Source organism: Pieris napi, chromosome 14 (assembly GCF_905475465.1).
Source record: "Pieris napi chromosome 14, ilPieNapi1.2, whole genome shotgun sequence".
In the NCBI taxonomy this organism is placed as follows: Eukaryota; Metazoa; Arthropoda; class Insecta; order Lepidoptera; family Pieridae; genus Pieris; species Pieris napi.
The window spans coordinates 7,206,157-7,679,344 of NC_062247.1; the positions used below are offsets into that span (position 1 = coordinate 7,206,157).

Here is a 473,188-nt window from a genome sequence, read left to right on the forward strand (position 1 = left end):
AAAAAAATAATCAGGAAAATGACATGTAAACAATGAGGATGATGGTATCTGAGCATAGTCAGTCAGTCAGATGGCAAAGACATGACCCAAGAGAAACGTGTAGGGATAGTGAGAATAAAAATATTTCTAAATATCACCACGGATAATAATATAAAAGATAGTGAAGATGGTAAAAAAATAGTGGTCGAGATAAATTAATGTTGTGATATTTTTAAGTTATTTAATTAATAACTGTGTTTCCTTGAATTAATATATAAAAATAATCGAGTTTTAAATATATCAATCTAAATATTGTTAACTGCAGTTAATTGACAGTGAAATCATTGTTTTAAACGAATGAGTATGATCATAAATATTAGAGCATTTTCTTTACGAAACTGTAAGGACTATGGCGTTGTTGCCATGTTATCATAGTTTAACTTTAGATTGGATCATGTCTATCCAGAGTTTGGTTTATGTCTCAATAATAAAAAAGGCGGTATCGTACGTTGAATATCAATTTAAACAACAGATTACATTATGGAATGTCATTATATTTTAACGTTATTATCTACAATTTGTTTCGAGGTTCAATTGATGACTTGAAATAAAATTTGCTTAATTATATACAATAGTTTGAGTTTGTATATTGTTGTTTTCACGCCATACACTTTCGAAACATATAATACTTCGCTACATTTCCACTGGAGTTAACTAACTACAAAAACAGAAAAGACATTTTCCAATGTAAAATAAATATATTTCAAATCAAATGTATGACATTTGATCTGTCGACAGGCTGATAAAAAATCTACTAACATTAAGAAAATTTATCAAAAATCGAACACATAACAGAAATTTAATTTACTATTTAAAACACAACGTCATTTTCACATTGCAGATTTAATTGTATTATTATTATTCATTAAGGTTAAGTTATTTTACTAGATTACATGATAATAATTTATATTCTTTATAAGAAAGTCAGCAAGAAACCTCATGCAATGGGAAAATGCACGAAAATCAACAGAGTTCATTGTTTCATAATAAGCTGATTGCCTATTTACGAATTATTATATAAAATAATTTTTTTGATTTTTTTAAATATTTCAAATTACTACTTTTAATTAGTACATACTATAAAACAAGTTGGAAGGTAGAAGACGCTTCTAGAACAAAATATAAATATAGGCTTACGAATGTAAGAGTTTACACCGAACTTATATAATACACATCGAAACGTAAGGTCCATAGCGCAGGCGCCCGTACAACAGTTTAACTTTAGTAAATATATCTATTCACAGCACTTAACCACATGTTAGTAACGATTTCACACAAAACAAGTCACAAATACACTCTGGTGTCGCCCCACCATTAAGTATAAATTGCATTGATATCAATAATTAGTATATTTACAACAAAATGTAGTCTATCATTAATTACAAGGACTCTTCGAAAGCAGCCATCAAGTCACTCTGCATGTTCATGTCTATTTGACCGGCCATCTGAAAAGACGTTGCTTTTATTATTGTCTATTGAAAGGTTTATCATAGTATTCCAACGAGCCAGGAAGTTATGTAGACTAGTTCCATCTAAAAGTTATTCAAAATGGTCAAAATACTTTCTACTCTCCTATCTTACAAAGTTCTTTTTCTGTACAACCAACGAAAGAACAGAAGACTGTTAATCCAATAGCTCACTCAATGACACAATATCCGCTTGAGCACTGTCAAAATGTCAAATATAAAGAATGGTTTGACAGCTATTGATGTTCAATTCAATGATGACCTTAGGTTTGTTGGTGCTCATAATTTATACTCACAGCTTCCCGCCTCCGTCTCTCCTGTTCCCTCTGGCGCAGGCGGTCTCGCTCGGAAGCAGGTGGCTTGTCCGGCGCCGCACTAGCGACGGCCGCGGCTGCGGCTGGAGGTGAACCACGCGCTACGGGAGACACGCTGGGCGACGAAACCTCGCCACTTTCGGGCTTTCGAGCGGCTTGTATGCCCCTGTAATTACGTCACCATATGAGCATAATGCTGTCAGCGTGGCTTAGCGGTTAACGCACATGGCGTATAACCCGGGAGTACTGAGTTCGATTCTTGGCAAGTAATCGGTTCGTTGTTAGACATAGAAGGCTCTTTGACCTGAGAAATTTATAAAAAAACACAGAAATTTATCTGCCCCATGCCATGCTCCGATACTAAACTTCAAACATGTGTGCCACAATTATTTCTGTAAGAATTTTTGTTACTGTATCTGAAAGCCCATAACCACCATTATCATATCGATGCATATACATAGCCCGAAGCCCCTAATGGGGCATGAGATGACACATTTCTGCGTCTCAATGAGCAATTTTTTTATAGGTGAACAGGGAAATTGCATACTGCCGTTAGATTATCAGGGTTATACGTCATGCTCATTACCAATTAAGCCACGGAGGCGATAAAATTACCTTGTGAAGGCTCCATTAATTGTCTTCGGTTGAAATCTGATAAAAGATAATTTGTTTCTATTAAAAATAAATAATACTACCCACGAAGACGTTCTTTTTGTCCTAATTTTGCTACGTCTGTGAGCTTATTTTCTTAAAAGTTATAGAGCAGACGATTGAATCATAGAAGTACCTTCTATGAGTGGTGAAACTATTAATCGGGTCAATCTCTAGTTCAATCACAATAAAAAAAACGCGCCATATTTCGTTTTACATTCTCACTTTGAAGTTGAAGCCATACAATAAACTAAAGAGTGTAACGATTCATAGATGGCATCACATAACATATAGTATGTAAGGAATGAGAGAACTGTAGTAATTCTTAATTGCGCGATATTTCATTTATTAGAGTTAATAACAGTCCAGCCATAACTATGTAAGCGCTGTCAAATTACAAAAAAAAAAATTAACTGTGACCTGAAATCCCACTACGGTTCTCTATCCGCAGACTCTAAAATTTTATAAGCTAATTATTATCAAATGCTTAGACAAATTTTAGTTTTATATTAATTTACCTCATTTTATCATCCTCTGGATGTCGTCTTTCTGTTTCTTGCCGTTGCCTTTCTCGTTCCGCCTGTTCTTTCTTTCTTAACTCCTGTTGTTCTATAAGTGCTCTTTGTCGATCAATCTTTTCACGAGCTTGTTTCTTGAAAGCCTATAATAAAAATACAATTATAAAAGTCTATAAGTATTTTATACTTCCCTGAAGTTTTTCTTGTATAGCAACTGCCTTGACAAATATTTTTTAGTCACTTACGGTATGTATCAGACATATATAATATGTAAGTAGTTATGATATTGAACGTAATGGATAGTGAATTTTAACACTTATTATATATATTATATTATATTCCCGGATTTTTATACTAAAAACAAGTTGTTATTGCTACGAGTCGTATGATTTTTCTATAAAACCAAGGAATTTGAAATTCACTATCAATGCATTATAGTGAAAATTTTGTGACAGAAGATTTTGGAAATTAAAAGTTAATATATATACCAGAGGAGGTGGTTAAAATAAAATGTCACACTTACTTGAAAACTGTCCATAACAGGTTTAGGTTTTACTTGATTATTTGTTCCAACTGGTGTTGGAACACTCTGAGGACTTCCCGCTTGCGCTAAGGACGACCACGACGAGGCATTTCTCAAATTCTGCTCCTGTTTCGTCTTAAACATTTGCGCGAGCGCTGCCCCTCTTTCCGTCATATTGTTTGTAACTACGCTGGGTACCCTCATGAGATCCTCGATGGGCTTGGGAGTGAGCAAGGGTTTTACATCTTCTTTCTTTATAACCGGTGGGACCGTGTTATTAGGCGCGCTAGGCATAACATTCATTTGGGCTTGAGCCGTAACCGGATGACTGTGTGGAGCCGAATAAATTGGATCGAAAATTGACGAGACATTCGGCGCCGTCGTGATACCGGCCAAGGTGGCGTTCACATCGGGCCTCGGCATCTCTCTTTCGTGCATACTCTTATCGACATATCCGTTGTGCGGTGGAGGAAGATGCATTTCATTTTTCATAGGCTCCGAAACGTGAGTCATATCTGTCAGTCCGCCGAGTTGAGCCATTAAGTTGTGATGCGACGTATCAGACATCATGGAAGGTTTGTTGTTCATGAAGTCGTCCAGACGCATGGACGACTCCGAGGCGCTGACGCTATCGTCCAAGGGAACCTCTGCTTGCAGACTTCTTTCGAGACTTGCCAAGGACCTTTCTATCGGATCGATATAGTGTGACGTGTCAACTTTATCGAGGCCGTTGCGAGGTTCCATTTTCAGAGGTTTAATATCGGGTTCGCGAACGATAGGGACGTTACAAGAGTCGGGTAAATTACTAATGGGAGGGTTAATTATTGGTTGGACAGGGGTAGTGAGGGGTGCAGAAGCTACGGGAGGGTTAATTTCAGGTGCTGGGGCAGGGGCCTGTTCCTCTTTCACTGGGGCGGGTGGCGCGGCCGGCTGTTCTGTGGCTACCGGTGGAGCTGATACCACAGGTGCTATGACGGGCGCGATTATCGGTTTCTGAAAATTAAAAAAAAAATAAGCATCTCGCCAGTTCTGTGTGTCTTATAAATATGAAGAGATATTTACAGGTTGTGATGATGGCAGCGGGTGTGGTTGCTTTTTTACTTTCTTCTTTGCCTGTTTTCCAATATTGGCACCTGTAAAGCAGTATCAGTAAATACATATTTGTATGTATTGATGTTTATATATTTTTTAATTCACGTATGTACTTACAGTTTTCAATGAAATATTTAGGATTTTAATCATTTATCCTAACTCTCAAGCTTTGATGTTCTGACACTGGTGCTTCGCGCGGAAAGGAAATCAAAAACAAATCTAATCTATGTTAACTATCGATATCGTTTTAATCTATGGAAACTTCGTGTTACGGGGTTTTAAGAAAAACAAGTTAAATTAATTGAAGTATTTACTTTAAGTTTTATTATATTAAGTTATATTATATACAAAGTTTTATTTCTATTAAAACTAAAAATTACAAGTCATGATAATCGATTGGATAAAACTTAATACAAAATCAGAAAAACATTGTGTATTTTTACATTCACTTTTAAAAACCTATATCAATACAAACAATTGTACCAAATATATTTTTACTTTATTCTTGTGTCATTTATCTTCAAATTCGTATATGCAATAGTTCTATACTAATTGAAGCTGTTGAAAAATTAAAACGAGAATAAAATATAAATAGGCAGAGGTGATATTTTAGGTATATACTATATCTATATATACTCCTTACGGTAAACCTACTGCAAATATACGAGTATATTTTGAAACTAACTACAAGTTGTCATCTCTGCCTTTTCATAATTTCTACTATTGCTAACTTATAAAAAAACCTCGACACTGAATAATTGTACTTCGATAAAATTTAAGTGCGCTAAAATTGATTTAACTCCTAATCATTATTGGGAATGTACAATCTTGAATATATGTATAAAATAAAAAAATACTGTAAAACCAATTTTAAAACATTATCTGGAGTTACCTTTATCTATACAATATATATACGCTCTTATGTATACTATATGATGACAGCTGCAATTTACAATTTAATGAACATAAACACAATTTTAAATAACCTAAAATATATCCTATTCTAAAGACACTTATGTGTAAGTTGGTTCTAACACTGAGTAGTGACGAAGTAAAAGTAAAAAAATATGTATAAAACAGAAAATCGTCTACATTTATATGATCATTATATAAACTCTTTAAATTATTATCCGCTAAATAAATAAAATCATCAATGTATCGTTAACAATAGCAAATTTATAAACATCTATGGGTCGTAGAGGCCCGTGTTACTGTCTACATCTTGAAGTATCGATCCTAACACTTTAGAATTATCTTGTGACAAAACGTAATTTGACAGTAAAATATAGAATTTATATAAGGTGTTTCAAAGTACAGGTTTTATAGAAACCCAATAATTATAAGAATAAAATTATGCAACTTATTGCACCGATCCTATCCTCCCTCCTTCAAAGAAAATCATTTTCACATAAATCTAAAAAACAGTAACCCAGCTGTAGTTGTTCAGTCCGCATCGACATAATAAATTGTTATTAACATTAAATGCATTAACTTATTGTATAATGTTTGCAAACAATTGGTGGAAGGAAGGAGGCCAGCTTTAAGTTCTCACAGTTGAATGTTCGACACGTAATTCGAGAGCAAGCATACAAAGTATTAAGCGTCACCAATAAACGATACCTTTTCATGGGCAAATTTTTAACTACAACATGTCACTCGTGAAATCCTCGTGGCAGAGGGCTAGTTGCTCGCCAGCTCCGTCCGTCCTTACACAATTGTTTGCATTACGTGTCGAGGCGCTCCTCGGGTCCGCTCTACTTCGTCCTACGTCCCACACTACGCCGCTATACACTTCACGGCGTAACACACACTAACAAGCTATTAGTAACCGTAACGGAAGTTTCCAATAGATAGTAAAGATATCGAAAGTTTAAGATGCAAATGAAATAACACCGGATTTAAGGACATGATATAGTTAAAAATATTAATGTGAAAAGGTATTTCCTATTGGTTTATTGAAGCGAAACCAAATAAACAATATTCCTTACCGGCACCAGTTACGAGTGTCAGCGAACACCAAAGCTGGCTTCTCCTCCTTACTGACTAACTACCTCAGTATGCCTAACGACCTTGTCTTTTGTTCGATTATTTCAAAGCGGATCGATAACATAAACGTTACCCTTTTCTATCACAGTAAAACATCGTTTCAGTTGATATAAAATAAAAATAACATCATCATCCACTTACTTTGTAAAAAAATGAAAAAATTATAAAGTAATTTTAAAACATATAAAGTCATCTAAAATACTTTTCAAATTCAATATAAGAACAATGCTACCGAAGTAGGCCATGCAAATTGATGTTAACCAAAAGACTTGTGGCAATGGTGGGTCTAATAAAAAATAAATATTAAAAAAGATCTTAACGTGGTCTACTACGCTACCCTAACATCAGTCGTACGAAACTACGACCAGAATCTGAGTGTGAGATGATATGAAATAATATTAACCCATTCTTAACATTCATACTGTCTCTTGATATTTAGGGACTAGAATAAAATATTGATAAAAAAGGACAATCTAACAACGATATCCATTCACATTCAGTCAATTTTTTAAAATACTGTGAGTCGATAGATCACACGTTTAAAGTAAACTGCCAATAACCTAAACCTATATTCGCTATCAGGCGTCGCAGGTTACGACGCGACGCTTTTTAAATGCAAACAAGAGCCATTACAGCCACAGGACTATGGTTTAAGAGGAACTCATTTATACAATATGTTGATAAGTTATTCATTGAACGTATACAATATTTTTTGTAAGTTCAAAAAATAAAACTATGAAGGGCAATACCACAAGTTAATTTCCGTAAATGAAAAAACTTGGGAAAACCTATAAAATCTTTATGTTCTTCCTATAGTATTTAATTCAAACCTAATATGGAAGAAATTAAAAGTGACCTGAAAACCCTATTTGAATAAATGAAAGTTTAAATTCACGTAATTTTTTAAGAGTTAAACCAAAGTCCGTGTGGCTCTATATTGTACTGATTGTACTGTGGTTGTCGACGTCTAACCTGCTTCGCTGTCGCTGCTGTCCGAGGATGAAGTGTCGGTGCTGGACGAAGAATTGGAGGAGTCTGATGAACTTGATGAAGAGGAGATGCCACCACCTAGGCCCTCCTTGCCATCTGAAATATATACACATTTTACAGTTTTGTTTTTTTTTCTCGTCGTATATCGCTCAGACATGGGGCTGACATCGTTATTTGCAGAATAGAAATGAACAGATGAATGTATTTTCAGACAAATTTGACAAGCACAAACTTGATGAATCTTCTGTAAATCTTTCTTTAATATGACAATTACAATGGACTTTGATTGTCAGGGAATTTGAAAGTTTCTGTTGATTTTGAGCCTTGGAACTGAATAAGGGACTATTTGTTAATTAATAGTAAATATAATTAGAAGTAACTATTGCGCACAGTAGTAATTTTTAGACTAAACGATCGATTTGTTTTTCCTATATTTATTCATAGAAATTATGTATTTGTGAAATATGTAATCAATACTAAAAGTCAACTTGAAAGTTGTGCTGTTTCACAATTAAACTTACCTTTTTTAGGTTGTTGTTTCTTATGTGATCCTAATTGCCCAGTGACGTCATGCAGTCTCTTCTCCAATTCCTGTTTCTTCTCAGCTATTTGTTCATCTTTAGATTTACCGGAAACCTTTCGATCTGGCAACAAATAAAACATACATTGCATTTTTTGAACTTATCAGGTGATTGTCTTAAAAAAATTTCAATACCAACTAAACAAAGTTTTAAAATATAAATAACAGTAAACAGTACTCCTAATTATAATAATAATTTTATTGATTAATAAAAGTGCGACAGTTAAAAGTTTATTTGTAGTATAAGTTGTTTTGCGTGCTAATGAATAGTAGTATTCTTACGTGTTTTTTTCCGAAGACACGAAGCGACATAGCTCTCGAGTTCCCTGAGTGTGGACGGTTTGAGAGTCTCGAAGTCTATTTCGATCTCGTCAGGATTCGAATCCCGCAACGAAGGCTCTCGACTTTGTATTATATGTACCACTTTACCCAGTTTGTCACCTGAAAGAGAATACAATTAATGAGTGGAAGAAAACATCTAGCATACTTTAAATTGAATTTAAATTTTATACACTGTAAAATAATTCCTATCTCATTTTCTACCACATTAAGTCTTATGAATTTATGTCTCTGTAAACATTATGACAATGATATGTAATAAAGTTTATTGAATATATATATTATTAATTTTTTCTTACCCGGGAGCTTGTTAATATCGAGCGAGAGCTGCCTCTTCTCGTCGTAGGACATGGGCTTAGCGAGATCCTCGTCGTCGGAGTCGGGCGGCGGGACGTGCGGCGCCGCGGTGGGCGTGGAGCTCTTCTTCTTGGCGGGTGGCGCCCCCCGCGAGCTGCCCTTGCCGGCGCCGCCGCCCCTTTTGCTGCCCGTCTTGCCGCGCACGGCTGACGCTGCAACATTCACTATACAACACTCACTCTCACAGCTTCATAGAAGGACGGTTCGTTTACGAGTACGGTTAATAAAACTGTAGAACATTAGATACTTCAAAGTAAGAAGTTTTATATAATATATTTAATATAAGTAAAACTGAGAATCGCTTATAAAATGTTTACATGATGGAATCTGGATTCACACCAAAAGTTGCAATTTTCTTTTTAAATTTAGTTTTTAATGAATATTGTATCAAGACCTCATTGTATCCAGTTATGAAATCAGAGAAATCGTGGCCCCTTATTAAATGAGAAAATAAAGCTGTTTCTCGTGTTAGCGAGCCTAAAAATAACATTAAAATTTCAAACAACTTATTATACAGACAAATAAGAACACTTACCCAAATTTTCTGCTATATTATTAACTTTAGTATAGGCGGGTACGGGGGTGGGTTTCGGCACGACACTATTGGTTATTGGCTTCTTCGGTTTGTCTTTTACTTTCTTTTTCGCCTTTTTCTTAGTGTTTGATTCTTCGACGAGTTTCTTCATCTTCTCTTGGAGAGCGAGTAATTCCTTCTCCAATACTTTGACTTTATTATTTCTTTCTTCTTCTGAATCGTCAGATTCAGAATCAGATTCGGAACCGGACTCCGAACTGGAGCCCGAACTTCCTTTGTCTATGTGAGGTACTACCGCATGAATCGGCTCATCTGGTATTTTCGCGTATCTGCAATAAAATTACATCAATTATTATGGATTCAAAATATTATGGCTAGTTCTTAACAAGTTACAATTTGTATGTTAATAACTCATTGCTCTAAAAACTGAAATTACCTCATTTCAAAAACATCCTGCAGTTTTCGCGCCATAGCGACCACGTCGTGATCGGGTGGGTTATATTTGTAACAGTTGGTAAATATTAAACGGACGTCCGTCGCGAATTCCGCTGCCGTTTTGTACGCTCTGTTGTCCATTTTCTGTTTCACCGTTCCGAGGTCCATAGGCTTCTTGATTATGTCAAAGTAGTCGTGTAGACCAAGTAGAACGGCATCCACAGGTTTATAGAACGGCCAGGCATAGCCCTAAAGTCAAATACGTACAAATAAATCATATTGTCTTTTGATTTGCGTAATGAATATCAGTTTATAACTCGTGTGGATCCGGGGAACACTTATTAGGCCACAAAAAATGTGACTTTTGATCAATTAATGTATATTAACTTTAAGTTATTTCCTACTGGCATTTTGACACATTGATAATAATAAATAGTATATGGAATCCTTTTGATAATTGCATTACTTAGCCTTTGAATGTATTTATTTGATCTAGATGAGCGAAATGTCGACGACATGAAATGTACTTACTGAGTGTTTCTTAGAGAATAATTCTTTTAGTATTTCATTGCAGCTCTTGAGCGCGTCGGATAGTTTCTCCTTGTTCTTGGCAAGTTGCGGCGTCCCGGCGTGATGAGACGCGCCGGCGCCGCCAACTCCCGGTGACACTCCGCCCATTTTGAACCCGTCATCGGCGACTCTACCGGCCTATAAATACGACCATACTTTCATTACTAAGTTATCACTTGACTAGCAAACACGACCCGCACATGTGCCATGTAGATTCTAAGGTGGTGTTATTTTTGACGAAAAGAAATGGGCCCTACAATCTCTGATCTCAATTTCTGTGTCTTCCGTGATCACTTATTTTTCTTCATGGACAGAAATCTGTTCCTGCCTGACAGAACTCTGTTTTCCTACACCCTATGAGTGTCAATTGTGCACATTGAAATAATTAAAAGAATTTGTGCACAACCACGAACGCACGACGTGTGTTAAGAGACGTACGCTCAAGTCACTAGGCTAACACTATTGATTTGGTATCATTGACAATATAATGTTTAGACTATGCTATAGGTTATCTTTAAAAGTTAGCCGCTGATTTTTAATGAGGTATAACGAACATGTTTTTTAGAGGTTACTTTTGAACTTCATAGCACTTTTAAACAATTAAGATAAGAGTTCTTACAAGACAATATTTTATTTGTATATAGTCAGACTGCAGACATAATAAATGTGGTGGTTCCTTATATGATTTTTAACAACATGTATCCGTTTTGAAGTCACATGATTTTAGCTGAAATAAATGTATTAAAAATTATTTCATTTTATTAAAGTTATACCATACCTTTTTCTGTCTCCCACTTTCCCTTCTTGTGGAGATTTTGGCTGGCTTAGGTCCACCTTGTTGGTCGATAGTGGGCGTTGTGTAACCACCTTCAAAGGAACTTCCCATGGGCGTTGTTGTATCCGCTTTTCTCTTAACACCCTTTTTGACCTATGTACAATAAATATACAAATTATTTGGGCAAATTGCTGTGTTGGACTCCTCAATTTTATTATCATATTTATAGTTGACTTCATAATATAGTTTATAATTTTTGCAAGAAAGGCACTTCGGTTATTGCTACCAAAGCATTCTAATTTAAATTATTTGCTGCCTGGATTTCATGCCATCTTAAGTATTCAAGAACTTACTCCAAAAAAGGCATATAATAGAAAATAATACCTTTGCTGGTTGCGTCTGCGACAAGGTGACCGCAGGCATGGTTTGGACAGGTGGGGCGGCCGCTTGGCTCACGTGAAAGTTAGAGGGTTGCGTCGCCATCTATGGAGGTCACACATTTTAGGCATGTGTACTATGTAATATTCTATTATAAGCTTTTACTTGTTTTAAATAGTGTAATTGAAATATTACAACTCAAAACTTTAAAATTATTCATATAATGTTTAGCGATAAATCAAAAACCCCGTCATAAGGTTTTGGGTAGAGGCAATATAAAGTAACCTGTTGCGGCAATCCAGCGTGCGTAGCGGGCGGCGTAGGGGGCGCGGCTAGTGTAGGTGTGGTGGTGGTGTTGGTTGAACCCACGAAGGCCGGAAGAGGCGTCGACGGCACTGCCTTGACCGGCGTGGCCCGCGGGCCTGGGACAATCGGCGCCACACTCGAGCTGGAACGCTTCTTCACGCTCTTTGCGCTGTTCGATGGCACTTCAATCTCTTTCTCCTCCTTGTCCATTTGTGCTATCTGCATACAATTATTGAGTCATTTTAACAACCAGTTATTAAGCAGTAACCTGTTTATACCTATTGCACATAAATAAATCTGATGATAATAAAAAATGTGATCAATATAATCTATATTCTGTATATTATTGAAGACTTACCCGATTAAGGAACAATTTTTCTAAAGTTTGCGCCATAACAACCACATCCTCCCCAGGTTTGTTGTAGATATAGCAATTTGTGAACATAGTATTGAAATCTTGAATACATTCTTGAGCCGAGTAGTAATAATTTGATTCCAATCTCTTTTTAACAGTTCCCAAATCCATAGGCTTCTTAATAATCTTATGGTAGTCCTAAAAAAATTAAATTGTTTTGGTATGCTATTGTTATACACTTATATTTAAAATTTAACTAAATTTGCACACAGCATTTTACATTTTTAACTCCAAAAAACGACATACACGATAATTATAAGATCAGTAAAGCACCCGAGTTTGAAAAACTTACTGGGAGGTTCAATTTCTTAGCGTCTACAGGTTGATGGAAAGGCCATGCGAATTTATGTTTCCACACGGCCTTAATAACATTTTTCTGAAGGAACTGAAGTTGATTAGTAACTCGTCCCTGGCGACGCGGAGACTCTTCCGATGGCGCTCCATTTACGGGCTCCACCGCTGGCTAAAATATAATAATTTTATTATATAATCATGTTTTTTTTAACAACTTGAATTTGAATTAGCTCTTTACTTACAGTACTTGTAGTGGCGAGTGGATCAACTGCCTGCTGCATTGTGCTGGAATCAGCAATCTACCTGCCAAAATGATGCATCAACTATAGAGTCCATCTACAAAATAATGTTCCTATGAAAAACAAATCACACTCACCTCAATTGTAACAAGAGGCTCATCCAATTTCTGGCTAAGAGGCATCAGCTATATCCTCTTATTACATTAAACCTTTCTATCATAATAATTTTTGGTGCGCTTGCACCTAATTGTATCTTACTCTATGCATTAATAAATACTTCACCTAAAATCGTAAACAATTTGTTAACATTTTTAAAATGGACAAAGATAGATATTAAAATTTTATTAAGTTTACCATTTAATCAGCTGATGTTCTGAACCTTCCGTCTGGATCTCAATAGTGATTAATGACACCCAGAATCTGTTAAGATAGGTAAAATTGTCTTATAAAATATATAAACAAAAAGTGTTATAAAAACATGGATATATAGGCTCCTTAGAATAATTTTTAAGAAATATTTTCAAATATCTGTTACAAGCTAGAGATATCAATCAATCCTAAAAATACAGTACAAATTGTAAATTTTTATTTAAGAAATGGTCTCATTATTTTTCTAGTGTTGTAATTTTACATATGCCCTTATTAAGTTCTAAATTCAGTTTTTTATTACAAAAATCGTATACACTTTTAATTACTTTATTTGTAGCTCCTGTGCACTTATAAATTGAACATATAATTAATGAAATGATAATTAAAAACCGAATGAAAAATTTTAACAAATTAATAGCATTGATGAATTTATAAAATAATGGTTAAGCCAGATAAAAACAAAGACAATAAAGATGATCTTAGTTATATAAAACATAAAGAACATGGAACTACAATAGGATTTTCTATACATTAAGACTTTATTCCAAAGAAACATTTCATTTTGAGGGAATTGACAATATTAAAATAATTGTTTATATCATGTATCTGGTATGTAATAAAATGTTCAGAAAGGGTGCTCCCCAAACTTTGAAAGCAGGGGTTTTGGACATATGAAAATGACAATACATGAAAGCATTATCAATATTGTCACTGAGAAACCTGCCTTGAACAAAAAATTTCTGTTACTAGAGTAACAACAAAGATATGCAAACAAAAAATTCCAATAGGCGGATATTCTGGGCACAAATTTAAGTTACGCATGAAAAATAAGTAAATAATCAAATTTAAAATTAATTAATTAAATTTTGAACTTATTTATTAATATATTTGTTTGTATTGCAATGTATAGGAATAATAAGAGAAAAAAAGGAATGAACATAAAGATAAATTACTAAAAGGTGAAAATAGATAAGGTTAAAGAGGAAACAAGATTTTAGGAAATTAAGAAACTGCCTACTTACATATTTATTTTAAGGATCTTTAAATGGATAAGTTGTATCTTAGGTTTTTAATCACCACCAGCAATTAATTGTATTCTTTTTAACCACACGTAACTATTACTATCTTCTTAAATAGTTTGTGACTGTTGCATACTATACATTTTTTAAATTATATTTAGTCTAAACTACTTATAATATTAATAGTAGTTAACGAGTTAACAAAATATATATTAATATTAAAATGCTAAGAGAATTTTATCGGTAGCTGATAAATGTTTAAGTTATGAACCCAAAGATATTCCCATATAAAGTTCTGTGGAGAGTACTCACCACGGCTCAGTGAAATTAAGCATTGCTGATGACAGTGATTAAAAAGGATGAAAAAAGTTGACGTTGTTTTTGGTTATAGAAGCATTTTGATAGCATAGTTTAATTTCTTATTGCAGTTAACTCAATTAGTATATTTTGTTTTTAAATAAATGTTTTAATGCTGGACGGGATGGTTTTCTGCAATGTTGAAAGACTACTAGATTGCCACTGCAGCATACTGCTGTTATATCATTATGTATATAAATTAATAAGCTAGCTGTTTTTTGTATGGTAATTTAAAGTGTCACCCTAATAGAAATTGTAATATTTGTCTGCTACATATATTCAGGTAAAGTAATATAAAGAAGAATCTAATATATAAGTTAATTTGTATCCCCTTAATATTTTTAAGGAAACTAGGTTTCTATGCAACACTTTGCACAATAAAATCAATCTCATACAATTTATACTTTTAAATATCCATTCTTAACCTTCTAAAGTCCAGACATATTTTGGCTATTAAGTATTACAGGATTGTACTAAACTCTTAAATTTAACAATAATTGAGGTTTAATATAAGTGAGGATAATTTTAGGACCAACATAACCTTAAATGTTATAAGTATATTTAAAAAAAATACAATGATCTATACAGCTTCCCAGAACTCTTGCGTCTTGGTGCCCTAACAGTAAAGGTAAGCACCATGCATTCCAAGCATCTAGAAACTTCTTTGATTCTACTGACTCTACAAAGTAAAGCTTTTAAGGAAATAAGGGTCTATGTAGTAATAAAAGTTAATTTTAGTGTTTAAAAATAATTGTATTTCGACATAAATGAATGCAACAATATTAAAACGAAGTTTTTGGAAATTATAGTCGCTAGTTACGCTAGGTACTTACTCAAATTTCTGATACTCGCTAATATAAACAAATAACTGAAGCAAACAAAATTCAACAGGAAATATGATAAATAAAAATATTTTAAGATTATTAAGCGTTTGATTGATCTAGAAACAGTAAAAGAAAATTCACAAAATTGTCCTAAGGAGGCCATGAACAAAATTACAAATACTGGTGAGTATTATTATCATGCAGTTGTATATTTTATACACAAAGAAAAACCTAACATAATTTTGTATAAATAGCATAAAAATACATCGTTATTTGCCTTAAAAAAGCTTAAAATTAAGGAAAAAGACTTACGAAGGTATATTAACGCCAATATGGCGGATGAACTAAAAATACGATGTCCGAGATACTTCTAAAAAGGGGTTTTCTAACGATTTTCTCAATTTTACTAAACACTTCACTTTGGATGAAGTTCATAGTCCTTAATTTAACTAATTAATTCATTGCATTAAAACAACAATTCACACAGTCCTTTTTAAATCATAAAAAGCACAACACGAACTCGTAAAGGAACAAACGAGTTTCAGACATGGCCGCCAAGCGCGAAGCAAGTGTTGAGCGTCTTTCGTCATATTATCTAACATTCAACATTCACTATTTAATTCTGTAAATAAAAATAATATGATAATTTTGTATTAAAAAGTACATAAAATGTATTATTTTGGTTAATTATGGCCGATGACATACGTTTGCGTAGAAATAATACGATTCATTTATTTAGATTTTAGAACGTAATAATTCAATTTCTATGTTTGCATTTTTCGCCATTAAGTGTTACCAGTTGCAACCCATCTGTGTTCCCTATTCTGTTATTTGCAGTTTCCATGATTCGGCCAGTTAGATTTAAATGTTACAAATATTTTATATTGTAAAATATTTTGTGTTGGGTATGCTAACCTAATTCCAAAAGCTAAAATATCGATTAAGATCTCGTAAATTTGACAAAATGTGTTTCTAATTTTGCTGCAACCAATTAATGCGAACTACTGATAAATCATCATCAATATTTTCTTATTCATAAATAAGTAGAGTTAAAGTATTTAAATTTTGTAGATTATTATAGTAATTTCCGGAGTTTTGGAAACCCGTATCGATAATTACTAAAGAAGGAAAAAATGCGACAAATACTTCGAGTAAATTGTGACTCCGGGTAAGAAACGACCGCATTACAAAAAAAATATCTAGACAACTTTGACATTGGAGTGATTCGACAGAAATTTCATTTTTATTTTGTGAGAAAAGAATTGCTGAATCATTAAATTGCGCTTAGAATTTAAAAAAAGACAGACTTTCCAGGAAGGAAACAACCTTACAAAGAATATTAAGAAGAATGGATTTTAGTTTCCAACGTTGCCAATCGAAATGGAAAGTGTTGATGGAACAATACGACAAAAGGGCTTGGCGTACCAGATACATAAAAAGAATGAAAAAAAAATCGAAACGTTGACAGTCGGTCTATCGTATGCTTGGAGTTTGGACAAACGATAATTATGTTCATCACACAAACCACGCTAAAAGATTTTGCCGTCTACGGGCAAAGTAAATAAAAAGAAGAATATTGGTTACTGAGTCTATGAAATCGTTATATAATTGGTCACGCAGGCTTTAAAAACAGCTTAGTAGAAAACGCTTATTTTTTTATCACAATCCAAATCATCTGATTATCATCGTGACATGAACGCAACAATATTTTTAAAGTGCATGAAAGAAAAAGTAAAACCAAGCCCTTACCGCTGCACTCAAATTATCAAAGCTCCAACAATATCCAGCTTAAAATCTGATATACAAGAATAATATAACATAAGTGAACCGAACATAAACCACAAGATCGCAAAATTACCATCTTATCATTGCGATGTAAATCCAATCGAAAAAAATATGAAGCCTAATGAAAAGAAAAGTTGCGGAAAAGAATGTTGCTCAAAATGCAAAAAATACTAGAATTAACATAAGCAGCTTCTACGAAAATGAAATGAAACATGAGGAATGTCTAGTAAACGAATATTTCAAAAATTATAGGTTTATGATGATGTAGAAAAATACCGATTTTGATATCGCCGAAAAGCGATAGCGTATGTCAGGCATTAAACTGTACATCCATAATTTATAATTTGCAATAGTTAACATAATATAAATACATGAGAGAATTATAAGTTATCACCCTCACTCTACTCGTAAACGCAAAATTTAATTTCTTGTAAAGCTTTTATTAATCGAAAATAAAGTATGGGTAGGTAATTGAAGAATATTATGTTGGTAACTGAAATAAGAGAAATCCTTTAATGAATATAAGTTTTTAATAATATAAAATTAATAGTAAAATTTGTTTTGGTTACATTAGATACATTGACAAAGACACTGACAATGACATCAGCTTAAGGCTGATAGTTTCAAGCAAGAAGTGTACATCATTCTCCCGCACTATTTAAAAAAAACCTTTTAAAAATTCTGGTGTTTTACGAACGCGGCCACATCTACGAAGTGTTGGCTCCGGCGGTGGTGTTGAAGGTAAATCGGTCTCTAGCTCTCTGCTATTATCAAGTACCACATGTCCCGTCTCATTAGATGAAGGAATCTCCAAGTTTTGGTCTTCTGTTCCCGGAAGTGGTTCTGTGAAGGTGCGTACGGATCGGCTCGCGCTCGAGTTGGCTCGCGCGGTACGCGTACCCCAAGAGTGAACGCGTAGCTGCAGGTATGAACTAGGCGTTCCGAATACGCGTAAACTGAGTACGCGTACCAGGGTACGCGCAATCCGTACGTCCCTTGACGATATGATAATCAGTAGTGTGTTCACTATCTATTCGCAGATTTACCCTTTTAGTTTTGAACCCATTGGTGCTAGATGACGATTCAACACCATTGTTTCTCGGCCATCTGGGAACAGAATGCATGAAAAATCAGGATTGATGTGTTTGATACACAACAAACTCTTCTACTAATGGCTGATATTTATTTGTACGATTAAATTTCTTCATCAAGACTCCAGAATTTGTAAGCCACGATGGAACAGACGTACCGTTAGTAGATCTTCGTGGGTGTCTAAACATTATTTCATGTGGAGTGCAATTTATGGCTGTAAAAAGTAATGATTGAATTGAATGTAAGGCTTGTGGTAATACTTGCTCCCAATGTTCTACCGAAAGATTCTTCGCCTTCAGTGCCAAAGAATCGTTCTCCAGTTGTACTAGTGACAATACCTCGAACATGTTAAAAATCTTGTGCTTCGGCAGAAAGAAATGCTGTTCCGCGATCTGAATGAACGTAAGAAGGCATGCCGATTATCATTTACAAGTTATGGTGTTTAATTACTGTTTTCGAGCTTATATCTGAGCATAGGAAAGCAAACGGGAAACGTGAAAATTCGTCAATCACGGTAAAATATATGAATTTGTTGTAATTGTTTGTTGGAACTGGTCCTTTAAAATCTATGCTAAGGCGTTCAAAAGCAGCCGTCGCTTTAACAAGTTTACTCTGGTCAGCAAAGGTATTTGATGCACAGGTCATCGGCGTATTGGGAGAGCGATATTATTGAATCGAAGGCCTTCGGAAGATCCGTCAGGACCATGCCTACACTTTCCCTCGCTTCCAGTGCGTAAGTAATGAACTTGCTGGTGCGAAGGATCTGTGTGCCTGTGCCTTTGTTCTTGGTAAAGGCATGTTGGAACGGCGGTTGTAGTCTGTCGGCCGTCTGTCTCAGGCGCGACAAGAGCAGGCGTTCGTATAGTTTACCCATGATGTTTAGGAGAGTGATGGGTCGGTACGATTTGGCTTTGTGTAGGAAGATACACTCCCCAATTTTCCATCTGTTGGGATAATAACCTGTCAGTAACAGGTAGTCTGCTATCACTTTGTACCCGATGAGGAAAGGATTGCCTCCGAGTAACCAGCTGCCCACTGTAGTATTTTCCGAACCAATTCGACTTTGGGTCCTTTAGGGTAAGAGCGTACCAATTTCAAAGGCCGGCAACGCACAGGCGAATCTTCTGGTAGTGTGCGTATCTATGGGCGCGCACAAACATGTAAGCTTCCTGTCCGTTTGTTGTCTCCCGTATTATATAAAAAAACTCGTAGGATTTAATAGGTATACCAAAATATGTTGAGGCATTTAAATTTTTCAAATTACGCCATTTTATAAATCTTTAGCTATAAACGCATTCGATAAACTTTCGGACGCTGCGGCGCCCACAGAAAAGATTTACAGGCACTGTATGCCCTAGTAATCAAAACTATTTAGATTTGTAAATTAATAGGCACTATTCGAATGTAAAAGAAGGCATTTAAATAAATAAGGGTTAATAATAAATAAATAAAATTATTTGATGTTTTTAAGACTACATGGGGGTCTAGCCATATTGGTGTCGAAAAGTATTCTACATACACTACCGCTTTTGCGTAATTGTACTGTCGAAAACGCTTCGCTCGTAGCCAAGAGGCATGTCGATACATTACCGCAAAGTCGACAGCGTAGATGCGAGCTGCTGTTCGTAGCACCTTATTCCGTCATATTGTCTCTGGATTAAATGTATTCCTAATGTCACTTTTAAAAACAAATAAAAGTTAAAACTTTATGGTAGGGGAGCCCAAGAGGGGATTTCGGGATTTACTAAAGCGCGGCAGATTAATATATAGGGGGATACCTTGTACCCGGTTAAGTACCTCCACAAAATATGAGGCCCATATATAAGGCCGCACGTGAAGGAGACAGGATCAGTTTAGTAAAAAAAAATTGACCATCAGAAATTCCCGAGCGCGTCAGATTAAGGTAGGGTGAGTTAATTACATCCTAAAAAGTGTATATTCCACTAATCTGACAATTTGAGAGTGACGGAAAAAAAGGGGAGGGCAACAAAGTTGTAAAAAAAAAACGTCATCTCGACATTCTCGAGCGTAGCTAATTTTTTTTTTATTTTGAAGGAAATAATGAAAAATATATAATCTGACGATTTCCGCAAGCCGAAATAACAAAAATTCGTCGATAAAGTTAAATGCGTGCAGCTGCGTGATGCCTACATTTCCTTAAACCGATCGGAATCTACTAAACGGCGTTCTAAATATTTCCCTCAAAATTACATTTCCTGTGAATTTGAACCGATTCGGACCGATAGATTTTGAGAAATTTTGAAAAATCTTAAAAAAATAAGAAATATTTTTTTTAAAGTGGTTTCTTTATCGATCAACTTCAAAAACTAATCCGCCTTTGAGCTTGAAAAACCACGTCGATCGCCACCAAGCTGGTCAAAAGCGGTTGATTCGTTCGAGAGATACCGTACACGAAAGAAACCCGAAAAAGTGTTTTTTCGGGATTACTCCGAAATTTGTGGTTCGATCAATTAAAATTGCAAAATGACTTATGAGGATGATAAAACTGCGTCGAATGCCGCCAACCGCGTGAAAATTGCTTGATCCATTCAAAAGTTATTGCGGTTTGAAAATTCCAAAAATAGTGTTCTATGAAACTTCTATCAGACTTTCGAGCTTGGAGAGCTCAAATGCATAGAAATGTTATTTCTTTGAACTCAGCGAGCTCAAAATATCAATTTTAAGCGCCCAGGAATGGAATTAGCGGGAAGTTGCAGGGATGGCCCTTTAGGTGAACCGTTTTTCTATTTTTTTTTTGTCAGATCAGGCGAATCCCTCTAGATAATCGTCAGATTATGAGACAGTACGTTTAGAACATAAAGATGAACCACATATATCTTAATCTGACGCGCTTGAGTATTTCAAAATTGCGTTTTTTTTTTGCAAATTAAGAAAATGGCTGTGGGTTTGCGTCCCATCGAAATCGTCAGATTAGTGAATAAGAGCTTTTTTTTGGTGCACTTAACACTCCCTTAGAAAATCTGACGCGCTCGATAAAATTTTTTTTTTTTAAATTTTCAACCCTTAAATACAACCACCCGCATCATGCAAACGATCAGATTAACATACGTACATTATTAAAAATACGTAGGGCATAGATGCTATCAATATCTGACGCGCTCGAGGATGTCCATGCAACAGTTTTTTTTTACATATTTAACTATCTATAGCCGCTTCCCCCACCGATGAAAAGGAATTTATCATATAACATTTTTTTCTTCTTTTTATCTAAGCTTTGCATCCCAATAGGTCTCTACGACGCTCGAGTAAATCCCCATTTAGCATCGTGGGCTCCCCTACCATTACAATATTATTGTAAATTTGCAATTGGAAGCTGCAAAAGAGACATTAGAATGTCAGCAAGGTCGGAACAATTTTCGATTTAAGTGGAATTTACGGAAGGTGCAAAGTGAATATATAAATTTAATTGCATGTTTAAATTAATTATGGTTTTTTCCATGTTTTGTCAGAAATTTAAGGCTACAAATAAATACAATATTTTGAAATTGCATAATCGCGATATCTAATAATTAGTAGTACTCATACTTTGATATTTTTAGGATTTGACCTCACAACTAATCTGCAAAATGAAGAAGCAATATATTTTGTTACCGGTTAGAAGAAACAATAGAAATAGTATTGTGGATTGATAAATAAAGATTGAAAATAAGGTTGACTAGAATTTGATAAAGTCCAAGGAATTAAAAAACAATAGAAAAAAAACGTAGACTAGTGTGAACACTGAAATTAGAGTTTGATTTAAGCTTTAATTAGGTTTGGTGTTTGTGCTTGAACATTTTTAATGTCAATTTGAAAGCAGTTTTGTATATAAGTGTAGATTTTATAAGTGATTTCCTACTAGTTAATATGTAAATGCAAAATCTTTTTAAGTAAGAAATGAATAAATATTGTATGTTGTGTATTTGTCAGTTTTATTTTTGGTAATTTACCTATGTCTTCTTTTGTAGGACAAGCCATTAAAGTGGTTCACAATATTAGTTTATTTTACAAGAATATACAGATAATGTATATATGAATGACCCGTACCTACTAATAGTTAGGAATATTAAACAAACAGGTAGCAAAATAAAAATGTTTCAGTTATGGTTATTTTTTATTAAAATAAGGCACCAAATATCTTCCTTAACATAATGCAGTCTACATAGAAAAATAAGCATATGTAACAACTTATTAAACAATGCAGACATTACTACTGAACACACAGGTGCACCAAATTAAATGCATTACTACCTAATGTAGATTTATAGATATAGATATTCATATTTATATATGTAGATAATTAACTAATAAAAAACTAAAAATAGTGATTGTTTCCTTAACACAACAATTGTAAATAATAATAGTTATTGTAAAGATATAATTCTTCCCAAAATCTACAAATGCAGTTTGTTTATAATAATATCTCATTAACATTCAAACTGCTGAACTTATTAAGATTAAATGTGGACGAACATAGTTTCAGTTACTGTTTCCTGTTCTTGAGGTAATGTTACTTAACCAACCATTATTTCATACTCTACTTGTCATATTTTTTACATTATTCATAAAATGCTTCATTCCTCATCATCAAATTAATTTTCAGGTAGGTACATAATATAACACTTAAATTAATTAAAAGATAAGATTTTAATAAAACTTGTCCATTTGTGGTTTTTTAATATATTTATAGTTGTCTTATTAGCTTCTGTTTTTCTGAAAATAAAATATTTTAGTTAGTACTTTGATCAAATAGAAAACTGACAAATTAAACTGTAAGATCGGTCCAAGGTTTTTAATAACCAAACAATGTCAGTAACTCCCAAGGGACTTGAATTCATACTTCTCATTCATTAACAATATTATAATAACTTAGTTTATTAACTTAGTAAATAATTAAAGAAAATATCTGCTTACCATTACTTAGTATTGCTCACTAGATTTTATATTTCCAAAGTTCATGAAGTATAAGTCCACTTTATTTGATTAATTTAAATCAATATTATATCATTGGCTTCTATTATAATTACAATAAAATATATTTACAACTTCTAATTATGTTCATTAGTGACTGCTTTCTCATCTGAAATATACAAATAAAACGTATAATCATTTTACTTTGTGATTACATAGTTAAGCAATTTTATATTAAGCAATAACCATTTAATATTAAGCAATATTAAATGGTATATGTATTTTTCAAATTAAAGAACAATTTCATGAACTTACATGCAATATAAATATCAATAAAAGATATCCAATATAAACAGGATTTACCTCTACTAATTTGCTGATTTATCTGTGTCTATTATGTTATCCTCGCATTGATTCATAGAAAAACTAAAACTCTTATCTTAAAAATATTAATTCTAGTATAAATTATTATAATTACACGAGAACGTTAAAAAACGACAGATAACAAATTAAAACCATTTCGTTAAAACGTCCAAAATATGAGATGTTTTTAAAACGGTAGTCATTAAAGATGGCAATAGTTGTACTGAATTATTGCAAACAGCAGCTTTTGAGATCACGCTAAAACATGGCGGAGAAACGCCGTTTTTTCTACACTGCCGAAACATTAATTGGCCGTTGGCTACCGAATAGCGTAAGCGTTAATGTGTGTCTTTTCGTAGCACTGTCATGGGCCATGGCGTCGCTTATTGTATCCCGACTCACGCCTTTAGGGCCTAGGCTACCGACTGTCGACCAGGGTTCACAACCTGAAGCCAGGCAGTTATCGTACCAGGGCCGTAAAATTATCGTATATGTGATCCATATACGATAAATTATCGTACAGTCAGGAAAATGACTAAAAATACTTTAAAAATCATATGAAACGTGAAAATAAAATGTTGCAAACGATTTATAGTTTAAATCTTGTAAACTTGTGTTTTTCAAATTGAAAAAAATAATACTTAAAAAAGAATAAACTTAATTCAATCTCTTCCGTCAAAGAGGAACAAAAATACGCAATATTTTCTCGTTGAACAATATGGTGTTCGCTCTAAGTGATATACCTATTGTCCGTAAACATCGCATATTATTTTTATCACTTAAAATTCGTTAGGTATTAAAATGTTATCGAAGACTTCCAAATCTGCGTCACCATACAAATCGTGAATTTTTTGGCTGTGCATTCTGATGCGTTTTTGTGTTTGTACATTAACGCTTTGTTCATCTGCTGTAGTTGCCTTGTGACAGCATAAGTTCCTAGTAGAAAAATAAGCCAATAGATGGCACTGACACTAAAAACTGTAATTGTTATTGGGCTATCTCTGTAATCATCAAATTTTTTATCAGACTGGAAATTATCGTAAAATCTGCGTACGATAGTCATGTACCATCGTACATCGTACGTAGTTATGAAATTATCGCAAATGTACGATAATTATCGTACGGTTGTGAACCCTGCTGTCGACACGAGCTGTCATTTTCATACAAATTTAGTTTTCGACTTTCTACATACACTACTGTTAAGCCATCTTGGCTAGACCCCCTGGTATGCTTATGCTAGTTTGTTTGTTGTAGGTATTTGCATTTTGCAGACTCTATTTACTTTTGTCTTTGACATGTTGTTGTAGGCTAGTAAAATATTAGACATGTAACAATTATTATGCTAAGTGTTTGCTGTTGATACTTGCTAGTCTGTGTGTTACGAATTATTTTATGTATACAAAATTAAGAGAGATCAAAGATGAAAGCATTTGAAATACATTTCTTGTTATTTAATGGATAGTGAAGTCATTATATAAAAATGAAGTCCACGTGTAATAGTGCTGGACGACCTAACAATAAAAATGCTATTAAGTTTAGTCAGCAACCAAGATCAACTGTGTCGCTGTTGCTTCTAAAGGAACGACAAAATAAATTTGATATGAAAGAATCATGTATTTCCAACACATTGCCTGTAACAATAAATCCAGAAAATGTATCTACTGACGAAGTAATACAAAATCTCGAAAAACCAGGAAAATTATGTTTTGTAGAATGTCATTTAGACATAGGTGATAAGTTAAAACCTTTAGAGGAACCTATCTCAAATTTAACCAATGTTTCCTCTGAATTTAATAATATTCTGCCATCTCTTGAAATAAACCACACTCAAATATTTGAATTAAATAAAAATCTAGTTGAAGGGTAAGTATTTACCAACTAGTTTAAGTTTTGATTAAAATATATATAAAATAACTGGTGTTGTGTTTCAGACAGATAAGCCATGGAATGAAAAGTATTATTGTAGGAGGCATGAAATTATTTTCATGTTCATATCCACAGTGTACTTATAATACAAACAATTCATCTAATATGTCCAAACATAGGAGAACTCATTCTCAAATTAAGCTTTATCAGTGTGATCAATGTACATTTAGTACAAAATTTTCAAATTCTCTAAATGTACACAAGCGACTTCATACACAAGAAAAACCATTTGCTTGTCATAATTGTGACTATAAATGTAATAGCAGTTCTAATTTAAAAAAACATCTCAATCATAGACATTCCACTCAGTATATTCAACCAACTTCTTCCAATAAAAATATTTAAGATTAATAAAAAAAAAACAATTAACAACAAGCTTAATAATTCTACAGTGAAGAAGCTGGAAATAGTATTAAGCAAGTCTTCTAATTAATAATGTTAATCTTTATTTTGAAACAATTTTAAGATAACAATTTGTATAATGTAAAGGGCTCTCAAGATCTGCATAATATTCATACAAATGTAATTTTACTATAGATTTGAATGAGTTTTGTATTACATTTTTCAGACATTTAATACATAGAGAAACATATGTAATACCCATCCTTTTTACTTAAAATATAGTATTACTGTGTAAACACCATGTTATGTTCCTAAAATGTCAAAATTACCAAACTTTGGTTGTTGTTTACCTTGTTGTCTATATATATCATATGTCTCTGTATAACACCAGATAATGAGTAGAGGATACACCATATATCAACCATGATACATTAATTCTTAAACAAAGCCAACGAGGCTATTGCTAAAAGTTAATTTATTTCTATGATTTAAAGAAATTGTGTTACTTTTTATATCATATTTTAGCTTTTATCATTTATCTAGTCTTCATTGATTATTAATATAGGTTTTTTTAAGTGAAAAATAAAAATAAATATAATTTCAAAGCCTTTATTCTAAACACCTATAACATTTAGTAATAACTGGTATAAATCACCCAAAAAGGCTTTCTTATTGTATACATAATATTTTGAGTTTTGTAGCGAGGTTTTAAAAATAACAATAGTAATACTACATAGGTATTTCTTACTATATTATGTCAGTGACAATGTTCTGTGAAGTCCACAACAACAGACTCGCGCCAACCAAATAAAAAGTATCCAGTTGCAGATCCTAGCACAACTGCTGCACAAAGCCATGTATTATATGTCATGAACACCAACATTAACATATAGCTTACAAGTACTTGAAAACCATGAAGTACTGTTTGCCAAGCATGTGCTGTACTCATCATTGTTGGACTGAAAAATTTAAATATTATTAGTGTATCAACCTCCAAATTTTGAAAGATTTTAGATTATATAGATTTGTTAAGACAAAACTTCAGAAAAAGACATGGATGCCGATGGATTTATGAATGTAATCATGTATAGTGCACTTATGGAAGTATGATGACGAGGTTTTAATTAAACTAAATATTACTTACACATTCCTGTCTAGTGCATGTGAAACCGGCCTGAAACCAAGTAAGGAAAGTAGTAATGAAGTTAATTACAACAGAAATATTTCCTAAAATATAACTTACTGTATAACTTGAGGCTCATCTGGATTGCAAATATTTGCTACTCCCTTGTCTGGTGGAGCAACAGCACAATATTGAAGGCCTGTATAAGTTTTCCATAGTAAATGTTTTCTGTAGTACTTGAGCCTATAAAGTAATATACAATTCTATGAGACATACCAAATTTCTCTTATTTACCTAGTAGTAATGTACAAAGTTGTAATTATTAAGTAAATTCTAAATATGTTTGACGAAGTATGAAAGTTAAAATAAATTTATGATAATAATTATACAACATTTAGGGATATAAATGAATATAATTTAATCATTTTATTCATTCATATACTTACAGATATTTATTTAATACTAGTTCATTCACACTATTGTAAAACAAATTGAGCAATTCAGTTAGCTTACTGACAATACTAAAACCTTTAAATATGACATACCCTTCATAACATAGAGCAATGAGAAAGATTGCTAGAAAGGATCCAAAAAATTCTCCAAGTTCTGATACCTTCCACCATGAGAAAAGAATAACTTCTTTGTAACCTCCATGAAACTGGAAATGCAAATTTTTTTATGTGATGAGGAAAATGTCAAAACTAAATATAATCAAGTGACATTTACTACTTTGATTTCTACTTTTCCTTGTTGGACTGAATACTTATTTATCATGATTATTCTTAACAAGTAGGTACATGGTTGTTATCTAGTTCTAATGTAATTAAGTTACAGATATTTTATCTTATCAGACACAAATAATGTTCAATGGACTTACTGTCATACTCATACTCATTTCATGTCCAACATGGTGGTTATGGTGATGACCTTCATGAGCCTTAGCTTGTGGGTCACCAGGCATCATGTCTACACTTGATATGTTAAACATTTCCTGTAATATTATGATTTTAAACATGACACTAATAAATAAATAACTTGATAAGTGAAGTCTACTTACATTTATACCTTCATTAAAATCTGAACTATTCATAACATGCTCTTCATGTCCCATATGCTGTTCCATTCCTACATCTATATGGCTGCCATGGTTTGCATGGTGCATGTGGTGATCCATAATTCAAACTACCTAAAACGAAGGGTTACTCTATAATGAATGCAAAATTAAGCCAAACTTTTTGCCTCTTAACCAAAACAAATTTACAAAACAGTAAAAAGTTTACATAACAAAGGGAATTAAGTGAATTGAAAAGAAGAATATAACAATAGGTCTTACAATAAACATTCTGTTATTTAAATAAAGTTAAGGTAACAAGTTATGATTTCTTTCTTAAAAAAAATACATGACACGCAATAGCCAGCGAAATTGTCGGGAAGGCAATAATATACTTTGTATTAAATTTTATTTATCTAAATAAAATATAGTTCATGATCCTTAACCGTGTTATAAGTTCCCTTAAATAATAATATATATACCCGTTAAGTTTAAAAGCCAACTTTAAATCAATTTTTTAAAGAATATGGAAGCAGGCACGTATAGATCTATGAAGTGAAAGGCTCCTGGCTCACACGGATTTCGTTTTTTAATCTGTTGTGTATTGTTGACTGATAGTAAATCCAATACGTTATTTAGCCTACGTTTTACATAATTATAATATGGTTCTAAATTACTTACAGTATATGTCGTAAACGTCTAGGATTTTTTAATTGTTAGTAGTTATCCGTCACGTACATTGTTATGGAAATACTCTTGTTAGCACAATAAATCTTTACTAATCAAAAAGCAAAAATTATGAAAATTTTTAATCAAAACCGATGTCTAATGTCAAGAATCTTACGTCATCTCTCGACAGTCAAGTGTCGCAGAACTACATTCGTAGAACACATAGTATGTTATATAATATCTGTGACCACAATTGACAATTTGACAAGTTTTTTCTTATGTTACAGGAGGCAAATGGCCAGGAGGCTCATCTGATGTTAAGTAATACCGTCGCCCATGTACACTCGCACTGCCAGAAGGCTCGCAAGCGTGCTGCCGGCCTTTTAAGAATTGGTACGCTCTTTTCTTCAAGGACCTTAAGTCGAATTGGTTCGGAAATACTTCAGTGGGCAGCTGGTTCTACATAGTGGTGTCAAGGTGATACGGATGGTATTTTGTATTCTGTCTTGCGGACGTAAATAATGATGAAACTCAGCTGCAAGTATTCGTCCGAGCAACTCCTCTGAATACTCTCCATGTTAAATGCGGTAGAAGATGCAGAGAGATCCCACATCTCTACGCAACGCCAAGGAATCAAGCTGCTCGGAAAGTGACTGATAAAAAAAAAACATTTCTGATTATTTATTAGTGTCCACAGTATCTACAAAAATATTTTTTAATTCTGAAGGTACTGACTTTAAATATTCAATGTCAATATTTTTACGTGTTATTTAATTACACAAATACATACATATAATAATATGTATATCAAATCTTCGACGAATTTAAGCTCCAAGATAGTGGTTAGGATAGACTGACGAAGACATATTATTTACAAGTGATTCAACTAAACTATGACCATTTTGTTTCAAGTGATTGACGTATAGAAATAAATATGTATGTATTGTTTTTTACTGTTTACTCTAACCGTAGATAGACCATAGTCTGTCTACGCCTCTAACCTATTAAATGTGACATTAGATTAAACAAAAGCTAGGTACTTGGGATTAAACGTTATACGAGTATATTATATTAAGACGCTAGTAAACCTTCTTACAAGTTTTGTATCATGCCGAAGAGGAAAAACACTATGAAAAATACACCCGATAATGTGTTCTTTGCCAATCCGAGACATGCGCCAATATGAAAGTGTAAGTGTATCAGAAGGTATAAAGTATCTCGAATGTCATGTACTGTTAGGGCTGGATGAAGGTTTGACGTCACTAAACTGCGGGATCCTGAAACTATGAACAAGTTCAGACTTGAACTTTGTAACCGCTTCACTGGGCCTCACGCTGACGATGACTATTGAGCCGAAGAGTGGAAACGCATCGAAATGGCCTAAACAGAGACCAGCTTTTTCATCTTAGGTCACACTAAGCACTCGAGCGAGGGCAAAATGTCACAATCCACTTGGCAATTATCTGAACTTCCTCACTTCCTCACTCCAATGCTGAAGGCATTTAGTGAAATGAATATAGTAAAAAATAAATTAAGAAGCGAAATGACTGTTAACACTTTAAATAGCATTTTAAAAAAATCAACTAAAGATAATGAAGAAGAACTGTTATAGTAACGAGCTCTCAATTCTAAATACTCGTTTAAATCCAAAAAGTCTGACAAAATTGAGGAATCCATCTCTGCCATCCACATTTGCAATAATCGAACAAAATTAAGAGCAGCAGAACTATTTGAAATTTATTTTTAGTTTCGTTGGGTTGGATTTATTCGTTATTTCCACGATTAAAATAAAAACAATATTTTTCCTTATGTTTAAGTAATTTTAAATTACTTAGTGATTTTATTCGTTAATAATTCCCTTATAGACCAGATAGCCTTCAAAATAAATAAAAAGTTAAAAAAATTACAGTAGGATGAAACCCATTAGAAAAGCAGGGGAATATGATCAAAATGAAAGGAAAAATAAATTACGGTCGATCTGAGGTCGGGAAGGGGCAGGGGGGGGAGGTTTAAGGGTAAAAAACGGTTTATCTCGATTTCCGGCAAAACTAAAAGTCCTATCGAAGAAAGTTAAATGGCAAAGTTGTAGGTAATAAAAAGATCTAAAACTTTTGTATTCACACATTTTTCACATAACCTCAAAATTTATGTGAAAAATTCAAAAAACCAAGTTTTTGGTTTTTAATTTTTATCTTTTACAAATTTCTTTTTTTTTTAACGAAATTTGGTGAAAACTTACCTTATTAAGTAGGGAAGGGTATGACGGGTCTGGGCGTTACTGCATACGATGTTTTGCATTTTCTGAGAAGATTTACTATGGTAATATATATATATTTTTTTACCATAGGAAAGTAGAGATTTCAACGAACTGAAAGCACACCAACTTTTTGAAAAAAGCTGAAATTTTGACGTCAGAATTTTCGATTGAAAATTAGGGTGTTTTTTCGATATTAATTCAAAATAAGGTGAAAAAATAAATATTTTTAATCAAATAAATTACAGTATATTTGCGATATAATAAGGTAAGTTTTCACCAAATTTCGTTTAAAAAAATAAATTTTTGTAATTTTAACCAAAAACTTGGTTTTTTGAATTTTTCAGACCAATTTTGAGGTTATGTGAAAAATGTGTGAATACAAAAGTTTTAGATCTTTTTATTACCTACAACTTTGCCATTTAACTTTCTTCGATAGGACTTTTAGTTTTGCCGGAAATCGAGATAAACCGTTTTTTACCCTTAAACCTCCCCCCCCTTCCCCTTCTCGACCTCAGATCGACCGTAATTTAATTTTCCTTTCATTTTGATCATATTCCCCTGCTTTTCTAATGGGTTTCATCCTACTGTAATTTTTTTTGGTTTCAAAAATTATCGGCACTGGTCTATTAATCTAGTGAGATTTCAAGCCAAAACTAGTTAAAAAAAATTTGCAAAGTACAACACACTTATAATATGTTCTCTATTATTCTCAAGACGTGGCCTAAAGGACTAGATACCAGGCCAGGCCAAAAACTAAAAAAAAAAAAATATGTCAGACTTCAGAGTCAGATGTCTGGTGAGTGGTGGTGATTGAATTTTGAAAGAGTTTTTAAATATGAATAATAATATTGGAACTGTGAAAGAATTTTAATTTCATATTCATAATTCCCAGTACATATCAGCTTTATAGTAACCACTATTTTAATTAAGTAGTCTCGAATTTATCTATGATAGTAGTAACCTTGTTAGTTGTTAGGGTTGGCATATGAACGTGAGCCCTAGTCCCTATCAGTATCTATGAATGACATTTACTTAACATAGTTACACAACAAAAATGCGTTTTTCGAGTTCCCTTAAAAACTGTAACACTTTGCCACACGCGAAATTTATAAAGGAATTAGAAAAAAATTTCATTCCCCACAGCGCTTTTCAAAAAACCTTGTTAGGCGTAGGAAGTGCAGTTGTTGCTCTTTTCGATCCATATAGAGCAGATATGATATCATGTATGGGAGAAGTAACTGGCGGCAAAGCTTTAAATTATATGAGGCAGAAAATGCTAGAAACGAATGAGGGTGCCGAAATTCTACGCGACATGCCTCGTATAAACTCCCAAATAGTATGCTTCAAAACATTGTCACAAATGCCTCAAAATACATTGGGACGTGTATATGCAGACTTTATGGTGGAAAACAAAATTACGGCAGACTCAAGATTACCTGTCCATTTTATAGATGATCCAGACATGGCTTATGTTATTCAACGTTACAGAGAAGTTCATGATTTAGTGCATGCAACATTATTTATGAAAACAAATATGTTGGGTGAAGTAAGTTATATATAATAGAGTAACATATAATTGATGTTTGTGAGTGTAACTAAACTTATAATGTTACTATTTTAAGGTAACTATTAAATGGATAGAGGGCATTCAAACAAAGTTACCAATGTGTATTGGTGGTGGAATATGGGGTGCAGCTAGACTTAAACCAAAACATAGACAGTTATACTTAAAGCAATATTTACCATGGGCTATCAAGACAGGAAATGATGCAAAGTTTATGCAAGGTATGTCCATTAATTAAATCATTATCTAGCTTACAAATTGACTAAGGAAATAATTAATTTACAGGCATTTACTTTGAGAAGCGGTGGAATCAGGATATAAGTGATTTTCACAGAGAAATGAACATAACACGGCTCACTGGTACTTAGATTATTATTAAGAAAAGTTATTGAACTATTATATTGACATGTAAAAATTGTGATAATAAAATACTTTAAACTATTAACTTAATTTATTTTATAATAACATTTCTGAACTGCGTCCATTAGGATTGTGAAGAACAGTTGCATTGTCATTAACTTCTACTATCCACTCATACCAAACTCTTCGAGTATCAACACAACGCCAAAAGGTGGCCTTTATTTTTTCTCCTTTATGGATTCTTAGTGGTGTCTGAAAGAAAAGTTACATTAAATTGATTGGCTAAAGCTGAGTTCTATAGTAAGATTGTTTCATTCTCATAGCATCTTTATTTAAGTCATATTCTCATTGTAGGAAGTAAGAAACTTTGACAGTCATGGTCCGCTCAAAATATAATGACTTGTCATCACCAGGTTTCCACCAGAATGTAAAACTGAAGCTGTAATAGTATGAAAAGCCTTGGACATTCAGATAAAGAGTATTACTCACTTTTATTGGAATAAATACTGGAAACCAAGATATCATTCCAGGGCTATGTGTACTTGGTACAATGCTTAACATTTCATCGCCATATAGTGCACAGTCAAAGTAGCCAGCAAATCCATGCATCACATTGTCTTGGGTGACTTCCCATGTAACAGTTGTTTTCCTACGATTGTCAGTTAATGGTAGCCCCCTATAGTCTAACATTGTCTCACCCTCACTGTTTTGAATACCTTCTGCTGGGTGTGAGAATTTAAAAACTTCCTGAAACAATAGTTTAAGAATTATTAAGTTTATTTAAATACAGGTATATCTAATCAAATATTTAAACCAAAGTTCTACAAATAAGCAAGTTCTACAAATATTGGTTATTTGTAGAACTTTGTTGATATTAAAAATATTGTGTTTGATTCTAACATACCTTACATTCAGCTATGTCATGTTTATTTTGCATATACACCACCCACAATGTTTCTAAGTTCTTTTCCATTTTTTGTGAATCACCAAGGCAAGCTATTTTAGCTGCTGCCCACAACCGTGAAGAGCTTATTGGATTTACATAAGATGTGTATTCACAAGGTATTGAAATGCCATTTGGTTTCAAGAGGCATGTTGCACCATCTAAACATTCTGGTGAGAGTTCATTATCTGCCCATGACCCTGAATTTGAAATTTTTTTTGATAATGTAAAATAATTATGTGTTTAATTAAGATGTAACATCTTTATTGTACGATAAATTAATTTATTTTTGTCAAAAGGTTTATTTACTTAAGTGGAACCAGCAAAATAAATATGCATTACAATATTTGAAATTAAAAATAACTTACGAAAAATTCAACATTACCCAACAATTCTGACACTATAATATCTGCCTTTGGGGACAAGTTCATATATCTCATATCACCAGGTACAACAGTGACGTCACGATCACTCCACAACTCCCGAACTTGTGCTGCTAAAACCACTACAGCTCCTGGATTTTTTTCTACAGCTATAACCTGTATAAAAAAACATACAATGTAAAGGGGTTAGCCTAAGAATTAAAGGTGGTTAGTACTATATACACTCTACTATCTGTTTCTTAGTAACCTGTCATATTAACAAGTATTTTAAAGTATTGTCTTTTATTAACATAACTTTTACACATTTCAAGAAAACACTTTTTACCGGATTGAAGTTATGTATATATAACTAAATAATTATAATTTTATAATAATACATAAGTTCAATCCGGTAAAAAAGTGTTTTAAACTGAAAACTGAAGAGATATGATTGGGATGACACATCATGTTAAAATATGTGCATGTTGTTGAAATTTGATTAAATGGTTACTGTTTTGTTTAAATTGTTACTTATTTATATATGTATTTATTATTACAGTACAATTCAAAGAAACAGAAATGTTCAATAACAACACATGGCAACATTGGCATTTGGCAAAAGGGTTTCAATTTTTACTCCATTCAAGATACATTTATTAACTATAAGGTGTTTAAATTAATTTTTCAAATCGTTTAATAATTAAAGTTTCTAATAGATTATAACTCAATAAGAAATAATATCTTATAACACATGTAATGTTTAATTGTTGTCTATAAAATATTTAAGTTTTTGTATATAATATACCTTTACTTCAGTATTAGTCATTTCAGCAGCATTCAAAGTGGCACGGACAAGAGGGCCACGACCTGCTCCAAGGACCATAACAGTGACTTGAGTTTTTGTATTACTTTCACTATCTCCTTGACCCTTTTCTTTATTTATATTGGATGTTGGAGATTCTTTCTATAAGAATGTTAATAATTAGTGTATATACGATAAAAGAAGTAGTAAGTAATTGTAAAAGTTAGACGAATCTATAACCACAACTTATATCAAACACGGCAGAAAGTAGACTCATAATTTTGACAAACACAAAAACTACAAATTCAGATTTTAAAGTTCTTCTTACTAGGAAAATTGAATCTTTTGTAATATTTAATATTAAAAAGACTTATTTATAACACTATTAAATAATAGTACTGGCTAGTATATGTAGAGTATGTAGAATATTGAATGTTCAATATTGCACTTTTTTGACTTACACTTAACTTACATCTAAACTGTCTTGACAACTATTTTTCTTTTTAAGATCTGCAAGTGCTTTAACAATTGCATTCTGGTATTGATTATATTTTATTGGATCTTTTTCAAACACATTATATGTGTGGGTATCAAGATTGTCTGCTAAAGGTTGTAATGGTGTCTGTAGATAGTCCTCCCAGCTAAAAAAGATGTTGTTAAAATGTAAATATATCTATTAATACAAATAAGAATGGTTTTATTAATTTAAAAGGTAACACCACTAATATTAGCTGTAAATGTATCCCAGAACAGTTGTGCAACAATTACACTGAACACAATAGTGGCAAAAAATAATAATATAAAATGAAACTTTACCACTGGAAAACAACTATATTGAAGAATAATTATGGATACAAAATAAAATTTAAAAACTATACAATAATAACAATATTAGAACGTATCGAAGGCCATTACAGATTTAAAATTATGTTGTATAAGGCCACTCCTGAAACTATATTAAAGTTTTGTATTGTATTTCTTATTTCATTTGACATAATCATACTTAAAAAATTTTATGATAGTAAATTAAAAAAATTAAGATAAATAATTGACTGTTGTCAATGGTATTCCACAAAATTTTCAGGTCACTTTCATCATCATTCCTAAAGTAGATAGTAAAATTTTTATAAATACCAAGTTAACTCAATATGCTGTAGATAGAAAAAAATAATGCTTAAAATATGAGCACCACAAAAACCTTTGTGAGTTTTTTGGCTATACAGCTATAAGAGTAGGTAGCTGTCAGCTTACAGAAGCTGAATCTACTGGTAGGTGGCTAAAAGGTAAAACTTAGATATAAACATGATATTTAAGACAAAATATATTATGTTCATTTGCAACTTCTAATATTTGATATAAAAGATAAATAATATGAAACTATTAATATATGTAATACAAACCCTCTTGCAAAACTGAACATAGGAGTATCAGCAGGTCTTCTTTGCCATAGTCTAAATAAATATTGTAAATAATATTCAATATTTGAGCGTCGGGCCCCACTCACAATTACTTGTGCATCTCTTTCCACCATATTGACCACTAATTGTTGATGAGCCCGTGATAGTACTGGATAGCTGAAATGTGATTAGATCAGAGATAAGTAGAATTGGATTTTTTTATTTTTTTTAAAGTTAGTAAATATTAACAATTATCAAATAAAATATTGCAACAATCAGATATTTTATATAAAAACCTACCCTTTTTTATTGTTATGGAATACATGTGTTGGCAGGATAATGGCTTTAACTGGTTCACCAAGCCACCTTTTAATAATATCATTTGATGGTAAATCTGCAGATATTTCTAATACAACACCAACTCTTTTATCCCAATTCATATTTTGATGAAATCTAGACCACCAGTACCAGGTTTCATCATAAGCAACATCACATTTGTTATCTTCAAGATCTTCAGAGTTTCTCAATGTCCGTTTACAAAACATTGGTACAGATGTCCATATTAATGTTGGAAAGTTACTAAAAAGAAAAAAAAACTATAAGACTAATATTTTCAACCTAGTTAAGCATGAATCTCAGTTAGAATTTTACCTTGTTTCTTGATATGTTTGCAAAATTCTAGCCAGGTTAGTGTTATGTTTGGAATGCAAAGATATCATAACAGCTGGAACACCCAAACCGCGACAATATAGGAGCTCTTCATGTAAATAGTACTCATGGCGCTTTTGTACAACAGGAGATGGAGCATCAACAGTGAGATATGGAGACACTCTAGCGACTATACGATTAGTCCAATCTTGTGGAGACAGTATCATATCTGATCTAGTAAAGCCTCCAGCTGGTATTCTGTGCGGTAGATATGGTCTACGGAAGCGTGGATGAATTAACGGCGTCACAATAAAGGAATAATTTGCCTGAAGCGCTTCCGATACGCATTCTTGAATATCTGGTGTAAGTGAATATTCTAATCCACATGATATATCCTGCTGTGTCATAATAGAATTTGATCAATACTGATGTAGTTCAAAAATTAAAGATTCAAGTGTTTAATATAGTTAATTTGTAATGGATATAAGGTACTGGGTTACTGTTAGGTTATAAATTGGAAATACCGAGCCGGCAATATATATTATTTCCCAGTATATATTGTTTGTCTATGGCTGGCAATTTGCTAACAGTCGACACAGAGTACATACTAATAACGGGATTGACTATTGAGACAAAATCATGTTTCGACAGGCATTACCCACTAACGCGAAACGAATTTGTATAAAATTGGACAAGTGGCAAAGCGTGACCTGATGTCATTCTTATACAAACTCCTTTGGCAATAATTGTAGGTAGCTGGGGGCTTAGTCAAGATGCCTTAACAGTAGTGTATGTAGAAACTAGAAAGTCGAAAACAAATTTTGTATGAAAATTTGTCGAAACGAACTGTTATGTCAGGTTACGCTTGTCGTAAAGTGACTTTGTCTCAAGTCTGACATTCTGAAATTGTTGGATTTAATCACAAATGTTTAATTCCCAGTTCCAACATCCACACTGTCCACTACCATATGGAGATAGCAATGCCAGTTTTGCTCATTCTTACCGATACTCAAATATCTTCCACGGCAGATAGTTACCTCCTCTCGTATCCGGGGTACAAATTGGATTCTTTGTGCCACGAGCGCGAGTTTGCGTGTAAGTCAGGGAGTATGTCGATTTACGAAAGCTAGAATGCTTTAGTTTAGGCAGAATACTGGCAAACTTAAAAAAACATTTGACATTCTGACAGCAGTTTGCTCCGTGCAATGTTGGAATTTCCGGGAATTTCATTTACCCTACGAAACGCAAAGCACAATATTTATTTTCATAGAAAATTCAACTAAAAACATAATATAAACAACAAGTAAAACTTAAAACCTAAACTCTTTTATAAATAATGCAATTCTTGTGATTTTAGCCAGTGTGCAACTAAATATATCCGTCTCACAAGCAACTAGCGTGACAACTAGGAAGTTAAGAAATTGTGCAATTATGACTATATGAAAAATAATAAGGTGCCGTTACAAGGTTGATAATGAATTTTCATTAGGTATGTAGGAATGTGGTCCATTAAATTGGCGCAGTGACTATTCATATGGATATACGGATGAATAATATATAATTATTCTTTCGGGTATATATTTATATTGTTTTATTAATCGATTATTTCCTCATTTTTTAATTTTAAAGTTATAGAATAATCATCATTGAAATTAACCTAATTTCATGTTGATAGGGTTTCGAAAATTATGAAATTATCGATACCTACTCGTTTGTATTTCCAATTAGTACTTGCATTTCATTGTTTACTTTAATATCCGAAAAGTACCCAACATCGAATCAGAGCACCCCACTATCCACTAATAGGGTGGACTAGCGGCTATAGCGGCTATATATAAATAAAACGTAAATAATACTTGAAAAAATTGTGTTTACTTGTATATGAGACAATTTATTACATTATAATAATTAATGACACCGCACATCTAAAATAAAAGAACATAATCCAAATTCAAATGCAGTGCATCATAGACAATTATAAGTGGACAGCATCACGACCTTCCAACATCGTGGAAGTGGACGTGGTCTTGTCTGCCCTACCCCTAGAGTGTTTATAAGAAATCGGAGGCGCGGAAGAAGAGCAGCCCCCACCTGCTGTAACAAAGCACAGGCATGAATAAAATGCCTGTGCTTTGGTACGGCGCGGCGGGTAGCGCCGGCTCTGTCCAAAAAATCTATTATTATTATTGTTCGATTAGGTTAGGTTAGTATATAATAAAAAAAATACATAATAATTAAACAAAAAGTAATTCTAAATCGTTACCACTATTTTTAATTGATTATTATTATTTTTTTAATTTTCATTATTCATACGGTTGACGGATGACGGATGAATAGACTACGCAGCCTTAAATTGGCTATACGTTAGGGATGTGACATTCTGCATAAAAAAATCGATTTTTTTTTAATCGATTTTTTTTTCACATCCCTACTTTACGTTAAACTATACCAGCAAAAAGTTAAAACTATTGCCATAATATTTAAAAAAAACCTATACCAAAAACGTCCAATGAACTAGAATCTACATCATGTACATTAAATATTAATAAAAAAAAAAAACTATCGTAGTCTATGGAGTATGGATAGAACTTAAGTCTTAAAGTGAGGTTATGTTTGAAAAATAAAACGTTTGTATATCATACACTAAATAAAGTTTTTTGTTACACAAAAAAAGACCATGGCTATTCAAAAGAAACCTATAAAATTGAAACACATTAAAGCGGACATCCTTAAAGAAGTTAATTTTTTAAAAAACATTTTTACCTATTATTCACCTCCTAATCAAAGTAAAGGTAAGAAATATATATATATTAAAATCATATGATTTTGTTTGTAATTTGTTAGTCATTCATAATAAAGCACCACTACGCCCCTAATGTGTGTCGGACGAGACAGGACAAATATTTAATACATGCTGTCAATTTCATTCCCAACATGGATTATCCATTATTGCTCTTGCTGCAGTATTATTAGAGGTAATTGCAGTTGTTGCGAAGCTGAATAAAACAAAAGTATCACATTATTTCAGATAATGATACGTACATGGACTTTGAAATGACAAAAGGTGAACAAGAAGATATTAAAAAGGAGGCTGAGAAACCTAAAAGAGCACAAAGTATTGCTGAGCTAGAAGAGAAATTAGAAAAAGTAAAATCACAACATAAATTAAATTTAAAGAGTAAACTGATGAAGAAAAGTCTTACTAGTAAACTAAATAAAAAAATTAAGAAGAAAGAGAGGGTTAAGTTAAATAAAAATAAAGTTAAGATAGTAATTAAAGATAAAAAGAATGGTGCTGCACTAAAAGAAAATAATGTGACACAAGTTAAGCCAGTATTTAACACTGATGGAAAGCTTGTATTTTCAAAGTTTGATTTTGCTAATCTTGGAAGTAAAGGTAGGTAGCTTGTTTTGTATTTTAAGAATATATACTAACTTCTACTTATAGATGATAGTGTGATTAAAATACATGTAAACAGGAAATGTATTTTAATACACTGACAATAATAACTTAGCTTTTGTATTTAAGTGTTTGTATAGTAATATAACTTTTCAGAAAAAGTTCCCAAAGCACGCAAGGATCCAAAAAAAATTTTAGATGACCTCAAGCAGCAAGAGCAAAAAGTTCAAGAGCTTTCACAAAAAGATAGTGACAAAGCCAAGGATTTAAAAGAAAAAATGGCTTGGAAAAATATACTTCAAAAAGCTGAAGGACAAAAAATAAAAGATGATCCTATTTTACTGAAAAAGTCTATAAAGAAACAAGTAAGTAAAGATTTCTTATAGCATATAGTGTATATTGTTGTATTAAGTAATCACAATTGCATTGCCATAGCTTTTGTGTTACCTAAAGTTCTACTTTATTATAGACAGACATATCTTTCTCAGTCCATAATAATCCAACTGTCTACAATATTCCAATAATTAAATTTGATTCAATGAATTCAATTGTCCATGTTTACAAATTTAGAAAATCTATTCTTAAATTAATACACTAGAAGTACTTGCCTCAGATTGCATCTGTATCTCAGATTATTTTTCTGGTACAGATAAGTGTATGATTATTGATTAGCCTTCTGTGTGTTACTGACATACATTGATTTTTAGGTGTTATGTTAGTTTCCTTGCAATATTTAGCTTTACTGTACTAGTATTGATTGTAAATATAAAAAGAAAACTACATTAGTGTACATACATAGTTTTAAATGCATCCTCCCGGAGTTGTGAGTCACACACATTAACCACTTAGCCAAGACTGGTTTCTTTAAAAATATTAACTTGTTTCTAATCTGACATTTATAATTTTTTCAGGAACAAAAAAAGAAAGCTAGCAAAAAGCAATGGGAGGATAGAATTCAAAGTGTTGTGGGGAAAAAGGAAGACAGACAGAAAAAGAGAAAAGAAAATATTATGAAAAAGAAAAAGGAAAAGAAGGCTAAAATAATAAAAACAAAGGAAAAGAGAGGACGTGTTGTAATATAGTGCAATTTTTGGCATTGTTTTTAAAGAAATTGATAATAAATTTTTACCTTCAACATTATTTGTTTAAATCATCATCAATTGTGAAGAGTGAAATAACAGCATAAGGTAATTAGGTTACTAACAATTTTAAACTGTACTCTCATTAGATTAATTAATTTAATGAATAAACAATTTAGGTACCTAGTGTAGGTAATTAGTATGATATGTACTTGTATATATTAAGAGTAAAAAGTATAATAATTATTTTATTGTCTGACGGCTGTTAAAAGATTTTTTTTAAGTGTTTGAGGTATAATATTAATACCATTGATATTATACCTCAAACAATATAGATTGCTAATTGTAATTAGTAATAATATTACTAATTACAATTAGCAATCTCATTTTGAAATGCCTGGATATATGGCCCATGCTATAGTATAAGTTGACAGTCAAATCTGAAGTTTATAAAGGCAAAACAAAAACTATAAGGATAGAACATTTTTTATTATTGTTATGTATTTAAATGTAATTTACAGTTTGTGTATTCAAATGACATCTCTAAATAAAGCTAATTTCTTAAGGTAACAGTAGCAGTTTGTTGTTACTATTTGCTCCCTCAGTATAACCATGATTAATTAAAAAATAGAGGTACTGAGAAGGCTGGAAGCAAAACTGAACATCGGTGGAATAGTAGAATTATTCATAAGGGAAAAATTGCACTGTGTTAAACTAGTTTAAATTACACTGGGTACATAAATAATACCTATATTTAGGAAACCAATATTCTTTATTATGTAAAATTTTAATATGAATTTTATTTATATACTTTAAAGATAAATTATATAAAATTTGTCACTGAAGTATTGATAACAAAAAGAAATAGGTAAATTTTTGAAAGGAAATATTTTCTACAGAATATATATTATTAATAAAGAGGTTCAGTACCCAGTAGTAAATATACACATATCTTAGATACAACTAGTTAAAACTAAAGTAAATATAATATGAACACATATTTTCCTAAAACCTATGTAGCTAAAAACAAATTTAAATGTACCATTCATAAAATTTGTAAAGTTTATACAAACTTATTATATAATTATTCAAAATATAAATGAAAAATTAGGCTTGGTCTATTTTGTAAAGTGAAAGTTTTCACATGTACTATTTTGCAGTGATGGTACCTTAATACCTGTTCAAGTCTTAACATATTCCCAATAGCAGGACTGACTTAAAATTGTATATTTAAAATCCACCTTAATAAATAGGTATTTTCAAAGTAAATCCAGCCCTGCTAATACAAATTATTTTGAACAAGATAAAGTAAAATCACCTTAATTATCATTACCCATTCTTCTGCAGAAACACCTCAAATATTCATTCATATTTGTACTATTGTACCTATTTAATGCATTATATATTCTAAACTTAACTATAATTAGTCCACTGAAATAAAGGAAAATTTAGATATTTAATATCACTTGATGGGTTTCTGGGGGTCCCCTAGGAAGATTCATGGATGTTTTAACTTGAACTTCTTTACATAGAAAACTCATTCTTAATGGATGCATGTTAATTTTAAGCTATAACCAACCAATATTGTTAAAATGATTATTTAAATGAATACTTTTAATACAATTCAAACAGAACCTCAGATCCATCATGTTAAATTAAGTATATTTTATAAATATTATTTAACACATATATTCCCAGAAACTGTGATAGAGTTCATGATATTTTGTGTAAAAGTTTTTTTTAAATATACAAAGCTTCACAATAAATATTAATAGATTGAAAATTAATTTAGTATCTACCAAAGTAAATATGTATATAACTTATCTAACTGTACTCCCAATATAATATAAACTTAAATTACTTACAATAATAAGTGAACAAGCATGTGTTTAAAACAATAATTAAAATAGCAACAAATAAACGAGCCTCAACATTGAAGTCTTGTTTGTGTCTTATCATATAACAGTTTATAAAAGTAAAATAATTTTAATAACATAAAGTATATAAATAAAGATTAAATTGTTTTACAAAATTAATAGCAAGATTCTTTTCAATTATAGAAATTAGGTTTGACCATGTAGATTTATCTACACAAATTTATTTTGAAATATTGCCATCAATTACTGATTAATAAACATATATGTTTTGCATTGTCAATAAAGGTGTGATTAAATCCAACAAAAATATTTAACATCTCATACAATGGCTAAGCCGCATTTTTATTGCACCTTCAACAAATACTATTTAACATTTGTAATGGAAAAACATCTTATTAATTGAGGACACACACATTTTTCAGATAATTTAGACAACCTCAATCAAGCAGTACAAAGTGTCTGCTGGAATTTTTATCTAAATTATTAGATAAGGTACTATATTAACATATTCTAGTTTATAAAAAAAATATAGCTCTTACATTAAAAATAGAAAAATAAAAATGTTTAATGTAATACTGCACACTAAATAGTAGTCTAAATCAGTCAAGGCTTTAACAGTATTCAAATAATAATTAAATTACAGAATGTAAATATTGTTTCTGATTAAATAGTAAAGCTGAATTTATGGAATAAAGGTGCACATCTATATTGTGGTGTGGCCTAATGAAAACAATACAGACATACATAAGTTTCAATATCAATATTATTTTACTTACTCACTATCTACAATCTATATTAAAATGGTAATAATAAAGCAAGTTGTGAGGCGGGATATTTGCATCAGTCTTGTGTAATTTTTGATTGTGAAAAATTATAACCATTCATTTATCTATTTGGTAATTTGTATAGATCAAGTTTTATGTAAGAAACTACATATGCTGTGAATGAAGTGTTATAAATGTTGTCAGTTCATGTCTGATTTAAGAGAAGATAGTGTTGCATTTAACACTCTATTAGCTGCATAGCTTGGTATATTCAAATAGGCAGGTTTATCATGTTCACATAGCCCAGGCTGGGTACAGCAAGGATTCACAGTTGCTCCACTACTTGTTGATGCCGTAACACTTACCTCTGATGTGTTTGTAAGACAAACCAACTGGTGATTATTAAACTGCTCCAGTGATCTGAGTTGTTCACCACAGTTTTCACATTTCAGTTCCCTTGCATGTACTTTTTTGTGGCTATTCAATGATCTTGAATTATCAAATACTTTAGTACACATATCGCAATATTTCAATACTTTTTCACCTGTACAGACTACCTTGTGATTGTTTAATCTGTCTAGTGACATATATCGCTTATTATTACACAGGTCACATTTAAATTGCTTTTGTGGCACTCTCCCTGTATGAACCTGCATATGTTTTCGTAAGTTGCTTTTATCTTTAATATATTTAGAGCAGACAGAACACTTGTTCACATCTTTTCGAGAATGGCTTGAATCTAAATGTCTGCGTAGATGCGACTTTTTGTGAAATGGCTCTAAACATATTTGACACCGGAATGGTTTTTGAGCTGGGTGTACACCTGTTAAGTGTGTATTGAATTCTAGAATGGTAGGATAACTTTTTCTGCAATGTGGGCAGTGGAAGAGCTTACGACAAACTGCCGTACTTGAATCACAAAAAGGATCTGAACAGTCATCACAAAAAGAATCAAGACCAGCTGGAGGTGTTGCTGACTGAAATTGTTCAAAATCTGATTGTAGTGGATCCCGATCTGGTGTACCAGCACCACTAGGTTCTTTCTTAACTTTAGTTTGATCACTACCTTCAGAAAAGTCATCCTGAGATGGAGCGGTTTTTGAAGTGCTTGCCAGCATCCACCATGGATTATATGGCCAGGCACCTAGGCCTGATTGTGCTGATTGACCCTTTATATCACTAGATTTGGTTTGTGTTTCCGCATTTGAATAACCGGGAAAACTGGGCAGTTCTTGGTGTTTTGGTCTCGACGCTTCAAATATATTATGCTGCGAAAGGATGTTTTCATAATCACTAGAATCCAGCTTCCTTTCGTTTCGATCATTTAAATCTCTTTTGGACATGTTTTGGTCACTAAAATTAGAAAACACAATATAAAGTGAAATAATAACATAAGTAAAAACTTGACTAACAGAGGTAAACAAACAACGCAAATATGCGGAAGTACATTGTTCATGTTTGAGCTTGCTAAAAGTTAATACACATAATAAATACGTTTAAATTGACTAAAATATTACAAAGTATATATTACGGAAAGACTTATTTACACGTACATTTAACAAAAATATTTTCGTATTGAAAAGTTTCAGTTTCTAACAATCGACCATTTTGTTTTAATTGGAACATCACAGACTAAAATTTTGTATTATTCATATGATTACTTAATAGAGTAAAAATATAAATTAATTATAATAATGTGCTTGAAACAGAGTAGGTACCTAAATAGTAGGAGATAGTTTGGCTATTTAGCTCTAATGTCTAAACGTTTTATGACTTATATTGTGTATTTTGCACTCGTACCAAATTAATAACAGACAGACCAAGACTCAATCTGAAAATATCAAACATTTAAGATGTAAACATAATTCCCATAAAGCCTATTTTCTACTTGTGTTGTCATTTCAAGTTTCATACAAATTTAGTTTTCGACTTTCTACATACACTACTTTTAAGTCATCTCGTCTAGGCCCCCAGGCCCCAGTACTGTAAAGGGATCTTGATCCCCAGCTATTCGTATTCTATTTTAGCGCGGTATTCGTCGTATGCTATTTTAGCTCGGGTTTATTTCTCATTTCTTATTTTGACTAAGATAAGATAAAATATTATATTAAGTAAAACGGTATTGTTAGTTCAAGGGCTGAAGTGAAGAGGACGTGTCATAATTAGTATCGGAAGTAGCTTCTGGATCTCTTTCTTTAATTGATTAATAATATTTTTAGATATCTTTTCAAAATTTAGTTTAAATTATAGACGTAAGACTGGTAGTGTTAATCCTAACAAAAATCGTATGAAATTGAAATTTAGTTAAAGAGGTTAGCACTTAGCTAAATACCTAGTTAACTTGGCAGTCTTACTTAATTATAATAGTAAAATCTTATTTCGAAATTAACGTTATTATTTTATATTTTAAGATTTCACAATATGGAATGGCTAAGTTCCAGAGTTTTAAAGGCATTTTGGAGACCTTCTGTAAATATTGTCAGGTAACTTTCTCCACTGCAGTTAAAGCAATAGTATCAATATCACGAGTTATGATTATAATTTAATTATTTGTTTGTTAAAGGACACGTTATCATGCTGAGAAACAGCAGCTAGTCAGAAGATATGGGTATGAAGAAAAGATATGGTGTGGTGGATTATTACCCAGATCTAATGGACGTTGTTTACCAATGCCGGAGTACAGGTACTAAGAAAATAGTAAACAATAACAAATCTTTAATTTAGGATTTGAGTGTTAAATTGATAGATTCGGGATTAGTTAAACTATATCAAACTTCTGGACCAGAACCCTTTTTTCAAAACCAGTGTTTTATATGTAGGTGATTTCCAGATTCAGCCCATGTATCTTTTGAATGGTGTCTTCCCGTTTGAAACTTTAGTAGGACAATAATTTGCCATTGCTGTATCTTCAGCTCCTAGTTCGTTTATATTTTATTAAGCCCAGGGCATTTGCCCCAATTCTAAGCTTTTTTACAAGCATCTAGTTTGTAGGGTTCTATTTTCTCTCATATTAAATTATGCAACTTTCAGATTGTTATTGTTAATTTTATATCATTTCAATTACTATTTTAATTTTTGCCTAATTTTAGTCTAGTATACATAATAAATTACTATTATTGCTCTTTAAAATTTAAAATTAATTTCAGACCTGCAAACCCCTGGACACAGAGAAAAGCATTGTATGGACAGAATGATTACATAGATATTTTGGGAAATAAAGGTTTACATCCTGTTAAAACATTGTATACAATTCCTACATGGATAAAAGGTGTCAGTGGGAATGAATACCAGGTGAGTGTTGGTGTGACAGAAAAACTTGGAAAAATCTTTGTACACACCAAAAACATTGATTTTCACAAATTATTTCTAATTTTAGGTTATGCTACGTAAGAAAAAAATGCTTGCAACAACTTCTTATCCAAAAGTGAGGCCTACCAAATGGAAGGATTTAGAAAAACGTTTAAAATACCTATACAGAAGACTTAACCAAAAAACAAAAACTGGAATGTCTAGCGATTAGTCCTTTCAAAGTTATTGTTTAGTTTATTGCACTAATTCCTAATAAATCTATAGCTATTAGGAATTAGCATATTTTACTTATCCCGTTAGTTTAAGTTGTACTAGTTTAAATCATAAAAAGTTATTCATAAATGGGTGTGTTTGTCTGCTTGATGCCATTAGAAGTAGAATTGAAGTTTGAAACCCAACATTCAATATTTAAAATTTTATTAAAATGACTAGATAATTACAAAGGGGAAGTTGAATAATTTCTTTCAAATAACAAGCAACAACAACAACTCTTACAAATGAATGAATGGTGTTTGATTTAAAAAATAGAAGTGTAAGTAGAAAATGTCATTTCAGGGGCTAGGTTTACGCTTGTTTACGTGTGGCACCACGTTATTCAGTCTTAATGCCCGCCTTCCACTGCGAGCGGAACGGACCCATTACGGACTCCGCTATACTCGTAACGATGATTTTCATACATGTGCTTCCACCAAAGCGGAGACGAGCGCAGCGGAGAGAGAGAGTTGAAAGAGTCACATATGAGGTTAGCGAGTTGACCGAGTTGCCCACGGAAATGAAAATGAAAATGTATGAAAATCATCGTTACGTGTATAGCGGAGTCCGTAATGGGTCCGTTCCGCTCGCAGTGAAAGGCGGGCATTAGTTAAAATTTTCAAAAGAAAGCCTGTACAGATATTCCCCAATCGTTTTTGATCATATCTGATGCTTTTTCCGCAATCATGACAACTGGAGCATGAGTGTGTGAAGCAGGGATTCGGGGCATAATGGAAGCATCAGCTACTCTTAAGTTCTTGATTCCATTGACTAATAACCGTGGCGAAACGACAGCTGTCGGGTCACCTTTTGGTCCCATTTTACAAGTGCCTACCTGGAAAAAGATATTTTAAATTTTCTTATTATAAATTAATGTATTTGGACTAACAATGATATCTTACGAGTACCCAAATAAAAATAATTCTGTGGAACTCTTAGGGAGTGACCGTTATAGTTCACTGGTTGTGAGTGTTGCCAAAATAGCCAACACGTTAATCTATCTGTTTGTTTAAAGAACCAAGAATTTTGCTTATTCTTATACATGCAATTGTTTATGTTGAAAATCACCGTTTAACGATGCTGGTGCTGTACTTACTTGATGGTCCAAAGTGATAGAGGTTTGCATGATTGCACACTCCCAGTATTCGTCTGAATCAAAGCGTAACTGTTCACAACCAGGAAATGGAATATTATTTAAACGCGTCCCATATTTCTGGAAAGACCGCGTGCCAATCACTTTTTGAGCCTGAAATTACCAGTGATTTAATGATAATTTAAAAGAAGTTAAATTCCAACCATCTTAGGCACGTATGTTAGGAAATGTAAGACAATATTTCTGGGTCAAGTTTTTTGTCCAAATAAGTAATGCCGGTTTAAAAAATCGGTAGAATACCAATCCTAGGTTGAGCGAAATTGGACTATTTTTTTTCTAATTGCTCAGGCATTATTCCCCCATACACAGTTATTTTTTTCGAATTTGGAAATATTAGCGCGTGTTGTAAGTTAACTCGCTCTCGCTATAACGCTCTCGCTATTCGATTTGATACTACCTGAAGAGGTTTGGACCGATTTTATTTTCATTTTTAATTCGATTTATGGAAAAATGTGTTGTACTTACTACAAAATAGGTTTCGTTTATTTCAAGTATCATGTTTTATACTTACTAGACGAATGCCTTCTTTTAAAACCTTTATATCATCAGGATGGTCAAAATAATTGGGGTGAATTTTTGGGTTATCGTCAAATTTCGCGCTTCTAAGTAACAATCTTCCATAACTTTGTGGCCGTATCAACACCGGATTGAGAGAGAAAGATCTTTGTCTTTCTTGAAGTGGTAAATTTCCATAGACCCTCCAATAAAAGTCGTCAGTAACTCCTGAAAATAATTTTTAAATAAGGATACTAGAAACACAAAAATCTTGATAATGAATGTAAAAAAATTAAACTATATAATTTTTCTGAATAAATAAAATGACGCGTGAATAAATGCATTAATATTTAAATTTGGGTGAGCGACGTGTTCCTCGTAAAATAATATTTGTATAGTTTTCTCCTAGAAAACTAATTACCCATTTGCTGTAAAAAACTGGGAGACGTCATATTGATGAATGGCTTCAAATATCGAGACTTAATAAATAATTTAAAGTACCCAATAAAGATCGAATGATTCCAAGAAAGTCGCCTGCGAGTGAGCCTGCGCCCATGACCAATTCGAGATCGGGTCGTCCTTCACTAAGGTCATTTGCATATTGAGTACGAGTGAATGCTAGACCAGCAGCACCGCCAGGTATGGTCAAGGGACCTTGACCAGCTAAATATTCTGCAGCCGATACAGGTGAGGCTGCTAGCATCTGTATAATAGTTCCGTATTTATTAATAATTGAAAGATCTGCTTTGCAGAGGCATTTGTTTTTGACAATCTGACCATTCTTTAGAATTTAATTTGAATAATTAATTTAATCAAAATGGCCGTTTTAACATTGGAAGTAAGTTTAAGTGGATATACTTACATCATTAACGCATAGACCAGTTTCATTAACGATAAAGGCGTTGCCTGAAAAAGTGACATGGTCTTGCAGGTTATAACCAACTGGAGAATCAAATAAAGTGTCTATTCCCATTTCACGAAGATGGTCTGTTGGGCCTACTCCTGACAACATAAGAAGTTGAGCGGATCCTATAGTACCTGCTGCAAGAACTATCTCTTTCCTGGCGTATACACGACGTCTGAAAGTTATGGAGAATATTATTAAATGATAACCACTTTATTTTTTACCTAGGACGGTTTAATTTATTATTGTCGTCAAAATAGAGGCGTGGAAATCGGAAAATCTAATTTAACATATATAGAAACAAATAATTGAAACCTGAGTCCTAATAAAAAACCTGGCTGATTTATTAATACTGATAATTTTGTGAAATGGCGTTTTTAGTAAATTCAGCGATATTCAACTTTATTTCTATTTATAAATTTATCCTTTCCCTATGCCTCCGAAGTATACGTTGAAACTTGAAGTTACGTAGTTTTATTTATTTACATAGCTGGATGTAGACGACTGCTTAATAAAACCGCAGTATCCGAGCTGTGTTTCCAAAGCCTAAGCTATTGTTTAAGTCTAAAGAGTATAATACATATATCCACTATTTTAATTTTTATTATTGACTAAGTTTAAGCATTTTAACTATTTACAGCAAATTAAATGTATGTATATATTTGATTACTTAATGCAGCTACGCGTTAATATTTAATACTTGTTAATTACATAGATACACAGATATATAATACTATTTAAACAATTACATCATATCCACTCTTATTCAATATATTGTAAAGATGACCAAAAATATTGTAATTTCTTTACTGGAAACGGCACTTAAATACAGTAGTTTTGCATTATTATAATCTAAATAACCTTTTGTTATGCTTCATAAATTCCACTCCTACCGCTGTTTTTGTATCTGGATCAATGAGTAATCTTTTCACAGTAGAGAATTTAGACACCTTCAGATTTCTTCTAAAACGTACGGGTTCTAGAAAAGCTTTCGATGAACTACATCGTCGACCGTTTCGAATAGTTGCTTGTGGCTTAGAAAATCCTATCACTTTTTCTCCATTTGGATCATTCCACTCATAGCCAAGCTGTAATCCTGCGTTTCTAAACGCTTGTTCAAGAGGTGATGAAAAAGTGGCATGATCTATATCTAAATAGCCACCAATCCCGTGAAAGCTTGAGTTTCGAAGCTCAGGAATTTTAATATTTTCAGATTTTTTGAAATAAGGCAGTATCTCATCGTAACTCCAGCCCTCATTTCCCATTTTAGCCCAGTCATTGTAATCTTCAGGATGCCCTCTTTGATAAATGAGGAAATTCAACACACTGCTCCCGCCTAGAACTTTACCGCGAGGCATATAACAAACGTTTCCTCTTAAACTTTTACAAGCTTTTTTCTCGGGTTCAGAACTATAATCCCAATTCATTGGAGTTATAGATAGAAACGGTGCAAAGATTGGTATGTCCGAGAAAAAATTCTCATTGCCACCAGATTCTAAGAGTAAAACATCCCATTTCGATATTTCTGATAATCTATTTGCTAAAACACAGCCAGCAGAGCCTGCACCAATAATTATAAAATCGAATTCTTGTTTATCTTTGGGAAAGTAATCAGGTACGAATCCTTCGTCAGCATTTTTAGGTATTGGACGAAATATGTCAGTCCAAAAATCAAATATATTCTGTGATTGTGCCAAGCATATACTGCTTGTTATTATTGCTATGATAAAGCATCGCATGATTGATTATCAGCTTGGCCTTCTTCTTAAATTCTGAAACAGTAATTAGCATTGTTTTTTATTTCATATCATTCATAATATCGTCACTGTAGAATGATAACCTCGTAAAAAGTGTCAAAAATCATTTATATTTTATTCTTAGACTCTTATGTCATTTAACTGGTATAATCTAATGATGTTTCGGCCTAACCATAGAAAAGTCGCATCTCACGATGACTCCAGACTCTACCTTAACGATGTTTCACCCCATTAGCACAAGTCTGCTAATATAAAATCTCTATGTTACTTAGACTTCGGAATCGTTAATACAACAGAGAACTATAAATAGAACGTACGTTTTGAGTATGGTATTACTTTGGAGTATCTATTTGCTTGCATTCATATACAGCAAGCGTGTACTCAGACAAATCACAGAAATTACAAGTTTAAAAGTTTAAAAACAATGCCTTTAATAATACGACGGTTCTAGGTACATATTAGGTTCGATTACAAAATACTTATTTCGAGTTAAGACTGAAGAAATTATTCGTAAATCCGATACAGAGATGAGTCTGGTCCATTTAGAAGTTCCAAGATTTCAGTTTCATTTTGTCCCTGTCAAATGTTGCATTTCGTATTCAGTATAGTTTATTTTAGATATTTGTCTACAGAATTATAAATTACTAGCGACACGACACGTCTTCGCCTCGTGACCCTTAGAGTCCTTGAAAATTTATATACCAAACTTTCCTCATGGATTATTCTAGATATTATTGGAAACCGCAAGAAATTCCGTGCAGTAGGAATAATAGGTTTTAGTACATCGCGAAGAGTCAGACAGAAGGTAAAGACAAACATGACTATTTTGTAGTATCAAGCCCTACAACTTTTATCTAGAACTCAATCATATGTCTCTCATAGTTACAACAGCGTTCGTAAGAAACGTTTTTAAAAGAGTTTTAAAGTCAAATCAGAAGATCCAGATTTTACTCCTTACAACCTCACAAACTCTTTTTATATTTATTTACACTTCGTTACCTTATATAAAAACATACATATAAAAAAGCAGGTGACATAAGTTATTAGGCAACGGGCGGCCTTATCGCTAACAAGCGATTTAACTTAAGTATATTAACTCAAAAATATTATTAGTATTTTTATTTATTTGGACCACAAAATTAGGAAAAACGCACGATTTCTTCTTCGAATTAACGTATATACAATCATATGAAAAGCAGTGCCAGCTAAATAAAGTACAAAGCAGTGCCAGCTAAATAAGGTACAAAAAGCAATGATATTACAAACAACAATAAAAAAAACTACAAAAACACAAACTACATAAAACAAAATTAAACTATTTGAATCACGAATTAAATTATCGCTACTGTGTCCTTATTCTAGTATTGATGTAACATATCATATTTGTTTTTGATTAATAATAATAAACAAAACAAAACCATTGATATAAAAAATTATAAAAGTAGCATCCTATAGAGGTCACGTTATGTAATTTATTTCGAGAATTGCATTATGAAGGTTACTGTAAGGCCATAAAATATTTAGATGATCACAGATAATTCATGGCAGAATAAATTATATCAGATTATACTCAATTTAATTTTTACATTTTATATTACACATTTTTACAATTTGTTTCATATAAAATCTTGTCATTTCGCGTTCTTAAATAAAGGCTCGTGACGGTGCTTATTAGTTATAACAATATACATTTTACTTTACCTTGTTTTATATTAAATATTTTTTACTAACTAAACATGCGAAATTACAAAAAGTTTATAATGTGTAATAATAATACTAGTTAATTGATTTCCCCATTTTTACAAATAATTTAAGAATACTATGCAAATGTTTATTTTAGAAAGCCGCATTCCAGGTTATACTCACGATCTTTGTGTAAAAATATACGTATATTAGGAAGAATACTTACGGTATGTAATAAAAACGTAAGGTTTAACTAGTTTCACAGATTGAGACAATATAAAAATACATGGTCTATTTAGTTCGTTGCGTAAAAAAACGATATCTTTATTTTGTTAGGAAACAGTTGTACCCTGGGAACCTTGTACCTTGAACCGTATCTTATAACAGGTCTTGCAAAACGGTTACCATTTGTGATTACGAAATTAATTCAAAATTAATTCAAGGTAAGGAGAAAACAATCTCATATACATACAAGATCCTAAAATTCACTCTAAACTAAATTTTAATATATTTATTATATAAAAGAGTTATATCGCATGGAAACGTATTGAAAACCTTGCAATAGTTATAATGCTCTATATACTTTTTTAAATGGATGCAATGGAAGTAGCTAAAAAATTCTTGAAAATTCTTGAGGTGGCCCAAAAGGCATACTAAAAGACATTAATTATTTAAAATTGAAATTTTATTCTAAATTTGTGGCTTAAATATTTTTACACGCACTAAAAAAAAACAGATTACTTGGAAGATGCTTTTTATTTTTCTCCCGCCTATTTAGAAGCTATATTTTTGTTATTCAAAAATTCTTCGAATTGTATTCATACATACATTAAACATTGTCGTTCTTGTTTTTGATGTTTTGTATGACTTTACAGAATCAAAACAACCACAATTCATTTTCAAGGTTAAATAAAAATGCCAGTCACTATCAACCTTATTGGAATCTTAATAATTAGTGAAACTTTTCAACAAATTGGCTCGAACAAATACCAATTAATTCTCGATAGGGCTTTTTGATTTGGTTTGATAATAACTGTCTGACTGGTCATTGAATTCTATTCAACGTAGAATCTAAACCGCAGCGTTTTATATAGAAGTAGACGATGAACCTATCCTGTAAGAAAGAAATAAACAAACATTACCTGTCCACATCGTATCCCTAACTTTAATAATACCTACTAACTGACTGATCTTAAATTAAATTATAATGTATACTTTTTATTAATATATATTATTATTATTTTTATTTTTTTCATGTATCCTTTATTAGTTTAGTTTGTTTTTTGTTCCTTTTTAGTTTCTTTTTCTTAACTTATGTAATTTAATACATTTTTTTTCTTTTCTCACAGTGAAAGAAAGCGAGAAGAGATCGCTCGAAAGCGATAAGGCCGCCAGTTGCCTTTCCTTTACATGTAATTATGTTAAATTTTTATATTATTAAGCAACAAAGTGTAAATAAAATTATGTTTCAGCGTTCTAAATACAAATAATTGTATTCTTTACGCCAACGAAGACACTTAACAGCCAGGTATATATAATGTAGAGTTAATCCACATTTAAGAGACAAGTTCACTTGTATGTACTTTTAGATCTTATAATAGATTATATGAATGGAATTCACGTAGTTTACAACGTTACTTGCGTAATAAATAGGATAGGACAAGTGCTTGAGTAATTGAGATGCAAGAGCATGAACGTTGAAGATGACCCATACCTAGGTGAGTAGGTATGTCAAGTGTATTGGGACATTGTTTTATTCAATTCTAGATAAGAAAAATAAAGCTTTATAATTTAAACCTTATTCTATTGTTAGAGATTATTTTTGACGCTGGTCCCCAAGGACATACCCGTGTTGTGGATCACCAGACTCTGCCGAGGTGCAAGAAAAGAACATAAACTTACTTTACCAATATAAAATAATTTTTGATTAACTGTATATCCAATTGTTTAATGGGACTTGTAATCGGCTATAAAGAACTGGTGTGATAGACGTAGGTAAACCGAATGTACCTAATACTACCGTGGTTATGAAGAATTTAATAAAAAATCTAATAAACAAAGACAAAATCATATAAAAATATTTATAAATCTTATAATTTACACACAATATATACAATACAAATCCTAATACACCTTTCAACAATAGGTAGTGTTTTTAATAATCTTGTAAATGCGTATGGCATTGACATATTATGTCAATATAACAAAATAATATTTTGTATTCGATTAAATAATGATAAATAATGTAAATTTAGCAACCAACTGCATTTTAGGTACAATTGCAATTTGTAATTTATTGTTTTTAAAACGCAATAAATTATACACATATAGGCATATTGCAATATGTCTTTGTGATGCTAAAATGAGCTTTAGATTACTAAAATGTAAATTATAATAATACATATTATTTTAATCATACAAAACCGACAGATCCATTAATGAAGCTTTACGAGTACTCTGCCAAACGTAATCATGGTAATTATTTTTACAGTATTGTAGTTGAAAGTATTCGGATTTTTATTTCAATATTTGTTCATCCTTAAATTTAGTGTTTGCTTAACAAAAATTAATTGAATAGAGTGTAAAATTTTATAATATACCTATTTCTCTTTAGTATCTCTAATCGTAATCTCTGAAATTATTAGTAAAAGGAAAAGATTGGGAAAGATATCAAGGGCAGCCAAAATATGACATTGATCTACATTTAAAGACAAAATCAGGTTTTAAATTAATATATTGTGCACTACTACTGTAGCTATCTATGTATGGTATTTCGCATATTAAATTAATAAACTGGTCACGGATTAGGTAAGTTCTCGCTTATACATTTACTCACATATGAAGGTGTTTAATATTATTATAAAATTATCTTTAAACGGGGCGTAGTATTTTTTTAAAGTTCAAAACTCTATTAAGTCTTAAAATGTTCAGTTCAGTTAAAATTCAGATTTTTGTTTTAGGTTTTCAATGCTTTTAATATTTAGTTCTAGGACAATATATTTATAATTTGATTTAAAGAAAATCAAAGAAGGTTCTTAATGGTTAATACAATTTTAAAATTATAAAAGTTTTAAAATTGTATATAATTGTAAAATTGAAAAAAAATTGCAATTTCTAGTAGTAAAAATATTAAATAAAAATTGCCATCATTCCTATTTAATTGAACTAAATAAATCTTAATATATTGTTAAAGATCCCAAAAAGTTACTTACCATAATTAAACAATATATAAATATTGATATAATAATAAATCCAAAAAACCAGCACGTTCAAGCACGCATCACGCACGCACTGTAGCGTATTTTGATTTAAAATAGTTGCCGATGTCCGCACAATTTTAACTTGAGGCCGCGCAAGACCGGCTTTGCTGAGGACGATTTATCTGGTATAATTAACAGATTTTTTGATGACTTATTTATGCGAAAAGCTCATATATATCATCTTTAACAAGCTGCCATTTCCATGTAAAGACAATGTAATAAGTACTCTGAGAACGGTATGCAATTGTGACGTGATCATAATTTTTAAGATGTTTATTGGTTGGACATAACTATATTTTTTCTAATACATATATTAAAATATTAATTAATGTTGGCCTTCCAATTTTTGATACTAAACTTTTCACGAAAAGCCCGTTATGGCAGTCAACAACAACAGCATGGCTCGAATAAAACCATCTCTACAGTCAATAAAAAAATGGACTGAAATTGCCGCTATCAATTTCTATGTCGAGTTATTTATAGATAACGACGTTTGTTTGACGTTTGTAAAATATAGCTCTGCAGTTTAACAAGAATATTATCAATATTGTATTTTAAACAGTAGTCACACTATGGGTGTTAAGGATCGCTTAAGGTATCTAATATTGATTTTAGTTTTTTATTAGCTCTCAACGCAAGTTTAGTGGTTCTATTTTTAACTAATGCAGCACCACAAGTGAGCAAGTTGACGCAAAGCGATTTATTTTTTCCTTCTTCTGGAAAAAGTTTTGCAAATTTTAAGGCTTTAGTTAACTAAAGTATTTGTGATTTTTTGATACTAATTTAAATAATACTCGTTGACATTGACCCAGAATACTATAATGACCGACAAGATGAAGTTTGACATAAAACACTGTACTAGGTTATAAATAATTAAAGTGACATTGGACATTCAGTAACGTGTCACGATGTCCACTCACAATTAGTATTAGCATTGTAACAATACAAGGATATAGAATATTCTAGTGTAGTAGTAATAATAGAGATCACACATCACTGAACTACTATTTCTTTTATTATTATTATACATTTTTGATGTTAGATCGTTAGTTTTTAATATTGATTGAGAAGTCAGCTTTCCTTGTTCTAAGCACTGTGACGTTTTCTTTATTTTTAATTTTAAAAGGGGATTTTTATTATTTATAACACTGAAGCAACAAGTGAGTCCCACGCAAGTTACAGATAAGTTTTTGTAATGCATCCTTTTAACTTAAAAACAGTGGTAATCTTTAACGTCGAAACTTGCACGATAACCGCTCGAATAATAAATAAAACTGTTTTTGAGCACTCAGGGTAAAATTCAAAAAAGAGACTTATCGTAAATTATTACATCCCATTCGTCAAGAAGTTGGATTGCTTCAGAATTCACATGGCTATGTAGCCACCACAACTAAAGAAAATTAGGTCAAACAAACATTACTTATTAGCCATAATTATTCTATAGGCTAGATTGTAAGTCATGTAAAGTCGCACTCTTTTTTTTGTGAACTTTATAGTAAGAAAAAAAATTATTACTCCCATATGTCAACTTAAATATGTTTTGACACACGGGTCTCATACTTTGCGTTAAGTCTCGTTTCTGAATGTAATCCTCACTCTTATATTCAATTCGTTTATTGGTTCTTTAACACAGACGTCAGATACTACTGTGGAAATCGTAACTATTATTTTAATCGATTTATAAAGCACAAACCCCATTTACATCAGCAAAAATATTAAACTTAACAAGAAAATCCTGCGACGTGGAAAAATACTCCGAGGTTTTATAGAATTTTCCTTTAATATTTTGCAACTATGCTTGATCTATTATGATGATTTATGATTAAAAGCATATTTTGAATGGCAGGTAAAATGAAACTAAGGTCAACCCATAATGTTAAATAATGAAAGTTTATAATTTTGAAAGGCTTTCCGGGTTCACGATAAACGGTAGTTATTCATTGATGAAGCTTGTTCCTGTGACCTCAGGCCCCTGGAGTGTGATGAGCTCCACCAGACATACCCTCAGTATACCGGGATTTCTGCTTAGGATATCAAAGCATCAGCTATTTTACTATAGAGTTTGTTAACTTCGTCATATTTAAGTCATATGTAACATATTACAAATTATGGTAATTTAATGTCGAATACATTTCGTAAGCCAAAACTTTATTCTCAGGTTGCATTTCGGAATTGTTTGTTGAGTTTTAAAATAAGAAACTTTTATTATATCTAATTAGGATTTCATATTTTCTTAATTACGCATTTTATTGCCTATGTATGCAAATGGCTTTATGTTTCATGAACTGAGACGCCTGTCTTGTTTACTTAGCAAAATTGTATCTTAGCAAATGGAAATGATACAAGTTTCTGGACCACAGAATAGCGGTATATTCTAAATATATCTGTGTTTGACTCAGTTTAGTAATTTGGTAAATTCTATTTCGTAAAATCTTCTTATGGGGCATCCACACGCTGGCTGTTTGTCACAAACACCGCAAACAGCAAACGAAGCCCCAAACACCAACCACAATCACCCAACACAAACAGCCATCCACATGCTTGGCGAACGTTCATAACATTCCGAATCGGCAAACATGGCGGACGACGAGCTTGTGGCAGCTATTACTTTCGGGTTGACATATTTTTATTATAAATTAAAGCAAGAGAAAGAAAAAAGGAAAAAGAGAAGAAAGCAAAGACGATGGTGGATGATTAAAATACATAGAAATCGTACAAGGTACTGCTTTAGACCTATTATTTGAAAATAATTTAAAAAGGCTTTAATTGAAAAAGTGTAGCAAGTAAATACGTCCGCCTCCCGCAAGCTCGCGCGCATACTGATCGCTACCAAACGTGTGGATACGTAGCAAACTGTTTGCCAAACATCCTTTGATCTGGCAAGATAAACCGACACCGATGCCGAACACTGCCCAACACAAACACAAACAGGCAAACAACGACAAACACCCATCCACACGTCCGTGTTTGCTGTTTGCTGTTGGCTGTTTGCCATTGTTTGTCAAGCGTGTGGATGGGGCTTTAGATAAGTAACGAGCTTGACTAAAATCATCTTTTATTAAAATTCAATATCTAAGTATGTTTCCCACATTTTAGTTATTTTTTAAAAAGTAATTTAGTGTAGCTTTTATTGGGTCACTAGTTTTTCAGGTTTAATATCCATTACTTTTATATTATGTATTATATTTGGCCGTGTTTGCGACGACGATGTTTGGCGTATATGCTTCTATGAACGACACCAACATCGTCCAATTTATAAAATGCACATGTGCACCGAATGGCGGTCGACAGAACGCCAACTAAACTCACACTAGTTTTAAGAGAAAATCCGGTAGACCTTTACTTTGTTGGGATGGAGTTGTCGAAGACCTCTAAACAATAGGTGTTCGAAGCTAGACGCAAGAAGGCGAAATAGTCTTTCGGAGGCAGAGCCCTTGTACTACCAAATGGCTATTGTACCATGGGGCTGTAAAACCATTAATGATGATGATGATGAATATCCATTACAAAAAGACAAAAATATATGTGTAGAGTAGTAATATGTTGTATGTCGTTGGGCATATCATACGAGGTAATCAAAACATTGATTATATTGAAATTTTATTATAAATTATTTATAATATTACAGGTAATAATTTATGATACATAATTGCTATAGTAGTCTTTATCGAGGTACAAATTTGACACTTCCACCATCAGCTGGTGCTAAAATCACACTGTAAGGGTCGCTTTCCACGTCATAAGGCACTGAGGGCTCCAATTTATATTTATGCACGAGTTGAGCTAGAGCCGTGCGCATCTGCATCATACCGTATCGCTTTCCTGCAAATACAATATTTCGAAATTTATACGAATATATTGAAAATCATGAATTATTCGGTTTATTTATATTCAATTACATGCCATTTATCCGTATTAAATTAAGTTTACGTAGTTATATTAAAAAGTATAAGAAAAGTATTAAAATTGCAAACATATAGAATAATAGGCTATGGCTAAATTAATTATCTAAAATGAATATATTTTGATATTAATCAATTATAGAATAAAAATAAAAATGAATACGATTTATTAATCATAAAGAAATGATAAGGCTTATGCTACATAAATATTAGCAGGCGCTCTATTTAAGGATAAAATTGTACACGAAATATTTGGTTTAATAACTTTAATTGTATAAGAGTCCTGAGCCTAAAATGAATTCCCTGTGTACCTATGTTTTTTTATTTGTATGTGTTTAATTAACGCTTGCTCTTACGAAAAACATTGTGTGTCAAACATAGCGTGAAGTTTGACTGTATGTCATATATACGTACAATACGTTTTTTAATGTTACCCTTAGACCCAAAAGCTAACGACGTGTGTCAGACACAGAGGGTTAACCTACATTTGTGTAAAATAAAATGATCAAAGAAACAGATACAATATGAGACCAACACCCATTTAGGGATGTAGCACTGCTGGATTATAATTATGTACTATTTAGATATATATCGCAAATAGGATGACAACATTGAACATTTTATACTAAAAATGATTACGATTAAAAAACGATACTTAACACGCAAATTATATAAATGGAGTCATAACACATGACTCGGAGACCATATTTTTTTGGTGATTTCAGTAATAACCTTAATGTTAATGTAATAATTACTATTAATTAATTACTTTCAACTTGTCTACGTGAGCAAAGTCACGGGTATCGTTTATAATTATATACATAATTGTGAGAATGAGTTATTTGTTTTAATTAAGGATTTCGTGACGATCGTCACGTGGATAACGAAGCTAATTTGGGCGGGCAATTTCGCATCCATAGTCTTTTGTTTGATTTGACTAGGCTAAAATCTCATAGAAAAAAATGAATTAATTCCTAAACGAATATGTCAATGTCAAGCGGCAAATATTAATTGTTTGGGAGGGAAAATCGCAAACGTCTACGACAAATAAATAAGAAGGAATAAGTGATACATGAATCTTATATTCTATAATAAACATATTTTATTTTAAACAAACAATTAGAAGCATTTAATATTTAAAGTATATTTCTGTTTTGACGTTCATAAGTGTACATTGTGTTACCTAAATAAATAAATGATTTTGTTTTTTTTTACAAGACGTCATATGAGCTATGTATTCGCAATAAAATTTTAATTTATATTTTCTTAAATTTTTATTCGCGTGTACAGTAGCAATGTAGTACCTAAGTAATAAAAATTGATAATAAAAAACAGTATTTATTAATCTATTATTACTAATAAAATGTATTTAAATTTTTGTATAACCGCAACTGTTGATACAAAATTCGTTATTTAAATAAAGGTATTACTAAATCTTAATTTCTTAAATTGTTAATTTTAATTACTTACTATGAAATTTATTATTAAATTATTTATATTTTATAATAATATGTAAATTAAACTTTAAATTATTTAAAATCATAAATTTAATAATTTAATTTAATAAATATTTACATATATAATAAATTTTATATAATTATTTCTTATGTATGTGTATGCCTATGTTAGAAACAAAAAAGTAATACGGGTCCATTTATACACGGCTTATAGGAAATGTCTTTCAGGCATCCCTACATGTTTTACTTTCATAGATGACAATATTATGTACTAATCATTACAAAACATAGTTACCTATACAAAATCGTGGTCCCTCTCCAAATGGCATAAATGTGAATTGGACGTTATCACTGTCTGAAGCGGATGTGAACCTTTCAGGTTTCCATTTATTTGGTTCTGGGAAGTTCTTCTCATCGTAATGTATGGCCAACACATTCACGAACACTGGGGTACCCTTTTCGATAACGACGTCATCGTTCAACATATACCGCTTGTTACATATCCTATCTAAATACGCGACTGGAGGGTACTTTCGCATTGTTTCTGTAAATATACGAGATCTTAAATAAGAAATTCGTTCAAACACACCTATAATTCAAAAATATAGACTTCTTTTAGATTCTCTTAACTCGTTAGTTAAAGTAAAATAAAAAAGGAAGGAACTTGTACTGTGGTGTAGCCCTCGAGGCACCACCATTAGTGGTTTTTCTGGGGGTTTTGTACTGATAGTTTGTAACATGTTATAATTTTTTAAGTAAACAAAAAAAAACAAAAAAAGCTAATAGTAAACAAAAAAAGATACCTGAAACGAAGGGACCTATAACATTATGTTTAGTGATACAGATATACATAAGTTAACAGCTGCAAATTATTCTAATCAATCATTAATTTTGATTGATAAATATGTATGAAATATAAATAATTACTTTATAATTGATCTATTAAAAGCTAAGATAATTAAATTCATACATTGTGTATAAATGTAAGCGTAAATCTTGTTTTTTCCTTTTGAGGTAATATATGAACTTATACAATTATACTCAGTTTAAGGAAAGGGCAAACGAGGAAAAAACATACCTCTTAAACATCCAGACAAATACTTTTGCTCCATGAGGTCATCGTACTCGAGAATGGATTTTCCTGTGCGTTTGTACGCTTCGTCGATTTCATTAAATAATATTTCCTGTAAATTGAATATGTTAGTGTCGTGACGTTATTAAAAAAAAATCAAAAACATTCTTATTTATAGGTCTGATTTATATTGCTAAGTCGAAATACATATATAGAATATATATTCATGTAGTTAACTTATTGTAGTTACGTCACTTTTGAACGTAATTTTTTTTTTCGAATCAAGGGCGTAGAGGAACTGGCACAAATATGCGACTGGATTTAATATTAATAACTGCTTTGGTTATTATCGCTGGCATACTGGTATGATTGTGTCGAGTTTTTTATAATCGTACGTTCAAAACCACGTAACAGCCGTACTCAGAGTGGATTAGTAGACTGTCTCTTATAGTAGTTTAATAGTAGTGCAGGTCAGCTAGTATTCCCGAGTCTACTGATTTAGGGAAACAAGGAAACGAAAAGACGTTATTAATCTTCCAATGTTTTTTTGACTAATTAAATTTACCCCTACCCTAACTATGAACCGCCAGTAACTTTTTTGATTTTCACAAAAAATGGAGTAGCCGTGAAGTTCAGTAGTATTCAATCGCAATATTGACGTACATTTTGGTTTCTTACGTTATTTAAGTTTTAGTTGTTATATTCAGTTTTATTTGTTTATAAAATCCCTACATAATAAAGGCATTAAGCTGTTTTATAGATATACGTTATCCGAGTAATTTTCATTAAATACTTAACAAAAAACGGAATGCGAAACTAAAGTCTCAAATTAACTTTGAGGAAACTAAAATAGTTAAACTACGAATGAAATACCTGTTCCTCGGGATGGTATGCGAGTTCGTGGAGGCAGTAGGAAAGTGTCGTCGACGAAGTTTCCACGGAGCCAAGAATGAATACAGCCGCTTGAGCTAACATTAAATTGTCGGCTAAGTCTGAGAAGAGATAAATGATACTCGTAAAATATTAATCAAAATGATACATATGATAGATTAAGTTACAGTCATATAGTACTCGCTCGCGATGTGTGCAATAGGTACTTATATGAACAACGTGTACACACTCATTAGTTTTAATAATTAACACGGCGTATAAAATAGAAGGCTCTGAGTTCGGACCCCATAATTTAAAATATATCGGGGCAATTGCGTAACTGCCCTTGTCATTATATGTCACTGGACTTAACAGCGGCAAAGTCAAAATTAGTTCAAAACCGTAAATACTAGTAGTTTATTTGATTTTAACATATCGGAGTAATCATAATTTTCTCCAGCCAGACTCCGCCACGGGCGTTATTGAGATTGGCTTATATGACCATCTTGTTTGTTGGTAAATGTTTTACCTATTTAATAGAATGGCGTAATAAAGCTACATTAGACCTATCGACGAACTCTAACATACAAACAATATTTACTAACTATTTTTTAATGTGTACATGGTACATACAACCAAATGGTCCTGGATTTATTTTATATTCAAAACTATAATTTTTAAGTGTCATAAGTTTTTTATAAGAAATCTTATCTCTGGTATCGTAATAATTACGTTTAGTTTTTTGATAAAACCTTAAACCGAAATATAGTTAAACTTACCGGCATCAGAATTAGCAGGAAGCTTCAAATTGTCCTTCAATTTCAAAAGATGGTTAACGAGGTCCTTGTCGTTACTTGTTCCCTTACATTTTCTTTCCTCAGCCACATTCCAGAAAATCTTTTTTATATACTCTGAAGCCGGAGCCGAAAAGAACTTCATTCTGTAAAACGTTTTCTGGTTATTGTAGGATATTAATATATCATTTACTTTTTCTGAATATACTTATATTATATATAATACTTATATTAATTAAAGCAGTTTAATAAGAAAAGTTTGTTCTAGCTAAATAACGTTAGTTGTGCGCGTAATAGGTAATTGCACCAAGATTTATAATTAAATAGCAGACCAGCCAAGCGTTGCTGTGGCATTGTGTTATATTACATAGTAGTAAACTATTCAACTATTCATTCAAACGGTAGGAGAACACCAGTCATGGGGACCACCATGCTTTATTGGTGGTTATGCCATTAAATTGTAGCTTATGTGAAACGTTGGTACTTTCAACACAGAGGCATCTGTTAGAATTGTGATTATCAAATAATAATTAACAAATAATTTGCAATAAAATAATATTGCGGGTATAAATTGAGATGTAAGCTATCCTATCTTTTAAGTTAGATCAAACCGCACACGGTGTGCAAATTTGATTGAAATCGGTTCAGTAGTTTAGGAGTCCATAGCGGACAAGCAACGTGACACGTAATTTATATATATTAAAGATTTTATATAAGTGTAAGTAATATATATTATATAAGATGTCTAGGGTCCCATACCTGAAAAACGCCGCAACAGCTGGTACGAAGAATATCATTGTGAATTCCAGACCACGCCAGAATGTCCACTTCACCATGTGACTAGTAATGGCCCATAGTGGTGACAGCTGGTCGTTAAGCACGCTCACTCGTATACCAAAAACACTGTATGCGACTGTATCAGACGTGTACATTGAGAATAGTTCCTGTTTAAATATAAATATTTATTATATTTTTGTTTTTGTTGGGGTTTACATAAAAAAATACTATATTCAAACTCCAAATGCAATGCAATCCATAAAGTCTTGCAATTATAATTATTAAATGCGCTTTAATCCGCTGTGTATTTCTTCTTGTATTAAACATTGGTCTAATTACATTTCTAAGGAGATATAATTTAATTTAACCATTTATAGTAGTTAATATATGTCAGAATAGAATCATCTTATCCTAATAACGTCGTTTCAGTTTGCCCACCTTCCCAAGGCAAATTATTTTTGTATTATTTCCCGACAATCAAAACTAGCAACACGAATTAATAAACGCCACCGATGTGTGGACCTGTGAATACAGTTTACTAATAAAACCAGTTTCTCTAAGTAGGTGCTAGTTAAAAAAATATACCTTTAAATTAACACATTTCTTATTGTCGACGTAGTCTCTCTGCACCTTTTGTACGAGCTGCTCCGAGTTTATATTCATCAATTCGGTAATTTTCTTTAGCCTCAAAGAAGTGAACATTGGTGACAGTTCGTGTCTCATCTCCGTCCATATTGGATTCTAAATCAAACATGTTTTATTAGATTTAGAAACATACAAATATTATATTATTTTGCCTTGACGCGTCATAGACAAGGTACAAAAAGGGTAATTACTTCGTTATGACATGCTATTATATTATTGATATGATTACAAATATCAGGAAAACTACATATCTGTTTCTTGATATTCTTTTAATAGAAAAAAAAGTTGATAAAATAATGTAATATTATACAAGCAAACTTCTTATATGGCGAAGTAAATGTTATCCGTATTCAATTATTATTATCAAATAATACATTGTTTTGCAATAAACCCATAAAATTCAGTGATTATGGATATTAGCGCTTATGGCGCTAAAATCCCGTTTATCACCGCGCATGCGTTATAATAGACGCTGCCACAGATACTATTTAACAGGTCACAGAAATGGCGGATTCGTACTTTGTAAAAAAAAAATAGAATATGTGGTAATCAAACTTTATTATTAATATTATTTTTATAAATATGCATCAATAGTTTTAATTTGAATATTGCGTTGTAACAAATCCGTATAACACTTTTTTAAATGAAGATAAAGATTAAATTATTAAGACCAGTTTTATTTCCTTCATATTGTTTTAAAAGTCAAAACTTTGAATAGCTATCAAAACCTTAATAAATAAGTCATAATATTTGCAATAATGCTTATGATTACAAAACATGATATGTATCTATTAATAATTAAGTTTATAATAATTATTGAATACAATAATATTATTATATCCGTTTTTTTTATGTTCTAATAAAAATCGAATCATAGTTTTAAGCATTGTTTTAACTTTATTATAATAAATAATTATAAGAAAAGGCAGACTAAAGGGTAACTTAGTTTAAAAATGATGTCGAAAGTAGGAGGATATTAGCTATCGAATGCTTACCTTTTCTAATCGCATTAATAAATTAAAGGCTTAACTTTAAATTTTTATCGAACAAGTCGTAAACATACAACAACTGAATTTAATTAGAATACTAGACTCTACATCTTATAACAATTAAATGAAGTCTGGAATAATTCAGTTAACGAAATAAGTTTTAGTAAACTTGTCAAATGTACTAGGTACTTACCTTCACAGTGAATAAGTTCAAGGAGCCAAGGGGATCTGAGTGTCCCGAGTACAAATATCTGTCCTGAAAACTGTCGTGGTCCTTCACCAAAACTTTCCTAGCGAGTTCCGCTGTTTGCACGAATAATGCCGGTTTCCATGCCAAAAATACACCAACGTAGTCTCTCCGATATTTATCTTTTAATTCATTACAGAAGTCCCAAAAACTTTTCCTCATAATAAAACCCAAGTTGCCGAGGGGAAACGATGGCTTCACATATTCAATACCACGATTTGCCCAATAATTGAAATTTCTATTCACCAACCAATAAACTAAACCAAGAACGAAAACTGTTATATATAAGAACCATTGTAAAATTGGTTTATATGTTTGGACGTCCATCATCTCGGAGTGATGATAAATATATGAAGCATTATTTGTTACTCTAATGTTCGCAAGAGTTGATTCAAGATTTCATTTTCCTGCTTATGTATGTCGTATCAAATCACTTGTTGATAACCAATACTAACCTATCTTTATCAAAATAAAGTCAAAATCTTAGTTGTTGATCATTTATAACCATAAAATTTTTGCAAAATATAATTATATATTATATTATTATAATATAATTTCATTATTTTTCTAATTCTATATAATTTGAGTATTTTAGACCCTAAGAAACTTTTGTTTGTAATTTATTTTTAATCTGGTTTAAAACTGTCAAAAACGAATAAAACAAAGGCTCTCTCTCGGAAACGCCTACTGCTATTTAACATTCCAATATTTTAAAAGCTCTTTCTTCTCTTCGACCAAGCTAAAGACATTAAACATACATTATTTTACATATTTATTTATTTTCTAACAATCTTTACATTTGCAAAATGGTAAAGCGGTAAAATATAATTTTATTTGAAATTCAAATTTTAAAGCTTGACTCTGTTGTCAAGGAAAACATATAATTTTTTGTTTGACCTAAGCAACATTTAACTGACGCTGCGCCAGCGGAGTAACTATGAAATATTATTTCTCAAAACTTATTTCAATTACGTTTTTTTTTTAAATTTATTTATTAGCCGGATACAAAGTCCATTGGCAATTTCAATGAGGTCATTAAACGTTGATACCAGAATGAAAAATTGTGAATTTTGAAAAGAGAATAAAAAATACTTTAAAGCTTAAAAATAAATCGACTCGCATGTTGTCCGTATCATATGTTTAGTTTTTTTTTAAGGAAAATGTGCCATTAAAGCTAGGACATATACGTCTGGGGTATATTTGTACTTAAAATTTTATGAAAATCCCGACCGTCATAATCCACAAATAGTTTTCCTATTGAATTTCCTTATCAAAATGACGCTGCCGTAATCATTAGTCATGGCGTTTGATATATAATCTATACAAAGACTATATAGAACAGACTAACGAGAGTTTTTTATAAGCTATCACACTGACGAAACTGATGTAATTTTAATGTTAGTCTAGCCAATATAGAAAAGAAACAAAATATCAAGGATAAAATGGTAATAAAATACGCGTAGTTCATTAACTGTTCAAATATCGAATGAATTATTGTTTTATATAGTCAAGTATATTTACTTCACTAAACTATATAGCCAAGGGTCAATGACCCCTTGTTTGTCTGTACTTTTTTTTATGGAACGGACTACATTTTGAACATTGTTGAGAATTAAATGTTAGAGAAAATATAATAACACTTTATTTACATCACGTTAACACAAAACAGGAGAAAAATACAATAAATGAAGACGGAGTATATAAATGAGCGGTCTTATTGCCAAAATCAGATTATGCCAATATACCTTTACAAGGAAAATATTTAAGTAATATTACTGTATTACTTTGTACTGCAATGGCGTTAGTCAAAAAAACCGGTTGGACTAGAGTTCTGTTATTGCAAAAAGTACACATTACAAACATCAATCACGTGTATAGATAAATATGTAATAATGTTTTGCAATTTTTTGAATTTCAGATTATTGTGCCCAAGTTGAAACTTTAGTTCTATTTTAAAATAACATCTGAATAAAACTTTATTGCGGTAAAAAATATTTGGTATGATTGCCCAGCTTTATATACATTTTCGCAACCTATTTATAACTATTAGTCAGCCTATATGTTAATCGAGCGAGTGTTGTAATATATGATGAGGTTAAAAGGTGTTTATTAGGAAGTATTGGCTATAAATCGCCGATGAGAGTAGTTACAGTGGCATTTGTGGCAAAACAGAGAATGCTCAGTGACGGTAGAAAGTAATAGTAACGCCGCTATTATCAGCCCAAATGATAAAGCTAGTGGTACCAGAGATTTTGTGAAAGGAGCACAAAGGTGACGCTGAAGTTTGTAGTTTAGTATAAAACATAATAAAAGAGTTATCTGATATTATTATTGAACTTTAAAGTTTGCTTTATATGAGACTACGTTCCTTCAGTTACATTAATTTTCCTTAAGCTTGACACCGCCAACCGCATGGTATTTGTATCTGACTAATATAATTTAAAGTCAAACATTAATTAATTTTGTCACAAAAATGTTACAACCAGCCCCAGTCTCCATTATAATAAAGCTGTTTTTTTGTAAGTCTATAAATTGCTACATATTTTCCAATGAAACGTATGGTATTCCATGATAGACAAAACTTTTGCTCTAGTAATCTTTTTAAATTTTCTTGTTAAGGGTTTTACCGTCTAATAGATCTTTAGTCTTTGCGCGTACTAGTATTAATAATGCGCAGAGCATTTTTAATGTTTAATAGTATTAAATGAATTATAATGTGACTTCTGGGGTAACAGTAACAAGTGAACTTTTTTATTTTTATATAACAGCCTTGCGATTCTGTAACTCACTTTTCAAACTCTCACAGTGGTTTTCACAGCGGTGGTCGCGCTTTACGGAGAGAGCTTGTAGTTTATTGTTTATCAGAATGCCAAACCGTAAAATGACTGCTTCACGACCGCTGTGAGAGTTCGAAAAGTGAGTTACAGAATCGCAAGGCAGGTGGCAAACGAGCAGGAGGCTCATCTAATGTCAAGTGACACCGCCGTCCATGGACACTCACATTGCCAGAAGACTAGCGTGAAGCGTTTCCGAAACTAAACAAACACACTAGCGCGGACAATAACAAATGAATAAAGCAGTAGATGATATATGTCTGACCCAATAACGTCAACATTCGATCCTTTAATACATAATTTCTAGACGAAATCTATGCTTTATGCAAATACTGAATGCGATAATTAGAGAAATCAACATTGAAACATTATATTACTCGTGTCTATTTATTAAGACAAATTTACTTAGTACTAACGAGACTATTGATAAAATATAATATATACGTTGATTATGTATATAATATATGTACGTACGGCTTGATCCCTTGGCGTTTTGTAGAGATATGGGGGCTTTCTGCATCTTCTTCCGCATTTACGATGAAGAGTGTTCAGTATAGATTATGTGCCATATGTTTCTGCTTAAATTTTATTGAAATCCCAACTGTTTTTCGGCATTTTGTTTTCATAATGACTACATAATATATTATCATGTCAGTTATGTCAGCCTATATCCAAATCCGTATCACAGTTAAACTATATAAATAATGTTTATATGTCTCAATTAAAAGACGGCCCTTAATGAATTAAGTGATATCACTAAACGTGGCTGTAATAATACATAATTATTTAAAAAATCCACTTTTATTATTACAGATTGTAACGAATATTTGTTTTTTCATTAGGAACATGAAATAAATACACAGATAATATTAACGTTTTAATAAACATTTATTACAAGTTAAGCAACTACTTTTTGATGGTCCATTCCACGGAGATGTGTACATGCTATGTTTACAATGACTACCTTTTTCACATAACAAAATTTATAATGATAATTCAGATGTCTAAGAACAGGACTAAACTACTCGTATTCCCAGACGTATCTCACGTCTCAATCTTGACGTCTTGGACGCTGCAAAAAACATCTATTGATTAGGCAAGTTATGAGTTGAGTGATCTGTTTTAGAATACAGGAAGAATCCGAAGGATATTCGGTGTTAGAACACGTCCTTTATCAAGGAAGTTAATTTGAGTCTATAATTTGAGAAAAGTCATATTTATTACTATACAATATATAACATATATTGTATAGTAATAGTTATATACAATATATAAGTCATATTTTATACTATTCTTCAGTTACCTTTTTTATATATTTAATTTAAATAAAAGTGTGTTTCATTTGTTGCCTCACAAAAGGCTTATTTTTTTAAATATTACATGTGAATTTAGAATCTGTCATTTTTATATAATTATTCATGGAGTTTTCTGATTTTGACGCCAATACATTGTACAATCTTTCACGATATTACAATGGAGTGGGGTGATAAAGAGAACCGAATCGCTGTGATTGCAGTACAAAAAGTAGGTATAGGTACAGTAGTTCAAAAGGTAGGTAGAGCCAAATGAAATTTTTTAAACTCTCTAAAAAATGATACGCTCGGTATTAGTAAAATATTGGTGTGCCACGCTATTAATAGGTAGAAAAAGATCTGGCCGTCCACGTAGTGTTCGTACTAAAAAGGTGGTCAAAGCAGTTAGGGAAAGAATTCGAAGAAATCCTGTCCGAAAGCAAAAGATTTTATCTCGGGAGATGATAGCACCTAGAACCTTGTCGCGTTAAAAGATGACTTAGGACTTGTATATATATATGCCTATAAGATACGTACTGGTCATTTCTTAAGTTGTAATTAAAAAAAGGAATAAGGTGGTAACATCGAAAAACTACTAAAGCGGCTAAAGAATTTTCTTTATAACGATAAACTGGCCTCAACGTTTAAAAAAATATTTTTTCTTTGTTTCAGTAATTATGGCAAGACTAGGTAGACATTTAAATCGAAGGTTTTTTTTATTATAAACTAATCGCGTGCTCTTCTAATAAAGCTTGTCAATTTCTAATATACAAAACATGTTTAGTACTTCTATAGGTACATCTCCTACGTTTTGTGCAAGTACTACCTTGTTAATGTCCGAATACATAAACGTCAATTAAATTTGGCTCTTTTAAGTTGCTATTTAAAGCATACGAAAGCTGAATTCTAGGACCATTTTTGCCTTTTTCAATAAGAACTAAGTCTAACTCTTTCATCTTAAAACAAAAATGTCATTATATATGCATATCTAGGTCGTTAGCGACTGACTGAACTGTCGAACTCATCGTTTATTCATCACAGCGTAACCAGAATTTGACGGAAAGGTTGAAATTTACCTTAGTTGAAACAGACCAATATAATTTCGTAAAGGAGTTAAAACCTCTAAGAATATTTACTGGTATTTGTGTATTCGGGCATTAGTTATCTAATTGGGCATCCACACGCTGGCTGTTTGTCACAAACACCGCAAACAGCAAACGAAGTACCAAACACCAACCACAATCACCAACTACAAACAGCCATCCACATGCTTGGCGAACGGTCATAACATTCCGAATCGGCAAACATGGCGTACGACGAGCTTGTGGCAGCTCTACTTTCGGGTTGACATATTTTTATTATAAATTAAAGCAAGAGAAAGAAAAAAGGAAAAAAAGAAGAAAGTAAAGACGATGGTTGATGATTAAAATACATAGAAATCGTACAAGGTACTGCTTTAGACCTATTTTAATTTTACTTAAAAGTTTTTATTCGTTTCAGACAATTTATAGAAGAAAAATTTAATGAGCTCATTTTGATAAGCCTCCAAAATGTCAAAATCGTAGGTGCTGAACAATCAGACATTTTTACGCTTTGCGCGCCAACGAAAAAGTGTATCAAGTAAATACGTCCGCCTCCCGCAAGCTCGCGCGCATACTGATCGCAGCCAAACGTGTGGATACGTAGCAAACTGTTTGCCAAACATCCTTTGATCTGGCAAGATAAACCGACACCGATGCCGAACACTGCCCAACACAAACACAAACAGGCAAACAACGACAAACACCCATCCACACGTCCGTGTTTGCTGTTTGCTGTTGGCTGTTTGCCATTGTTTGGCAAGCGTGTGGATGGGGCTTAAGGATATGCCTCAAGACATAAAAAGCTCGGTTTTTGATTCTAATAAAGTACTATGTACAAGTAATAATAACTTACGTTACCCGTAATTCAAAACGTAAATCTTGAATATAGTTCAAAGAGCTGTAACAAACATGACTCTATATATTACTGTTGGCACTAAAAACTTTTCTTACATGAGATACGTTTTGGAATACAGGCTGTTGTAACGTAGAAGTAATTTGTAGAACTAATTACATTGTAACTATGTTTGATATGATGTACATTTTAAATACATAAATGTCAAATATGTACCATACAGCTAATAATTTTCCCATAATCTCTTAAATCGTCTATCCTTCATAATTAAACTTGACGCAACTGTGCCAGGAGAAGAAAAGTCGTACCGATGGTGATTTCGACTTTTTCCCGGGTATTTAAATTTGTCTATGGTTATTGGTACATACAACATTAGTTGGTAATAACGACCAATAATGGCTTTATATACCTTATTATGTACGCGCCGTGTTGGACAGTCCTAGTGGACTCAGCGTGGGACTCTCGTCCCTGAGGTCGTGGATTCGAACTCCGGCTGAGTGCTGTGTGTCTGTGTGCGCTGACTCGCTCGTACGATAAAGGAAAACACCGTGAGGAAACCGGTATGCTTTAGACCCAAAGAGTCGACGGCGTGTGTCAGGCACAGAAATTTTATCACTTACTTGCGATGAAACAGTTTAAGAGACAGATTTACCTTTTCTACGACTTTCAATGAGACGAATCGAATGAATAATGGGTATTTTTTCGAGATACAATATGTTGTCATCTTTATGTAATGTTTTTATGGGATAGATAAGGTTGAAAGGGTGCGTTAGTACCACTTTGACTTCAACCATTTTATTAGCCTCATTCCTCTATGACTTTCCACCAAATTTAAAAATTAAATAGCCAAATACCCAAACGTTTTAATTTTAATTCTACCATTGACTTAAGTGCAACCTCATAACTTCGAAAGTGATTCTGATCCCGATTCTTAATCTAGGGTTCGTGGATAGATGACGTCATTTATAATTTCTGAATCGGCAATTTATTACAGATTGCTAAGCAGTTTTGCTTTATTGTCCATCCCTTAGTAGAGCTTCATTTTAAATGTTGAATTCTACTAAATGTGACAGAGTAAGGGCCTAGCATTTGCATTACATATTTATGTTTCGTTCGTTACATTCTGCGCAATGGAATAAATAACATTTTGGGTATTAATTTAATCATCCAGCGCACCCAGTGAAGTATCTATAATTAAAAAATAAAGTCCCATACTCACTGGAGCATGAGACACTCATCAGCATACTAAATAAAGTAAATGGTTGAGGGTGGTCCAGATCAATTCATTTCAGAATTTATTGATATCTCCTGTAGTTTGGTAGTTATAACAAACTAATGTTGTATACTCAACTCCAAATATCATGTTATTATATTGTACCATTCTTTACAACCACATTTGTTAACCACTTAAGTCGCACTATATATAAACAGTCATCACTAGAATCTCAACGGTATGTCCAAGAACAGTTTCATACGCTCCCCGATATCCGTGATGGAGCGGTCGTCCAACTGCTAGCTGTCCGTGACGTCATCGGTGACGTCGTCGATTTCGTCATCAAGTGGTTGGCTGGTTAGCGCCGCCCAGAGCGGGGACCGCGCGCCGGGTTGCGCCGAGCCACGCCGCTAGCTGTCGCCGGCGCAGGCGGCCGCAGTAACCGCGGCTGCCCCCACAGCCCCAATGGCTCCGAAGAGTATCGAACCCACTTCCTTGTCTGGGGTTATTTCCACCTACGACAGCAATATATAAGTTACAAAGAAACAAAATTGACACCGCAAGAATAGTTGAAAGGACGGTTGTTAGAATGTACACAAAAGAATGGTACAAATAACAAAAGTAATGCCAAAATATAGTATACTATTTACTTTAAATAGTATATTGTAAATTATGTTAGAATATAACTGTCAATAAGTCGTTAAGGCTACATAACAGTAAAACTAAACTATCAATGTATGACGTAAAAGTAATATTATGATTTAATAATTATTATATAATTGTACCAAACTTCTAAGGAGTTTTTCTGACTGGACAAGTAGTCGAGGATTTTTACATTTCATATCAACCGCTTTTTATGTACTTGAAAATCAAAGTAATTTCCCACGCGGATCACGTTTGAATCAGTACTTTTTGTGCGGTCTAATGATATATGATTACTTTAAACATATAATAGTAATTTTTATAATTGGGACACGTACATAATGATTGTGCGAGGTTTTGTAGGAAATATGAACCAGTTTTAACTAATTCAGTATCGTATTTTAAAAACAAGAGATACAAAGCGAAGATACAATGGAAATCCATTCACAGAAATTATTTTTTGTTTTGATAAATAACCTTAACATTAAATAACCTGTGAAAGCGTAGTTTGTTCCGGATCGGAGCGTTCTTCCAGGACAGTGTCCAATTCGAGTGAGGGAGGCGGCCGCGGACAGCGGACGAGACTGACCGCCCGTTGTCTATTTTTCATCGGAGACATTCTCACCACAGATAACTCACCGCGATCCAATTCGCAGTTGCGGCGTCTTGCGCGTTCCCTTTAAACATGTATTTATTATACAATCATTGTGTAGGTTCTTGGCATACCGTATTAGAATGCTATCTATCTCTGTAGATAGCAAGACTTAACGTTTCCAAGTAAAACTTGAAATTAAGCAGTACTTATAAAATATACATAAAATTCATCTCATACAAACATATCTAGTTATATATTCATAAGGCAGCGTTGATAAGCCTTACTATAAATATATCAACAAGTTTTTCTTCAATTGGTAACACATATGCATATTTTTAATATTAATACAGCCCTGCGTAGTCTCGTCTTTCACACAATAAAGGCAAGGAGTATATATTAAGAAGACAAAGTGACAGTAAATTTATTCTCGCCGTGTGAAACGTCAGTCGAACAAATGGTAACGAGGGTCAAAGATATATTGTTTATGTTGCATTATACAACTCATCCCGCAACTGCATGGAACAAAGCTATGTAAACTTTGTTATTGTTTGTGTAAAAGCGATGTTTCCGTTTTTGTTCGTTAAAAGAACGTCTAATTAGATAGTGGCTTTGTTTTTATAGGGGATTTATAATACAGTTACGAAACGATAACTGAGTGAATTAATTATTAATCCTTTTATTTACTCGTGAATAAAACAAAAATTGTACACAGTAAGAAACGTTATTTAGAATATATTAAGACAAACGTAAGGTACTAGTGAACAGTCTCCTGCAACATTAATCAAAACTAGTTTTAAAAAGCTTTCCGTTTAAACATTATTGATTAAAAATTATTTATTGAAAAGTACGAGATTGAGCGTATAGAAGTGATAAAGAAACAGTATAAGGAGTAATGAATTACAATAAGAAGTTTGGATAAAAGCATTGTGTGGGGCAATATTGGTAATCTCGATACCGAAGATATTATAAACTAAAACCGATGCTAAAATTGGCCGAGAACCTATGCGATTCTTCAAAGAGCTATACTAAACCACCCTTGGCTTAATTGCGTATTTAGGCATCTATTCATGTTTCAAGGTGACAGGGAAACGTCAAAGTTTTCACGAATTGCGAGAGTTCGAAGAATAAATCAGACGGCAACACTAGGCATCTTCAAATTGATAATTTTTGTATCTGGTATATTTCATTTCTAAAATCTCTAGATTAGATTAAAATACCGTTTCATATATGCATCATATTACTAGCATTATAATGTAACAAAATAATATATAGTATAATAATATAATTATAATAATATAATTACTGCTAATTGACAATAAATAGTGTTTAGTAAACTGTTAATGTTAAAGACGTGTCAAGGCAAAGATTAAAATAGAGTCATTTAATGGGGAATTTCGTATGGATAATACTAAATTCCCTTCGCGTAAGTTGAACATTAATAATTACCTCGCTAATTTCGCCCTTCGTCGCAAACAGCAAATAACTGTCAGAGCCAATAATGGAAAGCCGAAAATGCAGGACACGATCGGTATGACTATTGACTCGGGTGACACTGAAACAAAATATCAGAAAAATGTATGTATATTGGTTTTAGGTCAACTCTAATATGCTCATATAAATATCCCTTCTGTTATTTAAATGCCTTAAAATATGTTGTATGGTATAGAATTCACAGCTCATAAGCTTTGTTTCATCGCGCATTTTCTAAGTCTTTGCAACCCTCAGATGAAGCATTGGACAGAACTATTTTGCAAATTGATTGCGCCTACTAACAACAAAAAACAAATGTATTGGCAAATTTATGGCGTAGATAATTAAAGATCTTTGGCACGGTTATCTTTCGGGATATCAGTGGGTCTCGAAAACGCTAGACAATATAGAAACCCAATATCTCTGTTGAGAAAAAGACGGGCGAAAATTGTTTATGTAGAAACCTCTGCAAACGCAATTTTTACCTGTAAAACGATTTCAGTAGCGATATATAGAAAAATTGATGTTTGAGAGGTCTCTGGAGTACGAAAGTAATAACTTTGTTGGAGGTTACCATTTTTAACTTTGTCGCTTTGAAACGAGTAATTTTAATAGCCAACAAAATGCTCTACCTACAGTGTGAATCATAAAAGTCAAAGTTAGAGTGGATGTTATATATAGGATAACTACTGTACATTAAATAACACGAGTAAAATATGTACATGGATTACAACAGAGTAACGCAGTGCGTTTATGTAGTACTAATTATCTAGTACTTATTGTGCATATTTTTATAAGGAAAATATAAATTGTTGTCCATGAGCATAACAAATTATGCTAAAATTTAAGAGCTTAAAATAATGATAATACTATTTTTATTTGGCATGAAAGTGGATAAGATATATTAATTACCATCAGATCTGTCAAATCAGCATGCAAAATATATTTAAAAACAATTTAGTTTTTTTATAAAATAACTCCTCCTAACCTCATTCCTGAGGTTCGATCCCCGGCTTTGCACTAAAGTACTTTCTGTCTTTGTGTGCATTTGACATTCGTTCGTACGGTGAAGAAAAACACCGTTAGGAATGGCATGTCTCAATTACAAAAATTTACGCCATTTATCTATAAAATAAAAATGACCAAAGAAACGGATGCAATCTGAGACCAATACCCGTTTAGGGTTGTGAATGGATTGTTATTAGTTATTTATAATGTCGTAGTATAGTCAGTACGCCAAAAATCTATAAATGAAGAATTCTTCCGATTTATAAAATCACTGGCCCTTAAAAAACCTTCCCTTGAAAGCATAATATAGAAAACACTATAATATGGTATATAATACAAAGAAGGTAGGTAATATAATATGTAAAACTCGTTGACTACACAAATTCTGTGAACGTAAATATTTATCAAATCTAATATCGGTAATAGTAATAATTAATTCATCGTTTTCAGCCATTATGCGTAATGCAATATACTGCTGTTAATATTCTGTACTTCATGCAATTCCCCATTACTTTCAACATTTGTAAATTAATCTCACGGAACTGAAATATATAAACAAAAGATGTCGGTGCACGTTTTCACTTGTTAATAAATAACACTTAGGGTGAGATTCATAGACACAAGGGCGATCTCTCCCATCTGCTTAAAGGATTTTGACAGACTTAATAAGGTATTTGATTTGACAATCGAGAGTCACTTAGCGCGCTTATCTAATCTTATTCTAACCCTTACTTCGTACAACGACGCGTCACCGTCGACACCTGGGACTTCACACTGCTGTTTTGCTGATTAAATTTATTAATGAAGTTTAAATTCTTAACTATTTTAGTAGCTTCAATGAATATGTTAACCTTGAAGTAGGCCAGACTTCGGGCGAAGCTATATCTAGCTGTGCGCCTGTAGAAAACAAGAACTAAGTCCCAACTAAGGAACTAAATTAAATCTGTTTCAGTTGACCTCATCGAGAAACTACGTCCAGCGGCGTAGATTAAAAATATTTTAAAAACTTTAGTTGTCATATTTGTGGACAAATTGTGAAATATTTGTTCTTAAAAAAAAGAGAGAAAGGTCTCGAAAAGGTACTCGAAAATTCTTTTTTCATTTGAAAGGATGGTCTCATGGTTATTGAAGGCACAGTACCTCTATTGTTCGGGAGAGTTTGCAACTTGATACATTATAACATATATATTCATTCATTATCTTTAATGACAAAAATTTTAAAAATACGTAATATAGAATTTTTTTATTAATTTTATGGGCAGTCACTATCAGCCGTATTACGTATCACCCGGCATGTCGTTGATGTATTGGGACACCTATATATTATTAACAATACGCCGGTAATGAAAATGATTGTGAAAATTGGACTCACCAGTGGGGTAAATGATGATGGGCGGGCGTTTATTACTGTGCGTTGATTTGGCAACTGTTATCATATTACTTGCTGTTGGGGTCGTTGCGTTGTTAAATTGGTTCAAGCTAGATAGAGCATCTGGCGTCGTTCTTGTCATTATGCTGAAACAAGTTTTATTAAATACTTTTGTGATCAAATACTGTAATAACATTTTATATCTTTGTATTAAATAGTTTTTTTAAGAAATGTATCTGAGATTTTGTGGAATGTACTACGACTTTTTACTTAGGAGTTTTAACAAAACAGTACGTACGTAGGTCTATTTGGTTTACGAACCAATTATTCAAAAATTAAATTCACAGTTAAATTAAAACGCCTAACGCTGAGTTACTGAATGAATTTCTCATGTTTTGTGAGAATAACGCAAGCTAAAATAATTAGAATGAACTTAGTTTAAAAATTGTAATAAAATAACAGTAATAAAAATACAAAAACTTTGACATATTATGTATTTAATCATTGCGTAACCGCAAAAGAATTCGGAGGGTCTAATATTCCTGCTACATTCAATGTGTACAAAAATATTTGGTTTACCTCTAACCTTTTTCCGTCCGTTTGCATTTTACATGTTACAATATTCTATAAGAACCAATATTTTGTTGATTAAATAAGTTGAATCACAATTTTCCAATGATTTATTTAGTATTTAGTCGTGTTTCTCTTATAGCACGCGACGTATTATTTTTATATAAAACTTTGAAGAATGTGATGAACGCGTTATAATACTGAAAAGTATTACCTTATATATTTGTTTACTCAAAAAAGGAGAAAATTTTCGTTCCATACGCATATGCATTCAACGTTCCGCAATTAATGAAAAGCCGAAAGGGCAGGCCAAAATTGAAAACGTAACATATATTGTACTCTCCATTTCAAAGAATTAATCGGTAGTTTACATATACCTTATATCTACATATACCATACACACATACCATAAGAGATGTTTTTAATTAATCACTTAACCAAATTCAACTAAAATGTATGCATTGGCTAATGAAAATAAATTCCTGATAAATCAGGATTCACACTTTACTAAAGTATAGTGTTTCAGGAGCCTGTGAGTTCCCAGTTTCTGTGTAGCAATAAAGATAATTATTTTATAATAATTTAAATAAAAAAATATTAAAACTACAACAACACTTAATTACCTATAAAAATCTAGGAGATGTTTTTAGTTCATCACTTTATACAATTTATGCAAACAGCTTAACCATTGGCTAATGAAAACAAATTCCTGATGTATTTTTTGTAGATTCTACTAAGTTTACACTTACACAAATTATTTGATATAGAAAAAAGTACTACTTTTAACTTCTCCAAACTTAATTTTACATTAATATTAGAAAGAGATTAAACTTGTAGGTATGTTTGTTCGTTTATATGTTAGTATGCCGGCTGTATGCATGCATGTATTTTAATCACCTAAATCTGTGTTTTCCTTAAATTATATTAATAAGAGTGAAAGTAAGAAATCATTGTTGGCCGGGCAAATGTTACAACTGATGTGGAAAATCGCTAACAAGCCAGTGAATCAGAGATCTTCGTACAGATATAGCAACGGTTATAAAAAAATCTTATACATTTTAGAATATTAAAATGCAAAATCAGTATACAGAGTACAAGGGCTGGCTTTCAGTATATGACGATGTGGTAAACACAAAATTATATGGAATATCTTAAATAAAATAAAATATATTAACTTACCTTATCATAAATTTAGTTTGTTTCATTATTAAATTTACTCTTATAATTAATTGCCTATATACACAGTCCATGTACATGAAACACACAGGCTCCCGAAATACAGTTCTAACTAGAACAGGAGCCGGGGATACATGTTTGTTATGTAACCTGATAATGGAAATAAATTATTATTATTGTGACAGGGTTTTTAAATCTACATATGAGAGATAGAAACACGAAATAGGTGTGTCGGCGAACAAATCAGTACGTAATGTGTAGATAGACTGTTCGCTCTATATATCTTTGTGATTGTGAAAATGTATTTCTCAGGTTGAATACAATTCTATTTTGTAAGATAAAGTACAAGTATTGCTAGTGATTGCTATTATGTATCGTTTCATTTTCGATTGTGTTTCGATAAGGTTTCAAATGTGTGATGTGTGAATGAATATAGAATTGCTTAGATTTCCTTTCATAGCATATAAATTCGTATCCATAACAATGGATAACTGTATTATGAAGAATAAAAATACTGAAAACTGTATTAGTTCAAAAATTAGCCAAATAAAATATTTCCCTCTGGAGGGAGTTACGTACTAGACATGTAATATTTTTATGGAATACCGAAAGAATATGCTGCTTGTTGGGGAACGACTAGTTGGTAAAATCGCTCAAAATACTTGTATTCATAAAAAAATGCTTTTCGTCGAAAAAATTCTTAAAAGGTCGGCATCGCACTTGCGAGCCTTCTGGCAGAGTCTGACTGTCCATGGGCTATCTCACTTAATACAAGATGAGCACACTGACCATGTTCTTTCTTGTCATCATGTCTTTCTAAAAAACTAAAAAAGATGTAAAGGGAATTATGGTGGCGGTAGTTGTATGGAGATGTTCAAATAAAACACTTTGTTTGAAGCAGGGTAACAACTGGCTTTAATTGTTTAAAACATGACCTTATAAGTAACATAACATTAGGTTTGTGGGGTTGTGACGCTGGATTAACAAAAAACTATCTTGACTTATTGAAGAGTTCGTAAATCCGAGTGACACCGAGTGAATTATGTAATTGGACATTATGGGAAACGAGTTAAATTACAATTTATGAGTGTGGTAAAAACGAAAGGGCTAATTTTACCTTCAAGTGTGGGATGATTGCTTACAATTTGTTTACGCTTCTCAAGTAGAAACGTAAAATGTACTTAACTTATTTTTTTAAGGAAATATCAAAATGGTTACTCGACATGACAGGAGACCGAAGAGCTGGCAGCTACCTCAGACAAAGACTTAGTCTAGCAATTCAAGAGGGAACGCTGCCAGTATCGTCGGAACCTTGCCTAAAGGGACTCCTTTTAATAATATATATTAGTTATTATATTTTAAGATGAGTTATTGTTTTTATTGTTCTTCTTTTTTGTGAATTTGTGTGTTGGAAATAAATGCCATTTCACTTAACTAATGTTAGGTTACATCACTAGGGTTTCTAGATTAACGTATATATTATAAAACACATTTTTACTTTAAAGACTATTAAGTGTAAGGCGTATAATAAAACATGTCAATCACTCTACAACAAATAACTTTATGTTTTTCATTATAACGATATAAGCATTCTACTATTAAAATTGCTTCTAACGCTGATAAACGATACATGTACAAGTGATGTCGGAAGCTATATGTACCAATTAATGGGTCGATGTAGTATGCCTCCTACAATTCATGTGTTACACACGAGAACCACCAGTAAAATTTTACTTAACATAGTTTTAAATATACGAATTACGCACTTTATCCAAGTTAAGTAGTAAAGTTACTGTAATAATCAATAAATTAGTTTTTAAATACAGCTTTTTCATATTGAAGTGTAACTTCTAATGGGACTTCCAACAAGGTTGCGTTAAACGTTTAATACTACCATGGAGGGGGTATGACAGCACTGTTGCGTTAAACGTTCATCGCTCCTGGGTGGAATAGGAAGAGACAGAGCGAGAGTGATTAATTTCGTATCTTACATTAGTCATCATAATCCCATTGTAAATAGATTTGGACATTTCTCCACTGGAAAATGATAATTAAAATATCAATTGTGAATTGTAAGCTATGTTAATAAAGTTTGTCTTAAAGAAACAATATGATTTTACTACAAATCACGAAAGCTCCACGCTCTATTTTAGCTTTTTTGTTTTAAATGCTTTAATTTGGATATAGGAAAATAAAATAGTTCTTTTTAAATCGATTGCTATCAATCTTTAACACCATTTATTTTAAACAAAGTTAACTCCTATTTTTAAACGCGTACCATGGATATTACCTTGAGAAGTAAGCCTTCATAAATTTCGATTCCGTATAGCTGGCAATTTATAATGTAATTTCTCTCTTGACGTCATACTTTAAATCCTTGGTTTCTAAATTAAACCAGTTTTTTACCCAGTAGAAATCCTATAAATTTCATATATTTATAGGCGTTTATTATTTCTGTATCTGCCTTTTGTACCAAACAATTAAATATTAAATGCACGTAGTTTAAAGTGAATAAAGAATGAAAAATGGTTGGAATATTTTTAAATGCTGCCATGCTGTCACAGCTGAGCCCGTCAGCGCGTTTGTTAAAATATCTTACATTTTCTTAATGCAATTGTGTAGACTGAATTTAGGTAAGGCATTCGACTGGCATATTTCATTAAGTTTATCTTAGTTTTCAACTAATAATTTAACGCTAGCCAAAATTCCATTTATTCTAGATTGTATTTTAAATTAGAAATAACGTTTTATATCAAACTAATACGTACGACGTTTAAAATTCAGGGTCCAGGGTACGTTTACAAACGCTTCACTAAACAACTAGACGGTAACATTGTGTGTTCAGAATTGTTTTATTTTGTTTGTTCTAAATTCTTTGGTAGAGTACAAGTCAAACCACAAATATTTTGTTCTACAGTGTTCCACATATAACTGATGATGATGCTTTCGTATAGGCTGAGCTCTGCAGCATATGCAGTAAAGAAAATCCGACAGTTTACTGATAAGGACACGGCTAAAATTGTCTATCATAGCTACTTTCACAGCGTTATGTCGTACGGTATTCTACTGTGGGGTGCTGCTGCAGAGGTTCAATCCATATTTGTGCTGCAGAAGTGGGCTGTTCGGGATATTTGTTGTGTTTCTCCGAGGGAGTCGGTACGGAATAAGTTTAAGGAATTAAATATTATGACACTATCTGGTCAATATATTCTTGAAGCCTTGTTGAAAATTTAAACGATTTTAAAACAAATGGTGACTTTCACCAGTATAATACGCGAAATAGAACTAATTTGAGTTTACGACCAACCAGGCTCCAAAAGATAAACCACTCCTTATATGGAAATTGTATTCGTTTTTACAACAAACGCCCATGCGAAATTAGAGGAATATGATATAATATGATATGATAAATTTAAGGAATACTTAAATGATCCTAATCCTTGGGATTGATTTGCTCCAGTTCAAACAATTTCTATTACAATACTTGGTGATTAAAAAGAGTGGCGGAAAGTTTCTTGCCAGTTCTTCTTACCCGCTCTACTCCCTTGACTTGCGAACTGGTAGTAAATGTAAATTTACAATTAATTTAACTTCTTTCTGACAATTCATAAGTGTATTTGTTTACCTACATGAATAAAGATATTTTGAGTTTGAGATGATATGAATTATTCATTGGCAAAGTCCTTATGCATATATATTTTTAAAGTATAATTGAACACGTAAACAATAAAAAAGCGCGGGAATTCGATTAATTGAGTTCTAGTCAGCTGTCAATGTCATGACAGAGATTTGTAGCTATGGTAAGTTTACCAATATTGCAGATATTGGCTTAACATATTGTATTGACAATACGGAAATAAACAGTTCTATTAATCAATGTCACACAAGCCTTAATTAGTAAAATAATATTTTAAGTGACATAACGGAGTTAAGTTTACAACATTTAATAGCTAATAGATATTATATATATTTATAAACCATAAATAATAAAAATCGCATATTAATTGAATATATATACCTACTAATACTTATAAAAATATAATACTAGGAATACACTTCAATTAATAAGAACATTTTTGTATTATTTTAGTGACAAATATTTAGTGTTAACATTACCATATAAATTTCAGTTTTATATACGAGTAACGAGGTAGCTGCAATTTTTTATGTAAACTCGATATAATTTTGTACAAAGAACCCGGTGTTAATGCCGTGAATCTGCAGTTTTCATATCATTAAACTCACCCCAACTAATTGAAAACACCACGGAAATCTCAATTGGTTTCCTCAATCTGAAAATTTCGATATTACTTTTAAAGCCCGCACTATGAAGTAAGTTATTTCTGGAGGTTTGTAACGTGTAAGGGTTAAACGCGAAACGTGACGAGACGAGCGTCCCTTTACCATGCCTCCCGTAAACTGAAGCTGAAACAAGGCACTGGGTGCATTTCGTCCAGCGACCCGAATTCCCCAGCTATTAAAACAAAGTCGACTAAACACGTCGAAAGACGGAAGATTTAGGACTTTAGTAAAGTTAAAAATCTTTGCACATGTTGCAGTGTTAACGTTTAACTTTAGGGGAATTTACACAAACAATTCTTTGAGATTTAAATTTACTATTTATTACACATACAGTTATTGTTTAATAATCACAAAAAAAAATCGTCGAATCGAGTAATCGAAGAAGCCTTTATTTTTCGGGTTACGTCAGAATATAGCTTTAAAGAATCATTGGAGTTGTTATTCGGCTCGTCTGGGCACAAAAATACGTCTAGACTAAATAAATAAATTAATAATTGAGTTTTTATACATTTTAACGATTTGTACTCAACTTAGGCAATTAACGCTTGGGTTTATGTTTGAGTAATAGGTGTTGGAATCGTAATTACCTAGTGTTCGAGTGCCGGTCACACGGAGACGAATCCGAATAATTTATGGCACTCACTGATGATGCTAATTCCGTTTATTACAGACAATAAATTGAAAACATCTCTGAGCAGTGTTGGCCTAGTGGCTTCAGCGTGCGACTCTCACACCTGAAGTCGTAGGTTCGATTCCCGGCTGTGCACCAATGGACTTTCTTTCTATGTGCGCATAAAAATTTGCTCGAATGGTGAAGGAAAACATCGTGAGGAAACCGACATGTCTTAGACCCAAAGAGTCGACGGCGTGTGTCAGGCACTGGAGGCTGATCACCTACTTGCCTATTAGATTTAAAAATGATCATGAAACAGATTTAGAAATCTGAGGTTGTAGTGCCACTGAAGTATTTTATTTATTATTTATACAGGGTGGCCAAAAAGTCGTGGATCAAACGCAAATAGGGGATAGATGAGGTCATCAGCTGCATAAAACATCGGGACTAACATCTAAAATCTACATCTACAATTTTATTATTTTATTTTTTATTATTTTATTATAAAAAGATGTACATTTTTTCGAATTTTAATAAGAATTAGTAAAAAAAGTCAATTTTCTTATAAAACGCAAAAAAAATTATAACTCTGCAGGGGTTGAGCTTAGAGACCTCCCGTAGAACAATTTTTTGCAGAATTTTTGGCCATCCTGTATACATCTAGGAATTCATTTATAACACTACTTACTAACCAATTAATCTTTTGTGTTTGAGTTTTTACATGTTATTTTGTTATATAATTCATCGTGCTAAAAACCCGAATGTTCTGAGTCATCGGGGTAATAACAGCTATGGCCTACTAATCGTCTCAACTCTGTTCTGTAAAAACTTACCCTTCGTCTTTTATTTTGCGTGTGTGTTCTCACTAGTGGCCCCTTTGTGGTCTGAGACTCAGATTTCTGTATCTGTTTCGTGATCGTTTAAAATAGGTAAGTCGGATCAACCTTCTGTGTCTGACACAGACCGTCGAATGAAGGCATGCCGGCGATGTTTTGCTTCACCGTACGAGCGAATGTTTAATGCGCACATTGGATCACAGGAGGTACGAACCTACGTCCTCAGGGATGAGAGTCGCACGCTGAAACTTCAAGGTCAACTCGCGTATTGAAATACGAAAATAAATCGTATATAATCGCAGAAAATTAATGAAAAATCTTATCGAAAGATTACTTTAAATAAATTGAAAAATGTCATTCAATCGACGTTAGATAAAAGTGTCTGTTTTCAGACTCGACTGAACAAGTGACCATTACCCTTATCGCTCTAAAAGCTTTTAATACCTACTTGAACATAACATGGGTTGCTACTTTCATTATAGATTGTAATAAAGGACAGTTCTATCGTTTTCTTTTTTCTTTTATTCCTTCAAAAGTCACATGGGAGGTTGTTCTATACACCATATGTTTCGAATTTCTCTTTTCCTTTCTTTTCCCGCTATCTCTCGTATGTCAGACTTTAACTTATAGATAATAATTAAAATTGTAGTAGGCAAGATAAATAATAAGTGAAGGCCTGTTTTATTTTTAGGTTATTATTTATATTATACTAGCAGACTCGGCCAAGCGTTGCTGTGGCTAGGATTTTTTTATATTACAGAATAGTAAACTATTCAAGGGAAACGGCAGGAGAACACCAGTCTACCATGCTTTTTTGTTGGTTATGCCATTAAATTATAGCGTATGTGAAACGTTGGTACTTTCAACACAGCGCCATCTGTTAGAATTGTGACTGTCAAATAATAAACAAATAATTTGCAAATAAAATAATAATGCGGTTATAAATTATTCTATCTATAATTATATATATATCTATCCTATCTTTTAAGTTAGATCAAACTGCACACGGTGTGCAAATTTGAGTGAAATCGGTTAAGTAGTTTAGGAGTCCATAGCGGACAAACAACGTGACGCGTAATTTATATATATTAAGATTATATTGTTATTATTTCCTAAAATTCGTGCCTAGCATCTCTTAGGTTAGATTTATTAAGCCAAAATAGACCAACTAAAGAGAGGTCGCTATCGTGTTACGAGCCGGTACATTTAAAAAGGAGTCTAAAAGTCAGTCACGCATTTGGTAAAACAGTGCGTGATAAACTGAACAATAAAACTATCTACTATCTAACTTACTAAAGCTATATAATTCTTTTAAAAAGTTGGTGTTTGAAGTTTTGTAGTAAATCAAATAGTTTTTAGTTACAACAAGTAGTTTAAAGTAAGTTTGAAAGTGTTGTTAAATATCATTTAAAATATAGTCTCACTTTTTATTTATCGAATTAATTATTAATCGTACCAATGTTTTGTATATATGACTGTTTAAACGGGCGTAAGAGAAATAAGAGAGCAAATTTAGTTGCTAGCCTTAAGTAGTGCGCCCTGATCAGATGCATTATATAAAAATTAGATTTGTATTTCAGAAAGAAGAAATGAAATTACGTAACACTAAGTTATGCTTCTAAAAAAAACATGTTACATTAAAAGACACATATAGAATTCTTTAATCCAATCGAAAAACGTTTTTTGCCAGTATAGGAACTTTTAAATATTTATGATACGGTTCGGGGCCGTGCCAAAATGGATACGGTATAACATTTTCAAAGACACTTAAAGCTGTTATTTCACGTAAAGTAGGTCAATTAAGCTCAGTTTAAACTTTTAGTAGTTCAAAACTTATTGCGATACACATCACAAAGAGCATCGAAGAGATGTACGTGATATAACTTTTCAAAATCTACCTCTTAAGGCGCAGATCGCTTTATACTTACTTGAATAGGTTCTCTCAATTCTATTCAATATTAAGTTGGAATATGAAATGGCTATCAGCGTCCGGTGCTATAGAGCCGGATATTCGTTTTACGAAACGGTTTTCGAAGTGTCATTTTAGAGGTTATTATAAAAATCTATCGCTAGACGAATTTCTTCAATGTTTTTGTATAAAGTATTCGAATATTGATTAAATGTGTGTCGCATCAGGGCATATTATAAAAAAGTGATTTGTTATAAACTCTTTTGTATAAAGAGGGGCACCTAAGGAAATTTAATTGTCTGACGTAGTTAGTATACTTATAATCATGTTAATTAATACGCATGAAGTGAATTCTGGCAATTGTTTTATAATTTTTTAATGAGTTCTTTAAAACCGGGCAAACAATAAGAAATGGTCGACAATAAAAACAAGAAGACTTTTTAACTTAAGGAAGATTCCATTTTTATGAACGACAATTTTGCAAAAGAGTTTATGTTATGGATGCAGTTTAGATAGGTATTTATTAAGTTATTAATTGTTTTATCTGTGTAATTAATTATTTTAAAGACTGTCTATTATATTATATATTATTACCAAGTCGTTTGAATATTAAATTCGTTAATAAATCTAGATCTGTACTGTTTATGAGAAAGCAAGTTTTTGGACTTTTATTATCTATATTTGCGTTTACAGGAATATTCATATTTATATTGTCTATTGCTGATATGCTATACCATATTGACATAATAACATAATATTCAAAAACTTAACATAATGCGGAGCGTAGGTAGTAGGTACTCTCGGCAAGACTTAATGTAAAATTATTTGTAATAATATACTAAAAGATATACAGCACAGGCGAATAAATACAACTTGTAAGCACCACTGTAAGTAAGAAATATGGGGTAAAGCATCTTAAAGATTTTTATCGTGTAGCTAAATACTTAGAGAGTAGTATTTTACAAGGTTTACGGTTCATACATAAAATTACAGCTTTAACATAAACATTTTAAGTTCGTATTTTAGAATGACGTAGGAAAAACTGCATTTTAACATTTTTATATAAAACTAGCTACTTCGAACTTCGTTTCGCCATAATATATAATAATAAATAAACAGTGGTGCTACAACCTCTTTAGGTCTAAGCCTCAGATTTCTGAATCTGTTTCATGATCATTTTTCAATCTAATAGGCAAGTAGGTGATTAGCCTCCTGTGCCTGACACACGCCGTCAACTTTTTGGGTCTAAGGCAAGCCGGTTTCCTCACGATGTTTTCTTTCACCGTTCGAACGAATGTTAAATGCGCACATAGATAGAAAGTCCATTAGTGCACAGCCGGAGATCGAACCTACGACTTCAGAGATGAGAGTTGAACGCTGAAGCCACTAGAGTCTAGATCAAGACTGTTCACGCCATAATATATATATTTTTTTAAATTTAATGTACCTTTTTAGTAGCTACATAAAAACATATGAACATACTATGCTACCCCGTAAAAGTGTTCGCTTTAATGAAATAAAAATCTAACTACTAAAAAAACTAAATTATTTTTTTTTTTCGAGTTTTCCGCTTAACATCATATTTTTATTTATGCTATTATGAAGAGTATCACTTCGTTATCACTTCTTAGTGGAACTATATAGGCAGTTGCCTAGGATATTTCCGAATTAAAGAGTTTGGGTTAGCAACCAAGCACCACTTAAAGTATCGGCAACGCAATTGCGAGGCATTGCTTTGTGTTGTATGTTACCTGACATCATACTTCAAAGTAACTTGTTCCTAGATTGTGTTTTATACCAAAGAAGAAGAAAATGAATTTATTTAAATTTTGCCCAACCGGTATCCAATTAATATGTTTTATTTTATTTTTTCGCTGAAATGTAAAACATCAAAGATAATTAAGAAAGAAGATATTTCTACAAAAAACAAAATTACATTACGCCCAAGGCGCGATAAAAAATAGGATTGAATTTTTTCGCCTAGGAAAGGTTAATTCTAAAAAGACGCTTCTCTAGTGAATATCTTCTTTTTAGGTTATTTTGAACTAAGAGCTCGTTTAATTATAAAAGGCAAAGAGCATCCTGACTTTTAATCTAGCTTTAAAAGCACATGAGTTAAATTTTATCTGTGGTTTTAGATTTCGAACATGAACGCTAGAAATTACTTGCTTATTTAGTAAGGTAGAGCAGAAAAACTGAGAAACATAACTAAAAAATTAAGAATATTATTATGCAATATTTTGAATTAATATTTATGTTAAATCAATGTCGTTGCAACTGATGTTGATTTGTGGGTATAACCAAAAAAATAATAAAATATATTGTTAAATTTTCATAGCAATGTCATGAATAAATAAATCAATATTTAAAATGAATAAATCCCAGAAGACAGTTATTTCACGTCTTAGCCATCGAATATACCACGTTGCAGCGCGTATTTAGAAACGAAAAAGTTTTAAACTTTGACATTAAATTAAAATTTCATTAATAGCACCTAACACTAACTTCAAAAGTAAATAAGCTTTATGAGCCTGAAGTCTGCTCTTCAGTCTGCTAATTGCCCTTTCTTTAGCACTTACAACGACCTCGAGAAAATGTAGTTCAACTGGCAGCTTGAATAATTAAAAATTGAACTCAAAAGAGGTAGACGATATACCTGTTATAATACTTTACAAATCAATAAGGTTATCCGGCATTGGAACGAATAGTACATATTAAAATTGTTAACATCATGGTAATAATATTTTATAGGTCGGGTTGGTGATACGTAGTTGGAACTTAAAACCAGATAAACGAATAAACATGACAACCGCTTTCGAATAGTATTCGTATAGTAAGTCACTAAGTTCACCTTCAAAGTCAAAGTCAAGGTTGGTGGAACAGAAGTTAATTTTTTAGTGAAAATTCTTTATCGACGTTGGAAAAAAAAATTATGTTCCAGCGTCACATAATATTTTTTTTTTTATTTTATTTTTTTTTATTTATTTTAAATAAATAAAATAAAAGTGAAATGTATGCGATACTCTGTGTTAGTAGTGCCAACTACTAGTTATTATAACGCGTACATCTAGGACACTTGTTACGATAACTTATCGAATCTAGCGAAAAGTTGGCGCTACGGATGCAGTACGAAAATTTATATTAGCTGGAAATAATAGAATTGGAATAAAAAGCCTGTTAGTCGTTCCAGAATAGTTTTGATTTTATTCTCTCATTTTTCATAAAAAAAATTGTGAACCAAACGTAAAAGTGCGTGTACACATACTTTGAACTATCACGACTTCACAACTTCAATGATAAAACGATGTCTCTAAGGGCAGATTTGTTTCCAACTGTTTTAGTTGGTGAGAGTAAAAGCATATGTCAAAGTGACGCTACAAGCGTAAAGTTCCTAAGTGTCAAGTCAGGGAACTTTAGAAGATAATTATATGTACTATATTGGGACGGAAAGCTGAGTTAAAACGTAGCTTACTTGCAGGAGTGTTAATTGCTAGCATACAAGCATTATTGGAGTAGTTATTGTTTCTCTTTCGTTGGAATAACAAACGTTCTGAAGTATTCACTGTTATTCTAATTTCGAACAAAAATACCTTGTAGCGTGAATATTTTAAATATTTTCATTCCGACAGCGATTTGTTTAGTTTAGTATAGTGCAAAGCTTTTGTTGTGAGTTGCAATGTTATATCGTTCTCTATGTATGTCTATTAGTCCCGGCTTGAAATATATTTTTTAAATAAATGTAGCCTATGTTACTTAGGCATGATAAATAATTCTAATATCGAAATAATGTTTTAAATGGATCCTGGAGTTTTAACTAAACTGGTCACTACTTTGATATTACATAAAAAGTTATTTTAATACTTTTGCCAGTTTTGCGAAATAAACTACTTACAATTTAAAAGTATATTGTATAATAAACAATCGTTGACATTTTAACATTAAAAGTATATAAATTCAGATCACGCAAAATAAGAAAATTTTGAAGACAATAAATCTTATTTCACGGTTCATGAGGCGGAGTGCGGACCGAGTGATATTTCGCCATATTGTTTTTGCGACGGAAGAAAACAATAGATTGGAGAGCATTCAATTTTACTCTCTTCATTACGGTTTTATTAATATTTTATGTCACAATTCGACGTGTCTCGATAAAGGTTTTGACCACACTAAAATCAAAAAGCTTTTCAGTCTTTGAAAGTGTGTCATCGACGTATTGTGTGAAAAAATGGTATTGTTTTCGCTGAGCGAGGAAGCATCCATGCTAACTAATATTGGTGTCAAAAGCCGACAGATATCGGCCAGTTTTAATCTTCCTATATATAGGTTTATTCTTATTTATCAATGTTATTCCAATGAGAATTTTGGTAGTTAAAGCAATTTATTTATTTATTTCGTAATACAGCTAACATACATTATATACAACAAAAAACAATAATACTAAACATATAGGCAATAATATCCAAAAAACGTTCAAACATTTACGAAAGGAAAGAAATCAATATAAAATATTAAATACCTGAAGTAGGAAAGTGTAGGCGTATGTGGGGTGTGCTCATAATGCAGGTAGGCGCTATGGATATTATAATTTAATATTTAAATGTATTAGAAACTAGATTTTCCGCCCCTAAAGGGGTCATAAAAGTGTCATTATTAAGATAGAACGTAATTTGCAAGCCGTCAATAGGTATGTTCTATAAGAATATGTAATCCATTAGGGATCCATTGTACTGAACTTCGAATATGCTATTGCAATTTGTGAATTACGAACTTTGACCTATATTTTCAAATTCAATCAGACGAAACTTTGCCCATACTATCGAGGCCGAGGCTCGAGCCCGAGTTTTCATGCATTATACTAATTTACTGATATTAAATTTAACTAGATAGGTCCACTTTCGTTCCTGAATACCAGTTAGCTATTCATGCATTAATAACCGTCTCTGCGGCTTGGTTGGTGTAATAGTCCGGAGTGCCTGGGATCGATTTTTAGCGAAACAACGGGATCACAGCTGATCGCCTACTAGCCCGTAAAGCAATTGATCCATACTCTTTGAAACATTATTCCTTCAGTGTTGCCTTTATCTGTAGGCACCTGATGTAAGATAATATTATCTCGAACCTAAATATTTCTAGAGGCGGAGTATAATGGATTGCGTGAAAATTCAGTGAGCGCCTCGATGGGGAGAATTTACAGATAATACAATATTATATTACGTTATCTGTTTGATCTATTATACGTATGGGTATACGCGATTAAAGATTTCAAAGTTCCACTTTTTGTAATCTAGCGATCGGAATTAGCTAACTGAACTATCCCCTTGTGCATAGTAGAACTAAAATAAAAAAGGCCCTTTTCAATAACCTAAGGTAGGTTATTTAAAAATGCCTGTTTTTGAGGCCTAGTAAGAACAATTTTGTACACCTTTAAATGAGCTACATTGAGGCATTCGGTAATAGGGTATTAGACGATGAATAAGATGAAGATTTCCTATTGTGGTATACTAATTTTGTTGATTATATGTGTAACTTTAGAATAAATAGACTATTACTTATAATAAATACCATAAACATTAAAACTTGTTACTTAATTACGATCACTGAAAATGAAAACATGTAGTACACAGTCGAGATGAAATATGAGCAGACGTGAAATTCCTAAGTAGTCCTAAGACTACTTAGGGAATTTCACGTTTAGGCTAACCTAAATGTATTTTATAATACTTACCCGCCCTTGTGTTAAGACCACTACATTATATATCTACAAGGAACGTCTGCGTATCACGCCGTGTCAACTTTTTCACGCGGTAGGTATTTTTTCCACTAAGAATGTTCATTTATTTCATTTTATATACTGAGGTATTATTTGTTTAGTCAAGTTAAATACGTGCACATCGTAAACTTGTTAGCGTAATTATCGACGAACATTACAATTGAGGCTGGCTCGTATCTATATAATTAATTCCCCAGAACATGGTGGGCGCCCGATAGAACGCATCGACGCTTCGCACCCTCAGCACATCCCTTACCCGTAAACATGCCCTATAATATTAATACCTGAAAATAGATAAATGCTGTTGAGGTTGCTCAAGTCGACTCGTGATTCACGTCCCTCGGATTGTGCGTTCCCATCCCGTCTATCTTGTTCACAAGTGGGGTTTTCTATATATAAAAAGTGCGCAATTAATATTCGATCATACGGCGATGCGGCATCAGAGATAGAAAACTGATCGACTACTTGCCTATAAACAAAAATGATAAAGCAATAGATACAGAATTGAGGCTAAAAACCAAGAGTTGAGGCGCCTTAGTAGTTTTTAACACGGGATTACAAATAGGGCAGTTTATTTAAATTGTTAGTCATGAATCACAATTGCCTAATATAATATAAGGTCCTCGACTAACTAACTAATAAAACCTAACTAAACTTCTGATATGTACGCGAATTAGTTCCAATATTTACATTCTAGTTTTTACAGTAACGTGATAAGCGAGGGAAAACGTCGAGTTATAACGTAATAAGTTCGCGTTGATCCGGCAAATATGACATGTGTAGTACTTACTTAGACCAAAGACAATTATTTTGAACCGTAATGAAAATAAAGTAGATATGCGAGTTGTAAAATAGCATTACTACCGCGGAGATTCCTTGGGTTAAATTTAAGACTCGCAATAAAACGGGTAGAGGAAAACGAGAAAGGGTGTGAGATAGGGATTCCTTTTGTACCAAAAATAAGGGATAACGTGTAATGGGCAAATAGAAGTGATTTTCGGAATTTGCCGGGCAAGCTTGTTATCAGCAGAGCCCGTCGTCTGATTAGGAGTTAGTTTAATTTATGATCTACTAATCTCCTTTTAGAAACTATCTCCGTCGCATTCACTGATTCGTGTTTCAAGCTACTAACTATTTTTATACTTTAATTAAAAGAACTTATTAAAAGGTTTCTATACTTTAAAAGGTTTGTTTAATGTATGTGTTTTTCATAAAGTCGTACTACATAAGTTTATGTAATATTACGAAAGAAACAATAAATTTATGTTTAGTAGTAAACAGCAATGTTTTTTTCGTAATTTCAAATAGAAAGTTGTAAAGAGCCAACTGTAAGATAAAAGGAAAAATACGTTATTTGAAACTTAAATAAGATTAATTTGCTAAAAAGGAAAGGAAAAGAACAGCCCAAATAATTAACGACTAGAATTAAGTTATATATTTACATTTAAAAGGTACAAAATTGTGGTTTTACTTAACTAAATATTTTACATTCTAAATACGTTTTTACAAATTTCCATATATAACAATATATATTACAATCTCTCACCTTTGGAATAAATCTTATCTAGAAACTCAATACATACAGAATCTCTATATTCAATTGAAGTTCACGTTAACAATGCTTGTATTATGTAGACTATTTGATATGTCAGCTGGAACCTTATCACCGGTAGTCAGGAAACTGTCAAGAGTAGAGTCTATAGGTACGTGTATTTCTATTATTGGGACAGGGTTCCAACTACAATTCAACTTCACTTGGTAACTACATAAATACTTAATGCTAAAAATAATGGTAACCAGTGGTAACTTTTATAAATAAACGAATTTTTTTATGTTATGTTGGCACATAGCGTTAGACTGAACCTTTGGGTATATGACACAAAACATTTTGTATAAGTTTTAATGTACTATTTTAAGTTGCTTTGATATACACGATATGTAGAAGGAATATTTTTATATAAATAATTTCTATATTCTCTTTAAACTGTGTTTATTTCACAGACGATACTAAATGTGATTAAAATTCAAGAGACCGTTTGATAACGACCATAAATTATTCCACCCAATAATCTTGCACAATGGGTTGCTATAGATTATTTATCATTTCAAAATCAGATAGCTTTACAAAGCCGAAATTGATATGGTTAATTCGCATCACAACTCTTTTACTGTATGACACATATATGTATTCTAATTTTTGAATTTCGAAACTCGAAAATATTGATAAAGTCTGTACATAACATGAATAGTTTTTTTTCTAATCATAGATAAATAAACTTTTAATTTGTGTAGAATATTTTCATAGTTTGTAACTTAACAAATAAAATACAGGCACTGAGTTTTATTATATCCACATTTTGTTTAAATATGTACAAAATTTGTGGTATTAACAGCTCATTTCAACACAATTCGTGTAATCAGCGAGCTTTTTTACTCTTATCTCCCCCGCTAGCGATCTTTAAAAGCCTCACAGCCGGTGCTTCGAAGGCGAGGGAAATGGCAAACGAGGCTAAAAACGCCAGAACTGCATACCCGGCGTATATTGTTATCTGTAACAAGATAAAGATTTATGTTACTCTGTGTATCCTGCCAACATCCAACTAAAAACAATTGAAGTACCTATACATTTAAGCGGGAAATTTTAAAACACAATTGCGGCGCCAAGGCATTTATTTTGTGGCAAGTATTAAACAACTGTACATTGAAATATATAATTTAAGTACTTTTGTGGCAAAAACGTGATCCATTCAACCTAATTTTTAGATACAGGGAATACACATACCGCTAAATAAACGCAATTTTTTTTGATTGGACAATTCACAGCAATTGACCTAGTCACATGCTAAGCTGGTGAAGCTTGTGTTATGGGTACTAGGCAACGGATATACATTATAGATAGATATACATATAAATACATATTTAAACACCCAAGACCTAAGCACAACACCAAATGCTCATCACATCGATGTTTGTCTCAGCCGGGGATCGAACCCAGGTCCCATGGATTCGCAGTCAGGGGTACTAACCACTAGACCAATGAGCCGTCGAAATAATTTGAAATAATAAAAGGAAAATAAGTCTGTCAAATATTATATGTATGTGTGAAGATGTTAAGTTTGCGCGTTACGGGTAAGAACATAAATATATATACTCGTAGCAGGGTTTTGTAAGCGTTTAATACTTTGTGAAGTACAGGCTACGGAAAGTACGAAAAATTGAATTTAGTATTGATTAGATAGATTTTACGGCAATATTCACTCGAATGTGTATCGCAGGTGGCGGCACTCAGCAGCAGCGGCAGATAGAATTGGTTCGCATCAACATAATCTCAATTTTCAATTCTCTGTTCCGAAGCTGAAATTATTTGATAACGAATCGAATTTGATTTCAAGCGACATTTATTCAGAATTGCTTTCCGGAAATTAATCTGATGTATATTTCAGTTATATGCAAAGGTTTCGTATTTACATATTCCGGATATAAATTGTTTATTTGAGAGATTGTATTTATTAAGGGACTTCTTACTTATCACTCTGAACTTTACTAATAGTCGACACTCGTGCGTGTGCATTGTCGGCCTTTGTAATAATTTTAAAACAGGCGGTTTTAGAAATCAAGAAACGAAAAGTTCTCGTAATGTACCAGATACGTACATAAATACAGTACACGTAAATACACGTAAATATACTTTTAAAATACACATATATATATATAATATAATCTTTAGATCTTTACGAAAAAAGTCTATAGAGACCTAGTACAAGGCTAACATGAATCTTTCGTAGTTTCATTTGTGTTTAAAATTAAATAAGAAGCGCCTCTTAAGAGCCGCTTTATCCGAGAAAATATTTTTGTGTAATCCAGATTAGCAATTAATTTATGTCTGTTTATGAACAATTCTTGACGGCCGCGGCTTCCGTAAAACTTCGGAAGAAACTGAGAAACGAGCTTAATTGTAATTTTTCAAGTTTTAAATTGCTCTTGAGACCGTTAAATTTCTTTTTCGCCTGCTCTCGGTTCCTTGATATTGTTTCTAATTGTGTTAGTTAATACAGCCGCGCCCTTGCCTTATTATGCGACTTGGACTTGGAAATTACTATCACAGTATTAGCCTCGACTTCTTACATTTCAATAAAAAGCTTTCAAAAAGCGATACTTCACTCATTGAAAGAAATTCACCACAGATTTTAACCGGAACTTTAAAAAAAGGTTTTACGGTTCTACGCTTAAATTATTAGTCATAAATTAATCAGTATAAAATTATCACATAGTTTGATTTGTACTGAATAATAGAATAATACTGAATAGAGACATCGAGTATGGCTGTAAGTGCTCTAATCTTTTTTCAACAAAGAGCTTCGCAATAGCGTAGGAAAATAAAAAGTTATTTTCGTGAAGGTTACCACGGACGTCAAACATGACTACTGATATGAGAAACATTATTTTCGTGCACTGTAAAATACTTCTTAACACAAAGTTATAGACACCAATACTAAGTACGAGAATTCAAAGTAATAATGAAACAATTGCTATACTATACTTCATAGGATAGTAATTTCTTTGGTTTCTTAAATAAAAGAAAACCATATCAAATCTTATAATATGATGTCATACATATTAAAATCAATACATTGTATGCATTGCGCTGGCGTATATGTAATGGATTTTTATAATCATTGGTATAGTCTCAATGCGAAGCAGGCCTATATGAGATAGTTATATCTCGGTACTACCATTTGTTTAATAAAACCTCTAAATAACGAATGTAAACGCTAATTATATTATTACTCGACGATTCGAGTGTTTTTCAACAATCTTTGGTTAGCAAGGATCTACGTAAGAAGGTTTTATTTAAAAATAATTATATACTATTCTTTATTTCATAGTCTGTGGAGTATAGGGCGTACAAATAAAAAAAACAAAACATACATAGATAAAACAATCAATTGTTTCAGGTAGAAAGAGTCAGATGTAAAAGTTGGATTAATTAATAAAACGGGCACAGAATTGTGATTGTCGCTAGTCATTCAATTTTTTTCACTAAATACGTATAAATTCTAGACGACCCGATCAGAAACGTACGCTTATAATGGCAATAAGATAACTTCGTGGAGTGTGAAAATAGGTTTGTGTGAGATAGGAATTTCTGAGCTTAACACTCGGGTGTTCTACATTAATGTGACTTTAAGATAACATTTTCTTACGCCAACGTTGGATTATTTATGCCACTCGTGAGCACTTCAATTTAAATATTTTAGTGCTTTCAGTTATTATTCATACTTTTTGTATTAAATCGTAAATAATTTTATGAGTTTCGGTTTGCTTTTCTATTGCGAAAAATGGAAATTAGATCTCAATTTATAAAAAAAAAATACGATTTTTATCATCGATTAAAGATTAAACAATTTTATTAAATGAGGCAAAATCTGATTTTTGCGTTTGAGTTATTTGGTCTTAAGATTGACAATAACATTTATATTATTTAAACAGGGTATGAGGATACACCCAGAGGTTGGCTTTTGTTTGTTTCGTGGGAAACGCCAAGATCCTGGGCCTCTTTGAAGTCAGGGGTTATATTACAAAGCCCTGAAAGTGCTATTGATGTTAAGAGAATAGAATATTCAATTATTGTACCTTTGCGTCCCTATTATATCAGTATTACGGAAACTATGAAATGTAAATTTACTACGGATCCGCTTTCTGGCTTTGAAAGCTTTAGTTAGTTATTAAACATGATTAAAACAACGATAGCTTGCTAGTAATAATAACTTTTGTATACATTCTTAAGTAAACGTGACAAAACATTAACTATTTGAGCCAATAATGCAGGCGTACTAACAGTATTATTAAAGCGTCGGCCAGCCTTAATCCTAGGTTTAGATTTATTAATGGTCTGGCTTATAAGATCTAGATTATTTTTTTTATAAACCAAGGCACACCAGCCCCGGTAATCTGTAAATTGAAAGCGATACTGATCCCGACATTTTTGTAAGCAACACTGATGTAGTTCTCTAAATAAGCATAGCGCTGCTGATGAAATTGCGTGATTCTAAAACTCAACATTGAAGTACATATTTTAATTAGGGGAAAATAGGAAACATTTTGCCGTGCAACCACTTAGGCATATGTGACTTTTGGGTTTTAAAGTTCCATATTGTTGTATTATTAATTAATCATAATATTGTATTGCTGGATATAGATCCAATACGACATATGTGTGCCAAAGGTGTTAAAACTTACCACTATAGAATTCTGTAGATGAAGAGGTCCATCGAGCAAGAAAGAGGTGTACATCATGATGGTTGGATGTACCAGATACGCGCAGTACGTGAGTCGGCTTAATGGTAACCATCCGTTGTAGGACAGCAGAGAGTTCGCGAGACCACCATATCCACAGCAACAAGCTATGGCCACCCAGGCGAGTGCCACTCCCCATCCTATAATAGATTTGTGTTTACTATAATTTTTAAATGCCTTAATAGATTAACAGTAACGTAATTTTAGTCGTAATTGAAAATCAATATGAGATTGTGTGCTGGCGTGTCCGCCCAATGGAACTCTTTCAAACCTCAAAGTGCCTCATGCTATGTTAAAATCGAAATATTATTTCAACCCAAAAAGCGCTGAAACGTGAACACATTCATTTTATAGACGTTCACGATTAAAGCAATCGCAGCGCTTTAAAATCTTAGTCTTAGCAATTATAATAAAGTAAATATTTGCCTCTTCACAATATTGCATTTTACATGTTTACATTCTGCAGGTATTGACTTTTGTGAGAGGCTGGTGCCTATAGTAAGACTATAGAAGTGCTATGGTGACCAACCTTCCATCACAGATGCAAAATATTCAAAGAGATTCTATATAAGACTGAACTTAAGTAATAAACAATGTGAATATGTGTGGGTGTGTGAATTAAACGTGTGTAAAATAATTTAATTTAAAGTCTAAATTAAATGGCTATGGACAAAAAATCTTCTGTTGCACCGTAATCAAGGCTTTTTAAAAATTTAGACAGCTATTTTTTTTTATTTGATTAAAGAAATAATTCAGTTTTTTGTATAAAAATAGGTTACCTGTATGTCCAATGCTAATATAGAATGCTGTAGGCCAAACTTCAAAATATCCGTCCACCATGCCGAAAATGAGGCTTCCAATGATTGCGATAGAAGCAGGCCATCCAATAGCCACCAACCAGTAAGGTATTTTCACTTGACACTTTGTTCTATGTAAATACCAGCCCACCATCATACCTAGAAAATTATATTGATTTATTAATACAACGTATTTACATCGCAATTCAGCGAGAAAATTCCACTGGAATACCTTGTGCCAGGAAAGTTCGAAAGCCTTTATTGTTATTTATTTTACATTGTAGTTTTAGCTTTTATAATTTAATAGTAAATGTTTGATTTTTGTATTATTAATTCTAGTTGAGAAAAGTGTAATAAACATGGATATGAAGACTCTCCAGATAGATAGATATTCGAGTATTCGAGATTCAAGGACAGGAAAACGTTTTGTGTAAAAATAACAATGACTAGTAGCAATAGGCTATTTGACAGTATGACAAATAAAGTATTAGTGAGAGTAATCTGTATGAAACATGGCTTAAGCGTTATGAAGTAAAATCACTTGTGAAAAATAATTCGATATTCAAAAATATTGATTTTTACACGTCAGTCATGTGACACAAAACATTCATAGATTTGTCAAATCGACGAAGACTATTGAGTTTAATTTCGTTGGAGACACTGTAATATAAGAATGCTATTTTTTTTTAACTATACGTGTTTGCTTCATGGTATGTCATAGGGATTGATGCGTAGCCATCTTGCCCAGAGTTAAAATGCGTCCTTAAAATTATGAATGTTAAATTTATAAAGCCAACAAATAACAGAATTAAACATTACCAAATGGTTATGTTCCTATGTAAAAGAACCTACATAAATATGTAGGTTCTTTAGTCCTACTGAATAATCTGAAAGTTTTTTTAAAATCTTTTCAAATAGAACAATAGTGACTGTCTAAACATACTGAAATCGCTATAAGACTACCTCCCAGTAGACTTTATTAACGTTTAGTACAGAAATTTCATTATATTTTTATAGTGCCGTAATAGGCTTAACTCCGATAGAAAATGCATAAAATATCATAAAATTTGTTTTACGAGCAATGAGTCCGCGCTCAGCTTATTGCTTCGTATGAAATTCAGCTTTATCTTTGTTCGTTATGTTTTCTGGGCTTTAAAGTAATATTTTAAAAGTAATCATGTTGAATTAAAAAACATTTGTTGCATATAATTAAACAATACAACTATTTCTTGCGCTTTCCTCTAATTATTTATAATGAAAAATATGTTTAAATACTGTGGGATTTTCTTGAGAAGTATCTTAATTTGGTTAAAATAGTATTATAATTGTAATATTATCCTTAATCTACGGGACTATAATAATTTTACGCTTAGCGGATTACGCCGCTTAAAATTATTAAAATTTTACTTTTTTGTAAATTAAAGATTCTATGTATATTCAAGATCGACTCCGGATATGGCATAGCAGGATCTTGGTTTCGATTCCCGACATAAGACTATTAAACTCAGCATGGTATACTCTAATAACCTTTATATATAGCCTTCAAGTATCAACGGGATCAAAGGGATACTCTTCTTTAATAAAATCCCAGAGGCTCTTTTATCTCTGCCTTTTAATAAATGTATTAAAGAAAAGCTGTGTAAAAAGGCTTACTATAAAATTAACGATTATCTAGTTGATAAAAGGGCCTGGGACTAGTGCTAGACAGGCTACTTCTAATTAATTTGCGATATTTGTTTTAAAATAAGTGTTGTTTGATTTTTTATTTTAAAAGAGTACCGAGAGTTTTTTACGCCAGCTTTTTCTCTCGGCCTACACCATCTGTCTTCTTTGCCGATGAGTAGGGTAGCCTACCTATTCAAATTTAATGACATGTAATAAGAGTGATACCTGCGTCTTATATTCCATAATAAACATATTTTATTTATTTATTTTAACGAAACAGACGCAGAAATATGTTTTTGTATTATTTATTATTGTTTAATATATTATATATAAACTAAAAGTACAGAAAACACCAAAAAACCATTAAGGTTTTGAATTAATTGCATTCATATTCCTTTTCATATACAGATGAAGCAATTTTCTAAGGAAAACACGTTTAGTATATTCTTATTAAGAGGTCATTTTAGCACTCACCGATCAAGTACGGTCCAATTCTTGACCACGGCTTGTCGTAAAGTGGATCGAACATTTCGAAGGGTTCCTGAATCCGAGCTTTGTACTGGTGCCATACTGATATGTATATGGTAGTTATCCAAGAGCTTGCCAGAACCAAAACGAGTGAAATTGTTGCGAATTTCAAGTGCCTGTTGAATAAAAATAACATTTTAATCTCACGCTTTGAAAGTTTGTTTTTATTTCACCCATTATTACATTATTATGCCCGACATGTCTAGACATAAAAACTAAAATTCGAATCTAGATTCGATCACGCAGAATAACTTATGTTATACGAAAACATTATATATTAAGGTGATCTAAGATATACGTGACTTATACTTTTAATAAAAATTATTAAAGTTATCAAATGTGAAGTTATAATTTTAATAATGCAATTGAAGATAAAAAAATATCCATTGATTGAAATATTGCAGTGCGTGCCGCCGTTTCTTTGGTAAGTATTTTTGTTACTATTCGTCCAATATTATGAACCTGGCATTGAATTCGGTATTATAATGCCCCAAGCGTATATTACACCGTCCGTATAATTATGAAACATATTTTAATGACTATTCCACAATCTGTGATAATGATACATTAAAATTTATGAAGGTAGGCTCCCTTGAGGGCTTAATGTTTACTTTGATATTAGTACACTCCCCTATCTCCTAATGGCACAAGGCATAGATATTTTACTGTCAGTATTAAAATTGTAAACGTAACATTTTCTTATATGGAATACATGAATAGCACGTACAACCATTTTAATTTTGTTTGTTATCGAATGGTGGAACTAACAAATATTTGCATAGGATAGTGGCGCTATAACCGTTTTAGGTCTGGGGCTCAGTTTTCTGTTAGGGATTCATGTTTAGTGGTTTTTTTCTAATAGGCTAATAGATGATCAGCCTTCTGTACCTGACACACGCTTTCAACTTTTTGGGTCTAAGACATATTAATTTCCTTACGATGTTTTCCTTCATCGTACAAGCGAGTGTTGCTTGCAATGCGCGAACAAAAAGTCCAATGGTGCACAGCTGCAGATCAAACCTACGACCTTAGGGATGAGAATCGCACGCTGAAGCCACTAGGCTATAGGTCGGTTATCGAAAGCTGGCGCGTTCACAGTACTCACACTAATGCAATTTCACTATACAGTATGTTTAAATATATTACTTTTTTGCCAAGCTATATATTTTAGTATACTCTGGTTTTAGTAAGGTTGGGTGGGTTGTAAATAAATAAAAATGTGTCAAATATATATAAATATTATGTGCATACGAGGGTGGATCCAAAAGTTCTAAGCCCGACCAAGAACGTAAAAGCGTAGTTTGTGTAAATAATTTTTCATTTTTCGACATAAGCTCCATCTAGCTCAACACACTTCACTTTTACTTCACTAACTATTCTTTCAATACTCCTCTTAGAAACCCCAGTCGCATCTGATGTCAAATTAAATATAATGTTTTTTCATTAAACTGTTTTTATTAAGATGCTAAAAATAATTAAAAACATTGTGCACCATTTTACGAGATTGCCCTTATAATGTTTGAAAAAAGATCAACATGTACAGTAAAGATCAACATAAACAGTAGCAAAAGAAAAACAATAACTGTCTCTTTTATACTCATAAGCTTGACCGAGCGCGAGAGAGACGGACAGTCTTTTCATGATGTATTTGTGATTGTATTTCAGTTTGACATCACGTCTCGCGCTTATTCACAGACACTACACAAGCACAAAGTGTAAATATGTTGAAGCCGCCAGCTTTAGATAACATACCTATAACTCCGCTGTTTTATATAAGATACTTGATACTAATTTGTGACAAAATAGGTTTTTCTTTGATCCCAAGGCGATATCAGCGCTACGTATATTGAGAGAACTATTTCGAAATTACCTACCAAAATGTGGATCGGTATGCTATCGATATTGGAACAAAGTACGGGCAAAATTATCAAGCTATCTAGAAGAAAATACAAATAATTACAATCAAACAGTAATGCAAATAAGGTACAGTTAATTATAATGTAAGTGATATTAAACGAATATATTATGTAACCCCTTTAGAATGCCTAAGCAAACTCATTACTAAAATTGTAGAGGTAGCAAAGTGTGATAGAACACGTAATTTCAAATTTAGTAATCCTGGCTAATTTTGCTCAAAAACAACTTGAGCTCATGATTCACTCACGCTTTTCAAGAGCCTTTTTGGTTTTATAACACTTTATTACTGAAAATATGACCTACTCAACACTACACTGTCTCAATTTTTTGTACCAATAAAATTTATATTTTTTTGAAATTCTAACATGACAATGCAATCAATAATCCGAAAAAAAAATGACTAAAAAATAAATAATAGTTTAAAAAAACTAAAAAACACGCTTTTAAAGCACATCAAAATGAAAAGTGAAAAATAATTCCTAATTTAGGCTGAAAATGGTAATGAACAAAAAATACTGGTATTATTGTGAAAAAGCGTGGGGCGCTCTGTGCCATATTTTTCGTCTATCGAGCTATATCTATTTGAAAAGTAGAAGAGACAAATTTAAATTGAATTGAATTATGATTAATTAATTAAATACTTTTCTTATTCTTTATAGGTTTTAAGATTGAGATTTGTTACGCTGATTAATTTTATATTTCTTATTTGATTTTCTATTAAATGAATACTTACTTAACCGAAATTAACAGCAGTATAATACCAACGACGTAAAATTGCGTATCGTTAGCCATATACCAAGACCACACCATGCACATGTCCTTCTGTGGGAACAGGTTGTTAATATACAGCACATTCCTCCACCAATATTTCTCACATGTGATGTGATCAAAGATGGCCGGCTCGAACACCGTATGGTTATGCGTGTATCGTAAAGCCAGCTCGTTTATTCCTATAACGAAGGCGTATGCTGGCGTCAGTCTCACCAATCTATATGAAAGTAGGACGAGGAAAGATCGTGTCATTCGGGAGATCTTTATACTCGGTTTGGGCTTATCCAAGACATCTTCGTAAAATGATTGTTCGCTTATGGATACTGATAAGGCGGAGTTGGTGTAGCCATTGATATTTTTGTTCAAGTCTTTATCTCTTTTCTCGGTTTTACGTTTGGTTTTCTTATCTTCGGTGCGTAGGAATAGTACGGTTACTAACAGGCCACTGAAAAAAGGAAATACAAATATATAAACGCAGAGCGAACGGGAATACGTCAATAATCTATCCGATACTCTTTTGAATCGCTAAGTTTTGCCTGTTTTTCTAACACCAGGCTCCTAATGACATATTGAAGAAAATAGATAACGTTGATAATGCTTAAATATAATCTATCATTTAGTCGTACTCAGAGTCTTTCAATTAGTGTTAGACGAAAATACTTGTAGCTGTAAAGATTAAATTCACTAAAGAGCTGTCGTTCAATCACTTGTCGAAGCCGAATTGAACAATACTAATATGTACTTTAATGGATGACTCTGAGAACGTTAATATAAGTAGTTTTAATCGCAATTTAGTATTTTTTTACTCTTCGTGTGAACTGGAAGAGATTTATCAGAAATGCCGTGCGTTGAACTAAGAATTGTATTTATTTACATTTTAGTATAAATTTGCGTAACCGTTTTTTATAGCTTTGGTTTACTCTATCGTTATAATTTCGTATTACTAATTTAACACAGACAATTAGGCGGTAGAGTTTTAAAATGTAGCCGTAGGTTGTTGTGTCAACTTTCTTAGAACGACGTCGTTACGTAGCACTTGCTACCTTAAGTGGGCAATATGAAATTTTAACCTAATCTTAATTTACTTTATAATGTTATCACATATACTAAATGTAGCTTTTACGAAAATGATTTATTAAGCTTTATTAAGGCGAGACTAGCATTTCGAAGTATTATTTAAAGTGGATTATTATTTTGCTAAGCATGCTGAAAGTTTATTTATTCAATAATTTAAACAATTCTCATTTGTCACAAATTTGTAGTATTTAAAAAAAATATTTATGACTTACCTAATGAAAAAGAAGGTATCAACACAGTACGAAGCATTACCAACTGATTGGTATAAAAAGTTCCTCTCTGTGACGACTCTCATTTGTTTATTGTCTGCTATGTAAAATATTGTTAAGTACGTATGTACCATTATCACCCATAACACTGACAAGAACCTGAAAATATAAAGGAATATTATATATCTGTTATTATATATCTTATAAGTATATCGGTAAGAGTCATATTACAAGTTAACTTTACCTAAAACCATAGATCGATTCTTTATATTCAAATAAGTAAATATAAATCGAAGATTAAAATCACTATGATGACCTAGCCCTATGATTATGACTCCAACGCCCCCTAAATCTAGCCTACTGACACACTAGTGAGACGTTACGAAGACCAAGTTATGGGTTTTCATTCTACGATATTTCACACAGTACTCTCTCGAGCTGTCACACATATTGTAAGGACTTTACTCAGAGTTAATTTACTACCACAATATCTTACCAAGCCATTAAGTTAAGATTAAATAGGTTCGTAGGTTCAATAACCTCTTTATTGCATAGGTTCGTTTCTTTAAATCTGTCGTTATTCCGTCATTTTGTAGCTCAGTGCAATATGCCATAGATAATATAAATAAGGTAATTTTATTTATGAATCTTTGTTTACAGATCTAGATTACGACACGGACACAAAGGCTGATCAAGTATGTACTAATGATCAATAAAATAGTAAAACATAAACTGAATGAAGAAAATAAAGAACATAAAAAATACGAACAGTACTACAGGAAGTTAAAAAAACGTAACATTTTTTAACAAACACAAATTTATGAAAAGTTAAATGTTGATAGAAAATTTTTCTTTCGCCAAATTCTTAGATATTCCCGTCCCTCGGTGACCCAATTTTTTTCCTGTATAATAATTACCTCATTCCATGTAGGCAGGTTAGAGCCCCGTCGTTGGGGCGCCGGGTGCTAAGAATAGCTCTCCCGTTTGATAGTATGGAGAACGACAGCAGAATTTCCGACCACACACCTAATAAACATATATAGAGCTATATCGCAACCAAACAATATTTTTATATTACTAACTTTAGAATCGTTATTAATATTTGCTAATAGACAACAAGCCTGAATCAATAAGATAAGTATAAAGTAGTGTAAGCATATAAGTTCAAAAGATTTCCACTACACATTAATTCATAGCAATAATTTTCTACCCAAATATTAAGAGATTTTTGTGATGTTGAGATGTTTCTAGTTCCTTCTTGAACAATGTAATCGATGATTTAGCTTAGATAAAAAGACTTTCGTTGTGAAATTAAAGGAAACCTTTTTTTAGATACTGCGGCATGTCTACGCCCACGCAATCTTCTAAATAATATATCTGTTCGTTACAAAAAGTTTGTCGTCTAAGAAATATTTATTCCTCACGGTACCACTAACGGTCGGCCGATAGACACTAGTAGGACTATATCAGTCACAATTTGCAAAAAACTATACAATAATTAAAATTTGTTAAATCATACCTTGTAACTGGCATTTAAATGTACTAACTGCTTCGCGAGATTCCACGTTTATTCAGTCGTAGCATGACGCGCCTTTAGCCTTCCTTGATCGGATTTACCACACACAATTTACAATTCAAACCAGTAGGTACTGATATTAGTGCGTTCGATCAACAAATAAATAGTATGAACAAGTAAAAAACGAATTATATTTCAATTTGTGGGTATCTATTTCCGAATGGTTAAAGTTGTAACAAAAAAGTCTGAGTATATTTCTAATAACTTGTGAGTTATTGTATAGTCATAAAATCTTACCACATCTCTCTCGTCGAAGGTCCTTGTCTTTAATTTCTTCTCCAATACTGTCATTGCAGCTAGGAGAATTAGGCTGCGAAAAGAAACAGTAATTAGAAACATAAACAGGCATCGATTTCTATAATGCACAGCGATGAACCTCGCAAACGTTCGTCAAGTAATTAAATACGTAGTATTACGTTTTCGAGTTTATTTTGTTAACAATAAGGGCTAATTTCCAAGCTATTGGAATAGCGTTTTAGGGCTTATACTACACGACTGTGGAAGAGGATTCAAAACCCCGAAACCTTCTCATAAAAAATAATTAGTAACCTCATTACTAGTACGTCTCTTACTAGCAAATTGTGTTTACGGTGTGATGAAAAGAGCCAAGAATAGTAAGTGATTTAATGAAGGATGGTTAAGTTAACTCTTTTACTATATGTATAGTGCAAAGTGGAATTTAAATGCCAGTGAACAATGAATGTTATACACTAAAGAAGAAGAAATATTACATAAACCAAACCCCATATTTGAACTGAATCCCAAGCGTCCGATTAGGTAATGAAGAAAGCATATGTATTACGAAATAAATTGTTAAATACGTTAAAGGGCTTCGAAATCAAGAGAATTATCCTAATTAATAAGTCCCACGTCATTACCGGACTTTATGAATACACTCAAAGCTCTGCCCGACCTTTTAGTTCATGAATAATATCAAAGACTTACATGTTACCAGATTTAAATTTTGGGACTTGAAAAATGTATCGTTGAAACAGTAAAAACTTGTTTATTTGTAAATAAAATCTGTGGCATTACAACCTCTTTAGGTCTGGAATATTTCTGAATCTGTTTCACGATCATTTTTAAATCTAATAGGCAAGTAGGTGATCAGCCTCCTGTGCCTGACACACACCGTCGACTTTTTGGGTCTAAAACATGTCGGTATCCTCACGATGTTCTCCTTCACCGTTGTAGCGAATGTTAAATGCGCACATAGAAAGAAAGTCCATTGGTGCACAGCCGGGGATCGAACCTATTTTAAATAACTTTTTTTTATCGGAACATGTAACAGTCAAAGGTGATATTTAAAAATTATTTTATCACTAACAAAGGCACATGAAGTTTATTATTTAAGATAAAGGTACAATTTAAAACATTGTGCCAACCTTGGCCAATTAGGATTAACAATACTTTTCTGAATATGACACATAGTTAACAAGACATATTTTTGATTTCAATAAGTATTGCGTTATTGTTAGGACAAAAGCTCTTGCAAAACGCTTATATTTAATAAACAACTGGATTTCGTTTAGCAAATGCGCAGGGATGAATCAGGGCACGTAGCAATTTGGAACATTTATGTTTAGTTATTGGCTCCTTAAATATAGCTGTTTCGTGTAGTGCCTTGACAATAAATAAAAGACATCCAATATCAATGAAACAGAAGCATTTGTTCTATAAGACAATAGCGGACAGACTTTAATAATAATTCTTGGAGATGGAAATGGCTGACACTGTCAGCACGACAGTTTGTGGCACTCAGCCCATTAGCAAATCAATAACTTAGCTTACATGTTGAGAGATACGGATAGACCCTACCAAATGCATGACATTCCAGGTCTTCGAATGTATGTTCTAGTATTTTTATTACCTCTCGAATCGATTTGAAATTATAGTTTTTAATAGATATATTTAGATCACTTATATGATATATAAATATTATAATTAATATTAATATTAATTTTAAATTAAACAATGTATTTTAGTAACGTGATAAAAATTTTGAGAGAATTGACTATAGGTATAGGTATGTTATCTAAAGCTGGCGGCTTCAACACATTTACACTTTGTGCTTGTATAGTGTCTGTGAATAAGCGCCAGGCGTGATGTCAAACTGAAATACAATCACAAATACATCATGAAAAGACTGACCGTCTCTCTCGCGCTCGGTCAAGCTTATGAGTATAAAAGATACAGTTATTGTTTTGCTTTTGCTACTGTTTATGTTCTTTACTGTACATGTTGATCTTTTACTTTTTCAAACATTACCAAGGCAATCTCGTGAAATGTTTTTAATTATTTTAAGCATCTTAAAAACAGTTTAATGAAAAAATGTTATATTTCATTTGACATCAGATGCGACTGGGGTTTCTAAGAGGAGTATTGAAAGAATAGTTAGTGAAGGAAAAGTGAAGTGTGTTGAGCGAGATGGAGCTTATGTCGAAAAATGAAAAATTATTTACACTAACTACTCTTTTACGTTCTTGGTCGGGCTTATTACTTTTGGATCCACCCTCGTATGCACATAATATTTATATGTATTTGACACATTTTTATTTATTTACAACCCACCCAACCTTACTAAAACCAGAGTAGACTAAAATACATACAGTATATAGCTTGGCAAAAAAGTCATTTTTTTAGTAAGTTATGTTTAGTTTGTACCATAATAAAACTAATATTATTATATTTTATATGATATATATGATAATACCAACTGGTAGCTTATGATTGTTGTTGGCGAGTTCAAGGTCATGTTTCTGTTCAGATCTATACCGCCGCTCCAGCTGAGCTTCGTAGAGAGATGCCGCCAACATCCATAACGAAACTATAATGATGACTGCCCTGTAAAAAATAGGTAACATTAAATCTATACTAATACTAGCTGATCCGGCAAACGTCGTTTCGCCATGTATATCATTTATAATAAAAAAATAGGGGTTGATCGTAGAGGGGTGAAAGTTAGGGGTTGTATGTATTTTTTAATGCTGTATCATAAAAAAATAGAAATTAAAAATTTTGTCTAAAAAATAAAAATAAAAATTTAGGGGTGGACTACCCTTAACATCTGGCGGGCTGATTTGTGAATCTAAACCATTCCCAGATCCCCTTGAAGACACACAAAAAATTTCATCAAAATTGGTCCAGTCGTTTAGGAGGAGTTCAGTCACATACACACGCACACAAGAAATATATATATATTAAGATTATAAAGAGGTACAGTTTGTGAGGTTATAGGGGTAGTCTTTGTGTCTGCCGAACCGATTTTGAATGAATTTTACCTAATGGTAAAATTCTATTGAAAGCCACGTTAGTTGTGAGTTAGAAGTTAGTCAGAAAAAACGGTCCAAGGAAAACATTTCTTACGAACGCTGCCTTTATAACCATAAGAGATATAGGATTAAGTTCTGGAAATAAGTTGTAGAGCTTCATAATGCCTACAAAAATTGCGCGACAGCATGTCTAACTATCTAATATATAAAATTCTCGTGTCGCGGTGTTTGTAGTTAAACTCCTCCGAAACGGCTAAATATAGATGTTGTCCGATTCTCATACATACCCAATGTATGAGAATCGGACAACATCTATTTTTCATCCCCCTAAATGTTAAGGGTAGTCCACCCCTAATTTTTTTTTTTAATTTTTAGATTTTTTTTTTATGATACAGCATTAAAAAATACATACAACCCCTAATTTTGACCCCTCTACGATCAACCCCTATTTTTTTATTATAAATAATATACATGGCAAAACGACGTTTGCCAGGGCAGCTAGTTACATTATATAAAACAAGTGCTCTTGTTCACGAATATCTAGAATGATTCATGAGAAGGTAGGTATATTACTTTTCAAGGTTGCCGGGTCACGGTTGCCCGTGCGAAAGCGGGTCGCTCGTTAATAATAAGGCGATGCATAAAGGCACATGGTACAAAGCAGATTACGCTTTGTAGCATGTATTTTTGTAGTGCGTCTATTGACATAAAAGTCAATGGCTAAGCGAAGTCAAACACAGAACCTTAGGGTTGAGGGTCGTACGCTGCTGGTTGACACTGTTCAAATTTTTTAAAGTCATTAATACAGTTTAAAAATGATACCATATTTTTTTTAAATAACACAATACGGATGGAGATATTCCTACCGTTTTTCATTTGATTATTTAATTATACTTAATGAAGCCATATAATACAGTGAACATGAAAATACTATAACCTTGTATGCCATGCTACGAGAAGCTTAAAACGAAAATTGGCAGTGCATTTACTGGACACAATAAAAAGCCTTCTTTATTTCCTGAAAACACCAGCAATGTTGGCAATTGGGAAGATTCTTAATTTGGCAACACAGCTACAAATTGTATCTAGTTCAGTACAATAGCACGAACAATACGTAATTACGAATAGTTTACAAAATAGTAATAATAAGTTTTTGTCTAGAAATTTTGAGCAGCGCTCCGTGAGCGTATTTGGAACTAAACTGGAGAACATGGTTCGTTAAACTTATTTTCGCGCCTTTTTTGTCATGGCGTTATGGCCAAAACACACCGATCCAGATTAAGGATTGTGATAAAATTTATTCATTAGTTTTTTTTCTTAATAACTGTGTATATGTAATATGTATTTTTGCACTTCTTTCCAACCTTATCTAATTTAATACTTTATTTTTCTTTTCTCACAGATCGCTCGAAAGCGATAAGGCCGCCAGGCATAATTAAATGTAAAGGAGGGCTACTTTACATTTAATTATGTAATTTTTTTATATTGTAATGCAACGAAGTGTAAATAAATAAATACAAGATCTAGGTCTGGATATCCATAGTTGCTCCCCTCACACTGTTAAATCAATTTTCCTTTAGATTTTATAATTGATTGTTTTGGTTTATTCTATATTTTAAAATTATCGAAAAGGTTTATGCCATATACCATCTATTGTAATCAGTAACTATTTTGCACTACGAAACATCTAGTGAGTACCATTACATAATTTCAGCGGTTTTACGCAATGATACAGTTCAATTGCAATATTAATTTAGGTTTGAGGCAAATGCAAGAATTATATTACAAAACTATACATATACAAATTTTCACAACATGACCTTTTTTATATCATGGCCTCATAAAAACTGAAACGTATATAAATACTGTATAATTTATAATCATATTTTGATCTATAATATGTTTCGTTTGATTAAGCAATTTTAAAGGCCTTTAACATAACAGTTAAATTTAACTGGTTGTTTCGCAAGGTTAAAGGATGTGTGTTCCAGAAATCTAGAATTCACGTTAAGGCCACACTAATTGCTTTTAAATTAGTTTATTAGCAACTACATTTAAAATATTACGTCATTATCTTTGAATAAAATAAACATTCAAAGAATTTAACCAGACACGACTTATTTCATATTATACCTTCTAAAACTGTTTTATAAGATTAAAACTCAGGATTTTTTGCCCCTTAAATGTACTAATACAAGCCGTAAAGAATTCTACAAAAAGATTTAAAGAAATTATAATGCCTAAAGAGAATTCAAACAAATTTATAAGATATTTATGTAAAATATCTTTCCGTTTACTAATTTGTATCGATGTCTGATACAAGTCAAAACAGTCGCTAAGGTTTAATTTAATAAGACTGCCGTCATTCAATTTCAATATCCGTTTACTTTTGTATATTTTATTACTCCGAGGATCTCAATAATATAATTAATTAACGCAGAGTGTCATTCTTTTAATATGCTTCATCTATACATAAAAACAAATCATCAAAATCAACAGCGATTCTTTTGGGTTCATCTTTGGACGTAGGCCTACTCAATTTTTCTCCAAATCGACCGGCATTGCGTCTTTTGAATCCATTTGCTTGCGATGTCGTCACTCTATCTCGTCGGTGGGCGGCGAGTCTATTGTTCGGGTCTTTAGTTATGCCGAGGACCTAAGTCCAAAGGGTCTTGTCCATGCGCGCTTTACGGTCCCACATTCATTTAAAGGTTTTTCTATTATATGCCCCTAACTGTATTCGGAAACCAAATTAAGACCACGAAAAGCCTTTGTTAACATATACTGTCCTATATATTTGTACGACTATTATACTACTGCTGAAACAAATTGAATGAAATTTTTCACTTCGTTTCTCTAATAAGATAATAAACTCTAGAACAAATGAACGTTATAGGCGTACAATAAAAGAAAGAAAGTACTACCATAGCCCCCACACTAGGATTACGTGTCGAGGGCAGATTGTATTTTCCATTTTACATACTTATGATTACAGGTATTTCAAGTAATCAATTCTTCTACAGTTCTTCTTCTATTGGTGCCTCTCCCTTACTGAAGTTCTGTTCAGTCCGTGAAGCATGTCTTGTCATGTGCCAGATGAAACCATTCCGTAGTCGCAATACCTGTCCAGTGTCCAGCCATGGCACACATGACACACTTACTATAATTTTACTACTGTTGCATAAGAAGTAGTCAGTATACAAAGTCACCTACAATGTAAATAGTACCAAGAAGTAACTTCTTAACTACAATTATTATCATCGATGTTATCTCTCAGACACTTACGTAAATTAGCCCTAATCCTGATATATGTGCGAATGCTGAATACCAATCACTTTAATCTATTACATATCAAACCTCATTCCGGAGATGATTATCTCGTGATGGATGCTGACCGTGATCGATACGTCTATGGAGAAAAACATCTACTAAGTTACAGTTTCACAACATTGAACAAGAAAATATGAAACTGAAATAATTTGGTAACTTTTTATAACACTTGGAACCTACGAATAACAACTCTTGCGACCACTGTTTAAAAGTCCTGATCTAGCTAATGAGTAATTTATATTTAAGTTCATTTCACAATTTGTTCATGTGTTCTTTTAATTGCGTTAACACTGTTTTAGATTTATATTTGTAACTTAATACTTTAGCGTAAACTTAATTGCATAATGGTGTGAATGGAATCTTTCTAAAACAACCGTGATAAGACATTATTTTGTATTTCATTTTCATTAGCACCAGCCTTGCGATGCTGTGAGAGTTCGAAAAGTGAGTTACAAAATCGCAGGGCTGGTGCTAATGAAAATGAAATACAAAATAATGTCTTATCATGGTTGTGGTTACCATTTATTACATAAAAATATCATCATAATCAAGGTATTACATACGGTCATATCTTTAGTTTATGTAAAATACATATACAAATAATAAACAGAATTTCTATCGAGGTAGACCTATTTGTTTGTACACTGGCTGAGTTCTTTGCTTGCAAGAGCAAGGCTCTTGCTGGCAAGAGTTGCTTGCTACATCGTTAGTTATAAAATTTAGGTATATAAATATTTTAATGTTTTTTTATATAGGATAATCAGGTGTGGGTACGTTTCTATAGCATTAGAAGAGAAAGATGAAAAATGATGTGGAAAATAAATATGTAAGTAAAATAATAGTTTTCTAATATTCTATAATAAATAACAATGTATCAGATAATTAGCGTATATGTTCTATTATATTATAATAGAATTGAAAAATATACGCTCTTTTGTTTTACCAAAGTAGTACATTTTACTACTTCTTTTTGTAATGATAAACTACATCCATACAATTTGCAAATTAATAGTGCCTTTTTAATTGACCTCAATGCGCGTTGCGCAATTGGAAAATCATTATATAACTGAAAACTGTAAAGGTTTTTAGTTTACTATTAAAACTGAAACAGGGAACAGAATCGTGTTTGAAATTAAATTTTGCTTTTCTAATAATTTATTAATGTATACTTTATAGTTTGAAGATATAGTTTTCACATATGCAATTCGAATAGGAAGCTGTCATTAACATTCATAATTCATCATAAAATTGTTATTGGAACTGTAACTTTTTGCTCTTTGACTAGGAAAAGAGCAGAACTTTAATTATAAAGAAATAAAGAAAAGCTAGATTGCTTAAGAGCCAATACAATTTTTCTTATAATTATTGTATTTATTGGCTTAGTAGATTTTTTTTTGAGCTCAATTAACTTTGCTGTTTAGTAAAGGAGCCAAACTATATTCGATCCATGGTAGAACAATCTACATAAATATGTATGTACGCCTTTATGAATTGCCGTTATAATAATACTATTAAATCGTTTCCATATTCCTTTATAATAGTTTTATTTCAATTGTATTACTATTTTTTATAAATAATTTATTGCATTGGCGGTGAATTAAAACTTTTGAATTAAAGCTTTATCGAATTTGATAAATAATATCTATATACAGTAGAACCTCTATAAGTCGAATATCAAGGGAGACGCCAAAAAATTCGAGTTATAGAGTTTTCAACTTATGGAGGATTGGACACCTGACACAAAGCAAGCAAACACGTGTTTCCATGTCATAAATTTATTATTGTATACTCCTAAATGTTTTCTAAGAAACAATAGTGTACTCACATTGTCGGCAAGTTCTTAAAGTCGGTAACTTATTTTTGTTCGAACAATAGAGATAATAAATTCCAAATGATCAAGTTGTAAAGGTTGTAAAATAAAACGTTCTTATGTTCGAGATACAGAGGTCAAATTTAATTTTTCGAGTTATAGAGTGAAAATATGTACCAAAATAGCTTGGAGGGACTCGGTGATTATTTCGATTAACAGAGGGTCAAGATTTCCAGTAATGGAGGTTTTGGTGTTTTAAGGGAAGGGAACAAAACATTTTTTCGAGATTTGGAGGTTTTTGACTTATCGAGGTTCGACTTAACGAGGTTCTACTGTATATAAAAATGAAACCGTTGTCACGACATAACATGAAAACGGCTTGATCGATTTGTCTGATTTTTTTAAATAATATTCCTTGAAGTACTAGGATGGTTCTTACGGAGAGAAACATTAAAAAAAATTGAGTGAAAAAGTCTAAAAACAACACTTTTCTATATTCCCATACAAAATATTCGTAATAATACTTAAAAGTCAATTTGAACTTTAATACCATATCATAAAGTTCAAATGTTAGTGGAGGGGTTCCGGGAAGGTAAATTTTTATTTTTTGACATATGTAATGTATTTGTTGTATTATCAACTTTCTTTTTTTATCTTACTAGCTAGACCGGTGTCCCGAATAGCAGAATAAGTATTTTAAAAAAAATAAAGAATCGACTGTTAGGCGGTACGATGTTCGCCAGGCCAGCTAGTATACAATAAAAATTATGTATGTATTATTGTAAATACATAATTTGTATTTACAAATTTTCTCAACCTACAAAGTAATAATGAAAGTTATTAAAAAAGAAAATTAAAACAAATAAATATATTTTTATAAACTAGTTTTGCTTTCATGAATTTTTCAGAACCTGAACTTTCTTCCTAAATATTTGCGGGTTCAACTTTGTAACTTAAATGAAAACTCCCTCAGCATTTGCCAGTTTCTCAATTCAAAACTAATATTTGATATGCCCGGAATAGTTATTACTTTTTAAGCCTTGATGTTTGATGAAAAATATTTTAATCATAGCAATGTTGAATGTTGTTAACAAAAGGGATACTTTGTTTATTGGAACTTGGTATTTGAGGTTGGGGACTTTGTCCCCGTAGAATAGTCATTGTAGATCAAGGAGATAAAATGACCGATACCAATAAATATGAAGTTTAAGGCCGCTTATTACACCCAACGTTGGGAACGAACTCTCTACAGAGGAGTAGGTAATGCGAAAATAAAAATTAAACCTATCTTATAATACAATCATTCATTAATTAACAAAAAGAGAAAGAAAATTACACGTCGAGTGTTAATCCACTTTAGGTTTATTGAAGTCATTTTCATTTGTTTATTTCGAATTTATAAAACAGCGCTTTAGTGCTTTACCAGGCGCCGGCTGTAAAACTCGAGTCAGGCTGGTTATTAATTATTTGAAGAATATTGTCGTAAATCAGTTTTGATTTTGCAATAACTTGTTTAGATTTTGCATTGCGTAATGCTATTATAATAAGTAAGGTCAAACGTCGAATATAATATATTATTTTATTCATAAAATAATATATTATATTAATAATATATTATATAACCTTTCAATAATAATTCATCAAAAAATTGTCTATATAAAATGTACTCGCTGCCCTCATAGGTTATATTGCGTAAGTACTTAAACTCGGCACATGAGCTCATGGTAAGTGAGTACAATACCATAGTTTAATAATTCCTAATTTAGGCTGAAATTGGTAATGAACAAAAAATACTGGTATTATTGTGAAAAAGCGTGGGTTGCTCTATAGACGAAAAATATGGCACAGAGCGCCCCACGCTTTTTCACAATAATACCAGTATTTTTTGTTCATTACCATTTTCAGCCTAAATTAGGAATTATTTTTCACTTTTTTGTTTGATGTGCTTTAAAAGCGTGTTTTTTAGTTTTTTTAAACTATTATTTATTTTTTAGTTAACTTTTTTTTTTCTTTTTTTTTCGGATTATTGCATTGTCATCGATCTTTGACAGGTACGCAAAATTTGAATAAAATCTGTCCGTTTAAAGTGGGTCAAAATCGAGTCCGAAGGAGTCGGTTACATACATACATACAGGTGAAGCTAATATAAAGCGTGTAAAAATCCGTAAGAGACGCTTACCCTATGATGTGAAATTTGAAATCTTCAAGGAAATTGTACGGTCCAGGTACGGGGCGCACGTAAAGTGTTTGTGCTGTGGCTGTGATGTTAGCTGCTGAAGCACGGCTGGCCGCATTCGTCTCGGCAGCTAGTAGTAAAGCCTGGACAGCTTTGTTGTCACAGGATAACGGCATACATTGCCCCACCAGCATTGATCTTGTCTGTAAAGTTATTTGAAGAGGTAATTAATAGGTAGTAGGAATTTAATCTATGAAAATACTAGCAGACCGGCCAAGCGTTGCTGCGGCTAAGGTTTTTGTTATATTACATAGTAGTAAACTATTCATGGGAAACGGTAGGAGAACACCAGTCATGGGGACCACCATGCGTTTTTGGTGGTTATGCCATTAAATTGTAGCTTATGTGAAACGTTGGTACTTTCAACACAGCGCCATTTGTTAGAATTGTGACTGTTAAATAATAAACAAATATTTTGCAATAAAATAATATAGGATTGAGATGTAAGCTATCCTATCTTTTAAGTTAGATCAAACTGCACACGGTATGCAAATTTGATTGATATCGGTTCTGTAGTTTAGGAGTCCATAGCGGATAAACAACGTGACACGTAATTTATATATATTAAGATTAACTAAGGTACAATAGACACAAAAGAAGAGGATAATTAAGAAGTGAAGAACAGATTAAGGAAACAGCAGGTTTCCAGGTACATGGCAGAGAGGGCAGATGACGGGGTTTGCAGGAGACCTTTGTCAAAAAAGGGCACACGGATATGATATACATATAAAATGTAAGGTATCTGAAATAAAAGGCTTTTATTATTAATATTAAGCCAATAAACTTAACTTAATAAGTGAAAACCCTATTTTAACACAAAATAGAAGAACTAAGAATGAAGGAAAGACGTTACAAATAGATTTTATATCAAGTGTTTGGTGAAGGAATGGCTGTTTTTATAGGTGCTAGTTATTTGTCTTTGCCATACTTTACCAAAATAAACGTGAAAATAATGGAAGATGTTAGATAAGCATTAATAGCTTATTTGATGCATTGCAAATGGTAAAAAAACTTCGAAACAATGCATCCTATGTCGAATGTGACTTCTATGTGTATAATACATTGCCCTATATGCGCAAATTAAATGAAGGAATCATCACGGGGAAATCAACAATCTATACTTGGCCAGCCTGGATGATGGTGTATTCTTTTCGTTCTTATAGATCCGAGGAGTATTTACTAAAATACTGAAATTTACGCGAGTGTGTTTGTTCTGGCCGAATATAATATATTTTTTTATTGTAGTGTAAACAAATATACGGAAACAGTTAAACTAATCGTAAACAATAAAGCCAGCCATGTCACACCCCTTCGACAATGAATATTTATTACTTAATCAAAACATTTGTTTCTTCGTGACAAAGGAAACGTTCATCACTTGGCGTGGTCTTTGTTTGTACAAATCCATCTTCCGGAAAGTATTATCGATCAAAAACACTTAATATTATACAAAAAACTACAACAAAATAATGTATCGCAATATTAGTAATTACTAGCGTTAACATTAGTAAGTCAATGAGATGCAATTTTATAATTTAAATATCATTATCCATAAACATCGGGCTGATGATTTATTAGGTCTGGAAATCATATTTTCTTCCAGTCTTACGTATTAATGCATGACCACTTATTAAAAATTTATTTGGAATATTCGATTTTTTTCACACTTTTACTGTCACTGTAATGGCAATAAATTTCAGTAAAATATAGATTGCTTGGAAACTAACTGTACTTTTTATAAAATTGAGTCGCTTTTGGTACATTATTATTAATGGGCCTATTATTATTTTCATCTTTAAGCAGTGCACATAAATAAACCTTATTACCGATACAATTCGAAAAACAAAGCAATCGGTACTAAGTGTAACCAATGATGCGTTGAGAAATATTTCATCCGATAGAAATAGCAATTACACGGATGACGATAAAGTAATAGCCGCTTTGGGGCTATAATAAGACTCTTAAAAAAATATCTTTTGATAATATCCGACCGATTCTCAGTAATGGTGACGTTCCCAGGAGATGAATTAACATTATAGAACATGTTCTATTGTACTAGGCGTACAGAAATCACGCCCAAGGGGATTATGAAAAAATCGAGAGCCGGAAATCGGATCGAGATGGTCACAAGTAGACTACCATCTTGGCTAATAGTGTACCAGCGAACGACTTATCGAAAAAAGGGTTCCTGAATGTCTTTTATCTGTAATTCCAGTGAGGGAAAGAGCAGTCATAATTTACTCATTATTTTTTTTTGTTTCCACAAACGTGACTGTGTATCTGTTTTAATTTGTTTTCTTGAAAGAAATGTCGTGACATCAATTATTTTTTACAGTTAAACGCTAGGATAACCGCAATGATTTTAATATTGTTATTATTACTACGTAATGTAGAGTCTCATTTTAATCGACTTTAAAAGTTTGCTTTCATTTATTTAGTTGTTTATTATTAAATTATAGTTTATAAAAAAGTACGTCGTACGTCGAACAAATTTACAACATTTCATGGTTTAACATATTTCGTCTTGCTCATGTAACATATGGAGCAGAGTCCTTGTTTAGTTATTCTATTTTGTTTATTTTGAGCCTAACTAGAAACCTATCAAACCTTAAGGCGTATAATAGATCGATACTGCCCGCAATACGAAAACGAAAAGGAACACTGTATGTCGCAACAATTTGCAAGCGAGTATAAAACTTTTGTATTAAAAGTTCTTTGACATACCGTCGCGTTGGGACAAAATGTCAGTTAACTTTTGCAAGTTGGTACGTAATGGCCCGATATCGGCCATTTTAAATATTTTATTGCACGGCTATAACAATAACGATATACGTAAAGTCCGAACCCTTTCTTATAATGGGCTAAAATAGGCAATATGTTTCGGACAACATTCGATATTTGAAACCATATAACAAAAGAAGAATATTTCAAGAGTGGCATTTATTTAATAAAAATGTAAATGTTAAAGTTTTCAGCGACCCGCATATCCCATGCTAGTAAGCATACATTCCCGCACTGCACTGCATTCACACAATGCTAGGGAGGTCTAAGGTTCGAGCTCCAAGCATGAATTGGCAGGATTAAATCTTTCAAATAGTGAGTGTATTTCAGAGAATAACGTTTCAAGTTCTGTATCCAAAATGGAGCATGAAGTTGATACATTTCTGGACCTGGTTCATTAAAAACATCTTGTTTCGTAGAGAATCGAACCTATGTCTTTCGTGGATGTTAACCTTTTAGCCACTCGCAAGCCTAACCACACCTTTTAGAGTAAAGGTGTGGTTAGCCCTGCGTGTGGCTAAAACGCGGTCGTTTAGGTAAAGGTAGGTAGGTTAAATCATATTAGACCCTATTCAAGATCTGTCAAACTAATTATTCACTAAGAAATGTATAATCTGGAATTGTAGTCATAATATTCAAAATAATTTGAAAATATCTTCAGATTTTCAAAAAGAATGAATTTTATATTTGTATTTGGTTTTAAAAATAAAATTATATTCAATAAACGTGACTGAATTAACGATAACACTCAATAACTCCGCTCCAATTCATTTATAAATTCAAATATCATGAACAAAAATATTTGGATTGCAAAGTTCATAAAAATATTTCAAAATAAACATTTACAAGGTTAATTTAATTAAATAAAGTTGGTTTGATAAAGAATGGGGCTACGTACAGCTTGTCTTCCTCGTAGTACCTTATTAGCAACATTTTGTATAGTTTACTATAGGAATTCTATTCGAAAGCTGTTGGTCTCGTGTCGTGTGTAAGTTCCAAATACTGGCACGGGTCGCTGCTCTAGTTTTCCGTATAACTTACTACTAAATCATTGGCCGTATATTATTTTAATAAAACTTCTTGAAATAATTCTTAGCAATCCTTTCGCTGACCACGTCTGTTAAGCATTTGAAATGTAAAGTACACATTGTAATTTTGCGTTTATATCAGTTATAGGTATGTTATCTAAAGCTGGCGGCTTCAACACATTTACACTTTGTGCTTGTGTAGTGTCTGTGAATAAGCGCGAGACGTGATGTCAAACTGAAATACAATCACAAATACATCACGAAAAGACTGTCCGTCTCTCTCGCGCTCGGTCAAGCTTATGAGTATAAAAGAGACAGTTATTGTTTTTCTTTTGCTACTGTTTATGTTGATCTTTACTGTTTTATATTATTATTATTTTATACATGTTGATATTTTTTCAAACAGGGCAATCTCGTGAAATGGTGCACAATGTTTTTAATTATTTTAAGCATCTTAATAAAAACAGTTAAATGAAAAAATGTTATATGTAATTTGGCATCAGATGCGACTGGGGTTTCTAAGAGGAGTATTGAAAGAATAGTTGAAGTGAAGTGCCTTGATCTAGATGGAGCTTATGTCGAAAAATGAAAAATTATTTACACAAACTACTCTTATACGTTCTTGGTCGGGCTTAGAACTTTTGGATCCACCCTCGTATGCACATAATATTTATATGTATTTGACACATTTCTATTTATTTACAAGCCACCCAACCTTACTAAAACCAGAGTAGACTAAAATATATAGCTTGGCAAAAAAGTAATATTTTTAAACATACTGTATAGTGAAATTGCATTAGTGTGAGTACTGTGAACGCGCCAGCTTTCGATAACCGACCTATACGTCAATGCGTAAACTAAAGAAAATCTTACCCACATATGAAACATTTCACAAATATTGTCATACATGGCTATTTATATACAAGACAAAGTCGTTCGGAGTTCGTTATTTTAGAGTAGCACTTGTATTCTGAAATATTGAAGTATTCCTAACGAGCTTCTCAGTTGCGGTAGAAATATTCAAGATGCTGTTACTATTTTATAAAAACTTGGGTCAAAAGAATACATTTACATACAGCAACTGTAGATTATATATATATGTATTTTTACCCTAACTAAGTGTCTAGTCTAGTCTAGTTAGGCAGCTTTCTGTGCCTAACATTTTGAATCCCTATGATTCAAAATGATTGATAGTTAAGAGATTAGTTGTATGACGAAGACAAATCTCTAAATGCTTTTGGAAATCCCGTCCAAAAGGAACAACGAAACGGAACGAACGGAAACGGTTGTGCGCTAATTCTCAATTCTCTTGCAATCTTCTATTATTTCAGCGTTTTTGATAATCACTTTATCCTTTACTTATTTATGCATGGCTGAATCTGTTATGGACCGCTTTTTAACTTATAAAAATGTTTCCTCATTTTAATTCTGTTAATTTTAAACAATAGTTAAACAACTTTCTTTTTTTAATTTAAAATTAAGCAATTCATTTAAATTTTTTACTTATGGATCATTTTGTTGATAGAATATAATATTGCAATTATGTACATACAACTAGTGCCTCATTTGTAATAACTACATACGTGTTTTAAAAGTTATTAGTGACAGAATAAGACAAGTAACGAATAGTTTTTGTATAGAGATCGTACGGAATTTATTTAGTTTTCGTCACAATTAAATAAAATACCAGTGGTATAACAAACACGTAATATGATAACATGACATATTTTTTAACTTTCCTCCATAAAATTTGTATTAGAGATTAACTGCCGTTATAAATTTTATATTTTATTACTATTAATTTAATAAACAAAAATAACAAATATTTCTAGTATTAATTTACGAAGAATACACGGCCGGGACATTTGACTCTGTTTTCTGTATTTTTTAATAAATAATTTAACTATATAGATATTAAAATACTATGTACTTGCCATTGGTATATGATCTCCATCGACGGTCAAGTTGATCTTGGCCACGTAGAAGGTGGTGGGGAAAGGTGACACTTGGTCGTAGTATTGCTTGAGCTGGAGGTCGTAACAAGCATTTTGCGACCCCAGCCAGTACTCGTTGCCGAAGAGAATGTTGGGGCTGTACTGGCCTGATGCATCGTATACTGAAACGAGAAATTAATTTTCAAAACTGAAGCTAAGCATCTGAAGGAAAGCAAAAATCTAGCTGTATTGTAGCTTGCAAAAAAATCCAAAGGAAATCTTAAAAGGGCAATTTCCCCTTCACCTAAAGAAAATGTCTTGGACACTTGTATCTTACCTACTCTCACACACGGCTGCCAATTGTGGAATTATAAAAATAAAATAAATCAGTGGCGCTACAACCTCTATAGGTCTTTGCCTCAGATTTCTGAATCTGTTTCATGATCATTTTTAAGTCTAATAGGCAAGTAGGTGATCAGCCTCCAGTTCACACACGCCGTCGACTTTTTGGGTCTAAGTCATGTCGGTTTCCTCACGATGTTTTCCTTCAACGTTCGAGCAAATGCGCACATAGAAAGAGAGTCCATTGGTGCACAGCCGGGGATCGAACCTACGACCTCAGGTATGAGAGTCGCACGTTGAAGCCACTAGGCTAACACTGCTCTTATTATTATATTATAACGCAAACATAAAAACCAAACTCGTAGCCAAAAAGCAATGGAAAGTATAGTATTTATAATTTTTTTTGTCATGATTTGGAAATTAAACGGGCTATATTATTATTATTAATCACGATCCAAGACCTGCTTTCGCTTGATGAAAGGGTCATTTAAGTAATTTGAGTAGTGTTCACGATGTTCTAAAATAATTATCCCAAAGGTAGCCTTTGTTGATATTGCAAACTTTAAAGTTTTTCGAACTTGTAATGGCAATCACGAGTACTTCTTTATCTGAGTGTAAAAGCGTACTCCATTTTATTCTGATCGAAATGAAAGGAATCTAGACACGCTTGAATAGTCCTTTTATCTACCAGCAAACGCCTGTCGCCATTTGACAGCCTCTATTTGTCTGACGTTCTTGAAACTTTTGTTCAACTTGTAGTATTTTGAAACAAAGCTTTAAGTTTATTGTGGAGTCGTGTTTAGAATTGGATTCTTTGCAACGTTATGTGAAGGGATATTTTTATCATTAGTCAAAAGTTTGACTTTTAAATATTTATTTATTCAACATCAAAAAATAAACAAAAAGAGCTTTACATTAAATTGCTACACTAATTCTCTTGCAATACATAGAAGTATCAGTATATCAATCCACATTTAAAAGGCTAAATTAATACTAATGCATAATAAAACTTTAGGTAAGATTTAAAAGCAACTGAGAACTTTCTCTGTTATCTGTATTTAACAAATTTGGATAGATGAGATTTAGTTCGCATTAAGTTTGCTTCTCAATATCTAATTAAAAGCTCCAGCGTTGAAGCATTAAACAAAACACAAACACTAAAAAATATGCCATTTTGAAGGTTATACATGAAATTTCTAACATTTTCAAGGTAGTAACATCACAAGTTTCAGATTATACTTATGTTTTTTAAAAATATCTTTAAACCATATTCAGTTGTTTCTATATTTCAGTTGTAGCACAGCAGATACATATACAAATGCATAGAAACGAGCGATGCGCGATCTTGACGATATGCATATATTAAATGAGGTAATTTAATATACAAAACATATTATATGCACAATTATAGTAAGATATATGAAGGCTCCCCAAAGGCCCTTGATGTAGGTATTATATATAATAAGATGCACAAATGCAATTTAATCTTATATATAAGGACACTTCTAAATCGCCATATGTAAATGTAGATAGCCTCGACATGAATAATACTCAATTACATAAGCGTAATTTCTATGTAATAATACTTGATTAACAAAATCTAGTACAGTGTAAGTAAACAGAAGTTTACCTTCACCAACTTAAATAATACCTTGCGGATAAATACTAGAATATCTCATAGGAAAATCAATTATTTTAATGGGCTTAGGTTTATTATTAGACTAAGTAAGTTGTATGTGCACTAATTAATTTTACTCAGGAATTATGTAGATTACAAGGGAAAACGTTACAAATTATTCTGTAGTAAAAAACTGAAACAAGTAAATATATAAACGAGATTTGAAGCATATTATGAGAATCGGTTATTATGTATGACTTTTAAAGAAGTTAAGGGTGTATAGTTATAATATTTTTAATTAAATTGAAATTATAAAACAGCACTTTCTTTTTAAAAACAATAGTTGTTGTAGTTGCTATTAGTTGCTATGTAAAATATTATCGAGGCAACTAACCCCATTGGGTTTACAACAAGACCAGCACAATACTTTTTTCGTTAATACTTTTAATTTTAATAATATTTTTACTAATTTCGTTTCGTAAATAAGTTTAGATTTAAATTATATTATATTTGATGAGCGTAATAAATTGGTATTTGCTTAGGGCTATTAATAATTAGTTAAATTTACATATTACGTTAAACCGAAAAATTACACATACAAAATAGTGGTTAAATTACAATTTATTTAAACGATGCATCATCCACTGTCAACAGTGTTGACATGTGAGTATCTTATATAATATTTAATATATCAATTTTGACCATACGTTTTAAGACAGTATGCTGATGTATGATATATTAGCACATCATTGTTAATTTAAACGCTCCTATTTCACACTTGTTCAACTCAACGAGACTAACAACGAGAATAATCTTTATATAGCTTATAACAGTTTTGCACGCAAACATAAATATATATAGGCGTTTACATATTATGACAAACATCAGTGGCTTGAGCGACTCTCATCCCTGAGGTCGTAGGTTCGATCCCCGGCTGTTCACCAATGGACTTTAATTATATATGCGAGTGATGGAAAACATCGTCAGGAAACCGGCTCGCCTCAGACCCAAAAGTTAGCGTGTATCAGGCACAAAAGGCTTATCGCCTACTTCCCTATTTGATTGCCAAAAAAATGATCATGAAACAGATTCCAGTTTCCATACTCCTCCGAAACGGCTCGACCTTTGTGCATATTCAGTAAGTCTGAGAATCGGGACTATCTATCTTTTAAACCCCTAAGTGATTCTGGGGTGGATAAAAAAATATTTTTTGTTATATTTTTTGTTTTTATTTTTTTATGATTATTATGTATATGAAATTATATACACATACAGCATACAAAAGTACGTACAACCCCTAACTTTCACCTCTCTACGATCAACCCAAACTTTTTATTATAGTAGACAGTTATTTTTATTGAACTAAATAAATGTTTCCTAGAAATAAACATGGCAAAACGTTTGCCTGGTCAGCTAGTATTATATAAAAATAAAGGCTTACAATTTACAAGTAGAAAGCGCCTCACTGCTAGCATTAAAAACGTAAAATTCCGCAGCAATAAATATAAATGCCTTAAGAATGTAGTATTCGTGAATCTCAGTAGAGGTCTATGTAAATGAAGGGCAATGTCTCATAAAAAATTCTGAGTATATAACTCTGTGGTCTGGTTACACAAGGGACTGAAAAGGAATTCTCGTTTTATTACTTATACTACGTAAGAACTCAAATATATCGGTTTAAAGAGTGTGATTACGTATTTGTCTGTTCAGAAACCTGAATTACTACTTCGATATAGCGTTTTGTAAACTCAAATCTTCCTATGACTTTATTTAAGACATATAGGCATTCATTATTGATACACAAAAGCGAAATAGTTTTTTTTCTGCATTACAATAGAGTATAAATATTAATACTCGCCCTTATTTGGGTGGTAGTGAATCAGTTACTTTTTTCAACTTGATATAAAAATACGAATCTTTGCACATTGTAATGCTGGGTCTGAGACCTTAGTAGGGCCTTCAAAGACCTACTTTTGTTAGTGTAATTCATCTATACTAATATTATAAAGAGGAAAGGTTTGATTTTTTGTTTGTTTGAAATGAATAGGCTCCGAAACTACTGGACTGATTTCAAAAATTCTTTCACCATTGGCAAGCTACACTATTTCCGAGGGACATAGGCTATGTTTCATTTTCAAAAAAATTAGGATGCTTAATAGAACTTGAATAATCTAACCCAAGGTGTAAAAAAATAAACAAAAAACTTCCTTCAATTGTGTGCGCTGCGAAAACTATTAACGATAGAACAAAATTATGTATAACAATTTTTCAGGACAATCACTGTCTATAAAAAATGTCGCGACAGCATGTCTCTATCTTTTATTGTTATGTCACAATAAGCGTCCTTTTTTTTTATTTTATTAAAATACCACCGCTAGAAAAGGCTCTTTATTCGTACCTAGGTATTGATCCTTATCAAAATAATTATATATAACAAAATTATAACAAAAATCTTAGCCACAACAACGCTTGGCCGAGTCTACTAGTTAGTTAATACTTTGACGGTAGGTCTAGAATAAATACGCTTGAATAATACATACTAATATTGTTTGTCTATAGTTTGCAGTTAAGCCTTTTATTGTAATAATCATCACCGTTTCGTTCTCAAAGTCGTTATTGTCATTTAAGAGAAAGTTTTGAGATAAACGAAATCCGATTCTATAAGGTATTAGAATTCCAGACTTAATCAATAAGACCCGATGAAGGCTCACATTCCAGCTTGTTATATAGCGAGAACTATTCAAATTAGTTTAAGCTCGTGTTAATCTTTAGCTGATATTAAAGGTATAGAAAATGTATTTTAATCGGTAAGATGTCTTATTTAATAAAAATTGTTCCTGAGATATGAGTCGCAGTACAAAAAAACCAGCGAATTAACTTCGAGGACTGGTGATGAAATAATACTACTTTTTTTATAATCTGTATACTGTTGCGTTGCGTATGCGTTGTGCTCGCGTGTGTATACATGATATCTTAGGCAAATACCAGAGGTTGGCGGTTTTTTATTCTTGCATCGACCAGTGTTGGCTTAGTGCAATAATGAATATTCTGTCTAAGAGTGCATTTAAAACCCGCTCATAAAGTGAAGGTTTTCCTCATCGTCAGGAAACCGGCATGCCTTTGACGCAAAGGCGGCGGCGTGTGTCAGGCACAAACGGCCAGAGAAAGAAGAAAAACAAATGATACACAAATCCTAAACTGTTGTAGCGTCACTGGTATTTAAAAAAAATGCCCTCAAACCCACCCTCGTATTACAATTTGCATTTATTAAGCTCTGTGATATATTATCTCACTTAATCTTTTCATGATTACCCCCGTTCCGACAAATGAAAAATGATTTAAAGGTCTTCGTTTTAATAAGGATGACGCTGGATGTTTTATTCATAATTCATTAATTCTATATTAAACTTTTGTGAAGCTTTGACGAAATGATAGGAGTGAAAAATTTACCTATAATAGATTTGAATGAAAATAATCTTTAGCTTTAATTGTGATAATATTATTTTACAGTTTTTTTTTCGTTTAAAATTATAAATGAATGGAGACAGTAGTCCAAAAACTATGGAAACCTGCGGGAACTGAATTCACACTCAAAACATGTGGATACATAAAAACCAATAATTGCAACAATTAAACGCGTTACGATTTTCAGAAATACATTAAAGTTCAATTAAAGACAACTACAACCTGCATTTGAAAAGTTTTTCGTCAATCTTCCTTATCGAATATAAGGAATGGTAAAAGCAATAAATAAAGTTATTTACTTAGAGTTGTGAAGTGCACTTTACAAGTCGGGTGAAAAGGCGATTTCTTGTATTTGTTGAAAATCGCAGTTCAAACTACTCGTTCGGAAATCGCTGAGTTTTGTGGTATGTTGTTCCGTTCTAACAAATATTATTTAGCCTTTTTGAATTGAAATGGATGTAAAAGCTCTTAATTCTCTACATTAACGAGAGCTTTTATTACTGAGATAACTCAGTTCACGGAATTTTCGTAATATTTATGTTACAATATAATGGAATAAAGATAAATTTAAAAACAGTTAAATATATTTTCGCTAATGAATACGTTTTCTAGTCGTATAAAAATATTGTCTATTATTACATACATAGTGGTTACATATACAAAGGATACAGCAAATTTCATGAAAACGTCTGTATCAAAAGTTGGCGCCTGTCAATAACGGCAATTTTCTTTGGTATCATTAAAGTTACTTTAATAATTTTGTAGCATCAAAATGTAGTTTAAACTGTGCTTCACTTCCAATCAAAAAGTATAGTTCATTCTTTGAATGTATTATACAACAATATTTCTATTATACCTAGTACAAATGCGTTTACATCATAGACTAATGTAAGATTTTTATCAGCGATGCGTATACGCAGTGCAATTTTATTATGTAATTCAATTAAGAAAATGTGTCAAGGCTTTACGTTCATAACTTTCAAGTAAGAAAAAATCTTCAAGATTTCGTATATATATTTTATAAAGCAAACCGAGAGATTTCTTTAAAAACGTGAGATTTAGATAAAATTGTAATTAGAGAAAGAAACTATTTTACTCTTAATAGAAAAATTGCTCAAACGCGTGATATAATCACAATGTTCGTTCCATTGACTGAGTTGTACCCGTGTCCGTGCTTGCATGATTATATGAGGTATCTAAACTCAAAATAAATAAATACAATGTTGATATTACGCTTCTTAATCTAGTAGTCAGTTTCTTTTGATATTTTTGTGAATAAAATACCATATTTAAATAACTTAAATAATAGTGAATTATCGAAAATCTAGTCAACCTTAACGTTTTTCTAAACTCCACACTTACCGGGATAGAACTTAATTAAACTTTACCGTTGAACCCATTATTTCAAACATAAAAGTTTTAGACGTTCTAACGTCAACAACACAGGATTACCCTTTCAAAGACCGTTTCGTCTAATCCGCCGCAATTTTATTCGCGTAATCCTTGAAATACAATCATCAAACAATCGAACATGCCGCTACTTCGTATTTCTCCTGTGTTATGTATATATTTTGTAAAAGGTAAAAATGTAATGTATGACCTTGCCGTGGGGTATCTGTGGACACTCCCAAGCGCCGCATACTCTGTTTATCTACTTATAAATGTGGAAATATATTCTTTAAAACGATTTATGCATTTACCACTAACTCGGCTTCAATAGTTTTTTAGGTTCCAGTTATACCAAAATTAATCTTAATTGTTTCGTTTTAGGAATGAAAGCGTAGTAAACTTTAATTCGCATTTAAATATTACTTAGGATACAGTCAATTTGACGACTCATTGGTCTTGTGGTTAGTACCCCTGACTGCGAATCCATGGGTCCCGGGTTCGATCCCCGGCTGAGACGAACATCGATGTGATGAGCATTTGGTGTTGTGCTTAGGTCTTGGGTGTTTAAATATGTATTTATATGTCTATCTATCTATAATATGTATGTATATCCGTTGCCTAGTACCCATAACACAAGCTTCACCAGCTTAGCATGGGACTAGGTCAATTGGTGTTTTCTTCTTCACACTTCCTTCTGTGGCATCAGGTGGTAAATTATTTACGACGTAACGACGTGGACATTGCCATAAGTAAGAGACCATATGCTAAGTTAGGTTATTAATAATTTAAAAGGATGACGCATCATGTATAGTTTTAATACTTCTGTAATATTCTTCCACTTGTTTCTTACAGGTCCTAATCATATTTAAACCCTTGTCAAAGTCAACCTGACATGGGTCCACACTCTTCAGGTGCGAATTTTGTACTATCACCACAGTGTGTGCAGCCTATGTGAATTAGAGATAAATATTAAAATACAGTTGTATGTGTTTTTTAATTTGTTCTGTGATATTTGATTAATTTATGTTTACAAAAGTATGAACTAAATCTTCGATACAACTGTAAACTGCGGCTAATAGCTGAAGCGCAACTTACGAAAAAATTAAAAAGTAGGTTCTAATATATATCGAAGCTTTGCTAAGCATGAATCGATGCAAAAACTATTGCCGGTAAGTAATTGTGATTAAGAATTCAGATATCAACTCGGAAAATTTTAATTGTTTACCAATATGAACAATAAAATGATTATTTTCGTACGTTCGCACACCGTAACCAACGAATGTGTCAGTCATGGCCGTTCAGCGTCCCACTTTGCATAAGTGTCTGTTCCTCTCAGGTCAGGCTTTTTCCTATGTTCGTTAGATTAGAAGGGATTTTATACGAAATAAACTTATTACATAATTTACGCTAGCCAACTTGCTAGCAATGACTACGTTCGTATGAAGTACCTATATATAACCAACCTCTATTCAAGTCCCTTTTTTTTATCATATTTTTAGCGTCTTTGTTAATTTTAGTATACTAATTGAATAATAGTTACATTTAACCTAACTCCAAGTTGAAAAACAAATGAACGCACGATAGGCATTTCGAAAGACCAATTGGAACACTCTTCGTTGATTACAAAAGTGAAGACTCTTTCAATTTCCTTTGCAACACATCCGTACATACACGTGCCTGGTTCATTAGTTAGGTTTTCCTATGTTACTAATTACCGACACTGTATCAGTTATGTTCTGTGGAATATTTCGTACTAAATTTTAATTAACTTAATTACTGAAATTGTTGAGGGCTATGTTTCGTATGTTAGCTTATACGAAGTATTATTAAATAAAAACGATAGAATATATATACGTAATGTTAATAAATCAATCATTTTTTGTTTTCATTACTCCAAAATATTTCATATAACATTTTAAGCATCGTTCAGATAAGTTAGTAAATTATTAAGGTAATTATTTTCATACGCATTTGCCGCGCTTCTGACATGACTATTGTTATATTACTACAAACCACATTGGTTTTCAAATTTAATTTATTATGATGTAGATTGTATCAGTCTGTAAAATAAATAAAGAAAAATATAAGCCTAAAAAATAACCTGAAATTTCTGTATAAGTTGCAATGGATGTCACAAATACCGTACAATAATTGATAAAAATACATCTATATACAAATGAAAAGTAAATGTTTCAAATTTCAATACATTTAATAATTAAATAAGCCAGTCTATGATCATACTGGCTTATCGGGGTAATTAAAAAAAAACAATGGGACTACAGCCAGTTAGTATAGGTCTTAGATTTCCGTTCCGTGATCTATTATCTTAATAGACAAGTAGGTGATCAGTCTTTTGTGCCTGACACACGCCGTCGATTTTGTGGGTCTACGGCGTATCTGTATTTCACGATATTTTAAGCCAGAAAGTCCATTGGTTTACAGCCAGGGATCGCATCTACGACCTCAGGGATGATAGTTGTATGTTATGTGTCACAAATTGTAACCACTACGCAAACATTATTGGTGCATTATTACGCGAACTACATATTATAAAAGGACCCGTTTTGCGGATAACTTTTATCACAATTGTATGTAATGTAATGTAAACAAATGTTGGGTAATTTACGCACAATAAATCACGAGAAATGTCGCAAAAATTTTAATCTATATTTCTCACGTGTAATTAAAGTTTATTTAAATATTTTTAATGTACTCATTAAAACACGATTATCTGTTTTAAATCTTAACTTGGTCCGTAAATTAATATAATTAATATAAAAATGTGCAGTTTTCTACCATACTTAAGTACTATACAAATACTATAAATAATATATATGATAAAGAACGCTTACAGAAGTTAATACATTTCACTATACCTTTAAATCCGATAACGTTTAATAAATTCCCCGTGGTTGTAATTAACCCTACGTTTTGTAAACCGTTTTAAGGTAATTATAATAAAAAATCTACGACATTCAGTACAACCAAAGACTATTTATAGTCTACAATTATTTATGATCTCTGGTGCAATAAATGGCGCCAAAACTTAGCACATCACCGCGCATGCGAAAACACCCACAGATAGCAATTGTAAAATGGAGTTTCAAATCCTAGTTTTTAGTGCCAGCTAACTTCTTGGCTTACTCTATATTGTTTATTGTGATACTGCATATTGCGAAAGTAATAACAAACGCTTAAATAGCGGAAGTTATGCGCGGTATAATTTGGATCTCAAACAAGATAACATTTTTATGACATAATTTCTCATAACATTTTATGAAATATTTACTTATAGTATGGAATTTCTTGTTAAACAAGGTTTCGTATGTGTGTGTAAAAATAGGGCCAACAGGTGTATGAGTGAAATGAATTGCTCACTTTCACGGATTACTTGTGAAATGGCGAATTGCGTAAGATTGCGAGGCGCGCCGACTTACGACCGCAAGGGAAAAAAGCACGCGTTACTCAATTTTACGCACCGGTTCGTCTCTAATATATTTTTTAATTAATGTAATTTATAAACATTTATACAACGTTTGAGACCGGATAATGTGTTAAACTCACCAACATCCAGATATGAGGCACAAGGAGCCAATCAAACACGATGGAAATAAATTTTATTAAGTTTTATTAAGCCTCGAACCCGTTAGAGATTTCGCAACGTATAATTTTTGGGTTTGTTTTAATGTCGTCATATAGTGATAAATAAAACGTAAATCCATTATAACAATTGAATACAATAGTACTTTTCTTCGTTCTTCTCTTCCGTTCTATGCCCTTGATTTGAGAACTGGCACTAAATGTATAGCATTTCATATACATTTCTTTTTTTGACGTTTATAAGTGTTCACAATACCTATATGATTAAATGTTTTTTTACTTTTACGATATTAATAACATACGAACCAATGCAAAAACAATGCCACATTATACAGAATACTATTATCAAAACTTCTATATCTCATTGTATGACTAAAAAAGCCCACTACGTGAGGACTGAGGATGTTAGTGTAGCGAGTTTTTATAAACTATTTCCGTGTTACGTTAGGATACTAACAGTAATGTTATGATGGTGTATATAATTTACGTGAATTTGCAATTTGAAATTAACATTATAACAGAATATAAAATCACGGCTCGTAATCACAAAGTGTAATACGATGGAAATAAGAAGCAGAAGACATCTCATTTCAAATACAGCTGTGTGCTGAATTAGCTACGTGATGTACGGTTGTTATTTTTATTTGACAAAAACGTAGGTATAATATCAAGTGAGCAAACGGAGCTGGAAAAAGAGACCAAAACTCATGTACATATTTGCATAAATTGATTCATTAAACTAGAACAAAGAATGTTCTTACGGTTTTTTCTTTGGGAAGACAAGACACCGAATACTAATGAACTACCAAAATCTCAGTACAAATGGTTTTTCGATAGATATTATTCTCAAGGATTTAATTTCCGCGTTGTGCGTGTTAGAGAACACAAATATACGAGCACTCGTAAATAATAGGAACAAATGAAAACTTGATGGACTATTCGAGTAAGAGTTGGTAAGTTTAATAACCATATACTATTTACTATAAGCATTAATCATAATTCACTGAAGATACTTTTGCCCTTTCCTTTACATTGTTGGCAAAAAAAATAGTAAGCAAAAACATTTTTCAATTAGTTTAAAATTACAATTGTTACCTTCACGAAGATTTTATAAACGAAGTTATGAAATATACTGTAAAATATGAAAACTGTATAAATGTAAAAAAGGTAGATGGTATAAAAAGCAATATTGCAGAATTAGTGTTTGCATAATTCAGACGCTAACAGACGACCAAAGCTCTTTGCGGTGAAACGATGCGAGAGCACGAATCTCGGACGCCTCCACTAGGAACTATATTTTATGTAATTCTCTTTTTAATTATATTTAATTACAGATCATTATTGTTAGCAAACTGTTTATACCCGAACAAAATCGTAATTCTACCTGTAGAATATTATTTTATATCGAGGAAATGCAGCCAGCATTTAAACACTGCCACAGGGACCAAACTTTTAAAATTTGTTTTAGTTCTCATATTTGTCCATTTTCAATTATTATTACTATGTAGGTTAGCTATATTATTATTGTTCATTGCATAGGAAAATAGCACAAAGATAGTTATAATTTGAATACCTAACCTAAAAATAGATCGTAGCTTGATTTTGAGAGAGATTTTGTTCAAATGTCTTAAAAACATGTACTTACTTTCGTTTTGTATTTGTTTCAATATAAACTATATTTGAATAAACTAAGAGATCACGTGAAATCTGTTCCTAACACAATGTTGTATACATAAATAATTTTATAAAATACACATAATATCTGGTAATAGATAATTATATATCAGATTATAAATAAGAGCACAAAATTAACATTTTCATTCATAAGTAAATACTGGTTTCATTAAGCTTTATGTAATCACCATAGAGATTCGAAGATCGAAAGCGATTAGAGAATATAGTTATATGACATGCAAAACCATGTAAATTGCGAACTTTTTTTATAACTGCGTCATGCTAGCCGCTTTCAATAGAACTAACCCACAAACATTTACTCAATGTAAATCAACATAATGAAACAAGGTAATGTAGCAAGAACCAGTTAGTTTTATGAACATGCTCGACTTACTGTTAAAATGTACCAACGATTACTTAACGCAAATTACACAGACTATAGAAGATGTTTATGAATAAAAATGAATTACCTTAGATTTTTTATGATATAATACATGTATGATTAGAGTTAGCCTGGTGCACTACATATAGTGAAGGAAAACATCATGATAAAACCAGCGCATCTAAGAAAATTTGTGGCGTATGTCAAGCGCCGAAGGATGATGATATTTCCCTATAGAGAAAAATTATTACGGAAACAAATACAGAATTCTAAGAACAAGACCTATTTGTAGCTGGTTATTTATGATTCTAGAGTTTGAATGTCTAAGATTGAAACAGTCCGAATTTATGTGTTTTGCAAGAAGTAACTTCGGGGTCATATTGCAATTGTTCGCGTTATTAAAAGTGGTAAACGGTAAGTGGATTACAAGAATCGATCTCAATATTACCAAGTAATATTTTTAGCAGTTTCACCCTCATTTTCTTTATTTTAATAGAAGAAAGTAAGAACTTTTACGGTGTACCACTTAATCTTAAATTAGTAACATGTAGGTACATTGTTGGTAAGTGAGCTTTAAGGTATTCCTTAATTATGTTAAAAAAACAATGGCGCTACAATCTTTTACTTCTGTATCTGTTTCGTGATCTTTTTTTTTTCTAAAAGGCAAGTAGGTGACCAGCGTGTTTAATTATGTGCCTGTCACACACCGTCGACGTTTTCGGTCTCAGGCAAGCCGGTTTCTTCACGACGTTTACCTTGACCGTACGAGCCGGGGTTCGAACCTACGAGTTCAGGAATGAGAGTTGCATGTGATACCACTTAACAATTTATACTTAATACTTTGTAAAAAGCATCCAACGACATTATGTAGCCATTCATTTAAAGCACAAACTACAAAGCCTAGAGATTAAATATCTGCGTTACACCAGTCTGTTATTAAAAAACCTATCGTAATGAAAACACTGAATAACTAAGATAAATCACTTGACACACCATTCATCAAATAACTTTGCGGCCATTAGCGTGAATGTACTTTGTACTTTACTAAGCCGTGAACAATGTAACTTAAGTGTTGTTTATTCTCAAAGTGAACTTCATGTGAATATATTATGTAAAATACGGATAACGCAAATGTATTATAATAAATACGGGCAAAATTATAAGCCTAATATTAATTATAATATATATCGTACTTAGGACCAAATAAACATTAAATTTGTCCTAATTATTCTCGTATGTTAAACTTTTTACAGTTTTTTTTTAATTTTTTAAAAACAATGAGTTCAAATAGTCTGTATCTGTATTTAAGCGAATCTACTCTTTAACTGTATTGATCAATTAAAAGTTTGTATTATCTGAGCAAAAACTTTTTTGCTAGATCGCAATTGTTGTAACTTTTTAAGAATAATGATAAGAAAGTGGCACGAATAATGTGGAAAATCTGCGTAAGAAACTCTTTAAAAGGCTTTTATGGAATGATAAATGTGCTTCGACGTATGTTTATTTTGCAGCTTTCATGATTCTGAGGAAGAAAACTTTTGAAAACAAGTATCGACTTTTATTTACGAGAAACACATTTTTGGATTTCGTCTTTTCCAAAGTTTTCTTGCTTATTCAATGTTAATTTAAATACGAAAGTAATAAAAGGTTTAACTGAATTAGTTTATTTTATCTGACTTACTGAAACTATTTTGGAAAATATGGATAAATTTATTTCAATCATCCGGCCTAAAACGTCTTATGAATGATGCGCCATCTCTGCTTAGCCACTAACCGTATGTATGAACAAGGCGAAAGATATTTTTCAGGAATTTTAGAATTTCATATAGTTTGCAGTATCTGCCTATATATACATTATACGTATCTCATTATACAAATTAGATTAATTTTTAATTATTTTGGACGTACGTTTTTTCTAACGTTAAGTCAAAAGTTAAAAATCATTTATTCATATAGATAACACAATGTACACTTATGAACGTCAAAAAAGAAATACTTATTAAATGCTTTTCATTTTACATTTACTGCCAGTTCTCAAATTAAGGGCCTCGAAGAGAAGAACTGACAATAAACTCTCCAGTCAATCAATCAATCAAAAATAATTTATTCATGTAGGTAACACAATGTACACTTATGAACGTCAAAACTCTTTTAAGCAAGCGGTAAATCTAAAAAGCCTCCTCCTACCTCACTTAATATTTACCGATAATAAACTAAATAAAATTGTAACTTACAAGTGAACAAATTCAATTCCACTAATTACTTAAGTTTAAAACAAATTGGAACAACTTACATTTCTGTTTAAAATGCAATCAATCTCATTTGCAATTGATTGCTTTCGTAAGCGTGATTGCTTTTAATCCCCTATTGAGGAACTGATTGTCTGTTTTATAGGTTAGAGTTTTATTTAAAATATACAAGATATATATATTGTGTATTTTGAGTACTAATTTTTATTGTTAATAAATCCTGTATTTATCTACCAGTGATATATAGTTATACGTAAAAAAACTTATACAAAGTGTAATAGCTACGTTATTCCACTGCAGGTACCACTTCGACATTAGAGAAATGTCATTAATATTACTTGATATAGATTTATTTATTTCTTTTTATTATAAATAAAAAAAATTATATGAAATTAATATTTGCCTTGAACGATGAAAAAGCTTTTGGGCCGTTCTACGAATTAAATTCCGCACCAATTGTTTTAAATATATCAGAATGGCAGTTAATTCTAATATTTCAGTATTTCAAGTAACTCTTGATATATCTGGGTTTTGACATCAGTTTCGGTTTCAAAGTGCCATCAATTCCAATGTTCTAGCTCTACTACCGATGAATTTCTACGAAGTGCCAAACATTAATTGATTTACCCAACAATATTGATGGATTTCTTATGTTATATCAACATATAAATGTATTGAAAAGATCATATAATATGTCAATATTACCTCATCCCGTTTATCGACTACATTAGACTTTTAAATATATAATCTTAAATGGTCTGTTAAATTAAATTTACTCACTACGATTTTCTTAAGTGATGTTTTACGACACATTTTTTACTGAAATTTAAATTAAAACATTTAGTACGTACGTGCAAGGTGCAAGTATCGCTAGCACGATAGCAACCGAGCGCGTATTTACCACGAATATTTTTTTATATTGATAGATTTAATTTGAGAAGTTTTTTGTCTTAAAAAGCATACGAAATATACTATTCTAATATTGTCTATATTGCTCTTAAAATATTATTTCTAGACAATTAAACAGTTACCAATTAGTATACTACGTTACAAACAAAACAGGATCGCGAAAGACAAATGTACTCACTTTTCGAAGCCCAAAGCTCTCCAGCATTAAGAGCGTTGATATACGTTCTCAAATCGGCTTCGCACTCAGGCGACACTGTTCGGTTAGGACTAAGCAATTCCAACCAGTCATGGTGGTCCAATAAATCTTTCATCCACGCCATTCGCGAGCCATTTCGCACAGTGTCATTACTAGCACCCACTGCACTCACTAACACTAAAATTGTCACAAGCATCTTGAATTCACACATATTTGAGCACATCCAATTTGTCTGTTTAATCGCTATACAGACGGATCTCAGAACTTGTCACCCATACTGCTAGTCTGTAACAAGAGAACGTATTAATTAATTAAGTATTCATGACATAAAATGGCGTAAATTTGGGCATGAGATTGATGAACAGGTCTTGTTCATTTATTTTTCTATTAAACAGATGGTATCTTAATATGTAATGCTCCGATTATCAGGAAATCTGATCGAGTCAATTGACCATTGATTTTTATGCTGCTTTGGTTAATATTTGAGATTCCTTCTTTTACCTTTAAAAATCATAATTTGTTTTGATTAGATTTGCTTTGTTATCATTTTTTTATTTCATAATTGAGAATCATTACTTAACGAATAAAAGTACGAATACTTAGTTACGACCAATGAGAGCCGACCAAATGCGCCATCTTGACTTTGCACAGTGCGTTCAGGGAACGCAGGGAAGTTCTGATTGAGTATTCAGTGGAGCATTGTGGTGAGACGTTGGACAGAGTTGGGTTTATGTGATTTGTGGTTGAGTAGATTGTGATTAAGAGTGAGATCGGTGCCTTGACCCCGCTGCTCCTTATAATTGAAGCTAAAGTGTTATTTATAATTTTAAAAGGAATCCATCTAAATAAAATACTGTACGATAATTATTCGTGTCACATGACGCCTGAGCCTGCTTATGACGATGTCCATGGGAATCGAGTGACGATATCTCTCCGACATCTTTATATATGTATATAATTCTTCTGTGAGTGTGTATGTCACTGAACTTCTCTCAAACGACTGGACCGATTTTGATGAAATTTTTTGTGTGTGTTCAAGGGGATCTGCGAATGGTTTAGATTCAAAAATCAGACCGGCAGATGGCGCTGCAGTCGGTACTTTCATACTTTGTTTAATATACTAATCGCTTGAAATATCATACAGGACAAAGTCTGTCAGGTCCGCTAGTATATATATATACTTAACAGATTGTATATATAAGCCCATTAATAAAAAACTGGTTGTATCTTCATGGGCCTATTTTAAATAATTAGGTAATTGATGTCCTAATTTTAATCATCCGTTTTGATAAGATTTACCGGGATGATTTCCAGAAATCGAAAACAAAAATAACATTAAAATATTTACAAAAATAAATATTTAATACACATAAGTTTATATAATATGCGTGAGATAATTTCATAGGTTCTCCCACGTTCTTGGAAAATAATAAAATGAAAAGCAGAAAAGCAGAAAAGCCAAAGAGAACCCTGAAGGTAAATTAATAAAACATTAAGTGTAATTTTAGAAGTTGTCTTACGAGACATTAATAATTAGTTAAGTTAAAACGAGAGCTATAGAAAATTAGAAAAATAAACTAAAGTAAATGTAAGTAAATGCATAGTGTCGTGAAATAATCAATTTGTTATTTAACCAACGTTCTCTTTGTTATAAACTAAAATAAAATATGAATCTAGTCAGAAAATCTAATGCATCAACTAAAACGATTTTCATGTTCTTCTTAACTTCCTTTCTACGTCCATTATCCAAGTGATTCTCTCCTTGAACATTTGCTAACATACGGCTTTGAAGTGAATTTTCTGACAAAGCGCTTCGTTCATATGTGTTACCGCCGGCTTTACTACATATTCATCATATCAACATATGAAGGGATTTATGATAAAGAAGTAAAATCATGTTCAATAATTCAAACAGATATTGAAGTTAAGTTTTTTTTATATGGCTCTGGCACGATTTGTGCATTAGCCAGCGTCAAGTATATGATTTTTTATATTTCGGGCTTGTCTTTAGAAACCGTGTGATAGACCGTGTCCTCATGTACGGTTTAAGCACTCGCCCGATACCGCACAACCCTCCCAAAGGCCGAGAACAAATTTAAATTAAATTAAAACTTGCCCTCGAACCGGGAATCGAACCCGGTACCCCTCACCTAACTGCCACTTAATAAGACCCCTAGGCTATGAGGCCCCCTGAAGTTAAGTTTCGAGCATTCTAAGTTTAAGAATTTACAGAGCATCACAAAAATAACTATGACTGTGAAATATTCTACGCTAATATAGTCTGTGCATTTTTCTATGTTAGCAATACTTTTGTAAACGTATTATATTTTCCTAATTTTTACGTAGGATTATATAGATTATGTATGTTATTCAATGCCTTCTATTCATAATTTTTAGGGCATTCAATGTTTTGTTGTGCTGTATTGTATTTTACCTATTATGTAGGAGAATTTATGCTTAGTAATGTAACAATAAAGGACTTTATAAGGCCTTTGTAATAGTGATTGTAGTGAAGTGAAATAATAAAAAAGTGAAAAAAACGATCCTTTGTTTTGGCATGTTATAGATAATTAATCAATACAAACCTGATTTAGGGTTTTTTGTAAAAAAAAAATTCTAATAAAGCTCTGAATTTCGGCAGATTCACGTCAAATAACTAACATAAAGTCATTTATTCCTATCTCTTGAACTTTATTGATTTAAGTATAATATATAATTTTGTTAAATATACTGCGGTCTCTTGTTTTTTACGTGATAATGATAACAATCAACCAAGATAACACTCAAATATCAGTAGTATCAACTATCACTCAAGTTCAATTACACGCGGTACAGTTAAAAATAGTGTTATATTTTTATTGCGCTTTACGTAATGCCAGTTTACTTATTAACATAATACTGACATAACGTGAATACCTAAAGGTGATTGACCCGATTTCAAAGAGAAATCAAGTATGCCGTTTACCTACTTATTGACAAGTTAACTACCTGAATTATATCTAGAAAATTTGCCAACAAAATTGCAATGTTAAAATCTTATATTAGTTAACGAGGTAGTTATGTCAGTGTTCTTTAATAATTTCTTGATAATTTCAATCATACTGGACGACACGCAGCAGTGTGCTAAGTCAATGTAAAAAGTAAAGGGGTTTGTTTTAAAATTAAATATTTACTACATCTGAAATATCTGCGCCTATAAATTGCTTCTTTTATTTACTTTCATTTCATTTCCATTTACTTTATTTAATATCATTTGAGGTACAACTTACAACGACAGTTAAATTTTTAAGACATATCTTTATGGTGGCTGTACACACTCGGCGAGAGCCTCTCGCCGAGAGTCTCGACCGAGAGGACCGAGAGAAGAGCGCAGCCTGTACACACTCGTTACGTTATTTGTATTTAAAACACCGTTAATAATGGACGTGGAAACCACTGCTGCTGTTTGTCTTTGTGCAATAAGTTATTATAATTTTCTTCACGTTTACCATTAAAAAAAAATTACGAAGCCATGGCGAAGAAGAAGATGGTGGATGGTTACTATGCACCGCAACAGAAATAAGTATTTAGGTTCATAAAGTTTTAATATTATCCAAAATTGTAAATTGCTACTTGTATATATGTTTTACCTTTTGTATGTCATTCATTTATTTTGTACTTTATTTCAGCAGCACCATGGAAAATCAATTGGCAGAGCTAGTGGCAGAACCCTCTGGCCAATTTGATAATTTTACAAGAATGTCTTTAGTCGACTTTCAATTTTTACTGCAAAAAGTTGCTCCGTTGATAACTAAGAAGAATACTCTTATGAGAGAAGCAATACCAGCCAACATTCGCGTTCGTTAGACCACATTGTGCGATACGTCCTGTCACAACCACAGTCATCGAGCAAGTGATTGAACGAGTGTGTACAGGTCGCTCTCGTTTTACTCGCGAAACCCTTTGACTCGTGCGCAAAAAACCGACAGGCGACCGAGAGAGGCGAGACCGACTGCGAGGAAGCGAGGCGAGACGAGAGCTCTACTGTACACTCTCGCCCTCGGCCTGTCTCGGGGTGTCTCGGCGAGTGTGTACAGCTACCATTAGTCTAAAACAGATGAAAATTTGAAACTACTTTCGTCAATTAAAGTTTTAATTTATTTTAAACGTATGCGAATGCTTAAATGGAGTAATGTGTACTTATTTATTCAACACTTCGTAGTAAAAATCGGCACAAATTATAATAATTAAATAATAGAGAAGGCAACGGGCGGCTACGTTTTCGAGCGATCTCTTTCAATTATTAGGGTTTATTGTTTGCCCTAATCATCGATTGGGAATGGAGATGACATATTTCTGCATCTTTCATAAAAAAATATATTTAAGTACGACAAAAACAGTCTCCGTATTAATTAATGCTCCAGAAAAGTAATAACTTCATCGGATCGGAAGGGATTTCATAAATCCACGAAAGCTTTTCCAATTAGGAGAGAAAAATATCAAAGAGATAAAGCGAAATTCTGAGCCCCTGGTTGTTCGTATTAACTCTACAACTACATAAGAACAATGTAGACGTGATAAACCGACAAATCTATCGAGAGATAAACTTTGATATAATAGTTTATTTACAGGATCGTTTGTGATTGTTGTGTTGTATGTCATAAATATTATAATAGCTGTACGCACAAAAAGTTAGAAGGCATGTTTGAACTCGTCAGACGAATATTAAACAAAATATTTAGAACCGGGGTTTATTAAATTCATTATTATACAAAGTAATAAAATATATACATAATTGTTAAACATGTTATTATTATTAAATTATACAATATATTGTGCAGCAAAATTCCTTAAATAAACGAAACACACCTCTCAGACCAAATTAACATTTAGGAAACAATTGCCAACATTTTACCAATAAACCTTTGATATTTTTACCTATATGTATTTTTGTATTAAGTGGTTTAGTGTAGATTAATGTTCGGTGTTGTATGTTTATATTATTTATGTTTCGGTGTCTGGAAGAAACTACTTCATCTCACATCCTGTCTTCATTTACTTATTTAAGATTATTTTCCTCCTATTTTGTGTTATTGTGATGAAAATAAAGTGTTATTATTATGGTTACATCTAGAATAGAATCTAATCTAGGATAGAATCTTAGAAATCTTTCCTAGAAGTTCTTTGATAGATAGAAGAAAATAATATGTAACATAGGGTTACAAGTCGTATCAGAAATGCCGGACAAACCTCACTCAGTCAGGTACATTATCAAATTGAATTTGAATTATCTTCGACGATCAATGGTCTCGTTTCACGATAATGAAATAAACCGATCAAATGGTATTTCGGTATATAAAATCCAAAAGCGCGGACAACTCTTCTTTGAAACCTTTGAAATATAAACGGTTAAACAAGTCTGTTCAAGAAATAACAAGATTTTGAAACCGCAATTTATAAAGTTGGTAACAAAATATTTTGTTACGCAAATTAATTTAAAAGCTGGCGATCGGTTTCATTTTCCCAGTAGGAAATATACCTATATTAATAATTGTTATTATTATCAGTAACTTTAATACAGTTGTAAATTTGTTATCCCTAGCCATTTCAGGTAGACATTAAATTCATGTTTAATTCACACACCCACACATATTGACATTGCTTATTACGTTAGTTTAGTCGTATATAGAGTCTCTTTGAATATTTTCTATCTGTGATGGAAGGCTGAGCACCACAGCATTTCTATATTCCTAATAGAGGCACCAGCCTCTCACAACGATGGTTAATACCTCCAGCATGTAAACCTGTTAAATGCAATATTGTGAAAAGGAAAATAAACTTTGATATAAAATATGATATCCAAAAATTTTAACATACTTTGACAAAACTTTCTTCTGAAAATTCGTTATTTTCTTAAATGAAATGTTGCGTGGTAACTATGCGTATGTTATTAAAATAACTAGGAAACAGGACACACATTAAAAATACCTGTGTGACTCAATTTTAGAAAGTAGACAATTTCGTAAATTAACATAGTGTTACATAACCACGCATTTTGCTATTTTAATAATCACTTTGATGGATTTGTAAAATATGAGAATTCGAGAAAGTTATTCAAAATTAGTTTTTTACTTCTTTTAAAAGAAAAAAGAGTTGGAATGGAGAGACAACTGAGTAGTGGCTAGGGACTGGCACACACAGGCAGAGTTAGCACCCTCTGGACGTGCGTTCGAGCGGTAATGTTTTTTAGTATCTGTTTGCGCAATTAATTCTTACTTATACAGTGAAGGATGCCAATGTGAAGAAATTAGCACGTATAAGACCTCAATATCGACGGCGTATATGAGACACAGAAGGAAATAGATACCGAAATCTGAGGACAGGATATGAAAGCTTTAGTGCCCATTTTATGGACTAAAATTTATGTATTACTAGCTGCCCTCGCGAATTTCGTTTCTCCTTAATGTGATTTTACTTAGCCCACCTTTTTAGTACATACCCACATGGAACATTTTGAACACACAAAACAAAAAAAATTGTCTGAAAAAAAAATTGTGACACCCCTTATAATCCAGGGGTTTGAAAGATAGATAGTAGCCGATTCTCAGACTTATTAAATATGCATAAAAAAATTCATAAGAATCGGTCGAGCCGTTTCGGAGAAGTATGGGAACGAACATTGTGACACGAGAATTTTTATATTAGATGATGAAAAAGTTACAGCTCTTAAAGTATTCTTTACTATTTTTATTTCGTTTACATGTGAATTTTTATATTTAATGATACTTTAACCAAAATCTAATAATGTTGATTGAATTTCGCGAAATTGAAATATACGTAGCAAAATATTTTTTGTGGAAAGCTTGTAAGAGTATTTCAAATGCTTTTACTTTTTATCTATTTACATTTAACAGGTACACTGCCACAGGGACCAAACTTTTTAAATTTGTTTTGATATTCTTTTTTAGAATTTTAGTTTTTTTATTATTACTTTGTAGGTTAAGAAAAGTGTAAATACTGTATACTTGATTGTAATCAATAAAATTTATATTTAATATAGTTGTAAATTGTTTGTATGGAATAGCATTAAGACAAAAGAAGGTCCTTTTGAATGGAACGTAATTAAGAATTTAACAAAAATATTGAACACTTATTATGTGTAAACACATGCTTAAGAAGTAATAACTAATAAGTAGTAAAGTATTAATAGGTTTTGGTTTAAAATTCATACACGGGTTGTACCGGACATCTGACCAGAGATATACATTTGTGTTTCTGCGCATTTGTTCTCTATAATATCTCCTTTACATGGTCAGTCTAAACAGAGATATGACGCCGATTGGGCCCCGACAACATTATTATATGCTTCTTTGGGCGTTAAGTTGGTGTACAACCGGGTTTAGTTCGGGGTAAAACCGGGTTGTACTGTTAGTAATACACTCAACTAATTGATTACAAAGTAACAATGGTAATAAAACCTTTAATGGAATTCGGTCATTTGCATTTTATGGCCTTTTACAAGTGCTATAAAATCTCAATCCTATGAATCTGAAAATTTAAGTATATGTCTAGACATATGTAAACATCATTCGTAGTTAGTTATAATTACTATACAAACGTTTTTTAACAAAAAAATCAATTTTTCGCCTTATGTGACGTTCGTAATAGTTCAGTAAGAGGTCAGTAAGACACATCCAGATGAGTGGCTAAAAGCTGCCCGCTTCGTTTCCCGATACTCGATTGGTGACAGATCTCTACTAGAGTCTGGCTAACGAAAGTAGATACTGGATTTTTTTGCTAACTTTTTATATGACAACACTAAAGTTAGTACGGTCAAAATGTCTTGATATTTTTTATTTTAAATAAGTACATATTAGTTTTAGTTACTTTAGATAATGTTATTGTTCTTTTACAGATAGTCTTGAGATTATTAGCCAACGGTTATGAATTTAAGAAAAACAAATATGAACGTTCATTATTAATTGAACGATATGATATAGCTGCATGGAGACATCGCTTTTTGCGTACCATTGCATCGAAACGTGCAGAAGGCAAGCCAATAATCTACTTAGATGAAACTTATGTCCACAAAACCTATAAGCCTAAAAAGTCAATGTATCAATTTAGTAAGTCAAAGTATCAAAGTGAGTTGTTCCAACTTTCCTTTTTACTTTAGGGCTGCCATGCTGATATTTTTTAAATTTGCCGCGCCCTCGTTCAGTATCAACTTTCATTAGCCAGACTCTACCGGACTATTATGAAAAAGACTTAGACTGTTATGAAAAGTAAATCGTGTACATGCTTGTGGCATGAGACAATTTGACCAGAAAAACTTTTGTTATGTATGATATATTAGTGTAGCTTGACTATGGAAGTCGAAAGGCTCAGTCGTGATGAGATCTATATTTAAGTATCGTGGTTTGAATCAACTGTTGTACTGATTTATAAGTATTGAATTTAAAACCATGTCCTTCTCATATTGTCAATTTTAGAGCTTAATTATGTTACTGATACTTAAAACAACGAAAATGTTATTCAAGGGAATTTGTTGTGTGCATTAGATGAGGCAGACTTGGTCTGTTTTACTAATCTTATTCTGAAGTTTATAAGACATGTGTAACCCGAAATATTATATCATGAATCGAACCAAAATCACCTTATTGTATATTATATAATCACTGTAACTAACGGGAAATGAATCGGTTCAATTACTGGCTATCATTCCTTCATCATTACAGCAAGCGACTCTTTTGAGCGCTCCAATTAAATTTCTTAATATTCAAAATTCGAAAATTAAGCGATTGTTTCGCTAATGGAGTTGGATAATTTACGCTGTATACCCTTAATTAAAAGTAGAACAAAAGCAAATTGGTATGCTCATAATTCATTTAAATTATAATTGTCCACAGACAATGGAAGAGTCACGTCTACGGGCATAAAGGCTGCGAAATTTATTTTATTTCGAGACATTAAGGAGACCCAGCCGCGGGTATACGACAAATTGTTGTTTAATTTTAATTACATGGAACAGTTAGGAAAATTATTTGTGGGTATAAAATTACATTTATAAAGGAGTTAGAACTGAATAAAATAGGTTCTGTTGTCAAACAATAATAATACTAAGTCTGTTTAAACTTGACTTGACTAGCTTGCTTTAACTTAAGTAGTGTTACCTTTACTAGTAGTGGAATGGATTTAATTCAATACATTATATACGTTGCTCTAATAATATAAAGTTCATGTCAATCAAATAGTTATTTTATCGTGTGTCTTTTACAAAAGTTCTAATTACTCTAGAACATGTCCTGTTACAATTGTTCGAGCATAATTTGTATTTTGGTTGAATGTCCTAAACAAAAACCAATCGGTTTATGAATAATGGGAGCGATAATTAGCTGAAATCGAAAAAGATGTTAATCCACGAAAAGATTAAAATGAGATTCCATTGTTTGGCGTTGTTTTCGCTTAGCATCACAATGGAAGCTTCGAAGACCAATTACGAATCAGTGGGAAAGGCTTTGCCTCGGTTGTGTCGCGAATACAGGATGAGGTGGATTAATATTCTGATTTCAGAGCCGTGTTTGATGTGACGCGGTGCGAAAGACAAGCCTCCTTCTAATTGATGTTTGCATTGTTCAAGCATTATTACAAAACGGGGCTTGCCTTGTAACACGAAATGGATTATCGTAAGGATTAATGCGGTAATCTAGATTTTAGGTGTGCACAAAATTTGTATGAAATATCTACATTTGAGAACCGATGCGTCATAGTATTTTTGTATTTTCATACTTATTGTTCGAGCGATCCTTCCATAACATGAGTTTGCGTATTGAGTATAAAAGGTGTCATGGTTCGACATCGTTACTCTTTAGCATCAAATATTAAAGCGTTAACCAAATTTTAGTTCTATTCGAGCAATTGGTGATTCGTAACAAAAATCAAATCAAAAAATCATTCATAACACAAATACGCCAATACGTCGAATTGTTGTTATCTCTTTCTTGTAATTTGAAGTCGGTTTTACAGTATATTGGAATTTAGCAACCCTATTTACATTTTTGATGATCATAACAAGCTACCTGCATTATTAAATGATTTTGACTTAAGCAAAGTAAGTTTGTTAATCTTACACTATATGTTATTATGGTAACAAACACAATACTCTCAATATTCTAAATCTACGTTTAATAACAAGACTTAGTAGTTATATAAACCAATATAAGACAGATATAAGGAAGGAAGGATGGCGACGTTTGGAGGAGGTCTTTGTCGAGAGACAAGCTCATTAGTACTAGTAATAGTAAATAAAAAAATAGCCTAGATGAAGTACAGCAATAAAGGCTTATTTAATATATTATTATAAAAAACAGAAAGGTATATCAAATCGTATTTAAATCTATCTTTTGAACTAAAATATTTTGCAATCAATTCATCAAATGCCACATTATTATAATAAAAATACGATTAATTAAATTAATTTCTCATTACAATGGTACGTTGTTTTGCTAAATCCAACGTTGTGGTTAGTTGTCACTGTGTAATTTCACATCGCATGTTGAATGTTGCGTAAATATTTAGGTGCATTCGCGCAAAGCTTGGGTAAATTTGATAATCCACATTTCAAATGGATTACTTAAATAATTAAATTTGTTGTATACGTATATGTACGGTCACGCTTCGATTTATGGCGAAATATTAATCTTTCTGCGCAAATTCAGTCGACAAAAACTAAAAATCTGTGTGAAGTTATTCAGTAACTTTTTAAATTGGTGTCATTAAACACAATTTTTTAAATTAATTCCCGACTTTAATTCCGTTATTATAATTTTTCATTTATTTTATAACGCCATATAAATATGGATTTTACTGACAGTATTGCATTACTTAAATGGTTTATTTTAGCTCTTAGTTTATGTAAGTATAGAGAATTGAAAGGGCAGTGACCTAGTGATAAAGCATCTATCTATAGAGTCTTCAGTATTAAGTGGTTCTTGCTCGTTAAACGCAAGGAAGGGATATAATAGTGAGCAAGCCGATATGTCTATGGGTAAAATTCAGGAACTAAGGAAAGGTAGACTGAACGCTATTTATGAATCCTATATGACCAAAGATGCCAACTATTCCGAAAGATCGCAATATTCCAGTAAAAACTAAAAAAATATTGGTCGAATCACTAGTGTTCCCCATTTACTAATACGGCGCTGAAACTTGGACTGTGCGAGCATCAGAAAGGAGGAAAATAGATGCCATTGAAATGTGTTAGAGGCGAATTGCTTAGTATTCCCTGGAGGAATTTGTCAATTCTAAGATAACTACAAGTGACGAACCGTGTTTCTTCAGTGTGTTATCAAAGCTTCTTCGGACATATAGCACGCAGATGTCCCGATAACTTGGAGAAGCTTGCGGTGTGGTGACCGGTAGAGTGGAAGGCACGAGACCCCGACGTCAATCTCCTACCGTCCAATGAGGACCGACCAAGTTAAGGTCTTCACGGGTATTACACAGGCGCTAAGGCTTGCCGAAGACAGGAGATATGCAACACCAATACGACCTTCAGCAATGAAGAACGCGATTAAAAAGAAAGCGAGAGTTATAATTCACGCTATAACGTAGGTCTCGATTCCAAAATCAACGATGTGTGCACAGAAAGATGGTAGCATAACTTTTTTTGAAGAAAGTATATTTTTTCCCGATGGGGTATGCAGAGACCACAGATGCATGCTCGTCGGTTATGGGTACTTTTAACTTGTCCCGTGTCTAGTACCGTCTGGATTTGGACTAGGTATGTACGGCAAGGCCTACCTAAACCGATTTTACCATCCACGGGTGTATGTATGTTGTATCCTGAACAAAGTATTGTACCATAGTAAAGCATATAGAACGTTAATTATGAAGTCAATTTATTATGTTTTTAACAAAGCTACTTATAAGCAAGTAAAATTTGCCTTATTCGTATCGGAAATTCTGTTCGAGGCTCTATTTCAAAAGCCACATATCAATTTCAGAGTTCAATAACTCGTTCCTTTGAGGCAATAAATTATTAGTTTGTCAATAGTTCAACTTTGAAAACGTGCTTAAATTCTTTGTAGAACGATAATTGTCGATATTTTGTAGTCAATGGTTAAATTTTATAAATTCTATTCAAAAACTTTACAATAAATAGGTATAAAAACTTGTATATACGGTCTTATTTATAAAAAATGTGTAACAAAAGAAATAAAACAGTCCTTGATTTTTGTGAAAGTGCTACTCTTTACGTTCAATTAAAATAAGTTTCGATTTCACGGACTAAGAAATCACATTTTATTTAATCTAATTTTGTATTATTTGCTCCTATTAGTTAATCCTATCGAATGATTAAAAAGTACTTTTTTCAAAAAGCAATAAATGTTTTATTTCTTTGATATTCAAGAATACTGTCTCATCAAATATAAACAACGTATTAAATTCAGAAAGGAGAATATTTAGTTACGTGATTACGATAAGGAGGTATCGGTTAATTCATGTTGCAAAATTACCGCCAGTCTTTCGACAATAAGTGAATGTAATATAATCGAATCCGATCGATTTGGAAACACCCAAATCTGTATAATTCAACGCTATTTTAGGCCAAGTGTTGACTATTTTTTAATTACTTTGTATATACTAGCGATACCGCCCGCGGGTGGAAATTTATATTTTTATAAATAAATATAGCCTATTTTTTTTGTTAGTATAGCAATGTTGACCTAGTGGTTTCAACGTGTGACTTCCATCTCTAAGGTCTTAGGTTCGATCCCCGGCAATGCACCAAGTTTTTGTCGATGTGGTGAAGGAAAACATCGTAAGGAAACCTGTATGCCTTAGATACAAAAAGTCGACGGCGAGTGTGAGGTACAGAAGGCTACTTACTTACCTAGTAGTTGTAGTTATTATTACTTTATCTATTTTATAATTAGGAAGCACTCGAGCCAAGATTAAATCTTGTATAAGATAATATGGGCCTTAGATGTTTTGAAATGATTTAATTTTGTTACGGAAAAAAAAATTCATTTGTAATTATTTTGCACACATAAGAAACAAAAAAAAAATGCATCGTTAGAACGCATATCTAGCTGAATTTTTCCAAATTCATTCTTACGGGTAAGTGATTTTATTCTAACTCATTCTTGTCTATACACAAGAACTACTACAATGAAGCACTTTATAATTAATGAGCCTCTTTGAATAGCTCCAAATTCAATATGCCCGAATATTTGCTCGGAGATTGTGTACTTTACAACTTTAGCTGAACGAAAATATTTATATTTCCTTTTGAACAGGAGAACGAAAGGTCAGTTTAATAAGATATGAGATGTCTTTTGTTGCTCGTCTGATATTCGGTAAAATGTTCTGAATGTAACGAAACCTCTGGTTATGTATGCGTTTACAAAGAACGAGGAATATAAAGGGTAGATTTATGAAAAAATTCAAAGTCTGAAATTCTTTCGTCCGAGTTCCATATTTAAAATACCTACCAAGGTATACGTTATCATATTTTTATATGGAAATTACATTTGGAAACCGTTTTTTCTATTATTTTTTTATTTTGAATTTAGAACATCTCAAGTGATAACAGCAATAATTTTAATTTCTCGTATAAGGAGGGAGCTTGTAGTTTATTGTTTATCAGAATGCCAAATCGTAAAATGACTGCTTCACGACTGATTTGCGCGCGACCGCCGCTGCGAAAACCGCTGTGAGAGTTCGAAAAGTGAGTGACAGAATCGCAAGGCTGTAATGTACTTTTGGTTATTATTTAACTATTTACACTAAATACATAACAATAATGTTTAAATTTCAAATGGGAAAATAATTGCTTTCAGTTGATATATATATATATATATATGTACTTAGTATCCTAGTAATATTTGCATTACCTTCTTTTATTTTTCCTGAAAACAAAATAGATTTTGCTTTTACGACTTTGTTCCCCGGGGCAAGCGTTATGTTTTTTATTTCGTTTATCAATTTAAATCTGTTTTGGCTTTGTATATTGTCTAAGTATTTTCTTTTATAATATGGATATGTGTAGCTCTAAGATTACTTATTAATAAATAAATAGACTTAAGGTATGCGCGGTATAAAATATAAAAGCGATCTTAATATCCAGCGCACAATAAATCGAATTAAAAATAAATTAAGCTCGTTGGAAAATAGTGGAGGTCTTCCATTTTTCCCCGGGGAAATATGTACACTGTGTTCAATGAAGGATCATATTCTCTAAGCGTTAGCGAGAGGAATATAAAACTCTCTGTTTATTATTGTTTTGCTTTGTTATCGTAAGACGGAATTGTAGATATTCACTGAAAGTTTTGCATTTTCGAGTTTAAAAGCTTTTATATTGTCGGTTATAAAACCTTTAACCTTGGAATGCGTTTATTGCGTTGAAAATCGAAATATACATTCCTCTTTTGTGTGTGTAACTTGGGCACCAGTATAATACTTTCTTGTTCCACTTTTCTGTTTTTCTTGCCATGTGCCCCACCCATTTTCACTTAAGTTTTTTTTTGTGACATCTGCTACCCTAAGGTGATCTGCTACCCTACCTTAATGATGTATTCTTTATTTTATCTGTTCTTTTCCCTATCCTACATCGTTGAAACTTAGTAATCACTAAATCCCCACACTAAAACTCCATACTAAAACTCCATACTAAAAGTTCTTATATTTTTAGAAACCTAATAATATGTTGCTCATATGTATTCTAGTGACTTTCTGTGCGGATGAATCGAGATCATAAAGAGGGGTTGTGTGCGTGAGCGGAAACCCTCGTGGACACAAATAAAGTGTTGAAATGGCGAATTACGAATCGACCGGTCACATAAGGTTGATTCATTTAAGGGTCGTAGTGGGAACTGCGTTAAAGATCCTTTGACAACACTATGCCATTAGGGTATATTATAATGAAACCAAGTCCAAAATATATGTTTTTTACGGTATAATCTCAATTGTAAAAACTATTTACAAAAAATCAGTTTTATTCTACGAAAGTATAAAGAATAGATCTTCTTAAACGTCGGATTATGTCGCATTAAGTCATCGAAGGCAAGGCCAAATTGCCAAATTCCATAAGTCAAATAGAAATGGGTAGTAAAAAAACTCGTATGCGTGTGATGTAACGACACGTGACGCATGCTGCAAAACTAACAAATGGTGAAAGTTCATCGCTTTAAGCAATGTGACCTCTGATATAGACAACTTCCAATATTTATTTATGTACTTATTGTACATGTACCAATAGCACCATAAACAGTAGAGCGAAAATTCAGTATGGATTATGGGGCGGAGCAACAACGCTTAGAAGAGAGTTTTAACTTTTGTTGGCATAGTTACATGAAAGTTATAATTATACCAAGGGTAAAACGTAAATCGAAAGAACAGATGTAATATATACTCAAATAGGAGAGATTTTTTTTTGTGATATCGATCCCAAGTGCGTTGCCGATCTTTTAAGAATCGGTTCGCTCATTTCTTGAATTACCCTAAGTCGAATTGGTTCATTACGGATGGTATTATGTATCCGTCTCATGTTGAAACTCAGCTCGAGGTGTCACTCCGAAAAACTCCTCTGAACACTCTCCATGGTAAATGTGGTAGGAGATGGAGAGACACTCCACATCTCTTCGCATTTATAGAACAACAGGAAGCTAACTCATAAGAAACGATTTTTATTGCTGCAAAGATTCTAAATAACTTGCCATACAAGTAACATTTCCTAAATAAAGCCATTGGAATTGTAAGGAAATAATTAAAGTTATTTCTCATGTTTTAGTATGAAAAATTAAAAAACTGAAGGCTTTCTATATTAACCTCAGTATAGATAGAGGCTGTATACAATTTCGTATTCTACTGTAGTATTAGGGGGACTATTGTGAATGGAATATAGTGTAGTCCTCTTTGACAACTAAATCCCTGCTTTGAAATGCTTAGATCTCACGACTGACGGCGGATTTAAAGCCAAAAGCGCATAAATGTGCAAATATTCCAAACCAGCTTATCGTAAAACCTTATACAATTGCAAAAATAAATAAACTGTGTATCTGCTATGTTCAGCAAGTTAAGGAAGCGGGATTTATATAACTAGATCTATGAATTGTCAGGCTGTGAACAATGGTGTTTTTTTGGTAGACCTATTTCTACCAGCCTACTGACTTAGCGTGTAGTTATAAGTTATATATATTTCTTTAAAACTATTTTGATTCTTGTATTATTGGTGTAGATATTATTGTATACTTCTATCGTATAAGTATTAACTGTTAAGAATATGTAGAAAATAAATAAATTTGGTCGATAAATTATTTTTTATTAATTGATGCGTCAAATAACAATTAAAAGGAACAATTAAAATAAACCTCGCCACTCTTATTTCATTTTGTAAATACATAAATGTAACATTTATGTATAAAAACTAAACCTTCAAAATTATATTATATTCCCCACTGTTATATGTACTTTATTAAGATATTATAATTTTTTAATGTGACCTGAGGTTCTAATGTAGTTGATATGACAGTCTATGTACCCAAGTTCTTAGACTTCGAGATTGCTAAATATTTGTATACGTTACATCGTTATAACGTTGCTCGTACACTTTTTATATGGGTTAAGACTTTCAAATACAATAGTCTTTACTTGTTGTCCTAATAAACAAAATCTGGGGCATTATCAACTTAAATTGAAATAGAGCGGTAATTCAACCTGTTTGCTTTTACGCAATGAATTGGCAATGTTCGGTTCCGTGGTTTTAATTAATTCGGTTATGACTATAATTATGCGTATCGTATGTATTAAGTGTATGTAGGCTATTTTTAAATTAGTTTAACAATAAACCTCGTTGATTTCGTTGATCATTTACGTGATAGTTCTATTAAATCGGAGAAATCGATAAATTTTGTAACTCATATGAATTTGCACACACTTAACCTAAGCTCATGACTTAATCGCGAAACTTTTTATTGTATTTTATGGTACGCCGAAATGTGTACAGAACAGAACTAAGATGGCAAGTTATTGAAAAGCAAATATATAGTGCGCAAAACTGAAGTAAATCGAAATAATTATTAAATGAAAATGTACGATATAAAATAAGATTTCTCATTCGTTAATTGTAACTAAATTTAAATCGCTCTAATAATTCGTAGTACATATTATCTGCACGACTCTGTCATAGTCTATGGTTTGTTAGCCAAGAATTGGCGGTTATTTAATATCTGTTTGTGGTTTCGTATTATCTCACATTTAACTCGAACTACTTATTTATATGATACTTATAAAACGAAGGACATAACTTTTATAATTTAATCTCATTACCACTAAGTAAAAGATGATGAGATAAGTAAAAGAAAATCCACTTTTGAGTTCGGGCTTAATAATACTAGAAATTCATTTATCTTCGAAACTTTTCTTCAAATTAATTATATCAAGAAACTTCATCGAAAAACGTCAGAGCTTTCTAAATTTGCCAAACGTTAACAAGAGTAGCACATAAATTGGATAAGATTGGGAAAAGTATAATTTAATTTGGATTTTATATCGAATATTGATATTGTCTTAAATAAACATATCATAATTCATATATTTTATTAATTAATTTATCGTACGCTATTTCGAATTTTTATCTCTTTCCAAAAATGTATCTTTCATTTAATATATTAGGATCTTAAGTATTTGTTATCTAACATATATATTATATACTATATTAGCTAAAATACCTTAAAATTTGATATAAAAAAATTTGCGTACAAACCTTTTAAAATTTAAAACTCGTATGCACGCGGAAACCACTTCCTCCTAAACAAGCTCTTATTAGGAAAATGTTACGCGAAAACACGGAATACACAGAGTTGCGCCTGAGTCGACGTTCGTGCGGCCACTGCGCCTGCAACAACCATCAAACCGGTATGAAAGTGTGCTACATCAAATTAATTTCATTTGCTCCGCGTTGCCCTAACATTTGCCACCTATTATGACAACTACGGATTTACGTAATAACCCATCTTAAACGATTTCGTAGGCAAGATCGTTATATTCGAATAACCCCATTACGTTCTTGCGTAATAATTACTTAGTTATTATTTAAATTTAGGGTTACCTTATAATTAAATGTGGAGAGTACCGTTACCAGATTTAAGATTTATACCTTTGGTAACCATGGTAACACGGTATCTATAGTTCTTCATTGTTTTATCTTAAGGTAGAGAAGGTATTCCAAAGAGAAATAATTACATTATTTCTCCAGGAATCAAACTAAAAATAAATGTTAATAAACAAATTATACCATACCATAAAACGTTATGGGATTAACAAAAAATAAACGTGTCAATTCATAGACATAGACTTAACATTTATTGTAAACAAAAACACACACACATAAAATAACAATAATCGAAGGAAAAGAGACCACAGCAGCTAGTTTGCGCCTCAGTCGCAAAAAATGAAAGAAAAGAAATGTAATAATACTTAGTAGGAAAAAAATTATATTAGTAAAAGTTAGCAGTGTAAGTACCTAATGAAGTCTTGTGTAAAGGTGTATTGTAAATAAAATAAAATTAAAAGTTTACAATAAGAATAATTGTTAAGAACTAGATAATTTTTTTTTTATTCCACACTTCTTTAAACTGAAAGGTTATCTCCGAATCTCTCTCTAAAAGATATTTAATTACATACCCTTTAGTACCCTTTCAGTCATTAATTAATCAGACCTATTCTCTTAAATACTAAAGATTCACGTCGTGAGCGAGTGACAAATTATGGACCCTTATAAGGGCGAAGAGCGCTGGGGTCGCATTTAGGTACTCCTATATTAAACACGAGCACTCGACAAAACCATTGACATAATTCACAAAAACTGTGCCACATTTTCGCTATACACCTCCGCTCATTACTCCGCCGGGAAAATTTCATTAGACAGTCTCTGTTCTAAGGGGATGCATTAATTGACCTGAATGAGAACTTAATGTTGAGGAAATATTGTAAAGTGCGCAGTGTTAGCTATTAATTAATTTTAAGCCTTAAGATTGTGTGTTTCCACCCCGGATGTGTTCTCATGGATTTAGATTTTATATGAAGTACTAGCTGGCCTGGCGAACATCGTACCGCCTAACAGACGATTCTTTATTTTTTTTTTTAAATACTTATTCTGCTATTCGGGACACCGGTCTAGCTAAGATTAAAAAAAAGTTGATAAGACAACAAATACATTATGTCAAAAAATAAAAATTTACCTTCCCGGAACCCCTCCACTAACACTTGAACTTTATGATATGGTATTAAAGTTCAAATTGACTTTTAAGTATTATTACGAATATTATGTATGGGAATATAGAAAAATGTTGTTTTTAGACTTTTTCACTCAATTTTTTTAATTTTTCTCTCCGTAAGAACCATCCTCGTACTTCAAAGAATATTATAAAAAAAGAATTGGCTAAATCGGTCAAGCCGTTTTCTTGTTATGTCGTGAGTCGTGACAACGGAAAACGGGTTTCATTTTTATATATATAGATTAAAAGTTGCATGTACAGAGACGATGTGTTATAACGAGATCCGTAGTTAGATAAGCGTTTGGGTAAAGTTTGACAAGACAGCGATATCACAAATAAGACAAAACTTAGTCTCTCATATTTTCGTATGGTGCCGAGGAAATTTGAATGGTATTCAAAATTCAAAAATCATTTTATCATATAGGTAACACTTGACTCGTCAGTAAAGAAATACATATTAATGCTTCTAATTTTACATTTAGTGCCAGTTCTCAAATCAAGGGCGTAGAACGGAAGAACTGGAAATAAACTCTCCGTCACTCTTTTGAATCGCCATCTTTTTTTTACACAACGTTTGTAAGGAGCTGCAACCGTTACACCATGTTCCACATGACATTTAAAGTAATTAATAATAATAACATAAATTAAAAACAAAGACTTGTCCTCTATCAGCAGGAGGCATAGTGAAATAGGAGCACGCACTTACATTCTCGTGGGAACAACACGCAAACACATAGTCGAAATAATTAACATCACCGCATACACGAATTCAAGTACGACCAGTCACCACAAGTAGCACCCGTTCACGAGTATGACGCATTGCCAGCCATCGGCCCCCTCGCCATATTTTAGGGAGAGAGACAACCCGATGCATGGACGCCGGTATAATTAGTGACCGGCGGTAGGTTGATGTGCTGGAGATGCGGTGTTAGAGACGGCTCCTAAAAAAATATACGACTTCCCGAACCAACAGTTCCATTCTTGAATTTATATACAGAAAAGCTTCTTCAGATACGGGTAATAAAGTGCCCAAGGGGCATAATTCAAGGATAATTCATTGAGATATTCTTAAGAGTTGGTCCAGTGGCTTCAGCGTGCGACTCTCATCCCTGAGGTCGTAGGTTCGATCCCCGGCATACCAATGGACTTTCTGTCTGAGTGCGTATTTATATTCGCTCGAAAGGTGAAGGAAAATATCGTGAGCAAGACTTGGACTTGCCTTAGACCCAAAAAAAGTCGATGGCCTATGTCAGGCACAGGAGGCTGATCACCTACTTATATTTATTGCCTATTACATTGATATGTGATTATGAAACAGATACAAAAACCTGAGGCCCAGGCCTAACAAGATTGTACCGCCACTGGTTATTGGTAAGAGAGGCTTGTCATCCGGGGCCAGGAGAAACGTGCGCGTGGCGTACAAGAATAGTCTAATAATTTTTAAATTTCATAATGCAATTACTCGCTTTTACACTAGCACTTTCCACCACCCATTCCATCCATCCCTTCCCAAACATTATCACAGTTATTCAATTCTGGTGTGTACAAACGTTTCAACCTTGTAAACCTGTATCTTTATTTTAGTAATAAGTCTCAGTTTTCTATTTTTCTTTATATAGTATTGTGATTTTTAAGTTACAATTTTATTAAACCGTTGGATGAATGGAGTACCCTGATGTACAGGTCTCCCTAGACTTAGTTCAGAAGCTCCAATTTCTGCTAAAACAACGTAACTTGTTATGGAATAAAGAAATTTAGATTTTTTTTAACTCTGAAAATAATGTACGATTATAAAGTCTTAGACCCAAAAGTTGATAAACTGAGCCACAAAAGGTAACTTAATTGTAAAGAAACATAGGTGCACAGGATTCATATGAAAAACATCAGTGCGCACGCCTAACCGCACTGCTACTATTACCAACGTACTATAAAGTTATTGTCATCATAACTTAATGCAACCGCTTTAATGGTGGTTAATCATATTAACTTCACTTTCAAAAACCTTGACATTAATGTGTTCAAGAAACATTTCCCCGCAAAATGTAATTCAATATATTGACAACATTTCGTAATGAATTCGAAGAAAGATTTCGAACTGAAAATCCTTGAAGTGAATTCTGTAACAATAACGCAACGAACCCCTGCACGATGTAGCAATTATCAACATGTATAATTAATATGTTTGTGTGCACCTACAAAACGATTGCATAAACTCAGTAAACACGCAAAATACACTGAAATCAGTTTAATTCTAGAACAGTAGCCGCAATACTTCGAACAGCCCCTAAAATTTATTGACTCATGTTTGCGGTAAATAATTCATAGTCTTTAACGTATAACGGTTTCATTTTGGTAGATTCAAGTATGTTTTGTTTGATTCCAGCCTTGCGATTCTGTAACTCACTTTTCGAACTCACACAGCGGTTTTCGCATCGGCGGTCGCTCTCAAATCAGTGGAGAAGCAGTCATTTTATGATTTGGCATTCTGATAAACAATAAACTACAAGCTCCCACCTTTTCAGAATGCCAAATCATAAAATGTTTGGTTCACGACTGATTTGAGAGCGACGGCTGATGCGAAAACCGCTGTGTGAGTTACAGAATTGCAGGGTAGTTAAAGGAAAAAAATCTAAAATTAACTCACTTTTATTACAGATAGAATAGAATATTATCATAGACAAATCGCGAATGGCTTATACAAGCTGCCACCACGCTCTTGTAGTTCGTGAAAATGCTTTGAAATAAAGATTTTTTAAATCTTTCGACAGTGCTATAATGATTATTCCTACTCAATTTCCAACCTCGCAACACACGGGTGAGTACCGGTAGACCAGCGAGGTTGTTGTCAGGCACTCTTTAATAAAATAATAGCTGTAAATTATATTTTTTCAATAAGTAAAGTTCGAATAATTGTTGTATTATTTCTTACATCTAATGTTCACGATTTCTAGTCCGAGCGGTGTTTGAATTCAAGAATGCGTAATGAACTTGCCAGTGAAATACCCAGAATAATTAACCAAAACGAACACCTCTTTTAATAACTGTAATAGTTCACATATATGCTCACAATTACTGGGCACGGACCGATAATAATTCCTGACATACATGTATTATATTTTTATTATTTCCCTTACATATATTTTTTATTATAATATAACAATAAATCATTCCCTCATTTATTTATTTTTTAAAACGTCATTTTTAGAGATTCTATACAAAAATATGGATGACTAATGCTCCTCAATAAATCTCTTCGGGCAACTTTATTGATCTCTGCAAAAGAAATATCTGTACTTTATAGAAAAAAAGAAATTACTATAATATCTCAAATTTTGAAATTTGATTAGAAATACCCATATAATGCTAGAACTTACCAAATAGAAAAATACGTTTATCGTAACTCCGATCTGTGTCATCTATATAATTCGTTCCTCCCGAAAGTTTCCTTATCTCATAATTGGCCACTCATCGTGTGCGAAGTGTTACTTAGTTAACAATAGATAATTGCTATGTACTTACACGACTTCATAGCTTCCACCTTACTTTTGGGTATTGTTCGACGGGTTCCCAGCATTATTGTTAGTTATGTAATAATACGTATGATTAAATAACTTACTGTCATTTACTGTAAAATCTATCGATAGTGATTAAAGCGATATTTTTACTTGGCTTTCCGCATTATGTGAGCAGTTGGAGGCTTGAGCGTCCATCCATTAACGTTGAGGTCGTGTGTTCGAAGCACGGCTGTGCTAATGGATTTTTCTTTCTATGTCTGCAACTAACAAACATCGTCAGGAAACTTCCCATAGACCTAAATACTCAACGGTGTGAGTCAGCCTTAGAAGGCTGATCACCAACTTGCCTAGTAAGATCCATGATACCACGAAATCGATACAAAAATCTGACACCAAGACCTAAATTGGTATTTTTTCCTTAGTAAGAGATGTAATATTAGTTTATTTTAATAAAGGTTCATCGGTTAACTACGGAAATAATTCTCGGTGCAAACTTGAAAATAGCTACCATTGTTTTACTACTGTACTGTGTTTTAGTTAAGCCACAAAGGCGGTCACTGTTGTGTGTTCCATAGAAGCAAATTCCTAGCAAATGAGTTTAAATTGTGAATATTTCGCTATGTTACTAAAATTATAACGACTACACAGAGAACAGGAAATCCATTTGCGCAAGTTTGGGATAGTGTACTACTCGTAAAACTTGTTTTATCACTGGGAGTCAACCACGCAATTTGACGCAATATGAGTGAATAAAACATAATTTTCCTCCTTTCTCTGTAGCCCCTAAACCGAATGGCTGGAATGGAAATGGCTTCATCGTGATACTCTCATCCCTGAGGTCGAGGGTTCGATCCCCGGCTGTGCACCAATGGACTTTCTATGTGCGCATTTAACATTCGCTCGAACTGTGAAGGAATACATCGTGAGTAAACCAAAAAGTCGATGGCGTGTATTAGACATATATTCATGAAACAGATACAGAAATCTGAAGCCCAGACCTAAAAAGATGGTTGTAGCGCCACTGATTTATTTATTTTTTAAACATATGGTATAAAACCGATAGATTATACTATAAAACCGGTAAATTATGCTACAAAATCTTAAAATCATTCGGGCCGCATGATAGTTTTTATAAGTTTTCTATTGGTTATATATGTCACGGCACTATATGTCCGTATCATATTCTTACGTTGACGAAATTCAGGTGGACGTGACCACATAATTAGAGGTCTAAATAGCCCAGTCCTCGTGTCATTACATATTATATTATTATGTATATATTGCCAACAGTAACAAGTCCGTTTCCTATTCTTACGTTGACGAAATTCAGGTGGTCGTTCACCTTTTTAGAGGTCTGGATCTACACTTACCTCTCAGTTTTATTGATAACTAATAAACGAATAGTAATCGTTACGTAACGTTGCGTGGTAAGATACGGAAGGCTCACTCGGGCAATGGAGCAGCGAGTGAGCGCAACGTAAACACGTTTACATGCTATTGCAAATTATGTTTTTTCATTACAACTCATTATGTGTAATAGCATATAATTTTAATTTATTTGAACCGTAATAATCTTAATACTCTCGAAATAATAGCAATTGCTTATAAGTTGAATGCGAGAGCTGTTGAGTCAGCTATAGGGAACGAATTTAGGACAAGTCTGATTACGTATATGAATAAAATTTCAAATTAGATGTATTTCTACAATATTTTCATTCAACAGTAAGAGCATCATGTAGTGTTTACTTTAAATAACTGTGTCGGCGGGATTTTAGAACTAATTAAACGTCAACCGCTAAGCCACAGACGCGGTTGTGTAGTAGGTATGTATTTTTAAAGTAGCACAAAAGGTAAATAAACCGTATTTAATAATGAAAACAAAATATTAATTAATTTTATAGATATTTAGGAATTTGTGAGGTTTCATTAATTTCATTTTAAAAATTTAATTTAATTTATTTTGTAAATTACGCCATTTTTTGGATTCCAATTGATTCTATTTTATTTTTGCTCTCCAACATCACGTATGTTCAAATGAGGACAATCAGATATGTACTTATGAAAATATGTTATACAAAGGATATACATGAGTGAAAAGGACACGAGAAAACTTAAGAAGGTGCAGCGCTAACCAGATCCACGCAACTATCAGACAATCGAGTAGCCCGTAATAACGCAACACATAACTCACGAGGGGACTCTTTGTATTGAAGAAGTCACATAGGTCCGCCAAGCATCCGTTAATATACATGTAAATGACAACAAACATGATTTTTAGACAACCGTGTACTGCAGTGGATAGGGATTTTAGCAAGCAATTTCGTATGAATATCACTACCTAAGTATAATGTTGTAATGTATATTTCTTTTTTGACGTTCATAAGTGTACATTGTGTTACCTACATGCATAAATGATTTTTGACTTTAACTTAGTAAACATATACTACATCTAGAATTCTGGGCCACATTCGTTAACCTACTGTGCCACTTGAAAAAAAATAATATTGTACTTAGATATAAGAAGCTAGCTTACAGCAAGAAAATCGGCGATTATTTCAAGTGACGCCTTTTACTTACTTTTATAATAGAAAATAACTCGCAAAGAGAAATTATGCTTTTAATTTGTTGATTGCAAGACTAAAGGCCGAAGGTACAATCAATAGTCATAATTCAACTCGGGGAAGTGAAAGGGCACTTGTCGCCTGACATTTGCAGGCTTTAATTAAAAATTCCCGGGTATGTGTTTAAGTTGTGTCTTCTAAAGATTTATTCGTTTATTTTTTCATCTAAGATAAAACTGTAATCAGTCTGCCTTTATCTTTATATCTTATTTTCCAGAAATTATAATAAAAATCTGATGTTGAAAAATATTATCATTATATATAGGGTATTTCAACAAGAAGTTTGTTTTTCAATTGTGGCAACACCGAGAACGTGATAGTTTTGACATTTAGTTTTAGGCGGTATTCGTAGCAGGTGCTTTGGCAATTATTACAATGAATTCAATTTCGCTCGAAAATCGCATTAAAATAATTCAAATCCACTATAAAAATGGTGGTTCTGTTAAAGTTACATTTCGTAAAATTCGTGATATTTTCGGCCAGCATAATCGTCCTTCTGAGACCGCTGTTAAGAATTTGGTCGCGAAATTTGAGTCGACAGGCTCGGTACAAAATGTGCCAACACCAACACGTGTTCGACCGGGTCGTTCAACAGAAAACATCGCCGCCGTGAGCCACAGTGTTGAAGAAGATCAAAATTTGTCAATTTCACGACGTTCTCAACAATTGGGGTTATCCAAAAGCACAACATGGCGAATTTTGCGAAAGGATTTGGCTTTGAAGCCTTACAAGATTCAACTGGTGCAGGAATTAAAGCTGATCGACCATTCAAATCGCCGCAGATTCGCTCAGTTCATTCAGGAACAACCTGCTGGTTTTTCTGAAAAAATCATTTTTTCAGACGAAGCCCATTTTCATTTGTCAGGGTACGTCAACAAGCAAAATTGTCGCATTTGGGCTTCTGAAAATCCTAAAGCAATTATTGAGAAGGCTTTGCATACTCAACGTGTTACTGTGTGGTGCACTATGTGGTCTGGAGGCGTGATTGGGCCGTTTTTTTTCGAAGATGAGGCTGGAAATGCGGTAACAGTCAATGGATCACGGTATCGCGAGATGTTAACCACTAAATTTTGGCCTATTATTGATGACATGGATATCACTGAAATGTGGTTTCAACAGGACGGTGCCACATGTCACACAGCCAATGAAACGATCAATTTATTGCAAACCAAATTTCCCGAGCGCATAATTTCGCGAAATTCAGCTGTTAAGTGGCCAGCCAGATCGTGTGATTTAACACCACTGGATTATTTTTTGTGGGGCTATGTTAAAGACAGAGTCTATACGGAGCCAATCGAATCGATTGCAGCCTTAAAACTCAAAATCCGTGATGTCATTAACGAAATAGACCCTCCATTTTGCCAAAAAGTGATTAAAAATTTTGATGAAAGAATCAACATCTGTCAGCGTGGTCGTGGTGGACATTTGCCAGATATCATTTTTCATTCATAATTGCCAAACTTTTCTCTTTGTAATACAATAAAAATTTTATTCATTTTCCTCTAAATTCTTTGTTTTATTTTGTTTTAGAAAACAAAGTTCTTGTTGAAAAACCCTTTATATATAATTCTACTGTACGTGTTTATGTCACTAAACTCCTCTTAAACGGCTGGACCGATTTGAATGATTTTTTTTGTAGTATGCGTTTCGGTGGCACTCTGGATGGCTAAGATTCACAAATCAATGCGGCAGATGGCGCTGCAGTCAGTACTGTCGTACTTAGTTTAATCTCGTGAAATATCATGCAGGACAACGTTTGTCGGGTCTGCTAGTATAATATTATAATATATGTTCTTTAAGAATTGATGAACTTAAAGTGTATTTAGCTACTACGATGTTGTTAACATATGTAAAATACTATAGGTAGGTCCTGTACTGGAGTAAGTTCGTGTTCGTTCATCGTAAGGAATGTCTTAGGATAATATTAGATTACAGACGTACGCTAAGTACGACTCCCTTATGTGAAAAACGTATTAGATTTGAAACAGAATTCTGATTACAACTGGAAAAGGAAAGGATCAAAGACAATTTTTGAAGTTATACTTCTTTAGGCGCGTTATGAAAAATTTATGAGAGTGAAATTTTACAATGCGCGCGCACCTGTGACACAAAATTAGGAGTGTGATTATAGCGTGCGCGAGCGAGATAGGAATAAGACTATCTACAAGTAAAAAGAAATAGAATATGCGTGAAGTTCGTATGCCAAGAATTTTGAATGACCATAATGACATTTGTCATTTACCTTTTAAACAAATAAAGGAGTTTTAATTATTTTTTCAAAGAGATTTAGCAATGCTTTTTGAATTATATACAGAAGTGATTTAAATTGAATATTTAAACCAATACTAATTAATATTTGTGAAAAAACTGTGCTCATCAACCTTCCTAAGTGCTTCAATACAATTGAGGTTAACTATCCGTATGTATTATTATTATTGAGTAATGTTTTGATTAAAAAAATTACCACATTGTTTAATCAAAACATGTAATTTTTCTGATTTAATCTAGCAAATATAAGGACAAGAGACAAAAAACAATTGATGAATCAGTGTAAGTGCACTAAATTGAATACAAAAAAAGAGTTGTCATCTTATCGCTGTGAAACATCAAAAACTGGAGGTGGAACAAAGCCAAACTATTTTTAATAATGCCAAAGAAATATAACTTCTTACGCGCGTACATAAGTACACGCACCCTTTTTTTTATAGTAAAAAATATCATAATAAAACATAATTTAATCTGTCATCATATACTTTTATTTTATATAAAAATCAAATGCAAACATTCATCCATCATCTCTTTATATATAAATACATTGATATTTCTTGCATACAGCAAAAATTCAGAAAATAGCATTGGCTAATTGTATTTTAGCTAGCATTACCCTAAATAAGATTCATTTAACATTAGCGCGATATCATACATATCTGGACACAGAGCACGAAAACTAACGAAAAAACATTCCATTTTTAAATTTGAATTCGAATTAGTTTCCTTTTTCTGACAGGCGCTGTAAACATCAAATCCATTTTTGACATTTCAATACATTTTCCCGCTGCAAATGTCATTGAATTCCATATGATCTTAACAGATATGAAAAAGGAGTTTCTTACATAAAATAATTATGATAGAATTTTTTTTCAAAGACTTCCTACTCAAGGCCCAAATAGCGTTACGTTACCATAAATCCATAGGTGAATGAGTACCATAAAGATTTAAGTTTAAATATAATACATCAACTTATTTTTGCTATAATTTCGATAATGGCGTAATCACAAGCAAATAATCTAATTCATAAGTACAAAAAACCTTAACAAACAGCTGGCACAACGAAGATGCGTACAAAAATATATTTAAACCCTAATTACGGACATACAAATATGTACGCCACAAATAATATACACAATAAATAAGATCATGGAATGTTATTATGAAGGGCGTGAATAACGCTAAACCATGGGCCTAAGAAAAATGTGCTTCGGTTGGCGCTTCAACATGTTTTAGACTTAGTCGAATTGAATTGAAAACAATCCAATTGGTTATAACGGTTTCCTTACACGCATATTATAAATTAAAATTACCTTGCTTTGCCTGGTCCGTTTTTAAGAAAAACTAAATAAATTAAAATGAAACTTCTTAAATCATAGTAAATAAACAACAGACTTCTCGGATAACAGATAAAAAAAAAACTTCTAACTGAAATAAAATGTTTCTTAACTAATGAGTTTCTTGTTATGCTTAACTAATCGATTTACTATGAAGCGCACCCCAAATTCATGTTTATAAAAATTTAGTCCATACCCGCTATTTGATATTTAAATACATTTATATAAATTTAAATAGTCTCTTTGTTTTGTTTCAGTATTTAAAATTTTAACTAACTAAATAGCAATTGTACTACGTTCTCAGTGTAGTGACTGAATCCATTATTTAAATATCATATACCTAAAATCTGTATTTAAATATCAAATAAGATATTTCATAAAAGAAAAAGGTATCTATTTAACAGTCCATTTACTAGTATTTTTGACCCAGTCGTATTTGTTTCTAAATAGTGACGTCACAATAACTATATAGTGCGATAGCAGGTCGCAGCTTATAATTATTCATAATGAGCATTTTTCATGGCCCATGGATAAATTATAGCAAAAATATACGTATAGGCCACAACGCGCAAAGCGCTAAGGATTCAGCTCCAACACCTCATCGCTGGCGATCGCCGCGATGGTAAACCACCTAAAACAGCAAGAGATTTATTAGAATACTCTATATTTTCATATTATCAAAGTAATAAATACCTACATAGAAACCAGAATAATGACAATAAAACAACTTATGTTTATTAGTATTCCATACTTTAATGAAAAAGATTTTAAATAACTTTCTCTATAGTAGCAAATTAATATTTGATTTTTTTTGACACAACTCGTTAAGCAAGTTTGCTTTGCGAAGCCGAGCTTAAATTATTTGAACAAATCTATAAAGTTTGAGGGTGTGCAATTATTTGATGCATTACCGTAATATATATATATATATATCGTATATGATAAATTACGTAAAAAATAAGAGGGTATTGGGATACTGATCCTAGACGATTGAAAATACAAAATAATAAAACTGTCCGATGGCGACGGGCAGTTTTAATGATTAAGTTCTCATAGTTGAATTATATGTTCATGACAAGTCCTTTACACAATTATAATTATCTCTCTAAAGAAAATGGTGTTTAGTTCGAAGAAATCATCTGTTATTGTGTAAGCGTGTAGACAAAGGATTTTAGATATTTAATTAATAATTAATAATAATACAACTGTTTTCTTTCAATTCGGCATGTCTCTTTGGCAGAATATTTTCGGACAAGTAATATATTGTTATCAGATAGAGATTGGATTTGTATGAGATACTATATATATTAGTATATTTTTTCCAAAAAGTCCCATGATCACATGACAGCTTACCAGCTAGTGCCCATGGGCATCCGAATATAGGGTAGTAGAAATATACGTGGTTGGTACGAATCCCTCTTCACGCGTGTGTGATCGTCGCACCCGCGTCCATCCGTCGCCTGCGTCCGTCTCTAAAACCAATAGTCGCTCTCCGCACTCCATTCGCATTGTTGATCCTGTCCCGTTTGCTGAAATTAATTAAAAATATATGACGTATAACATATACCTAAGTCTTCAATTGTTTCTGAAATTATTTTAGTGTTACCATTTGTATATTTTTATTCTATAATTTGAACATATTTTGTCATATAAAAACGAAATTTTTATTTTCGGAATATGTTTTATAATTGTTTTAAAGTATACACTGCTACTATTTAACAATTTCAAATTATATAGATTTTGTATACAATGATGACATATTACTATATAACAAAATATTAAAATGAACTAGAATTTTATATACAACTAGCAGACTCGGCCAAGCGTTGCAATGGCTAAGGTTTTTGTTATATTACATAGTAGTAAACTATTCGCGGAAGCGGTAGAAGAACACCAGTCATGGGGATTACCATGCTTTATTGGTGGTTATGCCATTAAATTGTAGCTTATGTGAAACGTTGGTACTTTCAACACAGCGCTATCTGTTAGAACTGTGACTCAAATAATAAACAAATAATTTGCAATAAAATAATATGGCGGATACAAATTAAGATGTATCCTATCTTTTAAGTTGGATCAAACTGCACACAGTGTGCAAATTTAATTTAAAATCAGTTAAGTAGTTTAGAAGTCCATCGCGGACAAACAACGTGACACGTTATTTATATATATTAAGATTAATAGTTTTATCTTTTAGTAAAAATTGTTATACAGTTAACATACAATTTATCTCATGGCCTTAGATTAAAGTTAGTACCATGCTTGGGATCATGGTAACGTTGTAATTTTCATACCAAAAGAGTAGTAAACACGGCAACAATTTTTTCCTAAATCTGATGTTAGAGCTGTATATTAATTATATTTTTTCTTAAAATAAAAATATTATTATTAACTAAAAACAGTTATTTCACCAGGCTGTTATTGCTGTCCTAACATTAATCCTTGTTTAAAGGCCGCTAATATTTGAGATACTGTAAAGTCTTACCTTCAAACGCATACAAGGCCTTACAATAGCCCAGCGGCTGCAAATCTGGCTCATAATAATAATCAAAGTCTGATTCATGATCACAGTGCTCGTCGTTTTCGTCGTGTTCGTGGTTATCCGTGTGTTCCGCGTGTGCAGCCGCCAGTTCCCCCCCAAGACCGGACTCAGGGGATCCTCCTGCCGCCCTACTTCCCCCCGCGTTGCCTGCCCCCGCGCAGCCCCCTGTACTGACGGACGACTCGGACGCGGACCGCGATAGAGATTCACTGTTTGACCCGATACTGTAATGATAGAGCATAAATTATATTTTAATTCACACGTAGACTATAATATATGAGAAGTCGTAGACAAGAGTATATACAACTATATACTTCCAATAAAAAAATTGATCTCCTTTATTTTTCATGCATCAGCTGTTCCATTGGAAAATCTTAAGTATTATATACCTTCTACATACAATATTTTCTTTCTATTATTAACCATTAAGAACTATAATTATATATGTAAGGAAAACATTTCCTATACAAACTCTTGTCTATATTGTATTTTATATAAACTCTTTTGTAATGTTGTCTTTGCCGTCTGATCGACGATGTTTAATTTATGTCACTCGACACTATGTAAGATGTAAATTTATAAATTTATAATAATACATAACTTTAATCCGGTAAAAAGCGTTTTTCTTTAAATGTGTAATAAGGGTTATGTTAATCAAAGACAATACTACTATTATTATTATTATTATTATTATTTAATTAACACACTGGCAGCCTTTAACAAGCTGATGCGCGTGTATTATGGGTTTTGGAGAAACTTATCCAGTCTATTTTTAAAGGTGTTCACAGATGGTGCACTGATCACACTTTCCGGAAGCCTATTCCAGTCGGCCACTACACGGTTTGGGAGAAAGTTCTTTAGGGAATTTGTGTTGTGTTGAGTGGTCTTAAGTTTTAAAGAACTACCCCTCAAATGCGTATTTTCACTTAAAATGAAGAGCTTCTCAATTCCTGGAACATTATAGTGGCCAGTGAGGATTTTATAGGTTTCAATGAGATTTCCTCGTAATCTCCTACTTCCTAAATCAGTAAGGTCAAGTGCTTTCAGACGCTCATTATAAGATTTCTTCCTGAATGACCTGATCATTTTCGTGGCTTTTCTTTGAACCCTTTCAAGCAACCTAATATCTTTTATGAAATAAGGATCCCAAATGCTGTAGGCATACTCTAATAGTGGTCTAATGTAACATTTATATATCTTTAAGAGTGTTCTTGGTGACAGGCATTTGAATGATTTTCTCACTAAATAGAGCATGGAATTAGCCTTTTTCACTATATTCATAATGTGACATTCCCACTTCAAATCACAACTGATGATAACACCCAAGTCTTTTTGCTTGAATACTGGAATTAACTGCTGTTGACCTAGGCGATAAGTAATGTGCGGATTTTTCTTTCCTATGTGCAATATTGTGCACTTATTAACATTTAGCGACAGCAGCCACTGCTTGGTCCAATCAAAAATATCATCCAAACCACCCTGTATTGCTTGAGATTGGGAGAGTGGATTTCCAAAAAATTTTATGTCGTCGGCAAAGATCGAATGTGAAATCTGTAGTGATTTCTTCAGATCGGTCATGTAAAGAATAAAAAGTAAAGGGCCAAGTACTGATCCTTGAGGAACGCCACTTAGTACTTGTCGAGGCAAGGACAGTACATCTCCAATGCGAACTCGAAAACATCTTTCCGTAAGGTAATTCGTAATCCAAGCTAATATTTTTCCTCGGATCCCTAAGTGCTCTAACTTGCATAAAAGTCGGCGAACTGGGACACGGTCAAGAGCTTTTTCAAAATCTAGGTAGATTATATCTATAGGATCACCCCGGTCGAAACTTCTTACCCATTGATTCAGGCACATGAGAAGGTTAGTTGCGACAGATCGTCCTGGTACAAATCCATGCTGTTCGCAGGGTATTATATTTTCATCGAAAAGGAATTTCCTTAATTGCTCAGCTATAATCTTCTCCATACATTTGGATAATATACACGTAAGACTTATAGGTCGATAGTTGGAGGCTGATAATTTGTTACCTTTCTTAAATATTGGCACAACAACAGCAGATTTCCAATCGGACGGTACAAGGCCTGTGTTTAGCGATGTATTCATAATTTTGGCTATGTTATCTGCGAGTGATTTGCCACATTTTTTTAATAGTATGGATGGAATGCCGTCTGATCCTGACGCTGTTGTGTCGTCAAATGTATCTAGGGATTTTAAAACCATTTCACTCGTAATCGAGAAAGCATCAAAGGAAGCTTCAGTCCTGGAAAGTTTGATGTTCGGTATTGGTCCATCAGGTTCTGGGGAGTAATTTAACTCAAAGTTATCAGCAAACATTTCCGCTATCATTGATGGCTCAACAACAAGTTCATCTACCTCATTTTTTAAAACCGATGGAATTCCTGTTTTAGAGCTGAATTGTTTTCTAATGTATGCATAAAAAGATTTTGAGGAGGTATCAATGACATTTGATTCAAATTCACTTCGTCGTTTTCTTGTAAGTTTAATTATCAAATTATTTATATATCTGTATCTTTTGTACATGCTATCAGTCCTGGCTATTCTGTATAAACGCCATAGTTCTTTTTTCTTCTTAGTTAGATGTAATATTTCGTGATTTATCCACGGCTTTTGTAGGTTTTTATTCTTGCTTTTAGTTTTAAGAGGTATAGATTTTTTAATTGCGTGTTGGATTTGATCTTTAAAGTTGATCCACAGATCATCTGATGAGCACCCTTGAATAATCAATGAATCAAGTTGGTTATTTATACTAATATAATCAGCTTTATAGAAATCATATTGGGTCTCTTTTTTAGACTTAACTTCAGTACCAATAATTTGTAGAGAGACCGTGAGTACCAAATGGTCACTTCTTCCAACTGGAGGATAATAACGTACCTCACTTATAAGAGTATCGTCATTGCAAAGTACAAGGTCTAACGTTGACTCCTCGTTGTTTCTTTTTCTTGTGATTTGGTTTACGAATTGATTTAAATTGCTGTTAGAGAACATATTAAAGAAAGATTCACTTACTTTGTCTAGTTTTTTTTCTTGGTTAAGAGGCCATTTTTAGTGTGGTAAATCGAAATCACCTATTATAAGTACCGTGTTCTCAAAGGACGCTTTATCGATTGTATCAAAAAGGACTTGGTCGGATTCTTGCATAGTGCAGGATGGAGGGCGGTACACACAAGCTAACAGAATTTTTGTTCCTTTATATTCGACATCTAGCCATAGAGCCTCAACACGTGGATCGTGGTAGTTTTTATTTACTTTGGTATAAATCTTTATGTTATTCGTTTCATATGCGGCATATATCAGAACTCCACCTCCGGGTCTATTCGCTCTATCTAGTCTATATAGGGTATAATGAGGTATATTAATTAGACTATCAGTCAATTTACTGTGTAAATGAGTTTCAGTTATCATTATCAAAGAAGGTTTGTGCGTTTGAACTTCAATAAGAAAAAGATCGAATTTTGCCGTTATGGATGCTAAGTTAGTGTAGAAAATATTAAGTTCGGTTATATGAGGTAAAGCTAGTTTTTTGTAATTGTTGTAATTTTTGGTATGTTGTTAACATATTTTATAGTGAGATCTTTTTCACCCTTTTCGATCCTTAGGGCAAGTTCGTCACGCAGACCTTTTAGCTGATCTCTTTGGTACGGGGTCATATCTGAATAAACTCTAACGGGTTTACCAATTTTACTCTTGTTTTTTAAAATATCGGTAGCGACGCGTTTATTCTCGAAGACGACTTTTATCGGACGTGGCTGTGAGGGGTTAACGACTGCCGGTTCACCTAAGCGAAACACATGCACTATCTTGGGGTCAGGGATTGGTAATGGATTGAAGGCGTCAGCTACCTTAGCTTTGTCGTAATCCTTTCTTTCCTCTGAAGAACATGATTTTAATTCCGGTATACCAAACACAATAACATTGCAACTGCGCTTCTTTCTCTCCTCTATTTCATTTATAACAGTATCCAAGTTGACAATGGACGGTTGAGTGGTCTTCAGAACCTCGACCTCTTGTTGGAGCTCAGTAACCAATCTACGCAACTCTGGAACTTGTCTTAAACCGGTCTCACAGTCATTACAAAAAAAAAAAAAAAAAAAATCTTTATTTTTCTCCACAATCCTACATTGATATTTACTAAATATTAAGAAACAGATATATTGTCGCAAGGAAACATTATAAGATTGTGAGAGACTGGTGACTGAACTAAGCAGGGCTTGTATCTCAGACCACCAGCCTCTCCCCACATGGTGTAAAAAGTAACCAGTAACAAGAGTAAATTATTAATAAGGACATTTTACAGATGTAACATGGAGAAAAGAGGTACCTAATTAAAATATGTAGGTGTGCAATCGCGCCGATATAACATCCGTGCTAATTATTATATATATTATATATATATATATATATATTAGTACTTAGATAAATATATATATATTAGTACTTAGATAAATAGATAACAGTACATAAATAAGTATAAAAATAAATAGTAAATCAAAAATAAGCTATAAATTGTAAGTTAGACCATTGGTTGGATTAAGTTTTCAGTCTCATCATAGTTGAGACCTTGTATGTAGGCAGTGACCTTCTTTTTACAACTGAAGGATAAGAGTAAGTGAATATTCAGCTTGCGATTTAGTTTGTTGTAAATAAAAGGGCCGAGGTAACAGTAGAAGCGGTGGGAAAAGGCAGTGTAGAGAGAAGGAAGGTGAACAGGGGGTGGGCGGCGAGCAGATCGAGAGGAAGATACAAAGATACGATAGTTTGTGCGTCTGAAGTCAAAAGACACGCAGTTCGGTCGCAGAAAGACCGTATGCCTATGTAAGATGTTTTTATTTTCTCATTATATTATTTTACTTTATAAAACCTAGAATATAGGCTTTAAATGTTGTTTCTTTTGTATTCACAGAGAAACGCAGTTGCGCCTTATTTATTCCCAGTATAAGCGATTGATACTATTATATATATAATATATAATATAATTAAGAACTATTAAGAAAATATTGTTACGTAGATTCGAAACCCCCCTTCGGCCTCTATTCCTCAAGTGAATTGTTAATAATTAAAAATTACCTTGTAGCTTGATTAGGTGCGGCTCCATTAGTTCTTGCGACAGGATGCAGCGTCGGAGCACAGACTTGGTTATTCGCCTCTTCCAATAGCACTTCGTATTTGCGTAACTGATCTTTTAATTTCTTCAATTTGTCGCAACACTCGTTTAGTTGTCCTGAAAATATTCGCAAATTACTTATTATTACTCTATAACAATTACAAACAGTAAAAGATAGTCTTCAGTTTACGCGAGTACACATTTAAAAAACACTGTTTTTGTTATTATATTATTATGCATTATAATAATTTATGTACAAAAATAACATAGTATGACTGACAATGTTGAAGTGCGCTGTATTTATTTATTTTTATATTTTTTGTTGCTTTACCATTATACGGTAATAAAACGGTTCTAGACTTTTTTAAAGACGAAAAGAACATTAGTTCTTATATAAAAAACATAAAGACTAATTCCTATTTTTATATATTTTATAACGTGCAGAATAATTAAAACATTAAGCACACTCACTATAGTAACTATATTTATCTAGCAGATCATAATTATCTGTATCAAAAACAAACATTACTAAACTTAATTTTTTTATATAATAAAAATAATAATACCTTCAACAGTCCTAGGATCACCTAGCGTTGGGTTTATCTCGTAAACACCTTTCATTTTCATTAGACCTTCCATAGCGGCTTGCTCTTGCGCGACCTGAAAACACATCATGTATGGAACTTTATAAAAAACATTTTGCTCTGTGTCATATTGGTTAGTTGTTGTGTTATTTCCTTATCCAATAATTGTAAACATGAAAACAGTACCGTGCGAACTTTAGTCCAAGTTCTATAATAACACTTTCAAATTATCGATTATATAATGCGAATGAAATACAATTTTTTTTTAATTAATTTTGAATTAATATATTTTTTTGGTTTATTATTAATGAAACATACCTGTTTATTTAACTCAAGTACTTTTGCTTGCAGCTTCTTTTTCTTCTGATTCGGTGGTAAGTCTGAATAATCCTCCTTTCCATCCATAGACATATTATTCTGGAATGTATATAACCATTTTATATTTCTATACAGTATGGGGCTTTTCTTAAAAAACAATTGAATCAAAACAAATGAACTCATACTTTTTTTTTATTTTTAGCTCGTGTAGTGACAAGCATTAGTACATCAAAATAAAAGTAAAGGCAAGCAAAGTACAAAATTCAGGCGTAATAAAATATACAAAATGGCTACAGAAGAATTCTTAAAAACTGGAAATCCAAGCTTTAACATCCAACACTGCTTACTATAAATCCCATCTTCACAATCGAATCCGAAAAAAGAAAAGATCACATTTTAATGCTAAAATTATAAAAAATACATCCAAAAAATAAATTGATAAAATAATTTTCACTCCAAAAAATTTAACCCAATCTTTAACATGCAGAAAAAAAATTAGAAAATTCAATGAATTGACTGATTAACTTCCAGAAATATATTCCAATTCATAATTTATACAACGTAAATTTAATCTGAGGAACGTAAATAGTTATTATAATCCATAGAATATAGAAAATCTTGTTTTACTTTGAACCTTTCTTGTAATTTAGTAATTGTTATACTACGTGACCTTTAGTGCGATATTTAATCAACAAGTGGATAGTGAATGTTAACCAGCGCAACACAAACTGACCTTGATCGAATTGCACGCCTCAATAATCTTCTGTAGCCGAAACGGGAGCGAAAAAGCAAAATATTAAATTAAATAAAACAAAGAAAACATTAAGTGTAAGAACATGGAAAGTGTTCGATGAATTTAGTATTCGACAATGGTGAGAGGACTGTTTTAGTGAAGTATTTGTTCAACTGGAGTAACAGACAAGCACAGTTATGGCGAAGTAGCGAATGCATGGCAATTCATTAACGTGAATACTACGCGTGCGTACGTAAAGCACGTAAACGTCGGGAGCGTTTAGTAATTTTAAATAATCTTCCAACATATAAATTTATGTCCCAACTATATAAAATGAATGCAACATCTACATCTATGTATATGTTGAATCAGTTGTTTAAGAAGTATTTTTTTTTAATAGTGAATATGAATGTCTACGTCAAATATAATGATTTATTAAATGCTTATTAATCTCAGCTGATAACTTGGCTAGATTTTGTATTTTATTCTGGTAGGGGACAGTTTACGCATGTACCACAAGACCATCCCTTTTTTTTCGTGGGGAAATACGCATACTCTCCCACCACTTTTTGGTGCGGGGTGTAATGTGGAACTCGCCACTAACTTTTAGACAAAAACCTTGCAAACTTATACGCTGGCAATGTATATACACACGGTAAACCTAGGATAATGTGTGGTGTGAAAGCACAAAGAAGTGTAATGAAATATTTACCAGATGTTACTTGCAAACATATTGTGATAAACTATCTATTATCGTAACAAAAACGAGATGTTTTTGTATTAACACCCTAAGTCTGTTCTCCAGTAAAAATGATAGGAAATGAATTAGTTGAAAACTCATGCCACTTACGTCCCCGCACCGAAAGTCAACTTACATTTTCCAAACCAGCGGCCCGCCAATAATATCAATGTTGTTTACCCAGGTTAGGTAGGGATCATAGGGGTAACAGATAAAAACATATTAGTACCTCCAACTTAATAGAACATAAAAAAGCAAGCTAACCTATAGAAATCAACAAAACTCCCTTATTCACACTATAAAACCTCTTGAATGTTTTGCCACAGTACTCTGTAATTGTACTCATATTTCATACACTCGTGTCACTTAAATAAAACAAACAATAATTTACAGGGCTCAAATTCAGAGGCTTCAGAAACACATTCTCAATCCACAGTATATTGGAATTCAGTCCCTTCGCGCTCCAATCTCGGTCTGGTAAAATATAATTAAATGAAAAACAATTCATATTATCCGTCAAGTTCCGGCGGAAACCAAATTATATACGAAGAATATTCGACCAGACCAAGATCGGATAGAACGAACTGTGAAATGCATTAGTGTTTATGCTCTTTTGAAGCTCTAGGCCGATTTTAATTTGTATGACACTGCCATGTATTTCAACACGACTGTATTTTATGTTAAGTACTGCATGACCTATTTGGCAACGCGTTATTTTTATTGCATTGTATGTCATAAAATTGAAGAATTAATTTTCTTACAGTTAGAAACACTGTAAACTAAATTATACTTTACTAAGTACTGAATTTTTCCAATTATAATAAAAGCCAATACAAAATATATTTTAATATTTCAATTCCTCATCGTCTTTATTGTTTCGTAAGCATATAAATAATTAATTAATATAATAATCAGACTTGCTGTTTTCTCAACAAAGCACGGTGACCTCTATTTTATCTGAGGCGTAGAGCGTATATAGATCGTTTCCTTTACTCCTCATTGGTGAAAGATTTGTATAAGAATTAATACATTTTAATTAAGCTACTTGATATATTATTCTAGGCAAGCATTAATTTAAATAATAGTCATTTTCAAGAGAACCCATAACCGTAAGCATAAAAAATCATATTGTTAGAGTAGATTTTTTTTTTATAAATCTAAACGACATGAGTAAACAGAATTTAAAAAAAATTGGAAAACAATTGACTATTTTAAATTACGCATTTGAAGCGTTCCCATTTTCTTTGAACAGGGGTCCAACAAGGAGTCTCACCAGATATTAAGTGATATCCTACACATTGCCCTGAAAAATATATTAACTTTGACAATCAAAACCCCCCTCACCTTATTGGAGCTGAATATAGAGAGTAGGCCTCCTCGTTTCTTAATCCGGTTGCCAGATACAGTGCCCCGCGCAGCCGTGAGGTGATTGTGCGTGGGATGCGCCGGCGCAGAGTCCGTTGCATCAGCACCACTTGCCGCTTCGAAACGGTAGTCTTCGGGCGGTAGGAAGCCAGATTTGTACCTTTCTATTACTAGCTGTGTGTCCTGGAATTGTTTGTCAATTATAAGCTTAGTCGGAGGATAATTTATATGTTTTAAACACATCTAAGTGTGACAATATAAAAAATAAACACAAATTGTTTATTATTATTTATTTAATTAAAAATTAAAAACAAAAATTAATGTGACAATGGAACATAAATTGATTAAAAATTTTCGGTCCATCATATATTATCGACCTACATTACAATAATAATATACTTAACTATTTTTTTTAAATAAAATATTCACATATATAACATTTCTACAAAAACGGTTTTAATAAAATGTTCCTTGATTTTTCTACAACTTAGCGATGTTTTAAAAATCTGATCTGTGATTATTTTTTTCAAGAGAGACTTTATCCCATATAAAATAGGAATTTACATATCAATCCTCGTTTTCAGATGGTTGAAATTCATTTTCAGGCTTTTGTAGGCAAGTGTAGACACACTGAAGGAAAATTCTAACTTTAAATTTGGAATCAAACTTTTTTGCCAGCTGTCGCGATTGGTTTAATATTTCCAAATTCGAAATTTGAATTTTTACTAAAACTGAGTATTCAGCTAATATTATTAAAAGTTATTACTAATATACTAATAACTTATTAGTAACTAATTAATAACTAAACGTCTACGTTCGGTGTTACTAATATAGCTTGTTACTCAAGGAACAAGTAATTTATAGAATTACAAAACCTAATGCTTGCCTACGTCGGATTAAAAGTAGATTTGCTGCGGCATTCAATCGGCCTTGGAGGCTTCGTATGGCTTGGAAACTTATCGGATTATTCCAAATCGCTTAAGCCATTATTTGCGCCTTGTACGAAAAGTAATATGATAATATATTAGCTAATACCTTAATATATACAATTTGTGCTTATTTAAAATATATATTAATTTAAAAAATTAGAACTTGGATTTATAAGTGAGTAGGGTACCCGCTTATATTTAAAATATTTAAGTTTTGGTTTTTAAAGAGATAATGTAATGTCTAATTTTTCTAATCGATTCGGTAGTTTTTGATTTGGTAATTCGGTAGGAACTATTAAATATTTGTACATTACATAGAGTAGAGATTTCTTAGATTATACATATCAAGTATATATGCCTGGAAGATATCGTTACATTTAAGTTTAAAAAACATTAGTCCGATATCACAAAGGCTTCTTATAAGGCTTTCCTAACGGTTAGGATTTTAGCCTAAGATAATTTTAGTCATATATTATTTGTAGATTTTATGACTTTTTAATGAAACATAATGAAATCTACTAAATTTGCTGTCTATTCTCCACGTAATTTTAATTAAAACTTACATAAAAACTCACCTCTTTCTCATTAATACTGTTTGCAGCGTGTTCCATTTCTTCTAAACATTGCATTATTATGGGAAATACCTTCCTTTCAACATCAACAGAACTCAACATGAAATTCTTGATTTGCTTTATTCTTTTCTCGTCTAGGTCCTGGAACAAAGGGTTGTTTCTGTAGAGCCGTGTTTCGAGCCAGTTTGTATACAAAAATAGTTTTACAATTTCTGGCTTTCCACACGACCTAGTTGGCAGCGCGCCAAAGCTCGGCGCCAGTACTTAACGTTATTTTAAAAATGGAACTTTTTCAGTTAATCAACGCCCATCGACAAGTGAAGTTCAAAGACGCAAAACACATATTTAAAAATAAAACCATATTTATACAATTAATACATCGTTTAGTTTGTTTAGGAAAGTTTATAAATGTCACCGTAAAATTGTAAACACCGTTAGATTGTAATATATCTCGCGAGATTGTAAACTGTCGAAAGATTGTGAACCTCAACGAACTGCTTACAATTTAAGGTATTATTATTCGGTAGTTATATGAAATTGTTGGGAAGTAAAATTAATCTGTAATTGACCAAAGAAGTTTGAATGATAACTAAGTTAGTGTAGTACAATCTACCGAATAATAATACGTTAAATTGTAAGCAGTACGCTGAGGTTCACAATCTTTCGACAGTTTATAATCTCGCGAGATAGATTACAATCTAACGGTGTTTACAATTTTACGTTAACATAAATATTATGGGATAAGCACGTGGGAAGGACAAAATTTCCAGTAGTAGCGATCTCCGTTCTTAATAGAAACCTTTGTTTACCTGAAATTATACCTAGGACCTACGTGTTAACAACAATTCTTGTTATATTGCCCCAACTTATATGAATTTAATAATATGAACCAGGCCTAACTAATACGCTGATATTATTTTTATTTACCTGTAATTGTTTGAAGACATGAGGCAGCCTCTGTTCATAGTGTTGTCTCTGTGCCTCGTTAGTCTTTTTTAGTTGATCCATGTATTCCTGTTTCGCATCTTCGCACGCTTGACTTCTTAATTTCATATTAGTCTTTTGTTTCTCAACCTCGGCTCGACTGTAATAATAATTTCATAATAAAAAAAAACAATCATGTGTCCAATTCACACGTGGTAGAAGTGAAACCTTCAAAAACAAAGTTTTTATAATTAAAATATGTAAATTAGACTTTTTCTCTATCTAAATATAAGATCATTTCTTAAAAAAACATTTTTTAATGTTAAATTTTAATTTATAACTTTAATATCAATCTTTATTTGGTAAAAACTAATATAATAAAAGTTTGAAATAAATTCACAAGTCCAACGTGGGAGAAATAATTTAAAGTTTATACATTGTATAATGCCTCCTATCTCACTCTCTCCCACGCCAAATCCTATTAATTTATGTGTCTGTCTCTTTTTACTGTCGCTTTTTCCGTTGCATCCGGTTTGAAATCACAACGATTCTAAAGAAGTTTCACTTCAATAAACAGTTTCGTAACTAATTTGGGGCAGTATGTTGAACTATTGGCGCTACAACCTTGGAGGGACCTTAGATTTCTGTATCTGTTTCGTGATAATTTATTTTTCGTAATAGACAAGTAGGCGATCAGCCTATACACACGACTTCAACTTTTGGATTTAAGGCATGCCTTTCCTGACGATGTGTTTCTTCCCTTTACGAGCAAACTTTATATGCGGACTTAGAATGAGAAATTCATTGTTGCTCAGCCGTGGTTCGAATGCACGATCTCAGGGTGAAGCAAACACTATTTTTACGATATAAATCTCAAATCTTAATATATATAAATTACGTGTCCCGTTGTTTGTCCGCTATGGACGCCTAAGCTACAGAACCGATTTCAATCAAATTTACACACCGTGTGCAGTTTGATCTAACTTAAAAGATAGAATAGTTTACATCTCAATTTATACCCGCAATATTATTTTATTGCAAAATATTTTTTTATTATTTGATAGTCACAATTCCAACAGATGGCGCTGTGTTTAAAGTACCAACGTTTCAAATAAGCTACAATTTAATGGCATTACCACCAAAAAAGCATGGTCCCATGACTGGTGTACTCCTACCGTCTCCCTTGAATAGGTTACTACTATGTAATATAACTAAAACCTTATCCACAGCAACGCTTGGCCGGTATGCTAGTACTTAATATAAAGTAGGTAATAGACGGACATTTTGGATTCAATTTTTTGAGAGAAAACTTATAGAAGGCTTCACGGCCGGTTACTTCACTTGGCACATATGTATTACATACATTAATTATAATATCTTTAATTAAATTAAGAAAAAACTAAAATTTTTATTGGATGGTCCACTGGCTACATCTACTTTCACATAATAATAAAGCGTATAATAAAAAATGAAATATTATTCTATTAGAATATTTTTTTTGCATACTTTTTAAGCATACAACATTCAAACAAAACAATAACAGTAGCAAAATGACACAATTTTAAACACAATAGTATCGTACTAAAAATATGAAAATCCTTTTTATGCGGATTAAAAATTCAGCAAATTCCTGTGGTTGTTCACGAGTGGTGAATAAACTAAGCCCATTGTATCGTATGTCGGCCTAGATTTGCGAACGCCGGTTTCGCCTCAATTGAATGTCTGCGATTTGTAAACATTCCTCATGTGTCTTTAAAATAACAAGCGTTTTCATCTACAACACATTTTATATACAGACTTCAATGACTAAGAAGTCATAGTTATAACGATATTATAAAGCTCGAAAAAAAAATTGTCTTCAAAAAAAATTTTTTTATAGAACTCATCTGATGTTAAGTGATACCGCTCAAGGACATGACAATGCCAGTTTCGTTTAGTCCCAAAGATCAAAAAGTTCATCAGTTCATACCATCCCGGAGTATGGAGAAGGAAGCGTTCAAGTATTACGTAACGAATTTTGGAAGAGGGGGGGTCCTTTTGTACAGCGTTACGTTGCGGGGCGGGGATTGAATTACGCGTTATTGTTAATATTATTTTCTACTTACACCACACAATAGTAACTAAAGAGTCACTAGGTGGTCACGAAACGTTTTACTAGACTTGGGTACAGTACTGTACTTGGGTACTGAAAAACGTTACGGCGAGTTCATGGGGGGGGGGGTTCCAATAATCTCCAAAAATTGCGTTACGTAATACTTGAACGCTCCCTTAAACCCTCAAGTTCGAAATTCAAATTAAATCTTGTGAATTTTTTTCCTTATATCGTACGCGTATTAGACATGCATAAAAAAATATCTCATTTCAAAATTCCTTCCGGCTTTCACTGTGTAATTATAAACAGAGCTTTTGTAAGACTAGATACAAAATGCACATTAAAATCATCATGCACTCGAAATGACTGTTGCTACGTGGTAGCATCAGACATGAAACAAGTAAAAAAGTTGTTTTAATTCACCTGAGGTTCAGCGCTCGCCCCCGGGTACCGCGAAATCACAAGGCACAGAGAAAATGTAACCGTTTCGCTTCTTAATAAAACGCCTAACACGACAGAGCTAATGGTAATTCTCACTATCGTAGTATTTATTATTATTAATTATATCGCATTTACACTACAGCAGGAGTGTAGACTGAAAAAAAAGTAACGGATTTCTGGAAATCACTATTTTTATGTATTTCATAGCGTAAGAGGTTTTAATTTACACTCACTCACTAGTGTAATGACGCGATTAAGCCAAAACATTACTTAGTGTCACTGCTATTATAATACATAGTTTGTTTCTAAAAGTGTGACACGTTTAAAACAATATAAAGAGATTTAATTCAGTCAAAATGCGGAACACAGACAAAAGGAAACCATTTCGATAAACGTAAAGAGCCTCAAGACGGCTGAACAACCATGTAGAACATACTTCATAATTAAGTAATATTATTGCGAAACTTATGATATTATTTATTTATTATTGTCTGTAGTTGTGACGTCAGATATTAAACAAATAAAATTACAAGGTTTCAAGGTTCCTCATAAAAAAAGGAAAAGTAAATACCTTAATATCAAGTCAAACCGATTAAGGAAATTAATAAAATATTTGCATTCAATATAGTTTATTATGTTGTGAGACAATGAAAATTCGCAAGATTGCAGCTGTCGACGATGGAAAACTAGATTACTTGATTCCAAAGGAAAAGGGCGTAATTCTAAATATAAAATACATTCAAACTATGCTACAAAAATCTGGAATGTACGGTTGAATTTGTTCTGGAATGACACGAGCGTTTTTGTGACAGGTTACTGTTTAATGCATACTCGTGCAATCATATGGATATAACGCAGTGATGCTTTTAACGGGTCGTTAGTCCGTTAGAAATATTTACACACACAGGTTCATTGCAATGAGCTATCTCGTTAAGTTATTGTAAATGTATAGGGTATTAGTTATCACGCTAAGTGAGGTATTTCTTTACAAAAATATGCCATCTATTTTTGTACTACTACGATAACTTTAAAGCTACCTTTTTTATCCCGGTATAAAATAACACCAGACACTTTAGGCCAAACATATTTTTATTTGTGTGTCAGCTAACAGGAGTTAATCTAATATATAAAATTCTCGTGTCGCGGTGTTTGTAGTTAAACTCCTCCGAAACGGCTTGACCGATTCTCATGAAATTTTGTGTACATATTGGGTATGTCTGAGAATCGGACAACATCTATTTTTCATCCCCCTAAATGTTAAGGGTAGTCCACAACTAAATTATTATTTTTTAATTTTTAGATATTTTTTTTGTTTTTATTTTTTTATGATACAGCATTAAAACATACATATAACGCCTAATTTTCACCCCTATACGATCAACCCCTATTTTTTATTACAAATGATATACATGGCAAAACGACGTTTGCCCGGTCAGCTAGTTACATATAAAAATCTTCCTAATAAGATAAACTTAAATATGAAACGTGAAAAAGAAATCAAGCTTAGTTATTGTTGATGTTTTAGATTGAAAAACAATAAAAATCTATTATAAACAAACTTTACACAGTAGAGACATCAGAACAAAAGAGGGTTACCAACTTTACACAATTAACATTGACAGTTTAGACAACATGAAAATATAATGGGTACTAATTAATTTTGTAAGTTAAGAAGGGTACGATGATACTGCGACAAGGATAAGATATACCTATCGGTATCTTATATTCATTCGCTGTCTACAGAGGCGGTATAAACAAGTTCGCACCGAGTACACTTCGTCGGAAAAGTGGAAGGAAAGGTTTAAGACCTGACTTGGGTTCCTATTTGGGATATTAAAATTTATTATTTCTATAGGTATGACAGAGATAATTTTAAGAAGTATACTAGGTAGTTAACTAGTAGACTCGGCCAAGCGTTGCTGTTGCTAAGATTTTTGTTATATTACATAATAGTAAACTATTCAAGAGAAACGGCAGGAGAACACCAATCCACCATGCGTTTTTGGTGGTTATGCCATTAAATTGTAGCTTATGTGAAACGTTGGTAATTATTTTGATAAGGATCAATACCTAGGTACGAATATAGAGCCTTTTCTAGCGGTGGTTTAATAAAAAAAAATTAATAAAAGGATGCTTATTGTGACGTAACTATAAAAGATAGAGACATGCTGTCGCGACATTTTTTATAGATAGTGATGTGTCCTGAAAAATTTTAATACATACATCATTTTGTTCTATCATGAATAGTTTTCGCAGCGCACACGATTGAAGGAAGATTTTGTTTATTTTTTTACACCTTGGGTTAGATAGATTATTCAAGTTTTAGTAAGCATCCCTAATTTTTTTGATAATGAAACAGCCTATGTCACTCGGGAATAGTGTAGCTTGCCAACGCTGAAAGAATTTTTGAAATCGGTCCAGTAGTTTCGGAGCCTATTCATTTCAAACAAACAAAAAATCAAACCATTCCTCTTTATAATATTAGTTCATAAAGAATATATATTATTCGTATTACGTGACCTTGTACTGTAACGTATTCAAACAATTAACACTGGCGGGACGGATATAGCACTAAATATCATCTGAATATTCAAATTTATTGGAGTTAGAATTGTATTTTGACCTATAAATTCGGACCAAGATTTCAAGCAAAGACCAGACCTACGGCGATTTCCGATTTCTGGTTTCCCGATCTTTTTAAAGCGAAAATTACTCAGTATACACGTTTAATAACTTAAATCGGTGATTAAAAATAAGCTGTATATTCTTAGCGATTACAATCCTGAATTTCACATTTGGTGGAAGCACAAATGTAAAATTCATTGTTGTACAATTAATCTAATTGGATGGTTAATATTAATGTGTCGAATTCCGGTCAAATTTACATTTAGGTACATATACAATGATCCGTCAGTGTAAGTATCAATTTGAATTTTTTAACGGAAATATATTTTGTATATTATTAAAGTTAGAACACAACATTTCGAATCCCATAAACCAGTTGAGCTACAGAAAATATTACCATTACCTTGTACAAACAGAATTTTAATTAAAAGACCTGAAATAAAATTAAAAAATATGCAGGATGCTGGTATAAAATAGAAAATATTGACCTGAGATTAAAGTCCGCGTCTGCCCGTTGGAAGGCCTCAAGTGCCCGCTCCGACTCTCTCGCCGCTCGCTCGTACGCCCGCCTCGCACGCTCCAATGCACCCGCCGCTGTGCTCAACACCGCCATTTGTTTCGCACCCTCGTTCAAGTGTTGCTGAAATTTTCAGATTTATTGGATTAATGTTTTATTATATAGGAAAAAAAAAATACAGTTGGAAATGCCTCCATCAAATCTCATACATTCCCGAAATTCTAGTCTATTAACCTGGATAACTGGAAATATTCCATGGACCGCTGCATAGATACATTACATACATTTCTTTTACAAACTAGCAAACATTGGAATCGGCTCCCGGTGGAGGTCTTCCCTAGGAGATACGACCCCCAATTATTTAAAAATATAGCGTTCTGCTCCGTCCCACTAAAATGAGTGACAGCGGTCCAGTTTTATGTCTGTCCCGTAGACTCGTTTGCCTTTCTATTTTGTAAAAAACAAATTAGGTAGTACAAATTATTTAAGTATGATCCATTAATCTATAAGGCTTTTAATTCTTACCTTAAGCCAGAGCAGAGATATATAATAATAATAAAAACTTTATTAATGACAGAAAGGTTTGTGACAGAAATCATAAATCGCTAGTCCCCACACTAGGGGGGCCCTGTGTTGTGGGTAACTAGAAAACAATTATTAGCATGGGACTAGGTCAATTGGTGTGAATTGTCTTTAAAAAAATAAAATAAAATAAAAATTATTTCGTGGTACATGTTAAAATTAGTTGAAAAACCAAGATGATAATAAAAAAGAAAAAATACTAATAATAGTTATAAATTTAGTGTTACGAATGAAGTGAATGAGTGAGTGTGTGAATAGGTGAGTATGCGCATGTATTTGAGAATGTAGCTGAAAGTTGTTATGATCGTGCACTGTGTCTGTGTTAGTTTATGAAACCTCAAAGTCATACCAAGACTACATAATAAATATTAAATAAATATAGAAACACAATCGGAAAAATAATACGCAATAATAAGGAATTTCAACTATTTATGCCCCTTCTATAACCTTGTGACTGCTAGTTTTAGGTAAAATCCCATGTTTTATTTATCCCATGTTATAATTATTACATCATCTAGTTTTAGGTTTTAATTAATGAAGCATGCGCGATGACTATTAGCGAATTCCTAATAAACAATGAATGCCAAGGTCGAATACTGAATGTTCGGTTTCTTACTGTCGTAATTAGAGCGAACCACAGATTTCCAATTCGCGTTTTAGTAAGCAAATTGCCAGAAAGGAATGTTACCATACCCATTATTATACTTTATAGTCTGTTTTTGGGGCATTTAGGTTGAAAACGACAATTTAATACTTCCTACGCACGAATGTTTGGCAAATACTTTATATCGCAAGCTTTAAGATCGGTTTCTTGACTGTTGTAAAATTAAAACTACTGAATTACGGATACGGACGGAACTTTTCCTCCTTTTTTCTTTGCCTTTTTTCTTTTTTTTTGCCTTTTATCATAAAAAATTAAGTCACGTTAAAGATGTTAGTTTAGTTTCTTTTCATAAAGGGCTAATACAATTTGACAAAAAGAGACAGCCTGGTGTGGCTGTCTCTATTCTTTAGTCAAACCAATTAATTAAGATAACGTTAAAGTAAGACCTTTTGTCGGATTTATACTAAAAGTGTCACGCTTTGACGCCCGTCATATTTCCCGGTAATTATTGACGACGCGTCTCAGGCTCACATATACACACATACGTCTAATTGTCTATTAAAAAATGATCATAGAGACTGCAATCTAAAGACCCATAAAGGGATTGTAGCGCCTTCCCCGTAATTATTGACGAAGCGTCTCAGGGTCTCACATACTCACTTACGCCTAATTGTCTATTTAAAAAAATGATCATAAAGACTGCAATCTAAAGGGATTGTAGTACCAATTTATTATTATTTTTTCATACGAAAAATGAATGCCATTCATCAATATTGATGTCTTCTTTAACCAACCTTCCTCTCCTCTCGCAACTCTTTTGCGAGTAAGTGCAACTCTCGAACGACATTGGACTGTAAGTTCTCAGCAACAACTTCGCGTTGCCCAGCGAAGTCGCCCAGCTCTTGTAACAACTTTTTGAACGCTTTACATGGTGTGTATCTGAAAGAAAACGATACAATTTATAAATTGTTTATATTTCCAACGCACGTGTTCTTAGTTAAACAAAACATTATGTCACCCACAACATAAGCATTTTTATTATAACATTTAGGTGTTAAAGCGCCAATGTCGAACCAAGGTCACATTCTGCAATTACAGGGGATTAAGAAAATATTTATTAATATTATTTTATTGCGCGTATCACCTATTTAGACCAGGGTTAGCCTTATTGAGATTATCACCACTGATCTTTCTTCATATGTGTACAAAACTTAAGGAAAAACGTTTTGTGTCGTGCACAGTAAGGCTGATTAGTAAAACCTATTTGCGTATAAAGTAATCAATAAAATTCAAAAATGTGTCTGGTGCACGTCACATTCTTTAATTCTATTCTTCTTATTTAAAGTTCAAAATCCAAAACAGTACCAAGTCGTAACCGAATTCACAATTAAAATTCTTGTTTTTCTATATTCATTCAAAGACAAGAAAACACTGATGATACTAGACTTAAGCCGTCTTTCGTCCTCATATTACATTTACCTTAATCCGCATAATTCCTATCTGTTCAGTAAAAACCGTAACGTGTTCATAATTAAAGAAATAACAGGAAAAATTTAATAATCATGAGCTAGCATTATTCATTTGTATTAATTGACTAACCACCACTAATGAGTTATTCGATTAATAATATTTTAATATACAGCATATGGAACAAGCTAGACACAGGTCTGTTAGCCTAGTAGGTATTTTAAGATACGTGAGGCAAACACTCAGAAAGCTGCAAGGCATACGCCCGCGTACGTTGCCGGCCTTTAAGATTTGTCTACTACTTCTTGACCATCATGGGTATGGGGTATTTTCATGGCATTCATGGCGTGAGTGGCGGATAGTTTCAGCGGATAAACTGTCCGATCTTCATAAATTTTAACTAATATTGAATTTATAAAAAAAAGACGTGAAAATGTTTATAATATATAAATAATAACTTACTGATATTCATCTTCTTCTTTCCTTTTAGGTTGGTAGTTTTTCACAAGCCTCCTGAAAATACTCTCTATTAAAAACCTATCAAAACTGGCTATAATATTTAGATATAAGAAAATATATTTTTTATGTAAACAAAGTTTTTTCTAGCACTGGGAATCGCATCACTGCGTTAGTGAGTCAACTCACTTTCTCAAAATTTTACTTGTCTCGTCATCTGACAATATCCTCTCGCAACATTATATTTTTATAGGGAGATCATTTTTAACTAGTCATTAAAGACATCTACAATAAACTTAATTGATACTGTGATGTGTGAGATTTTGTTCCAGCGCAGTCTACGTCTAAATAAGTGAGTTGGCGCACGAAATTTTCCATGCTTTCTATCTCCACCTCTATCTTTTTCAAACCATTGCAGATGTATTGAAAACCAGAATAGCACATTCAATTGAGGAATGTATATGGAAAAACAATTATATTATAGATAATTAAGATAATAACAGCTAATCTCTATAATTGATATATTCGTTTGACGTTTCGCATTCAGTGAAAGTGGATATTCTGCTATTTAACATACAAAATACTGGTTTCGACTTATCCTTACGTACATTATGCAAGACTATACAACTTTTATTTAATTTTTATGTTTCTCTTTCACCAAGTTCCTGGGTGAAAGCATTGTCGGCTTTCTATCGGCTATATTTATTACATAATGGTAACATATTACAAATACATCCGTATTATATACAACCAATCTTTTATTATCATATGAGAATATTATTCAGTCAAAATCTGTTATAACGACATCGAAGAGACTACTCATATTTGGTCGTAAAACCGAAAGTCGTAACAGCCGATGACGTTGTTATTAAGTACCTAATACAATAGAATTCAGCCGGGACCTTTGATTTTGGTCAATATAACCGGTATGTTGTTCTAAACGATGATGATGATGTGGATAGATCTGAATAAATATTTTTATAAGCAACTGTGTCCAGCAAGGATGCGTTTAAATTAAATAAAAACGGTGATTGAATGATTATATATCATATAAAACCACGGGCCGGATTTATGGTCAAAGTTTTTAAAAAATTGTCACAATTACCTTGGCAATCCAGTTTATTTATACAAACATAATATGTACTTAGGTCAGTGCAAAGCCACCAAAACAAACGATTTACAAAAATTATTGTTCATTTAAGAAAGATATAAATAACCAGTTCATATAATATTGCAATAACGGTGCAAAGACTATAAAAGTCAGCGGAAATCAAATAACGTTTAATTATACGCTTTATATTTAAGTTAAAAATTTCAACTTTAGTGTTTAAATTAATTTCCAAATATTGCCTTAAATAGCCTTTAAAGAGCCTTCGGAATTGCGTCAGCACAAGAATTATATTCAAAAACACATTTAGTTCAAAATCATTTTTGCAATTTTTCACGGCTTACATTATACGAAATCGAAAATCTTTGGGAAAAAGTTATTAATTAATTGAGGCTCACCTTAATTTCCCTGCATATTCTAGTTCAATAGCGCATCTCTCTTTGACGAAATTACCGTATTTGTCTAGGAACTCTATCCCTTTATGTGTATGGGCGGCTAAGTTATCATATTGATCCTGCGAACAAAGAAAAAAAAAATTAATAAACAATAGTCTTAATTTTAATAAAATATCTATATTTTACGACTATGTGTACGTATTAAGAAAACATATAAAAAATATTATTAGGCGCATTTTGTAAAGTTTTCCATTTCTATAATTTTTTTCTTTTACTTTATTATTGTAATGTTTTTAAAATAAATTGTCGTTACCATTGATTACCCTTTTCTATACTTCTAATTAAAATTAGTATGTAGGATTTTTATGGATACGCAACAGAGCTGGAACCAGAACAAAATGTCTATGACATATTTGTCGTTTAGAGTAGTACCAAGATACTACTACTAGGTACTACTTGTATTACTAGATATTACTCAACTAATACAATCATAATAAAAAGTTAAGCGCGTTAAAAAACTCTTTTCATTATTATATTCAGTTGGTCATAGAAGGAAGTTGATCACGATAGTTAACATCGGCGGAAACTGACGCAAACCTGATAACCAAAGTGATTGCACACCACGTTCTTTTATGTTATTACTAACATAACGAGTGCAATCATATAAATATTACTCAACACAAAACTGCAACTATCTTTAAACTGGTGTTTCACTAAATATAATCCCTTATTTATCGCTAAGCTTGACTGGTAACCAACACCGCTAAAACCTTTTGTTTATTGATTCGATTCCCGAGGAAATATTTATTTAAAAAATAATTATAATTAATATTTAAAAAAAAAAGCAATAGGGCCGAGTCGGATATGTTCTATGTGTGCTACGAATCTGGTAGATATTTATGCATTTAAAATTAATTATTATAAGGTATGTTTAATATTTTTTTTACAATTATTAATTTTCTGAAAAGATAGGTATTTTTTAACGTGAAATATTAAATAATATAAATTATTATTGAAGTCATCTCGTGAACAACATTGTCAATACATAGTAAACCTAATATATAATTATTTTAAATTAATTCTAATAAAACCTTGCGGTGCGATGCGCATGCGACTTTGACTTGTCAGTCACACGGTGCGACCGCCCTTGACTCACACGATTGGGAGCAACGACATCTTTGCTATTATCAGACCTTATCATTGGAATTGCTACATAAAATCATCGTCCGAGCGTCTCAATGGCCAATTGGTACACAGAGTTAGGCAGCTGGCTCAATGAACTAGCCTTTGTAAGTTTGATTTTTCCGTTAGATTATGTTAAAGTTATGTGTATGTCTGATAATCTGAGCAGGAGCAACAGGGTAGGTACATAATTTTTCTCTGATAACTTCGCGTAGGAAAACAGGTAAAACTTCAAAACATACAAGACTAGCAGACTTATTTATTACCTTAAAAGAATCCTTTTCGCTTATAATCGTTCTCATACAAGCAAAAAAGAGTAAACATGAACAGACTAGGAAATCACTAGTGCGAAACTATTCCTTTAACCGATATTAATAATGTATGGCATATGAGTTTCCCAAAAGGCGTCGTGTTTTGTACGAAGTTAGGTTGTAAACTAAATCTCATTCACCACGCTTCCGTTCGATGATTTAATAACGTTTTAATAACAGAAAGCAGACGCCGATCATAGTTTACAATACACGTACGTACGATCAATATCAAGGGCTATTCGACTAAACAAGTAGCCACAAATAGCTCGGAAAGGGCTAGAAGCAAAACACTTCTCTTCTGAATAACGACAGTCATGTAAATAATGAACGATAATAACACCACCAAATATAGTCATAGGCATTTAATGGAAAAGATAAATGTGGCTATTTCATTTCAAGCATACTTATGAAAATGTACGGCAAAGTAGTAGGCTTGCAACGGTTGTGCTTTTCGACTAATGCCGCTAAATAGCAACAAACAAATACTCCGGTACTTTTATCACAACCGCTGTAGTACTCACTCACAATATAGGGGATTCCCTAGTGTGGAGTAAAAAAAAAGGATATTATTAAAAACCTTAATAAATAAACAATACACCTAACAATTATATAATATTTAGTAATAAGAAGGTTCAGGCGAACAATTACACGTATTGCTCGCCGTTTCATAAGTTATAATAAACCATAACATAAAAATGTCCAGTCATAATAATGTCGAAGCACATTAAATTCAGTAGCGACACGCCTGAATCGCGTGTTTATTGACCGATAGTGAAATATGGAGGCAAACACAATGTCAGTATTGTTAGCTAATGTAGTGCAGGCCGTCCCTTTATAAGTCCTGCACTTGCTGTTATGTTCTATATTTAAACGAAAAAAATATAAATGGCCAGTGTATCGAACACGGGCTCTACTGTTTATGTTTTTTGACAGCTCGCTTATTATTTGGAACGCCAAACTACAATGGCGATGGCGAGTTACTCGAGCAAAGCTACTGCTCCTATATGCTTCCTTTTCAGATGCATATCTAGTATTAGAGAGCAGCTGATTATCAAATTTAGTTATTGAATAGAACAATTGCCATAGAAATTTGGCGCCAAAACATACACGTAATTTTGTAAGTAGTTATTGGATTATTATTGCACTGTGGTAATCCAAATTTTACTGTATTTTACTATAAACATAGATTGTTTTACTCTACTTCCAACAAACCGTAAGTATGTCAAATCGTCCGTGCAGTGTATGTTAAAACGGGATAGTTTTTCACGCGATATATAATTAACAAACATTCTATATATTTAGCATCTTCATATCACAAGCATTTATTTAGTACCGTTGCTTTGCCCGACTCTAGAATCTCGTCTAACGAGGTTTCTTTCATAATTGCGTCTCAACTTGTACGCATCATCAACGCTAAACGATAAAAAGCTAAATTGCTTCTCATTATTTTTTTAATTGACCAGTACTATGGCATATCTGACAGATCGATTGAAGGTTTTACGTCAATCCGTAACGAAATAATAACTGATCAATTCTCTATGCAAGCCTTGCCAAGGTATGGTCTGTTTTTTATAAGGACACGTACGATACAGACTTATTATACATATATATACAGATTAATATATATATGCTTCTTTTAAGATATGCTATGTAACTCAAGCACGTTTCTTGAAAGCAAATTCATAACCATGTTGATGACAGGTAGATTCGCGACAAGTGTTTACACTGATCAATACGATACAACCTATTTGTATTATGTGAATGTTTTGTGCGCATACACATATTACGTCTCGCAACATCTCAAAACCGGATGCTTTAACATTGAAGTAAAAACAGAAGAATGTTCCTAAAGGGTATATACATTCTATATATTAGGTAACAGATAGATTCCATTCGCAACAAGTGTTTACACTTGATCACGATACAAATTTGTCGATGTCATAAAAAGTGAAAGGTATTGGTCAGGTAGACATGTGTCGGTTCAACGGCCATGTTGAGGCTCTGTGGGAGTGGACGTGGGAGTACTGGAACCATTTTCCGAGTAGCGCAACACGATCCTAGTGCGAATACGCAGAGGATTATATTTACAACTAACGTTGTTAACTTTATCTGGTCATTACTCCGTCTCTTCGAAGAATTATAATAATGTATGTAACTTTAGCCCTTATGATGCTTTAGATAAAACTATTCAGATAAAAATACTCGCCTCAAAAAATATATAGTCACATTTATCCCCTGCAAAAATAAGTTTATATGAAGGTCAGTAAACAATTTGTTCATAAAATGTGAACGTATTAATTTGTACCGGCATATAAAGTTTAACAGAAAATAAGTACTTAACCTTGAACAGTGTTTGTATAAAAGGGTAATGTATTTGTAGATACAGATTTAAAAGAGTAAGTGTGGAGTTTTTTGCATATTCTTCTCCACACGAAACGGTTTGGAAGGGGCAACTAGAATCTTCTTTATATATATATTTTTTTGACGTTCAAAAGTGCCATTTTAGATGGTCTAATTGAAATAAATGATTTGACTTTGACTTTGATCGAAATAATCATTATCTCCGCATTTTATTTCAACTTCTTCATAATTCGATAACAGATCAAAATACGCAAAACGACCAAAACAGTCTCAATGACAAATAGTTCCATTTCGGAACAATTGTTTTGCAAACATATTGTTCATAGTTTCGGAGGCCGGCGCCATAGCGAAGGAATGTATAGTACGTTATAACATCAGTATTCCGTACACATAAGCGGTTACCGACACGTGTACCGGCTACTTCGGTTAATTATTGGAATACATGCCTATAAGACATTCCTTTATTGGTATTTTTTCATTGATACTGTTGGATTTAAAAAAAAAGATTAGAATACTGTTAGACTAAAAAACAAACGACTTGCACACTTTAGTATTATTTAGGCCCAATTATTACGTCAGATTTGAATAAATTGTCCTAAAGGTTTGAATATATTCTGTGTGTGTGTGTATATTCTATGTGTGTTTTTCAAAATTCCATAAGACAGAATACCAAATTCCACCCATATCACCTCGACGCACGTCGTTCCATAACTTTAAGCGTTTTTAAGACAGTTTTTGTTGCGCGCCACCACTATAGTACCAGCTGCAGACTGAAGTATTTCCGAACCAATTTGACTGAGGGTGAACCAATCTGAGCTGTCCGTTTGTCCCCTGTTCTATAAAGAAAAGATGTACTTTTTTCTTAACATTCATATTATTTGAACTTGTCAGTATTTAGGAGTTTGAATTATCCTTTCCATTATACATAATCTACTAAAGTGAAGAATTTGTAATTTAAACGCACATCGTATAAACTATAAACAAGGCCAACGATCGCGTTGTAATCATAGACAATCGTTAGCGAGGGCATTATCTTAGAAACTAGACAATAGACACGTCACATTAGCGTCTTGACTCTTAACGACATTATGCAAAGAAACTGAGGGAACTATCAACAAAAGCGTTTAAACCTACAGAGTTCGATATATCATGCGCATAGAAGATACAGACACTTATAAACGACAAATTTCACAGACTACCATTTTTAGGAGGACTCGAAAATATCATTGAAACAGTTTCTATTAACATTTATTTCCTAGCACATTTCGCTATGGAACTTTCCTTCCACTTGACGCAATTATAATAAATCTTTTATTTGCCTTGAAAGTAATACATATGATATGCCAATCAGCCATATCAAACTAGCATGCAAATGTCGAATTATGATGAAAAGCAATTAAATTTTACTTTACACTATATAGTGAATAAGATAAAAAAGAAATGATAATAGTATTGTCTTTGATTAACATAACTCATAACATTAAAAGAAAAACGCTTTTTTAAAAAGATTCTTCCCAAGATTGGTACGCGAAGCCATTGAAATCAAAAAACACCCCAATTTCAATAGAGAAGACGGCCTAAAATTGTCAAACACCTGGGATCCAATAATATCCAAATTAAAATCTCAAAAAGAAAAACAATCCGCGAAAATAGAGGACACCGTGAGCCATTTTTGCCAAAACCCTCCATCTTTTAGTCGATACCAACTCCGGGGAAATAAATACAGATAATGCAACTTTCTCTGCAGCTGTGATACTTTTTGACATTCAACATCTTTTGTCTTCAGTCACCGTGACCACGCACGCTGTAAAGCACGCGAAACGTCGGATAAATTTAAAATTATGTCAAATAGTTGTAAATTTATAATAATACATAACTTTAATCCGGTAAAAAGCGTTTTTCTTTTAAGAAATGATAACTTGACCACGTAACAAAATTTCCTTCCTTTATGCCCAACAGTTTGCATTTGCATTAATAAGCGGACACGCACGAACGATTCGCTCAACATTACCCAGAACAGAAAATTGTATTGTTTCATATAACCTTTCACACGCTGTTCATACATTTATTTCCGTTCTCTCGTGAGGATTGAGGAGTCACACCGGATCTTTGACAAATCATTCCATGATTCACTTAAAACGAATATTACTCATTCTTTATCAGACAATAACAGATAGTTTCCTGATAAGATTGTTTGAAATGTATAGTACATAATATATATAGTATTATGTAAACAATGTACAATTGAAATAACGTGTTTCATTACGCGCAATTTAAAAGAAAATATTTATTTTAATACTACGATCGTTATTTATTTTGCGTTTTATAATACGATGAAAAAAGAAATGTATATATAGTAATTCATTACAACCAGCCTATTTTTTTATTGGACGGAATAAACCAGCCGACCGTTATAAATAAATGTTAACTGCCGCTTAAGGACACTTGCAAAGCTTGCAAGTGTGTTGTCGGCCTTTAAGAACGTGGTACGCTCATCTCTTAAACGCCCCATGCCGTATCGGTTTATTTGAAACAACCCGAGTTAGTAATAGTCAGCTATAGTCCACACAAATTATTAAACTTTACAAAATTGCTACTACAAGCTTATTCTAAGTAGGGCAAGAGGGCCCTAGTCTACCCTTGTCTGCCCTTGCCCTTACTCTGTAATTTCCAATATGTACGAGTGTGTCCAACGCAAGTACCGCCGAAGAATCAGACGACTTAGATTACGCAATAGTTTTAAACATTCTAATTTTAATGAAAATATATAGCAGTGTTTGTTAGCTCTCATTCCCGAGGTCGTAGGTTCGATCCCCGTCTGTGCACCAGTGGAATTTCTGTCTACATATGTAACATTCGCTCGACCGGTGAAGGAAAATATCGTGAAGAAACCGGCCTGCCCTAGACCCAAAAAGTCGACGTGTGTCAGGCAGAGGAGGCTGATCACCTACTTGCCCATTACATTGACAAATGATCATAAAGCAGATACAAAAATCCGAAGCCCAGACCTAAAAAGGTAGGGTCACTGGTAAATTTTAATCAAAAGATTTACTTTGTTTTTATAGTGGACAAATTGTACGCGCGAAATACCTCTTCTTAACTATCGAAAACGTGATCTATATTTATTACAAGACAGTCTTCACCCATACACTTGCCTAAGAACACTGGGCGTATGTTACAAAATACCTGAAGCATAATGTATTACATTATTTCAGATGATGGAATCACAATAGCTGAGGTAATACAAGATAACAAGCACAAACAAACTGTATTGCGGCTCTTACTTTCGGATATTCAAATTACTAACATTGTTAAACGCTCAAATACATTTACAATGTTCTACCATTTGGCGATCGTCAAATGTTTGCGTACATTATATTTATGTGTTTACTGAACAAATGAGCATCAAGAAAACCTAAGTCTAAGACTAAGCAATCTTTAAAGCCAAGATTAATGAATCACTAGTTAATCCTATTATTAAATATTTAACGGATTATCAAATATTAGACATTACGTCTTTAAAAAGCCTTAAAGCGCTAAGAAGAAAAAATGTTAAATCACGAAAACTGACAAAATTTTTATTTCGTTGAAGGAAAGGAAGTGTTCTAATAAGTTACAAGTCTTTACATAGAGACTGTCACACTACAAAAACAAGTTAAGCGACTTATCCTTATTTAAAAATAGAATAGCATTGTGATGTAATGCTTTTATTAAACGATTAAGCTTTATATGATAGCTAATTACGAAATTTCTACAATACTATTGTTTATTGTAGCGCCACACGACCTTAGTGCATATTTTTCTTCATGTCAACCAGATGTTTCAAAAATTTAAAGATCATACGTAAACAGAGATTAATGAATCATATATTTAATAAATTGTATGCTTAATAATTGCGATCAAGGTAAGTATTGTTAGATGTAAACTTCCAAGAATTATAAACCGGAATTACCAGACGAGGTCGAAGATGGAATTGCGAATTTCGTAATATACTGTTAATATATTTAGCTGTCGGTGTTTTATTGGAACATCTAATCGTGACTTACAAAGGAATATTTTCTTTTGCTACTTGTGGTAACTCTTGTTAGAATTTCAATCAATGTTTGTTCTCCAATATAGAATTTTTTAAACTATTTTATGTTCGACTGATATTATCAAAATCAAAATCATTTATTCATATAGGTAACACAATGTACACTTACGAACGTCAAAAAAGAAATATATATTAAATGCTTCTAATTTTATATTTAATGCCAGTTCTCAAATAATGGTTGTAGAAAGGAAGAGAAGAACTGGCAATAAACTCTCCGCCACTCTTTTTAATCGCCAAGTTGATTTACACAATGTTTGTAGGAGCTGCAACCATTACAGCATGTTCCACATGAATCTTAAGTAATTAATAGTTAATTAATAAAATAAATTATAAACAAAGATTTGTCCTCTATAAGCAGGAGGAATGGTGAAATAGGAGCATGCACTTACATTCTCATGAGAACAACACGCAAATACATAGTCAAAATAACTAACATCACCGCATACACGAATTCAAGTCCGACCAGTCACCACAACTAGCACCCGTTCTTGAGTATGATATGAGATATGTTAGTATTTAAAATACGTCTTAAATGGTTTGATAAAACGGACTGTGTATTATCGTGTTTGTTGTCATGGTTACGGTACGAGCATAGATTAATTCACACTGCAAACACTGAACAAACAAAATTCTACGACATCTCTACGAAAAGCAAGGAAACTATATAAATCGTCAAAATCATCTTTGATAATTAAACGATGCTAAGGAAAACTTAACTACAATGCTCGCTAACTGATAGTAGAAACGTCAAACATAGAACCTCTTTCTTTTTTTAAATTCTGTAAGACAGCAATAAAAAACAATTTCACAATTATATTTATCTAGACTATTCCTTTAAGTTCTAACTTAGGACCGTTGGCTGAACTTGTATTAACTTGCAACGGAATTTTTTATGACAGTGGAAATAAGTCAAATCTTTACCGTAAGCTATTTTGGAGCAGACAGTGACTCAGCTCGTGACGTCAGAGGGCGTGGGGACAGCGCACCCCTATCACCCTTCGTGACTCACCTACCTGCTTCGATCAAGCTTCAATACAAAATTGATTGGTGCAACCAAAACAATATTTGATTGCATTTTTAGTGTCAACACAAAATGTTATACGAGTTAATATTCTCTACTTCGTATATATATTTTTAATATATTTATTATCTACTGTTAGTCCACAGAACTACGTAAACAATGATTACTAAAATTCATCGTAATCACTTAATATTAACATCCTCGAATTTGTTGACGTTGCATTTTTATTGATATTGTATTTAAAAAAATATACTTTTCTCAAACTAGTTTTATCTATTGTAACGGTTGTATTTAATTACTAATTTATATGAATGAACAAGATATTAAGTTTAAAATATCAGCTTACACCTGAAACAGGTAGACATAGAAACAAAAATGTTAAAACTTTCTAATATTTTAATTGAAGTGCCATTTTTCATTTCACGACAAACAGTATGCTATCTTTCAATGTTAACTGTTAATATAAACGCTTAAACTTCTTAACAATCATAATTTATAACAACGTTAGGAAAGGTAACGAAATAAACTTACAAAATGATATACTAACACGTAACGTAGATAAATTGTTACGTGCAAATGGTTTAAACGTGTTTAATAATTCATTGATGATAATTTGGAAATTGGAACAAAGACTCAATGAGTACTGGGAGTGGCCAGCGTTTGTTATCGATAACAGCCAGACTTTTAATTTAAACCGTGCCTTGTTATATGAGAAGGCATAACTATTGGTCTAAGATCCCGATATACAACGACCTTCACCGAGATGCTTATTTAATTAAACTTATTGTATATTTAATTTAATATGTCAATAAATATAATACATACGGGTTGCCTAGCAAATTTCAGTCCAGAGTATTTTAATTAATATTAAAAAAAATATTTTTTTAAACATTTCACCGATTATTAGATAAATTCTATACCAATCGAAAGTATGAAGCCCATAGAATATGCAAACGTAAGGTTGTTTTTAATCAATTAATTATTTATGTGTATATTTTTTATGTGACACTAAAGTATATATATATCTTTAGTAAAAATGAAAGTTATAGTGAAACATATATAATACTACCCTGATTAAAAATATTGATTGAAAAAAATTAAAAAAATTTACTACATGCAAATTATAAAAAAAAATTTTTTTTTTTAAATATTAATTAAACATACTCTGGACTGAATTTTGCTAGGCAACCCATATGGATTATATTTATTGACATATTAAATTAAATATAAAATACGTTTCATTAAATAAGCATCTCGGTGAAGGACGTTGTATATCGGGATCTTATACTATAAATATAAAGTTCACTGTTAGAATAACTTCCGAAGCAAACACTACAAATCCATTTCTTTTATATTTCCAGCCAGTGTAAAACCACGAACAGGGGACAGATATCTGCATCACTTAACTGTAAATACCTGAAGCTCGATGAGAAGTGAGATTAAGGTGAAATCATGATGTTAATCTCCTCTTAATACATCTTTAAACACTCGATAGACAACGCGAACGATTAGCATACTTATTGGCTCATTCAGTTTTGCAGATTAAGAATCCTTATAACATCACCTTTAAATGGGTCATAAAAATCATTATAAGATGACTCTGAAAATTACTGTCTTTACCAGAACATTAGTGTTCCATTTTCAAATAACAAAAACAAATTCTTAGTGATGCACTTTTTGACGTGACTTGTACATCTTAAGATTATATTTTACTACCGCTCGCCTGCCATCGCAATATACAACAAATGAGCAAAATCCACACTTTAGTCTAAATTTTACCGCAGCCTTTTCTTGCATTGTCCCTCACCCTCACAAAAGTTATGTCACAAAACCGCTGTTATACAACAAAAAAAACCATAAAAATTCAAAACGTATTGGTACTTTCTGCATGTTGCACGGATCGTTGCGATTTAAATTCTAGAGGCAAGTGTTGTGAAAGTGGCGCACAACGAGATATTCATACTGAAATTATACTTCGTTACATAAGATTGATTGCTCAATTGATACATAAACTGATGCTCTGTACAATGTCAAATGTACCTAGAATGTGTGTGTGTAGTATGTGAATTTATGATCACATGCATTCTTCATATATGTATATGCAACCTTGTTTTGGTAATTATTAGGAACTCTCGAGTGCTTTCCTGTGAAGGAGAGGTTTAGTCAATTTTAAACAATTTTGGCCCAGTCTTTAGCTTCCAATATAACAAGTTTTCTGTTTTCCTAACTCTCCTCAATCCTGATATACAGTGAGAACTGAGAACTAACGGTCTCGTGTCAGTTTCGTGAAGGGATTTTGACGGCTGAAGAATTGGCTCTGATTCCAGGTCGGAGAGTGAGTTATATTTATAATATCTTCTTCGCTACTAGTGGGATTAAATAATCGAATGGTAGAATAGCGGGTTTGGTAAAATTTCACTCAAGACATTACAATATCCCATATACCTCGTACGAAGAATGCCAACGCGAAATATAATTGAGGGTGTGCTTTCTAGGGTAACGGCTAATAAATACAATTTCTACAACTCTGAATAAGCTCTGTAATCTAAATCTATATGCCTATATGCTATATGCCTTCTATTTATTTATGTAATTTTTCAAAGTATATAGGTTAATTCAAACTACATATAAGCCACTTCTGTAGAATATCTGACATACTTCAATATAAATCTATCAATGGGTCTCAATTTATACTCGTTCATGTCCTCATGTAGTTCGCCCAGACGTAGTAATAACACGCAACAATGAACTCACGCTCATTTCTATTCTAGGCCAACTGGAGAAAACGGTCAATATTTATTTCATACACTTTGTATAATTTATTTAATAAAGAGCAAAATTTTGTGCATACGATTTTTTCTACATATTTTACTAAAGATGTATCTATATTATATCTCAGAGTTTAGAAGAGATTAAATCTTTTAAGTCATCGCAGCCCATAGACACCCATTTGTAGTGGATGCGTTGCCGGCTTTTGAGGGAGGAGAACACTCTAATTTTGAATAGTTGGAGGTCGTATCTCTCTCTCAGTTTGCTAGTTAGTACGCAGTAGAAACGGACTGTGGAAGACTTCCAACCAGACTTCTATTCATTCGGGTTCTCTTCCAGGCAAATCTATAGGTGTCTGCTCAGGTATAGAAAATAAAGCGTAATAATGTTTGCCCCATTGAGGTACTGCAAGCAAACCTGACCATTAATAACATATATTAAAAATAAATATTACATAAAATATCATTGCTATGGGTTTATATGATTGTCATGCTTGAAAGTATGTAAGTGAAAGTAAAAACGAATAACATTACTGTTCGTACGTTTTTACGTTCATAAATGACTTAATATTACTTCCTTAGAACCGTTCTATAGAATTTCAATGAGGTTAATTTAAGTATTAAATGATAATTTGAATGCCAATTAACAAATGTTAAATCGTTATTATAAGATTTTGTACATGAAATTGACATTGGAAATTAAATAACATTGTTTAAATTTCGAATTATTTCCGATATTGAACAAGTCATCCAGACTTGAAAACATCACAAATATTTAAGCTTATCGAGAGAAAATTATGACCTAATAGAGATAGAATTGAATACAATGCAGGAACTATTAGAACGAGGGAGAAATATTCTTGCGCTTGTTTTATACGCTTTCAGGCGGTCAGACTTGACAGGAAACCAACATTGTTTATTTTTATGAAACCAGCCTTAATCTACTATATAAAAATAAGTCGGGTTATCCTTCCTGACGCTATAACTCCAGAACGCACGAACTGATTTCCACGGTTTTGCATTCGTTGGAAAGGTTTCGGGCTCCGTGAGGTTTATAGCAAAGAAAATTCAGGAAAAATTTCAACAGAAAAGCGGGATCACCAAACGAAATGCTACATAAAACGAAGCCATCTGGTGGCGAAACGGAGTTCGCCGAGATTACTAGTAAATTATAAGTTCATAAATTTAAGAAGAAGGCCTATAGAACCTACTAAAGAGTGAATGGTGTGATTAGTTACTTTAGTTAACTCGTTCCTTCATTAATTCTTTTGAAACCACCAACATTGTCTAAGTCAAGTATATTTAATAGCTCGTAGGTAGACGTGGGAAGAGGGGCGGGTTGACTGGATTGTGAATAAACCTTTTTGTTCCTTTACTGCCTATTGTCAACGCAGGGCTCATATCCTGTCATAACTTTTTCCGTTTTAAGCTCATTTTAAACGGCTTATACTCAATTGCAATAAGGGTCACAATTATTGTAGAGTTGACGTGAAGATCTAGAATCTTATTTACTTGGGTTAATACATTACCTGCCTAAGTAAATTCGGTAGTTTGTTAAATGCTAATCTTGATTAATATTGTTTTGCCCTTATCACTCTCGTATCTCATATACAGACACCCTGTGTTCGAATAGTATTTTTCGGCGATAACAGGTTTTTGCATCGGCTACTTGTTTTGTATCAACGTTTACTCGATGGCTTTGTTATATGTAACTTCGTATTAGGGAGCGTTCAAGTATTACGTCACGCAATTTTTTGAGATTATTGACCCCCCCCCCCACGTAGTGTTGCCCAAAATCGGTCTTGGTCTTGCAGTCTTGGTCTTGTTCTTCCGTTTTTGCAAGACCAAGACCAATACCAAGACCGCTTTATTATAGCAAGACCAATACCAAGACTGAACCCTGCAAGACTTGAGCAAGACAATACTTAAGCCTGCAAGACTCTTGCGTCTTGCAGTTAAGACAAACTGAGATTTGGGCGTTATTAAGTAGGTATTTGGTTTCAATCCCGATTTTGAGAAACGTTCCCCAGTATCAAAACCGTAGGTATTACAAATCATAACACTAAACTAAGGGCTGCAGTTGTATTTGTAATTGGCAACGTGCCGCTCGTCTGAAAGCACCCTGAAACGTATTGTATTGATTAGGTAGGTAAGTACTTATTATATTTCAACAATTTATTAAGTAGGTAGCGTGTTAATACTCACAAATCTGTTCCCTAATAACTTTCTAGCAAAGTTCATACCTTGTAGGTATCTACCTATAATAATATGTTATGCTTGTTTATGTCTAATGTGCTGGGGGCCTACCATGAACTCTTATTGCGAGCCTATTGACAACCTACAACTGAGATGCATCGCTAATTCGTACCATGACATCGAAAAAACGAGACAGTTTAGGTTCCCACGTGACCTTAGCGATTATCAGATTTCGTTCGTTCAATTTGTATGAAAATCCGTACCATGACCGCTCGGCTGAACCGAAATTTGACAGTTGCGCCTTCCAACTATGACAGGATAAGCGATTCTAAAAAAGTTACTTTTTGTTCAACTTTTTTGTATCGAAATGTCCAAATAATAGTTTAGAACCTATAAAATTCAATATTTGTATTAAAACTTGTTAATAAAGTTAAAAGAATAAGATTTATCTACTATGGCTAACATATGAAAAAAAATATAATTTTTATATTTTGGGGTATTTTGAGTTTAGAGAGTGTGATAATAAATAAATTATTAAAATATCGACGGAGATGAGAAACAAGACGGCAATGCCCTTCTACCGACTTCGAAGATATTGATTTTATAATTTATTATAGATTAACTACTTTGACTCATTGAAGATTTCAGTGTACCTACAAATAATTGCACATGGTTCAATAATATTTTAATTAATTATTTAGGCATGTCTAACAAAAACATAATTCCCCAATATATCATATTTACAATAAATAATAATGCCATATCACTAGTAGATATTTATTATAGTTAAATTTTTCCTCATTATGTTCATGAATTGTATTATTCTCCTCTGCTTTTTCTTTAAAAAAACAGAGGTGTTTCTCAAATTTATAATGTGTAAATAATAAGCCATTTGAAAGTATTACAATAACAGTATTTATTTAGTTAGGATGACTCCATCAAGAAAAATCTTGTCTTGTCTTGTCTTGAATCAGGCAATGTTCAATTGGATATAAACATATATTCTTATTTATATATTTTCTTCTCTCAATTCAGCGAGTTTGTCAGGTTTAAGCTGTAAAGACAATAGAATTATTTATATTATATGAATTAGTTAACGTATAAATTGAATTTGTAAAATATTAAGGAATCAATTTTTATCATTATTTACTTGATGATTTTCGAGTAATAGGTTGATTGTAATATCTTATGCAAAGAGTTTAATATCAGCAATTCACTTCGATATAGATATTTATTTTTAATAAACCAATTTTTGAACAATACTTACCCCATCATATTACTTTATAAGTTAAACAATTTGTAAAACTATATTTATGAAACCGAAATTTTGTAAACAACAAATATATTGAAAGCTCCTATCAAAATTTGAAGGAAACGTTTAAAAATAATAAGTGTCAACTGCACAGCACCAGAAAACTTTAAATTTAAAATATATCAAAAGAATAGTTTTATATTAAATAAATATATATTAAGACATAATAGCTTATTATAATTGATGAATTATTTAAAATAATTTTATATTTTATTTATTTTTATAGAAACATCTGTCGAATTAAGTTTGACAGTTAAATTTCTAAACTTACATAGAAACCACAAACAAAATTATCGTTCTTTCATTCGGTCTTGCGATGCTAATACGATTCAGCTTATAGGCGGTCATGGTACGAAAAAATGCGATTGACTTTACGTACCTAAACTCAACTGCATCTCAACTGGATTGTTTTAAGAAAGTTCATGGTAGGCCCCCAGATCTAACGTTAGTACTCGTAGGTTGGTATGTGCTTAAAATTATAGTTAACAAAATTATATAAACATCATGTAGGTGTGAAACTTATGTTTCAAAGTTTATATTATTCTTCTATTTAGCAAAATTTAAAACTAACAGCGAGTCGAGTAGGTCTAGTAACAGTTTCTACGGCAGCTAATACTATGGTACAGACGCCAGCACATCAAGCTACTACAATCTATCAAATTTCTTCAACAGATTTTCAAGTTTATCGCTAAAGAATTAAGGTTCAAAGTTGATTGGGGAAATGTGACGTTCTGCGAATAAACTGTTGGTCGGTCGGTGTATTAAATACCTACTTATTTGATAATTTACCGACAAAGACGCCGCGGTTTGCAACAAGTGTAACACAGCATTTGACACTGAGCGCCGCATTCGCCGACAAAGAGTACGGACAGAGGCACACAAATTTTTACCTATTTTGGTAGGGTTGGTATAGGAGTATAAAATTAAATGACCTTGAAGATGTCCCAGCAGTAGGTAGGTATAAATTGAATGCTCTGAGTTTTTTTTATTTAAATACATTCTCACACTGGCTTGAATTCGAACACTACAGCGTTAAAAGCTGTCGGGCGAGATGATAATTAATAACTAAGTAGGTATTGCATCTATTGAATTGCGAATATTTTGATTTCGAAATAATCATTGTTAATATCGGTAAATGATAGATAGTGAGTGATACCTAGGTACTAAAATGTGAGCAGCAAGATTGAAAAGTGTATATGCCATGTCAGTGCTTTCAATTTTTAGACACGATTTAGAGTTTACCATTCAATTACACACAACATATTATTGAAAAACAAAAATTATGAAAAAGATATTTAGACTGAGTACTTAGGGTCGATTCGACCAAACAAGAGTAAATCTTAATCTTAGAATAAATCGTCAGTTAATCGAGAGTAAATAAATTTTACGTTTTACTAACTACAAATTCTAAGAATAGTGGGCTTATTCGGGAATTGCAACTATACCGCCGTTTTGCACGGAATAACAGCTATTCCTAGAATAATTTAATGGCGTCAGTCAGTCCAATCAGCTGATTTCTGTCATTTCACAAATATGTATTCAGTGTTTTAATTTCAAGTCAACGCAACGCACTAAATTAATAGTCTGGCATTGTATAATGAAACGTTTAAACAATTTATTACTTATTTATTTATTTTTAGATTTTTATTATTATTATTTTATTATTATAATATTAGAATGAAATTCAACTAGGCTCAACAGAAGTTCGTTTTTAGACGAAAGCCTCAAACAAACAAGAAATAAAAACTTTTTGTTGTCGTTTGACACCTGTTAAAAGCTACTTTTTCACACTATAATACGGCAAAATCGAGTTGACATGATGTATGCTCTTACACTGTCCCGTTGTAGAACAACATTTGTTTGCCGAGTTTTATTTTCGTTCACCATTTTCTTGCTATTCGCGTATTGTTATTCCTAGCGCAATTATACTATCGATTACGTGGACAAACGACTATGGATTTACTCGAGATTAAAATCATGGAATAGATTATTCTTGGTATAGTTACTCGTGTATAAATTGAAGTTTGGTCGAATCGACCCTTAGGAAATTAGTAGAAAAAATATTCTATCGTGGATACCTAGTTATTAAAAAGTGGATAAACGTTGTGTTTACTTAATTTTATTTTTCTGTGCTAATGCCAACATTGACAACCCCACCAAAATAGGTAAAAATTTAGTCCGCTTCTAGACTTTGTGTTGCCGCCGTCGCTTTCATGTCAAAGGTCGCCGCCACTGCCCATGTTCTAAAGAATAAAATAAGTTTCCGGGTGCTCAGAACGGACGCAAATAGATTATGTTGTCCTCGCAAGGAAGAATGTAGTTGTAAGGATAGGTAGATTTTATAAAAATTGTTGTAAGTAATAAAAATATACCTAGTTTATATTATTACTAGCTGGCCTGGCGAACATCGTACCGCCTAACAGTCGATTCTTTATTTGTTTAAAATACTTATTCTGCTATTCGGGACACCGGTCTAGCTAGTAAGATAAAAAAAGAAAATTGATAAGACAACAAATACATTATGTCAAAAAATAAAAATTTACCTTCCCGGAACCCCTCCACTAACACTTGAACTTTATGCTATGGTTTTAAAGTTCAAATTCACTTTTAAGTATTATTACGAATATTTTGTATGGGAATATAGAAAAGTGTTGTTTTTAGACTGATTCACTCAATTTTATTTTAATTTTTCTCCGTAAGAACCATCTTCGTACTTCAAGGTATATTATTAAAAAAAATCAGACAAATCGGTCAAACCGTTTTCATGTTATGTCGTGACAACGGAAAACGGGTTTCATTTTTATATATATAGATTACCTATTATACCTTTTTAAAGGACATTGCACTGCAAAATTGGAAGTGGGTGATTTTAACAAACTTGAAACGTGGAAAAGCTCCAAATATGAGCGACGTCATATTGCTTTACGCATTTTGTTTTAAAATCATCGAGAATTGCAGTGTCGGTTTATCAACTTCTATCGTACCTACTCTAGTAGCGACTATTGTCTTCAGCGATGATTTACTAAATAAATAAAAATAATCGTCGTGTAGGTACGACGATTATTTTTCTAAGGAATACAATTTTGTTGTAGTAGGTACCTACATCGTTTCTTACTTACACATACTTTAACGACAGTACCTACGTAGCAAAGCGCGCCAGTCACGAGTACGACAAATTGCCTAAAAAATTTACCTACGCACACTGTAATGAAATCTGCTAATCTCAACACAATGCCTGTAGCCTGCCTGCTATTATTGGTTGATGAACATTGTACATTGGTGAATGCTCCAGAATAGCCCGCAAGCCCCCACAAATAGCACTAGGCAAATAGGTATTTGCAAGTCTTGCGAGACTTGCAAGACTCTTGCTGCAAGATCAAGACCAAGACCAAGACTGAGAGCGCAATACCAATACCAAGACCGAGACCAGGTGTATTGACGCAAGACAATACCAAGACTGGCCTAAGTCTCGTCTTGGTCTTGCATTTGGGCAACACTACCCCCACGTTTTTCTAGAACTAATAATAAAACTTTTTGTGACCACCCAGTGAAAGGACCATACCTAAAAGTTACGATTATGTGGTGTAAAGTACTGGAAAGTCGAAAATAATATTAAAAATAACGCGTAATTCAATCCCCGCTCCGCATCGTAACGTTTTACAAACGGAAAAAAATTCGTTACGTAATACTTGAACGCTCCCTTACCCTCAATTTAGTTTTTGCTTTACATGAACAAAATATTATCATTGGTAAATAAGTTATTTGTTCGACATCCTGGTGACTGAAAAAATAATAGTTTGTTCACTATACTACTATAAACTTCTTTTTTATAAACTATGAATATAAAATATATAATATCAGTTCAAAAATAAATAGAAACGAAACATTCTTTAACTGCTTTATGCAACAGTGTATGAATGAGGTTGTTCAATAATAACTTTCATATTTTTTCATTACTCTCAGTATTGCTTTAGTAAGAAACCTACGAAGCCATTCGTATTGTAATATAAACAATATGATCTTGTGTTTTAAAAATCTATAAACCTTCAAGGTAATGAAATTTCCTTTCGCAGGTATATAACGATTCGTTATTACGTTTTTAAGTTCCACTAACAACGGGTAATAACCACCCTAAGAGAGACGCGATTGGATTATTTTCCCCAACGACTTTCCCCTAACATCTCGTGGGGTTTTCAATGAGTCTAGAATTATTTCAGCTTCGAAAACACACGTACAAAATATTGCAACGTCGTTAGGTATAACAAAAATCTTTAGACTAAAATTTTACAACACATAAAAGAAGACATAGAATGTAAATAAGCGGCCTTACTGCTAAAATGCAGTCTCTTCCAGACGACCGAGACATATTTTAAGACGCAAAGCTAGCGGAGTAATTTTTTTAAATATTATTTTTGAGTGTGTTTTGTTTCTGTCTTTTTACTAAATAAGCAACAAGTTACGCCTTTATAAAAAAATAACACAAGCAAATTGCCAATAAATCCACCTGCATGTGTATCGGAGATTCTAAGAAGTGTACAATGGCGTAGAATGTGGCTCGGGCATTGTTGAGACACGCGCGTTTCCGCTTTCTCGTGGAAAAAATGCACGTTGGAAAGTAAACGCATAAAACGATTTCGAGAATATCACTACACGCTAATTTTAAATGGCTCGGTGGCTGTGACCAATTCACACGGGATTTGAGATTTAAGGATTTAGAAATATATAATTAAATCTCGGTTATATTTCGTTAACAGTATTTATGGTATTATACTTTTTATCGAATTTAATATAAAATTAAACGTATCAACACATCACATAAAACTGACACGCTGAAACAGATATTATAAGTATAACATCAACAACACTTTACAGTTAGACACAGGCAAAATAAAACTATACCAAGAAAACATTAAACACAGACAGAAATATCTAATAATCCATAACTGCCACGAATTACTGAAGATAATACTATACAACACAAAAGCAGTTTTATGTAGATATTTTTGGAATATCACTTTGAGACCATAAAAAATAAAGCAGTTTTTATGTGTGTTTGAATTTGGAATAGCAATGAAGGTGTGTCATGGCTTATAATAGACGAACTAAAACACTCGCGGGCCATTAGCAAAGGCGAATCACGATCACAATTCAATCACGATCTCAAGGCAACGCGTTAGGAATCAATAGTTTATGCGTGTTACATTGGCATTTTAAAATACTTGTACTACATTTGCCATTACGCAATTCAACTATAACAGCTGTATGTACAATGTAAATACAATAAGCTAAGACTCAAATTTCAGTTCGTTAATTTCCGAGCAGATTGCGCGTAAAATTCCTTTACAAACTCTTCTATATTTTAGACATGATCGAACTTTGCAGTTTTTGTGGACTTAATACTGTTTGAGAAGCTCAATCTATGTGGTGCTTGTACCAGCTTCCACGTTCTGACTATGCACAATATAAACCAGGTATTTCACATATAACAGTACACATATTTCAGCTTCTTCAATAAATAACATACATTTTAGAGAAAGGAAACTATACGAAAAATATAAGTACTTGGACTTGGCAGTAACATACGTCAGACTGGCGCCAAGAACACAAGAGCTCCCTGTTCTCCAGCGCTCTCGAACACCCTAAGCTTGATTAACCAAGAGTAAAGTGACCTTCATGCGTCATCAATTCATTCAGTTACATTTAAAGCTTTCAAAATCAAACAAACCTGCATAATAAAGAAACGGCATAAAATTCAACCTGCAGTTTACAAATTGATTTCACAAAAGAAAGCGACACATAAATATTAATGATGGAATAGTAATTATTTTCTTGTCAAATTATGGTCTATGGTGACGAGAAAGACTGAAGACTTTATATATTATAGAGACTTTAGTCTGTGTCGAACATCAGCTCGTAAAGAAATTACCATTTTATTTTTATGCAGTCTAGGAAATAACAAGGGTGTAAGGACAAAGCAGATGTCAATAATTTCACGGTACGTTGGGGTTAGTAGTTGAACCGGTCAGAAGCGACCGCAACAGGTGAGGCGTGACCGAGAATCACTCAATGTTTGTACGGCAAATCAATATTTTAAAATATAGTTTGTTAAATATTAAATTATCTGAATTAAATTAATTAAAACTGTCCCAGTATTTTCAACAACAGTCTACGTGTGGTCTCTTAATTTTAAACGAAATACAATTAAAAAAGAATTCGAATTATTTTTCGGTGATCATGAATTTGAGAAAAGTCAATCCATAACGATTTCCTTAAGTAGTTATATTTTAATGGAAACTAAAGTAAAACACAAGAAGAGCCAAATCTGGTCGACTTGGACGAAAAATGTTATGGTTATATAATAAAGAAAATAAGGGCTTTTAATTCGGTAAAATGTGTGAAACTTTTATAAATATAATCCATTTCCTTTCTAAAATAATAATACATCCAGAGGCGCTGCAACTCTATATGGGTCTTGGGTCTCAGAATGAATCCGTTTCATTGATCATTTTTATTTTATACACAAGTTGGTGATCGGCCTTCTTTCACACTTCATTGATTTTTAGGTTTAAGACATGCCGGTTTCACCATGTCTTTCTTTACATAGACAGAAGTCCAGGGATGAGAGTTGCACGCTGAAGCCACTCACCCAACACTGCCTCTATATTTTCTATTTCATCACAATTTTAAGACGGTAAGAGTATCGCTAGTATCCACTTAGCGGTTACAGTGGTTAGATCAATTGTGAACGGAGTTTATAATGTATAAAATGAAATACTTCTATGTTCACAGTATTGAATGGCCGACTACCAGAGGTATCGCGTGACATCTACTATTATAGCTTCCAGCTCAATGATTTGTGCGTTTCTACAGTGTTCCTTAGATTAGATTTAACATAGACGGATCATGTCCCAAACATGAATTGATTTACCAGTTATAAAATTTATGTGATCATATACGTTTGGTTCTGAAACGAGTTGGAATGTAGAAAAAACTTTTGCAGAACATTAAACAACGGAAAGTTGGGCCACGTGTTGCGACCGCTACCACCTCCTTCAATTAATTATAATGGGTAAACGGCGTGTTGGTAGGAGGAAGAAATCATGGCTTCGCAACGTTCGAGAATGGACGGGTATTGCAACTGCGGAAGAATTGCTGCATCTGGCACAGGACAAGATACTGAAGGCCAACCTCCAGTAATGGAGAGGCACTAGAAGATTTGTTTGTGCACTGTTGAACTTCAATAATTGGGAAATTGCTCTTTAATCGAGTTAAACACACATAGCAAATTGGAACTAGGTTCGAATCAAATGCTGAATTAACAAATAAATATACCTTTTTATATTTTGTTGTTGGAGTTAATATCGACTAATAAATAATAAAACCGATACAATTCAGTCGTTTTAGTTACGTAACGCAAGCAAAATCGTGTGGTATTCGAGTGGAATCTTAGAATAGAACGATACTTCATAAAATGGGTCACAAATGTTCGTTTGTATTAATTTGTATTAAACCGAAGAAATTGTTTACATTTAATGAGTGTCTTCCTAAGGATAGTTGCAGTTCCGTAGACATGCACATGGGCATGCAGTTTTATTTTACGTATCATAATATGTGACCAAATATATGTGTACGCCAAGAAGCTAATCCACAAGATGTAGTATTTAATTGATAATAATGTTATTATTTAGACTAACGGGTCATATGTGCATATTAGTTTAATTTTGTTAGTAGTAGCAGTCTACAAATCAATTTGTAAATTAAGATTTTGCTTGTATGGCAGCTAATAATAAATTGCACGTTTTTATTGATTAAAGAAATTTGTTGTTTTTTTTTATTGTTTTAAATTGTCCGTATGTAATAAGTTTTTGCCGCTCACTTGCGATTTCCATTAATAGCTACACAAAAATCGATCATAATACAACTTATATGTAGATTTTTCATATTACTTGTTGGCAACGACCGTTTTAATCTGCGTAGGACTTCGTGGCCGTCACAAATATAATCCACTTACATTAACTAACAATTCCATAAAAGAAAACATCTCGAATGAGATTGCTAAATTTATTATGATTAAGGTAGACCCAAGAGAAAGAAATCCATTGAAATAAATAATACGCAGGTCAATATCCCATTATGTACCTAAAAATAAAAGCGTACCGATCCTGACAGAAACAAGTAAACAAATTTAAAAATACAGCGTAACATTTCACTTTTAGTTTAGCTTATGAGACTTAAAAGATCAAGCCAGTCTCAAGAATGGGTCAAGCGGGAATCTTGCAAAGAGAGCCCTTAACTATGCTACTGTATGTAAAAAATAATGAGAGATACATACGCGCAAAATTCATAATAAAACAATAATAACATTTTCATTTATAAAAATAAAAAATCAGTGGCGCTACAAGCTATTGTTTAGATCCGGGTCTCAGATTTCTGTATCTCTTACATGATCATTAACCAATCTAATAGGCAAATAGGTGATCAGCCTCCTGTGCCTGACACGCCGTCGACTTTTTGGGTTTAAGTCAAGCCGGTTTCCTCAAGATGTATTTCTTCACCGTTCGAGCAAATGTTAAATGCGCACATAGAAAGAAAGTCCATTGGTGCACAGCCGGGGATCGAACCTACGACCTCAGGGATGAGAGTCGCAAGCTTAAGCTACTAGGCCAACACTGTTCATGTAATAAATTATTAATAATTTAAAAGGTCTCTTACATCTGTTACATAATTGTTATTTTTAATTTTCTAAACATTTCTTTTGTATTCAAAATTATCTTCTTATTATATTTTTTTTTGAGCTTAGAGTCGGAGAGATAGAAATCGTTATATTCATATTATTTTTAAATACGACTAGTTGCAAATTCTTACGCTTAAAAAGGCGGTTACCATTTAAAGTCAAGTTGCCAAGAATCAAAACAAAAATTCAACAATCAATCATCACGAAGCTCGAACTTGGAATGCCTACGTGAAGTTATGCGCACTTCAAACAAACGATTGACTTATAGATACTTCAATACGCAATTTCTATGAACAAGTGTGAAGTTTGATATAAAACTATAGGTTTTACAAAGTATAAATAGCTAAGGAATATTCTGCTTTTAATACGCTTTTGAATAGTATTAGAAACACTTATTTTAATTCATTCTTGTGCCAAATAAAATTGTTTGTCATATTTCCAATATTAAACTAATTAAGGTTAATATTACTAATAGGTTTCTATGTAATACAATCATCAGATTAGTTCATTCAATAAGTTTCGCAACGGTTCTGAATTTAAAATCAAATTTAAACAAAAGAACTATGAAATCGGCAATGGTTTCACAATTACACGGTAAAGAACCACAGAACTAATAGCGAAATTTACATATAATAGAAAATAATTAAAAAATCTTGGTCTCCTTAAATTAAATCACAAAAATACCAAGAATTGACGTTTGAATCACTTTTGCACATGCACTTGTTTAGCAAACAGGTGACGCATAATATGAACGAGGGGAGCTCTCATTTGCAGGTTTATGTCCCCTTTTTAAGGTGTCTGATCTCACTGGAAGACATACATATAAACAGTTATAAGAAATAACCTCATATAAATCCGCAAGTCTCTGTGGTTTCCGAGTCGGAAAGCACGCAGGTTTACAACTGTAGTATCAATGATAAATTTGATTTAAACTAAAATTTGAATGTATTCTTTCACTTTAAAAATTACCGTGAGCGTACTCGATGTGTATGAAAATTGAAAAAAACTTTTTAAAACTAAAGTCATCACCAAGATTTTGTTTATTATTTTCTATACTCTCTGTCAAAACTGTTTGCCAGAAATATATCGCTGTATAGTGTAAGGCCGTCCGTTGCCCTCCAGAAACTTCCCATTAAGTGGCATGTACTAAATATAAGTGCAATTAGGTGTTAAACAAAAATTAAGTTGGTAAATGAACTGGTAAAATAAGTAAGTAAATATGAAATGTGGTAATATGAAAACACTGAATTCTAAGAAAGTGGTCCGAGAAAAAGCGAGTGGAGCGCGACATATTACCCACTTGCTTGGACCCGCGAAGGTCCGGTCCGCCGAGCAAATCGATCCACACTTTCGCTTGACAATGTATGAAACCACATACTTTGCAGAAATATCTCTTTTGAAAAGAGAATGTAATTTAACTTGCACATATGAATGATAAATGCTTCTTAATGAACATTAATGTGCAAAATAGATAATTTTGAATATATAGTACCTATTATTAGTTTTAATTAAATATCAATACATTAATATATGAATGCTCTCTATCTTTGTTCCATTACTTTAATTTATATTGATAAAATTAATAATATATCCTTTCCTTTAGTTAAGTTATTTCTTACAAATAATTTAATTGTAAATTTTGTTTATCAGCCCTATGGGTGAACATTATTTTTCCCTTACATTTCAACATTTATCTACACTTTATACACGTCACTTATTATGATGTTACACACATAATATTATCTTATCAATCAAGTACATACTATGAAATCTATTCAATCAATAATATAATTCCATTGCAACAACAACTTGTTTTTTTTATTCACATGTTATTAAGTATATTATATATTCTACATTCGCAGTCACATTCAAATACGTGTCAAACAGCAAAATAACGTGTATCGCTTATTTGTTTAAAGTGATAAGAAAAAACAATCAATGGCTATATTTAACCCCTTATTTAACTATTACATATACATTATACAGTATCTATAGATCAAAGTAAATAAATAATTGAATAAATACAACCGAAGACTCTCTTTCTGGTAAAAAGATTAAAAAACTTGTTCTATCCGCAAACCGTTTCTCAAATCTAGTAATAACATCTAAACGAATCTAATCTCATTTATCGAAATTATCTTTTACCCATCGGGTTATCGCGCCTTACCTAGGTTTCTCACGATTTATTAGATAGTGGACCGATACCGTTTAATTTTTATCGTTATAATCCTTCGTAATAACTTTAAAAGAAATTGGTACATTAATATAATACATTAAGATAACCTAACCTAACCTATCACCTTTGATTTTGTTATAATTAGGCGATAAATAATTTGTTTTCATTACGATAATCGACAGTAATTAATTAAATGCTAATTTAATTATAACGGCTTTATAAGTAGAAAATAATTATAAATATTTTTATCTTTAATCATTAATTAATTACCATTACATTAGATAGAGCATATTACAAGGAAAAGGTTATTTAATTAAAATCAAGATTAAGGAGTATCTCATTATCATATTAAATATACATATTGTATTTTATTGATCAGGATTATAGTAGAAATACATTTCGTCTTGAAAATATTTCGGGTTTTTAGATTTGTTAAAAAAAAGGTCGATTTTATTTCAATTCCTGCGACGTCTTGATAACAAAATCCATTACATTTTAATTTTTAAAGTACAGGAGTTAGACTCACCACGAATAATAGTTAGTAACTACATTCAATAAATATTATTTATTTTTGGTAGTAAAGAGTTTCTCTCTAATAATTAAAAATCTGCGGCCGACCAAGTGAATGACCTCGAACTTGAAGAAGCATTAACGATGGTATGTAAACAGATGCGATCTGGCAAATGAAATTTCTAATGAAACGATCGCTTCCGCCTTGGTGCGCGCGCGCCGATGACCAAGACGGAACAGATGGAGAAATTTCGAATGTACGACGAGTTCATATAAGCAAACACGTTTTGAATATTATGTATGTAATATATAAACTTCTATAATTTCTTCAAGATATTGAATAAGAAAGACATTGGTTGAATTTTTTACGATAGCTTTTTCGAACGCCGAAACTTTTATGTTAAAATGAATTAAAAATGAGTTCATGTATAATAAGTGCATGATTATTTCCAAAAGAATAGAAACCATAGTAACAAATAAACAATTGGCATTAAAATATGCACAAACAAAATCCCAGTCGTTATAATCTAAACTTTATACGAATGGAATTCAATAACTATTGCTTGATATCCATTTACTTGCAAGATATCTAGAATGTCCAACATGATTAACCTCTTTAGCGGCTAGTTAAATACCTACCATTTAAGATTTCCTGTTTTGAGCCTGATGCGATTTGTAATAACCTGCAATTAGCTATTAGGTACTGTAATCGCAATCTAGTTTCAAGAACTTAAAAAGTTTTATGTATCAAGATTTTAAATAAGTTTTAAGTTATTTTTTTTAAATATACTTCATAAGTGTGTTTCGATAATATAGTCAAATTTAGCGCTTCATATACGTCATAGATAGCAAATGACCATTTTGATTTAGGAATACACATATATATATACTTATTACGTACTGCTATTAGCTTTAACAATAAAGATTAAGGGTTTCCTCATAATAAACGCTTTCACCGTTTGTTTAATTTGGAAAACAAAGAGCTATAAAATTGCGTAACATAGGAGTTTTGCCTTGCGGAACTCGGTATCATTTTTCGTACATATAACTCATTTCAAGTCAAATGTTTCATCTCGTTCCCATGAGTGTAGGCGATAATATATAACTCGTCTCGGTGTGGTGTCCATTTATGGGGAACGGAATATGCATTTAATTAATAGGAAAACATCTTTTGAGTGTTTTTGTACCTTGAAAAAGACTTGTTACTGGCGTAATAGACTGAGACGTATGCCTGAGAGAAGTGGTAACGATAGTATTATAAAATAATGCGCTAATTTATAAGATCCTGGTACGTTTTGCGTTTCGTTTCAAGACAATTCAACATGCCTTTAGAGGTACTCAAAAATAACTCAGCCAGATGCTTTAATATCACTTATGATTTGCAAAACTCAAAGGGATAATTGAAACCTAAATTCGAACTGTACATGGTTGAGTTTTCCGTGTAATGTGCGTAGACGCCATTTTATTTGGCGTGGCTCCGCGTGTACTGGTATAACCGGTTGGAGTCCGCGAATGGACCTGCTGCCAATCGACATATCAGGCCTACGCCTGCATTGCAATTAATGACTAGTGGTACTCAACAGCAGAGCGAGAGAAGCCAGATTATTTACTTTGTAATAGAATGGGGCGGACACGTAGTATAATCATCTCTAATTAAGTAAATACCCTCAACTGTAAATAATTTCCGTAATACACTATGAAGTAGGTTTTTTTTAATATTTCCCTGATCTCTATCTAAAACTGAACCTTCTCCGCCATCCGACTCGAAACGATTATTATCTGGCCATAACAAGGGCTTGTCCTTCACACTACTACCAAGCAAGAAGAAACATATTCAAAGGAAATTAAAAATTAGACTGCGATATCTATTAAATATTACTACTACTTAATATACTTGGGACTGCAAGAGGATATGCATTAAATAATTTATTATAGTAGTATATATTAGTAACTTATTGTGTACGGTGTACCCAAGCACTGTACATGATAATTAAGAAAAGCAATATTAGATAATACAGAAAAGAAATGAAACTATATACATGCATTACAGAATTATTATTGTAACTATTCTTTCTGTAACTAAATAAGACGCCATGTGTATACAAAAAACGCGTCCGTGTATTTAGCATTAATAATACGAACAAATTGGTAAACTAACGCTACAACTAATCATTTGCCGTTTACTTTATAAAGTCCAATATTTTGTTACCTATTTCAATACATATTTAAACAATTGTTCATTTGAATAATGAAAATTAAGGCTTTCAGATGGGACTGATATGGTAAAATTAGTTTAGATACTTATAGTTACACCATACTTTGAACAAACGATCTGTATGTCTATCGAAGTATGGCGAGTATCCAGGTCGCGATTACAAAACACTTACCAAACTAGTTCACGGACAACTGAAGATAATTCAATTGTGTGCTACCTGCTTCTCAATATATTTTATATTTATTCTAAATAATGGTCATATAATATACATTAGGCGACTATATTAAAACGGTAAATATGGATCTACGTCGTATTAAGTCTTGATTTGCGGAGAGCGCTTGATCTAAACCCAACAAGCCGATAAGTTTTAAGGCAAAAATATAGTACCAATAAAAAGTTCCGCTAAGCTGTTTTATCGTCATCAATAAACAATTTGACATTTATATAATAAGGCAATTCTGCAATACACAAAAACTACATAACTGAAGTATTCACATAATTTTTATACTATGTTTTACATTTTTATACTACTATCTTTGCAATCATGGCAAAGATGTCTTTGCTGTTTTATGGTGATACTAGAGTTGTACATTAGTTTCATGTTACGTCTCAATGAATATACCAAAGTAATCAATATTTATGGAAGCGAAAATCATTTTAAAACTTGATTCGAAAACATCGTATTTTTCGACTTTCTATAAAAAACATGCGCATACATTAAGTAAAGCTTTTATACAAATATTTCGAGGCACATTGAATGCTTCATCTACTATGCATCGTATATTTTTATGTTTTTAATTTTAAATAATATGACAAATGTATTTTCGAGTTACCAGGAAAGTAATTTTGATCACAATCTATTATAATAACAAATTTTATTCTGAACAAACGTTAGGAAAACAACATATACTTTGTGTGTTATGTCCATTTAAAGTAGGTGATCATCATATAATAATATGAAAAATAAACGTTTGTCAAACTTGTACGTATTTACGGTACATATCACGACATACAAAAAGTTCGTAAAGTTTTAATAAACGACTAAGTATTTAGCGAAGTTATTAAGTGATAATACTGTTTTACCCACAATCAAAACACTTCCTCCCTTGCACTTATGCCTACCAGAAATCCTGTTGCATTTTTAAGAGCTCTTCATTCCCTCTTCCGTTAAAAGCTACGCGTAAAAATTAAAAGCGTTTTGTCGAGGAACAAACAGCAAGATTTGCACCAAGATTTGATTTGACTAGAATTGCACAACAACTTATTAAAATAAAATGTTGTCTTTTATTTTGAAACGGTATGAAATAAACAGTCGTAACGGAACTCAGAAATTTTCCTAGTATAAATTAAGAGGTTATTAATGTTAAACTAATATTATATTTTCCATAATGGCACAAAAATGAAAAAAAAAGGTTTAATAATTATATAATAAATTTTTATAGCCCATAGATAAACATTTTAATTAACATAAAAGCATCTGCAAACTGTCCATATAGTTAGGTGAGTAGTGAGCAACTCATTTCACAACAAGTACATAGTCTGTGGAATGCAAACCAGCCATCACTATCGACCTTGCATCTTGCCAACTGACCACTCACACTTCTAGATTTAAAACAAACATGATTTTATATTTGCAATTGCTATGATAGCATTTATTTGTACAACTGGGGTCAACAACCTAATAAAATGACTAAAGATTCTGGAAGAGTTCCAAAATAGAATAGGCTAACATGTGGTTTGGTTTTAGTACTTTAGCAAGGACCTACTTACTTATGATTTTTTTTAATATCATCATAATAATTTTTCAAAAAATATACAGTGATGTGTTCACATTTACTACATTATTAATGTATTGTGTACTCTAAGCTTGATTATGCAAACATTCTAAGAAATTCATATTAATGAGTGAAAATTAAGGGCATTCTTAGAAAAAAAGACTAAGTAATCATTATGTCAGTGATTATACAATATCTTGTATTACAATTATTAAAATGTTACTTTATATGAAATTATCAATTTTTATTCTTAAGAGAAACACATTATGAACTAAATATTTATATTAAGAATCATCAAATCAAAAATATAATTAAAAGCAAATTAAATCCTAGTTACTTTTTTTACTTTTGAATGGTACAATGTATGTTATTGTAGATTTTGTCTAACAAAAAATGTTTTCAGAAAACTTAATGAATATTTATAGGTAAAAAATGGATCATGTATTTGTTTTTATAGTTTGAGTACTCTTTTTGATAAAGTAAATGGATAAAATTCTAAAGAATTAAGACATTTATTTAAGTTACATTCACAATTACAACTTTCAGATCTTTAAATATTTGAACATTATTTTTACAGTAATTTAAATTTTATTTTAAATTAACGTATCAAACTTTTTCACCTATTTTACAGAACTTTTCTAAAACTGTCAGAGAAAGTGTTATTAAAAAGTTTACAAGTAGTTTATACATGCCAGAATTGTAGAAACCTACTGTGAACCCTACAAAAATTAATAATAAAAAATAATTACGTTTACTGCCTTACAATAATTTATTAATAAATTAGGGAAGAGATGATATAGTTTAAGTATTTACACCAAGAATTCAGTATGTTACGCTTATTTACAGTTGAACTACACGTTTCAAAGCATTAACAATTATTACGACGGGAAGAGATTAATTTCATAAACTTAGATACGGTTTAAATAACGGCTTCATTGGCAATAAAGACAGGAAAATTTTAAATACATACCCAAAGCTCGGTTCCCCAATTCATTTTTACGTTGAAATCACACAATTTTCACAAAACACATTGAAATCTCACTAGCACTAGTGGATAGATAAAATTGATATTATTCCCATCAGTAAACAGATTTCTGCTACGCTACACACAATTAAAATATCTCTGTAAATTTTTCACCACTTCACTTCAATCTCCATACACAAAACATGGCTGACTGCAAGAACCGGACACAGATTACGTTGGATACCCCCGCAGGCCGCAACCCTCTCAAGTTGACATAAACTGTTTGACACTTGCACGAACATAGCAATTGACAATTGACTTGTAATATAGACTTACGAATGTATATTACATAAAAACACTGCGGTTCTGTAGTCTGCCCTACACAAAGATGTTTTCCCAAGCTATAGAAAGGGTCAAGTAATATATAATAACAATTTGTGTTAGTGATAATATCATTTATACGTTTACTTTTGCTTTCACTTTGTTCACTTCAGCACTTGTACTTCAATGTCTTGTAGATGCTGCATACCTTGAACGCCGATGATAACTAATACTAGATTCATATCAGGTTTAAAAATTCCCCACTTTTTAGGAAAAAAACATATATTCATTTAAAGATTCAGGCAGAAAAGGATATATTATATATTTTTTATAATAATCAATCCACTAATAAGACCATTTTTGTTAACACAATTTGTGACGTCACTAAAGCTATTTTAAAGCATTATATTTTTTCTTCACTTTACTAGTGTAGATTATCTAGAGCTCATAAAAATATATTAAACCTGTTGGTCGTTGTAGACGTGTTACTTAAATGTTCGCTGAACATTGCTGAATTAAAAAAACTAAATTTGTTGAAATGAACTCTTTTTAACAATAAATATTTTTTCTTCTGTCAAATTGTGTTTACCGTGGTGCCGTGGTTGTAGAGGAATACTAATTACGGTCACAATAAACTTTATTGTGACCGTAATTATTATTGATTATTATAATTATTGAATAAAGAAACATGTTCACTTGAACAGATGATTCAAAAGGATGGTAAATATGTAATTTATATCAAAAATTAATGAATTTATAAAATAAAAGCAATGAAAAACCACGTCTGATGAAATTTTTTATTCAATTATCTTTAACACGCGAAATGAATATTTTTATTGTTGGAGTTTGTTGTGGTAAAATTGAACCGTCAGACTTTCTTCGTTCAAATTTATTAGCCAGTTTCTGAAAATAAAAAACACCTTATCGCCACACATATATTATGTAAAACGAGATTTCTTTGTTTGTTGTATTATTTTATTAATAACCAATAAGGTTTTAGACCTAAGCGAGAGCTATTTTTATTTGGTTAGCATATCATAGCCTGGTTTTTCTAACATTGAGAAGATTGTTAGATAACCCAGGTATGTAACAATTAAGATTTCTCGCCGTTCTGATTAAAATTAGCATAAAATAGTAAGTGTTATTGCTATGACAATTCTTTGGGTGTTGAAAATATACCTCATCAGCTTCGAACAATACATGATGGCTGGATCTTCTCGATGTTGGAGGGCCAGTTACCGATGAAGTGTGCGAATGAGAGAGAGAACCCTATATAAAAGTATTATTAAAACTTTTATCTTATCTCACACTGCAATTGAAAAGAGTATGACTTATATAAGTTTACTTAAATCTAGTGTAAAATTCTCGGTGTAGCAAAAATTAAAAATTAGTGATTAATATAATAATTGTATTAACATTTATATGTATAGCTTATAGCTTTGATAAGCAATACTTATAGCAATGCACCTTGATAGCAGGAACAAAGCCGAATTCTCTGGGCAGTGGTTCAGTTTGTACGTTATAGTAAAAACCATCTTCAGATGCCACTGATACTATTGAAGGCCTCGCCGAAAGCTGCTGCGCGAGTAGAACTGGATCAGCATCTTTAAGAAAATATGTATTACATAAAAATATTCTTTTTGGTAAAAAAGGTGCTTTAAGGGGTACCGATATCGTGCAGACAGTAATGAACTTTGTTAACAAATATAGATACCAATTCTTTAAGCAACAAAAAAATAATTTCAAAAGCAAAATAAAAAAAAACCTGAATGATATCTAGAGCTTTTGAATGTTCTGTATTACATCATTAAATGTAAAAAAATTGTAACCATTTTATTCTTAAAGTAGATGTAAAGTACCTATATAAGATCTAGGAAATAATTACAAGAGTAATATGTTCAATTAGTTTATTTAAAAATTAATAAGAATTCCTACGAAGTGTACCTACTTTTAATTACTACTTTGATTTTACTTAATTACATGATAATATACTAATTATTGTTCAAATTGAACGTTTACTAATAAACACCAACATTCGTACCGATATTCATTCCTTTAACAACTCGTCTAGCTTGAACAACCCTACCAGCGCTTCTTCTAAATCGGATACCCTTTTCTGCTTCACGCCTTAATCTTTGAGCTGCGGAAGCTGATTCAGCAATAGCCATTGCTACGGGGCTCATGCCAGATCTTTTAAGATTAATATCTATTAAATAGCTCAAACAAATTGCGTTTGATAAAGTCATATCACTAGGCTGAAAACGAAAACATAATTAAGGACTACTATTCAGGTTTTTAACTTTCAGTTTCAAACACGCAATAAAAACAAAAACCATTTATAGGACACCTAAAAATAAACAAAAGGTAATTAGAAACTTCTTGAGTGCATCATACCTATGCTAATATTACAAAGTTGAGGTTCTAGGGGGAAATCTTTAGATCTTCTGAACCGACTTTAAAATACTTTTACTAAAAGAAAGCCACATTTATTAAAAAAAACGTCTTTTTCGTGATAATCGGAGGAAAAACAGGCGAATAAAAACTTTTATTACGAACGCTACCTTAACGATGAGAGATAATATAAGAAATGAAATATAATTCAATTCTTGAGAATAAATTTAGACCTTCACAGTGCCTATACAAATTTGCGAATGCCTTACATTTATATTATATAAATACAAGTACATATTCAAAAATCTCTGTCTGTTTATCTTTTTCTGATAGACTGAAAATGCACTTGGTACGGAATTTATTGCGGATTTCACCAATGTCTAGATTTGTTCATGAGGAAGGTTTAGGTGTAAGCCGGGACGAGTAGGTAAATATGATGGTGAATAAAGATTACCGATCCAATATTATTTACGCTTATGTCAAATGATCTTAATGGTGTTTTAACCAATCCAATTGCACGGGCCAATAAATCCCCACAAGTAGGAGGATTGGCTGCATTCATCGCTGACCAGACGCCAGCAGGTGGTTTTTGTATAGGAATCGGTGTTATACCACAGCCTGATATGTTTAATCTGAAAAAAAAACTCTTTCATATATTTCTTTCAAATCGAGTATACACTTTGATGAAAAGAGAGAGAGTCTTTAGCTAAAACGATGCAATTTGAGTAATATATTTAATGAATAAGGGAACAATGAACAAGTAGTTTAACGCGAAAAAGTCAAACATAATTAAATAAGAGTAGTCTTATTACCACAACGATATTTATCGCCATATAAATGACTTGCCTAAAAGGGTTATATTAAGATACTTACGATGTAAGATTACATCCCCTAGCCAAAGATACAGCAACATGAGCAATACCATCAGACCCTAATTTATTGTTCAGCCTTAAATCCAATGTTCGTATGCCACAACTTGCATTATTTAGAACTTGGGATATCATTTCAATACCTGATGGACCTAACAGAAAAAGAATGATAACACACTAGTTGCTGATTGATATGCATATTACCCAAATTACCATTGTACTCAAGATGACGTCGGATTATTGCTGTCGGGTTTGGTTTTTTAGAAGTCGATTTAAAAAAAAAGATTAACATACTTTACGCATTTATTTATATATTGATAAATGCGTAAAGGCCGTGGGCCCGGTAAGATTCAGAAACGAGACTTAACACTATTAGCACTAAGTCTGACGTCCGTGCTATATAATAATACATTTTTAGATTCTGTCAGATTCTAAAAATGTATAAGAAACTGACATAAAGAAAACATGATCGCGCTGTCTCATCCTGAATCTCAACCTTACTCAGTAACTTCCTATAGTGATACTAACAGTGATCCCAATCTCAATAGTGAGTTTGTTCGAAGCGATCGCAAAGTTACAAGATTAGCTACGGATATAGAGAGAACTACATCGAAATTGTATGCAAAAACATAAGAACCGCTATTAAATGTCACAGAGTAATCAATTCGTTTATAAAATAGAGCAACGTTGCTGTCAGAAACTACGAACCAAAAACATTATCAGCCAAAATAAGGTTTCGTAATTTGTCATGTTTGGACATAAACTTGGCGATATGACTTGCGCCCTCATTCCCAATTTTGCAATGACTAAAGTCTAAAGTGTCCAAATGTACACTGTTTGATAGTAATCCTCTGAGTATATATTTTACTCTTTGGCAATTCATATCCGTTCTTGTTATTCTGTAAGAAATTTAAAAATTCGTTTAAATTACCCCAAAAACCAAATAATTAAATAGAACTTAGAACATTTTAATTGACTTCAGAAATAACAAATTTATGATGTATTTTGTTGCATAATGCATTCTTACCTTAAAACTTTAAGTAAATTACAGTTTTGAAGTCCTTTAGCTAAATGTTTGGCATCATTATTTGTAAATTGGAATTGGTCACGTCTATATTCAACTCCAATGGACCGTAACTGATAAGTTATGTGTAGTTCAACTAAGTTGTGTAAATTGCTTAACGCAGCGTGCAGGGATATGTGATCTAAAATATGGTTAATAATAAGTAAGTCAGTAGCTAATGAAACCTCCTTTCTGAAACCTTGGCCGAATCTGTTTGGAGAATTATGTTTGAATTTAGAATATTATTGTGTTCGAATGTCGGACCAACCCTAATGTCTTAAATAAATTTCATAGTGCCGAGATCATCCTTCGTCGTTCACTTTCAGTACCGTATACTATAAAAACGGAGAGTTGGAATGTCAATACACCCACCTCTTGACACTTCTTCGTTTGTTTTATAAAGTTTATTTTCGTTTTGTTTTTGAGTTGTTATCAAATCAGCCATTTCTGGAGACGTTATTCTTTGACTAATTATATCGGCTGGTATTAAACTTCGTATGGATAATGACTCTATGTATGGACCACAAAGTTTTATTAATGCTTGAACCTAAAAAAATATTAAACCTTAATCTATTTACTTAACTTATCTATTAGTTTTTATACCAAAAATATATTTTAAGTGAGACACTTTCAAAATCTGTTACAACATGTTTCAGATTTTTTATTCGAGTTTAACAATGATAATAAAAGCGTAGATACAAAATAGAATTGCTACCTTCTCTGGGTCATACTCTCGGGGGTTCATGTTCTCTAAAATATCGGCACAGTATCTCTCCATAAAAATATTAATCCATGGTTTGTCGCCTATAGTTTCAACGTAATCCGACCATTTTGAGTAGTAGCATCTTTTCCAAAAAATGTCATTCTTTATATTGTCTACCAAAATCTGCAGTGGTAGATTGGTGTTCAATATTTCTAAAAAATATTCCCGATCCTTTTGTACCAACTCTTCCAGTTTTGGGTAACCTAAAATATAAAGTATTAAAAAGTATATAAGGTTGCCTGGTAGCGATTGCTAACTAGGGACAAAGCCTCTATATTTATGTCCGTGTTTTATATTAATTAGAGATTGTGCAATGAAGTGTTAAACAATGAACAAATATATTTTAAATAATAATTATTGCCTAGTCTACCTTGGTTAGACTTAGATAAATAGGTACTCCTCACTTTTCCCGAGCTTTGCCACATTTTCACGAGCTTTACTAAATATATCTACTTACCACTCCAATTTCTATTTAAGCTTTCAATACACAGTAAAACGAGAGATTTCGGGTGTTTTAAATCCCATTCAAAGTCTTCTGCTTTTAAAATGCGGTTACATTCCAAGTTCGCGTTATTTTTATACGCCAAATATGTGTTTTTGTTTATATTTGTGGAAAATTTCATTTTCCTTGCTTTATGCAAGGAAAATGAATTATGTTAATCAAGTTGTCTAACTGTAACAATAATGCTTATTGATTAAACAAGTCGTATAACTATAACAACACTGCTTAAACCTATTTCACGCCTTGTTTTAATGAAACGGAATTTAAAAAATAATATTATTTAATAACAACTATTTCTCTTCAGTAGATCTAGTCATTGAAACATCAACCTTTATGTTTTTATATTATTATGTTTATGTTTTTATATTATTCTGTTTATGTTTTTATGTTTTTAACCTTTATATTCATGTTTTTTGACAAATCTAAACTAGGAACTTTGACCATACCGAATAAAAAACTTTAAAAATCTTTTATCTCTTTTACATGTTATTATTAAATGTGATTATTTGACCAAAAAATTAACACGGTGTTCTATTTCTTTTAAATAAAACGTTAATATAAAGTTTCAATTCAACGAGTAATATTCATTGATTGTAAAAATTTGTAGAATTGTATTGAAGAATCATTGATTACAGTTAAATGCTAGATTGCTTGAATTGAACTTTCCTTCTACAGTTTACTTCAGGTAAATGTTTTTTTGACGTTGGTCACACCGTACTGTGCTATCCGTCAACAGTCAGATCACAGATGTCAACTGTCGTACTGTGTTTACAAAATAATTATAAGAATTAAAACATTTGTTGTACTGAGAAAGGATTAATAAAAAGATTATCAACCATTGCCAAAATAATTAACTGAGAAAACAGCAATGGATAAACATAACAGCTCAGAGTTATTGAATTCAGATTTCTCATTGTCCAAAAATGCAAGTTCCGATTCATTAGATTCTGACTCCAAATCTAGTTCATTGAATTCTAAACATGGACAAGAATCCGTAAGTTTCCTAATAGGCTTAATTTATTCCTACGTTATTCCTGCACATCCTGTTTTTTAAATTTAAGGATCAAAGTACTTATTATTAACACGTCTACAAGCCTGTCAAGTTATTATCTTTAACAAACATCAAGATGAGTAAATCTATGCATGTTTGTTTATTTGTAAATCGTATTCGTAGTCAAAGAGATTATCAGGAGTTTTCAAAGGCTTGTATCAATGTATATAATTTATTTTTAAGTAAACAACATCATAAAATTGTCTTACTTTCTATTATTTACAGTCTCATGTATTGGGTGATATTCAGCTTCTAGACGGTGAAAAAGTTATGGGAGTTGCTCGGGATGTTACATATCTTTGTCCGTATAGTGGACCATCTAGAGGTGTTCTTAAAGTGACCAATTACCAGTTGCATTTTCGACCAACTGACATTACACCTCTGCAAAGTACGCTGAGTGTTTCCTTGGGTGTGGTAAGTCTTTTTATTTATTTCATCCCTGTGTGCTGTAATAGTAATTTATCCGTTTACTTGGAATCTTGCTTTACACATTTATTCACCACAGTTCTATGATTACAGAGTATTCATTTTATAAAGTAAGTTTAAATACCATTCTCAAAAATAAAGTGTCACCCAAAACCTTATAATATCTATAGAAAATAACTATCCTAAAATTTTTTTAAATCATTAATTTTTATTCCAAAATTGCCTCTTAAATTAACTCTTTTCATTAAATGTTTTAAATATTATACTTATAAAAATCAATATTTTAAATAAGGTTTCCAGAATTGAAAAAGTTGGTGGAGCTTCATCTAAGGGGGAAAACTCGTATGGAATTGAAGTATTTTGCAAGGTAAACAATAAACACTTTATTATTATAAAACACTCAGCTGGTACTTTTAATTGTGTTTGCATAATGAAAGGTTAAGGTAGACGATAAAAGGCTGTAAATATATTACAGAAATCACTATTAGCATCAGAATATTATCATACAAGTAAGGATAACTTAGTGATATAGAAGAGTATTAAAGCTATCAATCAATAAAGAAAAAATATTCATACAGCTAGAATTATGATAAAACATTTAATAATATTTTATTGCAAGTGATTATCATTATTATCTATAATAATACATGAAGTATTTAAAATCAGTGCTTTTCGTCAGGAATGACATTTTGCCACATTAAAAATAATTTTGAGCTCAACCTGAGCGTACTCCCTACATGGCATAAATTACATACATTATAACAAAAAGTGTGTGGAATGAATATATATATCCTTCAAGAAGCCATAGGCACTTAGTTTTGTATCTATAATACTTCCGAGCTATTTCATCATCCGTAACCTAAAGCAACTTATAGGACTAGGAATAAAAGTACATGGGAATTTCCAATGAGTATTTTACAAGATTAACTGTCAATATACTTATTACATCATGTCTTATTTCAGGATATGAGAAACTTACGCTTTGCTCATAAACAGGAAAATCATTCTAGACGTGGTATTTTTGAGAAATTACAACAACTGGCGTTTCCACTGTCTCATAGATTGCCGTTATTTGCATTTAGTTATTTAGAAAGTTTTGCAGAAGATGGCTGGCAAGTTTATGAACCTGTTGTGGAATTGAGGAGAATGGTAAGTGTGTCAAGTTTTATGACTCCACAATAAGGCATACACATGCTCATTGATGGATTTTGAGAGGTCTGCCTCTCACTCATCTCAACATCTGTCCTATCCATCCTCTCCTCATTCTTGTTGTCTGTTTGTCGGCAACAGCTTTCAAAATGTGTACGATATGTAAATATTGTAATTAATACTTGTTTATTATCTCTAATAAATACTTGGTTAAGTTTTATTTTAATTTGATTGATTTTTCCATTTAAGTAGATTTCTGTGTCTTTCATATCAAAATGGTAACTGTCCTGCTGTAAATTGAACAATCAGTATCAATATATTATATAATATATCAATATATTATATGATGCAGCTTTCTAAGAATTACTAGCTTACAAACTGTGTATTATTATTTTAGCAAAGTATGTAATTGTAAATTTGCCTTATAAATTAGCAAATAAATAGTTCACAATATATGCATTTTAATCATTTACAAGAGTATTTTCTTTAAGTGTAAATAAATTTATTCAATTCTTGATTCAATTAACCATCAATCAGTTAACGGGTTTGAAATATTTACAAAAATTTAATTTACAGTGTTTTTATAAAACTTCCAGGGTGTCAACAATGACATGTGGCGCATAACTCGTATAAATGACAAGTATGAGATATGTGACAGCTACCCATCGGTATGGGCGGTACCGGCTGCAGCTAATGATGACCTGCTCCGTTCTGTTGCGGCTTTTCGATCTCGCGGCAGAATCCCAGTATTAGCCTGGATACATCCGAGTTCACAAGCCACTATTACACGGTGCAGTCAACCTTTGGTCGGGGTATGTACACTTTTAATTTGACGAAAAATAATTAGACATTGTATCGTTAACCTCCTCCTTTTTTTGAAGTCGGTTAAAAGGCCAGACATTTTTCCTCATTCCTCACTGAACCTTAAAACTTCATTCATCCTGAAATTAAGGGTCAAATCGCCAATTTAATGCTTCATTATAATTAAGTAACATAGATTATAGAAGATTACGCTACAATAGGACATAGACACATTTTGGCTGAGTGTCTCTGGGTTTTTCAATTTTAAAATCAGATATGCAATAAGTCCTAATGTGTTCTGGGTGATAATGTAATCAAAAGTGTATATTTTCCCCAGGTTAGTGGTAAACGCAGCCGTGAAGATGAAAGATATATCCAGCTTATAATGGATGCAAATGCTCAAGCACATAAACTGTTCATCATGGATGCTCGGCCCAGTGCTAATGCTATTGCTAATAAGGCTAAGGGGGGCGGGTAAGCTAATACATTTATCTATTACACCAATTTTTTTTAAATTATGAGAACTTTGAAGGAACTAATACCGTCACTATTTTAATTGAAAATGAAATAAGAATGGAGTGCATATTAATAAATAATCGATAAAAATCTGAATTTGTAAAACAAAGTCGGGTTTTTTTGAACTTGAGAATGGCTGGACCAATTTTCATAGTTTTTGATCACAAACATTGGAAAATTGTTGAAAATATATTAAAAGAAAACAAAATTCAATACAAAATGTTTATGGGCTTCGTAACTGTCATGTTAGGCGGTACGAGGTTTGCCGGGTCTGCTAGTTAAATATAAAACTATACATACTCATTACCGTAAGTACGGCAATAATCTTAGAGAATTATATACGCCATACACAAAGTTTGAAGCAATTAAAAGATTGGTTTGATTTTTCTATAAAGATTTCTCGTGAATGGGAATTATTTTAAGAACTGCATATTTTTTTCAGATATGAATCAGAGGACGCGTATCAAAACGCAGAATTGGTGTTTCTAGATATACACAATATACACGTGATGAGAGAAAGTTTGCGGAAGTTGAAGGAATTGTGCTTCCCACAAATTGATCAGACGAGGTTAGTTGTGTTTCCATTTTCAAAAATTCGTGGTTTTACATTGACAGATAGTGGATAAACTTGTTGTTTTATGTGCGAATGAATAAAACGCCAAAATGTCTTAAGAGTGAGCAGGACAAACATATTTTTCTCTGTGCCACCATATTTATTGTTTGCCGTCATGAAGATTGATGGCAGACAAATGTCAATAGTTTGTCTTTTATTGAAAAATCATATTCATTGTTTTCAGATGGTTCAGTGGAATTGAGGCAACTTGTTGGTTAAAGCATATAAAATGTATTCTGGCGGGAGCCGTTCGGATTGTTGACAAGGTGTGCATATTTAATTTGGTTGTTTAAAAAAATCGCCTGTACTATGTATTTTTGATTACTTAAAAAGCATATAACATAAAAAAGTGCGTGTATACAAAGTACACATGTCAGAAATGAAACTTCTGGGGCAAACTAATATTTAAGTGTTGTTCATATTTATACAAATCTAAAAGTTTAGATTTCCGATACTTAGATGGACGGAAACAGGAAGATATGTTAGGAATTTAATGAATTTAATTGTCATTAAAATATTAAGTGTAGAATAATAAATAATAAATTTAAAAAAAAATTACAATTCCTTCACTAATTAATCGAAAGGAACTTCGTTCCATCCGGGTGTCCCTTGACACCTCTCAAGTTTTTTTATCACTTTCAAATTAATATATTGTTATTCTTATTGTAAACCAAACTTCAAAACTAATATATTGTTGTTATTATTATCATATATTATATTCTTTACGTCACTATACTAAACTTGAATTAAAAAACGTGACGATTTTGTACAAAATTTCTCCCATACGTCGTCAAAGAAGTTTCACTTCAAAAAGTTAAGCACTTTTATATACTTTTACATAATATAAATATATATATATATAAATCACGGCATCTCCCGGTCCGTCTGTAAAAACGTGATTTCGGTTCAGTCTTTTGCGTCAAGGGTTTAACATGTTTCGTAAAACTTTTGTTGATCTAAACACAAAGCAAAATCATTCTTACTTAAACAGTCACCTAGCGTTAAGTGACATTCAAATTTATGTGAAGATATGTGCTATGTGATTTTATAAATCTTTTGGTATGTAGGTGGAGAACCACAAAACATCGGTACTGGTCCATTGTTCCGATGGCTGGGACCGGACTGCCCAGTTGACAGCCCTCGCGATGCTCATGCTTGACCCGTTTTACCGCACACTGAGAGGCTTCCAAATTCTGATTGAAAAGGAGTGGTTGTCCTTCGGCCACAAATTCCAACTGGTATGTTATAGGCCTTATTTTTACTCAATAAAAAGTACATACAGTATAGTATGAAGTTTCACTAAAACTCCATGGAATTAATTATCAAAGCTAAAGATTTCAACCTTAAGCTGATGAATGATTTGATCCTATTTCTACCAAGATAATTAACCGACTTCAAAAATAGTTTGACCTGTATGTGTGAATATTTAGCCGTCCAAGCAAGTGTAAAATTTCATATGTATGTTTGAAAACATTTTAGATTTAATATAAATATGTTCCGACAGCCCAAATATCATCAAATTATTACAGTTTTTGAGATTTGGGTACCCATTTTTTGACGTAAAGTTACTTAGTCAAAAAGTTCAGTTCTCAGTTTCATTCATTCTCTATCTAATCATAATATATATAAATTACGCGTTACGTTGTTTATCCGCTATGGACTCCTAAACTACTTGACCGATTTCAAATTTGCAGACCGTGTGCAGTTTGATCCAACTTAAAAGATAGGATAGCTTACATATTGATATATATATATATATATATATATATATAATTCTACTGTACGTGTGTAGGTCACTGAACTTCTCTTCAACGACTGGACCGATTTGAATGATTTTTTTGGCAGATGGCGCTGCAGTCGGCACTTTCTTGCTTTGTTTAATATCCTAATCGTTTGAAATATCAAGCAGGACAACGTCTGTGGGGTCCGCTAGTATACTATATAACAGATATTTTTCACTGAAAACTTCTCAAGTCTTATGTAATAGTTACTATGTGAATTTTATAGCGTATAGGCCACGGAGATGAACGACATTCGGACGCAGACCGTTCACCGGTCTTCGTTCAATGGGTGGACTGTGTTTGGCAACTGCAGCAACAATTCCCAACTGCGTTTGAATTCACTGAACGACTCCTTATCACAATCGTCGATCATCTGTACTCGTGTCGTTTTGGTACATTCCTCTTCAACACCGAGCGGGAGAGAGTCAAAGAAGGTGATATATTTGAATTTATATTACACTCTTTAAGAATCATTTAAATTTATTTAAATTTTGAAATTATTCTTATATTATATATATATTATTTTTTCACCACCAAATCAAGAGTGCTAAATATTAATTAAATGTTTTGTGTATTAATTTCCCTACATCGCAATATACCGTTATATTTACTTTAGAATATTCGAAAAGTAACATTAAAACAACCTTGTATTACAGTCAGATACTTTACACCGAATTCATTAAAAGAACATAAATGTCTCTCTAGATTTTTGTGATTAAATGGTAATTATTCAAAATAATATAATAATAAAATATGATAATTGCAGTCTTTTGTCTCTTTCTATTAAGTATAAATAATATGTAATTAAAAGAGACAGATAAGATTAGTTAAAATTAAAATATTTTTTATGAAGAAGGAAGTTAAGCTTTTATAAAAGTTTACAAAAACAACTCTCCAATCAACCAATTTTTAGACATCTCTATAATGTAAAAGTTGTTACATTTGTTTGGTTTAACACAAAACCCGTACATTAATTCGCTCTTTATAACGCCATCTATTCTCTATAACGAAGAAATATTTTCATATTTAGACATCAACAACATACTTTAGTGTAATTGTTTTTATAATCAGCTTACAAAACTAATCTTTTGAGGTGCCGAAAATTCTAATAAAGACACGTGAGGTCATATACAGTCGTCTCGCCTTTGTTATTTTTTATTAATTAAGACGTGTGCCATTATTCTTAGATTACATTGCCTGTAGAAAATTTTCAACTTGAAAATTGAATTGACCTTGAAAATTTTCCTGTAGGAAATGTCACTTATCGTGTATTATCATTCGTAAACAAACTTTGAAACTGTCAAGATGGCTAATAAAAGAAAAGCGTTATGTATTATACGTTATTAGAATAATTTACCTATTGATAGTAATAAAATTATAAATTATTTTAATTGGTTAAATTTGTTTTTTTTTCTCTTCTCTCCCTTTAGCGAAAAATTCCGTATAACGAGTGTCGACGGTAAAATTCGTTGTAGAGAGTTAACACTGTATTTATTTTCATCAAAACTTAAATTTTATTTTATTGCATATTTTTCAGAACTTAAAGCCAAAACAGTGTCCCTCTGGTCCTACATAAACAGTCGTCAGGACCTCTACCTGAACCCCTTATATTGGGGTCCGAGCGCCTTTGGCCCTAACACGCCACCTTCGCCCTATTCAAGACCGCAAACAGTGCTTGTACCAGTTGCATCTTTGAGGATCATCAAGCTGTGGAAAGCTTTATACTGCAGATGGAATCCTACTATGAGGCAACAGGTAGGTTTTTTTCATGTATATAACATAACATTCTGATATAAATAAATAAATAATTATAATGTATTTATTCATTATAAGTACATATGCATTATAATGTGTAATATTTGGGAACCCTTTTAAGTAAAAAAATACCTGTGTCAGGGTTCCCAGCTCTTCCATAACAAACTTAATTATAAATTCCTTTAAATATATTTATATATAATTTAATTACATCTTTTATTTTATATATTTTTGTTTTTGATTTTTCAACACGCCTGAGTGAATGAGTACGTGTATGGGTGGGTGAGTGAGTCATTGAGTGAATGTATAAATATATCTATATAGGTATCTTTAAAAATAATTAATGTTAATGAAAATAAGGCGCATACATAATGTAATTATAGACCAGGAGGCCACAACCTTCAAAACAAGGTAGATTCAATATTGAATTTGTAGAATACACTATATCTAATTGTATAATAATATATTGACCAGTCACTTTGCAAGCGGCCTGTATCTTTGACGTTACGTATGTACGGTCTCTTTTATGTTCCACGGTGTTTACCATGGAGTGTTCAGAGGAGTTTTTCGGATCAATAAATACCTACAGCCGAGATTGATCGAGAAAAATTGCGTGACGTAATACTTGAACGCTCCCTATAGCGTACTTATTCTGAAAATGTCGGCAACGCACTTGCGTACCTTCTGGCAGTATCTATGGGCGGCGGTATTATTTAACACCAGATGAGTCCCTTGCCCGTTCGGAAGCGAGCCTGTTATAAAAAAAAGGGGCAAATCACTCAATATTTATATCAATTCCCTAAATGTTTGCTATGTATAGTATATATGATATCTGAGTTTATACATAACACGGATACATACCCCGTTATTCATTAAAAAAATCGTTCAGCATTATTCTAGTCAAGTACTCTTTCATCTCTTTCTATCAAATTGTGTTTACGCTTTGATGAAAAGGGACAAGTGAAATTTTAGTTAAAACGGTGCAGGCGGATTTATTTTATATGAATGTGTCTCAATATTATTACATATGCTACGGTATCTTCCTAGTAACTCTAAGTTTGTTTTATTCCACTATAGTAGCAGAACATTAATATAATATTGTGTTATAGGACCCAATATTCCAACGTACGCGCGAGTTAGTAGCATTACGAGCGCAGTTAGAAGCGGCTGCAGCAGCAGCGGCGGGAGATCACGCGGCGCGGCAACATCGCTTAGCTCTCACTCCACCACGCGTTGCCAGTCCGCATCATGTCTGACGAGAACTATTGTGAGTATCGTAGTTTAGTAGCTACTTGATGTAAATTGTCAAAGTTGTGCCATTGAATAATAAACATTAATTAGTCTTAAAAGAGTTTATATTCGCTTATAGACAAGCCGAATTTAAAATTGGAACGTCACACCGACAAAAGTTTTTTTAACTAAGTTCTTTAATAATTATTAAATAGGCCTGCTATCGCTGCAAAATTCTGCAGTTATTCACGCTTTTTCGTCAATAGTCTTCCTTATATTTTTGTCTGTCTACAGACTTTAGTCTATAGAACAGAGTAAGACTTTATTGTGTTTTTTTAAGTAATCTAATATATGTGGACTTGGCCCGTAAAGTCAAGCGTTAATAGAAAGCTTAATTTATAATATAAAGTCGAACCATGGCGAACAAAAAGTGCTTAAAATCCACCTGTGTCAACTATTTATATGCGAAACTAAAAAAATATACAAACATTCACAACTATAACTTTAACAAAACACACAATAACATTCACTGTCTATGTAAATAGATAATAATAAAATCATTTTGTTACAGATTTTAAACATCACTTGAACAAAAATAACATAGATTTTATTCGGCTACTACTATTTTAAACTGCCATAGATTAAGTATTTAATTTAACACATGTTTGCCAAAGTAAAGAAATGTTAAATAAGTCGACTACTTCATACATAAAACGGTTTTTACTAAACAAAAATGAATAACAGAAAGACATAACGTTTCGTTCGTTCGTGATTGGTCAAAAACGTGTTCTATGACGTATCTCGTGTCGACGCGTTAAGATGCTGTCGACCAATCACAATCAAACGGAGCCTACGTTTATTCTTTTGTTTAACATCGCCTTTATCATAGATTAAATATATTTTGATGAACGAGTCTTAGCATTTCGGAAATGAATAGATTTCAAGTCCTCTAATAAAGGTAGCGTTCACTCTTTCTTAAAAAATATTTATTAGTTAGCAAAACAAAAGCATTTTTCATTAAACATATATAATCTATTTAGAAATATATTTTTTTTACAACCTTCAGCAAGCCATTGACTGATTGCTATAATAAATTATTTTTCCATTAAAATTAAAATTTAAAAATGTATACAATATTTCAAAAATATTATATTTGACCAAAATTTTATTTTAGTTAAGAAAACATAATTTTAGAGTTTTGAAAAATCGTAATGATTTAAAAAAATTAAGTTAAGCGGAACTTGAATTATTTGTAAGTAGTTATAAATTTGTTTCGCATTCCTCATGCGCAAGAGGTAATAATTATTGTGTAAAAATATTTTTATCCCCCGCCACAAACTCAACGCATTGACGTAACCATTGACTATTTAACAAAAGCTAGAACTATAAGCCTCAAATAGTAATTTTTTTGTTCTAATAACTTGTCTTTGCAAATACAGTGTAAACTTTATAATGCGCTGAAGTACGTATTTTATGACGTTGTTATATGGAAACGTTACATTGTATGAATTACGAAACATTCAACCAGAGTTCAGTAATTTCGCAGTTTAAGAGAGTTTGACGTTAGAAGTAATCTACAGTGAATACAGTTTACATTGTAACGTGCTTTAGCCGATTTCGTTTTATTGTATAAACTATAAATAAAACAGTTATGTAATAATAAAATTAAGAATAAGTGTTTATATATAATAAAATGGTGAAACATCTGATATATTATTTTTAATGCCTTGCAGTTGAGCTGTACATACACACATACTTTGAACAGCCCCTTTGCATGTTATTTTCTCATTCTTTATTTGTTTTTATGGAATATTCTAATGGTTGTGGAGGAAGGAAGGGGCTGGTCTTCCTCCAACCTAGAGGATATTTGACCAGTATTAATACTGGGCGGCCTCAAGGCCCATTATAGTATGAAGTCATCGCAGTGATTGTAAATGTCGCTACAGCGTCTTCAATAATTTGGCCCATAATCTTGATTGTCAATCAAACTTAAATTTAGTTTTTAGAGCTGTCAGACCATTTTTTCTGTGAGAAGTTTAATATATTGGACAGGAGATTGTGTCTTGAGATACGAATTAGACAATACCTTTGTGTTATGGTTAATTTTCAATGTAAAATGATAAATTAAAAAAAATTGATAAAACTTTACAATGTTTGCAATAAATGTTGCCATAGAAGTATATATCACAATGACGATTAATTAAGACCTTTTGACACGAACCTCGATAACAAGAAATGGTATAATGTTGTTTATGATAAATATTTTTATTAATGTATATTACTTCGACCGTCGACGAATTCTTGTCTTAGTATTTAAAAAAAATCAAACGTAGAATCACGGGATTTTAGTGGGAAATTTGATAAAATTTGGAACGATAGTGATTAAATTTTAATCATATCTTGAAAAAACTGTGAAATATTTTGTCCGTATCACTAAGGTAGGTAGGTAGGTAATGACATAAGTAAGGAGAAGTGACTTTCATCAAAACAACAAAATAAACCCAGTTTCTTCTTGTATCATAGGTTAAGTGAGATAAAAGTTCATTCAAAGTAAATAATCATATTACATTAGTGCAAACGTTTTAAAATGTACCACGCAAGCTCACAAATTAATATATATTAGCTAATTATAAACAATTATTTTAGCTAATTGATACATGTTCAATTTTAATTTAAATATAAAAGTGTTCTGACAATTGTTTACTCATCATTACATTATTTACTTCAGTTGAGAATAATTTATAAGTTTTTTAAGTAAAAATAATTAAATAGTTGACAAAAACATCAATAAAATGTTGAGAGTGCTACAAAGTAGACATCCAAAGTTGAGTTTGAAGCTAAATGGAATTTCGCAAAGATCATACGCTAATAAGGAGGTAGTGTCTTCGGCGGATGTTGTAATAGTTGGTAAGTTATGTACCTACTTTTAAGTAACGCACCCTACTGTATGTGGAAAGTAAAAACTGCAAATATATAGACTGCAGGCTGCTTATAGGCCGGCGAGTAATGACCACTAAACACAATGACAGTATAGTTTAACCCTTTTAAATGCAGGATTTGCCTTAGTAATAAGGCTATTTATTATTGATATATTACATATTCCCATACTTAGTAAAAAAAATGTCCAACAAATTTTGTTTCAAACAGCTAGGCAAATATTAAATAACTTGCATCGAATGGTAAAGGCATGTCTTGCTAGATATAAAAAAAAGTATTGTCATAGGTGGCGGTGTAGCTGGATGTAATATATTATACCAGCTGTCAAAAAGGGGAGTGAACGCCGTACTGCTGGAGCGAGCGAAGATAACAAGCGGTACAACGTGGCATACAGCTGGTACGGATAATGTCAAACATGCAGGTGTCTGTCAACCTAATACTACATTGTAGTAGGTAGTTTGACAGTCATCTAGCATTTTCTAGTTCTATATATAGGTTTTCATTATATAGGGAGACATAAAAAAAATCATTTAATCACATAGGTAACATAATGTACACTTATGACTTGTCAGTAAAGAAATACATATTAATGCTTCTAATTTTACATTTACTGTCAGTTCTCAAATCAAGGGCGTAGAACGGGAGAGAAGAACTGGCAATAAACTCTCCGCCGATGCCTACGTTACCTTTCTCCTATGTTTCGTGTTTTAAATAACAGGTTATGCTTTGAATATTTTAAATTAAAAACAAAGAATTTGAAATATGAAACTCTCCCTCGCGTTTTATAAACATTGGCTGGTATGGGTTGATTATACCTATCTATGGAAACTAAATCAGTCCTAAATGGACTGATTTAGTTTCATGCACTATTTCATGGTAAGAGACAAATAAGTATTAGAGTAGACATAAGATTCAGAGTCAAGTATTAGCGCAGAGCTTGACTCCAGTTTTTCAAACGTAAACGTTATACGTTTTTGACATACTTGGGGGTTGACACAAAGGGTAGAGTGAGACCTAGGTGAACTTTGAATTCCAATACGTTGTTGACATATGTGAGTCGCACTTAGCTCTACGTTTCGACTCTGAATCTTACTCTAGGAGTAAGAACGCTGAACTGATATGCACAGGTCTCGTATGGTCCCTACGGCCGAGTGATTTGGAGATAAAGCTGTTAAAAGATTCGCGAAACGTGTACCAGAGTCTGGAAGGAGAAACCGGCGAATATGCTGGATGGATCAACAATGGAGGGCTTTTTATTTCTAGAAGTAAGGTAAGATTATTCGCTTTTGTTTGTGATTTCTCCTGAACTCTCCAGAGTCGCTTACTCTGGATATAAAACAACCATAAATGGGAGATACCTTTTTTATTTAAATAAAAATATATATTAATTTGTGGAAATATGAGACTTACCTACCAAATAAATACGTGCAGCTTATCAAGAGTTATTTCTGTCAAGTGAGGTCATCGTTCGGCATAAGTTATCAGCTGTTAACAATCACACAAAAATAATAGAATAATATACATCCATTGCTACGTATAGAACTTACGTATAAACAATCATGCGTACGCGCGTACGTACGTACATCCAGCAGCTCATGTTGATACTGCAAAACTATTAAACTATTAAACGATTTGATTTGCACATAACCACCAGGACCACATAACAACCACCACCTTGTCATACTTTAAGAGGTGCACGACGAGATATTTTACTCAAAAACTGTATTTGTTTTTGTGATAACTGTATATATGACCTATAATATAATTTTTTATAAATACATATATAAAATAAAATAAAAATTAAACTATTCTATATATATATAACCTTATTATTTTCTATATACGCTTAGATATACTAAACTACTCATAGTATTGAATTACTACCCGTAATTTTAAATATTATGTATCTTTTCAGGCCCGTACACAAGAATATCTTCGTTTGCACACCTTGGGAAAAGCATTTGGCATCAAGAGTGAAATCCTTGAACCAAAAGAAGCCCAGAAGTTGTTTCCACTTCTCGACACTTCTGTATTTGAAATGGGTCTTTATTCGCCTGAAGATGGCACTATTGATCCTACAATGGTGTGCAATGTGCTACTTAAAGCGGCTAAGGCGAACGGAGGAAAGGTATTACTCGGACAATAAATAAACGTAGGAACGAATTTAATACTAAGCAGTAATATAAACCAAACAATTGCGTCTGTACATGAAATAGATAAATAAGAATGCTAGAAAAACAAAGGTACATTCAGCGTGATGCAAAGACAGTCTACCGCTAGATTAATTTCTTTCATAGATTTTGCTTGTGAAATAAAATTTGATTGAATTGTCTACTTATTCTAGTAGGAAATTCAACCAAAACACATTCGTAACAGTATTAAATTTCTTATATCTGCGACAATAAAAGTCTAACTTTATTACTAACAAATAAAAAACTCATGCAAAAAATTAGTCCAGTCTAAAGGCCGATTTACATTATCTTAGTGTTTAGGAGAGTGCTTTAGGATAGTACTTTAGTTGAAAAATGTAAGCGCTACTTGCTTTAGTAAACGCTACGCTAAAGAACTTGCCTTTCAAGTTGTACTAAAGCACTCTCCTAAACACTAAGATAATGTAAATCGGCCTTTAGGTTTGGTTCTTGATCTTATTGCTATTTCATCTATAGATATAAAAATGTTATGTTGGTTACGCTTTAAAAACTCATCGATGGAGCTGAAAGTTTAGCATGATATATAATCCGCACCAAGGATTGTTTTTATCATTATTTTTTTCGTTATTTTTTCCACAAGTATTGCAAAATTAAACTTATATGAAATGTTTTCTTTGTCTGTTTCTCATTTCTCAACCAACTTTTATTTATTACTTTTATCAGGTGTATGAAGAATGCCCCGTCCATGACATCTTCTATAAACACAACTTATTGGGAAATAAGGAAGTCACTGGTGTCCACACGGAAAATGGATTCATTAAAACGAAATGTGTTGTCAACTGTGGAGGTATGTATTAATTAATTTGTTCAAATTAATAATATCTAAATTCTAAAGCAATATACAAATTATAATATGAAACCAATTATAATATGTGTTGCATATTCTTCAATGTGAATTATTTCTTTGAAATTTCATTAAATCATGTAAATGCAAATAACGGAATTAAGAATATTGCATTTTCTAGTTCTTTAAATAATTTAATGATCAATATATAAAAATGGCTTTCAAATACCACACGAATTATTACAGTAATTATTTTTCTTTTAATAAAAATATCTTTTTTTTGAAAAATAAAAAGTCCGGTTATAATATTCTCTTATCATCAAAATATTTGATATAAAACAAATTCGTTGCTTCGCTTTATAGGAGCGTGGGGTCCTCGTATTGCGAGGTTCGCTGGAATACCAGCATTGCCTCTCATTCCATTTAAGCACGCGTACGTGGTATCAGAAAGTATACCAGAAATTCGAAACGCACCCAATGTAAGAGACCACGATGTCGCTTTGTATATCAAAGTACAGGGGGAGACCTGTCAAATCGGTGGATATGAAAGCAATCCTTTAATAATGGATCAAGTAAGTGATGCTGTATACATTTCCCTTCTGTCTTTAGTTCATATCTTCTTATATCTATATATATATATATAAGAAAAATGGTCTTCGTTTGAGGCTCCTTCACGCCTAAAACACTGATCGTATCGACATGAAACTACTGCCATTCGATGCGAAATTTCCTAGATGGTTTATGGCTATTTATTTTTTAAATTCCAACGTTCCTTCATTTTTTATTGCTGTTTTACTATTATGAAAATTTATACATACGGACTTAACCGCGGAAATATTCGGGGAGGCTTCCTAGAACCTCAAAACGTCAACATCTGTTAAAAACGAAAATTTTCAATTTTCTTAGCGGGAAATTAAAAAGAAGAATGATAAAAATATGAAAAAAAAATAAAATAATGAAACATTAAATTTTATTTATTTCCTATTATAATTTGCCCAGCAAAGCGGGCGGGAAACGGCTAGTATCTTTATAATGCAATTTTATACCATTATTTTTATTAGGGAGTGCAATTTTATTTTTTGTTTAATAATAATTCTTTGCGTTGTCACAGTTTATGATTTTTCTTGCAAATAATTGTTCGCTTAGCTGAGTTTACGGTTATAAGAAAATAACAGACTAAAATCTACTCACGAGTATTCGATGTTTGTTTTTGTAATTTCATGGGCGAGGTAAAACACCGTGTGGAAATGAATCCGGCATATAATCTGACTTGCCTATTAGAAAAAAACAAATGATCACGCCACAGATACAGAAATCTGAGGCAATTAAAAAGATTGTAGTGATCTTTAAAAAATACTGTAAAATTTCCAGCTTCCCGATAACCTACAATTTCACCTCTACGACCTAAACTGGGACATATTCAATGTGCATATGCAAAGTGCAGCTTCCCTTTGCCCAAAATTGGCAACCATTGGTATCAAGAGTACAGTCTGTGGACCGGAGTCATTCACTCCTGACCATAAACCTGTAATTGGGGAAGATCCTAATGTTTATGGTAAGTCATTAAAATAAATAATTAAATTTTACAGACGACATGATTCATAAACTAAAGAGTTAGATCCATTCTATACTTTAATTTTGACGTTTACAAGTTATAAACATTTAAGGTCAATTATTAAAATTTTGCGTTTAAATTCTTGACCTAGTGCTTTCCAATTGATTGATGTTAATAAGTTAATAGGGATAATTTCCCTATATTATCCTTATAAATAGGGCTATCTGGAAGAAATCGCTAGTAGTAGTATGGTCGCTCATTGCACTATGTAATTAAAAAAAAGTAATTCCTTTTCATATTGTACAATAAAATAAAGATAATAAACAAAGAATTTGCTTCCTAAACTGTGGCAAACATATCTAGAACTTAGAAGTAATATTTTGTAGAAGATTAAAAATACTATTATGTTGGTTTTTAAAACTTTGGAGCATTGTGTACATCTATAATTATTAAGCATTTTTTTAAAATTTGTCATGTATGAATTATTTATCTAATACAAAAATATTTTCATTTATTCAATACAGGTCTATACCACAACTGCGGTTATAATTCAGCTGGTATGATGTTCTCTGCTGGATGTGCTATACAATTAGCCGAATGGATTGTTAAGGGAAGGTAATTTGTGCGATTTTTAAATAAATATTTTTTTTGTTAAAAATATCGCATTGGCGGCTTAAATTTTAATACTACTATATACTCTGATTTTTAATTTCGTAGAATTCTGACAGCTATAATTTTCGACATGTCAGTGATGGCAAACCTTTTTGGCCGGGCATATTTTTCAATTTCAATACGAGTCTGAACATCTGATTCTATACATAATAAATAATAATAAAAATAAAAATCACTTTATTTGACGAAAAACATTTTGTACTTACATTCTAAAGGTTATAAACATACAATATGCAACGAATCGTTGTGTTTTCACTATTAATTTTGGTCAACCTCGTACATAAAATAACATTGTATTGTTAGTTAATGTATCCATTTTATTGTGTTAGATTAAGAGTGGTTACGTTTCTTTTCATCACAAACAGAAAAAACGCACAAGTAATGATAACATTTTTTTTTTTTAAAAGGTTTACTAAACCTGGAATTAGTAGGCAGTGATGGCACCTAAAGAATAAAATAAAGTTATTAAATTTAATTTGATATATTGTTCGTGATATTTAAATATTTGTTAATTTTGTATTAGGTCACTTGAGTAAATAAATTTAGATTTACCTTTTTGTAGGGGAAACATAAAAAAATACGTAGCATTTTTTTTATTGCCCTCAAATAAGTCAAATTTGTCCCGTTCTCGGTGGAGAACTTTTTTAGTAGCAACACTTATAAAATGTCGGAATTCTACGAAATAAAAAATCATAGTATATGTTATGTTTATTTCGGGATTCGTATGAGAATCCGGTTTCAATGTGAAGGCGGCAATCAATACGGAGCAGTTTTCTCGTGATTCGGGATTTATTAATATTTTATTTATTATGATAAAAAAATATTATTTATTAATGATTATTTCAGACCAAATTACAACATGTTTGCCTTTGACATACGCCGTTTTACACCTGCGCAAATGTCTCGAGCGCATTGGGCTCGCGAGAGTAGTTTCGAAGCATATGTGAAGAACTACTCAATCGTCTTTCCCAATGATGAGTCCCTGGCTGGAAGGGACTCGAGTCACGATGCCTTACATCAGGAACTGGTGGAAGATGGGGCAATCATGCAGTCTAGGGCTGGTTGGGAGAGACCAGCTTTCTTTTTACCGGGAGAAAAGGTATAACTCAATGTTCCGTGTTATTTTCAGCCTTCTATGCGTACATAAAAAAAATGCTAGTTTTCATACAATGTATAATGGAATTGAAGTATGAGCGTTTAATAAAATCACTTGGATCATTACCTCAGCGTCTAAGGCACTGTTACTATCCTAACACTGCTCAAAGACTTCGAATTCGACTTAGGGACCTTCAAAAAAAGAGATCAATTCTTAAAAGCCGGCAACGCACTAGTGACCTCTGGCAGTGTCCATAGGCGGCGGTACCACTTAACATCAGGTGAGCCTCCTGCCCGTTTGCCCCCTGTTCTATATAAAAATACTAAAACCGATCAAAACCATTTTTAATTTAAAGTTGTTGCAAAAAGCATAGTACAAAGAAAACAAATACATATCTTAATTGCATGAACGTCATACAATTATTTCCAGAAGCACATTATCATTGAATGGTATTTTCGTATAGTTATGATTTTATTTCTTATCAAGCCATAAATCATGTTTCAGGTCAGAGTGCAGCAATACGATTGGGGTGGAGCTCACGACTTCCCCAGGAATGTGGACCAGAAGTATGAAGAAATTCTGAAGGGAGAATACACGTTTGGATTCTCCAAATATCATGACGTAGTAAGTAATAATCGAATCTAAACATTAATATATTAAAAATATTTTTAGCAAAATTATTACAGTAAAAATTTGATTACCTTTAAGCAGTCAAGACCGACTGCAATATGCGGTCGCCGCACGGCGATCTGCAGTTTCCATACTAAATTCATATTCGCAATACACGGACCGCTCGAGCAGTTCCTGAGCAAACCGCATATTGTAGTCGGTCTTGACTGCAACATGCGTTCCGTCTATGGCCCGTTTTAGTTTCGAAATATCAGTCGTATATTGTTTGATACTTCAGGCACTGGAGGCTGATCACCTACTTGCCTATTAGATTTAAAAGATCATGAAACAGATTCAGAAATCTGAGGCCAAGACTTAAAGAGGCTGTAGCGCCACTGATTTATTTTTATTTTATTTATTTATATTTTTTAATATTGTAATATGTAGAGCATTCAGAATAAGCAATACTTGAGTTTCAAAAACGGATTGCTTCACGTGATTGTAATTATTTTAATACTTTCTCGAATTAATTTCTTTCTAACTAGAGAAATCAACATTTTTGAAACATGTTCATTAAAACGAATGATTTTAATTTTTAATTAAACAGAAGCAATTCTTTTTCCGCAGAGCAATAAAATATAAACCAGAAAGTATAGACTAAAGACTATGGGTATGTTCCGATATACACTGCGACCACTGTACAGAGTACCGTCAATTTAGTATACTGTGAAACCGTTTCTATATAGCCAGCTATACTGGTTACAATTTAAAACGGAACGCAGTCCAGTATACTAGTCAGCTTCGTTTAGCGACACAGTTTTCAAATGAGTGCATCAAAGTTTTTCAATTCAACAACAAAAACTATTATTGGAGTATTATCGCATTAAAAAAATCTATATTAATATTAACTGTCAATTGAATTAATACTACAAAGAAAGTAAGTTAGAATTTTAAATGTTTGTTATTAAACTGTAAGTTATATCAGCCGTTAGGCATTCAAGTGGTTTTGATTGATCACGTGATCAAAGCACTGCGAGTACCTTACCTCGAAAACGCCAGTGCTCGCAGTAGAAGTATAGCGGGGATTTGTGACGTCATATATTTCCTAGGACGCTGCGGCTGTATACTGCAGTCCATAGCGGAACAAATTTTTGAACAGTGGGAGCACTATACAGTACTCGCAGTGTATATCGGAACATACCCTATATAATCACTTTGATTTATATTGACACTTAAATAATAACGCCTGAAGTTGACACAGATTACAAATATTAAATTTTAAAATGCTTTTATACACATTTGATAGGTAGTTAACCCTAAAATATTATTTCTAGATCGGTAAAGAAGCCCTCGCGTGTCGCAATGCAGCAGCACTGTTCAATTTATCTTACTATGGTAAATTTTATTTGACCGGACCAGACGCTGAACGAACGGCTGATTTGGCATTCACCGCTAAGATGAAGAATGACAACAGGTATGAAACCACATCCTTAAATACCAAGCTTTGAATGTGTAATAGGTTTACACACTAAGTGCAGAAAAATGTATTCGTGAAACGGAAATTCGTCGTGGAGAAATAAGATTCATTCATCGCGTATCTCTACACGTGTGTTATTAATTTTATATTCCTTCAGGAGTCATAGTTCACGCAAGTCTCGATTCCGAATCTATAGATTCATATATCAAAAGGATGTTGTCACAAAAATCGCTATGGAATATCACTGTGATAACTTGTAGTTAAAATTTTCATTGAATTGTGTGCTAATTGCACTATTTAATCAATAAATTAATTTAATCAATTACTCTGTAAAATTCGTAATATTAGCGTTTAATAAAATAGACATATCAGAATGAGCCTAATAGACTATAATTGGGATAGCTGATGGCGACGCGTATCTCGTTCGTATATTTATATTATATTAAGTTTCTCATGTAAATAAAAATAAGTTTTTTGTAATGAGTTCTTTAAACATTAAAATTTACTGTATTTTATCGTAGTATTTTTTATATCAAACGTTTATAAACTTTTATTTTATGATACTACTAAATTTCAGGGTAATGTACTCTTTAATGCTAAACGAGAAAGGCGGTGTCGAGGCGGACTTGACCGTGTGTGTGATTGACGGAGGGAGCGGACAATTGCACGAACCAATTTTCAAAGTAAGTCCTGTAAATTAATATGTATTTATATTTAGTATACATAATAGGTTTACGACTTCATCACCTAAAAAAATTAATAAATAGTCAAATTTTTGAGGTTATACTTCTTTAGGCGCGTTATGAAAAATTGATGAGAGTGAAATTTTACGATGCGCGCGCACCGTGACACAATATTAACAGAATGAAGTTGCCCACGGAAGATGCTACGGCATTGGACATAATTTAAAAACAACATTCGAATAATAATAGAATTTATGTTACACTTAATGTAAGAGAATAATAATAAATATTTATTTATTTAATTTTTCAAATGTTAACTGAACTTTATTGACTATAATGACTCCTTTTCCAATCTTTGATTATTTAATTGTAATTAATTATTTACATGCAATCAAAAACTATTTTTAATAATGCCAAAGAAGTATAAAGGCTGATTTACACAGGGTCAGTAGACAAGTCAGTCTCAGCACCAATGTCGGCGCCGCGACTGACTTTAACTGTTTACATGAAGTAAGTAGTAGTGGTGCGTTTCTCACGATGAGCACACGTGTGTGAAGTCAGTGGGAAAAATGAATTCGCGAAAACAACTGAAACGACGATTTAATTATTTGTTGAAAAATTTATCAATTTTGCTGTTGAATGAGTTAATAGAAATGGTAGAAAATGAGATAACTAAAAATAAACGACAATGAGTAAGAAAATGGATTGACGATAGAAACGAAACTGGTGGCTCAGCTTTGTTGCTAAAGCAATTGCGATTTGAAGATCCTGCGGAGTACAAACTGGCTATGAGGATGTCACCACAGAATTTTGACGAATTGCTGTCAATGATATCGAGCTCTTAATTTGTATCGCCAGCGAAAAAAACGTAGTCACTCTACAACGCAGCGGCAGTGACTAACCACGCACTGACTTGTCTGTTTACACGGGGTTTATTTGGCTGGCGCGGGGGTGCGCGGGTGGCGGGGGGCGCCAACTGACTTTAAAATATTCGCGTCCGAATATTTAAGTCAGCGCTGACTTCAAGCCACTGTACTGACTTCAAATCAGTTTACACAGGGTTTTTTTCGGGTCAGCACTGACTTGCCTCGAATTTGTAGTCAGTTACTGACCCTGTGTAAATCAGCTCTAACTTCTTACGCGCGTACGTAAGTACACGCACCCTTTTTTATTTATACTAAGTTTAGTTAATATTTCAGGGTCGTGGATACTATGTAGTAACTAGCGGGTTTAGTGCGAACCACACACTCGCACATTTACGACGAGTCATCCAGAAATACAAATTGCGAGCAACCATCACAGATGTCACTAAACAAATTTGTATTTTGGGTATACAGGGGCCTCACAGGTAAGGTTTTTGTTTATACTTTCTGGGGCCTTAGACAAAAAGACTTTAGAACGGCGTAAGACACTCACGCAAATCAAATTTGTATAACAATGGTAATGGATTACCTAGAAAAGGAAACTTGGAATTAAAAATAATTTATTTTAATTGTAACTAATATAAGCATTGTAAATAACTTAAGACGATCAAAAAAAAAACTAGCCCGAGGTTCTTTCCTTTCTCCTTGTGTGCTGGTCGCGATTCCGAACAGGTGGTAGAGTTGACAATTCAATGTGATCACGTGCCTCAACTGAATAAATGAATTTTGACTTTAACTTGACATGGGAAGAAGCGAGAGCTAAGGTCATTATATTCATACCACAATATCGGGTTACCCCTGATCACGTGGACACGTTTATCCAGAATTTTTTAAACGTCCATATTTTGTTATGTTACAAACAGTAAAAAATACAGCACAATTTCGATATACGAATAGCGACGGAGATATTAAGAGTTATTAGGAGGTATTATATCTTTATTTGAAATAATTAATATAAATCATTATTAACTTCCAGCCAACGTATTCTTCAACGCTACACAAACTCAGGGCTTTCAAACGATGCGTTCCCAGTTAACACCCACCGCAGTCTCCACGTAACAAAAGCACCTTATTCGACTGAGAATAAGAGCTACACTTGCAGAGCATTGCGTGTTACGTGGTCAGGTGAATTGGGTTGGGAGTTGCATATACCCTCGTCGAATGCTATACAAGTTTATAGGGCCTTAAGAACAGCGTCTGGTCTTACTAATGGAGGATGGCGAGCGCTTACTTCACTCAGTATGGAAAAAGGTAAGCAGATTTTATTACCACAATAAACTAGATCGCGCGCTTGGGAATATGCTTTAATAAATAAAATAATGGAATAAATATGTGGAGCGTATAAGCATGTTTGTGCAATTTAAGATGATAGATAAATTAAATTTAGCGGAGTTCTATAGTATAAGTCACATTGGTTTTATGTTATTATTATATTCAATACTAGTAATCTCCAAATCTTCCAATCTTGGGAAGATTCCCAAGATTCCCAATACTTTGATACTTTGCTGCTGTAATACTTTTTTGACATCCAACACCTTTTGTCTTCAGTCACCGTGACCACGCACGCGAAACGTCGGATAAATTTAAAATTATGTCAAATAATTGTAAATTTATAATAATACATAACTTTAATCCAGTAAAAAGTTTTTTCTTTAAATGTGTAAAGGTTATGTTAATCAAAGACAATACTATAGTTTCTTTAGTTTTTAATTTCACTCGCTTATTCTGGTATATAATGAGCTTGCTAGCTATAATATGGCATATTTTCCCTTTATCACTGCCATTTTTCAGTACTTCGTTTTTTCTCCAAATGTTATTAAAGATTTAGAAAGACAGGGCGAGGATCGCTAGTCCCTCTTTCTGAGCTTAACTCTTTAAAGTCCAAAGATAATCCAGTTGTATTATTTATTAACTTGAATATGTGTGTAATAAAATAACAAGTAGAACCAGAGGTTAATTATTCTAGTGTGGTCTCTTACTGGTAAACTTTTCGGACAGCTTTGGTATATCGATCCTATAAGGCATTCCATTTGTTATTTGTCCATACTTTTAATTGTAGTTTCCAATTACCTATATATGTATTACTTTTAAGTAGTTTGAAATAGAGAACACTAACTGTATGTAGTAAAAATATTTACATAATACTTCGCAAACTTATTTTTTTTATGTCTATTATGTCTTAAACTTATTTTATAAATGTAGATGAGAATTCAGAAGATATTGCATAAAAATGCACATTGAGAAAATATTATAATTACATGACTTTTCCTACGTTTTCTTTTAGGCTACCATTTATGGAACACAGATCTACGGACAGATGATAACCCTGTGGAAGCTAATCTTGCCTTCACCTGTCGCAAGAATGGGGATTACATCGGCAACGAATTTGTCACAAAAGCAAAAGTTGAGGGAGTCACTAAGAAATACGCTTACTTTACTCTTGATGAGAAGGTACGACTTTAAATAAAATATCAAAATGTATTTAAGAGATGTCATTGTCAAGTTGTCTTTGGATGTCAAGGCAAAGTTTAAGTCACTTTTTGCTGCGCACTCATTTCTGTCGATGCGTCTTTAGGTATTTCCGCATCAATACGATTTCTCTCAAGACAGGATCGTACCAATTCTGATACCAGCCAGGAACGTACACAGGGAAGAGCTTCTGAAACTGTTACAAGTTTACATTGTTATTTCATAGCTGTTACGGCCCCGCCCAGCTTTTATATAGTATTTTATGATCTTATAAATTGACGCCAAACTTACCTATAGGATAATAATAAGAGCATGATAGCGATTATTAGATAATTTTCCTGATGTTGCTAATAATAATGAAATATTTACATCGCCAATTTTAACTATATCATATAGAATTGAATTTTCCTTCTTTTTTTATGTAACTAGAGGAAAACGTTGAATGATGGGCCTGAAAGCTCGCAAGTGGCTTTTAAGGCATGGAAGGAATTATTTTCCTTTAAATACTCGTTCATAAATATTTTTCAGATTCCGATATACGGTCAAGAAGCAATATACAGAAATGGAGAGGTGGTAGGCTACTTGAGAAGAGGAGATTACGCATTCCACTTAGATAAACCTATTGGCGTTGGTTTCGTTACGAATAAAGGAAATAAAGTAACATTAGATTATTTAAGCGAAGGTATATACGAAATAGAAGTTATGGGAAAGCGGTATAAAGCAGCTTGTTATCCAAAATCACCATTTGATCCAGCAGGACAGAGATTGCTAGGAAACTATGGAGATATGGGAATGGATGAGAATATATATGAACCTCACGCGGGGCAAAATGAAAGAGCTGGTGGTGTAGAATAATATTGCTAGAACTTTCGTAGAGGTTTATGAAACTATATTGTATTTTTTAAATAAAACATGTGTGTAAAATTTGTATGTTTTACTTTAACAAAATAAATAAAATATAAACAAAATTAATATTGACATTAAAGACGAAAATGTCAAGTATTAAATATCGTTACTCAAGTAACTATGCACCATCGCACGTCGAGTCAGCTGTTTTATTATATAAATAAAACATTATATTCCCGTACACATCACAACTCATATTCTACTTATTACTCATAGTATGAAGTTTTATTCGCCATTCTTGGTTCTACGCAAAGACCTTTTATTTTTCTAATTAATTTTGCCTATAACAGTCTATCATCATCTTGTTTCATTTTTAAGTATTAAAGACAATTAAAGTAAAATGACAAATCATTACTATTACCTAGGGAGCATTTAACTATATGATTTGCTCATTTTTATTTATAGGAATTAAAGTTCGGATCAATACGACAAAATTTTCTTTATGAATGAAGGTCGTACGTTGCTGCGTTTTTGAGTTACAGTGGTTTAAATCTCTAAAAAATCGATACTAAATCATTTGCTCGTGCCTCTGGGGTTAGTGGTCAATACCATTTATAGAACGATTTTTTTTAAATCCAGGTATCTGCATTATCACAGAAGGTAGATGTAAAAAAAGCTGTAAAAAAATGTAGCAAATGATATAGTATATCTGTTTTTTTTACATTTCTAAGGGGTTGTCAATTGACAACGCAGCGGTCCACGGTACCATGGTGGCAGACGTGGTCCTTAATATTCCTTATCGTATAATTATCGCTATTAAAATGGTCTGGGAGTTGGGAATGGTGGGAGTTTTAAGGGTAAAAAACGGTTTATCTCGATTTCCGGCAAAACTAAAAGTCCTATCGAAGAAAGTTAAATGGCAAAGTTGTAGGTAATAAAAAGATCTAAAACTTTTGTATTCACACATTTTTCACATAACCTCAAAATTTATGTGAAAAATTCAAATTCACTTGGTTTTTCACCCCCCACCCCTTCCCGACCTCAGATCGCCCGTAAATTATTTTTCCTTTAATTTTTATAATATTCTCCTCCTTTTCCAATAGGTTTCATCCTACTATTATTTTTTTTCACTTTTTATTTATTTTAAAGGCTATCTGCACTGGTCTAAAAGGAAAATTGTTGCGGATTAAAAGTCACTTCTTTGCACTGACGCCTGGGCGAGTTTGCCGATTGCAATTTGCAGTGGATAAATAGCGACGCCCGACGGTGACATTGCTTGTCTTTACAAATTTTATGTACGATAGATAGTTTAGGAGATATAGCCATAAACGTGTTTTCACCCCTTTATCCAACATGGCGGCCGAGGGACAAGGGCGGCAACCCAACAAACTTGAAGTTAAGCTTCTTCCCCTACATGTCCCATAAATAAAATTGCGTCCTCTATCAAATGTTCAGTTTGGCCCTCAAACTGTAACATTTCAATGGACTAATTAGTAACGTATTTTAACTCGCCGCCAACTTTCAGAAAGTAGCCTAATAGGATTATACTACCTTCTATAAAAAAAAATAACACTATACATATTTTCATTCTCCTACGCTTAGGACGCCTTACAAATAAAAACTATTTTTTTTGGTTCTTCCATATTGATTGTATTGTGCATAACATGGGGACGATTTGAATAAAATTAGATCATGAACAATTGAAAATTTTAACGATTAAAAATAATAAATTAAATCTAGTGTCCGAAAATAAAACTGCTTAAACGTCTCCGGTCTCGTACTGCGTACCGCCATAAAATCCTGAAAAATGCGTTTAGTTATGTGTCACCGTTGACACATGACAGAAATCAACTATTAAGTTATCATAATTCATAAATCTCAATAATAAACCTACTCTATGATCAGATAAAACTTTTATAATATTAATTATTATTTATTTAAATTTAAAAAATGTCTGTTACATTGCACAGTGATGTCGGCGACCTTAAAATCGAACTATTTTGTGAACAGTGTCCCAAGGCTTGTGAAAATTTTCTAGCTTTATGTGCTAGTGATTATTATAATGGTTGCCTATTTCACAGAAACATTAAGGTTTGTTAAAATGAGTGTTCATCAATTGAAAGATATATGAACAATTTGTTATCACGTTTCTTTTTATTTCTCAGGGCTTTATTGTACAAACTGGTGACCCTACAGGTACTGGTAAAGGGGGTACATCTATATGGGGTAGAAAATTTGAGGATGAATTTAAAGAAGAATTAAAGGTATGACTTAAAAGCATCAAGTTTTCATTATTTTTCATATATATAAGGGACTAAGGTCTGAAATCTTAGACATATTTGTGCAAGACATATCTCATTTTAGTTCCAAAATACAAAGTAAATAATTTGTGTGCCAATTGAATCATTTCAATGGAATAATATATAATAAAAATTTTGTTTCAGCATAATGCTCGAGGAATGGTTAGTATGGCAAATAATGGACCAAATACAAATGGTAGCCAATTTTTCATTACATATGGAGAACAACCACATTTGGATTTAAAATATACCCTTTTTGGAAGGTAATTTTCCATCAATCTTATTTTTAAGTTAACTTTGATCCAGATAACTATGGCTTTCTATGATCAAACTTAAGAAATCGCTTAGGAAACAGAATAGGACTACTTGTCAACAAACATAATATTTGTATACTTCACTTTTTGTTTCAGGGTCATTGATGGTTTTGAAGCTCTTGATGACTTAGAAAAGATGCCTATCAATCCTAAAAACTTTAAACCTTTAAGTGAAGCCAGAATAACATCAGTTACAATACATGCAAATCCCTTAGCTGGATAAATAAAATATTTTAAGTATTTGGTTTAGATATAATGTTATTTACCTCTAAATTATTATCAATGTAAGCAACAATTTTGGAATATACTATAGAAATTGAATCTTGTCATTGGTGTATGCAGTGCTATGTTATTTAAGAGAGATGTAAATTGTCCTAGATTTAGGTTTTTTAATTGACCATATGATTATTGTAATTGATAATAAAATCAGTATATCATAATCGGTAAACAATAAATGAATAATAACACAATGTCCAGAAAAAAAGTAATAAATGGTTATGATAAATGTTTAACAATGTCAATTTTTTCATAAATAGTGATTATAAATTTGTATTCACTTAATCAATGTTACAGTTGACATAATTATTTACAATATTAATAATGGTTATATTTAAGAATTAATAGCTGTGTGGACGAAGTTATTCATAAGATGATAATGGGTGCTATTACTACAAAGAGACAATATTTTTTGTTTTACAATTAAGTACAATTATAACATTATCATTTAAATAAGAATTAAAACATAACATTAATGTCTGAATATATGAATGTTAATCTTAGGTACTGTAATGTAGTGTTAAATATAAAAAAAAAATACATATTTTGTTTTAAAAAAACTCATGTCTCTAGATCATACATATTATTTTCTTCCATTGGAAAATCTTGTTCATTTTCTTTTTTTATTTGAGTTTCTGTTACTTTATCATCAAAATTATCTGTAAAATGAGATTTAATATGTGCTACTAAATCAGGTTTCTTTTCAAATGTTGCACCACACTCAATGCAAGGCATATTCACCACTAAACAATCATGAGTTTGCTCATGCCTGTCAAGTCTGTCCTTTCTTGTAAACTGTTTATCACACTGACTGCAGTTAAAAAGTTTCCCTGTTGTATGGACAGAGGCATGCCGGTCTAGTTCTCTTTTTCTAGCAAATTTTTTAAAACAAACTTTACATTGGAAAACTCGTGATCCAATGTGTGAGATAGATACATGAGTCTTGTAGGCATCAAGAGATGAAAACCTTTTAGGGCATTGATGACATTTTATATTTTTAGGCTTATTTTTACTATTAGGAGACTTTTGCTTAGTAGGTGAACTTTGTAATTGTTTGTTAGACGTTGATGGAGCCTTTTGTAAATGATTTAAAAAACTGCCTTCTCCAGCAATATGATCAGGAACTCTAGGAAGCTCAAAGTCATTAGAATTCAAATGTTCGTTAGGGGAAGACATCAAATTGCTATATGGATTTACACTAACCACCATATCATTATTTTCTTCATTCCCATGAGATGATGTTACTCCTACATGTCTTAGTTCATGTTTTACAAGTTTATCTTTTCTACCAAAAGTTAATGGACAGTTCTGGCAGGCATAGGGTTTTGTTCCAGAGTGAATTAAAATATGTCGCTGTAAATCTCCTTTTGCCACAAAACTTCGAGGACACTTTGGACATACATGAGGTTTATGGCCTGCATGAATTCTCAAGTGTTTGCTCAAGTTTGTATTACGAGAGAAACTTTTTAAACAGTATTGACACTGATATGGCCTAATACCAGTATGGACAATTGAATGTTTTCTCAAATCAGAGCGGCGGCCAAAGCATTTATCACATTCTGGGCAATGATATGGCTTATCACTTCCATGAACAGTTTTAATGTGGCCAACAAACAAGTTTCTTTCTGCAAAAACTATACTACACTCTATACACTTATAGGGGCGGTTAGGGTCATGAAAGTTTTCTTCATGATCTTTGCATTTTTCTCGGGATATAAATGCTTGATCACAATACTGACACATTGAAACATTTTTAAAGTAAGATTCTTGAACGTGTTCTACCTCTGGGATGTTGTCTTGTTCTACAACATCTGTTTCTCCTTGTTCAACATTTTCTGATTCCTCAGAAGAATCATAGTCAAGACTTGGATCCACTACCATTACAACACTATCTTCTACAATATAATTTTCAGTCTGTTGCTTATGCTCCGCATTCACATAGTTAAATTCAGATGAATTTGAGGTATTGAGGTCATTAACTTGATTAGTTATATGTTTTAATCTGACTTCACTTTCTAAACACAATGATTTAAACTTAGAGCATGTGTCAACTTTAAATAAACATTTATAGCAAATTCTTGTAGGAAGGCCATCATTGGGATCCAACTAAAACAAATAAATGTAGTAGGTTAGTGTGTTACAAATAAAACCTGTATTTCAGTTGTATAATAAAATTAGATACAAACCTGAAGATCCAAGCATTCTGAGATTTTCGAGTTGAGTGATTTGTTATCTTCATCATCAGGAGTATTGCCAAAAATCGACAGTGTAAGTCCACTTTTAACCAAACATAGTCGACACAAGTCATAAAAATTTGCTATGATATAAGAATCATCCATATTGAGCGTAATTAATTTGACATAAAATCACGGGACTGTAATCCGAGTAGAAATTAAATTATAAACATTTAGCCTACACATTTTAACGTGGTTATTAAGTCTGCATAATGTGGTAACAATTTGAAGCCCACGGCTTATAATTAGTATAATTAAATAACACTTTCTTCTAGTTTTTATAAAAATACTTTCAAAAGGGGCGAAGTCACTTGTTCTAGTTGATGTAATTTAATGTCTTGATGTTTCGATTAGCGAAGCGCACCAAGCAGGGCTGCGCTAACAAACGTCGCGCCGCCGCCCCTCTTTTAGTCTGTTTCATGATTCACTTGGTCTTATGTTGTATAATTAAATTATACTATTTTATAAAATTTATTGGGCAAAATGACAGCAAAAATAAATTAAAATTTAAGTCGGCATTAAAAAAAATTTCGTTTTCTGCGACTTAACTTGACAAAATATACAAAAATCGCGGTTTTGTTTCAAAATTTAGGTCTATAGAGCACGCAGATAATATAAAACCAAAACGTAGATAATATTATTCAAAATGCAGATTCTTGTTTTTTTCTTAGAAAATAAATAAATACAATAGATTCATATATCTTTTACTGAAAAAACTATTTTAGTATCTATCAGATAATTTGAAGAGTCTGTGCGGAATAAAAAGCGGCGTGGCGGTTCCGCGGTTATGTGAACCAGCTTCTAGACAGTATAAATTGGTTTTTACGCGAGTTATGTAACCAAACTTTAGTTAATTTACACATATATTTAAGTTAAGAAATTAATATCAAATGTTATTGATCGGCTTAACTTCCTCTTCTATCCATTAACATCTAGTCTAAATTTAGTCAGTTTTAGTTTTAAATTTTAATAAATAACCTCTTTAGTTTATCGTACATCCATAAACTATGAGATAACAATGTAAAATTTCGTTAGGGGAGAGTTGGAAAATACCGCGCGGTTGATAATTCCGCGCGGCAGCGTAAGTAAAAAACTATCCTACACCCTTCCCCGCGCACCGCCATCACGGTCCGCGCGACTACGGAGATAGTATGCGCTGTAGATGTTTTCTTCGTCACTCCTTATAATTTTTCGTGTAGTTTCGGATACTGTATTTATATTGTAATACTTTGATACCATACATTTTTAATGCTTGTTTACCTGTAGAATTTATGTCAGAATACGTTTTTACATATGTACTATAATATATTCCATATAATTTTGAGGTTACAAAAATAAAATGATCTATTTTGATAATTCCACGTTAATAGGGCGCGAAATTGTAAACTATGAAATTGATGTTTTATTTACATTAACTTGTTTTTACCTCGATAAAAGAGTTATGGACATATATACTGATTTAATTTCTAGAAAAAGATTTGGGTCTCCCTATCTTCACGCAAGAAAATTACTTAGAATGGTATTCATTTTTTTACTTTTACTTTTATTACTTACCCATTTGTATGCAATTAATGTGGGCACGATATTATCAGACCAGTTTAACAATACCGCGTCATAATTTTTTTTTTAAATTGACAATAATAACATTTTGTTTAAATTTTGGAAGTTTTTGTTATACGGTATGCGTACCTAAATAAATGTCCAACAAATTTCTCTATTTTGTTTCTTTTAATATCAAACAGTATCCTAATTATAGGTCCAAGTCCTTAGAGGCTCGGTATTATCCAACTTTCCCCTACAGGTATGTACGTTATCGTATCAGATGTGTCACTTAGTTTTAAGAACCGATAAATATCTCAAATAACAGTTTTCTGTTAGTCCAGTCCAAGTCCAGGCGCGTCATTTCATTTAGGCTATGTTCAGATGGCAAAAACTTGACGCGCGTTTTCAAATCGCGCGACTAGACATTGTGGTATTTTCATACAACTGTTCACATGAGCGCGCGTCAACGCGGCGCTCAGAGAAAAAGTCTCTAGACGCAGGCGATTGCGCGTTGACGCGCGCTTTGATATTAATGTAATGTCCGTTTGCTGTTCAGATGAGCGCGCGCTTTCATCGCGATCGCATGTAATTTTATTAATTTTCGTAATTATATTTTGTTCTCGCATTTAAAATGAGTGAAATTGAAGATATTGACATCGACTTACTGATCGATGAAGTAGAAAAAAGGCCAGCAAGTTGGAATATAGCAAATTTGTATAAAAAATATAATATAATTTGTATTTTTTTTCAAAATTGGATGAACCCAATGTGTACGTTTTCTTTTTCTATATTTTTCTTTATAATATAACCACAAAATAATAGCCTCTTCCACGTCCATTTTCTACGTTCTACCGAACTAGACTGACGAGTGACGAGTACTCTCGCAACGCGCGTTAGCGCTCATCATCTGAACGCTCTTCAAATTTGATCGCGCGTTGACGCGCGTTAACGCGCGTTACATGTGAACATAGCCTTATTCACAAAAATTATATTTATTTTTTTATAGTAAGTATCAAGATGTTTACTGTCTGACTATAGTGACGTAACAGTGTCGTCAAGTATATTCAACAAAGATAAAAAGTAAATTTAATCGATTTTATTTTATTTCCAACTATTACACAATTTTTTTGTAATATTCGTCATTATTTATAAAATAACATTTTATTAAGAGCAATCTTTAACAAATTCGTCATCTATACAACTTTGAGATGCTTCATCGTAAGAAAGTCCTTCGTCACAGCTTAGAAGACGTGGACTTCCTCGTTGACACGCTATGTATTTTTTGCAACTTTTTCCATATCTGTAAAATATATAAATAGCTACATCATCATCAGTTGCTTATTATTTTATGAGTATGATCCATAAGGATAATCCTTGTGGATAACATTATGGTCAGCATAGCTTCCTATCGTTTCAGTACCTAATAAAGGTCCTACTAGAGACAATATGTACTCTAGTGCTAGACGAATTCGTAGGTAAAAGTTATTCAAACATCTAATCAGTTAGTCTACACCCTTGCACTTACAACCATCCCCTTGGCTTGGTAAACGTATAGATTATAGACTCAAGACCACAAGAGATGATTGAAAAATTTTCTTGTAAATTTAAGTAAAATAATTAGAATCATCACCTACACTGTTGTAAATTTATATACATATATACCTGTATTTATAAATCAGATCGGAAGGTTTTCCATTTTCTCCGATGTCTGGCACGGGGCACGTAAAGCCTCTAAAAACTGTAGCAAAAAATAAGTGTTAGTACAATCGATCATTTTTCTAATACATTGCTAAAATGTTGTGTTTATTGCGTAATATGTCGAAATCTTTTTTATTAATGCTTTATATAACTTTTTATACTTACCAACAGGGTTGCATGATGGGACATTTGCAGGCCAGTCGCAAGCAGTTGTTTTTAAATTGAATGCAAGGCCAGGAGGACAGGACATTTTGGTAGCTTTGCCTTCTAGACACATGATATATTGGCCGCAATCACCAGATGGAGAAGCAAAATAGCCGTATTGTCGCGGACACTCTGCTGTGGGCTTTGGATCCTCTAAAAGATAAAATAAATAAAATAGATTTTTATATTACATTTAAAATGTCAAGCTTTAATTTTTCTGATTAATATTAATAATACCCTTTGTTTTTTATATAATTAAACTTCTATGATTATCGTATATCGATTATGTTTACTTACTTTTAAAAATTACATCATCAGTATATATTATATTCCAACTTACGTTTCGCATAATGAGCGGCACATTGAACTTCTGACGGATAAGCACATGGATATTCTGGCCATACAGCTTTAGGATTAAAGTGAAGTCCATCCGGGCAATTAGTTTGTCTTGCTCTATTGGACTACAAACATTATTAAAGTTATTAATGACTTATTTACTACAATATTTGAAAAATAAAATTTTAAATATACGGAAACTCACATTGCATTCTATGAAAGCATCGCACTCTGTTGGTACTGCAAAGTAGCCATAAGGCTCATGACATTGATAATCCATCAAGGCCATTACGTCAAAAGCATCGCTTGGTGTTCTTGCTGTTGGTACAGGTCGTGCAGGGACATAGACTGGCTTTTGTGGAGTAGCTTTTGGTTGTGGCTGAATGGTACTTATTCTCGAGGGTAGATGGAATATTGGGATTGGGGTTGGTTTCCAGGGATTTGGATGTTCTGGTTTCTTAGAAGGCTTAGGGAACCAACTAGGCTTTGACCAGGTGGCTGAAATAGGATTACGTGAATTACCAATGCCAGGTATATATTTAAGTCGTATTTGGTTAGACGGAACTTCTGAGTGATCTAATAACTCGCCCTCCGATGATGCTTCTGGTGTAAGTGGAAATGGGCTTGGCGTTGAAGATTGACGAGAAGGCTCGGATGGAACTTCAGCATAAGGTGTAGAAGACATTTCTGCCGGCACTACAGATACTGGGATTGGTTCAATTGAAGGTTTGAATGAGGATTCTGATTCTAAAGCAGGTTTTGAAGATGGTGAAACTCCGGGTGGTAACTCTGGAGCCGGAGATGCTTCGGGCCCAGAAAGTCCAACTTCATCAAATCGTTCAGAAGTAACTTCCGGTATGGGCTCAGATGAAGATTCGGGTTCAGGTTTAGGTTCCACTTGTGGTTCGGGTTCAGGTTCCACTTCTGGTTCTGGTGTAGGTTTCAATTGTGGTTCTGGTATAGGTACCACTTGTGGTTCTGGTATAGGTACCACTTGTGGTTCCGGTTTAGGTTCCAATTGTGGTTCTGGTATAGGTACCACTTGTGGTTCCGGTTTAGGTTCCACTTGTGGTTCAGGCCTAGGTGCTATCTGAGGTTTCAGCCTCGGTTCTTCTTCTAGTTCAGGTCTTGGTTTCACCTGAGGTTCTGGGCTAGGTGTTTCATTTTCAACATGAGGTTTGGGTTGTGATTCAGGTTTGACTTCAGGTTGTGACTCAGGAACACGTGAGACCACATTTTCAGGCTTAAGAGGTTGTGATACAGGTTCAACTTCAATAGAGGGTTTTGGAGAAGGTTTGATTTCTGGCTCAAAATTACCACTTATCGGCTTAGAACTGGATGATACATCAGGTTCATTGAGTGGTTGAGATTCGGGTTTTGAATATAATAGGTCCGATTCGGGCGCAAGTGGAATATCAGCGGGTTTTGAAGTCGGCTTTTCGGGGTATACATAATATGGTCGGGGTGATGTGGGCAGTACATGGGAATGAGAACCAGGAAGAACTACGACGGTGACGGCTGGTTTCGGTTTTGGGGAGCTGGCTATGAATGGTCTAGACCATACAATGTTAGGTCGCCTGTTGAATGAAGGACCGCGTATAGGTGGAGAATAAGTGGATGATGGCCAATGCGTAGTAGAAACGGTTACATGTGGTCGCACCTCACTTGTTATTTCAGGTCTTGGTGCAAATGTTGTAGGTCTTGAAACGTAACCAGGTCTTGGCACTACACGAGCAGGGAACCTTGAAGGCCTTCTAAACCTCCAATCCCGGGCGGAACCAGTTTGCCCGTGGACTGTAATAAAAAGCGTTTAATTTTTTTCTTTAGTTAATTTAATTCATCTATATTTTCTGACTAATATTCGGAGTAAACTTATTTGGATACTATATAAGAATTTTTGTAAATGATAGCGTAACCCGATATGCTTTTGTGTTGAAGATTTTATAAGTATATAAAACCCAAGAAACGATCTCTATACCTACACATAATAAATCGTAAATTTATAGCCAATAAAACATTAACTTATGGTCAGTTAAATTATGTTTGTGTGACATAACTGTATTCTAAATAAAAAATAATATCACTTACCCAAGACAATTAACGGCAATAAAATAAATAATAATCGTTTTCCTAACATAATTGAATCATTGAATACGACGAGTTAATAAACACAACGTTATTTGATCAATTGTAAAGACAGTATGAAAGTTGATTTTTATATAATGGAATTATACCTATTTATCGTTCGAATTAGTTCACTAATATACTATCTCATCAGTAAATGAGACTTAATGAGAAACCAATTTTATAATAATAGCTTAGAAAACCACATCACATTTCATAAATGCATTACGGTTTAGATAAAATTGCAAGTGTTAAAGGACTGATAACGTAGTGATTAAAGGCGATTTTCCATTCTAATGTTCACACTCTGAATCTGGACAACTAGATATTTCTAAATTGCTGGAAGGTGAAGGAAACAGCGTGCGACAACCGGCAATAGTATAAAATATACGTCGTGTTTTGACGAACACGGAAGGCGGATCACTGCCTAAAAAATATTATCAAACAGTAGAACATCAAATCACGACTAGCCCTGCGATTCTGTAACTCACTTTTCGAACTCACACAGCGGTTTTCGCAATGGCGCGGCGGTCTCTCTCAAATCAGTCGTGAAGCAGTCATTTTATGATTTGGCATTCTGAAAAGGTGGGAGCTTGTAGTTTATTGTTTATTAAAATGCCAAAACTGCTGTGTGAATTCGAAAAGTGAGTTACAGAATCTCAGGGCTGAAGGCTAAGATTCCTAAGCCAGGCTAACACTGCTCTACCAGTTTTAAATTTCAATAGACTTAAAATTACTAGCTATAATTTTCAACAATTGTATTAAAAGTGCCGAGTTTCCCGATCTAATGAAACATAGTAAAGTTATTCCTTTATTTAAATCAGGTAGTATGTCCGACCCCAGTAACTTTAGACCAATTTCCGTACTACCTACTTGTAGTAAAATATTTGAAAAAATTATATTAAATCAACTGGTAAGTCATTTTAACGTAAACAAATTATTACATAATAATCAGTTCGGTTTTACCAAGGGTCGCTCGACAGCCGATGCCGGTGTTGAGTTATATAGATATATAGTTAAGGCTTGGGAGGAGTCGCATGATGCTTTAGGTGTTTTCTGCGACTTATCCAAAGCATTTGATTGTGTCCAACACGAGACCTTAATCGGGAAACTCCGTCATTATGGCATCAAGAATACCGCACTGAATCTTCTGACTTCCTATTTACACGGAAGAACTCAGAAGGTTGAAGTGAATGGTAAGAGGTCCTCTGGGTCGGAAGTAGATATGGGGGTACCACAGGGCTCAATTCTTGGCCCTTTCCTCTTTCTCTTTTATATAAATGATCTACCTTTCATGGTAGAAAGAAAACATCAGATAGTTTTGTTTGCGGATGACACGTCCTTGATTTTTAAAATCAAACGACAAATAACAAATTTTGACGATGTAAACAATGCTCTATCTTCGATTGTCCATTGGTTTAGTATGAATAACCTTCTACTTAATGCAAAAAAGACAAAATGCATTAAATTTTCTGCAAAAAATGCAAGGGTTATGGATACTAGACCAATAAACAATGAGGAAGTGAATCTGGATGATACAACTGTATTTCTCGGAATCACCATGGATTCAAAACTTCAGTGGTCCCCTCATATTAACGGATTGGCGAAGAGACTTAGTTCTGCAGCCTACGCGGTTAAAAAAATTCGCTCACTAACTGATGTCGATACAGCTAGACTTGTTTATTTTAGTTACTTTCATAGCTTAATGACTTATGGCTTATTATTATGGGGTCATGCTGCTGATGTCGAAACTATTTTCATCCTGCAGAAGAGGGCTATTCGTGCAATCTATAATTTAAAATGTAGGGAATCTCTTAGAGATAAATTCAAGGAAATTAATATAGTTACCTTTCCCTCGCAATATATTTATGAAAATATTATGTATGTATACAAAAATAGTGATAAGTTTACTAGAATAGAACATACGCACAATGTTAACGGAACAAACGCAGGCTGCAATTTCCCCAGTACTAGACTATCTAAAGTTAGTAATTCTTTTTTGGGCAAAGGGATACTCTTCTTTAATAAAATCCCAGAGGCTCTTTTATCTCTGCCTTTCAATTTAAGAAATGTATTAAAGGAAAGCTGTGTAAAAAGGCTTACTATAAAGTCAACGATTATCTAGTTGATAAAAGGGCCTGGGACTAGTGCTAGACAGGCTACCTCTAATTAATTTGCGATATTTGTTTTAAAATAAGTGTTGTTTGATGATTTGATATTTTAAAAGAGTACCGAGAGTTTTTTACGCCGGCTTTTTCTCTCGGCCTACACCCTCTGTCTTCTTTGCCAATGAGTAGGGATGCCTACAAATCCAAATTTAATGACGTGGAATAAGTGATACATGTATCTTATGTTCCATAATAAACATATTTTATTTTATTTTATTTTAAATTAAGAAGTACTTTTTTAAAATATGTATAAAGTAAGAGGTGGTAACATAACAATTAATTTATAATTAATGACATTAATTTTATATTTAATGGTAATAAGCGGATGTTTTAGCCTTTTAGCTTATTTATTTTTTATTTATTTATTCTATACATCATCCTAAATAGAAAAAAGTTGGCGTGGTGGAAACACAAACTGGACACAGTATTATAGCTATGAAATATAGATAAAAAGTTTTACTCATTATTAACTCACTATTCTTATAACAATGTGAATATTAGAGTTTTCATTATATACGTATACTGGTAATGTTTAAATTACAAAAACAATTGAGGGTTAGATTTAGAGACGAGACTTAACTCCCTTATGTCAAAATCTATTACGTTTTCGAAATACATGTAAATAAATAAGTAGTGCTAGCATAGCCAGAGTCTCCATGTAATCTACCATAACATTGTTTAAACGGCTTCCATTAAAAATCCGTGAGTCCTAGTTCAGGTTGTGTCAGACTTATACTAGGATGGCGGCTGGAATAACGCTAGTATGAACAGTTACGCCGACGTTATACTAGGTTTAAGTTATTCCGGGTTTATTAGTAGACATTTTGCTTATTCTTAGTTTATTCTTGGTATAACATTTTATACCACGTTTATTTGTACCACTGATAGAGTCATACTTAGCGATTTATCTCTACTTTGAATATGGGTTCCATCAGTGTTTCCCAAACTTTTTTGTGCCATGCCATCTGAGCCTTTCTAAAAAAATTATATCCCCCATGTAACATACATAATTTTTTATGCTAAAAAATGCAATTGTTATCTTAAGACCTTTAAATGATAGGTATTAGGAAGAAATGACTAGGCAATTGTTAACGAAACACAGCAAGTAAATTTTCAAAACAATAAAAATCGAAAAATATGTTTCGATATTATGTTTCATCGTGATTCACTTCTAATGATTTTACGAAGCATATCACGTAGGTATATGTAATTAGATTAGAGATATCTTTTGTGTCTTTCTTACTACCAGAATCATGAACCATTACGAGTATGTCATGGTTATATTATAGCATAGTTTAATGGTTATGTTTGATTATATGTATTTAGTTTTATCTGTGGACCCAGTGCCCTGTGATGTGTTGAGTTAAGGCACCACGAGATAATCGCTGGGTTGTGTCCAATATTTTCTTTTATGTCCCACGAGATTATGGAACATACTCAGTGAAAATATGTTTATTTGTTATAAGTTGCATATACGACATACGTAATGAATTGCAATTTAATTTTTGTAGTTTGATAGACCTTTTTAAGTAAAAGATACCAGCGCCAGGCTTCCCAGCCTGTTTTGATTGGTATGTTAAACATCTTACGGGAATACAAAATGTTATAACTTTTTACAGGTTACAACTAGTAACCAAATAAAATATTATAATTGTCGTAATAGATGTCCAATTTTGAACAAACTGCTAGTTAGTTTAGTTAGTTAGTAAACTACTAGTCTAAACTAATTTGCAATCTAGTGTGGTGTTACGGAATGTTAAAGGGATTTTCATGGGATTCTGAGAAAAGAAGAAGAAAAAAACCGAATACGGAGGTTACGACGTATAGGATTGAGGTTCGGTTTATTTAGGAGATTTATTAAATACATTTGTGAGTTCTTATTCATTAGTAAATATTTCTTATTCATTATAATATATATAACAATTGCATGTTCTATACCTAATTTTTGGTACACTACAAGTCTAATTTAGTTTAACTAAACTAAACTTAGTACTTGACTATACTATTCAATTAACCGAATTAATACTTTTTCAGTTGTTAGTTTATATTCATTGTTTTCAATCTACTTATTATTAACGCCATTATTAGTAGTGTTTAATGATTAAGAATGATACAAAAATATTGATAATATTTTATTGAAAAATTAAGGTTTAGATTCAGAAGATCGCGGAACAGCGATGTCGGTTTCACAAGGCACTCTGTCAGCATCCACGCAGTGGCTTGTGATAGGGTCGAAGGCCAGACCTGGGTCGCAAGCGAGTAGGCGGCCACGACCCTCTTGGCAAGAGTAGAAAGCAAAGCAGTTACCATCGTACCTACGAATAAAAAACATAAGAAAAATTCAAATCTTAAAAGGGCATTTGGTATTTTCATGTATTGTCATGAACACACTTTAAAATATTATTTTATTAACAAAGATTGCATATTTTTTTTATTATGATTCATATATATATATTTATAAAATTAATAGAACTCTTACTTGTGGTTAGTTACAACGGGATTACCACTCTCGTCAAAACTGGGCGGAGGGCATTGGTATCCAAGGAATGCTGAAAGAAAAATAATAATTAAGGTTCAAATACATTATGACTTTTACAAGAAATTATAGAGTACTAGTGGACCCGACAGACGTTGTCCTGCATGATATTTCAAGCAATTAGTAAAGCAAAGTATGAAAGTACCGACTGCAGCGCCATCTGGCGGGCTGATTTGTGAATCTAAACCATTCCCAGATCCCCTTGAACACACACAAAACATTTCATCAAAATCGGTCCAGTCGTTTGAGAGAAGTTCAGTGACATACACACTCACAGAAGAATTATATATATAAATATGTCCTTCTAAATTATCCCACGAATTAGTTGTCATTTAAAATCTGTCAAAGCATTTGGATTCTTTACTTTGGGTGACTTCCAACGAGCAGCAGCCCTGCGATTCTGTAACTCACTTCACGAACTCACACAGCGGTTTTCGCATCGGCGGTCTCTCTCAAATCAGTCGTGAAGCAGTCATTTTATGATTTGGCATTCTGATAAACAATAAAGTACAAGCTCCCACCTTTTCAGAATGCTAAATCATAAAATGACTGCTTCACGACTGATTTGAGAGCGACCGCCGATGCGAAAACCGCTGTGTGAGTTCGTGAAGTGAGTTACAGAATCGCAGGGCTGAACATAAAATCGGGGGCAGAAAACGCTTTTTCTTATACTTACTTGCAACGTCACAAGACTTCACAAGGAAGGCCCAGTCACAACGGCTGGTCTCGAAGTTGAAAGCAAGCCCAGTGGGGCATACCATATCCACGGCCACACCTGCTATGCACATGCGGTACTGGCCGCAGTCAGATGGGTGAGCGCTAGGGGAGGGGAAGTATCCGTACTGGTGAGGGCAGTCAGGTGTTGGCTTTGGGGCTTCTGTAATAGAGTAAAAGACGTATGTGTACTTATGTACACGCGTTAGAAATTATACTTCGTTGGCATAACAAGATAAAAATCTTTTCAAAAATTTTATCTTTTGTCTTATTCTACGTTTGTAGAAAAAACGACTCTAACAATAGAAAAAATTTACTCTCATCATTTTTCCCTAACGCGCCAAAAGAAGTATTACTTCAAAAAAACTAAAATGTTGACTATAGCTAACTTCAGGGTGTCGGTTTTTTGTGACGGTGTGCGCGCGCATCGTAAAAATTTACTCTCGTAATTTTTCCCTAACGCGCCAAAAGAAGTAGGTATAACTTCAAAATGCAAGGAGTTAGGTTAATTATTATCGCAAAGTTTTATTGATGTCATTATATCAATGTATCTTTAAAATGGTAGCTTGTTAACACAGATACATACGAGCAACACTTCTGTCTCTGCAAGGCACGTCAGTGGGGTAGCCACAAGGGTAGTTGGGCCAAGGGACGCTTGCGTCGTAGTGAAGGCCATCTGGGCATGACTTTTGAACAGGTACGAAGTCCTAAAAAAATGAAATATAATAAAAAAAAAATATGAAAAATCGTTGTGCAACGGACGACCTAAATAACTCCTTTTTTCCCTACTCTATGAACTTCCTATTTATTTTATATTTCGTTCTGAAGTAATACTTACTATGCATTCTACATAGGCGTCACACTGGCCTTCCACCTTAGCGTATAGGTTCCTGCGAGAACATGGCGTGGCTAGTTCTGATGGTGCGACGGATGGAGCAACTTCTTCAGCAGCATAGCCTAAAATAAATTAAATAGTAGTTAGTAAACAACACACACTTTAAAATTAAAAAATAATATATTTTTTTAAATATTACACTTACTTGTCGCAATGAGAACAGAGGCGAGAATCGTAAAGCAAAACATAATGAAATTTCTTTTGCACTACTGAATTTGAGAGTACACGATTTCTGAATGATGAGATATTGGTTCAACCAAAATTTTTATACGTTCGAATTAATGAATTATTGTGGTGATATTAATGAATGCGGTTTTAGAACAATTACCAAACCATAAGACATTTTGACTATCCAATTAATTTAACTGCATTCCACGTTTAACAGTTATTTTAATAGATATTAGAGATAGTAAATACATATTGTAAAAAGTGTTGTCTTGAGTTTTGACATAAAGTAACAAACTAGTTTCATCAGGATTTATTGAACATTTTGTGTTGCATTTTTTATATTTTTGGATATAAGTATGATTTATGTTTAAAAAATAATTGAAATTATTCGATCGTCTTGTAGATTACGAGTGTTGAAAATATACCTAACCCTAACTGACGAGGTTCGATGAAATTACAGATAGATTAGAATTTGTCTAAATCCAATCAAAATAATTTAGGAAATGTTGGTTTGTAGGTATATAGGTATATATGAATATGCCACAAGGAGAAGTTTATATAAGGAAAAAAACCAGTCGCTACAACCTTTTAACGACTGGGCCAAAATAACGAAATTTCGAAAGGCGGAGGGCGGCTATAGTGAGATATCACGTGTAGGTACTTACTTATGTTTTCGTCAAACGCGTGATTTCTAAACCGAAAAGTGGCTTAGAAAAATGATCGAACTGTAGATCAAGAGAGATTCTCTGCGTAGTGCGCGTGATGAAACCGACGTTGATATTCAACAAAGTAATATTATATAAAAAATTAAGATTCTTTATAGGTACTAAAAATACACGTGATTTATGGTGGATTAGTCTTAAACCTCACCACGTGTCACCATGGGAGAGGGAGGGATTAAAAAAATTTAAAAAACATCACGTCACACGTGATTAATGTGCCCCAAAATGCGTGCACCAGATTTTTATTTGTTTCTCCTGCTTGCTTTTTGAATAAAATGCTTTTTACAACAAACCAAGCGCAATTTAAGAATTATCACTGAATAAATTCAAAGCTCTCGTTAAACATAAATTAATCAATAAAGCTTTTTATAAATCTGACGAATATTTAAATGATCCAAATCTTTGGGATTTATAGTCCAAATCAGACAATCTGTATGACACAAAACTTAGCGATTAAAAAGAGTGGCGGAGAGTTTCTTGCCAGTTCTTCTTGCCCGCTCTACGCCCTTGACTTGCAAACTGGTAGTAAATTTAAATTTAGAATCAATTTAATATCTTTTCTGTTGACGTTCATCAGTGTACTTGTTTACCTATATGAATAAAGTTATTTTGAGTTTGAGTTTTTGTTAAAGTCACAATAATATATAGAATCAGTCTGGAATAATTATGTCTAACCATTGCAGGTTTAGCAATATAGGGATCTTCTACATAGGCCTACAAACTTCATTTTGTATGATATTTCGATTCAATTACTAATTGTTCTTTAGAATTCTAAACGGTTGTAACGAACTTCATCTGTTTTTTGTTATAGAAGGATATAAACCCGAATTCCGCAACAATTGTACAGTCTTACTCTTTTAAATATGGACACATAATACGGACGTTAATAATTAGTAACTTGTATCAGTAAGTTCGGGGGACGCGCGGCATTAGTGTGAGAAATGCGCTAATATGTTTAGCGACCTATTTATTGTCCTTTTTCTTTCTCTCTCAGCCCTCACCGCTAGATAATTTCATTGTATGCCTTAGCATTTAAAATCTCACTTTACTACTCGAGTTAGGCCCTTGTATTACTAAGGCAGCGACATGCAAATTCGCTTGTGGACTAATATTTTAATATACTAAAGTCTATAGCAGAAATAAAGTTACTAGACCATGGCGTTTATTTTGAAATAAAACTTCTTAAAAGTAAAAAGACTGTTGCTTGCCTTGTAAGGATACTTGTACATATATAATAAACGGCAATATACTTGATATATTGTTAATTCGGTTTCGAGCGCTATAAGGCATTTTAAGGAAATAGCAAAAAGGTTAGTCGACATCACAGGAAGGCACAGAACTGGCAGCTACCTCGGACAAAGACTTAGTCTAGCAATTCAAAGAGGGAACGCTGCCAGTATCTTCGGAACCTTGCCTAAAGGGACTCCTTTTATTAATATATTTTAGTTATTATATTTTAAGGTTAGTTATTGTTTTATTGTTATAGATTTTAATTAGTTAATTGCAGATATGATGTTCTTAATATATATTGCTTTTATAAATAATAAATCATAACTTGCCATTGTAAATTATGTCAAATTAAAAAGTTGTGCCCGTCTAACTGTTAATGAAATAGTAACATATCTTTTATTCCTGCATGTCTCTTGGTCTAAGTGGGGCTGAAGACGTCCAGTACTCCCCACCGCTCGTTATTTCGTGAGCTTCAGCGCATATAAGCCATTGCTCTTACTTAGACAACAACAGCGTTGCCGGAATTATTTTTTAATTAACTTATCTAATTATTAATTATATTTGTATACAATTATCACGTTCTCTTTAATTTTACTCCATCAAAATCGCTACATCGCGTTTCAACAAGGAGTTCCAGGAGAACAATTAGGGAGATTATCAAACATTACATATTTTCTTTTACGTTTAAGACAGACATTATTTCGCTGCTTTTTTGAAAATAAAACTTTTATTACTGTTAAAATTTATTATTCAAATCTGTTTTAATCATTATTGTAATGCAGGTGCAGGTATTGACGCGTTGTCTTGACAACGCACTTTATCGGCATCCTCGCACCTGCCAGCGGCTTCATCGAAAGCGAAGCCAGCGTCACAGGAGAGCAGGCGAGGGTGACCACCACCTTGACACGAGTAGAAAGCGTAGCAACTACCCTTGTACCTGTAAATAATCAATACATTAAAAAGTGGAGTCATGATTGATTTGAACGTGTCCCTGTTGTCAGAATTAATATTCATTGACATAGACTAAAGAAAGATCTACTTAATCAATTTATGGTTGATTTTCGCGGGCAATTTGACCTACAAAGTTTCATCGTCTAAGTTTAGTTATTTTATATTTTACCTGTGGTTTGTAACAATTGGGTCGCCACTTTCGTCGTATGTGGCTGGAGGGCAAGTGTATCCCAGGTAAGCTGTAAATCATAAAACATACATATGTAACAATTTTCTTATTAAATTAAGCAATTAAGCCAATAATGATGTAATTAAGCTATCACCATTCCAATTAACGACTATCAAATATATTTTTAATAGACATCGAAATATAATTATATATTTTTACCTTCGACATTGCAAGATTTGACAAGTCCCGGCCAATCACAGCGTCCGGAGTCAGGGTTGAAAGCTAGTCCAGTAGGGCATTCCATTTCAATGGGTTTGCCATCAAGACAAAAGCGGTACTGGCCACAGTCATTTGGAGCGGCGACTGGAGATGGGAAGTAGCCATAACGGTGAGGACAGTCCGGGTTTGGTTTTGCGTCCTCTGTGGATGTAAAGACCATTATAATTGTGCAAGTTTCTTAAGTATATTCTAGTATCTGGGATAATAGTTAGATTAAATGTAAACGGATGTTAATGAAATTAATCATGGTGATAGCTTATTGGCAAATAATTTGGTCGTATATTTATGTTTTCGTTGTGGACATTGGCTACCATTTCTGTCGGTGAAAACGTAAAGGTTTATATTAAATAGTAATGAAACGAGTATGTATATATTTCGTTAAAAGAGTTAGGCACTGTTAATGAATTGTCGTTACTGGTACGACGCTTTTGATTATAGTCAAGCAAAATATTCTAGAGACTTACAATTTCACGTGTAATTTTTTTTTTAAATATCTAATAACATTTTAATGGCTACTAAATAGCTTGCATTAAATGCATTTAAAGCACACGCATTTTAATGATTTTTATTTGTTTACTTACGGGGTAAATTCCGGCCTACACATTGTACATCCATGGGATATCCACAAGGGTAGTTTGGCCATTCAACTCTGGGGTCAAAATGGAGTCCGTCCGGGCAATTCATTTGAACTGGCATGAAATCCTAGGAATTAATGAAGAAAAGATATACAAACGTTTCTATTGGGATATAGGCAATTGCTCTGATAATGAAGACATCGAAGATAAGTTGAGACTATCTCAATCAGTATAGAAATTATTGCATTTTAACATGTAGGTGTTCATGGTTTAATTTGTATCACATAGTATCGTAGCTCCGGATTCACGGTTTTGTTATCCATAGGAATAATAGGTTCAGCTTCATGTCAAGAAATAAAAGAATCAAATATTTTTTGTGAGTTTCTGGCACACAATTATATGCTTACTTTACACTCGACGTAGGCATCGCATTCTGCTTCGACTGGAATATAGGCGTTTCGGCGGATACAACCCTTTGGATGTGATGGTGGTGGTGTGGGGTCTATAGCTAAAACAGGCGGAGTTATTTCCGCTGCAACGGAGTAACCTATAAATTAATTTAAAGGCATTAATCGAAACCCTTTTGTCCTATCAAAAGCAAAAGAGATTCATAAAAACTGATATTACATATATTAAAAATTATATTATAAATATAATTTAAAAGAGTAATTACTATACTAACGTCCCCATTTTTATTAAATTTTGAATTATAATATAAATTTTGATTATATTGTAAATTTAAAAAGTATTTGAATACATTAAGCATTTTATATGGTTAATAATACTTACCACAGACCACCATCAACCCGATAAGAACAAAATTAAACATTTTTTTAGTGGACCACTTCTTTTTACAAAGACGAGTGCCGTGTGTTTGATATCGATTCCATTTCGAAATGTCATTTTATACTGAAGCTTCTAATACTTGTGGTTGAACTTATCGTTAAGAATAATTAGACGAAAAATTGATACACACATTAAACAGGAATTTTATAATTAATGATAAGATAGGCAATAACTGTACATGGTAACAAAATCTTAAATTGACTAAAGTTGCACAGTAGAATGATGTACTAAATTTAAATTATTTACAACAACGAGGTAATAAACATAGAGAATGACTGAGACATGGGACATCAGGAGTTGGGTAAAAGCTGGATCTATAACATTGCATTAATTCAAGATGTCTCGTGTAGCACATGTTGTTTATTCAAATAACCTTAGAATATAGCGGTGCATTCTCTATGTCTACGAGAGGTATGGAGGTCTTATATTTCCGGTTGCTCTTCTTCTGCATTATTGTCTATGATCTGTTCATCTTCTCCTCGTAAATTCTCACTGCGAATATCGTCGTACGGAGCGAACGTAGTGACTTCTTCTAGAGCCTTCCGGAAGCCACTTATAGCATTCTCAGCGATAAGTCTTTGGGACTCAGCTTTTCTGGAACGTTCAGCTTGTGTTCTTAGCTCTGAAGGACAAGCGGAAATCTCGTCGGCAGCGACACAGCTTTCGGTGAGTTCGTCGAAAGCGTTGTATCCTCCACATGATAAACGCCTAGGTTTGCCATCGATACATATAAAGTATTTTTGACAATCCTCTGCAGATCTGGAAATAAAAAATTAAATGTTTTATTATTTTTCAAGAATTTGGGACACGTTTTTAAATCATTTTTAATCATCAAGGTCTCATAAATTTTAAACCGTTTTTGTCGCCTGGGCCTAAAGGTTTTTTTTTTATGTTACAGGAGGCAGACGGGCAGGAGGCTCAGCTGATGGTAAGTGATACCGCCGCCCATGGACACTCGCACTGCCAGGAGGCTTGCAAGCGCGCTGCCGGCCTTTTAACAATTGGTACGCTTTTTCTTTAAGGACGCCAAGCCGAATTGGTTCGGAAATACTTCAGTGGGCAGCTGGTTCCACATAGTGGTGGTGCGCGGCAGAAATTGCCTTAAGAATCGCACAGTTGTGGAACAAACCAATTCTTTCTTTATTTCAAAAAAATGCTTATTGTTGAAGTGAAATTAAGTATAATTAAATTTTAGTTTTATTATTAATTTATTAAGGCATTGTATTTAGCATTATGCTCAGGGTACAAAATATTCGTCTCTATTCGCTCGAAAGTATTTCTAATATTTTTGAAATAACCTCTGGGTTGAAAGCTCAGGCTTTTACGGAATGGGTTTTTTCCACGACTAGCGCAAGGGCGTCTGCTGCGAGACTCGGACCTCGGCTTGGGCTGTCGCGGGGTTACCCCAGTGACTCAGGCTTAGAAGTTGTTTCATACTTATCCAAGCCGGAACAACTTCGTTTGTGCGTTTCATGGTAAGACGTTATCGCAGTTATTTATAAGCGCATTTTGTAGGTGTATCTATATGTGAACTAATACGATTTATGTCATGAATAATATAATAATAAAAAATAATTATGAATCTAATATGCATAATTTAATTGACAAATCTGATCATTAATATATCATAATTTTTTTAAATTTATATTCGAACTTCCATCTCACTTTGAAGGTGAAAAAACATTCTTTGTCTGTTTGCGTGAATTGATTCACTCATTATTTTCATGATTAAATTGTAAATATATGTAATATATGAAACTCAATATTTATAGTTAAAATCTTTCAAGTATAATTGATAAATAATATAATTAATTAATTAATAAAAACAAATTAAACATTAATACTTAATAAAGTTCTTATACTATTGCAAGGTTGAAAAAACAAGGCCATTTTTTGAGTCCGCGTTGGGAATTAAAATAAATTAATTTGTGCTATATCACGTACTTCCTGAATATTAAGATTCTTCAAGTTATCAAAAATAATGCCCTAAAGTGTCATGTGATCATATTTCATGATTATTTTTACCGTAAACATCTTTCAATGAACTAAATATTATTATTGAGAACAATATTTAAATAAAGATTCACAAAAAAAATCAATAATCAGTCAATCAATCTACATCCTCTTTAGGTCTGGGCCTCAGATTTCTGAATCTGATTTATGATCATTTTTAAATCTAACAGGCAAGTAGGTGATCAGCCTCCAATGCCTGACACACGCCGTCTACTTTTTCGGTCTAAGACATGTCGGTTTCCTCACGATGTTTTCCTTCACCGTTCGAGCAAATGTTAAATGCGCACATAAAAAGAAAGTCCATTGGTGCACAGCCGGGGATCGAACCTACGACCTCAGGTATGAGAGTCGTACGCTGAAGCCACTAGGCCAACAACTTCTTCATAGTAAAAATAATTCGTTCTACTGTCAGATGACGCCACTGACGTATAGGATCAAAAATTTTGTATGCATTGTTTTTCAATGCCAGCCCTGCGTTTAAATCTCTTTGCTTACGTAGAATTTGTGTCCACATATTGTAAATGCCTGGTATGTCTAATACTTATATAAAGCCAAGGCCGAGTCATCGTTGACATTTAGAATGACCGCTGACCGGTCACCAGGTAACCAGTTATGATTATTGTTTCTATAATTATAAACGGATTCTTGCAGATTGCCTTTTCCATTTAAAAATTACAGGGTTTTACAGGTCAGCTCGTTATATAATATAATATATAATACTATAGATCAGTATTTTTTACCTTATTCTCTCCTCTTATATAGCCTAATACTATATTAGGGCCACCACCACGATATGGCATGGGGGTCACTTTTACATCAGATTAATAACATTTTTTCCTAATATACATGTATAGTACCTGACACATATTTATTTTAAGTTCATCTTTTGGCTCCAGAATACGCTGATTTTCTCACCATATCCTTCCTTACTTAATATTGTATTCTTTGAAAACTAATGGGGAACGAGTTCTTAATGGATTAAGGATTATTATTATGAAAGTGAGAAGAAAAAAAGTTTTGATGTTTTGATGTTAGAAATAAATGCTTTGTCTCACCTGTAAAACCTGAAACCAGCTGGAGGACCAAGCTCTTCTGAAACTCTCACTTCCGGACAACGGAAACCGAGGAAAGCTGTAAATATTTGTGCAACATTAAAATTAATTTCACAACATACCTAGTAATGGAAATTTTAGTAGCATAGAATTTTAGTTCAGCGACATTTTTTAACATAAATCTGTTTAAATTAGTATCTTTTTTTTAAAACGTTATAATTCATTGAAAGATCCAGAGAATTTTATTATGATTATAGAAGTTGTTACATGACGATCACAACCGGTTATGTACAATAAAGTAGACAAAAATATCGATTTGATTTAAAGCATTCGAATTTCACTCATTATCCAGAAATACCAACAAATTTTAAATTACAAAGACATGTGTAATTGTTACCTTCAACATCACATTCAGGGACTAGGTCAGGCCAATCACATCGGTAGGTTTCAGAGCTGAACGCCAAACCCTCTGGACAGTTGAAGTCATAGCCAACTCCATTTACACAGTTCTTGAAAGTACCGCAGTTCTTAGAATCACCGCTTTTGAAGTACCCGAACTGATGAGGGCAGTCGGCGGTAGCCTGGGGTGGTTCTGAAATATTTTTTCATTAGAACTGAAAGACTATTCCTTAACATATATTATATATGGGATAGGTCTAATCTCCTATGGGATAAATAATATAAACAAAGATAAATTGTGCTATTTGTCACTTCATCGGACTCAAAACTTATGATGGACTTTTTGTGACGATTAGCGCTATCTGACAGTCGTGAATGGCAACAATAGTGTTTATCCTACCAATAAGTAATAAATAGCTAATTTTGAACTTATGTCGAACTTATCCGTACATTGTGAAACAGACCCTAATTGTACAATGTTAGTGCGAACTATGACTCGTATGTCAAAATCCAACACTTGTGACTTAGCATTAAGTTTCTAAATCTTATCTCAACAGTCAAATTTCTTCCTTTTGTTAGGGTAGTATAGTGTGGACTGAGTTTCCGAACTTAGACGCCCATTTGGTCCGTTGAGCCTGGCTAATTAAGCCAGCTTAGCTCCGTCCAGAAACTCAGAAGTTTAGTGGACACTATCCAGGCTTCCCCGAGATTTTGTTAGGGTGACGAGTGTTTATATACCCATTTATGTTCCGTTACTTTATCCATAGATTTTATATATAGAGACGATGTTAAACAGGATACTCCTAACGTCATGTATCTGATATTCCTTGCTTACATAGGCTTTAATTTTTTTCCTGTTGGCTTTATTCTCATACTACAATCTTGTCACATGAGTCAAGCCTGATATCAATTCTTGATTTGACTTTGCGCCGTGAATTTTAATTAGTTTTTAAACTAAAGTTCAAGGTTGAACAACAAATTTGTGTCAAATTAAAATTTGATTGGATGCACGAAAGATTAAACAGCTTTAGGACTTAATTTTATTTTTCATCATTAATAAAATAAGGTTTTACTGCTTCATAATAATTCAAACTGGCTTCGTCATACCCCTTGGATCAAGCAACTTTGTTTAAAGGTTTTAATTTTAAGTTAAGGCTTGATTCTTAGCGAAACTAATGAATAAAGTTACCGGTTGGCTGTTCTATGGAAATGTTATCTGGTGGCAGAAAGCAGATCTAAATTGAAATGAACAGGCTAGGCAATTACTTGTATTCTTTGTTGATTTAAGTTACTTAATATTTGCCTAGCTGTTTGATCAAGTGGCTGAATATCAGGCCGCTTCACCGCGCTGTTTCGTAAAGCGACTAGGCTGTTGATTGAACGGCTAATTAAGCTATTTGGCTGCGACATATGACAATGACTCCTGTCAACTTAAACGATATATGCTGTGGATAACTTACGTAAAGAAGATCTGGCAAGACATGGCACGTCGTTGGGATATTGGCATGGGTAGACGTTGAACTTTACATTGGGATTGTATCGGAGACCATCAGGACACAACTTTTCTTCTGCTGTGCCGTTCTATACAAATAGAAGTTTATTAAATATTTAGTTTTTATGTAGCCTTTCTTCATGTTGAAAAAGTGGCGGTCATTCAAGGAATTAACTGTTTTTGTAGCATATACTATCCACCAGGTCAATCGCTAATAAAATTTGTTAATATTTTAATTTACCTAAATATTTCAATCCTAAAGATTACGAGTTACGGCAGTTGTTAAAGAGGTTATAGGTACACAATGGAAGAGATGTCTCTTATTACGGAACGTTGTCACGGAAGCATAACCTTTACAAACGTTTTGTTGGATAACTTTAGTATTATATCTACTAGAGATAAATGTTAAACTAGTAAATATCCATATAAAAACGTGTTGACGACGAATAATTTTTTGATAGTCAATAGAAATTTTACAATTTGTAAAAATTTACGTAGCATTTGTTTATATTCTTGCAATCTCCTCTGAGAACTGAAATTGATGATTGGAGCGTCAAATACTTTAACTCTACTCCTGAATCACTCTATATTGGTTGTCTTACTGAACAGTTATTCTTAGTACTTGTCGATCATATTTAAAATATAACGCATTCAACAAAATTTTCTTCAATATCTGTTATAAATGTATAGTTTATTTGAAGATGCTGTCAGTTAAGCAGACTTTTCGGTAAGGCCATGTCGTTATCCTTGCGTAACCTAAAATATTGCGCATTATAACGGGTCATGAACACGTACAGAATATTATTTGAATGACAAAAACGGATTATTTATATATATTATTGTTTTACATGTTAAAAACAAAAGAAAGCTTAGAAAAATTATCAAGGAAATACTACGACGACTTTTTAAGCCTTGAGTTGTTTAAGTTACAGTGGAAAAGGCTTAAAAGGATCATGAGCACACCCCATATACACATCCTCACGTACATTGTACATACCGTCACTTTCACACTATCACGCAACACAGCAGAATTAGGTATGACTTAGTTAAATGTTTTTAATTGAGTTTTCCTTTCGTAAATGTTTAAACCTTTTTGTATATATTATGTATTTGATCTTTGGATATATCTTTAGTAAAATTGTTTTTCGTTACATATAATTTATGCTAGCTGTAGGATTACGAAATAAATTAAACAAAAATCTGAGGCCAAGGTCCTCAAAGTAAGAGAAATATACCTAATACAGAGTAAAACCTGCACACAAACGTTTGCATTCTATATTATTTGTAATAATATACATACCAAACACTCAATATATCTGTCACAGCTTCCAGGAATTGAATAACGCTCGTTCTTCTCAATACATGTTTTTCTGCTTAAAGCACGTGGAGCTGATTGAGCCTCATACTGGTCCTGTGCTTGATATTTTGATGACTCGCCGGCGATATCACTACTTTCGGTTACTTTACTGATGCCACCATCATCATTCAATTCGCTAGCATCATCAACATCACCCGTTTCGGTAAGACTAGCTTCGTTTCCACCATCACTGAAGTCACTGGTCTCTTTTAAGTTGACACTTTGACTATTGGCATCAACAGACTCTTCTATATTTGCAACATTGTCCTGACTTGCACTTCCAGTATCACTTGTTTCTTGTAAAGCAGCAGCATTATCTTGACTCGCAACTCCTACGTCGCTTTGTTCTCGTAAACTGAAACCGTTTTCTTCAATGCCACCTGTTTCTTCTATTGCAAATTCATCTTCTTGGGTGTTCAGCGAATCGTCAGAAAGCATCTGTCCATAAGCTGAATTAAAAACAAATGTTACTAAGTATATCAATGTTATTGCTAAGTCTTATTTTTTTAAGCAATGGTCGAGATTGTCTATAGCTTGATCTTTGATTGCGAATATAAGAAAATATGTAAACGGTAATAAAATATATCTACTTCGATGACTTTTAGATCATATATTTGCAAATCAAAAAATTATGTTATTAAGCCTATTAAGGTTAGGGTAATCTTTAATTTATCTTTTTAATATTTAAATTATGATCAGATAAAATATATGCTGCGTATATCCTTTGATTTTAGAATATTAAAAATCAAGGTCCCCAATCGAACTTCTTGATTTATGACTTTGAAATGCTAATTAATCAGAATGAGATTGAAACACACGGCATAATTAGAGAATTTAAAATCCTTCCTCCTTTAAATTGTATTTCTATATGAGTTTTGACTTTTAGCAGGACGTTACGACAGTGGCGTAGCTAGGTAACCAAGGACCCTGGGGCAAATTGAAAAATGGGACCCGCTGCTGTGTAAACTGATTAGGTTTTATCAAATAAAAATATGAATATACAAATACTTTAAAAATGCTAAGCTACTAAAGCTTTTTTGTGCACTGCAGGGCACTCGACACTCGAACAACTGTGATGCTTAATTCTTTCTAATAAATGCTTCCAATCTCGAATTCCAAAACGCACATATCCGTCAAATTGACGACACTGCCAACCTACAAAAAGAATTTAGGGGAATTCCCTAGAGATAACTTTTGAATTTCTCTCAGCTGAGTTGTCATGATTAAAGTGGGATTGCAAGCTGGCAATATTTATTTTGAAAATGAGAGAAATTTTCAAAATTTCAGTTCGATTGAGATTTCTGGTAAGGATTCGAGGGCCCCTTGAGTTTGAGGGCCCCGGGGCACTGCCCCGCCTAGCCCCTAGGCAGCTACGCCACTGCGTTACGAACGTTTTCTATAAAGTATTACACTATACATGGTTGGATATGCCGCAACCCCTTAATGCGAACGGCAAAAAAATTCATCAGTTTTTATTTCTATGGCATGTGTGGGTCAACCCGTAACAATATTCTTGTCTACTAAGCTGATTTTACTATTGAAAAGTTGACTCGTCGCTATAAACACCCACATAATAATTTATTATAAGGCGTATTAGCGGATAAAGTCTAAATAATTATTACCTATTATGTACATTGTACATGTATGTGTGTCAGTGGTCAGTCATCTCTATCTAATAATAAATACCTAAGTCATAATTCCTAGGAATATGTACCTTATATTTAAAAAAATATAAGCTATAAAATATTTAATTTTAAATTAATAATCTATTTAAAATTCGACATTTTCTTTAATTTTTTAAATGGTTCTTTAAACGTTATATTAATGCGTTAAATTATTCTAACATAAACAAAAGACAGTTGTTTCACTTGAATTTATTATATGCAAATTAAAACCAAAATAATTAAATTCAACTCACCAACAGCGCATAACGCTACTAATATAAAAACCCTCATTTTCCAGCCTGTAAGCACGTTCACACGAGCTTCGCACTACCACTGAATGACCGGTCAGGTGGACCTTCCGACCTTGGGGACAGACCGTGATGAAACCTACGCTAGACAAAGGATTCTTTGGCTGATTCGGTATCGCCGAATTCGCTTATAAAGACGACGAGCTCGTCACGTGACGCGTTAAAAAGGTTTTAAGAACAAAAAAAATAGAGAAGTCCTGTAATTTTTTTAGAACAATGTCTTGGTGACGTCGATTGTCGTCGGCAGCAATAATGCTAAATATTATACTTTTTTTTAAATTATCTATTTAAATTTATTACTTAATTTATTTTTAGTTTAATATTATAATAATTGTAATGAATGTCGACGCTTAGGTGCACGGAGACATTGTGATTTGTAATCAATTTGTTTTCCACCATCACATTTTTTTAAATAGAAATAAAAAATGTGTGCTTGTCCGGGAAAGTAAACTTAATAAATTATTATGTTTATCAATTGTTATGCATTTTTATAGATTTTACAATTTGGGTTCAAAGGTCGACGTTAACGCCAGATGGATTTGTCTCGCCTTTTTTGAAACAAGGCCCGTTTTCAAGACGTGAGTGTTCGCGATGTCTCGAGAAGCCAAGAAGCTGTGCAATGTTTGAAGTTGTGCAACAATTTTTAGCAAATTTACATATATTACTAATGGAAAATTTGCATTGCATTATCTGTTGTTTTTAGATTTTAGAATCCAGTGACATTAAATGACCTAAAAAATAATATTGTATAACGGATATAACACGAATTTGTTACTTACATAACGTTTGGGTGTTTTACAGAAGTGGTGGTTAGCTAGAGACTTTCGATAAAAGAGAAATCTTGTGTAAAGGCAAAAATTGTGTTCCTAATATTTTTCCCAATAATTTTTGAAGTGAAACTTTATTAGGCGCATGAGGGTAAAATTTTTACGGAACGGAACGAACATGTACAGCGTTTTTGTCGAAAAAATGGGAGAGAGCGATTGAGACCGATTGAGAGAGAGTGAGAAGAGTGAATTACCTAATAGAAATTCTATTTTTAAAAATAAAATTTCGTAAGGAGAATTTATAAAATATTAGCATTTTATATTGTATGCAAAATATTTTATTGAAATCTCAAATGACGAATTGTAAATTAAAATGCCACGTGTTTTTATTATTAATTACAAAATTAAATTTATTATTCGTTTTCTACACTTAATATTTTAATAACAATTAAATTCATTAAATTCCGAACATTCTTCCTTTTTCCCTCCCTCTAAGTGTCGGAAATGTAAAGCTTTAGATTTGTAGAAATTTTAACAAGAGTTAAAAATTAGTTTCCCAAGAAATTACACTTCTGACATGTATACTTTTTTTTATAGTTCCCAACACGATAGAGGCATGAGTAATTTTTGTGTGCGTCGTCGTCATCACGGCTTGTAGCCGCTTGCTTGCTTGTATATTTATTCACCATATAAAGTACATTATAATATTTGACGGTTAATTTATCAACGTATAACTGCCCGGTGCGGAATTATAGTCTTGCCGGGAATCGAACTCTGTCATGTGCATCCCTAACCAGTCAATAATATTTTTGGGGTGTTCAAACACCAAAATAGGTTGCGAGTTTGCTCGTTGATTTCACATTCCTTTCCTCAAATCGTTAAATTAGAAATATACATTTGAAAATAGCTCATTATTTGCACTTCTTAAAATTTTCAGTATTTTGTGTGTTACTTGTTCTCTAACTGAAGCTGTCGTTGGTAATACGTTATTCATTATCGTCAAGACATACTTAATTTTTCGATACAAAAAGATTATAGAGATTAGATAGAGATATATCCACCTTGGATGTAATAAAAAAAGGGAGTGACAAAAGGGAGTAACAACCTTTTAATTTGACTAACTCGTAAACATTTCAAATTTCGAAACGATTTGCAGTAAAATGATTCAGAATTGTTACAATTTGAAACGCGAACACAGCCTTATAATCCACAAGTTGTCGTTATTAATATTTTTTGCGTTGTAAATAAAACCCTATATGGAGATCATGCGATAAAACCACTCTCGTAGTCGTGATAAACATACTTATGTTAAAAGGACAATGGCCCCTAGCTTCAGTCTACCTACAAACTCTTTTCCTCAGTTTCAAAGTGAGATTCAAGTCTATAGAATAGTCTTGAATGAATCTTCGACTGTTGCTTGAGTTGATATATCCGATAAAAATTTATTTTAGATCTCGATATGAAGTTTCCGAGTTTTGTGGACAATTTAAGACACAAAATTTATCATACTTGCAGGTAGATCATCATCAAATGGCATACACAACAATATCACATACAGGTCAAACTGATAACCGCTTAAAGAATACTTCAAGTCGGTTGAAGAATACTCCAAAACTCAAATGTACAAAAGAGCAAATCGCACGTTTAGTAACTACTACAAACGAAACCTAGAGCAGCCCAAAAAAAAATCAAGTTCAAACATTGTTACAAATCTAGTTAGTTATAGTTATTTATCTTAATCATGTGAAGGAAATTACTGCCCTTTCTAGGACCTTAAGGGAGAATCCTCGAACAGATTAACCATTGACTGGCCACAGCTGGAGACAGCTTAGATTCGACAGTCGATTTCGGGAATTGTAGGTACAGGTTAAATCGTCGTAAATAGGTGTTCAAACAGAAAATGTATAGCAATGTTGTATGAATTAAACATTGCATCAAAATAAACATCAGCTGAAGAAATATTATTCTATTTTTTTATAATTACTTATATCAAAAGGTGCGCTATTATAACTGTCTAAAGTTCTATATAATTATTTAAATTAACACTCGTAGGACTCGTAGATGATCGAACATCGCTATTACGACGTTAAGTTATTGTCAAGATTCTGAAACTATGACCCCGGTTTGTCAAAACCAATACATTTTTGACATACGGAAGTTATATTTATCGAATGGAGACTCTGAATCTTAGCCTGACTCCCAATGCAACGTGTTCAGACACAAAAGGTTGACCACCTTCAATACTACTTGGGGGATATTATTCATAATGTAAGGGTTGTAGCGCCACCGGATTATTATTATTACGCTAAATGGCACGAGTTGTCATTCGAAAATAATATTCATCTTATTAATCCTTTCATATCTTTCTTTTAGATCCTATCTGTAAAAGTAAACTATCTAACATTACCAATGAACCGTTTTTCGTCGTAATTGTTGTCAGGCGTGCACAAATTATTGCACGCATTAACTACCGCTATTTAAAGAAACCTGGATTCCATATTAGATTCGATATTACAATTGGTGATAATTAAATAACCCTTTAACACACAAATAGGTGTTCACAACCTACTTTTCTACTACAGTTTTGTAACTATTACATGTCACACGCTACGCCGCTGCTCCTCTCATGGAAGACATTGTCCTTAAAGCCACAGCCAGCATCGGAATACTTGGCGTAGGCATATATAAGGATATTCTTATTCTTATTATATTCAGTATCGCGCTCATTTGGAGATAAGCCTGAGATGTTACTTCACACCGGGTTACTGCTTGCTATAAAGTGCAAATTCTGCCATATATGGAGTACTGTTCTCACCTCTGGGCGGGTGCTCCCCAGTACCAACTCTTACCATTTGACCGTATTTAACAAAGAGAGATTCGAATCGTTCAGTTACTTTCCGAGCAGCTTGATCCCTTGGCGTTGCGTTTGCCCCCTGAACTAAGAAAAAAAAAAATACGTGCGTCCCACTCCCATGCTCGAATGGGAGTGGGACGATTGTTTTATTATTTATTTGTTGTTTGTCATCAGTTGTTGTTTTCATTTCGGTTAGAAACGTCGCGTATTAAATATTGTGATCGAAAACGTGCAACGCGCTGACGCAGCGCCGCGATCGCGTTACGATGAATCGTTGACCTAATACATGTTATTGTGTAATGAATTAAGGCGAGGTTATGTCTTTATAATTTTAATTATTATATAAAATTTATGATGTCATCTCAAAGTGTTATTGAAATTAAAACCCAAACCGAGCAATTACTAGTGGGTGAACTGAAAAAGGAAAGAGCCCGATGCTCAGACCTGGAAAGTATTGTCCATCAACTCAAGGAACGAATAGCTCAGCTAGAACAAAAAATAGATCAACCCTTAACACAAAGGGATGAGGCAGCCGCTGAATCAATTCAGTATGAGACGGACGAAGAAGAACTGGCTAAAGAAACGGAATGGGTGCGACAAAAAAGCAGAAAGAAAAGGAAACTAAACACCTCCCCTTCCCCCATGAAAGAAGTTACTTGTAATAAAGTAACCAAAGAAAAACCCAAAAAGGAACCCCTTCCACCTCCGATTATTGTCGAAAATGTGATTGAATACCAATCATTTTACGATTCCTTACTTAAAAATGAATTAAATAAAGACTCTTTCACCGTGAAAATGCTTAGGAATGGATCGGTGAAGATTAACAGCAATAGTGAAGCTACCTACAGAGGTATCACAAAACACCTTAAAGAAGAAGATGCTTCGTGGTTCTCATACGAGAACAAGCAGAGCAGGCCAATAAGAGTAATGGCAAAAAATCTGCATGCCTCTTGCAAGCCTGAAAGGATAGTTGAAGACCTCATTCTCCAAGGATTTAAAATCTTAGACGCAGCCGTCAAATATAGCTGGAAAAACAAGGAACCGCTAAACATGTTCATTCTCTCTTTCCACCATCAGGAAAACATAAAAAATATTTATGAAATAAAATCGATACTTGGCTGCAAAATTGATGTACAGCCATTGAAATCACCAAAATTGATCCCCCAATGCAAGAGGTGTCAGGCTTATGGGCACACACAGAAATACTGCTCCAAGGAGCCGAGGTGTGTAAAATGTACTGCAAAGCATCTCACAGTAGACTGTAACAAGCCACGAGACGCGAAACCGAAGTGCGTTCACTGTGGTGAGTCACACCCAGCTAATTACAGAGGCTGTGTTGTAGCTAAAGAATTGCAAAAAATGAGAAACGTTTTAAAATCCAAATCAAAAACTGAAACGGACAAACCTGTAAAACCAGCAAAATTAGTTTCCAAGACTGTTTCCTTCGCTGAGGTTACTAAAGGTCCCAAGATTCTATCCTCAACACAAAATGAGACTAAATCTAACACAGGCTTAGATGAAAAGATTAACACCATACTTTCATTATTGACATCTTTTGATGAAAGACTTAAAAAACTAGAAAGCAGCACCAAAATAGCAGCTTCTAAACGTCCAAAGCAATGATGTCTTTAAAAATAATGGCATGGAATGCTAATGGGCTTTTAAAACACCAAAGAGAACTTCATATAATTCTTAAACATGAAAACATTGACATCTGCTTGGTATCGGAAACACATTTTACCAGGGAGTCGTACATTCAACTTAAAGGATATAACGCCTACCATGCCCTTCACCCAAGTAATAAATCCAGCGGGGGAAGTACAGTTATAATAAAGGACAGTTTGAAACACCATGAGGTCTTTAAATATGAAAAAGAACATATTCAGGCTGTGGCTGTATGCCTATCAATGAAGCGGTGTCCATTAACAATATCTTCTATCTACTGCCCACCAAGACATGCACTTAAGTACGACCAGTACACAACCCTGCTAAAAAGTCTTGGAAATAGATTTGTTTTGGGAGGCGACTTCAATGCAAAACATACCTACTGGGGATCAAGATTAATAACGACTAAAGGAAAAGAACTATTTAATGCTATGAAAGATTTGAGATGTGATGCAATTTCGACAGGGAAGCCTACATACTGGCCAACAGACAAGAATAAAATACCAGATCTTATAGATTTCTTCATATTTAGAGAAGTATCACCAAATGTTCTCCAAATAGAGGAAGCTTATGATATGAACTCAGATCACTCACCAATCTTACTCACAATTGGCGAAGACCCTGTAAAGCGGAAACTGAATCCATGTCTCGTGAACCCGCATACGGACTGGGACAGCTTCAAAATTTATCTTGAGAATATTATAGACCTAAGAGTACCTTTAAAGACTGAGGAACAATTAGATTTAGAAGTAAATAAATTTACAAAGAACATCCAACAAGCTGCTTGGAGCAATACTCCAAAATTTAAGAAAAAGGTACAAAACAACTACTTTCCAGAAGAGATTATAAATCTGATAAAGACAAAACGAGCTCAAAGAAAAAGGTGGCATTACACAAGATGTCCTGAAGACAAAAAACATCTGAATAACCTCACTAAACAACTGAGGAGAGAGATTAAAATACATAAAGATACTTCAATAAAGAGATTCCTAAACCAATTAACTTCTGATGGTTCCACCAACTACTCCATCTGGAAAGCGATAAGAAATATCAAAAAACCTACAACACATATTCCTCCCTTGAGAGAGTCTGATGGGAATTGGGCTGTAAGTAATATACAAAAAGTTAGAAGGTTTGCTGATCATCTAGAAAATATATTTCAAATCGATGAAGAAGATTCACTTGACTTCGAAGAAATATCGTCAGAACAACTAAACATCCGTCTAGTCACACCAAAAGAAGTTTTAAGTGAAATTAAATGTTTAACTAAAAAAAAGGCGCCAGGCTTTGATTTAATTACTGGTGAGGTACTACAGCATCTCCCCCGTAAAGCTGTAGTTAAAATGACAACCTTAATTAATGCTTCATTTCGACTTCAATATGTTCCCAATATGTGGAAAGTTGCGGAAGTGATAATGATTCCTAAGCCAGGAAAACCACCACACGAAGTAACGTCCTACAGGCCAATCTCATTGTTACCTGTTATAGCAAAACTATTTGAGAAACTCTTTCTCAAACGTCTTAACCCTATTATTGCCAAAAAGCAGCTCATACCGGATTACCAATTTGGTTTCAGAGAAAAACATTCTACCATTGAGCAGGTTCATAGAATTACAAATAATATAGAAAAAGCACTAGAAGAACAAAAGGTCTGCTCCACGGTCTTTCTGGATGTAGCTCAAGCATTTGACAAAGTGTGGCACCGAGGACTTGTTTATAAATTAAAGAAACTACTGCCTCGTCAATTTTCAAATATACTAGAGTCATACTTAACACAAAGAATGTTTAGAGTACGACAAGAAGATGATTATTCAGAACTGAAAGAAATAAAAGCTGGGGTGCCGCAAGGGAGTGTATTAGGTCCGGTCCTGTACCTCTTATACACATGCGATATTCCTGAACTAGAAGATAACGTAATCGCTACCTTTGCCGATGATACTGCTATCATGTCTACGGCAGATACTGAAAAGGAAGCGGTAGTAAAACTACAAAAAGCCATAAATACTGTTGGCTTGTGGACCAAAAAATGGCGGATACGATTAAATCAGTCTAAATCAGTTCACATAAACTTTACCAACAAAACATCAAATTACCAGCCAGTATATATTGATAACGTCAAAGTGCCGTTCCAAAATTCAGTTAAGTACCTAGGTATGACGCTGGATACCAAACTCCGATGGAAGGTCCATGTTAAAAAGAAGCGTGAAGAGCTGGATCTCCGTTACACTAAATTGTACTGGTTGCTCGGAAGGCATTCCGCGTTATCAGTTCAAAATAAATTATTGATTTACAAACAAGTCCTGACACCTGTATGGACTTATGGTTGCCAGCTGTGGGGCTGCACCAGTAATAGTAACATCCAAGTAATCCAAAGATTCCAAAACAAAGTGCTCAGGGGAATAGTCAATGCTCCCTGGTATATTCGCAATAACGACCTCCATCGGGACCTTAATATAGAGGACGTCGCCACAATAATAAAAAAGACTGCTGGAGCCCACGAACAAAGGCTCCACCATCACGTGAATGTCGAGGCTATTCAACTCCTTGACACCACTGGCCTAGTGAGAAGACTTAAAAGGACAAAACCATTTGAACTAGTGAATTAGTGTTAGTGCACGTCAGTACTAAATACACAGTGAGTGAAAGAAAAAAAAATAGAACACAAGAACAGAGTGTCTTCCCTTTAATAGAGACTGTAAGTAGTGTTATTGGACACTTTCTTATGAAAAAATCCTTATTAGTAAATTAGGTTAGACTTAAATTACTTATTAGTCTTTAGTTAGGCTAGATTGTAATGTGCCATGATGTCTTAGTAAAGACACATGTATATAAAAAAAAAAAAAAAAAAAATTTTTTGTTTATTGTTTTTGATACCCAATGAGTCCTTTATTTCTTTCCTATAAATTTTCAATACTTATATTATTTTATTTGAATCTTGAGTAGCTATACCTATTATTGCTTTTTTATTAATTATTGAAATAAATACCAGCTCGTTCAATTTGCAATGTTAACTCTTAAATAGTACAAGCAAAATACACACAATATTGCGGAATTTGTTTAAGCGTTAAGTTAACTAATATAAATGCTTTGCACGTAACTTTAGATTAACTTCCTCATCTCACGGTAAGCTGCTCATCAGTATTCTAACAACATCTTGGAATGCCCCACTAATTTGCCATTCCTGACATTTAATATTTTAAGGCTTCCCAGTAAACATCTAAAATAAATCATTTATAAAAATTATACTTCAATACCTGTCGTAATTATATATTTATTACCTATGTATCTGTATAACATTGCATACGGCGTAGACTCATATCTGATATCTCAAAAATATATCTCCCATTGTGATAAAACTCAAACTGTTCCTTAAAATGAAATATATCTGATATGAACATAAAAAAAGATAATCTTGATGTCTTTGTGGCTAGACATATACACACAGATTTAGCAAACGTGCTCGGAAATCGATGATCGTACACAAAATTTGACTTTGATTCTAAAGTATACAATTGAGATATTTTAGGGCGTAATTAGGCGAAAAAATATGAAACCATTCAAATTAATATTTATTTACACCTGATCGTTTTTATCACTCGATTGCCATCTAGCGACACTATGTGAACGTAAAAACCCCACTGATCTCGCGGTATTTTTGAATGTATTAAACAATATTAAACATTAGTTCTATTACTATAACTATCACGAAAGCAATCTTTATACCAAGAAAGGTGTTCCCTTTTCGTTTCTGTGCATAATTAACCGAAAAATCCTAAAATAAACTTTAGGACAAAGAACGAAATTGTTTTGTAGTCATGTACTCCCCCACTCCATATATATTTCTATCTTGTCATATTGATCCTATTTGATTATATTTCTTTTAAATATATGTCCTTTAAAAGGCTTATGTTATTTGGTATTATTACGGAGCATTTGAAATTGGATCTCACAGACCACAGTTCAAACGAATTACTGTCACACGCAAAATCGTTCTTATGTGCGTAAATTGTAGTTCAGAACAACTATTATACGTACATAGCTACTATACCTATTTTGGAGCAAGTCTTTACTTCAGCTAGCCTCCTGAAATACGGGAAATAGTAGTGGACCAGTGGACAGTGGACCCGAAGTTTTTCGGTAGATGGACTCAATGTAATAACAGCTGTGCAGCACGACTGTGGCGTGATATATTGTACTTTTTATGTTTTTAATATTATGTATCTTTTATTCTCATGTAAGTGATATATGTATGTTTTTAATGTGAATAAACCGTTTTAACCCTAATAAAGTGTAAATCTTATCATATCACTAGGATAGTCTAAGAGTCTAGACGGTCTTATAGGCTTTTTTCGAGATTAAATAAAAAAACAAGTTGAGCATGACGTACAGACCCGAGCGGTAACGCAAGTTCAGCTCTGTCCATCGAGAGCAAACAACGTATATGGCGAAGAACCATTGAGGTATTTGCTACCGCGGCAAATAAATAGACTACCCAGTCAGTTATTAGATAGCCTAACGTTAACCAACATAAAAAGTAAATTGAAAAACTACTTTTATATGCATTTGTCGCGCTCCTATACAAGACTGCTATGGTTACATTCATACAAAGTGATTTTCTAATGTAACATATCACGATTCTATTATTCTGTAAAATAAATAAATTAAAAAGAAAGGTAAAAAATCAAAACACAACATTACTTATGTCCATTTAATCGAATACATGATTCCTGTAAATTTTTATATGTCAATTATAAAAATCATATACAATTTTATTCATACACAAAGCATATTACATAGGAGATTCTATTACAGTAATAATGCTTAGCCGAAAGAGGTTATCATTTCATGATCACATTGCAAGACTAATTTCTAACATAGAGGCACTTCTCCCAGTGAAAACTCACCACATGCATTACCATAACCAAAACCCAAAAGCTATATAACCTTAACATTATAATAATATAAGGATTGTATCGCGGAACGTATTTCAAGGTGACAATTGTATGTTGATAAACTCTCTAGGAATTTAATATAACTAATAATCATTTTACTTATAAACAAAGTTATAAATTAAAAGGCTCAGAGACGACTTAGGATTGTAGAGAATTAGCGGTTAAGTAATGTCATATGGTCTACAGATACTACTAACTTGAAATACGTTAAATACATAAGAATAATATTGGAATACTTGTGCGATAACTCGCCTATACAAGAGTATTGACTAATTAAAACTAAACTAAACTATATCGAACGTGGTGAGTTTAAGCACTTCTTATTGAGGCCATGTTTTGCACCTAACTTACACTTATTTATACATAAAATAGCATGGAAAACGGACTGGCACTTAAGCAAAATAGTGACTTATAAGTTCTACTTAAAATTCCTAATATAAAATGCAATTAGGAATTTAGTTTGTGCACCAAATACAAAAATATATACAAAATAATTTGATTTACGAATTCATTGGAATTGCATGAACTTAATTTTAACTAGCAATAAAACTTTAAATAATTACGGGGCCATCGTTCTACTTCCTTACTTCGAGCCTTTACCATAATAAATGTATGTTTTTGTTGCTAACAAAAGAGTGAGTTTTATTACTAGAAATAAATGATTATTATATCATTTATTTAAATTATCCCCTAACACCTTCATTAGACTTTGATTTTTTTATAGAACCGATGCAAACCTGAACATCCACACTGCCAGAAGGCAAGTGCTTTGTCAGCCAGTACCAGTTTTAACTGGTACCATTTTTTTAATGACCCTGTGAATAAGTAGCAATTTTCTGGAAGTTCGAAACAGGTGATTGTTTTTTGTTTCCAATGAAATTTAGCCCCGCAATTTTATTAATATAAAAATAATGCAGTAAAGAAATACTTAAATAATACAGTCAAGTGTCCCTTTACTTCAAAGTTTATTAATATTTACATTCTAAACTAAATAAATGACTTATAGGCCTTGAATATTTTAATAGGAAACTCGATGGACTTGTTTTATGAATGGCCGTGTTCAATATGTCCGAGTAAAGTGTCAAGTTAATTTAAATAACACTGATTTAAATGGTAAAGCTAAGTTAAATTTAAAAAAAAAACACTTATATGCGTTTTGACACAATACAGAAACGTTTTTAAGAATTTAAAGAAATAATAATGCACAAATGCAGCACGTTTGATATTGTATGTCAAGACAAACTTTACTCAAACATAATGAATGACGGCACTAATCTCAATTAAACAATTTTTGAGTACTAACTTGAGTATTAAGATGTTAATTTCAAAAATATATTCACTTTAAGACACGGATTCACCTGGATATTGTCTAAGTTAAAATTATCGAATGATATGTTTCGTTTACTCGTCACATGTATAAAAATGTATAAAAGGCAGGCGGAAAATCGCACCCTGTATTTGCATTCCTTTAATCCACCAAAACGTGCTTAGGCAGTACAACTTGGTCACAAAATTCTGAAACGTTGTTATGACAGCATTTGCGTCACTGTTTAAACTATCCATTTTCTAAAGAAAACATCGACGCACATACATGTGTAATATTGATGTCACAATGAATGAATTAAATACAATTTGATTGACTTAGAATGGTATTGAAATCTAAAAATATATTAAACAAAGGACTACGACTGTCAAAACAAGCAATTACATTGGAGTCAACCCTGAAACATGGCTTCGAGTATCTCTTCGACTGTGACTAAGTTGTGTACAGTTGAGTATTAAATGTTTCGTAAATGGATGCGATTCGCTTTGGTGGAAATACAATACATACTATTTTTCTTTGTATCTTCGTCACAGCGCGCAGCCATTTCTCGTACCAAACAGCTTCTTCAATTCGGGCATTATAATACTTTTAACAACTGCGGACTGTCGGCCGGCTATGGAGTCCCGTTTTGCGTTTTTCACATAATGCTTTATACCAGGCTTGTGGATAAGGAATGCGTTGTTTAATATCATAAAGTCGTAATCCTTCACGCAAAGGATGTAGCCCTGAAAATTAAGTTTATTATAAGCACACAATTTTAACTGAAATGGAAGCTCCCTTGAAGTTTTAACTGCTAAACATATTTGACTTAAAGGCTTATTGATTTCGACAGAATAATATTGGCCTAAACAATGGTTTTTCAGCTGAATATATGTAAGGAAAACATAATATATTTTCCTATACAAACTCTTGTCTATATTGTATTTTATATAAACTCTTTTGTAATGTTGTCTTTGCCATCTGATCGACGATGTTTAATTTATGTCACTTGACATAATAAATAGAAACGCAGTTGCGCCTTATTTATTCCCAGTATAAGCGATTGATACTATTATATATAATAATTTGCTATCTGAAACCTCTTTGAAAATGGTGACACACGAAAATATTTCAGAAAAAAATCTAAAGGAAATAACTGAGAATTAATTGGATTTTACTATAAACCTACCATAAGCCCATAGCTAAATGATTGGTTTGTATCTCACTACTGTGTAATTTTTGAATATAAACTTTACGAAATATTTTACGCAGTCTTTATGTACCTGCGTCATTTTATCCTTCTTTCCATCCCAGCTTAGCCGCTCGTCATAATAGGGATCCTGGTGAGTTCCGATGAAGATCGGCTCCCAATGCACGAATTTACCACGTCGCTTACCAACGTGAAATACGTCCATCTCTGTAACAAGTTTAAATTTATTAATTTCTAGATTAAAATCGATATTAACTGAAAAGACTGAGCTTTGAGATTCATTGAGAATTTTTAAAGACTGTTCTTGCGCGAGCCACTCCAACGACATATTTAATAAAACGTGTTTAAATCCTTATTATCTTTGTCTACGTATATATACGTATATGATACAAACAACACATATGTTATAGCACCTTATTGGCATAAGCATAAAAGTATCCTATACAATTCGATTGTCACGTCATTGCGCAAGAGTTGCGATTTTACGAATCAGCCTACGTACTACTTACGTAAGTATTGTCCTTTATCGCTCTTACGCATGTAAACAAATAAAAGTTCGCCAGCTAGTCGCTACTCTTTAAAAACATATTATTTTGATGTCTACACCCGAACAAATGTTTTCTCAGCGTTCTGTAGTAGCACGCAAGCATATCGATTGTCGCGTCATTGCGCAAGAGTTGCAATTTTGCAAATTATGAAGCCGTAAGTCGGGTAGCCAGTTCATTGACCCATAACACAATTAGCATGCCCCATACGTCGCTATTTGCCATAAATAGCATGTTCGTATGCTATTTACGGCTTAGATAGCTCACGATACTAACACTCTTGAGATTAATTGCTTTACAATTACACGACCGCTCATTTGAATGCTATTTAAATTTTTCTAACGGTTTCAAAGTGCATTCGAGAGTTCTCGTAATTACCTACTAATTGATGGTTCGCCTTTTTCGTGTTTCGAAAACCGATTGAGTAATGCTTATATTTTACTGGACACACGGAAGTATTTATTACATAAACAAAATGGTAAGCAATAGATAAATAAAAGTACAGAGTAATCTGTCAGATAGTCATAGATATTTGCAAAAACTTTGACAATTTACATGATTGGCGGGAATATTTATGACATTTTATAAATTATTTAAAGTCATTGATTTGTTATGTTTCTTTTTATTGATTATATTTTAACTTCATGGAATTTGTTTATTAATTGTAACATTATTTTAATAATATTTGTTAAGTTGTTATAGAGCTAAGAGCAATAATATAATGATTTTCGTCGCCATTCTTTAATATAAAGAAAACATTGTACTCATACTATTTTTAATACATACGATTGGTCTCAGCTGCATTCATCCATTGCTGCCCCTGTGGGATATTGTGGCAGTTGGGGCAAACGAATTTATGAAATGGTATTGCTGTTTTGTTCGCCAACATGGCACGAAGCTCTGTTTTTGAAGATGGCACCTGAAAAAAGACGTTCATAATTATTATTTAACAAATAAATAAAGTATTAATTGTTTCAATTACCTACCTACGAATTATATGTCATTCTATTGTATATAATAAACTTTGGATTACACGAGAAATTGGTTTAAACACGAATTTATTAACAGATAGTAGCTATGTAAATAAATTCGAGATAAGGAGATAAATCCTTTAAGAAGTTTTATTTAAATGTCATAGACAACAACTGCACAAAGAAACAAACGTAAGAACGAATATAAATTACTTATTTTCATTATTCCAGTATTCGGTAAGATAGATGAGACCCAAGGTGTGGTACCAGTTCTTAAAAAGCCGGCAACGCATTTGCGAGCAATGTGAGTCCATGGGCGGCGGTTAACATCAGGTGAGCATACTGCCCATTTGGCCTCTGTTTCATAAAAAAAAATGGTAAACGCTGTGTTGGTGATGCATTTATTATACCATACGTATATATACGCTACCTACTACGAATACATACCGAAAATATTTCGATAGTTGTGTCAAGTATGGGCCAATCAAAGATCTAAATAAAATAATGTTTTGTCACGTTTACATATTTGAATAAACATTAGAGTGACAAGGACAAAACAGCTATTAAGAGATCTATAGTGTTTTATATAAGCATTATCAAAAAATGTTTGATAAAATGTACCTGATATTTGGCATCAACTTCGAATATACTTATTGGGAAGACTCTTGGCTTGGTAGATGTGCTTAATGGCTTAGCGTTCCTCGCAATCATATTCAAGAAACGCGGTATTAAATTCGGACTAGGGTACAACTCTATATCAGAAGGAAGAATGTAATGTGTAATTGCGGCATCTCTTGCAACATTTCGCGCGACATTAACTGGGTACAGCAGATTTTTCTCTTTCATATAAGTCGAGTTCACATTTTCGTATGGCGGCTTGCCAGAGCAGTTGTATGGTGTTTGGAGTAGCACGTCTGGGTCTGGAATCTGAAATAGAAATTGTCTACTTTGTTTATCACATATTAGATGTAAGCGTCTATAATTAATGGAATATTTATATTTAAGTCATCACATCATATATAATGCTATATCTACAGAATACATTACAAGCTATCTTTTCTAAAATATATGATAATTATGGTAAACATAAATGTTACAAAAAAAAAACTTCTAGTTTTAGATTTTACGAGAAATTCTTTGCTTATTGTTAGCGGAAAAAAATCAGCGGATTAGGTATCAGATAGACACAACATTGCTTTTTTTTTAATATAGAATATGTCAAGCTCTGGATAAGTAGTGTTCTGTTATATTCCCGAAGTATTCAAAGAGAGGTGCCTAAATGACAATATTCTATTAGTACAGTCGTTTAACCAAATTCACCATAGACTAACTTCTAAATTCACTAGACAATGTTTTTAATCTATGATGGATTTGTTGCTATATAAACTAAGAAGCTTCCCTGCATCAAACTTTAACTAATCTGGCATTTAATTCGAGTTACACCGTTATTCATATAACATTACCTTTATGTAACCTCCACGCCCCCGAATTTTTTTTGTTCTAACCCAAAGAATTGTTTCACCGGGAATTGAATCCCTTACCTTTCATATGTGCAAAACCACTAAGCCACGGCAGATTTAGTTTTTTAATATATGCCAAAATACCAACCTTACTAGGAATATGCTTATGAGAGAAGAAGATGTGGAAGGTCACAAACTGCTTCACTATCTCGTCGCTCAGACAATCCCGTAAGTATCTGATGCTGTTCACGGCGGGAGTCAGGTCGGCGCCCGGCGCGTGAATAGCCAGACTCACTGGTGCCATCCATCTGTGAAAAAAAACACGGTTAAAAAAGTCATAAATACTTATCATAGCAAACTAAATATGGTATAGTTTCTCACAGTTTTTATTTCTGAAAACCAAGAGAGTGAGAATCTTAAACGAAAGACGCAATGATTATACGTAGTGTCCGATTCTGATTGGTAAACAGCATCTTTAGTTCATAAGAGACTTGATATTACGTCCGTATCACAATCTTTTCAACCGTTTTATCTTGCGTATTTGTGTTAAATACTAATCCCCCAGAACGTTAGAGGAATGTAGGACCATAGCAAAATAAAACAAAAACCTCAAAGTTGTAGTTGATTGCAACTACGTAAACCATGTTCATCTTAATACTTCGTTATCCAAAACGATTAGAAAATTAAATTATTAGAAGCGAGAAACTTAAGTACTATGTTAACAATAAAACACATATTAGATATAAAAATCAAACGAATTGAGAATCTATCTTATAAGTCCTTAAAACAGGAAATTTCGTACAAATAAATATATTTTTTTTAATTAAATCACTTTTACAAATATTCTTATGAATCAACATATTGCTACTAACAGGTAGTATAGCCACTAGCTTATCGTGCTGTTGGATCAAAAGTCTTTCTGCCTATGCCGTTCGTATGGTTAACGAAAACATCATGAGGAAACCGGCATGCCTTAGGCTAGTGTTTCTTAAAGGGGCCTGTGGTGCACAGGGGGCCAATTTGTTTGTTAAGGGGGGCAACCGAAAAACTTGAGGCTGAAGCTAACCAAACTGGATCCTAATATCTCTGTGCAGCTTGCTCAAGCGCAAGGATCTCACTAATTTAAAGTAATAAATTTATATAGAAAAAATCTTTATTAAAACTATTACGGATTTGAATTTCAGTATTTTTATACATGTTTTAAAAATTTACTTACTGTGTTTCGTTAACGTTTTCCTAGTGATTTCTTCCTATAACCTATCATTTAAGTTTCTGAATTCAATTTTAAATATTAAAAATTATGTAAGAAGAATTTTAGAAATGATAAGGTGGGGCACAAAATAGGTTGGAAAACACTGCTTTCGACCTAAAAATCGACGGCGTATCTTGAGCACAGACGGCTGATCACCTATTTGCTTAGAAAAAATCAAAAGTTTACGAAACACATACAGAAATCTGAGGCACACCTTATTAGTTTATAGCGCCATTGGATTTTTTTGTTTCAAACATAACAAACAAACTAATTAAATGAGCCGTGTCGTGACTAGAAAAGACATTTTAATTTTTAATCAATATAATGATGTCAAGTCGATGGGAGTGTTCGCGTGACGAGGGTCATTTACGCCTGCTCGCCGTCTATCGAACATCAGCTAACAAAGTAACGATTCAAGTATCAAAGTTTTGTTTGCTAATACTGCCAGTACCCCGTTACTTTAATAGCGATTTCAAATGAGTTTTCCTACGTAATTTTAAGGTTAAAGCGTGAGTGCTACGGATATTGAAAGAACTTCATCGAAAATAAGATTTCCCGTTACATTCACGTGATGGTGTGTCTTGTTAGGCCTCACTAAAAAGGAAACGTTCTTCTTACCCGCTCTACGCCCTTGACTTGCGAACTGGTAGTAAATGTAAATTTACGATTAATTTAACTTGACGATTCAAAAGTGTACTTGGTTACCCACTTGAATAAAGATATTTTGAGTTTGAGTTTGAAATCCACCCTAAGGGCTAGGTAAATCAAAGTCAAGTCAAGGGTATGATTCTGAAACGAGACTTATCGCTTAGTCTGACTTCCTTACGTCAAAAACATATTGGATTTTGATATACGAAAGTATTATATAATTCGCTCCACAGAATTATTAATTATTTTTACCAACAGAATTGACGATAAAATACAGATAAATTTGTATTAAATTTGTCTGTAAAGCATAACGCAGTGAAAGGACTTTTTTTAAGCTTCCAATTACATTGATTATCAATGAAATATTTCCTCAATGGCTTAGGTAACATAAATTACTCTGTACGCTTGTCTGGGGTTATTGATATTCTTAATTTGATGTAAAATAACACTTTTGAGAACAATTTTTGGACTTAAACTAACCAACGAAGGATTTATGTTGCCGAAAATATTGGCAAAGAAACAATGAATTAATAGCATCAAAGTTACCTCTACGTTGTGAAAGTTAGGAATGTTGCCAAAGTTAAAGTGTTATAGTATTGATTTTGCAAGCCCGCATTAGGTATTATGTTACGGCAAATTTATTGATGCTGAATTCCCAAAAATACTACAAAACGCTTCTTCTATAGAAAGTTTATTTTCTAGAACAATCGACATGTAACAAACACTGATACGTTGGATATTGACACAGACTCGACAAATCGGTGATTCACAATTTACCTTTGATTATTTTAATTTCAGAATCATGTTAACGATAACATTTATCGTAAACATGTTTACGATGTTAAGGATTGAGGAAGTATTATATGGTTACCTAAGTAAGAATGTTGATCAAACCAAGACGACTCATTGGTCTAGAGGTTAGCACCCCTGACTGCGAATCCATGGGTCCCGGGTTCGATCCCCGGCTGAGACGAACATCGATGTGATGAGCTTTTGGTGTTGTGCTTAGGTCTTGGGTGTTTAAATATGTATTTATATGTCTATCTATCTATTATATGTATGTATATCCGTTGCCTAGTACCAATAACACAAGCTTCACCAGCTTAGCATGGGACTAGGTCAATTGGTGTGAATTGTCTTTAAAAAAAAAAAGACGTCACATTTATTATTCTTAAAAATACAGCGCTACTGGGTAACAGGAAAGGTGTCGAGACTTTGCACTAACTTTCGTATGTCAAAAACGTATTTTATATACAAGAGTCCATATGCCCTGTCTGCAGACATCCCTACATTTAGTCTATGGTTCAACAATCTTATTACCTATACTTGTTTTGTTCGTGAATGGTTTTCCTCAGTATTAAAAGTATGTAAACTGTTTAATAAAAAAATATAATTTAGACGGAATATTAGCTTGTCAAACGATGGACAAGATTTCTCGAGAATCTTTATACGCGTCTGGTACAACCTTCTTTGTTGTGAAGAATCCGATAGCGGAAATATTAGACACGTTGCACTTTTTTTAACTGAATGTACATAAAATAAAAGTGTTCTAGAATAAATACCATATTATTTTAAATATATCGTTCCAGGAGTATTAGAATAACGAAATATTCTACTGCGAAGTGCTAGACAAAGACCTTGGTTGTTGGTTAATAGACAAACGTTGGTACGTTAAACCCCTAAATGCTAGTTCGTAGTCTGCTAAGCTGTTAGATCAATAACGCACCTCGTTTGTTACTTTCGCATTGGCAACACCTCGAGGATTATTTTCACTGAAACGCAATATGGCAGCCATTTTTTTCAAAGAAAACCAGTTTTATATAGGTATTATATATTGTATTAGCTATAATTGTTGAAACTTTGTATTTATAACCCCTGACGCCAAATGAAGTATGTTATAAGTTTGTCGTGTCCATGTATTTCAACTAAACGAATGATGCGGTATTTTTTGTTAGAAAACTGAGAGATTCTTAGCTAACATTTATGAAGGACCGTTCAGGCGTTTTAAGGTCATCAGATTTTTTATACGGCAGAAGTCTCACAAAGGAAGTTCGTATATAACTGATTTTAAACAAAATGCTCATCTCGTTATGACTTTTAGTGTCCGAGAAATCGTAAACAAATATACACTTTAAAAATTAGCACACAAGCTCGAAAAACCTAAAGAAAACCAAATCCCAATTCAGTTTGCAATAACTTGCGGAATGTGAACAGGGAACGTTGGAAATTTCTCATTACGGAGGCTAAGACACATTTTGGGTCGAAGGGCCAGCTGAGTGAGTGAATACAGGTTTTTTCATAGAACAGGAAAACGGGCAGGAGAATTTGATATAAAGTGACCCATGGACATTCTCAATGCCAGAGGACTCGCAAGTGCGTTGCTGGGCTTTCAAGAATTGGTACGCTCTTTTCTTGAAGGACCCAAAGTAATATTGCACAGATTTTTGAAGTAATCTTCTTTGAAGTCGGTTAATAAAATCAGTGTAGTGATCATTTTTATCGAAATTACTACAGATAAATATTTTGCCACAGTTTCTTATCAAAATGACGTCATACATACGCACTAATGTCCATATTTACTGGTATGGCCAGTTGGTAAGAACCGTTGAGTCACCAAGGCCGAGTGAGTACATTTGATAGACATGATAATCACGCAAATAGATAAAAAAGGCAATTTAATTTTGAATACCGAGTAAAAAGTTTATAGCTGATGAATGATTGAGAGTAACAATAGGACACAGTATTCTGCTCTGCAGTACGACAGGCTAGCAGCACAAGCTAACCAACCACGCCAGCTTTGGAAAGATTTCATTAATTTTGACAAAAAGAAGATATAGTATAGTAATACTTAAGATTTACAATAGTAAGTAAACTTTCAGAAAATCTTAATCGAAAATTTACTCTGAATTTTTCAACATTGCGGATATACATTAAAAATGAAGTGCGATCTAAATTAATGTATTATAAAACTGCTCAATTTTAAATAAAAAGTAACTCACGATAAAAAAAAATTGATTTGGTAGCTAAAAATATCAGCGTAGCACTATATCTCTTTCTGAGATAAGGAGAAATTTAGAGGAATTATTATTTTGTATTTTTCCGAGTTAGATAATGTTATCAAATATTTAACTGGGAGATTCCGATGTCTCGAATTTCACCACTCAATGTAAACGGAAAATTTCACCTAAACAAACATGCACCTTCTTGGCAGTTACATAAGTCGATAAATTATAATATATGTTACTCTACTGTAAATTACCCAATAATAGTTTGTTATTCGAATACTCAAAAAAATATTTAATTTTTTGATATACATATATACATTAAGCGAGTACAGCCTTTAAAATTATATTTCACACTAGGACTAACAAAAATAACCAATTTAATAAACAACTATGGAAATACTAAAATTGCTTACAGTGATCTTATTTACACTTACTTTCTATGTAAGCGTTATACTAATCACTGAAAAATATACGAAAAATTGAACCTTTTTTTCTAAATAATTGAAAACAAAAATCACAATTTCAACGTATTAGATGTCATATCTTTCACGGCTTACAAGCTACTCACACATACACATCTGTTACCGCGTTTGTAAATAATATTTTAGACGCTAAGATTTATATAAATTTCGCGTTCAGCTAGACTTCGATCAATAAACAAAAACGAATTAGTCTGACAAGATGACGGATGGGGGCCGTCCCCTTCGACAGGCTTTCAATGTTTGCGAGAACTGCGCATTTGTTGTGTGCGTGTTATTAATATTAATGGCTGCCTCATGCACTTGGCTGCAAATTCATCAGGAACGGACAAATTCTATTGTACAGTCTGCATAGGTCACGCCATTGTATTGCATTTAGGGTAAGTCTGGTTCAAAGCTGTATACAATTTCCAACCGCGAGTCAGAATTGAGATTAGTCATGAACATTTAAGTTTACGCTCCATACAAATACTAAACATTACCTGTCCACATCGTATCCCTAACTTTAATAATGGTACCTACCAACTATCGTGAGACTGATCTTAATTTAGATTTTAAACACTTTTTATTATTATTATTATTATGGTTTTTTTCATGTACACTTTATTAGTTTAGTTTGTTTTTGGTTCCTGCTAAGTTTCTTTTTCTAAACAACTAAATGTAATACATGTATTTTTGCACTTCTTACCTTTCTTATGTAATTTAATACTTTTTTCTTTCTCACAGTGGTTGCCTGGAAGAGATCGCTCGAAAGCGATAAGGCCGCCAGTTTCTCTCCTTTTTATTTAATTATGTCAATTGTACTATATTAATGTATATGCAACGAAGTGTTAATAAATAAATAAATAAATAAATAAAGAACTTAGAAGACCAATTACAGCGTACATTAAGCATTAATAACAGAGCACACGAAATCAAGCCGTAGCGGCGCGCACGCAATTAAGAATTTTCTCACAAACGATAAATTAAATTTTCCCCTACAAATGTTTAACCCACATACAGCTAGTCGCTATGCGGATAACTGTACAGGCGTGTTAAGATGGAGATTCCGTAATGGGAGATGGCTACATCTGGACTTACCGCAAGGCCATCCTCTGCCTTTGCATTCTGATGGCACTGTTTAAAATTCATTGCCGCTGCAAAAAACTCCGCTACGCGCTTATCATTATAAGACCGTTCACAGTAATTCGTGCAATAATCGTCATACTGATTATAAGAATACCGTTGTAATAAATTAATCATGTTCAGCCATTTAACTACGTACGTATAATTTTATAGATAGTGATTAAGCTGTATGTTTTATAGGTTATAAAACATAATCGCCATTCGGAAATTGCTCAGCTCTAGAATATTATTTTATTATTATTAATTAAAACTTTTATCACAGGGCTTAGAATTAGCAGTAAAACAAGTTAATGGGTACGTTGGTATGCATGAAAAGGCTGCGTTTACAAGCATCCTTTCTCCGGTAATCTAAATAACAGTACAGAATAATTTTCTGCGATGTACGCATATCCGCACCAATATCTAAGTTGATTAGAAGATAGATTTCCAGTGTAATTGGTTTCCGCATTCTAAAATCAATCAAGACCTCAGCTTTCGTCATTTGTAAGAGCCAACGGTCGGCCTACATTACTGTGGGTTCATTAAAATAAAACATACTTCAATTTCGAGGCATCTCACGCCGTCTCATTACTCAATGTCAGAGCTCACGCGAACCACTCCTTAGTTTCGCTATCTCTATCTAGACGTGTATGAACTAAAAAAGTTTCAAAATCCAAGTCAATTCTCAAACTGCGTAATCCCAAAATACTATCTGTTAATCAGCATATCTTAAGTGTTGTAAAAAATGATAGGATATCATCAATTTCACGACATCACAAAATTATATAGTTCAAAAATAAAAAATATTATAAGTGACAATATGGTGCCGTTATGGTCTAGCGTGATACTCTCAGCTGCATTCGTTGTATCCACCTTTGCATGCAACGATTCAATTAAAAAATTTCTAAACAGTTCTTATTGGATTATGACTCATTACGCGACACAGTTAAAAGTGAAAATTGTGTTTATTAAATAGAATTTCCGCAGAGCTTTGAACCCACCCACATAACTATAACAATATTGAAAAAGCTTAAAAAAAAAATTATGTTAGAATCAAACAACAAATAACTCGATGACACAAGTGTAAAATGTAGGCTGTTTTTAAGCACAATATTACAGTTACTTAAACCAATAATGTTAATTACACAGTTCCGGTAACAACTTGATGGTATTTATTATACAGTGTTTAATTTTACGTTTTTTGGAAACAAACACCGACCACACCACATCATACACAACGCAAACCTACATCAAGCTACCCAAAAAACGCTTTTTCTCCTTCAGACTTTAACTACTTTCGTAAAAAAAAATCACCAACGATTCAAAACTTTATAGTCACTAACAATCCTTAACAACATCTTCTCAACCTTTACTATGCTGAAACGGAAAATATTCTTACTGCACAATAGTTTAATTATAAAATATTATATAGAAATTATAAAATACCTTTAAGAAGTCAAAACGAAGGGACTAGCTGCCCAGGGGATTCTAGTGTTGGTGCTAGTGTATTTTTTAAACTAAATATCCATTTTAATTATGAATAATAAAGTTTTTTCTTAAAAGGTACATGACACTGCTTTGAGAATAAAGTGAAGAAACACGCGTAGAAAAAGGCCTGGTGATCTCACTGTACAGCTACGTCCCGGTAATGTATTTGCGTATTGTGTGTACTGGAGTGAGATATGACTAACAAAAAAGATTAAATTTTATTTGTATAAGAAAGTCGAGTTATATCTAAGCAACAAAGACAGCTTTTTTTTAAATGCTTTAACTTTTTATAATTGGAATAAATTACTAAATTGCAAATTCACATTAAGTAGATCTTGGTGTCAGATCTCTTCACGGAGATTGAGCATGCGCCGAAGAATTAGATCGTTTGGATTTCGTGAGCACGTGGTGATATCGTGCAAACGGGTTCTATCATTACCACCTCCACGTGAAACAATTTAAATGGTCGTTTATAAATCTATTATTTGTAATCGAGCTTGTGTAAGTCTTGATTCAATAAAGGAATAGTATGGTTATTACACCATTTATTTCCTACTAAGTTCCTATTGTTTGTAAATTAATAAGGCCTTTGCGTCGATGGAATACATTTTTCTATGGCGTCATTTCTAATTAGGAGGAAGTCTTTAAATGCAAAACTAACTAGATTTATCCTTGGTACACCTTAAACGCGGCGAAATGGTTTCACAAATAGAGTAACAATTACTATAAATATAATAGGATTGAACGCAAAAATAAATAATAACTTTAAGTAACTCACGTAGAATGCTTCTGATCAATGATAAAATTCTTAAGTGGCCCAAAACACGAAGTAATGATAGATATCTTATAAGTATTGCATTATTTGATCCAAATTGCAACACAGTGTTACATCATCTGTAAGTTGCATCCAACAAAGCTTTTGATTTCGAAATCCTAAGCTTTCAATTGCAGTCTAGCGGATCAAATTTTTAATCGGCTATGAAGCTTATGTACGCAAATCTTTTTATTATTTAAGACAAATACTGTCACACAATCCATTGGTATTTTCCTTTAATCGACTTCAATATATATTTTATTATTATATTATATAGATTCAATAAAGCTTTTAGTATATATAAGATAACTATTCTGTAACTACTACCTGCTTAAGAATCACTTTCGCTTTAATTATTATCAAGCAAAGTTATAATATTTAACGTTATTAATTAAAAGAATATTACTACACCTACATCAGTCACGCAATACGATAATAAAGACAACAATTTAGTCTACTTAAATAGTTTTATTTGGACTTTTTAATTAACTGACCTAAAAAGTAGAATAAAATGTATTCTTAGCACTACATCATATATTAACTGATTTATAAAATTATTGATAATAATCGATCGATATATGGGGTGACATTCATTTAATTTCATTCAACTTCGTAAGAAAAGCTTAACCTTTGCTACAAAACTAACAAAAAACCAAAGTATCTTTGTTCCCCTTCGAAGGAATTAATACATTTTTAATAATCAATAAATTTGTCATGCGGGACAGCTCATAGGTTTTTCCTTTGAATCATAAAAAATACCTACTGTGTACAATTCAATGTGAATAAAAGGGGATTTTTCACGTGTTCGTAACATTATTCGACGTACATAATTAATAACCGCTTATCATCGATAAATAATCGATATAAATCAAACATAAAGGATATCATTTTTCGACACATTAATTGAAATTAAGCCGTTTGATTTAACATAATAATGGTTAATGCATTTGACAGGTCTAGGTTCAGTCACATAAAAAAAAGATTTATAATAAATACACTCATAAGAACGTACTTACTGGGCTAGTGACCAATGCTTTTAAGCTAGCTTCATTTATTTTTATTTTCAATTAACTTTAAAAAAAAAATAAAGACCCACGGAATTTTGTAGCTTTTATGAATTTTGAATATTGAGTGATCTCTAGATGGTGTTAAAAATTTACCCTATATATGTAGTCTGTTTGAATTTTGAAAACTGTCAAATGATTTCTCCTTGACATAAGCACGCAACGCTCAGTGTCACATCGATTCACACATTTTCACTTTTAGTCTTGGAATTTGTGGAATGTTAATAGATTGAACTGGTTTTGGATTCGATTAAAGGCAATATGAAACGATGACGAGGCCGTGCGGAAAATTAATGGCTTGGGGCCGAAACTAATTTAGTTAAACGGTGTTGAACGTCGCTTTTATTATCTATTTTCGTTTCTACATAATTGGTTTAACTATTTAATATATTATGGTATTTATCCCCTTAAAGGACATGGAATTTTAAAGTTAAGTGTCTTCAGTCTTCTTGGCTAAATAATTATTATGTTAAATATACGATTAATAGGCCATTCAAATATAATGCGCGAAGCGTAACCGTAAATAAAATATCATTCAATTGTTATCAATGTAAAAAATATCGCAGTAAGAACTAATTAATAATGTATAAGCCTTTAATCATTTTAATTATATTTTTCAATCTTTGCCGATTGAAAAATATCTATCTATATTCCGCTATATGCGTTTTTCTGTTTAAAAACCTGTTTACTCAGATTAGACATTTAGTATTTATTTATAAAAATAAATTCAATTTACACAATATGTTCGGTAAAAAATGCAGTAATGAATAATTTGTTAGAGTTCATTCAACCGTGAATCCTGTGGAGCTATCACCCGGTTGCGTGTTGCGAGTCCTACGATAACATTAAGCGGTGTTATTATACTGTTCACTGAGGGTAATATAAGTTACAAAAAACGTTCCTAGAGTCTCAAGCAAAACGATACTGACGCGAATTCGAATACGTAGAACTCCCATTTTAATTTAATCAATGACAAGGCAACATTAATGCGTTTAGCCGATCGGCTATGTTGGTCGAAATAAGACGGGGTATTGATCCCGGAATGCCTTTGCGAGCTTTTTATAAGGGCGAAAAGCCGTTTATCCGTGTTATTGGCGAAAAGCAGCGTATCCACAATGTTTTGGAACCCCCGTAACAGCTCCTCATAGCCGATACGTTTGTGCTTTTGATGTGGTCGTGTCTGGAGTAGGTAGAGTAAGCGTCATTTTATGGCGATGCGCATATCATCTCCATAATAGCACATTTTGTTGCGACCACGGCGTATACCCGGTTTATCATATATGAAGAAAAATATGGAGCGAAAACTTTTGATTAAAAAATGGCGACGGGGGCAATGTGAACGTACATTTGCGCAGTCTGCGGCAAATGGGGTTGGCGTTTCGCTGTCACACGCTCTTTTAGGGTAGGGAAAGGGTGAAAAAGACCAACGGTGAATGAAATGCTCAACAAGAATTGCGATAACACAATGAAAGTTATATTTTTATTATAACATCACCGACATACAAATAAGAACTAAATAAAGTATACGCATTTAAAATTTCTTTATCAAGGCTGTATAAGATTACTCAGTGCAAAGCTTTTCTATAGAACCTTATTGGTTAACTGGTGCCAGCGCAAAATCAATAATCTGCAATATGCTAGTGTTCATAAATCACTTCCACTTCAACTAAGTTCAGGCCGTGATAAATTACTGTAGAATTAAATTCGTGGTCAGCATCCGATATCAATCAATAAAACGTGAATAAATATTTACGAATAACTCTAATACGTATGTATGTGGTGTACACACAAACATCTAAAAAAAATCTTTTTATTACAAAATTAATACAAAGGTAGTAACTAGGTAGTAGATAAAGGTGTAATCTATACTAATATTATAAAGAGGAAATATTTGTATGTATGTTTGTAACGAATTGGCTTAAAACGTACTGGACCGATTTTAAGAATTCTTTCACCATTTGATAGGTATATTACCACTGATTAATATAGACTATTTTAATTGCCAGAAAAAATAGTATCCCTACTAAAAATACAATTACCCAAGGTTTCAAAAAAAATGCCTATAAAATATATTTCATCAATAAATGTCTACCCGTGCGAAGCCGGGACGTGCCGCTAGTAATTAATAGTTTAAATCAATAATAACTTTTAATCAATACATTTTATAAGATAAATGAAGGAAATTGTATTTTGTTGGTGAAGTTAGTGTGTGGCTATATACTAACGCCTAATCTAAATAATTAAATTACCTTCGGACGATATTATCGAATAAATATTAACTTCACAGGCTTTTCTGATGTGAATAAAGTTTAACACGTGGTCGAGTGTGTTGTAAGCGATAATTGGCCATTTTCTATAACATTATTAGTTACGATTGCAGTTGACATTTAACATACAGAAATAGAATGGGCATTTCGTAAGATATTCTTATAGAAATAGAAGCAACACCTAATTATGAAGATTCTTTCGCTCGAATCTTGGTTGCGGTTGCATGTTGCAATGAAAACAAAGGCCGGTAATTTACTGTCGGAAAGCGTACGGTTTTATTTTATTGTATTTTTTATTTAGGAAGGCTGAGTGATGAATGATGCGCGCTGTTGGTCTCTACGGCTTTTTGATACTATAATTTTGTTGCGGCCTGTAGATCAACTAGTTTTATAGGGAACAAAGCAAAACACTTTGAAATGTGTCGACTTGTCGATTTTTTGTATGAGGAAAAAGTCCATTCAAACGGAAATATAATATAACCAAGCTTGATTGTAATTGAAAATTGACTTAATCAACCACAAGCATTAATATAAGAATATAACAAAACAGAAATGAAAGAAAGTGAAAATTTAAAAAAAAAAACAGCAAAAAAGGAAAGAAAGGAAAACATTTTTATATAACCGATAAGTATTCATGAGGAAAAAGAAGTCTAAGATTTCGATATAGTAAATGTATAGTAATGGATAATGATTAGAAAAGCTTTGAAGTATAAAGCTAATATAATATGAGATTCCTAAATTATCAGCTACGACCTTCATAACCACATCAAACGAGTTCAATAAACATGATAAAACTTGATATATTTCCGAATTGATATTTCCCAGAAACATCATAAATCTAAACTACGCATTATGATTATTTTATGTATCGGAACAAATTTAAATATTTACTCAAAAAGATCCAATTAGTTTTAGTAAATTTATATTAAAACTAGCTGACCTGGCAAACGTCGTTTTGCCATGTATATCATTTATAATAAAAAAATAGGGGTCGATCGTAGAGGGGTGAAAATTAGGGGTTGTATGTATTTTAATGCTGTATCATAAAAAAAATTATCTAAAAATTAAAAAAAATTAATTTGGGGTGGACTACCCTTAACATTTAGGGGGATGAAAAATAGATATTGTCCGATTCTCAGACATACCCAATATGCACACAAAATTTCATGAGAATCGGTCGAGCCGTTTCGGAGGAGTTTAACCACAAACACCGCGACACGAAAATTTTATATATATATGTATTAGATAAAGTTTTTGAAGTAAAATTTACCGTCTCCGGTATTTAGTGTACGTGTACTAAAAAAATTACGATAATAAAAAAACAACTGATCGCCCAAATCTATCAATACTACGATTGTAGTATTGATACACAACCGCCGCATCAAGTGTTCAACGACATATTGTTTAAATACTCGTACATTATTTTGCTTCTAATAGCCAATACAATAGGTATACTGTGATTAGATAGCTAATACATCGGCGTGAAAGAACTTTGTTTTATAAACTACCAGTTTTGTGGGAATGCAACTTGAATAATGTTTAATCAGTGAACCGTCCATTGTCTGGTGTTGCGTGCTATGACGATACATTACTCGTTTAAGTATGTAATTTTACCCCGTCTTGCACAATGTTGGTCTATAAACTAGACTTATACGTCGCAATTTTAGATCATAGAAAAAAGAGATGACATACCGTCCTTCCTTTTGTAGAGAAATTGCAATAAGCAACGTTTAAGACAATAACACAACAACACAATCATGAGCTGTTATAGTGCTGTATGTGCCTCGTGCAAACAATTTTTACCGTTTAGAAGACTTATTTTGGTAAATACTAGTTTTATACTAAACAATCAAGGATCCGAGTAAAAAAATACAGTACAAATTAAGATATTTAAAAATATAAGGCCTAGTACGCAATCTATTTACGAGATGGCAAACGTTATTACAATAAAATATTAATAATGTTGTCATTCAATTTAATATAAAATTGGTAGGAAAGGAAAGATAATTTTCTCTTCTATTTTGATCCAGCAACAGTAATAAAACTATGTCCTACTGCCATACAAAACATAATGATATAGAAATGATGACAAAACTAGTTTACAAGAGGTCAACCATAGTCACGTATGCAATTTTCTTTTGCAGGACGCAAGTCGGACGGCCGCAGTTCCGTATATCATTCATATTGATAACTACACTCTTGATGGCTAGTTGAATTAGTGAGTTGAAACGCAACTGGTTATTACGCTGTAATAGCTGATCATTTTAAAAATTCAGCCTGGTTCAATTGGGGTATCTATGCTCAAGCAATACTTTCTACAAAATTAGTGGTATTTTAAATATAAAAACATATTTTGTTACTTTTGGCTAACGTTGGGTCGTTCTGTCTATTTGTTGGACATTGTTATTAAATACAGTCGATATGTTATATTATTATGTAATTTAATTTAATAGTCGCCCATTGAATATAAAAATAAAAGTAAGCCATACGTTGTGAAAACCATTGTTGTAATGAAGGTAAGCCAGTCACTAACGAATACGAATGTGACGACACAATCTGATTAGAGCCGCAAAAAGAAATCTAATGATGCTCTTGACGCCTACAAATATGTAACGTGTGTCAATTAAATCCCAAATTATCAGCGTCTAGTAGAAAAACAAAACTTACCTCTCTACTAAAGGATGTACATTATCAAGGAACTCGTATCCTGCATGCGTCGTATAAGTGATAGTCTCATGGCACGCTAAAAGTCCGTGATCCGCTCGTATAAAATTCTTCAAAACCCAGAACTCTCCACGCTGCTCTGTTTGAGGCAACATATCTCTGTCATTGCATCCTAACAAGGTACGAAGGTACGCCAAAGTTGTTGGCGATAGACTGTCTTCGTCCTCTATATCAATACTAGTCGCATTAGACGCATCTGGTTCAGGAACGGCACTAATTACTTTCCTATCTACTTCAGGCGCAGATGCTGTACTAGATGCGGTTTTATTCGTAGTCGCCATGGTGGATGGCGTTTTCTGAGACGTCGACTCTTCATAATTTCTAGCACTGGATTCTACGTTTCTCCCGCTTGATTCAAACCGGGTATAAGTATCATTTCTGTCTTGATTAATGTATCTAAATTCAGCGGTTCTTTCCGCATCGACGGGGACCCAATAAACCCCGGGTGTCGTATTCCCTGATAGCTGCATAGCTGCGTATAACAGCACAGCTATGTTTATCACAATGCTCACTCTAAAAAGGAAGTTGCGACGGTTAGCCACCATTTTTGTAGTTTAGGCACTTGTGCTTACGTTTAAAACTCTAATTGTTACAACGTCCTCCGTCGTCCTCTAGGACGTAGTCTTCTGTGGGGTATTGTGCGTGTCAGCATTACAATTTATTGTGACATCAGCAGGCGTGTGGATGTGGGCGCCGTGGTGGCGCCTCGTACTATTCTCGCTCCTGCAACAAGAAAAACATATTTAATGATTCGACTAGTATTCATAGAGTAAAATGTGTCGATGACATTAGTTATAATAACGATATTTTTACATGGGAAAATCTTTAGATCAAACATGATACAGATAATTTAATACAAGCTCGAAGCTTAGCACGTATTTAGACGACGTAATTAACCCACTCCTAGATATTCACATCACGGTTTTATCCAACATTCCTATTGCGATTAGCATTTCTTGTCAATCCTTAATTAGCAAGTCTTGTTCGGGACTACGTTTATCAGCGCAAAATCATTGCAATTCTGATATTATCTGTGCCGGTTGGGCAAGTATCCGATTAATCTTAGGTTCAAATGGCCTATAACGAGAAGGATTATGAAAAGGGAATGACATTGCTAGTTTTTATCTGATTCAGAATAAATTAATATTAATCATGAGGACGGTTATAGCCATATGTGATGTCCTGTACCATGGTAAGGTATGTCATCTAAGTCTTGACTAGAACATATTTTCTCTATAAATGGCCGGCCTCTAGCGGATTACATTTACAATTGACGGTTTTTATATAACTGTCTTCTTATTTACAACATTCAGGTTCAGCTTGTTGCCTTAACACACTATCTTAGATTCTCAAGAAGGTAACATGATGTGACAACAAGTTTTATAGAGAATCTATGATCTTTTCTATTACATCCAGTATATTCTATTCTGATATTCAAACATTGATCATGGGGAACTTGTCATTCATTTAAGATGCACAGTTTTTACAGACCAAAACGTCATGCCTGGAAATAATGTTGATAGATTTGCCTCCTATTGAAAATTTGCGATACATAGTTCAAAGTTCAGCCCAACACAATCTTCGGTCATAAGCCGTATGATAGTAAGAAAGATTATTTACATAGTTTCAGTACCGGTTAAAGACTTTTATCTCACGTTGAATTTGTTTGTATTTGTAAAGCATAATTGTAAGAAATTATTAATAGTAGGTTTCCTTCCTCAACATTTTACCTCGATGATTAACAAGCCCCAATTAAATTGTTTTAGATGAGGATAAATTCAAAAATAACTCAATGCAAAATTGATAATAAAGCTGATTTATTGGCGTAAACAATTAATAATTAACACCATAATTAATTTAATGATATAAATGTAAATACTAATTTAACCCTTCATCCTTAAACCAATAAACCAAAAACGTAGACGAGACAGTCGAAGTCATGTTAGAAATATTTAAGGATTGAAAGTTTTTTTAATAAGAATGTTCTTTATATATCGCCATTTTATGTATCACTATTTTAATTAAACCACAAATAATATATTAAAAAGAAGATATCTGGTTTTGGCGACATTGAAAGCCTTCCTGATTGCGAAATATTAATAACAGTTTTAATTAAATAGCCTTGATATTTTAATAGTAACTGTATTTTGAAAATAGTACGTATTAATATAGGTAACAAGGAGGCTACAGAAACCCATGTATATATGTTATAAGATTGATGGAACAAGGTACAAACAGGCTGGAGGATTACTTGATGTCAAGAAATGCCCCTATAAACACAATGCGAATTGTCTAGGCAATTGTCTAAAGCATAGTAAAGGGATACGGACTCTTAAGTCTTATTGCAACAGATTCCTCGCCAAAAACTATTAATACAACAAATGTAGGTAATATGGCGTTTGATGTAGTTTTGTAATCTGGTGCTCTATAGATGTTATATATTCCAACTCAGGCATGCATGCACTGTTTGCTTAAAGGTCAAAATCCACGGAAGACTTCTAAAATACGTGTCGTAGCTTCACTCATATTACATAAATCAAAGTTCTAATTTCAAAACTGCAATATGCAAGAATATACTAAAAACAATATGAAATATTGAGGAATATTTCAATTCTTAATACAATGTAAATAAATGGCTAAATGATGTGCATCAAGCATAACAAACTATACTAATGATTTTTCTAGCGGCCCTGGCGGCATTCTCAGCCAACCGTGGAAGGAGCTGCTGACGATATAATAGCTCCATTGGCTAGGACCGGTTAATGTGTGTGAGATCTTCAAACACTTTGCAATGTTTATTCTAGTGAGTAAGCTATTACTAACTCTGAGTTTGTTTAAACAGAAAGTGATGAAAAGGTAATTAAACAATATGAAGGGATTTAAATTTAAGACGTTGCGCAAAGTGAAAAATGTTTGAAATAAGTTTTATAATATGGAATTCACCTATGAAACTACCCACAGTATTTTTACATTTATTATCTATACTGATATAATAAAATAAAGCCGATATAAGTATATAGATTTTTAACAATATAAGAAACTATTTACTTCTTTTGTGACTGTCACTACTGACTGACAAAAAATGTTAATTCTTCTCAGTAATATTTGCATAATCAATAAAAAGCCTACAAAGGCTGTCACAAAAATTCAATTCCCACCTCGAACGCAGCAAATTTTATAATCGGCTTAAGCTTAATAATTTATGATATCTCTGAATCTAATGACAAGTTTTATCCAATAGTACGCTGTAATAGGATAAAAACTAACATGGAGCATCATGAATGAGAAAATAGATTTTATTCACTACTGGTAGCTATCAAATCATGCCTTTATGGTCCTTCCGGAGTCCGGAGTTACTTTGTCGTAGCGGTCAGGACAATGGGTCGTAAGTCGTCGACCGAGAATTCTCTTACAGTGAATTTAACTACATGTTTGGTTTTTACACCACAAATATATAAAGAGTAGGAAATGCCGTGTGTTTATTTTAATATTATACTTGTGACTATAATAATTAATTTGTAAGGAGTAGAGCTTGATACAAATTTGCAAGTAGAAAACGTAAATCCAACTTTAAACTTCCAGATTTAAAATTCGAAGACGCAGATTTCAAGATATTTTGACTTACCTAAGGCACAAGGCGCATTCTTGTGACGCCTATTAAACTGACGATAACAATCGATCATATAAATTTTTGTGGTTAATATGGTATAGCAATGTTTAAAACCAATAAACTACGTTGTTCTTTGTATAGCGTTTGCGGTTGACGGCTCAACAATTATTGAAGTAGCTGTATTGGAAACTGTGGAATGATAGGAATTTCTACCTACGTGACTGTTTCAAATTTTCTTTGCAACGGAACCTCGATTCAAAGAAACTATTGTGCACTAGTCGGTGCTAGTGACTTCGCGTAAACCTATGTGTATAAAATTTATATTTAATATCGGATTGTGCCTTGGTTTAATTGACAAGTAGTGCGAAAATTCGTAGGGGCGTTACAATAATTAGCACTTATGAAATCGTTCAAGCCAGAAATAACAGCTATACTGATTTTAATAGGTACATATGGCAATTATACTTTCTAAATACTCTATTTGCGTCTCAATGATTCATTTCCAATTTTATATAATTTATATAGACTAGAGTATCCAATCTAAACAACATTAAACAAAGTGAAGATAAGAGAAAATCAAAGAAAACGGTGTCAACGTTTTCATCTCATTATGAATCGTTATTATCGGCTGCGCACGCGCTGACAACATCCAAGTGTGACAAGTGTATTCAGTTGCGACCTTCGAGGGAAAGTGTTTTACCTCAATCTCGTCAACGGTCTTGATTTATTGTAAAGTTCCTTCATGGCAATAAAATCAATTTAATAAAAGCACTTTTTTAGGTAGGTATGTATTGATATTTTTTATATTTGAAGATTTAATAATAAAGGATATGGGTCCACAAATCTTGACATTTAAATTTATAAGGGCTGAATACTGTATAAATAGATAAACCTACACAATAATCATTGATATTCGTAATTAAAAAAAAGACAAAAAAGGTCTTATTGGTATTGAGGGACTTTTATAAGTTGTTTGTTATACATAGCGATTTCTGTGCGCTTCCCATATTAATTATCAATACCATATGCAAACTATTTGTTCCGTTCCTTAAGTTTATACACTTACCGGCAAAGCTTTTAGCGTTATCTATGAATAAAAACGAATGGTTATGGATGGCGGTATCTCTTAAAAAGTTATGTTCTAAATTTGAATAAAGATAAAGCTTTTAGTCGGGGAGTGAGAATGCTAAACGAAAGACAAAACATTAACGCGCTTCGATTGATCGTGATTGGTCAATCGGATCGTGACGCATGTCTGTGATTAGAAGTGATGATTGATGGTACGATGTCAACCAAATACAATAAAATTATATCTACTTTTGAACTGTATTAAGGAATTCTACTAAAACAAAATGCATTTTTGCATTATGAAAGTGTGATGATTAATTTGTGTTAATTATTATACAGTAACTTCGTCTTTCGTGTTCCTAACAACGCCAAGAACTGGCTAATGTTATTTTTCAGAACTTTGTGTAAACAATTTTACTACATAAACGGCTTATTAGAAAACAAAAAAACTTGCTTGTCATCGTAATACATATTTATAAGACGATATTGGTTCAAGTTGCGGAATATTCAAAGTGATTTTTGTGATGCAACTTTAAATATGCACATGAAATAGAAAGTGAATTAAATTATACTTTTAGAGGCAATTAGCCGCTTTCGTATGTTACAAAGTCATTTTAATCGGGAAGTTACTTTTAAGGCGAAGTCACTTTTACTGTTACTTCCTTTAGTTACATGAGATTATCGGAAAATGTACATGTATTTCTGCATATTTTCAACTAAGAAAAATAACTTTCGGCTCCCATGCTTGTTTCACGATTATTATTTTTTTTTTATAGAACAGGGGGCAAACCGGCAGGAGGCTCACCTGATGTTAAGTGATACCACCGCCCGTGGACACTCTCAATGCCAGAGGGCTCGCGAGTGCGTTGCCGGCCTTTCAATACCTAAAATGCCAAGGCATTCTTTAACTAATACAGGTTTACACATAAATAAAAAAACCGGGCTACAACCTTATAGGTGTGGGCCTCAGATTTCTGTATTTTTTATTATTAGGTGATCAACCTTATGTGCCTGGCACACAGCCGGGAATCGACCACCCGACCTCAGGATTGAGAGGCGCACGCTCAAGCCGCTATGCCAACACTGCTCATAAAATGTGTGTTCAACACACATTTAGTGTAATTTTCCAAATAAATATATGTTTATGTGTAAATTTCTTTTAAGACATTCTATTAACTTAAGAGATAAATGATCGATAAATAATCGAATAATAATTTATCAAGAATATATACAAATTCAACGCATACTTATGGTTCACTAATGTAAAAGCTTTTAACAAATGAGCAATTTCTTACACCCATTTTGTATGACGATCTAGTTTCACGGTTTGTTTGTGCTCATAACTTGTAAACGTCACAAATGTTTTTTTTTTTGTATAATTCAAAATATACTTTTGGTAGTCAAATGAATATCTTAATTGAAAGTATTACTATTTATGACTCCGCACGACTGCGGTAAAGCTCCCGAGTTATGTAAATAATGCAATAAATTTACTTTATAAAAGCTTTTTTCAAAAGCTTAAAGCTTATCTTAAAGCTTTTTGATTTACTTGCGTAAATCAAAGACGATATTATTAGGATTCAAAATTTTACAATTATGCTGACGTTTTGCATACCATTGCAACCATTGCCAGGGGTACGAAAGATAATGGTACGAAAATGTATTTCAAGATTTTAACATATTAAAACGCTTCAATAACGATCTACATTTGTTTCATCATTTATTTAATAACTAAAATATGTTTTAAATTAATATGTTTAAGTAATTTTGAATACTATTAATTTAAAATAACAGTGGTTTAAATTAATATAACAGCAGTCTAGTGTGACAAGTGATCCTTTTATATTTAATTTTGAAATTTCGCACATTAATACGCTTACAAACACAATTTAAACATATTGAAAGGAAAATTAACTGTTCACGTATTCGTGTGTGTAATTCATTTAGGGCGTAATAACTAGACAGACGAGTCGTCCATTAACAGGAAGCAAACATCGCGACTCGCATACATAACTGGCGGAGTCACGACTTGAATGGCCTAGCTTTGTGTGGAAGGTAAAAGGTAAAGATTGTGCCATAGTATATGCCAATGGGCAATGACTTCTATATAACATAAAAGAAATTATCGTATGTACATTTTCAACATTTGAAGCTTTTCTAACAAGCTTATGTTCGTAACTATAGAATGTGGAAAGCATTTGGAAATTAAATTTAAAATAAGATTAATTTCATTTAAATTTACATATTTTAAATAAAATCATATATTTATTTATTTATATCGTTATCCTACAGCTAGGTACCATAAATTATATATAACAAAAAACCATTATACGGAGAATATCGTCAACGATGGAATAATATATACAAAAAGTAAAAAATCAATCGTAATATATTTAAATACGTACACGAACAAGTATGAGACGAAATTAGTGTATTGTTTGACCTTTTATGTAAACGAAGTCGGTCTTAGTACACTGTTTTAAGTCATTTGTCTCTTTTCAATTGTATTTACGCCGTAATGAAAGAAGAGATCAGTTTTTATACTACCATAGCCAATTTTCAAGTAACAAAAACACTCGGATTATACGAAAGTATTTCATTTGCAAAAACGAGGAACGAAAAGCTTCTACGCAAAGGTAATATATCACAAGCCTATATTAAATATACGGAAAAGCAATATCAGTCACGTATGCGTGGAAGGCCATTGCTTGATGAAGGATGTTCCTCATATACGATATCGTATTGAAACATCATAGGTCGTATGTCATATAATTTACAAAAGTACGTCAGGTAATGAGAGTAAAAGCCGATTCCAGGGTAATATGCTGCTATATGTAATATAAACAAATTAGTACGAATCTTTAAGCTCTCTGACATAGTCAGGCCAGGGCCGTAGTAAGTGTTATTTTTTAGGATGCTAAACTGGTTCATATAACTGGTTGTAAAAATTCTGTCCCCCCTATGGTTATAAGGATTCGTGTTGTTTGACATAATAATAATTTGTCGCTCTTACCTCGTATTATGAAATCCGAGAGCTGGACTTAACCATATCGAGGGGACCCTGAGTAAAGAGCCAGAGGGTTGGTTGACATGGCCATCAAAACACATTTGATATATTTGGGAATTCAAAAACCCATTAATATAAAAGCAAGAATCACTAGACTTTAAAGTAACAATGAATCAACATTGCGAATAGATATGAGGTTGTGAAAGAAATAAAATTTTGTATTACTTATCTGTTGGTACTTTCATTATGGAGACGTTGAATTATTTCGAAATATGTAATTTCAGTAACCGTTTTCGCGATAAATTCAAGGCTTTACGCGCTTTATAACTTCCTTTGAATTTATTGACAGCGACACAACAGCTTTATGTCACGATTTCTTGGCTGTCAAAAAATCCATTGCGCTTATTGACAATTTACAAGTGAGAATAAACAGCAGCTAATTAAATCATTGATAAAATCCGTAATTAAGAATGAAAATATGCTGGCTACGTTTTATTTAAGAAGTCTAATATAATCATTCTGGTCGATAAAACATAAAAATTCGCGCAGGTGTCATATTAAAGCTATTAGTATTCATGTTATCCAAGGTTAATCTATTCTATATGAAGTAGAGAATAGAGTTAACAAAGCACAGATAATATATCAACGTAAAATCAGTTCAAAACCGTGGAAAACGGGAAAGAAAATTAGGACACTCACTTTCGACCAGAAATATTCTTCATATTTTAGCCTACATATTGCTTCAACCTTTGATGCTACAAAAAGGGCAAGACAATTTTTCCTGATATCACTTTCATTGTGACTGGCAATGTCAAGAACAAGCTCTAGTGAGCCAGTGAACGTAACAAAAGTTTTAAAACGTGTGCCACTTTATAAAAGGTCACATTGTAACAGTTCACAGAAGTTTAACTTGTCTATAAAATTGCCGCTAATCAAAAAAGATTACCATGCAATACTAGTATAATACATTTTTAGGGATTAAAAATTATAGGCGTCTAATACAATATGTAGCTTTTAGATTAAGTTGTAGGGGCTGGATGGATAACATACAAGCTAGGTTATAAAAGAAGTAATAAACTGCTATTGTTAATCATAAGTAACCAAAAACGATCGATACATAGAACTTTAATTCTTTGTTGAATGCGAAAAATATTTAAAGATTGGTTATGATCTTAGTCTACGCGATTAAATATCTGATAATATTGCAAAGATATGTTTTACATTTTACAATATAATAAACATTGCATTAATATGATGAAATGCGTCAGAAAAAAAATAATTAGCCCTCTTGAATAACACATTATTTAGAGTGCAGTTTTTTGATTTGTGTCGGGCACTTCCTGTACGAAGTATCAATTTAAAACGCAAGGGCATTGACCTTGAGTGAGTCACTTGAATCTTTTTTCTGAGAAATACGAAAAGCTGATAGGACATCGGCACCAATGCAACGGTAGGTTATGTTCGGCTACCGAAATCCGCAATTAATTGTTGAGATTTAAGTGGTAATCGGTGTTCATGTTATATACGTCACTTTCCTATTTAGGGGTCGTTTTCGGCCGCTTTTATTTCATACAATTTAATATATGTATGTGGTCATGCGTGTGAGTAAAAACATTATGATTTTTGTTAAATGTTCATATAGGTTACACAATGTACACTACATCAACCTATATGAACGTCAAAAAAGAAAAATATATTAAATGCTTCTAATTTTACATTTACTGCCAGTTCTCAAATCAAGGGCGTAGTACGGAAGAGATGTACTGGCGATAAACTCTCCGCCACTCTTTTTAATCGCCAAGGTTTTTATTTTTATAAATAAGGATATGCTCTGTGCAAAATACAGTTAATTAAAAATTATATCCTACTATTTAAAATCATGTAAGCTGGACACAATGAAACTATTCTTTTTCGCTGCTTTACCAAAGACGGCTATCAGCCTCTGCAAGCCCTTTCTTATTGAATTTTAAACGATTTTTTTATTTGTTTCATTAAACTTTAAGAGACGGATCATTGGATAGACCTTGATTCTTAATTAGGCGTAAAATTAACGTAAACTTAGTATCCAATCGGATAGTAAACGACCTTACGATCTAATTTTGCACGGATATATTTTTGCGACATCTTTAAAAAATCTCTTCGTTATTTGTTGCCAAGTGATCGTTATATATAATTTTTTAAGTAAGGCAATCATGTTTGACTCATTCCCGCTCGACGTTCCTGCACTCATATAGAGAGAGAGAGAGATTCTAGCGAACTTGTTAAATACCTGAAAAATACTTTATAATTCCAACATTATATAAATACTTTATTACTCAAGTGTTGTCGTTATTCAGAGTTGGTGTAATGCTATGTAGAGTGTATCCATTGTATGGAACACAAGCTATACCAACCAAAGCCAATAGATTTCGACGCTTGAGGAAGTTCGTCGTTAAATCGAGTGAAGTTACATGTAGTTTACATTGTATTTAATACTAAAAAAATATTTGTCTTCAATTCATGTTTCCTTATAGAAAGAGTGGCTCATAAGCCTTCCGTGCCTGTAATTTGTCGACAATTATGGGTGAAATGTCAAAACCAACGATTTTTATGTTGTTCATATAAAAGAAAATGATTGATGCCAGGGTTCATAGAGGACTTTAGAACACCTAGTCTAACGCTACAATTTTACATAATTAAAACGTTTATAAATTAAAACGACGGTAACTCGATACCAGTGTTGCAGTAAATAAACGTGCATGCAAAATAATTTGAGTACAATTGTGTCAAATGAAACACATTTACGACGAAATCCATGTTGGCAAGGGCATTCAGAATGTGATCGGCATCCGAATTGATAAGACATTTAAATGTGTGATTATAAAATAAACGATTTTATATGTAAAAAGTGCGTCCGTACAAAGTACACATGTCAGAAGTGAAACTTCTTTGGCAAACTAATTTTTAAGGCTTGTTCATATTTATACAAATCTAAAACTTTAGATTTCTGAGACTTAGAGTGAGGGAAAAAAGAAGATATGTTAATAATTTAACTGTCATTAAAAAGTGTCGAAAATTCATACAAATTAATTATATATATAATTATACGATAATAAAAACACGTGGCATTTTAATTTACAATTCGTCATTTGAGATATCAATAAATTATTTTCCATAGAATATAATCTAATATCTTTACGAAATTTTAATTATAAAAATAGAATTTCTATAAGGTAATTCGCCCTTCTCACTCTCTCTCAATCGGTCTCAATCGCTCTCTCCCTTTTCTTCGACAAAAACGCTGCACATGTTCGTGACGGTAATATTATTATTATTGCGTTTCATCCGTAAAAATGTTACCCTCATGCGCCTATAGAAGTTTCGCTTCAAAAAGTATTTAGGTACAAGATTTTTAACCTACATAATAGAAAACTAAAACAAATTAAAAGAAATGGTCCCTGTGAACATTAATGTTGGTAGCATGTCCTAGCTGTATTGCGATACTTATTCATTGAAAGCTGCTCTGGGTTCACCGGTAGTATCTACCAGGCGCCAACTTAAATCTTCAATTAGCGCCTGAGCACTTGAACCCCACGGCTCTACAGGGGACAAAATCAAAACTGAAGGAAAGACGCTAATGTAAACTTCGGTTTTAAAAGTATGTTATAAGAAACGGGATGATCCATGCCAATTTATTTATATGTTTAAATCGTATTCGTGGGTTGGTAACGCAGCGTGTACAACTCTTGGGTTTGTTTTCCGGCTAAATTGGGTTTATAATATTCGATAAATAGACAGACGCCTCATGCCACTTATCCCTGTTAGGCAATTATAACTGATCATTTAGTTAGGACATTAAACAAGTAGGTCAAAACAGACACTTGAAAGTGTCTATCAACTGTGACCATGTGTTATCGCATCCTACCGGACCACATTTGTCCCTGATATTGTCTAACATACATTATTATACAAATGAACATCGTTATAAAGGTTAAATATTTATATTTTAACAGAAAATTTCAATACCTCAGAATATTGTTTAAAGCGTAGATTTCCGTGGAGTACGGTTTTGTAAACATTTACGCTTGGATCGAATCCAAGTATGCCTTATTCAAGTTTCAGAGAATGCTAAGTGCTGTGTCTCAATAGACTAACAATTTAACCTTTGAGTTGTCAAGAGCTCATTCGTGTTTTATGAGGTTTATGGCATTGAGTTGTCCTTTTCACTTTGTATTGTGACATTGTTAACATTCCTTTCTATGTATGTTGTGGGCTATGAACTTTATCGTTTATTCTAGCCAGCCAACTATAAATGTTGCTAATTAGATATCGAATAACACCAGTACAGACTAAATAATAGCAAGAAACCTAGATTACTTTGAATTGCATTATTGTAAAACTCCACTTAGATTTGCTATTTTACCTCCAATAAAACTACCCGTCTTACTAACTTAAAAGTAAGTTAAGTTATATTATATCTAGGCACTTTTTTATCACGACGGCGTCGGATAGTCAATTAATGTCATTAACCTTGTTTATATTTATGAATTTACTGTACTATGCTGCTATGCTGGAGTTCTTGCTGCGAGTCATAGTAATTAATTGAATTTAAAAGTATATCACTATCTTGTTGTCGACGTGTGAAATAACGTTTCGTAAACAGAAAATATGGTCGCGGTTAAAAGTAATATTTAATTTCAGTTTTATAAAATATTAATTTGATTGATTTCCTTATATTCGACTAAAATAGGCACAAAAGTCCAACGAAAAAAGTATAATTCAACACAAATATACATCATTATTAAGCAGACTGCGTAAACGCCCTTACGTCAGTACTATTAACGCTCTATTAAACCAAAACGGACTCGAGACACGATGCCCTTGCAGGGACGCCTCACTGGTCGTATTGAATGTCATTGCCTACTGAGTTGAATCAATTTGTATCACAATTGGTGTAGTTATGCGCATGAGTTCTTCGTCATGCAATTGGATTCGTTAATTGAATAAGCGTTACAAGTTCATTATGAGTAATTTAATTTGTCGCTTGTGCGTTTTAATCTTGGTGAGATGGGATTCTTAAGTATTTCATTAACTAATAATTAAGATTTTTTAATATCACTTTGTAAAGTATTTATCAATTATGTTATTAGACTGTTTCCTTTTGGTACATAAATAAAATAATTGAATACATTAATTACGTATACAATTATATTACGAACAGGACATCATCATGTCACACGCACATATTATGTTTGTAATATATGTGCTTTTAAATAGATTAGCTGGTAGCTAAGTTTATCTCTCTCTGCAGTCGGTAGCGTGGTCAGCAAGGAAACATCTGGTGAGGATAATCTGATGCCAACGGTTTCTGTGCAGTGCCTTTATAACACTGTATAGGTTTGAGGACGATGAGTCTTTCACTTGATCGGTCCATCTGAACGGTGGTGAACGGCCACGTGATCTTTTTCCTTCTATGTTACCAACCACGATCAGTTTCTCCAAGATGTCATCGCCACTGCGCATTGTACCTACTCTGCGCTTAAGATGCGCGCGCACATCGTCACAAAAAACCGACACCTTGAAGTAAGCTAAAGTCGACATTTTAGTATTGTTAGTGTCGTTTTTCTACAAACGTAGAATATAATTTGTGAAAAGATTTTTATCTTGTTACGCCAAAGAAGTATAACTTCTAACGCGTGTACATAAGTACACACACGTTTTTTTCTGGTACATAAATAAAATATTGACTATTTTCGAAATAGGCATTTTTAAGATATCGCTAATGAACAGAACATCATAATGTCCCACGCATATATAGTACATAAAATATGTAGTTTTAATTAGAGAAGCTGATAGCTTGCTAGTTTTTACAGCATTTTACAAAAAGACATAACCCAACCATGCAAGGAAAAATCTATGCTTCAAAAAAGGGTCGGCCGAATTAGAGATCGGAAAATGAATACAGCATAATTTCCCATTTCAATCCTGCCTTTCCGATGAATCGTGTAACAGGAAGATTGAACATAAATATACAACTAAGTAAACATTTAATTACATGTTTTTCACTTAATGGTTTTCCTTTGCAGTAGAACTTCCCATGATTCAATTCTCAGTCCAATATTATCATAACGTTAAATGAGACCTAGTTTTGCACAGAAATAATATGCTTGATATATAGTACATAATCAAGGATAGACAGGAAGTGGCCGACGCAAGTTATCTCTGGACGTCATTGTACTGTGCTATAAAATAATACTCCAAATTACACAATATCCTTCCACGGCTCATGATTTTTTATAAATTCTTTTGTTTCTTTATGTATTTGTATGATTAAGTAGATATTTTTCTACTGTATATATATTCAAAGTTTTGTTTCTCCCACAGAACTTCGACTACACTTGACTAGACTTCTATTTGAATATTTCTAGGATGTAAGTTGTCTCCTTAGATTCTTCATTTGTGTAAGCTTCAATCAAATGTTATGAATCTATACAAGAGTTAATTCTATATTTGTTAGCGATCATAATACTTAGATTAAAACAAATGAATGAACCGCCTTTCAGTTCTTAAAACAATTTTTTACCATAATTAAGCAAAACTTTTTACAACAATTCTTTCATGTCAGTGTTGGCCTAGTGGCTTAAGCATGTGCCGGTCAACCCTGAGGTCGAGCGTTCGAATCACTGCTGCGCACAAATGTATCCGTATTTATATTTGAAATTTTTGAACAATGAATTACGCAACGACTGCCTAATTTATTGTCAGAGGAATTATATATAGAGCGGGCATTAAGAACAAAATTGTAATCAAATAGCAATTTATGATATCATCTAGATGAGTACCGGAGAGTCACTCGCGTTACTATAGTACAAGGATAATTCTCAATTGGAATCTGCGCTGGTACTGTGTATCTTCCAACAGCGAAGCCGATCCCAACGTTTTTGTAATACGATGTAGTTATCTCAATATCGTCGCAACCTTGAGATCGCGAGGAACATAAACCCAATGAACAAGAACGCTACGAGTATTAGAAGTTATACCGGCGCTGTAGTTCCTGAAACCGCATTCAAACTCTTATAAATATTGATACCAAAGTATAACTACTAATGAGAAACCTGATATTAGGTATAACTTTCAAAATTCCTTTGTTAGCTATTTGATTCAATAGTCTGAGGAACGGAGTGCAATATTTGCAATAAAAGTGCCGTTGCACTTGAGGAAAGACAGCATTCTGTGTGCTATTAAATCCGTACCGTCGCCTGGCAACAGGCCAACACGCTCTGAATTAGGATCGTTGATAAACTGTAAAAATACTTTAACTGTGCCATATGCTACTTTCTGTAGATAATATAGCTATTATTAAAAACTAAATCTATACGTACATTTTGTGCATAAATGGATAAGCAAATATAGTACTTAAGTACGTTTAACTAAAACATGTACTTTCGTCTATTTGTGTTTAACACTTTATGTGAATAGACGATATAGTTATTGTCTCTGATTTTATTTATTTATAAGTTCTAAAACAACGTGTATGCATAAAATTATAGAAGAAAATATGACATCACAAATTTTACACACATACATATCAATTATATTAGAACATAAACAAGCTAGCTAGGGGAAAAATTAAACAAGCAACCACAAAATAAAAATATTTCATTTATTAACCCGAGGTCTAAACGTGGTCCAGAATAAATAATGATTGTGATAAAAAAATTGAAAATTTCAAATTGTTCTGAACGTATAAACAATTCCAGTGTGTTTCTTTTACATACATAATACATATGTTAGCCAAAAACCTAAAAAGAAATATGGTAAGGTTACTAGTAAATTGGACAATAGGTACCTTTCAAGATAACTATCGCCGACTAATAAAATTATATAAGGCTCCATCGATAAAGCTAAAATAGTTTTCACAAACACGAATACCTTAATTAGTTAATTACCTAATAGCATAGGAGTGGCGTGTTATTAGCGATAATTAAAAAACTTGGGAGATCAATTTATTGTTCTATTAATTTTTTCTTCAAATTATATATTTGCCAATTCTTGTATTCTGTTTGGAAATAGGTGTTCCGTAAAAAAGCCAGAAGGAGATTTACAGTCAAAGTTTATTTTTTATAAATAAAAACGTACAGACAAGTATAATATATTAGTAAAATAACCAATATGAATTACATACAAATTATGTATTTAAATATGCAGCAAAAGCTTTAGCAACAAAGAATTGAGTAGAGCAAGACTCTTTAAGGGTACTGGACCTCATGATGCATGGACAAAAGTGACATTCCCATTAATAATTTTAATAAAATATCGGTGATATTTGTCACAGGAATTCAACATACGATTTTTTACGACGCGTTATCACATACCACTGATTCTAAACGATTTAAAGAATTTAAAAACAACCAAGACAGTATTTATTTAAAAATCCCTAGCGATTGTCGATAATGTTGCTATTTCGCCCGTTTAAAAATATGGTTATTTCTAGTGATAGCGTAGAGGAATGCGGTCCCAGTATTGCATTGTTCAGTTATCTAAATACCAGAAAACCAGTACTAAATCGTTATTGCTATTGAGTGTAGGATCTTTTTCAATATGCACAAGTGCCCTGTGTATTTAAATTGTGCTGTGAGAACGTGGGGAGTTATGTAACAATAACAAGGTTGAATTCCTTAAGATTAAAATTGCTCATGATGCACTGTTTTATAAATATACTATTTACATACTCTTAAATGTTGATGTACAAGATTCGATCGAAGATTCTGAATGCGAGAAATGCTCTCGCACCTTCAAGACATTTGTGTGCACTTATTTACCCCAGCTGCGAACTTTGTTTCGCCTTAATACGATTTTTATAGTTTGCCTACCTTTTTAGTAGCTACATATGAAAGACTTTACTATGCTACCCTATAGACACTGTTCAAATCTATATATATAAAAATGAAACCCGTTTTCCGTTGTCACGACATAACATGAAAACGGCTTGACCGATTTGGCCAATTCTTTTTTTTTTTATAATATTCTTTGAAGTACGAGGATGGTTCTTACGGAGAGGAAAATTAAAAAAATTGAGTGAAAAAGTCTAAAAACAACACTTTTCTATATTCCCATACATAATATTCGTAATAATACTTAAAAGTCAATTTGAACTTTAATACCATATCATAAAGTTCAAGTGTTAGTGGAGGGGTTCCGGGAAGGTAAATTTTTATTTTTTGTTGTCTTATCAACTTTCCTTTTTTTATCTTAGCTAGACATGTGTCCCGAATAGCAGAATAAATATTTAAAAAAAATAAAGAATCGACTGTTAGGCGGTACGATGTTCGCCAGGCCAGCTAGTTTCCAGAATAAAAATCTTGGTATTAAAAAAAACTATTTGGTTTTTTTAATTCTTCCCTCCATAAAAGCATCCTCAGAGTTCAAGGGATGAAAAAAAATACTCGAATTTTATTTATATATAGATATACAGTTTCATAGACCTTTCATGGTTCGTACCCATCCTTGGTTGTCGGATTATCGATTCGAATTTATAGGTTGGACTAAATACACACTAATTGCCCCACAAACATTAATATGGTAAGTACAATAAAATTAAGTGATAAAATATGATAAAAACTGCAACTAGAACATGTTACGACAAAGACAAGGACAAGAATTCGTAATAAAACTAAATTTGTGGACTCAGTGTCGGGCATCGGCACAAGTAATTTAGAAAATAAGTACGAAAAAATTCGCCAGCGATTTCCTTAAGCCATAATGAACTTAATGAGTACATTCGGAGAACAGGTATTCTGATAGGTTTTTGTTATGACTCATGTAAAAGTCCCAGGAATCATCGCCAAGATTATGTTTTATCAGTTTCCTTATCTCGTCAGGTCTACGTTCAAGTTCAAATATTAATTTAGATTTAAAGTATTATGTTCTAATATCTTATCGCTAAATGCAGAGTAATCATTATGTAATATTTGACGTAGAATTATTTGGCATTCCTGACGTTTGGGAGCGTTCAAGTATTACGTAACGAATTTTGGGGGAAGGGGGGTCTTTTTGTAAAACGTTACGATACGGGGCGGGGAGTGAATTACGCGGTATTGTTAATATTATTTTCGACTTTCCAGTACTTTACACCACATAATGGTAACTTTTAGGTATAAAGAGTCACTAGGTGGTCACAAAACGTTTTACTATACTGGGGCACAGAAAAACGTTACGACGCGTTACATGGGGGGGGGGTCAATAATCTCTAAAAATTGAGTGACGTCATACTTGAACGCTCCCTTTGACAATTTTTTAATCTGTAACATTTGTACAATTCTGATATCAATGTTCAATCAGTGATTTATTTAATTAAGTGTGGGAGCGAATGTAAACAAGAGAAACCGGACATTGTTTTAATATAACAAGAATAACTTTTTCGTAAGTGTCAATAATATAATATCGGTTCGTACAAAACATAGGACGTGTTAATAGAATTTTTAAAAAAAAATTACAGATACAAAATTTTTACAAAAAAAACACAGATACAAAATTTTTTGTATCTGTGTTTAACCTAAACGAAAAAAAACTATACACCTATGCAATTTGTGCATCGATGTACTTGCGATAACATCTCAAACATAATATTTAAGTACATAAATGAAAACGTTTATGTATATGCCTTTTTATGTAAACATTATTCACCAATATTTCCGTTCTAAAACCTTGATAAATATGTACTTTGATATAATGCCCGTACTTAAAAGTTGTCGAGTAACGCTTTCAAGGGGAAAGGGTTCAGTGACCAGGCTTACATGATCTCAAATATGTTTAAATTACAATTTATTGCCGCGAATTAGACGCCATACCGTGGTTCATACAAAACTGGTCCTTTATCGAATAAATTTTTTAAGTGGCTGCTTGATGCTTTTCAACTATATTTGCCTGTAAATCCAGAAAGATTTTATTTTAAACGTGGTTCGAAATTCAAATTCCATTTCGCTTATAGCTTTATTACGCGGGAATTTGGAATATAGAATGATTGAAAAGAAAATTAAGACAAATGAAATCTATAGATTAAATATTTGTATAGTCTACAAATAGGTTTTATATTTATGTTATTTTGATAAATAGACTTAGCTATGCAAGAAACATATATGTTTCGTACCAAATGTCGGGAAGAAAATTAAAGTCATGGATACGGATGTCATGGAACAAAGGGTAGACACATTTATATTGAATTCGGCAATGCGTACAATAACTCTAAGTCCTGTAAATGCTACAATAGTGTCGCTCACTGGCAATTGAAATAATTAAATAAGATTTTACGTTTTGGTGAATTGCTATCGCGCTAAATTAAAGTAATGATGACATGTTTTATTTAATTTTATCTATATCGTAAGCAAACGCTCGGTATGATAAAAATATCTTCTGTCTAACAAGTATTATCTTAATTCATAGATATATTTGGTAATTTAAGAAAAATCAATGTGCAAAAATAGGAAAAATTACATCAGGTACACTATATAGTACAAACATCAGCTTGTAAAGTCTGGACTGGTTGGACTATTGATTTGAAACTGCGACAGAGGGGCGTGATTCAGTCCTAACGATATATACCTAACAATACTTTGTTAAAACAATAGCATATATTCGTTTGTTCGTTTTATCAAAAATATAATGAATGGTGTTTAAACGGATGTGACCAATATATTGATGTTTCTTAAATAAGTTCGGTTGCCATTGTTTAGCAAGTGATGCAAATATGTTGAAAAACCATTGTGGAGCAAACTTGTCAGGTCAAGACGTCTCATAGATGTCTCACAAAGATATTGCGGTATTTCATACAGATGACATCTTAAGTAAAAAGTTACGATTTCACATCACTGGTCATCCGTCATGTCTTAATGTCGTCCTTTATCATTGAAGAAACGCGGTTGATGCTTTGTTTCGTATTATAGAATTGAATAACAGGTGATTGTTGTTCTAGGTAAGGACCTATACGAAAGACGTAATAGTAGTCATACTATTGTTATGAAATCAAAATTTAAAAGTCACAGACAGCCATCCGTTACTAAATGATTGTCAATAAGTCAACATTGTCACTATTAACATTTAAAGCAACGAAAGATCACATTACTAATTTCATTTTACGGTTTTATATAAACTATAACAGATATTTTATGGCATGCTTATTAATAAATCCAATCCTCAATATTTTGAAGTAGTTTTTGCCACTACGTATTTTTGCATTCAGTAGACGTCTGACGATCTATAATTGTTTATTTTACAACTGCTAAACGGCTGGTGAGTGCGCGTTGAAGTTAAAATAAAATCTTTATATTCATTCAGACTACGATCGCCAAATTAAACCAGCGAACAGGTAATTATCAATGTGATTTCTCTTTCACTCGTTCTTTTCTCCGAGCGATGGAGCATTAAAAATATTTGCATAAATTAAAATTCTCATACCAGAGCATTTACGAAATACTAACTTCAAACTTTTTCAACTTATAAGCTTCTAAAGAACAAATACTGCTCAGTGTGAAACTTACCGGGATAGTATGTTTGTTTTTCTATCCGAACAGGGTCTGGAATCTGGAGGGCGTTTTTTGTAGGATTGAATCCTTCTACGGCGTTTTAGCACTACTAGTATAACTTAATAGAGGTCGGTCACTTTTGTAACACAATGTCACAAGTTATCATAAAATTGTCGGCAACACAGGCGCCGCGGGTGAAGGCGCGCGGAGCACTGCCGCGCCTAATACACACCACACAGACACAATATACAAGTGTGTATAGTTCGGAAGCATCGTCTCGCTCCGGTACGAGGGACCCTGAAGGAAGGGCCGACGGCTGTTTTTTGTCCCGTCTAATATTAGCAACCGTCTGGTTCTTCGAAGGGATTGAATTGCACTTTGTCTATCGCTAATTTGATCCATTCAGAAAACAAAACAGATTTTTAAAGACTTAAATGGTTAGCGTCTGAGATTTGCGTTTATATTCTGAATTAACGTTAATTGTCGATTAATTCGTATGTAGTTATTTCATAAATATATTAACCATTTATTTAAAAAAAAGGTGGTAATGCCTTAATCTGAAGATATGATATGTAAATTAAATTTCATCAAATGAGATAGCCTTGTTTGGAGAGGCATTTAGTCACATTTCATAATCCTATATTATATTAAATTTGCAAAAAATAATACTTAGACCTAGTGTTGGTATCCTAGTGGGGCCAATGTAAGATAATATAGTTTAATCATACTTTAGCCCATAGACCTTGAATTAAACGTGTGATGAATTCAAAGTGCGTGATTGTAACTATTGATACGATAAGTTTTGAAAATGGAACCTAAATAAATTTATAGACAAACTAGCAAACTCGGCGAACTCCGTTTCGCCACCAGATGGCTTCGTTTTATGTAACATTTCGTTTGGTGATCCCGCTTTTCTGTTGAAAGTTTTCCTGAATTTTTATGCTATAAACCTCACGGAGCCCGAGACCTTTCGAACGAATGCAAAACCGTGGAAATCGGTTCGTGCGTTCTGGAGTTATAGCGTCAGGAAGGAAAACCCGACTTATTTTTATATAGTAGATACTGGTGAAGCAAAGTTTTATGTAAATCTTTAATCAATACACATCTGATGTTATTGACTTCATAAAAAGTCGGTTATTCATAACAGCCGTGTAATATCTATATTTACAACGAAGTAGTTTTACAGACTAGGTCGAGTAACTTCCGGAAGCAGATTGCTAGGATGAAGCAATCCAATAATTTAACGAGTTGTACTAACATCTATGAAACTATACGTTAAGTTGATTTTGTTTCTGTGGAACTATTAAAGCGATTTTGCAAATGTGGCCGCTTTTAATAAGTCTGATTTCCCTATTAGGTTTTCATAACACTTTTTAGGTCTGGACGACAGAATGTGTAATTTGTGTACGTTTCTTGATTATTTGTTTTTTTTTAAAGGCCAGTAGGTGAACAGCTTTTTGTACCCAACAACCGACGCGAATTTTGAGTCTAAAGCCCCATCCACACGCTTGACAAACAATGGCAAACAGCCAACAGCAAACAGCAAACATGGACGTGTGGATGGGTGTTTGTCGTTGTTTGCCTGTTTGTGTTTGTGTTGGGCAGTGTTCGGCATCGGTGTCGGTTTTAGTTGCCAGATCAAAGGATGTTTGGCAAACAGTTTGCTACGTATCCACACGTTTGGCCAGCGATCAGTATGCGCGCGAGCTTGCGGGAGGCGGACGTATTTACTTGCTACACTTTTTCAATTAAAGCCCAAATAATAAAGTCTAAAGCAGTACCTTGTACGATTTCTATGTATTTTAATCATCCACCATCGTCTTTGCTTTCTTCTTTTTTTCCTTTTTTCTTTCTCTTGCTTTAATTTATAATAAAAATATGTCAACCCGAAAGTAATAGCTGCCACAAGCTCGTCGTCCGCCATGTTTGCCGATTCGGAATGTTATGAACGTTCGCCAAGCATGTGGATGGCTGTTTGTGTTGGGTGATTGTGATTGGTGTTTGGGACTTCGTTTGCTGTTTGCGGTGTTTGTGACAAACAGCCAGCGTGTGGATGCCCCATAAGGCATACCGGTTACCTCACGATGTTTGTCTTCAACGAACGAGCAAGTGTTAAATGCGCACATAGGAAGTCCATCGGTGCACAGCCGAGGTTTGAATCTACGACCTCATGGATGAGAGCCGCACACTGACGCTACTAGCCTAACACTGCTTGTTAATATTACAATACGAATCTTAAAAATTGTTTCTATATAGAAAATACTCTTTACTACTACTAGTTTTCGTTTATTTTGAAATGGAAGAGTTTTCAAACTATATTAGAGAAACCAGGTGCGCTTGTTTATTCTTATATGTGCAATGAAAAATTAATGAATAAATGGAAAAAATTATTCCTCCGCAACTACTCTCCTTTGCTTACAGTATCAGACGAACAATACGACGAAAAAAGAGAATTATACAGTAGGTATATTATGCTGCTTAGAATATTCTTAAAATGTATTATAGTGTGCTAGAATTATATCAAACTCAAAATAACTTTATTCGTATAGGTAAACCAAGTACACTTCAACTGAAAATATGTTAAATTGATTCTAAATATACATTTACTACCAGTTCGCAAGTCAAGGGCGTAGAGCGGGCAAGAAGAACTGGCAAGAAACTCTTCGCTACACTTTTTAATCGCTTTGTTTTGAGTCAAACTGTTTGTAAGCCAGAGCAGCCATAAATATTTGAACTGGGAAAATCAATCACAAGGATTAGGATCATTTAAATAATCGGCAAATTAATAAAAAGCTTTATTGATTAATTTACGTTTAACGAGAGGTTTGAATTTAGTCAGTGATAATTGCCTACTTTCGCTTGGGAGTTTGTTGTAAAAACGAATACAATTTCCATATCAGGAGTGGTTTATCTTCTGGTTGGTCGTACGCTCAGATCTTTTTGTTTCGAGTATTATACTGGTGACAGGTATATAAACAGGAGTATCACTAGAAAGGTTACATTAAAGTCAGCAAAGTTAATGAAAAGATTTTTCCTCTGACCTTTAGTTACTATAACCGGGGTAATACAAACTTTTAATCAAGGTCTTTCCTTGAAAACTTTAAAATTTTGTTATGGATTAACTATGAATACGTGCGTGAAGTTTTTGTAAAGTAATAAGGAATCTGAGATCATCCAAGACGTACCTTGTATATTTTTTAATTTACGCGTGACTTCTTAGGTCGTTTGTAGCACGATATTTGTTTTTCTTAAGTGTTTCGTCGTGGCCTTTTAATAAGTTTTTATACAAAGGGTTTATTTCTTAGCATGTGAATCAAGGATTATGACTAAACAACATTCTTGAAGATTAGTAATCCTTCTTATTCATAAAACATGTAATGTTTAACTAACTTAAAAGGTGATTCGATTTAAAGGCGCAGTGCTTCTGTATCTAGTGCGGTAGTCTCAGGTTATGATGATGATATTAATTTATCCCTAATGGGAAAGGACTTTAGTCCATACAGCCAGGTCTTGTTCTTCGTAATAATTGGAGAATTTTGATAGTTTCAAAGGCCGAAGGCACGTCTTACGTAGTTAGGAGTCCATCTACTCAGTCTCAGGTTATAATTTTTTGACAGATGACATTACAAAGGTGTTAATTTGGCATTATTATGTCATCCGTCGTATTTACCACTTTCCGGGCAAAAAGGTTTTATTATTATTAACCTCCTTTATCACAGACTACACTAAACTTAATTTGTCATATCAATAATTTGGGGCAAAGGAGTTTAAATTTAATTTTATAGCGGCTTCTTCTTCTGTAATATCTTCGTATTTCAAAGTAAAGTTTTGCGAGATTTTATTTGAATATTGTTAATACACTACCACCCTTTTTATTAACTTCAGAAACCTATATACGATTTATTGTGACTTGATTCAAGTATTATTCATTATTAATATAAAACACACCGTATAGTTTTATGGGCGATTATCTGTTTCCTCGCCGCTATAATGGCATCAAGCATCAACAGAGATGGTTAATAAAATTTAAGTACATATCCAACTGGAGCAAGGAGGCCGCTATATAAATGAATCCTTACATACAATAAAGTCCCCTGGTTGCGATAAACTAGAAAACTACCGGATATCCGTAAATGGTGTGATTCCCGAGGAAGGTTTAGATGAAAACATTATGGTTTTATGTAAATTGACTTCAATATTGATTACTTTTGAAAAGGCCGCACAAAAACATTGCCTAAATACACGAAGCGAAGCTGCGGGTGAAGGCTTGTATAAAAATAATGCGATACCGACTTTGTATCACCAGTATGCACTGCGCAGGCGCAATATAAAATAGACTAAAAATGTAGACAAAAAGCAATAAAAGAGCAACTAAGTTTACAGTCGACAACCGTTATGTCATTAAACGCGTCTGAAATTGCAATGAGTAATTTTTTTGCTAGAATATTCTATAGAAAATGGTTTAGTAGTAAAAATGTAATGTATTATTTTTAATTTCTTATTAAATATCTTGACGTTATCATTATATTCTACGTCTTTAGACGATGGTAACAACAAATAACGGATAAGCAAAATGCTCAAATAATTAGATTTATAATTATACTGAGGAAGAAAATCGCTTTTAATGGATCACTAGTCAAGCGATTTTGTGTGCAAAGTGCTTAAACTGACAGTTCGATTACCAGCGAATCAAGAAAATTATTTCCGCTTGAAGCAGACACAGATTATATAAAAAAATAAAATAAGGGGGCAAAGCGATGACTTCATATGTATGCAAGGGTTCCAATTTCCTATATTATGATTGTAATGATACATCTTTAGTCACTACAAAGTAAATACATCTTGAAACACATCAGAAAAAGAATATCACATTTCTACGAAAATCTAGAATATTATAGCCCACATTTATGGTATAATATCAAAGAATTATAATGGGTTTCTATGGAATCCTGTCGTTTTTAATTTTCATAATTTAAATTAAGCGTTTATATATTTCTTTTATTTAATATTTACCTTGATCCTTTACGAGCTAGGTCGCGGTCAACGGTTGCTTTATACATTCAAAGTAACATTTAAAAACAGCGCAATACGATTTAACTAGTGCATTACAAAAAAAACATGAGGCCGACATCTTGAAGTAGGCAAAAAACTGTCCAGTTAGATGAGTTTGAAGGCAACGAACCTGAAAAGTAGGACACAATACAAAAACTTTCGGGACTATGAAGTAGGTTACATCTAAATTGTTTGGTAAAGAATGATTGATTATTGAGAAAGCTATCATTAAATTTACAAGGAGGTTTTGATTATCAATTGTGAGACTATATACAATATTACTAACGTGGAGACTTCAGGCGTTGACGAAGAATTCGTTTCTCTTTATTTAATAGACATAGACATATGCATAACATTTATTATTAACGAAACACACATAGCAACACACAAAATAATAAAAATAAAATTTAAAAAAAAAATTTTTTTTACCGAATACGATATATTTTAATGGTGTAATGTGTGTGTGTTGTGGTTGTAACTGGCCCTGGCTCAGCAATATGCTGTGGAGCAGACGTTTTGGACGCGCTAGTCATTCTGCCAAAGACCGCAACAAGACCTGTAAGACCTACACAATTTTGGACTTAAAAAAACTGATTGGCCAAAAGGATACCTGCTGATCCTGACTTAAATATCGAGTTGTACCCAATTTTGTTGAAATTATTTTGTAAGTTCCAGAGTACCGTTGCTGGATCCAAGTCTGAATTCTTGGTGAGACATCACGTTCATTTATACCATAAGATACCAATGGTGCAACAACCTTTAGGTCTGGGGCTCAGATCTCTGTTCTGTCTATCTGTTCACAGCCGGGGAACGAACATACGACCCCAGGAATGAGAGTCGCACATTAAAACTAGTAGGCCAAAACTACTCTATTTACAATAATACATTTAAAAATATATAAAGTAACGTTTTATTATTTGCGTGAAGATACTACTCTTCACTACCCCTTATTGAATCCTTGAAAAATCCATCTTCCAACCATAAAGGTACTAACGAAATTAATCGTGTCACTTCCAAATGTGGCTGCTAATAATTTTTTACTATACTAACCTTCAGTTTATGTCACTATTGTTTATCATTGCATTGTTTTGTTCACACTTGTGCGCTAACGGATTTCGTGGTGACGTAAAAAGTGCTAACAATTCCACTACGGACAGTGTTGTAATAGTAACGTCAATCAGTATAATATATTAGCATCTAAAGCGAAAGCAAGGCAAAACATTTGTGACTACAATTAGAGCTTAGAACATAAGACTTATGCAACTACTGCATCAAGGACTGTTTTTCTACAAAGAAACACCGTAAACCTCGATTATAGAATTCAATTGAAATCTGTATTCGACGTATTTTGGTGGGCTGAGGTCAAACACAGCTGTGTGAAGTGAAAATGAGTCGAAATCTGTTTTTTTGTATTAGGTATTCGTTGGTAGTAAAATAAAGCAGTCCAGCAGCTTATGGATGAGCGTGAGCGTCTCAACCCTCGTTGTTTGTTTTTGAAGCTATACTTTTGGCGCGTTAGGGAAAGATGAGAGTAAATTTATTGGATGCGCGCGCACACCGTCACACAAAACTGACACCCCGAAGTTAGCTATAGTCGAGTTTGTTCGGAGTTAGTTCTACTGTTAGTGTCGTGTTTCCTACAAACGTAGAATAATATTTTTGAAAAGATTATTTTCTTGTTTCGCCAAAGAAGTATAACTTCTAACGCGTCTACATAAGTACACGAACGTGTTTTTTTATGGAACAGGGGGCAAACGGGAAGGAGGCTCACCTGATTTAGATCAGTGATACAATGGACACTCTCAATGCCAGAAGGCTCGCGAGTGCGTTACCGGCCTATTCGAAAACGGCCTGTTCGAAACACGGCTTTGCACCAATGGATTTTTTTCTACATACGCTACTAACGCTCGTACGGTGGACATTATCGCGAGTAAACTGACCTTAGACTCACAAATCTATGATTTGTATCAGGCACAGAAGACTGATCACCTACTTGCCACCTACTTGAAATTATCACGAATTATATACAGAAATCTGATGCCAAGACCAAGAGACTGTAGACCTATTTCATAATTGATAGTGACAACAAAAGTTTGAGTCTTTTTGGAGTTTGGAAAAAAAATCATGAGAGATTTCAAAGTTTTTTGATTTGATTTTAAATTTTCATAAATGAGGAATCCGATGGCTTTTTCTTCTCTCTGTCTGAGTAATAAAAAAAAATGTGAATATTTTTTTTATTCCATTTTTCAGAAAAAAATAGACTGCCAGTAGATTATTTTAATATACTTAACACCTTCAGTCAGACTGGACCGTATTTTAAAAATTATTATTGCGAATAAAAGCTAAAAATAAGCCAAAGTAAATAGTATCGAGTTTTAAGATTAAATAATACACGGGACAACTCGTGTATGAAATATACGAATAGGTCATAATTTCAAAATAATCATCAAATATGTGCATAACAATATATTCAGGCCGCAACGATTCAATGCAATATGATTGCTTTGTATGTGGAACAAATAAGAATTATTATAATACCAATAATCTTAGTATATAATGATTGCATAGATTTGTATTGCTATAAAATAAAAGTTTGTATTTATATTAAATTTCGTATTCGTCAGTCATTATCACACAATTTGTTGTCTGGTAATTTGAAAAGTTGTTTGGAATTTTGTTGTTAATTGTTATTTGTGTAACGTAGGCTTTCGTGTATTTTTCTTAATAAAAGGATGAAAAAAAATGTGGTCTTGTCCCAATCAAATAGTAGGTACCTACTTACTATCTGAATATGACTTCACGATGTGACTGACATTCATGGAATTTAAATAATACCTTTTCCAGGAGCTAGAACGTAAAATTGATAGTTTCGTTTCATGTCTTAAGATATGATACCAAAAATTTTGTGATTAAAATAAAATATTAATTTATTACCCACGCAAACTAATATTATATGATATAAAATACGATAAACTTGATTGGTACGCAAGTAGGTACACATTGCGATAATTGATCACCGAGGCCAGTTCATAATTCTAGATCTATTTGCGTTGTCTAGGCCTATTTGCATAAATACCAACGATTCTTAATAAACTAGAACGCTTGATTATGAAATATTATTATCGTTTTTATAACATGTTTTGAAGCAAAATCCTATTCGTTTGGATTTAATGTCTCAGGAATCAGCATAGAAATGTTCTCATATTTTTATTAATATTAGTGTTTAATGAAGACAATCTTAAGTGACAAGTATACATTGGGTTATAAAAAAATAAGTTTAACGATGAAAATGTTGTTTGAATCTTTTGCTTTTGAGTGATTATGCATTTGATTGGACCTCCTATGAGCTACATTTTAAACTATTATAAAAAATCAACAAATATCTGTGGTTACCATAGAGACATGTAACCATAGAGACGGAGAAAAATAGATAGGTGTCTACATGCCATTTCCCATGTATAAATTGTCCTTATTTATCGCCCAAAAATTATCAGCGACCCTAGCCTAATTCATGGGAGCAATGAAAACTGCACTAGATGTAACCCTTTGTAAGTTATTTAAAAATAATAAATGCCTTTCCCTCTGGCATGATTTATCCCGAATTTCTCATAGAAACTTTTAAGCAAAACAAATCATTTACACTTACATAAATAATAACATATATTGTTTTGCAGTTTCTTTGAGAAAAATGGGACCGATTGTATCAAGAGTTTGGTTTAGCGCAAAAGACCAAATTTCAAGCACAAAAGCAAAGCCCTTAGTTTGTAACTTTATAGTAAGGAAAATGGAGTCTGCCTTTGACACTCTACATGATAAATTGATATCTAAATGTACTGAGTATAGAGCAAGATTACTGCCCAAAGAACTTGAAGCGTTAGAAAAACAAGTCGAGGCGTTGAAGAAAGAAATTGATTCCACAAAAAAAGGCTAGGGGGCATAGATTGAAAACGTAAATTTTTGTAACCTGTATACAATTATAAAAATAGGTACTTTAATTGAATGTAAATTTTAGCTATCTGCAAAAATATGAGACCAGTTGTTGCGACGGCTTGGCAGTATGCAAAAGTTGAAATGGTACCTCCAATGACTTCTCATATGTTTCAAGGATCACTCGGAAAATCTATTGAAACTACAGTAGGCGGTGCTACTGATAAGTTTATTGGTGGGCTCGAACAAAAATTAAAAGATATAGAAGCTGCACGAATAAACGCTATTAAACAAAAAGAAGCTGCATTGAAAGCCGCTGCAGAAAAAATTAAAGCTGCAGCATTAAAGAAAGCTGAGGAAGAAAAACGGCTTGAAGCTGCAAAGGCAAATGCAGCCGCAAAACAAGCAAAAGAGGCAAAAGAGGCAAAAGAAGCAAAAGGAGCAAAACAAGCTAAAGAGGCACCACAACCTGCTAAGAAATCCGATCCACCTAAAAAAGAAACTAAATCTGAAGTCAAAGCTAAAAAAGGTACTACAAAGTCGCAAAAACGTGTTCCACCGAAGACTAAGAAGAAGGCAAAGAGGACAAGGCGTAAAGTCAAAAGAGGATCACCCCCTAAAGCTAAAAAATAACATTTCAATTGTATTAGATTAAATTTTGTTATAATTACTAATGGAAATAGATCATATTAAATATATTTTATAATTTTCCTTTCTTGTATATATCCAATCTTAACAAAGGTTCTGCCTTATCCAATGGGTTGAGATCGATGAAATGTTTTATTATGTCGAAGTATTAAAAGTAATTTCAATAATGTTTCTTTAACAACAAGATCTTGAATTCTTAGGGCAAGTTTTTTTTCAATTAAGGATGTGAAACATTGCTACATCTCAGAAATAACTGAAAAGCGAATAAGTATATTATGATGATGATATTACTTTGAGTAAGTATATTAATTATTATAGGCATTAGAGCGGACATGACCCAGAAAAACGCAATGTAAAAAACATTAATAGTTTTAATACTTTGTTCATTATTTTATCCAGTTGCGTTGTAATAGCAGATTATATAAAAATCTCTTTGTTATTTTATCCATGCCTGTCTATGACTGTATGTCATTAAAAACGAAAACTAAAATACCAAATATTATAGGAATATTTGCTTACAAGTTATTTAATTGAAAAAAAAAATGGTTATCAAATCAAGCGTCCTAGAATTCACATCGAACTTGTTGCGTAAGTAAAGGTTCTTATAAAAATTATTTATTGAAGATGTCTTTTCTGCAAAACGTTTATTATATTAATTTTAGGAGAACGAGTTAAATTTGGCGCCGTTCATGGAGTCCCCGACCTGTTAGGGCCATTTCGTAAAAGTAAGGAAGACTTACTAAAACAAATAAGAGAAATATCAGAAAATATTTCAAAGTCAGAATTAGCGCGTAAATTGCGTGTCGCTAAAGGATTTTATAGTTTGGAAATGGCTCCTCCGAACAATAACGAAATTACGGTAGGACCTATATTATTTATGAATCTCTGCGAGCATAGGCGTGCAATGGGGTACGGGTGGCTTTTCGGAGGTTCTTTTTTGAGGAATAATAATGGAGATTTGTGTCAGTAAACTCAACATGAATTGTTCTTTTTCAGCAAATAAAAAATGACGTAAAACTCGTTAAAGATTTTTTTGGATCAGGAGCCTATAAGCAACTCACTGTAAAACAGGCATGGCTTCTCTTTTTGGTGGGCACAGAAGTAGGAATGTGGTTCTTTCTGGGTGAGACTATAGGGAAGATGCATATTGTGGGATATAAAGTATAAAGTCATTTAATTAAACATAACTCAAACAATTTAAAGCATAACTTGTGTTTTATTACATTCCTAAATTAAGTTACTTATATTTAGTTCCAAATAAATATTAGCAAAACATTTTTTTAACAATTTATTTGAAAAAAAAAAACATTTTTATAAAATATACGAAGTCTATTGCTACATAATTTTAAATATTTGTTAATAAATAAAAACTAAAACTGTTGCATACACGTTGGTTATATTATTCATAGTTGGCGCCATTTAGCAGATTATAAGAATACTTGACAACTGTCACAGGCGACATTTGACATTGGCAAATTAATGACTGACATGTGCATGGGTATTGGGTGGCTACAACTGACAACATAGTACTCAAACGTCACAACATCAAATCTCAAATCCTTCAAATGTAAAATGACAAAGGCATTCAGAATTCAGATTTCACGCAAATACCTATGGCGTTAGAGGTGCAATGCGGTGTTTTTATGGAAGCCCAAGCAAGAATATCGTGATCAAAATGAACAATAAAACTTTAACAAAATGATTTTATGTGCAAGTTAGCGTGCTCGAAATAAAAAAAATATTTATGATTCTTTGTGAAGTTTATCAGTGATAATTTTCGTTGTTTTTAATAGTAATGTTGCGTCGAGTTAACTTTTACTCAATATGTATCGCGTTCGGGCTCAGTGTTCTATTAATTCTTGCTGGAAGTCGGTATACAGATAATACTTATTACCGTCCATCCCCTGAAAGTCACAGAATTATTGAAATTAATATACCACAACAAACTCCCACTAATCCCGATGATAGCTCTCTGAATATTGCTACAATCATGGAAAAAACACGATATAAAATTAAAATTGAATTAGAAAACTATAACTTTACAGTCTCGAGCGTGAAAAAGCTTGAAGACTTAATAATGGAGTCCGGTGGACAACCTTTAAGAAGTATAATTATATCTACTTGGCGATCAGGTACCACATTTTTGGGGGAGGTGCTTAATTCTGTACCTGGAAATTACTATCACTATGAACCTCTTCTAAATTATGAAATTATACAAATTAGAGGTTCTCCTTACTCAGACAAAGCCTTAGAAACAATCACTAAAATGTTAAAATGTGATTATAATGGTATGGATGAGTATTTTGAGTATGGTAAAACGCATTTACACCAATTCAGTCATAATACAAGATTGTGGGACCACTGTAAATATAGGAAGGAATTGTGTTTAGATGCTAACTTCACCTCAAAGTTTTGTAAACTCTTTCCTTTTCAAAGTATGAAAATAGTTAGAGTCAGGTTACACCTTATACAACAGTTACTGGAGAACAAAGAGTAAGTATCTCATATGTAAAAGGTCAGGGCTGATGCCAATTATAAATAAATATTGTAATTAACTATCAACATTTTTTAAATTGTTGTAAAGGTCATTTAATTCAATGTTTAAAAACCTTGAACTGGGTTGCTCATTTATTACATGTGGTAGAGAGATGATAAATACCTTACACTTTATTGTTATTGGCTACTAATAGATTATTACATTTCAGGCTTAATATTAAAGTGGTCTTATTGATCCGAGATCCTCGTGGAGTGATGCAGTCCAGACAGCACCGTAACTTTTGCCAACCATCCCCTGATTGTTGGAAACCAGAGTTGTTATGTGCTGATATGATCAGTGATTATGTTGCAGCTAGCCGGTTAATTAAGCTTTATCCTGACAGAATTATGTAAGTTAATACTACTCTTTCTTAAGTTCTCTCAAACTCAAATTTTGGTATTTGGAAGTATTAATGTATGCTATTAGCTACTAATACTGGAATCTACTGAAATAAAATAAGGGTAAATAATGTATAATAAATTCATGCGCACAATAAGAGCACAAATTTAGGCAAAAAAGTGAAATGCAAAAATTACTTTGGAATTATCTCTGATGCTATAATAATATACAAAGACCTTGGTTATAAAAAAGTGAAGGCTACATACTTTTGCTCAGGGATAATCAATGAGTATATTTAGGGATAGTTATTATAAACAATACAGCCGTGTTGTCAAAAATATGTTTTTAACATTTTTTCTGCCACTACTAACATAAGATTAAAAAGCGCAAGAAATCTTGGCATTTTTCCAAAGCATTTGAGATTGCAGCTACACTCCATGAAGAGTGTAAACCAATTGTGCCGCTGGGTGCAATTAAAGAAAGTAGAACAAGTAATTCTATGCAGAGTTTATAACTGTAATTATTCACGCGGCCTTGTATCAGTTATGCCGCGGTTTTAATTATTTTCTTCAATAGGATAAATCTAAGATTTTATCCTTTAAGTATCCATCCATGCCATCTTCAGATAATAATTTTTTGATTGACTTTAGGGAATTCAATTAATTCATTTTGAATATACATTTGAAGTGTTGACGTTAAATAATTTCCTATACGATAGGATAAAACCTCAATATTTTTTTGTTTGTACATTCAGGATTGGACTGTGAACAAATTAACACAGTTTCAAATGTGTGTAATTATATAAATGGTTTTCTGCAACAGAATAATTTATTTATTTTAAAAGGCACACTAACGAAAAAATAATCACTTACCGAGAACACACAACATACAAAAACGTAATACGTGCAATGTGCATCATGCAGGGAAACATTACAATGATAAAAATACATTAAAAATAAAAGACAAACTAGATTAAAGTAACTAGACAAATGTGCAATTTAAAAAAAAGAAGTTTTACTACTGTTATTAGTATTATTAATTCATAGCCCAGAAATGCGTAAAAAAGAAACACTTCCGCGCGTTACAGACGATCTATTTAAGGGGCCTTTAAAATAAAGATAATTAAAATCAATTGAAGGGAAGCATTATCGATATAGTAAAATAATATACATGTCCAGAAATGCGTGGTTTGGGTAAGCTGTTGAAACCGATTTTTATGAAAACTGGACTATATTTTTTTTACACAATAAAAGGATGAAGGAAGAAGCCTATCAAAATATTATAAAGATACATAATAGTGCGTTACGTTATCTCTATTGTGATACCTTGAGTTGCAATATACCCCATTTTAACATCACCAGAGAAAGGATCATCTTAAAATGACTTGTTTCCAAGAAATTTGTAGATACATGCTACACGAAATTTAGCACACGTATTTGAAAGCATAAATATATCACCACGCGCAAATATTCCCAATTCTAACTAAAAAATTGAAACCGATAACTTCCCAAGTAGGTTAATTACCAATATTTGTACTGAAACGCAGAATTAAATATAATAAATTAATTAAGGTTAATTTACCTGCATGTAATATACCGTTATTACGGTAGTTCGTATAATAATACTGTTACTTGTTGGTACTGTAAATGTTATAAATATTTAATTAACTAATACGTTTATTCCAGAGTACAGAGGTATGAAGAGTTAGCATTAGATCCAAACAGTACCGTGCCTAGTCTTCTAAAGTTCCTAGGAATCAGTCCAACAACATCTGTTGAAGAGTTTCTTCTCTCACATACTAATGTTGAAGTGTCTGGTGTCAGTTCCACGTTCAGGGTGTCCCGCGAAGTGCCTTTCAAATGGAGAAATGTTTTAAATTACAACTTTGTTGAGGATATACAGGTGAATTAATTATTTAATATCAGTGAATTGTTGAATTAGCTTGTTGTATTGGGAGTTTAATGGCCGTTGTGGTTTTGGGAGTAATGTTATGCGTTGTATGTGGGGTTTTATTTAAATTTATTTCCTATTCTTATTTAGTTTTTAAATTATATGACTAATAAAATATTCAGCGAAGACAGGTTTCTATCGTGTTTCTTAAACAGATAACTTTCTTTTCCTTGAAACAACTCCATGCTCAAAACGAAGTATGTTTTGTTATAAATTCCTTTATATAAACATATAACGGTTACTTATTAAAAATAAGTCCAATTGCACCGTTTTAACTGAAGTACTCATTCTCTTTTCTTCATAGAAAATAAATACAAATAATAAATAAAAGAGAATAAATACCATTTCACAGATAACGGCTGAGGTTGCGCAATTAGACTAATTTTGCGTTATATAATAATATAAACTATGCAACAGATAAAAGTTCTTATTCGACACAAATTATGTATACGAGATATAATAATAGTTTTTTTTTTATGAGAATTGATCACTCTATCATGATTAATATTTCGATAATTTACCATTGAAAAGAGAAGGCGAAGTATCTCGACCACAACGCAAATTGGTCCCTTGTACAACGATGCGATATCTATCGTGTATCGGTCATTAATTTTATCATTTAACAATAAGTGCATTTGTTAATCTGATCTGATTTGTTATCTGTAAGTATTTCCTTACATGTAATTGTTATTAAGATAATATGTATACATGTATTATCTCGGACCTTAGTAATCGAATACGTATAGCAGTGTGAATGCCACAGTTGTTAACTGATGTTTTGGAAATTAGGAACATCTTTTCATTAGGAACAAGTTATATCGCTAAACATGCACGTATTAATGAATTGACTAATGTACAGTACATTGTTTTAAAGACAACAACGACAAACCACGTAATTTAATTATTTTTATTAAGGATCTATTGGCTATCAAAGCTAGTTACAGAGATTGAAGGTTAAAATTCAGAATCGAAAATCTCACATGTGGCAAAGGCTCGGCAAGCCTAACTAACATGATTATTATTAAATATCATTTATTCATATAGGTAACTTAATTTACACTTATAAACGTCATCAAAAAAATAATGGTTCTAAATTTACATCTACTGCCAGTTCTCAAATGCGTAGAACGGACGAGAAGAGTTTTTTAAATCGCTGAGCTTTTATCTTGCATTAGGCATCACATCTTTAAGCAATTAATAAATTTAAAAAATATAAAACCTATAGAATGCATCAATAACGCCACTAGACTAGTATGTTGCGTGATAATTTATTTTTAATTAGGCAAGTAAGTGATCTGTGCCTTTTCGTGGGGAAATGAGTTACGCATACCTTCCCGCAGCACGGTTGCCTCGTGGTGAAGCTTTATGTGGGACTCGCTGCTGTGCATACCCACTAAAACCCCACGTCGCCACCAGCAATAGCTATCATGACACGGTATCAGCGTAGCCTTGTTCGCATCCCGTCACGCGATCAGAGCTTTCTGTGCTTGACGTCAGGTCATGAGACATGCCGGTTTCCTAACGTTTTCCTTCACCATATGAGTGTTAATTGCCCACATAGAATGTAGTTGGCATCTCTAGTTTGACAGGTGCTCTCTCATGCCAAAACTGCTCACAATTTGTATGCACGTGACATTTTATTGACGGCTTTAGTTAATAAAGTATAATTTCCATTTTCAGTTGGTATGCAAAGAAGCGTTAGACCTTTGGGGATACAAGCTGGTGCACAATGCAACGCATATGATCAGTAAGGACTTTAATCCCTTGGCAAATTACACATTGATGCAGTAACATTTTCATTGATGTAGAGGTGATAAACGCGAACCATTCTTTTAAGGTTAGTATTATATGAATTTGAACTCACTTCTTCTGAACGAATATTGAGTCTAAGAGATCTTTCAGAGTCGAGAAGTATGACTCCTGTTGGTCAAAAGATGATTCATATTTATCCCTTAATCTCTTCCGAATCTTACCCTAGTTGCCGGTCCCTCACGATGCTATCCTTCACCATACGATCAAGTCAATTGCTCGGTAACAAAGCGAAATATTGGTTGAAATCATTATATTTGTCACATGTCACATGATTGTCAATATAAAAAATGTTTCTAAATTTATATTTACTGCCAGTTCTCAAATCATGGTTGTAGAACGATCGAGAAGACTGGCTAATAAATAAACTTGCGGTCACTTTCTGAGAATAATCATATATTTTAATAGTAATTCTGACATAGATAATAAGCAATTAAAAAATATTTTTAATCAGTAACATAATTATTATTGGCAAGACTGTTTCATTATTACTTGAATTATGCGTTGTATAAATTTGATTAACTGCCCGGCGAACTTCGTACCGCCTAACAATTAACGAATGTCATGTTACAGATTAGTTGAACTTTATTTATGAATTTATGGAAGTACAATCAAAACCGTTTACGACGACATCGTTTAGAACAACATACCGGTTACATTGACCAAAATCAAAGGTCCCGGCTGAATTCTATTGTATTAGGTTTTTAATAACAACGTCATCGGCCGTTACGACTATCGGTTTTTACGACCAAATATGAGTAGTCCCTTCGATGTCGTTATAACAGATTTTGACTGTAATACTCATAGTATATACAAAATAAATATTAAGTTCACTTCTGTCACTGAATTGCAGTACACTACGTTACAAACTTTATTTAAATACGTGCTTCAATTTGAGGAGAGGGTGAACATTAAATGTTTGACACTTACGAAACCCATGAACATTTTGTATTGTACTAGTTTCTCTTTATTTTTGTATTATTCTATTCGGGCGCCGCAGATACAACAAATCAAACTATGAAAATCAGTCCAACCGTTCTCGATGTATAAGTGTGAACAAACCCGGCTTCGTTTTATATATTAAGATATTAAATTGATATTTATCAAATAATGTCATACACGATGATAAGCGTTATAACGCTATCTTGCCAAAAGCGGCTTATCATTCAATAAAATGTCGTAAACAAAAACACTTTCAAAATCTAAGTAGGGCTAGAAATGCTCTTATACAAGGACATATGCAAATTTAAGACAAATTAATAAAACAATACTTAAACATCTTTTATAACTAAAAAGATTGCTGAAACTGTGACTCTCTTCAACACAGCGTCATGACAATTTCAGAGAAAGAGATGAACATATGATTTACATACATCCTTTCTCGATAAATGGATTCAAAAGTACCTAAGATTGAAGCGTTTAGCATTTATAAATTGTCTCCAATTTCTCATTAGTATTTTATGTTTTTCAGGTTTGATTTCTTCACTGAGGACTTCCTTCATTCCACTTAAGGTATTCGAATCATATCAGTATTATTTCTGTGAGTTATCATTTTCATTGGAAACATTTTAACGGATTTTTACACCAAAAGGTTGGTTTGGATAATTGGTCAATTGTAATGACGATATAAAACAAAAGCGCATATAAAAAAACCATAGCATTTTTTAATTAAAATGTAATTAAGAGAAACACCACGCATCTTTTGTGCTTAAAACTATATATACGAAATATGGTTCTTCATTCCTGTATTAACTAATATTAGTGCCTTTTCACACGATAATAATACGCACGTGGACTTAAAGCGTTATAATTTTATGTAAGAGAAATTTGATAGCCGCTGTGAAGTCATATTTAAATTTCTATTAACTGTATAGTGCCGTCATGAACAAAGATTTAGTTAACTTAAAAATATTTTCGATTTATTAGCGTTATTTCTGATTATATCGTATAAATACTCAATTTGAAATTTTTGTATTTCGTGAAATGGACTGAAAATTAATTGCCATAAGGTAAAAGTGGCAACTGGTATTAAGTTTGTTATTTTCTTGTTTATAATTTAAATCTTAAATATAGACGAATGACAATTCTTTAGGTTATATTATTATATTTGCTGTCATTTATAAGATCAATATTCACAGCGGGTACTGAGTTGCCTTATACGGCTACTGCCATTGCAATTATACACAATCATTGCCGAACATTTAGTCATATACATCACACTTTAAGGGCTAATGTCCAATTAGGGTAGTTATTTTATAGTTTATTTAATGGTAACGAACAAATTAAAGTTCTGGTTGTGTGAAACACCATAGGTGTTGAATATCAAAACGTAAAAGATGGACCATGTAGGGGTAAAATTGCTTGATAGTGTAGACGGTTAGTTTAGCAATTTTCACCTCTCAAAGCTGAAGTACACTGGCGATAATGTCAATTGTCAAAAGTGACAGCAACAGATTATAAATATAAATTTTAATATTTCAGCTCGTGCAATAATTGAAATTGTCTTGAATCGTTTTATTCTATCAGTTTTTACGTTTATTGAGATTATAGATAATAATAGATGCCGTTTATTAATTAAGACAACAATATTTGTGCCTCGTATAAATGTCGCCAGAGTACTTTGGTTAATGTTTAAGGCTTAGTCTACAAATAATTTTAGCACTCACGGAATTGAATATTAATGCTTCCAATGTAGGTGTTTTATTGTAGTTTAGATATATTAGATCGACATACATAAATTTTGACTGAATACCAAATACTCGACGGCAACTGTACTATAAGAAGGAAAATAACTGTCACAAGTCATGCATATCATATCTTATTTAAATGACTATGCGGATATATTGTTTTATCTATGGACCGGGGCTTTTGTCTTGCGCTTCCATACATTTGAAATGGTCAAGTGACCATGCGTCACCTTTTGCTCAACCTTTTGAACTATCGAATTTGAGGATAGTAAAATTATTACACAGTTGATATAGCCTTAGGGAAGATTCATCCTCAAGTATGTCAAAAACGTGTTGAATTTTGACAGATTGGACATTCTCGATACTTAATAACGTTCATTGAGTGTGTCAAAAGTAGAAACATTTTTTTTTAAATGAATAATGCGCGGTAAAGCTCTTTCACTATCAATCCTCAACTGCTTTGTTATCATGGCCGCTATAGGAATCATATATTTTACTTCTAGTGAATAAAAGAAGTGTTTAAGGTTTATAGAACGTCTCCTAAAATGGTACACTAAGACATTCCAGACCTTAACTAGTATATAAAGTATTGAAGCGCAAAACAAAATCATTGGTTCTTGCTAGTCACAGATTAAAAAGCGATTGTATACAAATGAATTTTTACAAGCAATTAACGATGCCTTTTTAAATTTGGAAGGGGACTTATGTAAATGTAATCTCCGTCCAGAAATTGCGTAAAACTGTTCCTGCTGAACTAAAAATAAATCAATTTGCAGTAGGTGCTATTAGGTAACATTCTGTTGAAGCTTTTGCTGAAAATAAGAATTTGGAAGGAATTGACAGGTTACGTTTCGTTGACAGGGACGTGTCACCGAAAGCAAGAAATTGAGTACCGTTAATTGTTTTGTTTTAAAGAGAATTACTGAAAGATCTCTCTATATTAATGCAAAAAAGAGGTTTACTATTATATCTGAATCGATTGGACAAAAATATGGCAGAATTTATATTCCTAAAAAATATTGATAAAATTTCGCGGTGTCACCAATATATGGCCACCGCGTATCTATAGTACTTGTCAGAAACTTTATTATATATATATATATATAAAGTTTTATTCTCTTATAAAATCTCGGTTTTAGATAAAATACTCTTTCGTCACTTTCTGTCAAATGGTTCACGCTGTTATAAAAAGAAAGCATTACGTTGTTAATTTAATCTATTAAAATTGTTTATACGTTGAACGAAAACTTGCTTTCGGTGAATGCGTTCGTTTTTATAAAAAGCATCTCTCAAATCATAAGTGCTCAGATATCATATCGATAAATTAATATCGCCTATAAGCGTATACGTATCCAGTGATATATGTAGTCGATTACGATGATACCCTTAAAACGAACAATTTAATAACTATATCTGTATGATACTACAAAACTAATCAAAATTAACGTTCGGCTAGGGCAAAGTCCATAAGCCTCGTCCTAGGTTTTCTCAAAAAAAAAAATGACATAATGGTAATTCAATAGACAAGCGACTCAGCACGCCATTTTCTTTACTATATTAATTTTATCAGAATTACATTGACATTTTGACAATTCAATATTTGTGTCAGTGTCATACTGATTTAGTTTTTTAGTATGTGGTATATTTTAGACACAACAATACATCAGAATTATTAAAGGCCGTATTAAGTCTGGGTATCATCATAATTTGGCTGTAGTTTAAGTTTAAACATCATTTTGGTAAGATATATTGTAAATTTAGACGTTATTTGTAGCGTGAAAGTATTCGCAAAAACTTAGACTTATGTCACAACTGTCCATCGAACAAAATATTAATTGGTAGAGAAGTATGATGATAAACAATAAACTTGTGAATAACCGCTTATAAATGCAACTACATACATTCAAAATGGCAGATTGGTGGTTTTGACAGCTAAAGAAAGATGGCGGATTACTGTTTAAAACAGGCGTACACTGAACAATAATTTAGGTTATACGAAAAATACCTAAACAAAAGCTGTCTGTCTAATTTGGGGATGCCATCTTTCTTCATATCTAGTTCCTACATTATAACACCAAAATATTTAATATCGTTAATTGTAATTTTAAATTGGCAACACAATGGTGTGTCTTTGCTTAGATTTACAAATTATTTTAATAATTAGGTACTACTCACAATAATTATGGTCAATTTGTCTGAAAACGGTCATATTGCACTAGTAATAAAGCTTGTAAAGTTGCAAAATATATTCTAAAATACGATTTTAATAAATTTAAGAACATGGTATTCAAAAATTCAAATGTTAGTTTTAATGATACTTAAAGTACACGTTTTCTTTAGATGTTACTTTTAATAATTTACTATTATAAGTCACTTTATTACTCTCTAACATTGTTTAATAATATACTCTTGTGAGAAACGCCTAGCGTGAGTTGATATCGAATAAAACGTTAAACGAATAACGGGGGACACATTGTACCACATTTAAAGTGAATTTCACAACACTCAATGATCAAATTTCATTCTTTATCAACTCTCACTAAATAAATTTGCCTCGGGCATTTAAGTATTGTACAATTATCTTTTAATTAGGAGAAATCTTTCAGATTGGTTCGTTCGTTCGTTTTAATTTTTTGCATGATACTTTATTGTATCACCAAATTTTGTACATAAAGCAATAATAATATTATGCTACTGTTGAACTCAATTAAGTCAATACGCATCAATTACTATGTTTTAAGATGACAAGCTTCCTGATAGATTTGACAATATTATCATACATGCATATGTACATAAATATTTAATATACTGCATGACTAGGGTACTTGTTGGCTCTGTATCATAAAAATTGCAAATGCCAAAGCCTGGCATAATTAGGGTTCCCAACTTTTTTTACGAGTAAAGAGTTAATGTGTTATAAGAAATTTTAAATTATTTGTGTTTGACGTAGATTTTTTAAAATAATGCTGCCTGTTGGGAGTCCTAGGCACACTACATATAGTATGTTAAATGCCAGATGACTTGGCGAATGTCAAAGGGCATCGTAAATGTCGCATGGCAACACGCACAATTACACTACATAGGAAATTGTTGATTAGAAGGAATTGCGTAGTAATAGAAAAACGGTTGGTATAGACTAGCTTTAAGATATGAGACAAGTGGCTATGACTTACTTTATTTTGGTTTCATGAACTTTATTTTGTACCGAAAATATAGTGCTATATGTTTTTACACTCTTGGTTTATTGGGTTAAAAGCACAGATTTTGTTTGTCTATCATAATGGGATTATTTCTTATTGAATTCAGAAAAAAATATTTACAAATGAATTATTATTTTTTATATCTTGACTGATTTATTACAATGACTTTGTTATTTTTATGAACGGAGCCTGAAACTGGCTGGAACCAGTGAAAAATTTATACTATCATATCATTAGAAATTGTAGTCTTATACTCATATGGTATTTTTATAATTTAATCGCCAAAATGTTTATTATTTTATCTATTTATTTTGAATTATAAGTGAAATTTTATATTTTTGTTGTTCGCATTTTATAAATTACAGTTATAAGCTATAGCTATTAGTATTTATAGCTTGGCAAAAAGTCGGGTAGAATGAAAAATATTGTTCACTTGTTAAAATGTTTCGTCAATTATTATTTATTTTATATTCCCGGGATCCATATCCAAAATACAATGTATTTGTATAAACGGCTCTTAAATCTACGAGTCGTTAAAAATATGTTTGGTAAATTGGATATAGAAACTGGGCGTTCATTCAGCCTTGTTATAATTGTTAACTCTAGTATGTGTGCAATTCGAATGAAACGTACTGCTTTTTTATTATCAACCAAAAAATCCCGCAAGTTTGTTTTAATCATTGTTTAAACAAGAAATGAAGTCACATCCTTAGGTAGCTATTATTATATTTCTAACGTAAATATCAAAATGTAAAAATTAGACGTGTTTGAATCCCTAAAAGTTTAAAGAGCTATAAATCACAATAATTATAGTTTTCGATATTTACGTTTCATTCGATTTGAACACGCACTAGGCATGATAGGAAAGGCATTTTTTACGACTTTTGCCAAGCTTAGCGAAATGAAAGCAATAATTACGAAATGATAATATAGGTTTTAAGGGTAGCCTTATTAGAAGTAAGAGAATGTTAAATTATTCTTTAGCACGGCCGGCGTTAACGCATTGTAATATGTTTTTAATTGAATAAAGTCATAGGATCAGAGGATTGTTATTTTATTTAAATATTTATAGTGGGCGGTGTTGGCTTTAGGGTGGTCCTCTCATCCCTGAGGTCGTACGTTCGAGCCACGGCTGTGCACCCATGGACTTTCTTTCTATTAAAATCTATCATACAAATCATATTAGTATGAAAGATTTACAGCGCCTCTGGTGGTAACGCGTTGTACCAATATTTATACAACTATTTGACGCAGTCTATTATAGCGCTAAGCTGTTGTCAAACTCGTAAATACTACACTTAATGTGGCACCACCTGCTTAGCCAAATGTTCAAGTATATTAAATGGGGAATGTATACTCATGTAAAGAGATTTAATTTTTTTTCTTAACTTGTGTTTGTGTGCATGGCTAATGCGATGATTGTAGCACAGATAGAGAATCAATTGGTTTTCCGAAGTCGAACGCACCTCCTTAGGGTTATGATTCACTAACTTAGCCGCCAAACTAATAATCGTATTCTTTTGATTACACATTTATTGTATTTCTTATATTATCTTCATCGCACATACAGACACATTATTATATAAGGCTAAATAGTGAATAACGACTTCGTATTGATGAGTTATATCTTACATACGTTAGGTAGTTGGTTATTTGGGGTGCGATATTGGGACCGGGGAAAATTATATCTGTAAAAAAACAAATTATTTCGACATGGACCAGTTAGCAGAATAAAATATTTTGTTACAAAACCGATTTAGCCGCTCAGGAAGCGTTCAAGTATTACGTAACGAATTTTGGGAGGGGGGGGCTTCACAGAGTCACTGGGTGGTCCCGAAACGTTTTACTATTGGGGTACAGAAAAACGTTACTTGGGGGGTCAATAATCTCCAAAAATTGCGTGACGTGCGGTGTTGCAGGTGTCCGTGGGTGACAGACTTGATAGAAAATTTAAATTTACGATAGTTTCTTGGAGTATTAAAATACATGTGCTCCTCCAACTTAAAGGCAGGTTCATCGACCAGTCTGACTACTGTTATCAACTTTCTCCCAAACCGAGTAGTGGCCGGCTGGAATAGGCTTCCGGAAAGTGTAATTAGTGCACCATCTTTGAACTCTTTTCAAACTAGGTTGAATCTCAAAATCGCGCGTATCAGATTATTAAGCTGCTAGTGTGTTAATAATGATTATCATCGGCATGGTGGGCGTTAAAATCGCCAAGTATCATTATTTCAGCGAGGGAATCTGAAGTTATTTGGATGTTTTCGCTATGGGACCTATACAGCTACGCGTAGCATCGCGGATGGTATTCGCAGTCTTCGCGCAGCCAGAGGTTTGAAAGGTCAAAATTTCCTTGTAATGACTAGTTTTTAGCAATATAGAGATGTATTACATATAAGACCTACAAATTAACTACATTTCGTATAATATCGAATCAAATAAGAATTGTTCTTTACAATTCTAAACGGTTGTAACGGAACTCATCGGTTCCTTTGTCATTCATATTCGGGTTTGTAATGCCATTAATGCAAATTGCGCAATGTTTGTTAACTTCTTTAAGTATGGACATTGGACACTTTACTGATTAGTAACTTGTAGCAGATCGAGAAATGCGCGGCAGTGGTGTGAGAAATACGCTTATTATTATCCTTTCTCTTTCTCTCTCAGCGAAGCTGGAGTATTTCAGTTAGTGCATTTAGTAGGTACATGATATCTCACTTTACCCAAAAATTGAGTTAGGCCCTAGTAGGATATGTAAACTATGTGTCTTCGTCCTTACAGAAGAATATATATTCAAATACAACTACAAAATAATTTTATGAGTGAAAATCATACTGTGGGCGTATTTACCTCTTACTTTAACGTTAGGTACCTATTGTGCAAAGGAAATCTACTGATAGAGCAACCTACGCACGGGAACGTCTGCATTTTATCTAAAATTGGATATATAAAAATTGTATTTTTCGATGAATTACTATTATTGGAATCGACGCTTTGTTACGAATTGTTCCGTCAATTGAAAATTTACGTGGCTATTGAATAAGCAGCGACTCGCCCACTCGCGAGATAATTGAAACCATAGTAATTTCGGATGTCGTAGGAAGATAATCGGTAAGTAATATTTTAAGGTAAAATGAAGTGTCAAGGCTACTCACTAAATGCCCATAGTAACATGATGATGCCCATGACGAAGCAACATATCACCCCCAAAATGTTGAGTATCATTAGTAATTGAATACGCCGTGATGATTCCGGTTCACTGAAAATAATATATATGTGAATCAATCAATTCAAAATGAAAAGGATATGTCTGAGATTCCACCATTAAGTAACCACGGACAGACGACAGTAGGTTCCTAGCTAAGCTGTTGTAATTACACCTTCCAAAATTTATATTACCTTTTTATTATACGCTCCATTGCTTATATGAAAATCTAAGAGAAAATTTCCGTGCTATTATTGCTTGAATAAATTGCTCATTCATTGTCAACAAATATGTACAGATACAATAACAAATAGTACATAAACAATGCGATGACAGTTACATCAAAACTGTAGTCAGAACTAGTTTTTCTAAGTTTTTATTCCCTTCGTACCAATATATTATATTGGTGATGTCTGCAATTTTCTTTAAAGTCCGTAACCATAAACGAAAGATAATAGCAAAATCCTGAGTCGCGATCAAGGACGGATCCTAGGAATCAAAGTCAAAATAACTTTATTCATATAGGTAAACAAAAAACGAAGATAAATTAACCCTAGCAAGAAACTTTCCGCCACTCTTTAAGCGCTAAGTTTTGAGTCATTCAAATTGTCTGAACTGGAGCAAATCAATCCCAAGGATTAGGATCATTTAATAAATTCGTCAAATTTATATAAAGCTTTATTGATTAATTTACGTTTAACGAGAGCTTTGAATTTATTTAGTGATAATTCTCTAATTTCGCTTAAGAGATCCTTTCGAGAACCCAGGAGCCTAGACATATCACATTATTAAGAAGTTTTTAATTGATACTGTTTAGTTAATAGATATTTCCTGATTTAACCTAAAATCTATCGGTTGGCTTATTAATACGTATTTCAATTACATATGTGCGTGTTATATCTTAGATATGGCCTATTTTTATATAAATTTAAATTTGGGTTTACGAAGGTAGACTTTCGTGTGTACTAGAAGTATTGTATCAGCCTTAATGCATCTTAAGGTTATACCTACTCGCCCTATACAAACATTCTTTATTACCTACAAGTGTATTTAAACGGAGAAAACCATTATCGGATTTGTTTAGTATTAATTTCTGAAGAAAATTGCTTTCCCTCGAGACCTTTTTCAATCACCTTGTTGATATTTGGAAAATAAATTTACATTTCTAATGATTTGTAAAGAAATGTATTCAATGGGGAATTCAAACATTTAATTACACGTTGGAACATAATGAGTTTTGTAAGTGACATTAACAGGAAAGGCGAATAACGAAATAACAATGAAAAAAATCTTATTGGAATATACCAATGACAAGCTGCAAAAGATCCGAGTTTTTTTTCTGTTTCTAGAATTATTTTATAACAACCACATAGGTATACGTTTCACAAACGTATATCATAATAGTTGTATAGTATTATTATACTATACAACTGCTATAGCAGAAATGTGTCTGTTCTATAACCAATAGGAAGACTTCTATCGTCGCGAGATTTTCTTATTATTTTTATATAGATATGGATCAAACACTAAAGTATCGTTAAATTTCAACTACGTACTTTTTTTGATTATTGATGTTTATAAATATAAGCCATGAAGAAGTTATTCTTGATTACAAATCTAAAACTTGAGATTTCCAAGACTTAGAGGGAGGGAAAAAGGGGGATATGTTAGGAATTTAATTAATTTAATGGTCATTATAATATTAAGTGTCATTAATAAAAAGTGAAAATTAATAAAAATAAGAAACTTAATTTTTTAATTTATTTCTTCGATAATAAAAACACGTGGCATTTTAATTTACAATTCGTCCTTTGAGATTTCAATAAATTATTTTGCATAAAATATAAAATACTAATATTTAATAAATTCTCTTTACGAAATTTAAAAAATAGAATTTCTGTTAGGTAATTCACCCTTCTCTCTCTCCATCAGTCTCAATGGCTCTCTCCCTTTCGTCAAAAACGCTGCATATCTTCGTGACAATCCGTAAACATTTTACCCTCATGCGCCTCAAGTTTCACTTAATTTTTTTTTATTTGTATTAATAAAGTTCTGTCAATAGTATGCCTGCTTAATGTCGATCTTAGTTTGCTATATTACATACTTATTTTTTTAAGCTACGAAGTAATCGCCTGAAACGTCATGCTGGGCAATGTTAAGAAATACGGAAACATTTTACAGGCTTTAAAAATTATAAGATTAGCAACTAATCTGGATAACAATAAGTATTAACCAATGCCGAGCACATTATCCGCGATATAATAGTTTAATGAATGGCATAAGATTATCAATGAATACGCTAATGTAATTTTAAAAAGCCTTGCAAAATTGATTTAATTTATAAGAACAAATACCTTTAAACACAATTGTCGGGAAAATTTCACAGTGCTAACAAGTGGATAGTTTTTATAAACACGTGGGAACTACAGTATTTAGGTAAGTACTGTTAGTACATATGTAAGCAAACTATTGATTAGTTATATGCTGGAGAGTGGAGACTACGTGGTTTCACCCGCAGTATTCGGTCATAGGGTTTGTCAATACATATATTGAAGATCTCTCGCAGTTTAATCTCTAAGTCGCTTACGCCTCTCAGTATGAGATCTTAGAAATTTCTGTTTGATTTTAAAAAATGCTATTTTATAAAAACCTTTTCCGCACAATAAAATACATGAAAACAAATTGTAAAATTGGTACAGTCGTTCGGAAGTTATACGTGTTAACATATTTTGGAAATTCATTTTTTATTAATAAAATAAAATTTTATAGTACGTCCATCTGTGTTATTTGCTAATAGATTTTTACGGATACGTTTAAAACATAATATGAAACATCCATTTTCGTGGCTCTCTTGGTCACATACTTTACACACACAGGAATTAGGTTCGATCCAGGAGACAGTTAAATGAAGCTGATCATCATTGACATGAATACATTAGCCTTAAAAAAAGGTCGGCCCAATTGCAATGATTTTTACATTTTTACAACTAATACTTCATATGCAGTGGAGCAGTGTTGGCCTAGTGGCTTCAGCGTGCGACTCTCATACCTGAGGACGTAGGTTCGATCCCCGGCTGTGCACCAATGAACTTTCTTTCTATGTGCGCATTTAACATTTGCTCGAACGGTGAAGGAAAACATCGTAAGGAAACCGACATGTCTTAGAACCAAAAAGTCGACGGCGGGTATCAAGCACAGGAGGCTGATCACCTACTTGCCCATTAGATTTAAAAATTACCATGAAACAGACTCAGAAATCTGAGGCCAAGACTCAAAGAGGTTGTAGCGCCACTGACTTATTTTTATTTTTTATTTGTTGTTCTGTTAATTTATACAGTTTCTTCATATATACACAGTCCTTAAAACTTACTTTCAACGTTTAAATTATATAATAGTGTACGAAATCAAACAAATGTTTTGTCTATTACAAACAAATCAAAACAAACGATCAGGTATATTTAATATTGATAAGAGGTATGCTGAAGTTTCGATTTACCAATACTATGTTGTTTTGGGAAAATAAAAGGGACGTTTATATAACGTATAATATTTAGTTAGCTGTTATCTTATCCACAGTATACTTAAGACTGTCGACAGAAATATATCTCGTTGAATAAGTGCCTGCAATTTATATTTATTTAATATTATTGTTTTGGTTTCGAAGGCACAGGTTCACTAACTAATTACGTATAGCCAAAAATGATGAATGAAGCATTTGCCAGTTAATGTAAATTAGTTTATATCTTGTCAGATATAGGTTTTAGTTCACTGTTTTTTGACATTCCTTTTACAGGCTAAAAAGTGTAACACTATCATAACTTGAATCAACCTATAATCAGTCTAGAAGTTTTTAAAGTCTGTTAAAGGAAGGTATAAATACTATACAGATACTTCCTGTATAAAATGTGATGTTAAATCTTTTGTAACTTCATTTGTCCGTGGACCAATTTGATCAAAATATTCAATGATTACTAAAGAGGTTAACTATTTAACTCCACATAGTTATAATAGTATTTATGTGACTTCAAAAAATCATATACATTAATAAACATTTAATACGTTTAGTTAACATAACATTAATTAATACAAGTTAGAAATATTGTTATTTAATACTTGTCCTTAATATTTTTATGAGGCATCGTTGCGGTAGGAAGACATCTTCGATATACCTTTATTAACGCCAAAACCTTTGCTAACTTTAAACTAATTTTATTAAGTCCAAGTGCGCTGAGTAGTCACTATAGTCTTACATTCGATTATAATGACAGATCGTAAAAAGATAGCTGACAAGAGCATTATGCAGCCAAGATAGAAGCTAAATTATGCCTTATCTTTAACCCACAGCTAACGAGACCCCCGCCAGAGTAAGTATCTCGTAGTTATATTTAGTGCGGCCAAGCTGCACCCGTGCATCTAGTCAAACAGCTTTGTTTACAAACATTCATTTGACGTCGCCTGTGCTATACGTTTCTTAGGTAAGTGATTTTATTTATATAACATATATTTTATTACGTGATATTGTACTTAATTAAATTATATGGGTACATTTTATTATTATTATTATAGCCTCTTTATTTCCATAATGAATTAAAGAAGTATATCATATGATTAATTATTACATAATATTTGCATGCATTAAAAAATACTATATTACTATTTACAATCCTTAAGTTTAAATTCCAATCATTATTAATAATTTCAATGTATATAAATTTTTAATAAGAATTAAAATCAGAATCAAAATTCATTTTTATAAATCATTATGGACCCCTCTACGGGTAAAGGCCTCCTCCATTTTGTAGTGGAGATTGAGGAGTTGTAGTCATTATCCCCCGCGGTGACCAGCCGTATTGGGAGATTGGGCTTTCTTTGCTCGTTCTTTGGTGATGCGTATTCTCCAGTCGGGCTTGACTCCGACCCTTTATTGTGTGTTGTGTTGTATATGTAGGAGGTCTTATTTTTCTTCGATATTTGTTTGATGTTGTCTTCACTGATCACGGTGGTAGGGTTTTCAGGAGAATTTGACAAATTTCGTTTTTGTTTCCTAGTGTCCGTTACGTAGTGTTTATTTTTGGGGTTACCCGGCAATGTAACTATTTTATCGTAGCGTAATACAACATTTTTCCCGAGTTTGCGTTCTTTTTTTACTTTTCTTGTAGTTCCTTACGCTTCAACAAAACTTGTGGTGGGTACATTATTCGATTTAAAACTTAATGCCCAGTTATTATAATACCAAGTTTACAAAACCGAATTTAATCATTACTATAATACACATATAAATATCTTGTAATTTCTGTAAAAACTAAATGAAAAAATATATTTATTATAAGTAAAAGATATACTTACTATTGTGTATATAAGTGTTTCGTATTATGTAAATTATTAATTAGCATAAAATGGTCATTTTATTAGTATATGACAATTTCATAACATACCTTTTTAATACTTTATTTATCAGTGAAGAAACTGAAAGATTTAATGACTTATATCTAAGGATAATCGTTTTGGAGGCAGGTATAGGAATCGATCGGAGAAATAATTGTTTGGAAGGTATAACATCTGCTTGTCTTTAAAAATGAATAATTAATCAGTTGTGTGTTTACCCTATATAGATATGTATAAGTTTAAATATAACATTATTATTATTATTTATATTTTCTAAAACAACGTGTATGCATGAAAAATACAAGAAGATATGGCATCACAAATTTTAAACACATACACATGCACATCAATTATATTAGAACATAAACAATCTATCAGGGTAAAAAATTAGACATACAACCAAAAATAAAACTAGAGTTACCTAAATTTTTCAGTAGTATACAAAGTTGTCTATGGCTACCAAATCGTGGCTTTTGCCTAAAGGTATATCTATTCAACGACAACGACAACCCACGCTTAAATCTAGTTTGAAATGTTGTAATTTTTTTTTTCTATTCGAAGTTAGACATATACTTGACCATGCTCAACTCACAGTGACTTGAGACGTCTATAAGAATATGGACCTTAACCTGCTAGCTGATTATCAAACGCAAGTTTTTATTAGAATAAAATTACTTTTGATTTACAACCTTAACCCATATTTATAATTAATTTTGTTTTTTATGTTGACGCTGATAAAGTCACGCTCGGGTTCTATAATTATACTAGACGTAATTGTAACGAATCGTTTTTCTATAAAGTGTGCCATATGGCCCTTGATGGCTTCACATTTTTGTAAATGGTTCAATGATAATATGATCGTTGATTTTTACGCTTAAACATTTTCTTCATCTTGTTTTCTCACATCGTTCCAAATGCTTCGTTTATTATTGGATAGTATTATAATTATATTACAGAGAATTGCGCCACTGTAACCCTTCAATAAATTCGCAAATAGTATTAATGAGACGTGATGAATGGTACTTCTAATAAAAAGTATTTGATACTTGCCACTATGCAAATACCAAAGGCGCTACAATGTATTAGGTCTGGGTCTCAGATTTCTGTAGCTTTCACACATCGTCGACTATTTGGGTCCAAGGTATGCCGGTTTCCTCACGATGTTTTCCTTCACCGTACAATCGAATGTTCAATCGCACCTAGACAGAAAGTCCATTAGTGCACAGTCGGGGATGATACCTACGACATGAGAGAGATCTAGATGCCCCTAGTGGGCAACACTGCTTCTTTGGATATATCGTTGCATATAATTAACTAGCAGACCAGCCAAGCGTTGCTGTGGCTAAAGTTTTAGTTATATTACATAGTAGTAACCTATTCAAGGGAAACGGTAGGAGAACACCAGTCATGGGGACCACCATGCTTTTTTGGTGGTTATGCCATTAAATTGTAGCTTATGTGAAACGTTGGTACTTTCAACACAGCGCCATCTGTTAGAATTGTGACTGTCAAATAATAAACAAATATTTTGCAATAAAATAATATTCCGGGTATAAATTGAGATGTAAGCTATCCTATCTTTTAAGTTGGATCAAACTGCACACGGTGTTCAAATTTGATTGAAATCGGCTCAGTAGCTTAGGAGTCCATACCGGACAAACAACGTGACACGTAATTTATATATATTAAGATAAGTGATTTAAAATTTAAAAAAAAAACAAAAAGTTTTATACTACCAGTTATAATGGACAATGCATTAATATAGAATCAATTAAAATATGCAAACCTACGTCAAACCGTGATAAATAAAAATACAATTTCCTTGAAAACAGACAAGTGGCATTTGGTGACATTTCGTATTAATTTTATTGATATACATTATAGAATAATCCGGATTATACGAGAAATAATTGATTAGATTATCTCTTTTCTAGTATTCCTACATTTATAACACAGACCTATTTAAAACGTATGTACCTAATATGTGGCAAGTTCTGAGAAGGCTATTTGGGTGATGGTAAATATCGACACCTGGTGAACACGTGAAAACATAGTCAGTGCTTTGAGGGAGATTAAGACCCAGAGATTGAGGTGGGCCTCTTGGAGTCAATGCCGGAGACCAGGGCGAAAACCATGAGTCAGTGGACGCCACAGCTGTAAAGGCCAAAAGGCCGGCGCAGAGCTGTAAAGATTGCACCAAAGAGGACTTAGGAGTAATGGGGAAGTATAGGAACTGGAAGTCGCCAAGGGTCGTGACCAGAGGACGTTTATTGTGGAAGAGGCCAAGACCCATAAAGGATGGAAAGAAGGATGTATCATGCATGTCTGCACCTAATGTATAAACCAAACCGGACACGCATTTTACGTACGCTAAGTAAGCAAGAGCTGTGGCTGACACATCGTGAGGAAGCCGGTGTCTTAGGTGAAACAATTGACGATTTGTCAGTCATGCACTTGATGCACACAAATTGAGGTATCAGATTAATCTATGGATTTCTAACACTTTAAAAAGAACCAAAACCCTAAGAGATTTAATAAGTTGCGATATGTTTTATTATATAAATACTTAAATCAATAGATTTTTACTTTACATAGTATGTCAATGACAAACATTTTATATCATAAATTATATGAAACCAGATTATACATTTCATTCATGCCACGCCTTGAACAAATAAGAACTATTTTATATGCAAGGAATTTGTATCAATATGTCTAGGATTTTTGCAAGTTACTCTGCTTGATTTTTTATTGACGGAAAACACGTTACTACGAGTATAAACGTAGTACATATTTATGTAAGATTGTTCTACTAAAATCTAAAATGCCTTGCGAGTTGCGTGACCTCTGACTCCATAAGGAATATTACGTAACCTACACAGATAATTTGTAGCCAGCTAAGGGACCTAGTTTTAGTTATAATTTTAAATACCAACATGAATGAGATTAAACTAGATTAAAATATATAAAACTAGAACATTAAGTTTTTAATGGGAATATTGAGATAAGAAGAACAGTGTTTGGCGTATTCGCTACAATGAAGAACTTTATAACATCCTAGACGAGGCCAACATCGTCCAATTGATAAAGTGCAACGGGCTCAAGCGGCTGGGACATGTGCATCGAATGGCGAACGACAGAACCCCAAGGTCCTTACTGAACTCACAACCTGGTGGCAAGAGGAAACCCGGTAGACGGACCCGGTAACCCGGAGAGATCACTATACGGAAATTTGAGCCCCAAATAGAGGGCTGGTGGAAGGAAGAAGTCGTGGTTGCGACACGTATGGGAATGGACCGGCATCACATCCGCCGAGGAACTTTAAAGACTAGCGCAAGATACCCGGCAATTCAAGTTGTTAACAGCCAACCTTTAACAATAAAGTGGCACCAGAAGAAGAAGAATTGGGACAATTTTTTTTACAGTCGGTCTTGACTGCAACATGCGGTCCCGTCTATGGCCCGCTTAAGTCATTACTATAATCTCAGTTTTGATAGTTCTTACGGATAGACATTTCATACAAATAACGAGATGTATGGTAAACGAATAATATTCTAATCTACTCACAGTACAAATTAAATTAAATCAATCATTTAATCTACTTAGTTTTAAGGAAGGAAGAATTATCGACTTATCCTTGTAAGATCTTAACTCTATTATGCAATTTTAAGATCAATGTCAAAATAGGATAAGTGAGATTTAATTAACTTATTTTAAACTGTGTGATATTATCAATTCGAAATTAATATTTTAATAATTTTTTTTGTTAATTACTTAAGTTTAGCGTTTGGAATCTGTATTCATAATGTTTAATTTACATTTATGTTCTTATGAAGAGTAATTACCTCTTAATTTAAAATCATTTTATGAATTACAATTAAATTTTACTTTAATGATAACCTGTACCTATGTTTGATTAGTTATAGAAGTTAGACAAAAAGTGTTATTATGGACCATAAATCAAACGACGAAACCTTAATCGATTGTAGTTTAATAACATTCTCAAACTTGGAATAAACTGCTATTGAAGTTAATTGTTCAGGTCTATTAGATGTGACCTGCCGCCAAACTTTTGTCTCTTTTAAAGGCTTAAGAAATTTATAAAATATATCTTACTAAGATATTATTATTTAAAGTCAATATTAAATCGAGTTCAAAAGAGTTGTGTGAAAACAAGTCCACCTTCGATTTATTACGGAGCAAGATCCATTTAATTTGTTAGCCTTATCTGGCCTAACAATAATTTTAATCAAGAAAAAAAATGATGGTTGAAATTAAGCAACACACTAAAAAGAAACTTTAGCCAACAAGCTGATCAGTGAACCCACAGTTTTTGGACTGACAGCTCCAAGTGCCATATATCAAAACATATAACAATATGTGTTTATAATACCAGAAAAGTATAGAAGAGAATAAGTACGCCCTTATTTGGAAGGACCCTTCGTCGAATTGTTACAAGAATATCTCGACGGGCAGCAGGTTACCGTTCCAGCTCAGTTGTGGAACAACGGACATCAACGTGGAAATATATAACAATCAAATAAAAATATAAAAAAAACAAGGAAATAAACTTCAAATGTTTGTTACATGAAACAATGAACATAAACTTCAAAAGTCTTAGTAATGTTTGAATGTCAATTTTTAATTATATATTTATAATGAAAACAATAACTGCAAAATGTCCACAAGGGCAATAAAATTTGTTTATTATTCAAACTGGGTATAAATTGAATGTCTCGATTTATTTTTATCTTAGGGTCCTTAACCTTGTAAAGTTGTAACAAAATCCCCAATGCGACAACAAATTTAGACTTGACAATAATACTTCATTCTTTATTATGGAGATTTCTTCACCCGAAATTTGAGTACATATAACTAAAAAAAATATCGTTAATTACGCGTCGATATCTGAACCCGTACAACTTAGCTATTTATCCGAGTCATACAAAGGGAATTTTAGTCCTAATGCCTATAACAAGGTACTTTAGGTACGCACCTTCTTTTAATTATCACTTTCGTCTTCAACCTAACCTAACAGAATCGTGTGTATTCTACAAAAGAAAATACTAGTTTGTTACTGCAATTATAATAATATTTCCTTTTAATTTAGAACAAAAAACGTTTTAAAAACAATTAAAATACTATTATAAATAAGATAAGCTTGAATCGTATTCCAATGGGTTATGTCATTAAATAACTTATCAATTAGTAAACGTAAGGTGAACAACAAATTTATTGAGAATTCTTTCCATAACTAGAGGAATTTTATTTTATACTTAAGATAAAACTTTGAGCAGTATGATTAAGCATACGACCTTGACGTTGTGCGTTCGAAATCCAGCTATGCAAATGTATTTTTCTTGTTACTTACGCACGTGGTGAAGATCGCTTTTTTAAATGAATTCTCGCCCTTTGCCTTAAGGGCCTTTACAGCTCAGCTCGGGCTGTTCCGGCGAGCGTAGCTCGGCCGGAATGGGCGATTTCCCGCGTCTAGCGCAAGGGGGTCTCCTGCGAGACTCGGCTTGGGCCGTCGCGGGGTGGTCAATAGCCTGGACGGAAGCTTACTGGAGTGAGCTTCCCCGGTGAAGGCGGTTTTTTACCCAAATCTGATTTTGACTTTTCTTTTTCACGATAGCTAATTTGTCATTAGCTATCGTGATTGGCTCATCCGTTCGATAGGACATGTCGGGGCCTTTTTTGTCGGGAAGGGGTAATAATTAATGCTTTCACGCACCAACGGGTTGGGATGATGTTTAGCCTTGTCGAAGTGGCGTGTGGAACTTCATCCATTGGGCTATGGTAGGGAGCTGCAGGTTGTGATGGAGATCGACATTTCTCACGTAGAAGGGCGCACCGGTCTCGATTCTAATGAATCGCGTCTGAAGCGACCGTTGCCGGTGGATATGGGAGGGTGCACAATGCGCGAAGACTATGTTAGCATAGGTCATGCACTGTCGTAACAGGCCTTGTACAATGTCACCTTATGTCTAAAGATATGTGACTGCTTTTATTCCGGAGGAAATAGAGGCGAAAGAGGACAAAAGAGGCCTTCTTGCGAACGGTGGCTATGTGCTTACATATGAAGTGCATGCCGCTATCTAGCGTGACTCCTACGATGGATGTCGTCGGTAAACAGCGTGAATAGGAGGGGCGCGAGGACCGAGCCTTGAGGGTCTCAGGCCCCGATGGGTCAAGGAAAAGAACACGTTCCCTCTACACGATAGCGAGACGAGACTTTGTGGCACTTGAAGGTGGTAGAGCTTTAAACCAAGCCGTTGTGCTAGACCTTGTCGAACACCTTCGCTATGTCGAATCTGGGTTGGCCTTTTGGTGGGAGGACCGCCGTTGGTCGATCGCTTCTTCTTGCGGCCAACGGTTTGAAATCCGTCGGATTCGAAAACCAATGCGTTTTTATATTTATTAACTAAATTATGTCATACTTGGCGAGTTTTAAATGCTTGAACATCAGAATTAGTAGGTCAAACATGATATTCTCTAATCCCATATACGTGTCCCTACCATCTATAGTCCTCGCAATGCCGAACTAAATTGGTAGTAACGCGATACATCTATACAGAGTTACGTGTGTGATGTGATACGTGTTAGCAATAAACAGTTTTTAGTTTGTATATTCGAATATTCCTAAATAATTGTGCCCTAGTGTTTTTTACAAAGTTTAAGATGGTCGCTGTATATTATTTGGTTTTACGTCTTATATTGAAAGTTGTAAATAGTTTTTTTAGGAGCTATTAATGACACGAATTATAATCGGTCGCTGTATATACTTAATTAAGTTTTAATTATCATTGGTTTATCAAATATAACTTAAAAACTTTTACATAATATATATTTATCTACTAGTAACAAATTTTATAGATTTAGGGTCTGTTTCACAATGTATGGATAAAGTACCAAATAGCTATGCAACACACCAATTATTTGGAAGATAAGTTGTGCTTGTCACTTCATCGGACTCATAGCAGTGCTAATGATGGACTATATGTGACGAATAGCGCTATCTGTCAGTCGTGAAACGCAACAATAGTGTTTATCCTACCAATAAGTAATAAATAGCTAATGTAGAACTTATCCGTACATTGTGAAACAGACCCTTAAATTTAAAATTATCTTTCAATAGTATACAACAATTGGTTTCCTTTCCCAGACATTTATATAAGAAAAATATTCTATAAACCAACCAACCGCTCCTAATTTACAGGAGTTAGTGAACCTATGATCTATCCGTGAATAATATCAAATTCAATAATAATTGTAAAATTGATTTAATTAAAATTAATATCGTCTTCGTGAAACACTTAAGACGCCTTTAGAACTTGTACTTTGGCGTTTAAAAACATTAATGTGCTTACTGCAATAAGCTTCTTAATAACCGCAAGCGGTTTATGACTTGAATAATGTTTAGGTATTTGAGCATTATTTATTTGAGCAGTTGTTTTAATTATTTTATACCGGCGATGGCTTTGTGGTTATTTTATACCACTTCTATTTATAATTTTTACACGCTTTATATTAGCTTCAGCTGTATGTATGTATGTATGTAACCGACTCCTTCGGACTCGATTTTGACCCACTTTTAACGGACAGATTTAATTCAAACTTTGCGCATCTGTCAAAGATCGATGACGATGCAATAATCCGAAAAAAAAAATTAAAAAATTAAAAAAATTAACTAAAAAATAAAAAATAAATAATAGTTTCAAAAAACTCTGTGCCATATTTTTCCAACCCACGCTTTTTCACAATAATACCAGTATTTTTTGTTCATTACCATTTTCAGCCTAAATTGGGAATTATTTTTCACTTTTTAATTTGATGTGCTCTAAAAGCGTGTTTTTTAGTTTTTTTTAAACTATTATTTATTCAACTTCTATTTTTAATTTATAACGAAGCCCTTCCAGATGTGAAAGAAACGAATTTCCGTTAAACCTACACCACGGAGATCACATTTTAATTTGGTCTGATACTTAAATATTCGTGCTTCTGTTCAGCACCCTAGCATTGCTCTAGTTTTCCATTGATTTTTCATTGCATTATTTGTATAGATTGGTTTATGTACTGTGTAATTGGTGAGTCGTAATAGATACAAACATTGTGTAAACAGTTTATCCCCAGTTCTTCTCTTCTCTTCTACGCCCTTGATTTGAGAACTGGCAGTAAATGTAAAATTAGAAGCATTTAATATGTATTTCTTTTTTGACGTTCATAAGAGATATACGTCACCGTGACATCATCATTCTGGTGAATATTACCAGCCTCTCTTTTTTTTTAATTCAAGCGTAAGTGTGCTTTTATGTTTAACTAGCTGGTGCCGGCGACTTCGTCTGTGCAGGATTAATATAATATTTGTCCAAATGATGTAGCGTGAAAGACATATTTTATATATTTTTACTTTTTAGGTATGGTTCACTATTTCGGCTATAATGGCTTACACTATTAAGATATAGATATATACTGTAGTGGGCTTATTTGTAGCACTATTTAAGAAAAACATTTCCATCATACATTACATAATATGTGTACCTCTAGCGGTTTTGCCAGTGCACGCCAGAATAGCTCGCAGATGGTAGAAATTTCCTAATTATTTGATATTTTGAACAATTTACACAATATCTTTATAAAGATATAATTAAATATGTGTGATTCTGATGTATAAGCTATATTATTGTTATGTTTAATTAAAATCCATTCAGTAATTTTTACGTGAAAGAGAAACAAACATCAATCCATACTTACAAACTTTCGCGTTTATAATATTAGTAGGATATAGTATGTCAATTTTAAATTTCTTTTTCCTATAGCGCTATTTACTCAAATGTAAATAAATGTAAATATGACAATGTAATATTACATTTACTCAAATGTAATTTAGACAATTTGGTTTTTTTTTTTGCATAATAATAGGTTTTCTTGTAAAACAAACACGCAATATATATCCTTCTATATATCCATATAGACCATCATCATCATCAATTAACAGCTGATAGGTCACTCGTATGGTGTTGACCTTCGAGCGGTGAATGACCCCATTTTTATTTCTAAAACAGTAGCGCATTCAATGGATTACGAACAATGATTATATTTATGTACTTTTATTAAATTTAATTCCAAGGTTTTGTTGAATGAAGAATTATAAAATGTTATTTCTTTTTTCAGTTTCACCACATAGTGAAATATACTTTTAAAAACTCCAAAAACGTAGCAATAGTAGTGTTGTCAATCTTTAAACTCTTTGAGGTCGGTAAATACTTGTTTTTATAAAACAAAAATACATCAGTGGCGCTACAACCTCTTTAGATCTGGGCCTCAGATTTCTAAATCTGTTTCATGATCATATTTCAATCTAATAAGTAAGTCTAAGACATGTCGGTTTTCTCACGATGTTTTCCTTCACCGTTCGAGCGAATGTTAAATGCGCACATAGAAAGAAAGTCCATTGGTGCAAGCCGGAGATCGAACCTACGACCTCAGGGATGAGAGTCGCACGCTAAAGCCACTAGGCAAACATTTGTTTTAAAAAAAATATTTCCCGCTCTTTTGGAGGAAGCAAGCGACTTCCAGCTCGAAGGCCCCAGGCGATCTCGATCTTGATCTTCAATTTACAACCAATATTAGCGAACCATAATGTCTTCGGAGTCTCTTATTCTAAATTCAAAAATATCTAAAGAACGCAAATGCGTAACCGTCAAAAGTCTATGAAAGAATATGGACGACAGTTAATGAAACATGTTATTTTGAATCATCAGTATCACTAGATAGATTGTCCTTGATATTATTTCTTTTGATATTTCCTTGTTTAATTTATTCACGTACTAATAATTTGCGTCGTTAAAATAATTTTATAATACTTAGCAATACAAGACATTATTACTGTAGATTACATAGATAATCCTTGTTAGTATTCTCTCTAGCCTCATCTATCACATAGTCGCACCTGTACCCTGCACTTAACCACCAAATTAGCTCAATTAAAAAAATTTAATCTCGATTACTACAAATTTAACCACAAATATTAGATAAAATAGAAATCGGTTGTCATTAATCATTGCCTAAATAGTTAAGAATGTTTCGTCACCTTTTTTAAAATGATTTTTTTTTTTTTTAAATATATCACTTTTCTACTCCCCTGCCATTGTGTCCAGGGACCTTTGCACATCACACGTCTCGCGAAAGACGCCCCTGCTACATCTGTAATATTTTTGTTTACAATATTCATGGGCGAGCCGGGACGCAATTCCTCGCGAGACCCGTTCTTGGGGTTTTGTTTGCCGCCTTTATATATTCCACAATTTTATCGCAGAACCGTTCCAGGCACGGCATGTCCTGTAGGCCGTTACGGTCTACAGTCATCTGCATTTGTTGCTCCAGGTCGTGCCTGGACGATGCGAATATAGGGCAATGTAGGAGCACATGTTCTACTGTTTGTTCTTCATCGCCGCAGTCACATGCTGGGCTTGTCCTAATTTTAAACCTATGAAGGTAATGTGCAAAGGCTCCGTGCCCTGTAAGAATTTGCGCCATCTGGGGTGTGAAACGCTTCTCTTTTATTAATTTGTACGCAGTTCTAACATTTGCGATGAATAATTTTGTAGTTCCAGCTGTTTCACCCCCCAGGTAGCGTTCATTCCATACATCTAGAGTCTTTTGCCTTATCTGATGTTTTACATATGACAGGGGGTATGCGGCGTATTCAGGTTTTGACCTTAGTCTTTCCGCCGCTTCTTTTGCTAACGTGTCCGCCCTCTCGTTCCCTGGCGTACCAACGTGCGCCTTTACCCAGAAGAGGCTTATATGAGTTCCTCTTTTGCGGCACTCTTCCAGGCTCCGGCGGATCTCGGCTACCTGGGGATCGAGAGATCGTCCACTCACAATAGCATCTAATGCTGACCTAGAATCACTGTATATTTTAGCGTCACGCTTATTTTTATTTATGTGGCTAGTCGCGTTTCGTAGTGCCGTCAATTCAGCTTGAAAAACTGTGCAGTGGGGCGCCATCTTAATCATCTTGCTATTTATTTCCGTTCCATCTTTCCATTCCGTCCAAGCGGCACCCACTCCTATACTTGTTTTTTAAAATGATTCAAGAGTGATTGGTTTAGTACATCGTCTAAATTTTAGTCTATGAAAACGTCTTGAAAATAAACATTTTGAGATTTGACATATGACATATGAATCGTAAATATTTTGTTAAATTCTCGATGACATATTGCCGGCTAAATGTCAGGGAGGTTATCTATCAGTTATAATAGTTTATATTTTGCGTGTTTACGTGTGAACCACACGGACTATTTAAAAGGAACTCAAATAATTGAAAATGCTCTTTAGATTGGTATTCTTTTAAAAAACCATCAACACTAGATTTATTCATAAAAACTAAATTAGTCAAATTGGACTCTTTTAACAGAGTATTTTTGCGTTGAGTCAGATTGATTTTTAAGTTTTTTTAAGAAACAGATGAGTAAGACAGTAAAATCGATGAAGTAAGATTCATTTTATATATATGTATGTACATATATATAGATTTATTTGAAATGTAGCTGCCTTTTTTAATAGCTCCATACCAACATATGGATCATTTTGCTATTTACCCCATAGAAACTACTCACTTTTACGGAATAAAACCTAAGTACTAAAATATGACACTTAATTTTTCATTATTTTAAATTCTCTACATTTAAAATTTAAAAAAAAATACTCGAATTGGTCACGACGTCTTCAAATTTTGCGCTTCGCAACATATTTTGCGATTCATTTTTATTAACATATATTTAGGTTTATTAAATATTGATATTGTATTATCATGCATGCATGTAAAACAGCAAGCACTAAGGTGCATTATAATTTATAATGTTGATCACGTGTGTATTATCATTATTATTAATAACAAGTGATAATACATTATAATTATACAATGTCGAGTGAACATTTTACTCGTATAATTAAAACTTAAAGATATTCTTTTCTCTATATAAACAAGAGTGTATATCATGAGAGCCCAACAAAGACAAAAAAGTATAAATTGCAATTTATGAGATTAACAATACATATTTTCGATGTTTTAATCATAGACTGATTTAAGAATTTTTCAAACTACTTTAGTACTTAACTGACACAAAACATACACTCATAGCGTACCAATTCCTAAATGGCCAGCAACGCACTTGCCTTCTGCCATGGCAACATTTACCTTTGAGTAAAAACAACAAATTTACGAACGTGTTAGCTTTACGATGTTTTATATTATTGTATTGTAAACGATTTTCTACTTTACATATGCGTTTCATCTACTAACCATTTTGTTTAAGTAATTAGTACCTACTGTGAATGTCACACAACAGGTCCCTTATTCTGTAACTTCAAATAGCGATCCCATTTTAAATGAGTTGTAGTCCGCACGGTCGCAAAGTTACGACATCAGGCACTACGGATACTGAGAGAAGTACATCTTGCATGTAAAAATGTCAGGAACAGTATACTGGCGCTGTTTCTCACAAGTACAACCAGTTTAAACTGGTTTTGTATTCATTCAAGCATCTACCTCAAATAGATCGTAAGGTAACTTAACTATTAAATTACTTTGCTTTTAAATCCATGTAAAATTTCTATTTCATTAGATATTGAGCTGGTTTTATACAGGTGCAACAACGTATGTTTTTGGTGTATCAAATTATTTATTTAGGCAGCTTAAAAGCTTGCCAACGCTTGGCACACTGATACATTGGTACTTAAGAAAAATAAAATACAAGATTTAACGTGACACGCACTTATAACCATATGTTTACCGAAGAGAAAAAAACATCGATTCATAAATTATAAATCAATAAATCATTAATGCATATAGGTAACGCAATGAACGCTTATGTTAGTAAATTACTTCTTATAAATTTACATTTACTGCCTCTCGGACAAGTAATGAACTCTCCGTCACCCTTTTAAATCATCAACGTGGTTTTTGGAAGTTGGTGTCAAAAGTCAATCAGTATATTATTTTATGACTACTTATCAACCTATGTATCTACATTATAATGGAGCTATACATAGTTCTTCGTTTGTTTTTAATCGGTCAAATACAATTGTTTGTTATGTTTACTAGTTCGACAGGTATATTTAGCATTTAAAAAGCTGCTATATCGCTGTAATATATGTGCGATACATAAACTCTTTTTTATATGTAGATTCTAGGTGCATTAATATTATGCATTGAATGTAACTGAATAATTTTTTTTCCCAATCTAAAAATAGCTGATTTAAAAGTTTTGACCCAGAAATAATACGATATACAAATTTATTGTTTTTCGCGCATTTAGAGTACATTTATACATATATATCACAATGAAACATGCAATATTGCAAATTCTGTTTCAAGTGTTCTTGGCAATGATGCCGCGATTTACAGGCAATATTTCACTCGCAGTAGAAGAATTTTCTCCATCCATTTCCAATATGTAATAAAATTATTTTTCTGACACGGACTGTCTAACTAAAGCTTAGATTTTCTAGAAAAGCGGTGCCGTAAACTAACGGCCGTCATTGTTACGGTTGTTAATAACGGCCGTCTTACTTTTTAACATAATAAAAAAAAAACAATCATTTTCGCTCTTCCAATTCACGTTTCCACTCATTGTTTTAATTAAATATGGGCACCGCTACACGCAAAAACGTTGAACTAATGTTTATCACCTCTATGACGGCCGTCATGAAAATGACAGCATTTAATCGATCTAAATTCAGTAACAAATGCTTCGAAATAAATAATTTTGTTGGACAGTCCATTCGTCTAGGAAGTCTATACGATATATTATATCACCTTACGGCTTAATTCACTAGAGTGACACTTCGCAACACAGGAAACACTTATTTATTTAACCAAATAGCTTACCAGTATTTCCACTTATACTACCAACTATACAAAGCCCGAGATAGAACAACAAAAAGCAATATACAACCAAAAAGGTTCAAATACCTATTATATATATGAAGCGAATGAGTGACTCGCTTAGTCAAGGTTCGGCTGGAAAGATTTGGTCAGTCCGCCGCGAATCCGCGGAAAGACAACGTTATTAACGCAAGATAAGTCAGCTTGTAATTGGATCTGCATCTATACCTTATAGTGCAAAGCACCTATGATTAGCAACGTAAGTTAATATGGTGATCTGTTAAACCTATATTAAATTAATTAATAAATAGCTAAACATTTTGTTAGTTCAACGGACAATTATAAAGGTCCCTTAATTAAATTTAATATCACAATGCAAGGTGTAAGGTACACCCTTTTCATGAGGGTTGCCGAGAGCACTTAGCGCTTAATATATAGAATAAAGGTATAAGCGACCCGTTGACAGACGTAGGATTTGCTTTGCATCGATCAGAATTCCTATTTCCACTAAGCACATAATAATTAGCTGAAGATTTACTCCATTAATTCCACCCGAACCACCTCGTGGTCCGTCGTTCCAAAACTGAGCGTTGTTATGGCAACTTCTGCCGCGCACCACCACTATGTGGCTCTAGTTGCCCACAGAAGTATTTCCGAACAAAGTTAATTCAAAAGAGAGCGTACCAATTCTTAAAAGGCCAGCAACGTACTCGCGAGCCCTCTGGCATAATATCACTTAACATCAGGTAAGTCTCCTGTAGCGTTTTGTTATACTATAAGGGTTTCTTGTAGCAACAGCATTAGTATCGAAAGTAATAAAAACTTAATAGATTTGCAATTAATGTCAACAACCTGATAACAATGCTGTTAATTGATTTATCTATTGTACATACGTGACTTTAATAAGTCCTATAAATTCATTGATACCCTTTGTTATGATTAAATTATCTATGTAGTTAACTGGAGTAGTTCGATACTTAATATAGTTATTTTTAAACTGTCAGTACTCGTACTAAGATGTGCATTACATTGTATAGCAGATGATCTCGTGAAGATACACGCAAGATACACAAAAGTAACGTTACAAGTAATAAAAGTTTATTTTAAATAAGGGATACCTTAGAAGTTCATGATCTCTATGAAGTCTACTAAGTATGACTTCCATATGACAAAAATGTATAGCAATGTGTACATTGCCACATGGCGGAAAGTATATAAACCTCCACGGATAAAGATACAATATAAAGTTACCAAATAACTAAATGCAGTCATTTAGCTATTTGCAAAATGGAACAAAAATAGCTTAGCATAAAAATCAAATTAAAGTATAAATAAAACTACTCATAAAAATATTATATATTAATTAAATTCCGATGGGATCGTAATTAATAAGTAATTTAAAAAAAGATCCGTGTATAATATTTAAGTAATATATACGTAGTGAAAATAATATCTTTGTTCTAACATAATTGATATGTATGGGTCTAAAATTTGTTAATCTTGTATTTTATAAGCATGCGTTATTTATAAATATGTATATACGTAGTTAAAACAATGTCTAAATTGTATAAAGTCATAGTTTTGCTTGCCCAGTGGTAGCTAGTTAGTTTGGCTTAACCCAGGTGAGGCGAACTATGGAAAGAGGGTTATTACTTACGAGGACGCACATTTATTCAATAGGTTGCTTGATACTGTTAAATGTGCATGCCCTGAACATCTTCAAAAAACTAATTATGTCTAAATAGAGGGTATTTTGTGAATGCGCTTATGCATAGGTATTAGGTACTACATATAGGAACATAAATAGATTACAAGTTTAAATGTAAACTTATATAAGCGATTATTTTAATCTTTTTTTATCTATAAACGTAACCAGGGCGTAACATAACGTAACGTATCTATAAACGCTGTGCCGTTTGAAATACAAATATTTTGTTAATAAATAATAAACAAACAATACCAAACAAAATTAAAAAACAAAAACAATTGTCGGATTTTTTTTTATGTTAATAAGAGACTATATAATACCAAACAAGCAATAATAACAAACAGTAAAATGATAACTATCTAAGTCGTGAGTTACAAGCAACATATGTTCGTCAAGTGAAATCGGAACGGGTCAGTAGTATTATAAAAAGCCTACGCAGTTTTACGCAATGATTTGGAATCATCAAATTTTCATACAAACCAGTCTTAAATTTCCACAATAAATTTACATTTTGTCTACCACAGCCGAAACAATTCAACGTAGATTAGATTATTTTATGTCTTTGCAAATGATATTATTGTACCTTCTTCGTGTTACGTAGTTATTATCGTGTTTAGTGTTTTAGTTATCTGTGGTTTAAGTGAAAATGCGAAAAATTATATTTATGTTTAAAATATTCTATAAATGGATTGTTACTTCGAGGCCGAAACAAAAAAAGGTTTGGCAACTTTAAAGCATGTATAAAATAAATTTTGAATAAATGTTTAGGATTTACCAAAAACTATTTTTTTTTTAAATACAATTTCAGAGTATAAATAGTCGTATTTAACACCGTCTGCACAGATGTCCACTACGAGTAGGTACATTGATTGACCGCACTTTTTAAACATCAAACAATTTTATTGTATATTTTAATAATTTTCCTTTGAAATTACTTGTTAGTTACTTTGCGCTGTTTAATTGTTGATATTTGTTCTAAAGGTTGAAGAAAAGAAAATGGCGCTTATTTTTGAAGATATGGATCTGGAGAAGGAGTATTCTTCAAGCAGGTGGTCGACCAGATTTAATTCCGCGCAAGAAGTTCTACACCACCACGTTGCCTTTGTTACTGCAGGTAAAGATAAACTATAGTCTTTTCTAAGATGTGCAATTAATATCTTAAAGAAATTGAAGCAAAAAGAAAACTATGCTATTAAAGTGTTATTATCGAGATATAAGTGCCCCATTGACTTTCTAAAGACGTTATAGTTTCGCTGTGGGTCGCACTCCATGCGCGTTAATTCATTAATAAAGTATTCTATAAATAACACGTACAAATATAACACGATTTCGGAAAAGGAAGCCACAATATAATGTAATTATAATTAGTGTAATTGTTTTTTTTTTCTATTTTTTTACTGAAATATTTGTTCAGTCTATAAATACACCAAGCCAGGCATATTTTATATTAATTTATCGTGTTAATTCACTCTGTTGGCTTTGTGAACAAAAAAAAACATTTAGTTCATCGAACAAAGTAGGAAGTTATTATTTCATTCCGTCTTGAATTAGATGCATCCTTTGGCATTATAAGCAAGAGGAAAATAGTTTAAGATTTTATCAATGCCAATACCTTAGTATTAAAATGAGCAATTTGTTTATCAATCGATTTTCTACACACTTTAGCGTGAAACTTTATATAAATTTTTTATCAGAATCTGAGTTTCTAGAATCAGGCATGTTGATCTGATAAGTGGCCCAGTGTGGATCTTAACGATTGTTAAAAACACGGTATTTTTTTAGTAAATTTGGCCGTGATTTTTCCATAAAGTAACATGTTCACGAACTACATCATATAAAACAACGACATTTGACGCAGAAGAGTACAAGGAAATAATGATGAATGATGAAGAAATGATATGTAATTAAATATATGGAAATGTAAATACAGATGTATTTCTGTCACCTGCGATAATACGTTTATTATATTTATTGGTACAGAAAACATTGTTACTCCGAAGACAATACCTACATAAAGATAGCAATCTAATAATTAAATTCAACCCATCACTAGCAACATCTTCTACCCGTTACAGTATATAAGATTTAAAAACAGGGCTAAATTAGGCTAAGTTACTAAAAATAAATATAATTAATTGAAACTAACGTATATATTTTTAAGTTGCACATTTCGTTAAATGTTGTATGGAATAGACATTCCTTTACCATTCATTCCTTCACATTCATCATTCCATACGCAGTAGCCTAACTCAAATTATGGAAAACAGACCCAGGACTAAGCGGCATAAGTGGCCCCTGAGCAGTATAAATGTCACCGTAAAATTGTAAAAACCGTTAGATTGTAATCTATCTCGCGAGATTGTAAACTGTCGAAAGATTGTCAACTCAACATACTGCTTGCAATTTAACGTATTATTATTCGGTAGTTATATGAAATTGTTGGGAAGTAAAATTAATCTGTAATTGACCAAAGAAGTTTGAATGATAACTAAGTTAGTGTAGTACAATCTACCGAATACCGATAACCGATAACCGATAGATTACAATCTAACGGTTTTTACAATTTTACGTTAACATAAACAACAAACCTTGGTTTTTCCTTAAAAAATAAATACGTATTCAAACAACTTGTTTGCAAATATCGATAATAAATAATAATAATATGAAAAATGATACAACTGATGCTCAGTGTGGCTTGTTATGTATTTCCTTTATATCACCTTACATGGGGTAAAGAATTTTGTTGTATATTACAATGTGGTTTTATTGGTATCACTTTATCAGATTATATTACATTTGCTATGGTTTCTCATCATAAATATGTTTATTATGAAGGCCACGGTCGCATTTGCCGCTACATTTTTTTAATGCCCATGAGGTTTTGTTTTAATTGTATGCTCCATAAAAATATATCAAATTTGACACAATCACAATGTTAACACATTGTTTTCTACATCCGTATACATATTTCTACATGTTTGAAGCATACTGCAGTTGTCATTGAAAATATCGTACCAAAAAAATATAGGTTGAAATTTATTTGTATTTTATAATTAATACTTAATTTGATACATAAAATCATCTGTCCTAAGCTGTACATGATAATGTGAAAAAATAACTACCACACTAAAATAATTTAAAATGTTCTTTCTACGGCAGTGTTTCTGTGGCAGTGTACCTTTTATACTGGCAGCATTGCCTCGTTGTATTGCGTAACTTCTTCGTTGAGCTAGAAAAGCACCAGCTCTAAACTTAAATCTTTGAATGCCTGAATTAAACCCCATCGTTCTACTGTATAACGCACGAACGTTGACACAGGTTTTTTTTATGTTAAGAAAGTACTCAGAACTACTTATGCAAATGATAGCCGGAAATAAATACCTCTTGCAAGAGTGATTCACTGTGACCATATTAAACTGTATAATATTTATTGACTGATAACCTGTGATATCACTACAGTAAATGACTTTCGTCTCAGACGCATGTAGGTTCAAATTTATTACAAACCAACCTTCATAACACAACCTAACTGCGTAGATGTGTCTTACGCAGTTTGTACGCTTGAATCGATAACACGTGACAAAATATATCTTGATACTATAATTACTTGCCTTGGATTGGACCGGTTTCAATAAGAATTGAATAATGCTTTAAACGAACATTAAAGGTCTGAAATTCAAATTTTATACTTTTAATAAGATGCCGAATAACTGCAAGTGGTATTAATTAAAGTAAATTTATTATTAAGCGTAAGAACATGCTGTGTTTTATATTATAGTATCTAATAGTTTTCCCTAAGCAAGATGTTTCAAATATCGTTTGTATGGTTCAGTTATCATGATGAAGGCTGATCGTTTCGAATACATGCAGCAGGTTGAAACCTGTATTTTTATTAAAGTTTTGAGTCTTCGATAGCAAAAGTAAGTTAAACTGGGTATATTAGCTATCATTATATATTCGGCAAGTATGTTTCTATACCTGCACGTATTTTCCCTTTAATATCAAATCTAAAGGTATAGGTTGATGACGCAAAATGTGTCCGAGACTTTCAACTTTTTGTTTTAATTATATTCGATTAAAACTTCCGCATTACGTCAACTGCGACAGATTTAATGTTGTGATTTAATTGAATGTCTCTGAATAAACAAATTAATTTAAAAATTATATATAGATAGATATAATAAACAGCTCAAACAATGCATAACACAAGGGACTCCATTGTGAAAATAATATTATAACACATTTAGTAGCAACTTGTAATGGGTCATTAAAAGTAAAAACAATAAAATAGATAATGTTTAAATTGCAAATGGCATTTATCGACTTATTACAAAGTACCAATACCAAGTAGAGTTCTATAATCTGTGCCAGCTAAACCAATCAATGGTTTAGTCATAGTTTTTCATGTCATTCAGTTACTATTACCCCGGAAAGACGTAAGTACGACTTGCTAAATCAAATAATGAATTAGGTAGCATACAAAACATCTTTAGATGAATGCTATAAATTTCCTAATTTCTAAAAAAATATTATAGTTAAATAAATATTATTCTTATTAATAGTATGATATATACATTTATCTACGCTAATATTATATAGTGGAAAAATTTGATTGTTTTATTACATTGCAAAGACTCCAAAACTACTAGACGGATTTGAACCATTAGAATCCTATATAATCCTTGATGAACATAGACTATAGAATATTTGAATATAAATTAGGCATTCGATTGATATTTTCGATATGTGAAACAATGTGAAACTACTATTTACTGTTATGTCGCGTACTCTACAACTATTCTGTCGGCAACTATTAACAATACAACAAAGTGATGTACTACAGTTTTTTAAACGACATCAATATATATAAAAAAGTACGGTGTTATTAGATTTATTAAGTTTTTATCAGGGTATTAATATATAAATGTAAATGTAAAACAATAAACTTGGCGATTAAAATAAGTGGCGGAAAGTTGATTGCCAGTTCTTATCGTTCCTTCTTCCCCCTTGATTTGAGAACTGGCAGTAAATGTAAAGTTAGAAGCAGTTAGCATTTAATATGTATTTTTTTATTGACGTTCAGAAGTGTACATTGTGTTACCTATGAATTTATGAATAAATTATTAAGACTTTTCACTGGACTTATTAGTGAATATATAACGAATCATTTTAACATTTCAGCAAGCGAGACGGCTGTCAACAATGTACCACATAAATTGGAGATCGAGTACGGGTCAACGTTGGGGCAAAAACTGGACATTTTGGGCACAGATCTTCCAGACGGTAAGATTTTCATGCTTCATTAGTTTTACAATCCTATAACGTAGACGGCGTAAAAATATGTTCTGTAAATTGAAGGCCTTAAAATTTATTTATGAGATTACGTATGCTGCTATATAACTGCTGAGTGCTGTCCGATAGCAACGAGCAATTGGTATAATAAATAAGTTCGCATTAAAATAAAATTGGCATTGGATAATGAGAATAAAGTTATTAACTAATAATACATCCACACAATCAAACATTACCTGATATTAATTATTACGCTTATTAGCATTTTAATCGCTTTTCATAACCTGTTCAAATAATTGACGTGGCAATGTAAATATAATAAAAACAGTACACACCAGTTGAAGAATAACACAATTTTTGTACCATATTAAGGTGGGAACTGACCAAAGTTACGAGGTGTAATGTAACATGTAATGTAATGTTACACAGCGAGCATTCGTGCAGTCAGTACGTCGTGTTACGGGGAAACTAGCGGCTCGTTGCTCGCTTTGAGTGCTCCACCCGGCTGTCGGTTTTTTGGCGAATCCTTTGAGTGTTACGCGGTTCGGTCAGTACGCTCTTTGTCAAAAGTCGTCCCGAGCGCACGCGCGTAGCGAGTAATCACACGTCAATCAATCAATCAATCAAACATGGAGTGGGACAAAGAAAAATCTCTGTATTTTTCTATAAAAGAGGAAGTGTTGTGGAACCCAGCTCATCCAGAGCAAATAAATTCAACAGTTCTTCAAAATCGATCGGAGACATGCGTACAAAGTTTTTATACTGTCCAGTAATCATTTGGTTTTTCAAAGTTGCTATCAATGACAAACCACCACATACGCCTCTGTTTTTAAATAAGTTTAATGTCCAGTAACGTTTTTTCTTCTTCATAATTTGTATGAAACAATAATTAAGTAGAATCAAAGATACCAACGCGTCCTCGCTGTCGGCCATCTCGTGAACACTGGCGGCGAAAGCGGAGCACAGACGTTTGACGAGCATGTTACGCCGATTTTAAAACACAGCGTAACATGCTCGATGCGTTACACGCTCGATGCGAATGCTACATTACACATCGTAACTTTGGTCAGTTCCCACCTTTATGTGTCAAAACTGACCAAAGTTACGAGGTGTAATGTAACACGTTACACAGCGAGCATTCGTGCAGTCAGTACGTCGTGTTACGGGGAAACCGGCGAGCAACGAGCCGCTCGATGCTCGCTTTGAGTGCTCCACCAGGCTGTGGGTTTTTTTGCGAATCCTTTGACTGCTACGCGGTTCAGTCAGCACGCGTCGCACGTCGAGAGTGATCATGATTATGATTTTTTACTGTCCAGTAATCATTTGGTTTTTTAATATTGCAATCAATAACAAACCACCTCATACGCCTGTGTTTTTAAATAAGTTTGATGTCCAGTAACATTTTTTCTTCTTCTTAATTTGAATGAAACAATAATTAAATAGAATGAAAGATATCAACACGTCCTTGCTGTCGGCCATCTCGTGAACACTGGCGGCGAAAGTGGAGCCAGGAGCACAGAGTTTTGACGAGCATGTTACGCCGATTTTAGAACACAGCGTAACATGCTCGATGCGTTACACGCTCGATGCGAATGCTACATTACACCTCGTAACTTTGGTCAGTTCCCACCTGTACATAATAATTATAACGTTGCGGAAGTATTTCGAAGATATTATTTTCATAAGAAAAGGTAAGCGTGCCAATTCTTAAACTGCACGCACGCATTGAGAGTTTCCATCTTTACTATCACTTAACATCAGATAAGCCTCCAGCCGCTGTTCTATAATAATCTATTAATAGAGATCTAAGAAATTCAAATCATGGCGCAATTTTCTTATAACTAAATCAGCCTATATTACAATACGAATTCCGCAATAATGCATTATTTAACAAGAAATATAAGATTTATTTTAGTTTGAATCAGAAGATTTGCGCGTTCAAACTTTTCAGATTTACATTATTAGATGTATGGGTTTGGAATAACCTAGGTTCTTCAATACAATCAAGGAGAGCAAGGTTGGCCTTGTAAGTTCAGCGTGCGACTTTCATCCAACGCTGTCTATGTTCGTATTAAATACTCGAACGTTCGGTGAAGGAAAACATCGTGAGGATTTCCTCACAATCTGGCACGCTTTAGACCCAAAAAAGTCGACGGCGTATTACTTGTCTATTAAGAACAATAAAAGATCACGAAACGGAAACTGAAATCTGAGGCCCAGATTTCTTTTTTTTTATCAGAGACCTAGAAGGCTGGTTTTATTTTTTTACTTCAATATTATCTATCATAATTTATTAGCTAGCTACTAAAAGAATAATTAGAATCAGTTCGTTATTTTTGCGATTATGTAGATTTGATTGTTAAACGATTTCCAAGTACATTTAACATGTTATTACTTGATTGTTCATACTTGAAATGCATTCGTGTTAAAAATCTCTTGCGTCACAGCTTTGAAGGATTTGTACCGTTTAATTCGATTAATTTCGCTAATTACCTATAAATTACGTAAGTTATTTATACACTTGGAAATTATTTGCTTCAACGATCGTATTTCTTTGTAAATAATTGATTCGAAAGTGATTCTATTGGGTTAGCGTATAATACTTACGTGTTTATCATGGTTTCGCCGGCGTTAATTTAACACCCGACATGAACAATACGATACAATTTTGTTGCGGAGTTATTCTATAACTATGGTTTTCTATAAGATTTTAAAATATACGACAAATAACGTTTATAATTGTTTTGATAAACATGGTTTACGGCTTAAATGATTATAGAATATTTGTTTTTTTCGATACGATGATTTATGACTGATGGAAATTATCAGTGATAAATAGATAAAATACTTTTATATTAAGTACTTTATTATTTTGTAGTGAATTTTTTTTACACTTACCTTAGAGAATAAAAATCTGTTTAAAGGGCATAGCGAGGTTGTTTTAGTAATACTTGTCCTGAGTTAATGGCGTTTAAAGAGTTCCACATGCAAATTGTTTTTGGCATCGGATTGTTCTATGTGCTTTTTATCATTTTTATTTTCGGCAAACAGCTGATTGGTCTTCTATGCTTCATGATGGGTCCAGTGACCGTACGAGGTACTAACTAATGCAAACAATCCATTCGGCACAACCAGGGTTCGAATGCAACCCTCAGATTCAGAATCATGGCTCAGTGTGAGAAAAACCATTTGACATGCGATGTATGACATTACATTTGACGTATTACTTAGTGGAATCCACAGTCTCTTCCTAAATGTCTTGAGTTTCGCGACCACGTTGCTGACAAACTAATATAATATGATAGTACTAATGCACTAACTTGTTGTAATATTTGCTGAGTAATTAGGTAGAAATGTTTGGCCAAACAATCGAAAAGTCTGATAATGTGGGAATTGTATGGAATTTTATTCCTATATTTACTTTATTTAATTACGTTTTATCGATTGTTGTTTTTGAAGTTATACTTCTTTAGGCGTTATGAAAAATTGATGAGAGTGAAATTTTACGATGCGCACGCACCGTGACACAAAATTATCAGTATGAAGTTGCCCACTAACGAATTCTTTTTAAACCAGCCGGGAGCCGAGCGTGCGCGAGCGAGATGGGAATAAGACAATCTACAAGTAAAAAGAAATAGAATATGCGTGAAGTTAGCAGCTATGCCAAGAATTTTGAATGATCATAATGAACTTTGTAGTACCTTTTAAACAAATAAAGGAGTTTTAATTATTTTTTCAAAGAAATTTAGCAATGCACAAAGCTCTATTGTTACTTAGGTAGGGTAATGAAACATACCTAGTTATTAAATTGAATGAATAATATACTAAAAATTAAATATTATTAAATTATTAACGTTAAATATTTATTAATAATTATTTTATATTTAAAAAAAAAAAGAAAGACAAAGAAGTATAACTTCTTACGCGCTTACATAAGTACACGCACCCTTTTTTGTGTAATGAAACGATTTCATTCTCGTGACATAAAACTACACATCACTCCAAATCTTATCAAGTTTCAAGATTTCCATGATCCAGCAGTTCTAATGAAAAGATGTTACTATCATATTAACAGGCTATCTGATTAACACTTGTGTTTTTGAGTATATGCGAAATTAAACTAAATTAATATTTTCCATCGCAGGCTTGCCTATTGTTGTTTGAAAGTTCTACCCTCTTGTAAAGCTAAGTTATCGGCACCTACGGGGTCAAATTATCGAGTATTATTTCTTGACTAATAAAGGAATTAAAGACCGCCGATTATACGATATAAACGTTAACCACTAACGGAGATGGTAATTCTCAACAATAAACACTCTTACCTATTGTTTAAGTCTTAAAGGACGACAAGATACAATTATTTTACTGCAAGTAAGAGCTGAAAGGCTCTTGCACAGAAGTAGTCTATACTATGTAGTATAATCAGTCACTGATATTAATTTACGCTTGATCACGTGACCCACTATTTCGAATAGCGGCTATGGGTTATGCCAGCCACGAATTAATTTCGTCTAAGACCCTAGAGCGACCTACAAGCGTACACAAAATCAAATTTATGTTTATACTTGCAGATGCGCCAATACTAGTCTTCATACATGGTGGTTACTGGCAGGAGTTATCCAGAGAAATTTCTAGATATCCAGCGCTCCCGTTATACAATTCCAGAATCAAGACCATAGTTGTTGGTTATGATCTGTGTCCTGCAGCTACGTTACCAGAAATAATTCACCAAATACAAAAAGCCGCAAAATTCGTCTTCGAATACGCCGAAAAGATGGGGTCAAGGTATGTTAATCTGATATTATAAATGTAACCTATATATGTCGTGTTGGACGAAAACATGGTGAGGAAACCGGCATGTGTAACCAAAAAAACGAAGGCGCGTGTCAGGTTCATAAGAAACCCAGACAAAGGGTTTTAGCGCCACAGGTTTTTGAAACGTTGATCACAGATTTGACCTTTCATGATGCGGCCAAATATTGTATGGCCACAATTTTTATTGCTATTGTTAAAACGCTAACGCCTGCCAATTATAGTTTGGCAAAAAACTTTATCAACATACTTTTATGGATCACTTATAAGAATGTAAAAACCGTACCCCCTCAACCTCACTTTTACAGAAAACTTTATATTTTTTTAACGTTATAGTCTACTTATTTACTCGACTATTATAGTAATCATACTAGTAGTCGTTTCCTAGTCAATAATATAATCTTTTATTATAATTATTTTACTTCACTGAATCAATATTATGGTAAATAAAACAAATTTAAAAGCAACTATTAAAAAGTAAATGTTATATGACTATACCTACTTAATTTAAATATAAGTAGATAGTCTCATTATATAGACACCTATGTAATGAGACTATCTACTATTTAATATAATAAAAGGGTCTATATTATAATGCCACAAAAGCCACTAAGCACACCAAGCGATATACTGCGCATTAAAAATGAATATTCATAATTCGGCTTGGTTTAAAGCCTGTTTGTTTTGGCGCCAATACCACAGATCACATAAATCACTTGATTGTCCATAGAGTATATTTTACAGATTAATTCAAAAACTCTCATGTGGATTAGTAACTATATTTAAATATATAGTATTTTTATTTTTGTATCTAGCTATTATAACTAACTAAGCTATGTAGCTAAAGAACTTACGTAAAAATAAAAAGTAGGTTTTTTTATATTTATTTACTGCATACGCTATCAACAAAATCTAGGTATAGCAATAATATTTCTTGTTTCTTATAACATCCATTATACAGGGTGGCCAAAATTTATATCGTGTAACTTAATATTATCTTCAATACACTCAATAAACAACTATAAATAGTATGTCTAACGCAAGAACTCATCAGTACCAATCTAGTGGATATTATGAAAAAGATACAAGGATGTAGATTTTTTCGAATTTTAATAAGAATTAGTAAAAAAAGACAATTTTCATATAAAAACCAAAATAAATCATAACTCTGCAGGGGTTGACCTTAGAGACTTCCCGTAGAACAATTTTTTGCCGCTGATGACCTCATCTATCCCCTATTTGCGTTTGATCCACGACTTTTTGGCCACCCTGTATAACATAATATAAACTGTAAATTAAAAGTTTTGTGTTAATTTCAGAGGCGTATATTTCGCCGGACACTCAGCTGGTGCACACCTGGTCGCCAAGTTGTTAGCGAACGCCGACTTCCTTGACAACACGCCAGGCACGCAGCGTCTACAGGGAGCTTTTCTCATTTCGGGGGTGTACGATTTACGAGAGCTAGTACACACCTCAATCAATGACGCCGTTCAATTACCTGCTGAGTGGGCTGTACCCCTCTCTCCCCAATTCGACTGTTTCGTACATTTGCAAGTGCGAAGGGTTAGAGTATTCATTTTGGCGGGTCAAAACGATAGCCCGACGTTCAAGAAACAATCGAGAGAGTTCTTTGAACTGCTACATAACACTTGCCTTATGCAAAATATGTACTTGGAAATAAAAGACGACATGGACCATTTCGACATTGTCGAGTGTTTCGCTAACAATGACAATTATCTAAAGAACTTGATGGTGCATGACGTTCGTAAACATTTATAATGTGTATGTTTGTTACAATGTATTTTTAGTACTCTACATTTTATACGTTAATGTAGGAACTGAATAGCAGAAGGTTATGACTCCACTAAGGATTTGCGGCAGGGTTATTCTGTTAAACTTGTATTGGCTGAATCAAAAAACTGTGACACCATTGATTAACGAAACCGAATTTCTATGCAGTTGTTTAAATATCCGTAGCGTGATGTTGCTAACTACGAATGATGTGGTAGTAAAACGCAATGTTGGTATCGGAATTACTATTGTAGTTATAAGCCCTCACTAAGCATTTCATGTTGAGTTGGTAATGCATAAGCTTCCAGCCTCTTGAGTCTAGACATGAATTAACCACCTCACTGGAGCCGTAACTAAGTGCGAAATACGTGAATTTTAAGTATGAAATAAATTGAATGTAGATCCGCTAGTTATAATATTTTATAAATTAATAAGTCTCATGTATATTTCAGATATATTTTAATATTTTATATAGTTTAAATAAGATTTCGAATTTATTGTAATAAAGCTGCCATTAATAAGAAAAAAATTGTTGTACATAGTTATTAAATATATTTAAAGAAAACGTCTCTTATTTATCCACCATGGTTTATATAGAAATTATTGTTCCATTTAGGCCTGTGATGAGCCTCCTCTGTTTACTAAACTAAAATGTGCACCACTGGAAATCAAACGTACGGCCGACATAAAGTCCGAGCCAATCTTTTTAAAAACCGCAGCAAAAATTAATCTCTTTAAACAGTAAAAAAACAAACGAATAAAAAAAATTACATTCACCCGACTTTCTTTCTATCCCAAAAGGCCAGAAACTTTAGCATACGCTTTAACCAATAAATTTCGATTTCGTGATAAAAATCTTCCCAATTTAGCTAGGTAATTGGAACAAATTCACACGACCAAGCTCAAAATAGGCATTGTTGGGACAGCAGGCCGTTTTTTACCTAATTACCTTTCAAGATTTCAACCCTCGATCAAAAGGGACAGAGCAAAGTTTTTGCATCTAATATCCGTTTGAGTGAACCCACAAAGTTCTGAAAGGGATTTGACAGTCATTGAAGCGGAATAATGTTGTCTGTATGAGACATGGCAAGGGAATATATTTCTAGCTACCGTCTGTAGTTTAAGATGAAACTTTTCCTTTAAACTACTCCACGCCGATTATAGATTGTTCTCCGAGGAGACACTGAGCGATTACCAAAGGGTATTTTGAGACTTACCCAGTGGCTTTCCGAGATTTGAAGTCTCGATGGACAGACATATATTATAATAGTATATATGAGTCTTATCATAAGGTGTACAGCCTTTTCTATCAATACGATACAATTATTGTTATGTATAGGAAGACTGCACAGGCTTTAAATCAAAAATCTTATTTAATTAAAAGAATGGGGGTAGTGGAGCAGTGTTGGCCTAGCTTCAGCGTGTGACTCTCATCCTGAAGTTCGATTCCCAGCTGTGCACAAATTGAGTTTATTTCTATGTGCGCAACATTCGTTCAAACGGTGAATGAAAACATTGTGAGGAAACCGGGAGAAATCTGAGGCCCAGACCTAAAAAGGTTGTAGCGCCACTGATTATTTTAAGTCATGGGGGTGTGTGGAGAAAATTTAATAGCTATCTATTTTTTTGCATACTGCTGAGATGAAAGATTTGGCAATAAATATTGTATTAACTATACATATATCTAAAGATTTGGTAAAAGAATCTTAAGACTGAAAGAGGATTTTTATGTATATACACTAACACATGTAGGGCTATTATTGAATTTTTCGTTCTAGTAATGAAAAGCTTTATTAAAAACAAGACGAAATGTTAGGAAAAAGCTTTCAGACGGGATTTTATTATAAAAGAAAGTTAGAAAATTTCATGTGCAAGCGTTTAATATTATTCAAAAATCCCTATTTTACTTTCGCATTTTATATATTTTATTAAAGATATCAATCGAAGCCAAAACAATACTATTTACTCAAGAAATTTCTTTGTTTCGAACGAAAACACTTTTACATCTCTTAATGGAAATTAAATAAGTCCTGTGTGAATTTATGCTGAGGCACGACTTGCGCTTTCAACTCAATACATGCAGAAATACAGCGTCCAAATTTATATTAAATACATTATTAAATATACCGGAGTTTAAAAGGAAATATATTTAAAAAACAGGTGGATAAAACTTAAAATATTTTTTACGCACATTTTAAAATTACTGTAAAACTGTAATGTATAAAAGTAAAATTTCGTTTTTATCTCATAGCTATATAAGTTATTTGTAGATCGGAAGGCGTCGAAAAATATGCTAAAAGTAAATTATTTTTTTGAGAAAAGCGAGCACTTTATTCTACTATATAAATAATACTCTCATCTTCCCACCAACGGCTACCTTAATAACTACAAAAGGAAAACAAGAGAAATTATCATATAAATTAGAGAAAAATCAGTGATCAAATGTAAGTAATGTATCAAAAGTACTATCTGTCTTTTTTACATACAGGTTAATTTATTTATTTATGAATAACGGTGATAAAAAATATTTCGTACTACACATTAAAGGCTTTTAAAATAAGAATGTACAAGTATACATTGATCGAATCAAGCACGTTAATACGTGTGAATCTAAGTCTGTAATAATCTTAACTCTTTACGTTCTGTATACTTCAAAGGTCGGCAACGCACTTGCGAGTGTGAGTATCCATGGGCGGTCACTTAATTTAGGTGAGACTCTTTTTCGTTTGGTGCCTGTTGTTAAAAATGTTAATTTTATATAGAATAGACTCAAATTATTTCTAGCAATTTATATATGATTAAACCATTACATTAAACCAAAAAGCGTTCACCAATTAAATTTTTCCGCTATGCGCAATTTCAAGATATAGCTCATTAGAGTTACAATCAAAGGCGAGACCTGAAACTACGAATTCAAGACAAATACACTTCTTTAAATGAATTTATTGAAGTAAATTAATCACCAATTAACTCGTTTCATTCAGCGTTACAAATAATGGCACTAAACTATCAACCTTCTACCCTAACAAATAAATTGCAAGTCGGAAATTAATTTGGAGACTTGAAGCGAGAAAGTGAAGCTGAAGAACTTAGAACAAACGTTGTAACAATACGTAGGGCGGGCGGGGAGTCGTAAAACGCAACGGTATGAATTCGTAGCTCGAACAAAGTTATCGCAAGTAAGTTGGGCGGGCGGCAAGTCTCAGAGCGTAGCGCGCGTTCCTCGGTGGCGGACATCATGAGCTTTCTGCTCGACAAACGCTACGCAACTTGTAACTTAGACCTCCAGATTTGAGAAGCCGTAAAGGCTGTATGTAGTGTTAGTTTTAAGAGTTTAAAGTTATTATCGAAGTTTTAGTTTGTGCTTAAATTTCAAATTCCAAGGTAAGCCGTAGAAATTTACTAAAACTTGAATGCAATGAATACTCGTTGTGTAAAAGTTTTCTATACATTTTTATAATTACAACTTAATTCAAATTAAAAATTCTGATCAATCTGAGACATAATAATTGAGATAAATAAATATATTATTGTTTGGTATAATAATTGCAGATTTTCATATAATATTATTACTTTTAAACTTCGCGGTATGTACAATATATATTAATTTATAATTACTAGTTAATTATACATAAAAATAAAATTAAAACTAAATAAATGGTTTGGTAAACAAATTTGGCATTAGCGTATATTTGTTTATACATATTTCCTTTTACCAAATTCCTAGAATTTGAAATCGAGTATATGCTGCCGAAGAATTATCCACAAAAGCTTTGTTCGTGAATCATGACAAGGTCACTATGTCGACTTACAATTGATGAATCAGTATACTAATGACATGAACTTTTTAAAACTGTTAAAAGCCTTTGACCTAGAACATACCATTGATTTCGATGTCTTTGGTTGCCATTCATAATTTTTAAATACTCTTTTTTATAGGAATTATGATAGGTTTTAAAACTGTACTTTTCGCGTACACGGAACAGAATTATATTCGTATCATTTCCGTTAGATAGTTGGGTCTAGTAATAAAGAGATATATAGATACAGACTGGTCAAATGGTATGGCAATGGTAATCTACTTCTCTGCTATACTTCCGCAGGTACTCCCATAAAAATTAATTAAAACATATAATAAACGATATTGACAGTTCGAATTATTTGTATATTTAATATAAAAAATAACTAATTTTTATTTTTTAGTACAAGTATTTTGATATTATTGGGAGGCCCTGAGACAATGAAATCAAAATCAAATATCATCTATTGCAGTATCTCTGTATAATTGTAAACATAAAAAAAACAAATGTTTCCAAATGTAAATATGAAAGCAGCAAATCGACGAAAATATAAACAAAAGCCTAGATTGAAACATTATATTTTAATTGTATTGATCTTTTTATCTTATTATAACAGGTGACCGCATTCTATTGTTTTATTGAAGTTCACAATACATATTGTTATATAGATAGTAGGTATATATATACCCAGTAATTACTATATATACCTACATTTCTACTAAAGTTAGATGTTATACCTCTGTTCTTTTATCAAATAGTAGCGGCCTACCCGACTTCCTACAGCTGATTCTTCATTTTCTTAAATAGTACTTAGCATTATAATGGAAAACTAAATTTTTAAATCGTTTAAAATCTTGAGTTTATTCGTTCCAAACAAAAAACAAAAATCGTCATAATTATATTTATATTTTTTTAGTGAAATTAGTATTATTTTTATAATACTTTTTTCGACAATTTTAAAATAACGCTATTTTAATATGTTTAGACAAACGAGATAGATATCGTAAGAAATTGTGTACATTTCGAGTTAAAGTACGAAATTGCCGTTTTATAGTAATCTTATATCAATATATATATCTTAATTATATGGAATACATCAATAAAATTACACAGGTGTAGTTATAAAAAATTTACGAAAATGTTCAGTTTTTGCACATGCACAAAAACGGAGTTGTTCATATACACACAAAGTTCGAAATAACTGATAAATGTTCTTTCGCTGTCTCATGCCACCTTGCTATTTAAATGAATAAACTTGATAAAATACTTTTTCACTATTTTTTTATCTATGCTCATTGTCATTTGTCTATGCTCGCTTTTCCAGGTTAAAAACCTAAGTACTAATTAAAACCAAAGTTTCTTTCCATAAAAACCTTCCTCAGAATTCAAAGAATAAATTTTAAAAATCGAATTGGTCTGGTCTGGTCTGGTCCGAGCTGTCTTCGAGTTTTGAGCTTAGAAAGATATTTTGCCATTCAGTTTTATTTATATATGAATCCATGATAAATTTCATTTCTAAGTGCGTAATTAACACTTACCTACGCATATAGCGAAGGAAAACGCCACCATGAAACCATGACGTAAGGCAAAGACTTAAGAACAATCAAGATTAATCGATAATAAATTAACAAAACAGATACCATAAAGTGTCGCTCTATTATTAATCATTATTAGTATAGATCCAATTTTGAATCTCTATGAAAGAAAAATACCATTTATTGTGTTGGAGTTGGTCTAGTTCATTGGCAACTTTAAAATAATACAAAAGATTAAACTTCCTCCTGAATCCTCGGTTTTACTGGAGAGTGTTTTGCTCTTTTAAAAGCTTTAGAACTAGTTATTTTATTAAAATCTAAAAGAACAATCATATTTTCAAACTCAAAAACTATTGAAAAATTTCCTTTATTGAAATGAAACAAATGAAACTCTGTTATCCTATTATTTGCGAAATACGTGATAAGCTTTTAATATGTTCTCAAAAAAATTACACCGTTATATTTGCATGGATTCCAAGTCACTGTGGGATTAAAGAAAACGAGAAAGGCGATGAGCTTGCCAAAGAAGCTATAAAGGATGGAGACATAGTCCCATACATTAATTATTGGCATGATTTAACTGCTCTTACCAAAACCCATCTTTGGGAGTCATGGAATGATGTGTGGGAAGCAGCATTCAACTCAGGTTCCCCAGTAAACCATGGTTCTTTGAGGTTAAAAGTTCTAAAATTTTCACTTCTATAATTTCCAGGATGCGTTTAGGACATGTATGTACACCTCATCATTTAGCAAGGCTTCGTATTGTTGATACTAATATTTGTGAGTGTGGAGAAGATATTGGTGACCTCGACCATATTTTCTTTTCTTGTTCCCAATATGACCGCACCTCCTTTCTGAATTCCTTACAATAACTTCATGTTCCGTTTCCGTAATATGTTTATGTACATATTTTGTTTTCACCTAGCTTATCCCTTTATTTCCTTTTGATGTCTCTGTAAATTTTTTCTCCCGTGTAGTTTCAGAACCGTTGTACTTGAAACTGGTATAAAGTTAAAACTATTGCCATAATACAAAAAATACTAATTCAAAGCCTCATAGCCTAGCGGTCTTATTAAGTGGCAGCTAGGTGAGGGGTATCGGGTTCGATTCCCGGTTCGAGGGCAAGTTTTAATTTAATTTAAATTTGTTCTCGGCCTTTGGGAGGGTTGTGCGGTACCGGGCGAGTGCCTAAATCGTACATGGAGGACACGGTCGAATTTCTAAAGACAAGCACGATTTATAAAAAATCCTATACTTGACGCTGGCTAATGCACAAAACGTGCCAGAGCCATTAAAAAAAAAAATTCAAAGATATTCGCATTATACCTCTGGAATCGCCTCTTCAAATTAATAATGCGAAAAACCGTAATTACCAAATTCTACGGTCGGCAATTAGCACATTTTAACGGCTGCAATAAATTATTAGAGGAATGACAAAAATTTGATTAATGAACACTGGTAACACATAATGCTTTTCGCTGGTAAATTGGGCTTTATTTACATCAGTCATTAGCAAAATTATAGCATTTCAAAGCGAAATGTTCTTAGATTAAACTTGATGTTTTGATGATATTGATCATTGATTGAATGTTTTTTAATAGCTTAAAAAACCATAACACATTTGTCAATTGGATTTTTTGTGTTACAAGTGCTTCCGTCGCCTGTAGACTTACCTAATGTGTCTAATGATGTGTAGATGCTCACTAATGTCGATATATAGTCAGTTATAGCCTACATATCGGGAATCTACAATATAAAAATTTGTTTACCATCCTACGCTGGCAGCGATACTCATAGCCTTTTCCATAAATAAACTAATCAATACTTATGATTTAATCTCTTAAAGGATAAACAATCTCTGTTTAGTGCTATAAAGGCAATTTTTTTACGTTATATATCTTCTGCATCCAACGAAACTGTACCATTTTATCAATTGTCACTAGCCGCCAAACTCTTGCTTCCACCTGCCAAATAAGTAAAAATAAGAGGCATTATGAAAACGATGATAAATCACAAAGGCAAAATTGTTACTAATGTGTACTTTTGTTCAAGTCCAGGTTAGACAATACATCCATTTTCCCTAAATGGCGTCGGTCTTTACCAAAGCATTATCCAACATTACAAGTATTGTCAAAGCCTTTCTATTTTCTTTGATGGTATATTTTACACTTCATTTATTCGTGCATCCTTCAAAAACTTTTATAAGAATTGTTTACTGTTTACCTAAAGATTTCTTTTATCGACACATGGAAGAAAATTATTTGTTGTTTGTTCGCCTGTAAAATCAAAATTATGTACACAGAAACTATAGCATAAACCTTAGTAAAATAAAAATTAAATAATACAGCTTACAGCAGTGTTGGCTTCAGCGTGCGACTCTCATCCCTAAGGTCTTAGGTTCGATCCCCGGCTGTGCACCAATGTCATTTCTTTCTATGTCCGCATTTAACATTTGCTCGACCGGTGAAGGAAAACATCGTGAGAAAACCGGCTTGCCTTAGACCGAAAACATCGACGGCGTGTCGGGCACAAGAGGCTGATCACCTACTTGCCTATTAGATTAACAAATGATCAGATACAGAAATCTGAGGCCCGTGCCTAAAAAAAGGTTGTAGCGCCTCTGATTTAAGTATTAGTTACAATTCAGCAATTCAAAAATTCAGCAAAGGTAGACCGAAGAAATAAATTCACGTCTATATATCCGCTAAAGAATTTCTATTTAACTGCGTAATACTTATGTAGAAGATTGAAAAAAAGATATTGATAATTATCGTGTACTGAGAAAAATAATAGAATAATTTTTATGAACTTAAAAGTGTAAGATGGAATAATTTAATAAATTACGTTTAAAAGTCCTCGAACTTCTTAACGAGTACGCATCCTCCTACAGTTTCGTTTAATATTTAAGGCAAGTAGATGCCTTCTTGAAGCTTCAAATTAGTCGCAAATAAAGCAATAAATTGCTATAGAGTTTTAAATTTTATTTGGTAATTAGGTACTCTTTAAAATTAATTGTTTCTTTAGGTCGTTGAAAGTTTAATTTGTTTTCCTTTACATTATATAGCTAACCCTTTGTTCATAGCATTAGCAAATTGCTACAATGCAGTGCAGTTACGGAACGCTCACCTTCAACAAATGTTAACTTGATATTCACGTTTCACAAAATAGAGATATATCATTATTACTACCTTTTTGTATATACTTATTCATGTAAGCAAACTTCAAATACTTGTCAATTAATTTTTTTAGAAATTGTATACCTACGAACTCGTACATAAAAATAAGTTCAGTAGACTAACTTTCATGAATAGTATAATATTTTTTTTATATGATAGGCCAACAAGACTACGGACACTACAACACTGCGTTGACTCAATTGACTTAAGGACCTATGCTCCCCAGGCGGGGTAGAAGGCATACAGCGTAGAAGACCAGCCTGATCGGTCCTGGGCAGCTTTCTTAATTTTACTCCACGACATTCCAGCTTCCTTCGCCTTTGCAATGATGCTTCTGATGGTAATTAAGACATACCCAACGCATTTTTTGTTTCCAAGAGGCAGTGGTCTACAACCTAGTATCTGCATTGTCAGCCTTTAAAAATGGAATAGGTTGGATTAGGAGGAATTTGTTCGAGGTCGTATACAAGACCTTCAATAGAAGCCGATTTGGAAGCCGCTGTGGAAGACCATCGAGATTAGTTTCCCAAAAAAGTGGACAAACAAGCTACATATAATCGAATTCTAATATAACATACGCACAGGTTTTAGTTATGACCAAATTTTCAGAATATACCTTTTATATTTGACATTTTCTGTTTCTTTATTTTCCATAAAAACAAAGCTACAAATGTAGTTTTTCCTGTAGATGATGTATTTCATCCTTGGAGAATGGGACGGGTTTTGGTATGGGATGCTACTTGTGTGCACACGTTAGCCCCGTCTCAACGCCCTCGGACGAGCATAAAAGCTGGTGCGGCCGCAGAGCAGGCGGAAAATAATAAACTGCTCAAATATCCAACTTTGATTTTGTTCCTCATGCGGTAGAGACTCTTGTTCACAGTGCACAAGGGAGAAGTGCACAGGCGCTACTTATAGATTTAAGTTGACGCCTGGTAGATAGTATCGGTGACCCTAGACCAGCCTTGCGATTCTGTAACTCACTTTTCGAACTCACACAGCGGTTTTCGCATCGGCGGCCGCGCTCAAATCAGCCGTGAAGCAGTCATTTTATGATTTAGCATTCTAATAAGGTCCCTCCTTGTAGTTTATTGTTTATCAGAATGCCAAATCGTAAAATGACTGTTTTACGACTGATTTAAGCGCGACCGCCGCTGTGAAAACCGCTGTGTAAGTTCGAAAAGTGAGTTACAGAATCGCAGGGCAGGTGTTGCTTACCTCACTTAACGAGATTGTATCGCGATACAAGGAAATGTTGCCAATCAATTTATAATTATTATTATTACTATGTAGGTTAAGAATATTGTTTATATTTTTGTATTTACTTAGTTTTGATTTCGCAAGGCGGCCGTACCGTATTCTGAGTTATTTCTGCCGTAATGACGTGATGGTGATGACAAAATCCATCACGTTTGTAAAAATTGTCACACTAAGCGCTAAGTCACGACTTTGAATCTTGTATTCTGAGCTAACTATACCCGAATTGACAAAAAATTTAAATCACTTGACATCTGATGTGGCTGTGGATTTTACATTCAAATTGTTTTGACTAAGGACACGTATATTGAAGCGTAATTAAGGTTCTATTGATTATCGAGAAGCTAAACACGAAGATATGATTATGTAAATATATCCAGTCGATTAAGCGTAAATTGCTTAATTAACTAGCATCGTGATAATAATAATGGGAGTATGACAATAACACGATCGCTTCTGGCGAAATAATTAATAGATTGTGTGGTTTTGCGCCCTGTATTTTTTGTCAAAACTATGAAACGTATCAGCGACGCCCTTCTTCTTTGCCCTTAATACGTACCACATAATAGCCTTTTTCATATAAATAAATATATATTAAGAATGTAAAAATAATAAAGCCCGTTTATTTTTGATCTTTACAAATGTTAACAATATACAGTTTAAATTTGTTTTATACGTTCCATTGATCGGAACCCCTTCCAACAGCTATTTTCAGATATAATGTAAGACGTCTATAAATTGTTACTTTTTGTAGTTTTCTTATATCTAGTACGCACCTTTCCATTGCTTTTTGGCATGCTAGTAATAGTTTAATTTAGTATAAAAAAAGTATGAAAAAGTATTTATTCCTCACCACTAATTGTTCAAAGATGTACCTTCCGAGTAACAGACAAAAGTCACTGTATATTCGAAAGAAATATCCAAATGAATATCGATCAAACTAAAATGAAGAAAATTAAAAATATACAAGTTTCAAAGTCGAACAGCATTTTCCAACTGATAATTTTTATTGCGACTATTGGATTGAAAGAGCCATTTATTAATCCATATTATAATTCTATTATCACTTTGAGCACTTTATTAAAGTAGGTACTCGTTTCTTAATGAATCTACTTCGCTGTGAAAGGTTAATATTTCTTAAGTAAGAAAAAGTTTTGTGAAATCTTCAACGACACTTGTTAGTAAGTTATTGCAGCAAAAAGCGGAACTATTTGTTGCCAACATTTTTATACCATCAATGGCTGTAAATAATATAAAATTATCAAAAGTGATAAGCATAAAAGGTGACCTCTTTAAATAATACATTGAAGAGCGTTTTGGAACACATTAAAAAATCTCTGTATTCTCTTAAAATAAGAAAACGTACGTAAAAGTAATTTCTGTGAGTGTTTGCGTTTAGGCTTTTCATATTTTGTATTACTTCTTTTATATCCTGGGATGAGTTTATGTAAATTATTTAATATATTTATTACAGTCATAGTATTATAAAAGTTAAAAATACAGGTGTGAGTTTTTTGAAACACCTTTTGTTCATAATATAATATGACTATGAAAAAGGTAGATGATATTCCATCTAACACTGACGATTGTTCTATTTTCAAAATACTGTCTTAACAAAACTGTTCCATTTTCAAAAAGAACGTTTTAAACTCATAACCTTAAGAGTACTATAAATAACCCAATATCAATAAAACCTTTCAATAAAGGCTAATGCGACCGCTGGTAAACAGTGTTTACTTAAAAGCTTCTGGACGACAAGCTGAGAGTACACAAATAAGCTAGATTGTCCGATGAGATTTGCAGACTGATTTAGTTGAAATTGCACTTAAACGCATTTCAGCTAGAAATGAGCCATCTGCGGTTATGTTTATTTAAATTATCTTGTGACATTTTTAACTCTACTATTTTAGAAACTTATAACTTTTCTACGTTAGGAAATGTAAGCATTGTAACTCGCATGGTACTTTAACGTTTTATATATGGTCTCATTCATTAACATATTAATTATTCGATGTATGTTATTGTTTTGCCACTTTTGAATTTATATTATACAGACTGGGCCAAGTGTTGCTGTGGCTAAGGTTTTATTAGATTCTATATTACATAGTGGTAAACTATTCAAGGGAAACGGTAGGAAAACACCAGTCATTGGTACCATCATGCTTTTTGGTTGCTATGCCATTAAATTGTAGCTTAAATGAAACGTTGGTACTTTCAACACAGCGCCGTCTGTTAGAATTGTGACTATCAAATAATAAGCAAATAATTTGCAATAAAATAATATTGCGGGTATAATTTTGAGAGATGTAAGAGAGAGAGAGAGAGACATTGAGATGTAAGCTATCCTATCTTTTAAGTTAGATCAAACTGCACACGGTGTGCAAATTTGATTGAAGTCGGTTAAGTAGTTTAGGAGTCCATAGAGGATAAACAACGTGACGCGTGATTTATATATATTAAGATATACTGAAGATCTAGATGCTAATTATTTAACCGCATTATATTATTTTGAAAAAAATTTAACCTGAAACATTACTAACTAAGGCTTGTGCGTAGTAATACGACCATACATACGTATAAGTAGCTAACTGAAAATTCCGTACTCATCTCACGTCTATAATTACAGATCAACGAAAAGCTACGAACGTGTCACGATTTCTTTCGGTTGTCAAAAATTATTAGCTGACCTAATCAAATAGCAGACCCAATCAATACATCCGACTCTCATCCCTGAAGTCGTTGGTACGATCCCGGTCGTGTATAAATGGACTTTCTTTCGTACGGCTTGTCTCAAATCCGAAAAATCGACGACATGTATCAGACCTATTTGTCTATGAAATAAAAAATTACCAAAGAAACGTTTCAAATAAAATGATCAATCTGCTACTAGATTATTATTATTTATTTATTAATCAAATAACATTGACCGATTACTCGAACAATAGTTTTAATTCATCGTTTTTATAAATAATTTAAGGCATCAATGCAGTCGAAGCTATCAGATATAACTGAAGATCTAAATCTGTGTAAGTGGCTCACCCCACCGAGTTGTAGAGCCCCATAAACTTTAGAATAAATAGAGTTGTCAAATTTAAAAGTGAAAACCTTTTAACGTGAAGGGTTATAAAACGGTAAAACAAAACTGTTTATACGAACTAACACAAAACCCATTTATTGCCGGTTCCACGGTCGTTTCGATCCCAATACATCATAAAAGAGCCAACCCCATTTATTTATTGGGTTAGCGGTAATAGCATGTTTCTTTAGATCCCATTTTATAAAAGGATATTTTTGATGTTCGGGGTTAGTGCTTCCGACCCTTGCACTCAGTGAATTGCGGGTCAAGATAAGTGCTCCTTGATACGGCTTATACTGGAACGAGTTTAGACAACAATACAGTAAGGGTTTAAATTTCACATAACAATCGAGAATTAAAGGTTTGGACCTTTGAATTGGTCCAGAGACATAAGGTTCTTATCAATCATTAGAAACCGTTCTAAGAATACACTGGTAGAATGTAGGCCTCCCACGAAGGGCACTACGGTGGGGGATGGCTTACGATTTTTATTACTAACAAATATTCTTACAAATTCGTTCATCATATAAATAAATTCGATTGGCGCGCAGCCGGCTCGAACTCGCGCCGCCAGTCACTGAACTTAATTGAGTCTTCTATAAACACTTTTTAAATTCTATCCTGCTCAATCGTGGCTTTTGTTATTCATGTATTTTCTTATTTTTTTGTATTGCATGTTTAATTGTAATTCATGAATCGTCATATTAGCTTTTAATTTATTTTTATTTTATTTTAAGTTTGGTAATTGTATAATTTTTAAGTGTTACTTGTAATTCTGTTTTTGTTAATTTGGCTATGCACTGGCACTTTTACCTGTAGTATTTATGTTTTATAATTTGTTTTACTTACTATCATTTCTTTAATGAGATCGCTTGTAAGCGATAAGTCCGCTCGTTGCATCCATTACTTGTTTTTATTTGTAATGTAACGAAGTTTTAATAAATTAAATAAATAATTGGTTAGTGTAAATCTTCAGATAAAACCAAACTCAGTCTTAATTTCTTCTAGATCAACTATTCGTTTATGAATTAAAGATTCAATGTTACGAATGAATCTGCCAGACTATACTAATTGGTATTTGCCGGAATAATTTGAGGAATCTTCAATAGACAACACAAACAATTGCTATCCAAACACGTGAAACTTCAAACGTAAACATGCATGATTAAACATTAATGTGTTAAACCCCGTAAAATTGAAACAACTGAAGAGTAACATTCTAGTGTATTCTAGAAATATGTGGCGTATTATCTGTATTCTGTAGTCAAACATACATGAATAAAAACTAAAAAGGACCTAAACATTTGTGTAAAACAAAAACACTTGGCGATAAAGAGTGGCGGAGAGTTATTTATATCACCTTTCTTAATAAGCAATATATATGCTTCTTACGCTGGCTAGCTCTTCCTATTTACAACTATTTTTTCCCACAGAATCGATCCCAAAACCTAAACCACCGTGCGATAATGTGTATTATATAATTTATTAATGCATTATCGCACTATGAGTTTATCCAAACCACGTTGATAAGTAATTAGTTTTATTAATTCTTAGAAAAAAAAGATTGATGCCTATGAGATGTGGTGCTGGATGCGAATGTTAAGAATACCGTGGACTGCGAACGCACCAATATTATTATTATTACTAAAGCTTTATTAATTAATCCATATAATAACTGTTTAGTTTACATTTCTTAATATAAGTATTAGTTATGTTAGTATAAGTTTTAAAAATAAAGCTTAGTTTTGTTAGTAATCGTATTTGTATTTGTTTGTCCCCTTTTAGGGTAAAAGCCTCCTCCATATTTTTCCATTTCTCTTTGTCTTGAGCGACATTCAGCCCGTTTTACTCCGCTAACTATATTACATACAAAACGGAAACGTAAAATCGCGTTTAATATTTTTATAACCTCCACAAAGCCCTACTCCCAAATATATAATTTTTAAGCGCAGAAATTGGATAAAATATACACATGGTATCTGGGCGTACATTTTTGCCTTTTCAAAGATAATATAGCTCATCAGTGTTGTGTGCTTGACTCATCGATTATTCACCATCTTCAAAAAAGGAGCTTGGCCTAATGTATGATTGCAATTAGATATTATTGGACTATGATGATCTATTACGGTACCTATCCAAAAAATTATTCACAAGTCATATCCAGATGATTCTTGATTTAAATCGGTTATGGTCTAACTACTAACGAAACAGACCTAATTATTTAATGAAAATAGGTTGAGTAGTTTTTGAGATATCAGTATCCACGCGTTTCAAGCGGGTGCATTGTTGTAAGGGTATTTGTAATATGTATAATTTGTTTAATAACTTTTTTAAACTCTCATGAATCGTACGTCGAAATGTATTTGATTTTGTCATACGGAAATTTATTTATTATTTTATTAACTTTTATTTATTTATTATTGTTCCATCGCTAAGCCAATTATCACTTTGAAATATAATTTATATTTAGACATCAAAGTAATATCCGCCTGTCTTCACCACTTGCGGCAACAAATGTTAACCGAATTATAATCTATATTAAGTCATCAAAAAAAGGTTGGTAACGTATTCGTATTCTGTTGTGTGGGTGTTTCATTCTTCAAGCTTCCTGTCTGCGGGTCCCCTGTATAAAGTCAAATAAGTAATTTTAATATGTTTAAAGAACTTTATTTCTCATTACAACAAAAATATTTTTATTTACATGAGACACTTTGATGTTGAGTAAGCCCACAACGAAAGTCATAATAAATCACCGAAAACTTTCTCTCGTTAGGTTCATTTTCTCGTGTAACAAGAGTTTTAGATTTGCCACCAATTTACAAAAACAAATGACAAATGAATGCAATATACTACTTTAGGTTACCAAAGAGTTGTAAAATTGAAATTCAAAAAAAGTTTTCATTAGCAATGTTACTAACTGGCCAGTTCTAAACATTTTCAGTGTTACCCACGTAATTATCGCAATGCATCTTTCTAGCATCCAATGAATGGTTATTTATAATTAGGCGGGATCATCACTCAGAAATGAAATTGCTATAAATAGATTTGTGTCAAATCAAAGGCGAAGAACGGATGCTAAAAACTCTTCTTTGTATACGGATCATCGCCCGTATTCAAACATTCAAACGCCTTGGGGCCCACAAACGTTGCTAGATCAATTACTAAAACATCATGCTTTTTTACTTCCTATTCTTACTTCAAAACGTAATATAAGTTCTAAAGTTGGAAATGAATGCGAGTTTAATTACGCTCTATCTACGCTCTGTCCATTTTAAAATTCTCGTATGGACTTGAGAACTTTTCCACGTTTTATTATAATACTTTATTCAATATTTGCTAACTCTTTCTGTCTTTCCAAAGTTGTGCCAATATTGCTAAAAATGGCACAACTTTGCTACGAAATCATAGCATAGGAATTGCATTCTTTACTATTTAACTTGTTTAAATCTTCACTAAATTATTTATTTAGTTTCAAAAGCCTGTCGACCCTCGGCATAATGATACATTAGGATTGAAGAAAAATAAAATACAAGATATAATTTGACAAGCACTTACAGGCAAACATAACAAACACGAAGGTTTGAAACATGATCGGTCTTACTAATAAAAAATCACTATACATGCGTTATAACAAGGTGACAGTAATTCAGTGAATAGAGCTTGTACAGGACATAAACACCTCTTTGACCAATAATCGATGTGTATTGGTTGAATAACAAAACGACCCTTATTTATTGTTACCCTGGCAACCCGCCGTGTTTGATTGACGTTTGATTTAATAATTCTGATACAACTCATAATTCTAATGTAAGTTGTATTTATTTTATCAACCAAAGCAATTATATACACAGTTACTTAATATACTAATAACATTTTATTATTTGCAGCTAATAGAAACTCCAAAACCTCAGACAAAGAGGACTAGAATTTTACATAAAAAGCCGCGTTCTGCAGTACAAAAGTTAGAAGAGGTTAGTATCAATGTGATAGAGAAAGGACTATTTCATTCAAAACCCCTCAACGATCATACTTAAATTTTTTAGGCATCTCAAATAGTGGAAAGTGCCAAACTCCGCAACACGGTAGTGTTCCAGTGTGTCCAGGAAGAGCACGAAACAAAACAAAGGCAGATGGCTGAAACACATGAGCTAAAACAGAAGAAACTTGCCGAAGCTCACGAAAGGGCTAGACAGGAGCATCTTCTAAGGCTCAAATTGTTACAGCAGCAATTAAATAAATAATTATATACTTATAAAAAAAATAAAACCCCTGTTTTAAATGAAATATAACTTTTTATTTATTTCACGTCCTTGACTATCCACACCTATGTAAATAAAACTGCCTTAAAAATATGTTTCAATAAAAGCAGCTCTAGCAGCTTGTCCAGCCTGATTGCTTGGGGGCGTCTAGGTTGGCCTTGGTTCTTCTGGAGCATTCTCAGTGTCATCATACGTAACATCCAGGTCTTCTTTGATATCAATAGCAATATTGTGGAGGATTGCCAGTGCTACTATATATAATTTGGCATTTTCTAATGACCCTGGGAAGCCATGAAGAAGACATTATTAACCCTCCACCTCTATTACTCTTTTCGACATCAGCTCGCACTATGTCACAGATCTTCATAACATACTTCTTTGAAAAGCGGTATTTTGTTTTGAAATCGCCATGCGAAAGTAATAACGGATTGCACCGAGTTTGGTATGTTTAGACTTTCCTTGGAGGCGGCAAATCTTCAATCGTATGTATTAGCTGCATATCAATATTATCTAAATCTTCCATTTGATCTATAAAATCTATTTTCAACAAACACAAATACCTACTAACTTAAATCTTTCCTTGAACTAAACAGTCAAAAAATGCTGTCAAACGTGAAATCAGATAAAATTACGCAATTTTTGTCTTATACACCCGTTAAACTAGGCCTCTGCGTTTTATAAGCATTGTACAAGTCTTCATACAAACCAGACACTTGTTATAACAGCAGTATATATCAACCTTGTCAATTCAGGAATTATTAGTAACATTTTTCTTATAACAGGCTTATACGATGTGCATAAATCTTTATTAGTAAGACCGGATAAATGTACATCGATTCATAAATTGTAAAATCTAAAAGAAAATTGATTTCAAAGGGTGAAAGGAAAAAAAAACTTTTAAACTTTTTTACTATGGATATCCAGACCTAGCTCGTTTATCAGAATGCTCAATCTGGATATCGGTGAGCTTTGGGCAAAACGCGTAAATTATAAAATAAATTGGCAACTATGAGTGTATCTACTTCACATTTTGTATGCTGTATGAGGATTTTTCTGGATTGTTTAAATAAGTCCGTTTTACTGGTTTTACTTTACTCGGTAACTACCAATGTAGATTCAATATCAATATTTTTTTCTTTAAGCCTTAATTTATTTTCTGATACACTTATTATCTAATTATCCTATGTGTTAGTAAATATCTTATTCAGTTAGTATGTATCAGGGACGTTCTCCGGTAAAGGCCTCCCCCAAGGCTTGACATTTTTCTCTATCCCGAGGTATTTGGATCATTAGGGACTCGCGAATCATCCCATCAAGCATAGGGTGTGCTTATGCTGGTATCGTCTCTGATCTTATTTTCATGTGTCTTATCTTGTGTACCTTTTTACTGTTTAGCATGCTCCTTTCCATGCCTCTTTGACTGTATTTATTTGTAAATTGCAAATGCTATAAAACAAAATTAAGTGATTCAAATTCAAACATTTGAAAACAGAACATAAAATTCCAACGACATTTCATATTTAGACAGGTACAACCAGTAAAATAGCATGTGATAATCATTTTATTCATAAGTAATTTGACATATAAAGGCACGTGTCTATGGTACCGTCATATGAGGACAGGGGATCGATAGTGTAGTAGGGTATTAAATTTTTACAGTCGGTTGGATGGCCGCTCACCGCATTATATTGATTAGCCATACAAACTCTTTCTTACACACGACACACAAGGATAAATCTAAAATGTATTAAGACTTTTGAGGTGAATACGTAAATAAAATATTATAGTAACTTTTTTATTATGCAGACTGATTGATATGACAATACATTAAGCAGTGTTAAAAATTCTGATTTGAAATATGCCTTAAAATTTTAATAAATCTTGACGTTCTCTTTGTTTTTATTATAGTTTTGAAAATCCTTTTCTCACGGTACAAACATAAGTCTTATACCTTAGACATAAATTCTATTATCGTCATATATCATCCCTTTCAATAGGGTATAAATTACGTCACCACGCTGACCAGGATTTTATGTTCTAAATATTTCGGCAAAAAAGTGTTAATTTCAATATTATAAGTGGTTAAGTAAGGCATTGTTTTCGGTCTTCGACGTTTCCCTAGATACAATTAAAGTTAATTTATAGGTTTTCATTTCAGTCAATTAAGCAAGATTAATAAATGCAAACCGACCCAAAATCTTAATTTATTGCTTCACTCCCTAAAATGCGTAATATAAGTCGTTTTTATTAGCCTGAAACCAAATTCCTTCTTTAATAACTTTGAACTAAATTATCTTGAAATAAGTCTTATGATTGCATGTTTCAATGGTTTCCCATATTCATTCATATGTTATTATGTTTATGTGAAGAAGCATATGATTAATCAATTTTCGGTTGTCTTCGATTGAAATGTCTCCAATGTTATATTAAAATATTATACGTCATCTAAAAAAGCCCCCCCCCCCCCCCCCCGCCTTGCACGCCGCAACAAAACTACACGCACAGTTTTTTTACTATGTAGGCACGTGCACTGTGCAGTCCATTGCAATGATCGATGTAAAGGCCGATTTACATTATCTTAGTGTTTAGGAGAGTGCTTTAGTACAACTTGAAAGGCAAGTTCTTTAGCGTAGCGTTTACTAAAGCAAGTAGCGTTTACATGTTTCAACTAAAGTACTATCCTAAAGCACTCTTCTAAACACTAAGATAATGTAAATCGGCCTTAAGGGCAATCCAGCTTTCCTCCTATTACCAAGCTGTTAGGGCTCCTTAATGTCCAACGACTTCATGTTTTTGTCTGATCAATATACTAGATTGACCTAACAAAATATTTATAAGCTTTTAGTATGGTATACAATTTTTTTCTTTATTTTCAATAAAATCGTTTTACTTAAAATCATGGATGTATATAAACTAATATATATATATATAAAACTTCAATAAATGGCTTCAGTTTCCGTTGGCTCTATATGTACTGTATTTATTAACGAAATTGTCAAAATACTTTATGTTTTCATTATTTCAAAATCACAAACGAAACCACTATTGAACTTAATACAATACAAAATAAAATAATTCATGAAGTTTCTAATAAGTTATAATGTCATTAGTCTCACTTTGAAATCGCTGCATTGTTTACTTTGTTTGAATTTCTCGTGAATTTAAAGTTTCTTTTAGCTCTAACGAATGCACGAAAGTTTAGTAATAAATGAGTATAGTATGCCTTGTTCGTTGATATCTGTATCAATAATTTTATTGTCTGTATCATATTGATATCTGGACCAATAGATATATCTTGAGAATTCTAACAACAGCTAAACATAAATAAATAAAAAGACTTTTTGCAATTCATGAAATATACGTAGCTATGGGTGCCCGAGATAAAAAAGGGTTCTAATCTTCAGGGAAATGCCCCATTTCCTGTAAAGTCCCTTCGCCCTTCCGGAGCCATTCATAGCTAGTAAACAGCTAATTTCGAGATGTGCCAATCGAATCGCCCTGCTCCATGGCGTTTTTAGATAAGTTTTTAGATTAGGTAGTCAATTATATTCACATCACATCCTCGAGATTCCTTAAAATCTCAATTTCAAATTTTTGGAAGAAGAAATTGAGAAATGTATTAAAAAAATGTTAGGATAAAAAGTTTACAATAAGTTTGGTGACGCCTCGCCAGTCCAGTGTTTTGGTTGATTAGCATTATTTAACAACAATTTTACACCTAAATATAACACGAAGCAAAAACTTTAGAGTTGTCCTTGAATCTTCTCCTTTACTTGAATTACCCTCTATCGGGACGGCATGCGTTGATGTAGCTAAAATTAAGTAAACTAACTTACGACATATTATGTCTTTTGCACGCTAAATGGCGTATTGTTATTGGGTAATGAAACTAGAAGGAAAAAGGATAGATTTTTAATAAATCTATAGTATTTTTGTTTCTTGTCTGGTGAGTAATAATTAAACAAAGCCTAGTAATAAAGTGACTATTCCTCCAACGCACTTGCGAGCCCTCTGGCAATGTGAGTGTCTATGGTCGGCAGTATAACGTAACATCAGGTGAGCGTCCTGCCTGTTTGTTTGTAATATTAAGAAACAAAATCGACCACGGGGTTTATGTTTCGACCTAGTCTGTAGACCAATGAGGAATTAATTAGCTCGTACGGGGAAAAAAGATGGCAATGTCTTCAGACTGAAAAATAATAATAAAAGCAGAATTATGTCTGCCCCATGCCCCCAGGACTTCACATTAACTAATATTTACAAGTCTTGTTGGACCCTTAATGAAGACATAAACGTGCCTTATCAAGGGAGAACTCGTCAACTTAACAACTTTTCCCAATGAAAACTCTTTTCTTATCGCAAATTTTCTTGGGTTTATTCTGTAAAGATATACAAAATATACATTTATGAACTAGAAGGTAGATGAATGTTATCATTATAATGAGGGTACTAAGTGGTATATTTGTAATTAAAATGCAATTTGAAAGCACGTCCTATAATGCTGTAAACATAATAAAATTTTCAAACTTACTTTGCTCTTATTCTTTTCCTTTTGTATAATATATAATTATGTAGAGAAGGTAGTCTAACGATTTCGTAAGTTAAGTCGTTATAAAAAAATAAATCAGTGGCGCTACAACCTCTTTAGGTCTTCGACTCAGATTTCTGAATCTGTTTCATGATCATTTTTAAATCTAATAGGCAAGTAGGTGATCAGCCTCCGGTGCCTGTCACACGCCGTCGACTTTTTGGGTCTAAGGCAAGTCGGTTTCCTCGCTATGTTTTCCTTCACCGTTCGAGAAAATTTTAAATGCGCACGTATACAAAAAGTTCATTGGTGCTAAAGTACAGCCGGGGAACGGACCCACGACCTCAGGTATGAGAGTCGCACGCTGAAGTCACAAGGCCAACACTGTTCGTTATAAAAAACTAAACTAGATAACGTCACCTTCGCTGATCTTTTACAATGTGCGAGACAATGCAACTTTCAATCATTTAAAATGATTACTACTACGAATACGAGCAAATACAAACTTAATTTAAGGAAACTCTCGAACTAAATGCAAAAAATCTGATTTGCATGGCGTGGCAATGTTACAATATCAGTTTTTTTAACGTTTACGATTTTTTACGGTTTAATGCTTGAGGTTTCTTAAATTCAGATCTAAAGTTATTCTTCCTACATATATTTAGAAGACCTGTTATATCATCTAAAGTCGCATTGCCTACACAATGTGAAGTTTTTTTGACGTGATAACGTCTTTAAAATCGTTTTAGTCGGGTGACATGTTCAGAAACTTGTGTCACACCAAAACCTCACGAGCGCGATCGCAGGTATAACGAGAGAGAGACGGACCGATCTCCCGTCTCATCTCGAGCGCTGCCAGTCATTCCGTGAATGTATGAAGAAAAATGTATATCATAGTCGAATAAGTAAACTTGTCATTTTACACCCGAAATTTATCATCAAAAGTGTGAATAAAACGATAGATGTAATTTAAAATTTAAAAAAAATTATTATCTTCATTAATTCCTTACTTCCCAAAAACTTATATCACCAATAAGACGTTATTTTTGTATTAAATGGTATTTTATTATTGTAGTCAACATTTTATACAATACCAGTGTGAGCCAAGTCCCTAGAAGGGTGTCTCTCAACCTTAAGAATATGTATGTGTGTGTCTCTCCAACCATCACCGTCATCAATCTTAAAATGATTGATACATTTATCAAACTGGTGTGAAAATGATTGCTATGTTTCCTGTGGAATAGAGAGAAATCGTATTAGTTCCTTATCGAGTATATTACATGTCATTCTGATTTAAGATTGATATCCCCATTGCGTAATTTAAGCTAAAAATGTATTATATAATATTTACAGACATTTTGTAGCTGAGCTGATTAATTTGATATAAATCCTCCAGCCAGTGCGACGTAATAATTGTGCCTGAGATAAATTAAGTAGATAAAGGGGTGTAGGTGTTGTATACTAAGCCCCGGAGGCAAACTGTAAGTTACAGATTTCAGCATCTATTATTAAATTAAAGTATAAATTTTCTCATTATTTATTGAATAGTAAAAAAAAACTAATTTTTCATTAAGTTTCGTTTCCATACTACATAATTTTATTACTAAGCCAAAGAATAGTAAAGCCTTAAACTGGCATCATTAAGAAACTTCATTTAAAACGATTTATATTCAAAAATACCAAAATAATCTAACTTAATTTCGAATTTCCCTCGCATTCGACACCTTTATTGCTTTGTGGCAACACTAATTTAACTTTACTAGATAACTGCAGTGAAGCATTCTAAAATAGGAAGTTCGGTGGGAACTTGTTAGGGGAATTGATCGCTCATTACATATACACGTTTTAATCAAATTTTAACTATAGGGCTGTTGCTCGTGAGTTTGTTTGCATAGGAAAATATACAAGACGTTACGTTTTACGTCTTTCAATCGTGCAAATAAATATTTGTTTCTGTTTTTATTATTTTTACTTTTATTTGTCATTGCCCGTATCCCTAACACTCTATAAAATCTTGTCATCTATATTGTAAGGTTAGCTGCCTTGCGATTCTGTAACTCACTTTTCGAACTCACACAGCGGTTTTCGCATCGGCGGTCGCTCTCAAATCAGTTGTGAAGCAGTCATTTTATGATTTGGCAATCTGAAAAGGTGGGAGCTTGTAGTTTATTGTTTATCAGAATGCTATCAGAATCACAGGGCTGTAAAGTAAAAAAAATAAATGCTACTCTATGGAAAAAAACAATATAAACAAAAGATGTCGTTTCAGAACTCAATACAAACCGAAACTTTACTTGCTCTCCCTTACAGTAAAGTCTCACCCAACTGTGGCCGTCATAAAACCTTCAAATCACCTCCAATTTTACTATCAAGAATCCTCTACATTGGTAATATATTTTCTTATTCCAAAATATATAAAACAAAGCAGACTTCAAAACAGTGACGGTTAATTTAAAATATAAAAAAAAATTGTTAAAATTTAATAGGTTTCATTGACCATTCTCATCCGTGTCTGCTAAAGATAAAGCGTATTATAAATTGACAATTACAGGGGTAACATTAAAAAAACACATTTAACTGAATTTAACCGCGTTTATATTACGATAATTTATTATGAAATGAAACTATAGTAGTAGAAATTAGAGTTGACGCGACAATTATGCGTGTAACCATTACGATCGGCATATATGCATATAGTTTTAACCAACGTAATGATAACTATAAACTTAAGTCAGAAGTATCTAACTTTTTTCACTTAGGTACTTAAACTCTATAGTATCTTCTCATACTAGAGTTAGCTAGAAGATAGCGTTAGTTGACGGACGCATAACCTGAACATCAGATCAGCAGCCAGTGTTTGTTTTTCATTTGTTTCTTCAGTAATCTGTGCCTTTATTGTACTGTGGAAGAAATAACTATACACAATTTATAAGATGAATTACAACTTTACACACCATTAAGCTGAAAACGATTGAAATATAAGTCAAATTGCAGGGAAAATTGCATACCTATTGTATCTTAAATGGCTTATCCGCCTTCTACTGCAGCTGTGAGCATTACAAAACAGAATAGTTTTGTGCTAAGATTTCTTTGTTATGTTATTCATCGGGATGGCAGAGAAATGTTCCTTGTAGCCTTCCGCTTGAAGAAAGAATTATTTGCGAGTCAAATTTATTTATTTATTAATATATTTAGTTTACAGCATATATTTACGCTAAAAAAATATATGAAATTGTGGGTGTCACCGGTGACATTAATACATAAAAGCCCGTCCAATCTTTTGTGGGTTAATATACCACCATGCCAGTTTCTACGACTTATCAGTTTATAAAGATGATTATTAAATATATTATCAATTGATAAACTTTTATCAAAATCTTGTTTTTCTATTTGAAACAGAGGACACAATTGCCTACCATGCGCGTTGACATGTATCACGCCACATGACCACGGGAAAAACATTTCGTATTGTGTTTTTCCTTCTGGTTTTCTTTTTATTCTTAACTTAAAATTTCATTAAGTTCATTCAAATTAAAATTGGAACCTTCACGTGCGACAATAATAAAACTCTGTAATGTAAGTAAAAATATATTAATATACTAGTGGACCCGACAGACGTTGTCCTGCATGATATTTCAAGCAATTAGTAAAGCAAAGTATGAAAGTACCGACTGCAGCGCCATCTGGCGGGCTGATTTGTGAATCTAAACCATTCCCAGATCCCCTTGAACACACACAAAAAAAATCATCAAAATCGGTCCAGTCGTTTGAGAGAAGTTCAGTGACATACACACTCACAGAAGAATTATATATGTAAAGATTTATTTGTGCAAATAATCTTAATTATTTAAGACCTACGTATACACCTTTTCAATCGCCAATGTTTTTTCAATGCATTATATAGCATGATATTAATCTTTTTTTTTTCATACGTGTGTGACCATTCTGTCGCTCTATATCCCCAGCTCATTATTCTTGGCGGGTTGACCAGCCTTAGTATTTTCCGGCCGTTAACTACAACTCGGTCAAGGTAAAGACATTCGACCCTTTTCTTTATATGTAGATGAACTATGTATTACATAGGTGCCTACGACGTTGACGTACAAATAGGTTAGCAAATCTCTGCTGTTTTACAAGGCCTCACCAATATGCAATTTAACCACGACTTGCATATTATATATTATCTTGCCCCATATTATTGCATGATTGATATATTTATTAACTGTGGACCACAGTTAATAAATATATTGGGTTGAGTGCGTGAGTTATTTCTTCAGCTATAAATGTACATTGCAAACCGGTTTCGCATTAGTACAGGGAGGAAGATAGATGCATATATGTAGTAGCTACTTTACTATTAACACTGAAGTTTCCTGTGCGGTAAAACATCGTCAAGTCAAAAATTTTACATGTTTTTCTGTGGCTTCAACTGAATTTTTTTACACGCTTTATATTAGCTTCACCTGTATGTATGTATGTTACCGACTCCTTCGGACTCGATTTTGACCCACTTTTAACGGACAGATTTAATTCAAACTTTGCGCACCTGTCAAAGATCGATGACAATGCAATAATCCGAAAAAAAAAATGAAATAATAATAATAATAGTTTAAAAAAACTAGAACACACGCTTTTTAAGCACATCAAACTGGATTCAATTATTACAATTTCATTTTAAAAATGCTGGATCCAGAAGATCTCTAACGAGAAAGTTCTTAATCGATTTGGAATGTTGAAAACACTTATGCAAAACATTTAACAACGGAAAGTTACGTATCTGGACCACGTGTTGTGCCATGACCGCTACCACCTCTTACAATAAATTATTACGGGTAAAATCTAGGGTAAACGGCGTGTCGGTAGAAGGAAAAAATCATGGCTTTGATGGGTACTGCGACTGCGGAAGAGTTGCTGCATCCGGCACAGTACAAGACGTGACTAACGGCTAACCTCCAGTAATAGTGAGGCACCAAAAGAAGAAGAAGACCCAAATGTGTCTTTGCCTCTAAATCGAGATTTTCACCACTCCACGTTCTGTGCCATCAGTTAATTTGTTACGGAATACATCAACTTGTATCAAAAGATTTTTCTATTTTTTTTCTTCGTGCGAAAACCAGTATATCCTGGAAAATAATACAGCTGATGTTAATATTATGTTGTCAACACTCTCTTGGGTAGTTTGGTGAAGGGCCTTAATTAGAGGTATCAAATCACATATAAATCTTCCGTGCGTGTTATTATAAAACATATATATAATTACTCGTCCTAAATGTCTGGACTGATTTCGTTTTTGGTGTTTGTACTACTGGATTTGAGAATGGTTTCGATTAGATGTTTTTTTTTTATTTAAGACGTGTGTACATAATATCGTCTGTCCGATCCACTAGTGTATTATAATTATATTGATAATACAAGAGACTTAAATGTAGGTCCAAATTCCCTTAGTCTCCCGAGCATTCCACCTTAAATCTATCTTTATTGTTGACAAATCGGATGAAATAGCGAATTTATGACATTATTCATCATTGTCGCTTGAGCGTGGACCTGTCTTTTGCTGACAACTTGTATAAACAAGAAATTCGTGTTTGTTTGATAATTTAATCACTTATAAGATTAAAGTTTCAATGTTATTAACGCAAATGAAAATGTCTTGTAAAACCTTTGGATTACAATTTATGAAATCTACTTAAATTAATAAATTTTCAAGTAGCCTTGATGGCCTTATTAAATGGATATCAATTCAGCCTTAGATGGCGACAATCAAGGTAAAAGGACATCGCTTTTAATTAATTCTAAGTTAGGACGTAATTACTTTATCTAATAATAATTAAAATAATTTCTATTAAGATACAACGCGATTTAGAGATTTAAAAAATTACGTAATTCATCTACAAAATGCTAGATTAGGTACTTATAAGCAAATACATGTAAGTGTAATAATTACTTAGAATACTTACTTCCCTCCCAGCCATTCATACAGCAAAAGCAATGGAGCCATACAGCCTCCATTGCTTTCCCACTGAATTGTTTCCGAACCAATTCTAGTTAGGGTCCTTCCAGAAAACAGCGTACCAAATCTTAGGCCTTGAATGGCCTTGACTGGTCGGATTTGAATTCGTGTATGCGATGATGTTAGTTATTTCGCCTATGTATTTGCGTGTTGTTCTCACGAGAATGTAAGTGAGGATAAATCTTTGTTTTTAATTTATTTCATTATAATTAAATAACTATTAATTACTTAAGATGTCATGTGGAACACGGTGTAACGGTTGCAGCTCCTTACAAACATTGTGTAACACAAAAATCTTGGCGATTAAAAAGAGTGACGGAGAGTTTATTGCCAGTATTTCTCTTCCGTTCTACGCCCTTGATTTGAGAACTGGCAGTAAATGTAAAATTTGAAGCATTTAATATGTGCATTTCTTTTTTGACGTTCATACGTGTACATTGTGTTACCTATATGAATAAATGATTTTGATTTAATATTTATTATACAAGATTTAAGTATACATATAACTAACGTATTAATCTGTACATTGTGAGGAGAGAAAAAGCTGACTGAGATTCTTAAATATTACTATTTTTATTGCATTTGTCTAGACGCTAACTGATAGTGATAAAACCTTCGATAGCTATAACAATTCCTTCCACTTGTATGTATCTTGTAGAACCATATAAAAATATGGTTTTTCTTATAATAATAAAGCCCGTTTATTACTAATATAGAGTTTAGTTAATTATTTCTTGTTTCTCGACATCCTAATTTCAATTAAAAACAAATATGTATGTATTTTTTATTAATGTTTTCATTAAGGGTACTTGTTTCGAGATTTTTCTATAATTTAAACGAAACTTAAATTCGTAAAGTATTAACGTCATCTAAAAATGTCTGCAGTAAACTGCAAAGCTAATTCGGAAATCAAATCAAACGTCGACTTCGTAGCGCTAGGCGCTAAATGTAGCATCGTAGCGTGACTTCATTTTTAACTAGACCATTTCAAAATGTTGCAGTTTAATAGTTTAAAATTATGGTTAAAGCTGAAACAATTCTTCCGCATTACTGTAACTAAGACTGGAAAAATGCCTATTTTTCCAGCAAGCACCCAAAACGTCTAGTATGACGCATATTACTATATATTTTTATTAAACGCTATCATCGAACACCAATCTATTATGAACCTAGGTACAAAATTTTTTTTGTATATTATTAATTTCGTTTATTAAAACCTAAACTTAACAATCAAATATAAAGTATTTACAATTTTCTTAACCTACAAAATAATAATAAAAATATTTATTAATAAAAACAAATTTAAAAAGCAAGCATTTCACCGGTACCATGTACCAGGCGCCAAATTAAGTCTTTAATTAGCGCCTATGCACTTAAACCATAACAACCCCACGGTTAATTATAAAATTAGAATTATAGGTATAATTATATTTCTCAGCACTTTGTAACAAAAACTTTGTGAGAAGAAATCAAATATGAATTTATAATAGATATTATATCTTATTGCATGACCTTTTCATTATGACACACACGCATTCATATATAGTACGAGGCCATGAAATAAAAATTAATATTCACATATAGTATAAACCAAAATTTTTCAAGAATTGGTTTTATTAGTTTTGCTTTAAATAAGTGGATTATCTTATTAAAGCTTACGATACTCGCGTGGAAGCTTTAAAATCTTACAACACACATATATGATCTTTTTGTGGTATATTCAAATATTAGATTTTTTAGGACGTAAATTCATATTGTAGTATTTTTAACTGTATACAATGTACTGTGGTATGAAAGTTTACACAAGGCAGAAATATTTCTACGAATATTTCATCGATAATTTATAGGACAACCACACCTAACTATAGGTTCTGCGTTTCATAACAAATAGGTTGATTACCTATATTTTATGTTATGTTATGTTTGGCGCTCATAAATCATAAAAATGAACCTCCACATCAAATTACCTGATACAAGCTATACCCAAACATATATAACCCTTAATCGTCAAAGAATTAATGTTGTATGTTTGAATATTTTCTACGCAGTAATTACACACTGAGTGAACCTATTTGGAAATGCCTTGATGTTAAATAAAGGACGGGCCTACCCTCAGTATAAACATTCTAATGATTTAAAACCTTAATTCACATTACATTCCTCGACAAAATGAAAATGTTTTCATAAATTACTCTCGTAACGTGCCAAAGGAATGCTTCATTTAACTTCTTATATTTGGGGCAAAGTTCGTTTAGTCAAGAATTTTGAATGTGATATTAAAATGTAAGGGAACTGTTATCTACATACTTTGAGGCAACGAAATAGAAGGTATTTTTTGGAGACAATTATTTGTTTTATAAAACTCCAGTGGCGCTACAACAGGTTGTATCTGTTTTGTGATCATTATTTTCTTAATAGTAAGTTGGTAATTATCCGCGCGTACTTTGACATACAGCGTCCTTTTTTGTAAGACATTCCGGTTTCCTTACAATGTTTTCCTTCACCGAACAAGCGAATGGTGAAGGCGCAATTAGAAAGACAAATCCATTAATACACAGCCGTGATTTGAACGCACGACGGTCAGGGTTAAAAGTCCTATGCTAAAGCTATTAGGGCCTAGGCTAACACTGCTCTGTATATTGTATTACCACTTTATTAAAGCTACAGGTACGGTAGGTAACTTAAGTAATGGTTTTACTGTATTTAAACCCATACTTGTTTTTTTATGATATGGTAATAATTAAACTATAATGGTTTTACTGTATTAATATGGTAATAACTAAAACAATTTCATTACATTATTTTAACTACTACTATCTACTACACATAACTGAGCTCATCTTCTGACCCATGAAGCATGAAAAACAACTACAACAATTTTTCTTCACCGAATTTTTGCTTAGAATAGAACCCTATCTATACCTAAGCTATGGAGAAGAAAATGTTAAAACAGCCCTTTCCAACATCAGTTAAAAATAAACTTATTGCCTCCAATACTAATTCGTTTCTTTCCAGTCGATTCTAATGACCTTTGGGCCGTTCATTAATAACTTTCGTTTGCTACGTGCTAAAGTGTACGTGAAATGACTTACCCTATTATTCATAAACATAGGTACTATAAGCCTCAGCTATCGAATGTTTTGTCCTTATCGCTTTCGTGTCACTTTGAACCAAAACTTGACAATGCATTAACTATTCAAAACTTATAAATATAGCACGTTTAAATATAACGTTAAAATTTAAGAATCAATTTTAATACAATATATTAATATATAAACCTATTTCCCTTGGGATCATAAAACTTTGCATTGCATTTCTACTTCCATTTCATTGATATTTTTTCTTTAATGACTAAGTGATGCGTCTTTTGTAGTGGCAGTTATATCATGATCCTTTCGTTCGCTATATTTAAAATTATATTTTAAAATATTAATATATTGACAGAACAGTACAGTGTACAATTATTGGGTTTGAAATAAACACGCTAAAAGTTTCAGCACCTTAATTGATTTTCATTTCATGAAATATTTTTATTATTAACTATTACTAAGGCATCGAATGAATAAAGATTTTTTTGTTACAGATGCAACAATCACTGCTTCCACTATTATTATTAACCATCATAGCCGTATGTTCAACAAATGAACTACCCTTTTTGACTCGACTTGAACTTGAAAAGATTTTCGAAGAGCAAGACAACGATAACACTGATAAGTTAGAAAATATTGAAGCAATAATGTTCAAACAACAATCAACCAAACCTATTAAATCCAAAATATACGAAGAAGAAAAGGATCTGGATAATCTTAATGAATACAACGATTACCGTAAAGAACTTGACCCGCGATATTCCGACACCATAGACCGGTTTCGTACTCGCAAAAATGAAGGACGTCACAGACCGAAGGAAATCAAAAAAAGAGATACTACAAGAGATGCCATTAAAAAGATTAAATTGATCGAAGATTCATTAAAAAATTATGATGAGGTCGTGACAATTAGCCCGTTGCTAATTCTCAAAATTCGCTTATCCTATTTGACGGATAATATAGCGAACATGAAGCCAACAATGTACCATTATTCTATGCCAGTACCCTTAGATATCATGACACAAACAAAAGAAGGCGAATTAAACAAACTTCTTCAAGATGAAATCAGTTATTCAAACGATGTTAAGAGTGACGAAGATGATGATGAGATTGAAGGTTAGTTTTTTTTTTCATTTCAAAACCAGCCAGTAAATACTAGTGTTAAGTAGGATAAGGAAAGACGCAGGAGATATTATACTGTTGTAGTTCTTTGATTAAGAGCATGAATAGAACAAACAGACAAAAAAAAGTTTTTTTGTCCTGACGCTTTTTATGATTTTTCGGATAATTTTAATTATAATTTTGCAAGTTTGCTTTTGTGATAGTTATTGCAATAATTCTTATAATTGATGATTTTTATAAATGTAAGTCATGTGTGTGTAATTAATTCATAAACAACATATTCAACAATACCGCGCGATAAAGTATCGTTTTTATGTTCACACAGTGCCGCTAGATGGCACACGAGTTATAAACAACGATCAGGTGTAAATAAACATATTAATTTGAATGGTTTAATATTCAATTGGAAACTAAAACTACACATTTTGAATACTATAATTCAATCAGTCTCCTACATACCAAAGCAAAGTTTTTCTTGTCATATTTTTACTTTCGTCTTATTGACCTAAAATATCTAAATTTCTGCTATAAATTTAGTCTAATTTTGTGTTAAACTGAGTTATTATTAACTACCATTTTTAACACGACTATTGAGCGTATATGCATATGCATGTGGGCACTGAATTGAAAATTAAACGTTTAAATATTCTTTGGTTTCAGAGTCAAATACCAACAAAAACAAAAAAGTTGTGAAAAAGAGAATCTTTTCTCTATGGAGCAGATTGCAAGGACTTCACAGGGGCCACGAATTGCACCACCGACGGCATCTTCACGCCTTTTACGGTCTTCCTGATGACGGTGGTGGTGGTGGTGGTGATAGTACTCTCACAGCTGAAACTCGAGCAACCTTCCTGCGACCACCCGGTTCACCTTTGAGATGGGGCTGAGTCCCCAGACCAAGAAAACCTCATAACTATAAGAAAGTGTCCAATCAGTTAACGAAGTAAGCATGCAAAGCTGAAAAGTACAATAATTTTGATCAACGTAGTTGCGTAGGCCGTAGTGAATACATATTTTGAGATTTTATTAATTTGTATTCAAATTGTAAACTTTGATACAAGTAGATTTTCTTTTTCGATTTTTAAATTTGATCTTAATCAAATGTTTTCATATGCTTGGGATTCCTGCTTGTTCAACCTATTTAAATTGCGCAGTATAAAATTAATAATAATTGATATTATTACCCCAAATTAACGATCAAGAATAGTAGGCAAACATTAAGCCTAAATGTAAAAAAAACAAAAATTATAGGTATCTTACATAATATCTTGAACATGAATAAATCAGTTTATAATTATGCATGAAATAAATTAAAACCTATATGTAATTTAGGTACATTCCTAAGTAAAAAACTATATATCAGATCTAGAAAAGAAATAATAATAATATAATATAGTTAATAATTAGAGATCTATATGTTACTATAACAATGATAAATATACTGTAAATAAAAAGCGGCAAGTGAACATTTGGATTTTCATTTTAAAACTTTTAGCTATAATATAAGCATGCTAATCAACAACGAAATATCAAGATTCTTTATTAAAATTATATGGTTTTTACTCATCAACATAGGTAGGTACTTTGATAATATTAAATTCCTTTTGGAGTTTTTTACTTATTGCTGTTATTAAAATAAGTGAAACGACAAAATATTTATATAATTAGAGTTTATACTTGCAGTATGTTAATAAATTCTGCCATATGTAATAGCGATTATATAAATAGTATTTATTACCCTACGTTATTATCTGTAGCTTCTGTATGTTTTCTAATGAGACAATTGTCAGTTGTCAATCCCGTGTGACATTGAGTGTAGACACTAGACAGTACCCTTTCGTTAGCTTGTTATCTCAGCTGATAATTAATATGGTAAACAATAATAATAATTATGATTTGAATCCAACAGTCTGTCAAGGTCAATAGGCTTGGAATTTTGATGAGTTTAATTTACTCTAAGGTTTGATTAAAATAACATGGCTAACACGGTAAGTAAGAAATATAACCTCTTATTTCAAAACTATTTAACAAAAGGTTAACTTGTGTTGTTCGGCAACATTTTGATTCAAATAAAGAACACAAATCACCGAACTAGTTTTTCTTGTTTTATTATGATTACTAATTTTATACTAATTACACATTAATATTTTTTTCACAATAAAAACTTAATGCGATAAAAACATCTGTGGTTGCTTTTAAACATAAAATCAGTACAAATGTTACATAGACAATTTTGTATGGATACTGGTTGTCGTCTTGTACATGGCGAGTGCGAGCTGCGATGAATCTGAAGAAAATGACATTTGAAGAACGGTCAATAGACATCGTGCGAGAAAAGGCACAACTAACCGAGCAGTTCCGAGCGATTAATCCATCCCAAAAAGTTCCTGCTCTATTTGTTGGTAAGAAAAGATCTTTTGACTTTGTTAATAGATTTATTCGATTTCCGCACAAATCCATAGACGGATGTAAAGTTGAAGAAAAAAAAATTATTAGAATAAAGCATACATACACAAAACATACAAACATTTTAGACTTATGGTATTTTTGAACCTATATAAAATATGAATCAGACACATCAATCTAAAATGGAATATTCCATTTATATACAAATTCATTTCGATATTAAAAACGTCCCTCAAATGTGATGTGGGAACAATGTCAGGCATAGTCATAAAGGTCTATTCCCCAAGGTGAATAACTTCCTTATGAAACCGAATTATATTCCGTCTGGGTGAAAATGAATTTCGGATCCTTTTAAAATTCCCACATTACATCAATACGTTCGTGCGATAAAAGCTTATACCAATATTCGTACACACACGTTCGTTTCACAATTCCAGATTCCCGTCATGATCACATTTTGGTAAAGCTGGGATTGAAGAGGTTTAGTGAATATTGAAAAAGTCGAATAAATTTAACGAAATATTTCAATTAAAAAAAATCAGTGGCGCTACAACCTCTTTAGGTCTTGGCCTTAGATTTCTGAATCTGTTTCATGATCATTTTTTAATCTAATAGGTGATCAGCCTCCAGTGCCTGACATACGCCGTCGGCCTTTTGGGTCTAAGACATGTCGGTTTCCGCACGATGTTTTCCTTCACCGTTCGAGCAAATGTTAAATGCGCACATAGAAAGAAAGTCCATTGGTGCACAGCCGGGGATCGAACCTACGACTCAGGTATGAGAGTCGCACGCTGAGGCCAACACTGCTATCAAAATATTTCAATACAAAATGTAATTAAAAAACATTAAATAAAGACTACTTATAATAAATGTCATAGTCATACAGAAATATGTTATTCTTAGATGTTTACCGCCTCAATGAGGACACAATATGTATCTTCTGTTTTTGAAGTAGGTATATAACCTGCTTGACTTCCACCTGCAAACGTGCACATGGGGCAAATATTTGCATCTATTTTTCAATACATAATATACTAAATAAGCCTTCTAATACCAAGTCTGAATCATTATTGTCTGCCTTTTACGCCGTGTGGCTCGTAATAAATAATTATGAAAATACGTAGTCAATTATAATTTATAATTAGTACTGCAGATGTCATCACTTGTAGTGTTCGTCACGGGCTCTTCACTCTCGCGAGTCCACTTATTTCGCACTCACGGTCCTAATTAACGAGTACATTTGCTTATTGGATTATATTGTATAATTATGAAGATATTCGGCCTATATTAGAGCCTATTTAGGCTATTGTTACCTCTCACGTATTTATTTATATTGGTATATTTTTATAAAGGTATACAACTTTAGATTCTACGGTTTCGGCGAATTATATATATATGAAAACAAAATTCTTTATATTATAAAAGACTTAAACTTCAATCAGGGCTTAGTAAATTACATATTTAGAAGTTCTTAAAGTAGATAACAACTACTTTAAACAATAATAAATTCCACCTAAAATTCATCGAATCACTAAAAGCCTTTAGCGCACCAGTAGCTGGATTAAAAATATATATGTTAGCGTTATTTACTTTCCCCCGTATTCATAAAAATAATCACTCTGAACACAGTTTTAATTAATCTACTCAGTCTCTATTCCTCACAGCTAATACACAATTGGACTGAAAGAGACGAAAGAGTACTACGGGTAGGTTAAAATCAACCCGTCCTGTGCGTCATACTTAACAAAAATGGTTAGCCGTTTTTGTCAAAATAGAGCAGTAATAAAAATCACAATAAATTTACATTATCTTGAAGTAACGTTCAATAACACGAGGCGTTTAATAAGTGGAGTAAAAGGCGAGATAAATTGACACGTATTTAGGTCGAGTCTATTGACCGAAGCACTATACGAATGTATATGTAAATATTCAGTAGTATATTAGCCTGAGTGCGAATAATAAATTGTCTAGTCTATCTCATTTAACTCAGATCTAGACTATAAACAATGCCTTAGAATGACATCAATTAAAACTATTCATGGAGGAGCTGGCTTGTTTAGCTTCTTAGAAATATATAGACAAAGAGCATTTGTACATAATGCCTATACATTTATGCCAAAAATAAACAACTGCAAACGCAAAACCTATAAACTCTCTTAATTACAATGAACTTAACAATTCTATCCTAAGTTATATTTTTTTGTTTCGCATAGAAACTTTTTTATCACCTCAATCAAATATAACATTTAACTACTGCTTTTGAGAATGTTTTGGCTTTTTTATCAGTTTTTGGATCTTCCCATTCCCAACAATATCTAAGTTGCTTCCTTTTTGGCATAAGCGAATAATTCAATATACATTTTAGAAGTTTTTTTGAGCTTCAGTTAAATTAAGTTATGACACAAAAAAAATCTTGTTTTCTTATTTCTTCCTCTCTTTTTTTCTTTTTCTTTCTCTTCCTTGTTCTCACGGAACTTACTTTTGGCATTTTAAGATGACGTTATACTACTAATTATTAAAAAATGTACAAGCTTTTTGTTAACACTATCATAGATGGTGCTACAATCGTGGAGTCTATGGCAATAATTGACTATCTAGATGACACACGCCCCGATCCACCCTTGAAACCCAGTACACCATTACAAAGAGCCCGCATGCAAGAAATCTGTGAGGTAATGCTTCGAACAATATATTTTTTATCGCGCGGTGCGGTTTTATACTCTATATGCAAATTCCCAGAATGTATGTGGATGACTTCGCTTCGCGGCATATTGGGAGAAACAATATTCGAGATTTACACCTGCATCTGTTACAAAAAGTACGGTACTTACCGTATTATTTAATATTCTAAGACTATAAAAAATCACTTATTCTATGTAGACTTCAGACGCATATTATCTAAATAAAGATCCCGATATCCCGGTCTACATGCGAGGAAGTTGCATGGATTCTTATCCTAGAAAGGTCTCACATATGTATTTATGTATTTCATAATTGTTTGGTTGTCTCCGTTTTAACATGTGAGATTGTTAAGCCTAAATAAAATTAAATGTAGCCTTTATTGTTTATTATATTTCTTTTTACATCTGAATTAATTTGAATTCTGTTACATTTAATATTGCCGGAGTCCTATTCTAGTTTTCTCCAAATTTCCATCCAGCCGTTAATAAAATACCTTTTTGGGTCTCACTTTGCTTTCTGAATAGTCCTTATTAAAGTAAAGACATCTAATTCACGAACACGTTACATGTAGGGCGCCTAATTTATTGGTATGTGACAGCCAAATCATTTGAAATAGCTATTAATTGTGACAAATCATACTTTTGAATAGATCATGGCCTTCAAGCGGTCAATGATCCAATGTTGTAAATTGTGTTTTGCGTTTTCCAATGTTGTAAAATATATAAAAATCGGAATTTATGCATCAATTAAGGATACATTTTTAACGCTTCAGTTTTTCAAGTTAAATCCGACACAGGAATATATGTCGGAGCAATCGCGCTACTGTCAGCTGTCATTGTCAATATATGTCACAGAGATCATAGATTAACAACATCAAAGCCAAATTACTTCAAAACCGTTAATACTAGTGGTTAATTGGATTTGCCAATATTGCTAGTGCTACTGTTATAAACATTCCAATCTACATGAACTTCACTCACGAAACTGGGCGAAACTTAATACATTTTTGACGCGTTCTCAAACGCAATTTCAAAGTTTGTATGACTTATATTACCCTGTCAATTCGGCATATCAATATTTTTGTACACAACTTATTTAACTTGGAATACGTCTTGTTATTGAAAACTTATTATAAAAGCTTCAGAAACCCGATTTCATAATTACGTCAGATGCGTTTTACAATCAAACAGTTACGGAAAAATATTTAAGTTGCACTATCCGCAACAATCTTCGTAGGCACTTAGACCTATCTCTTAGGCTTTACAAGAAACAGAAATCGGTTTTCGTATTTATAAAATCTCAAAGTTTTAGCATCATTTATGCCGAAAAATGTAAATTGTAATGTAATTAAGAATTAAAATGTGTAATCGTTAATTTATATAACATTGAAATTCATCTGTTTTAGATCATAAATTGATAATTATTAGCACATAAATCAATTTAATGACGCAATTTTAAGAACGCTGAAAGTCCGCCATTTTTATTACATAAATATACTAACGACATCACATCACAAAGACCTGAAAACAGTTCCTTTATATTTAATTTACAATAGCTTTGCATCCGAACAGACTGTTGTTTCCGGTATCCAGCCTCTCCAAAATATTGGATTAAAACGCTATTTCGAGACCGAAGACAAGTACACGGTATTCACAAAACACTGGACTGAGCGTGGGCTTCAAAGCCTTGAGGAACTTTTTAAAAATTCCGCTGGGGCTTATAGTGTTGGGGACCAAATGACTAAGGCTGATCTTTGCTTGGTCCCACAAGTGTATAATGCAGTTACAAGGTGAGTTTAAGATATACGGTGTTCTTCATTGGCCTTAAAGTTTCATCATGTTTATTTTTGTCCTAAGGACAAATTCAATAGCTATGTCAGTCTGATTTATGAATGAACAAAAATAGATTTTTATAATGCTAGACCCTTATTTTTTGAACATATAATTTACATTCAATCTTAAAATAAACATCGCATACGAATTTTCTTTATTTACTTATAAATTTTTTGACAAATTGGTTTTTGAATTTTTTTTCCATTATTATATCATTAAAACGTATTTTTTTAACTGTTTTACCAACACTAAAATTTCATGAGAAAAATATATAATTTTATTTTTATTCAAGTGCTGAAAAATTTTATTTCGTAATTTTTCGTTACCTATTTCGAATGTACCCGAAATATATAAAGGCATTCTAAATGTTGTTTGGGAGGTTGACGTAACTTTTGTTTCAGGCACAAATTGGATCTTGGCAAATATCCGATACTCTCCAAATTGTATGAAAAACTATTAAAAGAAGAAAGTTTCAGGAAAACGCACCCAATGATAGTTAGGGGCCAGAAGTATACGTTACCAAATTTGTAATAATGTCATAAATATTTGTTACTTATAAGCAATATTTTTGTTTATTTTTAAATGTGTTGTACTGTTAAAAGTGAATTATATAATTTGTGTTAGTGTGCGTTCTTTCATTTTTTTTATTTGTAGAAATGGAAGAAAAAATTGTGTCAAATTTCTTACTCAAGCTTATACTGTAGGGTAGGATTCTCTTAATTTGTGAAACTTTGACGGTATTTACTAATGTTAGAACCGAATTTGTCATAGTTACTTTCTCTTTATTTTTTTTTTATAAAATAATAATAGGCTAATAATACTACTACTCGGTTATATATGTGTGTTGTATATTATTAAAAAATACTAGTAGGAATTAAACTCTTAAATAATCTTTTAGTTTATAATTTTGTTAAATTATTTTTGTTAATAAAAACTCGATCCTATTGGTCGTTTTCCATTTATATTTAAATAAACTTTAAACGTTGAACAAATATAGTTATTAATAATTCTTAACCCAATTTTTTAACATATATTTTACATTAAATCTTAAAACAAACATCGAAATCGAATTTCACTTTTACATTTTTTTGAGAAATAAGTTTTCAAGATTTTTTATCGTTTTTATATACATTTTTTACTGTATTACATATTTTTTACTGTTTTCTCAACAGTAAAATTTCATGTGAAAAAATTATACACAAAAATATATAGTATATATAGTATTTGTAATATTCTTAATATTCTTCTCTTTCATTTACCAAATGGGATAACATTGATTAAAAACGTTAAAAATAACCCAATTTCACGAGCTTTCATTAATTATTTAAGTAAACAATAATTGTTTATCTGTTTTTCCAAGTTCTCCATCGAAAACGCCCACGAGCATAAATACTATTATTGTAGCCCAAACAATGTTTTATAGGTAAGTTTATACGATCGCTTTAACGATCAAACTTTGCTAGTAAACTCGGTATTAACGCCGCTTATTCAAACAATACAATTGAAGATGACCTACATTTCAATTCGCATAAGAGAAGTTAATACAATCTAGAGGTATTGCTGTGCATTATAATATAATATGTACTAATAGACTCACACTACTCTTTATACTGCTTTATAAAAATAATAAATTATCCCAGTAATTGCGAAAAGAAAGGAAGGCGTGTACGAAAACATCATCATAACAAGTAATAATAGTGTAACATTTACCCCTTTATTCGTTAAACGTAAATCAGACTAATTGTACCGTTTTCACTTAAAAAAAGAAAGAAAGTAATTTCACAGAAAGAGACAAAAGAAGATTTTGTGGGAGTTGCGACTTAGCGGAAAGTATGAAACCAGTCTCCTAGCTATGTTAATAAGTCGATATTTACTATACAAACTCTTATTTAATATTGCAAAGTGTGATTGGGTGTCTTTTTCTAGCTTCCTCCATAACTGATACTTACAAAATAGGTAACAGATTAATAAGTAGGGTTTACCGTTCAAGAATTAGGAGTATTTTTTGTACCTAGTCTTACTTTTCGCGAACATATTCGTTCACTGACTGTTCTAATGAATTCTCGGACAGCGCAACGATGACGGTTTATGCTGCACTAATTAGGAGCGTAACGCATTCCATGGTATAATTGCCTTTTGAAATATGTATAAGCTAATGCTAGAATACTAAAACGGTTCGTATGGTAACTTTAATAAATAAAAATAAATCAGTGGCACTACAACCATTTTAGGTCTGGACCTCAGATTTCTGTATCATGATCATTTGTCAATCTAATAGGCAAGTGGGTGATCAGTATCCAGTCCCTGACACGCCGTCGACTTTTTCTGACTGACGATGTTTTCCTTCACCATTCGAGCGAATGATAAATGCGCACATAGAAAGTCCATTGATCTACAGGTACAATTGTAATTTTTTTTTTGTTTTTAAGTAGAAATAAAATTATTTGTTAATAGTTTAAGTGTGTAATTTAGTCTATATATTATAATTATTCTGTGACATCTATGCTGTAAATGAATAAATAAATAAGAACGTAAAAATGTTCACAATATGCACGTATCATTTTTTTTGGTCGTATAATTTTACGCCTGAGGGACAATTTAATAAAAAATAGCCAGCCCTTCTATTTAAGTCGCTACATCGTGAATTGTTAGGCGATATCCTAAAGCTGCTAATTCCAATAAAAACTGTAACGTTATGACGTTGCTATTCATAAACACACCATAGCCTCAAATATAATGTTTTGCCTTCACTCTCGTCAAAATACTTAAGCAGTGTAACAAAAACATTCTCATTAAATAGTTTTTGGTCATCTAGGTAATTCACTTATAGGTAAAAAATATTTTGTTTTCAACGCCTTTAAGTACGGGTTAACTTTAAACATTAAGGATTACAATTATGAGTCCCTTAGAATTACATGTTTTAACATATCTTATTAAAAAAAATGTAATAATTTATGAGGAACATTTTATTTTAATTAAAAGACAAAAATGATTTTAATTTAATAATTCTATACGCAGCGAGTTACTAAATACTAATAAACATGGAATAGTGACATATTGTTAAAATGGTTAGGTAGCACGATATATTATTTTATCCATGCTCAGATGTTATCCATTGATTAAGAGTACGTAGATATGATCTATTAATTTAGTCTATTGAATTTCAAACGTTAATTTCTATGATAGCATTTAGCGGCAAAAAATAATTTAAAAGAAAAATAATTGTTCATATTAGTTGTATGTTGATTTTTTTTACAAGTGTAGCTCTTGTAAACTAACATAATATGTTTTTTAGTCCCTAAGTGACTAAAATTATTACAAATCCAAATCAGTGTTAATGAATTCTTTTAAAATTTGCTCAAAACTATTTCATTTCGCAGTTCAATTAAGAACGATCAAGAATACTAATTACGGTGGTGTTATGTTGTGTACGAAAAGGTCACTGCATGCGCAAGAGATGGCCGAGTGGACGTGCGACGGCGTTGAGTGCGCCTGGTTGACTATTCCCGCTAGTACGCTCGCGTCGAATGAATGCAATAAACGCGAACTACATATATGTATTGCATACATACCACCTGACGATTTGCAGTCTGTAAGACTTACAGCGTTTACAGACTTTCTCCTATATATTTTCTCATTACACCCAAATGATCATTATATCATAGCTGGCGATTTCAATCTACCCCACATAGGCTGGTCTCCTACCTCTGATCCCACCTTCCTTAGGCGTGGTACTGTAAACCTACAAAATGCGGGTGCAAAGCTTATTGAATCATGCAGTAGTCTTGGTTTCAGTCAGTATAATCTTCATAAAAACTCCTCTGGAAATATACTAGACCTAGTATTTAGTGACATATACATTGAGGTGTCTAAATCTTGCAGCTATCTCGTTAAAGAAGACCCGAACCATCCATGCCTGGAACTGAAAGTGACGCAATTGATGACGCCTAGTATTAAATTAAAAAAGGAGATAAGATATAACTTCAAGAAGGCTAACTACGATAAATTAAATGAATATCTTAACGGTATAGACTGGAATGACTCTCTAAGAGGCGACACCATTGACATAATTGTGCAGAAATTTTATTCAATCCTCCACCGTGGAATTGATCAGTATGTGCCTAAGACTACCTTTTATGCTCATAACAAATATCCGGTCTGGTATACTAAGTCGCTCATACACATAATACGCGACAAACGAACCGCTCACTCTCGATGGAAAGCAAGAGGAAACCCACGAGATTACGATGAGTTTTCCTTACTTCGTTCAAGACAGAAGGCAGTCCAAAAAAAATGTTTTAAGTTATATATGCAAAAAATACAAACATCGTTAAAGAAAGATCCAAAGAAAATCTGGTCTTATCTAAAAACCTTACGACTTAATAACACTGGCTATCCAAATAGATTACAATTAGGAAGCAATATATATAATAACGAATCGGAAGCATGCACGGGATTCAGTACTTTCTTTGAGAGCGTATTTCAACAAGCAGCACCTTCATACCATGAAATTCTGCAGACTAATACGGAAGTAACCGACAACATTATATGTAAACTAAATACAACCAAATTTGATATATTGAAGATACTAAATTCATTAAATGCGGAAAAAGGAGCTGGGTATGACGGTATACCACCTATTTTTATCAAAAAATGTGCTCAAGCTATTACAGAACCACTGTACATAATACAGAACTTATCCGTGAACACATTTGGCATTTATCCTGATGTATGGAAGATAGCTAAAATAATACCTATTCATAAGAGTGGCTCGCGGTTGAGTATTGAAAATTATCGACCAATATCGATACTTAATACTTTCAGTAAAGTCTTTGAAAAGATAATTTATAAAGCCATCCACAATATAATAAGTAATTCACTTCCCGATGAACAGCATGGTTTTATCAATAAACGTTCTACGATAACCAACTTAACCGTGTTTACGAACTATGTACTGCAAAGTATGGATGGTGGTGCACAGGTTGATGTAATTTACACAGACTTTGAGAAGGCTTTCGACAGAGTGGATCACACCATCCTATTACATAAGCTCCAACTTCTAGGGATACGTGGTGACCTACATCGCTGGTTTTGTTCATATATAACAAATCGTAGACAGGCGGTTGCGGTTGGCAGTGCTAGAAGCGACTTTGTTCGTATAAGTTCTGGAGTTCCTCAAGGATCTATATTGGGTCCCCTGTTATACAATGCATATCTTTATGACATAAATAGTACCATTAAAGATTCAAATTACCTTATGTTCGCTGATGATAAAAAGATATATTTAAAAATAAACAAAGAAGGAGACTGTCACAAAATTCAGGCCGACCTAAATAACCTTTCCAATTATTATAGACAAAATCGAATATCGGTTAATGCTTCTAAATGTGTCAAAATAACATTCACCAGAAAAAAAAACAAATTTAACTTTAGCTATCATATTAATAACAAATCTGTAAAAGAAGTAGATTGTGTTCGTGACTTAGGTATATGGTTAGACTATAAAATGACGTATAATAACCATATTGACACAATAGTTGACAAGGCCTATAAGCAGCTTGGTTTTGTAAGACGTGTTAGTGAACATTTTCATGATGTCGACTGTATGAAAGTGCTATACTATACGTACGTAAGAAGTATTCTCGAATATGGTTGCTCGGTTTGGTCACCTAGTTACACTGTACACAAAGAAAAAATTGAAAAGATCCAAAAAGACTTCATAAAATTTATCTCCTATAAGACTTACAATAAGTTTAATACATATAATGACGCGTGTGAACATTTTAAAATTAATACTTTAGACTCTCGACGAAAACAATATGATTTATTGCTACTACATGACATCATCTCAAATAAAATTAATTGTAGCTCCCTTCTAGAAAAATTGCCCTTCCTTGTTCCTGCCTACCAGACTCGTAATCGTGCTTTGTTCCATGTTCCTCACATTAACACTAACTATGCAAGGAACTCAGTTTTGTATCGCGCAGCCCGGACATACAACGACCAATATTTAAGCCTCGACCTGTTTAAGCTGTCGCGGAATATGATTAAAAGAAGTATTAAGAATATCCATAGCGCAAAATCACCTGCATCATGAGCATACCCCACATACACACCTTCACGTACTTACCCTCACTTTTACACCATCATACAACACAACCAAATTAGGTACCACTTAGATAAACGTATTGAATAGTTTTTATTTGTTTGTTCCCTTTTATAAATTCTTGAACCATTTTGTAGTTAATTGTATTATTATGTATTCCATATTTGGCTATATTTTTAATGTAACTGTTTGTAATTGTATATAATTTATGTTAGCTGTAGGTTTACAAATAAATAAATAAATAAATAAATAAATAAATAATTACGTAGTTTGATTTGGCCAATTTATTAGACCTTCATTGGTATTCTTAGAAATAGAAACAGCATAAACTATCATATTCCAAGGGTGAGTTATTGTACTGATAGCCTTCAAGAAAGATTTTTGGCGTAAAAAACGTATCTTATTTACGTAAAATTGTCTATTATTTACGCCTTGTGCGAGAATGATACGTTGAAACCCATAGTGTCTATTTTGACTATTACTATGCCATTGAAGATTAAGTGCAAACAATAATAAATATAGTCCCAGATATCCATTGGCAACAATCCTGCAACTGTTGGTAATTTTTGTTAAAGACTCGCTTATTTGATAAGATTTTTGCGCCAGCAAACTTTACAATAAATAAAAAATCGAACACAATGTGCGTTATTAACTGAGACACGGAAGCGAATAATCTATTATGGCATGTAGTTTTCTAATTATTATCTGTTTCTTTTAATATAAATATAGGTTAATAAATGTAATTTTGTTAAATTTTAACTTTAAATTTTTAACTTTAAATAAATAAATAAATAAATAAATAATAGAATTCATTATAAATGTAGGCACAAAATGTTAACCTTAATTCGTAACGGAGCGTCAAATTGAATTTAATCTGTCGATACAGACGTCTAGAACCGTTTGGCAATGAATAATTTAAATTTCAAGAGTGGGCTCATCTCAAGAGATGAAGATTTGAATTGATCTCAGTTCATTAAGTTGTATTATTCTTAAAATAATACGGTTACAATTACGTTTTGGCTTTAATTTCGACCGCAATTTTGTTTTGTAATAAGTATGCCATAAAGCTCAATAAAAGCGGGATTTGAATTCTGAATATTCGTTTTTAAACCGAATCCTTAGCTAATTGTTAAAGTGTTTGGAAAAAAGTTCTGCTGTAGTTTGGATTCTTTCAATTACCAACGTAATGCCATAACATAGGAAATTGTTTTACAAGAGCACAAAACAATTATTTGTTTCTTTCAAGCATAACTTTAGTATACCCTCCATTATTCTGTTTTGACATTCAGTTTTGTTAGTATACTTCGTTTATTTTTAATTTAACTGAACCATTAGTCTAGTCAGAACGATAAGAAATAAAAACAAATATATTTCTATAAACTTTATTACATGTACATGAATCGGAGACACTGCGACCTTAATTCATTTAATAGGACCGTAGTGAAACAGAAGTTGTGATTAAGTATCGACCAAAATTAATCAAGATTCGTTTGCCGGGTTAACTGTTATTTATATTTGTACTCACTGATTCATTAAACAACCCGCAGTGGTTAGAAAATTGAAGGTTTCACCGTGACATATGATACATCACAATGGAGGTAAAATTCATCCCCTTGCTATAGTTGGTGGACACAGTTTTTGCACTTAGACTCGCCCTCGGCCCGTTGTGCGTAAAGTCCTGGCTAACTAAGCCAGCCTAGCTACTTCCAGAAGCACAGAAGTCTGCTAGGCACTTCGCAGGCTTCACGGAGCGACCTCACAGCGCCGAGGATTTCAGCACGTTGTTTAGCCACAACCTCGCATTACAGGACTACGTAGGTGACTTAAGTAGACCATAAGTAACTCATGCCTTAACATATTTCGTTTCTGAGTTCGAAATTTAGAAATAAACTTTACTATACAAATTTATATTTAAAAAGAATTTGTTTTATTTTGAAATAATGTTAGGTACATACCACAATAATTTTGATTATCTATTCTTAGTATAAGTTGCTTTCTATAGGCTTTTATTTAAACCAGAAACATAAGCGTATTTTATGAGTGGGTTATATGAACTAAGGATTGTAGCGCCGATTTATTTATATCAAACTAAAATATATTTTTCAACGTCTAAACTTATATGAAATAATTATCGATTTCACTGCGCTGAAACGGCCTCTAATATTCATCCCCTTAAAGAGAATTGTAATGGATTTGTAATTGTATTGGAAAGATTGGGCATGGAAATTTGTGAAAACGATGACAAAACAGTTAATATTTAATGTAAATATACCTATAATTTAATTATGCTTTTATAATTAAAATAACACGATACATAATTGTATTTTTGATTCGTTAAGATTATTATTTTCATATATCAAATATAAAAAATACCTAGAAAAGCCTATTGGAACGCACAAATAGTTTCGAATTGAATGTGTAATTGATCTTTATTGTTTCGACACGAAAACAGACGGAATTTTAATAGAGAGCCTATGTGTTTAAGTGGTCCGTCCAAGAAATCAGTACCATCTTGGGCGGTAAAGAGGAATGTCTCTTTAGAAATGTATAATGGGGGAGCCGGGATGGGATAGTGTAAATAAGTTTAATTTATTCAGGCCGCAATGGCTTTGCAGATGAAAGGATTTCTGCTATTATTGTTTTATGTCCTTACTTACGGTTACGAGAATGGTGAGTTTGGTTTTTTTTATGGCCCATATTTTTGCTTAAAAAGTCAAGATCTTTTTCAGAAAATAACTTTCTACATGTTGTCGTATTCGTTTACTTTAAAGTCAATTGATATTGAGAAGACACATCATTCGCAACGTATTTCGTTTCTTTCAAAATTTAGAAAATACAACTTTACTATATAAATTTATATTTAACAAGAATTTGTTTTATTTTGAAATAATGTTAGGTACATACCACAATAATTTTGATTATCTATTCTTAGTATAACTTGCTTTCTTTAGGCTTTTATTTAAAACCAAAAACATAAGACTATATTATGAGTGGGTTATATCAAACTAAGGATTGTAGCGCCGATTTATTTATATCAAACTAAAATATATTTTTCAACGTCTAAACTTATATGAAATAATTATCGATTCAGATGTTGCTACTTACGTTTGAAATCACAATTATTTTAGCTAATGTCTCTGAGTATAGGCATTTTGGTAGGTTGGTTTAAATTACTTTAAAATTTGCAGAGAAACTAGAAATCTTCGACGTGCTTTCTGTTATTAATGATGGTGAATTACCTGATGGAGTAGCCAGAGTTCCGGGACGTTGTCAATCGCAACTGGAGCCTCCTTCTGCGTTCTCTCTTAATGAGAATGCCACTCTCCATCAGCTAGCAGCTGGAATTTTCTACAATACATTTCCGGAGGATTTCTCTATTATTGCCGTACTTCGGTTAAGAGGTGATTTTGACCATTTGATTTTTATATCTGTTTAATGTAATGCATATAAAAATCGCAGTTTAACACTTAGCAACATTTTCTTTGCAAAATCTTATGTAGATAAAAATATTTTAAAATTATAGATATACATACTGTGTAAGCATTATATATGCCCAAGGAAAAAGGACTGCACTTTTTATGCACACTAAATGTTGTTTTGACAACACAGCTTACCAACTAAAGTCGAGTAATTTCCACGTTTTGGGAGTTTGACTTAGTTTACTCCGTATTTATAACCCATTCGAATATTCGTATAAGTGTAAGTTAAATAAAAAAACTATGAACTATACAAAATATATTGTTCTGTATAGTTGAATTCACCGGGTGTTTTATCGCTATATTAATGCTAGACACCAAATTAAAACATTACACTAAAAATATTTATTGCCCGGCGTTGAATGGAATTCCTTAAGGCCGATTTACATTATCTTAGTGTTTAGGAGAGTGCTTTAGGATAGTACTTTAGTTGAAACATGTAAACGCTACTTGCTTTAGTAAACGCTACGCTAAAGAACTTGCCTTTCAAGTTGTACTAAAGCACTCTCCTAAACACTAAGATAATGTAAATCGGCCTTTACAGCAGCTATTCTGCAGAAAAGTAAATATTTAACAAGTTATTTCGAGACTTTCTTACTAAATAATTAATGGACGCTATTAATTTACGACATAATTCTCTGTGAATCTTATTCGAGTCAAGGATTAAGGGATGAGTTACTTATGGTTTATTAATTATGGATTGAATTATTAATATATTAACTAGATGTATAATTTACGTACAAAAAACGTAGTGTTGTGCAGTTTATGCTAAGTAAAATCTTTTTTTTAATAAGATTATCTGTTTTAGGCACTGATCAAAACCCACTATTCGTGCTGTATTCTGACGCTGGCGATGAACAGCTTCAAGTGGTGGTTGGTGAATTAATAGAACTCTACTATGAAGATACTAGAGGCGATCCGGAAGACCACGAACTTTTGACCTACAGAGTCAATATAGCTGACGACAGGTAAATTTTAAAATAAGGACTTCGAGGACTCTTAGGGTGAGATCTATAGAGCGCACTTAGACTTTGCTCAGACTTAACTATAACCATTCCTTACTTTTTTAAAGGATAATAAAGAAGGTATTGCATGAAATGAAACATCAATTTCTGTCTTAGCTTGAGCTTAGCTTAATCTCACCGTTAAAATGTCTATAAATATACTAAATCATAGTTTAACCTTAGTGTTTTTCGTAAGTAAAGTCTGAGCAAAGTCCAAGTGCGCACTATAGATCTCACCCTTAGTCGCCAGGCATCCTTGGCGATTTTAATATAATAATGTATAATGCATGCAACTGAAATCTATAGCCTCTAAAGGCAACAAAATCAACGTTGGAGGAAAGGCTCTTAAATTAATTCAAATCATTAACTTAAAAACTCAACGTTATTATAAAATTGTCTACGCTTTTTATGTGCAATAAACAGGGTTGGAAATGGGGATTTAGTTTCCGTTGAATTAAATCCTAGCTACAAAGTTTCAAATGTTACGTAGGTGGCACCGTATCGCTATAAGCATAAAAGGGGATTCTGTGACACTACTGGTAGATTGTGAGATAAAGGGTACCTTACCACTCTTGAGGAAGCCGGGAAGCACCTTCAACTTGGCTGGAGCGTTAGTTGTTGGGACACAGGTCACACCTGATCAGTATTATGAGGTAGGTTATTTTGACGTTGGCAGCTATATTCGTTATAATGAATGGGATAAAAACATATGCAACGGGTGTATGACAATAACACGTTCCTCCTGTCGCAATTTGTACCTAACACTTTAAGATTGTAAACAATTCATGCCTTGTTTGATTTTTTTTTAATTTAATTATTTAATTCATTGGAGTAGTGTTTTTAAGTATTATATTATTATTGTAATTGAGGTCGACGCTTCGGTGGACGGAAAAATTGTATCCAATTTTTGTTGCGTAAATTTCTGTATTTTTTGGAATAAGTAAATATAATAATAAAATTATCTACAATATCACGACCTTGGCACACTTTCTTTATAAATTTTGTAAGGTTACTTTTAATCATTAATTAAGTTATGATTTTTTGTTAAATTGCAAATGAAATGGTTCTCATTAATTTTTAGGGTGATATAGAACTTCTTCAATTCGCAAATCAACCAGACCTTGCATATGATATGTGCTTAAACATAGCACCTAACTGCAATGAAAATGCTTATTCTGTATCAGAAAATGGTTTAGAATCTAGAAACGTTGGAGCTTCTAGACTGGAATCTTCCAGAACTCGCGAATATTCAGCTAATCTACCATCAAGAAATATAAATTACGCTGAACCATCTGGTCAAGAATCAATAGAAAACGTTGAATATGCGGAAACAGAAAATGAATTGTCTAGAAAAGTCGTTCGTGCTACAACACCTCTGACGTTCTCTCCAGAGGAAAATCAGTATAATCTTCAATTTTTTGATGGACGTAATCAGACTCAGTTTGCTTCTAACCAAGTTACAGAAAGACCATATTGGCAGTATCCAGAAAATTATGGGTTTAATTTACCATTCCCAGTTTCAACCGATAATGGTAAGTGATTAGCTTATAATAATATCAGGTCAATATTAAACTACGAATCAGTGGCAATATCGTTCTAAATACTCAATGCTTTGTCTATGTTATTGCATAAAAATGTTATAAATTAATCGAAAAAATATTATAACAAACTTATTTTGTATAGTGTTCAATAAAATGCATTTAGTAATTGTGTCACTACACCGGAGCTTTTAGAAGTTAATGCTCTTTCATCGCACTTTTGCAGAAGTGACATTAATTTCGATCAGATTTTGCATGCCTCCTTATATAACTTATATTAATAATTAATATTTATTTTTCATTAATATTTTGCTTGGTGGATGAAAGTACACGCAAGATTTAATAAATCTAAAAACGGGTGCGCATCCATATTGTTAAACATACCTATACATTATACAACTACTATTGTCAAAGGACGTGTCGTAAACTACAATCTTAAGCATTGGCGCAACCTTTTACGTCTGGGCCTCAGATTTCTCTGATCGTGACCCTTTTGTCCCCGACACACGCCGCCGACTTTTCAAATCTAAGGCATGCCAGTTTCCTTACGATGTTTTCCATCACCGTACGAGCGAGTGTTAAATGCGCGCAGGCAGAAATTCCATTAGTACACAGCCGAGGTTCGAACCAACGACCTCAGGGATGAGAGTCTCACGACATTACCAATAGGCCAACACTCATATACATTCTTCTTTACTTCGATTTTGTTTAATAGTTTTCTAGACATAGAAGGTTTTTGTTTGAAGAACTATTGGAAAATTACATAATATTTTTTTTTATAGATGAAAATAGCATATTTGGCAGATTTACAGGCGTAGATGATTTTATTACACCATCGAACAACGAAGTAACACCGCCCAATAGTCTTGACATAAGTACATTTCAAGTAAGTGAATAAAATACCTTCTCCTCGTAAATATTTTTTCCATATTGTAACAATAAACCCTTTATAGTTAGAAATTTCGTCGAATAGCTAGTTATTGGCAATTTAACACCCAATTTCACTTCATGAATTTATGTGATATCTTGTCTGAAAGGTGATGACTTATAATTTAAGATCTTATTTAAGAACTTATACTCTGTATATTTAAATTTTCTTATGTTTAAAAGTCTGTTATATTGTTCGATATAGTCGCAGAAGCGTAATGAAAAATGGTTTGCTAAGAAATTGCGTGTTGTTCCCACGAGAATGTAAGTGCGTGCTCCTATTTCACCATGCCTCCTGCTGATAGAGGACCTTTGTTTTTAATTTATTATATTATTATTAATTATGAGGATGTCATGTGGAACATGGTATAATGGTTGCAGCTCCTTACAAAAATTGTGTAAAATAAAAAACTTAACGATTAAAAAGAGTGCCGGAGAGATTATTGCCAATTCTTCTCTTCAGTTCTACGCCCTTGATTTGAGAACTGGCAGTTAATGTAAAATTAGAAGCATTTAATATGTACATCGTTTTTGACGTTCATTGTGTTATCTGTATGAATAAATGATTTTGATTTGATTTGATTTGCACCACGTCCGTGTTCAGTGCGGCATCCAAATTTAAGGATTGATTATAGCCAACCTTCGAAGGAAGAGCACTATAAGAAGATTTTTTTTATTTCAGCCAACCACAATAGACAATGAAGGAGAAATAACACTTATCACTACGGAATCTTCATACACACCAATGACAACCACTGAAGATTCAGATTGGCTTACACATCCACCTGAAACGGTATTTTTTTTATTTCATGCTTTATTAGCACTGTTGACCTAGTGGTTTAAGCGTGCGACTCTCATCCCTGAGGTCGTAGGTTCGATACCCGGCTGTGCACCTATGGACTTTCTTATTGTGTACGCATTTAGCTCAGACCTAAGGTTGTAGTGTCACTGATATATTTTTTTTTATTTTACTATATGCAAATATGAAAGATTCATAAATACACTATAATATAGTAAAAGTATTAACACAGTTTACCAGTATTAAAAATGATACGTACGTATACATAAATAATATTACATTTAATTACAATTTATACATAGGCTCTTTTTTACTCATACGTATGTCATACACAAAGTTTAATTACGTATAAGTATTTAGATAATTGTTAATTTAACAAGAATACTGAGTTTAACCGGACTAATTTGTTTAACTATTAGTTTGCATTACAATTATTTTTATAGGATAGGAATGGGTACTCATAAAACAAAAACATTCGCAAATGTACGGCACGCCGAGCTAGTCATATGTGAAGTGAATTTAATCCAATCAAACAGTGTTGTGTATGTAAATACAATTTTGTTTTAACATTATTTTTATTTAAACAGGGTAATGGGTCAAGTTATGACTCGTCTGATACCTATTATGATTATGGTAGTAATGGAAACTATTTGGGACCAAGAGGCTACCCTGGCCCACCAGGCCCTCAAGGACCTAGGGGACCTAAGGGGGACCCCGGAAAGACGGGAATAGAGGGTCAACAAGGGTTTCCCGGGGCTCCGGGACATGTTTTCGTGGTACCTGTAAGTATTTAAGAAAAATTACGTCAAATATTTATTAGTAGTTTACTCATTTTTGCTTTTTAAATATTAAAATGTCTCCGAATGTTAAAATATTAATTATCTTAAATTTTGATTGATTTAATGGGGACCCGTAATAGTTTTATGTTATAAATGCAGTTTTATAGTCTTTGAGAAACTAAAACATAAAGTGCAAAAAAAATTGTAATTTTTTTTGGCTTGTACAAAATGTGTAATATCTTCGCAACCAATTTACCGATTTCAATTATTTAAAAAGTATTGTACCTAATCGAGTAAAAGGAACACCATTATATAGATAATATATGCATTTTTCGACTTGATACGGGGACCCATTATAGATTATGTGAAGAAAATAAAATATATTAATAACAATAATTATCTAATTTCAGCTACAGCAGTCTGGAAATGAAAAGGGCCCTGACGCGCAATCGGAAGCTTTACGACAAATTTTAACACAGCATATGGTAATTTTTTTAAAACTATTTATAGTATCTATAATATGAAGAAAACTGTTACATATAATTATATTTTTAGGCGGCCATGCGTGGTTCAGAAGGTCCTATGGGGCTCACAGGTCCTCAAGGTCCCGAGGGTGAAATAGGTCCAGAAGGACCTAAAGGTGAACAAGGAGACCAGGGAGAACCGGTAATAAAAAAAAATACAGATCCGTGAAATTTACGTTACTAAAATTATTAAAATTATATATAGGGTATTTCTATCTTTAAAAATTCAAGCACATAACATAAGAAATTTCACACATATTTTTATTTAAATAATTATATAAAAGACTAAAGGTCTATATTATCTCATATAACGTTATATATGTGTATATATACTCGTATATTATCTATGTATTCTCCATTAAACGTGTATGCATTTTTCAAATTTTAGTTTTTTGTAATAATCTAAAAACATACATAAAGATTTAATTTTAACTTATGTAACGATATGTAAACTGTTAAAGGGTCCTCCAGGTCCTAGAGGGTTGCAAGGACCACCTGGTAGACTAGGACGGCGTGGCCATGCAGGTAGGGATGGCGAAAGAGGACCACCCGGTACTACCGGAATGAAAGGAGACCAGGGATACCCCGGATCAATTGGTATGCCGGGAGATAAAGGAGAAAGTGGTACACCGGGATTGCAAGGAGAGTCAGGGGCGCCTGGCTCTGATGGACCACAGGGAGATGACGGACCACCTGGACCTCCAGGATTGATAGGAGAATTGGTATTTAAATATATACAACTATATTAATATCAAATAAGAAAAGAGCAGTGTTGGCCTAGTGGCTTCAGCATGCGACTCTCATCCCAGAGGTCGTAGGTTCGATACCCGGCTGTCCACCATAAGAGCACATCTTCTATCTATGTGCGTATTACACATTAGCTCGAACGGTGAAGGAAAACATCGCGAGGAAACCGGCATGCCTTAGATCCAAAAAGATGACGGCGTATGTCAGGTACAGGAGGCTGATCATCTACTTGCCTATTAGATTGAAAATGATCATGAAACAAATATAGAAATCTCAGGCACAGACCTAAAAAGGTTGTATCGCCACTAATTTAGTTATTTAAAAAAAAACCATATGTATTTCATATATTATACTACGAGTTCATGTTCTTATAAGTGTATGGAAAACATACTTATAGGTCTTAGATTAAACTGATATTTTTCTTTGAATGTAAGTTCTGTTCACCTTTCCATCAATCCGATGAAGAAATTATCAGTCTTTCTAAACTCTAACACGAAACCAAACATAAGACCCTTAATATGGTTAACTTAACTAAACACTTCATGATGAATTAACTAGTCATGCAATTTTGAATGAATTTTAGGGTCCTAGAGGCTTTATGGGACCAAGAGGATATCCAGGTCTAATAGGATATCCAGGCATACCAGGTAATGAAGGGCCGCAAGGAACAAAAGGCGCGGCTGGGCAGCCTGGTCCACCAGGTTCACAAGGACAGCCGGGTTTAATGGGGCCTGCTGGATCACCAGGACCTCAAGGACCAATGGGTGTGCCGGGTATTCAAGTATGTGGAACTTTTTCTAATCTATCTGATCTTTCTTTTGTTATGCATTTAGTTACTGAATATTTAAAAAAATATCAAGTAGATCCTGCTGACATCATTTATTTAATATCAGTGTAATATGCCACTTAAATAAATATGCTACTACATAAGATTATCTTAAATAACATTAATTGCAGCTCACTTCTAGAAAAATTGCACTTCCATGTTCCTGCCAATCAGACTCGTAGTCGTCTTTTGTTTCACGTTCCTAACATTAACACCAACTATGCAAAAAAACTCTCTGTATAGCGCAGCCCGGACATACAACAACCACTATATAAGCCTTGACTTGTTTAAGCTATCGCGGAATATGCTTCAAGTGTTAAGAATATTCATAGCGCTAAATCACCTGCATCATGAAGACAACCCCCCATACATATCCTCACGTACATACCCTCCCTTTCACACCATCACACAACGCAGTTCTCAGTTTTCCTTTAGTATAATTGTTTTTTGTTATATGTATATAATTTATGTTTGCAGTAGGATTGATGTGAATACATCAATCCCTTACAAATATGAGTTAAACTGATAACGTGTACCGTTTAATGTACAGGGGCCACAAGGAAAACCAGGAATATCGGGCCTTCCAGGGCCAGAAGGTTCACCTGGAACTCCTGGCAATCCCGGGCAACAAGGTCCCTCTGGAGAAGGAGGCCCACCAGGACCACAGGCAATTTACTCTTTGTTAATATTTGAAACCATACAATAACATAATATTAATTTGATAAACGATATTTTTCTTTATCAGGGAATGTTAGGATTTCCTGGTCCTCGTGGATTAAAAGGCGACGATGGACCAAGAGGATTTATTGGAGACAAGGGTGATAAAGGAATTAGAGGTAAATTATTATATATTATATATAAAATATATGTAGTATTGAAAATATCATCAATCAGTATAAGTACTACATAAAGTAGATATTTTCACATAAATCGAAGAGATTGTATAATATTGATCATTGAATTATCAATATTGTCTTACACCTTTAGGAATCGACGGAGAAAAAGGTGAAATGGGACCAAAAGGGGAACGAGGCCTTACAGGAGAACCAGGAGCACCTGGTATAGAAGGCCCAGAAGGACAAAAGGTATATAAAACAAAACAAGACATAAAATTAAATTCATCAATTTATAATCTAAAATTCTCTTTAGGGTATTGAAGGACCAAGAGGGGAAACTGGGTCAATTGGACCTTCTGGCGAAAAGGGGGCAATGGGTCCACAAGGGCCTCCTGGCTATCCGGGCAGTCAAGGGGATAAGGGAGATAAAGGTGCTTCTGGTAGACGAGGGCGACGCGGAAATAAAGGAATTGCTGTAAGCAAGGATTTTTATATTATTTTGCGGAAGTCTTTGTTCTTTATATCATCATTATCCATCAGATGATTTGTGAGCAATGCTTTTATCAAGCTATCATTGTCGCTAATTTATTATTATATTTATCAAACCCTTAAAATTTAAGTGTCTGTAATTTAAAACTTATTTATCATTTAAGGGATTGGTTGGAGCTATCGGCGATCGAGGGGAAAATGGTCCCAGGGTAATTCTCCTTTTAAATAATAAACTTAAGATTACATTTAAACTTAAATGTCAAATTAAAGCCATCTTATTTATAGGGTTATAGAGGCCCGCGTGGAAGACGTGGTTCTGATGGTCCACCAGGGCCAAAGGGTGATACTGGTCAGCCTGGGCCACCAGGTTCAACTGGAGAAAGAGGACCCCAAGGGGTTGAAGGGCCAAGGGGATTCCCGGGTTCTTTGGGACCACCTGGAACTGATGGAAAGACAGGCCTGCCAGGTTTACCTGGCGAACGCGGTCCATCCGTAAGACTTTTTTTGTAGAATTTATCCTTTGGTTCATTAATCAAATTAAGTAACGGTTTACATTTTTTTCTTAAAATAAAAATAATAAAAGAGAGTGCGACTTTACATTACTTATAATTATGGATAATAAGTAATATTATGTGGGCTTAATTTTCTACAATACTAGTGAATAGCTTAAACTAAGGTAATGTTAATTAAAGTTTTAGTGTTCTTTAGTAATCTTTTGACACTATATTCGTGTATCCGAGATACCGCACTTGCACTTATAGTTTATTAACTCAAAAGGTTTAGGCCTCTTGTTCCTGCTGTATCAAGAAATTGGATTGCCTCAGCATTGATTTATGTAGCCTGTGTTAGCTAAGGCAAACCGTTTCATCGTATTTAGAACTGTCTCCACAGTTCACATCATTAAGTGAATCTGCATTACAAAAATGACGCAATATACGAGACGCAGAATGTGACCATGACCCAAGTTTCACCAGTGTACTAACATTGATAAAAGATTGTTTTACAATTTGAATAGGGTGAAACGGGAGCTCCTGGACAACCAGGTTCGCCTGGTGTAATGGGACCACAAGGACAGAATGGCGATCAAGGACCACCTGGCCCTCAAGGTCCTTCGGGAATACCTGGAACACCTGGCGAGATTGGTGCAGCGGGTGAAATGGGTAAAGAAGGTCCACCTGGACCTCCTGGTCCGGAAGGAAAATCAGGTCCTGTGGGATCTCCGGGACTAACGGGACAAAATGGAGAACCTGGTCCACCAGGTACCGCGGTAAATGTCTTCATGACTTAGATTTTTTTAAAAACACTACTATAATATTTATTACATTTGAAATACTTTTTTTTTATTATAGGGTACACCAGGGCAAAAAGGTGACATGGGTCCTTCTGGACCTCCAGGCGTTCGAGGTGATAAGGGAGAACAGGGTGGACTAGGCCACGAGGGCCCTCAAGGTCCAATAGGTAGAGAAGGACCTCGTGGTTCACCCGGCTCCGGGGGTCAAAAAGGGGAAATTGGTGAACCTGGCCCGCCAGGTAAATTTTTAATTTTTTTATTAAATTAATTTAATTTTACTTTGTAAAACAATTAATATTTTCTTTTATTCATTTCAAAAGGTAACTACACAAAACACTACTACATAAATTATCTAGCTAAAACATCCATAATGTGCAATAAATACTTTGAAGACAATAATAAAAAAAACAATGTAAATTAATTATTATAAAGTGTACTGCTAGACCGAATGCAAGACTATTAAAAATATACAATAAATAATTAAATTATTTTCGGTTTACTACTCTTAAAGATATGTTTTAAATTTACTTATAGGACCGGTTGGAAGAGATGGTGCTACAGGTCCCAGAGGATTAGCCGGAGCGCCTGGTCCTATAGGTCCCCCCGGGGAAGACGGAGATAAAGGAGAAGCTGGGCCTCCAGGGGAAAAAGGATTTAAAGGAGCAATTGGTGAACCTGTAAGCGGTTTCAAATTTCATAATCAATATTCGATATGCAAAAGTGATGTATAAATTCATCTCGGATTTAAAAAGCAACTTTAAAAAATTTACGTAATTTGTTTAGGGCCCTCAAGGTTCACCAGGAAGTCAAGGCCTACGTGGTGAACTTGGTTCCGTGGGTTTGCCTGGAGATAAAGGCCCCCCTGGAGAACCAGGGCCTCCAGGTATGCCTGGGGCTGACGGAATTCGTGGTCCTCTCGGGCCAATTGGGAAAACTGGTCCAGAAGGAGTAAAAGGAGACCAAGGACTAAAAGGGGACAGGGGAGATATAGGACACCCCGGTAAATATTAATATATAACAGAGAATCACCTAAGTAGGCCATTTAGCCTATACAAAGTACAGAATAGTTCGTTGGTTAATAAGACAGCAAACTATATAAAAAAAACATCGTTTTCATTTGTTTAAATGAAACTTACAATAACTTTAATAAAACTTACAACTATTTTTAAATAAAACTTATATTTAACTAAACACAAATTTATTGCGCAATTTACATAACTCGACGGCAGTCGTGTTTAGTGAAAGAAGAAATCGGCAATTGAAATTAGTTTTTTTTAAACAAATTGTCGCTTTCCTGATTACAGGTCCCCCAGGATTAATAGGTATTACTGGCCCACCCGGCAAACGTGGTGTTAAAGGCGTTCCAGGAGAAATGGGGCCTCGAGGACCTGAAGGACAACATGGTGAAGTAGGTAGTCCAGGCGCACCTGGACCACAAGGATCACAGGGTCCAGAAGGAAAAATGGTAAATAAGCATTGCAAAATATCGAGAAATTGTACATAAAAGTAATTAGAAAAAATGTAACATGGATATTCTTTATAAAAGGGGCAAAGAGGAGCTGCAGGTCAAAAAGGAGACGAAGGTCCTTCAGGGACTAGAGGGGAAATGGGGCCTAAAGGACCCCCTGGCCCTGAGGGTTCGAAGGGTGATATAGGCCCTGCTGGATTTCCTGGCGATAGAGGCGATCCTGGTCCGCAAGGAATTAAAGGAGAACCTGGTGTCGATGGTCCTGAAGGCAGTACAGGACCTCAAGGGCCTATGGGTCCACCAGGGCCAACAGGAAAACCGGGGGAAAATGGGACCCCAGGCAACCCTGTAAGTATTAAATGATATGCAATGAAAACTATTGAATAATTATTTCAGGTTCTGTTAAAAAAAAGAGAAGTTAGATTTTTTATATTTATTTATAAAATATTAAGTTTAATTATTATAGGTGACTTACTTCACTTGAAGTCATATGTCCCCCAAGTAAGGGAGAAGGCGTAGAAAACCAGCTTCGTCTGTCCTGGGCGGCTCTCTTAAATTCACTAATTTGTAAAGTACGCGTATCTAAATCCAGGGTACTGAAGGTTCGCCAGGAGTCCAAGGAAACACGGGCCTTCCTGGGGAAAAGGGCGATTTGGGACCAAAGGGTTCACCTGGAGAGCCTGGACCTATAGGACCCATTGGTCCCATGGGGATAGAGGGTCAACGAGGAGTTCGCGGTTTACCTGGACCCCCGGTCAGTTTTCCTTTGTTTAACACTTTCGTTATGTGTATTTTTTGCTATTTATATTTTATTATACGTTTCTCTAATATTGCATTGTATTATTTAAATTACAAACGTGAAAACGAACTTCTTTGTATCCCATATTTAAATAAATCACAATACTAGCATGGCTTAAAGAAAACAGTGTCGTAAAGTGTGTTTTCCTGTTTCGTAAGTTACGTTACATGGAAATTGAAAAATACTTGGGAATTATACTAGCTAGCATTTTGGTAAATATTTTTCTCCCACTAGATTGTAATTTATTAGAGAACAAATATACAAAAGACAAAGCGATAAGGTCTAAATACTGGTCCTGGCCAAAAATTTAATAATAATAACAACGTAGACATTACTTTTAATGTTAACAATTAAAAATTCATAATTAGAATATCAAAAGAAATTAAAAAAAGTTGTTACAATTTTTAATATTGTAATTGTAAATACTGTATATATTTTGTTTAATTTAATAAAATGTGATTTTATTTTTTGTTTTATTATACTACATATTATATCATGTCCAACCACAATTTTTAGAAACTGTCCATTTTTATTCATATTCAAAACAAACCTATAATATACCTAATGTAAAAAGCCTTTTTCTTAATCATGTTTACCGTATTAAATAATTTTTATTTTCATGTTCACGCATTTTTAGGGCGATGTAGGAGCTCCAGGACTGTCAGGTATAATCGGTCCACCTGGGCCAAGTGGTGCGGTTGGTCCTCCAGGTGTCAAAGGAGATAAAGGGAATCGAGGACCAAAGGGGCACATAGGCGACACAGGTCCTATAGGAATAAAGGGGGACCAAGGTGAAGCAGGAAAATTGGGTCCAGTAGGCCCAGCTGGATTACCAGGACCTAAAGGAGACATGGTAATGTTCTTTTATATTAGAACTTCATATGTACCAAAAATATTTAATATTTAATTTAATATCGAAATATCTTCATATATTAATTTTCCAGGGGACAACAGGTCCTTCAGGTCTAAAAGGGGACATGGGTCCTGCCGGTCAACCAGGGCAAGAAGGACCTTTAGGTCCTAAAGGAAATCCAGGACCAGAAGGAAGACCGGGTCTTCCAGGTCCACCGGGCTTACCGGGCCCACCGGGACCACCAGCACCTATGCCGCAGCTACCTGCTGAACTGTTCAGGACAAGGAACCGGAGAAATATTAATGAGGACTATGAAGCAACAACTGATGATAATTTGGAAGATGGTACAACCCTTTTTTTCATAATTATATTCTTTTAACTGAGTAAAACCTTTGTTTATTATGTAAATAAAAGTTTAGGAAGGAGGTGGTGTGCTTCCTCAAACTTAAAGGGTGGATGATCGACCAGTCTAACCACTGCCTAGAGCCCTAAAGCCCCAATACCTATGACAAAATGTTGTATATCCTCAGCGATCGGAATAACTTTGTTAGAAAATTTAAGGATATCACAACTTCATAGATAAATAATTTAAAAAAATCTTCACATAAATTCCAGAAGAATAAATATTATAAAGTCCAAATATGAGTGAGTACAAAGCATTAAGCACCGTTTTTTTACCTTATTCCTTCTCCTACTTCTAAACATACGTATAGACTGCAAGCAAATTTGTGTAGTATAAAAGTAAAATTTCAGAAGAAATAGAATGGACCCGCGAAGTCATGGCTGGTGTAATATCAGCCAGGTCCACCCTAGAAGCTTCCAAACGACCCTGGGGCACGAGAAATAATCCAGCTCTATCTTGTCGTGATTTAAGGGATTCCCATTCGAATCTTACTGACGGTAAGTTCTTATCGCCATAACCAAATACAAGCAGTATTTGACTCAATAAATTTGACAGTGCAAAAAAATTTCACTGATTTTGACGACAGCAATACACGAATAAATACCAAAATGAAATTGAGAAACTCATACACATATCATATTTAGATCTTATTTCTTAATTTATATAAATGGCGTGGAAATATAGAGCAATTGGTTTTTCATAGGTCTTTTAAGGACGGTGATCAGCCTACAGCCACGGAGGCGGTATTGTCCTACGGCCTAATAAAACGTAAAATAAAGTTACGATGGTATTTATTTATGTACACAAACACCAATATATATATATGTATTATGGGCTAGGGTAGGCGGTATGGCGTTTTGCCCGTTTTTACATTTGGATTTGTATTTTTTAATTATATGTTAACCAACTATTACTTTAACTGTTACTAACTAAATTTCCATGCAAAAAAAATTGTATGGTAACAAATATCCTAAGAATTTATGTCCACATATTTTGAGAACCTTCCGTTCCTTGCTGTATGGCTAAGACATGGTATCTTAATGGTAAACTTATGATTTTATAGTGCTTTGTTGAAGCTAATATTTATTTCTTAGATTACAGTATTTCTTCTATATTAAAAATTATAATAATATATGTACGCAATACATAGAAGCCAAAAACGAAATCGACAATTAAATACAAACACAACATAATAATTATTATTAAAAAACTACAATAATTTTAAAGACAGACATATATAGTGTTTTGCGTGATTTCTAATTTTTCTCTTTGTTCTGTTTTAACACATCTTATATGTTAAGCCATTTATAAGTAGATCTCTAGAAGGCCAGCTTTGAGAAGTTCCAAAATTTGTCTACAGGGTTCTATTGGATTGACGCCAGAGGTGGAACTGCGAGGCCGATCCGTGCTTATTGCAAGGGCCATAGTACATGCATTTACCCTGACAGCATTGATCAAACTGTGTTTGAATCTGACGGACATAAATTTTCTCATATTAATAATGGATTTAAGGTATGCTTTGACTATTACATTTATGTCGCGTAAATTTCATTTTATTTTTTTTATATAGCTGTTCCAGACATTGGGCACGAAGAAGAAAGTTTATAGTCTATAGTTTTTAATCTACAATAAATGATTTTTGGTGAAAGACTGGATAAGTTTCCGTTTATTTTCGTCCAATCTCGATAGATTGTACCTAGCCTATTTAAATTACATTGATGATATTTTGACTTTAATTGCAACCTTATTGAAAAGAAAGAGAATTAAAGCTTTTCTGTAATAATATTAAACGCTCACCTGTAAAATATTTATTTGAGAAATATGGAATTTATTATTTAATTAATAGAACGATTAATTACAGCCCACGTTTATAATTTGTGATGTAATTATTACATACTTCATTGCGCACTAAAACTTAATATTTATAATAAAAATATTATATGTATTTCTTTAGATCTCCTATGAAGCCGAAGGGGAAGGGATGATACAACTACGATTTTTGCGCCTACTGTCCAACAGCGCTAAGCAAAATTTTACATACTTTTGCGTTACAACTAAAATGTCCCAAAGGTATGTATAATCTGTCTAAGCATCCTTGAGTGTGTTCACATCTTTCTGAATCTCTTTCTCTATAGACAAGTACGACCCTTAGGTTGTGCGTTCCAATCACGGTTGTGCACCGATGGATTTTTTATTTAACATAAGGTTATATGGTAAAGAACAACTCAGAAAACGGACAGTCTTAGCCCCAAAAATCAGCATGTGATAGGCACAAACAAAATGATCAAAGAACGGATGCAGTCCGAGGCCAAAACCCGTACAGGATAGCACAACTAGTCCAGTTAGTGATTAGCTTTAAGTGTCTAGAGATCTTCACTGTTTTCTTTCAACTTACGCAAAATAAGGTTTAAATTAAAACCTAAAAACACAGTTTTTTATTTATCTGTACTAGAATAATATTTAAAAAAACATGGTCTTGCCTTTGAAAGTTTATGTTACACAACAAATTAGATACTATAATAAACATCACACTTCGTTATTCGTCAACGCTCATGTGACTGATGGGAAGTTTAGTAGTTTAATGAATAATAATATACTAAAAAAGTATTATTATTATAAGTATATAAGTTATAAATAATGCTTATGATTAAATTAATATTCAACTTATTAAATGTTGCATTATTTCTTTGTAGATCTGACATTCCCGCAGATTTGTTGCGGTCGAATAATATCAAGCTGTTCGGACAAAATGCGATTGAGTTCCCGAAACCTCAAATAATACAGGACAGTTGCGTGGTAGGTTGATCACATATATATCTTATAGCTATATTCAGATTTCTGGCCATAGGTTTACGCAAATAATGGTCAAAATATATTGGAAATGGAAATTCGAGAAATCTAATCAACACATACAAGCTAACTTACCGTATTAAATTAGTAAATTCAATTAATATACAGATTCAAAGGGCAACATCTTCGGAACCGTCTTAGAATAGTACCAAGGCAGAAGTGTAGAACTTTAAACTCGTATATTTTAAAAGTGTTCACCACGTTATTAAAAAAATACAGATACATAACTCTACTACCAGTAGTGCCATCTCGTGAAGGTTAATGCGAAACTTATTTTTCCTTTTGATTTGTATAAGTAAGTTAATACTTATAATCTATATTTACAGGAGGGAGTTGGAGAGATAGTTCTAGAAATGAAAACTTCCCGAAGTGACAAACTGCCCATAACAGATTTTCAACCATTGTCGTTTATAGACGCACAACATGAGTTCTCCTTTAAGCCAGGACCTGTATGTTTCACTTGATATGTGTAAATAATGATGTATTTTTGTACTTAGCTCGGACCTTTGTATGTTTTGTAAATAAAATGTTGTTACATAAATGTTTTATATATTTTATCCTCGAACATTGGCTGACAAGAAATCCGATTTTACGAATTTAGAATTTGAAGCCTTAACTTTTAAAACAAAAGCTAAACCTAGATTTTGACTCGAGATTTATGTCGATAAATTAATAAAAATGTCTTTGCCATTAAAGCTGTTAGAAAAACACACTTAGTAGTTCGAACTTTTTATTTAATAAAAAACTTTACTTTATCGGACGCGATCGAATTTGTTTCTACTTAATGCCTTATTTTTGAATAGAGATTGGAGTATATGAAGCTTAAGCCTAAACAAACCCAATATAATAAAAAGAAAATATATTTTTTATTAGAAAGTGGTAACCACTTACAATTGGCATGTATGTAAAAACGTGGGGTGTTTATGGAATATTACCCAAAAAATTAAATACACAGACTTTTAAATATTATATTGATAATTTTTAAACTTACCTGTTTAACTACCTACAACTTATACAATGATTGTGCTAATCTGTGATGAAGTCACATAATAGCAAATAGCCTATATAAGCCTATATTTAATTTAAATGTCCATATCTATTTAAGTATTACATTTTATAAACAATGTCAATAATATTTATTGTGTTCAATGTGATCAGTCTCAGTTTTATAATATTTTTTGAATATCAGAAATTGCTTCCATCTTTTTGGGATCTTCACGTTTTATATCAATTGTATTATTACTTAGTGTAATGTGTTTTGAACAAGTTTCAACAATCAAACTATTATTTTCTAAATTCTCACAACGGTCGTTAGATTTTGGGACAGCGTCAGATTCATTTTTATTAAAGTTATCTCTCTGCTTTCCCTCAGTATTCAATGGAACTTCTACTGAATTCATCGTAGAATCATTTAAGGCATCAACCACATCTTTAGCAACATTCTCATGGCCGTGATCTATGTTTGTAACATTTTCGATGTTTTCAAAATTTTTAGTGCATATGTCTGAAATGATAGTTGAGTTTTCATCATTAGATAGAATATTGTGAGCTTTGATTGTTGAATCATTTTTTTCATGTTCAGTGTTATTTAATTGCACATCCGAACAATCTTTAACCAATTTAGTTTCGACATTACTTTTAACTACAGTCGCTGTTAGATCCATTTTTTTCACAGGCATGTCAGACTGTATGTTTACCGTTTCAACGACGCCATTACAATCCCTATCTTCTACATTGATTGTCTTATTTGACGTTGCATCATTAAAATTCTTCAGAACATTAACATCCGTACCTAAATCAGTTTTATTGATTTTTGTCGTATTATCCTTCTCTGCATGAATAGCATCTGTAAATTTGTGATTTATTTCATTATCAACTTGATTACTTGTTATATTAATGTCTGTGTCATTCATGTTTACTATATGTTCTATCGTCATTTTGATGTTGTCTTCGTCTACAATTTCTCTATCTCTATCTATCCTCACATCAGACTCAGTCATTCCTAAATCATTATGTGTACTTGGTATTTCAAGTTCACATAATGAATTACTCTTCTCTGCATCCAGGGATATATCTTCGCTCGTTTCAATATTAGTTTTCTTTATTGTTTCAATCTCAGTACTTCTCTTGGGTATAATGTCAGCGTCATGTATTACCACATCTATATGTTCTTTTGTCATTTCCATTTCGACATTATTCTTAGCTATATTAAAAGGTTTATCCGTAGTTGCAACATCATAAGTCCTCATTTCCACACCCATATCTATATCTGTTTGTATTTCATTATTACATTTCTCTTTACCAATGAGCTGATTAGTACTAGTAACTTTGACGTTGTTTGATTCATCCTTAAAGAGTCCAATCATCGTTTCAGGTGCTATACTTTCCTCACATTTTTGGGTTTGTTTATCTTTTACTTCAACTTGAGCGTTATTTAACTTCTCAGTATTTTTAACCATCGTTTTGGTCTCATACGAATTCTCCTTTCTAATAGGTTTATCTGTTGTAACAGCTTCAACGTTATTGATCTCTACATTTACAGTTATTTCAGTTCCATGATTTGAATTATCATTTATAATTGCAATATCATCATTATTAATTTCATCTACATTATTTGAGCTTTCTTTTGGACATACTGGGCTGTTTTTTCCAATTTCATCCTTAATATCTAAAAGCTCTTGAATATCTGCCGTTATATCTACGGTGAGATACTCTTTATTGTTACTTTCGTCTTCTCTAAGAATCGAATCATCGCTTAGCTCAATATCCATTTGAGCAGGACAGATGTTGGACTCATCAGGCCCGTCTATACAATTTTCTGATTCTGAGTAAGTTGAGTCTTCAATACTGATCACATCACTGTTAATTACTTTAGGGGAATTAGGTTCATTGTCTGAATCAGTGAGGTTAATTGGCGAATCAAAATCGGATTCCGAATACAATTTTTTCAAAAGATTAGATTCATCTATGTTAGATGAATCTAATACTGAATCAGCCTCAATATTCGTTTCTTCCATCTCTATTTTTATCTTTTTCTTAATTGGTAAAACATTGCTTTCATTATCATCCTCTTCATCACTTTCAAGTGGTGACTCTTCCGCTTCTTTATCACCGATTACTTCAGGTTCCAAATTAAGCTGATTCTGCCTATCAACATATCTGAAAGTATTGCTCAGTTATAATTTATATTAATATTATACATACTAACTTTATCAGCAGCGCATAATACTAATTTTTAAAACCATAATATACTCTAATATTTTTTTCCAGTAATGTAATCATTAAATATTCGTAAAAATAAAAATTGTTTGTTTACGTGCTACCCTATTTTAATTTTAACAATAATTAAAAATTACCTACATTATGATTAATATACTCACTTGTTGAGAATATATGTTTCATTACGTTTTGCCAGCAATTTATTTTCGTCTAATTTCTTCCTAAGCTCGTCATTATTTTCAGCAGGATCTTCATTAACAGGCAACCTTGACGCAGCTATTCTCCATTCATTTTCTTGTCTTCTTCTCTTTAGTTTTTTCCCACAAAATATGAATAGTTCGCGTGCTATAAACGATACATATCATAAGTAATAGGAAAAGTATTGTATTTTAGAGGCTCAGGGAAAGCTTTAACAATATTTTTTTGTAAATTAAATATGATATATTACTAAATACTAAACAATTAAATTCCTTTGGAATTCTACAAATAATGGTTGATTTCGACAGCCAAAACAGCCAAAAAATTAAAAATTAAAAAAAAACCTGCCCAGGAAAAAATATGTCCTTGGCTCAAATAGTTATAACCCATTACCCAACCCACAAATATGTGTAAAAGCATATACAGTCAGAACCGTTTACGATGACATCGTTTAGAACGACATACCGGTTATATTGACCAGAATCAAAGGTCCCGGCTGAATTCTATTGTATTTGGTACTTAATAACAGGGTCATCGGCTGTTACGACTATCGGTTTACGACCAAATGAGTGACCTTCGATGTCGTTATAACAGATTTTGACTGTAATATATAAATAGAAACAACCGATAAACAATAATATACATGATCCCTAACGACTTCAGCCAGGCAACGATCGTTATACCTTCTTCTAAAATTTCCATTTCACTCCATCCCAACTTATCTTCAGTATTTGCCTCTCTCACGCAACGTAGAACATCATGAAAATCTGGGAATGGTAGTGCTTTACCAATGGGCACTTTTTTATTAATCCATTTCTCAAGTCTTGCTGCTGGTCCTTTTGGCCTGCCAGCCTGAGTTTCCAGCTTAATATATGGCTCAGACGGCATCTTAGTTTGCGTTAATTGACAGAACTTTGCATGAACACGCAGAAATCTCTCTTTGTATCTGTAATTAAAAACTACAACTTAAAATATTTAGGTATTTTGTTAAATATAATAATTTAAGCATATGTTAACCGGAAAGAAAAACAAATCATCAATCTCGTAAGACAAAAAACACAATTGGTACCAAAATTTTGCATTTTATACAAGCTGCCCTAGTCTTTTCAGAGTTTGAACAATTCCTTTTTTTTCTCTATTATTATGATATGCAATATACGTATAGACAATAGACATATATGCTTTTTTAATATCTTTTCAATAAAAAATTAAGATGTAAAATGATACATAAAATTGTAAACCGAATTAAAATCCCAAAGGATTTCAGACATCTTAGACCAAGATACTTTCAATCAAAACTACTTAAAGTAATTTAGTATGAGATAGGCTAAATATCACCCACACCTATAAAATACTTACAAAGAATAAATTTGTAAAAACCATAGTCTATACAAAAATGTAGTTGTATGTATACTCGCTATAGCCACAAGACCAAATATTATGTTTACCATTAATTATTTATTTTAAATTTACATTGAATTTAGTAGAGAACATCATAGGAAAGCACAAAGAGGGTACTGCGATACTTAAAAGGAATTGAAAGTGGAAACTCAATATTATGATTCACATTCTCATGTAAATCATAATATTGAGTTTCAATGCTATCTCTAGCATTGATTGGAGTTTCACACTGGAGTGTCTATAAGCTACACAGGAAAAGTTTTCGGGATTCTGTTTGTCAGGATGTCAAAGAATTAAGGGGGCGTTAAACTTTAAACAGCGGAGGCTGAATTCATTGCCCTTACAGAATCTGAAATGGAAGCGATACCTTTAAAATCCTTGTTCAGCTATCAAAATGGGAACAAGTACTTTACAGTACTGAATGTTAACCATGCAGCATTAAAGTTATCAAAACAATATGGTTAAGTCAAAATCGAAAGATATCGAGTTGAAGGTATTTCATCCGGGATTTAATACAACAGGTTGTGATAGAAGTGAAGTACATGTGTACTAAACATACGGGAGGAGGTATTCTGACAATCCAGCTGCCTGGACTTCAGAATTTAAGAACAAGCATGAAAATGTGCTTGGTTATAACACCACGAAGAGGAGCCTTAATGGGTGATTTGTAAATAAAAAAGAATTGAATAGATATTGCCTTATGATAAAAAAATAATAATGGTTTCAGGGATATTTATTTTATCTAATAAACTTAATTAATTTTGACATACTGTTTGCTTGCTTCTTACTTTCTTCATGTGTCAATCAAACCTGATCAGCAAGATTATTCCTGAAGCTGATTTTGTAACCAAGTAATTAATACACAATTAATATGTGGGAGATCTGGGTGGCCACAATATATCTCCAAAGCGGCTTATGATTTTTCCCGGAAGCAATGCTAATAAGTAGCAACTAAGGTGTAACTAGGTAAGTATATGAGGGAAAATAACAAAATACCTGTCTGTTAGTAAATATATGGAGTCATCTTCCTCATCGAAGTCAATTTCTTGCTCCTCCAACTTTTGAATAGCCCTGTGCAGCTTTGTTAATGTCTTCTCAAGTTTTTTAATATGTCTCTGATGTTTTGTATCACATTCACTTGTATCTATGCCTGGATATTCTGTAAAGAGAACTTACAAATAATAATAAATTTATTACTAGTTTATATCATTAAGGGAATTTGTAATTTTGTTTGTTTGTATTTTTTTGTTTTCTTCTGACAAAAAGAGACTAATTAGAAGTCTTTAGTTAAAACGGTGATGGAGTGATGCTTTTTAATGAATATTAGCTTTAGTCATCTTTTTAAATGCTTAAATAGAAAAAGAGGTTTCATATAAGTTGTTTTTGTTTTTATAATTAAAATTTTGTGTTCTTGTACTTCCTTGTCTAGAAAAGGTAATAAAGATAAAGATTATCTCATATTTAGACTCAAGAATACTAAAATCTACTATGGACAATTCAATATTTCCTAATATCTTTCATTTATTGCATTGAAGTTTTGGGTCCTTGAGTCACTTCCAAACTAATTCTTGTCAGTAGGTTTACATGAGCTAAGTTTTAACACAAATTGAATGATGAAACAAGATCACAATATTTATTTTCTACACACTTCAGCATGGTCCACTTTTCTGGAAAATCATTAAAAAACTTAAATTAAACAAGAAATTGTTTTTACCGGCAGATGTTTCCTTTTGCGATGAAGTTCCTGGCCTAGCCATTTTTCTTTGTATATTTAACTCATTCACAACATCTCTAATGTAAAGGTACATTTTGTTTGGAGCTGCTTCTATAGCTAAAATTTTACCAGATACTAAATCTAAAAACTCTTCAGAGTCTACATATTCTTTGGGACACTGCCTATAATAAGATTTGATTTTTTTTTCAACAATATACTGCATATCATTAGAATTCTCAATACGGAAACAAGTATCTATAAATTTTTGGTATATGGGATTAAATTCACCATCCTCAATGTCGGGTTCTTTTACCTTTTCTTTATCAGATACTTGTGTTTCAATTTCATATTTGTGTTTCTTTTCATTGACAATTTCTATTTTCTTGTTTATACTTGCATTACTCTGGTTTTCTTTTATGTCGTCATCCTTATTGACGTCCTTGAGTTTTTGAAGTTTATTGTTTTCGATCATCTTAGATTGGGTGCCACATGGTTCATTTCTTAATTGGTCAACATCAATAGCATCTACTTCAACTTCTATCATACCCGCAATGTCTTTCACTATTTTAATATTTTCATAGTTCAACATCTTTTTACTTTGTTTTTCTTTTTGTTGGTTTGAGTCATGTTTCATACTTGAGGAGCCTTTAGCAGGGCTATCATCAATTGTTATAGTATCTTCTGTTTGTTTCATTGTAGAAAATTTTACTGGGCTATCATCAATAGTTATTTCTATAAGTTTAATAGGTTCTAAGTTATTCTTTTCTTCCATAGAAATCATATCTACATCATTACTTTCTTTTTCATGCAAATGTGTTTCAGATTCTAAATCTTCAGGTTTTTTATACCACTGTGGTAGTGGTTTTAATAATATAGGTTTATTTTGAATTTCAGCTGGTAGCACTATCTGCTGTACCAGCTTGGCCTTTTGTATAGGTATGCTTAGAGTTTTAGAAGCTGTTGCTTTTTTAACAGTAATGCTAGATGGTAATTTTCTTAATAATTTTGAACCTATTGGATTAGGAGAATCAACATTGGTTTTATTTGGAAAAGATCCAGAAGCATTACTAACTTTTTTGAGTATTGGTTTAAGAAGCGAATTTGCATGCTTAGCATGTAGTGGATTAATACTGATTCTAGGGATTGTAACTGTATTTTTTATCCCAACAGTCGATATAACTTTCTTGGCTTTCACAGGTTTAATAGTTAAGCCTGGAAGTTTAGTGTGAGAAGGAATTCGAACCATAGCATTTGGCGTAACTTTTTTCTGAAAAAACAAAGAGGTTTTAAAGTAAAGGTATACAAATGTTTGGTCTAATTTGGATGGATAGAAATAGACTTCAAAACGTTTTATAAACCTTTTTCGGCACCGGTTCCATTTCATCATCCGACGAGCCCAACTCAATTATATCGGTAGACATTGTTGCATTGATATATATTAATAAATTAATCAAATTCTTCTCATCTCAAGATTCTACCAACGCATTACAATGCTTGACATTAAATATTTGTTAGATAAAAAACATAACGAGTTACAAGAAAACAATGACAATTTCAATACACCAACGAACGATTTTTTTTTTTTTAATTTTAGTAAACCAAAGAACGAGTTAGACTGTAGAGTGTAGAGTGTAGAGTGTACTAGTGTAGACATATAATTTATATCATAGAGTACATTATTATATAGTATATACATATAGTGCGTTTTCCAATTACAGCACTAGAGAGTAGAGCGCATTATGCGGCATAATGCTAAACGTTGAATGTTCCAACTACAGCAACGCTTCGCACAATTGAGCACTCTCAAAACTTATGCTCTCGCGTGCTTCTCGCAATCAAAATCAATACCAACACAGTGACAGAAAATTTACCAGTGTTTTTCTTTAAGTTGGCATTTATCGAAATTTTCGTTAGTGAATATTATTTAATGTTGAAAAAGAAAAGCGCGGGAAACGTTGGTCGTGGCGGGAGTGTTTTTTCTTGTGAAATTTTTAAATTTAATTTAACTTGTATAAAAGATCAGTTTGTATATATTTGTATGTAGTAGTTTAATTTAATAGTTTTGTTTATTCATTTGTGTATATATTCTACAGTATCTGGTAAGTTTGTATACTTTTTCCTCAAGGCCTGGAGTCAGGCGAAAAAATGGACGAGCCCCCGGACACCGGGGGCTCGCCCCCCGAGGTAGCTTGTAATATTATAATAGAAAATAGATTTTCTAAACTGGACGAGTCCAGTGTAGATACAGATGTGGATCAACGGAATGACCGAAAAAGAATGCGAGTAGGTAAAATTTGCAAACACTGCAACAAAAGGAAAAAAAGATTCGATCCGACGCGTCGGAACAAACAAAAGGACACTGATTGCTCGTGCCAAATACCGGAAATTGAAATTCCCTCAATAAGTACTGGGCTTAAGAACGCTAATGCTCTAGATAGTTTTCAGAACAAAGTAGACCGTGTAGATACTGCAACTGTTAATACCCAACAGCACCCATCACCTCCATCAGACGTTTCTCAGTTCATAAAAAATCCTACAGGCCGAACGTCTTATGAGGCCTATGACATAGGGCCATTCGTAGTTCATGCGCAAAAAGTTTCTTCAGATACGGACATCCCCTCCCTTCACCCCGTTCAATTTGGTTATTTCCTCAAGAAAAATTCTTTTAAAAACATAATTAATGGTAGCATCAAAAGGATAGGCAGAAACAGAATTTCCCTATCATTCTCTGACCACAAATGTGCAAACCAATTTATTAATAACCCTTGCCTGGCAAGAAATAATTACAAAGCTTTTATTCCCTCATTTAATGTGACCCGAATGGGCCTGGTGCGAGGCGTTCCCGCGGAATGGTCTCCCGAAGAGATATTAGACAACATCTCTCTGCCTGTAGGCAGCGGAGGAATTATAAAAATTAGACGACTTAATTATAAAGTACGTAACAGCAGCCCTCCTGAGTGGAAGCCATCACAGACTATTGTAATAACTTTCGATGGTCAAACCCTTCCTAAACATGTATTTGTCTGCTACAATGCCCTGCCCGTGGAACTTTACGCATACCCCACTATTCAGTGCTATTCTTGTTGCCGATTTGGTCATACTAAGTCTAATTGTAACTCTCGGCCCCGCTGTTACAAGTGTGGCCAAGGCCATACAGGGGACACATGCAACATACAAGATGATGCCGCGACTTGCTGCCTATGTTCTGGTCTACACTTTGCTACAAACAGAAAGTGTCCAGAATATGAACGGCAGACTAAAATTAAATTGTATATGGCTCTGAGATGTGTATCTTATGCAGAAGCAAATAAAGTGTATGATCCAGTTTCTAAATCTTTTGCTGATATAGTTAAGTTTTCAAACATCCAGAATACTCCTAATTCTCCTGTCCCACATGTATCGCCTTCCTCTCCCTCGATTCCGTCGTATAGTAGATCTTATAAGAAAACAATATTTGCTAAACCAACATCCCCCAAACTAAAACGACTGGGGTATAACAAAACAGAACACTTCAATTTGATAAAGGACTACGACGCTCCAGCTCCTTCTAACGGGGTCGCTTTAATAAACAGTAACGTTAACAATAATGACATAATCTCTGATTTAATCCAACTTTTGACTGAAATTAAATCTAATTCTAACTCTGACAACAACGTAACCGAACAACGCCGCCAAATGATTGCTTCCTTAACTCAATTAAAATCCTCTTATGCGCCACGAACGCGAACAAATAATCCAGTGGAATTGCAGAAGCGCTATCTGCAATAAAAATTATTTAATCCATTTGCATAATAAATTTGAACCATTTGTCTCAACTCTGTCGGAAACATGGCTTCGCCCGGAATTGACTTTTCGAATTCCAGGTTATGTTATTCTCCGACAGGACAGACCTGACGGCTATGGCGGTGTTGCCATAGTCATTAAAAATAATCTCCCCTATTCCTTATTTCCACTTCCCTCATTCGGAGATGACTTATCAGTCATTGCTGCTATTGTAAATAAAATTTGTATAGTGTCTATTTATTTTTCTCGTCCTAATGTAAATATTTTTTCTCATCTTAATCAACTGTTTTCCATCCTTC

The 473,188-nt window shown here is 32.8% G+C and overlaps 28 protein-coding genes and 5 long non-coding RNA genes across 53 annotated transcripts; 15 read left to right on the forward strand and 18 right to left on the reverse strand.

Moving 5' to 3' along the window:
- Positions 1–512: 512 nt before the first annotated feature.
- LOC125056316 (bromodomain-containing protein 3-like) lies at positions 513–16,267 on the reverse strand. Of its 8 annotated transcripts, none has more exons than XM_047659352.1 (23): positions 16,137–16,267; positions 15,744–16,053; positions 13,217–13,282; positions 13,000–13,144; positions 12,866–12,922; positions 12,622–12,792; positions 12,273–12,467; positions 11,894–12,133; positions 11,615–11,713; positions 11,234–11,383; positions 10,417–10,593; positions 9,887–10,134; positions 9,451–9,779; positions 8,858–9,067; positions 8,502–8,660; positions 8,161–8,283; positions 7,622–7,735; positions 4,574–4,644; positions 3,512–4,504; positions 2,989–3,131; positions 2,435–2,470; positions 1,802–1,985; positions 513–1,484 (listed from the first exon to the last, which is right to left on the reverse strand). In XM_047659352.1, exons 4-23 carry the CDS (start codon positions 13,042–13,044, stop codon positions 1,419–1,421), a joined length of 3,810 nt encoding a protein of 1,269 aa, XP_047515308.1. In that variant the 5' UTR covers positions 13,045–13,144; positions 13,217–13,282; positions 15,744–16,053; positions 16,137–16,267; the 3' UTR covers positions 513–1,418. The 8 variants fall into 8 exon arrangements, with proteins under 8 accessions (XP_047515308.1, XP_047515307.1, XP_047515313.1 ...); XM_047659351.1 differs by having other exon boundaries at positions 8,858–9,079; XM_047659357.1 differs by having other exon boundaries at positions 8,858–9,079; positions 12,866–12,926.
- Positions 16,268–24,897: 8,630 nt separating this feature from the next.
- Positions 24,898–25,870, forward strand: LOC125055964 (zinc finger protein 714-like). Its single transcript, XM_047658754.1, has 2 exons — positions 24,898–25,445; positions 25,514–25,870. The coding sequence occupies exons 1-2, from the start codon at positions 25,063–25,065 to the stop codon at positions 25,851–25,853; spliced, it is 723 nt and encodes a 240-aa protein (XP_047514710.1). The 5' UTR covers positions 24,898–25,062; the 3' UTR covers positions 25,854–25,870.
- Positions 25,871–26,445: 575 nt separating this feature from the next.
- LOC125055965 (high affinity copper uptake protein 1) lies at positions 26,446–28,861 on the reverse strand. Of its 3 annotated transcripts, none has more exons than XM_047658755.1 (7): positions 28,706–28,861; positions 28,031–28,159; positions 27,851–27,964; positions 27,519–27,631; positions 27,094–27,216; positions 26,995–27,024; positions 26,446–26,809 (listed from the first exon to the last, which is right to left on the reverse strand). In XM_047658755.1, the coding sequence occupies exons 2-7, from the start codon at positions 28,145–28,147 to the stop codon at positions 26,608–26,610; spliced, it is 699 nt and encodes a 232-aa protein (XP_047514711.1). In that variant the 5' UTR covers positions 28,148–28,159; positions 28,706–28,861; the 3' UTR covers positions 26,446–26,607. The 3 variants fall into 3 exon arrangements, with proteins under 3 accessions (XP_047514711.1, XP_047514713.1, XP_047514712.1); XM_047658757.1 differs by having other exon boundaries at positions 28,031–28,155; positions 28,706–28,852; XM_047658756.1 differs by lacking the exon at positions 28,706–28,861 and adding an exon at positions 28,507–28,642.
- A 2,860-nt stretch (positions 28,862–31,721) lies between these two features.
- Positions 31,722–32,953, forward strand: LOC125056261 (ubiquinone biosynthesis protein COQ4 homolog, mitochondrial). Of its 2 annotated transcripts, none has more exons than XM_047659292.1 (3): positions 31,722–32,496; positions 32,573–32,735; positions 32,782–32,953. In XM_047659292.1, exons 1-3 carry the CDS (start codon positions 32,005–32,007, stop codon positions 32,790–32,792), a joined length of 666 nt encoding a protein of 221 aa, XP_047515248.1. In that variant the 5' UTR covers positions 31,722–32,004; the 3' UTR covers positions 32,793–32,953. The 2 variants fall into 2 exon arrangements, with proteins under 2 accessions (XP_047515248.1, XP_047515247.1); XM_047659291.1 differs by having other exon boundaries at positions 31,723–32,496; positions 32,800–32,953.
- LOC125056257 (protein arginine N-methyltransferase 5) lies at positions 32,944–37,610 on the reverse strand. Its single transcript, XM_047659285.1, has 9 exons — positions 37,030–37,610; positions 36,679–36,957; positions 36,382–36,555; positions 35,454–35,622; positions 34,985–35,143; positions 34,203–34,356; positions 33,779–34,017; positions 33,364–33,621; positions 32,944–33,126 (listed from the first exon to the last, which is right to left on the reverse strand). Exons 1-9 carry the CDS (start codon positions 37,431–37,433, stop codon positions 32,971–32,973), a joined length of 1,992 nt encoding a protein of 663 aa, XP_047515241.1. The 5' UTR covers positions 37,434–37,610; the 3' UTR covers positions 32,944–32,970.
- Positions 34,290–35,670, forward strand: LOC125056263. Of its 2 annotated transcripts, XR_007118035.1 has the most exons (3): positions 34,290–34,407; positions 34,739–34,846; positions 35,014–35,670. It is a non-coding gene; the product is annotated as an uncharacterized LOC125056263 (long non-coding RNA). The 2 variants fall into 2 exon arrangements; XR_007118034.1 differs by lacking the exon at positions 34,739–34,846.
- A 1,972-nt stretch (positions 37,611–39,582) lies between the features above and the next one.
- LOC125056260 (surfeit locus protein 6 homolog) lies at positions 39,583–41,563 on the forward strand. The gene is made up of 4 exons (XM_047659290.1): positions 39,583–39,818; positions 40,055–40,423; positions 40,583–40,791; positions 41,338–41,563. Exons 1-4 carry the CDS (start codon positions 39,704–39,706, stop codon positions 41,506–41,508), a joined length of 864 nt encoding a protein of 287 aa, XP_047515246.1. The 5' UTR covers positions 39,583–39,703; the 3' UTR covers positions 41,509–41,563.
- A 412-nt stretch (positions 41,564–41,975) lies between these two features.
- On the reverse strand, positions 41,976–45,827 carry LOC125056259 (zinc finger protein 62-like). Its single transcript, XM_047659289.1, has 2 exons — positions 45,700–45,827; positions 41,976–45,499 (listed from the first exon to the last, which is right to left on the reverse strand). Exon 2 carries the CDS (start codon positions 45,487–45,489, stop codon positions 44,347–44,349), a length of 1,143 nt encoding a protein of 380 aa, XP_047515245.1. The 5' UTR covers positions 45,490–45,499; positions 45,700–45,827; the 3' UTR covers positions 41,976–44,346.
- A 472-nt stretch (positions 45,828–46,299) lies between these two features.
- LOC125056262 (39S ribosomal protein L51, mitochondrial) lies at positions 46,300–47,726 on the forward strand. Its single transcript, XM_047659293.1, has 5 exons — positions 46,300–46,458; positions 46,558–46,629; positions 46,710–46,829; positions 47,293–47,437; positions 47,523–47,726. Exons 2-5 carry the CDS (start codon positions 46,568–46,570, stop codon positions 47,664–47,666), a joined length of 471 nt encoding a protein of 156 aa, XP_047515249.1. The 5' UTR covers positions 46,300–46,458; positions 46,558–46,567; the 3' UTR covers positions 47,667–47,726.
- A 129-nt stretch (positions 47,727–47,855) lies between these two features.
- LOC125056258 (glucose dehydrogenase [FAD, quinone]-like) lies at positions 47,856–57,073 on the reverse strand. 2 transcript variants are annotated; one of them, XM_047659287.1, is made up of 7 exons: positions 56,915–57,073; positions 51,121–52,031; positions 50,218–50,434; positions 49,857–50,058; positions 49,372–49,583; positions 48,804–48,953; positions 47,856–48,542 (listed from the first exon to the last, which is right to left on the reverse strand). In XM_047659287.1, the coding sequence occupies exons 2-7, from the start codon at positions 51,996–51,998 to the stop codon at positions 48,327–48,329; spliced, it is 1,875 nt and encodes a 624-aa protein (XP_047515243.1). In that variant the 5' UTR covers positions 51,999–52,031; positions 56,915–57,073; the 3' UTR covers positions 47,856–48,326. The 2 variants fall into 2 exon arrangements, with proteins under 2 accessions (XP_047515243.1, XP_047515242.1); XM_047659286.1 differs by having other exon boundaries at positions 56,912–57,073.
- A 3,473-nt stretch (positions 57,074–60,546) lies between these two features.
- Positions 60,547–68,074, reverse strand: LOC125056119 (cytochrome P450 6k1-like). Its single transcript, XM_047659072.1, has 8 exons — positions 67,659–68,074; positions 66,417–66,572; positions 65,814–65,998; positions 65,040–65,200; positions 64,264–64,382; positions 63,397–63,502; positions 62,614–62,862; positions 60,547–60,781 (listed from the first exon to the last, which is right to left on the reverse strand). The coding sequence occupies exons 1-8, from the start codon at positions 68,040–68,042 to the stop codon at positions 60,624–60,626; spliced, it is 1,518 nt and encodes a 505-aa protein (XP_047515028.1). The 5' UTR covers positions 68,043–68,074; the 3' UTR covers positions 60,547–60,623.
- A 6,967-nt stretch (positions 68,075–75,041) lies between these two features.
- LOC125056232 lies at positions 75,042–86,218 on the reverse strand. Its single transcript, XM_047659265.1, has 5 exons — positions 86,062–86,218; positions 80,074–80,216; positions 77,670–77,775; positions 76,122–76,305; positions 75,042–75,501 (listed from the first exon to the last, which is right to left on the reverse strand). The coding sequence occupies exons 2-5, from the start codon at positions 80,210–80,212 to the stop codon at positions 75,397–75,399; spliced, it is 534 nt and encodes a 177-aa protein (XP_047515221.1). The 5' UTR covers positions 80,213–80,216; positions 86,062–86,218; the 3' UTR covers positions 75,042–75,396.
- Positions 86,219–96,666: 10,448 nt separating this feature from the next.
- LOC125056140 (nose resistant to fluoxetine protein 6-like) lies at positions 96,667–160,182 on the reverse strand. The gene is made up of 13 exons (XM_047659104.1): positions 160,045–160,182; positions 142,281–142,583; positions 126,475–126,656; positions 120,675–120,874; positions 112,801–112,927; positions 110,321–110,393; positions 109,425–109,533; positions 108,511–108,666; positions 107,184–107,666; positions 104,480–104,649; positions 102,323–102,499; positions 101,487–101,683; positions 96,667–97,795 (listed from the first exon to the last, which is right to left on the reverse strand). The coding sequence occupies exons 2-13, from the start codon at positions 142,519–142,521 to the stop codon at positions 97,664–97,666; spliced, it is 2,247 nt and encodes a 748-aa protein (XP_047515060.1). The 5' UTR covers positions 142,522–142,583; positions 160,045–160,182; the 3' UTR covers positions 96,667–97,663.
- Positions 160,183–170,426: 10,244 nt separating this feature from the next.
- LOC125055768 (formin-binding protein 1-like) lies at positions 170,427–227,289 on the reverse strand. 5 transcript variants are annotated; one of them, XM_047658349.1, is made up of 16 exons: positions 227,044–227,289; positions 195,423–195,538; positions 193,923–193,973; positions 192,788–192,932; positions 190,779–190,930; positions 185,136–185,292; positions 184,212–184,349; positions 182,687–182,890; positions 180,604–180,630; positions 180,218–180,229; positions 179,871–179,969; positions 179,535–179,628; positions 178,932–179,085; positions 173,784–174,064; positions 172,652–172,827; positions 170,427–171,929 (listed from the first exon to the last, which is right to left on the reverse strand). In XM_047658349.1, the coding sequence occupies exons 1-15, from the start codon at positions 227,065–227,067 to the stop codon at positions 172,655–172,657; spliced, it is 1,827 nt and encodes a 608-aa protein (XP_047514305.1). In that variant the 5' UTR covers positions 227,068–227,289; the 3' UTR covers positions 170,427–171,929; positions 172,652–172,654. The 5 variants fall into 5 exon arrangements, with proteins under 5 accessions (XP_047514305.1, XP_047514304.1, XP_047514307.1 ...); XM_047658348.1 differs by having other exon boundaries at positions 180,604–180,633; XM_047658351.1 differs by lacking the exon at positions 180,218–180,229.
- Positions 227,290–228,141: 852 nt separating this feature from the next.
- On the reverse strand, positions 228,142–233,068 carry LOC125056022 (dynein regulatory complex subunit 5). Its single transcript, XM_047658834.1, has 11 exons — positions 232,902–233,068; positions 232,397–232,647; positions 232,054–232,228; positions 231,646–231,823; positions 231,327–231,517; positions 230,623–230,770; positions 230,204–230,381; positions 229,400–229,613; positions 228,826–228,962; positions 228,538–228,627; positions 228,142–228,261 (listed from the first exon to the last, which is right to left on the reverse strand). Exons 1-11 carry the CDS (start codon positions 233,065–233,067, stop codon positions 228,160–228,162), a joined length of 1,830 nt encoding a protein of 609 aa, XP_047514790.1. The 5' UTR covers position 233,068; the 3' UTR covers positions 228,142–228,159.
- Positions 233,069–233,672: 604 nt separating this feature from the next.
- Positions 233,673–243,977, forward strand: LOC125055797 (myotubularin-related protein 2). 2 transcript variants are annotated; one of them, XM_047658402.1, is made up of 13 exons: positions 233,673–233,940; positions 234,247–234,411; positions 234,716–234,790; positions 235,387–235,572; positions 236,169–236,384; positions 236,711–236,847; positions 237,332–237,457; positions 237,687–237,768; positions 238,570–238,740; positions 239,510–239,717; positions 240,821–241,038; positions 242,148–242,305; positions 242,840–243,977. In XM_047658402.1, the coding sequence occupies exons 1-12, from the start codon at positions 233,815–233,817 to the stop codon at positions 242,292–242,294; spliced, it is 1,857 nt and encodes a 618-aa protein (XP_047514358.1). In that variant the 5' UTR covers positions 233,673–233,814; the 3' UTR covers positions 242,295–242,305; positions 242,840–243,977. The 2 variants fall into 2 exon arrangements, with proteins under 2 accessions (XP_047514358.1, XP_047514357.1); XM_047658401.1 differs by having other exon boundaries at positions 233,674–233,940; positions 234,223–234,411.
- A 571-nt stretch (positions 243,978–244,548) lies between these two features.
- LOC125055796 (sarcosine dehydrogenase, mitochondrial) lies at positions 244,549–258,606 on the forward strand. The gene is made up of 16 exons (XM_047658400.1): positions 244,549–245,175; positions 245,492–245,602; positions 246,333–246,475; positions 247,121–247,333; positions 248,079–248,202; positions 248,563–248,771; positions 249,571–249,754; positions 250,279–250,369; positions 251,273–251,525; positions 252,027–252,146; positions 253,466–253,605; positions 254,186–254,291; positions 255,491–255,639; positions 256,191–256,465; positions 257,499–257,665; positions 258,212–258,606. Exons 1-16 carry the CDS (start codon positions 245,061–245,063, stop codon positions 258,536–258,538), a joined length of 2,727 nt encoding a protein of 908 aa, XP_047514356.1. The 5' UTR covers positions 244,549–245,060; the 3' UTR covers positions 258,539–258,606.
- Positions 258,607–260,381: 1,775 nt separating this feature from the next.
- Positions 260,382–261,472, forward strand: LOC125055926 (peptidyl-prolyl cis-trans isomerase-like 3). The gene is made up of 4 exons (XM_047658684.1): positions 260,382–260,620; positions 260,695–260,793; positions 260,974–261,092; positions 261,240–261,472. Exons 1-4 carry the CDS (start codon positions 260,480–260,482, stop codon positions 261,364–261,366), a joined length of 486 nt encoding a protein of 161 aa, XP_047514640.1. The 5' UTR covers positions 260,382–260,479; the 3' UTR covers positions 261,367–261,472.
- LOC125055925 (gastrula zinc finger protein XlCGF57.1-like) lies at positions 261,382–264,179 on the reverse strand. The gene is made up of 2 exons (XM_047658683.1): positions 263,606–264,179; positions 261,382–263,525 (listed from the first exon to the last, which is right to left on the reverse strand). Exons 1-2 carry the CDS (start codon positions 263,756–263,758, stop codon positions 261,981–261,983), a joined length of 1,698 nt encoding a protein of 565 aa, XP_047514639.1. The 5' UTR covers positions 263,759–264,179; the 3' UTR covers positions 261,382–261,980.
- Positions 264,180–266,276: 2,097 nt separating this feature from the next.
- LOC125056295 (proline-rich extensin-like protein EPR1) lies at positions 266,277–269,419 on the reverse strand. The gene is made up of 6 exons (XM_047659323.1): positions 269,416–269,419; positions 267,639–269,227; positions 267,438–267,558; positions 267,059–267,250; positions 266,858–266,933; positions 266,277–266,495 (listed from the first exon to the last, which is right to left on the reverse strand). Exons 1-6 carry the CDS (start codon positions 269,417–269,419, stop codon positions 266,360–266,362), a joined length of 2,118 nt encoding a protein of 705 aa, XP_047515279.1. The 3' UTR covers positions 266,277–266,359.
- Positions 269,420–273,910: 4,491 nt separating this feature from the next.
- On the reverse strand, positions 273,911–275,132 carry LOC125056235. The gene is made up of 3 exons (XR_007118023.1): positions 274,938–275,132; positions 274,205–274,274; positions 273,911–274,040 (listed from the first exon to the last, which is right to left on the reverse strand). It is a non-coding gene; the product is annotated as an uncharacterized LOC125056235 (long non-coding RNA).
- A 3,600-nt stretch (positions 275,133–278,732) lies between these two features.
- LOC125056015 (protein obstructor-E-like) lies at positions 278,733–280,581 on the reverse strand. The gene is made up of 5 exons (XM_047658823.1): positions 280,372–280,581; positions 279,971–280,091; positions 279,330–279,530; positions 279,111–279,180; positions 278,733–278,927 (listed from the first exon to the last, which is right to left on the reverse strand). The coding sequence occupies exons 2-5, from the start codon at positions 280,083–280,085 to the stop codon at positions 278,759–278,761; spliced, it is 555 nt and encodes a 184-aa protein (XP_047514779.1). The 5' UTR covers positions 280,086–280,091; positions 280,372–280,581; the 3' UTR covers positions 278,733–278,758.
- A 360-nt stretch (positions 280,582–280,941) lies between these two features.
- LOC125056014 (protein obstructor-E-like) lies at positions 280,942–289,175 on the reverse strand. Its single transcript, XM_047658822.1, has 6 exons — positions 289,042–289,175; positions 287,067–287,572; positions 285,735–285,855; positions 284,273–284,467; positions 283,879–283,954; positions 280,942–281,569 (listed from the first exon to the last, which is right to left on the reverse strand). The coding sequence occupies exons 1-6, from the start codon at positions 289,076–289,078 to the stop codon at positions 281,233–281,235; spliced, it is 1,272 nt and encodes a 423-aa protein (XP_047514778.1). The 5' UTR covers positions 289,079–289,175; the 3' UTR covers positions 280,942–281,232.
- A 9,900-nt stretch (positions 289,176–299,075) lies between these two features.
- LOC125055818 (beta-1,4-glucuronyltransferase 1) lies at positions 299,076–340,079 on the reverse strand. The gene is made up of 7 exons (XM_047658437.1): positions 339,868–340,079; positions 319,611–320,390; positions 304,971–305,130; positions 303,984–304,289; positions 303,178–303,310; positions 301,920–302,053; positions 299,076–301,382 (listed from the first exon to the last, which is right to left on the reverse strand). The coding sequence occupies exons 2-7, from the start codon at positions 320,210–320,212 to the stop codon at positions 301,185–301,187; spliced, it is 1,533 nt and encodes a 510-aa protein (XP_047514393.1). The 5' UTR covers positions 320,213–320,390; positions 339,868–340,079; the 3' UTR covers positions 299,076–301,184.
- An 8,132-nt stretch (positions 340,080–348,211) lies between these two features.
- LOC125056055 (axoneme-associated protein mst101(1)-like) lies at positions 348,212–349,529 on the forward strand. 2 transcript variants are annotated; one of them, XR_007117996.1, is made up of 2 exons: positions 348,212–348,452; positions 348,579–348,930. XR_007117996.1 is itself a non-coding variant. In XM_047658918.1 (2 exons), exons 1-2 carry the CDS (start codon positions 348,416–348,418, stop codon positions 349,462–349,464), a joined length of 585 nt encoding a protein of 194 aa, XP_047514874.1. In that variant the 5' UTR covers positions 348,287–348,415; the 3' UTR covers positions 349,465–349,529. The 2 variants fall into 2 exon arrangements, 1 of the variants encoding a protein (XP_047514874.1); XM_047658918.1 differs by having other exon boundaries at positions 348,287–348,452; positions 348,917–349,529.
- A 1,530-nt stretch (positions 349,530–351,059) lies between these two features.
- LOC125055912 (carbohydrate sulfotransferase 3-like) lies at positions 351,060–357,793 on the forward strand. Its single transcript, XM_047658652.1, has 5 exons — positions 351,060–351,972; positions 352,185–352,364; positions 354,040–354,256; positions 355,985–356,141; positions 357,585–357,793. The coding sequence occupies exons 1-4, from the start codon at positions 351,275–351,277 to the stop codon at positions 356,093–356,095; spliced, it is 1,206 nt and encodes a 401-aa protein (XP_047514608.1). The 5' UTR covers positions 351,060–351,274; the 3' UTR covers positions 356,096–356,141; positions 357,585–357,793.
- Positions 354,092–365,508, reverse strand: LOC125055913. Its single transcript, XR_007117969.1, has 3 exons — positions 365,400–365,508; positions 365,156–365,259; positions 354,092–354,206 (listed from the first exon to the last, which is right to left on the reverse strand). It is a non-coding gene; the product is annotated as an uncharacterized LOC125055913 (long non-coding RNA).
- A 4,016-nt stretch (positions 365,509–369,524) lies between these two features.
- Positions 369,525–398,205, forward strand: LOC125055929 (kynurenine formamidase). 2 transcript variants are annotated; one of them, XM_047658688.1, is made up of 5 exons: positions 369,525–369,680; positions 387,174–387,306; positions 391,374–391,475; positions 396,056–396,269; positions 397,616–398,205. In XM_047658688.1, the coding sequence occupies exons 2-5, from the start codon at positions 387,189–387,191 to the stop codon at positions 398,073–398,075; spliced, it is 894 nt and encodes a 297-aa protein (XP_047514644.1). In that variant the 5' UTR covers positions 369,525–369,680; positions 387,174–387,188; the 3' UTR covers positions 398,076–398,205. The 2 variants fall into 2 exon arrangements, with proteins under 2 accessions (XP_047514644.1, XP_047514643.1); XM_047658687.1 differs by lacking the exon at positions 369,525–369,680 and adding an exon at positions 386,730–386,910.
- A 3,087-nt stretch (positions 398,206–401,292) lies between these two features.
- LOC125056246 lies at positions 401,293–431,326 on the forward strand. The gene is made up of 3 exons (XR_007118027.1): positions 401,293–401,471; positions 429,312–429,933; positions 430,600–431,326. It is a non-coding gene; the product is annotated as an uncharacterized LOC125056246 (long non-coding RNA).
- LOC125056245 lies at positions 414,544–415,464 on the forward strand. The gene is made up of 3 exons (XR_007118026.1): positions 414,544–414,738; positions 414,819–414,902; positions 414,975–415,464. It is a non-coding gene; the product is annotated as an uncharacterized LOC125056245 (long non-coding RNA).
- A 435-nt stretch (positions 431,327–431,761) lies between the features above and the next one.
- On the forward strand, positions 431,762–437,483 carry LOC125056158 (probable maleylacetoacetate isomerase 1). 2 transcript variants are annotated; one of them, XM_047659130.1, is made up of 5 exons: positions 431,762–431,927; positions 432,167–432,341; positions 434,899–435,017; positions 436,620–436,816; positions 437,261–437,483. In XM_047659130.1, exons 1-5 carry the CDS (start codon positions 431,916–431,918, stop codon positions 437,388–437,390), a joined length of 633 nt encoding a protein of 210 aa, XP_047515086.1. In that variant the 5' UTR covers positions 431,762–431,915; the 3' UTR covers positions 437,391–437,483. The 2 variants fall into 2 exon arrangements, with proteins under 2 accessions (XP_047515086.1, XP_047515085.1); XM_047659129.1 differs by having other exon boundaries at positions 431,766–431,927; positions 436,599–436,816.
- A 7,978-nt stretch (positions 437,484–445,461) lies between these two features.
- LOC125056296 (collagen alpha-1(I) chain-like) lies at positions 445,462–463,115 on the forward strand. The gene is made up of 32 exons (XM_047659324.1): positions 445,462–445,635; positions 446,154–446,366; positions 447,250–447,409; positions 447,936–448,098; positions 448,527–448,977; positions 449,766–449,869; positions 450,593–450,703; positions 451,297–451,491; positions 451,899–451,973; positions 452,044–452,154; positions 452,474–452,734; positions 453,343–453,540; positions 454,136–454,252; positions 454,331–454,421; positions 454,573–454,670; positions 454,735–454,896; positions 455,075–455,119; positions 455,196–455,402; positions 455,926–456,177; positions 456,260–456,440; positions 456,736–456,878; positions 456,985–457,201; positions 457,506–457,666; positions 457,748–458,017; positions 458,262–458,423; positions 459,106–459,321; positions 459,413–459,665; positions 460,075–460,221; positions 461,085–461,236; positions 461,679–461,794; positions 462,418–462,520; positions 462,901–463,115. Exons 1-32 carry the CDS (start codon positions 445,569–445,571, stop codon positions 463,036–463,038), a joined length of 5,340 nt encoding a protein of 1,779 aa, XP_047515280.1. The 5' UTR covers positions 445,462–445,568; the 3' UTR covers positions 463,039–463,115.
- A 413-nt stretch (positions 463,116–463,528) lies between these two features.
- On the reverse strand, positions 463,529–470,714 carry LOC125055825 (uncharacterized protein PF3D7_1120600-like). The gene is made up of 6 exons (XM_047658453.1): positions 470,465–470,714; positions 469,107–470,373; positions 468,389–468,551; positions 466,675–466,937; positions 465,955–466,138; positions 463,529–465,733 (listed from the first exon to the last, which is right to left on the reverse strand). The coding sequence occupies exons 1-6, from the start codon at positions 470,525–470,527 to the stop codon at positions 463,741–463,743; spliced, it is 3,933 nt and encodes a 1,310-aa protein (XP_047514409.1). The 5' UTR covers positions 470,528–470,714; the 3' UTR covers positions 463,529–463,740.
- Positions 470,715–473,188: the final 2,474 nt, after the last annotated feature.

What these genes read in the sequence shown, in the direction of transcription:
- LOC125056316 (XM_047659351.1), bottom strand. Translation starts at nt 13,044, where the DNA reads ATGCCTCTTAGCCAGAAATTGGATGAGCCTCTTGTTACAATTGAG. An exon ending in CGCAGACGCAACCAGCAAAG is followed by an intron (nt 11,384 to 11,614) that starts GTATTATTTTCT and finishes TATTGTACATAG; the next exon opens with GTCAAAAAGGGTGTTAAGAG. An exon ending in CGATATTAACAAGCTCCCGG is followed by an intron (nt 8,661 to 8,857) that starts GTAAGAAAAAAT and finishes ATTCTCTTTCAG; the next exon opens with GTGACAAACTGGGTAAAGTG.
- LOC125055964 (XM_047658754.1), top strand. Translation starts at nt 25,063, where the DNA reads ATGAAGTCCACGTGTAATAGTGCTGGACGACCTAACAATAAAAATGCT. An exon ending in AATAAAAATCTAGTTGAAGG is followed by an intron (nt 25,446 to 25,513) that starts GTAAGTATTTAC and finishes GTTGTGTTTCAG; the next exon opens with ACAGATAAGCCATGGAATGA.
- LOC125055965 (XM_047658755.1), bottom strand. Translation starts at nt 28,147, where the DNA reads ATGGATCACCACATGCACCATGCAAACCATGGCAGCCATATAGATGTA. An exon ending in ATTTTAATGAAGGTATAAAT is followed by an intron (nt 27,965 to 28,030) that starts GTAAGTAGACTT and finishes ATAATATTACAG; the next exon opens with GAAATGTTTAACATATCAAG. An exon ending in GATGAGCCTCAAGTTATACA is followed by an intron (nt 27,025 to 27,093) that starts GTAAGTTATATT and finishes ACTTGGTTTCAG; the next exon opens with GCCGGTTTCACATGCACTAG.
- LOC125056261 (XM_047659291.1), top strand. Translation starts at nt 32,005, where the DNA reads ATGCGTTTTTCGAGTTCCCTTAAAAACTGTAACACTTTGCCACACGCG. An exon ending in AAACAAATATGTTGGGTGAA is followed by an intron (nt 32,497 to 32,572) that starts GTAAGTTATATA and finishes TACTATTTTAAG; the next exon opens with GTAACTATTAAATGGATAGA. An exon ending in TGATGCAAAGTTTATGCAAG is followed by an intron (nt 32,736 to 32,799) that starts GTATGTCCATTA and finishes ATTAATTTACAG; the next exon opens with GCATTTACTTTGAGAAGCGG.
- LOC125056257 (XM_047659285.1), bottom strand. Translation starts at nt 37,433, where the DNA reads ATGACACAGCAGGATATATCATGTGGATTAGAATATTCACTTACACCA. An exon ending in GTTGTCAAGACAGTTTAGAT is followed by an intron (nt 35,144 to 35,453) that starts GTAAGTTAAGTG and finishes ACATTCTTATAG; the next exon opens with AAAGAATCTCCAACATCCAA. An exon ending in ATGACATAGCTGAATGTAAG is followed by an intron (nt 33,622 to 33,778) that starts GTATGTTAGAAT and finishes CTATTGTTTCAG; the next exon opens with GAAGTTTTTAAATTCTCACA.
- LOC125056260 (XM_047659290.1), top strand. Translation starts at nt 39,704, where the DNA reads ATGGCTATTCAAAAGAAACCTATAAAATTGAAACACATTAAAGCGGAC. An exon ending in ACCTCCTAATCAAAGTAAAG is followed by an intron (nt 39,819 to 40,054) that starts GTAAGAAATATA and finishes ACATTATTTCAG; the next exon opens with ATAATGATACGTACATGGAC. An exon ending in AAAAGTCTATAAAGAAACAA is followed by an intron (nt 40,792 to 41,337) that starts GTAAGTAAAGAT and finishes TAATTTTTTCAG; the next exon opens with GAACAAAAAAAGAAAGCTAG.
- LOC125056259 (XM_047659289.1), bottom strand. Translation starts at nt 45,489, where the DNA reads ATGTCCAAAAGAGATTTAAATGATCGAAACGAAAGGAAGCTGGATTCT.
- LOC125056262 (XM_047659293.1), top strand. Translation starts at nt 46,568, where the DNA reads ATGGAATGGCTAAGTTCCAGAGTTTTAAAGGCATTTTGGAGACCTTCT. An exon ending in CCTTCTGTAAATATTGTCAG is followed by an intron (nt 46,630 to 46,709) that starts GTAACTTTCTCC and finishes TGTTTGTTAAAG; the next exon opens with GACACGTTATCATGCTGAGA. An exon ending in TCAGTGGGAATGAATACCAG is followed by an intron (nt 47,438 to 47,522) that starts GTGAGTGTTGGT and finishes TTCTAATTTTAG; the next exon opens with GTTATGCTACGTAAGAAAAA.
- LOC125056258 (XM_047659287.1), bottom strand. Translation starts at nt 51,998, where the DNA reads ATGCGATGCTTTATCATAGCAATAATAACAAGCAGTATATGCTTGGCA. An exon ending in AATCATTCGATCTTTATTGG is followed by an intron (nt 49,584 to 49,856) that starts GTACTTTAAATT and finishes AATTATTTTCAG; the next exon opens with GAGTTACTGACGACTTTTAT. An exon ending in TAAAAGAAGGCATTCGTCTA is followed by an intron (nt 48,954 to 49,371) that starts GTAAGTATAAAA and finishes TGGTAATTTCAG; the next exon opens with GCTCAAAAAGTGATTGGCAC.
- LOC125056119 (XM_047659072.1), bottom strand. Translation starts at nt 68,042, where the DNA reads ATGATGGACGTCCAAACATATAAACCAATTTTACAATGGTTCTTATAT. An exon ending in AGAAATGTGTTAATTTAAAG is followed by an intron (nt 65,999 to 66,416) that starts GTATATTTTTTT and finishes ATATTTAAACAG; the next exon opens with GAACTATTCTCAATGTACAC. An exon ending in TCCTGCTAATTCTGATGCCG is followed by an intron (nt 64,383 to 65,039) that starts GTAAGTTTAACT and finishes ATCTCTTCTCAG; the next exon opens with ACTTAGCCGACAATTTAATG.
- LOC125056232 (XM_047659265.1), bottom strand. Translation starts at nt 80,212, where the DNA reads ATGACAAGAACGACGCCAGATGCTCTATCTAGCTTGAACCAATTTAAC. An exon ending in CATCATCATTTACCCCACTG is followed by an intron (nt 77,776 to 80,073) that starts GTGAGTCCAATT and finishes ATTTTGTTTCAG; the next exon opens with TGTCACCCGAGTCAATAGTC. An exon ending in AACAAACTACGCTTTCACAG is followed by an intron (nt 75,502 to 76,121) that starts GTTATTTAATGT and finishes TTGCTGTCGTAG; the next exon opens with GTGGAAATAACCCCAGACAA.
- LOC125056140 (XM_047659104.1), bottom strand. Translation starts at nt 142,521, where the DNA reads ATGTGCTCAAATATGTGTGAATTCAAGATGCTTGTGACAATTTTAGTG. An exon ending in CCTTCGACGAGAGAGATGTG is followed by an intron (nt 109,534 to 110,320) that starts GTAAGATTTTAT and finishes TATGTTTATTAG; the next exon opens with GTGTGTGGTCGGAAATTCTG. An exon ending in CTGCTGTTAATTTCGGTTAA is followed by an intron (nt 104,650 to 107,183) that starts GTAAGTATTCAT and finishes TTTATTCAACAG; the next exon opens with GCACTTGAAATTCGCAACAA.
- LOC125055768 (XM_047658348.1), bottom strand. Translation starts at nt 227,067, where the DNA reads ATGAATTGGGGAACCGAGCTTTGG. An exon ending in ATGTCTTCAAACAATTACAG is followed by an intron (nt 184,350 to 185,135) that starts GTAAATAAAAAT and finishes CCTTTGTTCCAG; the next exon opens with GACCTAGACGAGAAAAGAAT. An exon ending in GCACCTAATCAAGCTACAAG is followed by an intron (nt 174,065 to 178,931) that starts GTAATTTTTAAT and finishes CTATCATTACAG; the next exon opens with TATCGGGTCAAACAGTGAAT.
- LOC125056022 (XM_047658834.1), bottom strand. Translation starts at nt 233,067, where the DNA reads ATGAAATTTTCCACAAATATAAACAAAAACACATATTTGGCGTATAAA. An exon ending in GAGAGTATGACCCAGAGAAG is followed by an intron (nt 232,229 to 232,396) that starts GTAGCAATTCTA and finishes ATATTTTTTTAG; the next exon opens with GTTCAAGCATTAATAAAACT. An exon ending in AGGGGATGTAATCTTACATC is followed by an intron (nt 230,382 to 230,622) that starts GTAAGTATCTTA and finishes TTTTTTTTTCAG; the next exon opens with ATTAAACATATCAGGCTGTG.
- LOC125055797 (XM_047658401.1), top strand. Translation starts at nt 233,815, where the DNA reads ATGGATAAACATAACAGCTCAGAGTTATTGAATTCAGATTTCTCATTG. An exon ending in TTGTGGAATTGAGGAGAATG is followed by an intron (nt 235,573 to 236,168) that starts GTAAGTGTGTCA and finishes TAAAACTTCCAG; the next exon opens with GGTGTCAACAATGACATGTG. An exon ending in CCACAAATTGATCAGACGAG is followed by an intron (nt 237,458 to 237,686) that starts GTTAGTTGTGTT and finishes CATTGTTTTCAG; the next exon opens with ATGGTTCAGTGGAATTGAGG.
- LOC125055796 (XM_047658400.1), top strand. Translation starts at nt 245,061, where the DNA reads ATGTTGAGAGTGCTACAAAGTAGACATCCAAAGTTGAGTTTGAAGCTA. An exon ending in TTTTTATTTCTAGAAGTAAG is followed by an intron (nt 246,476 to 247,120) that starts GTAAGATTATTC and finishes GTATCTTTTCAG; the next exon opens with GCCCGTACACAAGAATATCT. An exon ending in TGCACGAACCAATTTTCAAA is followed by an intron (nt 254,292 to 255,490) that starts GTAAGTCCTGTA and finishes TTAATATTTCAG; the next exon opens with GGTCGTGGATACTATGTAGT.
- LOC125055926 (XM_047658684.1), top strand. Translation starts at nt 260,480, where the DNA reads ATGTCTGTTACATTGCACAGTGATGTCGGCGACCTTAAAATCGAACTA. An exon ending in TATTTCACAGAAACATTAAG is followed by an intron (nt 260,621 to 260,694) that starts GTTTGTTAAAAT and finishes TTTATTTCTCAG; the next exon opens with GGCTTTATTGTACAAACTGG. An exon ending in AAATATACCCTTTTTGGAAG is followed by an intron (nt 261,093 to 261,239) that starts GTAATTTTCCAT and finishes TTTTTGTTTCAG; the next exon opens with GGTCATTGATGGTTTTGAAG.
- LOC125055925 (XM_047658683.1), bottom strand. Translation starts at nt 263,758, where the DNA reads ATGGATGATTCTTATATCATAGCAAATTTTTATGACTTGTGTCGACTA. An exon ending in CAGAATGCTTGGATCTTCAG is followed by an intron (nt 263,526 to 263,605) that starts GTTTGTATCTAA and finishes TATTTGTTTTAG; the next exon opens with TTGGATCCCAATGATGGCCT.
- LOC125056295 (XM_047659323.1), bottom strand. An exon ending in ATGCTTTCATAGAATGCAAT is followed by an intron (nt 267,559 to 267,638) that starts GTGAGTTTCCGT and finishes TAATGTTTGTAG; the next exon opens with TCCAATAGAGCAAGACAAAC. An exon ending in CCCATCATGCAACCCTGTTG is followed by an intron (nt 266,934 to 267,058) that starts GTAAGTATAAAA and finishes TTTTTGCTACAG; the next exon opens with TTTTTAGAGGCTTTACGTGC.
- LOC125056015 (XM_047658823.1), bottom strand. Translation starts at nt 280,085, where the DNA reads ATGCCAGTTCAAATGAATTGCCCGGACGGACTCCATTTTGACCCCAGA. An exon ending in TGTAGGCCGGAATTTACCCC is followed by an intron (nt 279,531 to 279,970) that starts GTAAGTAAACAA and finishes TTACATCCACAG; the next exon opens with AGGACGCAAAACCAAACCCG. An exon ending in CCAATTGTTACAAACCACAG is followed by an intron (nt 278,928 to 279,110) that starts GTAAAATATAAA and finishes GATTATTTACAG; the next exon opens with GTACAAGGGTAGTTGCTACG.
- LOC125056014 (XM_047658822.1), bottom strand. Translation starts at nt 289,078, where the DNA reads ATGAGGGTTTTTATATTAGTAGCGTTATGCGCTGTTG. An exon ending in AGTAGCGTTATGCGCTGTTG is followed by an intron (nt 287,573 to 289,041) that starts GTGAGTTGAATT and finishes TTTTTAATTCAG; the next exon opens with CTTATGGACAGATGCTTTCT. An exon ending in CCCTGAATGTGATGTTGAAG is followed by an intron (nt 283,955 to 284,272) that starts GTAACAATTACA and finishes AAATATTTACAG; the next exon opens with CTTTCCTCGGTTTCCGTTGT.
- LOC125055818 (XM_047658437.1), bottom strand. Translation starts at nt 320,212, where the DNA reads ATGGTGGCTAACCGTCGCAACTTCCTTTTTAGAGTGAGCATTGTGATA. An exon ending in GAATGCAGCTGAGACCAATC is followed by an intron (nt 302,054 to 303,177) that starts GTATGTATTAAA and finishes AACTTGTTACAG; the next exon opens with AGATGGACGTATTTCACGTT. An exon ending in AGAAGGATAAAATGACGCAG is followed by an intron (nt 301,383 to 301,919) that starts GTACATAAAGAC and finishes CTTAATTTTCAG; the next exon opens with GGCTACATCCTTTGCGTGAA.
- LOC125056055 (XM_047658918.1), top strand. Translation starts at nt 348,416, where the DNA reads ATGGGAGCAATGAAAACTGCACTAGATGTAACCCTTT. An exon ending in TGCACTAGATGTAACCCTTT is followed by an intron (nt 348,453 to 348,916) that starts GTAAGTTATTTA and finishes TGTAAATTTTAG; the next exon opens with CTATCTGCAAAAATATGAGA.
- LOC125055912 (XM_047658652.1), top strand. Translation starts at nt 351,275, where the DNA reads ATGTTGCGTCGAGTTAACTTTTACTCAATATGTATCGCGTTCGGGCTC. An exon ending in CAGTTACTGGAGAACAAAGA is followed by an intron (nt 351,973 to 352,184) that starts GTAAGTATCTCA and finishes ATTACATTTCAG; the next exon opens with GCTTAATATTAAAGTGGTCT. An exon ending in ACTTTGTTGAGGATATACAG is followed by an intron (nt 354,257 to 355,984) that starts GTGAATTAATTA and finishes TTCCATTTTCAG; the next exon opens with TTGGTATGCAAAGAAGCGTT.
- LOC125055929 (XM_047658687.1), top strand. Translation starts at nt 386,839, where the DNA reads ATGCGAAAAATTATATTTATGTTTAAAATATTCTATAAATGGATTGTT. An exon ending in GGGCACAGATCTTCCAGACG is followed by an intron (nt 391,476 to 396,055) that starts GTAAGATTTTCA and finishes TTATACTTGCAG; the next exon opens with ATGCGCCAATACTAGTCTTC. An exon ending in GCCGAAAAGATGGGGTCAAG is followed by an intron (nt 396,270 to 397,615) that starts GTATGTTAATCT and finishes TGTTAATTTCAG; the next exon opens with AGGCGTATATTTCGCCGGAC.
- LOC125056158 (XM_047659129.1), top strand. An exon ending in AGTTCCTGCTCTATTTGTTG is followed by an intron (nt 432,342 to 434,898) that starts GTAAGAAAAGAT and finishes ACACTATCATAG; the next exon opens with ATGGTGCTACAATCGTGGAG. An exon ending in GCATGCAAGAAATCTGTGAG is followed by an intron (nt 435,018 to 436,598) that starts GTAATGCTTCGA and finishes GCATCCGAACAG; the next exon opens with ACTGTTGTTTCCGGTATCCA.
- LOC125056296 (XM_047659324.1), top strand. Translation starts at nt 445,569, where the DNA reads ATGGCTTTGCAGATGAAAGGATTTCTGCTATTATTGTTTTATGTCCTT. An exon ending in AAGGAGACCAGGGAGAACCG is followed by an intron (nt 452,155 to 452,473) that starts GTAATAAAAAAA and finishes AAACTGTTAAAG; the next exon opens with GGTCCTCCAGGTCCTAGAGG. An exon ending in ATATTAATAATGGATTTAAG is followed by an intron (nt 461,237 to 461,678) that starts GTATGCTTTGAC and finishes GTATTTCTTTAG; the next exon opens with ATCTCCTATGAAGCCGAAGG.
- LOC125055825 (XM_047658453.1), bottom strand. Translation starts at nt 470,527, where the DNA reads ATGTCTACCGATATAATTGAGTTGGGCTCGTCGGATGATGAAATGGAA. An exon ending in ATATATTTACTAACAGACAG is followed by an intron (nt 466,938 to 468,388) that starts GTATTTTGTTAT and finishes TTTTAATTACAG; the next exon opens with ATACAAAGAGAGATTTCTGC. An exon ending in GAAACATATATTCTCAACAA is followed by an intron (nt 465,734 to 465,954) that starts GTGAGTATATTA and finishes CAATACTTTCAG; the next exon opens with ATATGTTGATAGGCAGAATC.